Below are 576716 nucleotides of genomic sequence, written 5' to 3' on the forward strand. Positions count from 1 at the left end.
GCAACAACAGGAACTCTTTTGTAGATTTCTCCAGTCTCTGCCTAACCCCAAGTACATGCATGCTCAGAGGTGCAATGTAGAAACATGCTCTAACTCAGAGTGCTGGCAGCCAAACTCCACTAAAATATAGGCCTCCAAACACTGAAGCCCTGCTCTTGGACCTCATCCTTCTGGAAGAATTAATTACTAGGAGGGGTTTGGGACTTTTTTCCCTTATTTTACATTCCCTTGCTCTTCTCTGCTTTCTGGTGAATATGTGTACTGCTCTCCCACTCTTGCTCCCCTTCCCTGATTTCTATGGCTCAGATGTTTGAAAACACTTTGTAGAATTCTGCAAGCTTCTTCCAGCTATGCCAAAGCAAACTTGAACTCACAGCCTTCTGAGGCTTTCCCATCACTGCTGACACTCTCTTGGTGATCTGCCTGCTATGAAGTTTTTGCTGGGGTTTTCTGACCATTTCTGCACATCCACCATGGAACAGCTAAATGAGATATGGATGCCAAGGGGAAAAAAAAACCAAACAAAACCCTACATTGCTTTCCCTTGGTTAGTTACAGAGCTGTTTAAATGCGGGGGAAAATGAAAAGAAAAAATAGAGGGGGAGAAGAGGCAGAGGTGCAGAAAAAGAGAGAAAAAATGCGGGCATGGGTATTTGAGGGAGCAAGGAACTGTAAAAGAAGGTGGTCTTTTCACTAAGTACTGTCCCTTTAAAAATAAAATTTAAAAAAATACCCTCAGTGTTTTCTTTAGTCTTTTTCATTCTTTGGCAGCATCCCAAAGATTTCACTGTCCTTGTCTCCAGCATCTGGAAACCATCAGGGTAAACAATAGAGTGCTAGGAACTGGAACCCCTGCCTCAGCTCCCGTGGGACTTCACTCTGGAGAACATGAGAACACAAACCATTGGACACCATGTGGTCAATTACTTCAAACTAACAAATCTGTGTGCCTTCCTATTTTCTGTTTTCCTTGGCACCACATGACCCTTTCACAATGGAACCCAGCTGTTGAAAAAGCCAGACGTTTTCTTTTTTAACCTCTTGCTTACTTTTGTGCTTGCTTTCTGCAGCAAGCCCAGGGTTGGCACGTACCCTAGGTAGAAGTGTCCTGCTTATTAAAATCCTGGCTGGCTCTAATGTTTGCCTGTATTAGTCAGCAGAGAGGCTCGAGAGTATTAACTTAACTGGATCATGCTGCAGTGAGGACTCCACAGGTGGTCCTGTGTTTTCTGGGTTTCCTGACATTGCATGCCAGGACTTAAAGCAGATACACCAGGACACTTTTATAGCCTGCCTGTTTTGTGCAATCAGTAATTGCATGTGCAGTTGTGACCTACTTTTTAAAATTTGTTCCTAGTGCAGGTGCTGTATTGGCAATTGCAAAGAGCTAAAGTCATCTCAAAGCCAAAGGCTGTTGAGGGAGCCGCCCCCTTCTAGTGCTGTGAAATAAACTTTGCTCTGGATTAGCCATACTTGCTCCAGAACTAAAGCTGATGGTCACAAAGCAGAGGCCGATGGGTTCTTGTTCTTCCCAGCCTTCTGTTTCAAAAGACAACTATGGGAAACGGCACTGTTACTGTCTACACACAAGCCAAGACTTCTACACTGTGTTTAGATGCATCACCTTATATGTGTGGTTTACTTCCATTAACTTTCTTTCTAATGGGGATGTTGAATGGAATGGACTTGTGCAAGAGATTTAGGACTTCACCAGTAAGTCACCTTTAAAGTTGCTGAACATCCCTTTAGCGCACACTAAAGAAAAGCAGCTGACATTTCATGTGCAAATAATGAATCACACATGCTCCTAGACTGACAGTTTGATTTCTGGCAGTAAGATAGGTACATGTTCAATGCTATGCCTAAAAGACAGGAAAAAACAAGGATGTGCCATGCAGTTGGATCCTCTCAGCTAGAAATCCACTCAGAGATGTGGCTTTACCTGTATTCTGGGACTCAGCTTCAGCACCTCTGACCTCAAACAGGTGATTGCTTATCTGGTGTGCAAAGGCAGCTCTGTTAGTCTGTAAAGGACAGGGAGTTGGCACCAGTGGAGTCAGGAACCTTGTGCAGGGTAGCCAGATTCACAGTGGCAGCTATTTCCAACAGATCTGGATCCCAGAGTGACAGGGCTGTCACACTGACTGGGTCCAGCCTTTCTCCACAGGCTGCTTGGTGAGGCTGGCCTTGCCTCTGGATACAGGAGGGCTTTTCTAGGGCTTCACTGGGCAAGTCCTGACATCCTGGTTACACACTGAGCACTACTCACCTTACTCATTTCTAGGTTGCTGTATGGAACTGTACTGCCTAATTTTCATTAAGGTTACAAGAATCTATAGAATCTTTGGATCCTGCCAGTTTATTTCCATTTAGAGCAAGCAGTGGAGCTGCTTTATAATTTTTTTCAGCCTCTCTGGATTTTTATATAAAACTTTTTCACTGTAATGGCCTAACCTCAAAACACGACCCAACTAACACAAGCAAAATTAAACAGAATAATAATATATATCTATCCGCTGTGACCTGCAGACACCAACAATAATCATCAAAGCTGACAATTTTAAACTGAAAAGGCAGACAGACTAGGAGATGGCTTGGATAGGCTGACTAAGCAAACAATGCTTGAAAACCTTACCTGCAAGCTTGTTAATGATATTCTGCTGAGCCTAAAACTAACAAGATGGATGCCTGGAATTGTTCCTCCCCTTTCCATAAAGTGCAATATATATTTTGTGTACACTTTTAAGTTATATTTTTTTAAAAATAGATGAAGATGAATCATTAAATGGACTTGCTGAAGGAATTTCTACTGCAGGATCTAAGAATTTAGCCATTTTGTAGCAAGGAGTATTAATATAGAGTGTTTTAATCCCAGGTCCAGCCTATAGCTCAGTAGTATAATACTAGGGAAACTTTTTTCCCTTTTCTGCCAGTACTTTTTGATCCCAAATGTCTGCAGAATTGATTAACATGATACTGAAAGGGCAGAAGTGGTAGGGGGAAGAGGAAAGTTAGGACTATGCAGTAGCAACTTAAACAGCACAGTACATGCTTAATCTTTAATATCTATGGAAGAGTTGGATAAATGTATGGCAAAAGTTCAAATCAATTTACTACTTCCCTACGTGAGCATCTTGGACAGGTTCTTGTCTGGCTGACAGATATTCACAGAAGTATAGATGCAGTTCTTTAAGGAAGGCCCTGCCTGTAGCAAGAAATCTAGGTCATACAAGAGTTAAGGAAGCCTACCTTAACTCACTGAAGGAGTCCCAGTACAGCTTGGGTACAAGCCAGGACACAAATGAAACCACTATAATGGCACTGATGGATGACCTCGTTCCTGTAATGAGGAGAGAACACATCCATTCTCTTCATCCTGCACCTCTTTAGCATTTGATACAACTGTCCATGAGATATAGCTGTTCCACCAGGGAGAGGTGACAGACAGCCAGAGTGATGTGTTAAGATGGTTTCAGTCTTATTTAACAAGAACAGCACTTCCAGTATTTGTTCCCCTTCCCCAGCTCAGTGTTGTGACATTCCACAAGAATCAGTTTCCCTCTGGTCTCACAGAATTTGTGTGTTTGCATTTACTAGGTAGGAAAGTTGCATTTAAATGCCAGCAATATATGTATGTGCGACGCACAGAGCACAAGCTGGTTTTCACTGCCTCTAACTCTATCACTCCTATGTAGTGAGCCTGTGTTCCGTGGGGCAAATTGAATTCAGGGATGAAAAACAGCTGCTTGAAGGTGAACAGAGCTAGAGCTGACACTGGCAGCAGAGGACAGAGCTTTTGGAAATGTTTTAGGACTAGTGCAATCTGAAGATTGATCAAATTTAATCACTCTTCTACGGCTGCTGTGGTATTATCTCCAAATCTAACTTGTCCTCATTCTCAAGGAACATTTTTCTGTCTCTCTGAAATGCTGCAGTTATCCCCTCTTTGCTGAGGCTGCTTTACTGCTCGAGTGTAGTCCTGTGTACCTGACTATGATGCCTACATCTCTTAAGAAGCTGGGGCATTCAAGTACAGTTCAGCATGTAGCTCCAGAATTCAGGAGTCAGCTTGTGTTCTGTGGCTTTCCACTGAACAGAAGTCCACACTGAAGCACAGGCATCTCATGAAGTTCATGAGATATTCTAAACAGCTTTGATTATTTGGTCCACAAAATCCTCATCTTCAAGTTGTTTCATTAACTGGGCCATGTTATCTGAGGGTACCCACCTATTAGTATCACCAAGAACTCGATGAGCTCTTGTCACCAAAGCACAAAAACCTCATAAGTGGAAAGTTTCCTTTATCTTCAGGAACAAGGGCAACTCAGGAACTGTGGATTCCCACAAGGCTCCTCAAGTACACGGTGTGCACATTTTAAGCTTATGTTCAAGTAAACATCTACTGAAATATATATGTGTTTACAATATATTTAAAAACTAGAAGTCCTGTTTAGAACAAGATTTCCCCTGCACTAAAGGAAAGGGAGAGAGACGAAGTGCTTTGGTCTTTAAGCTGATTATACTGGAATAACAAACTTCATGGGATACTTTCTTCCATCTTTCTGTGAATGTAAAGGATGCATATTGCCAGCTTTGAATCAGCACAGCATGCAGAACACTTCAGCTCTTGTGATCTCTTTCATTGTACTAAGTAGCATGTTTATAATGAGTTAATGTTTGTCTGTGGTTGCTCTCTACTTAAAGGAACCTCTTTTTCCACCAGTCAAGAGCATTTTTATTTCCAGACAAGTATGGAAAAGCAAATGCAATTCTGATGTTTCAAGTACCCAGAAATTTGTTAGAAGTAAAGCTAAAACATCATCTGTGCTCATTTTTAGTTTGAAATACAGAAAAGCCCAAGCCAATGTGCAATATTGTTCCATCTCTTGCAGTTTCTACACTCTGTTGTGATCTCCTGCTCATTTTTAAATGGAACTGTTAAATCATTAATTGAAAACAGTTTATTAGTGCAATTTTGGGTTGAAAAATAATTTGCAAGTTGTATACAGTCAGATTTCTGTGACTTTTTTCATTAATTGCTACAGCTTGTGCATCTGTTTCTACAATAGATTTTAATAAATAGGTCCATAAGCCGCATTTCCTGCAACTCCTTACAGTACAATCCTACATATCACCACTTCTGACAGATCACAGACTATAAAGTTATATTTCTGCCTCTTGGGGCTGAGTTATTACTAACCACTGAGCTCCACAGAGATGAGTCTGTTTATCATAATGTGACTAAAAAGAGCAAGTAGTCAGGGTGGAGAAGAGTGCTGAGGAGAGAGAGGTGTAACTGGAAAGAAAGCTTCATTTGTAGATGAGAGAACACTGCTTTTCTACAGAGATGAATGACTTGGAGGAGATTTTACACATCCTGTTTTTCCTCCACTGTTGAAGTTTTTAAACATTAACACTGATCCTAAGAGAAAGAAAGAAGAAAAGAAGAAAATAATACAGAAAAGCATGAAAGTTACTGCTGAAAAGAAAACACCATGAAAATAGAGAACTCTGTTGATTAACTACTAGTGATTCACTACTAGTGAATTCAGACTCTGTGATGGTCATTTCATCTCATTTAGTCTCCTGTGTTCAGAAGGAGAACTGACTTCATGCTGCTGATCATCAAGAAGGATGTGCATGTAGGCAAGGCTGGAAGAACTGATTGTATTGCTTACACCATTTCTGCTGAGGGGAAACAGGGCACCAAAGTCATACCTGCCTTCAGCATTTTGGAAGCTGATTCTTATTCAGATGTAATACACAAACTTTTTTACTTCCATTTAACTCACCAAATTTCCAACCATCTACAACAAGTGTGGTGTCTATTTGTGACATCAGGTCTGCAACTCAAGTTTTCAGAGTATTCCTTTCAAAATCTGATGCTGCACACTGAAATTCCTATTAGGAAAGGACCAAAGGAACACATTGTATGTAATATGGGAGGAAATGGCATTCAGTTTGCTGCTTCTGTAGTCAGGTACCACAGCATAGTGGGGTTTTGGCTCTTGTTTTAGACAGTACCACCTGGTAACTCTGGTTCAGGTAATACCTGGGCTTTGTTTTCAAATACTGTTTACATGACTGAGCACTTGGCTTAGGGAAAGCAAATGTGCAGACAGTACAGATGCTGCAAAGGGAAGTTCATTTTCACACTGATCAGCATGGTCACAGGCTCTTTCCTCCTACTCTTAATCATTCTATGGTAGTATACCATTAGGCCAGGAATTTCAAGCCAGCCATAGGTCATCAGTATGCCTTGGGTTCTTACTTTGTTCTGCAAACTTTACCTTGTTTTCAGTCTAAGGGGCTGTTTGGCTTCCTCCATCAAAGGGAATGAAAATATCCTTTGCTTGTGGGGCTATTAGTCTCTATTTGAATGGTTTGAAGAGAATTACCATATTCAAATTAGTGCAAAACTCAGTGCTCTAAGGCTTTTATTTATTTATTGCAGCAAACAGGTTTGTGAATAGTCTCTATTTCTTGGAGAAAATAAAAGTTCTCCATTATTTATATGCCCTTTTACTGGCAAGATTCAACTTTTTCCTTTTGTCCTTCCTATTTACTAGTGCAAATACTAAAACAACCTGCTCCCAGCTGTTGGAAGCCCCACAGTGTCCCCTTCCCCCTGCCAGGAGTGAACAGCTGTTATTGTGCACAACACAGGCACTGCAGGATCAAATCCAGGCAATCCTGATCACTGCTTTTCTAAGGAGAAGTTTTGAACTGTAGTTTGAAAAACTCACTGCTGAGCAGGAGCTTCATGTGCAAGTCTACTTTGTTCATCCATCATGCTGGTTAACAGAAGAGGCATTACGTGTTTTCTCTTGGTTAAACACTTATAATCTACTTTTAGCTGAATTAATTGTTTGAAAGAGGGAAATGCAAATCCTAATTTGGCCCCACACACTTCAGCAGACTATTGTTAAGTTGTGGTTGAAAGCAATTTCTTCTGCAAATTTATAAACCTGACTTTGCTGTAACAGCACTGCCTTACATTTTCAGCATAGCTCTCCACGTGCAGTGTCAAATGTATGCTTGAACCAAGTCCCAAAACAGCTTCCAGTGAATACAGACAGTGAGAATGTTTTCCAAAGCAACATCCTAAGCAAAAATCTGCAAAGTTATGATTGTGTTAGCCGGGGCAGACCACCCAGCTTTTATGAGATCTCTTGACCGCCACAGCCCACAGCAGTCACCTGAGCAGAAGTCTGTGCTCCTGTGCCTGGCTGCCTGCAGGACAGCAGCACCCAGCAAGCAGGGCCTCTCTCTGCTCCCCAGGGGAGATGGGGACAGATCCAGGAACATGTCAGGACCTGCAGTCTAGGCAGACAGATACCTGCAAGTTGCCCCAGTGACAGATGTGTGCAGACACCTAAGAGCAGCACCCCTAATCTTGTGTCCTCCACGCTACCCTTATGCACCAAGCCAGCCCTGGTGAGCCCTTCTGCCTGCAGAGCAGTGCTGCCCACTGCCAGTGCCTGTGCAGCCTGCAGAGATCACGCTTGTAAAATCTGAACTAATAACTCCTTGGTTAAAAAAGTGCTGTTAAATGCAGATCCATCTGCACCCCGAGATGGCTGCAAATAGCTGCAACTTTTCTACTAACAGGTATGACTACTGACATTGGAAGTGATCCAGTTGTTTGCAGGCACTGTGAAACAAAGCAGTTCAGTTTAAAAGCAGAGTTCAAAGGCAGAAAAGATTTTTGCAGCTGTTGTTCTGCCCTGGAATTTGTTGTGCATATGTCCTTTTTGGGAACATTTCTTTGTTTCATGGTGCCTTCAAAAATATGCTGTCATCACAACCTTCTTGCCAAGTACCACTCCAAGCTGGCTATTCACTGCTGCCCTTTCCCCAAGTCAAACCATGCATTTCTAAAACATTTCTCACATGGATGGGGAGCAACATGCTCAATCTCAGGCCAACCTGTGAGGTAAATCAGCTGACCTTCATTTCCTCTAAGTGAAGGAATGAAACAGCAGTCTCATAAGAGAACTGAAAGGTAGTCCCTGTGCGGTTACAGTTTTTTTGCATCAAGAGCTTTTTTTTAACAGCTCTGGTTTGACAAATTTACTCATAACAAATCATTTAACTGACACAAGCTGCAAGATGTCCTAAGAGAGAAATTAATTGGGAGGCAATCCCAATTTAGAGACTCAATTTTTTAAAATAAAAAGTTCAGGTAAGTTCTTTTGGATTTTCCTACCTACCCCTACTTACAGGAAGTAGCTATATGTTTTAAGATTTATAAGTTTTATATAAAAATAGCACTGTGATGAATAATTTGATAAAGCCTGAGGAAAACAGCAAAAGGACAGGATAGGCATAATAAAAAATGAGCTCCATTCCAGTTCACATGCATCTACCCTGATATTTTGAACGAATTACTAGGTCATGAACCTAAACTGAGTAACTCTGTGTGATCAGTGAGGGCAAAAAAATAAATTCTGGAGGCTGTTCTTAAAGTTTTCTTCAGAAGTATTAATATGTTTAAGTTTACTAATGTCACATGATAGAACACAATTTTTTGCCATTTCACAAATAAAAAAAAAGCAGAGCAATAAAACAACATCACAACTACTATTTTAACTTTAAAACATTGTGATCCCACACCCCTTCTAGAGAAGATGACTATTTTGATACGTAATATTTTAAGAATATTTCCCACTGAAAAAATTAGTGAAAGAGCAGGAAACAGTGTTGACTGTTGGAGAAGCTGCTGGGATAGCACAGATATGAATTTCTGACTGCTGGGCACATCTATGTCTGCAGGTTCATTTGGTATTAACACTATACTTCCTTGCTACTCTGCAAATTAGAGTGACTGTGTAATTCCATGTTGTTTTCTTACATCCTTCTCCTTCATAGCTTGTCCTGTTATGTTTCTATTTTAGTTCACTGTGTCTGTTCACTACAGATTATGTTTAATAGTCTTTAAATTGTCTGTTCACACACTGAAGAGTTCTCTTTACCCATTCTTGACATACTTCTGAGCAGACATGTATCTGTTCCACTGTTTTATACCTGGTGGGCAATAAAGGACAGGCAAGGGATTTTTAAATACTCCTTTAGTGATGTTAAAAGCATGACTTTAGTTTATGCTGTTTAAACTCAAATCCTAAGAGATGATTTAGGAATAAGGCACTTATCCACAGATAATTTAGAGAAATTCCTTTTATACTGCTTATTCAGATAACAAGAAGAATGAGTAGGCCTTTCCTGTTTATATCCCAATTTCATGTGCAGATCCACATCCTTAAAAAGAAGTGGGTGGCGGGCAGTCTCTAAAGGGACTTTTTGCACATATTTCCCTGATTGCATCCTGGCAGCACAGAACGTGCTGCCCACAGCCCAGTCCAACAGCTGTAGCATCTTATTGTACAACCTAAGCACCCCCAACAACCATCAGAATAGATTAACAGCTTGACATATATTTCTTGCTTTTATTTTCAAGGAGGAATTGGAATGTCTTAGAACACAAGGTGGCTTGGGTACTCCAGCATTTAGGAAGGGGTCACCTGGGGCACTATCCTTCTGTCCCAGTCTTCTCTGTCCATTTCCATTAGCTCTCAGTATTCAGTATGGAGCTTTACAGATGAGCCCTCTAAGAATATTTGTATCAAAGTGAACGGTAACATTCACCATTATAAGGAAAATTACCTCTATTTGCTGAGTGAATTGTATGCTTCATGCTAAATATACATAACACATTCTCTTTTGTTTCTGTTTATCCATGGAAGTTAAATGCCTAATGAATAGTCTTCTCTTGTATCCTTTTCCTATTGCTGCTGTCATTAATTTAGAAAAATTATGTATTATGATGAAATGGTTTCAGTTTCTCAAAACTGATTCAAACTCTGTTGTCTTTTCCAATACCTCACATATTGGAAGTTATTTGGTAGCTTCTCTTCCTGAAGACCTACTGATTGTACCCCAGAACTTTCACACAGATAATTTATTACTGTGAAGAATTAGCAAGAGGCAAATCGGAGGCTGGAACTGGTCTCCACCCCAAAGGTGCATTTCCATACCAGCAGATGGACTGCATAATTTTACAGTGCTCTGTAATGGGAGCAAGTGGAAAATAGCCTAGGACATGTTTTTAATGGTTGACAAAATTAGTTTAACTTTTCACTAAAACACAGCAACTTCTTCAGAGTGGTATGTTTTAACAGTCTCATTAGAGGACATCTTAAAATAGAAAAATAAGATTGCCTGAAATCAAGCCTTCCAAGACCTGCACTGCAGCTGTCTTCATAACAAAAATACTCCGGGGTTAATAACCTCTGTTCATTGCCCTGAGTATAGAGAATTTTAAGTGAGCTCAGTGCTTGTGTTCAGATAGTGGGTAATATGATATTTACAAAACCAGTGGATCTGTTTTCAATAAAGTGGAATATTCTTGGTTACATCATGCTATCCTGAGCCATGTACTTTAACTCAACAGCAAGGGCAAGAGGAACCAATGCTGTTTGTGAGGAGTCTGATGTCTCATTGAGCAAACTGTCTAAAGGGCTCTGTCTCATCCGTCAGTTGTTGTTGATGCATTTGTCACCAGTGGAAATGTCTACTGTCCCTCAGCATACTTCAGGGCTGAGAATATATAAGGAAGAGCAGGCTTCCCCTCCTTTGCATTGCTGCCTCTCACTGCTGCCTTTTGGAGAGCTCAAGCTGTCAAGAACCTTTTAATTCTAAGTGTTGCACAGGAGACAAAAGTATCTGATATGAGAATAGCTGCATCTATGCATAAAGTGTGAAGACAAATCCATTCCTTGTAGGTTTAATTTTGTCCAAGAGTAAACAGAGCTGAGCAGAGTAGATTGTACAATTGCTAAAGATGGCACTGTCCCAGAAGAAAGGCCATTTGTTGCTAGTCAGCTGTCCTAAAAACTGAACCTGAACTTGCCCCACAACCCCAGCTGAAGACATGGTCAACACAAGACAGCCCTTTCTCCAGTTCTGCCAGACCTGAAGACAAACAGCAGCTCCTGTAGAGTTCAAAGTTTGACAGAAGCGCATTTTCTGTCCCCTCTAAGGGCTTTTCCTGGGGCCCTGTGCCTGTCTCCTGCTCAATGAATGCTGTCTTTGTACCCACCAAGTTGACAAATGCCAGCACTGCAGAATAAGGATGACATTTCTGCTGTGGTATTAGGGCTGAGAAAGGGGATTATTCTGGGCAGTTTGGGCCAGGATGCAGCGCACGAGGGAGGCTGCGCGACGCTGTTGTTTGTGCTGCGACAAGGAGGCCCTTGAGGGCCGCGGCCAAGACCGAACACAGGACCTGTGTGTGGGGAGACGTGTGCGCACAGCCGGGCCACTGTCCCCAGCCAAGTCCCCGGCCTCGTGGCACACCTGTGTCAGCTTCCTCCCGAGCCCTCCTCATTATGCCCGAGCGCACAAAGAGCCAGCTGCGCCGGGGCCGCGGGCCCGCCGCGCTGGCCCAGCCAGGGCCGCCGGAAACCAGGACCAGCCACCTCTTTTGTTGCCTTTCCAAAATCGAGGGTTTGTTTGAGCCTGAGGAGGATAATGAGCCTCTCACCAGGCACACACTGAACTGCACATCCACCCAAAATGCAGAGTGGATAAAACTAACTGGGCCTTGGAAAGACTGAAGAAAATAAATCAAGGGGCTAGAAGACTCTTGCTGTTGTGCCAATCTCCTCACAAGAGTCTGAAGCCACAGCTTACCAGAACAGCACTCCCTTAAACAATACTCCTTGATTCAGAAAAATAACAGAGACCTTATTACACATCAGGTGTTGCTGACTTGGTTATGTTCGTGTTCTATTTTATCACTCCTTGTTGATATTGTTTTTTCTTAAACAGTAATACTGCTGAAACTGCCCAGTGTGAGATTATCCCACATAACAGAGAGAATCACCTCAATATGAAAAGCAAAATCAAGGACTCTTGATAAGGTTTTCTCAATGGTTTAAATTTTTCCCCCTCCAAGATCAATGCAAATTCACTTGTACTACGTCCCTGGAAGCAGAGAAGGCATGAATCTATCCTTAGACTAACATCTGTCAATGGAAAGAGTATGAGGACAAAACAGGAAAGGGGAAACAGGAGCAAAAATCATGAAGAACTGCACATCTCCCTTCCCCAAATCTTCGTCCAACCTCTCCAATCATCTTCTGCAACAAACACCATGACAAGCATTTTACACCAGATGTTTCTTGCACAATACCTTTTTAAAAATGAATAGTTTCTTAGCAAACAACAGTGAGACAGCATCTAGTAAAGATATTTTCCTGTGGGCTATTCACTGTGTGAAGACTGTCTTAGACTTAAAAAACACTGAAGATGGCCTTGGTCACAAATGTGTTCCCATCACAAGAACTGAACACAGCACAAAACCTTGCCATGCCTTCTGTGCCCTGCAGCCCTTTGGTGGATCCTCTGGTCCCATGAGATTTCAATTAGAACTTGTATTCTTCCTTTCTATTGTTTAATAATGAGCTTTTCACTTCACTGGCATGTGGATATTGAAACTATCTGCTATAAAAGTTCACAAGTAGGATCAGAACAGGGTGATGAATTTCTAAAATGGAGCTAGAACTTCAGGAAAAGACTGTTCCTAGTCATGTAGAGTAGCTGAACAGCTGTCCTTCCCATATGCTTTGTGGTGCACTGTGTTATCCACTAGTAAAAGAGATCCCTAACTTGGTAGTGGGATCTGGTGCTGGCTTGTTTTTTCTTGAAAAAAAATTCTTTGAGTAGAAAGATTTACACTAAGGCGAGTTCATATGCCAATCCATGTTGAAGAATATGGAACTACCAGTTGCCTCAGGCCACTCTCCTATTTTGGTTCAGCTGCTAGCAACAGGTCTGGGGTACTGCCAACATCAGATGCTCCAAGCTGTCCAGTGTGAGATTATGGTGAAATGTGTCCTATGGTGACAGCTACTGCTGTGTACACAGGCAAGAAAGTGTTGCCTTTCAGGAAGTGAGACTTTAGGTATCCATGATAAGGAAATGCTGTGTGTCTTTGACAATAAATTCTTAAATGTAGGAAATGCCATTGGTGCCACTGGACAAACATATTGTGAAGATTGCAAATGGTTGATTAATTTTGCTTTTTGAAGAAGGACCAGGGAAAGCAGTAATAAAAAAATTTGGAATACAAATGTCATCTACTTGCATGAAAGGAAATGGTGCCTACAGCTCACTTGTTTAGAGAGTTCCCATTTTGTTTCAGTTTTCTTACTATATTCTGGTTAAAACAATTTTCATTCAAAATGTTTAACAGCAGTGACTATCTTATGCAGAATGGGCCTAAAACATCGGTGTTCAAAAGACTTACGGTACAGGCAGGCAGCCTGATGAGTCAGATATGAGTTTCCTATTTCAACACAGAAAAGATTTTATTTCTCTCAAAAACTCACACAACATCCATGGCCTGAGTCAACCTATGACCTTTTTGTTTCCCAGGAAGTTTCAGCTAAACGTTGTCCTGGCTTATTTTATGACTGAATAGAACAACAAAATCATTTGTTATAAAAAGACAGAGTCAGTTAACTAAAAGAAGGCAGAATATGAACAGTTGAAAAGGCTGTAAATTTTATTCCTTTTTGTTGTGCAACAGTCACCTCCTAGATGCCACTTCCCCTGTCCATTCTAGCAAGAGCTCTGATGTGAGAAGTGCTCTTCACCCAACACTACCTATGCTGTCCTCTCACCCTTCACATACCTATTAGTATTCTCACTCTGTCCTTACTGGTTGCCCTCCATCCTTCCTCACCTTCAAGGTACTACATATTTCTGCATGTGATTAAGAAAGACATTATGGGGGGAACCAGCTTCAGCTTGTTTTCATGAGAATTTCAGTAAAATGCTCTAAGTTCTTGTAACACTACAAACATGAACTATGAATCTTATAGAATGGTTGATGAAGTCTGACAGCTGCTAATGCTGTTCTTGGGCAATGACAAGTGATTCTTTAGATGATTCAAGTTAGCTTTGCGCAGAGTGGAAAAAAAAAACAGTCAAGAAGCCCAGTGGAAAATACAAATACAACTGCAGGAAAAAGAGGCACTGAGAAGGGAAGGAGGGAAGAGATTAGAGCTGCAGATTCCTACTGTATTGTCACTAAATGCACGGCAAAGGATGGTTGCCTTTGGGTCACCTAAAAGTATGGGTGTATATGCCTCTGAGCTTTCACTGCAATCCCATGGTTATATTTCAAACACTGAAACTTTCTGATGCACTTCAGTTGAGATGTTAAAAGCTTGCTCTTTCACAGCAGGGAGAACAAGCCTACTGTAGAAGAAAGCTATCTGGGAGTTCCTCCCAGGCACCTGTACATGCACAGGTGGCCAGAGCAAGCAAGGAGCACGCAAGCAGTGTCATGCACATGAAAAAATCAGGTAGCTGGGATTTAGTGGCTCTTGGGGTAGATGAACAAACACTTGGCTGCTCTGGGCAGAAAGACTTAGAAACCCACCCTTTCTTCTTAGCAATATACTCGTGGCCTGGCACAGTATTTCCACAGGAAAGAATACTAGGACAAGAAAAAAGTCTCCTTCACATTTATGCAGTTTACATATCAGCATCTGAAGTCATGTTTCATTTTTGGGCTGTGCATACCATGACTTTTTCCAGGCTCAAAAAGAATGCTGTAATTTAAAGCAGGCTGACTCAACTGGTGTTTTTGTATGTCATCTCATAGGCAGCATGGCAGGGGGGAAGGTGGAGGGAAGGAGGCTGAGGTGGAGAAAAGGAGGGCGGTTGCTCATCTGGTCTTTATTTCCTTTCCCTGTTTCTTAATAGTTCAAGCAAAGGGCTCATTCCAGCCAGAAGCAATGACACTCTTGCTGTGGTATTTTGTCTTGGAGGAGGACAGGCCACAGCTTGCCCTGCGTGCTGCTGTCCTGGGAGCCTGTACCACTGCACTGCTGTGGGGTGGGGGAGGTCACAGGGGCAGGTGGGCCTTCTGCTGTATTTGGTACAGCAGGAAGCTTTCTAAGAGGGCACAAACTTCATCTTTTGCATAAAGAATTTCCTAGCTGGAAATCCTTACAACTGTGTAGGTACTTGTCTTACCTTATGTTATTTGGGGGTTTTTTTAATAATGTACCAATGGAGATGCCACAAGCAGATAATGGAAAATGACAGTTCTGACTGCTTTAACCTGTCAGGTTGTAGAGAAAACAAACTGAACAAAAACATCCAGAAGCAGAGACTTTATAAAAAATGGCTCCAAAGGGTGAGGCCAACATCACCAGTGACAGGTCTACAGTAGTTCTTGTTCAAAACTCCTGCCTGAGAATTGTATAACAAGAGTCATGCATACTGCTCACTTTTGTAGTAACAAACACTGATTAAATTCTCAGAATGTGAGGTACACTAGCACTGCCCATACTCCAGATGAAAATTCAAACATGGAGAGATCAAGTAACTTGGGCACAAACCAACAGAAAGAGACTGTAGTCGAGCCAGGAATGAAAACCTGGGCTTGCAGAGGCCCAGTGCTGTGCCTTAACCACAAGATCACATTACTCTCATGATCCTGCACTCTCCTGCTGCAATTTTCTTACTCTAGTTATACCTATTCTCATGCAGTGTGGGATATGCCGTGAACCAGGTCTTGAAGCCTTAAGGATTTAGTGGGTAACTGAAAGGGATCCTGTGTCTTTCAGAACACAAGGAAGGAAGAAGGCTGAGTTCTCCTGGAAACATCCTTTCCCTTGAAACTTGCCCTTATCATCTTAACAATATTTCCTTTACTTTCCAAGAGTTGTTTTGGAGAGATAAAACCTTTACATGAGCAAAACATTTATAATTCAGGCTAAAAAAAATCTAGCATTATAATAATTCATACACATATGAATGGGGAAAAAAAAACCACAACAACAAAAAAAGAAAACAACAACAACAAAAAAAAGTGTGTCAGTCCAGAGGGTGCAACAAGCAACATAAAAAAAACCAGAGCAAAATAAGCCATTTCCTGAGTGGTAAACTGCTGAAGTTGCACTTCATATTGCATTGAATTAAAATATTCTCTGCTTTGCCACCTCCTTCTCCTCCCCACCTCCCAGGGCAATGCTTTCCCCTGCACACCCTTTGCCCAGCCTGCAGAGTACAAGCACTCATCCATTTGTCACTGTCAGCTGAGGACAATAACTATGCAGGAAACTGCATATAAACTGAATGTAGTTCTTAAAATTTTAAAAATTAAGTAATAAAATTACTTAAGTAATAATATTAAAGTATCTGTTGTATGAGTTTGTGGGCTATAAACTGTGAGTCTGGGAATAACAATATTTTGGGATGATGCAGTTTCATTTAAAAACTAAGCATGAAATTAATGTTATTTTTAGATATATGGACATCAAAAATGCTAACTGGAATAAAATTCTTATTCATTGCAATATCTTTGTTAATGTCATTCAAGTCCTAAAACAACTATACCTCAAATGAAGAAGTACCTTAACATAAAGCAGTCATCTTCCCTGACATCTTAGGACATCAACACACTGTGTTTCTAAAGAACAAGTGAAAGTAGCAAATTCCCAAGTTGAAATTTTTTCTTAAGGTCACTGATGTATTGAAGTTCCTCCCCAAGTACTTTCAGCAAGTGTAGCACAGCAGATATTTGGCTTGGAGAAAAGCCACAACAGGTCTAGATTTACAAAAGGATAAAGGCACCAAAAGCTATGGCTTGTCATGCAGTGGGATTTTACAGTGCCACTCAAGCAGTAGAGAAACCTCTTTCCCCTCACCATCTCCAGAGCTCTTTAATACAGGTGTTTTCTCTACTCCCCTCTGTAAATTGACACCAGTGTTATATCAAGATGCACCCAGTATAAGATTAAGGTACAATAGTTCATGAAGAGCAAGTAATGTTTTGGAAATTGCCCTGTCTGCAATTAAATTTCCAGTGTATCTTTCAAACAGTTCCAATAGTAAGGACAACACTATTATTTTGCATATAGCTGGAAGAGAGAAGCCTCAGATTCTCAGCTGTAACATACCAAAAAGCTACATAAGCTCTATGGTCACCCCATGAATTGTAAAATTCTCAGATCCAAGTACTCTTGAAAATATGCTTTGACCAAGCAGTGGTGTACCCAGTCTAGCCTGGACATTCCTATGGCCATGGCTGGACCCTAGTCTTCCCATGCAGCTTCTTTACCTGGACACTTAAACCATCACAGAATCAACTGGAAAACTGTAGCTTTATCTCATCATCATAATTTAATCCACATCTTTTCTTCAGGTAGAAACTTTGCATAAACACATCTCAGAACAACAATGAAGCAGAAAGCAGCACCCCAGTTTTTGAATTTGGCTCCAAAAGCACCTGCTGCTCACTTAGATTTGGAATCAAATTGTCTTCAATGACATCTGTCTGCCTTCCCACTGTTCTGAACAGTCCCATGACCTATGGGGAGGCAAGGGGTCTGTCAGAACTACTCTACTGCTTTCAAAAGGACAGATCACAATCCTTAGACCTGCCAGTTTCTCACTAGATCAGTGCCCCAGCTGTGCCACATTAGCCCTAGGAGAATTGTGAAATCCACATGAAGGCATCTGAGGTGAACCAATTAAACAAGTCCAAAAATATGTCTTAACCTCAGCTTGGAAGAGGTAATGCTTGATTATAGCAAGGGTTTCACCCTCCCTTCTCCAAAACCCTGATTCCAACTACTAAATAAATATGAACATATTAAATATAGTGTGCCACCAGCGGGGGAGGGAGAGGAGGAGAGTATTGCTATTGTATGTTCTCAAGCAACAGATGAAGAGGAACAAAAGAGTCCAAACATCAGGAAACTATTAAAATGAATACATTCCTAGTTTCTTCATAATTAATTCAGCATGTCCAATTTTGTATCAGAGAAGGGAAAGGAAAGATTTCAACCACTTCCTTTTATCTCAAGTTGTTTGTAAGAATATGATCTCGTAATGCTGAAAAGAAGTGCCTCACTGCATCCCAGCAGGCGAGTGTAATTTTAACTCTTCCACATGCCTAATTTGATATGCAAATCCCTATTTTATGTGTCATACAGTTCTTAAATTACACAGCAGAGACCCAGGTTTGCCTAGGCACACTCCATCCCCACTTTCTAGCCCCACCCCCTTTTTAACTTTGTACTGCATTAAACATTACCTTGAAAACAATTTTCACTATGCAATTTCCTAAGTGATTTTTCTTCAGTTTGCTTGCCTTGTTGCACAATTTAACATTTAGTTCAAATTTTAATGGTTACCTTCACATGTATAAGGACTTGTTCTTGAAACTTTAGCTTCTGGGTTTGACAGAATTATGCAATACTTTCAGAAGAAGATTCATTGAGCAGCTATTTATATAATAAATAATTTCATTGTTTTCAAGGCCCTACAGGAACAAGCACATTAAAGCAGTGATTGACCACAAGCATAGATAGCCCATGTGGGAGCTCTTTCATGGTCATTCAACAAGCAAAGAGTAGCATGTGCAGGTAAAATAAATCCTTGAAATACAGTCAACCAAGATAATTATTTGCAGCTTTCCTTAATAGAAGATTTGGGTAGGGTTGGGGGCGTTCTGTGGCTCTGAAAATGTACCAAACACATTAAATGTTTGATTGCTGCCTGTTGCCCTGTATATAACACATGATATACTAAATATATAAACATAGCTGGAAAATTCATGTGAACACTTAGAAAATGCAGAAGTATATCTGAGATTATTTAGAATCTGAATTATTTAGAATTTGTGAATGCAAGGGAAGTTTACCCTTCTGTTAAGGCTCCACTAAAGGGACAACAGGTTTCTATGCAATACAGTATACACTCAAATGTTCTTCTATGAAAAGGAGTGACTGAAAAAAACAGTGTTATTTGCTTGCTTTTTTCATAATAGCACTTATGTAAGTGAGATGATGGTCAAGGTTCCAGTATGCTACACAAGCTACATTACCACAAGTAGCCCAAAGTGATTTATTCAATGCCACAAGAGCTGAAGAAGTGGCAGGAAACAGCAAGAGGACCTTGCCCCACTGCAGATGAAGAGCTGAGATACAATCTGACCACAAACAGAAAGAAAACCTCTTAAGGCTCTATACTCAATCCAGGTGCTGGAAGTCCAACACCAGTCCCATCACCACGTTACTGTTCTACCAAATACTTTTGTCTTCTACCGTTTCCTTGCATCCACATGTCCAAGTCCTTTTTTATCTGGACAGAGGCCTGTGAAAGCAGCATGCTATTCACTAACAGATTTGTTTACTCAGACTGGATAGTACTAAGTGTTTACATGTTTCCTATATCTATATTAGCTGTGGAATGATGAGTAGGACTGGCAAAGAAAACCCATACTATCAACCTCTCAGACCATTCAGTATTCGGTAATTGACATAATTGCAGAATTAGCAACTATTCAGCTTCAAACTAACTTAGCATGGTAATGATATCGTATCTTTGCTCCTGACAGCATGGCTAGAACTCTGAAAAATCTGTGAAACCAGATATTGATTTGACTGTTGGAATGCTCACCAAGCCAGATTCTTGGATTTCTAGACTTTGATCAACATGTCTATGACAACTATGCCTATTGATTCAATCACCATCAGAAACCATATGCATGTTATTAGTAACAAACTGGTAAACCTTTCTCTTGGTTTACCTTTGTGGAAACTAGATCAAAATCACAGTTAACATACACAACACTGTTGACAACACTGGTTTTTCAAAATAACCAAGAGATACATACACAAGCTATCCATTGGTCTTCTGTCATGTAAAAATTTATCTGTAAAATTTCACTGGCACAACTTAATTAATATGCTTTTAAATATTCCCAAAAATTAAGACTTGGGGAGTGAAAATGTTCGTAACAGTAGAAATAGGGTATTTCTTCAAGAAAAATCAAAGAAACAATGCTGGTTTGTGCTGCCCACTGCACAAACTTGCATGTTTTGTTTAACATTCTGCTCCTGGGAAATTGAGTAAAGTATACCTTACTTGACTGTAACAGCTTCATTATTTGGGACCTCAGTTCAAATCCCCCTTCTACCTTGATCATGTTGTAAGAGCAGCAGTGGCACACGTGTGACAAAAGGTTTCAGATCAGCAACCACCAATGAGTTTCAACTGCCATGAAATGTCAGTTTCTATGGATGCAGAGGTGGGAAAATCATACAATAGACTCCCCAGTCAGAGGCTGAAGTAGCCCTAAGCCATGCCACAGAAAAGTCTCCTAAGAAAATCCCAGTCCAATAAAAAACATACTGGACTCCTCTTTTAAGCTACACAAACAAGTTTAAGTTTTCTTTATTTTTCAGCCATGTCTCACTCAGATATAATTTTATCTATCATAAATCTTTAATCTGAAATATCCAATACAACTAGAAGTTCCATAATTCCTATTGTTCAGCAAAACAAATAGAACTCTCTATTTAAATAGTAATGCTGTAGTGAAGAGCCTTTCTGACCATTATGCATTCTTTCCCTTAACAGACCCGTATCAAGACCTCTCATCATATCACTAATACACAAATTAAACTAGAGAAAAAGCCAAAAAAAAAGCTTTAGTTTGGTTTCTGTATCCCCTAGATGCTCTTTCTAAATTGCATGTACTAATTAAAGACGTAGTGCCTGTTGGTTTAAATCAATACCTCAGTCTTCGGTGTCAGACATCAGCAGTGTCATTCCTAAACACATCACCTGTCTGCCTATGTATTCATTTGACATATTCTGTTGACACTCAAGATTTAGATGAGCACAAAAGTGAGGAAGGACAAGGGCGAAAAAAAGTTGACCAATCCAAAGATTCCATTTTATGAGCCATTTCGGCATAAGTGTGCAAGTGTGTCCTCGTTCTTTACATAGTATGCACACTAGCTGAGACAGGTGAGAGCACTTCTGTGAATTTCCCAATGCTCTGCAACTTGCTGCCACCTCAGGACCAGAATGCCACAACACCCAGTACACTGAATCAGTCCGTCTACTTTTCATTTTCTAATTGAACCTTTTGGGGATGTGTTATCATACCTTTATTAAAAGATACAATAGGCACAGGAGTACACAGTAACAGCAATAGGGCATTTTTAATGCCATCTCCCAATTGTGCTGACTTTCAGTTGAGAATGTTGGAGCATTCACATTTCAAAATACAGCTCTGACCCTCCCACTCCCACAAACCACTCGGGAGCCAGTCAGTGCATCAAGCTGTTCTTTGCTGCTACCCTTTTCTCTTCATTTGATGAAGCATGCTTACAAGCAGACCCTCAGAGTTCTTCTATGAAGGGGATCCACCTACCAATGTTAGGCTGATTTCATCTTTTCCTGTGCTGTACAGAGCCCTTTCAGCTGTATAAAACCAACTTAGGGGAGATGAGGGGAAGAAAAGCATTAAATTGTGTCTCTGCATTTTGCTATTAGGAAATTCAGGCTCATGTTGTTTATAATGAATCTAGTTTTAAGCAGGGCATGTTGGGGGAGGGGAGCATGTTTTGTTTTTGCTGACTCTGCAAACTGATACTTTGAGGGAATTGTTTAGGGAAAGCAGAGAGTCCTTTATTATGTACGTCATTGCCAAGTGATTTGGCAGATCCCTCATGAGATGCACTCTCTGATACGTTGACAGAGAGCTGGACTGGCCAGTTACCAGCACAAAAGCTCAACTTAAACACTTTTAAAATCTTATGATGGCCAATTTGTGGTTTTGGCTCAAGAAAGAAAGAGGATGAAAAATAGAGACAGCTGGGTGTCAGTGAGGGATGGAATACTGAGGTAATTTTTGTTACTTTGCCACACAAAATTCACTGGCTTTGTACATTGGTTGTTTCCAGCCAAGGCAAACACACACACTGACTAGGTACACCTGCAAAGGTGATGGCAGTTATGTCAGTGCTTGTCCAAAGTGAAAAGATCACAAAACTCCCAGTGTTGACATTGAGACATACTTCAAGCAATGGCTAGTTTCTGGTACTCTGGTACCAAAATCTGTTTGGTTTTGATCCTCCCCAAAGGCCTACCTGTCCAGGATGCAGTAAATCCTTGAAATATCCAAATGAAGACACACCAAGTTCTTGCAGCCAAGGATAGAAACCAGGCCAAAGACTTACCTGGGCTTATGGGCAATAGGACAGTGTATTTTAATATGGTAACAACAAAATATTGTGCCATTATGAACAGAACCATAATTTTGCCAGATTAACTCTGCACGTAAAAAAATAAATCCCTATCTGCAGAAAGAATACGAAGAGAAAGCTCAGTACAGGAATTGCAGGACCTGAACACCAACCAAAGCCTATTATTAACCATTCAAATGGAGCTGGGGTGGAGAGAGAATAGGAGGCTAATGGTTTAAACAAGGTAAATCCCAGATTCTATAAATTAATGATTTTTAAGTTAATACTAAATGACAAAATGTGTCTTCTTGCTCTATTTTGGCATTTAGCTAAGGAAAAACCTCTGGTGAAAATAGTTCTTGCCCTCCAGCTGAATGAGCTCTGAGATACCTCAGTGCAGAGTGACCGGGTGCTCGAGCACCCTGTGGGCAGGGCTGGCTGCTTCTGTGCCAAGGAGCAGGCTGTTTCTTGGAAATGTTTATGCAATTCAGCTGTGCTCCTGCTGGAGCCAGACACTTTAAATTAAAAAAAAAAAAAAACAAACAAAAAAAAACCCCCAAAAAACCCAAACCACCAACAGCTACAAAAACCCTAACAACAAACAAACCAGACTACCCAGCCTCAGATCTCCCAGGCCATTAGTGTATCTCACTCAGATTTCACCTTCTACCAAACACTGTCAAATACCTGTTTTGTTTGGTTCTGCAGGGTGGAGGGAGTTGGGAGGGTTGCCTTCACTGCTGTCAGTGATTCCTAATGATGTTTCCCACTAGAGAAAATGAACTTGCTTGTTTGCAAGTCCAAATTCACTGTGGGGCACAGCTTGGAAAACTGAAGATATGGGAAGGAAAATAATATCTATTAGGGCAATGCATAAACATCCATAAAGCAGAATAGCAAAACACCTACAGAGAATGTTGTAACTTTGCCAACAAACTAATTAGAGTCACTGACTGAGGAGGGAGCTGTGACAGTCAAAAAGTTAAAATAAAAATAAATCAGAAGTTTAGTCTAGCAGTTATAACAGGAAATAACCAACAGAGTCAGGCCTCCTACATTATTTTCCTGGTTCTGCTTCCGATTTACCAAGAACGTTGGAGAAGTCAGATTTTAAAAGTAGCTTTTAATTTGGAAAGCCTCCATTTCTGCTGCCTAGCTGTACACACAGAGGACTCCACAGACCAGTATCTTCAGTGCTCCCTGTGCATGTGTGAGGGCAGAGCATTTCAGGGCATTAGTGTCTCTGAAGTCACGTATGTGACCTGGACAAACCCACAGTCGCTGGCCCGCCCAAGTGGCTGTCTCTGAAAGTTTCCCATCTGGGAATTGTGGCTGGCACAATGTATTGCTGTGGGAGTCTGATGTTTAAATGCTCTTTATGGTTGACATAACATATTGCTGTGGGAGTGTTATGTTCAAATACGCTTTGTAAACATTTACAAGACTTCCAAGATGCACTCTGTCTCCAAAGTCAGTGCTATTTCTTTTGGAAATAATGAACCCTGTGATCTGCACATTTTCTGAAAGGACTGCTGCTTGGTAAGGTCACTAGGCTGCATTTTCAAGTCTGGCTGCAGGAGGAGTTTACATAGAGGGTGACTTAATCAGAGAATCAAAAATAATTTGTCTTCTGTTCAATAATACCCCCCTATTAGAAACTGCAAATAAAACAACCTGTGATGCTTCAGGAGGAGAGGGCAGGTCTCTAAAACACAGGAGCTCTCTGGACATAGGGTTTCTGTTCAATTTCATAAGAATTTCTAAATGAAGAGAGCATGTGGCTTCTTCTTACACTGAGTTGTTGTACAAGCTCTTCAGAGGCAGAACCAAATAAAGTATCCAGAATAAGGATGTCTCCTAAATTGACATTTTTCTGCACTACATTCATTTGCAATCTCTCATCCTTATCAAGGGACACCATGGGTCGAAGAGCTACACTCTTGAGTGCCTGCCAGCACGCACTCAGTTGTGGAAGTCTCAATGTTTCTCACTATATCAATGCACTATTTTTTCTTTTGTGCTATACTACTGCAAATATGTGTGTCCTGGTCAGCTTTATCTTTGTGGTTAGCTAGACTATTTCCAGTGGCTTGTCAGAAGCAAATTACTGTGGATGTTTGCCTTTTTGTAATGGAGGTTGCTACTAATCTGATCTTCTAAAGAATATTGCTATGCTGAGGAATGAGCATAAAAAAAACCAGAGAATGTTGTTTACTGACACTACAGACAGAAAAATAAAGGCTGGAGTGGGTTTGGTGTCCCCTGCTCTTCCACCCACAGCATGCGGGGGAGAGCGCACTCAATGTTCCTTTCCCTTCTTGCTCCCACACGCGACCCAGGAGGTAACACAGTGTTCACCATCTCCATCAGCCACTGGAGCCTGAGTCTCAGAGCTCCTGCCAAGCTCAGGTCTTCTGCCAACCACCTGCTTTTGCAACCCGTGTTTTCACATAGAAAGCAACTTGGACCTACACACTGAGAAATCGTACAAACTCCCAAAACAAAAACAAATGCCTTCCCAGCATGATGGCTCATTTCACTTTTGTAAACTTTATCTGGAAGCCTTAAAAAAGAAAAGCTGCTTAGGCCTGACATGTATGTAAGTGACAAAGAACCCTTTGATAGGTGATCACAGTACACTGCCACTATACAGGCAAAGAATCTCCCTCTAGGCAGCAACAAACTAAACATGGTGACATGGACAGTGTTTCAACACCTGCTAGGGACTCTGGGAAAACTTCATCTTTACAGCCATCCTAGCACAGCTGGATGCAACACCCTCATCTTCACATACCTCACCATATTTTGTTAAGCACAACACACAATTTTAGTGAATGAATGCATATACAAAAAAATAAACCTGATATTTGCGTACGGTCACTGTCAACTCTACTGGCTTCTCTAGATAAAAAGGCTTTCTTTAAGGGACATTTAACATTCAGACATTACAACACACCATTTGACAATCCTTTCCTGTTTCCTTCAAAAGGCAGAAATAGTGAAACCATTTACCAAGAGCCAGAAACCAGATAAAGTTAGTGCAAGTTATTATTTCCACTACTCAGAATGTCTTTCCTTTGTACTCAATCCCAGTTTGCGCACTTCTATATGATAACATATAGGCTGAGAAAAGCAGAACTATTAAAAATTTTCTTAACTACAGGTTTTTAGTGGAAAATAGACTAGATTTCTAAACTGGAATTTCTAGTTTAAAAGTCATCCTTTATTAGTAATGAACTACTCCTCCTGATGATATATATATTACTAGTGATATATACTCAATAGAGGTGATTTTATCATAATGAAACTAACATTAAAACTATTTATTCAAAAAGAGAAAGGGTATATTTCTAAACACTGTCACTAACAAGTATTGTGTTTTCTTGAACTTTTGAATATTTCTTACAGAAACCACTCTCAGAACTGTTAGATTCTATCTTCAACACATGAACTCTCCATTAAAGGGACATGTCCTTCATGCTTGCCTCCAATATCTTCTGCCCAATGTTTCCTAATTTAAAAAATGTTTATTTTTCTACTACACCCATCCGTTTTCAGTCATTCATTGCTACTTCCCTTTGTTTTGTAGGCTCGTCCAAAAGGAGAAGGCCTCACACCATACCAGGGCAAGAAACGCTGCTTTGGTGAATACAAGTGCCCCAAATGCAAGAGAAAATGGATGAGTGGAAACTCCTGGGCTAACATGGGACAAGAATGTATCAAGTGCCACATTAATGTTTATCCTCACAAACAGGTAGGAGAAATGCAGACTTACAATGGCAACAGGCTTGGAGCTAGGAATGCTGTTGACTTTGTAAAGTGTGGGTAAGACTTAAAAAGAACTTGACTGCAACACACCACAGAGAATGTTTCCCAGATGAGCTGTCTCAGTCCTGGAAATCTGAACAGGTGTCATCAGAGTTGCAAAATTTGAATGTTCTTTCTTTCAGTACAAATACCTCAAACTCAAAACTTTTGACTTTCTTATAGAAAGAAACTATGGGGCTTTTTAATCTTAGAGTAAAAAAAGTTCAGCAATAGCAATTGGCCTTCTAGTTCTTCTGATTCCCTTCATATTTACACCAATTTATTGTTTCATTCCACTGGTGTCAGCAGAGTTACTTCCCATGTGTACTGCTTTTTTCACTTGTTGGATTTTCTCAAGGGGCGCTTGCTACTTACAAAGAGTAGTGATAAAGGAGAACAATATTAAGATGACTCCTGCCTACAAAATTAATTGGTTAATGACACTAACCTAACATAAAAACCTCAGAGCTTCCAACGCCTCTTGTTCCTTACCTCTGTATAGACAGCTTGTCTAAAAAATCCAAAATCCAGGCTAAGTCACCACATGCATAGAAGTACGGTCTTGAGGGTGAGAGAAATTACAGGACCATTGATAGCACAAGTTTATAAATAATTACCTTGTTGTTCTTTCCATCATTTATGTCGATGTTCAAAGGGTCAAGAAATCATTCCAGAGGTATCCCATCCACACTGTACAGGAGGCATTATAGGCTTAGAAGTGTACATTTTTGTAATAAAGTTTCGCAAGTAGTCCAGAGCTGCAGAGCTGGAGGAGTCCAGTCTGCACAGCAATACTGAAGTCAGACACACACTGTGGGAGGGTTGAAATCTGCAGTGCAGCTCTCCACAGTCAACCCCATCACCGTTTCCATGCTATTCCCTAAGCACACCATAACTCATGGATGTGGAAGAGCACGTGGCTGTGTGTTCATGTCCCAGCAGCAGGTTATCTCAGTTATCTGAGATTTTCAAGACAAGAATGCATTTCAGCTAGGCTTCCCAATTTAAATAACTTGCAACCAGTCACTAGTGCACTTCCTCAAAATGTGAACTTTGAACCTCAAGCTGAAAGATTCTCTGTCCTTTTGTCACTGCCTCACCTCCATCTGCTTCTATTTCTCAGTGTTACCCTTGTCATCCTTTCTAGTCCTTTTCATTCTTCCAGAGGTGCCCTGTGCTGCTTCTGATTAAGCATAACAGCAGCAGGCAGACAGTGAAGGGAACAGCATCAGTTCATGCACAGAGCCAGCAGCAGCAGAGAGCTACCAGGCTGCAGGAGGTCTGTGGTGCTTCTTGGCACAGCTTCCTGTCTGCTATCCCATACGTGGTGTTTGCACATGCATCCAGTGCCACACCAGACTCTCTAAACATTAATCAACACTTATCAGCGGGGAGCTATTCTGCCCCATTTTGGAAAATATCTATATTATACCTAGTCACTGGTACTCTTACACCAAAAACTGTATTTTTTAAAAGCACAGTGAACAATTTCATTAGATTTCAATATTTCTAGTTTAAGAATTAAAGCACAAAAAAGTCTTGTGCATTAATATGGTTTTTTTTTAATAACACTACCACCTTAACATTTTCTAGATATGTTTCCTATTTATTCTTTATATTTTGATTATCTTGTTGGTACCTACCGTAGCAGAGGCCTCATTCATGTTTGATTTTGTATGCATTTCTAGAAGTTTTTAAGCCCTTACTTCCCTCTCAGTGGATGTCCTCAGTTAATTATGTGTGCCTTCTGCATTTATTATATGGGATCAATGTATTCTCATCTGAATCTTCCACTAGACAGGTTTTCCAACTTAAATAATTCACCAGAGAAAATACCTTGCCTCCCCCTACACACCATGATTCTCTTGTGTCATTTTAACTCCATTTGAAAAAAATAGTGTTGCAATTAAAGAAAACTGCACGCAAACACTACAAAACAGCAATGTCACCGCAATATGCGATATGATTTATGATAGTACAAATAATCAATAAATTGAGTTTTTTCCTCAGTTTAACAAAGAGCAGATGACCTGTAGAAGTCTGACCTCCTTTCAAGATCAGACAGTATTTACTTCTAGTGAAATAAATTGTTTCTCCTTTCAGGCAATCTTGTCAATTTCTCTTCAGCAATGTGCTGGAATTCATCATCTCCTATTCTTACTCTTTGCCCTACCATTTGGTAATCACATAATTGTAACCTAACAAAAAAACCCCCAAAAACTTCCAAAGCTATAAAAACTGTAAACATCTCAGCCCATATCTAAAACATTCAGGGACCACAGTTCCCTGGTGAGGGCCTATGATAGAAAGTTTGCAGACAGTATATTCATCATGAAAACTCACACCAGGTCAAATTAATCCCCCCTGTTCCGCACCTCATCCTAGGCAGTGGCAGACACTTCCAGAAAGGTGTGTGTGTATAGACAAGAAAAAACAATCACCCCTGAAGATACTTCACCAGCCCCTTGTATGGCCTAGTGACTATCTCAGCATTCTCCCAGTTTGTCACCAAACAGATCAAACCTTGCAGAGTCTATTAAAGAGCTGAAATCCAGCCACATGGGCCACCAAGCCTTGCTGTGTCACTGTAGGAGAGTAGGATGCTTGTGTCCAATTTAGGACAAAAATTTGAAAACCATATTTCAGAATTGCTTAATATTTATCATTGCAGTGAATTAAGAGTTTCTTCTCACTTGCTGGGCTTGCCCTTTTCTCCCATCCTCATCTCCATAGCTGTATTTCATCTTCCCCAGCCATTTTCCCAAATCCATGGACTTCCCAGCACTGTAAGGTCTGTCCATGTCTCATAAAGAATGGTTTGGTGCTGAAGTACTCCCATATAACTGGCTCAGGCAATAATATCAGAGTACTGAAGATAATAATCTCCACTCTGCATAGCTCTGGGGTAGCCATTCAAGCACATATGTTGGCTCTGTGAATGGCTTGTGCAGCTATGCTCAAATCTTGATTTCCTATGCATACCTTTCGTTAGTGAGTCCCTGGAGAGGAGAGCAGCCACACTTTCCTGCCACCTGCTCATTGTTCCTGGAGGCTCATTTCATTCCAGGAAACTATCCTGGGCCAGTTCCCCACAAGGAATTACTCAATTCAGCCCTATGCTCTTAGTCCACATGGCCTAACTGTGAGAATGAGCTTTTAATCTCTCTGGGGCAGGAAAAGTCTTCTCAGCATTTTACAGCTGTGTATATACTTTAGAGTGCTCTATAAATACAGCTCTAAATCTCCGTATTTAAAAGAGATGGTGGAGCATGTCTTACAAGAAGTAACACAAGGGCCTGACAGGAGAGCTGCTGCCATTCATTCCCCAACTCATCCACCAAGGAGGGAATCAGGTGGCTGTCACACCCGAGCTGCAAAACTGCTCCTCAAGCAAGTTTTGCTAAATTATTCCACTGTGTTCCTCCTTCTGCATTTTCACCACTCCTTGAAGTGACAAACCTTCCCATGGGAGTGCTTATAGGAATGCACAGAACATGAGGCAAAAAACATAGGCCCACTGAGCTCAAGCCTTACTGGAGGCTACAGAACTACCCAGACAAACCTGCTCTATGGCAATTTCGAAAGTTGCTTCCCAGGTAGTAACTTGAACTCTAAACATAAACAGGAATCTCAGACAAGAATTAAACCTCTACCTATTCTTCCAAGGAATTTGGATTTTGTGGTTGTTTATGCTCCTTCTTACCCTGCTTCAGCAACGGAGCCAGTCCTTAAAGTCATTCACCAGCATCCCTGGCAGTGTTACAGCCCAGATGCCAAGCTCTGAATCCTCATTCTCTTCCCCTGCTACTATAGCAGCAACATCTGCGCCCATGGTTATTTCCTGGCTGGCCTCTTATCAAGGCTTCTTCTCCGACTTTGTGGCTAAGGCCAGTGCTGTTTGTGATGACAGCTGTTGCACTGGTGCAGAACCAGCCATCTGGTGACTGATTTGTCCTCTTGGACACTATTTTCTTCCAGCTGTCAGGAATTTACTGTTGGACTGGAAATAATTTGGTATGTAAATACATACCTCATGATACTCAAGTTATTATTTTCATGGGCAATTCAGTGGTCTCATCATAATTCCCATATCTGAGTGCAACCACAGCCACCTCACTTCCCTCAGTATGGAGAGTGGTGGGTATGATCACTCAAGGCCAATAAATTTTTCAACAGTTTCAAGCCTACAAGTATGATCTTTTGACTCTTTAGATTTAATAAACCCTCCTCAGCATGCCCATGTTTGTGTACTCCAGCTTTGGGAATACAGTTCCCCTCAGACTGCTGCTTTTCTGAACTCTTAAACAAGAGATTTTTACCATTTACCTCATGCTGTTATCATTCATTCCTAGCTGGCCTGTCCCAGAGGCATGCTGCTGACAGAGGCTGCATGCTCTCAAGCATCCTGCCTCTGATCTGCTGCCTTCTTATCACTGTCTCTTGGATGCATGGCGACAGCCCAGGGCCTTGGAAATGTTCCTCTTCCCCCAGGCAGATAGAAAAGCAGAGGGTCTGCTGCTCAAGAATGGACATAGCATTTAATCTTTTCTTCCCCAGTGCCCAATTTTTTTTTATTGGACTAAAAATTGACAAATTCATGATAGCATGTTTCTTAAGGGAAGCATGGCTCCTTAAGACTGTTAACCTTACAATTATCGTGCCAGCAATAGCTGCAGAATCTTTCTGTTCACATTCCTAATCTGACATTTAATAATCTTATTTGCTGCATTAAGACTTGATGTAAATGAGTCCAGAAAATTATTTGAAAATGTTTTCTCTCATTTGAATTCTGATGTCATCCTCTATCCATCAGTGGTGCAATTAAATTGTTCCATTCCACAGCAGAAAATACAAACAGAAGTAGGCACATTATTGCATTTACACCTTAGTGGAAGTAATTGCCCTCAAGATGTCCTAGTGATGCTTTCTTTAACACTAACACTTCATAAAGGTGAGTTTTTTGATGGAGAGCTTTGGGGTTTCAGCTGACTGTTGGGGAATGCAGAGGTCGTGCAGTACATCTAGACTGGGACAGCAATAACTCATAGTCAAAAGTTAATTCGCAGGTCAGGAATTTATATATAAATTTGAATTTGTCAGCTTCATTCACCTGCAGCAATATCTTTATTCACCACCATCAAATGCTTTCCTGGTGGAGCTGCACAAGATTATTTCCACCCCACAACTACCAGGAGAAAATTAAACAAAGATGCACTAAAGTGAAGTCCGGAAGAATACAACTGCAGATGCTTGCATTAAAAAAAAAAAACAAACCAAAAACAAAAAAACACAACAAAATTTAACTTTTACAGTTAAACTCTCCATTTAATGGAAAATAAGATACCTTTCCCCTGAGGAACATAGCAGGATTTACTGTTGTTCTACAAGCACTAAAGTGAAGTCCGGAAGAATCCAACTGCGGATGCTTGCATTAAAAAAAAACAACAAAACCAAACAAAAAAAAAAAAAACCAAAAACAAAAAAACACAACAAAATTTAACTTTTACAGTTAAACTCTCCATTTAATGGAAAATAAGATACCTTTCCCCTGAGGAACATAGCAGGATTTACTGTTGTTCTACAAGACCCATTTCTCTGCTTTCTAAGGAAAGGAGTTAACTTTTCAGCCAAATAGCCTGTCCCCTTCTCCACACCCTGTCCAAGTGCATGGCTGAGTCCTCAGCAGCAGTGCAGGGCTCTTGCAGCCTCCTCAGTTACCGGTGTCTCCTGCAGAATTCAGGCAGTCCCCAGAGCTGACATAGTGTACAACAGCCAGGTCCTGCTGCACACCCTTGTGCCAGTGTCCTCTCCTTCCCAGCTCTGGGACTAACATCCTAGACTTTTAGCATGGTGTAGGAATGGTTCCAAGAGTATAAGGTGGAATGAGGAGAACTTTTAGGTTCTCCTCAATTAGTAACAGACAGCAGCAGGACAAGAACACTTGCTACTCAGGGTGATTAAGGGGTTCTTTTTTGCCTTTACAAGATACCATGAAGAGAGAACGGCAAACGGAGGTAAGCTGGGATTTCATTTTGGGTATTACTTTTAGGTTCTCCTCAATTAGTAACAGACAGCAGCAGGACAAGAACACTTGCTACTCAGAGTGATTAAGGGGTTCTTTTTTGCCTTTCTACAAAACCATGAAGAGAGAACGGCAAATGGAGGTAAGCTGGGATTTCATTTTGTGCAAAAGTTAGGTTGAAATGGTTTTTTGAGACACAAACCACACCAGTACACTACCGATTTCAAAGCCTCAGCCCTCCACCACCTCACCAGAAATGCAGTCTGGGCTCTGCACGGCTTCATGCCTTCCAGCTGGCCCTTGGCAACCTGCTTTCCTGCATTTGTAACCCCTCTCTCCCCAGCCTGTGTCCTAACATACTGGTAACAATAACAGTTCTGAAATCAAAATGCTTTGCAGGCCAAAAAGCTGAGCTCAATCAACGCAGGGGGAAAGCAAACTACGGAGAGCTATTGTTTCTGAAAACCATCCAAAAACTCTTGGCGCTTCAAGGCATTCCCAATGTCCTTTGCACTATTTCCAGGAAAAATGATTCCCAAGGCCTCGCATATTAAAAAAAAAAAAATCTGGCTTATATCAATAAACATGATAACTGCTGTATTTTTCTCTTTAATCAGAGCACAGCTAGCATGTAGAAGCAATCAGAGCTGAGTCAAATAGCCTGTTTCAAGTGTAGCATTTCAAAACTCTCATTCGCTGTGGAAGAGTGTAAATTAACCCCTGGGACTCCAGAACCTGCACTTCATCTTTGTATATTTATGTAATGCAATTTCTTGAAGAGTATTTGTGGGCAGATGTTGGTGGAATAAGTGGTAGATGAGGTAGAAATGCAGTTTTCTGACCAAACATACCTATTCAACTTGCCTGTCTTGTGGAATAGGCAGTACCTGGACCAGTGCTTGGACTGCAAGCCTAGAAACAGAATTGCTTTTTCTGATCCCAAATCTCAACACAGTGACATCAAACATTTAAAGCTCGGTAGGGTTGCAGGGCATTTGGAGATGAAGAGTACACTACCTTCCTCATCTGACACAGGAAATCCACTTCACAGTTAGTAAATGAAGTTAGACTCAAAGACCTACGTGGTGCAGGAAAATATCATGGTTCAAAACACTGAATCAGAAACAAACTATTGACAATCACTACTGAGTCACTCCTATATATTGCTTTGACTAGCTGTGCAACATAATAAGAGTGTTGCACTTAAAATCACGATGATAGACTGTATTTTGTGTCATTTTAGCTATTCAGAGAGAGAAACCTTTCTACTCCCCAATTTATGAGCAGTTCTTGCAGTATTACATAGCCAAAAAAAGAGCTTTAAATATCTCTCTTCCTGTCCACAGAGTTTCAGATAGGTGGCTTGACAAAGAATAAATGAAATCTTAGATGATCAGGTGTACTTTAAGACCTTACAGATGAAGAAAAGCCTTTAAGATTAAGAAAGGTGTTAAGGCATAAATGGCCACGATGGTGTAATTTTTATTTACCCACCCACTGCTCCAAGAATCACATTTTGAAGATATAAGCAAGGGTCTAATATCCCTGTGAAAACAGTGAGAAGCTTATGGCTAGTTTTCAGATTTCACACCACATGCTGTGTCTACCACAGTCCCATGGAAGAGCTGCTGCCTTCATGGCACTGTGAAATGAAACAGCCTTTCAAATTCATTTCATGAAAACACATAAATTATGGGTTAGGGAACTTGGGAGTGTTTTCCAAGCAAATGGTGCACTTTATTAACTTCTACCTCGCATCTCTATCACTTTCCTACCTATTAGACTTCCCAAACCTTTAACTTTGTCACAATATTTAACATAGGTATTTTATTTCCAGAATAACTGTGAGGCCTTTTACATGTCATGAAAAGTGAAAGCACAAATACCTAATAACAATGAATCAGCTTAATTTCCTCCAACGCTGTGATTTCATGAATGTTTTTAAAAATACATAATTTATTACGCAGATTCGGTGCAAAGGATTGTGTCACAATGTTGGATTTTGTTTTGGCTTTGTATAAGTTTGGAATTTTTTAAGTTTTATTAAAAGCTTTGCAGCTGCTCTGCTTCAAAACTTTCAGCCTCAAAAACATGGGACTATCTATTGGGAAAGCACCATTTAGCTACGTAGTATCTGTGCATAGTTATGACAGTTTTCTTCATGTAGCAGCTAGTCCTAACATTGATAATCCCTGCTCTGCATTGCCGGGTAATGGGATTCCCATGATTTAGGTGTTAATGCCTTTGGGACATCTAAGCTACTGGAGCTAAGCAAATGAACTCTTTTGTTTACTACTTTTTATAAAAGAAGTTCTCAATTCAGTATTTTTGTAATTTGTCTGCAACAAAGTTAAAACCACCTTTATGAACACTGACATTAAATTGGAAGGTCACTCTGAACCAGTGTAGAGCTGAAGGGCTGCAAAAAATCACTCCATACCTTCAGGAAAGAAACATAGTACTTTTTCAATTACCAGTACAAAGCTCACTTAGGGCATAAAAGTAGACTTCTCATCCTTAATAAAGAGTAACAAGGACAAAACATTAGATCTAATCTGATTTCCTTCCTGCAACTGCAGAGACCCCTGGAAAAGCCGGACGGCCTGGATGTGTCAGACCAGAGCAAAGAACATCCTCAGCATCTGTGTGAGAAGTGCAAAGTTTTGGGCTACTACTGCCGCCGAGTGCAATAAACCGTCAAAGTGGCCTCTTCCCATCCCCATCATCCTTAGAGATTCTCTGGCAGCATGTGATCAACAGCAGCACAACAGATCAAGATAAAAGCTAAAAGAATTGCCAATATTGCCTATCTAATAATATGCCTTACCATTAATAGAATGTAACATTTCTCCTGTGCATGTGCATGCATGCAATAGGTATTTACAGGACTATGATTTGTATACATATATATGTAAATTTATATATGTACACACATAAGGTGTTACTGATGATGTTCACTACAGAACTACAGTTACAGGTTCTGCTGATTGTTTACACAGACCCTATATCACAGCCAGGTGAAATGAAGTACTTTTCAAAAGGCAAGGAATAATATTCACAAGGAATATTTGTTACATGTATGGCTTTTGCAGAGATTCAGTAACTGTGGGGCCACTAATTGTAAGCACTCACCCACAACACAATCACTATTCTTATTATATGACAAGACAAAGGAAGATGAAACAAGCCACAGCATAAAAGGGGAATTACTGCTTTCCCAGTTTTAGGAAGTCTTAAGAGTTTTGTGCTGCTGATTTCTTGGACTTTTTTTCTATTTGTTACCATCTCTTGGGCAGGGCTTAGACAAAATAATTTTTGCAGGACATGGAAAAAAAAGTGAATAATTGTTTGAGGGGTGTGGGTTGGGTAAGAAGGGAATGCCATAAGATTCCAAGAGGTTTTTGGAGGAGATAAAATTGGCTTGCTTATGCAACTACCAGATCCTTTTCTTGTCATATAAACCCACTGACATGGCCCCTTCTATGTGCATGGCCTGTTCATTAGGCCACAAGCACACTAAATTTACTATGAATAAGGGGATAAGAATACTTAAAACTGACCCCAATACCCTTAACTGAAAGATTAGCCAAACTTACTATTTATAGTAGTTTAAAAGCCACTTTCTGGAAATATTTTTATGTCCTGTTTTCTACTATAGAAATTTGTTATAATATGAAACATGTTAGCCATAGGGGTGTTTTAAGGCATGGAGAACACTCTATATATAACCCTCTTTCTTTATGTCTTCCTGAAGAAGACCCACATACCTGGGTAGAAATTTAGGAATTATATTTCATTGTCCCATTTCAGGTAGAACTTTGCACAGGGACAGCTTGCTGCAAAGAACATCTCGTCAGGGATTGGCAAATATAAACTGAAAGTACCTCGAGATAGTATCATGTTTGTATGGCTACGTCAGAGTACATTGGCAAAAGGACACAACAAGCAATTAATTTGTAGCATTCACTAAAAAAATTAGATGACTGTTTGAGGTGGGGGGGGTTTACATCAGCAATTTACATTTTTATGAAGTTTCCTTTAGGGAGATTGATTTGTGTGAATGATACTTAGAGAAAACACTTTAAATCCTAAATAACTTGATGTGAACTAAATGTGTTCTGAGGACTAGTTCTGTAATGCAGAGACAGTGGGGGGTTTATGCCAAGTGATAGCAGGGTGTTACCAGTATGTCAAGACAAGCTCTTATAAAGAAAGTGGAAAACTTATCACAAGCATTCACCTGCTTTGCTGTAAGCAGGGCAAAATTGCATCTGCTTGTTTGGTGGGAGTGGCAGGTACATCTCTTGCAAATGCCATTATTTACGGGCAGCCCGAGTGCCCCGGCCTGCTGCTCACAGCAATGGACAAGCATCCTGACTCCTGGCTTCTGACCACAGCTCTCCCATAGCTCCCTGATTCTGGGCAAGTCACAAGATCCTTCTGGACCTCAGTTTCCCCAGCTGCAAAAAGGGGGTAATAATACTTTAGCATACCTACCTCACAGGAGAGTTGTGAGGTTTACTTAATATCTCTTAAGTGTTTTGGCATCACTGGATGAAAAGTGCTATGTAATGCTAAAATATAATTAACTAAATTAATCACTTGGAAACTACTTTTGCCCAGTTAGCAACTCCAACTAAAATAGCTGAAAATAATGTTATTGAAAGTAACACTAATAAACAGTTCAGTTGCCTTAGTGAAGAGATGCAGTTTTAGCATTTTGAAATGCAAACACATTCTTTTGCACAGATCCACAAATTAACTTAGAGACAAATTCTCTCAACAAAGATACTAATCTGTCTATACAAATAAGAAAATACACAAGCAAATCTAGGGGTGGATTTTCTAAGCTTGACCTCTAGGATTAATCTCAATCGTTTGTTTCAAGCATGAGTAATTTTGAAAGAGCAGCTTTTTAAACCAGATCTATTTTTTCCTCTTGAGCACTTAATAGTACAGGAACAAAAAAAAAAAAAAAGACCTAGATGGTTCACATCTAGCTAAAGAACATGTAGAAAAACCCCCTTAGATGAAGATAAGGGAAAACGTTATTTTATTTTCTTCCTGAAACTAAGGTGTTGCTATCAAACATTTTGTTCAGCACTGAAATAATCTCCCTGTTATGATAACCACTAAAATCAGTAAAATAGCACAACTCTTGATATAGCTGTATCACTATATCACACACCAGCAGGTTCTGATAAAAAGCTGACTAAAAGACACTATTATAAGCATTGGTATTTTCATTACAGTGCCCTATTAAGAATTGTTTATCCAGATTCAACACTGCAGGGCAATGCCTTTAGCTTATGAATTTGTAGATTGTACTAAAAACACACGTGACCTACTTTAACACAATGTCTATAGGTGTAGCACAATAATTCTTGAGAGCACACTTATGAGAGTTCAGTATTTATATTATTCATGTGTTCCTAGGCAGAAGACATATAAAGTATTAAAGTGATACTTAGCACATCTGTAACAAAGAGGAGAGCAGATTTCCCCGTGCCCCGGCGCTGGGGGAAAGCAGATGAAGAGCACAAGGTGTGAAAAGCAAGGGGGGACACTGCGGTGCTTTGTGCTGCCCAAGGCGGAGGCGCAGATCTGGCAGCGCGGGTGGCAGCGGGCACCGGGTCCCTGCACAGGCTGAACCCCTGCCTGAAGCCGGCCCGGGCAGGGCAGCAGCGCCGAGCTCGGCCGGGGCATCCCTCTGTCCATCCCCGCATGGCAGCAATGCCGAGCTCGGCCGGGGCATCCCTCTGTCCATCCCCGCATGGCAGCAATGCCGAGCCCGGCCGGGGCATCCCTCTGTCCATCCCCGCATGGCAGCAGCGCCGAGCTCGGCCGGGGCATCCCTCTGTCCATCCCCGCATGGCAGCAATGCCGAGCTCGGCCGGGGCATCCCTCTGTCCATCCCCGCATGGCAGCAATGCCGAGCCCGGCCGGGGCATCCCTCTGTCCATCCCCGCATGGCAGCAATGCCGAGCCCGGCCGGGGCATCCCTCCATCCCTCCCCGCATGGCTTGGCTGCCGGATTGGAGCTTTGGGCTCGAGCATTCGCTCCACAATCGAGTCTGTGCAGTGGGAGGTGCTGGAAAAACACATCCACATAATTGTGAATAGCAGCTTATGACCATTGGCTTTTAGTTAGTGGCGCAGAAGGGACATTTCTGAGTTCTTATTTCAAAGGGAAAAAAGGACTATTGATTACAAAATATAGATTATTTCTACTCCCTCCCCACCCGAAGGTAATTCGCCTATAGATGTAACCAGCTCTCTCCAAACCAGAAAAAAAAAGTGAAGGTGCAGATTTTTGAGTGGAAAACTGAGGAATTGATTTATCTTTTAAAATTTAGTGACTGCCTTCTGATGTTCTCTAACTAGCTCTGCATTGGGAGCATCAGCTAGCAATCAGTTGAAGGCATTAGTAGACAGTATTAGCAGGAGTGAAGCAAGCATCAATAAAAAGAGTTTTAAATCAATACAGGCCTCCCTAAACTGAGTATTTTTTAGGGCTGTACCTGAGAGCAGTTTGGCTCTGTGCATGTATTTGGTAAACTGGATTTTCAACCTCAGATGTTTACTGTTGACAGCCCACCAGTATAGCCTGTCCTATTCTACTTTTTTTTTAAATTTTCACCTTTTTTGAGATTTTGGTTAAACTTCCATTTATTTCTTTAAAACCAACAACAAAAAACAATCAAAATATAAACACCCCACAATCTGTTTCATGAGTTGGTCATAACATTTCATATCGAATTTGGCATTGGCACGCCTCTGGAAAAATGTTTGAATAATTTGAAAGATGTGTCATAGGTTTTTAGCTGCCTTAACCTAATGAGGCTGCAATGAAGTTATTGCAAATACTTCATTTAAAGATGAAGAAATATCCTAGTAGTTTAAAGGATGGCCCCATTTTAGCCACTTCCTACTGCTGCTACCACAGATGTAAAATGAAGCCACACAAGCAAAATTTGAGGCATTTTTTGTCTCAAAGTTGCTATTTAATGTCAGATAAATACACAAGAGTATATATTATTTCTGAAAATAGGTGTATTTTGAAGTTCCCCATTATATGGGACTTAGTTTTTAAACTAAAAATGTGAAGTTGACGTATGTCTGAGAGAAGCCTTATACCTAGAAGTATTATCTACATTTTACCTTTTTATATAACATGAAATTTAGATTATACATGGATTTTATACCTGTGACACTCTAGCATTTTTTAAAAGAAAAAGAAAAAAAGAAACCCAAAACCTACTTAAAACGTTAAAAGTTTAGAGCTTTTGGAAATATCAGACTCCATAGACTAGTCATCTTTGTCCTGCAGCTACAATGAATATTTTTTTTTTGTCCTATTCTGGATCCTAAGAGTTGTCCACTGAACAGTAAGCAATAAATCATCAACACATGTTTTTCAAGTTAAGTAGATAGACATGTATTTTCCACTTGCCTTTGCCAACATATTTTAAAATGTGATTGAACTATCCCCATAGAAAAATCATTCTTTCAGCTATCACTCCACTCCCAACTGGGCTTCCACCCATATCTCTTTCTTATCTACAAAACCAGTGCTGTCCATAGAGTTTGCTGTATCGCTCAAGTGCTCAGAGGGCTGTTTGAGATCTTAGATATAGGGATGATGGATTGTGTTTCTAGGATGAATTTCAAAGGGACAATCGTGTGCAGTTACTAGCTATAGATGATTGATATAAATGTTTACCCCTGTATGAAGTATTTTACAGTTTTACTTGCAGATGTGTATTTATCTTGAGTTATACTTGACATAGAGTTTCTTTCAATTTTTTTTTAATACTATGTGTGTATTTTGGAAACCTTTCTAGATGTTAAAATTTTTGAATGGTTACAAATATTTCTTATAATACTGAATTGTTATCGGGAAACTCTTTGCAGTAACTTTTTTGTATATATTTGAGGGCCTTTTTAAAAAAGTATTGTTTGTTTTTTGGGCAAAGTTTTTACAATTGGGAAGCTTTCAGAAGGGCCTTCCTCTCAACTAGGATACTAACAGAGGTAAGAGTTTTCTTAAGTATTTTGCAGTATTTTGCAGAACTAAGGATGTATCCTCAAGAAAATATTTATGGAAATAATTTACTTTTTTTTTTTACAATGCTTTTGTCTGTATAAAGTATGCAACAGAACTACATTAAGAAGGAAATATTGTCTACATAAAATATTATATGAAAGTTGGTACATAATTCTGACAAAAAACCTTGCAATTCTTTAAGCCATATTGTTTTTGTTATCCTTGGATGAAAATATCAGTATTAAGTAACCAGTGTATTATTCAAGTGCTTAGACTTATATGAAAATGCTTATCGGTTTATTTATGTGTATTTGGGGAACGAGTGCTAGAAAAGCTATCACTAGACATGTAGCAAGTGAGGAGCAAATAACAGTATACTGTCACTTTATGGCCTTGTGAGAGACACAAAGGTGTTGGAAGCACCGTGGAGACTCAGCTTCCAGAAACTCCGAAGCACAAGTGGTGGGTTTCAAATGGTGGCTCTTTGCTTCCCCATAACTAGAGGGGAAGAAAGTTGGTTGGGACACTGTTTAACTTGACTTTCACAACTCTTTGCAGACTGTGAGCTCAGCTATGCAGTATCATCTACAGCAATAATATCAATCAAAGGATGTAAGAGAAAAGGATTGAAGTAGATTATTGTAGGGGTTTACGTTTATTTTAATTAGAACTCATAGCAATATAGAATATGCATGTGCACGTATTCGAAGCATTTTACACTTTACATTTCATGTAGTTTGATTATATTATGAAGGATTGAGTTTTTAGTTTGATATTTTACCATGCTAAAATGGGAGGTCTGCCCAGCCCTATACTGGATTCTTGTTTCCTTTAAAAGGTTATTTAGTACAGCACTCACTGCATTGTGTAATAGTGCTAAAACTAACACTATTGTATGAATTTCTTCAGCTTTAAAAAAAACTAGCCTAACAATTATTACATTTGTTTAACTGTACTTACTGACCTTGTCAGATTCAGTTGGCAAATTGTGTAATTTCTTTTTCTGTAACTGTTAATAAACTTGTACAGCTAAAACAGACAAAACCTATGGACAAAGGCCTCAGAGGTAGCAGTTCTGTTTCAGCAATCAAGATGACAGCTTGCTCATCTGGTGACTGTGTTGCTACTGAGACTGTAAAACCTCTGTTGTGGATTGTCCATAAAATGGCATTCCGACATGTGCCTTATTTGCTGGATAGTATACAGCTTTCCTCTAGTATTCTAGCATTTTAATGCTGTATTAAAGTATTGCAAAAAACCCAGCAAGAGCGTGGCATGGTTTTCTTGAACATTCCTTCCTTTGACAATTTATTCCCAGCTGCAATGGGTTCCTGGTTGTGGCCTGGCCAGCCACAGTCTGGTTCCTGAGGAGCAAACCTGCCCTACCACAGCAGTGACCCAGACCATGGGAAGAAGACTCTCCACTGCAGTCTGGTCACATCAGGGTGACAGCTCTCCACTGCTAGTGGGACACCTCGGGTTAATGGTGCCAGCTCCTGCTTTTAACAGCCTATTCCTTCTCCAGGAAAACCTTCTATAATCAAATTACACTTGTAGCCTTTGGTTGGATAGGAAAGTTTATGTGCCAGAAAGTTGCTTTAGTGAAAAATAACATTCACCATTCTTTGCAAACACAAGTTAACAAGAACTAGACCTACTAAATGCTTGCTGTGTATTAGCAATGCTCTTCTCACACTCCCAGCCAAAGTTCAGTGGCAAGTACCTTTCTCCTGAGACTGACAATACTGTAGTGATTGGAAGTTAAAATAAGGGTGTTAAGAAATTAACTTTGGATTTTCAGTATCCTGCCTCTAACACAAGAGATCGCCTTCCTTTAAAACAAGCAGAAAATTTTTATTAGACACACCAGCACACATTTTTTTATGCCTGACATCCCTACAAAACACACTGTGTATTTGCCACTTGGAGATCTTCACCATATTGACACCATTTCTATCACACAGCAAGTCTGATTTCTGGATTGAGTCCTCATTCAGTCCACATGAGAGAGAGCAAAAACACGTCCATGTTTGTGCATTGTTAGACAATGATGGAAGAAGAGTTGACAAGGAATTGTACAGTTCTGAAGCCTTGAAAACAGTGACTATTTCATCAAATGGTGAAAGACATCCCCAGCTGAGCCCCATGGAAAGGGAAAGCACATATTCAGAACTTGTTGGTAAATTTTTGTTTGAAAAATAAAACATACTGCTCTTCACTTACAATTTGGCTACAGCACTTTCCTATAGCAAACACAAGCCATGAATCCAAGCTCAGAACTGAAATACTCCTTTCTTTTTACAGAAAACCTGGGGCTTCCCAAAAACCCACAAACACCTCAGATTTAGCACTCAACTGAGACAAGAAAACAAGCTGAGTAGAACCACAAAGTCTTAGCTCCCTATTACCACATTCTCTATGATTCCTCAAAGAAATAACACTTCCATATTTAAAATCAAAGTAGATGGACACAAACGATATGGCATCAACAAAAACAATCAAACTACTCTTGCATCATTTTTCATTGCTGAGGCATTTCCCCTTCCTGCTCTGTGTGAATGAGGTCAAGAGACCAACCCACTTGCAATGGAAGGGCCAAATGATTCCCACTCCAGGAAAATAATAGGGCTTCCATTAGCAGGGATTTCATATAACACTGATACTTTGAAATAAAAAGCTGTTTCATTATTCTTAAATGCAAACCCATTTAAACAGCACACCAAGGCTCCTACTCCTCATGTTAGTCACATCACACCAAAAGCTTCTCCTCAGATCCTCCCACTGTATAGCAGGCATACAGACTAGACCTAACATCCCAGCTAGGAAGGGGAATATTCACTGCCATATAACACAGTCAAATGTTTAAAAGGCTGCTCCTGTCTCCATACCCCTCTGCAAAACTCTGTACACAAGAGACATTGGCAAGGAAAAAGGAACCCAAAATACCAAGGGCTGAATGCTGACAGCCAGGTCTTTCCACTAAGAACTAAAGAAACCTCTTAACTGGAGCATATAAAATTCTTACTCTTGATCAGTATATGTAGTTTGTGATCCTGAAAAATAGAATGCAACATTTGGGTTTGCTTTTCTCTAGTGTTTACCTTCTGGACTTAGAGAAACAGATAATTTGTCATCTCCTGTGTGGGGACAACCAGCACTCCTTCTCATCAAGCACTTTTGTTTTACTGAAAGTAATTCAATTGTTCCTCCCCACCATCTGTATCTCAAGCACATTTCAGATAACCAAACCCAGAAAACTGATCATTATAACAAAACAGCAAAACCTCATTCAAACAACTTAGATTAATACCTCTGACAATTCTTCTGCAAGCTTTGTAAGACGTTTTGCAAATGAACATGCTGAGAAACACCTACCTCAGTCAGCCTTTATAGGGTCTTTATCCAAAGGACCAAGACTGAAGCAGAGGCAGTTGCAGTTGTGAGGTGTTAGAGCATCCCTGACGTGCAGCCCAGGGGAGCAGAGCAGCCAGCACTGCTGTGGAAGAGAACAGCACTGTGAGACAGCCCTGGCTACAGCATTGCCCAGGCACACGGCTCCAGGGCTGGTGAGACCAGGAGCAGCAGTAACCCTGGGCATTCTTTGAAAGCTTTTTGCCTATGCCATGAGCTTAGCTAAATAAAAATACAGTGGTCATTAAGTTTTTGGGGTTTTTTTTTTAGTAAGAGGTAAGAAGGACCTTATATGCCCAGTTTACCCAACCAAACTCCATGCCTGCAGAAAAAGCAAATCATAGCCAAATGCTTTATGTACATTTTAAGGGGAGTAAGGTGTAAACCAAAGATTTTCTTCTAATTGCTGCTCTAGTTTTCTAGTTTCACCAGCTGAGGCCAGAGAAGAGAATACCAGAACACCACAAGAAAGCTTTCTCTTAGACAATTTCTGAACACATCAAAGTATCAGGTATAGGCAATTTAACACTAGCCAGCTTTCCATTAAGTTTCCTTAGAGTTTTGCAACATAAGGCGGTACAACTCAATGGATTTCCAAGGAGCCAGACATACCCACTTGATTTCACCCAGCAAAACTTGAAGGAATAATACAGGAAAACACTGCAGAAATAATAGGAAGCAAGACCTCAAAACTCCCTGCTTGCAAATGAAACAATGATAAATAGACAAATACCACTAGCACAGGTTAAAAAAAATACCTCTGCTGAGTACCCTCAGGTCAAAATTCAGAGAGTTGAAACCCACAGCCCCTGAAAAGGGCCTCCTTTTTCTCTGCCTCACTTATATTGGCTACTAGCCCTGATTGCTGAGGGCTCCATCTGTGCTGGCCAGCTGTGTGGGGGGTGGGAAAGGGATGGAGGGGAATGGGGGTGGGCACCAGCTCCTCCACAGGTGCAAGCGCTTCCTGCCTGGCTGTGCCGGCTGCAGCACAAACCCGAGAGCCCTCTCCAACACTGCTGCAGGAAAAAAGAGCACAGACATCAGTGCCATCAACAGGAATCTTCACAGGCGGCTGGGAGGCAAAGGACAGTTCAGTTCACATCCAGGAGAGACAACCCTCATTTTAATGTTCGCACAGTTAACTCTTCCACAGCTGCAGAAATGTCACTAAGTAAACATTAAATACATAATAAACAGGATATACACAAATAAAGTTCACTAGACAGAATCTTGAATAGAACACGTTGAAATCAATCAATTAAAATTGCTTTCCAGCATGCCCTGCTAACGCTTCTGAATGTCTTATACAATTTGTGAATACAAAGCAATTACACACAGTAACTAATGCCTTGCCCAGCTACTGAGGTGTGGTTACTTCTTTAGATAGTTGGCTACAAGTTTTTGCATTTCTTTAATTAAACTGAAGCAAAAATGTCTGAGTTAAATAAAGACAACCACTCTCACCAACATGTTCTGCGATTTGAAGGAATGAAACTAGGTTTATTAAGTTGGGAGGTGAACAGTAATTCAGAGTAGCAAAAGCAAAACCAGACACAAGTAGCAGCTGAGTCCCTGATGCTCAGTGAAAGACGCCCCAAATGGTGCATATTGAATAACAGATTTTAAATTAGCTAGTAATAGTCAGGAACAAGTGCATTGTGTTTTTTTGGATTGTTCAACTCAAAGTCATAATAGTTTAAATAAAGAGACAGAGAATTTGGAAGTATGAACAAGAAAATAAAGAGAAAACATCATTATATAATCCTTATCACTTTAAAAGGACAAAGCATAAATTTAAAAAATTCAGGAATGATCAAATGAAAGAAATTATTTCCTTGTGAAAGGCAACTGTGGACTGGGCCTCCATTTTCTGGAAAAGAGATCATTAAGGGCAGATGTGTTAGCATCCCACAATATAATAAATGACACAAATAAGGGAAGAAATATTAATTGCTTCTACAACTCTCCTAGAAAAAGGGAATTTTGGACACAAACATCTGAGGTAATATAATTAAAACAAAAATTTCACACAGCAGACTGAAATGCATAGTCATGGGGTATTCTAGCTGTCAAAGGAATAAATGAGATCAAAACCAACTACTAAACCACATTAAAAAAAAAAATTAAACTCTGCCAGGGTTATTAACCACGGAGCTGTGACCCTGCTCAGGAAGTCCCAAAGCACAGAAGCAACAAGAGATGACGCCAACATAAGGTTGACTGTCTGTGCTTCGTATCTTTTCCCTCACTAAACTGCTGTAGGAAAGAGGATATCTGAGTAGGTGTTAGTCTGATTGTTGTCCTGACCCAAGGATTATTTTTTGTATGACATTGGGAGCTGCAATATGTGAATGTAAACATACTCAGCTCTGTACATGAGGAAGCACATGGCACCCAAGCTGACAGCTGCTGGGGAAGACTCAAACAGACATGCCCAGGGAAATACCCTTCAGTTCTCCAGCATTCATGCTCTGAAAGAAGACCTTGCAACTCACCTATGCTCACATTTAGGTGGGCTAATTGACAGGAAACTAATTGAAAACTAGCATAATTTGTAGTCTCCAACAGAATATTGCACTACTGTAGCAATATTTTTTCTCCCCTGATTTCCTTCCTACACTGAACCCTGTGCACGTCTTTGCAAGAATTTGCAAGAGAAGAAGCAATAGGGTCTCAAATAAGGCTTTACAGTCCCAGCAAAGGGGAAGTTCAGCCTAAAGTATGTGTGATTTGCTCTCTCGAGGACTGTAGGTGTGAAGTAAATCTTAGATTTTTTTTTTTAATAAGAATTTAATGCACTTCATAAACATGATCTTCCCTTCAACACCTTACCAGTAAATCTGGCTGATTTCAAACAGCTTTCTAAATATGATAAGTAGGAGAAATTTGTCACCTGGGTTCTTTTTGTAAAGATAGACAATACAGCAGGTAATGATGGGCATATAAGCCTCACTTTCACCCTGGCATATATTCTGGTTTTCTTAAAAGTAAAAAAAGGCACTTTTTTCTTAGGGCAGATACTGTCTAGTCTCCAGCATGAAACCAATCCCTTTCAGGTACACCTAAGAAAGAAAGAAAAAGGAAAAGGAAAAAGAAAAAGAAATCTGCTACTAATTCACTCCAAGGCTGTGTTCTGTTACCCAGAACAAGCAAGCAAACAAACAAAAAATACCCCAAACTAATTTCCTAAAACACTCAGCTGGGTAAAGCCTGTTCAGTGATTGAAGTGAGAAATGTATGTTTAGATTATAAAATTGGAATTTCATCAGACGCTCCTTCACCTGTAGATACAGGTTGTAAGTGATTGTGCCCAAAATAACTGGAACTGTAAATTTCAATCCCTCCATGCCTCGTACCTCCCCACTTTCTCTTGCCTCTCCCAACTCCTCCCCACTGCCTGTATCTTACAGCTGTTGCGCGTTTTCAGTTTGAAGTTGTATTATTACATGCTTTGCACCATCCCTGGTCTTTCAAAAACATATTTGGAATTACATTAACATGCTGTCCCCTCCAAACATCCTTAATTGTGTTGCCACACACATTCCAGCCCTTGCCCCACACCACGTGCAGCACAGCCAAACACCCTGGTGCTCTCCACTGCCAGTCACACTCTTAAGAAACTCCTTTATTCTGCAGAAGGATGCAGGTAAGTGACCACAGCCATCTCCCTGCCCATACAGGAAGCAAAACAAGGTCTCTGTATTCCAGTCAAAATTATGATTTCTGGTCTTTCTCACACAGTACCAGTCACTGGCATAGCAGAGAATAAAAAAGTCTCCCCAAAAAAATGAGGCAGATAGCGCTGCTTTCTAAGGGCTGTGAGGTGAGTTTGTGCTTGCTCTGCTAGTCCCAGGGATGGCCAATTGCAGCTGGGTTACAGCCAAACAGTCCTGGCCTTTTCTTCTTCCCAAAGCTCCTTCTGTCAAACCTCACTGCAAGAGCTCCAGGAGGATTTCCCATTATGATGAATCTGATGATGATGAATCTGATTTTTCTGTCCCAGGAATGGCCTGGTTGGAGCCTCTTTGCTTGTTTTGGTGGAGCCACTGCACAGCTCCTTGGGGTGGAGCACACACTGCTGGGGGAGCACTTTGCTCCCCCTCAGCCTTAGGGAAGACAAGTTACACAGTGCAATGGTTTTACAGCACAGCAAAAACCATCCCAACCAGAGAATGCTGGGTATGAAAACGATCTTCCTGATTTCTCCTTTCAGCACATTTTGTTGCCTAGCGAGAAGGAGGCCGAGATGGAATGAGCAGACGGGTCTGCAGGATCGGTGCTGGCAAACGTGGAAAATTTTACAGCTTCTGGCTCCAGCCCCAGCTTGTCCCCACTTTCCACGAATGCCTAATTGAGACTGTCTGGCTTTTTCCGCAGAGGTGGGAGCCAGTTTCCAGGCAGGGCATATGGGTGTATTCTGTAAGTCTTTGCCTTGTAAAGTTTTAGCACCCAAAAAAGCCTCCTGTCTCCAGGATGATTCAGTTGGCTGGTGAGGGAGTGGCTGCCAGGCAGGGGTGAGGGTTGTTGTTGTTGACAGGAAAAAACAGAGGGTAGAAGAGGGGAAAGAGCAGCTCCCTTGTAAAGAAACAATGCCACAGCAATCACCTAATTTTTTATGAGGCATGGGCCCCATTCAGGGTACTACACTAAAGTCCCTGCAAGACAGGAAACATCTACAGCTGCAGCACAGGTGCATTGGGGAGAGCAGGGTGAGGGTGTAGCCACTGTGGCTGTTCATTCCTTGAAAACACCTGTGGTGCTTCTGGTATGATCCATGAGCAGGGCACTCTCTGCTGTCCCATCCCCCAGCACAGCATGTGCCAGAGACCACCTGCAGCAGTCCTGGCCCTGCACCTTCACCTCAGCCTCAGGACCACAGCAGCCCTCGCAGCTGCAGCGCTCCGCTGTGTGTTCAGAGGGGATCCCAAAACAAGAGGTGTGTCTGAGTATCTCTGGGGATGGCAGCAGCTCCCACACTACAGCAGCTCCAGAACTACCCAGCTGCTGTTTCCATTTGCAGAGCAGCTAAGAGCCAAGCAATGCCATAGCTCAGCATCCAGAGCGGGATGGGGCTGTCCGTGCCACGAGCTTTGCCCCGCACTGGTGTCCTGTAGGTGCCTGACTCAATATTAACTCACACCCAGCCTAGAGAGAGAGCAATCGGATAACGCCCAGCTAGGAAGCAGACTGGACTCCCCAGCATGCTGTGTTCACACTATTCCTTTCTCAGTGGGATAGACCCTGCACCTGCCAAACACAACTTGGATGATGGAGTGGCCTGGCCTATCATGGATGTTGGGGGTTTATATTAATCACATGGAAATAATTTTGGACAATTAAGCATACAGATGAAAGGCCAACTGGCTGCATATGTTCTGTGGGGCATGACCTAAAAGCAGTCCCAGTCATTGAAATGATGTAGTGTGAAAGCTGGATTAAACAGGTCAAGTAAATTTGGAGCAGCTAAAATAAACTGAACTCTCTTCCAAAACATATGTTGTGCTTGCCATATAGTATTGCTGTACTGTGGTAGCATGTCCCACACATGCCAAAATTGTGATACGCTTGTTCCAGGGTCACAGTGCCAGAGGGAGAGAGAGAGGAGGGTTACTTTGGAAAAAAGCCGGTCAGAAAGTAGTTCTGTGAAAGTCATAAGCTCTCCTGAATGAGCTGCCTGATAAAGCTTTGCACATCTTCCTTGCAGCCTATCTGCCCAAATAGCCCAAGGAAGGGATTCAGTCTTACACTGAGCAATCAAACATGAATGAATGTTCTGGCCTTTTGGTTCCCCCTATAAACATTTTCCAGCCAGTGGTAAGCTGTTTTGAAAACCCCCAGCAGCTTGGCTGGAAGCTGGAGACATTTTACAACATCTGGGAACGATTCCTGAATCGCTTCCCTGCACACACCTGTATTGAACTCCATTTGCAGCAGGTTTGCTGTGGAGAGACAGCCTGCAGTGCCTACCCAGGACCAGGGCTGGGAGGGCATCACCGCTGGCCAGGATGGCCAGCTCCTCCTAGTAGGGTTGGCAGGGACCTGCGGGGGCGGCTGACAGTGTGAGCTGCTCGCCATTCCCCTGTGCTGACCTTGCTTTAAACGTTCACCAGTAACACACACAGGGTAAAACACTTTATTGGAGTGATGTGGCCACGAAGGAAAAACAAATAAAACAGTCCTCAACCACTCACAGGCAGGTTAACAAAGCTGGGCATTAATCATTCTGGGAACACAGGGAACCCAAAGTGAGTTACAAAAGGGCTTGGATCAGCTGCACCCTTTTTCCATCACATGGTCTCCACATCAACCCTTGCCCAGGTCAGTGCTACTCAGACTTCTACACTCTTGGGTTTTTTTCCTGCCATTTAATTGCCATATGCTTTGTATTATCTTTGTTTTTACTTTGTCTTGGTCATCCCAATCCTTCGCTACACCAGATAATCAAGAGCTGACAGCAGTAAGCAATTAGATAGTAAAACACAGCACTTGAAAGATAGGAAATGTTAAGGGTTGACTCCTCAAATTCTTCCTTGTTTGGAGCCCTGTGACATGTAATGGTTTTTATCCATCTTGAACTCATCACTTGAAAAGTGCTTTTAGTCTGTATGTGTGGTTCTAGTAATGTTTTTTTGAATGGCTGTATTTTAGTTTTGTTACTAATTGCCAAAGCCCTGCCTCATTTGTGGGGCCCTGATGAAGAGTGCACATGGTGTGAAGTTCCCAGAGCTAGAGAAGGCGGGAAGGGCATGCTGCCCCGGAGACAGCTGGTCAACACACTCCTTTTTCTTATTTCTCCATGAGAACTTCCAAATGTACCAAAGTTCGTGAGTTTGCAAGTAATATTCTAGAAATTGCACCTATAAAGCCAAGGAAAACTTTATGAATGAAGAACAAACACTCAGAGAGGGTAAAAAAGCTGACTAGAAACTTGGGGATTCCCAACTAGCCACAGATGACCTAAGTGCTGGCCACACTGACTGGCTGGTTCTGTGCAAAATTCCTGGTAGCCAAGATGCCTGCTTGGAGGCAGAGAGAAGGGAAAAGAAAAAGTCCAAACATGAAGAAGTTCTGAATCCCAAATGTGTGTGAATGTTCCTGGAGTTCAGAAATAGACCCTGAAAATAGGAGAAGAAAGCTGCTGCTGCTATTCAAATCTTTGTGTTTTAATTTCTATACCTCCTTTTTTCTATATCTATTTTCTGTCAAATCTTGATCTGAAGGCTTAATGAATAAGCATTTGCTTTTGTTCAGTGCCAGCCCCACTAACCTGACAGAATAATATAGAGAGAAGCATAAACTGCAGGCAGCTTGGTGCCCACAGGGGCTTTTGGGCAGTGTGGGAAGAAGCCCTTACCCTCTGCAGAATCCCAGACCAGGTTTTTTGGCAGCCTTTGGAGAAATGCTCCTTGGCTCCTTGGACACAGGCATCCCAGCTGTAAGGAAGGGTGACAGTAAAGCACAACAGATAAAATCCAGGTTTTGAGGTTTGTCATATATTTATGTAGGGATTAGAAGTAAGCAGGGGGCTGACTGCAGCATAACAACACACTTCCCTTCTAAAATTACATTTATATTTGAAATTGTTCCTTAAAACTTAGTGAGATGGCCAGCTTCAATGCAGCTGAAACCTCAGCACATCAGCTTGTTGGCTATCAACTGTTTTACCCAGATGAAGGGCTGATACAGCCCCTAGTTTTCTCCTGCAAACCTGTCCTGTGCTGGTAAGGAAGATGCACAGATTTCACTGACTTCAGGTGAGCCCAGCCAGGTGACTGCTCCTTGTGGATGCTGTCATGCACTCAGGACAAGATGGAAAGGACACAGCGAATGTTGACAATTCCTGAGAAACTCTACCAAAGCCAGTCCAGGGATTCACCTATTGACTGAGGGAAATCTCACTGTCATGTACCCACCATGATTCTCACTCTCTCTCTCAGTCCCCAGGACTGTGACAGCAGCTTGTGCTGGTGCTGGGGGGCTGCAGTGCTCCCTGGCCAGCTGCATTTCCAGCTTTTCCATCCCCCCTGGTATCATGGGACATCCTGCACCACCGACTGCAGCTGTTATTTGCTGCTGTGCTGGCAGTGAGCCCCTGAGGGGGGGTGTGTTCACTGAGGCCTATTTTATATATGTCCAGAAGGATCTTTGGTAAAATCAAACATCTGAACTATGTCAGTGCTGCATGGTTATTTCTGAAGGCTGTCTCTGCTCTGTCTGTCATATTTCTCCAGGAGACTTTTGCCAGATGGCTGTGGTGTTACTGAGAGCTAAATGAAGGCCTCATGCAGGAGCCCCTTAAAAACGTTCATGTATTTAGTTTGCCAGAAAAACAATTATTTTCAAGCTGAACCAAAGTTTTAAAGATAAATCTGGACTTTTCTCCACACATTAGAGCTTAGGGTTCTTTTTTCTGAAAAACAAACAGGGGCTGGTGGTTGAGTACTGCAAATACATTGACAGGCTGCCTGGTTTATGCCAGGATAACATCCATCATTTTGGTAGGGCTGACAGAACCTGAGGGGTAACACTGCAGCGTGAGGTGCAGCCAAGGCTGAGCATGCCGGTTTCTCCATCCCATCAGCTGTCTGCCAAGGAAAGGGGTCCAGTAGGGAACTCAGGATGTATCTCCAAGCTCTCCTGTGCTGTAGAAAGGAGGAGGGGGAAACCTGTATGCTGCAGATTGGCAGAGCAGCAGGATTTACCTCTGATGGCTGCCTTGTATCTGGTCACCTTCACACTGAGGCAGCAACAAGGAAGCAGCAGCCCTGGCAGCAGCGAGCGCTTCCCCAGCACCCTTGCAGGGGACTGCTGGGTCTCTGCAGCCCAGGACCCCACACAGCCAGGGGTCAGGTCCCCAGGTCCCTCTTTGCTGGCACTGAGGTGACGCTGGCAAGAGGGGGACCCCACTCTGGGCACCTGGCCAAGGCAAAATCCTCTCCCATTCTGCTTTTGCTTAGCTCTTCCTCTGGTAGGCGATTTCCACTCCTGATGGACCTTATGGTATGAATAAGGAGTGCTCTGTGGTTGAGTACCTACAGCTTTGACAAAGACCAGATTGCCACCACAGTTATTTCCTCTTGTATGTAAAAAGGGAAACTGTGGTATCGCACACAACTCTGGGCAGAAATAGCTGACAAATACCAACTTCTTAAGGGCAAAAAATGCTGCTAATGGCATCTGGACACCTCTTTGACATGTTAAACTACTAATTTCAAATACCACCCTCTGATGTGAAACATATTTTTAGCTGGAGGAGTTGGGGTGTTTTGGGGTGTTTTGCCTTCATAAATAACCCCTTGGCTTAGATGTTGACTTCAGTTTTACAGCTGCCACCCAACCCCCTGAGCTCAAGGACAAGATCAAACCAGGACCCTGCTCACTGGTCGGCTACTTGGGCAACACAAACACACACAAATTAACATCTCTGGACATTTCCAGGAGCAATGGAAACTAATAATTCTTTTGGACAGGATGGATTTCCTGCTGAATTTAATAACAACAGTTGGAGACAACTGTCTGGATACTTGCTGCTTTGAGATAAAGAGCCAGTTAAAAAACTGTAGTGATTTTCCTTGCAGAAAATTGGTGTGTGACAGCCAGACATGTACTTTCTTATTTCTAGTCATCAGTGTGTATATTTATAGAACCCCCACCAGAAAAAAAATGCTTAAGATGAAGGAATAAAACTCAAGACAGCCCACTATCAGCAAGCTTGCTTTTTACGAGGTTTTCAAAGCTATACCAAATTTCAGGGCTCTGGGTAAAGGCTTTCACAAGGTCTGTTTGGCACCCATTTCCCTTTGAATTCAGATGAAGCTGGGAGACTAACTCCCTTCAGGACCTTTCAAACTGCCAGTTTTTGTCTGCAGTGGTATAATAAAAACACAAGTGCAGAGAAAGAGAGAGACAGAAAGAGAGAGGGAGAAACTCCTCCAAGAACAGACTGAGAACAAGAGTAGAAAGAAATGATAAGGAGTGCTGGGAAGCCAAGACTCACATCAGGAAAGGGGGGTTTAAATGCTGTCAGAGGCCACAATGGAGTGTTAAAGCATCTATTGTGACAGCTCATATGCTGCATATTTCAGCCAGTGACTCTAATATTATATAACATAATAACTCTTCCAGCACATCTTCAAAGAAAGGCACCTATCCTCATTTCCTATATTAATTTGCACACCTCAGATTCCAGGTGTGTGCTTTCATACAGTAAATTAAGTACCTGGTAATTTTTTCCCACATTCCACCTATATGATGTCACTCAGATATTTCTTTCCCTGCCTCTCATTTTATTTTCTTTTAAGCTAAACAGTCTCTTTAAGCAATTTTCTTTTACTCCAAATAATTTCTGTTGCTCTTTTCTGTCACTTGCCTAATTTCTCAACAACTTTTGAAAGCAGTCCCTGAACCACAAAGAGCAGGAGAGACAAGAGTTTTTCTCTCCTGTTTAAACTTCCCCTCTTTCTGCTTCTTATTCCCAGGAATTCCAGTGGGCCTTTGGCCACAGCACCATAATGGAAGCTTGTGCTGGGTTTTGACTCCACAGCAGCCCTTAACTCCTTTGGATGAGCAGATTTTAGGATGCTATGCTCACTCTAAATATGCTGCCTCCTTGCTTGCAGAAGTACAACTTTGCAGCTGGCTGTGTAAAAAACATCAAGTCATTCTCACTATTGTCCCAGATTTTCCTGCCACCATCATTACCTGTTTATCATCATTCTGTCCATGTGTTTTATCAGCAGTGGTTTTATGTTGGTATTGATGAAAAGAACTGACTGGGAATTGGTTAAGATGTCGTAATCCTTGTGAAATGCCTCTGACTGCACAAGCCCTGTGGGCCCGGCAGTGCCGGGGCAGGGACGCCGCAGCCTGCGCGTACCTCAGCATCGCCCAGGCCCTGAGGGGCCCAGGGTGGAGGTCATTTCCCTGGGACACAGCTATATTTTGGGTGGGTGTGAGGGGCAGGCAAGCCCATCTAGTCCTGGATGCGTGACAAGCATGAGCTCATTAGGAGAGACTGCAGTTACAGCCCAGCCTTCCCTCTCCACTGAGACGAAGTCCAGCAACACGATGTGCTCTGAGACAAATGAACTGCCTTCCCCTGGGAAAGCTTCTAAAGACTAATGGTGTTTGAGGGAAAACATAGCTTGAGGGAATTAGACTTGATTCCAATCTTGACCACAATCCAAAGTGAAAATTAATTCCATTTTAAATACTAGATTTCTTATTATTTCTTTTTAGTTACTGAAGCAGACTCTGAGTTGGATCGTCATCTCTTTTACTGGGCCCTCACCCCCTAGAATCAGAGTTCTTTTACAGCTCTTTTTTATCTGACAAGGATTACTTTATTTCCCCACTGAACTATCCTGGGCTGCTCCTCTGCTGGAGCAGACTACGGAGAAAGAAAAAAAAAACAAACAAAAAACCTAGCCCAGGCTGGTAGGGAACCCCAATAACACAGCACATTTTGCTCAAAAGCAAAATACTTCGGCCCGGTCATTTAGAGGCACCTTTGCCAAATTACAAACCCTTCAGGAAAACTTTGGGTCCCTGAATGCTCTTTGGTGTTTGGTACAAAAGGGTGTTACAAAATGAGGTCAAGAGAAAACACTGGTATTGCAAATCAAGGCTTATAGGTGCCATTTCAATCATTTCAAACCCTTCACTTTGCTTTACAAAACTCATGCAACAATTCAGTCATATCTGTCAGTGGCTGCTTTTAGTTGAAGCCACTCATTCACCAGTAGAAATTTCTATCCATTCATTTATTACTAGAGAATCCTCTGTCTCCCCTTTAATTAATCACTAAAGAGTCCTGTCTCTCCTCAAAACACCCCTGCATCAGCCTGGAGATGAAGCCAGCAGCAGGGTCTCTGCAGGAAGAGCTGGTCAGTCCCTGCTCACCCAGGGGCCTGGAAGCCTGACACTTATCCCAGTGTTTACCATGGGACAAAATGACAATATATAACAGTGTGGAGCTGCATTACCTGCTCTGAACAAACCCTCCAGAGGGGCTGTAAACATAAAAACCAGCCATCATTGCATGCAGTCCTGGATGACCTAATGGCGAGGGTGTGAGCTGTGCCCAGGTGCAGTAAAGGCTGCCACAGCTCCCCTCTCCAGTCTTGGTGGAGATGCCACCAAGAGCAGGGTCCAGGGAACAATGGCCCAAGCTTGCCTGACCCAGCAGCTCATGGGCAGAACCCAGCAGCCAGCAGTGTGGTGTTGCCCTTAGCAGGCAGCCCAGCAGCACAGGCAGCTCCTGGTTTGGCCATGGTGCAGTCTGGAGCTTGGCTAACCCCAGGCAGCTACAGCAGGAACACAAAGCACAGGGAAAAGCTCCCCAAAATGCCAAGTCAGCAGTTTTCTTATCAGAGGAGACTGAAATACACTGGGAGAGTTTCCCACTAAACATCAACTATTAGACCTTTATTTATAGCTTATAAAAGTAATTGCATTTCAAATCTGTCCAAGGGAAAGAGGGGCTGCTTTGTTTTTTTTTAATCTATGAATTTTGTTACCAGAAAAACTGCTATATTAAGCATGAATACTGATTTTGAAAAGGAAAGCCAATAAAAATGATCCAGAGGACAACATTCCTTAACAGAGACCATAAACTATAGGGACAGGAGAATAGCAATATGCAAAAAAGTGATAGGAAATGAATACCTTTTACTGCCAGTTAGTCTTACAAACAGAACAAATCACATCAGTAGACCTAAAATAAATACATATATACTTTCAAACTCAATATTGATCATATATGCTTGGGAAGAGTTTCAGGTGGCATTGAGTTTTAATCCTGAGACACTGCTACCCACACTGGGCATTTTGCCTTTAACAGTAGTGGGTAAAGAGTTACCCCATGAACCCAACGGCTTTGTATGTCCAGGTGCAGGGATTTTTGTTCAGGGAGGAATCTAAGGGAGGAGAAATGCTGTTGTATTGGGCTTGGGTTTGTTTTAAACATTAGAGACCAGTTTTCCAAAGGTGCAGGGTTTGGATGCAGCCATTCAGACATAGTTGGGCAGAGGTTTAGTCTAGGTCCATTTCCAGTTTTAATAAACCAGGGGCTGTAATAAAGGACAAGGAACTTTAAAGTGTGCAGGGCTAGGATATAATATTTTATAGTTCTTTCTGCAAGGCAGAAAGTTGATATCTCACTAATGCATACTAGAGGTTATTGGAGAGTTTCCTAAAATAAAGGACCTAGTTATTTTTTTGTTTTTATTCATTCTGCTCTGTAGTCTGTGGTTTTGTTTTTCCAGTTTTCCATTGCTCTTTGCCAGAGAGTACATAATACATGTAAAATACTCTCTGTCCTCATTTATGTCAATGGTCTGCTGGTATCAATGAAACCACTTCAGTACTGGGACCTTAAAACTGGGATGCCCCAGCTGTAAGACTATTGAAAAAAAGCTAAGAAATAACTACTTATAAATTAAATGCTTCACCAGGAAGAAAGAGTCTTGTCCTAATAAGTTACGCTGGATTGGAATTGGATAAAAATTTCACTGATTATTGCAGGTCTGTATCAGTTTAAGGATCACACCATATGGCCATAAATCAGAGAATCATAGAATCAGAATGGTTTGGGTTGGAAAGAACCTTAAAGACCATATAATTCCAAACTCCTTGCCAAGGGCAGGGACACCTTCTGCTACACCAGGTTGCTCAGCTTTGCCTTGAACACCTTCAAGGATGGCACACCCACAGCTTCTCAGGACAGCCTGGTGCAGTGCCTCACCACACCCACAGTGATGTTTGAAGTCATTTCTCCTGGTGTTTTTCCCCTTTTGGGACCACTGCCATTTCCCAGCACTTCCCACTTACATGACTAGACAGGAGGGAATGAGCTAGAGACACTTGGAGAAGGGACAGAATCCACCTCAGCACTCTGATCAGCAGGAAACTGGCTCACCAGGTGAATGATGTCAAATACAGACAAAATCAGAACTGGTTTATCATCCAACTCATATTTCTGCCAGGTTTTGAGAGAACAACTAAAGAATACATGTTGAAGCTGTGACTTTGACACGGGAGTACTAAAATAATAAAAAAGGGGAAAATTCAGGATAATGAATTACATCAGTGGAACAGGAACAATTTGGGGTTTTGTTAAGTCCAGGACCTTAGTCAGCAATGACACACTTGGGCAGTATTATTTTAACCCTTTGACTCCTTGATACAGAGTTCAGCCTGCTCTTTGAGGGGCCCTGCCCTCAAAGAACAACAGGGTACAAACCTCTGTTATCTGCAGGCTGTAAGCAGTCATTGAAAAACTGTCAGCTTCATTCCTGAGGAAGCAGCTTCTGGAAAGGTGGAATGTGCCATGCTCCAAATGTCCCAAAGGGGGGGAAAGAAGGAACTGAGCTCTCTTAGGTGCCATAACAATGGCTGCAAAATCCCACTGAAAGCAAGGCAGAACCCTCACATTGTAATTTTAAGTCCTATTTAAAGGCTTAGGAGGCAATGCTGACACACTCACCACTGCAGAAGACTGTCAGCTGGATGGGAGCCACCAGCCCAGCTCCCAGAGTAACCCCAAACCATGCTGGAAGATTCTCATTCCCATGCCTTCCTCCCAGCTCCAGCGGGCAGAAGAAAGGGAAAGGCTTGCACTCAGATCTGCAGAGCCCCTTGCTGCAGACAAGCAGGAAAGCTCAGGCTCAGGCAGTGTGAAGACACCTGTGAGCCAGCACAGGCAGGAGGAATGGGGACGTGGGGATGAGAAGCTTTACAGCCCTGCAGTGTTGCAGGTAGCTGTGTGCTCTCCTTGTGTCTCCTCTGTGGCTGCAGGTTCAGAGCCACAGCTGATCTCCAGGCTAATGCATCACTGCCCTCATTTTTTAAATTTCATGGCTCCTGAAGTACATTTAGGTTTGGCTTATCTCAAATTTTTTTTTCCTTAAATAATGTGTCAACTCTTCTATGGATATAAAATATTTTCTTCTATATTCTAATATATCGCATCCATACTGAACCCTTAGTTTGCAAGTTTGTTTCTCTGACCCACCTGGCACTCTGGTGTAGGTTACTGCAGCTTTGTTTCTCTTCAGTCTGACACCCTTGCTCTTTCACTTGTGTTTTGAGTTTAGAAAGCAATTAAACAGAATGTGGAAGCAGAATGTTATTTTGCCGTCGCAATGCAGGGTGCTGCTGACACACCTCAGGTGTGACACTGGCAGCAAAGGACATTCCCTCCTGTGCTGCTGGTGGGTGGAGGTGCCCCCCACCACCCTGCTCCTCAGACATCCTCTGAAACAGCTTTGGAAGCAGATGACATGAACTTCATTAACGGAGGCAAGTAATTAAATAGGAGTTAAGATATCATCAGCATCTGGGAAATGCTGCTATGGTGTCCACCCACAGAGGTAACCAGCTCCTGCCTCCTCTGCCTCCCTCACCTTAGTCAGGAGTCAGATCATAACAGCAGAGAGAAGCATTAGCTGCAAACTGCAAAAGTCACATTTCTGAGCATGGGCAAGAAGGGGGGTTGTACAAAGAGGGGCTGGCCACGGCTTTGGGTTTGCATTCAGCAGGACCCCACAGGAAGGGCACGTCAGCCAGCTGTCAGGGTACAGTTTGGCCGTCCTCCCTCGTGAGTTGTGTGCTGAACCAGATGCAGTTTTATAACTCTGCTTAAGGCAATCTGGGCCAAGATGGTTTCTGGAAAATTATTTCATATTATTGTGAGGATTGAAAAACATTCCCTTTCATTTTGTCATAAAGGGAATGGTGCTGAAAAGGTGGAGAAGAGCAAGGTGTGATTGTCTTGCCCACTGTCTCACACCAGTTTCTATGCTTTTTGTAACTAACCATCATACAATCCTCCAGTTCACCCCAGAAATAAAGTCACCCTTACAACTAAAACAGACATCTAGCTTTCCTTTCTTTGTGCACTACTTCATCTGTGCACATGAATACTATTTTACAAAATCCAGGGGAATTAAACCACTTTTACAATTAATTCCAAAACAACAGCCAAAGAAACAGAATGAATAAAAGCACTAGAAAAATGAACTGCTCTGCCTTGACCTAACATGACATAGTGAGCCCCAACAAAAAGTTTGTAACAGCAGCAACCCCAGAGACAGCCAATCCACTGGTCTTTGGTGTCTTCAGAGTCTTCAGGTCTTCAAGCTCTGTGTGATCCTGCTCACCCTGCAGTCAAAGAAAAGCATTTAACTCTCTGAGTGGATGTTTTCTTTTCCTCCACATATTAAATCCTTGCACCACTTTTAGCTTCAGTGATTTGGGATCGATGCTTTCAGACAAGCCACCCTCACACAGAGGGGAGCATGCCTGCAACCCAAAGGGATATGGGAGCTCAGAGCCAGTGCAGCTGCATCCACTTTTGCCCCCAAAGATGTGTCAGTGACAAGTCCAAGAGCTGCAAGCATGCCAGGAGACTCTCTGCAGAGGCTGAAGGGAGCACTGGGGGCACAGCTACTGCATGAGGGGCACAAACTGGTGATGGTCAGCAGATATTGTGCATGCCAAGAGTTCAGTTTCTCAGCAATGTGTGCATTTCACTGCTAGGCTGACTGGAAAGAAGATGGTATTAAGATGTGATTTCATGCTGGTGATTTACAGGCAGCCAAAGGAATTGTGTGCTCCTGCTACAGACTGGGGGAGTTACTTCAGTACAGGGCAAGTCCAGCTGGATATCGGAGGGCGTGCATCTGCAGGCATCCCAATGCCCACGTAAGGAAAGCACAAGAAGCGGCACACGTGTTCACCATTCCCTGTGACAGCGTTGCCACCACAACAGCCCGCTGAGCACGCTGCCTGGCCCCACCGCCAGCCCACAGCTGGGGAAGGACAGGCAGCAGTGGCCACAGCCTGCAGCTCACAGCAGCCCTGGGCAGCAGCACCTGCAGCGCCGACAGCCCGCAGCTCTGCATGCAGCCCTGCCCCAGAGCCGCTCGGCCGCTCGGGGTGGCGGAGGGCTGTCAGGCTTGCAGAGGGCAGATCTGAGCACGCTTTCTCCTCACAGCGCCCGACAAAGCTCTGCGTGCGACGCGCTGACCGCAGGAGCCACAGTCACCACCACACGTTCTAGCAGTGAGCTGACTGGCAGCTCTCTCCAGTTTCTGCTGTGGGTGAGGCAGTCGGTGCCGCAGGGACTGATCTGTGTGGCCTCACAGCACGAGTCAAGGCAGGGTTCTCTCCCTTGCAGCTCCCTTGCTCTCTTGCTTGACATCACCGGCTGTACGCAGAGGAGAGAGGGCGGTAGCAAGGAGGGAGGCACCCAAGCCAAGGGATATTTTTTCAGGCGGCTTCCAGCCAGGAACTGCTTGACCTGGAGGTACGCACACTGTGCCCTGCAAAATTTGCCCCAGCTCTCGATGCGAGGTGCCTCCACAGACCCAAGAGCAATCTCAAAGGCTTCTCTTGTCAGCCCCCGGTAACCAACGCTGCCGACACCCACCCGGGCAGCAATGGGCATTGTTTCCCCACTGCTCAGGGAGTTTCCCCCGCTCAGCCTATTGTTTGCATCCAGCAGTGAGTCAGGGGGCCCAGGGTTAGTGGGTTAACAGCTCTGTAACGTCATGGTCAGCTCGGGGTGGGGACCCGGGCTGCGGCCAGGGCTCGGGTGTAGCTGTGCTGCGACCCTTCCACCCTGCCAAGCCAGCCCTCCTCGGTGCCGCTGCACACTCCTCCCGTGAGCTGTGCATGTGCAGTCCCCTATCAAGCAAGAATCAGACCAAAGAATGCAAAGCTTGAGCTTCTGCAGTTTAGGCAAGGAAATGTTCTTTAAAAAAATGCAGAGAAGCGTTTATAGGATTCTGGCAACATCAGCAAAGCGTGTGAGAGGCTGCAAGGCTGAGACTGCGTGCTGGCATCCCCCAGCTCTTAATGTACAGAATCACGCAGCTTTCTCAAAGGACACTTCGCACTTTGTTTGGCCTTGGCAACCATCAAGTTAATAGCAACACTGCTTCCAAAAAAAACAAAACAAAACAAAACAAAAACCTAACCAAACACTGATTTTTGTCAGGGAATAAAAACCCTAAGATACTGCATAATTTGGAACATGCACTGTTTAGTACTAATGCAAAATTTATTGCTCTGGCAAAACCTAAACATTAGCAGCTGCTGCCTCCTCCTCGCACTCCCCTGCATCTCCAAGGATCTCGTGTCAGCTGTGCCAGTGGTGGGGTCGGAGCAGCGAGTCCCCCCAGGGCCGTGCAGCCGCGGCCAGGGCTCCTCCTGGGCCGGTCCCGGCGGGGCAGCTGCCACACACCCCTGACAGATTGCCTGGGGCTGGCCGCTCTTACAGAGACACCAGCGACGCGAAAGCCTCTCGGGAGGAAAGTGCAACCAGCTGGGGATGAGGTAGGAGTGGAGGGGGAGAGCCTGAGCAGGAAAACCACAAGGCTCTTGTGCCTGCTAAAAATGATTCCCACCTAGTAATTTTAGCAGCTGTTGTGTTCTTCTGCCTACCTTCCTGGATGAATTTTAAGTAGGAGGTGAGTGAAAATGAGAACGGTGACAAAATTTCCCCCCACCCCCCCAAAACTTCTGTATCTGCACATTTTAAACTTTTTAACTTAAAGACACAGTCAGTTATTTTCCCTAGTTAAGTGGTTTTTCATCCTGGCTGGTAAACAGGAATGAAAATTCACACCAATGTTTCTTAAGGGTGCTTTAAAATAGTGACCTGTCAGGGAAGGATGGAGTGACACAATACCTGCACAATACCTCAGACCTGCAGGGACAGGATGTGGTTGTGAAAAGAAACTTGGCTATTAAATAAGAAATGAAGGGAGCCATGAAGCCATTGCTCCCTCCCAGAAGGAGAAGGAGGGACTCCAGCATGTGCCAGAGTGGGTCCCAGCAATGCCCTGCTTCTGCATGGAGGTGGCCCAAGGAGCAGCTGCCCAGGGAGGTCACTGTGCCTGTCCCCTCTCCCTGCAGTGCTCACTCACAGGTGCAGTGGCTGTGCTTTGCCAGGATGGGGGAGGACACCTGGAGAGGCCCTCCCGGAGCCCTGCGGTTAAGCTGGTGCTCTGCTGAAACACACACACCCACACACACCAAAGCACTCACAGCAAGGGCTGCTGCAAGTTAGGCTGGTGCTCTGCTGAAACACACACACACACACACACACACCAAAGCACTCACAGCAAGGGCTGCTGCAGGTGAGCTGACATTCACACACAGCCTGAGTTTTAGTCCCCAAAAATATATGTGTGCATAGTGAACGCAGGCTAACACCAAGCGAAGTGCATGGAGTGCTACCAATCCAGATGAGGAATTGCTTCCTCAGAGGGGAGAGGTAGCCTGGAGCAGCAGCTCTAGAGCCTGAAGTTCAGTTACCTGCTCATTCATACTGCTCTTTCCCAGGACCTTTGGGGCCTGACCATTTTGCTGAATTCCTGAGAGATGATGAGGTGTGCCTCTGACTGAGTTATCCTCCACTCTTCTCAAACTCTATGAATCCCAACAATGACTGAATTTTAGGGGTTTGTTCACTTAACCAGCTAATAAATAACAAACACTTTGAGTCAGCATTATCCTCTGATATGATTGCACTGAACTCAAGCCAAAACCACAAGCAATTTTATTTCCAGCTATGCTGCAGCACAACTTCACCACTGACAGAGCAAGCAGCAGGTACTGACAACCCTCTGCAGCAAGGTCCCTCAAATTCTTCTCATGTAGACATGGCATCTACATGACAAAAAAGCTTGTCGACATTCGGATCCACTGCAGCAGAATCAGATCCCTCTCCTACCTCAGTTACCTCTCTTCCACCTTTTACAGCTCACAGTGAAGGTCCTCCTGCACCCCACAGCTCTTAAATCACACCTCACCAGTTCCTGACACCCTTAGCCTCAGCTCTGACAAAAGTAAAAAAAGCACCTCTTTGCTCCTGTTCACCTCCCAGAACAGTGCACCACCTGCCTCTGCAGGAGCAGCCTTTCTGTCCTACAGCTCCCCCAGCCTTCCTCTCCACCATGCCAGGGCACCATGAGTGGCTTGTGCTGGAGCTGGAGCTCCTTCTCTTGGAGTATTTGGGGAGAAGTAAAAACCACTGCTGACATCCATGTGCCTCTGTCTGCCCTCACCCAGCTGGCTACTGCTGGGAAACCAGCTTTGCTCACAACAAGCAAAGTGTCCTCAGTCCCCTCCCACGAGGATGGAAATGAAGAACTGGGGAGGGAGACAGGGGCTCAGCCAGCCTGAGGCACAGCACAGCCCTGATGTGGGGCTCCCAGACCTCAGCCAGGGCAAGGGGAAGGAATTCCATGGCAGAGGCACTTGTGCCTTCCTGATGCTGGGGCTCTTTTTTCTCCCACGTCTGGCAGCTCACCCACAGCTAATGAAGGTGTAGGCTGGGGGTGGCCACAGTGCCCCAGGACAGATGTTGGGACCACATGGAGGCAGGAGAGCAAGGAAAAGGCATATCCAGAGCTGTACTGGAAAAATCAGAGCTGGTACTGGAGAAGTAATGTCAAGACTCAGAGCAATTGTTGCCAAGCTTCAGTTTCCAGTTCGATAGTACAACAAATTGATCTTTTGGGCTGTGAAGATCCAGGGCAAAAATTCACCTATGACCAGCTGGTCCATACAATGTTTTTAACAGTCAGACCCAATTAAGAAATCTGCAGGTCGAGAATTGAAAGTTTTTTACTTGAAGGTCAATGGCTTTTTAGCCTGGTTACTTCTAAATTGGGTAGAACGTGCTTGTCCAAATACAGCTAGCAGCAGGACATGCAGATTGGCCTTGAAATGTCATGTAAAATGATTTGTATTCTCAGTAATTCATTTCTTTGAGGTTCTGATTGTTGATATATTACTACCAGCAGAGTATACAGCATTACAAAAGAGAACAACACTTTGTACCTCAAATGTCTTGACTTCAAAGCATTTAAACTTTATAAACAAAAAGAGACATAGCCTCAGTTTAGCACCAAAGAAAGCAATTTATGTAAGCAGAAAGTCTGGAACAAATAATTAAAACACGAGACTAAACAAAAACATTTGTGAGTTTGTTGAAACAACTTTGAAATATAAACTCATTTTTTCTGTGTATATTTACTTGCACTTTACCTAAGGGTGTGCTTTCTTACTTGTGTTGCATCTGGAAGCACATCAGTGGTAGCCACGTGAAGCTCTCTGCAGGCTTTTCCTGAGTGCCCCAGCCTCATTCCACAGGCAGTCTGGATGTGCCAGCCTCTCTGACAGTGTACAAATGTTTATTCTAAACACTCAGGTGAAAAACGGCAGTAGCACACCTGCCATCCCTCTGCTTTTCTCAGAGCCACTTCTCCATAGTGAGTACCTCTGTCTTCTGTGACCTGTTACAGTTATGCAGGATTTCTAAACACTAGTTCCCCAAAAAACTCTTCTGGATGATACACTCATCTTCAACACCTTCCATCACACCTCAGGAAGCCACTGCTCACGGCAATGCACAGCTGCGCCTGGGAAAGGCACCACTTTACTGATTTGCCTCATCCCGCAGCCGCTCAGGGACAGCGGGGTGCAAGACACACAGCGGCAGCGTTGGGCCCGCAGGAAGGCGGGGGAGCAGCTCAGGCACCCCGGGCGGCACAAGGAGCCGGCGGGCACGGGCCGCTGCCCCGCGCTCCATCCCCGGTCCTCACGGCGGCCGCGCCGGGCCCGCCATTGCCGCGGGCGCGGGGCGCCACCTGGCGGCAGCGGTGGAGCGGGACACCGAGCGCTGTGACCGGGCCGGACAGGGACAGAGCGGGACAACGAGCGCCGTGACCGGGCCGGACAGGGACAGAGCGGGACAACGAGCGCCGTGACCGGGCCGGACAGGGACAGAGCGGGACACCGAGCGCCGTGACCGGGCCGGGCAGGGATGGAGCGGGACACCGAGCGCCGTGGCCGGGCCGGACAGGGACAGAGCGGGACACCGAGCGCTGTGACCGGGCCGGGCAGGGATGGAGCGGGACACCGAGCGCTGTGACCGGGCCGGACAGGGACAGAGCGGGACACCGAGCGCCGTGACCGGGCCGGGCAGCGATGGAGCGGGACACCGAGCGCTGTGACCGGGCCGGACAGGGACAGAGCGGGACACCGAGCGCTGTGACCCGGCTGGGCACGGATTGAGCGGGACACCGAGCGCTGTGACCCGGCAGGACAGGGACAGATAGGGATGGAGCAGGACACTGAGTGCTGTCACTGGGCCGGACAGGCACAGAGCAGGACACCGTGCTGTGACCAGGTAGGACAGATATTTTAGCCCAAAGCAATGCACCATCACCTCCTCTCTTGCTGGCTGTACCTGAATGACACCACGGCTTCCCAACACCTGCAGATCAGACCCATCACAAAGTCGACAGCATAGATCAGCCCAGGTAAGCCCAAGAGGTTTCAGCTTCTCATATTCCTGCTTTCAAGAAAGGAACAGACTATTTTTTTTTTTTTGTGGCAGAAGTGTATTTAATAATTTTCATACACAAATTAAGAGAATGCACAAAAAATTGTTATTGTGTCCAAGTGAAATAAGCCAAACCAACACAATTTAATATTTAAAAAATACCATAGAGATTAAGCAGCTACAGTGGAAAGAATAAAAAGCTTTTCATTTCCATTTTTTGCAAAATTACATTCTAAATACTACCTTGCATACACGAGTGCAACCCCAGTGCAAAAAAAATCCAGTACAAAATAGTTTTAAACCCACATATTATCATCTTGCAATGAAAATAAATTCACATTTGAAGAAAGCCATCACATTTTTTCTTGTCTCTAATGAGATTATTGCACAAAACAATTGTGTGCTTTTTCCCATAACCATTGATACTTTACAGCCTTAGTGATTCCAAAGGCAATGGTGTGAGGTTCCAGCATTTGTTGCTGCTTAAGCATGTCACATAGAAATACATCCTGCTTTATACAAATGAAATGTCTTGAGCTGATCCGCTGAATTCTTTCCTTCTTGTGCATACACCCCAACAATAACGATTTTGCTGCACTGATTAGGCCTTGTGATTCTGTGGTGACCAGTCCTGACTGATGATGATGATGCATAAGAAATCATAATCCAAGTAATACCCAAGTTGGGCTGACTTCCCAGGATCAACATGAAGAAAGGAAATGAAACCTATTTCTCACTCAGGCAAGCTCACTATACTGATTATATTCTCAAAGTACAAAAACAGGCCATATATTGAAAACTGAGCTGTATTCCTCACAGAACCAGACCCCAGAGCAGCACACTTCAAGTTCACAGTTCCATAATAATAAAAGTCCTGAGATCCTTTGGCTGGATTGAGGTCCTATTGCCAGGTAGAGCTTCAGTAGTAGCCTAACTCAACCTAAAGCAATTTACTTAACCCAAAAGTCAAATTGTTTCACTGAAGCAGGTAAGGTAGAGTTTATTTTTAAAAAGTAGTCTGAGACTGTAAGAAAGACCAAACCAGAATTAATTTTTAAGAACTCCACAGCTGCTCATTAAACCTACTGGACAGAATTTAACTGAGGCACAAAGAAAATATCAGTGTTGTTGCAGACAGCCTTGAGAGCACTGGTCAGTAGTATTGCTTCAAAATGAGACAAACAACAGAATAAGAATTTATTAGCACCAAAGGAAACACCACATTTCTCAATTTATACCTAACCCCCAACTGCAGAAGCCCTGCAGTCAACTCCACCACCCATTCTAACAGCGGAAACATCCAAATACCAAAGACAGTATCAACACTGCAGTCAGGTACACCCTGGGTGACTCTAGCACTTCTTGCAAAACACAAGGGGACTCTACCAAACCAGTGTGACTACCACAGTGGTGGTTACAACATGCTTCAGTTACTATTTTATGGTTTTAATCAATATTATTCAATATAAGTAAAAAAGTTGGACCAAGTTAAATAAAAAACATGGTTCCATAGGTGCTACTTGTGAGATAAGAAATGTTTGGGTGTTTTTATGACTCATTTTTCACAGCATCCGAGTTGTCATGAAAGATAGGGCAAAAGGTTAGGACAGCTGGCCACAGTCAGTTATGACAATCTTTTTGGAGGGCTTTCCACTCTTGGAACCAAAGCTCTCAATTTTTTTCACTACATCCATTCCTTCCTTTACGTGCCCAAAAACAACGTGCTTTCCATCTAGCCTGTAAAACAAATACACAAAGGCAGTTTTACTAAAACAACATAAAGACAGTGTTAGCAGATCTTCATAGCTCTCACCTGCTGACCAACTCTATGGCAAAAGCTCAACTGCCCTTCAAGTGACATGGAGCTTTATAACATGACTTCAGCTCTGGACCTTAGAACCATTCTGAGGGATAGTAGCCTTGTTGCTGTCACAGCTCTTCCTCCCCCAAGTAACACAACCAATTTATTTTCCATTGGAATGAAGTAATTTGGAAGTAACAACAAAACAAAGAACCAACCAATCAAACAACGAAAATATATCAACCCATAAGCAACATGAAAAAACCTCTAAGAAAACCCCAAACCCTTCAGATTCCGGCATCAATTAATGAGGTTAATCTGCAGAGTTGAGAACCTACCAGTCAGTTTTTGCAGTGCAAATGAAGAACTGGGATCCATTTGTGTTGGGTCCTGCATTGGCCATTGAAAGAACACCTGGAACAGCAGCAGCAGCTCATTAGACTGGTGTAACAAGTATATAGTGCAAAAGACAATTTTCCTCTGCACATTTAGGCTAAAGATTGACAGAAGGTGTAAGGGTGTCACAGTATCTCCAAATAATTTCTAATGCCAACTTCTTGCCTTGGACCATTCCCTCCTGCCCAGCCTCCCTTGGCTCCAGAGCAACAGTGTTAGTAACATAATTAGCTGTACACGCCCTGAATGCAATTAACACCAGCTAACCTCTCCTGTGGTTCAACAGCCACAGCCTCCTGGGACAAGGAAGTAACAATGCACAAAATACAGACTATAAAATTCAATTAGATATTCTTCTGTATGGCCTTTCCTTTGCTTTTTCTGGTGTTATTTTGAGCTTAAAAGGATATACTTGTGTTACCTATAAACAAGAAATTCCAGATTGCTTTGTTTTACTTCTGCAGTAATCTTCATATACATCAAAAACTGATGTTTATGACTTATCAAAGCAGTAATTTCACCTTTGGAGAATTTTAAAGCCCCTTATGGGCTGGCATATATTTGTAGAGCAGTCCACACAAATAAGCATATGCCAGGTACAGCACATTGTTAAATTTCTTTGATACTTCTGCAATTACCAAGTGACCTGCAAATCTAAAAAACCTTATTTTTTAAAAAAAAATACATCTTCATAACAATGCTTTATTACAGGTTATAGTCTTCAGAAGGTAAAAAGAACATGTTTATTTACCAGGTCCTACATGTTTAAGTATGAAGTTTTCATCTGGAAATCTACTGCCATAAATAGATTTTCCACCGGTTCCATTATGATTTGTAAAGTCACCACCCTGAAACAGAAACAGGTATTAACTCTATTAACACACATGGACTATTTCATATCAGAAGTAATGCTATTGCAAATACGTACTCTTGCTCTAATTTAAAAGTGACAACGTTAACAAATTTTCTTCAGGTTAAAGATGAGCATGGCCACTCAATTTAGAACCAGATGAAGGTACAGTCAGGCTACAAGTAGATTTCTGCTCCAGATATTGCTGATATTCTCCATAACTCCTACAACCATCTCTCTGTGTTACCAGCCTTTCTCCCGGAAGTGATGCAACAAACAGCAGTAGTTTTAAGAAACACCTCAAAGGCCTCAAAACCAAATCAGCTAAGTTCATTACCACAGGCAACACCTCCCACCTCCTTTTACCCCCTCCCTTCTTCCAACAGGTATAAACACTGGTTAGGATCTCCATTATCACCCTTTGCTAGCTCTAGGTTTTGTTGTTTGTTACAGCAGAGCCATGTTAAGCTTATGTTAGCTGACTCCACGCTGCTTGCCAGCAGAGATGTGACCACCTGTCTCAGGTTAAACACAAAAAACCGGTTCAAACACAAAACACAGCCACGGTGACTCGCAAAGGTGGCTCCCAACCACATGCCATCTCCTCTGCAGGAGTGACACCACCTGTGCCAGAGGGAACTCATTCCCAACAGGTACTGCATGTGACCTTCAGCTTCCCCTCGTCACCCTGAGTAACTCCTCCAGGTGCTGTCACAGGTGCTCCTACGCAGTCCCAGAACTATGTGCTGTGTGCCAAGTGGAGACAGGGAATTGCTGAGTCCCGGATATGATGGCCCTCAATTAGGCCATACCAACTGCCTGAATCACATCAACAATCATCTCAACAAGTGCAGAACTCACTACTGTTTTCTCTCACTTGAAAATTGCTGAAACCCATGACAGTATTTCCACTTCAGCAATGACCTCTGAGTAATTCCTAAACATCAATTCATTATCTCACCGTACCATAATCAACTGTCTAATACCATAATCAACCGTCCATCTAGGGGGCCAAAACAGGGCAGGCAAGCTGAACAGACTTACAGGGAACTTCACAAATTCATGACAGAATTTGAAGTAGTGTTTGTATTTTTGTCATTTTTCTATATTTCTGATCCCAGAAAGACATCTTAACTCTTGTCAGTATCACAAAACCTTAGTTTGCATTTGAAAGGCAGGAAAATAGGTCCTTTACAGCACACCTGTCCCTTTTTTCTTCTAAAAAATAGGTCATACAACTAGGGCCTATTGTTCCAACAGATGTGTTTTTGCTTAAAAAAATAATTGAGGATGGGAGATGATCACAGTCATCAGTTAACAAATAAAGCATGCTTGCTTATAACCTTCAAACTTTGTTGAAATTTTCTCAGATATTTTACAAAGCCATTCAACAATGCAACGTTGTTGAAATGCACCCTTTTTTAAGGTAAGAGAGGACCACCAGGAATCCAGTGAACAACAGCAGCTCCATCCTGCTCATCTGCCAAGCACAGTACAAAAAGAGGCTTTCAAAAAGCTTTGTTGTTATTTTAGCTGCTGCTCTGTAAGAAAAAGGATGTTAATATGTATGGGCTGTTGTCCAGAATTTCAAAAGATTTGTTCTGTAAACCAAAACAAAATCCACCTCAGATGCATCACCCCAAAAATCAACCCAGACCAGCCCTTTTGGTTTCCCTGTCTCCGCCATATTACAGAGACATTAAAATAAAAATACTAAACCACATTGTCTATTGTGAACAGATCATTCTACTGGGAATAAGGAATGGACACGTTGTTTGTCAGCTCACTGAGAACAGTAAGGTGATTGTCATTCTACCTACAACTGTTTCTCCCAGGCAAGTGCCACGTTGTCAGCTCTGCCCCACACTGAAGTCCACTGCTCTACCAGAGCAGAAAGCCTTCAGACAGGCTTCTTCTGACCAGCTACACACAACTTACATTTATTTGTACAGAAGATGAGCTAAGCAACAGCCATTGCAAAAAGATCAGAAATGCAAGTTATGCTGTCACTTTGTTGTTTTGTTAGCAAAGGTTAGAGCAGAGCCATTTCAAATGTTACTACTAGTCTGTTTCCAAAATAGGGAAATAATAGAAAAGTAAATTTTATAAAAAAATTTAAAAAACCCCCAACATTACCTGGCACATAAATGAAGGAATCACTCTGTGAAAAGTGGATCCTTTATACCCAAATCCTTTCTCACCAGTACAAAGGGCTCTGAAGTTTTCTGTGGAAACAAAACATAAAGTATTATACTCTGCATCATGTGTGGCAATACAAACACAACTAGATTAACCATGTCCCAAGATTATACGCTTCAAAAACTTGATTGCATCTTGAAAGTATTATCAGTCTATCAGTTATTTCCATACTTTAAAAAACCCTGGTATAAAGCCAAGAAAACAAAGCTTACTTATCCTCAAGACAGGGCACAAACCTAAGTCCTTTCCATCTCATCTCCCTTTTATTTTGCTGTGACTCCAATTCCTCAACTCCCCCCACCTTTGCCTGTAGTCACATGCTTCATTATCTGACTTTTAAGCCTTTGTTCTTTACAGCATTTGTGACTATGTCTTCTTTTTTTAAGGATATTTGTCTACTAGGAACTAAAAAGTACAAGTTTTTTTCAGAACCACTAAATAATCAGATGAGCTAGTGACCAGTAAAATAAAACCCCACATACTCTGTGGAAACTGTAAGAAAGACCACCCCCCTTTAATTTGCCCTTCCCCATTTGCTCTGGGGTTTGATTTTAATGCCAGATAGTGTGGTTTTAAACATATTTTGTCACCACTGTCAAGCCAATATAGGAACTGTACTATCTTGGTACAAATTGCAAAATGAAAGTATCTGGAAAAATAAATCCCATCTCCTCACTAACACTTCCTGTCATATTTCTCCATATAACAAATGGGGACGGAACATGAAAAAAACAGTTGTAAAGGGTAAAAGAACCTCCTCATTCCTGCAAATCACAATTTATAACTTAAATACTTAAGTATGAAATTCTGAAGATGCTGCCTTACCTGCTGTCTTTGGGACCACATCAGCTTTCAGCTGTTAAAGAAAAATAAACAGGCAAATTCATAAGTCAGCCTTTTCAAATGTACATAGAAAAACATTTACATGGCAGACTGGTACAACTGAACCCTCTTCCCAAAGTGGTGAGTTATCTGAAACCACAAGCCATCCAAAATTCCATGAATGCCTCTAAACTTTCCAAGCATTTGGCCAGCAATGAAAAATATCTCCTCAATGAAACTTTCAGCCAGTTAATGGAGAGCCACTTAAGCAGCATCTAATTATTTCATTAATCAATACATAATTGAGCAGTAACTACGAAGAATCTTCACTATGGACCCCAAAGATCAGAGTTTGGATACAACTAGAGAGACCCTTTGGTCCCTCACTCCCCCACCCCCTGCACAGAATCAGCTGTTGAAAATGACAGAAAAAGCAAAGGAAACAGAAGAGCAGAAATTGTACATCAAAACTAACTTATGATGTTACATATGCTTCCCTAGGCCACTCTTCTGAGATGGCTATAATTTGCAGCTGAAGATCACCACAGCACAGCCAAAAAAACAAGGAGATGCTGCAATGTATTCTGATTTTCTTTAAAGTAGGAACACTAAAAAACTTTAGCATAGAAATTAAATGATACCACAAGAAATACACGAACATTAATGCTATTTTTTTATAATACCACCCAGATTTTTCATTAATTAATAAGGAACTTGAAGAGTCATATTTTTTACCTATGACTCTCTGAAATACTACCTCCTGAGAGCATAACAGCAGGAACAGTCCAATTTATTCACATGCTAACACCACCAATAAATAAAAATATACTGGGCTCTAGTCTCAAAGAAGCCTCTTTTAGAGAGAATTCTGATGAACTACATTTAAAAAAATTCTACAAATACAGACCCAAGGTGGGTGCTGGAGGCAGAAGGCCACACTAACTTCCCTCAGCAGACAGCTAAGAGCTTCATTTGCTCTCCAGTGGTTCTGGAGCACAGAATTGCCATACACACCTTCCTACACACAACGCATCTCTCTGAGGCACACGCCAGCCCTAGGGTCGCATACACATAACGCGGCACACGGTGCTCACGGCGCTTTTATTTTCTTTAAGAACAGAGATTACAAAAGTTTTCCTCTTCAGGCCTTCTTTACACAGCCGAGGGGATTTTAAGGATGGAGCCAGCTGGTACCCGGCTCCGGAGCTTGCTGCCGTCCCTTCGCTGCACGTGGAGGCCCCAGGAGGAGGAAACTGCCACCCTCAGGATCCAAAAGAGCCGCGCAACGAGCGTCCAGCAAAACACAGGAGGGAGCTGGAGGCTCCACGGGCTGAAGGGCCGCACGGGCCGGCTGCCCCAAGAGCAGCGAGGGACCCCGGTGCCGCTGGGACACCGCTCGCCCCTCTCAAGCCAGCGACACACGACAGCAGCGAGTTCGTCCGTGCTCAGTGTTTCTGCTTACACGCTATGCAAGCGACCTTCCTTCGAGGCTCCCAGGCACACCAGGGCCGTGCCCTGCGCCCCGCGGGATGGCTTTAGGGACCGGCCGCGGGCACAGCCCGGCCGCGGCTCAACGAGGGCAGCGCCCGCTCCAGCCCCGGTCCGAGCCCAGCCCGCCCCTCCTGAGGGGCCGTACCACCGCCCTGTCGCCCCGAAAGAGGAGCCCCGAGGGCAGCCAGGCAGCGGCTCCGGCCGGGGAGCGAGCCCCGGCATCCCCCGGGCCGCTCTCCCGCCTGCCCCGGGATATGCGTGCCCTCACCGCGGGCCCTGGAGCCGGCGCTGCCCGCCCGCCCTGACCTTGCCCGCTCCCCAGCCGCCATGCCCGGGGCCAGGCCGCCCTCGGCTCCGCAGCACCGTCCCCTGGGCCCCGCGCCGGGCGAGCTGCCCGCAGCCCCCGCGCCCCTACCTCCAGCACGACGCGTCCCAGCGGCTGGTTGTCGGCGCCCACGTCCAAGTACACCACCGGGTTCGGCGAGCCAGCGCCGGCCCCACTGCAGCCGCGGGTGCCGGCCGCCCACATGGAGGCGAGCCCCGGCGGCGGCAGCAGGTCCCCGGGCGGGCGAAGCAGGCGTCGGGCGGCGCTCAGCGCCAGCATCCCGCGGGCGGGCAGAGCGCAGAGCGGGCGCTGCGAGTCGCGGATCTACGGACACACGGACAGACACAAGGACGCGCCGCCGCTGCCCCGCGGCCTTTATGGGCTCCGCCGCGGCGCCGCAGCGCCCGCTGGCGGCGGCGGCAGCAGCGCAGGGCGCGATGGCGGCTGGGGCGGCGCGGGCTGAGGCGCCCTGGGGCTGCCCGGCGGGCTGAACGCGGGGCCCTGGCGGTGCCCAGCGGGTGAAAACACGGGATGGAGCTGGAGGCACGGCTGAAGGGCTGCACGGGCCGGCTGGGCCCGGGCGGGGCGGAGCGGGCTGAACGCGGGGAGCCGGCAGCCTGCGCCCGGGAGCCCTTGTGCTCGGCCCGGCTGCCCCCAGTGCTGCCCCCTCCCCGCCACCATTGCACAGCGACTGTTTGGGGGTGTTTGTGGGAGCTCGTTCTCTGTTTGCGTGTGGGGTTTTTTTAGGGTTTTTTACACGTTTTCTCACAGTCCCCTTACCCCAGGGACCAACAGAGACGGGAAAGTTTCTAAAATTTCATCATTCCACACAACGGCTCCGGAAAGCACCTCGGTGAGGAAGGCGGCGCAGCTGTCCCAGGTGCGGGCTAATTGGGATAATTGGGATCAGCGGGGACACGGGAGTCACGGCGGCCCGTCACTCAGCGGCAGCAGCCCGGCAGTTTCGGCACGGACGCGTCCCGGAGCGGGCGGGTGTCCCTGAGTCACCCGCAGCGCTGCCATCGGAGCCCGGCCCGAGGGATCGCAGGGGACAGCAACAGCAGTCCCGGGTTGATGCAGTGAAATATCGTTATGTTTTCTATGAAAATAACAACACACATAATTTGAAGTTTTCTTAATTTAGCAACTTAGATGAAAGAACTCAGTACATATGTTAGTCATATTTAGATATTACTTGGAATTCTCCAGTTTCCATCCTGATTCCAGGTATAACTACTTCCAAAAGTTCTTCAAATTCTTAAGACCATAAGACATCTTTAAAAAAATCAAGCGTGATTCTAATAGTTTTCACATTTTTTGTATTATAAATTAGAGTTATTTTAATGAAGTTTACAGTTATGCAGCAATGTAATACAGTGTAACAGAATCATAAAAAGACAGCCCCTACATGAGGACTGGTAAACTTTCGATCCCACCTAAGTTCTTTGTGTCAAGCAGCTAAAAGAGCCTTCACTGGTGACATTCACTGGATCAACAGAAAGCTGTCAATCAAGGCACTGCCATGACCACAAAGATCAGGGCAGAACTATAATGTGCAATTACAAACGACTGAGAATTCCTGGACAAACACAGTTTTTCAGGCACATGCTCCAGAGAGACCTTTAACTGCTGATGCTGAAGGGCTGACTATAGCAGGTACAGCTCTGTAACTACAGAACCATACAAAGCTATGTCAGAAGGTGCATCTTGTCCTGAGGGTCCACAGAAATGCCTAAGTAGGAGTGAAAATGGGGGAGAAAAAATGGGAGAGAGTAAAAATGCTTTCAACTTGCTACTGCTTTCACTCCAGTGAACTTCCTGAGTTGACTTTGGTATGTTGCCATCTTTTTTTAAATTTTGTTGCTCCTCCCATGTACTTATCCACTCATTGGACTGGTTTTAAATCAGCAGCTTCCTTGGTGATGAACTGGAAGCTGCCCTTCCACAGGCCTGCTGCCCAGAGCATCAAGAATTTGTTTGAATATTGCTCCAATTGCCTTCATCAATGTGCCTTACTTCTTGTGCTGGAGGACACAAATTATTTGGTATCTGTCTTTGTTGTACATACATACAGCTCTTCTCTCATTTCAAGACTGAAGAGTCACAGCCAACTCAATGGTTATTTGTAACAAAGCTCTTCCTTGTCTTTGGATCATCGTTATTATCCTTCTCCCAGCTGTTCCACTTTTACAGATTTTTGGGATAAGAGGAACTTTGCTCAGTATTCAAGATAACGATGAACAATAACTTACTTTGTGCATACAATGCCATGCTGGTATTTTCTGTTTCTTTACCAATAACCTAAAGGTGATTTTATATTTTTAAACAAGAGCTAAATCAGCACTTCTACCTAGCTTGTCACATCTTCTCAGCTTCAAGTCCGTTTTTGGTAAATTTTGAATTCTGTTGAACTAATCATCAACTGATTTTCTAGTGACCAAAATAAAACCTCACACTCCTTTAAAATAATGTTTTAATTGAAGTAGCCACTGGAAGCCCAAATCAAAATTAGATGTTCTGTTTAACCTAGAACAACGGACAGTACTGGCCCTGAAGGATTTATTATTTAATAAACAAGACAAAAGATGAGCAAAAGAAAATACCATCTGTTTCACACTTAGGAAACACAGTGAAACAGCTTTGAACTGTTTTGCTCAGAAGAGTTCACAGACATCTTTGGCAGAGCAAACAACAGAGTTTTCCTCATTTGCAGGCCTTGGTGAGAAGACAAAACAGCAGTGATTTTTGTATTTGAGAATATGGACTGAATTATTATCTCTAGGTTTATGCAACAGAGCTACTAAATCACTTGTTATGGTCTTCTCCTGCAGAGTCAGATGAATTACAACTCATGCAGACAGCTTGACTAGGAACTTGTGAATTACAGAGGTCACTTTCCAAGAAGGACAGGAAAAGGTCTCCAAAAACTGTCAAAGGCCACTATATCACTGCCAAATAAGGCTTAGGGCTAGCTCAGCAAACATACGATTTTATGGGAGCTTTGAAGACATCCATTTGTAGACTTGTTCATTGTTGAACTCTGCAACATGTGGCAGGGAGATAAGTACATTTAGCTGGAAAATGAGTGCACCCCACACTAAACTAGATAGGCAACAGAGCACGGGTGCAGACAAAAGTCAAAAGAGCTGCTGCAGCAGAGCACTTGTGGATATGGATACCTGCCCTTACAGATTTCATCATCTTCTCTCCCTGCCCCCAAAATTACATAGAAGTTAGAGATGGATAAACAAGGGCCCTTTTGAAATTAGTTTCTAAATAGATAATTTAAAACCCACCTATTAAAGGACCCTTCTTATGTTGTAGCAGAGAAATTTCTGCACAGGAAAAAGAACCTTGAATGATACAATAACAGAATTATTACTTACAACTTGAAAGTCTTCATAAATGCTCTTCAGTAACTGATTAAATATTAATACCACTGTGCCAAGACAGCCAGGAAACAAGAAGAGCGGTCACGTGGCTCTTCCAAAGAAAAAGAAGGACTAAATGCTTGAAAGGTGACCTAAAATTTGGGAATTTTGATTTCAAGGGTCTTGAAATGGTGTTACCCCAGAAGACAGTGCAATAAAAAGGTGATATGCCTTCCTGATTCTAACTGTCCAGCTGCATGCCTACTCATTTGTGACACAGGAATGTGGGTTAATTGTTAATCTTGGATTGATGCTGTTGGCAGATGTGATAAGATTGCATTTTGCAATCTACCTACTGCAAGAATGCAACTACATGGAACTCAGAATGGTCTGTGGCCCATTTTGGTATGCTCTTCATGGGGCTGTGTACTTGGACCACGCAAATAAAATCTCAAATACAGGCTGCAGCAATCTACCATTAACGCGTGATGTAGGATACATCGCTTGATACTGTGATACAGGGAATTCCCATGATGCTGGTTTTGACATTCATAAGAATGAATGCACATCTGGGACATGGTTATCTCAAGTACTCTGCTAATCAGGACTGTTAGAGTAAGGAGAAGTCATACAGGTACTCAGCTTGATTTTAAGTGAGGAGAGCAGGAATTTGCAGTGGGCATTCCCACTCTCCACCTGCAGAGCCTGGATATGTTGCACTTCAAAAGACTCATCCTAATATTCAAGGTTTTGGCTAAGCTAGAAGCTGAGTGAAGAGCTGGAAGGGAACTCTGTGATCTTTGTCTGTGATATGCATTTATTTATGAATGGGGACTGGAGTGGGGGTGATGGTGAAAGACCTCCATTACACTAAGTGATTGCAGTGTGAAATTAAACTATACAAGAGCTCAAAGGGCATAGAGTGCTCACATAGGTACACTTAGGGATAAAAAGAAAAAATGCTAATAAATATTTCCCCCGATCCAGGTTTCCTCTTAGGAACTTGTAGTAACTCACCTCACTACGTGAACATTCTCTCCAGCATACATCGTACTTAAAGGAGCAGTTTCCCCACATGACTTCATTCTAATTACCTACAAATAGTCATACAAGAAAAACCTCAATCCACTCATGCTCTTTACAGCTGTGATTAGCATTTTCATTTCAGAACTTCTGAGTGACATTGCTTGCCTGGAATTCATTACTCAATCTCCCTGCATAATGCATGGCAACCTGCTGCTGATGTGTCACAGTGCCTCTATGCAGTGCCCAGGGCCTGCAGCTTCCCAGAAGTTTGTCCATGTACTGCAACAGCTGCCAACAGATAGATCACAACAGCCTGGCAAAGCACTTAGGACATTTAAAATTCCTGTTTTTAGGCACTAATCTTCAGGACATTAATAGGTGGTTCTGCCTGTGGGTGGGACAGACACTGCATACTTAAAAAGCACTATTAAGAATTACGGGAGCCCTTCTACCTTTAAAACCACACCACTTTCAATTGTAACACAACTTGAAATTTACAGGGATCAGTTCAGTTAATTTACCACCTCTGCTTTGAGGAACAAGTAATTAGGGAATAGTATCAGAAATACTTTAAGAATTGGTTAGTCATGATACTTCATGCTGTATGAGTAAGATAAGACTGGAGCTTTAATCAGCTGCCTGGTAAAGACCTGGATTTTCCTTGCATTTGTCTTGTGTCCAAATCTATAAATATATATTATATATATATAAAATACAGATCTACACCTATAGCTATATACATAATATAGATACAATATGAATTTTGTATAGCATATCTTTGAGGTAACAGCTGTGTCTACACCTTGTACAAAATGAATGATCCTGTCTGCTTTAAACTTATTCTAAAATTCCACCAGTTATTCTGTAATGAGCAGCTCTGCTGGAAACAACCTCACCACACAGAATCTCAGATTCCTCTCTGCTTTTTTTCATTTCCCTGCTGAAAGCTTTGCTTACTTTCAGCATGCATGAGCAGTACTACAGGAGTTAGCATGGAACTTTATGATGTACTTGTATGACATAACTGCATGTGGCCATCACCTGAATACATGTGTGCCACCAACTGAGCTCTCAAGCTGTCAGATGCAAATTAACATGTGTCACATTTACAACCCAACAACATCATCTCAGGATAATGAAGCATTTGGTGAATTATTCTGAAGCTAAGGGTAAGAAATTCTCTCCTCTGACTCAGTGGCACTTCTGCACACCTTGCCATCAGTTTGATGGTGGAAATGTGGAAGCCATGCTTCTTCCCAGAGGGACCATCATTCATAACTTAGAAAGGAAAGCTGCTAGGAGTTCTTGTGAAGGAATGCATTCTGAATGACTTTATGAACTGGGTGTTACAGCCAGTCACTAACTAGGAAGCTCACCAGATGGATAAATGGGTAAAATTCACTGATTTCACATGTCTTGAAAACATACATTCTGAGAAACACAGAAGTAAGGAAAGGGACCACTGATTATAATTTTGAAATATATATATTAAAAATATATAAAAATAAATAAATAAAAATGAAAACAAATGAATAAATTTAAATATTCATTAAAAACACCCTGAGACTTCAACTCCAGCATTTATTAAATAAATATATGGAATTCCAATGATTTAAATTATTTTTGCAAACCAAAATATATATAAAAAAATCTTTTTCTAGTGTTTGAGTAGTTAAATTTTCTTAAAATTAGCAACCTTTGTGTTCACAATAATCAATGTCTTCATATGAGACCAAGGTGACAAATGTGCCAGAATATTTAGCAAAATCTAAGACAACCAACATCTTGAAATAGCTATGGACAAACTGGAAAGTCTAAACTGTAAAATTAAATTAAAAATAACTCTGACCTAGGGGAAAACCATCATTGATAATCCTAAATCTACCTCTTAGGATGTCTAATAGCCCCGAAAAGGTGCAGAGAAGCCAATGTATTTAGGAGTGGTAAATACCAGCGTTAACTTGGTGCAACTGGATCTATCAAAAAGCACGGTGAGTTCAGTATTTGAAAGATACTGCACAAACCAATCAGACATATTCAACAGACAGGGGAAGAGCCTTATCTCATCTAGTCCATGAAAGGGTTTCAACAGAAGGCTGTACTTAAACTGTAGGAAACCAGTTATGGTCTAGGTAAGGAGTATTTGGAAATGCGGATGAGCTATGTGGCAACCAACCTGTCAGCCCACCTGTGTGCTAATGCCTGCACGGGCTGTGGCAATTATAGTCTAGGTAAGGAGTATCTGGAAATGCGGATGAGCTATGTGGCAAACCAACCTGTCAGCCCACCTGTGTGCTAATGCCTGCACGGGCTGTGACCTCATTGATGTCTGCTTGCTTTACAAACAAAACTGCATCATTGATTAGGTTCCTTGGGGGACACTTTTATATTGCCCTGGGAAATTCTGCAGAGTGATGGAAACAAGGTATCTCAGCAGAAGCTTTCAGTGGTCTGTCGGAGACAAGAGAAATCTTGTGTTCTTTTTAGACAGAACAAATATGAGTAGTGCATTGATGCAATGACAGACATTAGGAACAATATCCTACATAAGAGTCAGTAGGATTTCGGTGACACAAAGTGGAAAACTGTAATAAGGTGACACATTGGTAATAATTAAAAATGTAAAAAAGAAAGGTTCATGACTAGGAGTTTATAATGCAGGAAGATTTGTACAGATGTGGAATTTAAGCAGATAAAAGAGAAGTCAGTTCTGGTTAATTACCCATACAAATATAAGACTAGTTACACAAATGTAAAAAACACATTCTTTAATTTTAAAGGGAAACAGAGAAGGATAACAAATTAAAGAATTATATACAGAATATCAGGTGAGAGTTGTACAGCTGTTTTATATGGTGACTAGGTTACTTTAAATGAAAGCAAACAGCTCTGTGCACAGGACTCCTATCCCCATTGTCCAAGCAGAAAAGAGACAAGGGGTGTGTCCCCCTTCCATGTTCCTAATTGTTTTCAATGTGTTACTCCTGCAAAAAGCATGATCGAGTGCATGGCAACAGAATACAAAGTGCACAACAAAATAACATGAATCAGAGATCTATACTGATGAGGAAGAGCAGAGAAGAAATGCAGGGAAATAAGCTTCTTTTGAAGTTGTTCAACAATTGATTGGCACGTGGATTAACAGAGAAGTCACAGACAGATACTTGTGTAGGTGGCTCTCTGGAAGCACATGCAGAGTGCATGACACACAGAACACACTGCCAGGACATGGCACAGGAGGCACCAGCATCAACTGTATACACACATCTTACCTATCCTGGGGTCCTCAGGTGACATCTGGGAGAAATACCACTTCCAGGATTGTTGCAGCCTCTGCAGACTTCAAAGTAAGCTTGAAAAATATACAGTGCTGAGAGACATCACGAGCTTTCCTCCAGCTGTACAGTGCCAAAGTCAGTTTGCACTATGTCTTGTTGACACTTCTGGGGAGCTTCCAGGAAAACAATACCAAAACCAAAACAGTTATTAATTATGGGCTAAAATGGATAAATACTTTTTGATTCACTACAGTGTACCCTGTAATTTCATTTTATGATGTTATCCTCAAAAACTCCACTGGAATGGGTAGTGCCACCAAGGAAGGCAGAAATTCAGTCAGAAACAATTCCCAATTTTGAGAAAACAAATCTCTAGTCTAGATTTATACATACATACATATATATATATATATTTTTTTTTTACACACACACACTTGTGTGTATCTCAATCAACAACAAAGACTAGTGCCCTTGTGGAGGTGTGGAATAATTGCTATATGTGCTTGCATAGACAGATACTCATATTGTGAAATGGTTGTTTATTCCCAGGTATTTGAATGTATTTCAAAGGTGGGTTCTGCCTAAACGCCTTCAGAAATGCCACCTGCAAATACAGAGACACTCAGTAGATCTGTTAACCCACGTTCTCAGATGCAGTGAGTGATGGCTGAGCTGTGGCTCTGTTCAGTGCAGAACTCCACCAGGACAGGACCTGGGCGTGTTGTTGATATCCTGTGTGTACTACTTGTGTCACCAATTCAGGCTGCTTACAGCTGAACAGGTAAATAAATTAAGCAGATTTGTAACTCAAAGGTTGCATTTAGAAACCAAATGCTTCAACTTTAAGATGGAGATGCATTAAGAAAAAAAAATTGTCTAATTTCCCTTTAATGACAGATTCCAATTGAAACAAAAGGATCAAGTATGGAAGAATTTAAAACAAAGGTGCTGATTGTTTAATATCTCCACATGTGCCAATTCCAGAGACAAGCCATCCTTTCCTGTTATTTGTATCACACAAAGATTTAATTTCAAAGTCATTATTACTTGTTTGGGAGAGAGGTAGTGCCCTGCATACTGAACAAGTTACCAATGCCTTGCTTGGCAGGGACTTTTTTCTGTGTGATCCCATATTTGCATTCATAATCTGCTTTTTTTTCTCTTTGGTCTCCAGGGTGGTTCCAACCTTTCTCTTCCTGCACCAAGTCCTGCTCTGATAAAAGGTACACCTCATGGAACTGACTTCCACATTAACTCAAACCAGGCAGGGCAAAGAGGAAGTTAATGGTTTCAAAATGAAACTCAAAATTTACAAAGCAGCTGCCAATTAGTCAGACCTTAATTTTGCAAATTTATTTAGGAAAAGAAATTTAACATGAGCAAATGAGAATACTTCAGTGTTACAACAGAGTATATAAATGTCTAGCAATAGTCAAATAATTTGATCTTTAAATACAAAATAACCACATGAACACCTAATATACAGGTTTCATCTGAATACATATTTATTAGATAAATATTAGGTTGTCACATCATCTAACTACATACAGTTTTGCAAGACTAAAAATCACAATTATTTTTTCTGACCAGTTTAAAGTATGAAATGATTGCATTGTACTGTACATACAATGTACAAACAAAGACAATGGCCATTTTTGCATGTTACCTCAGATTGTACTTTTTTTTTTTAATTCTCCTCTGATCGTGATATCAAAAATTGTACAAAGTATGAATTTGGTTACAATTTTTTTTTTTTCTTTTAATCCCCGTGTTTTTCTTCATTATTTCTGTAGCACCCTAAAAATACACAGGTGATAGACTAGTACACGTAAGCTAAATATTACATGTAGATAAAACAAAACAAAACAAAGGATCAGAGTATATTACAGAAGTGAAAGTGGAACAAATGCTGAGACTCCACAAACGCTAACAAACAGGATTCATTTTCCACATAAGATGGAGCTTCAAGCTTTTTTTTTCCTGCGAAATAAAAACAATGCACATTCCAAGGAAAATGAATGCATTTCTGTTAACATGTCTCTATTTGTCATTTACATATGTACAGCTGTCCCTTGAGTCTCCGCTGCAGACACTGGCGTGTACTGTCAGTCCTATAATCATGTCTTGGCAGCAGAACTGTAGATCTCTGTGGGTTCTTTCCCAGATGAACTTCCATAGGGAAACGATTAAAAGGTAAACAAACAAAAAAAAGAAGAAAAATACTACTGGAATCTCATATAATAATTAAGCTTTAAAAGAAATGACTGTGATTACCCTATTTGCTAGGTTTTTTTCTCTAAACTTTAGTACGGCAGTGAACAGATAAAAAAATAACTAAATTTTCAGAAGCTTTTTCATACTGACTTCACTATACAGTACCTGATTTTAGGTGACAGAGAAATTTGAAACTGTCTCAAATGTCCAACGTTTGGGTGATGGGTAAAAATTGTACTTTCTTTTTTAAGTTCTGCTTAGAAACCAAACATTTCTGTAAGTTAAAGATTTGACAACTGTCCGCTTTAATTATCTATGACTGTACAAAGCAGATGCCAACACTGCTTCAAACATATTGCTAATATCTATGGGGCTTTTTTTTCCCTTTATGCTTTCCAACAGGTACTTTTAAATGATACATTTTAAATACTAGCAGTTAGCAAAAGGTCAATCCATAATATACCTGGCTTAAAATACTAATATTGTGTTTAAGAGAAAATTCATTTTAGGTGACTAACTTAGCTGCTCAGGAATCAGTGGAGAATGAAACACGAAATAGAATCAATTAAAAAATCAGAGCAACCAGTTCCAAGTAATAGTGAGAAATCTTCTTTATTCCCAAACCTATGGCTTAAGGAACTTACCCCCCAAATAGAAAAAAAACTAACTCTAAGGGCATAAAGTCAGTTTATCATTAGCCACCTCTGCACATGACTTCCAGACCTATATAAAAAATGCAGCAAAAAAACAGGGGGAAACTACTACAGCAAAATGGCTACACAACACATCTGTATCAGTAACTGAACATTGGCCTTTCCTAGGAACTGTGTGATAGCAGCACCACACCACAACCATATTACCATGTATTACACCAAGGTATCTTTAATATTCTGCACAGATCCTCTACAGGTTGTCAAGCCTACATAAGAAAAAAGACACTTCTAAGCAGAATAAAATATACTATACTGTTTCCCTCCCCCACCCACCAACATCCCTAAGTGTCTTTGCCCCAGTTTCAGAGACTGGAGCACCAGTACAGCGATATAAATACGGTACCATACAGATTTGCTGCTTGCCTTAGTGCATATTTACCTGGTCAGACAGCTGGTCCTACGTGTTCTGCTCACTTGGGCAAATGAACAAACTCTGCCATTACCAGCTCACGATCACCCACAGTCAATGAACACTGGTTGATCAGTTGGGGTTACTTTTTCCCTAGGCAAACACAATTATGTTTCCACGACAGAGCTGAGCCCTGATTATCCAGGTACTGCCTGATGTATCAATTAATTCATCACATAAATGGATATGAAATTTGGGCTAACTTACCAAAAGAAAACAGGGGGGAAAAAAAACCCAAAACCCAACTCCCTTATTCTGTTAAAGAACCCTCAATTTTCTTTTTTAAAAAAGGACCCATATTTTTCTTCAGACAAGGTATTTAAAAACACCAGCAAAAGTATAACCAGATCATGAAAATGTTGAATATTATCAAAGACGATACTAAAATATTCACAAAGATATTTACAATAGCAATTCTTAAAATAATTGATTTTGCATAATGAACAGCGCCTTTCTTAAAAAAACTTGAAAGAGGAAAAATATAAGTGTGGGACCATTTCTACATAATACGTTTGACAGATTCAATACTCCTACTGGAAAATAAAAGAACTAAACCGCCATTTCCTTTAATATCTACAGCAAGGTGCTGCTGACTAGCATATATATACCACAATGCATGTACAGCAGTAGTGGGAAACGTTAACAAAAAGAGCAAAATAAAACAAAAAATGCAGAGAATTTACAAATAGGACTTTGGTGAGGAAAGCAAATCCAGTCGTAAGCACAGAGCATGCCATTTACAGCATTGCAAACTAAACACAGAGGGCTAGGAAGCTATCTAGTCAAATTGACAGGAACAAACAAAATTTTGCCTGGCACTTCAGTTTAAAACGCATTGTGGCGAGCAAATGAAGGGTGTTTGATTGGATTTGGGAGGAGGAAAAGGAGTAGGGTCATATATGCTTTAGTATCAAAAGAAACAAAACCAGTAACTGTACAGTGGGGAAAAGCTGAAATGTTGCACCACGAGGGCAAAGTTGGCACACATGCACTTTTACACAGCTACTGTACATCATTTATAAGAGAGAGAGAGACAAAGAGCACAGAAATGGGCACAGAAGCAATAGGAAGCTCATGCAGGAGCAGCAACCACACGAGAAGCAAAGATCACAGGGGCAAGACAGTAATTGTGGCAACAGGGTCTCTTGAGGGCAGTAGCAATCTACTGACAGGTACTTATTCTCCCCACACTCGGTCCTTCAGAAGAAAGAGCTCATCCCAGCAGCCAAAGTTTAAAAAAAGAAACTGAAGGGGGAGAAAAGGAAAAGGCGGAAGTATCTGTAACAGTCACGAAAACAGAATGCAAAGCAAAACTAAAATGAAGCTGTAAGACGTCTGTCCAATGTCAATGCCCCTTCTCAAGCCGATTATTAAAAATAATTATGCAGAAAATGATGTTACTCTCCCTCCATCCTGCAATGATTTCCTCGCTGCCTTCAACCCAGCTTGTCTTACTATGCCTTGTGCAGTACAGACAGTGACACAAACTCTTGGGGCACCGAAGGCTGTAGGTAATAATCAGGAAGAGTTTGGTTTGTGTCCCCCCTCCCTCTCTTTTCCATTATGTATGGCATATATGGCAAAAAGATCTATTACAGCAATCTCTACAGCTGGATGTTAACGCAGTCAGAAATGGTACTGATTTGAAACCAAATCACAAAAATCCCTAAACATCGCAAACTTTAAAAAAAATTTTCCTGGGTGCTTCCAATCTGTGTGCTGGGCCAGAGGAATCCTCTGCAAAGAGATGGTAAAGATTCCTGCACTTGCAGAAATCCCGACACCCACGGCTGCGGCCTGAAGATCTCAGGACTCCGTTACTGAAGTCGCATTAGCTACACTGCTGGCTCCCTCTGACAGGCCTGTGTGTCTTCCCTAACTTTGCCACTTGACTGTAGGATTTGTGCTTTTTTGAGCTTTGTAGGTGTTTTTTTTCATTTTGTTTGTGGCCAGGACAATCATTCCAAGGCAAACCCATGGCTGGAGGGGGGCAGAGGAGAGGTGGGGTAGAGGGAGATACAGTTTCAAAAAAATGGAAGAACAAGCATTGTAAAGACACTTTGAGACGGGTCAGTTAAAGACAGTTCCATTCTGTTGATTTTTCTTCCCTTGCCAAGATTCGGTTTTGCCAAGATACTTCACACTATGTTTATCACAGAACTCTCTCTCAAGAGGATGAACACCAAATGGGGTTTCCAATAGCTGCACAACTGTCTATGCTTCTTTGTCACATGTAGCATGGCAGACTTGGAGATTACTGCATTTATTTAACTTTTGTATTATTTTCTCCCGTCACTTTCGCAGTCTTTGAAGCTAACAAAAGCAGTTCTGAGATGAAGAAAGCGGGGAGTGCACCATTGGATCAAGTTGTGAGGTTTTTTTCTTCTCTTGTGGAAAAGGAGTGTTAAGATTCCTCGCTGTGCAGCCACACACGTGTGAACAAGTGAAAAGGATGGGAGAATACATATGGTTTCAGTTGTTCTCAAAGAGAGACAGAAGGTCATCATTGCTATTGCTTGGCAAATCAGGAGGATCCAGGTATGAAAGCAGCTCATCTGGATTTGTGAGTTCTGGAAGCAGCTATAAAATACAGAGATAAAATAAAAATTACAGATAACAGCAACACAACTGAGAAAAGAAAGGGATTAAACACCACACATTCCTGGAATCTGGTTTTCATAACAATATATCCAAATAAAACAGAAGGCAGCGTCACAAGCCTAACACCCTCAGATGATGCAGTATCCAATTGCTTGTCAGAGTCTCTGTGACTCAGTTTTCACCTGTGAATTACATTATCATCTCAGTTAGGGTTTCTCAATCCACCTCCCCATCATATTGCCTGGCTCGTGATGCTGACAAAACCTTCTGGATAAATGCTCATTATGGATGTCTCCTATAAAACACTGCATAAACATTTGAAACAAGCACTTTGAGTAATCCATATCTGAGCTTTAAGGTAGATGGGCAAAGGCTGGTCTGGCTCTCACACATCGGTTTGATGGCAACCCAAAGCCTGAAACTCTACAGGAGGCAGCCCTGTCCTCTCCTCACCCCCAGTAACTCCTTAGTGCACTGATCTAAGCTCAGGGACAGTGACCTGGAGCAAGGAACTCACCCAGGGTTAAAGCAATCAACAAATCAGGGAACGTGGGGAAAAAAAAATAAATTGAGGAGTATGGAGAGAGGAGTGGCAAGGCAGCTGGGTGAGTCCTTCTCCTTTCTGTGGCAGGAGTTTACAGTGGTTGGAAGTACTTACTTGACTACAGCATTACATGCAATTCCAGACATTTTAAAGGGTCACAGGTGTAACACTCCATCCAAGAGAAGATGACCTAATAATCTGCACAGTGCTTTAAAGTATCAAAATGAATAGCTATGGGACTTCAATTTGTATTTCATCACAAATTTGTATTCTAAATATAAAATTTTGTTTTTCAAACCATCACAACGCATTCATTTTGGTCTGACAGATGACAAGTACACTGTAACTCCGACTCCTGGGTTGTGCATCAGGCAATGTTTTCTGCTCTATAATGCATCTTGCCCTTTCCTAGGCAAATATAAACGTGCCATATATAAAAAACTGCAGGGAACAGTTTGCAATAAAGCTCTTTTATGTTCTGCATTGTTTTAAAGACAGAAAAATATGGACTGTTTTTACAAACTTAATAGTAGGTATAAGAAATTAATTTTAAGTAGTTCTATGTTTTCAACTTTTTATAAAAAACCAAAAACTTGACCACTTCAATTTAACAAATACTGTATTTATATGCTTCTATTACTCTTGTGCAAATGAAACTTCATCTTCTAACATTATATGGATAAACAAATTTTTCAATAAGCTAAACATGAAATGCCAAAAAAATTTTATCGCTAAGCATTTTGAAAAATGCAATGTCAAGTTTACATAAACAGAATCTCCCAGAAGGAATCTTCTTCTTAAGCTACCACCTCATTTTATTCATGAAAAAATGCTATTGTCGTTGTACGGAGATACAAGACTTTTAAATGTACTTCACCTGCTATCATAACTTTTAATGAGTATATCATAAAAAATCCAAAAAGAAAAAAAAAAGAAAACGGCAGCTCCTCCAAGTGTGGAGAAATAAAAAAGTTATTGCATTTGTCCTAGAATTTTCCATCTTGTTCTTAAAAATTTTAATCGTCCACAAGACTCATTCTTGTATACTGGGGATTTTTGAAAAGTTTAAGAAGAGTGGAAGTTTTAAACACTATGCTCAGTATGTGAAGTTGAAGTTGTGAGGGTGACCTCAGCTTCCCTCAGTCAGAGGGGTCAGGCAGCACAGCTGGCCTCCCGCCCCACTGGTGTTAAACCAGAGACCTCAGGAAGGACTTGCTGGAAACTCAGAGTGCTGTGCTGGAGCAGGGACAGAAGAGAGAGGAGGCCCAGGGCCTGTGAGGGGGTGATGGGGACAGAAGCTACAGGAATGTGCCAGATTTAGGGTAGAGTTTGGAGAAGTGTACCCTGTGCTCCTGAAGTGCAAATCGAGAGGTCTAACCAGCGATTTCAGTCTTGAGCCTCTGCTGTCAGAGGTACCCCTGCAGATCTCTCCTGTCTGTGCCTGCATCCATATGAGGTGGATTCTTTAACCCAGGTTAAACCTTAGACTGCATCTCACTGAATTCCTGCAGAATGACTGTGACTGTGTCAGTAGGGAGTGGGTCAAGTTACCCACAGTACAGTGCCCTGTTTGCTTTGCTGCGTGGAACTTTATTCAGCCAGGTTCCACAAGACACCCATTAAAATAATCCATCTGATCAGGATCACAGGTATTTCCAGTAAGTTTATTTCCCACACTGTACAGCACTTGCCTCCTGTTAAGAAACCAGCAATCCTTCATCAGTGATAACCACAGTACTGTGTAAGTGTACAGATTTTTGTACTTTGCTTCTCACCAAGGAATGGATGCCTGACCCATAACAAAATACTGTATGTTTCTTAAACATTAGAAGAAAAAAAAAAAAAGACATTTTTATTTCACCTTTCCGTATTGCTCAGACAGGGGGTCTTAAGGGTTCAGAACTTCAAGTGCCAGATGAGCTATCGCTCCCAAAGGATGTGCACACAACCATATTGTGTGAAACACAGAAGTTGCCTCACTGATCACTGTTCCTGCAGCATCCTGGAGCCTCTATCTGTCCCCTAACCCCTTCCCTCCCCTGTGAGGCTACCAGCCAGCCCAGTGCTCCTGTGTGACAGGGGAGATGCAAGTATACAGCAACAGCAAATACAGATAGAAATCCAAGGCACAGAAGCGAACATATCTCTAAGGAAATAACTGTGCAGCAGCAGACTTTGGAACAGACAGAAAATACACATACAGGAATGCATGACTCAAACAAAAATCCAATCCTAATGCTGAGGATTTATATTTTGGGAGGTAGATGGCTAACCAGAGAGATATACCTCAGGTAAGTTGCTTCCAACTCCACTGAATCGGTGTTAAGAGATGGAAGACTATTTTTGGCCTTAAACTGGACTTCATTTAGTTGTGAGCTGCCTCCCAAGGTGGCTAAGGAGGCAGAAAATGTCCATGTTGTTTATGTCCCTGTGTGGTGTACTGGGAGGAGGAACTTATGCTGCTGAGCCACCCACAAGAGCAGGTTTGGAAGGGCACAGACTGTTTCTGGCTGCAGGGAGCAGGGAACACAGATCCCACTCCTGCTGGCCAGGACACGCCGCAGGGCTCAGCCAGAGCTCACTTGGCACAGCAACGCCACGGTCAGAACCACACACAGCTGTGTCCCTCCTCCTGCCCAGGCACTGCCACAGCTTCAAGGGCTGGGAGAGCACAGCCCAGCCAGCGCCGAGGTGGGAAAGGAGGAGATGGCTCCCAGCCTGGTGCCTGAGAAATGCCTGCCCTGGTGCTAGGAAGAGGCTTATGGTTCGCACACCACACAGCTGCTCCAGCCAGAGCCATCCATTGTCCCAGCAGGCCAGGAGTGCCCTGTCACCCCGGCTGCAGCACCTGCGCCCATGTACCAAAGCATGAGAGGATGGCATGTGCTGTGGAAGCGGGGCCCGTCCCTGCCCTCCCCGCCCTCCCGCGCGATGCGAAGCACACGCTATGGCAGGCAGATGAGAGTATGACACAGACTTACATCCAGCGAGGGCTCCGGCATGTCGGGTGCTCCCTGTCCACCAGCCTGACCCTCTAAGGCTGAGGAGGGGTTAAAGGTCAGGTCACTGTGTGGATGGTTGCTAGAAGCGGCCGGGGGTGGCTGCCGGGACTGCTGGGTAGGAGGCCCGCTGTGATGTAATGGCTGCCCTGACTGGCTGCTGGGGTGAGGGACGTGCAAACCTTGCTGCATGGAAGTATGGGACTGATCAGTGCTGCCGGGATGAGGGATCTGCGGAGGAGGAAAAAAGCAGGAAAAGAAAGTGAGGCCACAAGGTACAGTGCTCGCAGTGCCTGACTCTGTAACTGCATGTTATAAAACAAAATAAATTAAAAAATGACACACACAACAAAAAACCCCAGCAAAACCAACCAACAAACAACAACGAAAAAAATTAAAAAGCGCCATTGGAAAAGGAAAACTCCATATCCCAATGCTGGAGGAAGTGTTTCAGCTTTTTGAAGGTTGTCTGAAAGGGGAAAAAACAAATTGAACTTGTGCTGTTGGTTTGCTTCCTTGTAATGTGGAAAACTGTATATGAAGATGCAAAACAATGCACCACAAAGAGGAGGGATGGAGGCTTATGGGTGCGGCTCAGCATTAGCAAGGCATATGCTTTTGGCCTAAAATATGTTATGAATGAATGGAGAATTTGTTGAATGATCCCTATGCCAGGAAACTCATTAACTGAGAAAATGCATCATTTCTGCTCAGCTCCCCTGTTTGGTAGCTTCCTGACACTGCAGCCTATTCCTCTCTCAGCTCTTTACAAACATCTTGCAAACACCAGCTCTTCCCCACTCCTTCCTTCCTTTTCTTCTCAGAATGCAACACCCCTGTTAAAGGCTGAAGATTTTCCTTGCTGATATTCCTGGGTTCTGATGGCTGACAGAACCAAGGCAGCTCAGGAAGCACATTCCCCACCATGAGCCGAGCTGCAGTGGGTGGCTGCACACCTGCTGACTGCAAAGTACACTGCCTTAGCTTCAACTAAGCCAACAATCACACTCTGCTTTGTATTCATGCTGTGGATGAGTTGTCTAGTAAGAGCTTAGTGGTTTTCTATGTTTTCTGTGGGGAATAAACTACCAATCCACATGTGTCTTCCTAACCCTATTACTGAATGGGGGAAAAGTCTTTCTCACATGACAGAGAAGCAATAAAAATGCACAAGTCCAATTCTTCCTTTTGCTGCGTGTCACATTTAATGCTAGTGGATTCTCTGGGGTTTGACCTTGGTGCCATGAGAAAGAAGTGTCTGAATGCTTCAGAATCAGATATCTCATGTTAATTGGGTGTATGGAGAAACAAAAAATGTCAACATTTTTTGAGGAATGCTACATATTGGACAAAGTGAAGCTGAAATAAAAGAACAAATACATACAACAGCATGAAATTCATCCAGCCAAGCCAACAGAAACCAGCAAAATGCTATGTCAGTATTCACCCTTTCATATCACAGAACTGCAAAGTTATTTTAACTTCAGCCTTCAGCTTCAGAAAGCAAAAGGGAGGTTATTACAAAACTTAATTAAATGTTCCCATTAAAAGTTAGAGAAACAAATATTTTAAAAAATAGTTTTCACCACTCTTAGGAAAACTGAAACTTGAACATTGATCCATTGGGACAGTCACACTCAGCTGCATGGAGGTCCTTCTCAACACTTTGGTGTTACAAAGGTTTGTGGAAATTATTCTACCTGCATGGTATTTGGCTCTCTATCCCACATGAGAGTTTAAAGTAACTGGTAAAAAGTACTGATATACATTTCTCCATTGGGGTCGCAGTTTGACTACCTGAAAAACATTCTCCAATACTGTTGTTACCGTAGGGGCAAGTTTGTACAAAATCTGCCCACAGATCACACTTTAAAGTAAAATAATTTGCAGCCCAAAAACTTTGCAGAACTCCAAGTATAAGTAGATGTCTCTCTTAATAGTACTGTTTCCTTCCTCACTCATTGAGGACATGTGCAACACTAAGTGTGGAAATTAGAAAGCTTAATAATAACAACAAAAAGTAAAAAACAATTTAAGATAGTGTTGTTAATGTGGGAAACCAGTTTCTGGAAAAATCCAAAACCAAACAGGATTATATTGAAGAATCTCTTAAATTTATCCCTGCAAGGGTCATGCTGGCACATTTATAGAAATAATTATTTTAACCAGGAGAGGCATTCATATGCTCTCAGACAGATTTCAAAACAAATAAGCAGGTTAGAAATTCTACATTGTGTTTATACAGGCAAGGATTTAAATATATAGTTAGTTGATAACACAGTCACTTGGGTCCTTAGACAATGGGTGTATAGGGACTAATTGTTTATTCTAAGATTGAGGGCAATCATATTCTTTGAAGAGCCAGCGCAGATTCCAAATCCATTCGACTTAGTCCACTGACTCCACCAGCCCCTCAGTGAGAAAGCAAAATGCTCATGATGGGAACATTTTTTATTTGCATTCAGCTAACTAATGATAATTTTGCTATGGTGCAAACACATTGTAAGCAGCACACTTTGGGTATGTTTAGCTTGCAGCTGCAACTCCCACCATTTTATTCTAAAAGCACCCACCTATGAATGCAGAGTGTAACAAAGTTGCCTTGGCTTGCACAGTAAGATAATTCCAGAGTTGTTTTTAGCTGCATAAGCTTTGGTACTCTTAAAGCATTTTCATTTATAACAGAAAAGCTTATAGTAGACAACTACATCTTCAGCCTAATAGCACAGAGCAGCACAACTCTACAGCCCAACAGTGACCTCTAGGAGTGCTGAGATGTACAGCTGTGGAGCAACAGGGCCTGCCACTGCACAGCAATATTCTTTCTGTCTCTGAAGAAAATTATTAGTGGGAAAAAAATCACCAGGTGAAGTCAATGGTTTATATCTCTCTCCATTACCAGGGTCACAGTTTTACCAACTCTTTTGCTCTGTTAGCTACCAAAACTGTTAAAAGATGCCATCCTGCCTACCCTGCTGATGTTCTTGGCCACTTTTCCCATCCACCTGTTTGCCATGTCTGCAAGGTCCTTGTAGATGTGCACTGAATTTCCCCACCCTGCGCCTGAACTTGTTTCCAGTCACATGAGTACCTGGGTCCAGATCACTTAAAGCCTCAGTAATACTTTTGCTGGTGTGAGAGGGAGGAAAAGTGAAAATAGAAAGAGCAATGACTATTTACAGTAGTACCAGCTCATATCACTTCCCTGTGTGTATGAACCTATGGTGTCATCATCCATTGCTCAGTCACTCCTTATACTGTCTGCAAGAAGCACTAAACTAGAGCTAACTGAATTCTCTGTTGTCTAAAATGTGGTTACAATTTCTGAAAACAAACAGGAGCTGCCATGATTGTGGCAGCTGTTCTGTAGCAATCTTGCACTGATGCAATGTGGTATCTGTTCCACAGCTCTCACAACACTCTGTGCTGGGGAAGAGGTATTACTTCTGGTCATGTTTCAGCTCCTGATTTTTCTCTTCTTCTGTAGAAGTGGAACAACAGTGTTAAGGGAAGAAAATTCTGATTGATCCATCCCAGGTTACCCAGCCCTAAATACACTGGGCAAATACCTGCATTTCCTGGAGTGACCTACAGAGTATGTCTGGAGGGATCAACTTTCTCTGCCTACCACTGTGTAAGGGCCACCACATAAATCTTCAAAATAGGAATGCTAGGAACTTCCTCAGCAGCATTCAGCTCCAGTAAGAGAAACCTCAGGTCTGAAAGGACCGAACATCCAATCCCAACTCACCTTGTAAATGGCCAAAGTGAATAGTATGTGCAAACTACAAGAAGCTGCTAACTGTGTAAAAGGAAAGACAAAGCCAGAGAAGAACACGGGCAATATCTTAAAACCTCAGTTCAACCTCACAATTTGTTTTTGTATGAACTGTCTCTTCAAAGACATGCAGCTACACAATTTATTAACGTGTTAAAGGCATATGTATTTCTCTAAAAGCATTAGTGATTTTAAAATATGCCTTTCTTGAGTGTCTGCTACAGACAAACAGTCCATTTTGAGAGAAAAGAACAAAAGAGAGAGGATAAGAAAGAAAAAAGCAGAGATTTTATAACACTGAAAAGGCTGTGTGGGAGCACAAGAGTCCTCAAATGTGGACTGAAAAATGCACAGCCACATTGACAAGGTTAATCTAATTCTCCTCTGCTAAAAGATCTGAAAACTGATTCTCATTACAGAAAACCAGCCACTGACATAATGTAGGAATCTGCTTTAGCACTGCTTCCTATTCCCAAATGGTATTGCTTGAGTAGCATGATAGATGAGGGAGAAATGAGGCAAAGGTTTACTTTAATTGCCAGCTACCATAAGCAAGTATTAGATTTGCTACAGATCGGCCCACAGAACTGGAAGTCCATTAACATTTGCCTAGATACACTCCCAACCTCTGGAACATGCACAGCCTTGAGAAACTTTCACCTCTGCTATATGTAAACACCCTCATTTTCAGAAATCTACAAATTCTTCACTTTTATATTCAACTACTTCATATCCTACCACTTCAGAAATTTCACCAGGGCAACTATACAGCAAAGGTACGGCTGATGAAGTCAAGAGGCAGGTGCCAGATAATGGGAAGCGAAGAAGAATTCCCTGTGACTCTGATTTGAAGGAAAGCAGCTGTGAGTGGCTCAGGCTGGTTCACCCATTTCCTCTCACTACTGTATTCTAATAGTGTGTGGTTGATTCTTGTGCAGAGAATCCTGACCACTCCATGCTGTGTATGCGGAGTGTGCCAACGCAAAATGACATTTGCGGCATGTTTGTCCTCATTTATCAGCCTGTAAAGTGGTAAAGTATTACAGTTTCTGGACTCTTCCTTTGCAGACAGTCTTGGTACCTGGACTCTCTCCAAACTATATGAAGAACTCTTTCTCCACTGTCTTCTATTTCTCACCATCCTCCTTGGAAAACCCACTGCCAGCTAGAGGAGACATTGACTGAGTAGGCTTTTGCTGAGCATCTGCTACCACGTTTCCTCATTACATTCTGAAATTGTACTTTCTAGGATTCACTAAAGACACGGCACATATGACTTGTCAAGTTAAACATCCTTCCTGTGCAGTAACAGCGCACTTTAAACCCCCTGCTCTGCAACTTAAATGAACATAAAAGGATGTATACACACCCCACACACAGAGCTAAAATAGATGACTAACCATGCCTAAGAGCTAAATGCTGCTGGTAGCTTTTCTATCACCTCGTTGCTGCAGTACTGCAATTTCTGGAGGTATATGAAGTTCTGTATAGAAAACTCAGTGCTCTGAGCAAGCTGCTTTTCCAATGCACAGTTCTGCCTCGCCATTTGAGACCTGAGTAACCTCTATTTTTCAGTCTCTTACATTGATATTTTCAGACCAGTGGCACTGTCTCTCCTTGAAATCTGCAAGCTTGTCCTATTACCAAAAGTTTAGAAGTGCCTTTCATGCTACTTGAGTAGAATTCCCCCTCAAAATGCTTTGATGCAAATTTTGCCCTCAGAGAAAAAGCCAGGGAAGATATGGTCCCTGCTCTGAAGTCATCCAATATCTTGCTTTAACAAGCTGTCTCTTGGAGATGGATATTCACAGTCCTGCTGGCCTAGAGAATGAAGTACATTTTTTTTTCATGTGTCAGAGCAAAGCACAATGATTAATACAAGCACACTGAGCCAGGTTCTTTCTTTCAGATAAACAAGCTTAAATGACAATTCAAAAAGTGCACAAATCCTTCTCCAAAAACTCAAAATGGCCAGAAATTAAAAATTGGCATTTCCAGCATTTCTCAAGACTACTCCATTTCACCAGCTTCCCAAGTGAGGAATCCACAAAAAGCAAAAGCAGTTCATAAGGTAAGTCCACAAGCTGGACGAGAGCTCCTTACCCCCACAAACGAGAATCCATGCCCAGCACCATTACTTACAGATTCCTGCATGGGGTGACTGAGAGGTTTGTCCAGAGCTGCCATGCTGCTCGGCATGTCTGGGGGATGTGACAGCTGTGGCCCATGCATGAAGTCATTCATAGATGTGCCACCAGGATTCCCATGCGGGAAGTCAAAATTGCCATGACCTTGGTAACTGTTGCCTGAAAGAGAAACAGATGTGATTTGTTTCCAGCGTTGATCTCTCCGAGTCTCTTGCAGGAGCTGTGTGATGTGACGCCCTCCCTGCACAGCACAGGGAGCTGTGACACGGATCTTGACAAAGCTGTGCCCCCAGTGCTGAGCGAGTGGGGACAGGGCACTTGGCTTCCACACACTGGCTGCTGCAATAATTCATTTCTGTGTTGGAACTAATTGAAAACTGCTGACATTTTGAAAAACTATTGCTAAGTCACCACATAAACTTAACCATGCCGAGAAGTAAACAGGATATTAAATTCTATGGGATATTTGTATCTGAAAGCATCTCAGTGTAACTGAGACTGACTGCCCAAGTCCCAGATTATTTATAGGACACCTGTGTTATTTATGGCTGTGCTTCTGCACACTCAGTAAGACTGTAGCATTGCTTCAGCTTCTGGTGAAAGTAATTGACAGAAGTGAATCTGGAAGATGCCACAATACCAGTTCATAACACAGCCTCTACTCTATCCCTTCATAAAAGGCACAGAAGAGGTATTCATATCTAATTGGGGCTCCCACAAAACTTATAAAATTCACTTGAGTGACTGGATTTACACACACATCTTGAAGCAGGCCTGGAGTCCCCTGCTGCTCTGCAGGACAAGTACAGTATGACCACTGTCCATAGGGATCCAGCCCACCTCAGCCCAGGGATCTCCCGAATTCTAAAGCAAGCAAGTATCCCAATACAGGGATTTTACTCTTCATAATTTTTGTCAAATTCCTCTCTTAACACTTCCAACTCAGATATCAGCTCTAGTGGCTTATATGCTATGAACAGCAGAAAGTGAACTAGAACCATTCACCTATTTCATACAAGCAACTGAAGTGGATGATACTGAGCTCTGAAATAACAGAACAGCTTTGGAGCTTGCACAGAGAGCCTGCAGTTTGTCAGCAGAAGTACCACAGTTTTAAATATTCAACTCAAGAAGGGAGTTTGACAAACTGAAGTAGTTGCATCATTTGCTCTTTAGCACAGCTTCACAAGCAGAAGTTTAATCTTGGAGGAATAGTAGTCATTAGCCATGTAAGAGTACTTCTCAAAGACGTCAGGACTTTGATCTATCTTGTAAATACTGCAGAGCCTTACTAATTCTCATTTTGTTAATCTGCAAACTGGATGAGTCTCACAGAACAGAGCTGGTCTTGCCTTGCATCAGGAATAATTAATTAGCAGGCAACTGGAATGTGGTCTCATAGTGACTGAATATTGTTATGTTTGCAAATTAAACTTCAGTATGCTTCCTGTCAAACCCAAATAAACAAACATAAACCACGGTAGTAATACTACTACTACATTGCTCTGAAGAACTGTTAATCAGAGGACATTATGTAATTGCAATCACTAAGTTTCAGTGCACGTATTGATGGAGAATAAAGATACAAGGCAGCATGCCCAGGGAGTTACAGCCATGAAGCAGCAAGCCCCTCTCTGCAGCAATAGTGCCACGTGCTGAGGGAGGGATCTGCCAGACATTTAGGAAAATCTGGGGCACTGTGCTGACATCCCTATTGCAGGGCACACAGGTGGGTTTCGCCTGCCACTGGGGACTCAGGGCTCCAAGGAGCAGTGACTGACTCTGCTGCAGGACCCACAGGGGAAGGCAGCAGAATAACAGCCTAGGCAGCAATGCTCACACCAAGCCCAAGCCCCACTCGTGACCTGGCTGTCCTGTCTGCTCCTGAGTATGAGCTGGAAATATGGTGAAGAATAGACAGCTCTGTTCTCAGGCTCTGACTGCACTTCACTCCTACTAAACGAGGGGAAAATATGTGATTCAGTGCTCTTGGCTTTGTTATAGTAATCATTCATCTGTTTGAAAACCTTGTAAGTTTTATCATCTGTCATCAGTTTTGCAGTCACTGGAGCAAATTAACCGTATTTTGCACGCAATCTATATTTTTCTTCAACGCCTGCAAAAAGCACATGTATCACCTTGTAATCAATTTGGGGATTCTGATAGTGTGAACAGTTGGTCTTTTCCCAGAGCTGAACTGACTCATATCATGTTACTTGCAAAAGAAACAGTCTCTGGTTTCATGTTTTCAGAATTGTCACTATAATTGAGTTATTCACAACATACCAGTAATTTGAAAACCTATCTCCATTGCCTGCATTTAGTTCCCTGTTCCTCAATCTGGTAGCACATGGGCAGAGGAACTCAAAAGTAATTTTCCAATGCAAAGGTGTTTGCAAAGCAACTAAAAGCTCTTTACAAGTTGTTCCTTTTCTGGTGGCCTATGGAATGTCACTCACCTGGCCACAAGTTAACCTAGTGGCCCAAGTAGCAGGGTTAACGGGTCAGGTTTTCTACTTATGTAGTACTAGACGTTTTCACTTGAGAGCAAACAGAAGGAAAATGCACAGAAAAAAAATGCAGAAATAAATCTATTGTGGCAGGCCATGAATATAGAAGGTAACATAAAATGTTTCTTGAGGGCTGCGTGACTATGAATATGACAAGCACCAAATACTTAAAATATTAAATAAAATAATTAAATACGACAATATATTAGTAAAATATAATACTTACTAAAATATACATGCAATTGAACAGATGAACCTTAACTGAAAACACTTCAGAATTTCAGAATTGCAGCCATATAATTTGCTGTCCTCCTGCATCACTGTGAGAAGATGCACTGACCCACCTGAATCACAGGGCTGACTGAACCACCGAGTGCTAGAGTGAGCAGCTGGGTGCACAAAGCCACAGAACTAACCTTGGTTACCATATTCAGTGGAATTGTTGCCTCCTGGAGGAGGGGGTAGGGATGGGTAAGGTGATGGGCCAGGACCCAAAGCTGCAATCATCTCCATTACATTTGGCATGATCATCTGGCTTGGACTCATTGTCTTAAATCTTTTTGAGGGAATGCCATCTGGGTCATCTTTGATGTGAATATCTGACTTTATAGGGACCGGCCTCCAACTGCAAGTTGGATCAATGGTAACTTCTTCAAACTCGGAGCTGCAAAATAATGTGAAAATTTAGCATATCAGTTGACTATTTTAAAATCAATTCTGCTGAAGTTTCCATAAGAATCTGCATGGTAACCAAAGTTCTGAAATGCTCTGGTGTAATACAACATTAAGATCTTTTACTCCTCAAGAGTGTGCTGAAAGCAATTTAAAAAAGGCAACCATGAGAGCACATTTCTATGTTTATCCACACAATGAAATCCAAACATATCAATGTGGTTTGCCACCTCTGAATCAGAGGGACTACTTGTAAATACAAGAAAGCATTTAATCCTCCATTCTGGCTCTTCCCTCTGCTTCATGGGTGAGGCTGCCATTAAAAGACAACCCAAACAATATCTACAAAGAAGATGGAAACTCATTTACTCTGTCACCTGCTCCCCCAAGGCGCCATGCAGCAGAATATTCAAGTTCAATCACAAGATCTATTTTGGTGTGACTATCTTAGTACCCATTACCATAACTCCTAGCTGTTTAGTCTTGGATATCAGGAGGGACATCACTTACTTTTGTATAGCGTTCAGAATACCCCACATGTACTGGTCAACCTCCAAGCCCTCCAAGAGAGCAGTTTTACTAAAAAGTAAAAAAAAAGAAACAAAACAAACTTCATGTTAGAATATTGCAAGGGAAAGAATGATTTGGGGAAACAGTTTTAGTTCTACATCTGCATTACCAGGATATTTACATCAAATAGATGAGATAAGGATACATCTACTTGTGTGTGTCTGCAACCTGTTCACATTCTTTAAGTAATTTTTGTTAGTGAAATACATTGCAAATTTGAAGTATTTTCATACACAGCACATGTCTCCTGTGAACATCAGCACTATGTTTTTAAAATTAGATCTCTCTCTTTTTTTGAGGTCCACAGTACTATGACTGCAAAGCAACTAAGTGTTACAGCTATTCTACTTAAGATCAGCACAGATGGGGACAGAACAAAACAAAACTAGAAATGATTTAGCTATGCAGGCACTTAGATCTGAATGCAGGTGCTCATGCTCAGAGACACAGGACAAAAATTTAGCCTAGATGCATGAATACATGAATTAAGAAGGCAAGATATCCAACTCTTGTGATATTTTTAGCCAAATGTAGAAGACAGAACAGATTTGGGCAGTTTGGAGAAAGCCCTTGTGTGATAGGGCACAGATCAAACATGGACAGTAATGGAAACGAGCTTGTCTCCAGCCTGCCATGTCCTCAGAACAGCCAGAATGGGCAATCCCCACTGCTGCTTGTACCTAACTTGCTGGCAGAGCAAGGACCCAACTGGAGAGTTGTGCAGAGCCAGGGCCAGCTGATACAGCCACAGCTGCTGGAGCTGAAGAGCCCTGGCTCCTCAGCTGAGGCTGGGACCTGCTCCCAACCTGTGCATGGAGCACAGGAGGTGACAGACACAGAACTGGCCTGCAGACATTCTGCTGGTTTTTCTGCCCAGTTAAACACAGCAATGGACAGTCTGTAACCACTTTCAAGTTTTTCTTCCATTTTTTCTCCATTACACTAACTCATGTTTGAACCTCTTTTGAACCCTACACAACCCACGGATGATTTGTAATGAAATCTTGTGAGAAAGTATCTTGTTATATGTTTCTGAATTTCTAATAATCTAGGGTGGTAAAATATTGCAGGAATTCTCATTAGACTTTATGCTCTTTAAGTAAATGTGATATATATAACCTTATTTCCTAGAACTTCCTTCTGTTCCCTTTCATGATCTTAAATATGATCTGAATTTGGTGAAATTGTGTACAACTGCATTTTATGTAGTATGGATGCACTTACTTGCATACTGGACACCGCCAAGTTCCTCTTTCACAGTTCAGTTGCAAGTAAGATTCCAGATCAAAGCACTAGGTATCAGAAAAAAAAAAAAAAACAAAAAAGGAAAAAAAACAAACCAGACAAAACAAAAGGAAAATACTGTATTAAATGAAGCAGTTAGACAAAAGTAAAACAGACATGAAAAAAGCCTCCTAGCACTGAAAACTACACCAAACAGCTGACTTTTCTCCTCTCCATTAACCATACATACAGTTAGCTATAGAGGCTTACAGACATAAATGCCATGTGCCAGGTGCTCCCACACCACAGCCAGGCTGAGGTACGGTACCACACGTGGCTGAGGGACCTGCCAGGCACTGGCATCCACTCACTTGGACGTGCTTGCAGTCGTGACCCCTGGCTGGGAGCTGGATCCGCCGGAATGTGATTGGACACTTGAGAGACACTTTGATAGCAGTCTGCTCCACTCCATCTTCCCCGTTTAGTGTGGCATTGCCAGAGGAAGCTGCTACGCTGCTGAAGTTCCTCTTGACTGTTTAGGAAGAAGGTGGGTATAGATGAGAGAAAGCACAAGTGTATTATAAGTTCTAACACAGAAAGCAGAAATTTCTTCAACATTTAAGAAATTACTTCAACATTTAAAGGACAATTGAATGAACAATATACCCACACAGGTATCTTCTGTGTAATTTAGAACATTCTCCTGAACAGAAGAACAATCACACGTGCATATCAGCTATATTCTTAATCAAATTAAGTGTTGTACAAGCACCAAAAGCAGCCCTACATAAATAAAGAATTAAACTTTCTTTATTGGTGAGTCAAAAACAAATATGGGGGGAAATCCAGAGAGATACTTCTGAAACAGGACAGTCCTCTTTACGAACTAAGTTGTGTCCTTGAAACTTTGTTACCTCCACCCAAACAGCCATTCACCTATCCACATAATGTTCTGCAAATTCCTTAAGTACAGCTTAAGGTTATCAGTAAACAAGTAAATCTGGTGTAGAGATAGCTTATCACAACTGAACCCAGACATTCTGGAAAATCATCATCACCCCCACAAAACGCAAACTCACTCTTGGTGATACAATGTTCTGCTGGGAGGAGGCGTTTCTTTAGTAGACCTTGAAGTACGGAGCGAACTGATGGCCGGTGCACCAACTGCAACACGAACAAGTGCGACTGCAAGGAAACACCTTCTGTTAGCAAGAGAGCCCAACACACAGGTTAAACGTTTGGGAGTGCTAAATGCACTCCCAAACTGAGCTGCACTCTTCCCTTGGACACTTAGTTTCTGTGAGAGCCTGAGGCTTAAGCATAAAAAGCTGGTTCTGCTCTGCTGAGCACACACGCTTCCTTATGGATATTCTGCACACTGTGCAGTTGCTCCATGCTTAATGTATAGAAGGGCTTTAAAAAAGCAAGGATATTCTGCAATTTCTCCCTCCTTAATATTCAGTATATGTACAGCTGACATATTAATCTCTGACTTCAGGGTTTATTTTTAAAACCCTGGACTGTCTGACACAGCCTAGCCTACCAGCCTGCCCTCAGACTACGTTGGAAGTTGCGAAAACAATTTGCAACTGATGTGCCTGGAATCAGCTGAATCTTCTTACCCAACACAGAGCTTGTTGTGGATTCACAGGATGCTGACCCCTGCTCTTTGCCACCAGATAAATGACATTATGCAAGGAAACATCCGTGTGAAGTAAAGAAAAATGGGTGGATGGCTTCTTGTCAAAGTGCCTCACACCGTGACCTTGTGAGAACTAGCAGCTTGCTTTATTGTCAGTGACAAGAGAACAGTCAGAAGCTCAGACTGGATTTGCAGAACAGTCTGCATTAAAAATACAGTACTCATCCCTGAGAGTAACTAACCCGTGCAAAAGGAGAAAGGGGAAAGCTGAATGGTCTAGACTGCATCTTTGAATATGAGTTTTTCATTTGAAAAGGTACAGAAAATTCATCACCAGCACTAATGCTGATGTTTTCACAACAAACCAAAGAGGGTTTAATACCCTGTGTAAATCAAATTAGTACCATCAACGATCTTCATTGCAATCATCTACTTCTACATCAACAGACTTCAGCCACCTTGTTACACAGGCACACATGAGAATGTAGGAGATAAAACTCCCTTCCTCCCCTAGACCATGAACCTTGTCAGAGAATTGGAAGGACACAACTACATTCTGCAACAATTAAGCAGCAAAAATGTCCATATTAGCACTCTGACGGTGTCAACATCATTAAGTAAAAGCCTTACCAGAAAAAGGCCTGGAAAAAAATGAGAGTAAGGCTCTTCCAGCTAAGGCAACCTTTGCAAATCGCTCTAAATAGCAGAGTCAGCATCAGCAGCTGCAGCGTGAGCTCAGTGTACTTACACAACAGCACGCTGTGACTGTGATCTGGATGGTGTTCCTCCCTGGCTGGCAGACGTGCTTTAGGTGCAGAGGTTTATGGGATGTCTTGTTGTCACCACGTTCGATGGTAAGTGGGGTTGCATTCACGCTGACCTGGACTGAAGCTGGCCAGTTTGTGTTCATTTGTCTGTCTTCATGGTGATAGCACTTAAACTGCAATTCCAAGTCAGACCTGCACAACAACCAATAAATCTTCCTTTAACTTTGCTTTCACACTGCAAAGGGCGGTGGTTTTTATGCTAGGAACATTTTTCTTGATCAATCAGATTATTTTTCTTGAATTATTGCCATAAAGAATATAACACACTTCCTTCATAAAAGCCATGAACAAAAGCAAGTCATGATAAATTAATGATGTAAGCATGCCCCAAAGTTGTTCCTATTTTACACTTATAAAGGACTTGTCAAGGAAACATCTCAAACCTCTTTGCAAACCCAGACCATGCAGTGATCCTGCAGAAAGAAGAGTGCCAACATCAGGAAGGTCCTTCATGTGTCAGAAGTTAAGAATGAGAAAGCAATATGCTGCAGTGGGTTGTGCTGAAAGTCTGGATTCTCACTACCTCAGAGCACTCAAAGAAGCATTTGAATGAATGCATGTCAGACAAAATACAAATACAGCAATCCTGCCTTAGAACAAATAAATCAACTAAGATAAAATGGCTCCTATATCTTAACCCCCGACCAAAATCAGCTTCTGTGATTCTAAACTAACATGGCTGTGGACTAAACGTATCCAATTTAGATCTTCTTTTAGGGCATGAATTCCTCCCACCTCCCCTATAATAACTTCCACTCACTATCTACCTCCTCAGAAATTAGTTCTCTAACACCTTCAAAAGATGAAAAGGCTGAGATTAAGTTAATTAAAAATTAAGTGGGTAGAGACTATGACTTTTGTTTCATAAATGTATGTTAACCTTGTGCTAGGAATGAGTAATTTCAAGAAAAAAATTAAAAGAACACAGAAAACGGAACTGCCAGAATTCTGCTGTTCATGGCAGCAGAAGACAGCTCAAAGTTTATTGTGCTAACTTTAAAATCTATGTTCCTGAACAATCTATGTTGCCTGAAAGAAGCTATCCCTGTAAGACCCAAGAGGAGCAGCTCATTCAGGAGATTAACACCCTAATTGCTGTTTTCCTTACAAAGACTTCAACCTGACTCAACATCATCTTTTCTGGATTTCAAAACATCAAGATTTAGCAGTGGACACAAACATGTGGGTTTTTTAAAAAGAAAGTTACAGCATACAAATTACCCAACCTTTCAACATAAGCCACCTACATGAAGTCTTTTCAGGTTTTTTTTCATTATTTTATTAACCATTTTCTGAAAGCTCACTCCGCAAGTTCCACTCAGTTTCTCACCTCAGGAGAGCACAGCACAGTGATACAAACCTGGAGGGAAGCAAGCTTTGGTACCTCTGACATACAGCCCAAGCAGATGAGGTGAGCAGCCCTGCTGAGTGTCACAGTGGTGACAGACCTCAGGAGAGCCTCGTGTCCTCAGCACACAGTGTTTCCACCATGGGACGTTATTAACAACACAGCAGTGAAGACTAAACTGGCTTCAAGGAGACATTTTCCCTGCCTTCAACCTTTCTGTTTCTCATAACCATGAAAAGTTCCCATGGGGAGAAAAATACTTGCATTGCTATTCATTATGTGTGCACACGTGAGAGGTTTTGCCGAATATTTTAACTAGCAGAAAAATATTGAGAATTGGCTCGGTTCCACCATTCTCTATAAAAACCAAAATCCGTCCACACATGTGACTAATTCATTTTTCTGGCATCCATCCAACCCTGAGCTTAATGTGAAATGACTTCATTACAGGACTATCCGTTCTCCCCACTATTAACAGGCTTTTCAAAACAGCAGACCTGAGCACAGTTTACCTATGAGTCTTCATTAAAACAAGTTTAAATAAAGGCTATGTGTTTGGTGAGCGAAGGAAGAAAGAAAGAACAGATATTATGAAACAGCCTCATGCCTCAGTGCAGCACTATAAATCTACTGAATGAGCCAGCACAATCCCCAGTAGTGATTACTTATTAATAAGAACTGGCAAATAACTGCCAAAACTCCCTGTGCTGCGAGTACTCCACGATAATGAAATGCAAGTAAGCAATAACTGACCTCAAAGTTAGGTGTTAATTATTGGATGTGGTCTGCCTGCAGCCTCCCTCCCTCCCAGCCCCCAGGCTCCCTCAGGGCACAGGGGCACTGTGCTAGCAAGGACTCCTGCATCCTACACCAAGCCTCAGCTTTAGAGCCAGTCTGTCCCAGGCCAGGGAAGTGAGCACAAATCTCTGCACACCTCACACTCTCCACAGCAGGAAAACACAAATCTCCAGTGGATTCCAGTGAATAGGACAAAATCCTCACAGGGACAAAATCGCTGAAGTTACACCTGTAAGCAGCCGCCATGCAAGATCCCAAGCAACTAACCAGCCTCCACAAGGCACACAGAAAGGCTCAGACAATGCAGTGGTTATTGTGGCTCAGCCAGAATAAACACAGAGACAATTTCTGAGAAAAAACAAACTAGGAGACAAAATTACTCTGTAGTATTTGAAAATATATACACTTTCAAAAAAACTAAGGCTCTGATTGTCATTTGATCTAAGGCCCTTCCATGAACATGGTGCAATCAAAACACACCCTATAATCACTTATACAGATCTACATTAAATACAGAAAAGTACCACCAAGGAAAAATATTCCTCTGTGCTGGAAATAAGAATTCACTGTAAGTGAAAACCAGAAGCTTTTGTATGAAGAAAGCTATGCTCTCACATTTCTGAGCTGTGCTTACTTGTGGAGTCAGAGAAGAGGGGAATTTAGGAAGTTAGCTTCTGAAGTTTGGAGGATTCAACACATTGGATTTGTCTTTCCAAATGATTTTACCAAGCCTCTAAACTTACTCTTAGTGGGTTACTCTTCATTATCAGATAAGTCTGCACCATTTAATTTAGGCATAAACTCTAAGAGCCCTGCAGAGCCAACATTTCAGAGGTCACAAAGCACCTGGGACTTCAGATTCCCAAAGGGAAGTTTGCAGTGGTGTGGGTCAGGGAAAACCCCACTCCTGATCCACCCAGAGCAGGAAGAATGCAATGGTTGCAGCAGTTTTTCAGACACTGCATGCTATGAGCTATCAGCAAAGACGTGCAATACATCTTGTGAAGCATTTCAGAATGTGTTGTCTCTCGAAAATGACAGGTGAGAGTGCCTGCGAGTTGAAAGCACATTCTTCCTATCCAGGCTACAATTTTTGAAGTGAAATTCCTGCCAAACCCAAACGCAGTGCCTCTGGTCTGAGCTCACCTCCACATCAGCGTCTGGTGCACGGTGGGCCGCAGGTGAAAGACGTGGTTGCTGACTGCCAGGTTGTGCTCCAGCCGGAAGGGCTCCAGGACAACCCCGTCCCTGACAGGGAACGTCAGGCGCAGCTCGTCGTTGTGGTTGGCTGGGATCGAAGAGGGAGAGAAAGCGTGAACTTTCCCTTTAGCATCTGCAGTGCAATAATAATGTGTATATTTATACAGAATAGTAACAAATTGCACAGTGATCTGCTACGGGGTGGAACTTAGCAGGCTCACACACACACACACAAAAATACGATCAAAAGTAACTCTATCATCTAACTGATACAAGGGACAAGGCCCAAACTGAGCCTCTTCTACTGTCATCCACTTCACATTAGGGCCATAGCGTTCCAGCCACCAACAGAAACCAGGCATGACAAGAATTCTTGGTTTTTATTACAGGATAGGCTCTGTGTCCAAGCTTACTCTGTTGGCAGAAGACTGAAAACAAATCTCTTAATAATGTCAAACTGTGATAATGTTTGTTTTCTCTGCTTTGAACAGGGATCAACATTACCCAATTAGTTTCAATAGTTTCATCAGCTGAAACTATGTGATCACCAAAGACACTGGTATTCAATTACTATCTGAGCCCATAAGACGAGATTTTGAGGTAACTTACAGCTGATCTATGAAGTCCAAATGGCTTTAATTCCTGTGTTCTTGCTCAAATAATACTGCAGCCCATCTTCTACTTGATTTTTCAGCTATCCTGAACTCCAGAGCTGCAAAGTGCTAATGCAGCAGCAGTTATTTTATAGAAAACATAAGGTTCTCCCAGCTCCCTAGTAAATGATAGCTCCTATTGTTCATCAGTCACTTCAAAACCTCAAACATCTCATACTAGTATCCAGTCAGAGAGATCTTGTTATTCCTGCCCTGTTCCCAGCCAAGTGTAGCTGTGATGTTGAGTGGCTTTGAAAGGAACATATATCAATTTCTGGCACAGTGCTGAATATTCCTAAGAAGCCTGTATGGATCACAATAGAGACACTGCTATAAATATTCACATTTTATCCTACTCTGCAGTGTTGTTCAATGAATGGCTTTGCCCTTGAACAAAACAGATCAAATGAAAGTTCATACAATAAACAAGCCTACAAAGCACACACAACAAAACCCAAAATCAAGTGTTTTCTCACCAGGAAGCATATTAAAGGAATAATTCTGGAGTAAAATCCTCACAAGTTTAACCTGGAAGAACATTTCTGATATTCTATTTTACAAGAGCATAGCGGTCTTTCTCTATTCTGTCAACTGGCTCAAGTGATCCTACACTGTGCATGCCACCTATTACCACTTAACAACTCCAGCCTCTCCCAGAGCAGCAGTCAGAGCTACTTTCCAGACTTTGAAATGTATGTGGCAGAGAACAGAGGAAGGATAAATGACTGTGGGGGCATTCTGTTTGTTACTCACTTGGAGGCGGTGGTAAAGCATTGATATTTGGTTTAATGTCAGGTGGGAATGGTGGTTTGACATCCTGGTTAGGTGACAGGTATGGAGGAATATTGCTCCCTGGTGTCATGGGTGGCGTGGGGTTTCCTGGAACAGGTGAATGAGGGTAATTTGCCACAGGTACAGGCCTTGATGGCTAGAAAACAAATAACATCATGTTGTTATTGCAGCCTTGAAGTAAGAACAATAAGCCTTGTGATCAGCACTGTTAGCAAATATCAAAGACAACAGACAAGGGAGGGAGGCCCCTCTGTTTCTGGAGAAGTAACCACAGGATGTCCCATGAGGCCTTCCGGGATAGGGCACACTAGGAGAGCAAAGCAGGAACTGAAACCAGCAGACCAGCCAGCTTAACTCAGGCAATGACCAGATACAAGCAAGGCTGCTAAAAGGTTCACTGTGTTCCTCTGAATGCTCTCTTTCCAAAACCAACCAACCATTTGCTTTAATTTTTCCACTGTGCCACAGCCCACCCAGCCCTTTGTATCCCTCTGCCTTCCTCCCAAAACATCCCCAGTGCAAAGAAGCCTACAAAAAAAAAAAAAAAAAAAAAAAAAATCCAAAGACACACAATTAGCCCGTCTGTGTCCTTTTTACAACCATCTATCCTTTCTTCCATCCTTGTTCAACTTCTCTACTCAGAATTAAAGCTCTGGGGGTCAGGGGGTGTTTTCTATTCTGTGCACCTGCAATTTGATTCTGTTCCTAGTTTGCTCTAGCAAAGACAAACTGGTAGAAAAATGACAGTTAAAGATGAATAGTAGCTATGTATTAAAACACCTTTGGTTTGGCTTCTTATAATTAAGGGGGTGGTTACAGCCAACAGAATAAACCAATAACCCTGATGTGAAGGAAGATGACATTAAACAAAACTCCAGCTGCATGGCTCATGTACCATAAGCAGAAACACAGGAGAGCATCAGAAAACGAAAACCTTTACAGACAGCCCAAGCACTGTGACATCAAACCTGTTTGTGTATCTAAATGCTGCTCTGCTAACCTAAGATACTTGAGACTTAAACATTCACATTCCCAGCCATCTTTGGTTTTTATATTTGACACACACAGTTACTATCTGCACAATCACTACAATTCAAAGGTTCAGGTTTTGTCAGTGGAATTTTCCCCCAACCAGGATAATCTGCCTTTTTAACAAGATCTCTTTTTTCCTAACTGCTTCCAGAGCAGTCAATATTTGAATACAATATAGGGGATACATTGTAAAGAAACAAATTCCCTGTCACAAGTATCTGGCAAACAAAAATCTTAAACCCCATCTAAAATAAATGTACATTAAATATATTTAAAAATCTGTCACTTAAAAACTTGACAGAGATCTTCTGCAGTTACTTCAACATAAGTGACTGCACTGGAATTATTATATAGAGAATCTGTCTGTTCCTCACGTTCTTCCTGACAGTGAACTGCAAAAGCTGCCACGATCCAACAGGCATTCCTTTGGGTACACAGTGGACAGCATAGCTGCACACAGAACAGATGCTCTACAGAAAAGGGTTGTGCTTTTCCTCTTTTTTTAATGGTGTCTTCTGTGTGAATCACACCAAACAATTCCAATTCAACAACAATGTGCAACTTAGATTCTTTCAGCCTACATTCAAATTCAGAATGTAGTACAGATGCTTCAACAGCTAATGCTTTAAGCAGGTCAGAAGATCAAAGGTCCTCCCCATTTTTATACTCACTGGAGTACCTGTGTGCAATAGGTCACTGTGTGTGCATTTCAATGGCACAAACCTCAGCAGGCCCTCAGCGCAACCTCAGTTTGGAGAACACAAAGTGCTCAAGATCTAACCATAAACAGGTTTTAGGCAACATTTTAACAACTCTAGTTTTTGCCCAAAACAAGCAGCACAGAGGGAAAAGACTGAGAAAAAAGGAGGAAGGGGTTGGAAAACATCACAGAAACTTCAGTTCAAAGATGAAACCTACAGCTGGAACATCCTTTAAGTTTGGCCTGGCTTAATCCAGTAGTGACCACTGTAGGTCCAAAACTGAATGCTGCTGTGGAACTTGTTTATTACAAATTTCCATACTTGCATTCTTGCAGGGACCACGAATAGGTGAAAACATTACACCTGAATCCCATTAGGTACTTCTTTTTACAAGCTATTTTTAAAGCAAACCAAACATTTTCCTGTAAAAGCCTCTAATGAGCTGCAGCAACATTCAATTTTCTTTATGAACTGCTCTGAAGTTGCAATGCAACTTGGCTGATTAACTTGATATCCAAAACACTAGAAAAAAGTGGTGTTTTTTCTCTCTTTCCCTTAACTACATAAAAGCAGTATCCATGAAACCATTAACGCGACTTCATTAATAAATGGCCACCAGACAGAACAAGATAATAATCTCAGAATTCCTACCTTGTAATACTGCCCCATGTTGACTGTTGGAGGAGGGTACTGCCCTGTATTTTGCTGGCTTGGCATCCTCTGTCCAGGATAGTTGGGAGATGTGAGGGGTCTCGGAGGGTTGGGAGTGGGGTACTGACCAGGCTGGTTTGGAAACTGGCTATTTGGTCCATACTGCTGGTTTCCATAATTCGGCTGTTTCAGGGATGCAAGAAGACAAAGCCATGTTTCATACAAGCAGCTTTCTTGTATGGATTATTAGCATACATTAAACAAAACCCCTTCAGATGAATACTTCTTAAAAGCAAAAAAACTTCATAAAAAAAGGTAAAAAAGACACGCACTCAGCCTTGTAACACTGTCAAAGGGCCCTGTGCTTGAAGAAACCAGAATTACAACCAGATGCAAAAGTTCACAAAATTTCTGTGTTTTTACAAGTGTTACCACACCCAAGCCTAGGGCTCCTTTTTCAGATGCAGAATGGAAGCACAAAAAGAAAAAGTTAAATAAATAAATAAATTAAACAAAACCCTGGAAGGGACAAGAGCACAGAAGATGTGTTGCCCACGCCTGCCTTTTCAACCCAACTGCTCTGCTGGCCTCTTGCCAGAGTGCTCAGCAACACTTTAACAACTAAAGAGAAGTTCTTACTAGTCATAAGCACTTTGCTAGTGCTAGCTAGGACTGCCCTTTTGGAACTGAAGTAATGAAAACTGCAACTCCAAAGGCAGTAGAATGTCAATTTGAAAAATAAATTTCATGATAAGACATTTCCATAAATGAACCCTACAATAAACAATAGGCAAATATAATCTGCAAAATTCCAGCCCATCAATCATGCAACATTTATAGCACTGTTCAGAGCTGATTTGTTGGAAACATGAACATATTCACTTACAATGAAAAACCTGATTCTGAAGCAGCAAAAAGAGATTTAAAGTCATCCTTAAAATACAAAATCTGAAAAATCCCATGAACAAGCCACATTTTGTGTTTTCTGAACTTACTTGTAATTAAGTTCTCCTAAGAGAAGCAACTCCTGCAAAAGCACATCACTTTTTATTTCTGATTAGTTTTTTATTTAGAAAAAAAGACAGTTTGCAGACCAGGAAAGAAACATAGCTCTGTAGAGTGGGCAATAATATTTTCTGTGTTTTCTGCATGCCACAGTCCTCTTTGCTGTGCATTTTCTATAAACTCTTAGTACCATAATTATTGTCAGGGCAGTGTCATAATATTCAGAGCTCTACACCTGCTGCTGAAGTCTCAGCTGAATACAGAACTTCACCAGGAAATGATCTCTGAAGCTACTAAGTGATGGCTAGATTTGTAAAAACATTTAGGTGTATGGAAATGCTGGGAACTGCTGGAATTCTAAAAAGCCTCTACTGCCCAGTTCATACTAACTCAAAGAATAAAACACATTGCTGCTTTTAAATTCCAAAAGCTCATTTGTCTACATCTTTGGTTGTCTAAATTTCTCTAAAAACTTGACCCTAAGTGTTTTGCCTTGTCATAATACAGGTCAATGGCAATGTACTTTTGCCTACAAAGCCATGCAGATCTCCTGTAGCAGCACGGGACCTTATCACGCTCCACAGAAGCTGGTATTAGATAAATGCTGACAGAGAGGGATTTGAGTTCAACGTTATTTATATTCATCTTAGCGACTATGAAAATCAACGCTCAAAAAGTTTGGAAAGCAACTGTTCTCTAAAAAATGACTGCTGTTACTACTGGTGTTACAGTACAATGTCTGTCCTGTATTTCATTAAAAAAATAAAACTGTCCAAGAAAACCCAGATCAGATTATCTACTAGGCTAAATTGAAATATTTCACCATCAGTGTCTCTTCTAAGTTGCCACATTAAAAGACTCCACTCATGTGATGGAACCCTGCTTAAGATCTATGAAGTCAGCATGAGAATCTTAGAATGACATTCTGGTTTGGGGCCTCTCTTGGACTTAATGATCATCATACAGACTAACATAGCAAGGGTCAACCAGACTACTGTAGAAGCTAAAAACGAGGAGCTGCTCCTGCTAATATTTTAATGGCTGCACTCCTACCAAGGCTGGAACAAAGATGCACCTATCTTAGAGGGATGTGCACCACACATTAGCCAGTGTGCTGCAACTTGCAGTCAAAGGAACGGTGTACACAGAAGATCATTTCTTCTATTACCTCTCCTGGGTATGGTCTCTTTATGCCCTGTATGGGCAAAGACTGGGGGCGTGGGCCTGGGTAGGCCTGCTGGGGCATCCTCTGCCCGTGGGTGCTGAAGGGGCTCATTCCAGGAGGCCGAGGCTGGTTCATGCCCATGGGGGGCCCGCTCATGCTGGAAGGTGTCATTCCTGCTCCCATGCTTGCTGGGTTCATGTTGCCTGGCATAGAAGCAGGACCACGAGGACCAGGCTGGTTCATAAACTGGTTGTTGTAAGCCTGAGTTGGACCCATCTGGAAAGAGGAACAAACCTTCAACGGAAGAAGAAGAAAAAAAAAAAAAGAATAAAATGCGACATGCATTTATAAAATGGGAAGAGGGAGCTGAACATGCTTTTGGGGAAGGGAAGAAGGGGAGGATTTATGTCGCATTTTCCTTCAATGTTCTCTAACATTTGATGGGCGGTGAAGTTATTTATAATAAAAATTCAATTGTAATTGTAAAAGGCAAAGAATGGAAGACAGATGCAAACCTAAGATGAGAAATTAATTGTTTCAACTGACTGGTCTAGCACTGTAGGGTAACAGGTAAGAATGTTGGCTGTGCAAATAGAGCACAACACTACAGTTTCTAAGACCCTGTGCTTTCCATCACCTGGCATATGGATTCTTAATAGTTCAGAATTCAGAGAAGTAAAAAAGGTAAGGAGGAAAAACCTGAATTGATCAAGCCCTTGTTTATTTTAAGAAAAAAATGACTCCATGATGTCATAACATGCTAGAAGTTATGGATCACTGGAAATGCATGTCTCACATAGCTGCCTGTACAGACAACATTATTACAAACCAAATCTCTCTTCTATTGTTGTTTCTCTGTTTGAAGGGAAATAACCCAAATAACCAAAATAAACAACTGTCCAAGAGCTACAAAACCTATTGCAAGATTCTAGAACATTTCAACTAGGTACTCAAATTTAGAGGGCTGGCAAAGACAACACTAATGTATCATGTCAGATGCAGCTGTAACTGAGAAATCTTCCATTTTTTTTAAGAGACGACCCTTAAACTACAAAATACAGTTATGCAAGTTTTATTGGGAAAAACACAGGGACTGACTCATACCTACATACACACATTCCAGCACTTTCTCATAAGCATTTCTAACCATGCTCATGCACCAAAACAAAGGGAAAAAAATACAGTAGGCACCCTAACAAACACAACAGTGAGAAGGACAGCTAATTCCCTGTAATGGCCCACATCAGGCAGGTATGAAGACATAAAGGTTACTCTCTTACCGGTCCATACTGGTTCATGTCCTTATTCTGTGTCTCCTGAAGGGCTGCCACAGTGGCTGTAGCTGTAGCTGTTGCTGTAGCAGCTGCGGCTGCAACTGCAGCAGCAGCAGCAGCTGCAGCTGGCTGGGTGAAATCAGCTGGTGGCCTTGTGTGGGGGGGAATCCCCATTCCTGCAGGGGTATTTGGGCCTCCAGGGTAACTAACAGGGAAGAAGAGAAAGGAGGAGAGAATTAAGATGTGCCTGGTGGATTTTGTTTTGAATGTTGGTGTGATCCTCACCTGGAACTATTCCAAAAGCATGTATCAATGACTAATGAAAGCCAGCAGGCCAGGTAATTAGGTGTGTACAGGAGATATGGATTGCACCTACAGGTTTCACCTGCCTCCCAGGTGCAACAGCCATAGGGCTGCCACTGGGATTAGAAGGCATTGCCAGCAGTCATTCTGGGGGCAGTGAACTTCTTTGCAGCTCTGTAGCTTCCTGCAAAGTAGAGCTGAACTCCTGAAAGTAAATGCTCTGCTCCTCAGTAGTGTAGGGGCAAATGCACAGGAGCAGGAACAGCGAACTTCCTCCAAGACAGCACATTAATCTGCCTCAGTGGTGAATTATGGCAAGTGTTCGAGATATCATAAAAGCATTTCTCCCTGAACCTTAGCAGAAAGGCCAGGAGAGACCCAGTGCAATCGACTCCACTGGATCCCAGTGTGTGTTCTGCAGTTCCTGCCCATCTCTTCTATTGATCCTAAGATAAAACAAGCCAAGCCAAACCACGCCTTTCTCACTTCAAGTTATCAAATATCTTTATAAATATAGGCCAATATACTGTGCCCATTTTAGAGATGCTAATGCAAAGCTGAAAAAACTTTTTTGGCTGGTTCAAGGTCACTCAGTAGATCAGTGGCAGAGATGAAAGAAGAGATAAACTCTCTCTCTGAGTCCCAAGTTAATATTCTTCACACTAGACTGCCTATGCTAGCAGCAGTAGTCTCTTCTGCAGCCTTTGCACTGGCACCATAAGTAGTGGTTTCAGTTAAGTGCCCTCATCATCCCCGTTTACAAAGTATAGACACAGAAAGTCATCATGTAACTCATGCCAGGCTATTACTTTTGGATTATATGACTAATGCAGCATTTATTTCCCCAAAATAAATACATAACACAACCATATTTTCTACCAAACATCTTCATTACCAATTATTTTCAAATTCCTGCTGTGGAGTAAGTCTTTGGGCAGAAATATTCTGCTGCATAGCAAACTACTTTGCCCAGTACTCAAGCTTACTCCTCCATATGCACATAGAAATTATACCATCAATACCTTTCACATCCTGGCCTTATTAAATGTTAATCATTCCTAAGCCTGTGGTCTGTTTAACAATCTCTCTTAATTAAAACTTTATTTTGGGGGTTTATTAGAGCTAATTGATTGACCTAAGCCATTTCCATTTACTGTGATGAATTTCTTTGCACTTTGGGTAGCTGATTTCCAAAGCTGTAAAAGCAGTGTGTGCTTTGGTTAACCAGCAAAAAATAGCTACTGAGACTTTATATAATTAGAGTAAGCCCATGACACTTCTGCCAGGTCACTAGAACAAGCTTTTTCAAGTATTTACATCTATTTTCCACCTCAGAGAAGTAACTCTTACCTGCCACCAAAACCTCCACTTCCAGGATAATTGGGTCTCCCATACATGCCCTGCTGTATGTATGGCTGAGTGGAGCCTGCCTTGGCTGAAAACTGCTGCTGCTGTCCAGCAAACTGAGGAGAATTGATTCCAGGGTTGCTGGTTGTCATCCCAGAAGCCATGGGATTTCCTGCTGGGTTCATAGGATTGTTAGCATTTGCCATTGGATTTCCCAGCACCTGCAAAGGAACATGAGAGTAAGAGGTTGTACCTCGAACTACTTCAAGCAAATTAAGTTAATTTGCTGCAGTTGTTAAATTAAAACACAACCACCTGTACTCCGAACTCTAATGAGCACAGACCTCATTGACACCTAGGAGCACATTCCTGGTGATTTCTACTTTTGCCACTTCCAAACAAACAGGTGATTTTCAACTAGATGGAACCCAAATGAATATGCTTATTAAATAAGTTTATGAGAAAGACCTGCTACAACCATGCTGTGACCATTCATCTGACTACAAGAAAGGACATAGCTTCTTTTGGGGGGTGGGGGTGTGAGGGGGTGAGAGCTTTTTTGTTTGTGTAGTTGGTTGGTTGGTTTCTTCAATGCAGGACTTGGAAGTAACTTGGAAGCAGTCAGTCCCATTGGCACAATGCAAAGGGTATTACAGATAGAAAAACTGTGAAAGAACATATTTCAGTAGTTTAACCTATTCTTGACTCCCTAAGTAGTGAACAAAAGTCTATTGATTGTTTTTATTGCTTCTTATAAAAGAGTCCTCTGTTCTCTGTATAAAAAGACTTGCTTTGCTTGTTTAAAGGATTTTTTCCCCCAAATTGCTGATTTCCACGGAGATGTAAGTGTGGCTGTCCATGGATCACCTGCATAAGATTTCCTGAAAAGTCTCCTACTTGGGAAGAAACTCAGATTTTTGCAGAAGACTAACTCAGAAGCTTCAGGCATTTGAGAAAAGGAATTGGTGAACCCAGCTCATTCCTTTCCCTCAAAGAGCACAAAGACTTACATGAAATCCTGACATTCATTTCAATCTGCTCTGAATAGCAATAACCAAGCTTCATGTTCCAGAGTTTCACTGCCCCTTTGCAGTGACTCTGAAGAAGCATTTTCTTTCTTCATGCAAGACATTTTTTCCTTCTATTGCATACTCCTCTGAAGTACCATGAAAAGTTCAAGTAACATTACAGTACTCTTATGACAGAACAAAACTCTGAGTGTTTTTATATCTTTCCTTTTGCCTTTTAAAGTGTAAAAGAAAATATATTTTCATTTTCTGGCCAGTATATAGATCAACATGTTTACTCAGGTATTTCTCTCCCAGATGGGGTACCTTTTGTTTTAAGGTGTTAATAAAATCAACAGTCATAAAACACATTATAGATCCTGTAACTGTTTCCTCTTCTTGTTCCATTGAATAAAGATTTTAGCATAACCAGTGCCTACTTAACTGCTGTGTGAGTAGATATATGACTTGGCCTCTGAATAATTTGTTTTTCAAATGGCTTCTTCTATTACGATTTCATTTTTTTCTTACCAAAATTAAAAAAAAAAAATCCTCAGAAAATTTTGTATGGGATCTAACACCACTTGGTTTGAAAAAAGCAGAGAAGGCGGGTTAGATTTATGTACCATTTGCACTCATTAAAAATAGTGATGTTTTTTGAGCTTTTCACCTATGGTGTAAGCAAAGGCCAGACTGCATGCTTAATTTGTACCACATCCCTGGGAGTGCACATTATCACAAATAATTGGTAACTTCTTCATAAAAGCTGCTTCTTTTTGTATAGTATAATCCAATGTACAAACACAGAAGAAAAAGAGAGCTAAGAGCGGAGAGAACCAAATGAAATTCCAGGAAGTATGGCTCTCACCTGAGAGCCAAGAGCCCACGCTTGTGCTCCAATGCACATTGAAACATTTTTGCAAAGTTAGACAGCATTAACAGGAGAGGCTGGAAATAACACAGCCTAAAATTGGTAGTTAGCAACTCAGTGTGGGGTAGACTTGGCACTGAATTTCACCAGTCCACAAGTACAACACAGCCCCAGGTAAAATCAACAACTATCATTTGGTGAATCTACCTAACATTTTTAATAGAACACATTCAATCTGAATTCCCAAGAGGTTTGGGATTACCCCAATCCCATGCTTTTAGTGTTGAAACCACACAGTGTAAAACACGAGGTAAATCCAAGCCTGACATTTGCATGCAGCCAAAGGAGTGACTGACTCGAGCTCTCAGACACCTCTTGTTCAATGCCACCAAAGAGGACATGACTGGGAAAATAATATAGACATCATAGACAACAAAGAAGACAGACCCTGCTATCGATCCCAAGAGGATTTTGCAAAATACCTTCCATTTTACAAACATTAGCAGAAATGCATATCTAGAGGGAAGGAGGCATAAAAATGGAGCTTACCTGGCTTTGAGAGGTGTTAGTCACACCCCATACTGTGGTGACCACTGACAAAGAGCCTGGAGGCTGGTTGGTATTTTGTTGCCAGGGAACAGAATCATAAGGGAAAGACCCATCACTGCAAAAAAAAAAAAAGTTCAGGAGGGTGAGATTTCAGAAGTTTAAACTGTGGCAAATTGCTGGTGGTGACAAAGGAATTAACGTCTGACATTACCTTAACTCTCCACTCTTCCTCCACTATTAGCTTAGTATTCTCAGAGGCATGAAGTTTCTTTAACAGCAATGTGATTGGATCAAACCACATAGAATGAATGAATTCCTTAACTATACTGAAGTACAGGGCTTTTACCATAAAAAGATCTGTTAGCAGTGAAAGTCCAAGTAAATTCAGGGGCAGAGTTGCAAACAAGGACACTAAGTTACTCAGAAGCTTTTATTTTTTTTTTGCAATTCATCTCAAACTCTTCAACAATCACTGCTTCAGCTGCCTTATATCAATTCAATTAGATTTTGAGACCAGACTGCAGCTCCTCTGTCTGCAGTGGGTCCCCAAATGGCCAGAAAAGCCTTTAAAGCAATAGCAGTTCAACATCATTTTGAAAAGTAAATTGAAATTCAGATAGTGTTCTCCCACACGATGGATAAGCTGCATGCCAAAAATGGTATTAGCTAATCAGCATTCTAGAAAATCAACTGCAGATATACAACACATCTTTCAGATAAATATGTGGATGAGAGGATTGGGTTTTTCCATTAGCTTTGTCCACAGATACAAGCAAACATTTCTTACAGTTCTTTTCATACAAAGCATTGGCGGTTTCAGAATGAGCCCAGGACAGGTACGCACTTAGCGTAATTAATGAAATATCTTAAATCCAGTGAAAGTAACTATCAATCCTATGACCGTAAAATACATTCCACTTGAAAATTTACTCATTCTTGTACTATTAACTTGTAAATTAGATTTCAATTTGCATATATATACACACATACACTCAGGTGATCCTTCCTCATCTAGATATATATATATATAAATACCGTTTAACAGACACACATTGCTCTTTCATTTCCAAACACCATTGATTTGTATTTTATATCAAGAACTGCATTTTTGTCTTGACTACCAGCTATCACCAAAAATTCTATCGAGGGCTAACTTGCCTAAAGAATCTATACAGGCTCTGCATGCACTCTATCAATGTGCTTTGAGCCTGCTCACTCTCCCGTGACCCCAGGCGGTGCTCCAGGCTTGGACCACTCCTTCCTTTTGTGCTGTGAGCCAGAATCCAGGACTACCCCCGTGTTCATTCTTTAGCCTGTTCATAACACCAAGTGTGAATCATTCAAGAACAGGAATTGCTCTGCACAGAGCGTGCATGTGTGTGATAAAAACTGCCTCTGTCCTGAGTAACAAATAATGCAATAACAGCAGCAGCAACTGTGTAAATGAAGCAGTCAATACATTTCACAAACAGCTAGGAAATTTCAAACAAAGTCCAAAATGCTCTGCCAGCACACCAGCAATGTATTAGAACCTGTGAATTTGAACTAACCTATTTGCTTCAAAGTACCCATATTCAATCAAGCAATAAAATCACACAAAAATTTAGATTAGAGAAAAGAATAATTTATTCTAACAAATAATTAGAAAAAACTAATGGTAAACCAAAATTCTCTGTAAGGTGCCTGACATGTCATGTTTACATTGACAGCATCCATATAAACCAGTGTATGAATAAGAGCATACTGAACAACTTGCAACCACTAAGTCCTGCTAGCCCATGTTTCTTTCAAATATTTTCTCTTAGAATCTTGCCCCTCTCACTCAGAGGCTCAGACAATGGCTTCAGTGACTAATATTTGCAAGTGACGCAATGCAAGTCCCTCCACCAGCATGGAGACAAATGATGACTAACCCAGAATTTGTGACTGCTATTAAGATTTCCTCTTTTATCCTACTCTGAATGATGCCTCCTACTTTACTTCCTTCTCTGACTGTTTCTGATGATGTCTGCTCTCTGATTTGTTTGGATATTTATGGCACATATGAGTGTTCATGCACTTCAGTGACTACAAAGAAGCTCTCTCCATGACATAAGCAGTGAAAGGACTCACTGCAGACATTCCTCTCTATTCCCCACTGATGTGCTGTGGACAGGTAATAAAACCTGAGGAGCAAGGCAAATATTTTGCAAGTGTATGAGTAAATAAGAAGGGTAATGACAGGCAGGAATCAAACCACAGAGTCACTAAAGATTCTTCTAATGCAAATATGCTGTACAGTTTGTAAACACACTCCAACTTTGAGCAAGCAACGCTTCAGCCTGCTGTTAAGAAGTTATAATTTTTACTTCTCTTTCTTTCCCTCCTAAGCATGTTCCTCTTACCCGTTCCTCTCCTTTACAGTATGCATAAGGGATTTCATATATCATTCCTTCATAGTTTTCAGTGGTAGAGTCAGATCATTTGTTCAGTGGAAGGCTACAGTGGGTTCTCAAACACTATATAATCACTTAATCCTAATTATAAATACAGAATAAATCACTCAATTTTTACTGCATTACAGTTAAAATGGGCAACACCTCAAGAAACCCTATTGTTGACAAATAATAAATCCTCCAGCACCATAGAAAAAAGCTAGAAAAAGAGACCAGCTATAGATTTTTTGAGAAATATTATTGTGCACATTGAATCACGTGACTACCACATTATCCAACACAGGACCTAGTTAAATCTCAAACATTATTAATAACAAAAATTATAGCAACACAGAAATAGTGATAGATGTGCCTTGCAGAACATGAACTTAAATAGCCTAATATCCACTCACTGTCCTAAACCTCATACTTCAAGTTTCACCTTAGTCACCCCACGAGAAATCCAAGGCAATCTCAGGGTTTGTGTTCCCCAGCATTTACTCTGGCCCCTCACCAGTTACCTGCATGTCTGAGTATGACTTTTGCCATACTGGATACACTACCCTCTCTTTCTCCATCACACGAAGACTTCCTTGGTTTCAAGCAGTAAGAGATGCTGAAACTTGTGCCACTCAGACTAAAGCGTTACTTGTCCCTCCACTCTGCTCTTTCAACTTCCATTTCTGTCCTTAAAACTACCCAAAGGAATATTCCCACCATCAAAGGAAAATCCATGTAAGTACCATAATGAAACGTGACCAATCCGATTCTCATTTGCAAAGAGCAGTGGTTTTCCCCTGTTATTATACAGAGCTGTGAATTATCCTGAAATCCCTTTCTTTAAACTTGAAAATGGCAGCCAATAAAGTAAGAAGCTTCAACCTCTTCAGCCAAAGCGAAATGCTGCCCATGACATTGTTCTTGTTGAACTGTACAAGGGTAATTAAGTCTCTCACTGCACCCTGGAGGGCAGTGAGTCAGTTTGGACTCAGCTGGAGCCCACTAAAAGAGTATTGACTAAATTTACAATAGTGCTAATGAACCTATACATACTACTGGTCAGCATTAAAGGCCAAACAGCAGAGGAAGCCACAGAGCAAAGAGGAAGAGAGGGAGGGAAATTATTTCTCAAAGTAATGTTTCGCTACTCTGAAGTAGCAAAACTGCTATCAAGCAATGAGGAAGGATTTCTTAGCTACTGGCAAATGCACTGAACCCACCAGTAATAGAACACTCATGTTGAAGAAGTACACTGGTAGTTAGGTCTAAAAAGCTTCTCTTAATCCCAGTAATAGGCAGATATCCAGTCTCTAGGAAAAGTTACAGACTTCATGTCAGACAGAGACAGTTAATTCTAAAAAATTGCTTAATAACAAGTGACTGCTGTAGAATAAATTAATACAAGTGAATTGCTGTAGTTTATACATGCTTTGCGGCATTATTTGCTGTGTTTAAATATGTTTATGTTGCCACTAAAGCAATTGTATATGTATCTGATACTCTGTTTACATGTCCTCATTCCTTGAGGAAGGAAAGATTCAGACTGTTTAGTGAAGCATGCATCCCTAGAGCATTGGCACTTTCCATACTGTGGAGGAGAGTGAAAACTGGAATTACACATTCCTGGTGATTTTCCGCATTGCTTGTTGAGAGGGCCAGGTGTCTAAAACACTACCTTCGTAAAGCATCTACCTCTGTTTCAAACACTGTAAATCTACCAACTACTGCACCAGGTGGTGACTTTCCAAAAAAGCCTTTTCAGTCCAATCACTCACAATCAAGTTTCCCACAACTGGGCTACTTTCTGCTGCTTACCCTCAAGCCAGCTTTGCAGGGGTCTTTAACATCTCTGAAGCGTGGTCATCCCACCCGAAAAGGGTAGCTGACACACACAGAATTCACACACACCTTTAAATCTACCAGCTCTATCCTAACTTTCTCAGTTGACACCAAGATGAGCAGGTAATTGCCACTGCAACACTGACTGTCATTTCTCCCACATCTTCTTTTGTCACCCATGGACACCTTGAGAGGAAAGCATCTCATGACAACGTGTCAGGTCTCTGAGATCGACAGAGGCCAAACACATCTTTGCAATAACACATGGCCAAAAATCACAACAGGCAAAATACAAACCCAAACTGGGGCTGCCGATCTGCTCCTGCCTGATGGCACCTCTCTGTGTCTGCACCTCTGGGCAGATGTGTGCTCAGGGTGCCCAGCACCCCTTGCCTGTATTCTTGGTTGGAGCCTCTAGGTGACACTACTTTAATACAAACGAAACCATAACAATTTCCAAACAAGGCTCCTTGCTCCCCTCTTTCTGCCCTCCAACCTGATGCATCTGCAGTGGAAAAATATCACAAATCCCACAATCAGAACAGGCAAGAAAGCCCAGGATAACTGAAGCACCAACACATGAGTTTCATGTCTGGGTTGTCTCACAAGTCAGGCAGCTCACCTTCTTTTATTCAGGTTTAGTTTTTGTTTTATTTGGATTTTTTGAGAGAACACCACTCGTGTAGCTTTATCTATTAATATGGATTCAGTTTGCTAGCCTTCTTGATTAGGGCACCACCATGAACCTAACACTAGAAATTAGGAAAGAAGTTTGGGATAAAAAGTAGCTGAAGTCCTTTCTGGAGCATTTTAGTATTTCACACCAAAAAGGCAGTTCAAATTCAGTATTTGCACTGCACCATGCAAACCTCAACACAACTCAATAAGCTAGGAATCCCTGACAACCTATTCAGAAACTACAGATCAAATGTATTTTTTTCTCCTTTTGGTCACAGTTCCACTGAAAATATCCCCAGCCTTGAGTATTAATTCAAGAATACCACCCCACTGTGACGACGGAAATGCAGAATTTGTTTTTGCTTACTGCCAATCAAAAATGTTTTGGAGATCTGCTTTTATTTTCTTTATGAAAACCACAAGATATTTAGAAGGAAACAGCTGACTTGTCATTTTTTATTGAGATTCTTTTCCAAAGAAACAAAGCCAGCACCTCCCCACCTGAGATACATGCACCATCTTCATGCACTTACAGCACTTGGCCAACATGTTTCAACTTGAATACCTAGTTTATAGCCCAGGTGACAGTTACTATAAGCCCATTGCTATTCAAAACCACAAATCACAAAATTTAACTGAATTATCCCCGACCTTTTGTGCTGTGTTTGCCATAGGCTCTGTAAACCACTCTATGCAATTTGTTGTCTGCTCACACAGAAGAACATGGCAGAGCCAGGAGACACTGATGTGGGAAGAGCCTGAAGACCACTCACAGTCAGCAAGGATATATGATGGCACATTGTAAAGGAAACAAAGAGTAAGTACCTCCGTACATCACACATGATGTACAGAACCAAACTAAAAGCTGATGTTGTGTGCAGGTACCCTAAACTTTTTAGATTCAAGATGAGGAAAGCAAGAAGGTGGTGTAGTCAGTCTGTATACTAATAACTGACTTCAGATGGCCAGAGAGAATTAGCTTTTGATTGATACCATCTATGTAATTCACACCTTCCTGAAATACATTCCTCTATTTTACATTATTATCTGAAGAAGTTTAAATTGTATTGGCATAAATTAAGGCACCATCCTGCATTTCACTAAGCAAACACCTAAAACACAATCCCATCCAAACCACTGGCTGTTTTTATGTAATGTGAAAATGGAAAAAGCCAATTTGGATGCATTCTACAAAACTTTATTTCCCTTTACTTCTTAATGATGTGACTACTAACATCCAGATTTTACAAAGAAAATACACAGTTCCAAAAAATATCCCATCATGATTTCTCAAGTCTTCTGTTGATTTCCTCCACCCTTTCCAACTAGATGAGTATGTTCTCTAACTCTTTGGAAAGCTTTGATTCTCCCAACTCCAAATGCACAGCAGATCCATACCTAGCTCTTGCCTACCAAGAAAGAATAACCTCAAGTGTTGTTTTAGTACTGGATGTTGCCTGCACCATGAAAAGGAAGACTGAAAGCAGTTAGAAATGTCATAATTCACTGTAAAAAGGAGGCTGTTTTCTGGCAAACTGTATGAGAACACAGAAGCACTCTGAGCCCCTTCTAGGGTGAGCAGATGCAGGCAAAGCAGTCAAAAGGTGAAGGCAACAAGCCATTTATCAGCTCAGTGGTTTGGATGGCACCTGCTGCTAGCAGGTGGCTATCACCCCCTGCCTCTGCTCTTTTAAATATCCACACACACATTTATAATAACCATTCATGCAGCCACACACATATGCACGATACAGGCATTTTGCGTGGAGACTGAGACAGCAAAACGGAGCTGGCAGTTCAGCAGGTGATACAAAGTACATCTGGATGCTGAAAGCCCTTAACTTTTTCTTTATATTTGTGACAAGGCCTGTGAGGCCTGCATGACTTATGACTGCACAAGGCGGGAATGCTGCCTTCCATTTCACACTGGGTTGCTACAGATCAGGCTGTGACACGCTTGCTGCTGTGCTTCCTGGCGCCTGACTCTACACTCAGTGTCATCACTTAGAGCCATGCCTGCAGGTCTCATGCTGCTCAGCAAGTTACTGCACCTGATTTTAACTCCTGAAATCAGAAAAATGCATTAGGCCAAATAATTAGATTAATTCTTAAGTTTTTGAACCTGCAAAACCACACATTTCCCCTGCATGCACACACAGTCCTGCTTCACTACAGATTTCATATATGTCCGTGCACATGTGTGTGCACACATAAAGATACAGAGATAACACAACTTATTTCCGTCCATGTGGAATAAACGATCACAGCTATGCAGGTAAGAAACAAAAATGCTACTGAGACCCACTCCTGCCTGTAAGAAGCACAAGGGGTTACATTGTCTGACATGGGAACTACAGCATCCATCTGATAAAAGGAAAAAAGATTAAACCATCACACCCAGCTCTATTGTCATACAAGTAGACCATGCAATGCATTACTACAGCCCAGATTACAGTTAAAAAATCCACCGGTAACAGCCTTGCTATTAACATGCCACCTGTTACCTTTTACAAAATGCTGAAATTATCTTATGATCGTTTTCAGCTTGACAAATGCAGTTTAATCTTTATTGCATCTCACAGCACAGACCTGCTTCATCCATGTCTTATTTATCTCACGTGTGTCGGAATGCAACCCCGAGCCCTCAGTCCCCCCCTGCCACCAGGCATTCCTTCTGCTCTGCTTTATCAATATACCTGGGTTTCCATATCCGACTGCTCCTTTACAATAAAAAACACACCCACCCAGTATTCTACCATTGCCTGTTGCCTTGGTAATCCAAATGCCTGGGTACTCGCTGATTATCGGCGAATGAGACTCGCATTGTTCACACCGCAGCGCGTCTGCTATGTTAATGTGAGATAATGGCAGCCAGAAGACTCCTTTTGTTCCCAGCTTTGCTGTTTATTCATAGTGCCTGGAGGTCAGCGACTGCTACAACAACCGGGGAAGGAACCGCTGAGAGCGTGAGCAGATTCCACTTCTGCTTTTGCCTCTGAGACAGGGGGAAACACGAGCAGCCCCGCACAGCGAGAAGGGCACCGGGAGCTCTGCAGTCTGACTCACGCAAGGTGTAGCAGGCGGCTCGGAGGAAGATGTGATGGACTTGCACTTCCGAGATTTTAGATGAAGCTGATTTACGCTCCCCGACAACAGAAAAAAACCGCTTTCTTCGAGAGGCACGGCGGGAAGGGAGGGAGAGAGGGAGGAGGGGGCAGCACAGCACCGCTCGCGGGAGGCGAGCCGGGCTGGGGGCTCGGGGCTGGCCGGGGAGCGGGGACAGCCCCGCCGAGCCCCGAGGGCAGCGCCGGGCCGGGACCGGCGGCAGCGCCCGCAGCGCAGGGCGGGGACGGAGCGGCCGGGCCGGGCAGGGCAGGGCAGGGCAGCCCGGGCAAGTGGCCTGGCCGGGGAGGGACAGCGCTGAGAAGCGTCCCCCGAGCCGTCTCCGCGCTCTGCCTGCCTGTCAGGGTAGTTTGGAAATGCTGTTGGTGACACAGGGACACGGGCAAACAAACAGTCACATCGCATCTCCCCTGACGCGTTAAGTGGGAACTGAGAGCACGAACAGGCTGTGCTACCTTCCCCGCATTCCCAGCTCGGTGGAGACGAGGACATGCAAGACGGTGCCCCGGCTGGTGCGCTGCTCCTCAGCCTCGGAACAGCCCTTTCATGGGAAGAGACCACGATTGCTGCTAAAGGCACTGCCAGGATCTAATTAATGTCACCGACCCATCTGCCCAGGTTGCTGATGCGCTCTGTCTGCCGAGCAGGCTTTGTTGTCATATCTAGTGAAAACCAGCCAGGAGTGTCATTGCTAACCTTTTTTTTTTTTTTTTTTTTTTTTTTTTTTTTTTTTTTTTAAGGGAAACCATTAGAAAAGCCCTACACCGCTGCAAATAGTAATGACTATTTCCTTTTCTTCTCACTGCGATTCTGAGAGAGATTTGAGAATCCAAGTGTACGGGAGTAGCAGGAATACAACAATTGACGAAATTGAACACCGGGAATTCACTCCTTTTGTAATCTATTTACAGAGAAATCCTGTGGAGGGTGACATTTTCATGTAAGTGAATGAATAACAGATACATGTAAAGAAAGGACATCAAGAAAAATATCAAGTCTTGCACAAAATATACATCTGTGATCCTGCTGCCAAATTATCCAAAAATACCCCAAAGCCGTTTAAAAAGACAAGGCGTTTGCCGTCATTTATGTCAGTAATTTTTACGTGCTCCCTCCCTGCTCAGAAGCCATGTCACCTCCTGGCAGGCAGGCTGGAGCGCGATGCTCGCAGCGTGGGTACCCAGAAACAGCCACTGACCTGAACTCGCCCTGTGCTCAGCCACGGGCTGGCCTCCCCAGCCCTTCTGCGCCTGCAGGGACTGCTAAACCTCTCAGGGGGACCTGATGCTCTGCAGGTTGAAGGGCACTGACTTGGTTTGGATGTTCCCTATCCAAAGGTGTTCAATCCAGTATAAAGGCTCCCAATGATTTCAATTAGCTCTGCAACAAAGGGCTAGGCAAAGTACAGCTTTCAGTGTCACCATATGCTGACAGTCAAAATGGTTAAAAACCAGGGGTGCTGCCACAGTTAAACGATAATTAACCCTACTGCCACCAGAAATCAGTTGGTTTCATTGAGAACAAGTGACAGCAGGTACCTTTCCAATATGCTTGAAGAGGAAAATCATGTACACTCAGCACATCTCACCTGCTTTTGAGAGCAGACTTCATGCAAAGAGCCATGATGCCCCTGTGATAATCACTAAACAGAAATCACAATTGACCAGACATTTTCAGGAATTAGTTGTTCAACATGGCCCAAACATGAGAATGACACCTGTCTATTCTAAGCTGTTGCCATATTTTAAAAATTAACGTAGACAGCACAAAGCCTGAGAAGATCAGATTTTGCCTCAGTCAGCAGAGAGACCTTAAATAATATTTGCCTAGTGTTTACTTATAAAAATATCAGCTGGCATTTTTTAATTAAAAAAAATCACAAACTAACATCACAAGACTACAACATCTACAGGAAAAATACAGAGTGTGTAGCCACTTATATGTACTTATCAGAAAAAAATCGCACAAAATTAATCGTCCTTCTACATATTAGTTTTATTACAACAGCACTCACTTTGACTTATCAATCAATAGAGAAGACCTGTTTTCACATCTGTATAAGGTGCTGTATACACAAGAAAAGATAATCCTTATCCTATACCTTTTACCAAGCATGTAAAGAATACATATTTGAAATCAAGTTACCCATTACCATTTCCTGTTACCATAAGAACTGACCACAAACTTATCTGAAATGAAATGCAGATTTTTCACATGAAAATATTCAATGTTTAATTATTCACAGCTAATGGTTACACTTATCAGTTTTCAAGGAGAAGGTACTCATAATTCTCTTTTAGCTTCAACAGGCTCAAGGTTTTCTTCCACCTCCTCCCCATTAAGTGTATGTGATAAAATTAGTATCAGTAGTTTCACTTAGAGGATGAGCTGGACAACTCTTGGGACAATACTTTGGAGCAATTAGTAATTAGCTTTATCTTTGCAATGCTTAGAGCATAAGCAGACTATTCTGAAGAAATTTTCAGGTTTTTTTTTTCTTTAAGGAATGACTCTTCTACAGAAACATGTCTTGATTCTAAATTCTTCCCTATTCTCTCCTGATGGTAAATATTAACATTTCTTGACAGAAAGGAAACTAGAAAAAAAAACCAGCAAAGCTACTTTTGCAGAATCAGAAGTAATATACATTTCTTTACTGGGTATATTCTTTTATATGAGGATTTACCATCTGTTCAGTCCCTAATTATATTTATTTCACAACTCCACAACCAGAAAGATGAAAAGGCTTTGAAACAATTTCATCTTTTACCTCAGGAGTTATGAATTCTTTTGCAAAGTTTGTCCCTGCATGTCAGAGCCACACGACATAATGCAGCAACCCCTACTTCAAACCGATGTATAAAACATGCACAATGTGCCCCTTTACATAAAAGTGTGTATATGCTGCACCTGACCTCATCCAGACTTTTTTAAAGTGACTATCACTATGATGCAAAATTGAAAAAGCAGCCTTTACAGAACTTCTGACACTGTTTGTACTACTATGTTATGAACAGTTTACTCCTCATTGTTAACAATGCACTACTCAGTAAAAATTTAGACAGAATTACCATTCTTTTCCAAGAGCTCCTATGAAAGTTTGAAAGTTCAGCTCTTAGGTTTAAATTGGAAGGAAAAAAGGACAAAACAAGCATTAAAAACAATCACTCTTTTAAAGCAAGTCTAGCCACTAAAAAGTATTTATGACTGCCTGAACATAAAACGTTAATGGTAATAAATAACACATCTACTGTATGATTGAATTAATGCTTCATTTCATCTACTGTTCAATTTTCTCTAAACGTTTGGCACTAAGTAATTTGTGATAAAAATAACATTATCTTCATATATTTCATCAAGCATGACTGCCCTATAGAGGCATTACCACCCTTTGGTCACTAACTGTGAGACAGCTGGCAATTAATACATAAAACCAAAATTTGGAGCGAGAGTGAAGACAGTAAGAATCCTACAGATGCTCATGACAACACACTAAACTGCAACTAACAGCTGTCTATTTCTAGGTGGTTTTGTTGACAAATAAGCTTTATTACAAGCTGTGCAAGAAATGAGAAGCCCCCCAGAGCTTGCCTGAGTCAGACTGACGTGAAAATGAACTAGGGTGCAATTCCTGCTGGGATTGATTGGAACTGTACCCATTTCAACCAAGATTCAATTTGATACACATGTAGAGGTCCACCACTTAATGTAATGAAGTGTTAATAGGAACTTCATCAAAGCATTGGAAGGTGTATAATGACAATAATTTGTACTTATATAACAGTGTCTGCCAAAGACCTTATACTAATTCAAAAATCAGCCACCTTGAGTAGCGTATGTTATCACAGACAGTTTGTCAGATTGGAAAACTACAACACAAATAATTACCCTGCAAGCTAGAAAGCATGAAATTTCACTCCTATGCAGAAGGGCTAGGTGAAGACTAACAGCTCTCCCTAAGTTCCCCATAAATCCATTAAGTAGGACTTTAATTACAAGTTATACAGGATTAAGGAGGTGGTTAGATCCTACACTGGTCCTTCAATACAGGAGTAAAGTTTACTCACATGAGTCAATAGAAAGGTCTAAGGTGAAAATAAAATCTCACACTCAAGTTTGCACTGACTATTAGACTGCAAAGACTTAAAAACCCCCTGAGACTGGGAGGTTCTTTTTGACAACCCAGTGCTCATTCTGCTCACAAGGCACAGGAGCTTGCAATCCAACCAACTGCCCTACACTGGTAGGTTGGATTTAGGTATTTAGCTGATTTTTTTTTTTCTATATGCAACACTTGATCATTCTGTTAATGAAAAACTAAATTTAGAAAGAAATTAACAATACAGTCCCTCCTCTGAAAACATTTGTTGCATGTGTGCATATCCTCACATGGCTTACATTCTGCTCTCTGTGAGTTCATTTAACTAACAGTAACACTATGAAAGCCTTCCTTGATCAGTCTACTTCAGTTTTCTCTCATAGCTCAATTAACTTTTAAAAATCAAAGATTGTTCTTAAAAACAGGCTAGACCTGAATTACTTCTAGTGTAAGTGCCCATAGTTTATTAAATGTGAATCCTTAGATTTAGATTCTTGTGATACATTATTGAGTCACAATTTATTTTAAATAGCTGAGCCCTGTTTCAACTTTGAGACTAAGCAGCTGTGTTTCTGCAGTGCCTGCTACATCAGGATTCTAGTCCCCTCACTAGAGTTCTGGGTAATTTTGTTGCTAGTAAAAGGACAGCAAAAAAAGCTCTGTGTGGAGTACTCAAGATTGTCTGATGACAGGGAAGGATTTAATTGTGTGTCTAATGATAATCAGCAGCTCACATATATCTACATTGCCTTTGTTAAGTAAGGTTCTTGCATATGCTCTTGGTTGTTCAAATATAATATCTAGTTCTTTTACAAAACTTGAAGTAGCTGGCTACATTAATTATTTCAGGAAATACAAAGCATTCTTTTTTTTTTGTTTGAATTAAGAGAAAAGTCTTGTGGATTAGAGATAAGATACTGTGAACTTTAATGTACATTAATTGTTTCAGGAAATACAAAGCATACTTTTTTTTTGTTTGAATTAATAGAAAAGTCTTGTGGATTAGAGATAAGATACTGTGAACTTTAATACTAAGCTTTTGACCCAAATGTAATCTAATACAAATACAAATGGTGCTTCATCAACAGCTTCATCACTGATTGTAGTTAATACTGTACTTAATGGCTTTTCATCTTTTGTTTAATTAAAACAAATAGAAAACTCAATTCTTCTTCACACCACACTATCTTACAGACTGATTACAAAACATGCATGAAAATAAACAGTTCCAGGTGGAATAAAGTTGGAGAGCCACAGGATATCTCATTCTAATGTACCACCTGAGAGATTTTGAGCAGTTACAGTTAAATTACAGACAACAGCACACACCAAAGCAGCGATGCAAGTATTCCAAATCCCAAAGTGGCTGCTGCAGCTATTGTATATAAGAAGTTATGCCACAGAAATTCTGTTTCTAGAGGGGCATCTCATAGGTAAAGAGAAGTAATTTAGAAATTGCTCCCAGTGTCTTCCCCAGTAGGGCATTTCAAGGGCAATACTCATGAGAAATATGCAGGAACTGCTTAATACCGAGCAGGCTGCTCTACACAGGCAGAATATTGGATGACTTGGTACTGCTGGAAATACTGGTATTTAGGTTCAGTAGAAGAAAGTATTTATTTTTTGACGTGTGACAGTTTCAGTGGAAAATTGCCACGAAAGACGTGAGTTGCGCCTATCTTATCTATTATCTAGTAATGTAGCACACAGCCCCTGTGAGATAGTCTTACTTTATAGACTCTAGAGGAACAGAGGCTAAAAGGTCAAATGAGAATCAGGCATCTAAAAACTACAAAACTACACCTAAGAGAGTACTCACACTGCACCACATTCTCTGCAGACTAGCCACTAATTCCACTTTGTCTTCTGAAAAACTTCTCCCAAGTGTAAAATTATTTTAAAATATTAAATTTTCTTTGGTGTTTTGTTTTGTTTTTTGTTAAGTGTGTTTACGATCAGTCATTTTATAAACACCTAAAAAAGAGGAAATCTAGGTACTCTGAAAAGCCAGTGAAGATGTATTAATTATACTTCAAAAAAGGACTTTATTTATTCTCAAGGGCTAAAATAAAAGGCATAGTTATTGGATGGTTTTCCCATAAATGCAACAAAAATAATGAAAAACTATCCTACCCATACCCCAAAATTTGTTTTCAGACAAATTTGCACATGCAAATGCACTGCTACAAAGATGTCCCTAAGCTCCATTCTAACACTAAAGTTCAAGTTAGGTAGGCTATCACAGAACTTAGGTATAAGGAATTTAGACTCATTACACTTTCATAGTCCTTTACTAATAAAAAAAATCTCTACATTAAAACAAATTTATACTATTTGTGATTTTTTTAATGTGATGTTGAGGTAAAGAGAGCCTTCAGAAAAAAAACAAACCTCCCAGAAACATACAGCACGGAATGAATGTTCAATCCTGTCTACACTTTATCTCCAGCTTTTGCTTTGACCTAGGTTGTGCAGACAAGAAATACAAATAGCACTCCTCTACATAATTTGGTAATCAAAGGCTTCACATCACCTTCTTACAGTATCCTTTAATGTCCATGTTCTCTCTAAATTAGCACTAGTGCTGTCTGATCCTCACCTGATACAGGACATCCTCTGATCTGTGGCTACACCCACAGTACAGTTGCTTTGCATGCAATACATTTCCAATGATGGTTGAAACACGGAACATCAGTGAAATGTTTTCAACCTCAAGAAAAGCCAGTTGTATTTAAATCAACATCAGGCAAGTGTCTGATGAGAGACACAATGTACAAGTTTATCTCTAGGGCATAACTTGGAGCTTGAAAGCACGCCCACTTGATCTGAGCACAGATTTTAAGACAGAAGTGTCACTTCACTATGCACGGGGCAATAGCAAAGAGAAATTCTGAGTTTCTTTAGTGCTGGCTGTAATTAGAGATGCCCTGGTGTCCGCAGTGCTGAGCAGTGCATGAAACAGTGTCGCTCCCCCCCAGCAGTGGTAACAAGCATTTCCAGGAGCAGATGTGTCACACAACACACTGCCCAGACTGCAGCGCTGTGGGCTGGGCCCAGACTCACCTGTGAGAGAGGGTGGGTTTCATGGAGCTCATGGAGTTCATGGGGGGTTGCATGGGGAGCTTCCCGGGGGGATCGTTCTGCCGGCTTTTCTGGTGGCGAAGCAGCAGGAGCCGTCCCAGCTCCTCACACCACGATGAAAGCAGTGCTGTGCAAACAGAACAAATGGCAGTGAGCACACATCTGAGGAACCAGCACAGCCCAGTGCAGGTGCAAGCCACTGTAACAGGAGTCACGAGCTAGACAAACACCACGAGTGCAAAGCTTGTCCATGAACCACCACTCTCACTTTTATCCCATCAAACTGAGTCTGTAATTGCCCTACACTATCATTAGAACATTTTTACCCAAATTACAAACATTCTGCATAGCCCAGGAGACACAAGAGAACTTGTCTGAGCAGGACAGAGATGAAGAGTTGATGAAGTGAAAGGATACGGGATAGCTGTCACAAGTAAAGTAAGATACAGAATCATTCATTTCACAAAAACAGAAACATAACAAAATCATAGAGAAGACATCATTTACAGAGGGGAGCGGAGAAAAAAAAATCTCTTTTCTGTTCAGCTGTTTTTTTCATAAGATTAATTGAAGAGAAACCCATGTGCACAAATTAATTTCCAAAACTGCTATGAGCTACCAGTCTTGAATAGATAAACAGGAGAATGATGTATGGATACAAAGTTAGGCACTTAAATCTATATCTGACCCAGCACAACCCCTAAATGTGTATTTCCATTATGTGCCTAATCTTGTAGTCAATGAGGGTAATTCTGTGCTTACAGGAAAATCACACTTATGAACTATGAAGATGCAGAGATTTCTTAGAGGGAAGAAGAGCTTGCAACTCCTTCTAAAGACATGAAAGAAGTCATTATTCCTGAAAATGTGGCCTCTCCCTTATGCACTCACACTCAGAAAAGACCAGGCTCTGTTATAGGAACCACCTACTCTGCAGTAAGCAGAGCCCCAGGAAGTGACTGCAGGGCTCCGATGGGTGCACCCAGCCAAGACACCCCACCAAAGCCTCCAGCAACATCCCCTGAGCCTTAAAGCTGCCTATTTAATTCCAACATCAGAAGTGGCTCTGGTAAAAAGTCAGCCAGGTATGAGAACACAGTGAGGAGCTTCACCGGAACAAAGTGCAGACTAATTGAAAAATCCTGCAGTGGAAAGAAATCAACTTCTCAAGTGGAAGTGCTTGGGCTTTTTTCTTCTTTAAAGGATGCTTTACAAAACTCTCGGAACAAAAAAAAGCTACATATTTAATTTTTAACTAAGTGCCTTCCTGAGGTGCTGCAAACTGAACACAAATCAACAGATTATATGGGTGGGTGAGAACCAGAAAACTACTGAAAACCCAAGCTGCCATAGCGGTTTAGGGTAGTAAGAAACTCTAGATGTAATTTCAGGCTTGCTCGTTTAAAACAGACAAGTGCAGAATCCTCTAAAATTGAGGCTCCTGTCTTCATGTCTTAATTTTCTGATGGTTGTCTTTTCACCAAATAATATAATCATAAGCAGCAGCTAGCTATCATTTCAGGGTACACCATCTTCTTTTCCTAGCAGCTACTCACACGCACTGTTAACACAGTATAAAATCCAAAGAGACTAACTGTAAAGTCATATTTGTGGGGCAGAAAAAAGAACCTGCTTTACCAAAACCACACACGAGTATGGTTTTTCAGTACATGAAACAATTGGATTTTCTCAAGTTAAATGGCCACACAAGAAAGATACTTATCGCCCGGGCCACTGCTGTGAATTAATCACACATTTGCACAAAGAAGGGGTAGCAATTTTATTGCATTTGGACAAAGAAGAGGTAGCAATTTTATTGCATTTATCAAGCAGAAGGTCAAGAGAGGTGTTTAGGGAGGCATTTTGGAGCTCTGCTGTGACAAACGGGGACCATCGTTTCTTTATGTAACTAAATATGGTCACTCGGAAGCTGTCAGCCTCACACGTAGCCTACAAAAAGCATTAATTCCCTCAAGCTCTGTGAAACGTTCCAGCAACGAGTGTCAGTCTAAGCTGCTTCTCTATTAGCCAAGGAATCTGTCAACAAGCATTTGATCAAATTATACTCACCTTTTATCCCTGGCATATCATTACTAATGTGCCAGTGACAAAGGCCCCCCTTCCCCTTGCCAGCCGCCTGGAGATACAAATTCCTGCCTCACAGGGTTTCTCCCCTTGCCCACAGCCACTTGAGCTCGGGAAACGCGAACAAAGTGTTCTGCCGAACACTTAACGCAGCCATCACGGAGTAATAGTGGATGAGTAATAGTGGATGCTGAGCACTTCCACAGCCGAGTGTAATTACTACAGAATCATCCATCTTAGACGAGGCTATGATGGGAGAAGGGAGTTGCTCCTTCTGCACACCTATGTGCACTTGACAAGTAAGATAAAAAGCAACAACCCAATGGATCTGAGGGCATGAATCTGCAAACAAAAGCCAAACTGCTTGGAAAAAAAGCCCAGTGCAACTCCCGGAAAAAGAATATGTCAGTGAGAGCATTGCTTTGGTGAGGTGAAGATAAGAAAATATCTTAATGAGTTGTTATTATTACCAATATCCAGTATGCAGATTTATAAAGGGAAAATGTAAACCATCAAAGAACAAAGAGGTGCTCAAGATAAGCTGGATGGTTTTATTCTACAGTTATCTGGAGAAGACTCCTATTTTTAGAAACTAAGAGACTGCAGGTAAAAAACCTAGGAAATTTACTCATCCCTATCAGCCCTCATTATGGTTCAACCTTTCCTCCCTCGGGACATTTCAGCTCATGTACCATGTATAATAATTACTCTCTTCCCTGTGTTGGTACTTGTGCATGGAATGAAAACAAAGCTGTTTGTAGCCACCTTAGGAGTTACCAGTTCCCCTCTGACCTGCTCTATCCTCCCTCTAAAGGAGTCTGCTCCCTTCTGCTGGAACACACAGGGCAGCCTCCCACCTCTCCTGCCCCATCCACCTCTGCTCGGTAAGATGAATATATACCCTGCCAACACACATCTGGTACAGCTGGCTTCTGGAGAACATCACTTCCTGGGCTATTCAAGCAAGATAAAACAAACCCAAAATGAATTTACAGATTACACTATTCATCTTTAGTGTACTTAGTTACTGCTTTTTATGCTGACAGTATTAGGCGTATCTCAACTCATTTACACTCAAAGCACGAGAATTTCAGTATCATACTATAATGAACAGATAAAGCAGCAAGCACAAAGGACAGCTACAGATGGTGCCAACAGTCAGTCTCACCCTCTCATAGCACAGCCAAGCAGCTGCTTTTTCTCCCCCTCCGCCCCTCCTCCTCGTACAACAGGAGCACAGATTTTGCAGATGGACCATCCACACCGTCTCTCACAGCCCCTTGCTGCGGCACTTTAATGATCAGATTTAAATCGTGTTCCTCTGCTGCATTGCTACAATGTCCCTTGCATACAATGATGTGCCTTTCCTGCTTAAGTAAACTCAACTGTTGCAGTGAGAGGAAAGGAACAATCCTTACATGTGCACACAACCCCCAAGAAGCCCTGTACACAGCCCAGGTGTAAAATACAACCTGGTTAATACACCAAAATTGACATTTTCTTTCAACCCCTGTTCAGTCATAGAGGGCTCTGCTAGCTCATGCAAAAAGATACAGAATAATGGCAGTCAAATAACGTACTGACAGTTTAAGTGTATTCACACATTTATTTGGCTTAAAGGGACACTCTCTGGGATGATTGGTGCAATATTTGACCTACTTTTCTCCATCTGCAAAACCTGTATCATTCTTAATGGGATTGCATTTCACTGTTAGCACTGATCTATTTCCATAGGAATAAATCAATACTGATTTGCTAATGACAACTGCATTAGGAAACCAACACAGACATGAGCAGCCTCAGCTTTCACATTTGTGAAAGCAGAAACACAGATTTAAAAATAAGAGAAATTTCAATTACAACTAGCTCAAGGGGTTTCCCTAAGGAAGCAAGAGAAAAAAAATCAGTTCAGAGATATTCAGCTTGCTGTTACCCGGTCCCATTTTTGTTTTTCTATTCTTTGAAAAGGACCAGACATTGCAAGAGTGTGTCTCAGCACAGAATGTGACTGACCTCTCCTTAAAATACTCATAAATACTCCCACGCACCCAAAGTTGGCAACACTTTATGTCCCTCTGGATGTGTCCAATAGTTTTAAATTCTTTCATTGAAAAAAATTATAAGACATGGCAACGTATCCACATTGGGATCCTGGGGACAAGGAAAGAAAAGAAGGCTGGAAGGCAATTTTTTTTTTTTCCTCCCCAGTCAGCCCAAGTCACATTTTAAGCATTTTTCTGCAACCACAGAGCTAAGCCTTGCTTGAAAGAGAAAGGAAGCAATTGATATTTAATCCCCTGCCTCTAGGAGCCAAGTCTTTAAGAACATGCCAAATATCACAAGATTTGCGACACAATTATTAGGACCGGCCACATCCCCTGGTACTGTTCCTTTCCTGTAAGGGCCCTTTTGAGCCGAAAACCTGCCAGGCAGTACAGGGAGAAAGGCCTCCACTGCTCCCTCCATGGCACCTCTCCATCCCTCACAGCCACGACTGCCCATCACCCAGCTGCAGCATCACAACTGCTTTGTAAATGCTGGGGCCCTTCCATTAGGAAAATCAAGGAGCTTGAGCTGGGTGAAGCCGCAGATCATGCCCAGGCTGCTTGCACCACTTAATACTTCTTGACAACAAATGATGCTGGCACACCTGTAAATATTACATGATGGATGCTGATGATGCATGTCAAATGCCATTTCATAGCCATAGCACAGAAGATTGGTACAGCCCATTACAACCTTTTTTGGGCTTTTTTTACCAGAAAAAAGTAAAGAAACCAGGGTGTGCAGTCAATGCTACCCCACAGAGGCACTGCTGCATTTCCCCAGCTGCACCCAGCCCAGCCCTGGGAGCTGCAATCTCTGGCACTGCAAAGTGCCACAGTAAGCACCTCCGAGTGCAGGAGCCGCAGCTCCCCAGAAAGCAAAATACAGAGAAGCACAGTGCTAATCTATTTACCCATTATGATACCCTAGTATTAGTTACAGCTTATCACCTCAGTAAATCGCTGCCTCTTGTTAGGGAACGTGCTTAAAGGTGCAGCAAACTGTTATTTACAGGCAGACACTATATTTACAGCCACAAAGACAGGTGAGGAGGGGATAGGACAACAGCTCAGTAATTTCAATGCCTTCTGCTTCCCGGGAGACTGCTGGAAGAGCACAATAGGATTACTGCTTCCTTGCTGCAGTTAAGCTGCAGTAGATAGTTCAATAGGCAGACTGGCAGATCTGTATTTCTTATTCGCTGCAATGAAAATATTAGGAAAAAGGGAGGAGTTTGATTTGGAGAACTATCTGTTCAGCACCATCTCACTAGATTGGTTTCATGTCTCAGAAGGAAATGCATTTGGCTGAAAAGATATTTACAGCATAAGTAAGAAAATACATCATTTTTCACCAATCATATCCATTAATTTTATATTGCTTTTAGAAACAAGTTTGTATTTTTTTACATGGAGAATTCCAGATAAGCAGAATACAGAGCCACTGAGTGCTTTCTGCTCTCTCCTCTACAGACTGCAACCTAAATACAGCTTTTATAAACCATCCAGTGAGGTAATTTGGTGGGGAGGAAAGGGAAGCGGCAATGAGAAGAGAATGAGAGGAGTGGAAATAACTATTGTCTTGGTTATTTAGAGGAGTTATTCTTTCTACATAGAAAAATGGAGACTATATCACGTTTGGAAAAATACACTGAAAATGTTAACTACCTAATGCTGAATGTGCTGACAGTATTAGAAAAATAAGGTCAATTGCATTAAAATGACGGAATCTTTGCAATTTTGTGAAACTGAAAATCAGATGTTTTCCATGTGTTTTAAAAGCCATTTTGCTTTTAAAGAGCTAGGAAATGGAGAGAGGGAGAAACCGGTCATGTCAAGCTATTTCAAGGACTGATTTTCCTGCAGCTCTGCTCCTCGCATACCCCAGCAGGGCCTGGCTCACCTGTCGGACAGGGCAGCAGAGCCAGGCCACAAACCCAGGATGTAACAGCCCATAAGCAGAGATTTGTGTTTGTTCCTCCTCTGCAGTTCCCTCAAGGTACTGCTCCATGGCCTAACCCTGTGACAGATGAGCCCTTCCCTGTCATTACACGAGCTTCTGCTCCGTGTCTGCCTCAACACTGACAGCACAAAAGGACTATATACAAAGCCAATTACAAAGCAAAAGTACTCATTTCTCATCAGTCTGGCTGTTCAACATGGACTCAAAGCAGTTCCCAGGGAGTCCATCCCTCCTCCCAGGCCTATCTCTCCTGCTGCCAGCAGATGCCCGTTTTGCACACAGCAGCCCACGACAGAGCCAGTGCTTATTCCCAGGTGTTTGCTGCCACCTCATCCCCAGATGCTTGCACCCCAGCTGGATGCTTTTCTGGAGCACCTGAGCATTGTGACTGCTCTTCTCCATCAGGCAAAATCGGTGATGTTAGCCGAGAAGTCCAAGTAAATTGCATTAAACCAACTGATTTTATCTAAAAAGTGCCAACACAAACCTGCCCCCTGTAGGGACTCAGAGCTCTCTCCAAAGGCACACAGATTTAAAAAGTCCTATCCCAACACAGCAAACCGCATGGAACTGAATTCCCCAGCAGAGCAAGTGAGCAGCTGGCTCAGATCCTCATTTGGGAGGCATGAACTGCCCTGCTAATGACAACAGGAACACAAAGTTGACAGCCACAACTCAACATGTGAACAGGGCATGATATGCATTTCTAACCCTAATATCTAAGTAATGCCTTTTATCAAGAATGCCTCCTATATTACTACAGCTACAGCTGTGTCCTGTAGAAACATACAGCTTTGCCCCAGTAGGATCTATAATGCAATTATGCATTACAATTAAAAACAAAAAATCATGCAGGTTTGTAGGAAAACAGATAATGAAGGGAACACCTAATTAAACTGAATGTAGTATCACATTAATTAACAGAGTTTTTATTCAATAAAACCCTTACTGCAAACCTGAGAGTTATTCAGCATGTGCTTTCAGGACTGCTGTGTGAGATGGACACCATGTACAAAGTCTGGTCTTGAATATGGGTCCAGCTTGCCTTGGCATATCTTCAATTCTTCACAAATACCTCTCAAGACATATATATCTGTAGGCTTCCCCAAAGGCTCTTGCCAACTGGAATAGTACATGTTGGAGACACAGATTTGAATACTGCTATCCTCACCCCATGCCTTCAGTGGAACTGGGATTCCCTAATTTCCTTCTACACTTGCCAAAACTTGGCAGAGGATCTTACCAGATCCACTACATTAACTTTGAAGCAATACATTACAGAACATACCAACAAGGCTCAATTTGGCAAGCACAAAACACTGTACAGATCCAGATAAAATACGTAAGCATCTCATTTAGGCTTAGCTCTGCCCAAGCTGCTACCTCTGAAAACACAGCCCCATTATACAAAGAGAAGACAACACTGGTGAAAGGCTACCAGCAAGTGAATCTTGGATAAGGCTTTTCAAGGAAATGCACTCCAATAGCATTAGACTGCTTGTTTTCTTACTCATCCAATTGTTGGCTTCACTGCTTAGACTTCGAACAACAGCACCTTTCATTACTGCTGCACCCTTTTGTTTTGTAACGCTAGTTCTAGTCATCAACAGATTTCATACATAATCCAGACATATGAAAAATGAGACTGACACACTTGAACCCATCTTTGTCTACAGACAAAGCAGTGACCTACAGGTGAGAGGCTCAGTTTCATTTAATCCATCCTCAGCCCTCCAATTACTACTGTAAACAACTCTTGAGCTAATACTACCACTGACATCTGAAAGTGCTAGGAAAAAAACCCAACAGAAGAATTTAACAAGAGCTGGAACACAAGGAAGCCACAGCGATGGAAGTCTGGTAGGCGGGAAAATCTGGTGTCTACCATTAAATGAACGAAAAGAATAACTGCAGAACTGGAAGTTCAGCTTCCTGTCAGGGAAACCTAACCCAAATTATTCAAAAGGACCACGAGGAAAGTAAAAAATTAGTAACAACTAAAATTGACTTTTCCGAAACAAATCATGCCTTACCTCTGTACTTTTTTTATGCTAGCAGACAACAGACCTTGAGCGTAGATTAGTTTGATTTCAGTCAGGCTTTGGTGCTGCTTAACATGACATTCTCATAAACAAACAAGGGAAATTAGCTGAACACAACACAAAATGGCAGGAAACTTAAGGCTTACCAAACTAGCAAACTATTAAACCCATAGTCACTAATAGAAATGAGCGTTACCAGATTCCCCAGAGGGCCAATGAAGGCAGCAGCTGGGCTGTGCTGCCAAAGCACACCCAGCCAGCCTCCTTGGCTGCATGAGTGGGACCCAAGCTTGGAAAATGCACAGTACTTTCTCTCCACCCCACCACAATGCACAGCCACTGAAGGGGGAGAAAACTAATCAGAATGATTAGAAAAAATCAATATCAATATACCCTGCAAGAAATGATTACATGGATTAGGGCTTTTGGTGGGTTTGGTTCGAGCTTTTTTTTTCCCCCCAAGACGGAAGACTGACAGCGGTGTTCTGATTTACTGAGTAACAAAGCACTAACTGCATTCACAGCAGAAACACCAATAATATAGAGATAAAAAAGACACAGGTTAGGTATTAGGAGCATGCTAATGCTCTTTAATACCCTAAGGGGTAAGGTGAGGAATTTCCATAAATGGAGATGCAGAGGATACAAATACAGATCAGATACAGATCAAAGGACAGATGATTCTTCAGCTAAGGGGACATGGCACAGATGACTTTTTTAAGCCTTCTAGACTCAAATGAAATCGGTGTTTGTGAACAGAGGAAATTCAATCAGTCTGCATTAGGAAAGTATTTAAATCTGGCTTGTATTCATAATTATCCCAAAAAGACATCTTAGCTACAGTGTGGGGAGCTCCTGTAGAGACTGCTGAAGTGACCATCCAGCTACATGGCTTACTGGCTAAGTTTTAAAGATGAAAGAAACTGAGAGCAGGTGATGTGCTGAAGGTCACACCATTTGTGACAGAACAGAGTCCCAGAACAGAGGGGATCATACACCTTCCTCTCTTTGCAAGGAAAAACCACAACGACCACATCAAGGGATTACTACTCTGTGCCCGCAGACTCTGTGCCTGCCATGGAACATTTTCAAACAACAACTGTAAAACATCTGGAGAGGCTTTCAAGGAGAGGAAAAAAATTACAAAAACCACACAACCAAAATTTATAGCAGAAACGTGTTTCCAAAGTTAACACTGCACAGCCAGAACTCAGAAGGACCAAAAGCTATTTTAGGAACTTTTAGGCTTTTTGGTTCTGCCGTCTTGCTTTTTGTTTTAACTTTACATTATTTTATATTTTTACAGGAAAAGAATGTTTTATCAGGTGTCCTCAGATTTTTTTTTTTTATTTTTGTATGACTAGTGTAATACAATCTCTGCCAACTTCTCTATAACTGCTGAAGGATAAAAAAAAGCTTGCTTTCAAATTTGGGGGTTACAGGACCATTTTTCATACTATCCAAACTTTGTAGTTGAACAGAACTAAGCTAGAAGTACTCTAACCCTGTCCTTCCACTCACTTGTCATTCTGAAAGAAATATTACAACTACATAAAATAATCTCTAAGTGCTGAACATGGAAACAGTTAAGGACAGCAGGAAAGAGAAACTCAGCCTAGAGCAGTTTTTAGCTGAATGGATTTCTGCTCCAACAATACAGAGCAGACAGACGTGTGCATGCTCTGCAGTTTCAAGGCAGCGATGCTGCCCATCTCACTGCCCAGTTGATGAGGTAGTTTTCTAACAGAGTCATTACTTCTCTTTTTTCCCCTCTGAGTCCCACCAACCCCACAAACCTTGTCATCTTCCTTGACTAGCAACCTGCTCTGCTCCTCTGGTACTAACCACCTTTTCTTGAGAACTGCCTAATTAATTAACATTCAATTAATATACCAAAGTCAAATACCAAATAATTGTTCCCAAGCTGCGCTGGGAACTTGGTAACTAATCTGAGCAAGAGAAGGGCTTCTGTATCCTTAAAGTTCCATTTCTTCTAGCTGTGTCTTCTGGGCTAATGAACATTTCCCACCTGAAACACAGTTATATTACAGGAGCAGACTTTGTGAGCCATGGATGCTCTCGTTAAGGCATTCTGATACCCCTAAAGACTCCAAATATACTATGTTTATTTTATTTATAACCAGTGAAGCAAAAGCAGTAAATCATCTATGCTCTGTTACAATTACGGCCACATAGAAAACTGAAGCTGGCATAAAATAAGCAACCATCTAAACAACCCCACCCCAATCTTCAGATTATTTTAGTTGTCGTTTCACAATACAAAGTGTTCAGCAGCAGTACTGCCTTGAGGTAGCCCCATCTTCTGCTGTCTGTGCCCATGCTCTGCTGTAGCCTGCACAATCCCTTCAGCTGTGCTGAAGCATTTCTTTGTGTGACCACCCTGTGAACCCAACAAGCTCTTTTTTTGTGTGTGTGTGTATTCGTCTTTTAAAAAAAAAAAAATCTTATTTTTCCTCGTCTCCCTTCCTTAAAAACATTTTTCCCCCAGACATGTATTTGGTTTTTCCCTGGCCACACGAGCACCAAGGCGCTCTGCAGAGGCGGGGGCAGGCAGCGCTCCCTCGACAGCCCCGAGACAGGGCTGGGGCGCACACGGAGCAGCCTCAGTTCAATTAGCTGAGCCGCAAGCACACGGAGGGCTGCAGCAAGAGACTTTTATTTAAAAGCCTAACGATGAACATTAGTTTTAGACAGATTAGAAATTGCTGTTTCCTTGTCTTCAGAGGCATGTTTATCATTTTACATAGGTACAAAGAGGTTATCTATGTAAGAGGGGAGAGGTATAAAAATGAACGTGACTAATTGCTTTTTACAACCATCTAGGGAAGAAGCCAGTAGAAATCACAGACTGATTTTTCAATACCTTTCGTTTCTCTGTCTGAAAATTAAAAAGAAATGGGGGAGAGGGAAAGGGTTATATGTGACCACCTCTCCTTCTGGACATTTGCAGAAGAGCAACCTGCCTAAATTCTCACAGAAGACACCTGGCCACCTCTCCCTGCACACAAGTGCTATAATTTCAGGATTGGAGTGCTGTAAGATAATGTCATCGCTGCTCCTGCCATCTATAAATAACTGCATTTGGATCTAGCCGAGTCACGTGGAAAAGCTGGCCAGCAACACATACATATATGTGAGCGTGCCTTTGGAAACCCAAATAATTCTAATAATATTGCATGGAATAAGCTTTTGCTTTCCAAATTTAGCTCTAGTCCATGCACTCACTGCGGCTCACAGAGGACTGCTATTTTTCCTTTTTTAAATACTGTTCTTCTTTTGCAAGCTGCTGACTAGGGTATTAGCGGGGAAAAAAAAATAATAAAAGCGTGCAAAAGCGTCTCGTGTGCTGCTGCGCAGACAGACTGCTCAGAGAGGCAGACGAGAATCAATTGCTCCGGCAGCTCGGCGAACCCGCCCGCCCCTCTCATTGACATCTTCTCTCAGCCCCTGAAAAGGCGCATGGCCCGAGCGCGGCGGCGGGGAGCGGTGGGCGGGTGCGAGCGGCAGCCAGACAGGGCAGCGAGGATGCCCCTCTGGAGAGGCTCCTGATCCAGCACAGTGTGCATGCCACACTGGAGAGGCTCCTGATCCAGCCCAGCACGGATCCCACGCTGGAATGGCTCCTGTCCCGGCCCGGCCCAGCCCAGCCCGGATCCCACGCTGGAGCGCTCCTGTGCTGTGCCGAGCTGCAGCTCAAGCCTGCTCTGCCTCTGCCTCCCGGGAACAGAGCGGGCTGGGGCGGCAGAGGAAGCAACACACCCTAATCACACACGGAACCACATCTTAGCATCGATTTTCTACAGCAAATCTGTCAGAGCAGTGCAAAAGGATGATTAAAAAAATAAAACAAATTTTTGGATGCTTAAACAATCCCATGGCAGTAGTAACAAACACGAATAGGAAACCATTTCAAATGAGCTGTATGCAGCTCCTTGGGGCATTTTCTGGGAAAAGGACTGGAATGCAACCTGACATGTCCAACAGAGCCTGCAGTTTAAGCAAGGCTGTAATACCCACAACACATTATCGGGGTAAGATTTTCATCTTTGGAAGCTAAAACTGAGGAGAGCATGTACTGAGGAGGAGAGATAAAGGAAGAGAGAGGGCAGCAAGGGACACCGAGTATTTCCCAAGACTTCAAGCACCGTTAATTCTGCAGGAGCATTTCACAGGGACAGAGATTCTGTTCCACTGTAAAAAAACAGCAGTTAGTAAAAAAGCACTGAGCAAACATCCTATCTAAATAGCAACCACATCAATTTCATGTTCCCAGAACATCTGGAAAGAAGAATCACAATCAGAATGGGCATCAGTATATCAAATATTACTGTACAGCGCACAGTAAGATGCTGTCCAAGCACATGGTGAATAAAATTCTACCTTCTTGGTCAAAATAATTTTCGATTAGCTCCTACTCCTACTGAAGTTGGTTGGAAATATTCTAGTAATTTTAGTGGTCTGAAGCTCAATCTCTTACATTACATTTACACAGCCTCTACCAATACTATCTTTTCTCCTTCAATACACCCTTTCGAATCTATGATACAAAATGTAACTTCTTCATACATTAAGAAATACTTCCATGCTAGTCTAACAGATGATACTTTTAATTTTAATGATGTAAACTAAGAAATGTGGGAAAGTGGCTACAATTAAGGATAAAACCCAAGAGAAATTAGAGCTAAAGATAAGATAATATGTTAAAGATAAGAATTCTGAAAGGCTACAGCTATGTTATTGCATACAGACTGTGCCTGGCTACTTAATGTCTGGGGCCTGTATAAATGGCCTTTCACAAACACATAAGGACTGGCTCCTTCCATAAGGAACTTGAAAGAAAACTGATAAAATTTCAAAACCAAGATGTCACGGACTAAAATTTCTCATGGAAATTATCACAGGAATGAGCTGGTTGAATGAAAGAACAAATTTGCCGTCAAGTATTATGAAATTTTCTCTAAGAGGAATAGACTGTGGTAATTTTGAAAGCATAAGGGTGGAGGAAGAGATGAGGAGAACCCTCAAAAGTAACAGAAGCCCAGGGAAGAAGGACAAAGGGAACAAGGACCGGACCTGAGGGTGCTGTCTACTTAATGAGAATAGAGAAGGCAGTTAGATGGGCTCCATGTACCCCCACATCCCCCCTCTTGCTGCATACTTTTCATCCTGTATTTTACTTTGAAAACAAATTTCTCCTACATTTTTTTCCTGATTAGAGGTTTTCTATTTAAGAAAGTCCCCCAAAAGCCAAATCATCTAAATTTGGCCCAATTAAAATAATATTTTAATGCAATACCCATCTCATCTTGCCTATTGCGATAGAAAACAATCCGCATTAGCAATCTGCAGTTTGATGCTATGAAAACTAGGAATTACAACACTTAAAAATATCACATCGTGTTGAGAACATCTTGTTTGCTCTTAGATTTCTCATGGATTTTTAAGATCAATTCAGGATACCAACTCCAGTTCCACTGGCTGTCAAGAAGCAAAATAAAAAAGGCAGGCATTGCAACTTCACTGTGGTGTTGGCCAAAACAAAATGGTAAAAAAACCCCCCCTTTTTAACTTCCTACACAACATAGTTGTTCTCTCTCTGTCTTCTGAGTCATATCTGTTCATGCTACCAAGAAAGCCCCACAGAGCCAATATCACTAGGGAAGAACAAGATGTATTTTCAACGAGACTCTCAGCTGATTCCAGTTGCTGCAAAACCCTTTTTTCCAGAAATTATGAAAGAAGCAGAAGAAACACTCTGAAATTCAGCTTCCAGCTACTATAATTCATGAACTAGGGATATTTGTTATTGAAAGGTAACAACAGACATTGTCTGTCTTTATAGGAAGGTAACTTTTGAAAGACCTTTCAAAAGGTTGGTTTCCTTCTGCCTTTAGAAGTACTTACATTCATTAGGCCAGAAATATTGTTGATATTTCCACAAAAATCCTATGTGTTAACACTAGTACAAAACATTTTAAAGGCAATAATAATAACAACACTAATTTTAAAAAAAGAGAATAGGACAGAATATTTTCAAATTGTAAAATGCTTCAGTTTTTGAGAAGCAGTATTCACTTCTAATATCCACACACATTAGTAATTATGTGTATCAATTATTGCATAACAGTATTCTACATCAGATGTTTCTCTAATGGAGAGCTGAGCACTACCAACTGATCAAGACCACACATTCTAAAAGATATACATGTAAACAAAGCACTTCTTTTATCTGCAAGTCGCTGATAAACACTAGCTAATCCTCACCTAATCCTGTGAGGAGAACATCATCCTAGCTTCACAAAGAGGGAAGCTAAGGTAATGAACTAATCCTATGGGGAAAATACTCAGGTTAGAATGCCAGGGAGACAAGTTACTGGTGAGGGACACTGAGGTACTGACTATGTGAAAATTTCTGTCCCTTCTGACACATTTCTGCTGCCAACTCTATCTCCACTTCCTGAGGAGCCTCTCAGGGTAAATGCTGACAAAAAGACCAGGAAGGAGAGAATGAGTTTGGACATCAACACAGAAACAGGATTTTCACATCTATACATCAGGGTGTCTGGAATGGAGAGAGGAACTTCTCTGGAGGAGGATAATGCCAGTCAATAGGGACATACATTCACAGTCATTCACAGCATCCTGAAGAGGAGAGGATCAATGCACTCAACATCAGATGAGGGATTAAAGGCTCTTTTCCTAGCCTGGATGCAGACCACTAGACCATGCTAATCTGACAGGAGGAGTTCCTGCAAGGCAGCTGAAAAAAAGCACAGATTCATGTAGCAGAAAATAAAACAGGCATTCTAAAAAGTCACTGCAAATTCTTGCCCAAGCAAACACACCACTGAATGCTGGAGAATAAATAACAACAAAGTGGCAAAGTCTAAAAATCTTCCTTTTTAAGTGGCCTTCCATGCACAGGCATGTTCTGGGAAAGCATTCAACTCTGCACCTATCTGACATCCAGAGCAGTGACCACAGACAACTCCAGCACCAGTCCATCAACCCCAGCAGATCATTAAATAGAGAGAAGAGGGTTCAAAGCTGAAACCTACCATTAAGCAATCAAAGCTTTAAAGTGAAATAGCATAGTTCACTGCAGTATTTATAAAAGGTAGTATCTCAAAGCTTTCATGGAGTACAGACTTAAGCCCCTGCTATTACAGACTGGAATAAACTAGTAGAGAAGGTACATTTAAGAAAGCCTTGTGAAGCAAAAATGTATTTCATCCTGGAAAAATCTAAGAATTGAAAAGGATAGAGAACATAACATGGGTAAGTCAAAATGAACAGCTTGGTAAGATAAAAGGGATGTATTTAAAAAGGCATAAAGACTTCATAAGAGAAGAGCGGAAGACTGTTACATGATTTACAGCAAACATTACTCTAGGTATCATGATGAAACAAATGACAACTTTCTGTCAGACAGGTTCTTGACTAGCAAGTTTCTGCAGATAGACAGTGATTAAAAAACAACCAGCAAAACCCATGATGTGGACCCCTGTGGGCTAAGGAGAAAGAGTAGAGGGAAGTACAGGCACTGCACTAATGAGCAATAACAAAAGAGCAATTAACAAAGACAGTTGCAATGTCTTGCAACTGATACTGCTGTGTTCCAGACATTCTACAACTGGAAGTCATAAGGTCTTTACTAGAGACCTCTTTTAGTAAAGATGAGAAACTACAGTGGATGGAACCAATGGTCTCTTGAGTTCACAGTATATTTTCATCTGTCCAGGGCAGCAGAACAAGTATTTCCAATAAGCTTACTTCATCAGATGCACCTTACAGGGGTCAGAGAAGACCTTTCCAGTGTTTGGAAAGGCAACATCAGCTCAGAAATTTTAAATAATAATCTAGCACACTCGTAGAACAGAAAACACAGCAATCTCAATCCTAACATATATGCGGGAAAGTTATAATTAACTCCAGATTCTAATCAAACATTTAGAAAGCAGGAAACATTCCTTTTTTAGACAGCATCTCACTGAACACAAGTCTTGCAACATCTTTATCCAATCTGATGATACACTGCATTTTTTTTCAATGCTTTGGGAAGTTGCATTTAATCCAGATAAAAATTGGTTACCTAATTATCATTTCTATTACTACAGAGAGGAATGAATGGTATAGATATCCCTTAGATAAATGTAACCAAAGTGCAAAAAAACCGGATTAAGTAGTAAGGTGAAAAAACTAAAGTATTAATCTGCTCCACTCTTTGGAGCAGAGACTGTCTCTTCAAAGATGCTTGCAGAGTGCTTAGCACAACAGGCACTCTGATTTAGATATGAGCACCAACCACATAGGAATAACTAATAACAGCAAATATTTAACCTCAAGTTCTTCTGTACCTGGTACTAAAGTAATGGTGAAAAGAATGAGGATCGTACAAGAAACTGCCCAATGAAATATTAAAAGTCATATTACTCATATCTGGCGAAATCATGTAGCATTCTAAATTATTATCAAAACCATCAAAAATATTATGTTATCATGTGCTAGCTCATGACTTGCACCATAGGGACTTCTCAGTTTTGCATTTACCTTGTTCAGTTTAAAACTCTATGTTAAGAAATGTTTTGGTTATTAATAGTAAAGTACACTCAGAACAAGGCATAAGAAACTACTGACAGTGGCTACAACAAAAATGTTAGCTGCTTGTCACCTTGCTTAAAACAGGGTAAACACAAGTAGATAAGCCAAAGACTTAACAAAAAACAATGTGCAAGAAAGAAACAAGTAAACAGAAGAAAGGATGGACACAGTAGTTGAGGGTGTGGTTCCCATGCACTACAAGCCCTGACAGGAATGGACACAAGAAGCAGGAGGTCACTGCTTAACTTGTGTTTGGAAACAGTACACAAGACAGACCAAACCTGCACATCAGCTCAGGAGAAAGGGGAAGGAAAACTGGGGGGGGGGAAACTTTGTGTGGGCAGTGGGAAGTGGAACAGTCACGTGTCATGAGCTCTCCCATTATTTACTTGCACACCTGCCATGTCCCACTTTAAGAACACCTTGTCTACCAAGGACCAGAAAAAAATGAGCTGCCAACAGGCACTGGAGGATGCTCAATTCCCAGACCTGCTAACCCCTGCAGGCTGAAGGAAGCTGTGGGTCAACTCAGGAGTGCAAGCAACAATTCAGAATGCTAACTGCCCAACCCCTAAGATTTTATTTTAATTAGCCCTGGTATTTTTACATGCACAGAAGTTATATACGGTGATTTCTTCATACAAAGAGTGATTGCCTTGGGGTTTTTTGATGATTTATAATTAACCCAAATTTTCATTCCAAACAAATTAAAGTCTAACTTGTGATGACTGAACTTGAGAAAATTTATGTATAAAAATGCCCAAGCACTTCGGCTATTTGACCAAAAGTGATGATACAAGCTTCACTCCCCCTTACTCTAAGCACTCACTGTAGTTCAGAAAGCAGATGGGTCCCATTTAGATTTAATTGAGACTTCAGTAACTGCAAGTCAAGCCAGAATACAGGTGTACCTGAGCTAACCCTGACTGCCTGTGTAACCACAGGAGCCAGAGCCTCAGGCAGGGATGTGAGGTGTGCACACCTCTAAACAGGTAGCTCAAGGAGCAGACAGGGATGTGATGGAATAAATGGCACCACAAATATTTAACCTTTAGAGAAAAAATTGAGGTACTATTTCATGTTATTCAAGTGAATTCCAATATCTCTGTTGCTCACAATATGATTTCAGGTTTTACAGCTTGCTAGAAAAATGAACTATGAACAATAATAAAAAAAGTCATGTAACTGAACGTTTAAGCTGTGTATTACTCCACTATCTGTAAATTAGTATTCCATTTTGAACAGCTACAGTAAAATAAGTTGCAGTCAATTTAAATTAGATCAGTTCAACAGTAACATATTCAAAATGATCCACTTCACCAATCTCTCAGCTTCCATATTTTTTCAGGTGGGAAGTGTCACATATTTTTGACAGCAGAACATGCAAACATCCTGACACAAAGCACAGGACAAGGGATACAGTAGAGGAAATGCTGTGATTTTTCTGATAGATACAGCATGCAGCTGAAGTCTACAGCTCTGTGGCTAGGCACTGGTAACAGGACTGATTTCTGTGTCCGTGGGACTGGCACCAGCTACCAGAGAGGTCTGGCCTCGCTGGTGCTGCCTGGGTTCTGCCTGCTCAGCTGGGAAGGCGAGCTGGCGCCTGAACGCGCTGGTTAGCACTCAAAGCTGGGAGCAGTTCAAACATGGGCAGACATGAGCAGAACTTCTGAGATTCTCTCTTCTGAAGCCAAGGAGGTCCCTCGTGAGTACTTACAAACCACAGTTATTCAGCTGTGTATCAGCTTAGCCAACACTGGGTAGATTTTTTCTTTTAAAGACAAAAGAATCTTGATGACTTTGCTACTCAAAGGCCACCATCTTGCCAACTGGGAAACACTCTACTCTAGAAGGAAAAGATCAATAGTTTTTCGTCTTCATAAATGATGTCCTAACCTGCTCTCTGAAGTACATATATAGTTTTAAATGCATACACACACACACACAAACATACACATCCCTTCTTTCCCTCCTCTTTTTTCCTTTCTCTCTTTTCTCCCCCTTCAGTTTTAGATGCCTATTTTGTTAAATTTCGGCCTGAATTGTTAAAACACAACAAAAGGATAAGTCCCAAAGCCAGTCTCATGATTAGTATGATGAGCCTTAACAATCCTGCCTTTATTAGAAATATACCTAAAATTCAGCTCCAATCTACCGATCCATGTAGGATTAATTAAAAAATGTTCTGACAAGCGCTTTAATTCCACAAAGACTGAGTGGTAGAATTATCTTTATAACTGCTGAAATAAGTTTGGTGGTACAATACTGGTTAGAGTATATGACATAAAGATGATTTTCTTTTTTACTTTTGCTGGTGATTCCACCAAAGAGACAAACCATAAACTAAGTGCAAGAGGGATCTGTTCATTTTAGTAATTCTTTTTTCAAGTTACCTCAACTTGTTGAACTGCAATTTTCACTTTTAACTAGACACTATAGTTTTTCATGAGACATCTTTTGATTTTTACAGCTCTGAAGACTGGACTTTGCAATGCAGATGTCTTGAGAAACTATCACAAAAGGTTATAAGAAGCACTTGTTTTAATAGCCATTGCAACACCCTGTAGTTAAAAGCAGAATACATCAAAAGCTTTTTATAATGGCCAATAAATTTTGTCATTTCATTAGATTTTACTGCACATGTGGCTTTAAAGTAAAAAAATTATGAATTCCGTCAAAACCAAAACAAAATTGGATTATTCTCACATGAAAGGCAGGTAGGCAAAACCACAATGGTACCAACTCATACCGAGAATAAGTTGTAAGACGAAACACAACTGAAGCCAATCAAGGGAGTACCCTAAACTAAATTTCCACTGGTTTCAGAAGTTGAAGTTACCATATTTCAAATTGAAAGATAGGTCTTGAGGTCACAGAGGCCCCTATACTCAGAAGAGGTGAGCATGTGTATTGTATTTATGCACCTAATGATAAAACTCTAATTTAATTGCATTATTTGCAGGGTGCAGCAAAAGGTAAATAATAACCATCTGAAACCTGAATTTGATTCTGCTTCTGACTTCCTCTGTAAGTGTGAGACAGTTCTCAGTAGAAAGAAAGTAGAGATGCCAGAGAACAAAATTTCTCCTGAAACAGAGACATTCAACTAGAGAGGCTCAATAGAGCTCTGCTGCCCAGGAAGATGATCTGTGGTACTATCACAGACAAGGCTAATTGGACCCTGGATGTTCCACTCAAACCTTTAGATCATTTTCAAGCAATTGATCATTATATTTTTAAAATAATAAAAAATAAATAGAATAAGCACAGAAAGTGTTCTTTGGAGAAAAGCCAGTTGTAGCAAAAGTTGCTTTGTCGATGAGTCCAAAAATACAGCTTCACTCACTCACAAGAGAAACTATTCATGGACAGAAAGAACACTGCATAATTTGTAGGTCTTTGCAGGGTTCCCCCCTCTCCACCCCAAGACTCCCTTTTCCTCAAAACAGCATGAGCCAGACAGAGCTTTTGCCCCCCTACCAGTCTTGAATATTTTAGGTCTTGTGTGAGTGAATCGTAAAGAACTGGGACACAAAGTTCAGTTTAAGCAACTGCCAAACAGGAAAGCCCTCATTACTAGTTTAAAAGCATCCTTTGTGCAAATGACTACAGTAGAGCATGATGAATCAAAACAAGAAAAAAAAAAAAATTCCGCACAGGCAACATGACCAGTCCATCTCTCCAGCCCAGTGCAAGCAGCAGGCAGACAACACTGCCTCCTTTGGCTGCTTTCTCAAACTGACCTCCTTGGCTGCAAAGTACCATATTTATAAAAACACAGGGCAGGGGCAGGCAGCTGGCTTGCACTAGAATGTCAGCAAAACCCCTGCTTTTATTTTGCCTCCAAGGCTTTTATTGCTGACATGAAATTTGAGTCTTATGAACAAGATATTTGGAAAGCTTGTTCAAGGAGAGGTGAACCAATTAATATCTGTTAATTTCAGCAGTTCCAGCACCAGACCAGAGCTCCATGTGTTTTATTTACCATGTGCCTTACAATTAAAGAGGATGTAGGTTAATTGCACTCTGCACTGGCAACAGAAGCAACAAATAGTCCTTCATAGTGCTGAGTTTAGCCCACTGCTTTCTTCAACAGTGAAACACCTGAGGTGTGAAGAGTTCCAGTTTAAAGGGCTTCAAACCAGCTCACTGAAAACATTGAACTGACCATGAGAGGCGAAGCAGCACAGACCTTGGAAGGTGCCAGTGAAGCCAGGCCTGAAGTGAAGCCTGTTTGTGTAACTCACGTTACTGCCCTTCTGAAGAGCCTTGGGCAAACCCCCTGGCAAGAGGCTCTCCAGAAGCTTGGTGGTCATGGGATCTGCAGCAAAGTGCACAGTGCCCCCTTGGAGCTGCTTAACAGGAACACAGAACCAACAGTCCTGAATACAGCAAACAATTAACAGGCAATGGGGAACCAAAATCACATCGAAAATGAAAGAGGTTTCATGCATTCATCCAGTCTCTGGAAAAAAATTAAAAGTAACATGAAAGAGTTGCAGATGGCACATTTCTGGGTTAAAAAAAGACAATATTGGGAGAAAACAAACAAAAAAAAAAGGGAATGGACAAGTGAATGTCACACAACATTTTGTTTTGATGAAATAGACCATTTGTACAAGGTTTTACCCTTTAACAAGGTTAAAATATGAGTGGGTTTTAAATATGTACAACCTTTCAGGAGAAGAGCACAGCACTGCAATAATTACTCAAAAAATCATCAATTTATGATAATGAATAGAAACATGGGACATAAGAAGTAAACAACAATAGTACTTTAATTACTGCTACTAAAGTCAAAGGCTCATTGTTCAATCAAATAACAGTATGGTTTTGGTTTATCTGTCTCAAAAATCTAAGCAAGATTTATAAGATTCAGAGATAAGCAAACACAACTGAAGAAACACAAAGACACCTGAGGGAGTAAACAGTAAAAAACTGCATTAATCCTAAACACCAAGTGTCATGGAAAAGTTACACTTGACAGAAACGTTTCAAAATTATGTTACTAGTATTCAGAAAAGACTACATGATTTTTTACTTCTGCTAATTTTTTTCTTTCACGCAGTCAACTGCATAGAAATCCCTGTTACAAATATTTATGAAGCCCAGAACAGAGTAAAACTCAAAGTAAAATTAAGCATTTATATGCACACACGCTCACTGACACTGGAAAATATAAATTACATAAATGGACATTAAACATTAGCTCTTGTTCTTAGAAGCATAGCAAGTTTCATACATTTGTCACATGTGACATCTATAATCAAAAGTGCAAGGAATGAAAAAGTAATTTTTTGAAATGCAGGTTACTGACTTCAAAAAAGACCTAGCAATTATTCTTACCTAATGATTCTATAAAATGTTTACCTCTCCAATGAAAGCAACAAACAAACTTCATGTATTAGCTAAAAATGAAACAGACTTAGCTAAAAAAAAACAAACCAAAAAACAGTGACAAACTGGAAAATCAGGATTAGCAAACTGAAGGCCAGAAAATAAGAACTGAATCATACTGATGCCTATATAAAGCACTGAAGCAGTGCATTTTAAATCAATCTGTTCATTCTAGGCAATACGTATAGTGGGACAATTATTTGTTTTCTTTTCTCTAATGTTTAGTCACCATAAAAACCCTGTACATGAAAACAGCTTGTGCTTTACAGTTCTAATGAAGCTCATAAAGAATTAATAGAATGTGAAGAAGGAAACATGATGATGCACAGAGATCATATGGCCAAAAGACAAGTATGTGCAGGTCCCATTGGTAACATGCTTATCTTCTGCTTGCATCTAAGGCAGCATTTGAAACCTAAAGGCTGGATTACAGAATGCACATCAGGAGTTGTCAGCTAACATGTCTAAAATCCACATGAATTGCAGAGAATGTATTCAAGTTTTCATATTCCAGGGAATGGGAGAAACAAGTATAAGAAAATTAACTCCCCTGGTGAAATCTTCAGTGTGCTCAGAAGAATGGCAGACCCGACATCAACTGCTGCAAGGGTAGGATTTTATCTGCTAAAACTTCTGTTTACTTTTCTAGGGCCATGGATGTTGACCTTGCCCTCTCCATCACAAAACAACAACCTTTTGGTTCCTGGGGAGAGTGCAAGTTACAGACCTGTGTCAGGCTGTCAGCCCCACATGCAAACACTTCCCATGGTGGGCATTAGAACTCCAGCAGGCCACTCAAGCACAGCAGCTCATCAAGGAGGAGATACCAGGGCAGAGCTTATTCCAATCCTTTACCCTGGAAAACCAAGTTACTTATAAAGGACAGAATCCTGCAGTAAATTTGCTATAGAATCTTCTCAGCTCACCTGGGATTTCTCTATATTCTCCCAGCAAACTTACATAGGGTTGCTCTTTCAAAAATCATGTTGAATTTGGCCAGTAGAACTATTTTCTGTCTTCCTAGCAACAAATGCTAAGGTTGCTAAGGTTTGCTTAGGCTAAATTGCATTCTGATGTCTTATTTATGATACACTATTTCCTCCTGATACCTTAAGAAGAAGTGTAAATACACAAGCAGCAGCAACAAATCAGATTAAAAACAGTATTGGAGAATGCAGTTCAGAACTGTGTTTGATTCATAAGTCCTTAGCTTATGCTATCAATGAGGGAATCAAACTCTGATAAGCAACTCTAAAGAGGCTTTTTTAAGGTTCCTCATTTATCCTCTTTAATCTTTAGACTGCCTGTTCTAAAACACATGATGAGAATAGGAAACTATTGTGAACTAATGTTCATTAACACCAAAGGTTGAGGAAGAAAGAAATCAGGTGCAGGTAGCAAACAATGAGAATCCCATTCATGTTTAAGAGCTGTGTTTTTTCATAACTAGATGTGGTAGATTGCTGACAAGGAAAAGGAAGAAGATGATCAGACATAATAGTAGGCATTGTTTTCAAAGATGCTCTTCTGTAATAAAACAATAACCTGACTTCACTATTCAGGATAAAACTGAAAACAAAGAACTCCTCCCTGACAGGGGAAACTACATCTCTCCACTGCATACACTGACACACTCCTAGTATCTTTTTGAATGAAGTATGTGCAACTCAACAATATATCTTGCTATAAACTGTCTGCATGATTACATTTGCAGCTGCCATTTCTCTGTAATTTAATGCTAATTCCTTCATGTTTATACTTGATGCTTTTAATACTATTGTTTTCTAAGGCATTTAAAAAAAGTATTTACCTCAATGAGTCTGTACTGACGAAATTAAATTAAACAAAACAAAAACAGTTGCATGAGCCTCTCTGCTGTCGACACTGACTAGACTGTCTACAAAACCAATCTGCAACACTCCTCAAGCATATTAGTAAGCAACAGGCAAGTTGCCTAGCTCAAAAAGGATGTAATTACAAATACCAATGAGTCACAAGAAGACAGATAGAAACTAAAATTCTAAGTTGATTAAAGACATCCTTCCATTGACAGGAACAGTGAAAGCAACCATAAGGCACGAAATAATCCAGTTCTACCATAAACTGGTTAAGACTGATGGTGTCAAGATCAATCATTTGAGTCTGGTTTCAAATAATTCTTCTGCTTATGCTCTTTTGCTACTCACACCTGTCCTAACTATTATATACCTGTTTATTTAAGAAAAGGAACATATGGCACTAGAGACACAGAGATAGCAAATGCAGACTAATGGGTACAGCTGTCACGCAGGAAAGGCAGGCAGGTACATTTGCCCATCTGCCTTTGCACCAGTGACCAGAACATTGGCCACTCCCTTCCCTGAGCAAGAGAGAAATCTTGAAAACCTGCTCCCAAAATTGAGACAAAATGCTGCTATCCCCTTGTACATCAACTCTTCATAGGTTTTGTTAGCTGAACTTTTCAAAGTAAGTCACAAACACTCTTGGCAAGTATATGCTTGTAAAGTAAACAGCACATCTGAAATTCACTATCGCTACTAGACACTTTATTTTCCCCTCACTTGTACCTCATATTTTTTAACTTAAGGAGTTCTTCCTCAGTGTAACATCAGATTCAGGTGTGTTGCCTGTCACCGTTGGTATATTAGCATTTTGTTATTCCTGCGCTCATGGACTTCAGCTATCCTGCTTAGGTTTTGGATGTTATGACTCTTTATTCAGCTGCCTTTATTCTGAAATTGGATTACTAGCAGCAGCTTTAGTTATGCAACCCAAAAGGAGCACACACCATCTTTCTTGCTGACAGACTCAAACTGTCTGCAGAGAGAAAACACTATCTCTGGGGAAGGAGTACAGGGAGAGTCATGTCAGTGAAGCAGTGTGCAGGGATCAGGATCACCACTTGCAACAGCATGTCCCAGTCCTGAGTGCATTTCACCTCATTTCACCCAAGCTGAGCTTTTTGTAGGATTGCAGCTGTTAAAGTTTTGCCTGAACTTAAATTCTCCCACTTTCCCTGTTCCAATGAAAATAGAAACGTTTAATTGTCATTAATAGAAATTAAAGAATTCAGTTTGTGATTAAGAGTTGAATTCTACAATTACTGAAACCAAATCAAATTACTGAATTGTTTTTACTCTAAATTGTTATTTCAATAAAGCAACATGCAGATGAAAACACGATTCGTTTTCAAACAGAAAAACTACCTACAGCAATATAATCCAAGTAATCTGCACCGTGGTCTCCTCCCTGCATGCACACAGTGCACAGAACAGGTGAGGACTGACATGTTACACTTCTGAGTTCAGCACAGGCTTCCTCAGCTAGGGAAAGGACACTGCTCTGCAAACAGGCTCCACACAGGAACCAACTTCAGCCCCACTTTGGGTAACACGCTGGTTTCACTGAACTGTAACATCAACAGTCAACTCCTGCTGGATTAACAAGATTTTTAGAGGCTAAACATGAAATTCCACACAAGTGATGATCAAATCCTAGAAAGAAGTAATTATCACACCTGAAGTGCTAGAATATGGAGAGATGTCTCATGTTATTGTCATTTGATCTAAATATTGATCTATCTGTCAAAATCTAAAAATAAAGGAAAAAACCAAAATACAAACACATTTCTACAGAAGCAGATCAACACAGAAAAAGACCAGCAGCAATACTATCTTTGAACAGATCTTTCAAACACAGTTAAAGACCATTTGTCTGAGAAAAAGGACCACATCAGTTTTTTGGACCACACAATCATTTTAATTCATTTACAAAAAGCTTACAGATGTGGCTTAGACAGGAGTTGCTCAAGTTGCAAATATGCCTTGCTCTGGCAAGTCTCAATTTTTTCCCAAAGGGTAGGTCACTGCACAGAAGGACAAAAAAACACCCAACCAAGCAGCCTTGGGAATACATGAAAAACACTTTTCACTCAGAGCTAGAATTGAATATTTTTATACTGAAACCAGGCTAAACTGCTTCTTCAGGAAATTATCAGCAACATAGCTGAGGTTGCTGAAAGAACAAGAGGGATTGTGATGCATTTTGGGCAACAGTTTTGGGCAACTGCAAATTCAGGGAATATGGAAGATGTTACTACCAATAATGTCAAACCCACTTAAATTGAGTTCCTAATTTCTTTGATAGTCCATTGAACCTGAAACTCAAGATGAAACTTAGGAGGGGATCAAGTCCTCCTGGACTGAAACCTATGAATTACATACAGGTCTGCACCAGACTGATCCTAAAAACCCCGCTCAAGGAGTAAAGCTGTATTTACATATTTCCATAATGCTGAGAAGACTCTCTTGAGTGAATGAATAACATTTTGGTGCAGTTCAAATGACTACCAGTCTTTTTAACAGCCAGCCTTTCTTTCTCCCTACAGAATTTGTAGACTAGGCAGGTTTACCATTATTTACGGATGATCAATGACAAAGAAAATGATGCTATGGGCAAGGGGACTGTTTCAGAGAGATATACTGAAGTGCATCCAGGAGAGATTCTTTGGAAATAAATCCATTAGAGCACACATCTCAACAAACCTTTTAAGTTACCATTTTCATGACAACTACACTGACTAACAAAACACACAAGCCCAGTCTGTATGCACAGTATCAGATAGCAACAGAGCATTGTCCAGAAAACAGCACCCAGTGAAAACCTTGGAAAGTTCAAAGGCAGTAAGAAATGGTTACTTTCAGGAGCACGGTTCTTGCCTCTTCCATTCCTTGGGACCATTTCAATAGATATTCTGCCAGCACAACACCCCACAAAAAGTTTGATAGGCGTGCCTATTGCAAATATGGTTTGTATCAGCAAAGAAAAGTGATCTGGCTAGTTTATAGCTAATACTGATTCCTTGAGTGAAACAAGCAGCATCAGCAAAATTTACTGTAGAACAATACCTATTCTAGCATTTTTGCCTGCATTGAGTGTTGTAAATAACCACAGTCCTTAATGGCATTTCCATGCACACGCAACTTTTATGTGCAGATCTTGCTCCAGGTGATTTCATTCTCACTCCACAAACCTCCGTATCATTTATACCTTAATGTCTTTTTTCCAGGTTTCAGAGAAATCACTGAAATCAAGTAATAAACTATCTCCCAAAAGGTACATGCCTTTCACATCATGTAAAATGGAAATTCAGTAGAGAGTAGATAAGTTCTTAGAGCTCAGTCTATAAAAAGGGAAGCATATGCAGTTCTGGAGAAAAACATGAAGGAGTAGTGTAAGGTAGGCAGAAGTTACCAGTCTGATGGCAGATTTCTAGCAGTCAAAGTCTAACTCGAATTTATGACGTTAGTAATTCCCTAACTATCAGAGAATTGTTGACGTGGTAGCCTTTTCTTCCCCGGCATTTTTCCTCCTTTCCCTGCTTATTTACAGGTGTGTTAAATCAAAACACAGGTCCATTCTATTTCCTACACAGATGGAGCTATTTTCCTGTTTTTAAGAGAGAAATTACCGTTCCTGGAGGAAATCTGATTATGGATTATTTCACTGCTTGTATGTAGATGCTACTATTCTTGCAGCATGAAACACAATCTTCAATCTCTAGTGTAATTATGAAGAAAAAGGAGCGTTAAGGACAGACCACAAATATCTCGATGAAATCTGCAAGAGAAGCTTCTGGAGACAGCCACTTAAATGTTTATTTCCCCCCTTGGATCCTTTGATTCACCCAAAACTGATCTCAAAACAGATTACAAAAACAATGAAAATACATATGGGAAAACTCAGCTGTAGACTCCAGTTTTAGATGGTGACAAGTGGTAGCATTTCTTTAAAATGCCTCAGTCTGTTAACAATCTAAAGCCCTCTGAAGAAGACTTTTAAAAATTTGCCAAATACTATGAGTGAAACTGTATAAGGGCTTGAAATGGCATTAATTACAAGGGTGGTTCATGGTGGTTCCATTGATAGAAAATTGAGAGCCACAATCACCCTTCAGTTTAAAGGTAACAAGCACTACTTAGAGTGAAATTTTTGAAAAATTATCAGCTGTTTGACATGCTTTGTGAAGATCAACAAATACAGAGACATTTCAGTGAAGAGACAATGAATAACAAATTTACTTTCACACTAAGACATTAACTTCCATATTGCAGTCAGACAGACATTTTGACAGTCAAAGTACTGCACAAACACAGGCACAGAAGCAAAATGTTAGGGGAAAGTTCCATTATGTAAACACAGAGCAGAAAGAAGGCAGAACTGAGCTGCAGAGGGAATACTCAGGCTGCTACTTAGGACTCCACTGAAACAAGAAATGTTGAACTCTCATACAGTATTGTTTTTTGATCAGCCTCCACTTCACTGAAATAAATTTCCTCATTTCAATCTCCCTGATGCCTTGTGCAATTTGTACATCCTTGAAACTGATGAGATGGCTGGAAAGCCAAATGCCTATTTCATGTGAAGTGTCTGTCACCCATTATTTTGGATGACTTGGCCAAAGTCTGAGTGTTCACAGGCACATGTGCTCTGACTGCAGGAGACACACAATTGAGAAGCAGGATGCTCAAAGTAAAGAAACCAGTACCAGAAACCATTGCAACTGGGAATCAACACTGAGGATTAAATAGCCTAAACATTGATAGAGCTCCCATTTTTCAGTGCATGAGCTTTGCTTCACTTGACACTAAGAGGAACACAGCAGAGAATCAGGACAGGTGAATCTGGCCACTGAGGAAGGCTGCTTGTCTGACAGCACAAACTGTTTTACTTGTTGTTTACTAAAAATTTATTTAAAAATAGGCATGATGTCTTTGCAATCCAGCTAAACAAACCACACTGAGTACTGAAAGAAGACATTCATTGCTCCTCATTTTTTTGACACCATTATCACAGCTTGGCCGTGACAGAAGAAATAGCAGCAGTCAGGTACTTCCTCTTAGAACAGATAGACAACCCTTAAAACATTAATTTCCCAGGAGACAAAGAATCCCAAATTTTCATGAAGAGGCATTTGATGTCTGAGATGGGTCCTCCTCCCCTCCCTCCACTAAGAAACAATTGTATTCTACTTTGTACCTTTCCAAAATGCTGTGGACAATTACATTCAGAAAGAAAAGTCATTCATGTCTGACACATGTCCCAAGAGAGGCACAGAAAAAATACCTGTCTTGCCACCACAAGCACATAATTTTTGCATCTGCTAGCAGCAACTGATGAGATCATTCACCAGACTGTCATGAAGTAAAAATATTAGCCATCAATATACTCAAGCTCCTGGATCAGAAGAGACAGCCCATCTCATGACACTCACTAGGGCTGCCTGATGACAGGTTTCATTCCTACATCTCCATTTCTGCTGCTTAGTAGTGAGTGTCCTCGGAGGTTCTTGAGATTTGTGTACCAAAAACAAAGGAAAAAGAGAAATACACCTGTAGAAAGGTCAGGATTGCTGAGCATTCCAAGTCGGGATTTAGTATCGAGTGCAATTGTTCTAAAAGCTGTAACAGGAGTTACTTTTTTTGAGGATGGGTATTTGTCTATTTGTCCTTACCCAAGAGGCCAATTTATGCCAGCATCTATCCCAATTAAAGTCACCTCAGAAAACCTCATGTATTTCTTAAAATTAATTTTATTTATTAGGCTAATGCCTGCATGCATTTTAGCAGCAGGAACCACTTTTTTTTACCTTGCTTGACTATGCTATATGGGAAGAATAAAAATGCAAAAAAACCAACCCAAAACCTGCTGTAATATAAGGGCTTTTCCTTGCAAAAGAAATGGCTGCTGTGTGTTTCCCTCTATCACTTATGTGATAAGTCTCAAATGAGACAGCATTTAATTTGCTTTATTTTGGAATAGTATTTTATTAGCTTTATTCTCTTTCCTCACCTTGCATCACCCTGCTGGTGGTAAGAAACGGAGTCTGCATGGCACTACTTCAGAAGCCAAAGTTGCATCACTCCTCAAAAACAAAACAGTGTTTAAAATGTGCAGTAACTTAAAGAAATGGCTCACATACAACCACTTCACAAAGACAGGAAACTACTACGAAGTGAAGATCAGGAATCAGGCTCAGGTAAGGTGGCCTGCCACACTTGGCCACAGGCTGAATGTGATACAGTCAAACTGCCTCTCTATGGTATATTTCAGTTTCTGTTGGATATGATACATGTAGTATCTGTCTGCTAATTAACTTGTGGTGTTATAATCACAGGGACACCACTAAAATGCTATAAGTAACTTGTGGTGGTAATGACCACTAGGTACTGTGTTACAATCACAGGGACACCACTAAAATGCTATAAAATTACTTTCAGCATTTCCACAGGTAACTGAAAACTGACTAGCAAAGGTAAATCATCTCAAAATCTCCTACTAACCTCTGCTCAGAATAAAGCATAAAGGTGGTCAACATGAGTAACTGCAGTGTTACTGTCCTTCCCACACTCACTCTGCAGAGGACATTCATTTCCAGAGGTGTCGGTTCAGCACCTTCTGTGAGCACTTGGTTGAGTCCAACCTCCCTCAAAGGAAGCCTGTCATTCCCTCCTGACTTGTGCCAGCCCTCAGTGCACACTGGCTGACTAAGGCACATAATGAAGCATCCTTATGCCCTTACTCAAAGGAACAAGTTCCCACAGAAATATCTCCAGACTTTAATCTATAAGTGCAAGAGACTGGAGAGAAAAAAAAAAAAAAAAAAAAAAAGGTTATCTGGGACAGAACTGAAGAGACTCCTCATAAAGATTCCAAGGAAATTAATTTTTTTCCTCCTCTTGCCCTCCCCTGTTTTAGAAATATTAACAGGAAGTCAAAACAAAACAAGCAAGTAAAACCACTTCAACCAGGTCAAATGTGTGTTGAAGCAAAGGTAAGAAACCACTTAAAGCTCTCACAGGATTATAAGCCCCTTTGACAGGTCTGATAATTTTAAAGGCTTAATTCCATTACAGTATCTGGCAGCCTGCAAGGGCACATTTTACTAACCATAGGCCACCAGGTCATAATAGATGCTGACAGAAAACATCAAAGGTTAAGTAGGATGTAAGACCATAAAACATTTCAAGCTGCACAGTGCCAGCAATGTTAACTGTGGAGCTGTTTGAGAGGAGAAAACAATGGCTGAGCCTTGCCCCCACCTGCAGTCCCAGGGAAGCCCAGCAGAATCAGATGGCCAGGATGGCCAGCACAGACCATGCTCCCATGACATGAAAATCTTTTTGGCTGTGTCAAAGCCCAAATTTCCTATCTTAAAACTCGGAGTGCATGATCAGATTAATTAAGCTGAAGAAAGCATAGCCACACAATAGAGTTCACTGGTCCTCTTCTCTGGCAAGGCCAGTGAGCAGCTGGCAGCAGCAGCCGAGCCACAGAGGAGCAGCAGGGCTGGAGGCATCCTGGCAGCGAGGTCAGACAACCTGCAATTGCCTCTGTGCAACAGTGGAGCACTCTGACTTGGAAGAGCAGCACTCAGATTCTTACTGTGATGAAGATCTAAGCCAGCAGTTAAAACAATTTAGCTAGAAACAGTAATTTTCCTTCAATACCCCACAAAACTTACTCAAGCACTGCAACATAACCACTGCAGGTGGCAACGCTTGCTTCAACTCCCCCTGAGAGTATTTATGCAACTTACACATGCAGTTAAATCTCCAATATGTAATTTGGATTGCTCACTCTTGAGGGGTGTCTAGATACAGCAACAATGGCCATAATCACAGACTTAATCTTATTTCAGCTACTAAATATGAAACCTAATATTTGACATTCCAAACCAGCGAAAGAAAGGTAATGCACAGACCATTGCCTGTGTGCATGGAAGAGGCTTGAAAACTGCTCTCTTCTGCATACTGTCTTTCTGCAAGGCACTATGAGAATATGTACAAATAGATCTTCTGCTTTTTCTCTTCTCTATGCAAAAAAGTTCCCCTGAATGACACCTATCTGGATAATAAATTGCCAATACCACAAACAATTAAATTAGAAGCAGTTCAAAATGTAAGGGGGTGGGAGCTGACTACTGACCAAATCTGACATACAAATAGCCTGCTAATTTGTCAGCAAGCCAAAATAAATGGAATGGGCTGGCTACAGGTGCAGGTAAACGCCTCCGAAATAGACATCAATAAATCATTTAGCTCTCTATAACATTTTAGATTACAGTCATTTAACAAGAAGGACATTTTTGTCTTTGCAACATGATTCATGAGTACTTCAAGTGAGTCATTTAAAGTCAGCACTTAAGATGGGACTTTAAAACTTCCATTTTTTGATCTCCTATAACCTACTCTTAACTCAGAATATATTATAAACTGTATCCTCTGTTCTGCTTATCACAAAATACAAAATCCAAGATTATGGTGTATTGCACAGTAATCATCAACTCTCTGAAGTCCCAAACTCTGTGAGAGAATTAATCTCCCTGATATTTTTGTAGACATAGAGACAAAGAGGAAGTTTGCTGCATGTCAGGCAAGCCAGACAGCCAACATCCTAGTTTTACTGTCTGTCTACAGTTTTTTCTGTCTACAGAGACAGAAACATGATAGAAAGAGTGGGTCATCACATATTAGAAATGTCAGCCTTGCAAGTAAAAATCACTTGGTCCTCATAATTTTCCATCTCAAGTACTTCTTCAAAAAGCCACCCTGCAAATAACCGTTCTGTCTGCTCAAAGACCATCTGTGGGGCCGTGTTTCTATCAAAATGATACAAGGTGTCACAAACAGTAACAGATAGACACTTACCTGCGTGTTCTAAAGAAGGTCAGTCTTGTACTAAAACCAGAAACATAAAATACACAAGGACCATCTACACTTCCATTTTGCAAAAATCTTAAAAGCATATTTACAAGTTGTAAAGTCATTAAGCAAAAAAATTAAAATCTTCCATTACTAATGGATTGAGACCATTTACAAACGTATGTGAACATTTGTTTCTAACCTGATTCTACTGCAGCTTTGTTCTGAAGAAGTGTATGTCTTGACAGACACAAATCACTTCAAGAACCTTCCAGGTACATCGGCCCATTAAGAAATTACAGTATTTCCACCTCAAGGAATAGTTAGAAAACACATACAACCATTTGGAAAGTGGGCTGAAACAGGACATTTTAATAGTACTCGTCTACGTGCAAAACAACTGGTTTCTAAGTTTCTTCCAGACTAACCTCTCAATTGCCCTGTTGCTGGAAAACCAGTGGGAATGCAAAGGTGTATAGGAACATGAAGAACTGCTGGCTATTCCCAAAAATCTGGTATTTTATTACACCTAGCATAGGAGGAGTTTTTACACACAGCTTCGCATGACAGGCACATTGTCAAACACACATTATAAACCTGAGCTAACAGCCAAATCAGGACAGAACCCCAGTTCAGCACCATAGTTCACTAAGGTGCTCCCAAACTTCCTGAAAAACACAACCAGCGTGACACAATTCTGCAGAGTTATCTGTCTGAGCAGGAAATCTGGAGTTAAAACTACTGACAGCAGCAAAATGAGAAGGCTGAGCAGTATCCGAAGCAGACCCTGCTAACAGAACCAGAGAGACCTACAAGCTGCTCAAGGCAGTCAAGTAACAGCCTGTGATCAATAGGAGCAAATACTGCTGGCAGATCAAGCAGGATCAAGACTACATAAGCCACTGCAATCTGTATGAATAAGTAAATCATGACAGGCTCCTCTGAAAGCCATGCTGTTAGGCTGATGCTTGAAAACCTTAACTTTCTAAAACAGTTGGATAGTGTCAGTAGATAAGACAGTAAAAGTACTGTTAACACCCTTCTCTCAAGTCTGGCCTGGTATATGGATAAGTAAGTGGCACTAAGTGGCACAGCACCTCCTCTCCAGTAATTTTTTCTTTTCCTACTACATACTAATGCAGATTTAAGGTTGTTAATAAATGTTAAATACATTAAATCACAAAAGCAAACACCAGGTCAGTAAAACTGGTTAGCATAGCTGACAATTGAGGGAGTCCTGTGACAAACTCCTGTTAGCTCTCCCTGTTACCTTCTTAGGCTGACCACAAAAAGGTAGTCAAGAATAAGTAAAGGAGTGCTTTTTATGAGAATCCCAGCTCTTCCCATCTGCCCTAGCTCTGCTTCTACTGAAGCTCTACTCACTTCATTTGTAACTAAGGTCAGAATGATTTTGAAAATCCAGTACAGATAGTTTCAAGGATAAGATTGTGAAAGAATGAACCTCTCCAGGTTCATGTAACACTGTATCCAAACAGCATTCTAGCAAGCTTGTATCCACCAACAATTGTGGGATTTTGTCTGTTTCCAGGATGTCAACAAAGACAGAGAGTCCAGGTTGCCTACCCACTGAAACTTAACAGATGCAAGGGGCACTGGAAGTATAAAAACCACAAACTACTAACAACAAATTCAGTTTGAGGATTAGAAGTTTATAAACAAACATTAAGGGTTACTCATCAAAATGTTGAGAGCTGTACTTACAACAAACAACAACAATCAGGAGCTTAGCTGGTTGTCAGAACATTTTATTGGTACTAATAAAGACAACTGAGAACAAAATTAACTTTTTTATGAAATAGGTAAAATTGTCATTGGTTGCACTGGATTATTGTCAATAGAATGATCTCAAACAACCTAAGACTCAGGATTAGTAACACAAACATTCCAGAGAATATTTAAGAATGATCCAGGGCAAGAACTGAAGAAATGTACAGTATTTATTAGAGGTGGGCTGAGTGGCAGCCTTCCGCACTACTGAAGGAATTACTGTCCCAATGCTACTCTTTTTTTTTTTAATAACTATATTTTGTCTTGATTTTAAGGAGAAAATTCTTCAAGTAACTTCCAATTAAAAATAGAAATGAAAAACCTGCCTGTGATCTTTCTGGGTTTCTCTTGTTTCCTTACCGAATTGTCAGTGAAAGCCAGACTGGCTGGCTGCTTTCTCCCTGATGATGAATGGATACACACTCTTCCCCATGCCTTGAAAGCTATTACTGCTTTGCTTTACTGCACATTGGTGTACCTCTCACAATTAGTGAAACAGCCATTTCATTTGAAGGCTAGCTCAACATTTTACATGCTGGTTTAAAAGGCATTGCTCAGTAACTTGAAATTGTTTTTAGTTACTTCCAAAACAATTGTTTTATATACCAAAACATTGTTTTGCTTCAGCGTTTTAGAAGAAGGCATACCCTGTGAAATTTTGGTTCCTATCCTGTTGTTAGAAGAGCCAAATGATATTAACTTAACATATTCTTTCAAGTGTGTTAACTTTTAGTTATTTTTAATTAATTTATTTTTTGTTTTTGCTTACTTCAAAGAAACAACTAGTAACACCATACCACAGTGAAACAGATGTCATGTCTACTTGGTTTATTTCACAGAACTTTCTGGTTTCCTCTGAAAAGGCAGTACAAGCAGTACAAGGAAAACAAGCTCTAAGAAACTTAGTGGACACACAGTGGGGTCATTTATTACATGATTTTTTTTTTTAAGCCCTCTGGACATGTCTCTGCTGTGTCCTGCAAGGTACCAGAAATAGTGAATCATCTGCTCAGCCTGCACAGCTCTCCACATGCCCAGCAAGGCTTCTGAGACTTCAATCAGATCACCCAGCTCTACTTGCACTGAACAGCAATGCAGCAATAGCTGAGCAGGGCTGGGAGGAAGCAACTTTTCCCCACCTTTTTTTTTTTTCCCCTTGAGCAAAACCCTTGCTGTCCAGCTGCTCACAAGCAGTTTCTGGCGGTCTGTTAGGAGCAGTTTCTTTTGCTGTTCCACCCGAGAGAAAACAGAAGTTCCCCTAGCCAGAGCAGCCTCAGAGGAAGGTATTTCCTGCACCACTCTCTGTTCTCCAACCAGAGAGCATCTTCACTGAGATCTCTGGAACATAATTTTAACAATGCTTCACAAAATAAGGTTATTTGTTTTCTGCTGGTTAGCTCCTTCTCTGATTAGCTCTTTTGGTATTTTTACACATAATGTACATACGTGTATTGTTTGTTATGAGGAAAAAAAAGTTACAGTTGTGTCATCCCATAGAGTGACAGTTTCCTGATGGCTTCACTCTAATGATTTTTGGCCACTGTTGATCAGCAATATCCCTTTTGCTGATGTAATAGTCATGAGAAAGCAGCCCTGCATTGTCACAGTCCCAGTGACAACTGAGGATAACGTGGGAACTTCTGTGTCCTCAGCTTACCTCGTGACATAGAAAAACACAATTCTCTTGTCTTAGTTACACATCTTGTAATTGCAGGGGCTTTGGGCATTGGATTCAGAGACTCTCTTGAACTAATTGCTGTACTAACTCTTATGGCAACAGCGAGCCTGTTTTGCCAGACTATTCTCTCTAAACTATCTCACTGTAATTAATACAGCACCTGTTACTACAACAACAAATTGTTTATTCATTGAGCCTAAGTACCCTCTATTTTCCTCTCGATGTTGGTTTGCACGCTCTGCTTCTTTGCTTTGTAAACAATAGCTGTCCCCTGTCCACTACATGTGGACAAGTTTTCTTGGATGTTCCTGGAGCATTCATCCAGCATAAGAGCCCCAGGACTAAGAGCTCCTTTCAGCCCAAGCGATACCAAGAGAGCACGTGTTTTTCACTGAAATATGAACACAGCAACATTTCAGCCAGGATCACAGAGACATTGACACGCACAGCTTTGACATTTGTACCCATTCTACTATGATCTACACAAGATTAAAGGCTTATGACTACATTTCAAATCTCTCTTATGATCAGTATTTTCAATTGCTAACATGAAACTGCACCTTGCTCATTCAGATGACTTCTTTACTAGTGAAATTTCACTGCACTTGCACACGTATTTTCCCAGGGATTTTCTGATGGCTCCTCCAGAAAGGGGTAAAGGTGGCACTAACTTAACAATGTCAAGTAGTTTTTAAAATCAAACTTTGACCATAAATTTGATACCAAGCCTTTGGTAACACTCTTCTGTTCACTTAAACTGGAGCATTACTGACTGAGATCTACTGAAATAAATTTACATAAACCCAAACTTTTTTTCACATGTTCTATTGCACTTTAGCTGCCATCTCAATTTAAATGCTAAGCAAAAAGAGGAACAAAATTCTGCTAAGCAGATTGGTGACAGCATGGAGAGACATGCTTCTGCTCAGCTCAGAGGCACTTCCACTTTTATGCACGATTAGATACTGATAATTACTTTATTACCAATATAACTGTAATAAACTTCTAACTTGAACAAAAACTACAGGAAATATTAGGCAACGTAGAGCAATTTTAGCTGGATCTTACTTTTATGTACTTCCATTTCCAAGTAGTGTTTCAGTCCCGCTAATTGCTTTTCTTAGGTCACCCCAGCCTAATGACCTGGTTAGCTTCACCTGAGACATGACTTCTGAAAGAAACTGTTCTCCCCACTAACTTTTCATTCTAAAATCTACATATTTGCAGAATGAACACTGTCTTCTACAGTATTACGAGCCAAGGTAAGTTGTCATAACTGTGGGTTCAATTTAACCAGTTCTCCTCATGAGATGTCTACAGAGAGCACTTATTTGATCAAAAGATGACAGATAGTAAGGGATTTTAAACTAGATCTTACAATGGGCTCACCTGAACTCAGGACAAACAGTTTGTGTGACTGAAGTCACAACTTGTTTTGACAGTAGCTTTAGTGGATCCAGAATCACTGATTCTACCTTATGCAAAGTCTATTTTACCTTACACAGCGATTTTACTGATTCAAAGAGCTGTTGTCTACTATAGCAACCTCTCTTTCCCCAACAGACCATGCTGTCAACATCTGAATTGCAAACACTAAAGCTGTATAGTTCCTTTGCATTTTGTTTTGTTGGCATATATTGATATATGCTATTTTATTCAGTTTTTAGATACTATTTGCATTAAGCCAACTAACTAAACTGAACAATAAAACTAACGTCCCAAATTCCAGTCTGGCATCACTAGTTTGAAACTTTCTGATAAATCTTTAAGTCATATGTAAATTAAGTAACCTTTTTAGTTTTTACACAGGAAAAGCATACACAAGACACTTGTTACTACTCAACCTAAGGGCCAAAAAACTTGTCAACTGGAATACCCGAGACTGTCATTGATACTAATACTACTTTGAGATCATCTATGAAAGCACTCGCCACAGATGTGAGTTCTGCATGGCAAGGTCTTTATAAAGACAGCAAAAACGAAATGGTGGCAGCAGTATTGTCACTGCTGTTTGCAGAACAGCTTGTCACGTTCTGACAGTGCCAGACAGGCTAAAGTTGCAGGAAAGGCCACTGATAACTGGCGCTGCCTTTTGGCTGTAGGGCTGCAGCTGCAGGCAGCAGGCTGCTGAGCCGCAGGGCGCTGGGAGCAGCAGCGGCAGCAGGAGCGGGCCGGGAGCGGGGCAGGGCAGGGCAGAGCCCGCTGCCATCGCTGCCAGCCCCGCGCCCAGCTCCCACAATGCACCCGCTCCCGCACACGCACCCGCACACACACACACACACACAGGGAGACACTCGCACAGCGCACACGGGCTCTGCCGGGCCAGCACGCTCGGGCACACGGCCCCGCTCCCGCACGCTCGGCCGCCGCCCCCCCGGAACCAACTTACCCCGAGTTACATCCCATCCACCAGCCCGGGCTTCCTCTGCCGCCCCTCCTCTGCGCGCCTGCCGCTGCTGCTGCAGAGAGGCCACATATGTCTGCAAACACTTCTAGGCAGAAACCAGCCAGTGCAGAACAAAGACAGCCGGGGTTGCCTTCATCTCGGCACAAGGCAGCCAGTAGCTATTTTCAAGCTTGTTCGCTCTCCCCCTCTGAGGGCACCCTGCTCTGTTTCTCCCTCTCTCTCTCTCCTCTTTGCCTGTCCAGCTACTGCACAACACGCATCAATTATTCATTGCTTGTCTCCCGGTTTCCAGGCAAAACCAATCACAGATGGAGTCTTGCTAATGGGCTCATGCCGTACTTGCCAACAGGCTATTTGTGCTCAAGCTACAACCCTCTAGAGACAATAAAGAGAATCAGGTTAAGCTTTAAAACTTCACACGTACGCGAACAGACCTAAAACGGCGATAGACATGTAAGCATCCCTATGACATTGCTTAGGAGTACATCTTCGGCATACAGCATGGCAGAAGGCTGCTGTAAATCTTCCGAAAGGGTTTTAAGAAAATCAAACACTCAGAAAAATCTCACCTCAGCTGCATGTTACTGATATTGATGGTTCTCTTTTCTGTCTCTAGTGATCCATGTCTTGCTTTCCCATTACACAGAGAGGTATGTCCTTCTCTCATTCTCGTGCACACACGCGCACACACACACACACACAGCCACTTTGCCAGAAGGAAGAGAGAGAAAGAGAGGAGGAAAAAAAAACCACCCAGGCAGCTCACATTTCAAACTTGCAAGGAGGGGTGGTGCTTAAAACGCTAGGACAAAGCCTCTGCCTCTGGCACCCAGTCAAAATACTAAAATAAATCTCCTCGATCAATTAATTGGAAGCAACACTTGTTCGAGCCCGCGTAACAAACCATTAAGGGCACCGGGGCTGAAAAGTCTTGAGATTTGGGAAATCTCGTAGCCTTGCTTCCCCCTACCCTGTTTGCTGAATGCTGTTGACTAAATCCATCAAACTAGTCATGCTAATTAGCGTCCAGGGCAGCCTCGGCGGCGGAGCAGCGCCCGGGGCGGGCGGCCCCCGCGGCCGGGACTTTCCTTCCGGACCGCGCCGGGGGTACCGGGCCGGGCTGGAGGTACCGGCGGGCCGGGCAGGAGGTACCGGGCCGGGAGGCCGGCGGGGAGCTCGCTGGAGCGGCGGCGCCGGCTGCGGGCCCCAGGGCGCCCCACGCTCCCGCTCGGCGGAGCCACGGGCGCCGCGCCTCCGCCGCCAGGGGAAACTGAGGCAGGCGGGCGGCGGCTGCCGCCGGAACCGCTGTCACCTGCGGGACAGCCCGGCCCGGGCAGGTGCCTTGGGCTGTGTTTGCGAGTTCAGGTCTTCACCTTTGCCGGCCGCACAGTGCTCCCATGACAACACCCGTTCCCACGCCACTGCCAGTGCTGGGCTGCCCGTGGAAGAGTTTTAAACACGTCCGGCTGTGCCTGCGGTGGTCAGCGTTTCAACTTGACAGTGCCGAAGGGGGAAAAAAAAGGCAACAAACAATCAACCCCCAGGAAACTAATGTGACAATTCTTTGCTGGCTCTCGAAGGGAAAACTGGCAGTTTAAGTTGTGGCCAGCCGAGCACCAGCCTTTTCCTGCCACCCTCCGCGGTGCAGAGCCACTTCCTTCCCGCACAACCTGCACAAAGGCACCTCCACCTCTTAAAGGCGCACCCGGCCCCCTCGCATGAAGCAGCCGGCAGGTTCCAGCGAGAAACAAACAAAACACAAACAATAAAAACAAGAGGACTTGAAAAAAATACTGTCTCTCCAGCAAAATTCCTTTCAGTGAAAAAACGGCCCCAGCTTCCCTTGCTATGCTTACAGTCACTTAACTGTGCTTCCCAAACACCTTAGTAGAGAGTTGGCAACATGACAGATCGGAGCAGCAAACTATCACAGATATCAAAGAGCAGCTCTTCTCTGAAAAATGATTCCACAAAAAAGCATTGTCAGATTTCATGTTCTTTTTTTCCCCCCGGGGAATCCACTGCAAACAGGTAAGAGTAATGTGTGCTCTCACTTAACTTCCACTCCTGATGCAGGATCTCAAGGTCAGCCTGTCAGACAGGGTTATTGCTTTCTCTCCACGGCCACCAGAGCAAGCAGAACTGCAAACCAAACCCTCCACACTTTGTGCAATCTCAGAGCTGCTCAAGTGTGGCTGAAGGAACACTTCACAACAACACAGCTGCTACAGGTGGTGCAGGACTCAGCGCTGGGCCAGTGTCCCAGTCTGCACAGCCTGGGCAAGCCTTCAGCTACGTCCTCATAGATGCAGGTGGACCCATGGGGCTGCTGGAACAAACTCTTACACAAAATGTAGTTTCCATTGCAGTTCGTGAAATTTCAGATTCACATGGAAGAAAAGTACAGTACCTTATACAATTTTTTCATTGCCTTTCAGAATAGACAGATTGTTAAGGAGGTGTAAATTATACAACTAGACTGCCAGAACAGATATAGGAAGCACAAGTTTTAGGGGACTGTCAAAGAGTTCAGACTTGGTAGATGTGAATGAAATTGATAATTGCTCTAAAGATACATGAATTCTTGATTGAATGAACATTTATGTACTTGTTTCCAGTTTTGCTGCATTTGTAGAGTTTTCACACAATTCATAAATTATCATGGTGTTTTGCTGTATTTTGAAAAAACACACAAAGCAGCAACAAGAACATATCAGGTGGTCTTGAGGTCCCAGATACTAGGACTGGCTCCTTCCTCATACAAGCCACGATTAAGTTATTTCCTGAGGGTGAAAAGCAATTTTATTTTTTCTGTATAGAAAGCACATTCCCCAGTATCCAATGTTTTTTTCTCTACCTACCATCATAAGTTGTATCTCTCTGCAATTAAATTGCTCTTTCTAGTGTAACAGTGTTAAGTTTCTCTTTTAAAGCTGCCTGTCTTTCAGAGGAAGTGGTTTAGAGTAGACAAATCACTTATCTAAAAATTATGTACTTCTCCTTTGACAAATCTTCAGCAGGTTTCTAATCCCACCCTGCCACTTGAAATATCACTTTCTGTGATGACATTTGAGTCACAGTTGTCAGAAGCATCAGGCTCTGTAGTGAAATGGATTAAATCACACTTCATAGCACACAGTATTTTGAAGGAGGAGTGGTTTATCATTTGTAGAAATTAATCATAACAGTTTTTTCTCTAGGGCAAATTCCCAATCATTTTTAAAGATTACTATGTTTAAGCCCCTCTGACAGCAGTATGTCAAATTACATCACAAGGAAGGTTATCTCAGGCAATGATAACTATTAACACAACTCACTGAAGACACATACTACTGGGAGAAGCAGGTCTGTACTGGGAAGCACATTTTTTTTTTATACAGGGGTGGGAGAGCAGGCTCTTTGGCCGTGCTTTGTGTGCTCTGTTGAGGCCCCAGGGATCTCAGTGTCTGGGGCTGTGCCTGCTGCAGGCTGTTGCACCAGCTCAGCCCCACAGGGGTTTGAGTTCTACAGGGAGAGAAAGAGGAGACCCTTACTTGGACCACCTCTAGCTGATTCAGGAGAAGAGTTGGAAGATTTTCAGAGAAGTCCTGTTTATCTCAAAGTAGGAGGCAATGTTTGTCTGTTCAGCATACACTGTCAATGCACAACAATATTACTGACAAACTTTGCACATCTCAATCCTGTCAGTCACTGCTTGGCACAGAAGCAAACCATGTTCTTATGGTACTGCTCTTTGCTCTCCATAGCAAGACACCTCTCTGAAGAATGTATTTTTAACAAGTCAGAAGCCTCTCCTTAAGTTGTGATGATGTAACAGACATGCCCAAGGAACACCAACTTCTTATGGTGAACAAGGTAATGATGTGAACACATTCATATGTTCAGGTGCCTTTGACTGCTCAACACAAACAGTATGATGCTTATCTTCAACTTCTTCAAGTGAGGTAGCCTTTGGGCATAATTCTCACTTCTCTCCTGCCTTGCCCCCTCTTTGGTGATATTGCAAAAACTTAATCAAATAGATCAACACCTGTAATAAAGATGCAGACCACCAACAGCAAAAGAAGGAGAGGCTGCAGAAGGGTAGAGAACAAATCACCCATTTGGACGCTTCAGCATCAAGTAGACTATACAGGAGGGACAGCATCATGTTCTACTGTAATATCATTGTGAGAGGTATGCTGAGAAAAGAGCAGGGAAAGAAAGCATAAATGGGTAAGGAAAATCTCTTCAAGTAGCTGTAATAGCAGTTATTGCCCACTGAGTCATAATATAATCCTTTAGCAATGCAAATTTTCTATGACCAAAGATTTAAAGGTTTATCTCAGGGGCCAATCTTTATTCATCTGAGTTTTGCTGCACTGCTGAACACAGCAGGGTAGTTCCTTACAATATTTGTCTAGAGCAGGTTATTTGCCCAAGAATTAGTTCCCTGGATATGTATATATTTTACTATTGATTTAAGGGATTCAAAAAACTCTTTAGAAGGCTTACAATTACATAGCTGAAATACACAGAATACATGGATCAGTGGCCTTGTCGATTTTTCCTGATGTTTCACAGTAGGTTGAATCAGTTGAAGCTGTTATAAATCTAAGGGCTGCATCCCAGTAAAAAACCAACCATGTACTTGAAAAAGCAAAAATTAAAATCCTTTGACTCTGCATCAAGTGTATTTCATGCATAACACATTTTTACATAATCAAATAAACTCCTTCCAAAAAAGAGGTGTGGAAGGAAAACCCAGTATTTAAAAGCACAGTAAAAAAAAAAAAAGACCCTTTCACGTGATTGAGTCCTATCCTGTTTAAGTAAGAGATTACTACACTGCAAAGAATTCTGTGGGTAAGGTACATACCCTTTGGCCACCTTCTGCATTAGGCTATCCCCACAAAGATAGGGAAGTTACAAAAGGTATTAACACAGCATCTGTTGTTTTTTTTTTTCCCTGCTGCCCATGACCACTGCTTGCTTGTGGCTCTTGGCAACTAAATGTTTTGGTTAACATTTAGTTAACTCTGATCTGAACCTGGAAACACCAAATGCTGTTTTGGATGCACACAGTAACTGGACCAAAACGCTCAAAATCTTCTGAAAGCCCTTATGCCCTATTTAACTTTCAAGACCCTGGATATGCTCATGTTCTTACTACCCCATTACAAAACAACACTCCTTCAAGCCTCTGCAAAGACACAGGACAGACTTTTAGGCACTCTGATGAACAACTCTGTCAATTGCCAAAATATTTGGAAAGGGAGATCTACCTTAGGTCCATCTAATAATGTTGCAATTTTCTAATGTCTATTTCCTTCATTCTTTTCTTTTTTGATTTAATGTCTTTGCCATGTGCAGAAAACAAGATGATCTATACAATTACAATGAAAAAAAAAACCACAGAGAAGCCATTCATTATGTTTGCATCTTTGGTTCTCTTCACAGCAGTACTTCTATGGAAAACTGTGAAGCAAAAGTAACCAAAGCATGCAGAAATCAAGAACAAAGTACACTAAGGAAAAATCACATCTGTAATGTAGTGTGGCAGTCAGAAGAGAGGCTTTACAAGACCTAGGAAATCATCGTAGTGATGGCATCAGCTCAGAGCTGTCCCCAGCTCTATTTCACACACAGCAGAGGCACTGCAGCTGCCCCCTCACAACCCAACTTGTTCATCAGGCAATTTTAAAGACAGATGCAACATACCCCACCTGTGATGCTCTGCCCTTATTTTAATGTATGTATTTTACTACAAATGCTAATGCACGTTTTAAAATCTGCTTTTTGTGACAAGGGAGCTTCATTAGTTTTCTAACTTTTGGATGCTTCTAATGGAATTCCTTGGTAAACTGGAGCATGGCACAAATGGATTTCAGTGCCTCTTTTGATACCTAGGCTAGAGCTCATGACATGTCTAGCAAATCAGAAAGAAATCAAAGTTAACTGAAGCCCTTTCCATTCAACATCCATTTTTTCAGCATGATCAAGTGATCCTGATTTTTCACTAGGCTTTGACAAAATCTTTCTATACCACATATTGCGAACTGGTTGATTGTCCTCATGTAGTTTAAGACATTTTTAGCCTTCTACCATTTTAGGGGAATATCTGATGAACTGTTCTTTAGATAAGACTTTGTTATAGTAAAGCAAGACTTTCAAATGTAATGAGGACTACTACCTCTCTAAGAAAGTTTTAGTATACACTTCAATAAAACTTTTTTTTTTTTGCTACTTTTCAAGGTGGTTAAGAATATATTATTCCTAAAAATATTTGGTTTTACTGAGCATACAGCAGAAGCCCCACCTCTGGCAAGCTTTGGGTTAATTAGAACTAAGCTTTCTCTCTCCCTGATTAATTGTTCAAGGGAATAAGAAGGCAGCTCTGAAGACAGCAGCTTAATCAGGTCTCACTGAAAGAAGATAGAAAACTATTAGAACAGCAGCTTGTGAGGCAATGTAGAAGTAATGGGATGCAAAGGAGTAAATGAAACTGAAGCTTGGAAAGTGGAAGCCCTGCTAGGGCACCTGAACACTTCTTGGCATTGTAAATCCAGACTGAACTGTTTTGACTCTTCACAATTATTTTACAGAAATATAAACTGTATGAATATTCCTCATTAAGATTTCAAAAGAATAAGCCCTCCATGAATAGGCAACCCCAGTGATGATTTTCTGTTATCTTTTCCTTTTAAGCCTTCATATCCAGTTGACACTTCACGGCCCAGCCGTGTGAGGAGCTGCTGCTCTGCTTTTCTGCCTCCATTGGAGTTGTCTTCCCCTCTGTAGGGGGACCCCACTTGGTCCCATTTCACCCAGCTGTCTCTACTCCAAAAATAGGTTTGAGAGGAAATCTAGCCTCTTTGCTTATATCCTTTTTATTATTTTTTTTAAAAACCAATCCACTAATATATGGAAGGTATCAGTTGTGAGAAGGAATGTGATACAAACATAAGAAAAGATGTAAAGAGAAGAAATGTCCTTCACTACCCTCATAACTTACATTCTATACATACGAAAGTTCATGACAGAACTTTTTCTCTGTGCTATGAGTCAAAGAAACCACTGCATCTCAACTTTCTCATTTTAATGCTGTGAGAGCATTAAAATGAGAAAGTTGAGATGCAGTGGTTTTTTATTTTTATTTATTTTTAAAAACTCTATGAAAACAACACTGGATGTCACTTTCTTCAAATCAATTGTAGAGTGTAGAAAACCACTGAAAGTGCATTCAGATGTTTCATGATGCCATATCAAACATATGAGTGCTTATATAATAATCAAATAGATAAAAGTCCAAAGTTACAAATTAAAAGAAAAGTTACAAATTGGTGGCTATGCATCACTGTCTTGGAAAGCTTCCATTCTGGAATACAAAGACATTCATCATTTGGAGGCCAGCTCATGCTTCTAGCTTTGTATTTAAACAACCCCATGTACCACCATCATACACTTTTTATATCAATGTGCCAGAAAGCCATACAGAGTTATTTTTAGAGAACTCTGAGATGAAGTACAGTTTAGCTTGCTAAGTGGCCTAATAAGGCAAAATGCTCTTGGTGAAGACCAAATGCAGTCACTGTCGCTCTTCCCTCATACTCTAATCAATTTCTAAGAGCATCCCTTAATTTTTCCCACTTACTGTGGGTGACTGTATTAACAGGATAGAACTAGAGGGAGAGAGGCATTCTTTATAGTTTTCTCCATTTTGATAATCTGAGTGATTGAAGAAAAAATGGAATGGTCTGAAAAGAAAGTGGCTTTGCTCAGAGTTAAAGAAACCTCTTAGTAGACAATCATTTTAAGAGAAACAAGAGCTTAACATCAGTTTTTGCTTTTAGAAACTGGCAAACACAGCTCTCAGTCAACTCCAAATACTTCAAGGCCTCAAAGCTTCCAAGTGGATATAAAGGACACTCAGAGAGTATTGGAATGCTTAAACACTAGCAAAAATCTTAAAACGAAAGCTCCCAAATCTACTAGATTACTTACGATCTGAGAAAAATATTCATTTTTGTCATGTCAATGCTAGGAGGAGGGTGATGGTTAGTGCTAGAGGGGGAGATTCTGTAACAATTTATGAGAACAGGATTAAACCCAGCAATTAACAGAGGTTTCTATCTTTAGTAATTATTCATATACCTGTTCAGTTGATTATAAGTGATAGCTCCAGGCTGTCTGCCTGCACTGCTAGGACACAGACAGCAACCTTTGCTAAATTGACTCCACTGGCTACGCTCATGCTGCAGGAGCTGTTTTCAAGGACAGATGTACAATGTTATATGGGTAAAGAGAGGAGCAAATTAAAGATGGGTGTTCTGTCAGGAAAAGGACTGAAGAACTTGTGTCAGCATTTCTCTACATTAATAGGACCTTAGATTTTTAACCCTTCACTACCTAATACTTAGACTTAAGAAAAACTTTCCTTATTATATAGATAGCATAATTACACCTTCTCAAATAAAATAATGAAAATACAATAGTTAAGAACAAAATACAAGGGCTCTCAAGATAAATAACCATATACCTGCATATAGATATAGAGGGATTCCAGTAAGAGCATTCAATCCTTCTTAAACTGTGCTTCATTTTAAAGCATCCTAGCTTGTGAGTTAAACAAGCTGAGTACAGTAGAACATGAAGTTTCCAAAACAAACTATTACTACACAAAAGTATCACTCACTTTGAGATCGCCAATATATACCTGGCACATTCCTACCAAATACCTACACTCAGGTTTTTGGGTTTTTTACCATCTTCTGTATATTTCACTTTAAAGCAGTCTATGTATTTCTTTAAAGGATGCTGAAAGTCTTCTAGGCCTGAGAAATATTTAGCAGTACTACCACAGAAGACAGCCCTGCTGCCAGCTCCTACCAAGCACAGACACAGTTCATAATGGCAAGAGGCTATGCCTTATATTGCCCTTATGGGCCTCTCACTGAAATCAATTTTACAACTGAGAATTTACATGATACCATTAAAGAGGACTTCAGGCATGCATATAAACATATCCTACTTTACTAGAGGACTTCTAGCACAGATCTAGACTACTTTGAGTCTAAGAGCAAGTCCACACCTTGGATATTCACACTTCAAGATCTTCTAATAACTACATCCATCTGTTAAATAATTTACATTCTGATATAATATGAAGCAATAGAATAGCAATGAAGATATACATACTCTGGAAAATATCCAACAATATTTAACACTGTTTCTTACTTCTTTCCTGCAACATCACATGGAGAGTTTCCCAGAAGTTCTGCTTTTACGATGTACAGGCACCAGAACAGAATCTTGTCCCAAGGGACGCTTTGAAATACCTAATCAAGTCTAGAAACCTTCCCCTGTGAATGACAGGAACTATCCTCTTTTTAATCAATATGCATCTGTCCACTGCTATCTTGGTGGGCTGACTGTCCACAGTCAAAACACTGAGTGTTAAAGATGAAATACTTCACAGCAGAAGCTTTAAAATGGGAAGTTTGATGGTGAGTTCTTTTTAATGAAGCCTTCAAAGTAAAATCAGGAAAATTTTGCATGTTTCTTTAGGCCATACATGTGGTTCTATTTTTTGTTTCATATTTAAATCCACTGTTAAGTAAACATTACAGTTGAATGTATTCTTTGCAAGCTTAACCAGACAACTGTATTTTAATCACTTAATTTCTTTTAATTACTTAAAGTACTTCAAGAACACACACTCAAGTGTCTCCTCTACTTCAAAAACTGAAGTGAAAGTTCAGGTGCAGTGACACCAGCTTAAATGAGAGAATACAATCTGGAGAAGATGAGAAAAGGAAATTTTGGGTGTTTCAACTTCAGAAAGTATAATTTGGTCTGATTTTCTAAAAGTGCTAAATCTCCTGCTGCTATAAGCATCTTTAACAGATTTTCAGTTCAGCACATCCATGAACTGAGAAACCACATGTCATTACCACAGCTTTTAACTTTTGGCCAAACATTAGTCAATGTCAACTCTTCAAACTATTTACTGACTAGTGCACCTTTATAATCAACATCGTGAATTCAAAAGTGCTGGCAGGTTATTTAAGTGAGGCTTAACACACTTGAGTGTTACTCTGTAGGCCACTTATCTGGGCCTGGAGGACTTGCTAATGGAAAAATGCTGTGTGGGATTTAGAATTTAAACTCATGTTAAAATTTTTTCTTAAAGGAGATGTAATATACTTTCATATCTTCAAAGAAAAGCTAGTAGAATGAAAGCAAACTGGTTTTACCAAAGTTAAGAAAAAGAAAGTTACCAAAGTTACATTTCTTTTTACTTTAGGCATTTTTACTTTAGGCATATTTACAGAAATCAACATTAATATAAAATATATTCTGCTTTTGCTTAAAGATTATTTCTGTGATGAGGTATTAGAAATGACAAACCTTCATGAGACAGGGACTTTCCAGAAGGAAAGATGAAACTTCTACAGTGCCTCAGATCTCATCAAAACCATTTCTATTTTCTCACGTATAGGATATCCTCTCCAAATTGCCTCTCTCTTGCTTTGAATCACCTTTACCTCTCCGAAGACATTCTTCTGGGTGAAGGCCTATGATTTTAATATTTATAGCCCTGACAAAATTAGGGTTTATATTCTAGTACTATCTGCACTCTCATCTGCTGTATCTTTCTGGGATTTAATGGTAGCTCTTATCTCTACTGAAGGAGCCAAGTTTAGTGACCCGAGTCTCCTCACTTCAATCAGACCAGAATCGAGGGGGTCTGCCATAAACTCCTGTATCAAAGTAAGAGAGGGGGAAATGGAAGTCAGCTTTACAAAGCCAGAGCAAAGAAGTTAATGAGTAACTTTCAATACCACTCCTCAACAGCTTCCTCATTTAGTAGAGAGAAATTACTATTTCTGCAAGTTGAGAAAACTTATATGCCTTCTAACTTTCTCGGAAATCTTGTCATGCTCCTGGGACTAAGGGGGAGAAGGAGAGAGGCAAAGATAAAATCAGTTTGTCACTTTTTTACACTGGTGCAAGCAGGCAGATGGGAGAGATAACCCTAGCTTCTCAATAACCCTCAATATGTCACTTCTGTGCTCCTACTCCCATTCCAGATACATCCCACTGACTGCAAACCCTGCTACACTATCAGCAAACTATTTCAAGTCTACAGCACAATTTTATTTTTCACGAGGAAAACAGACTTTTTCTTGGGTTCTCTATGAAAACAAAAAGGTTTCACTTAATTTTTGTTAGCAATACCTCTAATAGAAAAGACTTTACGAAGTAGTATACATGGGTATAGGTGGTTATCCTTGCTTCAGTTTTTTACTGGGTTCCAGGGAATGTCATATATGATAACACTTCTCACCCAGTGCATGCCTATTTACCTGTACTCTCTCCATTGCCTCCAGATAAAAAAATAAAAATACACATACACACATTCTTGGTTTGGTTTTTTTTCCTGTCACAGCTTAAGTTACAGTAGTTAATACTTTTTCCAAAATAAAGCAACAGAGCAATCAGGAAAAAAACCCAATGTATCTTTAAATTCTGAGTTATGTAAAAGCAAAAGCAAAAGACCCATGCAAGCAGTTTCTGTACTCTGGGAATAAACATGCAAATTCTGTCAATTTATGATGAGAAATGAAGAAAACCTAACCACTGAACAAAACAACATTCTGTTTTAAGTATTACCAGTGCTGCAGGGAGAGATGAACTAAACTGAACATGTATGGGTCCTATGTAAGTAATTTTCTTATGACTAATCACTGGAATATACACTACTGCCCAGAGACACAAGGAGGATTAGAATATCATCATAACAGAAATGATCAGTACTTTTTATTAACTTTTAGCTTTACAAGTACACTAAATTCTTAAGACTTTGACACTGCCTTAAATAACAGCAAGAATGATTCACAGGAATAAAAAAAAGCCTAAATTTCTACAGAATGCCACAGGAAGGCAAGTAACAACCTTAAACCTACCAAAAGTGTAACACAATTTACATGATTCTGATAAAATATTTATATTGCTTTCAGACAAAGTATTGACTGAGAGATCTTATTTCATCAAAACATGAAAACATTCTCTAAATAATTACATCAGATTAAAGAGCTGATATTTAAGCAACAATGCTCTTTCAGGGTACTCATCCTGCAGACAGAGGAATGCAAAGGTAAGGGGAAAAAATCTGTGGGAAAACAACAGTTCTGCAGTGTGCATAACACTACTGAAGATGACTGTGCCAATCTGCTGCAAGGCAAGCTAGCAAGTAAGCTCAAACATGGACTGTAAATCTGAAGAAAAATCCATACATTCTTTTAACTACCAGAACAGCAAGTGGTGCCCTTGGGAGGAGCAACCAAGACAGAGGGAGCAGCTGCCCCTGTTACCTTCTGGGGGCAGCAGCAAGGAGAAGGAACAGCTTCCAAGACTGAGGTGTGCTTGGGGAGGCTCCCACAATGGGGGGTCCTCCAAATTAGACCAAATTCTCCAAAGCAACCTGGCACACTTTGCTTTCTGCATTTATAAATTAAAAAAAGAGATGTAGAAAAGAAGACATTTTTGTCAGCATCTTATGGAATAAAAGCAGTATCCAGCCCAAAGGACAATTGGTTTAATTTACAAAGTCAGTAAACAGAGAGGTGAAAAAGGAAAGAAGTCACTGTGTCGCCACTTGAGCCCTGCTTGGGAGGAATTCAGCACATTAATGTAATCGATTATAGCAGTGCTTAACAGAAATCCACTGCTCACCTGCTATCCTCACTTGAGGGAGCAGACAGTGACTGTTGGTACATCCCCTAGGCAGAGGGTGAGGAGGTCACTGTGCTCTGGGGGCACTGAGCCAGGTGCTGACACAGAGCACTCAGTCCCCTGTGGCAAGACTGGCTCCCTTCTGTCACTGCACTGCCCTGAACAGTCTCACAAAAACACGATCCTTAGACTGAGATGTTTAGTTAAATTGGGTTTCTGACTGCTCTCAGACAAGACCGCATGGTGGCAAATTGAAATTAGTCTAAAAGCTCATGTAACTGAGTTAACACTGTCCATTTCCACAAGAGGTTCCTCACTTTTAAGAGCACTATCTCAAATCCAGGAGAAAGCAGCATGACTGTAAATTCTGTAATTTCTTTATCTTTTCTCTCAAAAAAAGGCACCAGCAGAAAAACAATGGTGAGACAAAGGCAGTGGGGAGACTCAAGACAGCAGTTCCCAGTTCTCTAACAGGGTTAACTCAGTTCCCACCTCTTCTGTTCCAACCCTTGCCTTCCTTTACTTTCTTTCTGTCTCTCTCAGTAAAAGTTCTTCATAGCAAGGACCTTCAAAATGCATACATAGTTTGTTAGCACAAATGGCACTGATTTCATATGGGACCTATGAGGGCACCAGTGAGTAACATCAACACTACAACTAACCAGTGCTGCATCAGGGCACCAGAAAAACCACAGATTACATCCTTTGAAAATTCTGCACTTTCTTCTTTGGTGACTGCAGCAGATGATGTCACCTCCTTAGGACAGAGAGTACATTGACTACAGCTGGTAGTTGGTGTAACAAATGTTTAGCTCATTAATAAACAGATTAAGGCAACAACTAAGTTTTCAATAACTTGTTTAAAAAGGCAACATTATATATTTAAGAAGGCTTTGAGTGATGTACTTCTTTCTTTTAAAAGGACATATCATTACAGTCAAGAATGTGACTATATATAACAATTGAGTTTCAAACTCTGTTCACTTGGCTAAGTGGCCTTTTGCTATGGTTTGGGTTGTGATAAGACCTGGATTATCTCGTTACTATATCAGGAGCTGTTCAGCAGCACAACACAATGACAACACAGGTCACAGCTCAGCTCTCGTGCCTTCATGGCCAAATTCATCTCATCTTGAACTCAGAGATTCTTTCTTAGGGATTCTGCATTCACAAATGTTAATTTATTGAAAATGTTTCACTTTACAGTTGTCACTTAATGCTTAGTCAGTAGGCTGCATCCCTGAAACACTATCCCATACATGGAATTTGGGTTTTTTCTCATTGCTTTCCCCCACTGCCCCCTCTGAAAAAACTCCTCAGAAACATCTACTTCACAGCACTGACACAGCAAATCACATCATTCTTTCACCACCTGCTTGCATGCCTGCAGACGAAGATGTAACAAAAGGAGCAACAACCTATAGAATGATACTATCTAACAGCATAGTACCTCAAAAACACGTGCACACAAACTCTTGTATGTATTTGAAGTTCATTTTCCATGTAAGTGTTAATTTAGCCGTAAATTGATGAATTTCTCTCAAAGGTTTTTTTGCCACTGCTTCCTAATTATTGGTTTCTCCCCCACAGCACAAACCCATTATTTTTCTCTGACATCTTCAGAAATTAATTTCTTTTAATCTTTTGTTACCTTTACCTAATGTCATCAATATTCAATATTCTACCTCTGAAAACCATTTTTTAAAAAATCTATTATTTTCTCCATTCCTCTCCCAGTTTCAGTACTGTTATTACCATTTATTCAGTTTCTTTTCTCTTGCATATATCTACCCTGCCACCAGTCCAGGAAAAGACTACTAGGCATTGATCAAATAATCAGACTGGCTACATTAATCTTCATTTGGTACAACAGACATACTGCACCGAGTTTTAAAAATAAGATAAAGATAAGAATTTTTAAAAATTACAATAAAGTAGAGGTTTTTATAATACGAAAATAGAGGACATTTTTAATATTCTCTCTAATTAAATAGTAAAGTCACCATATCAGCTCACATCACTGCTTTTGATCTAGAGAGACCCTAAGTGGACAGGAAATAACCCTTAGATGGTAGAGCAAGTGACAACCTTGAACAAGAGACATCCAAAATACTTACACAGAAGATGTAGGGCATTTAAAAATGTGTATTTAAAATCAGCACCCAATCTTCCCCATGGAGTTCAATAAGCAGAGCAATTTCTCACTGTCTGTGCATTACAATTCAGGCAAGGGAAAATGTTTCCATCATATCTACTAATAAAAACTGTTGCTGTGTACATTGGCCTTTCAGACATATATGGTCTCACACTTTGTCACTTTGGAGCAGATGTTTAATTGGGAGGAAGTGATTTTAAACATCTGGAGACAACATCTGAGAAGGTGGATGAAGACCACACAGAACCTTGAGGAAATTAAGTCTATGCAATTATGTAACTTCCTAGTATGAGTATTTATGAGAATTAAAAAAATAAACAACACCAAAAGTTTCAATAGAGAACCTTCAAAATCCTTCCTGTCCTCTCACTTGCCTTCCTGTGCCTTAGAAGATAATTGGTAACTGAGGAGATATAAAGCCCATTAAGCAAGGTTTGACCAATAAGAGATACTGCATTCCTTGAAGGAAAAAAAAAACCAAACCCAGGGAATACAAATTCAACCTGGTTTTCCTACCCCTCCTTTCTAAAAGTCACTTACTGTTGTATTGTACACAGGTTGGGATTTTGACCATCAAATATGTAAAAATAAATGTTACTTTGCTAGGAAGATTATTGATTGAAAACCTTAAATTTAACTAGGATCAAGCCAACAAAATGGTAATGGTTCAGCTCATGCAGAGTTTATAAAATAAGAGGAAAATCACAAGGTTTCACAAAAATTATATGACCAGTGTTTCTCTAAATTGGCAAAATTAGTCTCTCAAATTCTTTCTCAAGCGGATGCCAGACCTGAGAGCAGAGAACTGCTACATAAAAACCACTCTAAGTAGCATTAGTAAACCAATGGTGTCTAGGAACATTGAAAGACCTTGTCAGAATTTACAGCCCATAAAACTGCTGGAGTGGCTCCATGGCAGAAGTGAAAAACTCGGAAGAGGCCAGTATGGTGTGTTGTGCCATCACACATTCACTCATAGCTGACATGCTTTGCCTTGACAGTAAAAAAAAAAATCTTTACTTGAATTAAGCTACAGACTATGGCTTTTAGAAAAAAAAAAAAAAAAGGCAGTTCAAAAGAGCAAGATGCTGTTTCACAACATGCACTGGGGAGAATTCAACTCTGCTGTTTGCAAGTTCTCTGGTCTTAAGCCTTCAGTGGAAGGTATCTGTTCACTGGGAACAGCAGGGAATGCATACCTGACACTGACAGCTTCATGAGGATACAAGATTGTCTGGAAATTTCTGTGTACAATACAAAGTATTCAAATCACCAAACACATGCCCTGAGTACCAAAATCAAATACCATTTCTAAGTACTGCAGTGTCTTCATTTCAGTAGTACTGGAACACAGAATGAGCCCTAACACAAGTAGAAAAATTTCAGAGAAAAAAATATTGTTAAAAGCTCAATGAAAAACTTCCATGTCTGTCCTGCATGAAAATATGCTACCTCAGCTTTTAGTATATACTTTTTTAATGAAAAAAATTAAATTAATTAGTTGCTATTAATTAGCAGTCAAAAACAGAGAAACAAGCATGCTCTCTCATCTCAGAGGAGTTATGATGGTACCCCTCAAAGCTGACTCAGGAATTAACGTAGTTGTTTCAAGAAACAAAATAGCAGAAGATTCAGTCTTTGGCAGCTTTTAAACCATCTGTTCCACACTATTTTAATCACTTCTGCTCTGTACAGATATTACGAGTTTCAGTTCATTTGTGATGGAAAAGCAAAGAATGCGGCATTCTTTCAGCATGTGGGGGGAAATCCAGAATCCTCCCAGCTAGCCTGAAACTGGGGTATATGAAGAAAGTAAAAGGTTTACTGGGTTGCATGCTTGAGCATGATAAAACCACCCTCCCCCTCCATGTGGGATTCCTCCCGTGCTTCCAAGCAAACACAAATTGGAATGTGCCACACTGACCTGAAAAAAGGGGGATGTGGGGAAGGAGCTCTTATTAGCCACTTTATTTTGGCAAAACAATTAGTATCATTCTTTCCAATGAAGAACCCAAAAATTCCCATTGCTATTTGTTGTGGGAAACTGCTTATTAAAGTGAAGAATGTGTTTCCTCTTCTCAGAAGTTACAGACTTACAATGACCTCCTTGTAACACTAGAAGTTCAGCAGCGTAGAAGCAGTAGGTGGGTTGGAAGGGATGAGCCTATCTTCTCTGTAACACAATGATTTCTTGTCCCCTCTCCCCATCCCTGAAAGAAGAGCAAACAGTTCTCCAAGACGACAAGCAAGCACAGAAGTCTGATCCCACATTTCACTTGAACAGATCTTCAGCTGAAGGTCTCCTCTGTGTAGGTGACTGGTGGATTAACAGAACACTTGTGTTTACCTGCCCAAACTATATAAATGACAATTCCCTTATACCATTTGCATCTTCCCCAAGGAACTGTAAAATGCAATGCTTCCACTGTGTCTTAGCAGTTTGAAGGGGATCTGACACAGCTCTTTGTGCTGTAGTTGAAATGGTGTGTCACCTCCTTCTCAGGGCACTGAAGGGGTCCCCCCAACATCCAAAGCCAATGTGGTCTTCTTGGAAACATCAAAAAGATTTATCCAGACCTAAAATTATTTAGTCTGTGATTTGATTAAGATGTAGGAAGCTGAAGAGATTTAGTAAGAGGGAACTTAAACTCCACCTAAACATGTCAGATTGCCCAAGCTCAATGTCCCACTGAAAAGGTTTCTTCTATTTTAAAAATTAATTCTTCGTATTCTCATGATCAGTAACTCCCATATGTTACCATTTTATACTGATATTAAATGAGAAGCTCAACTACATGAAGGCCAGCATGAATTCAGCTAAACAGAATTGGTGCATTTGTTCTGCATGCCCTTGGATGACTGACAGTGTTGGCTAGAGAATAAATAAATGCATTATGCAATTTATTTTCCTTACCAGTTTTCAACCAGTCCAGTGTAAATTCATATTTACTGCCTTTTACAGTCATCAAAACTAGCAAGAAACTGAATATATTCATAAAATGCTTGATTTCTGCATATAGACAAAACATGCTCAAAAATAAAAATAGAAATAACAGTTTACCTTGAGTATAAAAGAGAAAGCATTTATTATGGTGCAGAATATGCCCCTATGCTTGCAGTTAAAACTATAATAACTCTTACCTATGTAAATCAGGGAGCTAGAAAAGATCCCCTGGTTTACATAGATTTGTGCAGCCACTTCCCATTGCTGAAGGATCCTCTAGGTGGATTAGTCATCTCTGATCTCAGCAGACTCAGATTAAACTGTAGGTTTCAACAGGAACCATTTTCTATACTACAGCAAGCAAAAACAGAGTGAGGTACTTTCCTTCTTCTTTTTCAACCTTGTTCTCCCAATTTGAGGCCTTTAGCATTTATTCCATCTGGATATCCAGCTACTGTAAAAATCAACACCTGTGTGAATATCATATATCCACAGAAGGTGCTGGTCTGAACCAGAAAGGGATTGTAGTGTTCTATTTTTAGGACAGAAATGTCACAGTCAATAGTGAGGCACATATCCTGCTTCACTCTGCCCTGGAGGTAACAGCTTTAAAGGTCAGACAGCAGTGCTTTCTCGAGATACCCCACTCCAGCTTCTCCAATAACAATGTGTGATTTCCCTTTTGAATCTGAAAGTTATTTACCCACAGTGGTAAGACTTCAAACTGCTCACACCCTGTACACACGAGCACTTTAGTCAGATGTTTCCCCTTATGACAGGAGTCTTAGAGCCCATAGGATGCTTCCTGCTCTCTGCAATGCAAGTATGAAGGACAAGATTGAACTGTTCCCTAACTGCCACCCCGAAACAGAAAGCTAGAAGAAAAAGAATGAAGCATGGCAAATGCTCCTCAAAGAACTCTTCCTGTGGCTGGTAAATGAGTGCTTTCTCTCTTCAACTGATTGTTTAAAAACAATCTCAAATACTGGTATTTAAGACACTTCCAAACAAAGATTTCAAAGCCCTCATGTTTCAAGAGACTGCAGGGTCGGCTGTAACAGCCTCGTGCTACCACCCTCTGATGCACCTAGGGAAACTGGAATTGAAATCCAGACAGAAGGCTGTGAACAAGAGGGAAAACAAGTCTTTATTGAAGCCCCAGCTGTGAATCAAGACCTTCAGTAACACAATCCAATCATAATTAAATCTGCCCAATTAGATGATTTTATTACATGTTCTGCTGTAACCTATTATGCATTTAGACAACTCCTATGTAAAATAAAATGACTGTATGTATATGTCCCCACTTTGATCCTTGTTATCATGATGAATAGGCATAGTTTGACACTTACATCATGCTTGTATGCAAGATATGGAAAAAAATCCTAAAAAAATTGGTGAATAAATATGCTGGTTTAAATTAATTAAATCATCATCTTAGAGAGACACAGTGGATACAATCACAGGATAATGTACATAAAAAGATAGTCCAAAAAATCCACCATTCAGGCTTGAGCTTTCCTTCTATTTTGCTGGCAGAGATGATGTCCAGCAAGAAAGACTATTTATATTACATTGGTGAGAAAGCTGCTTGCCTAATGGGCTGCTTCCTTCCTCTAACTCTACTCACACATCATCAGCAGCTGCTCCAGCTCTTTAGAGTTGATACCCTTGGCCTGTGGCAGGATGATGAGCTGCTGGGCCAGAGAAAGGATAATGAGGGAGACCCAACAGAGGAAAGCTGATGCTTTGTCACTGACAATAGTCCAGTTCTCTCATCCACACTGCTCCTGATCTGACCTCACCCAGCAAAGGGAACCAAGTCAAACTGAAGCTCTGACTTCACTGAAGACATCTGTGGGCCCACTGCTCCAGACTGTGAACATAGCTACCAGCTGGCATGAAATGAACTACACCAAATGTTGACTTCAAAGCCACCCATTCTCCATCAGAGCTGCCTGCACAGTTAATGGAATGTATTCCAAATGCAAGAGCTTTCAGTCACTACTGGCAAAATTGATGCAGATGTCACTAGGAAAGAAAGTGATTTTTAATTATTTTTTTAAACAACAAAGATAGGAATACATAAATGAATACATGTAATTTTCCAGTATCTAAATGAAGATCGAATTTAAGCTTTAGACTCATGCACCAGGTAAAAGAGATTAGTAGGCAATGTACACATTAACAAAATATTGAATACCATCTAAAACACAAGTCTAGATTTATTTGGCTCTCTTACCTGCTCTTCTCCTTTGAACTTATTCCTGTTGATGACTCAAATTAGCTTCTTTTGCAGACCCTAAGTCCCCATGGCGTGAGTTTTACCAAGTAGAAGAAATCTGATCTTTTGCAGTGCATTTCCTTGATTAATCCCTTGCTACTACATCAGGGCAACTCTACTGTGTTACTCAGGCAGGGACCATAGTAAAAAGCTCACAACCAGCCCCAGCTCTTATACACAACGTGGCTGAAATTCCCATGTGTGCTTCTCTGCAAGAAGTATCATGTTCTCCTTCATATTCCTACAGGGGAAATTCTTATTAGGCCCATAATGATCCAAGAGCAGCACATAATATTTATGTAATGAATAATATTTATGATGAAGTATATAATTATTATTATTTATAATATGAATTCTTAATATTATGGTGTCACAAATAATATTTTGTCATAAATTGATTTATGACATCATAAACTAAAATAATCCGTTAAATCAATGGAATCAAAACTGCTCCTGTATGTCAGGCACTCTTCATTTAACACTTCTGTCTACACATTTTCTTCATTTTTTGTTATGAAAATTAATTAGTCATTTGCCTTTCAGATACTGGACAAAGGGATTAATGTCACAGAAGTGGCATCAGAAAAACAAAAAGCTGGAAAGATTACTGTGCTGGGCATAGTCCTGCCATACTGCAGAACACACTACATGGAGGAAAGACACCTTGAAAGTAGTACAGATCCATCTGTTGGGTTTGGATATTGCTAGCAAACACTTTAAGAAACTTTAGCATGTTGACACATTCCTTCACTACTGGGACTCAAATAAAATCCCAGCAGGCAGACCTCAGAAGAACTGATGGAAGAAAGGGGGAGTTTAAACTCCTTCCCACCCACAAAAATCATGCCTTGGACCAGCAACGCTGTCCTATTATTCATTGGCTCAAAAATACTGATTCAGCAAAGAATTTAAGCATGTGCCTAAATTTAAGCAGTTTAATTAACTCTGACGTCAGTGAGCCTACTTCTGTGCTTATAATTAGATATGTGCTTGCTGAAGCAGAGCCCATGTGAATAGAATCTCGTTGATTTTAATTTGGCCCTTTGTCTTTGCCCCTCATTTATTCTTTGCAGTGACTGAAGGATTAGTGCTAAGGTTCTGGTTCAGGAATGCACTTGAACAACTCATCTTCACTCATGACATGCAGAAAGAAGCTAAGCATGTCTCAAAAGATAAGCATAGACTTAAGTGCTTTCCAGAATAATGATACTTTCATGGCTGAAGAACATGTGGTGGGCCAGTCCTCCTTTTTGTTAGTCAGATGGTTTTTGTTTACAAGATAGAATTTTTTTTCCATTTCCATAAAGAGTTAAAATTAGTGTTCCACACATTAGAAATGAAAGTTTCTAACCAGCTATTTCACAGAGAAATTAAACTTACATAGGAATCCTTTTGCAATGTTGTTGGTTCTTGCAATGTGGAAGAGCCTGCTGTAAATGTCTTAATTTTTTTATTTGAATGATGGCCTTTAGGTCCCAAAATCCGGGATGTTTTAAGGTCATGTAAAAACAGTCACAAAATAGTAAAGAATTAAATTAATTAAAAACCAACAACAAATAAACAAAACCAAAGCAATGCAAACCCCAATACCAAAACTGCACAGGGAATGAAGAGAACATGAACACCATGGATCCAGTCATCAGAATAATGGTTCAAGTCCCCGAGGTAAAAACACAATGAGGGACCTCCACAGCACACCAGAGCAAAACAGCAAGATCAAAGATACAGCCCCTGCCAGGCATTTCTGCTAAACACCTCTGGAGGAAAATCTGATGTCTTTTAACATGCCCATGAATTGGATTCAGCACACAGATAGCATCTTCAACAAGCCTTTTAACTCAGCTATTTTGGCCCATTCTTCTGCATTTATGGCCTTTTAAAACCTGGAATACATGACAGCCATTATTAACTGCAGGCATTCTACAATTAAAGGTGACTTTAGGAGGATACAGCAGTGCAAGGGGAAGAGGAAAACAAGGCAAACCAAGAACTGAGCTCAGTATGAAAAACACTGCAGGAAGAGTTACTCAAACAAGGAGCCCCGAAGAGCATTTGTGCTGAAGGCAGTGCCATCCATCACAGTCCTGATCTGCAGAGCTCCCTGCAGGGCTCCCTGATCCTCTGTACCACGAGCAGGGTGGGATGACTGGGCTGCACCACCCACAGAACCACTGCCAGGTGCCTGAGCCTAGACAGGAAACCGCAAGGGCAAAGCATTTGTTATGTATTGGTTTGCAAGAACTGCACTGATAATTACACAGCTAAAATACCAACGGGTCTTTGAAAAACATTTATCTGAAATCCCACTGATTTCATGATTTTTCAGAAACCCTACACACAAATGTGTGCATGCAGCAAGATGGCTCATCCTTCATTTACTCAAAATCTGTTGTCACATCCCTAAATTTCTGCTGTCAAAAGAGCACTGGAAGAAAGTTTAAAAAGGTCTAGCCTCAAATTAAAACTGAAGAGAAAGCTGACAATATAAAGAAATCAACTATGTATCTACTTCATGAGTGTATCTGGAGACATTGGAGACATAGGCATAGAATAAGAATGTCCCAGTTGGATTATTAAAGCAATATTCATTAAGTGACAACTGTCAGTTCTTTTAAAACCTATCAATTTCTTCAAAGCCATTTGGTTTGTTGAGATAGGATGACACACTGGGATTGAAGGAGAAGTAGAAAAACCCCATCTAGCTAATAATTTTGGTTTTGGGGGTATTATTGCTTATTAACTTGCACTTGCCATAAGGAGAACCTGCAGATATCACACAACTTCATTATCCCATCCCCATTACTTTGGATTTTGAATTAGCACATGATTGGGTTTCCCTGGACACAAATAGATTTTTTCATTCTAAAATTTATATTTTTATCCTAAGGTCCAGCCTCCCCCACAGTAACTCATTTGTCTAGAATCTGCCAGCTCTACAGGCAGAACAGGCATTTGCTGTCCATTTCCTCTGCTCCCATAGTGTGACCTCACCCTCCTTTGCTCTGTTTCTTTTTGCTGCATCAGTAAAAGGAATAAAACTATTTCAGCTCTGTTATCTCTACTCTTCTACTGCTTTAAAAACATACAAACAGCTGCCAAAAGAATGGGCACTATTTATTGTGTGGGACAGATGATGTTTGGTCTGGGCACACTGAAAACACCGAATCTACAGTGTCTCACCATCCTGCACACAGCAACAGAGGCTTTTTCTCCAGGGAAGAGGCTTAAGAGTTCATCACTAACAAATAATTTTCTAGGCATGGAACCTTAAAAAAGTAACTCCAAAATTGCTATGTAAGACAGCTATTTCTGCACACATGAGCTTTCTCAAGCATAGTTTTATTTTTTCAATCTCTGCAGCCTTTTTAGCTTTATTGACCTCATGATAAGTAGAGTTTTGGACAGAGAGATGAAAGCCAGATAAAAACATCACTTATTGCAAATAAACACAGCAGCAGAGCAATGATCCAATACAGACTAATTTTTTCTCTTTTGTAGACTAAATGGTACCTGCAGAATAAAGTTTCCTTTCATGGGGCAATGTGTCTAATTCATATCTGACTATTCCAAGTTTCCAGTAGGTTTTCAAAGCACAGTCCAAAAGTATTTACTTCACAATAGATAAACATATATGCTCATAGTCCTTCCACATCCTTAGTTTAGTTTTGTTGTCTTCTTTTCTCTACGAAACTCCCCTCCAGACTGATTTGTATCACCATAAGACTTGTCAGCCAAGTATCAGTGTTAGCTTTTTGAAGACAATCCTTAGAGGTCACCACCCTTCTACAGATCTTAGGATTATATGATTGACTAAATTTAAGATTTACTTAAATGTGGGGCAAATACATTTCCCCTACACCCTAGATTTGAAAATATAACCCATCCCAGGGTTGGAAATTCTGGCTCTTTCACTCAAATCTGAGTGAAAGCATACATTTGCACTGATGTACAAAGATGTGAATTCTACCAGAACAAGAAAACATGAAGAACAGAAGATACTTTCAACTGCAGAAGCCTGGCAGTTTGTAGTGCTGACTGAACCAAAGGGACTGTCCCAAGCCAGACATGGAAGTCAGGATTTCCCCTCTGCTTTTCTAACATCACCTTCAGTGTTTGCTACAACTCATAATGCAATCAAAGGAAAGGAAAATTGCTGAAATGGCTCTGCACTCATAGCTGTTCCAAAGGGACACTGAAAACCACTCTTCTGTCCTTCAAAAGGATTGAGGTCTGTTTGAAGCATAGCTCCCAGCAAGGATTCCACAGGAAGATGGGCTCCTGGACTCTGCTCAGCTGACTTTACCCTGACACATGGCTTGTGTTCTCAAATTAGCAGTAAAGTCACAAACTGTTTGAATTTTGGTGTGTGTTAGAGATATCTCAAAATATCATTGATAATTAATCACCAAAGGATCCCACTGAGCCTCCAGCAGTGGTGTTATGATCCACCAGCTTTGTGTCACTGGCTTGAGAACTTTGCTCTCAGACATTACTCTTGTTTCTCATCCCAGCTTTCTGTCCCTTTACAGGCAGTGATGATTCTGCACAGGGCTGATCCTGCTTACACAGGACAGGAACAAAACACTGCCCTCCACCCTTCTATCAGGGTTCTCTAGAAGGCAGATCAGTGTCCAGACCCTGTTGTAGTATATGCCACAGGCCATGCTGCAGTTCAGACCACCACGATACACAGTGTCACCACAAAATATCAGAAGGTTTCAGCCCATACAGAGTAACACCATACCTCATCAGAAGGCTTCAGGTGTCTGCCCAAAGAGAGTAATATCATTCCACTCCAGAAGGCTGCAAGAGTCTGCTCTTCTTATCCTTTAGCCCAGCCTTTTATCCCCTCATGCTGATGCCCTGCCCCTGTGTGCCCTCTGCTCCCTTTGGTGGTTGGTCAGTGCCCCTGGGCACTCCCTGGCTCATTGCTGTCAGTGCTGCTCACAGCTGTGCCCACCGGGGATGAGGCTCAGCTCAGCCCCACCCCAATTAACACAAACTGTGTGCCCACAAGACCCCACACCAAGCACACAGCTTCACACAATGCTCTTGATGTAACCCAGTGGCTCAGAGACAGGAGCTCCTTGAGCGACAGCTGTCACACTGTGCCACCCTGGCTGAGGAGCTTCTGCCTTCTTGATCACTGCAAGCTGGGAGCAATTGGCTACAAAGAATTAAATGAACGCTGAATTTTCTCCAATCAAAGACTCTGTATTACCTATTAATTTTTCCACATGCTGAAAGAAATAAAAAGTATCTCTCTCTTTTGGAACATTTTTTTTTCTTCCATTTTGACAGTTGCTAGAGCAAAATGTCAGTCTAGCTCTTCTCCAGCTCATCTTAGGTACTGCATATCTAATTAGCTAAACTGCATAAAATTTTAAATCAGAATTTAAAATCAGTTTGCTGTCCTGTAAGACATGGTAGATTTTGTAACAGAACAGAGAAAGGAGGCTTGCACAATTTTGATTCTAACAAAGACTACCCAAGTTTTGCTTTTGCTCAAGACAGCACAACATTGACATAATTCCAGTGCCTCACTGGAACTGCTTTTGCTCTGGTCAAAACAGTTACTGTAGCTACTGCTTATTATTTCAAACACATTTGGTTGTAATACTAGAAAACCTCCAAAGCAAAATCCCTTTACTGCCTGCAATGGTATATAGCTTTTCAAGGACCACTAGGTCCACTACAACATTCCTACTGGGAGACAGCAACTGTTATAAATTTCTGGCAATTAACCTCTCACAATCTTATTTTAGACCAGCACTGCTTCATTTTTTACGCTGGAAACTTAGAGGTCTCTCTGGTTCTTTGCCTTAATTGAAATTGCTTCTGTTGTAAATACACTAAATAATTTCATTTTGTTTTTTCTGTGATGGAAAGACAGTATCTTCCAGAGTGAGCAAGATTAATGTCTTTTGGGTCCAACCAGGCAGTCATAAGGGAAACTATCACACATGAAACAAATACCTTGCTTTGTACACAGATGTTCACTGTTCAATTTATTTCCTAAGGAGCAACTCCTGTTCAGCTTTCTATTATTGAGTTCAGAGCCAAGTCAGTCATACTTGCCTTTAAAAATGCTTAAATTTATGTTTCCCTTGAGAACTTGCTTTAGAAGATGCACATTTTAAACCATTCTGTGAACCTGAAACTAAAGATCGATGTCTATGTCTGCAGGTTTGAATCTACAGGGGCCTAAGCAGGGCTTTGGGAAACAACAGCACAAGGCAGGCAGGATTTAAAAAAACTGTAACTTTTTCTATCCACTGAAATTAGTAGCCTCAGCACACCTTAAGTGCAGGCATTTCTCAAAGAAATAAGGAATATATTGAAGGAGGTTGAATTACTCATTAGTTTGATCACATATTTCATAGCAGCCAATGTTTTGTGTTAAATGCTGCTGCTTTAAGTTTTGCTGAGAGTGAATCTCAGAAGTTGACTAGCTACTCACTTCATACACAACATGAAGAAACACTGGCTCTTTGTAACAGCGCCCGTAAGAAATACATACAGCAGCAAAGCAGAGATACAACTGAGATACCTACTTGACAGACAGGTAAGAGTCAAAGAGATTGCCTTAGGACTCCACAATATCCAGGCATCTCAATGATTTTATCCTTCCATCACATTTGGAAATCTTATACATGAGCTTCAGCCCCAAAACCAACTGCAGCTACGGGAAGTCTTTTAGTAGACACACACTTGCCATCATATATTTTTCTTAGATGGGTTTGACATCCAGACTTGACTAAAAGCCTGGTTTGGGTCATAGAAATGAGGTTCAAACCAACTTAATTTTCTAGTTAGTCACACCTTTTGGAGTTTATTATTGTTAAGCTACTAAACTTCATGAGGAAAATCTTATTTCTGCCATTTATTCCTCAAGTCAGATGTTACTGATATCTGCTACAAAGCATGACTTAATTTACATGGAAGTGTCAGGAATAAAGTCTGGATTTATTGGGATATTCATAGAAGTGTCTCACAATGACATGTACTGCTGCATTTTCATCAGAACACCAAAAAATAAAAAGGGAGTTATTTACCTTGGCATCCAGAAAACCTGCAGATGAGAGCAAATCTGATGGTTTTCTTTACATGTTTTACTGGAAGTAAAAGTAGGTAAAGGCAAAACCAATCCATACAAAGGAAACAATCCAAAAGCCTCATCAACATGAACATACTGACTTCTACTGAACTCCTCAGAAAAACAGCTCATGTTTTAAGAAACAGTATGCATTTTTTTTTGGAACATATTGCTTAAGAGTTCTCTTCAAATCAATTTTCCTTTATTCTGTGGTCTTTCTCCTTGAATCCCCTCACAGAAGTTGCACAAAGACTGATAGAAATTATAACTATCTATGATGATGAATCCTTATGATTCTTTGTTTATTCTTCTGAGGTATTTAAATGAATGCATTGTATCACATAAAACTTTTGCAATACTGTGTTATCAGCACACTTTAACAGTGTGCTTAAATAGGAGCATTAGAAAAGATGAAATAGAAACATTTTTTCAAAACTTCTATGTATGGAAATCTCTCTTTTTAAAGAGAAATACTACATATAACATCTTATCTACTAATCATTGTGCTTCTCTGAGTATCATGTCTAGAATATTCAGAGCAGGAACTTTTTTTAACAGGCTGACTCCATGCTGCAGAAAAGCCTGGAGGAATTAGGGATGGATCTGCAAATGTGAGCAGTGGAATCTGAATTGTATTTAGGAAGTGAACTTGCTGTTCTTGGAGCCTGATGATCTGATCTGTTCACACAGTTCATGCTTTCGTGGTTCAGCCCTCCAGCAGCACAAAAGCTCCCAGTGGAAGCCCCATGGAAGCTGCTATGCTACTGCTCTCATAGCTGGACTCCTCACAAACTTCTCTGAATGCCTCCAAGACACATGAGGCTAGTAAGAGAGCACTGGCAAGGAGGTACATTTGGATGCACTGCAGCTCCAAAGGGAACAAGCTCGGCACTGCTTGCTGTCAGCTGAGAAAAGGTAAAGGGCAAATGCCTTTCTAAGAGTTTGCTTTCTTCTCTCCCACGAATACATGCATGCTTTCACAGCCTGCCTCCCCTCTTACTTGCCATTTGTGACTTACCTCATCTTCAGAGGGAAGTTACTCAAAACAACATAAAACGAAAAATCAAAATTCACACCCAGACCAAGATCTAAGCTGTCTCTACCACCAAATCTTCAGCTGTTCTCAGCACATATGGAATCCCTGAAGCAGAAGACAGAAAACGCTGATAGAGATCAACAGAAGTCTTCTCCGGGGAATGCCAGTTCCAGTCCAAGTGGAAGTGTGTTGCACACTTTAGGAAAAGATTCTTTCCAGGAACTGCATGATAACTTAATGCACTACGCATCAAATCTGCTGCGAAGAGTGCATTCAGGTAAGTACGAGCCTCAAGAAATCCAAGGCACAGACTAAGAAAACAGCAGAGCAAGCTTGTTGCTGTAGTTGAGTGTCCACAATTTCTTTAAGTGCTATAGTAAAAGCATTGGAGCAGAAATGTTCCAACCTGGCAACAGTTTTACTGTGACATCTCTCAAAGTCAGAATTGGTACCATGGTAACAAGGACCAGTGAAATGTCAAAAAGAACAGGCCAGATACACCACCTGGTATTTTGGCTAGTCAGAATAAAGAAGCAGCAGCTCAGCCATGCAACCTTCTTTATAAACAAAGGTGTTCAAGTGTACAGCAGAACAGTGAATGCCAAAAATTAACTGAATTTTCACCAAAACAATACCTATCTACATTGATATGTTATGAGGTCCTCAAGCTCCCAGTAAAAATGAAGAGGAGTTGCCTAGCTACTAGGAGGATAATGAAAATCTGACACAAGTATGATCATGTTTCCCACAAGCAGAAGGCAGATCAAACACATGAGGAGCAGATCTCTCAGAGGAAGGGAACAAGAACAACCCAAACAAATAAGGCCCAGTGGGGGAAAGCTTCTCATTCTGCAGGCTCTTCTTAACCTCAAGATGTTTGAGAGCTGACTACTGACCATGTCTGCCATGTGTCAATCCAACCAGACAGAGGCTCAAGATAGAGGATATAATTGCCAAAACTGCAGGTCTGGCAGAGCTTTGTTCTGAGTGAATTCATGGGTGGGACAAATGGACAAAATCCTGTGTGCCTTTTCTGCAGCCAACCTAAACGTGGCTGTCAGAGACTACAGACCTAAATTAATGCTGCTTGCCACTGGGCAGCTCTACTGACTGCTTCCTTTTGGTCAAGGGAAGTTGCCAACTTCATGAAGAGAACCTAATAAAACTAACTTCATTTATTTGTAGTATCCATACTATAAACCATTAGGAAAGAAAGACTTAGTTGCAACGAAGGTGTATCCTGCCAATATATGTACCAGAACAGAATTATTTTATCCGTATGACAAAGTGTCCCAGCTGAAAGCATGGCTCTGCTGCACTGCATAACTACCTGCAGATGAAGAGGCAGATTCTGTACTGCATGATAATGAATTTAATTAAATGAGATAAATAAAAGTGAGATGGAAGGCATATTATTATCCTTGCTTCAAAAATAAAGAACTACGAAACTGAGAACAAAGCAGACAAGGGCGCACAGTGAGAATCTGTGCCAAGAGCAGGGAAGTGAACATAGAAATCACCTGAAATGCAGTGAGTTTTCAATACCAAAAGCTGTTTCAGAAGGTAACAGCTAAAAGAAAATAATATCTTTATTTTAATGAGAATTGTCAAGTGGATGGTTTTAGGACACCAACTCTAACTACCAATGGATTAGGTATCTGCATGGAAATGTAGCAGAAATTTAGGACAACACAGATAAAAGGTTCTTAACCAGCTTCCAGCTACATCAAGAACCACATTACACAATTTCATACACTGAATTTTATCTTTAAAAAGGCTCTTTTGCTTTTCCATTTTCCTTTACTCTGCTCCATCCCTCTCCACTGTCATTCTAGCTGAAAATATTTCTTAAATGCAACTGCCCTAATAATTCTGAATTCCCCACTTATTTCAGTGTTTTATTCAATTTACAGCAGTGTTTTTGTGTCAATACTGTAGTGTAATAGCTCTTCTTGTTCTGAGTTGTTCATTTGTTAGTACTTACATACATTTTATAACTCTGCTCAGCTTGCATTTCAAAAACAACACAAGCTTTTACTCTGCTCTCATAAAGCTGCTTACTTATTCTTATCAGCCACTTTCTTATGTGCAGATACAGCATCTGTATTTCTTCTCCAGTCACATAAGACCATTTTGACTTGACTTGCTGGAAATCTTTGGTGTGAAGCATGAGACTGACAATTTATATGCTGTTTCTTTCCTAACACAGGTCTGTCAATCATTTGGTCCCTTCAAGCTGGAGGGATGCCATCAGCCTTCGCTGGGGTAATTTCTATTCCATACTTGTAATCCTTTTAGCCACCTTGCTTTGCATTGTCTCCATAGATAATGTGAACATTATTACTGGAAACTTAGTAAAACAGTTAATCTAGCCCTATGGTCCTCCATGATCTAGAGGTTATTCTTAATTTCTACCTTTTTATTGATTCACATTGTGGCATAATTTCTTCTCTCCTTTTATATAATTTCTGGGAGTTTGAATTGATAAAACACCAAAATACTCTTTGCCCAATGTCTACTACTGCTTTGAAAAAGTATCCTTATCAGGACACACCTTTGGTCTCAGTATCTTGTCCAGTAATGTTTTAACACCTCCATTTGCCAGCACTCTCATTGCAAATACCTTTGTTAACCCAGGGCCCACTTTAATTACGGCTTTGGCATTCTACTCACAAGAACAGCCCTACAATATCACAGCTTCAGTCATTGTACTGAAGCTACAGAAATAAAAAACCCCACATATATAGAGTCCACAAACATGACGAAGTTTTAGTGCATACTTCATATAAAATCAAGATTATTAAGTAATACTGCTTTTGAAAAGTGAAATCAGAAGCACACCAAGCACAGCCTAAGGGATTGAAAGCAAAGTGATATCAAAAAAGGGTTGCTATTTCTGCTATCAAACAGCCAACACTCGGCTGCCTGTCCAAGCTATCACAGCGTTTGTTTGCTGTAGCTGCTCAGTGACTGCTAAAGTACCTTTTCTGCACAGTTCTGCCCTCAGGCTTCTTCCTTCCTCTCTCTCTCTTTACAGAGATAGTGAACACTGTCCTTTTCTGACAAAGCTCCCTGTATGATCTCATCCTGTCGTCCCCTTGTCTGGCCTCAGCTTGGCCTCCTGACAAAAGCAAAACTAGAAAAGTAGCTACAAGAGCAATGAAGTTCAGTAGCTCGATAGAGTATCTGAAAAAAAAAATCGGAACAGAAAATTGTTCTCTCTTTATCTTCCAGCCCCCCTATTTTTTAAAATAAATACTTTAATTGGTGAACTCCACTTTATTTGAACAGTTAAAATATAGCTATCAAAGGACATAAAATCTACAGAAAGGACAAAAGCATCAGATATGCTGAGAAAACATCCAAGCAAACATTGTTCAGAGAGAAGAGCTTCATGTTTAAGGAAGAAAAGCCAGAATACATAAACACCTATGCACTCACATACTAAGAGCAACTCAGGTTACTGAGTCTGGAAGCAAATGAGCAGGCAGCCAACCTGCTGGGCCATTCCCTATAGGTGTCACAACAAGGCAAAGGAATTTGCAGTGGAAGGGCTGGGGAGCAGCTGTCACCAAAAGAGACACATATATTTTTAAAGCCTTTGTCATTTGTCTTCAGGGTGGGAAATGCTGAGTTTGACCTCCTGCTGAGGCAGCTGCCCTGTTGCAGCAGCATGGGCTAGAAGAATAAAAGGCAGTAGCTATTATTTCAGGTACAAACACCAGAAAGCCGAGACAAAAGGCACAGTCATTAAATCATAATTTCTATTTAAAAAACACACATGGCAACTTATTAATACTTCTCATGCTGCATGAACCTCCCCTCTAGGCATTCTCCAAAACAATTTGTATTAGCTAATTGCTAACTATCTCAATGACCAAGTAAAACAACACTAAAAAGCACATCAAACACTGTCTTGGCAACACCAAACAATCCTGCATGGGAGAAGCCAAGGAACTGGCAGCTCTTGGTCTGGTGTCCTGCCCTTCCCCAGCTGAGGCTGTGCCACCTGAAAAGCTGCCCCAGCCTCCTATCCCTCCCTGCTCCCCACATGCCTGCCTGGACTCTGAGCTTCCATCTGCACCTCCTTTCCAGCTTAGCAGGGAGTCACCACCAGAACAGCTCAAACCAGCTGGGATGAAACATCCTGAGGCCATTTCCAAGAACCAAGGGGTGGTTTTCCCACAGAGCTGAGCCAATTTGGCAGCTGGATGCTCTGCCCTCCAGCCCACTTCCATCAGGGATAAATGAGATCCCCAGGCACTGCCATGGGGACCCTGACTCTCCTGGAGCCCTGCAGAGACACAGCTCAGGGAGCAGTCAAACAGAAAAGAAGCCATGCAGCAAAAGATCTTCTGCCAGGAGTCCCTGAACAAGCTTAGGGTGGGAATTGCTGGGGAACAGGAGCAGCACTACTGCCTGCACTGGGTCAGGCATCTCTGCAAACCAGCAGAGCTGAGGGACAGGGGGCTGGAGGGGTCCACCTGCTGCACAGAGCAGAGCTCAAAGCCCCCACTGCCAGGCCCCTCCAGGCTCCCAGCCTGCAGGACATCAGTCAACAAGCCCTGTCCCAAGCTGTAAGCAGGTACTAACAGTGGATGGCCCTTGAAAGGATTTGGTGCAATTATTTCCCCCAATTTTCACCTACTCAAATATGTTTTAATTAGAAAGTCTTTTTTTTTCCCTAGCATTTAAGAATGTCAGACACTAAACAACATGGATTAAAAATGTTTCCAGAGCGATCCCATCGGCAGCATTAAATTCATACTTGGAGGAATGAATGCAAACCATTGTAAATTCCCCTTAAGCCTGAAGGAAGGGAAAAACAAATTCTTATTCATTAAAATTAATGCCATTTGATATCTACATCAGGGGATTTCTGCAGGAATGTGACTGGAAGACGTGTTGAAGGTGTCTTTCATTAGATGCAAAAGGAAACAGAAGGAGTTTCTCAAAACAACCTGCAAGCACCCCTGACAACAACTTAAGCAAGTCATAAAAAGCAGCTTTGAATGAAGCACACTCTCTACAAGAAAAGCAAAGGGCAATCTCAACATTTTTACAAAAACTGAATGAAGGAGCAGAGCCACTGTTGTATGTGAAATCAGCAAACATTAATGCACTCTGATGTGGAAAATAACCCTTTCAAAAGAGTCTGTATGTTCTGAAATGACCTCACATTTGTAATCCCAGTCTGTCAGTCTTTCAAAGCTGCCTAATCAAGGATGGAGCTCTCAGAGCTCCTTTGTGACATCCTTAGAGTAGGGGCTATATGTGACATTTCACAAAATATGTTATGGTATGCCCCAAAAGATGAGTATTTAACACAGATAGTAAGAGCACAAAATGCCCAGTGTAGATGGGCATGATGAAACCCCAGGAAGACCCGGTGAAACAACTGTACACACAGTAAACATAAAGTAGTTGTGAAACCAAATATTTAAGATAATTGAAAATAAATTGCTCCTATGTACAACTGAGAAATAGGAAGCAAATCAAAGGACTGAGAAGGGTTTTAGAATATACTGAGAGAAGAGCATGTGATTTACCAGCTTTCTGGTAAATAGAATACCAGTATTCTATCAATTAAAAAGCGAAAGAGTGAACTCTGTACAGAGTGCTAAGTTAAAAAGAAACCTCGCATACATTCATCAAAAACAAAGTAATTACTGGTAGAAATCAAACACTGACATTGGGCTTTTCTAGACCATGATGACTGACAGCAGCTTTCAAGACTACTCCCTCAGTGAGCCCTAAAGGAAAAGAACTGTAACATCTTACTCTCAACCTCACCTCCTCTAACACACTGATGGAGAGACACGTCAGGAAGAATTAGTAAGAGAGGGGGAAGAGCTATATTTTTTAAGAAAATGTAATGCTGTCATAGCTGGAAAGCTTCCTTGATAAACTTAAAAAAAAAAAAACAAAAACAAACCCAAACAACCAAGAAGAGATGTGATAGCTAACTAATGGATAAACTTAATAGGAAGCCAGAAAAAAGAGACATTGTGCTTGGTCAACGAAACGTTTTATCCTCCACACAGTTTTCCTGGATGAAAATCAGACAGTTTATTCAACATTTAGTAAGATTAATGGTTCCTTCCCATACAAAAAAATAAAACAGTAAGTCCAGTGAATATGCTTTGATGTGAAAACCACTTTTGCATGAGGAACTGCTTAGAACACTTAGGACAAAATGTTGCCATGTTTGGGGCTGATAAAAACTGAAAAGGAACATGAAAAGAAATATTAACACCCAATCAGTTGGCTAAAAGTCACTGTTTTGGAAGAAGATAACCTTTTCTGATGTTCCAAAATGGGGACTGCACACCAGTTTGGTACTAAGCAGAAAAGTTATCCACGCTCAGTCTGGAATGGAACAATTATCTTCCTGTTTTCCAAGCCAATGAACATTATGTTGACATTCATCAGCTAAGAAAAGGAGAACCAGAATTAAATGCTCCAGTTAAATCGAACATGTGAGAAGCAGAAAGACCCTTAAGTGCATTTTCTACATCTCTAAAAGGAGCAATGGCAATATATCATGATCAAATATTGCTACTTGATCAGAGACCTGTAACAGATTATTGCTGTAAAATACTGGAAAAATGGCTACTTGTTACTACAGCACTAGAATAACTACCTACTCTTCGCTCAAAATTGTAATTCTAAGGACTAGATGTACAAGAAACCATGGTACTTTTTTGCACAGGCACATGAAGTCAAGGAGTAGAAGTTCTGCAATAGATATACCAGGGAGTGCAGAATGGATGTGAAAGATTTAGAGGTTGACACATGACAGAAAATCAATGGTTTACCAGGACAGAGGGGTCTGATTATGTTCATTCCCACCATGAAATTACTAAACATCTGTGCTTCTGGAAGCAGCATTTCATCCACGAGATCAAACAGGGCAACAAACAGCACTAGCTGGGGAAAATATAAATTTCCAAAATCATGTATCCTCAGAAGAGCATGCCATTGAAATGCTAAAAAGCAACAGAACTATAACCACCAAATACCTGTTTGCTTTTGGTTTTGTTTTTTTACAGAACGCAAGACAGTCACAGATAGCATTTTTTACAGAATATGATCATCTGAGAATCAACAATACATCAAAAAAAGGCTTCTCCTACCAGCTGATTTTGGAGTGAATTTGTCCCTGTTGGCTGCACATACTGCCAGTAGCCTGTATCCAAGATCCAAGTCAAATCCTTGCTGAGCTGCCACTCGACTAACCACCTGCAGAGGGAAAGAGAGAAAGCTTCATTAGGGGTTACTGGAGCTCTTTAAAAAGTGACATGAACCTGCTCATCAGCACTAATGTTAGACATCTGATTCTGCTGCAAGAGCACAGTACAAACATGGTATGAGGCAGTGCTCCCCAGTAGTTTCCAACACAAGCACAGTGACGTGAATTATTTGACCAACTGTCAGAAGAAAGGCCTGGTAGTTCCATGAAAATTGGGAGAGACAAAAGCCAGAAGAAATAATGGAAGAGCAATGCATGTAAAGATTGTATGGAATACACCTTACTGTATTTGAGATGTGAGGATGAGAAATCCTCAGTCTCTCCCTCTGTTGCACAGTTCCTGGCCCTGTTCCCAAGGGCAGTGCTGGTCCTTTAGGTTAAAATGCCCGCTCCACACTGCTGGGCAGGGTTGTCCTACACTGTGCTCAGTGTCACAGTTGCTGCATTTCAACAATACTGTATTGGGAAGCACATTTACCACAGTTTTAGAATGAACAGGCCTGTGCAAGAAGCATTTGCCAAACATTAAATTAGGGTAAGACTGTTGTTGTTGTTGACTGATCTAGAAGAACTAGAAAACCAGGCAAATTGAAGACTGTAGTTAAGAACAAAAAGCACTCAACTGTTTCTCCAAGCCAGCAACTCAGCTATCAGCCAAGAACGTATCCTCTTTAAAATCTGCACAGCACAAACACAATCCCACAGTCATTCTGCCAAATGATGCTAAAGTTATACACAGCACAGCTTTTCTATTGCCTTCCAGTGGCACATGATGACTTCAGACTCAGAGGCACAGATAAAACAGATTATTCTTAACAGTGCCATTACTTCTTTCCATTAAAACAATGGTGAAGGAACTGCACAAGAAACAGAACACCATTTCCTGAGGCAAAAGAAAGTCCCTAACAGCTTTCAGTACAAGAAAATATCCTTCTCCCACACTTTCTTCATCTGAAACCTTCTTTCTTAATGAATGACACTGCAATTATGTGTGGCCAGGACGGCAAAAAGCAACAGTATAGAAGAGACTGAACAACTCATGTATGTGGTAACTTACAAACATTATCCTATATTTTTTCCAATATATCTACTTTTCCTAATTAACAATTAAGAACAAAATTTATTTCTTTAAAAAGAATTAACATGAACAAGTTCCCAGGTAGATATTTTGTTCTGTTGCTCCTATTAATTAAAAAATTAGACAATCATAAGACTTAATCTAAATTTAACCCTTCAAACCTCAAAACTGAGAAGAGAGCTTCAGGGAAAAGAAATTAAAATTGAGGATGATCAGTGCAGTAAAACACAACTACTGTTTTATCACATTTCTTTACAATTACAGCTTTTAGATAGAAAAGTAAGGAGGAAAAAAGTAAAATAAATAATGCAATTATTTTGGATAAACAAAAAAACATTTCCAACTTGGTAGATCAGCCTTTAATCCTTTACACTTAGAAGTCCAGTTGTTAGCATCCTGGCTAACACTCTAGGTCCAAACTTGCAAAAATAAGAAAAAAACCAACCTAATAATAATAATAATTTAAAAATAAATGAAAACCCACCCACAAAACCATTAAAAAACAGAAAAACAAGAGGAGAATATGATATGTCATGTTTCATGCTGAATTAGCAATAGGAGTGAAGACTGGTGGGCTACCATGGGATCTGGAAAATACTTGCATACTTGGAAATCTGTTTCCCTTTTCTACTTCCAGTATCACTGTACTTCAGCCACCCAAAAGTAGATTATGGGGGGGGGTGATGAGAAGAAAACAGACAAAAAGCTCTTCTGAGAATCCCAAAACCACACCTTGCAAAAGGCTCCCGAGAACAACGTCTCATTAATATACAAACATTATTTAAACTCCTTTAGCTGTCATCTATTCCCCCATCACAGAGGAACACACTTCAGAGTGCCAATCAGTTCTGTAAAACAATGGACAAAGGGCCCTCCCATTTTCTGCTTTGACAAAACATACAATCATTAAGCCATTTATTTTAAAGCTGGAGAAATTCAGATACCCCTGGTCATCAGTAAACACACAGGAACTCAGGAAATGCATTGGCTGCTTATATTCTCTATTTGTTTTAATACATGAAGCTACAAATCCTGAGACTGTCCTAGCAAGAGGCCAAATCACTACTCTCAACTGACATCTTGCTAATTATGGAAAAATTTTACAAAGTAACTCAGGAAACAGAGAGAACTGTAAAACCCACAAAAGCCAAGTTCTGCTTGCACTGTCTTCACGGAATACACTGCAAAGCCTTGGTCAGTGCAGTCCTAACCACAGGCTGACGCCTAACTTTCTATACTCCCACATCACATCAGTTTCCTTTTCTTAATTTCCCCTGCCAGAGGAGCAGTGCCATGAAGCTGAGGGGGGTGGAAAGCAGAGCTTTCCAGAGTGTGCACCCCAAGGCTGACCACACCCCACGGGCACAGCCCGGCCAGGCAGCACCCACTTCGTGGTGGCTGAGGCAGTGCCCCAGCAAACACCACACGAGGACTGAGCACGAGAAGGCAGAATCTGAACTTGACAGTGTGCAGTGGGTCAGCCAGTCAAACTATCACTTACTTCTTCATGCCAAGTGTGAGCGAAAACAAACTGGAAGTTTGTTTTAACAAAAAAAAAAAAAAACAACTTTGAAAGAAAGTGCTTCCACTGACAAACTGCACACAAAGTCCCTTCTTTCTCTCAAAAGACCAACAAAAACCATAGAAACTTAATAGAAAGCAGATATTTCTAATAAAATTTCTGTTTTGCCAAGAGTCATTTTCCATCTACAGTTTTCTTGTACGCACTCCATTAAATGCAGGAGGAAGATCTGTTAAACAAACTGGTGGACTTGTGCCCAAGAGGGCTTTCTCTGGTCCCTTCTGCCTCAGCTTGGTCAACATGAATAGGTTACTGCACACTTATTTCCTTTACAAGGAATGGTTAGGTCAACTATGATAAGTGCTTACAGCATTCAGAATGAACTCATGGTCGAACACATGGTGCCAGCTGCATCTTGTCTGATTTTTTAATAAGGCTTACAAATATTTGCATTGACTGTATTTAAAGTTTTTCTTTCAACTGTGACAGGTTAAAGACTTACTTTTATTTCAAAATTAACGTCAATGGAACAGATCATACATCTCCTCCCAAGACCCTGCTTCAGGTTGTCTACAATTTAAGTCAGATATTGCTTACTCGGTACTTGTCAAACTTTCCTCTGTTCCCCTCTGTTTAAGGGACCCCCTGGCTTTTTAAACAGACACTGAGAATTCTCAGAAACAAGATGACAAATGTGCCATAGGAGCATGATTCACAAAAGACAAAGAAATATCTACAAGACATTTGGTAAGTTTAATATATTCAGGTCAGCAGACCCTGATGAAATTTACCTTGGAGTGCCTCAAAGGAACTTACCTGGACAAACAGTGTACCTGCTAATGATTTATTTTCAGAAATTCATTCAAGATAGAGAGCTTGGATATATACCAAATCTGGTTTCAGGATTGTAAAAGGTGACTCTCAGAAAGTACATATATCCAGACAGACAACAAAACAAAGTATTAAAGAAGTACTAGGTGAGCAATACAGAACATCATCATGAGTACACCAGCACCACGCAATTTCCTTCTTTGACAGGTTACCATAACTCTAATATGTCTTTTGACGTTGTCTTATGTAACGCTATCGTAACAAAGGAATACAGCCCAGATGACAGAAGTATAAATTCTACTCAGATTATTAATTACTAGTCCTTTCTCAAATCATAACTTGTGCTTGTTAGAGATAATTTCTACATATTTAGTCCTGACTTGGACAATGACAGTAAACTGCAAAACCTCTAGGTGGTTTTACAGGCAAACACGTAACAGGGTAAGAGTTTAAAATTATTGTTATGACCAGAAAAAATGTTGTAAAAATGAGACCAAATACACACATGAAATACTACTGATCAGAAAGAAAGAAAAATTAAATGCTTAAATAGAAAATTAGGGACAGACATTCATCTTCTCAGTGTATATGACTCACCAGGAAAATGTTTGAAGTATTAAAAATCATCAGGCACTGGAAAGACCTACCTATCATTCTCTGCCTTTTGGAGGGTAAGGGGATTTTTAGTAGACCAACCTGTATCTGTATCACATCCTGGCTTGGAGAAAAAGAGTAGACAGCACGGTCCCTTAGGTCTGTCCCAAGCCAAACCTCAGTGATTCCAGACACCTGCTGCTGACTGGAGCCATCCAGCTCAGCCTGAGCCCTGTCCCAGGAATTCTACCACATTTGAAACCTCCTGTGATTTCAGTCTTATTCAGGTACCAGTGTGGATCAGATGGGATCAAGGCAACAATTTCAATAATCTATTAAACGTTATGGCTAAGTGATTATGATACCATTTGCAAACACACTCTTTAACTACTAATTCAAACCCAGCATATCAGCAAAAATTCAGACAACGTGTAGCTGGTACCATGTGTTCAACCATGCCTTCATTCTGCAGTGCTGTAAGAACTTGTCTTACTTGACCCACCCATACGAAAAACCAAAACCAGACATAGTTTCCAGTACCACAACCATAAATTGAGACTATCATCCTTTATCATGGGTGAGAGAGGTGCTTGGCCAGCTCAAGGTTCAACACCTAATATTTCTCTATGTTATTTTACAATAACATTTCAGATAGCAAGACTTTATAAAAGCTAGCTTATTTCCTAAACACACTTGCAACACCTAGCTTTTATTTAAATTTTGATATGGCACTAACAGCTATTTTAAGCTGTCTTTAAAGGAATATATACCCTATCTGCAAACAGACATTATTACAACATCAACTGCCAGTAAGAAAATCTGATCACTTCAAACCTCTGAAATCTTTAATCTGAATAATTCAGATAAACAGCTTTCAAAAAGGAGACATTGCATTCACTGTCTGTGACTCAGCTCTGCGGAGTTCCAGATGTCTGAACTCTCAGGGTCATTGACAGTGAGCAGAAAATGATGAGAGGGAGCTTTTAATTACATGAAAAGCAGACAAAAATGGCTACCAGCATATTTTCTTTGCTGAATTTACCTGCAATACTTCCCTCCCTGCCCCCCGCCTCTTTTCTCCTTTTGCAAGGCTAAGGAGCTTCACCACGGAGCTTCACTCCCTGCCCTGCTTGTCATCACCCCACGAAGTACTGGAACAATGTGGCTCTCAACCTAACAGCCCTGTTAATCAAGAGAGCTACATGACTGCTTATTTCTAAACTCCCTTCCCATTATGTTGCACTTTCAATGAAACTCTTAACTAGCAGCAGTCAAGAGCACTCCCCCCTGCTGGCATCAGAATGAATTTTACCAATTCAATTTGCTGGTTGCTCAAAACTAAAAATGCCAGCTGATTGCTAGTTCAGACGGCTCCGTGTTCAGCCACTTGTGCATACTTGAAATTATCTGAATGCAGTTTGAAGACTACAGCAGAAATTTTGTAATTAGAATTCTGCAATGTAGATGGTAATTTTTCCCCCTCAGTAACACACAAAGATCAGATAAACAGGAAGCAAATTGAGGAATTTTGCAACATGAATAGTGATCTGCCTCAAACAGAAAAAAAAAAAGGGTAGGAAAAGGAGGAAGAAGTCTGTGATCTGAAGTCCTGATCTGATGAGACTCTTACACTCCAGTTGCAGAAGGGCTGCCTCAACAATGGAGACAATCAAAGCAAGTCAGGAAAGTTATATATATCATTAAGCAGTTTCTTGCCTTTGGTGCTTGAAAACAGACATTAAGTAGGTTCTGCAAATGTAAGAGACTTCACAGAACCCTTGTATTCAAATTAAGAGTTTTCTTTAAAATTATTTCCCACTCTATAAGGTGGATGAAGGCCATATTTTCAAAGTAAAACAAGCCAGCATGCCTGCCATGTACTTCGTGACGCTTCCTGCAACGGTGACGTGAATCATGCAGAACAAGGGTATCTCCTCCTTTACATCCTCTTCCTCTCTGCATGTCTCTAACAACCACAAACATCAAAGAGAAGGTCACTATGCTCAAATCTCTTCCCTGAAAATTGTCCCAGAGGAAAAGAGGCAGGGATTGTGCTGTAATTAAACCAGCTGATCGCTGGTCACCGCAATACTGCTGCCACCTGAGTCCTGGCACACTTTGAACAGTGGTTTGCATGAAACACACACTGGTCATACAAACAAAGCGACAAGGGAATTCCAGAAGCACTTCACTTTGGAGAGCAGGAGATCTCGATGAGTTTCAGATAACCCATGACAGGACTAACAAAGTTTAGGTTAAAAGGGCTTCAGGAGACCACGAAGTGAAAGGACAGGCAGTACCACGGTGTTGTTTGGTAGCGCTCAGAGCTGCTCGGAAGCAGAGTGTTCTGTGCCTGCTGCCTGTACCCTGGCAGTACAGCACGTACACAGCCCGGGAGTGCTGTGCAGCTCTGCAAACACAAGGCTGTGTGTTCCACAGATGCCTGGAGAGCACGATGGGAGCAGCGTTTCTTCCACGTGAACTTTTCGCTCTGCAAGTCTTGGATACAAAGAGTAAATGTAACATTTCTAGGGCTCTCACGGGCAGCTGCAACCTCCCATTTTCTGGGCATAGATACGCTGAACCGACTCTTCCACCCAATTAATCACATTCAAATCCTGATCTGACTAGAAAACTGATTTTTTGAATGTCACAGGTTGATTTTTGATTATGTACATCTTTGCATTAAACAGAATGAATCCAGGCAAGCATTAGCTGCATTTGCAGTCTGAGGCATCCTGTTATGGAAACCTCACATAATTCAGATATGCTGGTTTTGGTTTTTTAAATTTTTTTAACATGTATGTCTTTTTTTTTAAACCAATTATGCTCTTCATAACATATCAGACAAGCTAAAATAGATTCCTGTATTATGAAACTGAGAGCAGTTAGGGTTGTTTCTTCTTAAAATGATCTAAAATAATCCCAACAGTCTCAATTCCAGGATTTTCTGAAGAGAAATCCAATTCAAAAGATTACTGTACTATTGTATCAGTATCATTAAAACATGAACTTTTAGCAGATACTTCCATCAGTTTATCATTGATGTCTGTTATTTCAGCAACTCTTATCTGCAGTACAGACATGTAGGAAGAACAACAAGCAGAGCAAAACACTTAAATGAAATCCATAATCTTTTGATGAAGTACAGCTAGGACTACAACTTTGTGTTTTGTTTCCTTGTTTTAATTTAAAGAGAAATATTTCTTTCACAAACACAGGTAAGTTTCCCACATCTGATGACTGAAGCACATCCAGTATTTGAAGAGGAAAATCTAGAAAATTAAGATTTGGGAGGAAGTAATTTTTAATTACTATTTCAGCATAATTTTTTGAGGATAATCTGAGGTAAGAAGTCTTTGCATCTCTTGGATGTGAAGAGAGACTGACATCCCAGCCACAGTGGTTAGAGACTAAAGCTTTCACTACAGAAGCTCTCTTACATTCAGTGATTTACAAGGAGCCAGCTCAGGTAAGCACATCCTGCTTACCTAAATTCCTCCTACTGTCCAAAACCATTGCAGAGATGGATTTTAATTTCTTAGACGAAGCCCCTAGGTACAGCCACAGAGTAACTGCACACAGCTTTGCCTCTCTCACTCTTTTATTTCTTGATCGGACACACTGAAGAGCCCTAAAGAATGATAAACTTGGTGCCTTGTAAAGCTGAAGCACAGCAAGAGAACAGGGCAGTGCCTTTATGGTCCTTTGCTGAAGACAAGTCTGTAAATCTGTCCATTTCTCTCTCAGCTGTCTCCTCATTTCCATTTTTGCTGCAGCACCAACACAAATGGTACCCAAAGCCTTCAATAAGATCATTTACATGTTAAAGTGCTTGGCAAGAGCAGACCCATAGGATGAGACCACACCGGACCTGAGAAGGGGCAGAAATGAACAAAACTGCCTGGCCCAAATGCTGACTGAAAGTAATTTGTATTGCAGTCTACTTTGAAGCGTTCTCTCCTGAAAAGCTTTTGAACAATATTTTGCTTTTGTTTCCCATACACAGAGATGTAATTCAATTATGGTGTAACTTTTGCTCAACATTACTGTTAAATATGACTTTTAGTAGCCGCCGGGATTGGGAAACTGATAGGAGAAAAGTAAACCTGTGAGTCATTAAAGTACTTGGATTTCTTTGCTTGGACAGGTATCTGATTTGGACAAAATAGGGTCATTTTTTTAAACTGCTGTGTAGTAACTGAAGCTGTTTATTTCAGAAGACTGGAAGGTAATTCCATATACAGTACATTTTTAGAGAATTACATTAAATTTATCAAGACTATCAGCCTTACAATAATATATTCTAGTACTAGAGTAAGATTTTTTTTCAATCCTAATAAAACCACAGCTATGCCTGGTTTGTAGAAAGTGGAGGCTCTTTTCATCAGCTCCACACAACACCGTGGAAGAAGTAGTATTATATACAAAAGAGCATCATATCCATTGCCATTTCAATAATTCACAGAATCAATTATTTCAATTATAATTCAGTTTCTGGTCTACAGACTGTCTATTTGATTTGAAAATAACTACTGTTGAAAAATAACACCTAGCTTTTCTTGGAAACTTGAAAGAAATTTTATTGTCTCTGAGAAAGGTCATAATTTGTTTGCATGAGTTCCATAAAAGCTGTTTAAGGGAACCTTTTCACAGCCTGTAGCTTGCAAGAAATAAAACAGATTCAAAGCTTACCCCTTTATACCTGACTTATTATTTATCTGTTGAAATGAGTATTCTTTATAATTTTTTATTACTCACTCACTTTAGTGATTTTCTGTAATGGGCAAGCACAAAAAGTTAAGCTCTAGAATTAGTGTCTGTCAGAACTGTTTGAACATAGCAACACGATGCACATGCATCACATTTTGCTCAGAAGAGGCACAGTTTTTGGGGCTTAGTTAATGAAAAAATATTTTCTATTTATGGCACAAGCCATTGCTTTACCTATGGTTAACTTTTTCTATTTGACTCTTTGCACTGCACAGAAATACCCCAATTTTTATTCACAGGCCTTGACAGCATTAGTCTAATTTCTTTATCACAAAAGGGAATTATTTAAACTCTAAATGAGTAATCATTTAAAGTATCCATTATGTGAAGTATTTGACTACTGAAATGAAGTTTACATACCTTATTAAGTACCTCTCTGGCAAAATTTAGCTGTTGTATCAAATCCTGAGTTTCTTCTATAGATAAGAAAACCATTCCTATTACGCTGCACATGATGTCACTGGAGCTCACAGTAGAAAATGTAACTTAAGAATTATTAAGTTTATTAAGTACTGCTGATGGGGAAAATCATCTACTGCAAATAGCCAGTATGCATACTGTGCACAGGTTATTCTAAAAAGAAAATCACAAAGGAAAGACAAACACTAGACATGTGTTACACATTGTTGTTCAACAATTCCAACAATAGCAAACTCATTAAATTTTCAAGTCATCAAGATTTCTCTAAGTGCTGGTATTACAATTTAAGAAGACCCTCTACAACAGCCTATTCTATATATTATTCTATATTTATATTCTATATATTATTATCAAAAGCTGTAATCCCATAAATGAAGCTGGAAGCTCCTCTGCTACTGACCAGGCAGAATATTTCTACGATCATTCATCTGCATCCATTCTAAGACAGGCAGCAGGAATACAAACATTCAGGTGGTTATAAAGTTACCAGACATTACTGACAGTCCCAACACAAAGACAGTGTGTCTGGTAAACAAAACTACTTCTAAGAACCACTTCTTAAATTTAAGCCTTATTTCAAGCTTAATTTTGAGCGTATTTGTCCTGTATTAATCGGATTAACTCTAATTGGTTAATTTTTGCAGAAGACTATACATAGGACTTAAATGATGCAAAGGATCTGTTATACCTATTATACCTATGCTGATCTGTGATAATCTATTCAGCTGGCTCCTGTTACCACAACAGATCTGTTTTGATGCTCTGTCATTACTCTGATGCATTTCACCTTTGCAGTGTGTGAATGAACGTTTGCACCTTCCTGAGAGAGCCTGCCTTTCTGCATCATGACATCCTTCTAAGTTTCAATTTGGACTAGCAGATATCGTGTTACCACTCCTAGGACATGATCATTTCATATCCCTCGATGGTTCCAGAACAGCTTAGCATACCACTTTTTCGCTGGTCAGAGAGTTAACAGAACAGAATGTCATAAAAATAACAAAAATCATTTTCAATACTACTGAGGGGAAACTTCATGAGCAGGCAAGCATTTTTAGTATTGTAGAATTTCCACATTAAATGTCTTGAAGAACTGTGAAGCTCAAATGTTGTAATGATGGTAGAGATCACTTGCTTTAAGAAGTATATCCAAAAATATGGAAATTTTAAGGGAATTTGATTTTGAAGGTCATTTTGAAGGCTAGCAAAATAAAACAATAATCCTGTTTCAGTGGTTGAATAGACTTTCATACTGATTTTTCATTTTTCTTTTAGCATAATCCCCACAAAGAAGTAAGAACTGGTAAACCTTATCAGCATTAAGAAAAATAGGCTCCTGATAGTACAGAATGTGAAGCTATGCAAAGTGATGTTAAATTTACTCATGGTATTCCATTATTTTAGCTACCTTTGCCTTATTTGCAACTTTCTGAATAATTCCTCTGAGAACAGACTGAAGTTCCATCATGTTTGTTAAATAAAAGTAGATAAACCCCTTTTCCTGTAAGGAAATGATAAGCCTAAAAATCCACATTTGCTAAATTATGAATCAGAACATATTAATTAGAAAGAAATTATGTATGAGCAAGTGTAAATGGAAAAAATATACATATAAGGAGAAAAAAAAAATTTAAAAAGAGTCCTTGCCCACTATACTGCTGATGTATGAAGAAGATACAGGAAGTACAAACCTCTTGGGATACAACCATGCTGTTGAGTCTGTTTAATGGGAAGCAGGAAGAGGAAGAGTTATGTACACAATGAGACATTAAAGAATATCTTTCTTAGAGGGATTTTAAAATTAAGAACAAGAAACATATTCATTGCAGTTTATAGGCATTCTGCAAATCCTGTGTATTTATCAAACACAGAACAAGCCACCTGGCTTAGTTCCTGTGTTATTTCTTTGTCAGGAATGTAATGAAATTATAACACGTGATAAAGATGCTGCTGCCAGTCAGTCCTACACTGCAGATAGCTCTCTCCCACAACAAGCTTGGGAAAGGGAGCATGCCACCCTGTTCAGATTTCAGGGAGAAGTAAGAAGCAAAATTACACATGTGGCTCAAATATTAACAGAACTTAGATGGCAAGATTGTTTTTTTCTTTCATTCTTGTCAGAAGAAAAACAGTATTTTCATTTCAACACACTGAAAACCATGTACTATGTTTTACCTCACCAGTTTTCATGGAACATTTCCTGCCCACTTTCTGTACACTCTGTGAGGAGAATGAATCACTGGCAGTCAGACCTTATTTTGACCCTCCACTTGGGCAGGGTTGAAGATCTCCTCATGTAGAAAGAAAAGATTTACACAGCAAGGAAGTTGCAGGTCAGTCTCACAATGTTCTAGCTGCAGAGAAATACTGTGCACAACTGCCCAATTATACCTGAGCTGAATGTCTCCTTTCCCAAAAGCTACCCTGAAAAATGCTAGCAATTTTTTTAAAAGGCATAAATAAAATATAGTTATGGTCACATCAGACATTATGTGCAGTTTCTCATAATTGATGCTACCAATAACTTTTACTTCAAACAGAATTGTTAAATATCCTATCTTTGGACTTTACAATTTTTAACTTCCTTTATTTTTTCTCTGACTGGAAGTTTATATGCATTACCTATTACAATTGGATTGATTCTCACTTTTTGACATACAAATCTGAGGGATGCTATACACTGCAGCACACTAAGATGGAGCCATTCCTTAACATTTGGATTTCTAGCAACTAAATCTCAGTCTTAATGTCTGTTTCATGTGTACCAGCTACACAATGCATGAAAATAATCGATGCACTTCTGCTCCAGAACACATAAAATGACAGAACCTTCATTAATAATTTCAGAATTTCTGTTTCTTTTGTGACTATTTATTTAGATCAACTGGCTTGGCAAATTGCAGTGAGGCTTTTAAGCCTCCTGCTTGGTCAGGGTTTAATTAATCTCAAGGCTTGAATCCACATAACAGTTCTGGACTGTTGCTGGAAAATAAAATTTTCAAAACAAAAATACAAAAATGCACAGGCAAATATGTATTTTAATTCATTATAATGAAGTCACTTTAGGAACTACAGTAGTCTTAATGAAAAGTGAATGAAAAGAAAAGCACTGAAATCAATGGAATTGTTGGAATTAGTATGTCAGGATGAGACCTGCAGTCAATTTATGTAACAAAGTAAGCTGAACAGGCATGTCAGAAACACTGTTTAGCTGGAAGAACAGCATACTTAGAATAAAAAGCAGGCAGCCCTTCAGTGCTGCCAAATATGCCAAAGGAAAACAAATACCTGGAAAGTTCACCACTCTGTAAGAACATGGCCCACTTAGCAATTTCAAACCATGAAATAATACTGTATGTGTATAACAAATAATCTAGACTGTGCATTTGTAAGTAATCTAACTACAAATGTCTCTTATGCTCCAACTTCTTGTTATTGCATTTTGCTTCCTGTTAAGCAATGGAGTCAAATAAACAGGTCTTAGGGTCTAGCTTTATGTATTTAAAGTAAAATGACAAAAATTCCCTTAAAATGCAGATTCTGAAAATCGAGTTCCCTTGGCTGTGAGAGAGTGAGCACAGCATAAAACAGAACTGGAGCCAGGATGGACATACCGTCAAACAGCCCATCAGGCTCTGCTCAAATGGTCTCTGGAAGGCTCTGGGGTCTCCACACCAGTCCAGGAGCTCTGTTGCTGCATTATGGAAGTTTGCTGGGTTCTGTAAGTGCTGGAAAAGGAAGGCAAAGCAACATGGTAAATAACATACACGAGGGCTGACATATTCCTTTCTACATCATATTATTGCAAGGAACAGCGTGTAATTCAAAAGCAAGACTTTCAATTGCACAGTGAATGCAGAAAATCCTACTTCATTCTTATTAATACTTACACTGTTTTCTGACATGCCTTCATTAGTTAGAGACAAGCTGTAGCTGAAATACCAGAGCTCCTCAAACTCTTTCCTCCACAGCACCACCTCTCCCACCTGCAAATCATAGTGGATTCCACTTGGAAATCCAAATTGTCTGAGCCCAAATGAAGGGAACTTTTAACTTTTTTTAATTAAGGGAACATTGAACTCTCAGGTTCAATGTCTTTGAAGTGTGTTTATGTCCCACTGTTGGGACATGCCAGCACAGCACCTTCCAATAATCAAGAATTCAATCTTTGCTGCTGGTCAGTGAGGCAAACGTGACAGACTCAGAAAATGCCAGTGCCAGGGAGAAGCACAGTCACTATAGCAATCCTTCCTAGGAACCTTGGCCTCTATTGCTCATGACATCATCGTGAACAATTAGGGTGATCAGCTTCAGGATCATGAAGAACGCAGGGTTATTTCTGAACTGAAAATGCTTTCACATGCCCAGAAGGCATGCAGACATTTCAGAGGGGAACCCTACCTCTCCTGAAGAGGGTGGCAGGATTTTGAGAGAGGGGAAAAAAAAAAATCTGGTTTTGTTTTGAAATTTGCATGGGCAATGGATTTTTTTTGTACTATCACATTAATATCTGCCTTTTTACTGAACAACAGGAAGTCCTGATTTTAGAGGTACTTAGTAAACTTACCTAATACTATTGTTCACACTGTCATCCCTCAATGTCTACATTGCCAAAGTAACCCAAAATTTTAGCCGGAGCAGAGGGATGGCACAGGAAAGAAGGAATTCAATTTACATCAGTAATATTGCTACTAAATTCTCCAGTTCTGGTGATGGTAGATGTGTCAGTGAAAACTCCAGAAACAACATGAAGAGAGAGTATTCAGGAATTGTTGGGGTTTTTTAAGTAGCAGTTTTATAATTCTTGGAATTGCTGAGAAAAATATGAAAATCATATGAGTTTTTTCATCTGGCAGGCACAAATCTCAGGGGCATAATTTTTAAAATATATCATTACTTTTAAATCAGTTGCATAATTTGGGAAAACATGACTACTCATTTCTAAGCATCTGGATGAACTATAATGTCCACAACCTATTTTTTCTCCCTTCATCTCCTCATGCCTGAATAGCTGCATATATTAACTTCATGACAAATGAAGAGAAGAAAAAATTCCTCCCATGTCAGATTTTCAGGAGTTCCCAGTCTGTGAGCTTTTGGATCACATTACATTAGATAATTCTTATTCAATGAATGCTCTCGGTCAGAGGCCTTGTTTTAACAAGAGATGACTGACATGCAAGGCATGGATTTTTAAAACAATGGAAGAATTTGACAAAGCAGATAGGCATTGTGCAAAGTGTGTTTCTACCTCTGCTCTACCAACACAGGTACTGCTCACACTACCAACCAGTGAGAGCTTTACCTAGGCTGCTTTTCAGAATTACATCTCTGGCTGATCATATAATTATTGGTGGAGGAGTCCAATGAATGTGTTACAGATTAAAGGCAAGAATCCAACTAAGTACATCTAAGAAGCCACATTGTAAGGCTTCATGTAAAAAAAATCCCATGAACAGAGCCAGTAGTTTGAGTTATGAATCTTCCAAGTAAAAGGGAAAAGGATTCCTTTTTGAACTCTTCACTTAAACCACCAGAGAAATGACTGCCTGACACGGTATCTCTCAGTGAATACAGTTCCTTCCACAGGCCACTTGGATCTGCACGGGAAACACAAGTTGCTTCAAACCTCTCTGCAACAGCACGTGTAAGCTCTGCTAATATCAAATACAGTATTTCCAGAAGGCAAGAGAGGCACATGAGCTGGTGAACAAATTGCACCATTCTGAATGCCTACCATACTAATAGGACTGAGGTCACAGATCTCTCAGAAGGGGAAAAATAACCCAAACCAAACCCACAGAAACAACATAAGGACAAACTCACTGAAACCTATGCAATTTTCTATGTGAAACAGTTTTTAGTAACTTTTCCCTCCTTGTGGGAAAGAAGATGAATTGAGATCCACTAATCCAAAGCCCTAACTAAGAGCTACATAATATTTATTCTCACCAGTGCTGCTGCTTGCCACCTACACACACCTTCAGCTAAAGCTTACTATGAAATTTCACCATTGACAAACAGACCATACCTGAATGAGAACAATTTTTATAGATATAGGCTAACAGATAAAAAGTAGGGCACACACTTATCTACATGATTAATTTTCAGTTAGCACCAGATAAGGGTAATTTCTATTTAGCATAACATCACTAAAAAGCAGTATTTTTTTCCTAGATTAAAGTTTTAACATGTATTAAACTTGCATTTTGCTATGGAAGAAAAGGCTCCTTCTGCTTGCCTGTGCCAATGTAGGGGTGACCTCAATGACTTGGTTTTAACTGCTTGTTCTGCAACCCTCCAGTAAGTTATTTCACTGATCTGGACTGACCCCTGAGGGACACTATCAGAACCCACTTAAATAGAGAGGGGATACTGAAATCCTGACTTCTTAAATGCAACTGCCTCTCTGAAACTTGTTTAGAAACTCACTGGGCAAGACGAGCAATTTTATTAATTCCATCATAGATTAAAATCTCCAAACAAAACACAGGAAAAAGAATACCAGTGGGTCCTGTCTCTGTGCGGTGGATTGGAGCAGTTTATGGGATGAGATAAAACCTGGTCCTGAGAGGACACTTCTTTCAATGTTGCATAGAGTTCTGTCTGGGACATATTTCTCACAGCTTTCTGACTTTTTAAATAATTTTAAATTCACATCCTCTTCCAGTTTTTCTTTTTCGCATTACAAAGGCCAAGGCTACTTTTGTGGAAAACAAACAGAAGATCCAGCATGAACAAAAGCATGAAGGCAGGTGCAACTCCTTCCCTCAGTTACATAAGAAAACATTCCAAATGCCTGCTGTGATTTTTATTTACTGACAACTTAAACACTGTATGAGGAGCAAAAAGCTCCAATGTCATTCACATCCTCACAACAAAAAGCCTGCCTGAGAAGAATACTACATCTACCATATTTATCGAGCAGGAAATAAAGAGATATTCTCAGTTCTTGATCCAAGAACAGAAGTACAAAACAAAGCTTATGCCAGATCCATCCATCAGCTTTGTTCTGAAGCATTTTACATGCATGGCTCTATCCTCTTCAACTGAAATTATTGGCAGCATTTTGAAGAAGCAAGGCATGTGTCTGAAGAGTCTTGTCTGAAACTGTGCTTCTTGTAAACAAGGGGAAAAAAATGCACCTCATTAGTAGCTGGTTTAGAAAAATGTGACAATGAACCAGACCTGGTTACAACACAGCTTGGTTTATCTTCAAAGCTGCTAGTGAAGGGCCACCTAACAGCACCATGCTTGCAAGCAATCATGTTTTCAGCAAGTGGAGAGGATTTGTATGAATAAAATCTGAACCAAAAATGAACAAAGCCAATGAACTGAATGAAGCAGTTATTTACCAGATTGCTTTCTGTATAATTTGCTTTTCAGAAGACTATAGTGAAACAAGACAATTTATATAATTGAAAAAAATTAGAAGATTTTAAGTCTAATCATTTACAACACCCCAAATCTAATACTCCCTTAGCCTGAATAGAACAGAAATCACATAAATACTTGATGCACATCATTATTGTGGGGATCACCAGTTGATGCTTTGAAGAGAGAGTCTGAGTCTCAGAGTCATATTTGATCTTGGAAGGGACCTCTTGCTCTTTGTAGGTACTCAGTTAACAGTCTGGTGTAGGGGAGTAGAACAGCAGAAGACTTTGCTATCCGTTTTACTATCTCCAAAGAGTGAACTGTACCAGCAAAGCCCTTTTCTGAGGACTGCTGACATTTGAGCTGGATTCCAGGGAAGATGGGAACATCTACTGCTGCTTGTGATCGCCTCTGGCTGAAACACTCTATTCACCTAAAGGACAGATCACCTTTGTAAATTTGTGTGGACATACAGGCAGAGGATGCAGGTACAGCAGGACCCAAGTTCACCAGATCCCACTGCAACTGTGTGCCCACTCCACGGTTTACTGCTCTGTCATCTCCCGGGGCGAGGGCAACAACAACAGTGTTTCGAGTTACATACAACAGCTGACATGTGGCAATTTTTGGTCCCAACGTTTTAAAACACAGCCACCCACTGAAACTGTTACTCCCTTCCAATCAAACAGTGATCAGAAAGTCTTGATATACAATAAAAACTCTGCAATGGGCACAAAAATATAAGCTTCATTCCACATATGAATTCAGGCCCTTATGAGTTAAAAAGGTATATATAATAAAGATCTTATTATTTAGAAGTATACTAAAGTACAATTGAGTACTCTCTGGGTGGGTGGATGAAAAGTGGGTGAAAACCACTTCTTGCAACCCAAGATTCAATATGATTTTGGAGAATGAAACCAATTACCCACATTGAAACATGGCAATGACAATGGCCTTATCTTCTCTAAATATAGAAGACTGCAACCCTTTTCTACACTTGTGCACCTTAGACAGAACAGTCTAATAAGCAATGCAAGAATATCAGCCAAAATTAAGAACAATTACAGAGGTTTAATATTATCTCACATCAAGAAATGCTAACGTGACAGCAACGGTATCGAAAGCGAATAACTTAAACATGAAATCCATACATTCCTGTTTGCTGCTATAGAAAACAAATGTTGAATTTCAATTTACAAATGACATCTCTAGTGGAGGGTTTTTTTCCTCTTTTCTGTGGAATACATCAGACTGAAGGCAGAGACCTAATTTGCCACAATTTAACCTATTCAAAATGAGATGGCATGCAAGTAAGTTTTTGAGCAGCAAACTGCTTAACTATGCTAAACAAGTTATTGCATTTATTTACGTGATGTCGCAGCAAATTATGAAGGCTGACTCAAGTTGTCTGTTTGTTTTGCCGAGTTACGTCTGCTCTGTGTCTCACTCCTTGATTTAATTGAACTGCTGAAGATAATATAACTTATCACACAGACATTATGCCATGTTGTAGATTCTAGGTTAATTAACAGTAGCCTACAGTCACTGAATTTCTCACATGGTTAGCCACTTGGACCCTGTCTACTGTCTAGCTTCACTAATCAACGAGTCTGGGAATTTTACATCAGCGACACAAAACACTGGCAACACAGGGAGCTTTTCAGCACACAGAAAAAGAAAACACAGAGATGTAGGTAGCCTTTTCTTTGCTCTGAAATTAACCCCTTCCTACACACCATGTGGCAAGGCTGCAAGCTTGTCAAGTGTTCTGGTCCATCAGCTGGGGAAAGTGAATCCAGGAGGCAGCTGTTCTCCTGCAGGACAGAAAGTCTGGGCTGCTGTTCCACAAGCACTGGGGGCTGCCAGCCCTAGAAGGCTCCTGCCCCTCTGCCTTCTCCTGCCTGCTCCCCTGCACGGCACAGGGGGATACATGCCTGCCTGCATAGTGAATTCGCCCCATTCTACACTAACAATCTGAGCTGCACTGGCCCTCCAGGATGGCAGGCAGGGCAGGTCCTTGAACCTCAGCACTAGCAGGGGAGACAGCAGCAGGGTGAGCCACGCCAGGGGAGGCCCTTCAGGAGCCCATGGGAACAGGCATGTGTTATAGCACATCGTTTTTGCATATCAACACTAGTCTGAAGCTGACCTAAATCCTAGGATACATTTTGTTGGCAATGCTTAGTCTTATGGCAGATTGTCTCCGTGAGCTTCCTTGCCCAAACATGTACTTCCAGCACTTCCAGTGCCTCAGACCACACTTGGTGTTCTGACTGTGATCTAGCCTCCCAAATGCAGCCTTTCAGTCATCACTCACAGTGAGATCCCTTATGTGAACACACAATCATTAGACATGACTCAAAGAAAGTGGCAGCAAACAAAAGGTGGGGCTGGGAAGGTACCAGGACTCTGCTCTCAGCAGCAGCTTTGGATGAAACGCATCGTGAAACTTCTCCCAAAGGTGGAGCTGTATCATCAATGTAGGAAGATGACACCGTTAAGTTCACAGCATAAATACTCCTCCTGCCTCACAACATTCTCCTTTTAAAAAGAAATAACCGTACTTTCAATTATTTCAAGCCAGATAAATATTTTTTAAATTAATATTCCTCATTATCCTACATAAACATAATGCATAAAAAAGGTGCCAAAAGGAAACACGGATTTTTAGTGTTCTGATACTGTACATATTTAGTCTTGAGGTAATCCTGAGATTTCAACCAAGTTTAGACAACAGGTTCATCTGTATGCTCTCAAAACTTGCCAACAGGTCCAGAATTTCAAGATATATAAAACCTAGCACAAAGCCCATCTCTTCCAAATTCTGAAGCCAGATACTCTGCATGACATAAATTTTGTATACATTTGAAATGCCTGTGTACAGCTCTGAGGTTCACATGACCTGCTTGTTATTTTCAGCTGCAAACATGCAGGTTCTCAAGACTTTCTTGAACACAATGGAAATTAAAATTCTCATATAGTTGTAATTCTATGAATTTAATAACAGAAAGGGAAAAGCAGCTATCAAAATTTATATATAAAAGTAAGTATACTCAAAACTATAAATGCAGAAACCATAATTCCTTTGGAGCTAAATTGATTGACACTGTGTGGTGAAGGAGCTGACCCACTTCAGTTGTGGTGATGGAGCTGACTCCATGGCTACAGTACTTTCCTAACTCTGGTCTTAGAAAAGAGTATGGTGTATCTCACTCTGGTGTATCTCACTCTGACCCTTGAGATGAAATTTGGTGCTTTGGCAGATTCTGCCATGCAATTCCGACTATTTTTTGTCCATTTTAATGCTCATACAGACATGTCTGCACTCATGTGCATGATTATGCACACCTTGCCCTATCCACAAGCAGCCATACTCAGTATATTAAAAACTCATCTGCAATCAATATTCAAAACAAATTGTATTTTTCATGAGGATAGAGGAGAGTATTGAGCTCTTCACTGTCATTTGGGAGTGGGATTTTTGTTTATCTGGATATGGGTATAGATAGTTCAATTCTCTACAGTTCCTTTCAATATCAAAGACTGGTTTATTTAGCAAAAAATTAAAAGGCTCAAGCTGTGCACTTTGCATTCAGATAATCCCCCCTCCCAATTCCATGTTTGTGAGATTGAGAGATCCCTAATTAATAGAATTATCTTGCACTTACATGGCTCATTCCATCAGAGGCTTTATAAATATTTTATTAGGCTCACATTTTGAGAGGCACTAGATATACTAAGAGAGAGATTAAGACCATGTTAGCCATTCCTACTTATAAAAAAACAGAGCAGAGTCACCTTTGCCCCCTTTGTCCATTTCAGCTTCTTTTTCAAAGGAAAACAAATACTGAGCAATGACCAGCACCTCTATTGGATGTTTTAACATCAAGAAAATACTGTGCAAGATCACATGCTAAACAAATGGAAAAAGAACACATAAAAAAATATGAGCACCACCGAACTGAAAAAACCCCAAGCTGTTCAGTTATGAACTGTAAGGAAACAAAATCTATATTAATGCAGATTTTAATTGATGCTTCTCTCATACACTTTTAGTCTAAAGTGTGTGTATAATTCAGTACTGATTGCAGAAAAGGTGAATGCCTGGTAATTGAGCAGCCCTGTTCTGCTGCCTGGATCTTGACACCATGAGTTTTGTGAGGATGATTGCACACCTATATGCATGTGCTGGAGCAAAGGAAGGATACTGCAATCTTGGCTTGTCCATTAGTTTTACGAAAGTGTAAGAAAGGGATTTAACATCTGATCCTCAAGAACAATACACAGAAGCCAGAAGAGCTGAAACAAGAGTAATTCCTTAACTCTGCTGATCAGAACTGCAACACTGCCCTCCTTTCGACCTACGTAACTGCAGTATATTTATGATATACCTTGATAAAGCTTTATGTTAAGTAAGGGAACATGCAGCAAATGAAATTCCTTCAGTCATAACCTACTGTTCCACCCCACCCTCCCCTGCTCAGGAGGAAACCTTGACTTGGGGCTCTAAAGGCTGTGATCAGGTCTGACTGCAGATGGAAACGGGGCAGACTAATGGCAGTATGTCTTCATGCTCATCTCGTGATTGTTGGTGCACACTTTGTACCTTCCTTACCCCCAGCACCTGCACTGCTACGACGACAGCTGAGAGCAGTGGAAGCAGTATGTTTTACAAAGACTTCACATAATAAGAGGGGCCAGAAGTATTTTTCCTGAAGCACTCATGAACTGATTTTATGGGATAAAAGTCAAAAGACAAAGGCACAACTGTTTGCTCTTTCTCCAAGGCCATGCTCAGTCATGCAAGACTCCAGTCTCTCTTTAGATTTGTAATTACAGCTCAACAGAATTATGAAATCAGTTTGCCTAACCAGTTCACTTGCTCTTCTTGGCAAGTGAAACAACCCATTTTCCATTAGTATCTCCCTATTACACCATGCCAGCATGAGATGTCTGTGTGACTACAGCAACAATGCTGAGGCTTCTTCAGCCCTAGCACTCTAACAGGCATTGCAATGATACAGGAGCTTTCTTCTCAAATGCCCTCATGATTTTCAGTCAGTCGTTTCAGTCCTAAATATCTCAACATATCAAGGAGTTAATTTTCTCAAAGCAGTGGCCATACTCTCTGTTAGAATACCACTGCACTATTTGAATAATATTTAATTTCTACAATAATGTTTACATAAACTGGTAATGTATTTTATTGATAAAAATAGGCTTATTTGTTCTAGACTTGCTTACCCGCTGCAAGGTAAAAAAAAATCTACTTTCATAATGTGTTTCAGTAGAAGATTAAGTGAAGGACTCAGGCAAAGGTAGGTGTCTACATAAATACTTCTGTGTTGTAAACCATTTCATAATTTTAGGTACATATCACCTCATTAACAGTTTGGGTCAGTGGTTTTCTTTCATGCAGTTCTTACCTTACCAAGGTGTTTCAAGGACATTAAAGAAGTATTACATCATCCCTTTACTGGAAAATTATTGTCAGTAGTGCATTCTTTAAAAAGAAGTAACACCACCTAAAAGTATAAAATGAGTTGATGGCAAGGGGGAAAAAAAACCCACCAACTCCCCCACCAACTCCTCTGATATATGTACTGAATCAACTTAAACAATTTAATTAAAATAGATACATTTATGAATTTTCTAAATTTCAGAATAATAAATTCACTGATTTTGAAAAATATCTACTAGTCTTCAGCATACCCTGTTGAACAGAAGCATTTGTTGGACATGTTTTGTTTTGCAATTCATTTTTTTAACACATGTGAGTAATTTAATAACTTACTGAGCTTTTTATAGCACTTTTAATCAACTGATTTAATCTTTATTATTTTAATCTCTTAATCTATGCAGTGATAAAATCTCAAGGTGACTACTTAAAATGATGACTACACAAACTGCTACCACTGTGGAAGATGTAAAATTCTCATGACCTATTCTCACAGGTCCTACCAGCCAGCAAGGCATTACTGAGATATTTGCAAATCAAAAGGAAAAATGCTTCCCCAGACAGTTTTTCAATTACAAAACTGCCCACAGTAGCTGCTGTGCGACCTGCCCATGTACAATGTGTTACTGCACAGATTCAAGAAGGAGGGAGCACCACCAGTGATGAGACTTTTCCTTCAGGAGACCATGGCAGAGGTCTGCACAGCTGAAGGCTCTTGGTATTGACAGTACTTTCACCACTACAACTCATTTGAAAACATCTGCTTTTACCAAGGGTAAAAAACTTATGTGCAAACTCTGAGCCATACCTCTGTGGATTTGCTGTTGCACACAATAGCAGCAACTTGAGCAGCAAGTGCATATGTAAGAAGGAAGATCTAAAAATGGCAGGACAGAAGCAGAGATGTCACCAGCTGTGTCACGTTTTCACTGCAGAGCTTGACCCAAAAAGGACTTCCTATGCTCATCTGACACCAAGGTGACATCATGGACTCAGCTTAGAGATTTCTAGAATTTTCAAATATTCATCCTTATTTATCCAAATAATTTTAAACCACAGGCCAGACTGATTTGCTGCACAGGAAAGAATAAACTTATACTATCCTAAGGGTACTGGAGGTTTTCTGCCTGAGTTTAAAATGTGCACTTTCCATTTTGAAATGGAAATACTAAGCATACTAACACAACTAATATTAAGAGTAATAACATCCCAGCCCTCAAGCACAGGTGCTTCAGTAAAGCAGCAGAGCTGGGAATGGGCAAAGTGAAGCTGCCACAACTTTACCAATCCACCTCACAACATGATGGGTTATATTCCACCCACTGGAATCCTGTCAGATAAACAAACCAGCCAAATACTGCAAACAAGAAGGTGCCCTCCTCCCCCTCCCTACCAGAAGTGCTTCTAGCAAATTGCCTCTTTGCTCTTTCCCTCGCAGCTTCCCTACCAGGATGCAGGATCTAATGAGCAGGAATGTTGACTGACAACTCTCTAAATGGACTAGAGGAGCCAGGAAAGCTGGTCTGCTGTCAGTTTTTCCTAAAGATACTTTAGTCTAGCAGAGCAATATTCCAACAGACTGAGCACAAAAACAGACAAAGAACTTGTGGCTATAGGCCTCAGAAAAATAGACACACAAAAAAAATGTAGCTACTAACATAACACTGATGGACCATTCCACCAATAAACTGCAACACTTGAGGCCCATAAAATGTCTTTTTAAGGAAAAGGTCTTTTTCTCCTTTAGCCTTGTTATTTCACATTAAACTGCTAAAACCCCTGTAATGCTTATGTAGAATAACAAAAAAGTATATTCTAAATAAATGCACTCTTCATAGGAATACTTATAATTTTTCAAGTTCTTCAAGAATGAAATTCTTATGAAACTACTGTGGGCAGTTTTGTAAGCACATGCAAATGAAAAAAATAGGAATCATTTTTCCTTTTATTAAAATCTTTTCAGCTGTAATTTCATACCAGTCCTTGGTAACCAGTCCAAAATATACTAAAAATGACATGTTTAGGACTGCTTAGCATTTACATGAGTCTGCAACAATAACACTGAAGAGCAGAAGAATTAGTTCAAACACTTCAGCACTTAAAAACAGTTATGTAAATATACAAAGAATTCTATTTTCCTCTGAATTGCAAGCTACCAAAAACCTAGCTGCTGAGTGATGAAAGAAATGGGCTTGCTTGTTTCCAATTTGAGCAAGAAAATATCAACACAAACACACAGCAATTACAACTTTTAGCATATCTCTCTGAATGGCTGGGTAGGCACTAAAAAGCATTGCTAGGCAGCAATTCAGCAAGGCTTCTGGAAGGAAAGAGGGGAGAAATGCTAATGGCTTTCTGGAATCAGCTGTGTGACGTGTGTCTCCAATTACACGGTGATCCTGCACCATTTCAAGATTCTGCTCAATGTGCCCTGATGTACCATGACACAAGCAGCAGAACCAGCCTTCTCTGTTCCCACCATGATCTAATGCTTTTGACACCAGAGAGCCTTTTCACACTTCTCCTTAACCTGTTACTAACATTTCAGCACACTTTAGTACAGAGCCTAACAACTGCACTCAGCACAGCGGGAAGATATCACACACCCTTTCTGAAAGGGGTGACTTCCTCGAAATTTCAATATAGAAAGGGGTTTTTTTCATCTACTTCTTTGCAAAAATTTCGAAACATACAAAAACCTTACAAAACTGACTGTCAGCAAACAGAGACACAAAAGGTAGAAGCCCCTAGATTTATAATTGCTCCAAGTTTTTCAAGTAGACCCATTAGAGTAAGAGTAGAGAGATGTTACCCAAACCCACTGATTTTCCCTGGCATTTATTTCTATCACCTAACAAAAGCAATGGGCAGCATCTGGTTGAAGCCACACCTCTGGACTGCTATGAAGAACGCTTTAAGAAACCCAGTCAATTCTTTACTGGGATTTTCTATGCAGCAGGAGCCAAGCTGGCTCCTTCAGAAGCCTGTGCCTGGGCAGCAGGCAGCAAGGAAGCTCTCAAATTCAGCTCCATGCCCACCTGAACCAGCTCCTGCTGCCCCACAGCTTCATGGCCATTGTGCCAGAGCCACCTGAGCCGTGAACCTTTAGCAGATAAACAGATTCTTACTGCAGCCTCAAATATGGCAAGGAATTCTCAGGGGCCATCAGACCTCTGCTCTGTACAAAAGTAATTGTGTGCTTTTGTTTGTATGGACAAAGACTTAAAAGAAAAAAGCCTGTGCCCTGAACATCCAGCTTCCTCCAGTGTACCCTGAAGAGTTTCCTGTGTCATGATAAACTAATTGCACGTGTTAAGGAAAGTCTGTTACTTTGGCTTTTTCCACTGTACATCAAAAAAGCTATGTTTGATTTTAAAGCACACACACTTACAAATACTAAGGGAATCAGCTACAAAGAGACCACACAAGCTGTTGCAGCCTTCCACAGAAGTCTGGGTTTTTTTTAAGCACAAATACACAGCCACCTCTTCAGTTTGCCCTTTCATCTTTTCTGAAACACTTCTTAACACACACTTCGTTTCCTAACTAGCTGATCATATACAAGTTTTGGGTTTGTAGCTTTAAAGCACTAAAAAAGATGAAGGTAAAACACAACCTTGATCCTGGAACAGAAATCAGCAAGGATATTGTGGGTGTCTCACAAGTCACAGAGCTGGGAAGAAAGAAGCCTGTCCTGACCCTGTGCTGAAACCTGATCTAGTTAAAGAGGCACATGGATTACCATTTATAGCATTTCTCAGGGGCTGGAGTGGGGGGCAAGGAGGGCGGCAGACAGCTCTCAGTCTGGCTGCAGGAGCCACTGGCTGCCAGCAGGGTTATAAAACCTGCAGATGCTGGGCGCCAGGGAAGGATGGTTTTCCTCCCCCTGTTGCAGCGCACCTTCCACACCACTGCTGTGTTAACCACCCCAAAAGCACATGTGTGCTCAGGGGAACAGCAGCACTGTTTGTTCACAGTCTGGGAAAAGGGGATAACAGATGAGACCAGAAGAAAAGGCAGACACATTTTTGTCTGACCCTGAGGTTAATCCCCAGAATAGGTGAAGATACATTTACATGGCCATGCAAGGTAGTGCTTTGCTTCCAAACTCAACATGCACAGAGCAGTGTGCAGTCCAGCTCTCAATGGGTGAACTGGAAATTACTCCTTCTAGTATTAGCCAGAAAATGGCCTGTATCAAAGAACAAGGTAATTTCCTCAAGTTGTAAATGAATGACCCTGTGACAGAGAGTTGAGTATCTTCCAAAAAGGCAGTTAGTTTCTGTCTCTTTCTCCACTATAGCAAAGATAACAGCACAAGATTTTGGAACTATGAAAAAGCAAACAGCAGTTTTGATGCCACTTTCTTCAACAAAACAAATTATTTTTTTTTTTAAAAAACCCAGTCATTCCTCTCCAACAAAACTACAAGTAGTGCCATTCGTACAAAAAAATAAAAGCTTTCTGAGACATATTTTTGGTGTTCAGCCACTGTCTTAATTAACTTCAGTTTGTCATGAGCTGAAAACAAGAGTTTTCTCCTTCTTTTTTTTTGGGCCTAAACAGCATGGGGGAACCACGAATTAACAAGCATTCCCAAGCAGGATAGCTCCTTTTCAGGCATCCTTTGAACTCCGACACAAGCATGCTCCTGGTCTAACAGAAAACCCCAAGCTTTCTTCCAGGATCAAAGAAAACAGAGAGTGCTACACAAATTATCAGCAGCCTGACCTTCCTCTCTTCCCCCTGGCCTTCATCACTGAAGAAATATCCAAGCTGCATATGCAAAACAGCACTATGTATAAATGAAGTTAGTGGTTTAACTGACAGAGTACCCATTACATAGGCAAAATTATCTCTTTAAAACTTTCAGAAGTGTAATTTGATATTCTCTTATCTAATTAAAATAATATAAATTATGTACAGAAACTGATAGCTCTAGAAAAAGAAGCTGAGCAGCATCCTCCATTTGTCTCCACTTGATGTAAAGGTCTGTTCTTACAGCTAGAAGGTTAAATTGTTCTGCAGTTTAACCTTCATTCTTCATCCTATGGGCTAGGATGGCCAAAAAGGACACCAATTTGTACCAGTCAAGGGCATGTTTTTTCTGAACCAGACAGTTGTTCATAAGAAACTGGGATGAAATCCTCAAATTCGTATTTTTCTCGGGCCTCTGAAGGGCCATTAGATGCATTAACTTTCACTGCAGTGATGAAAGAGAGACACCACAGAGCAAGGATGGATTACGACCAGCAATTCTGCAGGAAAAGATTCCTATTTCTGCTCCTTGACCTATGAACCAGCTTTGTTTGATTCATTCTGAACCCCTCTCTTATAAAGGAAATATGGAGAGAAAAATCATCTGGTTTAGGTGTGAGCTGTTATCTTTTTTCTGTATCACCAGACTTGCAAAAACCCACATATTCCTGCATTACAACACATTCTAGAAAATATAAACTTCCACTAACAGCTAGGCAAAGCTATAACAATGTAATGATGGAGGATTGATGAAACTAAGAGAAGATAAACACATTCTTATAGAATCAAAGAATATATCAAGTTGGAAGGGACCTCTAAGTAATAATAAGTCAAATTTCCTGCTCCTTAGAGGACTACCTAAAATTAAATCATGTGACAAAGGGCATCATCTGGACTTGCCTTGAACTCTGACAGGCTTGGTGTTGTGACCACTTCCATAGGTAGCCTTTTCCAGTGACTGACCATCCTCTCAGTGAAGAGCCTTTTCCTAATGCCCAGGTTGAACTTCCCCTGACACAATGTCATTTTGTTTTCCTGTGTCCTATTGCTGCTCACCACAGGATCTGCACTTCCCCTTGGCTGCTTCTCTTGAGGAAGTTGTCGTTAAAGAAATAAATTTTAAAATCTAGAGCTACTCATCCAGTACCACCCCCATGCTTATCTTTTATCAGTTCCTTTGATTTAGGGTGCCTGTGTCTACAACACAAATCTAGGAACAGAGACATGCTGTGCTACCTCAAGAAGCAAAATCCATATGTCCTAGGGCACAAAGTAGGCAGGCAGGTTTTTAACTTAGCTAATACAAATAAAATCTGAAACAGCAGGACTCTGCTGTGACCCAACCTGACAAACAAAACTGCCCAGACAGCAGTGAAAAATTATTTGGGAACATTATTTCATGGAATAACAAGTTTCTCTTTTTCGAGTGTAATTCAGAAAATTTCAACCAGTCTGAAGAGATGAACTTTGGAGCTCACCTCCTGGATCCAGATGGGATCTTGAAAATATCTGTTTGCAACTTGCATTTATGCACCTGTTTGCTGCACACATGCATTGACTTAGAGATAAATACAGGAAATATCAATATGAAAAACCATTCTCTTGCTCACCTCCTCTAAAAGGACTATTGCTGTGAAAATTCTGTTAGGTTTGTTGCCTGTGGATAAGAACATACATAAGAGGAGAATACACACTGCCTGCAACCCTAGAGAGCACAGTTCACTGAGAAGGGTGAAACAGGGAAAGACAGTCTCTGCATCCTTGCCATTGCTCAGTTACAAAAGCATTTGCAAGAACAGTTACAGTGGGGAAATCTGTAAATGAGACATAATTCACTGAAAGGCAGTGGCATGTGAAGAGCCCTTCATCTTCACAAACAGATGCTTCTGAAAATTTTACCTCGCAATCAGAAGTTTTTACAATCTCCATGCAAACTGATTAAGCAGCACTCCGAGCACCTGGAGGCATGCCAACCATCCAAGTTCTGAGTCTCCAGGCAGCGCAGGTCTCAGGTCAGCTACTGGATTAAAATCAGAACTGGCCCATTGGAATTGTGGATTACTGTGCTCAGAGCACTAGAATGACAGCTGCCTGCTGTGACCCTCCGGGGCTGAGCTGGCAGGACAAGCACCACTCTGCTTCCAGCTGAGACAGACCTGTTCAGTCTACAGGCTAGAGAGTTCTTAGAAAGGTGTACGGGAAAGTTGGGCTTTTGAGGTTAATACACCAGCTCTCACAGCAGATGCTCTCTTCAATGAGATTAGTGTGCCTCAGTCCTTCCCTCTGAAGGGCAAGGACACTCATTAAGCAACAGGTAACTGCAATATGCAGCACCTGCCACACAACACCCAACCCTCACTTAGCAGCAATGAGCTCCACCTTCACTTACCTGTTTTATGCACTGCAGCCGATCATTGGTCTGCTGTATGTGCCTGTCCATAGAATTCATTTTGATTGTCTCCACTTTCTTCTACCTGAAAGCCATTAAAATCCCTCGATCTGCAAGACAAGAAGGACAATAAAGATCACTGAACATGGTCCATACACTTCCAGTACCTGAACAGTTGAACAGAGCTGCTTATAAGAAACTTCTGAGCACACTGTGAGATAAAATAATAATAATCCAAATAACAATGACAGCCTAGCTTTTGCAAGGACAAGGGCATGGAGATTCTTCCTAATCTTCATCTAAGAGAAAATACCTCCCATAAATATTAAATTAATCAGATACAGCAGAGTATTACATGGCCAAAAATAGCATAAAAAGTGTGTTCAGAAGAATCTGGATTTCTGGATTGAAAATAAAAGCAACAGGTACATTTTGGACTCTCCTCCAAGTAGCAAATCTATTTCACAAGCCCTTGAAATAGCCAAGATGACAGGGCAGGAAGGACTGGGATCCACAACACAGCCCAGACTTTAAGAATGACAAATCCAGATGCACAACCAGATGTCCAGATGCACAACCTAGAATATATATATGGAATAGGCCTAATCTTCAGAGCAAAGGCTGCGCAGTTCCTGCCTTCTAGAAAAATTGTGTTCATTCAGGTATCTGTAGCTGAAGAAACTACTCATTACTTCTGGAAAAACATGGCCTGCGGTCTTTAGATCCATCTCTTAACAGTGTAATTTAAGTCAAATTAAACCTTCCAGTAACTTAAAAAAAATCTAGAAAATAAGAAGTAAGACTCAAAGTAGTGTTTGGAGTTATGAACAATGAGTGGGCACAGAAATATATACCCAGATGCCCTATTTACACCAAACTTTATAGTAGCACAAGCAAGGTCCCAGTCTTGCACAGAAACCTCTTCCTCATGAACCTCTTCAGTGGCACTGAGTGGTTTGTTATTCGGAGCACTGTTCATGACAAAACTGTTTCCTGCTCCCTCCACACACAGGAGAGAGAGAGAGAATTTTTTAGATACTTCCAGAGAAGCTGGCAGTTCACCACTTCTGGTACACAACTCAAGATCTCTTCAGTTAAACAATTCCAGCACCGTCCATACTCAAACTCGGGGAAGGGAAGAGTGTTCCCTGTGGTGGGAACCTTGGTTACACAGCTCTCACAACAAGACAGACCCCAGACCACAGATCTGCAGGCATCCCACACACCCAAACTGCGGGAGATTTCTGTATCTAGCCGATAATGTTCTTTTGTGGCTCCGGCTAGATTAGACTCAGGGAAAAAAATCTTTTCTGCTAGACAGCTAAATGAGGTCTTAGAACAGCAGCTCAAGCTCCTCACCTCCCAGCTCTAGACACAAGAGGGTTCAATAAGCATTCCTGTCAATACATTATAATACTTATGAAACAGAAGAACCAGTTTCACATGCAAGTATTATCTTCTGATTATGCCACTGCCTTCTCAATAGCAAGTACCATCCAAAGGTCCTCTAGTAAATGTAAATTGATATATTTTATTAAAAGCCAGTTACAGTCTTATCTGCCTGTAGGACCCCCAAACAGACCTCAGTAGTCATGAAGTTTAATCTCTCAGTGGACAGCAGAGGTATTTATCAAGAGATAAGCTAGCCTAGACATGACAGTACTTCACCAGTAATCCATCTTACAAGCTAGGACACATTATCTGCATTTTAATTGAACATCAGCACAGAAGGAGAAAGGCACACTAAAACAAAAACAAATACATATACAAGCACACAGATGTCTGTTGAAAAATTTGAAGACATGCAAACTGAAACACCTTTTTTTTAAAGAAAGTCATGACATTTTTGAATTACACAATTTCATGTGTACACATGTAATGCCACTCCAGTTCACTGCCTTACAGTTAACCACAAACAAAATCAAAGGTTGCTATCAGCCAGCTGAGCCACAGCTTACTACAGTACTTGTCCAAATTGCCACTTCTCCCACAAGGCACAGACTGTGAGTGCAACCCCCTTCTCTGCTACACAGACCGGGCACACAAATTCTGTAATAAACTGATCAAATTCAGTCTCCAAAATAGTTTTGGTGTAAAAATCCAATGGCTCTCATAGAAAAGCACTCTCTAACTCTCACCCTTCCCCTAGTGGGCTAGAAGAATTTTCACTTCCACGCTCAATTCCACTTGTTCTCACATCATTAGCTCTATGGCTGAATGTTTGCCCTGCCAGACTCCCTGTGCCTCTTCTACCTCACAGCATGGATGGGCGATCACCCAGCAGCCCTTACTGCTGACACTTTGCTACTTTCACAGCCCAATCTCATTCATTCTCTCCTGGTCGAGAGAAGGCCCTCAGCCCACTAACTCCCCTGGACAGTAAACATTTTTTGCATAAACCAAAACAGCCAAAATTGTACACATGAAGTATTTAAAACTGTACACATTGTATTTGAAATGCCCTGTCTCACCACCGCAAGACTCATCTTTATCTTACTCTCAGACACATCATAAGAGCATCAAATAGAGTAATTTTTTTTTCAGTGAGCATACTGGCTCTAAGTAATTTCTGCTATAAAAACGCAGAGCTTATTAGTGGGAAACCATTATTATCTGGAAATTACTCTTTCATGGGCCTCAGCAAGAATTAAAAGATTAAACATGGAAAGTGAAAATTATCATAGAGATCAGAATTTCACCACAGAAGAATAAGCATTTTGACACCAGACCATTTTGGCTGGAAGAAAAATAACAGAAGAATTAAATTTCCAGTAACTATACCTACTACATGGGTATTGCTGTACTCTGGCCTCATTCCCCACATGCACATCCATGTCCTGAAATTTTAAAAACTGCCCTTTCTGTCGATCTCATCCTATTTTAAAAGTAGCAGCAAGATCACCTTAGTCGAAAATAACAGTACTTAAGATACAGAAAGGCCGTCAGGGCTGAATAAGAACAGACTTCTACTCGGTTAAGTGCTGTGCACTTATCAGGTCACAAGTGAAAACGACTTTGCAGGGTCCCTGGCTGGCCTTCGGTGTTCCTGCATTAGACAGCACGCTGAGATTCAGGCCTGCGAGCAGCTCAAGAGACAGCAGGGGATGTTGCTGATCAGGATTAAGGGTACTGGCAGAGGAGGATAGAGAAGGGAATTTTTCCTGGTGCTTTGTAACAAATCCCCTCTGTTTGGTGCACACATTAGCCAGAAAGGTTGTATACTACTGCTTTACATGCTAACCCCATCAAAAAGGATAAACAAAAAAAGAAGTGTTCCCAGCACCTTCTGGTAATTCAACAATAAAAAGCCCCATTCTTTCTTTTCTGAGGCGAAGACCCAGTCTCTCTCTCTTAACAACAACAAAAAAAAAAAAAAAAGGGCGAATTATTCTTCATTTTTCCCTCCCTCTAGCACTGAGAGTTTATAGCCCTAGGCAGTAATTAAAGAGGCCTCATCTACATATTTATAATGTCTCAAAAATGGAGAATGCATTTTTTTAAAGGAACAGATGTATCGACCTGTTAGCCTTTTTTTTTTAACCCTAAACATACTGAATCTTTTAAACCATTACCACAAAACACTTTTCCACATTGAAAAACAAATTAAATTTTTCAGTGGCTCTATGAAAGAGAATTTCATGAGATTCTGCTACACTCTGTGTCAGGTGACAGTTCAGGTGAGGAGACTGCAATTATTATATCAGAAACTGGACTTCCAAGCAACACAATTAAGTAAAATATGGTCCCCACCAGTTCCTAAGGCAGCCTGAACAGCCTCCTAGAGAGGGGGAAAAAAAGTTAAGCTTGACATTTCACCACTGCTTCGAACACGTCTAAAACCATTCAGCGTTTGAAAGTTAGCGTGGATTCAGTTCTGCTTGGGGTGAGCTCTCCTCATGGCCAGAACTGCCATCCACAGTGAGCCCGCTGCCCCCGTGGGACCAAGGGACCAGGGAAATCTGCTGTGCTGCGGCCAAGGGAGACCTGAACCATCACTGGAACAGACCCAGCCTTCTCCCGGGGGTTTAGAGAGACTTCACATGGTGCTTCTGCTCTTGTTCCCACTGGCTTCCTTCCCTCACTGCTGGGCAGAGCTGGAGCTCACTGGAGACATCAGCTGCTGCCCAGCCCCAAGCACTGGTACCCACCCCTTGCCACAGCAACAGGGCGCCATTCCTCCAGAAGCAAGTTTTTAGCAAATAATGTTCCCACCAGAAATCCACTCTGAGGGCAGAGGAGGAAAGGCAGCCCTGGCCAGGCAGCAGGGAGGCTGCTGTGAGCGGCGCTCGAGGCCAGCAGCACAGCGTCACGCCAGGTCTCCGTTTCCACAGGGGACCAGCCACCCTGCGGTGGCTGCAGCAGGCAAGATCTAATTTGGAGGCACTTCGGACCACTCAAGGCAAGAAGGCCGTAAATTAAAAGGCACAGGAAATACCTTTATCGGTTAAGAAATTTTAACAGTAGGTGAGAAGGGAAAATGAAGATCAGTTCCTTAAGCAGGGATTCAGCACAGCAGCTCTAAACATCCCTGCCCCCTGCCGCCACAGCACACAAGTTGGTTAATGCTGTTTATTCAATCAGCTAAAAACTAATAATTTCCTTCAAGCCCCCGCCATGCTGAGGGTCCTACGAGAGGGCAAGGCAATCTGTGTCTACGAAGCGACTTTGATGGAGCAACAAGGCGGCAGCGGCTGCGGCGGGGGCAGGAACCGCCGCGGCCCGCCAGGGGGCGCCGCCGGGGACCGGGACAGCTCGGGGGGGACCCATGGCCCGGGGCGGTGGTCCTGCAGAGGCCACGAGGCGGAACAGCCGCGTTCCATCGCCCCAAGCACGGACCCCCGAGGAGCCGGGTCCGAACCAGCGCAGCAGCTCCCGGGAGCCTGTCACCTCCAGCGGTGGATATAAGAAATTATTGGACATTATTTCTCTTAACGCCCTGTCCTGGTGGTAAAACGTGGCGGTCCGGAGACAAAAACCATCTAGTTCCACTTGACATTTCCCTTGCCATTAAACATACTGTAAGAAGTTGTTTCTCGTGCTATCAGAACGCACCTCCGTGTGTACACGCAGGTTAACGCTGCTAATTGCGTGTAATTGCATGGATTCTCCGCCCCAGCCGGTGGCCGCCCGCGGCACAGCCCAGCCCCGAGGCGCAGCCCCGGCAGCCCGCACAGCGCGGGCACAATGCAGCTCGGCACGTCTGCACTCGGGCACATGGCTCACACAGCATTCACAGGGCTCTGAGCCCGCTTTTCAGTACGAGAATTTTCAAAGATCATCTGCTGGAAAAAGTTTAATATCTATCCACGACAACTAATATATTTCTTCTACTAGATATGGTACAAAAATTACAAAATGTCAGGTGAAAGGCTGTTTTCATCATTAAACACTTGAAAAAGAAATTGTTTTAATAAAGCTTTATTTACCATAAGCTGTTAAATAGCTACTGCTGTTGGCTTTGAGCTATTAAAAAGGGCCAGATGTGAGACAAAGCAGCGTTTGTTATGCCGGGTGAGGAGAATAGATATTTGTGCTGTGCTGCTTTCCATTGTTGCTCTACAAATGTGCAGTAATCCCCAGAAGACTTTCTATCATCTTTGACTGCGAGAGGAGGAAAGCGAGTGTGTATGCGCACACAGCGCCCGGCAGGCACAGCTTCAGGGAGGTGGGAGCAGGCTTTTGTAATTTATGGTGGCTTGAGCTGCAAGGGCTGGCAATTTTGTCGGGTTTAAGGAAGCTGTTTCCGCAGCCGTGTGCTTGGGAACGTTTTTATACACAGAGCCTATTATACGCAGGCACCAACAGCCAGCCGGATACACACAAAAGCAAACCCACACATGCTTTTGAAAAAAAGACAGCATGACAGCTTGCATAAGCAAGCCTGCTGGACTCCTCTGGGAGGAGGAGCGGCGGTGCGCACAAGTTGTTCAATCATGGAGCACATCTGCACCCTGATTACAAAAGCAAAGGTGGTCAGGCTAGCTGGAAGCACACACACAGCACTGGGATATGACCTATACTTAAGTACAGACACAGAAATATAAAAAAACCTCACTCACTGTATAAGAGTAAGCTAAGGAGAGAGCTCCCTTGAGCATGGACAAGTTGGCCACCAGCCAGCACTAACCATTAAGCACATGAACCGCCTTTTGCACCGGCAGCCCTCACCTCCAGCCTGCTGGCTGAAATGAGTGGTTTCCTCAGACCGAGAGCAGCATCTGCAGATCACAGGTAATTGCCCTGCTGCAAGCTTGTATTATAAGGTTGGTTTCCCTGCATTCCGTTCAGCTCCTAGTGTCATCAGCTCTGGCAGCTTGTTATCTTAAGGGAGAGCAAGGAGGTAAAAGGACACTGCAGTTTAAAACAGCAAGAGATAATAACACAAAATTAAAGGCAAAAGCGTGTAGAAGTGTGCTACTGGGGAGCCAGGACTGAGAGCCCTGCAATAGCGCTCTCAGAGGCTTTGCACACTCCAATATAGACAGATCTGCTAGAACAAACATTGACAGTTCACAGCAGAACCCACTGATCCAGAGGTTTACTAGATGTACTGTAGCTTGCAGGTAAGAAATACTAATCCTCACTGGGACAGCTACAAGCAAATGAGCCATCCCTAAAAGCTTACCAAGTTGTGCTCAAATAATTTCATAACCAGTGTCCCTCGTCACTCACACAACAATGATGTAAAAAAATCTCTCCCTGATAAATTGCCAGTCTCTAAACTGAAGCAGAATCAAGCACATCTTCCCACCTTCTGGGCTCAGTGGGAGGATTGCAGAAGTCAGGTGAGCATAAGAACAGAAAAAGCTTTGCATTCTGGCATGCAGTGCTTGCTTATTTACCTAATGAAAGCTTGCTTCTTTTGGAGGTTCTGTGGTAAGATGCAAAGTATTTGCTGAGAATTCTTTGTGTCTGCCTACCAAATCCTGCAAACAGCCATGTAGTGTAGCTAACATCACCTGGCTTTACACACCTTCTGGGGGCTGAGTTTATAGAGCTGCAACAAAGAACATCTATGAACTTGAAACTTTTTCCTGCTTTTGCTAGGTATCAGCTACTCAAGAAAACCAGCTGATTTGGACATGAGCACCTAAGTTATTTGCTTAAAACCTGAGAGATGAGCTACAGAAGACAACCTAATATAAGCATTTTCTACAGGTCTAGAGGAAACAGTAATGACCTAACCAAACTGTCAAAGACAGTCTCAGAAGGAAGAGAAAAGGACAGAGGAGAGATGGCACTAGCAGCATATATTTTTAACAATTACCTGTCAAAAATTGAAGATGTTACTCTGTGTTTGCTATGCTCTGATAAAAACGCTCTTGCAGCAGATAGCCTGCTATTTAACAAAGAGAGGTCAAAATCTCTTGGGTCAACCTAAAGAAATGCTCCTAGCAATAACTATCTCAAGCCCACTGTGAATTAGAAGTGAGAAGGATTTGCATTCTGACACTGAAGGCCCTCTAACTTATCTGATTAAACCAGGCATGTTTTGGAGGTTGAACTGTAGCATTTGAAGGAAATTGCTGATTTCTTCTCATGATACTGCACCATCACAACTTCTATTCCTCATTACTGAGTGGCAACACAAAGAATATAACGATCACCTATCCCCAAATTACATTGCACCAAGTAAAGGAATGAGGATAGATTTGGACTCCTTTCCCCCCCCCCCCCCCCCCAAGTTTAGCAACATAAAGAAGACAAATAGTCAGAGTAGATGGTAATTTCTCTTTATTGTCTATAAATTAAGATCTATTCTATTTTCTTTCATTTTATGAATAAGGAAGTCTTCCTAAAACCAATGATTTCTTATAAGCCACTAGGGAAAGCATCACTACTTTGCAGAAGACCACTCAAGGAGAGGGAGGGAATGGAGAAAAAACATTAGCTCCATCAGCAAAGTCTCTGGAGAACAGAGCAACTGAATAGCTGCCTTGAGACACAAGCTCCAACAGTTTTGACATCAGCCATTATTCTGGCCTGTTCTTATGCAATGTAAATATTTACCAAGCTCCCCAGAATAGAAGCAATATAAATTTCAGGAGGACCAGCAAAACCTGTAAAAACTAAATATACCTGAAAAGTAAAGTAGATGCTGGATGGCTGTGAACTTTTCTAACTGGAGAAACAGAGCAGTTGCTGGCAGCCAAATTACATTGCCTGCACTGCTTTTAGGTGCTATCCAAATGGGGCTTCTCACAAACTCTCCACTTGCTTTGAGTTATGACAATTTACTGCTAGGGGGTTACTTTCTTTTAAGTAACTTAAACTAGAAAAACTGGACATTATATAGACAGCACAAAACTACAGTTTTAGTAATGCCTATAATCTGTTTTATCATCTTCATTTTAAGGCAGCTGACTGGATAGCTATCTATATGAGTATTTCTGGACTTGCAGAACGTACATTAAAAACCAAAGAATTTGGTTTTACTGAATTGTCAATACAATTGGATAAACATTCAGTGTTTCAAGTTGCCACCAAATCCTAAATTTTAAGAAGCTGTACTGAGAGTCTGGATAAAATGAGCCAGTATTGGACAAGCAAATCAAATGACTGTGTATCCCTCACGGAGAACTCTTCTGTACATACATAATCAAACATCGTGATCCAATATACTGGAAGACTTGAAAAGTGACTGCTGTTTATGTTAGTCTCAACAGCTAGTATTCAAGGACCTGAAACACACCCAAAGGGACAAAATGATTACTACTGAAACTTTGTCACAAAGCCCAGAAACACTTTGGACACCCTAGAATTGATTTTGAAAACAACATATTTTAAAACTAGTTGCAACTGAAATGCCTTCAATTCCAATAAAGTCAAATCTGCACACATCCCTGCTAATTGTCTATCTGTAGTGTAGCTGTTGCTATTTGTGCTTTCCAAGGACACTCGAAATTCCATAATTCCAGTAACATAGAAATTCTTCCAGACACCTAGATTACAAAATACTGCAGGAGCTTTACACAACCAAGCCTGCTGCCTTCAAGAAAGAAGTTAACTGAAACATTCATGATCCTCTTCCCCATTTGGTTTTCTCACCACCTGATCAATGGAGAGGAACTGGCCTCTAATAACTACCAGCGTACCACACCTCCTTTAGAGGCAAATAAAGAGAACTTTACACTTACCATGAGATAAGTTTCTTTTTACCAAGAATCGTAACAGACAATTTAGTTTTCAAAGGTTTATGAATTCCAAACCTCTTGGGATAATCAGGAGCAGATTTCAGTAGTGTTTCTTCTGAGAGCACAGATCTCTGTTAGTTGTACCTCCACTAGGTCTCTCACCCTCAGGTGATAGCACAACCAAAGCTTAAAGGGCATCTGGCAGAGCACAACACAGATCTCCAGCAAGTTTTTGAAAATCCTCTCAAGTATTTCAAAGCAGCAACTATAGGAATGCTAAACTTGGTCAGAACAAAAGCTACCTCAACTGCAAAGACTAAGAACCAATGTGGTATCTCCTGTTAAGAAGAGCAGAGCACAGTTCCCATCATCCCCACTGCTGTTTCCACTGGAACAGACCAGGAGTGAGCCTGACAACTTATGAGCCACAACTGTCTCACAAACTGAAGCAGGCAGACTTCCCATTTTTATTACAGACAATGTAAACAGGAACACTATGGCTAATGAATTATTTATAGTGTGGTCCATAAATTAAGACACTTAGACTGCCTTGCATTTTTCATACCACCATCATTACTACAAAGTATATGCCCAGAAGCTCTTTCCCATAACTGCAGGACAAAGCCAGCCCTGTGAACAGAGACCTGAGCTCTTCTCCACCACCAAAGGCTTCACTTCTTCAGCTTCTCTGGCTTTCCAATTACACCCAGTGCTGCTCTGGGCAGACACCATCTCCACCAAACACACACGGTGCCTAACGCAAATTACAATTCAGACTAGGGATGCCACACGCTAGTTTAATATCAACGATGAAGCGACTAATGAATGTATTATTCAAAGTTAAGGATAAAACATCTGATGTTACCCTTCCCGCAATTTCAAGACAAAATTTCCAGCATTCAGCCAGACTTCCAAATACAGAATTAACTTGATAAACTTCGACTGTACATCCAGGTGACAGAAAAACAGTTAAAGTCCAGATGGTATTTTCTTCTACTCATATCCTACCTTTCTTTTTCTTTTTTTTTTGGTTAAATGGTTATTATAACAGTGGAACAGACCTCAAAAAGCTGCACACTTTTCTTCTTTGCTCCCAACAGCAACACTATAGACTCCAGAGGTCAGCTTTAGAGCCTTCAAGTTTTTCTTGAAGCTCTGCCTGATTAGACATACTCTGGAGTGACTTTCACTGTGATCAAACGTGATGTGCTGGTGACACGCATACAAAGCTGGCAGAGCAGCCACACTGCACAGCCTTCAGCAGGCAGGAGTTGGTGAAACGACTCTTGGAAACAACACTTGCCTCCCCTGAAAAGGAAACAAGTACTCCCTTTGAAAAGGTTCTGATGAACTCAAGGAGACATGTTATTGTGACAATATCAAACCTAGCAGAGAGTAAAACCCTGCCCTACGACTCCTTGTCTTTTGCTCTTGATTTTTGTGATCCTTGAGTGGTTACAATTTGCATTTTGGCACCTTTTTTTTTGTCTCCCCAGAGTAATTGAGGTGCATTACATCTGAAATTTGGAGGGATATATTTTGAAAGCAACACTGTGCCTTGTACTGCTGAGCAACAAAATCATACACTTTTCAAATATGGTAAGTGGAAAGGTATTTTGCTCAAAGGTTGACCTTATTTTAGGGATCCAAAATTGCTTTCTACTAGAGTTTTGTTACTCTGGTCACTTCTACAGCAGAGGTACATTGCAGGAGCTCAGTTGCATGTTCTCTAGGTGATTTGTCCAAAGTGTCAACACAAACAATTTTGAACCTTTCACTTAAGCCCCAGACAATGTCCTAACAGCTAAGTTCTTCCTTCTGTGACTGTCACAAGAAGCTCAATATGTTAATAGGTTGTCCTATTCTGCTTCCAGCTGACATTAGGAATACAGATTCATTCTCTGAAGTGGTTTAAAACCCATTTAGATACCTCTTTCCTGGGATGACTCTAATTTATTCAAGTCTCTCAAGTACTGCTAAGGACCTAAGTTAGTCTATTGCTGCCACCTCTTCAGGCTATCAGAGTTGCCCTCTCTGCTCCCCACCCCACCCTTGCCTTAGCTTCTCCTTCAGGACTTGCTCAAGTCTCTAGAAAAGATTGGTTTCTATTACCTGCAATTCAAGTTTTTTTAAACATCATTATGTAATACAAGTGCTTTTAATACATCACACCTGTCATAGAGCCAAGACTCACTAACGAACTGCACAGCAACTGCAGCACTATTATGCAGCTACGGGAAGAAAACCTGTGATGGGTGTTAGCAGCAAAGTTCTCAAGAGCTTTCTGACTGGCCTGTGAAAAGCACCTCACCAGCATAGAATTTTTTAATAAGCCTCCTTCCTTCTGAAAGCCAACAGATCTGCCCTTTTCTAAGGGTTTGATTGAGCTAACACATGAAAACACATACATAAGCATACATGTGCACACAGAACGGGATGAAATGCTGGGGAAGAAAGAATTAATATTACAAACTCAGGTAAACACTTTCTTGCAAGATCAAACAAATCCTGAGTGTTACAGAATCTGGGAGAAAAAGCTCACACAAGTGATACTCAGCAAATTTGTTCCAGAAACAGGGATTTTATTCTGCAGCTTAATTCATCTATGATGCAGAACATGCCTAGCTTCAGTCTAGGTATTAATGAATCATCCCATGTACTAAATTGTGAGGGGAAATCACAGAAATGTGATACATTTTGTTTGATACATCATATTGCCATGGCTCTACCTGCAAGAAATTGAGTTTCTAAATTAGTTTAAAACATTCATTTAAGAAAACATGTCCAAGAATTGAACAAGCAATTTAACACTCAACAGAATAAAGCAGCATTTAACCCTGAGGGTGACCCAGCAGCCTCCTCACAGGTTCAGTGAAGCACAGGCTGCCTTGTCAGTCTCAGAGAACGAGGCAGGGCCAATAGGTAGGGAAGGGAGCTGGTTAGGACACACACTGGCAAGGAAAATATCAGAGTTGGAAGGTCATATAAATTGCTAGACATGGAGACGAGATCTGTCAAAAAGACAAACTACCTAACAATTTTAACCTATTGGCTAGAGCTGTCCGTGTCAGCATAATGTTAACATATATTATAACCTCATCACAAAAACATCCACGTAGATGGAGGAGAACTGCAGCTAAACCCTCTCTCTTATCTTCTGTTTAGACAGGAACTCATTCTAACAGAGGTTTAAGGAAGAATTTCTCTGGGTTTAGGGTTTTTTTAAAATCTAAACCTAACATATCAAATACATATTACAAGGAAAAAAAAGCTGGCTAATATGTTAAAAACGTAGCTGTCAATTCCTCTACAGTTACAGAGTTTATCAAAGCATCCATCACAAGTGCCTCTATTTCCAGACAACAGTGAGTTTTTTACTTATTACTACTTTAAAATAAAAGCTTGTTTGAACAGTCACTGAAATATTTAAAATAGAAAAGTGGGCATTTGCTAGACAGGAGATTAACTTTTTCATATTTTAAATTGTCTGCATTTCTCCCAACTATTACGACTAACTCAATCATAATTATGGAGCTGCGATTTTTCCTCTACCAGATGTCGAGAACTCTCCATTTTAATGCAAAATCCAATCATGGTATCTCTTCTGATGAGATCTCTGCGACTTTTCTACACCACATGCTTTTTACTGGCTGCCTCAAAGCCCCACTGCTTTGCAGTATCTTGCTCGTGCCCCCTCTCCCCTGGCCGTATTTGGATCGGCGTTAGAGAGACGGCCTTCGGGAAGGCCTGGAAGCATCCATCAAGTTAGGAGGTGGGACACTTCCCTGGGAGAGTATTAAGTTAAACCTCCAAGAACACTCTCAGGGAATCCTGATATTGTTAATCCCCCAGGGTTTATGCATGAAATGTGACATTTGAGATTAGTTCAGAAGCATCTGTTCATAATGCCGAGAACTGAACCTCCAAGAAGGCACCACACATCATTTTCAGAAAAAAAGACACCTCCCTAAAGCTTCATTTCCCTTTTGAGCCACTAAGGCAAAAATCCAATGATTATAAAACTGACCTGTTTATCACATTATGACCCACTAAATGACACATGAAACTCAAATGACAAACCTTCTTCCAGGTTCCATTAGGTTAGATTCTACTTATGATGCACATCCTACTTCCAGTAATTTTTTTTTATTTTTAAAGAGTAAGTCTTACATATCAGGATTATTCTTACATATCAGTTTTCATGGTAATCACCCTGTTGAGCAATCAATGAAGAAAAACAAAGCCAGCAAACAGAAAATGGTATCAGATACATATCAGATATCTTACATATCAGCTCACCCTGTTGAGCAATCAATGAAGAAAAACAAAGCCAGCAAACAGAAAATGAAGAATTCCTGGTTTCTGATTTTTTGTTTGGGTGGTTTTCTGGTTAGTGTTTAGGGTTTTTTCCTTTTTTTGGTGTGTGGTGTTGCTTGTTTCCTTTTTTTTTTTCATCCTGAATACAATACAAGCAGCAGCCTATTCTGAAAGATTTGTAAGGGCAATGTATATTTCCTCCCAGCTATTCAAGCAGGCAGCAGATATTCATGAATACTGAGAGATGCACGTAATTATGCCTGAATGATTATTTATCTAGAATGAAGAGCAACTGTGAAGCATCTATCACTCTTTGTTCCAGGTCAGAAGTTTCAGATAGCCATTTAAAAAGGAAAAAAATAGCATCACGTGGATGAAGCAACCAACAATATAGTGAGCACCATGAATACTGAATACAGAAATCAAAGGGTTTCAGCTCTAAAGTTAGAGCTGTTTGTCATGTATTGCTCAACATGAAAAATTAGTTTGGTTCACAAAAGAAACATTAACAAAAAACACTAATTCTTTTAAAAGATGCATGATATGCTTAGGGTAGCCAAGTTCTACTGATTGTGACATCTATCCTGTTAATTTATTTTAACCAGATGGTAAGCAGGATATAGCCAAGAGATCAAGTACAGCCTATAGCTGAAGGAGCCCATACTGAAGTACTGCATAACATGAACAGCATCCCATACACTTGCAGGGTCTAGTTCCCATATTGCACCACCTTCAGAAGGTCAAAAAGGTGGTAAAGAGCTGTAACACTTAGTTTCCCATGGCCTCTGGGTACAGAGCTCTAAGAAATGTGCCATTTCTACTTGAAAAAAAAAAACAACCTAAAACTTTGGCATACTCTGTTTGGTATTTTCAATATTTAGATATTCCAATATATGACCATTATCAATAGTGTTTTCCACTGATCAAGCACAGTCTGAACCAAGGCAGTATGGCCACACCTACATCAGGGATTTCAATTCCCTGCCATTATCAACAGCATTTCACATGGAGATGGATGGAAAGGAAAAGGATATAGGAAAGGACAGCTAATACTTTGGAAACCTGGAGTAAGACATGCAATTTTAGTGCTGTGTCATTCTGCATGCCTGTGAAGCTTGTGATTTGTCTGCACCAGTGCATCCAGCAGTAGCACCACTGCTGGGGGTGCCAGCAAATGGGGACAGTTGCAAAAAAATAGTTTGTGTGAAGTAAATGAACTTAGACCTTTTGTCATTCTTCACTGGTTACAGTACCACAGAACAAACCCTTGTCCGCCTTAAAAAAAATTTAAAAAATCAGCAAAATAAAGGATGGACTTGGTTTGACTATCTTTGTTTCACTGCCTTGATGTAGAAAAACAAGCTAAAAAAAAAAAAAGACCATGGCAGAAAGCTGGAATTCATTCAAGTAAAAGGTTGTTGGTTTCATGCTACCTTTTCATGCACCAAGATGAGAAAGGAATACTAACCAAATTCTAATCTCAACCAGGACAGTTTAATGCTCATTTTTAAATATGTCATCTAAGAAAACAATGAATGAGTTAGGTTTTAAATTTGTTCTTTCTTCAGGGAAAAGAAATAGCAAAGGTATTTAAAATTAAACAGGACATTCACAATTAATCTGCTTTTTAATTAACTTACTTTGCTGCTGTAAGTGATTCTGCATTTACTCTCATTCTTTTGAAAATTCCAAAGTGCTACTTCTGACCTGTGATTTACTGTTGCCGTACATCTTTATAAGCAGTACTTTAGTTTAAGTGGCAGTTGCATATTAATTACAAAGTTAATTATGTGCTATGTAATCATGCTGTAATTCATTAGTTTACTCCGCAGTGTGAAAGGATAATGCTAAATGGAAGACCTGATGCAGAGTATTTTAGTAATTTACATTTTTTGCATCAAATATTCAAAATATTAACCAGGAAACATTGTCTGCACTTAAAGAAGTCTATAAAACAGCTCATCATTATTCTGGTAGCAATTGTGCTAGAACCCTTCCTCCTTAAAACAGTTACAGAAATTTAAGTGGGGTAAAGTATCTTCTCTAAAACCAAGTACACAGTTGCTAAGACCAGGGCAAAAAATCAGAAATATTGGACAAGTTCAAGCACCCAAATTTGATACTTAACATGACTCACTGTCAAAAGATGAGCTCTCTGCTTTCTCAAATCAGTGTTTTAGAGATGTTTCAGCCTGAAAACCTAAAGGCTGATGCATCCAGTAGTAGAAATCACAGGTGAAGACATTGGCTACAGGCTTTTATGACTCTTCATTAATGACCCTTTGCATGAAGTACTTATAGCCAGGTAATTTACTACTGGTTTCTGCCCAAATCTGCAGGGAAAAGCAATTCCTGTTTGCACTAGTCTCAAAATAACTCTCTTACTACAGATCTATGTTTACCAACAGAAGTACTGAACACAAATGCAAATATTTATTTTTAACATAATGATTTTTGGTGAAAAATGAACTGGGTGCAATACCATAAAGCTGTGTCTCTGTCCCAGGTTTAATTATCCCTGGAACTATTCAGCTTACTCTGATCAATAGAAACACAAGACCTAATTTGTACAAAGATGCTCTTAGCCATGAAGAATTCATCTTCCACTTTCAAGGACACCCCCCGCCCCTCCAAAAGTATTACACCATTTACTGGTCTTCCTCAACCAACATTAGTTTTTAAACACTAGTTCTTGAGAAATTGTACGTTTTTTCCTTCCAACAGCTATCACTGTGATGCAAAATGATGCTCTTTGTCTGATACTTAAAAATCAACAGAGGTAGGAGTTCCTCCTCCTAAAACTAACACCATAAAACCCATGATTAAAAAGCACTTTAAAAGCCATGATAAACAGCAGTTCTATCACTTAAAATTAGAGACAGAGAAATCACAATGCAAAGGGTCTCTGTTTTTCAGCACATACACTTCATCTCTACATTGCAGCTATATTCACTTCCTAAAACAAAAGCAAGGCTACTTTAGCTATTGGTAAACTTGCAGAAAACCAAGACTTGTCATGAACAGAGTAGTCAACTTCTGTGCAGTGTTTTGACTGCACAATCTTTATTATCAGGCAGATTGCATCCATGAAAATAAACCCTAACTATCCAAATAAACATCAAGAGATTACCAAATCTGTGACTGAGTTTGCAGCACCTCCATAATTCTGTCTCATGGGCTGACCAAGTTTCTCTTTGAAGTAATTTGGGAAAAAAACATCCATATTTTTACAGACAAATTATGACAGTGAAACTACTAAGAGCTTTTCATTTCTTAAAATTCTAAAACTGTTGTTTAGAAAACATCATAGGGACCTCACAATGTAAACAAAATGCACAAAGAGTAACTGAAGTTCCAGTGAAAAAAAATTGAATTAATGATACAGTACTACCAAAAATTTAAATACAGCAAAAGAGCATATTGTTTCATGCTACTGCAATTTGTACACTACATATATAATTATGGGGGGCTGGAAATGGTTGCTTGAACTTTTTTAAACACCAGTGAAAGCAAATGCACATGTGACAGTGTCTTTGTAAAAACAAACCTAAAATCTACATAAAATCTTGATGTGCTCTGTTGTCTCTGATAAAAATAAATAATTCTCTTTCTTTGAGCAATATACTTCTGGATTTCCAAAGAAATGGAGTTGAAAAATTAATCTCAAGCATTACTACAAAAAACAATAAATGTTCTGTCTAATACAAAAGGAATTTTTAGGGTTCCTAATCAGTGGAAAAAGCAATTTGACTTGCAAGCCTGCACACAAGTACCACAACAGGTAAAAAAACCCAAAAACCCAAATGCATTTACTACCTCTTTAGAACAGCCAAGACAAGACATCTCCCTCGGTCAGTAAAGCTTGGACTTGCTGAGCTGTGTAATTAATTTAGGTCTGTAGGGGCTGGGTTACAGAACACACACATCTTCAGTCAGCTTTGGCTTCTATTTCAGAGCCGGTATCTAACATGTGTTGTTAAAATGTGTGTGGTGTGGACAGATCCCTGCACTGGTTTTACAGAATTCAGAACACTGTTTTTTTGAATGTATGATGACACATCCAAAATCCAACAAAAAAAACCCAAAAAAACAAACCCCAAACACAGCTCAAATTCTCTTCAACATGTTAGCTCATGGTAGGAAGTATTAGCCTTCTAGTTCTATATGGTGGTGTAAAAAAAATTTAGTAACAGTAAAGATTTGAAAAATATTAAGAAAATTAATTTTACTTAATTTAAACAGAATATGACTATATGGTTGACTCATCCTTTTAAGTTTCTTGACAATTTCTGCACAGAAAACAAAGAAACAAACCAAAACTTTTGGTTAGTGATTTTTCTCCTACTTTAGCAAAAGGACCAATAACTTTGGTCTGGATTCTCAATATTATCCATCTCAGAGAGAGGTTCTAGCTGTAGCTAACCACCCAGGTTCCATCAACAGTCAACAGAGAGCAGTACTTTCTGAGGACACTTTGTCCTTCACTAAGACAGATGATGAAAATGGGTGGCACAAATTGCTCTCTGGACATACCTACTTCTGATTACAGTGGTTATAGAGCAAGTCTAGATAATTTCTTAAGAAGCCCAAGTCTTCACTGACTTGGAGGATGATGAAGACCCTTTAATCCCAGCCTCATTTTTGAAAACAAAACCTATTTCCTAGACATTTCTGAAATTGTGTACCAATGTTACAAAATGCATTAATTTTAATTTGGGCAGAATTAAATGTATCTGATATTAGAATCCTTAATTGTTACATGATACTTCATTTCTCATTACAAAAATATAGCAAGTGTTTCTTACGTAATTAATAAGACCTACATCTAATTGCAAATTGTATGTAAATATGTACATTCTAGTTGCCCATTTGTAAAATATAAGTACACTCTCTTCCAAAAATCGTTAAAAATAAATACTAAAAGACCTTTATAGAGGTTTGAGTTTTGTAGAACATGGATAATTTATGTAAAATTGTCAGTAATTTATATAAGTCTGATTCTCTACACTAACATGCAGCTGCACATGTATCATACATAATAAAAAGGAAGACTATTTTCCATTATTTGGAGTCCTAGACAAAGGATCTGGGAAGGTGCATTCAATTTCTCAGTCACCCCTACCATGGAAGTCTGGGGAAGTCATAGGTTCATTTATGCAGTTGTTTAACAGCAGTGGAATAATACACTTTCCCAGGGTGGTATGGGAATAGATCCATAAAAATTATGATCTACTCAATTAGCCCAATCACACAGGTAACATTAAAGTATCTAGATGAAGTATATTGCAATACAAGTGTTTTCTTTAAATTAAATACATCTCTCTCAGCCATGCAGTGAAGCTAAATTACAAAAGCTCCCTAAGACAAATGTCCTGAAAGAAAACAAGCCTAGAGTCCAGTATGGTGTATAACCACCTTTAATTATTAAGAAATAATAAAAATTACAAAACTCTGAGATTACTTAGGCTTTTTGCCTTTATCAACAAATTTATTCTAGAGCAGATTTTTAAATAGAGCCCAAAACCATGACATTTTAGGCAAGACCATTAGCACATTCTTGTTTGTCCTGGTACAGCCTTAAAAGAAGAGAGTGCTACTGATTTACAACTTTGAAAGTAAACAGGACTGCAAATCTCTTGCACATATCTTCCTTATCACCCTTCTCTGGACATGCAGGCATGTAATGAATCCCCAGGAACAGCACAGGCCGCCACCTTGTCTCACCTTTACTAACACAAGGCTTGCATTTCTCATTTGCTGCTGCCTGTCCTTGTGCACCTTTGCTCCCTGATGGCTCCCACCAAGGGAACCAGCAGCACGCAAGGGCTGCTCCCAAGGCAGTGATCACCAGCAAGCAGGATGATACTGCTTTACCTCATTGCTGACACCTGGACAAGCTGTGTTATTAAACAAAAGAGACTCCGCAGTTCAGCAGTTCCTAGTGAGTCAGAAAGCTCAAAATTTGTTTCAGAAAAAAAAGTAATATTTCCACTAATAGCACTCTAACCTTCTGGTTTTCCTTAGTCATGTCATACGATGAGCTACAAACCTGGGTCTGTTCCCCACAGAATTCAGCAATAAATTCCTTATGAAATGGAATTTCTGCCCACTAAGATCAAGTTTTGGTTACTCTTGTTATCATTCAACTACAATAATTATCAAGGAAGTAAGAATGCTGAGTCCTTGCTCAGTGCAAATGTAACAGTTCAGACAGCACGCTCAGTGTGAAAAGTCATATTTCCTTCTTACCACTTCTGCTATAGGCTTCTCTATCACAAATACAGCTAGTAATTTCAAATCTCAAATGTTTTTTAATGGACCTTAAAATAACATATCCAAGTCCTGCATCTCAAGTTGTCTCTATACTTACAATCTTCCAAGGTTCAATTCTCTTCTTCCTATGAAAGCATCTCCCAAGACCTCCTTGCTTGTGAGACAATCTTCTTTCAAAGGTTTACCAGTCTCCATACTCATGGTGGAGCATCCAAAGCCCCTCAAGTAGCTTGCCCCAGTACCAGCACAGAAAACCAAGTCAGTAGGAAAAGTTTTTAGTGCTAAAAACCAGGACTGTCCCCTAGTGAGACATTTGTCAGGAAGTACTTCATCCTCCTAGGTGGTCTGATCAGTCGGGAGCGTAATTACTGCAACATACCTCCCATAAAGCCAGGTCCAGCATGGGGAAGCAGGAGCAGCCTGTGTGGGTTTGTGCAGCACCATGGGGCAGGGCTGGCTGGGAAATGCTGAAAGGCCCAGCCTGGCCCCACTGCTGAAGGCTCTGCTCACCTCAGACACAGCCTTAGTTAACATGAGCAGGAGTTTAATAAACACACATCAAACACTAACTCGTCTAACAGTATCTGCCCTCTTATTATATGCTTTGAAATGCTTGCCTCTCATCTTACAACCTGCTTTATTCTTTTGTTCACCTTTAGAATATTAAAATTACTAAACTGGAAATGATACCTAAATGAAGAGATCCAGACACCACTGAAGCAGATAAAGAGAAGTATACATGATCAAACAGGCAGTCTGAGAAACTCTGCATCCTGTTGTTTCATACTCTAGAACTGCTGATCCATCAGCAACTCAAAGCAACTGGGAATCTTGCAGCGTGCCTGGCAGCAGTGCTTGCAGTGTAAGCCTCAGGGTAATTTCTAACTTATTACAGACTTTTTTTTGTCAGCTCATGATGGCAGTTCTTTGTAGGGATAAATAACTTGCATATCCATCTTTGCTACATCTAAAGAGTAATACAGTCCTGCTTTAGAAGTCGTGAATCAGAAGCACCACTACTATCCACTTCCCCCCAACGCGTCTGACCCATGTTTTCAACCAAGAAATGTAAAACAAAATTTTGCCTTCAAAAAATACAGACTTTTGCAAATAAAGAGAAAAGGGACAGAGAAAGCTATGTATTAGAGGCCACAGATTAATGAAAGTAGTGGCACAGTAATGAATACAGATAATTACATGCATACACACAAAAAATTTCAAGAAGAGATCAATAGGTATAACACCACCAAAGAAAAAGTCATGTACTATAGGTGTGCAAGTCAGACAGTACGTAACACGAGAATCACAGGGATTGCTGTTTAATCAGAAAAAGGTCTCTCAGGAAAACTGTTTGTTAATTCTGTAAGAAAAAAAAACAAGTATGAAGGGCACATCACAGAGAAACAGAGAGAAGGGGAAAGATAGCATTTTACAACCAAAAAAAACAACAATTGCCCCCGAGACAGGATCTTGGAGTGTGGTTTTGTTAATTTTTACTAACATGAGAATTTTCTTTGAAGAGGTTGCTAACATAGTTAACTCTGTCAGTTCTTCATAACACAGAACAATAAAAGAAAGAACAGATGGAGGAGAAATGCCTTATTTTCCTTCACGTATCTGTGAGATGTTTGACTTCACACATATCCCAAGTATCAAAACGAAAACTAAATTTGATGGCTCATATTCCTAATAAGAAACAGTGCCCTTCACCTTTAGGTCAAGAGTTCAAATGCAAGCCCAATCAGTGGTGACCAAATGTTGTTACCATCTGCCTGTTTAGAGGCCCAGACAAGAAGAGAAAGGTTGTTCAGCTCAGTCCCATTGTTAATGGGCAGGTGTCTGCATCACAGCAACAACCATCACGAGTGTTACTAACTGGAAGTTGAGTCAGAGAGGTCAAGAACTGAATGGGCATAAAAACTAAATTAGCAGATTAAAGAATCCCTCTAGATAAGGGTCAAGGCAGTTGTGTGTCTAGATAAAGAGCATTTCAGTCTTCAGGGCTTGCAGTCACATGCCTATCACTGAACCAAATTATTTTTAAATGGAAATTGAATTGAATAAAATGATTTATAATTTGATTTAAATTTAGCTATTAGACTGGTTTCCATTTTCTTCAGCATCAGCTGGAGCTACACAGAACATATGCACATCTGAGGCTTAACACAACAGCACTGCTAAATATCAGTATCCTGAATGTCCCAAGGATTTCACGTCCTCCAGCTTGACAGGGAGCAGACACAGCTACAGCCATGGCTATTTCACATAGTGCAAGTGGGTTTCATGCAGCAGCCTTGAAAACCCATCTAGGCTTTTAAGTGCTGAGATTTATAGTGACTGTAGCACTGGAAGGATGCACTAGTCTTTACTGACAATATCACACACAAACAGGAATCTGTATTCTTTCCTCTTGCAAAATTTGGTATTTGCAAATAACAAGTGATAGTAGAGCTACCTTTACTAAACTCTTTATATTGATACTGCTAACAAACTCTTGTTAGTTTTCACTCTGCTGCTTATTTTTAATTCCTTTATGTACAATTGTATTTCTAACAGTGTCTCAAAATGCGAAGACTTTACAGACTTAAAACATTTAAATGTTTTTCTTTCCTCTACACATACATGTATTTTCCCCTTCTACTTAGATCCACTGAAATCTGAGGATAATTACTTTGTTTTGATTCTCACAGTAAGTGTTGTGCTAGAGTCAACAGTGAAGCAGGAATATGTCAGATGTGCAGAGAAGATAGCTTGAAGCATCAGCTTTGAAAAATTCTGTACAGATAGTAACTCTGCCCTCCTCCCTGCCAGGAGAGATAATCTGGGCTCTATGCAATTTAAAGCATGTATATGTATCTTTGGGAACATGACACAGGAGCATGAAGTTTGTCCAAGGAGGAGGAGCTAAGTCTGACTTGCCCAACAATTCCCATATTACAATTGTTGTGAATCAGATATTTTCTCAAATCAGATATTTCTCCTTGTCCTTGTACACAACAACACCTTTCAACATCACTTTGGGAAACACAGGAGTGCTCTTTTCTACCCTGCAACTCCCACTGTTTTTCACTGGTATCTTACTTGGAGCATACTTTTTGGATGCTTTCCATGAATCATAAATATAAATATTATTTAACATGAATATTTAAAGCAAGGAAACAAAGCAAAAATTCTTATTCACAAAGCTGTTTGAAAGAGAAAAAAAAAAAACAAGAAAAGGACACAGGAAATTGTTAGTCTCTGTACAAAATCACAAATAAAATTGCCATTTATGTAATTCCCACTCTGCACTGACACACCTCCCAATAAACTATAGTTTCTTAAGACAGAAATAAAACAATTCCTACTCCAATTACTTTCTTTCATCAGACTTGAAGGCAGTAACACATAATCATACCTGGGCTTGGCAAGGCACTAACCTGCATAAATGCATTGGTGGGAGATGAAGGTACAACTTAATACACTAAGTTAGAAGAGGTCTCAGTAAATAAAATACTTTTATGAAGTATTTCTCTCCAAATACTATTTACATTGCAAAGAATCAGAAATAGCAGCAATGGACAACATCTTTATTTTATCAGTGTGGAACAGTCTCCAGGATGAAATGGGCCATTCCAAGGAAATGGATAATACCTCTATTCATTGCTTGTGCAGGTAGCCACCAGCTCAACAGTGGAGTAACACCTTATGGTCATTTACAGCTAGGCCACCAGAAACATGGTTTTTCCTTATTGAAAGGCTTCCTTTCCACAAGAAAGGAATTCCCATCCTTTTACCTTCACCTTCTCTCGTACAATCCACCTGTCTACTAGCCTCTTAACAAATAATGGCCTCCAAGTTATTCTCATTCATCATGGTAGAATGGATATATTATACTTTTAGCTTCTCCTGGCTACAATAAAATCCTGGGAATATATTTTCTTTTCTGTTACTCCTATACACTGGTTATTCAGACTGTCCCTTTGGGACCACAACAATCCAGTATTTCAAGACTATCAGATATCATCTGGTCACAAATTTTTATGCTCTACACAGACAATTTATCCTAAAGTTCTCTACTAATTGCTATCAGAAAATAAATTCTGCATCTGCTAAGGGTTAGGTTCAATAATCCTGGGAACTGGACACAGCAGTCTGTTTTAAAGAGTTAGGAGCAACTTCCTTCTATTTAAACTAAAGTTTGATGATGATGCTTTAGCAGGGGCCCCCTTCCTCAGAAAGGGCTTCTCTGGACACTCCTCCTGAGTGCCTGCAGGCTCGAGTGCACTGGAATGCAACATGGAAACTACTGAAACCTACTGAGGCAGTAAAGCAACTGAACGAGATGATGCCACTGCAGTAAGGAAACAGAACTGATCTTACTGCCATGGTTTGGATCATTTCCCCTGCTGTGCCTCTTGAAATATACTCTGCATGCTTTGCTAAAAAGAATCATTTAATTCATTCTCCAGGTCATATTTAACAAAAGGAGAGACTTGTACCATTTAAACTGCTTCAAGTTAACTATTTGTTTTGCTATTCTTGCTAATCATTTACCTGGAGTATTAAAATATTCTAAGTGTTCTAAAACCTGGTAACTAATACCCTGTTAAAAACTGAAAAAAGGAGAGTATTCCAAAGCTGCCCATAACTAATATATCTGTGAAGTAATATTTCAGTGAAGCTACTGAATTACAAGCTCCACATCTAAGATGCCTCACAAGAAAATGAAGTATCTAACGACTGCTTCCAAGGCACACATCCATCATCTTATCCAGCTGACCATATCTAAGATGCCTCACAGGAAAATGAAGTATCTGTCTAACGACTGCTTCCAAGGCACACATCCATCATCTTATCCAGCTGCTCAACCTACAACACTGTTTCTTTGCACTCTGCCTTTGTATTAGATGATGCTTAATCTCACTGATGTACTGACAGCAGAAAATACAAGTAGGAAGCATGAACTGCTGAAGACACAGGAACCACATGCTCAACTCTGTTAACCAGTCGTACAGAAGAGAGAGAAAAGCTTTGGAAAAAGCAGGTTTTAACTGTGCTGTGTAAGCACCACTGTTGAGATGCCTTAAATGTTTGCAGTTTGCAAGGTCTCATCACAAGCAATGGTGTGGTCTAGAGCACAGGACAGCCACCCATGGTCTTACCTATCTTCCATGACTAAATGTGTAAGTGCTTCCAGGATGTGCAAATGATGGTGGAAGGGATTAGGCTTTGTGGGAAGAGTAATACTTTGTATAAAAGGTGTGGCCAGAGGCCCAAGACAAACCCCACAGTTGTGCCAAAATATCTGACAGCTACAACCTCAATCTAGTAATCAAAACAGACTGAACCACAATCCTGTACACATCAGCTTATATTACATACCTTGCCTCTAGAATCCGCTAGTAACACACAAAATCAGCTCTTTAAGAATCACTTTTAATTCCACAAAAACAGAAGAGAAACATGCATTAATCACAGTCTAAGATAAATGTACAGATGTCTGTTTCACAGCTATGGTTTTGATAAACACATAGAATCCATTTAAAGTTCTCAGAAAATGTAAGTGTGAGTACATGTCTGCGTAGCCCACTGACAGTCCTCCAGAAGTCTCCCAAAGCCCAGAGCTCAGCAGACTGTTAATGACAGCATTGTAAAAAGAGGGCAAATCCTGGTCTGTTTGTTAGGCTGCACAGATAGCTGTGGACTGCTCTCTGTGACATTAGAAAAAGGGGATCCAAAGCCTTAGAACACACTCTGCTTTCACAGAATAATAACAATAACAACCAACAACAAAACCCTTCATTTATGAGTGTCTCTTGGAAACTTTCACAAACAAATTCAGAAAGGAAGGTCTTACAGCATTCTATCTTCAGAGCAATCAGAGCCACACCTATTGAAGGCTATAGCTGACAGTCTAGCAATAGCCTCCATTATAAAAGTGATTTTTTTTGCTGTCTACAAAAGCTTTTGCTATTTACTTCAGACACAACTTCATTATGTCACATATTTTACTAATAAGGAGACAAATCTAATGGAACTAGTGTGAAAGCTTAAATTGGTGAGTTTATATAAAATGCACAGGCATACATATACACACACAAATAAAATTAATTGCTATTTTCTGAGTCTGCCTACCATCTTGGCCTTGCAAAAACAGCATTCTTTATGTTCATAATTTCTGTTAGATGTGTTTACCTTTTGCCTTTCAGTTTCAACAAATCCATCTTTGTTCTTATACTATGAAAAGAGACTAAAAGATGTATGATTGACCTCCACACTATTCTCCACTTCATATTCTCCCCACCCTCCCCCCGTCATTTAGTTGTCTTCCAAACTCAATACGTCAATCTTTAATTTTCTTCCTCCTCCTGAGTAATACTTCTGTTGCCAGCATTTAAATATTGTCTACTCTGTCAATTCATAACCAGTCAGAAAATAAGTTTTTACTCAAGGTGAGGTGGCCTGTGTTTCATCTTTGAGTATTTCAGCACTATACTTCAAATATTTCCTCAGTCCAAATTCATGTAAGTTCTACATGAAACAGCCTTGTACCTTTCCCCATCTTGAAAATAAAAAATAACCCCTACATTGATTGTACTTACAGAACTTTATTGATGAGAAAGTCACCTTGTCATGCCATTCTAGTTTTGTGAGGATGATTAACGTAGGAATATGCCTGTGCAAAAAGCCTGAAAATACGCTGTATTATACATATACATTGCCAGTATTAGACCACTGATAAAGACTTTCCTTGACATTTACAACTGACCACTAATTATTATAACCCTTCCTTCACATACACAGGGTATATAAAACATAGTAGTGAAACAGGTGAAGTTTGACAGACTCCATCTTCACAACCAGCTTCCCACGATAACAATTTTCCTATTAGTAGAGAGGGGTTTGCTTTCTCTCTCACAAGGGCATCGTGGCTCCAACTCCCCAACTGGAGCAGCACACAGTTTACATTACCACACCACTAATGTGCTGAGACAGTAGCACGTTGTGGGTCTTATATTGGAACTAAATTCTTACTTTTTGGTTTTTTAAGCTACCTACCATACAAAACCAAACACACAGAATTTTTCCAGTTTCCAGGACCTTCCAGAGAGAGATTCAGGTATCCAGCAGATGACTTGAGCACTCCAATCCAGAGTGCTCCCTGAAGTAAAGGACAACACAGCCTCCCACAGGCAATCCCAGTCCTCAACCTGCTCCTGCCCTTTTCCTCCCATTGCTTCATGGGCTGTTTGTGACAAGGCCTCTGCTTGTGATGGCCCTTGTCAAATCCAATACAGGGGCCAGGAGAGAGCTTTGTGTCACACCACCGCTCACAGCAGACACCTTCTAAGGCCACTGCCAACACAACATGCAACCTGTGTGTGCTCCTGTTCTTGCCTCTGCCTCTTTATGTCTCTACACATTAGACAACACTGACATCAGAAACGGCACTTTAGTCAGAAAATCATGACTTAAATTTTTGTGTAGGACTAAGGAGAAAGAAAATACAATTACACATACCAGACACACACATACACATGCCTCATCTCTAATTCAAGGCAAACATTTCACAGTCAGTTTCTTGGCATTTTATGTGAATATATATTAAGTCTACCCAGGCTTTATGTTGAATATGTCAACCATGTCATACATAAAGCTGTCTATCACAGTCTTTCAGGAGCAACAAAATGGTGAAACAAACACATTGGGGCTCCTGACTACCTTGAGGTGCTGCTGAGTAATCTGTGGGGGTTCGTGACTGAAGTCATTATCTCTTTGATAGCGACCTCAGACACGCAAGGCTCCGTGTCCCCCGCGGTGTGAGCTGCCTCCTGAGCAGGAGCACAGCCACCTCGACCCGTGGGCACCCCGGCCATACCTGCCCTGGCCCAGCTGGCCCATCCTTCGGGCTCCCACCACTGCTGGTGCTGCAAACACAGCACACATCAGCTCCTCAGACTGACACGGCTACCCCAGGTTGAGGACAGACTGTGGTTTGGCTCTTCAGCTCTAATTATTTCTTTTTCCTGAAGAATCATCTTTCATGCTATACCACCAGGCAGGAAAGTTTGAGATTATGATAATTTTCTGTTATTCTTCTCTGGCCATGTCTGATACTTTCTTATCTGCATTTCTTTTGCTAAAGACATTTGCTGATCTTAAACCTGGCTTGAATGAATAGCAATTGTTCCCTTCTGGTTTTGAAGGTACTTTGTTTGTCTACCCCATTCACTGGCCTGAAATCAGCAAGGCCTCAGATGGCTGTTGCTATGGCAACTCTGTTCATTCAACACTGGCATATAATGAAGACAATGTGTTTTCCATTTAGATGAGTTTTAGAGCAAAAGAGAGAAGACTCCTGCTTAACAGTCCCCGAGAATGCCAGGGTAATATAATCAGGGTTTGTGTAGTACCAGTAAAACCACCATGTGCAACTAAAAGAGGGAAGGAAAGAAAGAAAGAAAGACAGTTACGTTGCTAATTCACAATAATTACACTGCTGGGCAAATTAATCAACAGTGTGACTGCACTTCTTTACTCTTTAAGACCTTCTCCACTGAGAATAATTCAAAAATAGATGTTTTGCTCATACTTTTTCCTAGCAGAGTGGCAATTTGGACACCACTGCCGTGCTAATACAACACTGAAAACCTTCTCTCTCCCCCATTGCTTCCTTAACTAAAGGGGCACTTGGAAAGCACAAGATGTGTGGGTATGTGCTTGCTTTCAGAACAAGTTTTCATGAACACTGACAGGCAGAATTACTAATGCAACAACTTTCTCTGCCTCCTCTCATCTGCCAGGTCCTGGCCACGCAGGCTACAGCAAAACAGAAACAAGGAACACAGTTATCAAAGAAATGGCTCCTCAAATACAGATACCATTCACTTTTCACATCTACGTCCCACAGTTTTCTACCTACCTCAGTTATGTCAAAACCAGGTGTAATTAAGTGTGTGTTAGGAGAGGAAGCAGAGAGGGCTCCTGATCACAGGGAAGGGCTGCTCCTCTCGCCCTCTGGGGCTCGCTGTGCCCATGGATCGTTACTGAAGAGGGTGTCTTAAAGAGATTCTTACAAATATGAACATTTCCAAAAAACACACCACAGAAACTTATTTACTCCTTTGATTAAAGAAGTCTGGACATTTTCTGTCTCTCCTCCTTCTCCTTTAGTTTTTCTTGCTCTCCCCAAAAAAGACTTTTCTAACTTTTTATCTGGTAAACTTGTGGGCTTCACTCAGGAAAAGAAAATAGGGATTCTTCAGATCCCCAGCAATAACAACCAAGAAGAAAATGGAAACTAGTTCTTTTTCTATTTACAGTGGAAACATTGACTTGAAAAGATTCCTCTTTTCCACTGTTTTTGCAGAGCAGCAGGGAGCTAACACTTCCTGAAGGGAAAGCCAGTTTTCCATACTCAAATGAAGTCCAATGTTTTAAAATTCTTCAAGCAGGAAACATTATGTTTTCAACTGACATGTCGTTCATCTAATCAGGTTATCTCCTCTTTATTTTACTCTGAGGTGGTGAGCGAGCTTGGAACTTAGCTCTTTTCTTTAAGGAATCACATTTATGTCACTATTTTTTTTTAAATGACAAAGTGAAAAAAACCCTAATATCAAGAGGGCATAAAGATACAGGACCTACATTTCTCTGCCTACAGGTAGTAGCTTTTGGGTTTTTTTTTTTCTCACTGCTGAAGTTAAGATTTCCAGGAATAAGGAAATGGCCTGTTTTAACACACAGGACACTCTTCATACATGGAAGAGTTGTGGAATCAAAGTCAAGAAATCCTGGGTGTTCTTGGTGATTTCAGCCTTTGCAAGCAGTCTGTAAAATCACACACACTCACTGCAACACACTAAGCACCCCAGAATTCCAAATATCTGTGCCACCACATTGCTTAAAATTTCTGCAATATTTTCCATACTCACAGTAAGATTTCTAATTTTTTCTCAAATATAAGGTTTCCCCTTGTATAAGGGGGAGCTAACTAATATTTCTCTGTTATTCAAGTGTGCTGGGCTTTGATGGGTTATAAAACTTGGTGACGACTCATACATTTTGTAACACTATCTAAGGAGGAGGATGATGTATGTCAAGATCTGTGTTTGTTCCTTTGCACTTCTACAGCTGAAGAAAGCAGTCATGTTTATGTCTGTCAGATCTTTTCTGGCTCTTCACTTGTGCTGACAGCTTACAGCCTTGCTTCAGTTCCTACAAAGCTCAAAACCTGCAGCTGCACTAGCTGGCATGCCCTTTCTCATTCCTCCCCTCCACCCCTTATCTCCCCCCTTTCACACCCCCATCGTTATTTCAAACTCTTTTTTGTCTCAATCAAAAGCATATAGTCACCAAGCCTGACCAGGCTCCATGGAGAGACCAGATTTTAAGGCATAACTACAAACACGTTGTACATGCACTCATGCTTTCCTCTGATTTCAAACAACCGACCCTGAATTCTGAAGACCGGCTACTGCACTGATCTCATTTATTGCCAGCATACCAAAAACCAGCCATCATTTATGCAAGGAAGACAGCAATATAAATCAAGACAGGCCCAGGGTACTTGAATGTAGATTCATTGTCACTTCAGACCTTGAGACATAGCTCTTTGGCTCCTGTCAGCTAAGTCAAGATTCAAGGTTATGATTCCCCAGATGAAACAGACAAACCCATTTTGTAGTGTCAGCCCAACCAAAGGGTAGTTCTGTTTAAGTCCAGTAACAAGTTTCTTAACAATATTGTAAGAAATAACTTCAATTCTTACAGAAATCTCTGTATTATCTACAATATACAAAATCACAACTGGCTTTTTAACAGGCACAAAGAATTGCATGAAGAATTGTATTGCAGACTTTGCAGAGTACCTGCACTGGCAAATGAAGTTACATTGAAGCTTTTAAAGAATTAGGGTTAAATACTACAATAATCTTTTCGCTGAAAGATAAAATTGTTTCCTTCCCTTATCTCTCTTCTGTAGACAAAAGTACTGCAGAAAAGTGGTGAGTAGGGCAGAGCTGTAAAAGCACCCAACACAAACCAAAAGAGCAGAGTGTGCAACAGCAGAGGGCTTGGGAAAATTTTGCTGGTTTTCCTAGATCCAAATGTCCTGGTTAACCCAAACAGACAAGACAGCAGCAGTAAGCACTACTGCCTCAGAAACAAAAGCAATTTCAACAAGATTCAGCAACGAATCTGCCCTGTACTTCAGTATCACTTGTCAGTGTTCGTACCACGCGGGCGTCTCAAGGCTCTTGGCACACACCAGCACAGGAGGTGCTGCAGGGGCCTGACTGTAAATGTGAATAATCCCACAAGCATCAAGGGATTATTCTCCACGGTTCAGCCATCTCAGTCTTTGCACGCAAGGTGGGGGAGAGGCTGGAGTGGCTCTGCAGCCTGCTGCTCTGCAGCCTGTAATGCAGCCTCACAGCACAGGGATGACACCAGCCTCCAGCTAGGACCCATTCCCTAATGGACTTTGAGGTGCTGGCTGCCCAAATGAATGCACACATCCTTGTGTGCAGAGCACCCCTCCCTCTGGCAGCCAAGGACCCCGTGGTGTGCAGTACAGCTGCTGAGCCAAAGTTAGCAGGTCAGGCTTCTGTGCCAGCCAGAGCCCCCCGCGCCGCGCTGTCAGCACCTGAGGGAAGGGGGAACAAATGCCAGTAACATCTTCTGGGCTCATTAGCTTATGACCTGCACAGGAAGGGGAATCACTGGAAGACGGGGCACAGTAGGGTAGCTGCTCTATGAGATATTTCAGATTCCTTACTCTTTTTACCCCTTCTAACTCATAAGCTTGTACCTTTCTCTGCAGTGAACCTGCTCCTGTAAAAAGCCCAGCATGGGTGCATGGTCTGAGGGAGCAGGAGGGAAACACCCCGGTCCCAGGCTGCCTGTGGGGGACCAAGAGACAGAAACACAATCTGAATCAACACAGGCCAAGGTCCTTACAGCAGAGGCCAGCACAGAGCAAAACAGGGGAAGATAGGTGGCTGCTTAGAAGGAAAAGTGGCAATAATCATCTCAAAGATACACTAGGAATTCCTGGTGTAGAAGATACTAAAACTGGAAAAATCTTACTTATTGAAACAAAAGGAAGTAATGTATTAGCTAATTTTTATGTTGCTTATTGCCCTCATTTCATCTGCTTCTGTGACAATGTGATTTATGTATATCAGTTTAGGATCTTTCCCAAGGTAGTAATCTGCACTGAAACACTGCAGGTTCTTGAAAAAGAAAACATTTCCTTTATATTTTATATTTTTTTCTTCCTTGTATCATCTAGGTATGCATACTATCTAGCAAACTGCAATCAGGTCATAGGGGAGGTGCCTCCTATTAATGCTATAAACAACTCAAAGAATTGTTTCAGCAAAACCAGTTTGAACAGGGGAAATAAATTTGTTCTTTTCACTAATGCACTAATAAATAGTAACAACAATAAGAACAGAAGCAGCAGCAGCAATGTGATGATTCAATGTTAACAACACTATGTAGTTTGTAAAAAATTCCAGGAAACTTTTAAATTCAGACAAAAATGTTTTAATTTTAAAAGTTTCAACTGTCTGTAAGCAAGTTGCTCAGCCCTTCAAAGACTGGGCTCACCAAGCACTGGTTTTGTTAGAATGAGCTGCTGAATACAGAATACTGTCCTACTGAACATCCACTCAGAATATAACATGTTGCAGTAAAATTCATTAGGAGCACTTCTTTTCCCTATCATATGCATAAACACAGATGTAATTTTCACATTCTTCCTCATCTCAGGAACAATTACTGACCAAATTGAAAGCTGAGATTTTCAACCAAACAAAAATTGTCACCAAAATTATACAGATACACACAGAAGTCAACAGGATCTAAGTCTACATTAGGTAATTAAGTAATTTAAAAATTAGACAAAGTTATTAATATTCTACATTCTTGCTAACCGTAACATGTGAGTCACCACTATGAGAATTTTGAGCAAAAGATAATTTTTTTGTAGACAGCGGGATTTGCTTCGGTTAGCAGCTTTAGCAGCTGTATGCTATTCCTTTTGGGTTACAATACTGTGCACTAGCTCACGACTTCTGTCTAATAAAGATACTATAACATGAGCAAACATCATGGCTAAACTAAATCCTAATGTAAACTACTGTTAGAGGGGTATTACACTGTTTTCATTTGCTCTGTGAGTTGCAGACTTTAGGATAATAATATTGCTCGGTAATAGTGATAGCTTAATTTCATGTTGTAACACCCTAATGACTTTATTGTTTCACTCCCATTCCAATTCCAACAGCTATTACCATTTAAACACCTGTATTATCAAAGTGCTGTGGTTGAGTACCTTCCAGATAATTTACTTATGTTACAAAAGACTAATTCAAAGGAAGGCTGGATGTTTCTCTAACTGTTCCACCATTCATCTTTCAGCATTGGCAGAACCCATCAGGAAAGTATGTGTTGATTAAAACCACCAGCCTACAGTTATACTTCATGAGCAGGATGTATCTCTCCCAACATGATGATGAGGGGGAGAGGGACAAAACAGTTTTTATTGTAGGAAGAATTTCTACAAAATTTCCAGGGCAGCAAATTCTTATTACACACAATTAAGACATTCTTACTACACACAGAAAACAACTGCCCTCTGGTTAAAAAGGTAAAGTTATATTAGCTTTTAATTTCTATTCCAAAGGCATGCTTATGAAATATTTAAATTTGCAATAATTTTTCCCACCACACACAATGACTACTGTGTGTTCTCTCTTGTGCTCCCCATTTGCCTACTGCAACCACCCTCTGCCTGGAATCAGTATCATAAATATAAATTCTGGTATCTGTGAGTGTCCATATATAATAAATGGAATTATTTACTTAACACAGAGGAGAAAAAACAAAAACCAAAACATTGAATTTCTCTCCTTTTTCTGAGAAATGCATGAACCATAGGAAAGGATCAGGATGCTGGATGCAGCCCAAAGATGTGATTGGAGAAATTGCTTTTAAAAATACAATTTGTACTATTATATTAAAAACATAACATTGCAGTTTTAGTAAGAGAGCTTGTTTAATAAGAATTTTGCATTTCATTAGACCATTACAAAGATTCTTGAGGAAATTCATATGCACGTCATTACATGAAATGACCGGCACTTAAGCAGGAAACTTCCTAAAGATGAAGGAGCAAAGCATACTACCATGTCCAGTGAGACACAGAGTTTGCACAAGCTCAGGCTCAAGAACTATCTATTATTCCACATGCTGAAATAATTCATGTCCTGAAGGGAGTAAGGGGAGAGAGCTTTGCTTAGGCCAAAAACCCCACTTACTTTGTAAAGGCAAAACAGTCTCAAAATTTATCTTGAAAATAACATTTTTGTGCAGAGGAAAACTAAAATACTCTGAATCAGTTGATTCTGGTAAATCAGTCTTGTTCTTCCTCTGTCTCAAATGCTTAACTTGTTTCTCCTCCACAGCAAAAACCCCTCCATCTCAGCTTCCAGAGATTCCCACCAGTTGTGATTCCCAATCCAGAAGTAATCTCTTAACACTCAGCTTTACCAACAGCTGTATATAAGGAGACAGCTGCTTTTAAAAAGGAAGTAAAAAATAAAGCCAAACTTCAAAAATCACTGATCTAGTTCACTATTATTTGCCCAAGGTCAGTTCTAATTACTTTCCAGCATGGCATCTACAACGAAAGTGACACGTACTGAACAGTCCCCTACAAAGGAAAAACAGAAGCAAATTTCAAGGAAGGCATCACATCCAATTTTACAGCTTTCTGGTTCTCTCTGAGCCAACTCAAACTCCACATCTCAAATTGCATTTGGTAGTTGGTTGGCAGCATGGCCACTATGGACAACCAGGGGCTCAGCAGGCTTCCCCAGGGCAGGCCAGTGGAATGGTAAATGCCAGTACAGTCCTCACTCACCTAAGAAGAAACTCATGGACACAACACCTGAGTGTGTGCATGAGTTATTGGCATTCAAAAATTTCAAGTGCCTAAAAACATCTTCATTCTGATATAAAACTAATTGTGAGGCTAAAACACCAAGGTAGGAAAAACCTGATTGGTAAAATTACTTGATGGAATTACACACAGTATTTTCCATCTCTTGCTTTTTGGAATAAACAGCAACACTACAGAACACACCTCCAGAGAATAAAGCCAGACTAAAACCTCTGCGTTTTGTCACTCTCACAGATCCTCTTACAGCACTTCAGCTCTTGCATGGCTTCTTTCTCAGCTAGAGCCAGCTATGGCTGGAAGGGAGCTGACAGCTTCTCATGCATCAAAGAGCAAAGCAAGTTACCTGAGCACTCAGCAGTAGCCAGCCTGTGATAAAGGCAGTACCCAGGAAAAGGATGTTCTTATTTAAAAAGCAGCAAGGTAGAAAATTTGCCACATGTATACCAGCCAGGGAAGATTTTGGAATACATATTAGCAACACCTGAAGAACAGTTCAGTGGAGTCTGAGATGACAGACACTCAGCCTGCAGTGGATGGATATGGGTACTAAAGCTCAGCCTGGCCTCTGCAGAGGGCCAGGACAGGGAGCACATGGCAGCTCACCACAGGGCACAGGGAGGCTGCCAGCAAGCCAAGGAACCTCCCTGGCCTGGCTGTACCCGAGGGCAGGGAGTGCCCAGCCCTGGCACAGCCCTGTGCCAGGACACCCCTCAGCACTGCCCAGAGCCTGGCCAGGCTGCACGGCCTTATCTCCTGCTAACAGAAACCTTGTTTGGCGGCCACCAGGCATAACAGAGCTCAAATCTCACTCGTGAAGTATTCCATGGCTTCTCACAGAGAATAATAACAGTATTTAAGAGATTCATTTCCCCCTTGATGTGCCCAGACTGTCACACAGATTAGTACCTTCAGTGAAATGTTGCAGTTAATACACTTTTCAGTCCAGCTCAGTTTGTTCCAATCTTATTCTCAGAAAATCACGTGGAGACTTTTCAGCTGTAAGCACCATTTCTTGCACTGTGTTATTTAATTACTGTACAGGAGCTGGTTACAGACCTGATAAAGCACTGCAATCCCTAATTCTCTTGACTTGTACCTGGCCTTCCAAGTGAAAAGCTAAATAAAGGAATCATTCTTGGTGGTATTTCCACATGTTAACAGTATTGCACAACTTGAGGAGGAAAGCCATCATCTTGCATAACCATGCAACAACATGCAGTCAGCAACAGCATTCACTCATTACTGACTTAGACTGATTTTACCAAGTGAATCATGTAACAATGAAGAAGTCTAAGACCTCTATTTGGGTAAGAATTAAATGAAGATCCAGAAGCTTACCTAACTAAATTCTAAGATTTTTTTGGCTGCTAGATAAAATGTTTGTTTACCAGGAATCACAAAACTAAACAAAAAAGCATTAGGCTTCTGCAATGCTCCAAGTTTTCACTTAACCCTGAGACACCAAATTAACTTCATTTCTCAGTGCCTGATAGTATTTCTGCAGGATATCTACTCTTAACTTTACATTTAGTTCAAAATCTTTATTAATATTGCCAGAAACCAGGGTGGTAGGGGAGATTGACTTACTCTTATTTATTTCTCATTCCCAAAGAAAAGAGGTGGTGATAAACTGCATGCCTGTTAGAACAACATGATTTAAAATTTTACAACAGAATGAAGCTCTTGTTGCACCGCCTGGTTAATAAGCTGTCAGTTCATTTATTAAGAACTATAGAGATCTGATGGAATTTGGGCAAGCAGCTGACAGCCCATCATATTTCTAATTCTAAGGTACATCCTGTCATTCAGTAAAGTTTGAATAAAACAATTCCACACGCCAGGTTTGAAAGTGAGCTACACAAAGAACAAAGGCAGTTGGGAGGAATCTTGTAAAGACCTAAAGCTTTGTAGAGTATCTAGAGAAATGTATCTATAACCAGGCACTGAATCAGTCTCATTTCCCCTGCTACACTCCCCAGCACATTTTCTCCCATTCCTCCTCCATCCCACACAATGTTCTTCACCACAACAAATTTTTGAAGCACATTTACAGAAGGTAATCACTGTTGGAGGGAGGAAGGATAGGAGTTTTTCATTTCCAAAGCTAAATGATTGAAGTTGACCTTAATGGATAGCATCTGCAACTGTTCTTAGAGCAAGAAGAGGGTTTGGACTAGTGGAAGAACAAAAACAAGTCTCAGCTTAAGCCTAAGAAAAAATGGAAGGGACAAATGAAAAGAAAAATCCTTAAGAGTTGTGATTCTTAGCTGTCCAAACTGCCATTTGGGAAAAGGACTGCCTACGTTACAAGAACTGAAAGTGATGTAAAACTTAGTAGCCTTATTGAATGTTTTACTACATCCTCACCAGGATCTTCATTAAAATCCTACTTAAGATTAAGTCAGTGGCTGGTTGCAGTAGCAAAGTGGCACCCCTGGGATGTTGCCCAATGTGATTAAGAAGCACACAAAACAGTGCCACAAATTGTAGCTTTTCCAACCCGGATATCCCAGTGGTTTTGTTTTCATTTTTAAGGAAACATCAAGAAATTTTTTAATTAAAAATACACCAATGGTTAGGAAATATCTTCTGCTAGAAGTGAAAAGGTGTGCAGCACTAGCCTGTGGGACTGGCACTAACACAAGCAGCTCTTCTGTGACAAAAGAGTATCAGAACCAACAACCTGATAGGTGGAATTGGGGGAACTAGTTCTGTTTCTGAATATTTCAAGTGCAAATAACATTTTTTTAAAATACTAAAAAGCATTACACATTTTTCCTTATGTTACACAATGCTGGAAGACCACCCATGAATAATGATCTGATTCATATATAAAAGATCCAAGTCCATCTGCTGCTGAAGTCTTTACAGGCCTCAGCTTTATTTTCAAGATTGTCAGCTGGCAGAAGAAAAATAGTTTTACCTCTTGTTGGTAGGACAAACAATAAGTCACAGAAAGTTCGACTTATTCCCCCAAAACCACACAGGAGAGTCTGACTGAGCCAAAACTGAACATAACATATCCTGGTCAGAACAGGCCAATCAATCACAAAAATACCTACCCCTAACTCTTGTCATAAAAGAGAGTTTTGCCAAGATTCTCTGACTTACAAGTCTCTAAAACCTGGATTTCTGAAAATGAATTAATCTCCATGTCATGACTAGTTCTTTTTTGGTTACACAATCTACATTACAGCTCCGAGTCAGGACTACCATATATAATCAGATTCACACTAAGTACTCCACAAAATAACACCATATTTAAGTTAAACACATGTTCATGCTCTTTGCTAAGTTCTGGTTGTAACAGTGACATAAAAGTAAATATTTTTATAGCTCAAAAAAAGCTCAAAACTTTTACCAGCTCATTTAATCCTTACTGTTTTAGTCGTTATTTAAATGCATATTTTTAATATAAAACCAGAGCATAATGATTTTTCTGTTATTATAAAAGTATGAGCATGTTTCCATTTTTGCAACTGTAGGTAATGCACAAGGGACCAGAACTTGCACACATTTCATCACAGAATATTATACAACAGCATTTCCCAAAACTGCGGTTTATTTTCTCCCTTATAACCAGAACAAATGCTGACAGAACAAAAGGGAAGATACACCTGTTCTCCCTGTGCTGTAATGTTTTGGGGGATTGCCTGTTTTGAAATGCAAACTGCAAGAATAACAACCTAATTTGCAGAAACATACAACTTCTCAATGGTTTAAATATAAACAAACAAAAAGTGACTGCAAAACCCAACATAACCGTGAGAACATGTCTTTCGGTAAGTTACTAGCAAAACTTTTATTTAATTTGCTCATCAGTTACAAGCTCTGCCAAGCAAACAAGCTTGCCAGTCTTTGAAACCCCTTAGAGGAAAAGCAAGGGATGACATTGTTGGGAGTTCCTATCTTCCTCCTGCCTGCTGGGATCTGCAGCACCCCTGTATGGACAGCCCTTCCACAGCAAGGTCCTCTCAAACAATGCTGAGGTTTCCAGAATGGTTCAAAAAGTCCTATGGGACCCTAAACTGAATGACTTTAGCTCTAACCTTGTGAAGATACTTTTGAGAAATTCATCAGAGGCACCAAGCCTTCATAAGAATTCCACACAGAGAGATTCCTGCTTGCATGCAGCTCCTTGTTGGACCCAGACCCAGAATTAATGAGTTACACTGGCTTTCATGATGAAAACAAAATTTCTTTACAAAATTCTGGTTAAACATGAAATGTTTTTAAATACTATGGCTCCCTGCCTTAGACACTGAAAACATCACAGATCCAGTAATTATTAGTACTGGGACTTGCTCTTAAGTCAGTGGCTAAAATAATCCGGGTGTTGGTCAGGACTGCCCCGCCACTGCATCTCCTCACAGCTCAATATACAATGCAGGTAGAGCATGAATATTTTTGTTAACAGAATGAGAATGGTGATGCACACAAAGCTAATGAAAGAAACTGGAAGATGACAGCATTCTGCATCATTTAAGAGATAGCCATTTCAAAGAAAAGCAATTTTTCGTAAACTTTTTTTAACAGAAAATTTGGAAGACGTGGATTTTCCAGTTAATTTGAGACGGAAATTCAGACTGCCTGAAAAATGCTGTTTCTCACACGTTTCTCAGTTCCAATATGAAGAATTTCCAAAGTCTTAAACTTACAGTATGTTCCACTGTAAACACAGAATGACAACATATATTAGAAAAATCAAAATGTATTTTAAAAATGTTATCATCATTTACAACATTGAAGTTCTAATGGGGTTAAATGTTAAAAGAAATGTTTTTTCAACTAAGAGAGTAGAATACTGTTTAGAATGCTTAATATGTCTGCCATTGCCTAGGTACCTTGACACCCAGTCTTCTCTTCCTAAATCACTTTCATAACTCCAGTGCCGCAGATTTATTGAAAAATATAAATGGGGAGGAGGAGTAAGTCAAGGTAGAAGAAATCAAAATCATATTTCAACTCTCAAAATGCTTTTAAATATATTATGTTTTATCTGTCAAAACAAGCTCTCCTTTTTTGAAAACCTGAATTGCACATCTTTTTTCAGGCAGCACTACTTGCCACTAGCACTGTGCCAACCTCCAAACTTCCAGAAGTTTAGGGCCAGCTTCAAGAAGTTGACACACTTACCAACATCTCTTTAGTCCAGAAATCCTGGGAAAGTTTCACTTAATCCCAATTTCAAAATAGTCACAAATATTTCAAGAACAGCCTTTGCTGTGGTATTAGTCTTTCCTCTTCCAAGAAAACCCAAGCATCAGTTCAGAGGCATGTGACAATGCTGTAAAATGCCTCTTGTGCCTTCCTTAACCACCTAAAAATGATCAAAGTTTTGGATAAAAGTTTGTTTTTTGAAGCAGGATACACAACAGTAACCTATGACAAGCATTATTAATGCTCTCTGCAAAAGTTCATCTCCTTTTACAGCCCAAATGGGAACATCTAAATCTTGTCTTCTTGGAGTCACAAAATGTTGTTGCACTTGCACTTCTTACAGCAAAGGTCAGAATCTCACACACTGTGCTATCTCATTTACAAAAAAAGATGTATCTTTTCCCATATTTCCCTCATAGAAGTTACTGGAGCCAACAGCTGATTTGTACCTTTAACCTCCTGATAACCTCACAACAATGACACTGCCCTGCAAGGAACTGAGCCTTGCTCTGCATTGATTCCAGCAAGAAGCAGGTTTTACACCAGGATGCATTATCTTCCCAAGACAGAAAAAGATTTATATAATAAAACTTTGATAAAAATCAGCTCTTTAGAGCAGTTACAGGATAAACTCAAAGGTCTAAGCGAGGCAACAAACAGGTTTAGAATTACGTTGATACAATACCTACTAAGGCCAAAAAATATCACTGTATCATGACTAATTTCAGTGGATGCACGGTCCCATACTTGGCCTCAACTACAGACCCTTTGTATTTGGGAAATCAGGGGCTAACCTAAACTTTTGCTGACCTCCTAAAAAACCAGCAATAATACAAGAATTCTATTTTACAGAGATGAAATTTCAGCAAAAATAAGCTGTCTTAAGAAAAGAAAAACAAAAGAAACCCCCAACCAACCAAAAACAACACAGAGGCTTTTGCTGCTAGTGACTCACAGTATTATTTTTTTCCTTAACTGCCCACAAAAACTTCATCTTAGACTGTAATTGTTTCAGCCTTTGCTGAAATATGTTCCCACTGAAAACCATCACTGCATCATCATTCAAGACTTAACATAAGCGGTATCACAGGCAGACCACTACCACAAAGTCCACGCTGCCAGCAGCCCTGCTTCTGGTTTACCTTCATATGTCAAGCTACCACTCCCAGCAGGTCACAGCTGCTGGGTGAGCAGCACTGCCAAACCCACTGGAGCAGAGCAAGCTGCCGAGAAAGGAGAGGAGTGGATGCGTCAAGCTACCACTCCCAGCAGTGGGTGAGCAGCACTGCCAACCCCACTGGAACAGAGCAAGCTGCCGAGAAAGGAGAGGAGTGGATGGAGGTGGAGGCAGCTCGGGCGTCCCGAGAGCAGGGCGCTGCTCCCGAAACACAGGCGTTAGTCACGCTCAGCCACACAGCCAGGGACCGCGGGACAGCTGCACTGCCACAAAGGTGCTGCTGAAAGCCCCAGCTCCTTTTGTCTTTCACATCCCCTAGCGCTCCCGTGCCAGCCTGCTTTTGAAAATCACACTCACTGCTTCCACGAAAGCCTTGGCTTTTGGAAGAATAAGGTGTGTTGTCTAAGCAACATTTGGGGCCTTTCCAAACTGATGACAGCTGAAAGTCAGTGTGGTTGCAATATTGCATATCTACACTAATGCAGAAAAACCCACAATGGTTTAGTTCCATGATGACAAACACATTTTAAACCTGCCTGTATTCGAGTGATGTTGTAAACAACCCTTTTATTTATAAATATATACCACCCCCTCCCAAGCTTAAATTCCAAAATGACAAGCAGCAAAGTATTGCTCTCTTTTAGAAAGTGGGACTAAATGGCTTCCCTAAGGTCCCACAGCTATCCAAGAAGTATTTTGCCTGTGTCTTAAGCACAAAGAACCCATCCCCAGTGACACCACAGGGCGTCCTGCTTTGCTGCACCCCATCCCCAGCGTGACACCACAGGACATCCTGCTTTGTCGGCTTCAGCAACTCCATCAGCAGTCCTCTCTCTCAAAGAGCTGCTGCACCACGCACTCTAATCTAGTGCTGGCAAAGTGAAAAATCTCAAAAATGTTTGTAAACCAATTAGCATCTTGCTAGCACCACCTTCATATTTAATTCTATTTAGGGCGTAATTATCAGCAAAGACCTCAGTCAATACTCTCTCTGCCATTAGCAAAGTCACGCCCAAGGAACAAACAGGAACAGCATAGAAATATTATCCAGACTAAGTTGAACCACACACACATTATATTGTATTCATGTCAGGTATGTTCTCTTTATAACATCTTCATTTTTTATTTTTTAAATTACTACATCACATGACATCTTTTAAAAGCTACAACAAATTAAAAAGCTTGACAGAAATATTATTGGAGAGGAGACTCTTGGCTGTATGCAGGAGCACAGATTAGACTTACATATTTATCCTTTCTGACATTATAAAACAATTAAAAAGCAATCTTTCTGATGTTACTTTGAATGAAAGTGTTATTTTGTAATTAAAGAGTCAAGTTCTAGAATTAAGTGACTATCACCTGTACTGTCCTGAAAGGCATAGAAGAAATAACCTCAAAAACAACAAAACAACCCAAAACCAAACCACCCAAAAACTTAGAAAGAAAAATATTTTTTCCTCTACATTGCAACCGGCAACAAACCACCCAAAAACTTAGAAAAATATTTTTTCCTCTACATTGCAACCGGCAGCAGGTAAGGTTTTCTTCCCACTGACACGCAAATCCATGACATTTCCACTATTAAACCCTGCAACAGGCAGAGGTGAATTCCCAGAGCTCAACCACGGCGCTCATGAAGCGCGGCACAGGGAAGGAGCTGGGTGCGAGGCTGGGAACAGCAGCAGAGGCCCCGGGACACCGGGGTCCCACTGGAGCTCTGTGCCACACAGCCCAGCAGTGGCTGCCAGGGCCTGGCTGCACCTCAGTGAGCTGCGAGGGACAGCCTCCCGTGCCAGCCTCCTTCCCGGCGCCACGCCAGCGTGAAGGGCATCGGAGCACAGTGAGAGGCCAACTGGAACAAGGTCCATCACACGGAATGAGGCAGCTACCCTCCCTCAGCAGTGGAGCTGTGCTCGTTAGCGTGTCCGTGGGGTTATAGCTAAAGCACTGATCAGCCGCCCTGAGCCACGGGAAACACACCGCGGCCTGTAAAATACAGGTCACACAACAACGCCACAGAAAGCCCTCTACTTTAACTAAGGCACTGATCAGCCGCCCTGAGCTACGGGACACACACCGCGGCCGCAAGTAAAATACAGGTCACACAACAACGCCACAGAAAGCCCTCTACTTTAACTAATGAAAGACAATACTGCAAATATGTGTTAGGTTTTTTGCAGTTTAGAATGCATTTGCAAAACTTCTGAAGGACAGCACAGTCACTCACATTTATTTAGCTGAATAAATAGCAAATTTCATGTTAGAAGGTTTTTGTTGCTTGGAAGGTGACACAGTGAATCAACTTTTTTGTAGATGAGTGGGCACCAGAGCAAGCTTAAAAAGAAATCCCTATCTCCATCGATGGCTAGTGTTCCAGAAAAAGCCCTTTTATCCTTATTTCTATTATTTGTTTTACAATAATATCTAAAAGACCCTCTGCCAGATACAAAAGCAAACTGCGACAACCATCCTCCCAGCAGAGATTTATAATCTAATAACAGGATATGGCATAGGTGAAGAGACTTGTCCAAGGTCACATAGTAGATACATGCCACAAATAAGAATGTCAATGCTTCCTGACACCCTCACTAGCCTTTTGCTGTCTAATTCGTATTGCCTTTCTACACCTTTTATGACAAATAAGCAAACAACCTATTTAGGGTGTCAGGAAGGGGATGCATGTGATCCTTCAGATGAGTATGAGCCCATTTTGCTGATTAAATAAAAGGCTTCCATTTATCCTTGAATAGCCACAGGTCCAGTCTTTATTTGCCTTTACCACAAAAATTAGAAGTCATATCAATAAATTTATCTACAAAAGTATGTTAAAAATACTTTTATTTAAGCATTGATACTTAAAAATGGAAAAATCTACATCAATCATCTTTTTGTTATACTTGTTGCTGCTAATTTTCAACAGATACTTTTTAAGGAGAGACATTAAAAACATAAGCTTAACTATCTTCCTTCCCTGCCTGCCTTTGTTTACCATGTAAATTGCCACCCACACACTTTCCCATATAGAGCACAGTGGGGTACTATTCACCAAAGCAGAGCTTCAGCAAATGCAGCTCCTGTCCCAGCAGGAATAAGGTTGTGCCTGGAGTTCACTCTTTAAGTCACATAAATTTATCAAGGGGTAACAGGAAAAAGAGGCCTGATAAGAGTTACTGAGCTAATCCAACTTACACCTAATGGACCTGAGGGTGGGGAATGGAGAGAGACGCAGAGCACAAAACACAGAGAACAGATCACTTCAGAAAAAGTAATTTTAGAACCTTGAATTTACATTTTACTGAGGTTCCTTCATGACACACACACAACCAACATACTGTACACTATGCATCCAAAAATGTGGCAAATCAGGAAACCAAACAGTAACCCAAAAATCCAGAACTATGTAGGTTTAAACTTTAACAAAAATTTTTAAGAAATATTTGAGGGATGTCTTATAGAATATTACTTTCTTCCTTTTAAAGGAAATAGTCTTTTTATTCCTTTCTCTAACAAATGCTGTGCAATCTCGAAATCCATTTCTGAAGTGCTGTCCTACCACTGTACACAGTGAAAGCACATGATGTTTCTCACATAAGTATCAGCATTCGTATTTTTCTGCATTCAAAGCAACCCCATCTGTGTGCCTGCAAGCTGGAGGTTTGTCATATGGGAAAGGAGCTCCAGGAGCAGCTCACTGCTCTCCACTTCCTGCAGGAGGGAGAAGCAGGAAAACCTTGCTGTGCCTCGGTCATCCTTTGGGTGAAGTATTAGCAATCTCTAGAGAAGAGAAATAAGACCTCTGCATTGCTGTATACCACAGACTGCACAGGAGCAAGAAAGACAGACACATGTGAGCTTTGCACAAGCAGAAGTATTTTATTCCTTGTTCTCAACGCAATACTACTGCAGGGTAAAAACAGGTGCTAAAAAAACCTCACATGAAGGAGCAGGGAGAAACAGAACCAAAATATTCTAGCATCCCCATCTGCAATATATATCCTTTTAGAGGTCCACACGGACACACATGCACAATCAAAACCTCTACTTTCCATCAGCAGACAAAATGCATGTTGTACAAACACACAGGTAGCACTCTGTTCACCCATTTACTAAAGCTACATTGTTACATTTACAGAGAAAGAAAAAAATCCAAACCTGACTTAAAACATAAAAACTTAATGCAAAGTGTTATGAGGCTTTTCAGGTATCATTTTTCCAGTTACACCACTAATAACTTTTGTAATTTTGAATTTCCATGATGGGGGTATCCCTTGCAGGTTTCAATTAGTAGTCTTTACTGTCTGAAAGTCTTTAATCTAATTTTTTTTTCCCCTGCAGTGAAATGTTTTGCCATTAAGCAAAATGGAGGATTAGGAATAATGATAATTAATGGAGTAAATGTTTGTATAATGAAATCATGCTTGTACCAGCAGCAAAGAGAGAGACTTGGGATAGCCTTTCTCCACTCCTGATTTTACACTGTGCAGCTTCAGATAGTATAGGAAAACAATTTAAAGCAAAAGACTATCCTCCGGCTCCTGATCTGGCATAGTGTTTATTAACGACACACAGAAGTGTTGTTATCCCAAGTGACATGTTTGGCAAGCTTAGAACTTACATTTTGTGTTCCCTCTTTCTTTTTCACTCCCTTGAAAAGGTTTTGGGAAATGTGGATTTTTAAGACTACAAAGGAATTTTGTGGCTGAGGAATTTAGAAATTAAGTTGCCCATTGTCTAGATACCTTTTTTTTTTCAGGGAGGCTGCAGTGTGCTGCTCTAAGGTCTCTTTTCTGAAACATCTTTTAACATCTACTTCTGACTATTCTTGTCTCAAAATGTTTTATCCTAAGAACCAGAATGGATCTACAGATTAGATTACAGGCTTCCTACCCATAACCAAAGTTCCATGGACAAGATACAACAGTAACAGCCACCTTCCCATTTCCATGTAATGAGTTGCATAGTGGGTACCCACTGAGAATGCAGGTACAGAAAAATTTCAGAGTACTCCCTCAAAATTCCACTCTTCAACTATTCCCAGGTTAGCTTTGCCCCAGAAGAGGCATCCCCTACATACAGTGTGCTCAAATCCCCACAGGGGCAGAAATGAGGAAAGGTTGGTTCTCACTGACCCTTCAGTGCTGTTCTGTGTATTAAGAATCAGACCTTGCAGAATGGATGGAAAACAGCCTGTGCTGTAAATATCAGTATTTAGTAAGGGCCCTTTTTGTAATGCCAAGGTAACAATCTCTGTATGAAAGAAGCTGTGCTCAGGACCTTGAATCTTAAAATTAAGGTATTAATTTTGAAGGGAAAGAAAAGTCAATAAGAAGCAAATTGAATCATCTTCAGAAAGTTTCAGTGCATAGCTCAGAAAACACTGGCAGAAGACAGATGCCTTTACTACAACAGGAGGACAGATGAAAACATGTATTGGAAAGGGGAACTTGCTTTCTTGGAAACTTTTCTGTGAGCTCTAGAGGCCTTTGTTGCCACATAGTCAGAACTTAGCAAGTTTATATAGTTTGCTACCTCTTCAGTTTTAAAACACACTCTAGCAGTCTTTCTTTAAAGGTTAAACACAATTTTCAATAGGCAATTTATGACACTTGGACAATAGTAACGTGCAATATTGTGAAGTCTGGCTAAAGTAGTATTTCCAAGAGTTCTATTGGTTTTTACCTGTGAAAAGCCCCAGCTTGCTACCTCTTCAGTTTTAAAACACCCTCTAGCAGTCTCTCTTTAAAGGTTAAACACAACTTTCAATAGGCAATTTATGACACTTGGACAGGACTAGTAACGTGCAATATTGTAAAGTCTGGCTAAAGTAGTATTTCCAAGAGTTCTATTGGTTTTTACCTGTGAAAAGCCTCTGTCAGTTAATTTTTATCCTCTCCCTGAAAGTGAGCAGGTAGCCACCCAAAACACTGCAACTGACACAAAATGTGTGCACTTCACTAAATTTTACTTCTTTGCCCAATTAAGTGATACCGCTGAATGCTGCTTTTATATAAATATTTGAGCATACCATGTTTATTTAAAATATATGTATATAACCAGGAAGGACTTCAAAGAAACAAACTGCTCTTCCATTCTCTTAATTCCCAAGTGCCTGAATAATGGGTCAACTACATAATTTCTTCTTACTCTCTTTTCCCAGGAGATGGGAGGCATGTTATACACTCACGGCTGTATTTTCCACATGCTAAAAAACACCAACAAATTAAAGATAATATGTGCATACACGTGCACAAAGTATGCTTTGTTTATTCCTTCAACTATTTTAATTGGTTTTCTTTGGAGTCCCGAAGACACATCTAGATTTAGTTTACTTCTGCCAACATGTCTGCACAACATAGCTACTCCAAGTAGTGTGTCTTGCAAGACTGGGGGCTGCTTGTGCTTTTACTTAAAACTGCTGACATTAGTATCATGTAAAATGAACAGAAATCAGGACTGGTAATTCTGGGCATAGGTACTAGGTTACACTGCAATTTACTGACAGAGTCAGGCTGTCCACAAAGGTAAGGTTTAGATCTGCTCTCTCCCAATTTCTGACAAATCAACTGCAAAACTGACTTGTGATAAAATTACTTCTCCCAGCTATAAAAATAACTGTTTTTCTTTGGTCAATCATCTGTGCCACAACAACATGAATTCTTTTTATGTATGGTGTTTCATAGTTCAAGCCTTCTGAACAACCCACTGAGTTAAACTATTCAGTTCAAACAAGTTCTTTCACAAATTTTGGCCATGTTATGGCTGGTTCTTCTTGAATGCTCCAACTAAAAGATTCATCATTCATAAATGCACACTGAAGAGGTTACAAATCCATTTCTGATGGAAATTTGGAGGCTGCTTACCTTTTCTATGGGCCATTTCCTTGCCCAAAGTGTATGACTGGGGTGTATGACTGGACACAAAACAAGCACTACAACTACATTGCTGGCAGAGAAAGAACACTGCCTATTCTTCTTTATTTCCCCTTCTCTCTCCTTTAAGAAAAACCTCAAAATCAAAAATATGTCTCAATGCACAATTTCAGGAAAACCTCTTAGGATAGAATCTGTGGGACTCCCTCAGTCATTAACACTGCAACAAAGAAGCCCTCCTTATCCACGTACTTCAGAGAATATCATGACCCTAAGCCTGATTCTATACTCTGAATTAGTTAATATTTTTGCATTACTCAACAGCTTTTTCCTAGCCAGAGCACATTCTCAAGCATACATACACAACAATGTGTTCTTAATTACTCTGTTGGTGGGAAAGTCTGTCAGGTTTCTTACCTTTTATTTTTAGCCACTTCCAAGTTCTTTTTGTCCAAGTCTGAACCGGGGAGCAGGGAGCATTTATTTCTATTAATCAATCAATGATGGCAGTGGTGGTGCACTCTAGTTTTTCATTCTGACTGCAAAGCAAAATTAAAAGCTATATTTTGCAAATTTACGCATTATAGATTGCAGCGGCAGCTGGTGGACTGCTGCTGAGACAGACCGTCTTTCCCCTTCCAGTCCCCTGTGACTGAGAGGGAAGAATTACAGGACAGCACTAGCAGCTGCTGCTGCTGCCCCAGAAGCAGCAAGCCAAGGTCTCTGGAAAAATAATTGGGGAGGCGGGGGAAGGGAAGAAGGGGGACAAAGAAATTGGGGAGGGGAAGGCATTGCCAAGGCTGGCAGCACAAACAACACGCTGCACCTTGCCCTCAAAAGAAACAATTGAGCTGGTTTAGGCTTCCTTCAGTAGACACAAGACTCTTAAGCTATTGTGAGACTTGAAAACACTACCAGTTTTTGATAAGGACTTTTACAGAATTAAGAAAGAGTGAGAAAAGGCAATATTCCTTCCAGTCTGATGCTTGCAGCAGTTTGCTCTCGAATCCTCTAAAAATCAAGCACAGTACAATGAACACCCTTCCTTGCAGCTTCCCGATGGAGTCATTCCATGGAGTGCTCCACATTAGCACAGGCACAGTCTACAAGTCAATTCATGCCCTGTCTGTCTCCTGTAAAACAGGGGTAACTAAATCCTTTCTCACACACATGTAGTTGTGAGGATAAATAATTAATGACTCCAAGATATCATCAGTGTGAAAACAGTAACAATCACTCATTTTTAGACAGATTTGAAAGTGGAACTAGTGGGAATTGTGCCCATTAAAAAAAAAAAAAGCTCAATGCAAAAATCAGCTTGCTTATGTATTTGGTCACCTAAGCAGTGAGTGGCTCAGTGCAAGCAAGTAATGCCCATCTATGTTACTCAGCACACTAAATATAAAGTTCATCTCAACAGGGTTGAAAAAGACAAATACACTGACTGACCAAACCACATCCACCCACATCTAAAAACCTGAAATTCACCTCAAAGCTTTCATGTTTCCCAGCAGATCTCCCAGGTTCAGGCTGACCTCTGGGGTCCCACTGAGTGGGACACCAACACGCCTCATTCCCTGCGAATGAAGAACACCTTCACAACAGTGACTTTCAGTTTAAACATAAGAGACCTGTGAATGCTCATTTTCAAGAGAGATCATCTGTTACACACAAACCACACAAGGGCCAGGTGTGCATGCCCCACTGTTCCTTCTATTAAGGGACTTCAATGAAATATACTACTTGGTCCAGTGGACACTGCTTCATTTTCATAGCAGTGGCGCAGATTTCCAGATTAGCCATAAAAGAGATTATTTGAAGAAAACATTCAGCTATTTCAAAATAAAAAAGGAAACAAACACCACTGCCACCACAACAGATGTATCTTACTGTGCCTTGTTTAGAAAGACTGATTCAAAAGACATATATTCATATTTTAATTCCTGTATGGGAGAATATGCTTAATTTTAAATATATAGCTTATCTTTTAATTGTAGGACCTCTTTTCATCCAGTATATTTGGTCAATAAAACAAAGAGAAAAATTAACAAACAGGAGAAAATAAAATATCGAAACTTCTTCAAACTGATCTCATACACATAAGCCAAGAAATACTTAAGGTCAGAAGAATGTACTGGTGGCTATAACAGTTTGCATCGGTTTTGTTGTGTGTCAGAACCCCTCTCAAGATAAGCCAAGAACGCTGTATGCAAAACCAGCATCATTATAAACAGGCACAGCCTTCTCTGTGTTCGTATTTCACATTCATTTTGGGAAGCTACGCTAATGATTGCTATCTGAAGTAACAGCTTTTGATATATCATCAATTTCCTGAAGAACATATCAGTTTATTGAGCAGGGGTTTTCAGACTCTTATCTCATTCAACAGTATTATGCCTTACTTTTAAAAATTTTTTTGAAAACTATAGTTAAAATATTGAGATGCTGGTAGAAGACACTTCCTCAAAATCTAACTACAGGTATCAACTGCTAAGATTATCAGGGACCCAATCTGTTTGGAAGTTTTTGAATACAATCAAATAAATTTTTCCTGACATATTAGATCCTACATTGTTTCTAAACCCAGAGTGTTTAGTCACAGTACTTGTACACTAGTCTCAGATCAAATCCACTACCATGTGAATTTTTAATGTATATAGGAAAGAAGTTTCAGCAACATGAAACCATTTCTGCTGCTACAAATGCTTCAAAAGTCATGACTTCCAGATGCTACAGTGATGATAAGGATTAGAACATACATCCACCATTTATGTCAAGTGTAGGTGAGTAAACTGCTGAGGACAAGAAGGGTTAAATTACACAAAAGCCTTCACTGCTGTCCTAGCAGTCTTAACCAGTTAAGAAACAGAGCAGGTTTTTCCTCCATAATTCATGAGGAAGGATTTATAGAATGGCTTGGAATATTGCCACAAGAAAACCAAGGCATGTGGCCTCAGAAGTCCCAGCATCACACTCATGGAAATGGAGGATCAATAGAGACCAATAAACAGGGTACAATGACAACCTGCACCCAAAAGCAGCCCATTTCTGGTAGTGATATCATGTGTCTATACTGAAAATATTAACTACGGCAGGCCTCTGCCTCAGCAGCAGTTCTCTCAATGACATCTCAGACACTCAAATTTGATCTGAAGTTACTCATCTCAGTGACTACACTGTCTCTTTCTCCTCCCTCCTTTTTGACCCAAAGCTATTTTTGAACTTGACCTTCTTTCAGTCTCTCCAGTAAGAAAAAAAGCCTTTGATTTTCCTCACATTTGGGATCATGATGGAGAGGTAGGCACTATCCACTGCTCTTTGTGTAAGAATGCTTTTTGCTCTCCTTATGTCTTTGTCACTTATTCATCTACCCACAATCCACTTGTTTCATTCATTTAACAGATCACCATACCTGTATTCTTCTTCCCTTCTTGGCTGGGAGGCCTCACAACACAAAAACTTAAGAAAACCATCTACTTCATGAAAATTAATTCAGCAGATGTTTCTCCTTTGCACTAAGTTACCTTGGCGTAAGTGGTTTTAGACATATTAAATATAAACACACATGGAGGTATTTAAAGTATTCTGTAATTCACTTCACTTTTCAGGACTGAGAAGTCTGAAGTTCAAGAACATAAGCAGTTTATTTCGAAGACATCATAGCCTTGCCACACACATTTTCATAAGACACTTGAAATCGCAGACTGTGCCCATACTTCATGTTTCATAAACATACCTACAGCTTCTACACTGGACAATTACTTCATGCAAAGGGCATTAGAAATACGACACCTGGGCTCACATATTTAGCCTGAAGCTTCAGGCTGATAATGCACTTTGTGTGTGTATACGTGAATGCACAATGTCCAAAATAGAATTAACTGCAAGCTTACAAAAGGAAGAAAGCTGACATACTGCTAAGTACAGCCTCTCCATCAGAGAGCATTTTGTATAGTATATTCATGTTACAAGTAGTAAATTGGGTTTGGATGTATTCACAGCTAAAATAAATTTACCAGTTACAGAAAACAAAGGCAAAACCTTCCCAAAAGGCTGGATGTTATTATGGGTACATTCTTATACCACTACCAAAACAGAATCCACTCCATTAAACTGATTGCATAAGTCAAGCTACATTTTGGCAACAAAATGAGCAAATGTAGTTGATCCCCTGGTTTCATGTATAAACCAAAGTATCAAAGAATCAGGTGGTTATTACTCAAAATGTTCAATAAGACATAATTTGAGATTAATATCTACAGTCCTGCACCACACTGTGGATGAAGGGAATAATCATTGAAATGAAACTCCACCACAAACCCTATTTCTAAAACACCTTCAATTCATTGTTAAGATGCATTCTACAAAGAACTGGAAAGTGAACCTGATATCAGCTCACCTTAAAATAAACTCTGACAATACTTTAAAATACTTTGACAATGGCTATTAAAAGGAAAATTCTATTTTTGCCAGACCTATTATTGAGGTTCCCTACTGAAGAACCTAAGTTGCTGGCTGATTACTTTATTGTGTAATTATTCAAAACTTATCATACACACATCACCTCATCAGATAATGTGGCTTGTCCTACAATCTCCCTATTTTCATGACCAGTCCTTACAAGAAGCTAGAGGCACAGATTGGTTTGGAGAGTTTCTGGATCAAAACAGTATCTGGCAATGCTGCAAACTGATAGCAATCAAAAAAAGTCACAAGAGATTCAATGTCCAAGGACAGTGAAGCCTATCCTCCAGATGTTTGCCTTCAGTGCGATGGAAGGAAAACAGGCTTTAGCTGTGTAACACCAGTGAGAGCAGCAGGATTATTTCAATTGAGAAAAACAGATGTTGAATTATCTATAACTTAGTGCAAAAAGTGTTGCAGCATCAGCAAATACATTGAAAAAGAAGTACAAGTGGAACAGTAACATAGGCATTAGGCCGCTATGTATTTCTAGCATGCAAAAACTACTATACCTGGTATACAGTATGCATAACAAAGATCTCTCCTGTTCTCAGCTTTATGGTATTGCTCACTGCTGTACCATGATAACTAGTAGGTGTCTCTTACTTAGGAAAGGAAGCCCCAGAAAATGTCCATGTTAATTTATTTAACTAAATAGCTGGAATAAAGTTTCCTTCACAAGTTTATAGCCTTATGGCTTCACACACAGTTCCTCAAGACCAAAACTTACTTGTTGCAGCACATTAAAGGGAAAAATGTGACTGAAATCTACTTTTATCTACAAGCTCCCAGAGAGCTAGTACACAGATGTACATTTCTTGTACTTGCATATGTAATCAATATTTTACATTTTCTATTTTTACTGTAAAATGACAGCTCACAGGAGTAACTAACTGCACAGATCACTAGAGACACACTCTGGGGAGTTCTTTGTCTATGGACATTTTTCAGGAAAGCCCATTGCCTTTAACTTGAAAAAGTACCCAGTAGAAATAGCTGGACAGAATTGGCTTCCTGATACATACTTTAAAACAAAACCTGGTGACAATCAAAGCAAAATCAAGATCAAGGGCGAACAGTCCTCAAAATCTAAACTGAAACTTTACCCTCTGTGAAAGTAGTCTATATATATGAAAATAAAAGTTTAGTGTTTTCTAACAGGAAAAAAAAAAGGAAGCAGAGGGCACTGAAGTAATTTAAAATACAGTGAATAATATTTGAAATATTTTTACATACATGAAAGCAGTAGGAACAGAAAATATGCCATTGTGGGTTAATCCAGTCATCCCTCTAAGCAGGCATTCTGAGCAGAAGACACTTATGTAGGCTGGGTGCACAAGCCCAGCCATTGTCTGTAGCTTACTGCCTGTACTCCCCAGCACCCACAGTAGGGCAGTAGGAGGAGCATGAGCTTCCCTTCGTGTCTGCTCATGGAGCTGTTGGCCACAGCCATGTTTAACCTGCTGATCTGCCTTCCCAGCCTCCTACGGCAGCAGCTCTGCCAGCTAAGGCAACTCTCCCATGGGCACAGCCAGCACTTCTCCATAAATACCAGTCTTGCCACCACTGCCTAGGAAGATTTTATTGCTATCTTGCATATCTTTTACAGGAAAGACCTGTAAAAATAATGTCCAGTTGTCCAGTATCCTCACCACTCCTTTTCAGCACTGCTCTGCAGCAACCAGGCACACTGCTTGCCCATGAGACTTTTCAAAGACTTTCCTACCACATGGAGTGCAACAAGAAGAAAACAGGTATTACCCTATAACAAATTGGCCCATCTTCTAGATTAGAGAGAGCCAAACTCTTCCAATAGGCAAACTGTTGTTGGGGCTCCCCCCTCAACCACTTGGAGCACAGAAAGATCAGAGCCATGCACCCCATTGCTATGATGGCCACTCTGTTATCTGAAAAGGTTATGAGCCCCTGACCAACCAGCATGTTACCACTGCCATCTCCACCACTGGAAGATAAACATCATTTCAACTTCACTTGTTGTCAGTGATCCTTTCTGATGACTGTTTTTATTTTTAACAAATGTTCCCACCACCCCAAAAGCTGTAGTTTAAACAAAGTGAGGGAAAGACAAGGGAAGACTGAGGTGGTGAAATTTGCTATTAGACAGCTAGGCTACTTGTGTCATGATTATCTGTTTCTTGCAGAAAGAATGATCCAAAGCTACTATTTACATGTTTAAACTAACCCATCCCAGTTTGTCTCTAATGGTGCACAGAATAATCATGTGAACTATCTAGCTAGCAGATCTGAATGGCAGCAACTTCTGCCAGAGGCAGCAATGAGCTGCTGAGAACACATGCTTTTCACAGCCTAATACTCTCCCTGAATTCAACCAGAGCTGTCTGAATGATGACTACATTTGAAAAGAGGTATCAAAATCATTATGATGGGCCACACACATGAATTTAGAAGGAATTTCTAAAGCACAAAGGGGAGAAAGGCATTCATCTCTCTTAGTATATTCAACCACAAGAGTGCCCCTGCCTCTTAGTGCTAGGGATCTGCTCTGGAAACACCCACCTTGCAGCTCAGGACTTTCCATCATTCTGGACACCTGCTGACACCTGACACAAAAGCCAAATACTTGAATTAATGCTTATCTATCAGTTGCTGTGATTCACAGAGAAAATCCCCCAACCCTCAGTACTGTGCTCTCTCAGCATTTGAGCTATCTGTATCTATCATTCCCCTTCCCTCCCCTGTTTGTTGACTGTGCAAGTGGTGCACAGGTGAAACACTGGGCTGAGGCAGGGGAGGAGTGCTCTCTCAGCATTTGAGCTATCTATATCTATCATTCCCCTTCCCTCCCCTCAGTGTTTGTTGACTGTGCAAGTGGTGCACAGGTGAAACACTGGGCTGAGGCAGGGGAGGAACACTGGTGACCAACGTGTCATTTATTTTTTTTTAAACCCCTAATCTACATATTTAGAGAGGCAAAGAAACAGAGAATATCCAATTCACCCTTGACATTCCGCCAGATCACTTCAATCCTGTAAAATGCCCCCTAATGACCTGAATATAATACCATGGTGTTACAGTGTCACTTAAATACTGCAGGGTTCTTCCTCTGGCAGTGCAGTCTGCAGACTTAACATGTAATGTACAGGATTATACTGCCACTAAAATATTACTTAGTGCTGATGAAATTTCAAATTAATTCTGGAAGCTAAATCATTATTCAACTCTGCCTTTGCAGAGATACATTCCCCTGGTTGTTTTAATAACAGTGATTTTAGAACTAGAAGGTTGTTACTGTCTCCTCAAGGCTTGTTTAAAAGGAGAAGTGGCCTCTAAACTGTCAAGCAAGTTAATGCAGTGATGCATGGATGTTTGCAACAAAAAAATAATTTGAGAATAAAATGGGCTCAAATATTAAGAGAGCTCATAGCATGTGGCTGACGAATAATTTTATTATTTAACAATAAATTAAAAGATTAGCCCAGTTTTCTCTCTCTATATATACACTCCCATCCACCACCACCCTCCTCCACAGAAGATTTCATCATAATTGAGGGGACATATTCTTGATTAAGTAAATGACACAGCTGCTGGTAACTGATAAAACTGATCTTTGCCAGTTGAGGATGTGGCTTTCAAGTCATACTGAGCTTTAGCTTTTCAAACCTAAATAAACAAACTTGAACTTTACAGCTCTGGGTTTCTTCTTCCTGAATAATTCCTGTTACTAGTGAGTATCCTGTACTTTTAGGTAGCTACAGCAGTTCAGCACTAAGATGGGCCAATCCTTGACACTGCACTAGAGCCAGTGTACACAATAACTTGCTAACATACGAAGTAAGGGAAGAGGAAAAACAGTGGATGGGCTAATCATAAAAGCAAGTTTCCATCCTCTGAATGTTTACCCATTTTCTAACATTGTGTTTAGATTAGTTTCTGTTTCTCAGTTAAAATACCAGGCTGCTCACTTCTACAATGAGGTTTCTTAAATCCGGGAAGCGTTCCCAAGCTATACTGGAAAAAACCCCAAACCAAAACCCCCACAAAAACAGTGGTAAATGAGGAACAACATCGGGCCAAACATACAGGCTGAAAACAACTTGTGGCAGTGAGTCTAAATTAGGCTAAAATAATCAAACTTTCTCCTTATTAAACTGTTACCTACTTCCTCATTTGTTAATATTGTCGTTGTTTACACTTGCAGCCAGGCCAAAGATTTTCTCCTCCCTCCAAATATAATTTCCTGCTATTGACAGACATGTTCAAGTGCTGGATGTGTGTATGTCTACATGGCATACTGCAGGCAGAGGCGAGCCTTCTTGGCCACCATCCAAGCCAGCTGTAAATGAGCCAGCTCCAAACTGGAAGCTGTGTAAGCACAATTAGCACAGCAGTAAGCCTGATCTAACACATCCTGCCAAGAGACCAAGCTTATTAGCTTCAGCCCAACACAATGCAAACGAGGGATACAGGGTTTCTGCTTTGGTTCCACACAGAACATGGGCAGCTGAAGCACATCAAGCTCCTATCTGCCCACAAGACATGGTGTAAGTACATCTGCTCTTGGAGCATACCCTCTGCTGCCAGGACTATCCCTTCCCTCTGCATCAACTCCCAAAATACTCTGAGTGCTGTGAGTGGATGGAGGGAACAGGGATCTCCAGGTGAGACTTCTGAGGCAGTATAAGAGAAAAGGCACCAGGCAGGTGTTTAGGCACCAGGCACCAAAAAGGCCAAATGGAAAGGTGAGGGAAAGGCAGAGCAAAGCACTGCAAGACTCTACAAATTGATAAAGAGCGCTCCATTTCTGGCTTCTGTCAGGTCCAGAGCAATAATGACCAAAACCCATTACTGTACTGTACATGTTAAATGGGCTCTGCACAGGTTCGCCAACAAACAAAGAATTCACTATTTCTGGTGGACATTTGAACAGTCCAAAAGAGGAATGTGCTCAGAAAAGGAAATCTGTTATCAAACTGGGATCCAAGAAACCAATGCTCCCCTGGTGCCATAGATTTTATTAAAGGAGCGGTGACAATCTAGTGGTTGGCAGTAGTAGTCTGAGAAACTTATAAATTCAGAGCAAAATGAGACAAAAATCAAAGGGTAGCAATGAAAATCATCGGGGGAGGAAAATAAAACGCATATTTTAATAAGAGTGCCTGAAGAGACTGGGAATGTTTACATTTAAAAGGGCAGTAATAAAATGGTCATTGCTAAACTATATTTAGCAGAAATCAACCTATACAAGTTAGTGAGCTTCTGCCCACCCAATAAGAGAGCACATGGGCAAGCAGAAATTCCATTGAAGGCAACAAAGAAAATGCCTTATTACATTACATAAAGACATAATTATTTTGTTTCATTCTTTGTCTACAGACTGTTCTGCAGCAAACACTCAGGATCTTAGGAAGGTGGTGTTCATGCCAGTTTTCTTTTTCTTCCCACTCTATTGTAAATGAGTATTTTTAGCTTTCAGTTTAAGCTTTCTGATGTATGGGACAGGTATAAGCAAAGAAGGGACCCCACAAGGTGTGGCAGACACACTCCTTCACACATTCAGATTCTGCAGATTAACTAGGTTTATTTTGACTTCTGAGATTTTTAGATTACATTGTGTATATGGAGGTTTTCCATTATTTGCTAGCTTAAAATATTTTCTTTGAAAAGGCTTATTTTGATCTGTGGTGAAGACTACACATCCTCAGAAGAGTACAAGCAGTTTATATACTTGTCTCTGACCCTTGCCTGATCAGTTTGGACTAAACACCTGCTGGAATTTCACACAGAATTTCTCACACTCTAATAACACAGATCTCAGGCATATATATCTTTATGATTCAAGGCAGCATTTGAATCACTGATACCTGCTTCAAAGGAGTGCTTTTCTTCCCTTTTCCCTATCCTTTCATAAACTTCTAAAAACATGACCAAATCAAACCAAATTAATCACGCCAGGTTAAGAGACATAGACAAAAGAAAAACTAAGAGCTGAGATTACACTTGCACTGTTCTTTTGTCTTGAGAAGGAAATAATTTTCTCTCTTTTCCCACCTGAAGGCCTGAAAAGAAAGCTATGCTGTCAGAAATATCAAGGCCTAATAAAATGTGTGAAAAACCAGTCATACCTTGAACTTACTAACTTCAAGAAGCTGAAATAGAGAAAAGTAGTTAAATACTATTTGGTATGAAACACTTAGAAATATACAACAGTATGATTACTGCAGGTTAATTTAACCTTATTTTGATTTTTCAGTAATTCAAAAATACATACATAATCAACCATTGTTCAGACAGCAACAATTGTTCTGAAACAGGATCTCAATTTACACACATATCTATCTAAAATATACAGTATACATACGTGCAGGATATAAAAGTCAAATAACCATTCAAATAACCCTTTACTTACATATTTTCAGTAAAAAAATAAAAACGTCTTGGTGTATAAATCAGCTGAACTAAAACACCCTAAAAGAACACATTTCTAATAGTCAGAAGAAAACAGTGAGGAGATAAACACGATTAAGGGGAAAAGGGAAGGCAGAGAAGTAAAATATTTGCCAGTTAGCTCTGAATACTTTTGTATTGAACAAAAATAAATACTCAATCTGCGTATTATTTCTTTTGGAAATACTTCTTTGCAGAGAGGAATGCAAGTTAGCATCCTTTATAAGGCCATAAGAATCTTGTACATACCACCCACCATAAAGTAGCTCTAGTACAGAATACAGCAATCTCCCATGCAGTGACATGATAAACAGAATCCTTAAATACTGATTTGGTCTCCCCTCAAAGCAAAACTAACTTTAAAAAAAAAAAAAAAAAGAATCAGAAGCCATCTGCAAAGGAAGTACCTCAGCCTAAAAGACCTGTCTACACTCACTATGTGTACATTGCTTTTTGTTTAGACAAAGTAAAACCAGGAGAGAATGCAATGTGTCTGCAGAAGAGTCTATTTTTAACTAATACTGTCCTGCCAGTATCAATTCATCCAGATAGAAAATCCTTCATTAAAAATATAATTTACTTTGGTCGCTTTCCACTATGTTGAAGTGACATCTTTCCCAAACACTGTCAAAGGCCATTAGGAACACAGAGCTTTTGAGAACAAGTTTCAACCATGACATCCGTTGGCCTGCCTTAACAAAAGTTTCCTTAGGAAGGCTTGGGAATCCTTAGATGGGAAGGGGCAAAGCCAAAGGGCATGAAAAATATTATTCGGATATATGCAGTATCATTACAAAATTATAAAAAATCTTTGCACTGTCTCATACAGACAAACCAGTGAAATATCCTAAGGAATGAGACAGAACTTTGGAACTTTCCATCTGAAACTCGGGATGCTACAGCATTTTACTAAAAAGTACAACACTGAAGACAACTCAAGCAAGTAGTTACCAACATTTTACTCAGCTGCACATACTTTTATATATCAACCTGGGAAAAAACCCCACATATACAAGCAGATAAGCTCAAATTAAAACACCTTTGGAGTCATGGCTTACTTTTAAAAAGATTACTTATATTTACAACAGCATTTATATTTAAGCCAGTATTTTAAACTATGTTTTTCCCTATAAATTACAGTACAAGAGTTTCAGGGCAACTTCTTAACTTCATCCCATTCCATTCTCAATCAACTGCTCCAGCTAGAGACCAGTAGAGTAGGAGTGTGACAGACAGTGTGACAATCTGGGTCAATCAGACACCACAAAATTTATGGAAACAAAATATAAGACATACTTTATTAATGTAAATTATTCTAGAGTTCACACATTTCAACACTAGGAGAATGTAATTCAATAATTAGTTGCACTTAAAGAGAGAATTAATAAAGTTCAGTACAGGACAGGAGAAAGGAGTGAAGAAACCCTGTCAAAGTGCAGAATTCAAGCCCTTGTTCAGTTCCAAATCTACCCATGCTCCTCCTCAGAGTGCCAGTTTGGGGCCTGAAGTTGGGAAAAAAACAACTCTACTGCTTCATACTTAAAAGGGAAGCCCAAAGACAAACTATGCTGTTTTTTTGTAACTTTTGATGCAAGAAACAGTCTGATTCAGCAACAAGCCTGTCCTGATATGTTTACACACCTCCCACTGACCATGTCCTGAGCAGCCTCATGGAATACCCAGGCTCATTGCTGGGGCATTTTTCACAGAGGCAATCTGGAACAAGCAGTTCCTATCTCTGGCCACTTGTTACCAGCTCCTGTTGCACTGCCTTTATCCCACCCCTCCTGGGACAGCTTCATGGTGCTGCACAGAGGGACTTGGTTAAGCTAAAAATAATCCATTCATCCTCCCTCTCCCTCCCCATTTTTGCCAGGTTATTTTTAAAACAGATACATTCTCTGCTCTTGTTCAACAGGCAGCTTGGCTGGCAGGGGAAGGGAGGAGAAGGTGCAGCTCTGTCAGCCCAGGCTGTAAGAGGGACTGCAGAGTCCCTTCAGCCCACTTTGCCACTAAGACATAACATATCCATGGCATTACAGACACACAGAGGTACTCATAATCCCAGTTTAAACTGGTGTTTGCCAAGTCTGAAAAGGCGCACGTACTATTCCTACAGTCAGATGGAAGAGGTTTGCATAATCTTATCCCTCATATCCCAGGAGCCAGAACTAATTCTGTGCTTTTCTGATTTGACTTGGGGATTCTACACCACCACAGCAGGACTTAGGAAATGGCTCTTCACTGTAACCTTGTCTGAGTGCTCATCTTTTGTTTGCATTACTCTGCCTTGCAAGATGACAGCTATCAAGTCAGATTACCGAATGCCACTCACAGTGACACATGCCAAAAGTAAACCATTAAGATCGTCTAAATAAGAGCCAGGCTTAATACATAGGTTGCCAGGTATTAAATCTAGCAAGAAATTGTTCCAGACAAGTTCAGCAATTAAAAAATTATCAACTATTTTAACTTGGTTCTTAAAATTCACTGGACTAATCAAATAAAAACTCTTTCTGAATTCCTAAAAGAACCCAGCATTTGAAGTGCAAAGAATTTAGGCTGTCAGAAAAAAAAAAAAAGGGTTGGGGGGAAATAGAACAATTTTTTGAAAATTCTCCTAACCCCCACTGTTTTTTCTGTGTGTTTATGAAGCCTCCGGAAATACCATGGCAAACATTCCAGCTCTACAGCAGCGAGGTCACATGACCCAAAGGCACAGCAAGGAACTTCTTCCCCAAGTTTCCTTACGGTACAGAAAAGTGATTTTGATTTTGTTTTTGAAAATGAGGATCCAAGTCTAGGGAAATCTCCAGGAAATTTTCAAGAGTACAGTTTTAAAAGCAGTGTTTCTTGATGTGATGGGGTTTGGTGTTGTGTTTTCCTTTTGTTATTTATTTGCTGCATTTCCATGCCTGCACATACTATTTTTATTATCTAAGACAAGTATCTTAGACGTATATTCAGGGCCATTAAATACAGTATACCATTTAAGTCAGCTCTAAAAACTACTTGTAATGTTCTCTCAATCTTCTATTAGAGTTAAAATCAGTACTGCTGTATTTCTTAACACAACCATGATCTTCTCCTGGCAAAAATTATGGCACTTAAAATCTCTCCCTCTTTTTATCTTCCAGGATTATTTCAGCTAGCACTATCAATGAAAGGATTTATGCAAACTAGCTTTGCTAAACATTATGAAAAAAAATACTAAAAACCTGAATCACAACCTTGCATTTTTACAAACAATCACATGTACATGCTTGGAAGTAGCTGAAATGTAGGAGTATTGATGAATCATAATGTAATAGGCGAGTATCAGAAATTTGTGATTGAAAACAACAGAAGAAAGCACTGGGAAGGAAAACAGGCCTGCAGTACAAATGCACAGCAAATGGCAGGCACTCACCACTAACTTGCTTTGTAACCATGTCAGAAATGCTTCTAATTATCAGAGGTAAAAGAGAGATGGCATTTCTGCTGGAAGCAAGTTTTACACTTTAGTCTTTCCTCTCCTTTCTTTTTCAGCCTATAAATATTAGTCTTACACATTTTTCTCCCATACAGCTCTTGAAAAGGTTGAGTTTTTCAAGGCTGAGAGCAGATAGAAATGTTCATCAAGAAATGCCTTGAGGTCAACTGTCTGTAACTCATCGAAGTGCAGCACTGAAAATATGGATGGTGGATTATATGAGCATGGTAAAGCAGATTAAAAAAAATAAAACTATGTTCTGATGATCAGTAACATTTTTTCTGTTTGGAAATGGCTTCAGTTATGCACCCCTGGTTATGGTCACAGGGTACTGACTTTCCCCTAATTTCAGGTGCATTCAAAACAACTACAGATGCATGGAAGTGGCTTTATTGCTGTTTCCCGATATATGGAAATCCCACTGGAATATGACAAGGATCAAAAATGGAGAAGCCCCACACAGCAGTGTAAGGAGAGGCAGCTGGTCCACAAGAAAATTATGATGTAGGTCAAATTCTTGACAAGCACTGACCGACACTGAAAATAAGGCAGAGATGAGCTTACCTATGGCTTTATAAAGTACTTAAAAATATCTAAAAACACTCCACAAGCAAAGGAGAAGCAGTAACAGAATAAGTCTGCAAAGATTATTTTTCTTAAGCGGAGAAAGAAACAGATACCCTGGAGTGCCCACTCTGTGCTTTTAAAAAAATTCTGTACAACAGCTAGACATAAGATATTGAACATATTACTGAAACTACTGTTCACTTCTACAGGGATTTCTGCTTAGTTTATTATAAATGCACATTTATTGGCAGCAAGTAGAACATATTATTGCTCTGTTTTATAGCTCGAATGGTGCACGCAAAGAGTAATTTGTTTGTATTCCGTATCAGGATCAATACTGTACCGGGGATAGCCTGAGGAATGTTTATGCTGAGGGCTTTGCTTGCAGGGTTTTGTTGTTGCAATCAATTGACCAAACAGGGCTGCTTCTTAAAACAACAAATAAACTATGATAGTGACCAGATCAGCCATTCAAGCATCAAACACGACACAGTGTCTGGAAAAAGAATGAAGGCCCACAAGTGTTTTTACTGCTTGATGATACACACAGCTTTCCTACCTGAATATTTCCCACCGGCCTTTCTTCCTCTCAGTAGCTGGGGACCGTTTCCTCAACGCCCTCACATAACAAGATCCATTTTCCTGCAATAAAAATACAGATGCATCATGCTTCCATTCTCCTGCAGAACACAGCAGCATTTGAATCAGCTCAGTGAAAAGACCTGAAATGAATTAAGAGCATTTAGGAGTCCAACAACCAAGCCAGGAGGTCCAGATCTGAGGCTGGGTTGGAGTTCCAGCCCAGCTTTTGCCACCCCCAAGCTTTTGAGGCTCACTCGGCAGTTTAAGTATTACAGGTTTTCATGCCTGTAACAATAAAATAAGGAAAAGATAATGAGAATTCTGTTGAGGTTTATATCAAAATTTCCTGAGCCAAATGGTAATTTTTTTCAGTAAAAGGTCATGCTGAAGTCTCTTTTATTCTCTTTATAAAGGGTACTCACTGACTATTGTGAGCTAAGTGCCATTAAAAAAGATAAACCAACCCCCAAACACTACTTAAGAAAATACACCAAAATACCTCAGAACCACCATCCTCTCTGTAGCAAAACAAAACAAGTTTATGGATTACACTGGCACAGCACTGCAACTTCTAGGAAATGTTTTTTTAATTATAAAGAAAGATTGCAAAGGGAGACAGGGGAATGTTTACGGGTAGTCCGTATTTTGTTACATGCTGTTTCAGCAGGCAGACAAGGTGTCCTTACAGCATTATACTACCAAGCTCCAAAACTCAGCAAATATTGAGAAAAGTAACACAGTGACTACATTTTGCCTCGCTTTTGACTGACTTCCAAATAACGTCTGTACAAAAAAAATTCCATTAAACATGAAAAAGCACATATTACTGAAAAAAAGGGGAAACAAACAGAAAAAAAAATCAAAAACAAAACAACCCAAAAAAACCAAAACCCAACCAAAAAACAACACAGCAAACCCCACACAATTTGCAACCAGTCCAGGTTCCTCCCCAACGACCAGCAGTGGGAGCAGACACTTTCATAACAACTCAAATTATGCAAAAGTCACAGATGACTTTAAAAAATGCAGAAGAAAAGCCTCAAGTTATTACAAATAACTTGTTAGTTGCATTCAATGTTTGTTCTGCAGCCATATTTATCTTTTTCACTGGTAACTGACCAAGAATAAAAACATGACTGAAAACCTTCTTAGAAACAGTCATCCCACCCCAACACACACAGTGTCACCACTGGACTGTCTGCTTCATACAGGGACACTGCTGGTTTTCTTGTCTCACAAAGAGCAATTTTAGAGAAGTTACATATTGACAAGCACCCTGGGTGAATGTTTGGCTTTAAGGCCTCATTGAACTGTGAATGTGTTCGTCCAGAACAGGTTTATTCTCTTCCATAAGTTTTCCCCAGTGCTTTTCTTCTGCTTATACAGGGCAGGAAAAACACGTTAATTGATTCAAATTTAGAATGTGTTAACATGACTTTCTCAGCTAACGTAGACTGGTATTTAATGCAGTTGCAATTAGTTATTTTAGTTTGTTTCTCCAAAGAAAAAACTTTTTTATCCTGCCTGCCCCAAGACCTGGGTACCATTCCAGATGTAACTGCATTGAACTTTTGTCAGATCAGACTACAGCACTTACCTGGACACTTGAATTTTGCCTCTCACTCCTCTCTCCTAGACTCTTACTTTCAGCACTGTATTTGTGCAGCTGCATGGTTAGCTAGAATGAGGCAACTAATTTCCTTCAGCATGTTGTGTCACAAACAGCTCTGCCAACAACACAGGGAGCAGGCCCAAGACAGGAATGACCAGCCATCATGGCAGAGGGTAGAAACAAAGGCAGCTTGAACTGCACTGCTGCAGCACACAAACCCAAAGCTTTGCTCCCCTCCTCTGTGCTTTATTCTGCCCATCTGTAATACCGGCACCACAATTCCTACTTTGTTTTATAAAGCACCTCTTAAAATGAAAGGGCTATCCATTAACATTTCTGTGAATTCACATTACCGACCACCCAGCCCTTTCATAAACCAGGTCCAAGCTGATTCTAAGGACACTGGCACTGTCCCCACCAGCATCTGCTCCCTGGTTTCCCTGCACACCCCGCTCAGGGGTTGTACAATGTCCCCCTCACCACGGCAGCCCCAGCTCTGCCAACACACTTCACAGGGTCCTGCTGGGAACTACAATCAGCTTCTAAAAATAAAATCAGCTTCTTAAAGCCTGGTCCCTTCTCTCATCCTCTTTCTAGAAAGATCCCCAAAACAGTCTCACTGGCAAAGTTCAGGGGTAGCAGGCTACACCTGAAAATGAGAATAGATGGTAGAGAAGTGTCAACTGGAAAGCCCTTACACCTGGCTTGCCTCAGTTCTAAGCCCTGCTGCGGCACAATAACTCGGTGCTGCACAATTCCCAGCCTTTCCCAATCCACACGGGGGGCACGGCCCGTGCCACAGCCGCAGGAGCGGACTCCGGGAAGCACCGAGCCCTTTCCGCAAACAGCCGCCCGTGCCCGGCCAGGGAGCTGCGGGGTGGGAGCGGGAGAAGGAGGGGAACCAGCAGCGCTCCAGCCGGGAGAGCTTCCTGCTCTTCCAGATCCAGCAGGGGGAGCACAAAAACACACAGGTTTTTTTGGCCAGAAATGATTTTTTGGCTACGAACCGCTGGATCGCAACGCTGGACACTCTGCGTTAGGCTGCTCCTACAGTGATGTGTATGCGGTGCGTGACAAGTGCACCACGGACAGAACTCCCGCTCCGAGCAGATCACACCGCAAAAATCAGCTCTGAGGAGGAGCCCACCAGGACAGGGCAGGAAGGCTGCAGGAGCCAGGGGCAGGAAGGGGAGCCTACACAGCAGGGCTGCCAACGCCAGCAATTTTATCGTGTCCCCTGCAGCACTAGGAATTTTTTCCTAAAGCCAGCTCTCCAAAGTCTCATCATCACATAAAAATTTCAGCTTTCAGCTCTTTGCCTGTTTTTTTAAGGGATATATTTATCTCTAGGCTTCCAAAGTTCAAAACCAAAGCTGTAAAAATAAACCCCAAAGATTTAAAAAACAGCAAAAGCGATAAAAGAATCCCCCAAATCTGTTGTCTGTAGTTAATGGGCAAAAGAATCTCAACTCAGGGAATTTCAGATAATTTTACTTTATTTATTGGCAATTAACAACAAACTGTTAATTACTGCTTCTGAAATTGAGGAGGGGGGGAAAAAAAGACTAAGCAGTTCAGCAACCACTGAGGGGAACTCTTCCTGTAGCTTCCCAAGGGTCGCTTCACCCCAAAACCTTCCCTCGCCCAGCTGCCCTGGCTTGTGCCATGCCTGACCCTCAGCCCTGCCCCTGCCTTTAGCATGGGCAGCCGCGGGTGTGCCTGAAGCTCCTTCCCTCTCCTTAGGCTACTCCTTGCTCCTTTGTTCCACTTCCCCTGGCCCAGTCTTCCCCAGGGAACAGCCCTCAAGGGTGACCCTCACTGTGCTCTGAGGGCAGACACGATCCCTCAGGGACCCTCCTCAAGGGCAGCCCAGCAATGCCCCTCCCCTGCAGCCCCTGCTCCTAAACCCTCCAATTTTGGCCCGATATTAGTATATAGTTTCTACATATTTTCTTTTACATGGTGCTCTGTTTCTTAGTCATTTTGCTAAAATTAATGGAAGCGGTCTATATGTATTGAAGGGAAACACCCAGAGCAACCTGTGCATTAAAAGACTTAAAGCATTTAAAAATACTGTAAGGCTGAACTGGAGGAAATCCAACAGGGAAGTAACAAGGAGTTCATCTTTAAACCTCCTAATCTCAGCTGTATCACTGCAATGGACTTAGGTCAAGCACAAATAACTTTCCCTGCTTTCTCATCATATCCTGGTTCCAGCTGGTGGCCACCAGATTTCAGGGACAAATTTATAATAGATCTCTCTGGACCGTCACAGATAGTCCTGGAACCCTGCTTCTTGTCCTCAGCCTTACCCTCTGCAGAAAACAAGAGTGACCCCAGGATATCTCACTGTACCTCAGCACTTAGTCTGTGCTGGACTTAAATAACTGTAATTAAATCAATCTTTAAAAGTAACCAAGAGTAAATCCTTCTGTTTCCATACACAAAATATCACTTGGACTCCACATACCCATAACAAAAATTAAGAGATTGCAAATAGCAAGCAAACACCCAAACAAATTCTTGAAAAACAAAAATACTGCTAGGATAGAGAGTTAAAGAAGGTTGTACAATCTTCCTATGGAAATGCATAAGGCAGGTGTATTTTAGGGTATTTTCCTACTTTCACAAATTATTTTGAAGTTCCAGCATTATTCTCCTTGAACTGTAGAACATGTTCAAACTCAAAATTCCTGTAAAACCACAGCATGTCAGCAATCCCAACTTCTCATTTATCCACAGCTGTAACTGGGTCATAAGTGAAGAACACGAAGTGCTGCTCTTCCTAAATAAGCTTACTGGTCAGCAAGCGTACTTCTGCTATGCAAAAACATTAACAAACTTTACAGAGAGTTTAACTATTATATGCAGTCCTTATTAGGTATCATAGCTCTCTCTCAGGACTTTTTAGAAACTTGGGCTTTCTTGAAATTCAAAAGCAACTCAAAATCAACAGTGAGTGTATGTCTGATGAGCATTAGATACCATCCATACTGACAAAGAAATAGCTTGCTAATTTAATAAGAGAAAAGAAAAAACTTGTTATTAAATGAAATAATGCAAAATAGGTGAGGGCTTTGGAGAGGAAAGATGAGAGACAGACTAATGTCCATGCAGGTTGGTGTGTTCCTTCCTGGGCAGAGAAAGAACAAGGGAGGAAAGTAAAGCTGGGAAGATCCGTGTGGAGGGAAGCAGGACTGCAACTTTCAACTTTGCCTACACCTAGACTTGGTCCTCAGTAATCCTTATTAAAACAAGAACCAAAAAACACACAAATACATCACACCAAAATGCAGCAGCCAAATGGCTGTAAAACACATTTATCTGATGGAAGAGACAGGATGCACACTCCTTCCAAACACAAGTAGCAGAAAGTCACAGAAAGGGCCAGGCTGCACTGGAACCTGCTGTGTGCTTCACCTGGCAGCTCCTAACACATCCCCCTCCCTGCCCCAGGGAGCCCTGGAGCCAGCCTCCTGCCTTTATCCCAGCAGGGCTCCTCGTGCCCAGCAGAGTCCCAGGAGAAGCCTGGGCCAGCACTCTGCGCTACCCCATTTCCTCCTGACATCTTTTGTTCCTGAAATAGAAGCAGCAGGCTCTCATAGGGGGCTGCTGCATTGCACAGCGTGGCCACTCAGACACAGTCAAACCGGTGGCTCCTGTATCACACCATTACTACAACCAGTCCTCCAGGGAGATTTCTCAAGCTCACCCTGCTAGGCACAATGCTACCAGGGTACAGCAAAGCAAGAAAGAACCACAGTAATAAGTATGTAAATTTTGCTTTTGGTTTTTTCTCATCAGTGTGTAGAAGCAAAAGTTTTTAGTCATAATTTTCTCAATTAGTTTTCCCAGTTTAAAAAAAAAATCAAACAACTAGCTTTAGTTTTTTTCTCTGCATAAACAGAAAGAAAGCCTTCTCAAACCTGTGTTTCACATTATTTAAAAAAAACAAACAAACAAACAAAACAACCAAAAAACAAGAAACCCTGAAGTACACATTTTCTCAGCTGCAGAAAGCCATGAATTTGCCATTTCCTTATTTTGAGATGGAAAGGAAAGGTCCAGGTTGTTATCATACCCTATGCATTTAAGGCTTAACAGCAGCCGTCTACAGTATTATGATCTCCAGTTTAGAATAACAAAATCCTTTTCTTCTCCCAAGTTGTTCTCCAAAAATCTAAGGACTTAAAGAACCACTTTTCCAATCCTGCTCTCTTCTTAAGGCTGCATCTAAGATGGGTCCAGTGCACCTAAAAACATGGGCATGAGTAGGCCAAGATTGTTGTAGTCCGTGTCTCCACTCTCTTGTCACAGCCCTGCAAACCCTGCAGTCCCTGGGGCAGTGCTGTACCCCATCTCCCTCCCAGCCCCACACCCCAGATTTGAGGGGCTGCACATGAATCAATAGAATAGCTCAGGGGTTTAAGCAGGAACAGGGAAACAGGACCAGGAGGACAGGCATTCCAGCGTATCTTGGTGAAGCTGTAATCTGATGGAGGTGGCTTTGGCCCAACCTGAAATAAGAAAGATCTGGTGTGGCTGCTCTGTGCGAGGCCGAACAGGCAGCTCCTCCTCCAGTGCCTGCTCCAGCCCAACAGCACCCAGCCAGCCACAGTCAGAGTCAGCCTGGGGCTGAAGGGCCCACACCAACCGAGGCTGGCAATTCGCTACCATTTCCCAAGCGACCACAGCAGCCCCGGCTCCTCCCCAGGCCACGGCAGGCAGCAGCACATTAGACTGCATCTGTTTGTAGCAGAGGACTGAGCTGCCAACTCACAGGCATAGGCTAACAAGCACTATTAATCTTGGCTTAAACTGAACCATTGTTCTGGAGATTGGACATCTCTTGTAAAATCCCATTATTAGAGACCATTTGCCATCTATTTCCGTAGAAACTTTTTTAGTGTGCTTTGTTCTATTTTAGAAAAAAATTCCCCCTTCCCTTTTCCTTAAGTCCTATTGTACTTACAGAGCCTTAAACAATAATCCACTCAAGCACAACCATGGAAGTGGCTTGAAGGAACAAAAGCTGCTTCTGGCATAGCCAGTGCATCTGACTCTCCCTGCATACAGCTGCCTGTATAGACTCTGCAGATTTGCAGAGCACCAGCAGCTACTGATTCTCCTCTGCTCCTCCTGTGTGTTGGATACAAAACAAACAGTAAACATGAGAAGTCTACTCAAATTATACTTGCAGCATCAGCTAAGGGTGCAGGTGAGTCACAAGCAAGTTCTGCAGCCTATCTTGCTAAAGGAATAGGGAGAAGACTGACCTTAAAAAAAGCAGTAGGCATGAGTAAGACAAATTAAAAAAAAAAATCTAACTCCAGGGAGACAAGGCAGTGGAAGCAAAGTGTCTCAGGCTCCGTTAAAGAAGATTATTGCCACATCTAGCAGTTAGTACCCACCCAAGTAGAGTGCCATCAACCTAATTCTCAAACGAGACTAGCAGAACAGCGAGACAGGATTAGACATGCTTGTTTTTAACCATTCTTTACTCTCTCTGGTGTATTACTATCAGCACAGCATTGGCATTAAAATTACTACCCTTCAAAATGTGCAGAGCACATTTTTTAATTTTACATGTAGCAGTTATGTCATCTGGGGTTATTTATTTTTTAATATAAAGTGGTATAACATATTTAATCTGTTTTGAGAAAAGAACAAATTGATTTAGTGAGCAGTTCAGGGCTCTCCCTGGAGACACTTAACCACACTCAGAAATCTGGATATAAGTTGAGACTTCGCTAAAGTAATTTTAATTGTAGGTCATAAGAAATGTCAAGATATAAACCACCGAGGAATACTAAAAATTAAGCCATCATCTCTGAGAGTAACAAATGTCTTATATTTGGCAGTAGAATAATTTCTAAATCTTCACAGCATTTTTCCTTAAGGACAGTAGCAGAGCAAAGGGCTTAGAACTACACACAACATGTGTGCATTAGTTTTGCTGGGGGGGGTGGGGGCAGAACCCAAAACCTGCATAAAGCGGAAAAATACTGGAGGGAAGGAAACTTACACCACCATCAATGAAAATGTAGTGGTTTATTTTTTTCACTTTGTTTCACTACATCCTGTGTCACTAATCTTTTGTTAATAAACAAGTTTTGGTCTGTTTTGGTCTGAAAATGTTCCTCCCTATGCAGTATGGAACAGAGCTGTATATACAGCAACATGAATGGGCGAAAATGGAGCACAAAACTGAGGAAAGCTGGTTTTTAAGAAAGCTTTCAAAAACAAACAGAAACCTCTTTGTAGCCTTAGATCACTTCTAGAGCTTTGTGCCTAGGTTTTACAAGGAAAAACTTCATTTTTTTTCTTAGCTAAAAAGTACTTTTTAAACAGGTTTCCTGTAGAAGTCACACCCCAACTTCTGCATTTTTGAGCTGGATCCCCAGTTTACTAAAATCCTTTTATAGAACTTAGCTGAAATCTCCAAAATTTTCCTTTGCCCACTTAGCTCAAACAACAGTGATAAGACAGCTCTGACCTTAACAGATCAAAGTGAAAACCTCTCCAGTTTAACCTTCTTAAAACAGAGGAGGTTAAAAATTAAGTGCATTTTCAACACCAAAGAACAGTATCTAAGAGCTCTTACTAAAAGTATCTAAAGAAAACATACATAAACCATTTAATTCTCCCACGTTCTCCAATGTGAAATTTAAAAGGTCAGCAATGTAAAATCAGGAACAGGTTTTTTTTCCATCTCTGCCTAATAACCTCTTAAACTTGATCAACATACACATTTCCTTTCCTGCCCTTACCTTCCACTCATGGGAGTCACGATGAGAAGGCTCTTCCCCTGATTTTAGTTAAATCATAATGAAACTCACCAGTGAGCAGCCATTTGAACAGAAAGCAGTTCAAGTGATGTGAAAACCCATATTAAGGGAAACAAGCGCATGTATGTGGAAGGAAAAAACAAAAATTTAACATCCTATATTGCTGCCTGTCAATTCAATTAGAAATATCTAATTTGTTGGCTTTAGCCAGTGCCCCTAGCAGGTGTGCCAAGACTTATGGGTGAAATTCCATTTCTCTAAAACATGTATGTGGAAGGAAAAAAAAAGTAATTTAACATTCTATATTGCTGCCAGTCAACTCAATTAGAAACACCTAATTTGTTGGCTTTAGCCACTGCCCCTAGCAGGTGTGCCAAGACTTATGGGTGAAATTCCATTTCTCTAAATGCAAAGGTAGGAATTTCACACAAGTTTAAATCTATCCTCTGCCAAGTCCATTTTCTTGAGTGCCTTCACATCAGCTCACTGAATACCCTAACCACCCTCTTCTGTCATACTAAACACCATGTATAACCAACCCCATGTCTGCACAGGGTGCAGCAGGGGGGCTTATTGCCTGCTTTGCCTGCCTGACTGGTGCTGTCATGGCAGGGAGGTGAAGGGCAGGAAAGCTGCAACACTATGACCCAAATAAGATGCAGGCAAACACAATTTTAGACATCCAAGCCTTTAATGCAAATTAATGTCATAGCAATAAAAGCTCCAAAAGGAATAATTGCACAGATGTCTCAGAGGAAGAGTCGTATCTTGGTATTTAATAGCTAGAAGCAGTTTTCCCCCATCTTCTCTTCAGGTCATTTGGTTTCAACAGATAGTGCTCCTTGCTGTCTATCACACAAGCTATTACACAAGTCCTCTCAAACTGGTAGCCCTGGATCCTGGTTTTCTGGTCCCCTGGAGGGCTACAGGGGCCTTCCCTGATGCCAAGCCCTGCCAGGCTGCCCATGTTAAAACTCGAGGTCATCCGCAACATCAGAGAGGCAGCATTACACAACTCATGCTCTGCATGGACATCTGAGCTGGAAAGACAGTAATTTCAAAGCAAGATGCAGTTTGCCTCAAGATCTTCCAAGTTTTACTGCAGGCTGTTCTTAAAATCTTCCACTGATAGCATTTGTAAAGCTAGAATTAATTTTCTGTGACATTGAAAGAGGGAGGGAGAGACCCTAAACAAAACCCCTGTCCTGCCTCACTGACTTCACTCCTTGTATCTGCACAAATATCCACTCGTTTCCCTGCTGTCCTTGAAAGCCCTTTCTCTGCAACGCACCAAAAGCTTTTAACCCGTATTGAAGCCACTGTCATCCAGCCCCAGCTCCAAACAGGCTCTGCTCTGCCAAAGCCACTGCTCTGCAAGAGGGGAGCCCTGTGAAATGTTGCCCAGACACTCGGGGACGTACGTGGCTGCCACGGCCATTCTGCTGTGTCCCTGCACCAGAGAGGAGCTGGCTGCACCCCGCTGGCCAGGGCTCTGCCACACCTCTGCTTTACAGGGGCACAGGGTGCTCGGTCAAGGAAAGGGCATTTTTTACAAGAAAGGGGACAGAGTTTCAACAACTGAGGCAGAGGCAAGCAGTGCCTTCTGGCAGCTCCTCTCCGGGGGTGGGATGGACATCCGAGCAAGGGTGAATTAGAGGGAGAACAGCTGTTTGTTCAGTGAATGAGTCACAAGACTCAGCTATTAATTCTTCCTCTCAAGAGAATGTGCCCCCATACCAGCCCACCCACCATCCTATAAAACAAACAAATATACAATGGAGGTCAGGGAGGGGGAGCTCAGTAAGAGGAAAGGGGAAAAAAAAAAAGAGGAAAAAACAGCCAAGCATTTAATATTTACATAAGAATGAAATGTTTCATTAATTACATACAGAATCAATTTGCAGCTATTTTCCTTAAATTTCTCAGTCAAACCCACAGATTTGAAACACTTTGAACTATGCTGCACCAGTAATTGTGGATGAATATTTTAGATCAGTCTTGAATCACTGTAGAGCGCACACCAAATGAACTAATAAGCTACTCATGGGTGGACTACTAATGTACTTTCTTTCTTTGCTAGACAGATGGAATACAGTCTAAAATCAGTTGAACTGGCCACTGGTGATCTTCAGAAAGGCTTAGAAAAATCTTTAGTTCTACTGTTTTATGAAAAACACCACTCAACAGCCTGCATGCATTAGAAAGGAGCTGGCAATACGCAGAAAATCCCAAGGAAGTTTTAGAGATATGAAGGACGAGTCAGGTATTTCATGTGGCTGTAGCCAGCTTTAGAGAGTGACAATGAACAATGCATTGTCAAATGTTTTTAAAGGACTACTGCAAAGCTGAACACCCCTGCCATCTATTTGATATTTATCCCAATACAACCATTTATGGGCAGTCATTTTAAATCACATAATCTGACAGATGTGTTCTAGTTTACAGAAGCATCTGTTGAGTCATCAGGACATCAGAATAGTTAATTGCACTTTAGGGATGCTTTCAGAGATTAAAAGTTGCCTTACTTCAAGCAAATTTTAAGTGTCCTTATAGATTAAACTCCTTTTTCATGTACAAAATTAACATATGTACCCACACTCCAGAGAAACTAATGCATGAAATGTAAAGAATAACTTCCCTCAGGGATCATCTGTTTTCTTCCGCCTCCTGTGCATTGCCTCACACTGTGCTCAGCAATATGGAACAGAAAACAAAAATACAACTTGAATCATGCATGATTCTGAAATATGAACTAAGACATGGCCTGCACTGTCTGGGCAAAGACTAAAGAAGAAGCTGCTTTGGGTCAAGAATTTCTACAAATTGTCTAACAGCTAAAAACTGGGAGATGTTGTCTCTTTCTTTTTTTGGCAAAATGCATATAATTATATTTCAGAAAGTTTTATTACTGTTTATTCTAAAAGGAACATAGGACAGGCTGTACCTTTCACCACCACAAGAGTATGTGACAAGCCAGGAAAACCACCCATAAAATTAAACATGGACAGACAGACATGAAGCCATCCTCCAGCTGAAGTTGTACCAATTGCTTCCTATACCATCTGAGGACTGGAATCAAGTAAACTCCATTCATACACATAACTGAATATTTGAATTAAAAAGAACAATACTAGTGGAAGATTCCTATGAGTTTTCAACATGTGTGAGTAGATGTGATCTTCCCCATGCTTCCAATCTGAGTTTCTTTGCAACCTCCTGGCCTCCACAGCAGTAAAAGGATTAAGAAAACTTATTTCTTAGAAAGAAAGATCCGTCTTACAAACTTTGATTTAAAACCATTTAGTAGTGCATTTCTCATTTGGTTGGTGTTTCACCAAAAAACCCAACAAACCAGATGAGTCAATCACAAAAGGTATATTTGGCTGTTTCTCTGAGGTGATTCCATCTGCTCTGTAGCTCCCAAACCACAGGGATCCTGTGATTAATTCAATGAACTATTTGGTTTCATTCAAGAAGGGATCATAAAGCTGAAGTGCAAGTGCATGACCAAGAGCATCATACAAGGACACAGACACCAACACTGCATCTGGGCTTTGCTTCCTATAAATCCTGAAGTGACAGCACACCTTAACACCTTAAGTGGACTGTTATTCTTTAGTGTGGAGCAAATCAAACTTGAAGTGAGAGAGTAAAAGTTGAGACAAGCACTGCAGTCATGATTGTGCCATACTTCTGAAGTTGCAGCATATTCCCTTGCTACTAAACCAAACTGAGATTGCTGTTTCAGTTGCATTAAATTATTAGCTAATTAGCCCTGACTAAGGACAACAGTATGTTGATGCTGGCAAGCTGTGAAAAGAACACTTCAGCAAAGAAGATCAATAGCATTTTTTGTCTGGCTTACAATAAGAAAACTGCTGGCCCAGGTTATGAGTTTAAGCCATTTTTCATTTGGCAGACAAGACAGTACTAGTGACAGATCAATACAGTAACTTTATGATAGGCTGCTGCTTCTGCAGATGGCAGGACCATAAACAGGCATCATTTTTAAAGCCTGAAGCAATCCATTACTTGGACAGAAACCACCTGACCTTTTATAATATTTACAGTTTTCTACTGAAAAAGGAAAATCAGAGAACAAAACACAGGTAAATCAGCACAATTAGCTGTCCTGCAAGACAGAAGAGAATATTGCGTGTTTGAAAGTCAGTATTTAAAGTAACAAGCTTTGTGCTGTTTGGGAGATCACATTAAAACCACAAGGTTGGCACCAGGGAACTAGTCATCCCTTCAAAAAGAAATTGTTATTGGGGATCACATACGATGCAATTTCCTTATCTCCTGGTAATGTGTGGTAATATAACCTATTTATTAATCTTTAAGGAAACAATCCCCAAACAAATCAACCACTCTACTGTGTCCTTAAACATTAAACCAGTTCCTTTGAACACCTACAATTACTAGGCATTTGAGAGAATTCAGTTACAAATGGGCAGTTATTTCTCCCATATTGCAGTACATAGCACTTGCACATACAGTTTCTTATTCTGCACAGTATTGGGATTGCTGGGATTGACTACAGTGTTCCACTATTTTAACAAAGGCAAAGCAAAACAAGAGAAAGGTTTTAAAATTCTGGAGCTTTTTATGGCAAGACTTCTAGCTGAAGAGAACGTAAAGGACAGCGCCTTAATAAATTATTCAGGCCACATCTTCAGATAAGGACCCAGGTGGAGCATCTGGCCCTATACTTATGGTCTTCTCTTTACTATAAACATGAAATAACCACAGAATATGGTGAATCAATCATACACCAGCTTGCCTCTGCCTCTCTGTCTGAGGCTGGTTTGTGTCAATTACTACAGAAATATCTGCTTAAGCAGGAAACTAATTTTACAAAAGCACATTGGGTTCATGGGCTGTCATCAATACTTTTTGGTTGCTGCAAGTAAGTAATTAACATTAATGTCAACATAAAGGATAGAAGGAGGAGGAACATATTAACAAGCACAATATAAAAACTGAGCTGGCTGATTCTTCCCCATACAGTACAGCCATGAAACTGGCTCCTAGTCCATGCCTGAAAAATGAGTTGTTATTAATTTGATCACTAATTTTACTTTGCATGATGTAAGCAAACAGCAGTACATTTCCCCCTTAACGAATGCCAATTATACACAACATTAGTTTAAAATACAACAGAATAGCACACAAACCAGAAGTCTTTTGACTGGGCTCCACTCATGCTAAGAATAACTTGGCACACACGTACATGATGCTAAATCTGCCAATGATTTGCTTTGCTCCAAAACTCCCCCCTCCGCATCTTCTACAAGATCCTAAATACATGAAGCTGCCTTAAAGCAGGAAACCTACGTATTGAACCTATTTTTAAAACAAATTGAATTTCTCTGAGCTCAAATGCAAGGGACAGTTTCAGCAGTTTCACGTTTATAATCCCATGCATTTTCAGCAGGCACAAGGGCTCTTTATTCCCAACTGTGCACAGACGCTGCCTGTCACATCTGCCAGCCCACAGCACTTGGGCTCAGCCCAGAGACTCTGTCAGCCTTCTGCAAAATCACTGGTGCAAACACACAAAGCAGCAGCCCGTGGTTTTGAGTCACAGGACACAAAATGTCCTTAGAGATAACGTCACCAGGACCATGCTACAAAGATACTAAATTCACTGGCTTGGGTTTTGGTTGGGGGGAGGGTGGGGGTGTTTAAATTTTTTTTTCAAGGGTACTAGGTTTTTGTTTGCAAACCCCCCACTCCGCAACATTCAAAAGTAAAACAAAAATTGCAGCACTCTGAAATAATTACTGATGCCTCTTTCACAGTGCCTCAATGACATTGTGTCAATTTTAAGACAATCCAAAGCATTTCCTTCATGCCATAGCATGTGGATGCAGGTAGTGACCTTACATTGGCTATTGCAGAACTCTGGTTCAGCCTCAGCACACCTGGGATGCACATCCCATTTCAGCTGACTGCCACCTCTGGGAAGGAGGAAGGGCAACTGGGTTTGGCAGAGTTGAGCTGCATGGCCACTAGCTAGAAGCAGTGTTAGGAGGGATTATACAACCTGGCATCGGGCTGCTAGCAGACAGAGTTCAAAGGGAGCAAGGGCTGTGCCTGAAATGAGGGGAAGAGAGCCCCCACCAACAACTGGGGACAAGGCCATGCTCCTCCTGCACTCTGATGGGTGGTTGCTTCCTTTTTGGTCCACTGACTCCTCTGAGAATATGCCCATATTTCCACTTATGCTTTCTTTTTTTTTTCCCTATAGCATATTGCATCTAAGATCCATTACTCTAATTCCTTTTCAGTAAAGTCCTCACTACAACGAGGACCTTATTTCTCTTATTTTCCCTCTGTCACTGTTAAGATTCAAACTAAACCCTTACAACCCAGACTACTCCCTGCACATTGCTGTTCTGTCCCTTCTTCCATCAAATTCCCTGGACTTTTTGTACTGAGTTTTAGTCAATAATGATATTAACTCCCCTTATTTCTATTTCACTATTAAAATGACATGGTTCTTGTCTGAAGATAAGACCATATAAGCAGCTTTATAAACTTTAGCATCAATGAAACCTCATTCAGGACCTCAGCAATTTCTTGTTGAAGAATATATAATTCACAAATCCACAAATACAAATGACCATGCAGCAACTCTGCTACTGTTCATGAGGTTAATTAAGTTGTAGGGAAAGAAAAGCAGGCTTCCAACATCATACCAAACTTCCTTGTCATTATAGTTCCAGACTTTACATTAGCTACAGAAACCACAAACAACACCTCATTATCTATTTTTCTTTCCTAAAAAAACCTTCCTTGAAAAGTTATGTCTTAACACTTGCTTCACATCCATTCAAAAAAACCTCAAAAACCCAAAAGCACCTCAAGAAAACCTCTTTGTGTTTTGGAGATTGCATTCATGTGAGAGATATTCAATATTTGCTACTGTAATAAAAACATAAACTATTAGTTGGATAGTAAAGCACTTATGAAAGACATCACCTCTTTCTTATGTATAGTCCCACAATCATATTCATCTCCATGATGGTGACCACAAGGCAAGCTCACAATGCATATAACAACACAAATCAGGAAACTCAAACTAGTGCATTCACATTGCACATTGTCTGCACCACCATCCACCAGAGCCAATCCTTTCGAGCGTAATAAAGTGAAAGTATTATAATTAGAGAGTTCATAATGCCATTTAATCAAGTGTGGAGCTGAAGCACAGTGGGTTTTATACCAAAGACAAAACCACATGAAGCACTATAATGTTGAGTGCAAGAAAGGGCACACATATTCTTCAGGGAAAATAACAAGTTACTACAAAGCCCTGTTTGTTTTCAAGTACTCAGTCTAGAGTTTGCATACTAGGTAATTTTGTATCATGAAAATAAGTTATTTCATAAACTGAAAATGAAGTAAGACCACAAAAATGTCTTTTGATTCTTACAGATAGAAAACTCCAGTTTCAAGTTCTTTATTTGTGAATTAATTCTTTGTAGTTTTACTGGAAGAATTAATTGTGCTTCAACAATATTATAATTCTTTTTTTACTGCAGGTTATTATTTACAAAGTGCTTTATAATAACTAACCAGTTTCTGTGACACCTGTAGCAGTGTCAAAAAAACTCAAAAAACAGTGTCAAAAAACATCAAAAATAGTTTCCATTTTATGTATGGAGAAACTTGCTTGACAAACACAGGAGCACCACCGAATGTTCCAAAAAACCCTCATGGGAATCAGAGCACAAAGTGTTACAGACCTTATCTTGATCTTGATTTAGGATTGTCAGAGGCCAAATATAATTTTTCCTTTCAATACATAAAGAACAATAAATATCCGTAAACTATGTATCCAATACATTAGGTAAATCTAAAACCACACATGCAACATTTGAAAAAACCTAGCAGAAAAATGATGTGGCAGCACAGGGCTTCCAAAACTACTCGTGGGCAAGTGAGAGTCTTCAGACTACAGCATTATTTAAAGATTACACATATAATCACATTTTCAAATGGCTGCAGATCAAGAAATGAAAAGGTCTGAGCTAAAACAGAGTCTGATTTAACAGCCATAAAGGCTATAAAAAAGACTCCCATTGGCTTTAGCCAGCATGGTTGTACCCTGGACACACCACCAGCAATTTCCCTGTGCCTTTCAGCTTATTTGTGTGACAGCTCTGTGCTCAGCCGATACCAAAATAGCAAGGAGCGACCTTTCGTCTGCCTGGGTGCTCTGCACAGACACCAGCACGACAACCCTAATGGCCAAGAAAGGACTTTGCAGACTGAGAGCCAATTTCACCATACACTGTAGACTCCTACACAACCTTTGCCACCTCTAGAGAAGCACTGGATCACGAACCATTTACCTTACCATATTTTCAAAGTTTTACAGACTAGTTTCTTCCTCCCCTGCCCATCATGCTCAAGTCCTTTTTCATAATCGCATGTTTAAAACAAGAAAGCCACAGAGATCACATGCTTTTATTGCTAATTCCCAACTAGCTCATTAATTTAAGAACTTACATTGATTTTATTGGGTCATTTACACATTTAGAATACTTAGGTGCTTAAGTTCTGTAGGAATGAGTATTCCAAAACATCTCCTCTGTCCTGAAAGGGAAATTATATGTTTGCACATCTGCACTCTAATAAGTATTACTTGCAACATGGGAGAATGCTTAAAACAAAAGAAAAATACAATTTACAGTACACCAAAAAAAGGAAAAAAGCAGGACAAATAATTTAACCCTCCCTTAACAGACATACATCATAAGTCACAGCTTTGAAATGGATTAAATAAAAGTCTACTCTATATTAGTGGAGATACATGTCTGTCACCTTAATTTCCAATATGCTATTTTTCCATAACTATGGGGTATATTCCCAGTTCAGACGAGGAATATTTAGGCACATGATGTTAAGCACAAAATTTGAGGAACATGAATCAAGTCAAAATGTTGCAAAACACTTTAGCCACAAACTGTAGCTCCCATCGAACAGGACACAGCTGAGATAAAAAGCATGCTGTTCTAATATCCTTAGGGGTTTATCCTGCCAGCACTAACTGATAGTTTTGCTTATGAGAGACACTGGCAAAACAGAGCAATAACAAGGACAAAATGTCCCCGAGATCCTTCATTGAAGCAGGTAATTTTAATGAATGCTTCACTCTACTGATTTGACTGCGCCATGATACTAACCTGTTTAGATTCCCATCCATGTCACTCTGCTTGCATGTGTAGTGTTGATTCCACAAACATCCCACAAGGCCATTTACACCAAAGAGTATGTTGGCTGTACTGATTACATACCTCAAATGCCATCCATGTCTGTCTTTCAGAAAGTCTGCAGCACCTTGTTTCAAAGTCAAGTTTTTTAAGAGCTACAAACTGGCAAATGCAAAAATCAACACCCAAATCCAAAACTGAAGTATCCTATTTTTTGGTATGTTCTATAGAAAATTTTCATTTTATTATTTTCTCTTGCTCTGTTAATGGCTATCTAAAATATTAGCCCTTTACTTGCATCATAGTTTCTTGTTAATGTATCAAAGTGAAAACCAAAGGCAGCTGTTCGACATGGATTAAAACTATTTGGCATCCAGTTCAAATAAGTGAGTGTTCCACACCTAAATGCATTGCATCACACCTCCTATTTTTTTTATTTCACTCACTTGAATTTTCCCTTAAGCAAGACACTAGAATAATGACTTAATTGTTACAATTACTGACAATGACCCTAAGAAGGTGACAGCATTTTGATCCCATTTGATTACATTAGTCTTAATAGATCCTAATGAAAATACAAGTAAATCCTTTTTCTTATCACTCATTCTCATTACTTTCAGCAGTCACTATAACTTAACTGCTCAAAGGGCTTTAAAGCACACATAGAGCACAAATGAAAGAACTAGCCTTTCCGATACACCTTTAATTTAATTCACTGAACAAGTTTAGGGAAACTAAAAATGAATACCCAAGTGTCCCAAGATAGACCTGTCAGAGTGCCAACTGGGGTTAACCCTGTACAACACTGACAACACAGCAGTAGCCCACAGGAGAAAAGACCCATGAAGGTGTCCACCCAAGAGCTCACATTCTAAGCAAAAACAGGGTGTACCTGGAAGGGCAGAAAAGAAAATAAATATGACTATTATTACTGACCAACTTCTTGCTGACACTGCAGAAGTACTGAGGAGTTAGGTGGAATTTGAGCCGAGCAAGCAGGGAAAGGAAAATCTTATAAGGAAGCATGTCCCATGTGCAGGTGAGGCCAGCAAAGGAGTGAAGACTGTCATGGGAGAAGCAGGTGGCCAGAGCATCAAGACACACTCACTACTGAAAGAACAGCCTTCTGGCAAAGGTGGTCACCTACAGGTGCTCACAGCCACAGTGCCTGGAATTGCTCTGGCAAGCCAAACACAAATACACAGCTCCAGTGGGTAGCTGTCATCTGTATTTCCCTATCAGATGGCACCTTTAGAAAACAGGGGTCCTGACGTGAGAAATCAGAGTAGCCCACAAATGAGCCAACTGTGCTGAAATCTGGTTTGACTGCGGAGGTCAGGACAGCTCGTCAGCCAGCTGCTCTGCTATGTAAGTGTAACGAGACACTCGCAGCTTGCTGCCCCTCCAGTGTAATTGCACATCTTGTTCTTTGTAATCATCCTTACCACTTATACGCTGCCGTAGAGACAGAACTAATCCTCCCAGATCCCACTGAGAGGCAGGCAGAAAGTATCACCATCTCCATTTTGCAAATGGAGAGAAATATATACTGCCTACAGGAGTCAGTTAATGAGTGGAATAACCTGATGCACTTCCACAGGCCTGGGAGGATTCAGCCTCATCCTTCACCAGTGGCTAACTTGGCCAGCAGAGGTCAAGTCATTTGTCAAAAGCCATAGGGTGTTATTGGGAGATATAGGATGAAAACTTTTGAGTGCTGAAGCGTGCTTTGTTCTCAGGCCACTGTAAAGAACACACCCAGTAAATACCTTTGGCAGGTTGATTTGGGATTATTTTTTTCCTGGAGTTTGGGGGCCTAAAGGTTTTCTTGTCATCATTTTGGGGTTTGTTTGTTAGTAAACCAATCCATAAGGTATTCTAATTAAAAATCAACTAAAAATTTTGCTACAGTTTCTCAAGTAGAAAAACTATCCATAGTTTTATCAATCCTAAAAATAAGTACAATTATTACTTGGTTTCTGCAGCATCCAGAAAATAAAATGATAGCTAGTACCAGAAGAGAGAAAGTGACTTATAAATGAAATGTGTGAAAAAAAAAGGGCAGCAAATGATGTGATGTATACACAGGAAATAATAAAATGAGAAAGTAGCATGATATCTTTTTTGTTGTCATGAGGCCACAAATGCCCTGGTAGATGAAGAAAGTTTTAACAGCCACTTTTTATTATTTTTAAGGTCTCAAAAACCCACCTAAAATTGGATAAATGTAAATGGCTATTTCTGTGTTTAAAGCCAAACATGATCAATAATAACCAACCAACCAACCATCCAAACTTCCAAGACAATAATGAAATAACATTAGTTGTTCTTTAAACTGTTCTGCAACACTTGATTTACATTTTCCTTCTCTAAGGGATTTAGCATTGCTAGGAATTTCGGGAATGGAAAATGATCCTATCAGCTTGGTTTAAACAATCATCTGATTCCAAAAAGCAAGGTTTTAAATACAATTATCAACACAAGGCCACGAGCGAGGTTGGGGAAGTGATGCTGCATTATTTTCAGATCCACTGCTACTGCTCAGTCCCTTTTCAAGGTACATCACCCATCAAAGTAGGAGGTACACACCTTACAACCCTGCACTGAAGTTGCTTCTCATCAGCAGAAATATTCACAAAGCCATTTTAAGACACGGATTGATAGTTTTAGCCAGGTGCACAGACAGAAACATCAACACAGTGGCTAACTAGATAAACGCTCCCCCCACACTGTCTTTATGCTGCTGAGAATTTTTGCATCTCTTGCTCATGTTCTTTTTTTAAATTCTCTGCTTGAACAAAAAACAGAAAGGTGATTTTTCATCAGCCTTAAAGGAATCTTCTCCAAACATCTTAGTCTTGGGTGGGAGGTGAAAGGAGAGGATGTACCTCAAGAACTAAGCTGAGCAGCCAGCTGTTCCAACCAGCCTTTCCTCTGGTAAGGCACAAGCTAGAACAGCACATTTCCCTTTTTAGCACTGAACAAACAGTTCAATACCTGCTCATCTCATGCATCTGTACCAAAAAAAAGAAAAAAAAAAAGGCATGATGTTTGCTTGTTGGTTGCTTATTTTCAGGACGTCTGCTGAAGGAAGCTTCGGTTTCATGGAAGGCACTGAGGCTTATTTTCTGTTTGTGGATGCCAACAGGATTCATTACTGTAAAGCAAGATTTCTCTGCTTATATTTAAAAAAAATTGTTTGGCTTTAGAAATAGATACAGGATTGAATATACCTTACACAGCTGAACCCAGAAGACATGAAGGTGAATTACGTGACACTACGTATCTGAAAATCAACATTAACATAAAAAATAACTTTCAGATAATCAATCCAGCTTGTTTACTGAACTACCTGGCTAACTGCCAAAAGACAGTGATTTCAAGGGGTTTTTATAGATTCACTCAGAAAATCAAGAATCCATTTCCTAGAATAGGACTCACAATTCACCAACTCCTTAAGACAAAGGAAATTGATTAGATTGTACCTTTTCTCAATCTTCGGTTACACAGCTATACAGCCAAAACACATCTCGGGATAAAGCACCTCGCCTGTTTACATTACCTTTCATGTTTCCACATGCACAATTTGCCTACCAGTTTTTAGGGATTATGTAAATAGTTATTAACGTCATGTGGTTTTAACTACTAGGAGAAAATCCCAGATAAAATTGCTCACCAAATGACCTTTATAGCTTTCCTTTAGCACGCAAAATTAAGCAAGAAAGTCATGTAATAATCATACGTGCTTTTTAAGTAACATTATTTCAGAGGGAATGTCTTCTTTTTAAAGAAATAAAGCTGAGTTTGCATAAACCACTAAGGTTTGCACAAACCACTAAGACACTCAGATCAGAAGACACACTAGACACACTCCAAAAAAATCTAGTATCAAAGTACATAAACATAAAATATTTCCACACATTTTAGGGCCCCCAGAAATCATAACAATCTCCTAAACTGATCATTCCACTCCCACTAATAATCATTTAGTACTGCAGTGATCTCTGAGCCACAGTGCACTTGGATCATTCTTGTATTATATAGCACATAAACACATTTTAAAAGCTTGTTACAGATATAAATATATGTATACTACAGGCAGGTAGAAGTCTCATAAGATGAAGTCAGAAAAAATAGTATTTTTGTTATTTTTAACAACATAAAAGTTTTTGCTTTTTCTAGCAAAAAGAATTCTGACTTCTCATTGTGGGACTGAAAATGAAATTCATCAGTTGTTTGTTTGGTTCTGTTTTGTTTGTTTTTTCGCCAACAAGTGGAACTATTTTTGGGCCAACAACTGAGGAGGGAGGAGGGGGAAAAGGAAGAATAGCAAAAAAGCCAAACCAACCACCCCAGGGTGCCTTGAGACAGCAGATACACATTTTCCAGCTCCAGTTACCTTGTAACAACACTGAAAGTTTCATTTTATTAGGATGCCAGACCTGGCAGCAGGGCACAAGAGGGCCAGAAAACGGCCTTACTAGTCAGGGCGTGGCTGTGAGGTGAGCCCAAGCACAACCTGCTAGTCAACACCCAATCCCAGCTATTCAGGATAAAGGCACACACAAGCCTCCTGCCTCAGTTTCTCCACCTCAAGCAACAACATTTACCCACCTCACACCAGAGCCCAGAAAAGGTTGAATCATGTGTGCAAAGTGCTTTTAGAATGAAAGCACACTTTATTTCTCTCCTTTCAGCAGTGGCAGTCAAGCTCACAGAAATCTGAGTAGCCGGGAGCTTCCTATTCAGCCAGTTATAAAAGTCACGGTTCTCCCGATAGCTGTGTGTGACCCACTTCTGCACCTCCAGCCTGCCGCAGCACTATTTAAATGTCGAGGAGTTTATCAGTATAAAACTGAAATGTTAAGGGGGGAAACGTATTAGTGGGGACAGGAAAAGGCAAAATTTATGACACATAAAAGGCACTGCTTATTCAGATGAAATTTATTATATCCCATTTGAGTTAAAATATCACATATGTATGAGACCTTAATGAAACCATAATCCAGACGGGAGCGGGGAGAGGGCTGAGCGAGCTGCGCGCTTGTGCAGAAGGAATTCGCTCCTGAAGCCTGGCAGGCAGAGGCATAACCAGCTGCCTGTCTGCCTGTGTGCTCATGGCCAGCATCAGCAACGCAAAAACAAAGATCCCTAAGGCCCTGGAAATTAATGGAAGTGAATTGTGGAAACAAACCGACAAAGGAAGATGTATCAAAGGTTTCAAATCTATTCAGTATTAGATGTTGCGGGGTAAAGGCACAATGAATCACAGCTGATTAGTGCTAAGCCTGGCTCTCACTGCCTGCGTGCACAGCAAGTACCAAGACAGAAACCCAAACCCTGTGGGATGCTTCAGCAGTTTTCAAGACAAAAATGTGAAAACAACCATTCCCAAAGAGTTTGGGGAACGGTTGTTTTCACATTTTTGTGAAAAGGCTCTTCGGCAGATTATTTTAACCAAGAGGGTTTAGTCTATTCCATCCCTTACACAGGAGGCTTGGAGCTTCCCTTACCCTTCCTGTGGATGAGGCATGGATACCACTGCTGGTCATTTGCAGATGAAGGAGTAGGAGGACAGCAACTGGATTCCTGTTTAGTCCTTTTAAACAAGTAGTGCTATAACAGAGCACAATGAGTCTGGCCACTGCCCTGTGTGCTGAAGCTGCCAGTGACTCACTAGCCAGGACACATGTACACTTACACAACCCTGTATAAGATGCACTACAACTGAACTTCTGTTCCCAGTGGGAAGCCTCCTTTTCAGAGGCTTCTTCCCACACTGCTGCTCCACCCTCTCTTGTCCACCTCTGACCAGCATAGGACTGTCCAAGGGAAGTTTGTATTTACAGCCTGCTGCTGGCATCACTGTCAAGAACAAAATTCGGAATTTTTTCAGTAGCATCTTTCCCTTGTAGTTCCTCCCTCTGCAAATACAGCACAAGCTATGCACATCTTTTTTTCAGTTCATACTGCTACTGCAGAGAAAAATTTCAAATGCTGAATTAAAGAAGTCATCGTTCAAGGTGCCTGTTATCAATTGACTATGTCACGAAGAAATACTATTTTTTAAAAAATTACTGAATACTTATTTGCTAGATATTTTAATTACTAAATATTTCCAGAATGCAGATAGCTGTCTTCAACACCAGTTAACTATGGCAGCACTTACAGGAGCCACTCTGATGTCAACTGCTCATAGAGCGTGTTACAGACAGCTGAAGCTCAGAGACCTGAAATTGCACATCAACTGCTGTCCTGGGAAGGCTTCTCCTAGCACTCACTGGCATCGTCTTTCTTATATCTTTTACTTGCAAGTAAAAAAATCTTACTGTTTTTGATCCTTATTGCTAAAACAATTAAAGCACAAAAAGCCAGGACATATGTTCCTGCGGAACACAAGCCAGACAGATAAGGACAGACAAACTTAACTCTACATTCCCTTGTTCTGAACAAGGTGAAAGATTTTGAGAAAATCCATATGAGAAGTATTAAATCAATATCCTATGTTTGGCTTACGCCTATTTACAAGCCACATACTTTGTTAAACTTGCAAGTTGATATTAAGTGTTACTATTGAAGCAAGTAAATATGGGCATTATTCTTCAAACAGTAGCAAACTTATAAACCAAGAAATATACTGCATTTCTAAATAGCACAAATAAATCCTGTGGATCACTTTCTGAGCATCTAAAATGAATTTTCCCTTCAAAAAGACTAATAATGTCTTATTGACACACATACATGACTGCAGGCGTTTTTAGAGATCTAACATACAGTGTAGCCTTAACAACAATGGTCAGAATTTAGGAATTCTTGAAATTAATGTTACAAAGAAATCCTGTGGATCAATTTCTGAGCATCTAAAATGAATCTTCCCTTCAAAAAGACTAATAATGTCCATACGGACACACATACGTGACTGCAGGTGTTTTTAGAGATCTAACATACAGGGTAGCCTTAACAACAATGGTCAGAATTTAGGAATTCTTGAAATTAATGTGTCATACAAAGAATAAAACACTGACAGCTAAGCAGATTATAACGCTTCTTAAAATGCAAGTTAACAACAGCTAAATTGTATTAATGCTTTTACATCATTATTTTCTGAAATACAACACACCTACTGTATTGAAAATAGGAACTTTTCAGAAAACAATGAATAATCTGGTCCAGGTCTGTGAGAATAAAAAAGTACAAGAAACAAGATATCTTAGCATGGGCAAATATTAAAAAAACACCACCCAAATGTAACAAAAATAAATACCATATCAATCAGCAGTAGTCTGTTTTTATCTTTTTTAAAATACCGTAATTCACAATACTGGTTTGCAATTGCTGAGTTAGAGTATCAAATGTATGACTTCACCATAAGCTTCATTGTAAGCAATGCTTCCATCTCCTGGAGTTTGGGGGTTATCTGAAAAGACAGTATCTAGAATATGTGGCCACTGAAGCAGTAAGAAGCAGTAGTCAGAGGATTTTCCTCTAGATACCTTCCTGTTTGCTCTGTACAAACATCTTACGTGGCGATATTGTCTGGTAGGAAATGCTGCCTCTCTGAGTCTAGACCAGCACTAGGGTGGTCTAGACTTGGAGAGTCCCAAATGCCTACAGAGGGACCAGGTGCCCAACTCCTGGCCAGACATGGGCTTGGTGGCACTGCCTCGTGCTCTGCAGTGAAATGAACAGCTTGTTACCAGACTGTGAATTTTCACCATCCCTTCTAAACTCGCTCAAATTAGGAAGTGCCCCTAGATAAGCCAAGGTGCAAGAGGGACTTGCAAAAGTAGATGCTGTGATTTGTGCTAACGAGACAGAAATAGCAGCATGACGGGGACCCGAGTACACGATATGACACGTGCAGCTGTCTAAATAGCTCTGCTGCTACTGTCACTGCGTGCTAATGGCATTCCCTTCTGCTCGGCCTCGTCTCTCCACTTTACACAAGACCTTAAAAATTCAGGCCCTTCCAGTTTCACCTAGACTGAACTACTTATTTCAGCAAATAGGAAAAATAGCCATACAACTGGTTAAAATATCACTCCTTTGGAAAGGAGTGGGAAAAAAGCTTGGATCATATGGCATAAACTTATATAAGTATCTCTTATTTTGGGTCTATTAAAGAAATGGTGGCAAATTTTTGGTTTTAATTCATCTTTATGGAGGTCCTTTTCAAAGGAAATAAAAGCATTTACATCTTTTATACATCAACAATCAATGAAATATTGTTAAAATAACAAAGGAGGATTTTTTTTTACCTGTCCTCTCCTTAGGAACATATTTTATTGGATAAACTACTTTGTGGTGAAGTACTGTGTGCATTTTGTGCTCTTTTAAGTACGAAATGTCTTAGAACAATTTCAAGCACAAGAACTCAAGTTAGAAATATCCCCAGTGATTTACCAGTCCAACAGATGTATGCCCATAGTGCTGTCATGTCTCTTAAATTTAAAATCTTGCATTAATTTCAAGGGAAGAAAGAAAGTTTTTTTTTTAAGTTTATACTCTTAATTGCATTGTAATCCCAGCATAATGTTGGATGCAGCACTCCTACAACTTCAGTTGCTTTTCCATAGTACCTACGAAACATATAAGATATCAAGAGATAAAAATGTCAGCCAAAAGACCTTTCTTCTCTAAGTGATTACATGTCCCTACAAAAGATATTACTCCATGCCAGAAAAATCCAGGTCAAATCAATTTAGGATGTTTTGGGAGCATAAACATTTGGTAAATTCTAGATGCCATCACAGCAACTTGGACCTAGACTTCTATTTCAGATTCTAAACTACAGAGAAATTTTACACAGACCAAGACAAAAAATAGAAGCTTATTTGTGATTGGATTGTGGTACCACAGCATTAGAAACTAGCTAAATACAGTAAAATACACACAGCTTTTTTAGTAGCCAACAAGAAGAATGCTAAAGCAGAAATTAATCTACCTTGCTAGCATAAAACATTTCTAGTGGAATACAGGGCATCTCTGGGTCTGTCACCTGCCAGATGGACTCTGCTGTGCACAATAAACAGAAGAGCTCCCACCACAGGCACCAGTGATCAGACACTCAGGCAATCAGCCACCAAAGAGCAATCCAGGCACTGCAGTGCCTTCTCCTAAAACATCTACGTGGCAAACAGAAAGCATTTGCTCTCAACCAGTATCATTTTGGGTGTAGGGAGCAATGACTCCAATCAGCTTTTGTAGACAGGAAAGAAAATAGACATGGTCAGCCCTTGTATATGAGGGTTTTTTACCAGCTCTAAATTCTCTTAAGACTATTGCTTCAAAGGAAATTAAACCTAGATGTCAAAAGCAATGCAGAAAAATCACTTCCCAAAAGCAAGCATTTCTTTGCCAGCATATTGACAAAGCACCAAATGCATTCAGAGCCCATAGAAATGTAGCAGCCTGAAGACTTACAGATTCTTGTTTAAAGAAAAAAAACCAAAATAAACCAAACTACCTTGTATGTGGCTTAAAAGGGAACTGCATACATAGATATCCCATTAAAGATTGAGCTATTCTGTCTCAGGCAGTTAGAGACAGAAGAAAAGCAATCTTTATGCCTGCCAGCCTAATACAGAAGTCAGAGCCCAAGATTCCTACTTGGCCTCGGCTGCAGGACAAGTTCACATCCCATGCAAGGAGACCACAGTCACCTGTGCACTGCCCCATTCAGTGCCACGGGGCATTGCCCACTGCTGGCAGTGCCGTGCACCTGGGCAGGAAGGACAGGTGAGAGTGGAGAAAGGCAAGTTTGATGGAAACATTCAACATCTGTGTAAATTAATGAGTTCAACTTAATTATCTCCCAACAGAAAGATTAAATAGGGTGCAACTGGTGATATGAAATCATCCTAATGGGTTCCACTGCTTGAATCCACCACTCATCAAGCTGAATTGATTTTTAAACAGTGGAAATTCAAACAACTCCCATGAGAAAGTAACATAATTCCCATCTCAATCAAATACATTGTAATAGTTACATATGAAATGTGATTTTTCAAGAGGAAGAGTAGATTATTTCTCCATCTTCCCTTTCTGTAGACCTGTGAATTGATGGTATTATCAGTCAATGTTGGAATACCAGCATACACTGAGGATGTGAAGTGTACAAGCACACTATGAAGAGTATTCTGCAAATAACTCAAAAGTGCACTTTTAAATAAAGGCAGTGGCTCGGTATTACGAGCACTCGTTTTTCAAGCAGGACAGTTAGCATATTGTTAAGGTCATTATAATCCCAATCTTCTAGAAATAAACTTGCAAGTATGCAAATGTCCTTAAAGTAATTTAAGATAGCAATTAATTTATATTTAATAGTATGTTCCCAGAGCAAATATTTAACATTCTGCTGCTAATTTTGAGTATCCAACTGAGCTACTTCAAGTGTACCAGAATTCAGAATGTATCATAAATCCTTTACACAGTTTTTACTTCAGCATGAACAATTTTTGAGCAAAAATCACTACTGAGTTCAAGGAAGCCCTGATTTCACAAAAAAAAGGCTGTGTATTTTAATTAAAAGACCTCCCACTGTTGTACAAAACTAATCCCCATCTTTTCACATGTATATGAGAAAATTCCTACATAAATACATGAAATATCATATATCTTCTTGAATAAGTTTTTCTGGCATGACCTCTGAAGACAGATTTAACTTCAACTATTTGCCACTTAATTTCATCAGAAAAAGACATAAAAAATATGTATCTACAACTGAAAATAACTAACTAGAACTGAGGTGCTGCCTGACAAGTCCTATCTCAGATGTGATTAATGTGCTGCCAATTTGCCAAAAGAGGGTCCATTTATCTGCTCAGTGGGCAAGCAAACATTTGTGAGAACAATTGGTATCTACGCAAGGCAGCCACAGAGTGAGTGGTCATCAGGTGTTAAGTAGCAACTGACATTTTAAATGGAATCCAAGGGCTGTCAGCATCAAAGGTTCACTGAACTGGAGCAAGTGGAAGAAAGGTAAAGGGAAGGGAGCAAATGAAACAGCTGGATGTCTTCTCAGTGGTACCTCTGCCTAATCTTATTTTTGCTAATCAATACCAAAACAAAGTATTTCCAATATTGGTTCTTTGTAGTAATTCTTCATTAGATCATACTTGCATGAAAGGAAATCAAACTTACACAGCTTTAGAGTGAGGCTCTATTCCAGGTGACATCAAAGACTGAAACAGGAGGGGAAAATAAAAAGGAAAATAAGAAAAACACACCCTGTGCAATGTTAAATACCTAACAGGAGATGACAAATCAAATGGGAATTACTGTGGTAAAAACATAATTAAAAACTTGATTGAAGTTAAACAGAATTTACATAACACTACAAATTAACTTTATGCTGAAAGTATTCACTGGGAAAGCAATAAAAAGGCATTTCATTAGTAATCTATATTTAAACAATAAGTACAATAGAGTTGTTCTAATGAGAAATGTAGGGTTTTTAATAACAGCAGTTTCCAATGGCTGCCAAGAGACACTGCTATCACAGAGATCTCTGCACATAAACAAACAATCTTTGGCAACACCATGTGTGGATTGTAGCCCTGAGACCCAGCACAGGTTGGTGCTTTACAGCTTCTTGTTATAAATTAACTGCTTTAAAACCACTGGTACACAGCCCTGGACTACCCATTCATACTGGGCCTCCTGACCTCAGGTGAAGGCACAGCCCAATTTTAGCAGAAGCAGGATCTCTGCTTTTCTTTAAGTTTTCCTTCTTAAAAATGTATTACATTTTCAAAACTACATATCTGTTGCTATGACATTTGATTCCCATTCCTTCAGAGACACAAACTATTTGTGATAGTGATGAAGAATCATATTGCAGTCATTAACTAAGTCATATAACATTAAATTACTAGTAAAATAGTGATAATGAAAATAGTACTAAAGGCACATTAAATAGAAACTACCAGAGGTGTATAATTTGCTCCAAATGCTAATGACAAAACACAGACAGAAGAAATGAACTACTAAAATCCCAAGATGGAAACTTCCTACAACCCATGACGGAAAAGAGAAATACAGTTCATACCAGACTTCAGAAGGAATCCAGAAAGATCCCATTCCCTTAACAATTTCTCACTTTTTCCTTGTATCAGTCAAACATGTTTTGGCATTTTTCAAGCTGCAGATTCTTCAAAAATTCTGCTGAAAGTTTAACAGGCTCGTGGCAACGACTCTGCTTGGTCACCTTTTATAAATAATCCAGTTGTCTCCTCAGGTCACCCAACCACAATCTTAGACCCATGTCATAAAAACAGTGGGGTAGTTCACATCGATACTGTTTCCAGATTTTTGCTTTTTAAATCTAGTGCCAAAGGCTAAAATTTCAAAAAAAGATTTTGCTGCCTTCAGGTAGAGGTAGATACTCCTGACAGCTTCTGACTAGATTTGGGGTGTTGACACTTAAGAGGCAGCTTGCTGCCTTTCTCTACTGAAACACTTCAGGGAAGTCCAGCCCAGGCAGGAGTCACTCAAAGAAAAATAATCAACCAAGAGAAGAAAATTAATCAAAATTTCTGGTAACAAGAAAGAAACATAACAGCTTCTTCTGGAACTTTTCGATCTGACCCAACTATTTTTGCACCTTTCCCATAAATAAATGTTGTGTGCTCTGACACTATAAAGTAGTATCTAGTAAAACAAAGTAAAACCTACAAAAGCAAGATTTGTTCTGTCTCTTGGCATGACAAACATCAGAGAGCTGCAAGTGAAAAGGGGCATTGGATACTCTGAAACTATAATATTGAAATGGATGCTATCTTCAAATGCACTCCAGAATATTCAGAATAAGACTTGATTCCTTTCTTTGATGTGTTTCCCACCTAAATGAAAGGACTTAAGTGAAATGGCTGTAAGCCAAGTTTTATTTCCCAAAGTGCCCCAAACACAAGCCCTAAGGAATCAAGGGAGATGCTCTGGAGCCTGCAGAATAAGGAACTCTTCTGAGACATGGAAATGATTGCAAGTTTTCCGATTTCTGCTGGACTACTGTATGTTTCCCACCTAAATGAAAGGACTTGCAGAATAAGGAACTCTTCTGACACATGGAAATGGATTGCAAGTTTTCCGATTTCTGCTGGACTACTGTGCTGAGAGACTGTCTACACTCACACCCCCAGGTTTGTTTTAGGAATCAATATTTAAAATTTTTATGTCATTAAACAGACAAATCATAAACGGTGCAAGTGTCTGAGACACATTTTCTTACCAAATTTTGCTTATTTTGGGGTTTTTGTCAGTAAGAAATACAACAAGCAAATGGTGCTTCATCCTGTTTTGGCTGCTGAACAGCATTAAAAATATATACATAGAGATTAATTTCCTCACATTTGTTGAAAGTATCATTGATAACCTTTGTTAAACACTTGTGCACCATGCCAGTTGCACTTTTCCTGTCCAACCCCCCCTCCCCCAAAGTTTTAGAATTATTTCTTTCTCTAAAACATGCATATTTATTTTAAAAAAATAACAAAAAGCAAAACAAACCAGACCACTCTATCTTGGCTAAGCATATGAATACCAATGTCATCTCCACAAATGGGTTTTCTCGGAGTAGAAAGGAGACAGCCAGCTTACAAATCTCTCTAAGTAGATGGCAAGTCAGGAAAGATGCACAGTGAGTAACACGACAAACCTCACCAGAATCTCTTTGCTGGCTGAGCAGATCCTCCCCAGCTTGTTGTGCCAAGGCTGGATTTCTCCAACTGGCAGAGAAGGGCAGGAGGAGGCACATTGTCCCTGGGCTCACCCAGGAGCAGTGAGCTCAGGAGAAAGGAATTGCCCCATCAGTTCCGAGAAGAGTGTGGACACACTAGAAAGCAGGCTGCACTCAGCGCTTTTCCTTTTTTAACACAGTGTATTTATACACAAGAGAATGCAGCTCACATGTAGTATCGACCCAGGTTGGAGAGACTGCACTTTCACCACAGAGGACACAGAGAGAAGGCACATGCTTCTAAAAGGTTTTTCTATGCTAGCCTTATTCTGTACCCTGAGGACAATATGCAGTCTAAAGGGGATGCTGGATGTCGGGGCAGAATGACTTAACTGAAGCTTGCAGTGGGAATGAAAAATATTAAGAAATGTTACAGTAAAAACTACAGGTCCAGCTAAGACTGCAAGTACATTGTGTTATGCACTGCGCAAACCCATGAACATGAAAAGGTATTTCAAAAGGCTTGTAATTCAATGAATAAAGAGGGATGATCCATACTATTTTTAAGGCCACTTATAAAAACACCAATGCCCAGAAATATACCAAGGAATAGGTTTTTGTAAAGTTGTTGCAAGCTTTGTACTTTTCTTTAGATGAAAGCTATCAAATTAATTATCCTTATCTGCTTTTCAAAACTGAAAAAAGCTGTGGCTTTACGTACATATGCTAGGAAAAGGGATATTGGGAAAAACAGAGCCAATGATGAGTGGGAAACGGGATTCTAATACGCTCTTAGGATTACGGATTATAAGTAACCAATAAGGCAGGCAAACTTCCCAAAGCCTCTAACAGCTGCACCACTGTCCTGTCCACAAAAAAATTCCATTCTCTGCTCCCTCTTCCAAGGCTGCGCTGTGCTGGCCAGCAGGTAACTGCAGTAAAGCCATTGCTCAGACCTGAGGACAGCATAGTGTGGTGTACAGCAACACTGCCCACTGCCTTGAGCTTGGACAGCACCAAGACAGCTGTGTCTGTATCATGGTACATTTCATTTCTAAAGCTCAAATTGGTCACAACAAACCAGCTCAGGTGTATCTGCAAAGACATGATAAAAATCAGAAGCACTGTCTTCCCACACATCAAATGTTGAAGACAGCCCTATTGTAAAAGCTGTGTTTCCAGATTTGAGCAACCAACACTAAGCACTTGGTACCTAAATTCACACCAAGTGGAATTGATTAAGAAGTGGTAATAATTATAAAATTATTATTTTTAATAAAATTATTATTTATATATTTGCTGAAGCAAATGAACAAAAGAACAAGATGGGCTAGGGTCCTACAACTGCCATCTCCCTTCTGCCATTAGCATCTCCTTGCACATTTGACAACCTGGATCTGCAACCCGCATTATAAATGAGGAGACCATGGGGCAGAAGAGACCTGGGCACATTGGGAAATTTATGACTTCTGAGAAGACTCTTAGCATATGCTTTGTTTTTTTAAATCTGTCCTGTCTGAAATGGGGACAGAGATAGCAGCACAACTTCTGTGGGAAGCCCCAGTGTAGCTTGACCTGCTTCATACAGCAATAGCCACTACAGGAAACCCCTAGAAAAAATAGCGGAATAGAGGAAGTAATATGAACAAACAGCTCATCCAGTGAATTGGGAAGAACTCAGAATTCAAATCATTTGCTCTTCCCGAGTCTGACCACTGCTGCTGTTCTCTTACTCAGTTCAGCTCAAAATAGTGAGCATCTCCAGCCACATGCAAAGTCCTCTCAGCACCAATTTCCACAGGACCTCACAAGAGCTGCTCAGGCCTCTGCAGAGCCCAGCCTGAGCAGTGTCAATGCCCATCTGTTCCTGCTTCACCTTGCCCATGACTCACACAACTCTTCTCATCCCTGCAGGCAGCTCTTTATGCAGTCCAAGTTCTCTGCAGACAGCAACTTGTGAGTAACTCTACGCATGCAAGGTGGCAAGGCAAAGGTAAGCTTTCCAAAAGTGTCGGATGTCTAGACTAAAGGAGCTCCTGAACTACACTGTGAGACAGAGGGATTGCTCTGAAACATGGTGCAGCTCAGCATGGCATCCTGGAACGGAGCAAATGCTTCCTTCTGCCTTGTAATCCAAGAGCTCAGCACTGCTGCTTCAACACAGCAGCCAGAGAGACAATTTAGGTGAAAAACCAGAAGATACATGAGGTGCAAACCAAGGGATTTTGCAATTTTTTTCCTAAGAGGAGGAAGAAGGCTTTAGCTTTTAGAGACACAGCATGTAGAAATACACTAGTTGTTGGTTTAGAGTCACTTGCTGGACCCTGTCAGCCAAACAAGCAAGCTGAGGGCTGATCTAGTATAGCAAATTTGTATAAAACAATTCCATTTACAAAACCTGAATTATGGATTAGAAGAAGTAAACAAAACCTAAGAACTGCACCTACAGAAGACACAATCCTTATGCAAAGACAATCTATATCCTCACTTGATGTGTTGCACAGGTAAGATTTTTTTACAAACTGTGGCAAAACTCGCTTTTATACAAGAAAATCAAAACGTGATCTGCCTTCATTGAAGCTGCCATATGTTGTAGGAAAGAGAAGGAACAGTATTTGCAGCTGGCTGTACACAATGCTTTTGCTGTCTTGCTGCCATTAAGGTCTTTACTTACTATGAACTGGCTCTGAAATTTTCCTTAACCAATATTCTTTGTGCATCTATGCACATGAGTGCATACGTATGGTGTGGATTCATTTTACACAACACTTTCAAATAAAATAAAAATGTGTTAATGGCAAGACAGAAACCTCTGGTAAATGCTCTCTTCCCACTTGCAGCAAGCTTACTGGAAATAACATCCATTCAGCAGTCCATGGCAAGTGAAAGTATGAGTTAGTACATGCTAGCTAATTCAAAAGGCCTTCTACAAATCTAATAATTATACTTAATTTCATATACAAAGGTCAGCATTAAATTCTCTAGTTTTGTATTTCAACAGATTAAAACTTCAGCAGTAATTTACTGAACATAAGAAATAATACCACAACATTAATTACCTGCAAACAGCAACACTGCACAGATTTTAACAGGGTGCATTGGCAGCTATACAGTATTTTAGCTAGTGCATACACACTTCAACCATTTTTAGACCATATCATTAAAAAAGAAAAAATAAACCCCAAACCTGAATTCTAAAACTAACAATTTATTTTAGTACTCTAAGTCAAAATGAATGCAATTTAGTTGAAAAGCTGAATAATTTCCAGTTGTGAGAGAAGAGGAAGTAATAACTGTAACTGAGGCTGAAAAGCAGTGATGCAGCCAGCTTAGAGCAACACCACAACAGGCAGTTTGCATAAAAAGCAAGGCTGAGCCAAAGACTCCTTAAGAGGCATTACTAAACAACCCTATCTCAACAGTCCACTGCCATGATCTAGTAAGATGTCTTCAAGTTTCAGTATGGCTGTGATAGAAAAAGGGGATATTTATCCCATAGCAATCCTGGCTTCTCCACCTCCAATCTGAAGGCCAGGCTGACAAGCCAGAGCTGACAGAAATGACACACCAGATGAAGCAGATTGAGGGACTACTACAGAATGGACCCAAAAAGGCTGGATAGCCTATGAAAAGGGGAGGAATATGTTGGCATCATCACTTATATTAAAAAAAAAAAAGCTTGTACTATTAAAAGATAGGGGAATACTGTGAGATACAAGGATGTAAGAATACTTTGAAGCACAAATGAGGAAAACTTCTTGCTTCTGATACTCCTGTGCAAGCATTTCAAGCTTTGACGCTCTGAGCTCACCAAGTCACACCCAGATCCAATCATTTCAGTGTTTTTATTGACAGGCTGGAAAAAAACCCCATCACTTCTCTCCTACTGGGCCGAGCACTTAAATATTTTAAATGCTTGAAAAATGCATCCAAAATCCACAAAATCAGGCAACACTGATTATAACATTCTGGAAGTGGAAGACAAAGTCTGGTATACAAACAGCAATCTGAAACAGCATCCCATTGCCACAATACTGCCATACCTCTGCCTTACAAATCTGTCATGAAACTGAATTTTAAGAAAACCATGATACACCAAACCACGGCTATCAGTGGTCTAATTTTCATGCAGGACAATAGTAACTAAAACCAATAATCCTGATTTCATGTTTCTCGGGTGCACAACAGCCAGACAGAAGGCAGCACCAGCCCCAGCAGAAGATGCATGTGTGCAGTGGAGGGCATAGAACATGCACGTGAGGCTGGGGGCAAGCAGGTGTGGGAGGCTGGGACAGCAGGGGCCATTCGGGAATGGCAAGAACTTGGCTTTCCTCAGCCAGATGGGTTTACCACAACACTGAGCCAGGTCTGAACAGTGTAGCTGCAATTTATAAATGCTGAGGCCAAGGCGAGTGGCATCCCCCCCAGCTGCCAAATTCCAGGCAATTAGAGCCACTGGCGCCCTCGGCTCCCTGGTGAGTGCCCGGGCAGAGGTGCAGCAGCAGGGAAGAGCCTGTTACTGGGGTAGGAAAAGGAGGAGTGCTGCTTTATGGCAGCAGCATGGTAAATCAATTGCATTTTTTATTTCCACTGCTGAACATTATTATGCTCTCTGCATGGCTTTTATGAATGTTTGCCCTGCCATAATCTATTTGCCAGAAATCAATAGTCTCTTATCCTTGCAAACTAGTAACCAATGTCACCATCTTTCCAGGTTGTAGATCAACTAGCATTGTCCACTGCATCCAGAGCAGGAAACCTGGTTTCGTGATTGTCACATTTCATCCAAATCTTCAGCTAGGAAAGCAGAGAAATACACCTACTGCAAGGCAACTGCCAACAGCTTTTAAATCAAATCCTGTGTCTTAAACTATGCTTTTCCACTGAGCAAGTACAGAGTACATTACTGGCCCTCATTAAAGAAACAGTTCCTATCAGGAATATCAGCATGCCTGTGTCTTAAACTATGCTTTTCCACTAAGCAAGTACAGAGGTACCATTACTGGCCCTCATTAAAGAAACAGTTCCTATCAGGAATATCAGCATTTAGAATTGCCACATCAGGATGTGTTGGGGATGGTTTACTCTCAGGGGAATTGGAAGGGGAAGATGCTCTTACACAATTCATAGGACAGTAGCAAAAAATTCCAGGATGTGTTGGGGATGGTTTACTCTCAAGGGAATTAGACGGAAGGGGAAGATGCTCTTACACAATTCATAGGACAGTAGCAAAAAACTGATATTCTAAATGTAAGTAATATAGAAAGGACCAAATGTGAAAGGTGTTGCACATTTATGTAACAGTTTTAAACACAACAAACTTTTAACTCATGAGATCATGAGAAAAAAGAAGAGATGTAATTAAATGCAATACTTGTAATTAAAACATTTTTTAAAAGATTCATGATACTCTACATATCTCATTGCTATCTCCACAAATTCCTTTCTTCCTCTATCAGCCCTCTGCTAAATAACCAGATTCCAGACTCCAACCTTTGCTCCCAAGCTCAGGGCAAGTTCACTAGAAATTCTTCTTTTGGATTGTTGTTTGCTTTTCCTTGTAATTCTTTTCTTCTTTCCTACAGAACCTCCCAAAGCAGGAATAATGTTTTAAGGTAACATACATATATATGCCCCTAGCCTCCATATTCTTCCTAATTTTGCTTTTGCTTAGTTTAAAAAATTTCACTACTGTAAAGGGGATAATAGCTGTCTTTTCACCTTCTCTTACTTATCTCCATTTACTGTTTATCCTCCTATTATGTATCTCCCAGCAGGCAACATCTGTGAAACAGCTCTTCTGACCCCCTCCTACCTCATCTGCAGCTGTGGGGGTTGTATGGAGGAGCTCCACTGTGGCTGGCTTTCAGAGCTTCAAACTGCTCCCTCTGACCCTTATTGAAATAAAAATTTATTGTCCAGGTGATGGTGCCTCAGGGTCTTCCAGAAAATCTTTAGGAAGAAGGGCTTGCTCATCACCAGAATAGAGGGATCATCATCAGAATAGAGGGATCTTCTTTGAAAAATGGCAGCCTTTACTAGAACATACGAGACTGCAGCAGGTTCTATGCTCTATGCAAGCAAATCTGTTTTTCTTCCCATTGACATGGACTATATTTTAGCAGAAGTTCCTATGACTGGGTGCTAAATAACCCTAAAACTTAAAATAGCCAAGAAGTCCACAAGTAATGCAGGTAGGAGCTTCTTTCCTGTCTGCAGCACTGAAGAAACAAACCAAGAATGGGTTTTACATACAACTTCATGTAGGCAGTGCAGCTGCTGAACCTTTATCAGAAATGAGCTCCAGTTCCTGCATGCATGGCTGCGTGTGCCTGCAGCTGCCTCGCTGAAGAACATCTGCCACAAACCCAGCACAGAGGTGACTGTACCCACCAAGCACTGCCATGCTCACTGCCCACTGTCCATCCCCTCCCGAGGGCACCACCGAGCTAGAGCAGAAAGGATCACCCCATGCTCTTCCCCAGCCCTGCAGTAGGTTAGAAGTTCATTTCTTTACAGGAATGCCTTTTCCTGTGACCACCTCTGAGCACAAAGTGCAAAATGCAACCTTGCTACTGCCCCAGGCAGGCACAGGAGAGGAAGCACCCGCTTGCTGCTCCTGTGAGCAGCCCCCATGCTTTGTCCCCAAGGGACTCTCTGCTGCTGTCTAATACCCTTCTGCAAACGGGCAAGTGCCAATTTCCACTCTGTCAGGCCTCGTAAATTTTATGTTTGTAATTCCTGGTTGGTGAAAAGAAAATAACGGTCTTGTCCGTGAAAAGCCCAGGGTTGGTGGTACAAAACAGAGAACTGGAAAGCTGCTTTGAGCAGCTCTGGATCCATCAGGCTGGGTTCAGATTATACCTCTGCAAAGCCATAAAACTGCTTCTGTGGGGGAGAGCCATCATTCAAACGACAGCCTGAGATAAACCACAATCTGATGACTGTCACAGTCCCTTTGACACCAACACTTACCATCTCCTAGTGTTTACAGACTAATCAGTTTAGCCTTCCCAACCGGCTGCATACAAGGCAGCTGCTCATCATGACTTGCATTTTCTTAAAGCTTCACAGAGCAGACACCCAGGGCTCTGTTATTTCCTCCACTTGGTTTCAGACTACCCCAAAGGAGAAAGACAAATAGATTAATCTGTACAAGTCCTGTGTGGTTCTCATTTCCAGGGAATACCTAGGATTTCACTAGCTATTGGTTAAAAAACAGCCTTTCACATAAACCCAAAAGTTAACAGCAACTACAGTAACAGTTAATTTAAAATAATTACAGAAAGAATTTTAAAAAATACTTATATTACCAAATATTGGAAAGGTTTTCTCAGATGCTAAAGTTCATATACTTGTACTATGCACAGACATCTTCCTTAATATCTAACTTTTTTTAAAATAAATAAATTATATAAATAGGCCTCTCTGATTGCTCAGAGCATCCATCATTAAGTACTGGGGCATAGCTTTAGGCATAATTGTACTACTGAATTCATCAGCTGCCTAATCATCATTCATTTTGCATCTATTTCTGCTAATTAAAAAAAACTCCTAACAACTTTTACATAAATACTGTATTTGTTCTCTGCAAAGACACAAGCCTAATTTACCAGTGATTAACTGATTATCTAATTTTATAGCTGTCACTCTGTAAAGACCAGCACCCAGAGCCACCAGGAAAGACCAAGCAAAGTCTGTCAACCCTTACCTGCTGTCCCTTACACTTGCCTGAGATGGGCAGCAAGGGTGGCAGCCTTGGCACAGGCTGTGCACACAGGCTCTGCTGATGCTGCTGGCTGTAAAGGACAACAACCTCCCTTGGCTTCTGGGAGTGCTCAGACAGGGACTAAATGACCCAGTGGGAGAGCAGAGACCTGGTGGCCATAAAAAATCTGTCAGGGGGCATTACACAGCACAAGAGTTCAGGGTGGTTATGCAGCCTTGCAAGACCCTCAGCAGCAAGTTGGAAATTAACTTGAGTGTGTTTCCTCCGCCCTCACTCCTCTGCCTGAAGCCAATATAATGCAGACTGCAGCAGCATCCCCTCTGCTTAGACCCCTGCTAACACCAAAACCTTTCACTTTCAAAGAACAGCTGTCAGCATTTAAAGATCTGCCTGGCCAGCACTTGGAAGCAGAGGAAGAACAGCCTCAGGTACCACCTGATCCCTCCAGGTGCACATGCCCTGCTGAGAGCAGAACCCAATAAAACGGCATCCCCACCGGCTACCCAGACCTCCGGGGTGAACTGCAGAGCTCAGGAGGTGATGCAGAACAGCCCTACAAGGAGCAGCTTTTTGTTTTCCTCATAACCCAATTATGTTTAATTGGGAAATCAAATAACTTGAGAAATGCACCTTTAGCCTGTGCAATTTTCATGAATTTTCACCAATTTCCATGCATAGCTGTTGCCAACCTTGTCCTGGTTCCAGAGGTACACACAGCACAAGCAGCTGTTTAAACAAGAATGAACAAGGGTAACAGCACCAACATCAATCTGGTAGGCAAGTGCTGTTCAGCTCTCCATAAATTTTCTATTAGAGTATTAATTAGAGACATTACCACTCCCAAACCCTCCACTCCCTGCAGGTGACAGCAGGATAGGAAAATTATTTCCACAGGCAGGGACAGGCATTTAAGATTATTATGACACCTTGGATTTTTATAGTTATGTATTTCAAAAGAGGAAAAACCAGCATAGTCATATTCACTTTTGATAACAGGTGAGTAATGACTTTTAAATATTCCTTTTTTGACCAAAGTTAGTAACACCCTCAAATAGGACAGGAGGTAGGAAGGAGAATCTATTTCAGCTACAGTGCTACACGGTCATCTGCTTTTTTCACAAATTGGACAAAAGAGAGAATTGGGTATTTCCCAAATGAGGCGCTTCTCTTGCTATTACTGAAAACAATTCCCATCTCAGGGAAGGCATATACAGCCTGTTCCCATCAATAGACCAGGAGAGTGCATCCTGGGACCAGCACATACTCACCATTCCTGAAGAGTGGTTATATGGCTATCACCATGTGCATTTGCTGCATGACAGAGGACCAAACCAGACTACAGCCAAACAGTAACCCTGCTGTTTGTCCTGACCCACAATGTGCAATCCTGTACTACTTTTGAAGGCATAACAGAGTCTGTCCCAATCAAAATTTTCATTATGATGCACTAAATTATGCATGTTTAGACACATAACAGAGACCAAAAAAACATCAGTTACCTTGGCAGACTTCTTCTGAAGTGAATAACCAAGGTGAGGGGACAGTGTTATTTAAGGAGTGGAAAAATTATTTATTATAAAGAGAAAATCCCATGAAGAACTGCATGCATTACACAATTCCAACTGGATGCAAGAAGGTGCAACTCAGCGTTAACTCTCTGAGGAGCATCTGCCAAACAGTGCATAAAGCTGAGTGTAAGCATGAATGCATCCTAGCGAACTATGGAGAGAACACTATTTACAGCAGCAATTAACTGCTCCATAGTTAATACAGTTGCTGAAAACAGTTTCACACTGATAGGGGCTAAAATCAACTGACACCCCTTTTATACACGAATACTGAGAGTACTGAAAAGCACTAATTCTGAACTTGATTAAAACGTGGAAAAAAGCAGCATGCTATTCATAAAAGCCAACTTTTTTGCCTCCACTTGACACAGAAAGCACTTAGATGCAAATTTAAATATGCAATATTAACTGAAAATAAATGATTGGCAGTTACCATTTATTTAACACCACACTGAAATGTGATCAGAAAGACAAAACACTGATGTAGTAAGTACAGGTTTTCTTCAATATTTACAGAAAAGACATGCCACAAACACTTCAGACAATATGTATTTACAAAACACAGTACATGGAGCTGTCTGTCTAGCCCAACTAAAGATAGATTATAATCTTACTTTAAAACTTCAGTAACAGATAATACCTTAGGTATCAACTAGAGGATATAGAAACAGTCTTGGTAAGTTTATGGCTGAAGAAATAATGATTCAATTCTCATAAAGAGCTGATTGCTTATAGATTTCAAATCAGATTTTCTCCATACAATTTCTTGTACAAAAATCCAGTTCATTTCTGAAACTCGAATCCAGGGACATAAAACAACAACTGACACAACTTTATACGCTACAGCCGTGCACTGCATTTTAAAGGTACTGGTATATCTCATGAGTAAGATATACACATTTTTGCTCAAGTGGCTCATGCTGATTTGTGGATTGCAGAGCCGTGTAGAAGTGCTGGGCTGAAGCAGAGGAAGAACAGTTTTGGTACGAGGATCAATGCAACTGAAATGTTCAGGGTTCAATGATGTTTTTCTAAATTTTAAAGCTAAGTCAATGAATGGTCTGGATGCAGGAAGTCGGGACGTCAGGCTCTAGCTCTGCCATATATTATTACACAAATTATAGTCTACTTCTGCACCTGCTGCATTTATCCACAAAAAAGGATATTCTTGGATATTCTTCCCAACTTATTTTGATGGTAAACAGTCCAGGCAAAGGCAGCCTGTTCCTGAGTACTACTATGGCTCCTAAAAAGACAAAGAAATCTTGAGGCTGTTGGAATATAAACCACAGTGGTAAACCTAGGATTATTTTCATCAAAAATGCCTGAGGTACTGGCTAAAATGTGCATTTTTAGCTGGAAGCAATTTGAAAAGCTATAAAGTAAATATATTTTACTTAATGTAATCCAGTTAATATAGAAATTAAACACAAATTCAGACTTAAATTTCAAATCACAGTATTAATCATAGTGTTCATGACCTGGACCAGAATAATAATTTTAATGCAAACTATCACGTTTTTACTGTTCCTCTTTATCACAAATGTATTAATGGTTACTTAAAAAACCCCAAATCTGTCAGTAAAAAAGATACATGCCTAGTTATGATGTTAGAATATTTTAGAATCATGTGTGATATCTGAATGTACACACAGATGATCAGAAGAAATAATATTCATGAACATTCCATTATAAAATTCCTCAATGGAAGTAATTTCTATTTAATACCATTGTACAATTATGAATTGTACAACAGTGTTGCCAGATATTATAATAGACTGAAAAGAACAGTTTAAATGTCAAGAATTTTTGCAACAGCATTTTATGTCTTAAGAAATAGCATATTTCTTAATATCTTCATTTTATTACCATTACCATGTTAAAACTAGAGGGTTCCCCAAAAAGCATGTAAAATCTGAAAACTGTGAAAGAAATAAATAACAGACTGAATTCAGATAGTGTTCTTCTCTTTGCTATAGAAAAGTTTAATACATACACAACTGGAATATCTACTTCTTCTCATTTACTAAGCCATCTTTTGCACCTCTCCTGTCAACTCCTCAGAGGCACTGCCTGGATCTTCTTTTGGATGTTACATTTGCTAGTGAAATCACTGATGGACTGAAGCCAGTGGCAAAATTTCTACAGCAACTTAATGGGACCAGAAATTTGATTCTGAACATTCATAATCTCCTCTCTTAACTTTTCAAGTGGCAAAGTCATTCCCAAGTATGAATTTCTTTTCAGAAGTGGTTGACATCCTCCCACCCCAGCAGCAATAGAGCTTAACACATGCAATCACATATGGTGCTCAAACATCCCTGCCATCTGAAATCCAACAATTAATAGTTACCAAGGAACTGGAAGGGGTTTTGACAAGACAAAATTGCTAAAATGCATTATTGACTTAGGTTTTTATAATCCTTTGAAATGCATGCTTGAATTGCGAAAGAGTCATCACAAATGCATACATTTTTTAGGTCTCAAAAAGCTGTACCTCATGGTATATTTCAAATCCTTTACATTTAGCAGGAGAAAGCAATCAAAGAGATGCAAGAATAACAAGGATTAACGTGTTTGCTCTTTCTTTAAAGGGACTGAGTCCCTGTGAGGGTTTTGTACAGCAATTAGTTCCAGCCTACAAAAAGCTAAGATATCTATACCCCATTTGCACATTCTCTTTGCCAAACCAGACACTGTATTCTGAGCCCTTCATTTCTAAATCAAGTTCACTTCTAAATATATCCTGTCATGCACATGAAGGGCACACACCTGTAGTCTTTTAGCACTGGCTAGCTCCATTCCTGCGCCAGAGAAAGGGTCGGGTAGCTGCTGGTCTAGGACCTGGCTGCACATAAACTCTTCCAGCGATGGGGGCTCACTCCCAAATACAGCCAGTGAAGAGCACAGACTTGTAGCAGATGGACAAGAAAGGTCCCTGCATGGGGCGGCTTTTCATTCTGCCCGCTGGCCTCAGCATGCAGCCGCTCAGTGCTCCATCCAAGCCAGCCAACACAAAGCCACACAAGGTGGGAATACCACCCCCCTCCAGATCCCTGCATCCATCTTTTCTTACAGACACCACCAGCACATAGCTGGGGAGCCCTGTGGCAGCTGTGAACGGGCAGGGAGGTTTCCTTCACAGGGTGAGGAGGTGTTACATCGGACCGCATGTGACTTGGCTTCTCCCTTGAACTGCGCCAGGGGGAAACTGAAAGAGCCTTCCAAAACGTTTGGACTGCGTAATCCTGCTCCTGGAGGTCTCTCCATGCCTCAAGCAGATGGCAAAACCAGTTTCCAGTCTGCAGGTGCAAAAGAATCAAGCCAGAACTCTTCAGACACTCAGCAGACATCTAACGTCCCTGAGAAGACTCTGCCCTGACTGTGTGTGCCAATAACCCTGTGCATACCTCCCTCGGGACTCACACTGCCATCCTCAGCTACTTGGACATGCTGCTGCTCCAGTTACTGCAAGGCATCATCCAGGGATCAGCACTCACCCTACTCTTCTTGGGAACAAAAAAATGCAAGTACTGAGCCAGAAACACAAAAATCAAACAAATTACCTGAACTCCACTAGCAGCTTACAATAACTTGCATGCCTCTGGAAGAAATCTGTGAGCTTTTAGAGGACTCCTGCCTCATGCAGGCTGTGGGGAAGGTGATTTGCAAAATGAAGAGTGCTGTGCAAAGTAAGTTCCTCCATGTCCTCATCTGTGTTTCCCTCTTATGCAGCCTTCACTTTGTGCTATGGCCAACCATCCCTCTGAAGCCCATAACACACATATGGGGAAATATGGAGAACACATACTGTGAAGCTCCTGTTCTTAACACTGCATGTAAAATGAAGCTGAAAGAGTGAGGTTTTTGCTAATGAGACAATCGAATGGCTCACTGCTGTCCTAAAAGCTGGTTCCACTCCTGGCCACACTCTTCTGCTGCCAACCTTGTGTTGGCTCTGTCATTCAACAGACTACAGAAACCTATTCCCTTTAGCTCAGCAAAGACTCAGGAGGGTGGATGTCTTTGGGCAGTTTAGTGAGCTGATTCAGCTAAATCAGGAAGACTTAATGGTGGGCAGCTACATACTTGCCCAACTAGGAGAGCTGACCCACTCAAGGGGATGCAGTGCAAACATAGGGACAGGAGATCCATCATCCCCTTAGTTGGTGGCTTCAGTTGTCTTGCAGAACTTCACTGATAAATGCTAGATCACAACCATCCTGCAACTCTTTCCTTTGATCTGACCTGAGATACTTCCACTATCAAAAATATAAATAAGAATTAAAATTATATAGGTCTGCTCCCTTATCCAGTTCATCCTACAGCTCTCCTCAAAGCACAGACCTTTATTAGAACATCAGCTAATGTGTTTATGTATTTCCTTGCACAATAGTACCCTATCTTTAGTCACAAAAGAAAACTGACAGTAAAGCAGACAACACTTTTCCCACCATTAATTTATTATTCTGCAGTTATGTTAACCTCTCAACTCTCTCTTGTAGACCAATACACTTAGAATAGTCAAAGCCTTTTTGTACCTAGTATTTCTTGACCAGGAGTTCTTAAACTCTGTCACGTTCTGCCCATTTCCTCTGCTTAAATGGCTGGCATCCCAGCTTTTATCTTCTTTGATGCTTTCTTTTTCCAAATAACAGCCTAACCAAAATGCCCAGAAACTTGCTTTTTACATTTCTTACATATTACCACAGAGTCTTTAGTACACAGACTAAAAAGAGGGACTGAAAAAAAGTATCCTACAACATCCTCATGTTAAGTCTTACAGGATTCTGATTTCTCTGGGTACACTCAAGCTCCTACTCATGGGAACACCATGTAGACAGCAAGGGCAGGAGAAAAAAAATAACTAAAAATATGAAAAAAAATCAAATTTTCTGTAAATTTCCCTGTGTTTTTATGTTCTTGCATTTGAACTTTCTGATTAAGAAAATCAGAAAAACATTTTCCTTGTTTTTTTAATTCTTCACTGATTTAATCTCAGTAGAAAAATAATTCTTTCAAAATCCAGTATTTAAAATAATAAAAAGGGCATTCTAACAGGCAATCCAATGATTTCAAAAATTGTGGTATTTCAACAACTATTTAGTTGAGAACAATTTCAAGAGTTCACTGTTAATCCTCCTATGCTACCACAATTACAGCTTCTCCTTGTATAACATACAATATTACACGTGTTGTTACCAGTGACAGATTGCCTGTACCTTTCCAGTAAGGGTACACCAGGCTTTGAAAATCCAGTCAGGCTCAGAAAATGTAGTGCATAAAAAACCCACAAGCAGATAAAAGTCTGAAATGCATAGATAATTGATCGTAGACAAAGAAATGGCCAAAAGCAGCCCAGGCTGCTGCCAGAAGGCACACAGCTGCCCCACAAGTGCTGCAGCAACTCTCCACATTGGCTAAACAAGAATAGTAGTAGCAAGGGGAATGGCAGGCGAGGTGGGAAGTTTTCCAGAACGAGATTTACAGCCCAGCTATTTAAATATACCTTGCATAATAGCAGATGAAAAGGGGTCAGTACTGGGACAATACTCTGCCAGACTCAGATTGTAAAAAAAAAAAAAGCAGACAGCTTGAATATGAAGTACAATTTCCATACCACCATGGAGAGAATTCTTACTTTTTCAGCACCACGTTGACTTGTCTTTTTGAAAAACCTTTAGTTCCTTTCCACCCTTCTGCCCCTGGAAAGAGTTATAAAAATCTATAGCTGGGGACAAAGGAGATTAAAAAATTAAAAGAAAAATATCAGAAAAAAGGAAGAAGACAAAAAAGAGAAGGCAATGTGATGCACGAATTATTCTGAGCATGTTTAGAGAAGGTGAGTGGTGGGATGAGGCTGTGAGCAGGGGAGCAGGCAGCCCTGGCTGAAGGGGCACCACTGACCCTAGCAAGATTATTCCCTCCATCACTTGTGGATGTGAGTTCTGCTCTTTCTCCGTCCTCTCAAGAGGTCACAGTCTACCACACTGAATTCCCAGGCTTCTCCTGGGCCAGGCTTAATGGAAAAGGTTTACAGAACCCAGAAAGGAAGGTGGGAACAGCCACAGCTACTCCCACCAATCACAAAATTAGTGTCTCCTGTGTCTCTCCCAGCTGTATTCATCAACTCTGGGGTTTGGTTTTTTTCCACAGGGCTGTGAAAAATCAATGAGATTTGTGCTGCAAACTGATCATTATGACAGGGAAAGCTCTGCAATGAAATTGATTTGTGTAACTCTAACACCACTACTTAACCTCCCCCACAACTTCAGGGGGCAGACACACAAGAACTAAGACAAAAAGGTGTGAGGGCTAAACCATCTTTCAAAGCTGAGTCTTCCTTATTAAACAAAAGCTTTGAACCAGTTCAAATGAAAGAAAAACAGCGGAGATGCGGAGTGAGAAATAGTTCAGTAAATGAATGAAACCAGACTAATACATTTTATAAATTACATGCAGCAGCAAAGATTAAAGATTCTGATCTGTCCCCTGTGTTTTGTCCTCATTTCACCTCCTCACAAGTGTAGCACTTGACTATCTGTATTTCCATAAAATCTCAAACACTAAATATGGAAAGTCTAACATGAATATGGAAAAGAGAAAGCCATAATGAGAAACAAAAAAGCTGGCTGTCATTTTAACTCACAACTAATAGTTATGTAGCTTGCACCAAAATAAGTCCACCCTGAATCAAGTGCCTTGGTCAGTTCAGCAGGTGCACCACATAACAGACAAAGCACTGAAGCAAGAATTGAGAGCTGTTTTCTGTCCTTGACACTTAACATTTCAACATGATTTGAGACAAATTATGTGTCTTGGGGAAGGAAAACCAGGGACTCACAACTGCTGACTCAAATGCTGAAGTTTTGGGGCATAGACTGCCTGTTGCTTTGAATGAGCAAGATGGGGGTCCATGCCCTGGTGAAGATCAGTCACTGCTGTAATACCACTGGTAATGAAAGACAAGAGCATGTGTCTTGTCATTGAAAGCTCCTGGAGCTGTAGCCTGTTCTTACAGAAAGTACTATGCTCTTTGAGGGAAATGGCACATACACACCAGAACTCCATGTTTAGTACCTGCAGTGACATCAAACAGCAGACACCAAGTAAGACACACATGTTCCAGCATTTGGAAGCAGTACACACTCACATCACAGTGCTGCACCTGATTAACAGATACAGTGTGCATCTGAATGGCATCTACCTGACTCACAGGAACAACCAAGTACAAGTCCAGACACATGTGCAATTACAGGTACAAAAACCCTCACAACATCACACAAGAATCACACATCCATTTTACTCTTCCGCTAGCTGTATTACTAAATCTCCGCAAATCCTAACCTGAACCAGTAGAAACTTTACTACATAATAAGATACTGTATAGCTATTAAATAATGTCAGTTATCAGTTACTCAAAGTCTTTTTAGAAGACCAAAACACACAAACCCCATCCACTTTCATTAGATTAAATGACCTTATGAGACAAGTTTTGTCTCCACTACCATTAATTAAGGAGAATCGGAACACATTTCAGGAACAAAGTGACCAAGCCTACCATAATGGTTTGCTTTGCTTTCAGTCTGCTTAGCTGCCCTCCATTCTGGGTCAATTTGTACTTATTCCCAGAGAAAAATCACAAAATACAACCAGAAGACTAGATATCACATGGCAGAAATGTCTTCACCATAATTCTTTTCCTCCTATTACCACACTAGTAGAGCTCAAAGATCGTGCCCACCACTCCTCAAACATCAGGAACCTATTGTGCAAATGTCATCAAGTGAAGGAGAGAGTTCAATTTCCCCAAGAGACACTTCCACAAGAGAAAACGATAGACTTCATAACAAGTTTGCAATGCAAATAAGCAAGTTAAAAGCCTTAATGGTATGACTCAACACCATTTTAAGTGGGCAGAAGTGTTCTGTTACGTCCCATTGCTAATTTCTTCTTAAACATTAATTATACTCTAGTGAGAAGAATTATGTATTTGCAAGCAGGTATCAGTGGCCTGTTGAAACAATCATACTGTGGTACATTTCTTCATAACAGAGGAATTTTTGTTCTCTGAAGACCATATTCATTGGTAAAAGCACATAATATATAAACGTATCTATAAACACACAATGTATAATATAGAATTTTTGATCACAAAATTCAGGAACAAAAGAAGCTACAGACATGCAATATAGTATTTAATTTCTGTGTTACACATTACATTTCTTTCAGAAGTGACTGGATTAGTGGACCCTTTTAAAGAAGACCATTTATTCCCATGGAGAACATTTAAGCATAGTTATGAAGGTTTAAATACTGTGTGTGCTGCAGGTAGAAGTTATAGCAAGCAGCTTGGTGCCCACAGCTCAAGAACAGACTGTAATGAGGAACAGAGTGCAAACCAAACTGAGCCTCAGAGAAAATGGAAGGAGTTTCTCAGGGACAGAAAAGACTACAAAGAGTTTTAGGCAACTCAGAAATCCACTGAGTTGGATAAAATCTGCTCTCAGGTTAAGAGCCACCTGCAGAAACAGAGCAGAAAAGAGCAAGTTGCTCAAACTCTTATTTTCACTTTTTTAATTTAACATGCTTTGTATTTATTTTTTCTATTTAAAAACACAACTATTCCAGTACTAATTAAAATAAACTCTTTTTTTCAGAAATTAAAAGCTTTTATTTTTTTTGGAGTAGTTCACCATTGGAAAAGGTCTAGGCATACCCAGCTCTGAGCTCTGGGTAAGTCAGTGTCCTCTTGGTTCCCTAGCAAAAAGATAAAACCGAGCAATCTAGCTTGGTCCTAGAACCAAATTGCCAAATGCACAGTGGCTGGAATTCTTTTGGCTGAGATACTAGCCACACAGGTATGTAAAAAGCACAAAATATTACCTCAAATGCTTGAAATCATGACCTTGTCTTTATTTCGGAAGTCAAACTATTGTCAGACTGGATTTTGCAGCATAAAGGAAAGGGAAAATCCTGAACAGGACCCCTAGACCAGGAGACAGGTAGGTGGCAAAGTCTATGTGATTTCATAGTTGAAACCAACAGTTCAGTAGGACCAGATTACAAAGGCTCAGGACAAAGACACATCTTACTTGCTGTTCAATGTATCATTCTTAAAACATAAGAACAAAGAGTAAGCTGCCCAGGTTCATACACAGCAACCCTTTAGGAAGTGTGTTTATCCATGCTGTAAGAACTGAAGTAGTAACACCAAATGCTGGCAAGAGCCAAGTTCTCCTCCTGCAGACCTCAAGTGTATGGTTACACTGCTCTGACATGCCCATGCTACTCCCAGAACAATACAAATATTTCTGCAAAAGGTTGTGCTATGTGAATGTACCAGAGGAGGGTAGTATTTGCTTGGGCATCTCTCTATGGCACACCATCGTGTTGCTTAGGAATGCCCTAAAATAGCAGATCAACTGCTGAACAGATTTTTTAATCTGCATGTCAATGATTTACTCAGTCTGAAAAGTGTCTTGGTCCCATACAAGTCCATCATCAGGTTTTGACCCTTTTTTAATCTCCAGATGACATTCAGTTGGGAAGAGTATAATGGTCAGTGAACCTTCAGCTCCCTCAACGAGCAAATTTCTGATGGAAAGTTGTCTTTTAATGTACAGCACTGTCTGCCCTCCCACTGTAATCTCAGGATATTAGAAGACATATTGGAACATTGTATAGGGCCAATTTACCTTCAAGAAAGTCTGTAATTTCTCACTAAAAGATTAACAACAAATCTTGTAATACTGTGGGACTCCCTTTTTCTTTTCTATGAAAGGACATTATCACTTCTTATTCTTCTGTTCCCTCATTAACATGAAATCTAGAGGTCTGAAATCAACAATTATGAAAGTAATCACAACTAACAATCAAAATAAGATTAAAAACTAGTTAAATTAATATACCATGCTATTTTCCTCAAACAGCAAAAGCTAGAGGCCTGCTGAAATGCAGTATTCTCATCACAGCAGCCAGTGTTCTGTGCTTTTTGCTGCTCTAGCAGCTGCAGCCCATCTATTTGTTTTATTTGGCCTTTTGAACATCTGCATAACTTGCATTCTTCAGATACTAGGTTACTTCTTTCTCTGGATGTGGGGGTGGAGAAAAGGGAAGGGTGACAGAGCCCTGCAGCATACCTGATTTTGAAATCCACCATACTTGAAGTCAGACACACAGACTTCCAAGCTTTAGATATTTTATACTCATAGAAAAAAAGAAGAAAAACCTTTTTTTTTTTCAGGTACAACTTTTAACAATTCACTCTAGGTATGTATAACAAAATTATTAGTAAGAAAATCCACACAACAACAATGCATTCACAACTTCACAAACATGAATTCAGCCAACTCCTATGGCTTAGTGGAAGTTATAGTCTGTGAAGAACTAGAAGAATAATTAACATATTGTCTCTGACCTAAAGTCTACTAATTCTTACAACTAAGTCCCTTAGCACAGTGATAGCACAATAAATGGGCATAAAACATGCAGGTCTTGCCATGGATAGTTTAGACTATTGCAACCACTTTGTTAGAAGTGTGGGTCAAAACCTACCACCAAGAATTATTTGTCCTTTTCTTTTTTCTCTCTCCAGCCAGTACTCCTCATAGGCTTCACTGCTTGCTCAAATGGTTTGTGACAAGCACAGGAAATGAGAGAATGAGAATCACTGACACCGGTGACAGAGGAAGCCAGGCAGTGAGAAGTTTGCAAGATTGCTTGCTACCGTAATTTGCCTTAGTGCTTGAATTAATACCACACCAAACTGTACTAAGTCCTACCTACAGTCATTATGAAAACCAGCAAAAGTTTCCCTAGACTCAGAATCAGTATAATCTACTGAAGGAAAGCACAAATCAAAGTACAGGTCTGATTCACAGCCACTGTAAACTACCAGAGTTCCAGCAGATTCACATCAATTTATATAATTTGTCTTATGAGTCCAAATAATGGTAGCTCACCAAGCCTCTAACACACTAGCAAAGAGGCTATGAAAAAACCCTGAAACTAGAGTAGGGAGTGCCACCTCCCCAGGAAAGGACAGGCATACTATAGAAAGGAAGAACCAGAGCTGCAGCAACAGCCATCAGCTTCAGAAGCAGCCATGATTAAATAATACATCAAATTAAAATACACATTAAAAATGCCATATTTCCCACTACAGTCCAACTGCATTTGTTTAATAAAAAATAGTTTTTGTCAACAGGCTTCAACTTCTTTCAGTGTTGTACCTCATTTCTAGTTAGTCATGAAGATCAGATTACAAACTACCTGGTCTTTTCACACATTGCAACACTCATTAACAACCAATGACTCCTGACCTTGGATTAAGAAATCGGAGGCAGGTTAGACTGTCAGCCTGAAATGAATGACACTTAATTGCTCCATCAAAACATTAAATGTAACTCTGAAGAAATGTTCACATCCACAAAAAATTATTTTTCCAACTGCACTGTCTGACCTATTTAAAACCCCCCTACCTACAAATCTTGTCCTGACAATTAAACAGAAATCCCTCATTTCTACACTAAGTACTAGTTTTAAATTTCTAAAGTGGAGAAACATCAAACTAAAATTATTTCTTACGGTGACTTATTTCTCATTTTTGCTAAGATTACTTTATTGAACAACTGTAGTCCCCGAAAGGAGACAGCAACTGGATAGAGGCATTACAACAGTTCCCTTCTCTTTTCATCTGGCAAGTAGGTAATGCTTCAAACATCTTTAATTTCCTATAGCCACAGGGGACTTTAAAGGAATCCAAGAGAAACTTGTAGACACTACTGAAAATCATCAACAATTGCAGCAGCCTTCTGGTTCCAGCCATATTTACCATTCACATCTTCTGTCACATAGGGAAGAGTGGCTGTGGACGACATCAGACATTACAAGAACCATTTCACACACTTACCTCTTCACTGCAAACAGCTCATCTCCATGTGCGTGAGAGAGTTGGAAAAAGCTGGAGAAGCTCAGTTTTGCTACTGAACTGGGCAAGTAAAACCGATTATAACAATTCACAAATGATTGAGAAAAGTCTCAGTTAAATTGCTTAATATTTCCTGCATAAAGAATTCTCTGTCTGGGAGAGAGAGGAAAAATGAATGGAGGAGGAAAAAGAAATGCAAAAGAAAACAGATGAATACCTGAACACAGAAGCAATCAATTTGGACCATTTAGAGAACAAATCCAAAACCTGCAAATGGGCTTTTGACTTCATAACTGAAGTGCCAGTCAAGTTTAGCTGTTCTCATCCACAAAAAACCCAGCCTCAGTACACAGCCAATGTGTGTGTCAGTATTAGTAATAACACTTTTGCACTAATGTACAATAAATTACGTTTTCTCCTTTCTAAAGGAGCTGTTTTTTTAAATCAACTACAACCTGGTCTTATTGTGATGTCTTCGTAGATGAAATATATGAAGGATTTTGATTCTATCAGTTCTATTTTCCACCCTTTTAGACTATTTGATTCTATGTAAAACACTAAAGAACTCCTTTAAGCAGTCCCTTGACTTCACTGGGGAACATGTTACCTACACCTCTGTCAGCACAAGCACACGTTGAGCACGAGAATGCTGCAGCCATTGAGGTTCTGAATGTTGTTTTATTATCAGAGCAGCAAGTCACACTATGAACTGCAATAAAATCCCTTAACGTTTTATTCATATTCAGGGTCATATTAGGTCAAGTGCTTGTGAATAAACTCTAGAGGACGGAGGTCTGGCTTTGAGACTGTTGTTACCAATTGGTTGCATTTTAATAGATACATTATCCAGCTCAAATTGCAGAGCTGTGACTTAATTTCATCAGGGACAAAATGTTTGGAAGATAAGTTTGAAAAGAGCAAGAGGAAGAAAAATAAATATGCATCTACGTAAGTATTCTTAGAGCCACACAGACACATTAGATGATGATGTTGTTCTGGTAACTGTGACACCACACTAGTACATATGCTTCAAGTCACTCAATGTTTTGCCACAAAAAACACAGACCAGTGTTAGTGATACAACCATGTACAGTATTCAAATATAATAACCAAAAGCAGATACATTTGCTTTATACAAAACCCTTGTTAATACTGCTGCTCCTCCTCAATGTGATACACACACAGCATCTGTATTTCTTGGATACCGAATTTTAAAAGACCATCAGCTCCTTACAGGATAGCCAATATCCTGTTTTTTTTCTCATCTTAATGCTAGCCAGTTTGCTGAAAGCGTTATTTAATCTAATTATGGAATATCTCTCATAGCATAAATATTCCAAGCTCTACAGCAGGCTTCCATTTGTAACTCAAGAGTAGTATAAAAACAAGAGTTAATTGCCTGTACAAATATTTCAGGGTAGCGTTTACGTAATCTACAGTACATTAAGTACCAGAGTTGTGCTCTACTGATAGGTGAAAGAACAACTCTGAAAGGCAACTGCGTTGCCAATTAGCTTTCAACAAATATGTACACAAGCTGTGCTTGCAGGCTTGTGCTCAGCTTCCTCATTCTCCCCCGACTGCCTGCTTTTATAATGGTGAACTCCTTTCTACTCAAATGCCCAGCTAACTTCACACTGATGGAACAAGGGAAGATGGCATATTTTATTTAGTTGGAGTTGTAACCCATCCAAATTTAAGATTATGACCTGTGACCAAAGCCACACTCCAGTCACAAGGACTGAAAACAAATTCCTTAGTTAAATTAGCAGGGGAGGGAAATTAAAAAAAATTAAATTGAAAAACCTTCTATTGTAGCTAGTCCAAAAAGGATGAGGGTTTGTTTGAGAAAAACATCCCACAAGTCCCAACTCCTGTGTGTCAGTCCTGCTCAAGGAGGCTGAGCCAAGAACATGTACACCCACGTGCATTAGCTCTCTGCAGCAACACCATGTTTTTACCCAACAGGGTTGTACACAAATTAAGAAATAAACCTAAGTTCACAAAACCACATGAAGAGATTAATGTTTGCAGTCTTTGGGCAAATCTGCATGGTGCTCCACCCAGAAAACAGACTTTTAACTCAGGAAAGCTGATTACCTTGGGCAGAGCCCTGTGCCTAGGACACTGCTGCTTTGCTTTGGGTACCCAGATTTTGTCTCTGTACAGTAGTTTGGGTGTCACTGGACAGAAGTGTGCAAATTTTTTGTTTTCTCTTCTTAACTTGCTGTGTAGACTGCAGCTACCCACATTGTACTGGAGTTAGTCTAAAAGAAATATTTTGCCATTAGCCTTCCAAAAAATATTAAAACACAGCTATTCTGCAATGTTTCAAATATCCAGCCCTTTTCATAAAACATTTTAATCCCAATTCTCCTGTTCCCCTTCCACCCCCCAAAAAAAAAGCTATTGCAGTTACTAAGGTGGAAACATTCTGCAGAATCAAGAGAGTTAAACCAATTCCAGAATTCTGCTTCATAAATTCCTTTGGCTCACATAATTTATGTTATATAAATTGTAATTTTGATAATAAGGCAGCTGAAAATAAGTCTAGTCTTGTAAGTTGTGTGGGTGTATAGTTATGCTTATATAAAAGTTTAGTTATCCACATTACTTCATAAACGTATGTTTAAGTATGTTTTCATGGATATCTGTGCTCTCTGTGGGCACATTTTCTTCAAGTATTTAAGAAAAGTATCACTATGCTATATAGCGTAAAGCTTGTGAAACCTTTTTGTTAGGTAAAAGTCAGCAAAGCCAGTTCTTCAGCTAGTAACCTCATTGCTATTAAACCGGCTGGAGAGGGAGAGAGAGGAAGGAGGCATGGTGAGACATGAAAGTAGAGCAGGGAGCTGTGTGCCCTTGCTACTGCTGAGCTAGAAAAGTAACCTCTCTTTCATTTTCTGTAAAGCAGTCCATATCTTGACTCTGTTACATCAGAAAGGATTGCCTGATGATCATTCTCAGACAGCCTAAAGATAGAGCATAACCAGTTGTTCATTTGATTCATTTATGTGTGATGGTCAGTTTAACATATTGACAATCTGTGGGTCTTTCGTTTGCTAATGCAGTGAGGGGCACATACAAGCCCCCCCACACTTTTTTCTTCTCCTCTTTCCAATGACTCTTTTGGAAAGGCATTGCTCTCAAACGCCAAGCTGGGATGCCTGTTTCCTAGAGTGGCTTATCTGCACACAACTTTAGCCTTTCTCCAAACGGGTATTTGAACTTCTGTTGAGGGACACAGCACCCGACATGCATTTCAACAAAACAATAAGGGCAGCTTAAATTTACCTTCAAGTGCAGCAGTACTGAAAAACAACTCAGACCAGCTTGTATAGCTTAGGTTGTGTACCTGAGTCTGAGCAAATGAACACCTCCTTGCTCCTGGGTGTGACAGGCCACTGCCTCCCATTAGGGAGGATGAGCAACAGCAGTCCCAGTGCCACTGTGCTGGGACAGAGCTTTCAGCACCTCTTCACTTATGGCGACATTTCATCCAACAAAATCTCAGCTGTTCACATGCCTTTACAGGTCTTTAACACAGCTCTTTAAAGCCCAAGTTCAACTTTTCAGATAAGGAAGGGGATTCAAAAACTCATTTCTGATGCACCTCTTCCAGATCACAGAGGCCTTGGGATGAGTAAAATACCCATGCACATGGTGAGTGAAAGAAGAAAAGCTATCTACTAAGTACACAAATTACTTGGAATGCACTGCAACAGAATCAAAATAGAAGTCTGAAAATACATATGGTGACTGGACTAAAATAATTATTAAAGAAGGGCCATAGGAGAAGAATAATTTGCAGAAATAATACAAGCCTTGTAAGAAGCTATGTTATCTTTACATTATTTTTTAAGTTTCAGATTGTGTGTATATACATATAAACATACAATTTCCCATATACTGCAGCATCTAAGTAGTCAGATTTTTTTATTATCTCCAATTACTCACACAGTAACATATGTTACTCTGTTTTAGCTTACATTTAGATGTACATAATCATTATTCTCCATACACTTTAAAACTTCCTTGTCCTTCCCCACACACTACATACACTAGGACCTTTCCAATTATATCAACTGCAGTTTTATTCCAATGTAATGATGGCACAACTCGTAAATGATATATATATAGAACAAGCTGTGCACCAAATTGTATGTCCTCCTCCTAGAAAAAGGTCTGAAGAGGAACAGAAGATTTATGCTGCTGCTCTTCAATAAAATACTGTTGTATCCTTTAGTTTGCATTTAGAATTAAAAGTATTCATTTGGTTTAAGAAACAGGTGCTTTAAAAGTATTTTTTTAAACTTCTCTTTTAAAGTTTCATTTTGTTTGTGTAACTGTCAAGTTTGTGATTTTTAACATTATTATAGCAGTAAAAACATGAAGAGAAAAAAAATAGACTTAAGAAATAGGAACATTCCAGTCCTCTGCCATTCCCTCCAATCCTTTATATCAATATAACTTGTGGTTAACACTAAATATCTAGTGCTACCATTGAAGGCAGCACTTAGCCCTATCCATGTATATTAAGTGTTGTCAAAATGCTTTTCTTGCTACCACAGTTTAAGAAAATGAAACTGAAGGCATGATGAAAACTTTGGAAAACTAAGGATGCTCATGTATAAGGATCTCTAACCTCTTCAGACCTATGTGAACACAGTACCCACCCAAATCCTGAACAGCCAGAAATAATGCCAGTCGCAGCAACTCAGGTTTTCTCCTGGCAGTTCACTCACTGCCCAACAGGTCACCTACAGAAAAGCTCCTTGCAACTCCCCCCCTCTCTCTCTCCCCTCAGAACCACAGCCAACTTTTCAGGCAGTATCCTGGGCATTCTACTGCTTCCACACTGATGACAAGGTGAATGTGGCAGTATGCCCTCAAAATATCACTTGCAAAAATAAAGGCACACCAAACAAGGCAACTATGAGACTCATCATTTTGATAGTATGCTGCAGATCAGAAATCAGCTTACATCTCTTTAAATACATGTAAGGTGGCTGTTTGGCAGATTAAAGCCAGAGCTGCGTTGATTTGTCTTCCTGCTTCACCACCCCTCCACTGTGAAAGATGGAATGACTTCACTGAGAATTCTGGCAGGGGAAAGCTTGAACCAAAACAGGGAAATCTGTAGCAAACCAGAGGCAGCTGGGCACACCCTGCTCGCTCCCTGATGCTGATGTGCATGTAGAAATCTGGCATGTTATCTTCTTCCAGAGTTCCCCCTACACCCTGAACTAGGAGCATCCAAAGAAGATCTTCTGTGGTGACACACAGCCAGGCTGAGATGGGTCCTGGGCTGCATCCCCAGCAGCTGCACTCTGCTGTGTCTATGCATGGCTGGGGATTCAAGGCAAGGAACCAAAGCTGAACAGGGAATTTCAGGGCTCTCTGCCTCTGGTGGGGTGACTCCAGCAGCTTCTTCATCAGTGCAAAGGGTAAAAACCAGGGAAAGGAGAATGAGTGGCAAGAACAGCAAATGTTGCTCAAAAGGATTTCATGTTCCTTCTATATGCAATAAATGTGTAGTGGGAACAAGCTGATTTTAGCACACTCACTCTCCCATGTTTAGTAGCATTCCTTTTCTGCTATTTAACTCCTCCCATTTCAAAAACAAACCAACCCTACAGTAAAAGAACCCCAAATATCTGCCCTAATTTCTAAATCAGGAATCCTTCTTTGCTTCAGTTCCAGGATCCAATGCAGCACTAAGTTTGCGGAATTCTACCTGAATTTCTGATGCATCACATCAGTTTTAGACTGTTAACATTTGTCTCTCAGTAACACCGATCTCTAGTTGCACTATTTTTAGAACAATCTAAATCAATCCTGAAAACTGAACAAAACTATTGAAGCACCATAGATAAAGCTTAGTTAAAATCCTGTGCTAGTTTTTCTCAACTGATATTTGAAACCATACCACTCATCAATATTATGGATTAATATTGACTTTTACTCTTCAGCTCACAGTATTTCTCCAGCCGTATTCAGTGGCTATTACTAAAACTATCTGCATTTTAATTTTTCAGTATTCACATTTTTCTACTACTTTCCCAACAGATTTATTTTACTATCATTTTTTTGGCCCACTGCCCTTCCTCACAGTGTCCACAATCCATGGAGAAGAGATTGCTGATGGCGTTATCACAGGCAAACAGAATGAAGCTAATGGTAACAGGCACTCCTTGCTAGGTAATTATTATAGGAGAAGGAATGCAAATGAGCCCTAATCTGTCTCACACAATGGCAGAGGTCTCAGATTTGCATTAAACCTTTTGCAGCTCTCCCAGATTGGGGACTGCAGATAACAATGCATCTGCAGCCCAGGCTGCCCCAGCGGTTATTACATTGTGCCCCAGCAGGTACAGTGTCCCTGAATGACTCTCCCCTCCCCCTTTATATCTCCAGTCCCCTCCTCCTTCTCTCCTTCCTCCCAGCTTTGCAGAAAAAAAAAGGTAATTGTGCATGCCATTTGGCTCAATTCATGTTTACAATGAAGAAGAAAGCAGTGCCGTTTGATAATTATAAGAGGGAAATGGACATCAGGAAATCTGCATTCTATTCCCAGCTATGTAGTTCCCTTGCCAAGGAATTGAAGGAAAATAACTTTGCTTTTCTGTGCATCGATGTGTTCAGTTAGACATACAGGGCTGACATTTGTAGTGGCCCAACAGACTCTTACTTTACAGAGGCACCTGCTGAACACTTCCAGGAAGCTAATGCTAGACTTCACTCAAATCTAGGCTGAGCTCATGATAAGCTGCGGTCCTTCAGAAGAACCACTGCCTAGATCTCAATGCCCCATCTGATAATGGGTTGTAAAGAATTATATTCTTTTCCAGTACTGTATTCTGCTATAAAAACACCTAAACTAACACCTGCCAGATGGGGTCATGCTCAGGGCTTACACAGGTGTCTGCCCACTAGAAGATCTTAATAGAAGGCGTAGGAACTATGATTGAGGTGCTGTGATCACAAGCCACATAGCAAAAGGTTTTTCCAAACCTTATCTTTTCTAGCTTCCTCCATATGGCTTGTTTGGATTAGGATCATTGGAGTTAAATGTACTGAACCTTTCCCAAGTGAGTCCCTGGTCTGAGGTCAAAACCCCTTACCAGCATGAACAGACTTTTTCCAACACTACTGCCTTCTTTCTTGGACACTCATTTTCTCCCGAGACACTTTTGTCAAATAGGGTATTCCAAAACTGATCTTCAGGAATCAAAGATTCTGCCACAAAAACGCAGACTAGAAAATGAAGTCTACCAAACTCTAAGTGAGCATATAAGCTACTCAGCATGTTAAAACCCAGACAGCAATACCAAGAAAAAACCCAAAACAAACAAAAAAACACCAACTAAAAACAAACTGAACAAAACAACAACCCCCCAAAACAAAACAAAAAACTATTGCCAGAAATTAACAAATTTTTCTTATGACAACAATAGTTAAAAACACCCAGCTGTAGAAAGTGCCACAGTTTTTTTAAACAGCATGTAACAAGTCAGTTTTTCAATAAACAAAGTTTTGCTTATTTCTGTCTCATGGTGCAGGAGGTGGGCAAGCTTTTTTGTACAGTTACTGGAATACACGATACATGTCTCTGAGATGGTCTCTGATAGCTGGTATCCTCAGCAACAGACATTACACCTAAACAATCAGTTTTAAAATGCATTTATTTTTAAAGGATGCTATGGCTCTGTTGTGATATTGAAGTACTCTGAAAGAATCTTCTTCCATTTGCACTGACATTTAAGGTTCTTGCCACTTGGAAGAACTGATATGGTACAACCTTACGAATTATCAATCTTTACATCAGAAAAGCAAAAGCTGTCTTGCACTGGTTGGTTCCCGTAAAACAAGAAGGGGATTTTCATTGATCTGGTTCATAAAGCTGAAAACATTTTCCCATACAGTCTTGGTACTAACTTTCCAACACTAGAAAGCATTTCATTCAGAACACAATAAGAGGGGATTTTTACATGATCAAGGCATGGCAGGTATCAGGACCTGCAATTTTAATTCTAACATACTCAGGTTCAGATTTGTCTCAGGTCTCTAGGCTGCTCCTCCCCAGTGACCAGTTACTACGAGCTGCCTGCTGGTGCCATTTATACGTGCATAAAAACCTTCTTCCAAACCCAGATGTAGTTGTGAAAAGTCTGATAGACTCACCCTCACTTGGAAGTCAGGGATTATTACCACATTGCTGCTGGATCAGCAAAAGCACCAGGGCACAGAAAGCCAGCAGGGCAGCCCAAACCAATTTTACTGCCACCTGAACACACCCAGCTGACTCTGCCTGGAGTGGACTCAGCTATCTCATCTCCTCCTGCCTGCAGATCTGGGGCTGTGGAGGGGGAAAGGGAGGAATCCTGGAAGATAAGGAACAGGGAGCACAGATGTCTTCATGGGGAGCTACTGCTCACTCTGTGACCCTTGGCCCATCACCAAAGCCATGCACTTCAGGACCACTCTCACATTAAGCATTAACTCAGGCAGTTCAGCTGTGTTGCCGAGTAGCCAGTCAAATATTTACAAGGGTTTCAGAAGGTGCAAGATTAACCTCATCCTTTCGGTGTAAAACCCAACATCCACGATTTCATACTCCGTTTTGCAAAGCAAAAAGTCACAATTCTAATGCTTTGAGACTTGCAACACAAAGCCGTTAGAAAGAATAATCCAAACAGGAAAACTAAGAGGGACTCACTGCACACTGTAGACAAAATATTGGCACCACATACAGTGCTGGCAAATAGAGCAGCATACTGTGCTCCTAAGGGGGAGAACAAGTAAAATCCAGCTCCTAGAGTGGCAATGGCAACCTCACCTGAACAGCAGCCTTTCCCTTTGTCCAGCTGCCTCCAGGTCATTTTACAGTAAAGACAAAAATTGTCACTGCACTTTCAAGGATCTCAACAGCTTTCCAACCCTGTGCTCCCCCCCACCCCGCCATTCTCAGCAGCCTTTTGAGAGTTTCCCTCTATAGCAGCATTCCGCGTTTCAGGGATTCAACCTTTCAACTGAAGCATGAGAGATCGCTTATACTGCTGAACCGGTGGAGCTGCCAGCCTCCCCTTTGTTGCACAAGGATTTACACTTGAATGGCGCTGAGAAGCAGAGTCTTTTAAGGAAAGGCTGGTGGGGGAAGACAATTTCCTTGCCAGCATCCTATTCGCAAATCACATTCACCTACCAGCTCAACTTCTCCAGTTCACATAACTACAGGAACCTTATCGAACCACTAGTTTCTAAGTTTACTGTGAGCTGACTTTAATGAATAATTTGTTAATTTTGGCTTATTTCAACATGGATATACACAGTCATAAGTGAAGTTCATTTCGAGCCTAAATGTGGGTACTTAATGTAATTCAGTCCAATGTAAATTACGTCATTATCTTAATCTATGACTCATTTATGTATTTCCTATTATAGCCTTGCACTGCCATGCACTTCATAGTCCATCGACTGGCTCCTACAGCCTTGCAAGAGAGACACTGGGGAACACCACAATGGCACAGATGCACTGCAGAAAGCCATCTGAAGCAAGAGCATACTCCACTTGAACCGTGGCACGCTGGCTTTGGCCCTCTACTTAACCATACACACAAGCAGCACCAGCCTGGTACGTTTCTGTTCTTAAGTTGCAAATGGGTGGATAATTACTTATTGGTTTCAGGCTATGTTAGCAGTTACCAAGCAGTATCATATTGCTGCCTTTCAAACAGCAGCACTCTGGTAAATCCACAGTTTTTTTGTTTGTCTGCTTGGAAGCATAAAGCCTGATATCTCCAACGAAAAATAACAGCATCCGAAGTTTGAAAATTGGCAAATGCTAATCTGGCATAGAAAAAGATCTGTAAGGAACATTCCTTCTGGTTTTAAAATGTTACACCTGCTTCTGATTAGACTATTTCCTGAATTCTGAATTGGCCACATGCTGAAACACACAGACAGCACAGCCTGCAGAGTGCAGCAAGAAAAAGGCTAGCACAATCCAGAGCTGGTGGCAAACCACAGTCCCCATGAAAACCACATGTGCCAGAGACCAAATATTTTGCGTTTTGCTTACTGCTAATAAAGCTGCTTCACTTCATTAAAAGCAGCTTATCATTTTATCTACTCACTCTGATTAATTAGCCTCTAGTTAAAATGAATGAGCACTTGATTCGAGGATTCTATTAATGTGACACTGGTGAACCACCACTTGCATACTTCTTCCATCCTTTTCCTTTTACTCCCCCCATCCTCCCCACACCCAGTGTCTCATCAGATTGACATTCCCAGAACCCTTTAGGAATACCAAAACACTTAAGACAGAGGTAAGGAAATGTCCTGCAGTCCAAAATTCTTCCGAGGCTCAGTTTTCCTGCTGGAATATACAGATGTATGTAATCTACTTCTCACTGTAATTATGATCACAAGCTTGGAAATAAACAGCTTGGGGAAAAAAAAAGGGAAATAAACTTTTTTGCTGGGAACAGGGGTAAAACAACAATACCTTTAATACATACAACTTACTTGTCCTTCCAGAATAACATTTTTAACTGTGATGCACAAACAGCAGTCAGTTCCATCAAAACCTGACTTTCTTAGAGAGTGAAGAACTTTCTCCGAAGCCAAATACCATGTGCTGTATATGCATAAAGGCAGCTTCTGCTACAGTATATGCCTACAGATTTCACAGTTGCATATGACCGCCAAAATCTCAATTTCTAGCAGCAAAAAACGTATGTCACCATTATTTAGCCAAGCATCTGAAGACTGAAATATACCCTAGCTGCTCATTTTGCTGGAAAACAGTGCTTTGCTTCATATACCTAACCTTCTTGTCTAATCAACTGATTTTATTAGAACTGTCAGAAATACCCAAATGTATTTGGGAAACTTTAAAAAATAAACAAAGAAAACCCAAAGCCACACACATTCCCTTTTCCTTCTTTAAAATGTTAAGCTTCCACTCTTTCACAGCAATGCCCACCAGAAGACTGAAAAATCATTAGGCCTAAAACTGCAACAAATCCATATTTTGACAGAGGAATGGAAGGAAAGAAGGTGAGGAGAAGGGGAAATAAAACTTCCTGGGTCATTCTAACATTTAGATCTAATTTCCTGTTTAATCAAGAATAGTAACTAGAATAGTAATGAAGTGACTGGAAACTTTCTATTTATGCTACAAGCAATTTAAGAGATCTCTTTCAAGACAATACCTTGGTTAGGGTATGAACTGCAGACTATAAGCATAAGCTTGAAATTCACCATCCAGCCTGAAAGGCTATATGCAAGAAGGCACCAAAGCAAGATCTGGTTTTCATCACACAGCAGGGCAGTAACTGACCATGAGTCACTGATGCACTTCGTCTGGCTTTTAAGGACATCAGCACCAGATAAAAATGTTTTAGGACAGATTCTCCAAAGCACTTTCCAGTGTAAGTTTACCTGACCAGTTCAAATCTACACAGAATTTTCTGGACAAAATTTCTTCATGGCAAGGCTTCCAAGATGAAATATCTTCTGTCCTGCAGCTGGCAAGATATTAGTGCAGCTCTCTACTGTAATGACTGGGCTAGCTGAACAGGAGCCTTCCTGTGGGCTAAGCCGAAAAGGGATGAAACAGGATGAATAATTTCTGCTCCACAGCCTGGGCTGCAAGTAGTACCCAGTCCTCACAATACCCTAGAAAGCACCACATGTGTATGCCAAACAGAGTAGAAGAGACAAAAAACCCTAGAAAACATGATTTTGAAATATCAACTCATTATTTTGGATTCATACTTTAAAATATTTTGTTTAGGAATGAAAAGTTCTACTGGTTTGCGTTTGTTATTAATTTTTTATGAACGGCCAAATTATTGAACCTTATAATAAAGAATTACGATGCATCTTTGTGTACCTGAAAGATAGAGAAATATGCAACCAGATGGGTCATTCCCTAGCAGAAGAGGACTGTTGCCTTATTTCCTTTAACGTGATAACTAACCAGGTCTTTTTCATTGCTAATTTCAACAAGGACTTTATAGCTGATTTGGGCCACACAGCTTTCTTTTTGAAGGACTAACAGGGAATATAAAGCAACATAAAACAACAAAACCTGCCACCTACACTAATACCTATGAGATACACTTTGTTCCTCTCAGCCATTCCTTATGGATTGGCACAACACACTCCCACAGAAACTCCTTCCTGCAGACTGGCAGTTGGCAGTGCCAGGGCTCTGCAGCAGTCACTGCAATCCACTCAAGCCAGAGTTCCTCCCAGGAGCCCTCCAAAACTCCAGAGCACGGGAAACCACCTCAACGCTCAGGGCAATACCTACATACCAGGGATGATGGTGAGCAGGCACCTGGCCTCCAGAAGCATCCCTTCAATCCCTAGGTGTGGATGAAAAGAGGAGTCAACCAATGATCCAACTGCAGTTCATCGGGGTGGTGGAAGAGAGGAAGAGAAGAGGCTTCAGCACAAGGGAACATACTACTCCACATAGGACTTATTCCTAAAGAATAAACTCAGTTCTGTAGTCAGAAGTAGGTCTATACACCTGAGACACAATGACCATAAAGAATGTCCAAAACCCCGCTGCACTATGGACAGCTGAGGCAGGCAGACCCAACCCAGAGTTACTCTGCTAGCACTAAGGACTGGAAGGTTTTAATGGGGGACAATGAACAGTCATTGCCACAGCCACAGTACGTGGCAGGGGGTACACACCACAGGACAGGACCTTCTAGCCCTCCACACACAGAGATGTCCCAAGACAAGCCCTTGCAATGTTTTCTCCTCATCTTCCTAAAACTCTACTCACTGACTCTGTGGACATCATCCCTCAGAAAAGGGCTGACTCAGACAACAGAAATTGTTAGAAAATCCGAAATCATGGTTATCACTACAGCTTTAACCTATCTTCCTGTACCTAGATATGCTAAATTTTCATTCTGTTTAATGCTTTTGAGACCTTGTCTGTGAAAAAAAAGACATTTACAAACAAGTTAATTTCAGCTCTGAACTCTCTGCTTCGGGTACACTTGAAACCACCAAAGATGTCTAAAACTATCTTTCTGGAGGTACAATACAAGCATTTAGCTCTCTAAATCTACATGGTAAACAGATTCTAAACATAAAAATCACCTGAAAAATGCACTGCTGGGATGGAAGTTATTTTCCCTTCTCCAATAAAGTTTATGATATTTAAGTCTTTTCCATATCAGAGTAAAGAATTAATACCTGTAACACTCATGAAATGAAACTCCAGGAAAAAATCAAAGGTTTTACTAAAAAGCAAGAGAGGGCAGGCTTATTGTTAAGTTAATGAAGTACTTAAAGACCTTAAGCAGCGGCAAAGTCCAGATTTAAAGTGGGAGATGGTTAAGGCTTTAAGATTGAGAACTCTGGAAGAACCTGTCATCCTCTCCTAAGGCGCAATACAGTTTTGACAGGCACATCATTTTACTGAATACAGTTACTGAATGAGAAATACTAACCTCAAAGATCTCAAAGGATTTGAGGGAGAAAAAAAATCCAAGACCTGAAACAAACACCTTGCTGGAATCTCTACTAATTCTCAAAAGCTGTGAACTTGATTTATAAATTAAAAGAAAAATACAATTAGGGCAAACTTCCAACTGACAGCTAAGTTATTAGAGACATTGTGTTTAACACACAGTGTCACCCACCTGAAATGTTAGCTAGCAGCAGTATCACCTTTCTTTTGGAGATGGCTTAGGTTGATACAAATAAAAAAGGAAAATGGGGAAATGATGACAAAAATAAAAGTTCTTTTAAAAAAACAGTGCAAAATAGTCACTCTAGATGCACTGATACAAAATATATCTTCTGAAAAAATCTGAATGGAGGTAGGGTTCCTCTTTTAACAAATAAAAAACTTGAAAATTATCTTTGCTCAAATTTAGTTAAAAGAAACAGGCAGAGAAAGGCACAGCATTAAAGGCAAAAAACAAAACACAGTAAACCGTGGCCCACTGGACAGTCTGATCTTTTGTCGCCTTGTCCCTGCCCTGCCTCTCCCTCTCCTTCTGACTGCCCCCTTCAACACTTCCAAACTGAGAAGGAGTATATGATCCCCATCCTCCACCTCTACTGAACCTGCTCTAGTCCAACACATGGGCAAGAATTTCCTCTTGCTTTGGTTCTCAAATTTCACTGTCACATCCAGCCTCTCCCCCCAGAGCTTTTCACCCCGACAACGACTACAGTCTGCAAGACTGCATTTGATAATACAGACTCTGCTGCTTAAATACCGTACATTTGCAGACAGTTAAAGCATATTTTACAAAGGTACCATAAAGGGACTCAGCAGCACACACTTGCTGGGCATGCAAGCCTGCAGCAGCTGAAAAGGGACCCTGTCCAACATGGACAGTTTCCCTCTCCTCACTAGGATGAAAAGGAGCACACAGAGACAAGGCCTTTGTGATGGAGCCCTTCCCAAGTCACTGCTTCAGAGGAATGATCTGTCTGACATCTGAATGATCTGTTGCAACTCAGGAAGCATGTGCAGCAAAAGGAGGAGGGGAGCAGCAGGCAGGGATTCCCCTCCAAATTTCCAGTGCTGTGCAAGAGGGACAAACAGATGCATTCAGCCAGAGAGAAATAGCAGTAGGCTGTGCACAGCCTCTCAGCTGATCCTACTGAACTGAGCAGTGGCACTTGATTCCACTGCACACCACTGCATATGATATATGCTGGGAGGGAGACAATAACAAGAAGCAATGCCCACAATCCTGCAAAAGAGATCTAAAGCTTCCCTCAGCCCCCAGCCCAGGGAGTTTGAAGGCATTCAGAAAGAGTACAAAAACTCAGCTGGAGCTATGAATCCTTACAGAATCTTTCCTCCACACGTGCAGCTCAGCCAAGCCTCCCACATGTCAGCGTGCCCCAAAATTTTGTGTTTCAAAGGAATTTTAGAGCCTTTGCTTGTCTGGGAGAAAACAGGTTCAGAAGCCACAAGGCAGCTCCTGCAGGCTCCTCTCAGCATGCCACAGCATCAGTGGTGAAGGCAATGCCTGCCTGCAACAGCACAGGCAGCTGCATTCTTTAGTCTGGCACCAAGGAGGAAAGCTATCATCCATTTCTAAGTTAGATTCAGGGAACCAGCTGGGGACCAACAATTGCCATTTTTGAAGTGCACGAAGAGGAGTGTAACCAGCTTTTCCATAGTAACGAAGATTAGCGGCCTTGAGTCTGACACTCCTCCTGCATTAAAAGATAGGAGACAAAGAGAGAGACAGGTAATTACATAGAAGGAGCCCTGGGGAAATTGCAAACTCCTTGAGAACCCTTTAGCTGGTCTGTATGTTTCGCCTTGTCTCTGCTTCAGCTGAAGGTCCCCAAGAAACATTTGCCCATTAGATCATTAGCTTTATTGCAGAAAGTAGCCAGACAGCTTGTAGTGGCTGTTCAATAAAGACTTAGCTTGCCTTTGCAGCAGCAAGAATGAGATGGAGAATAAGAAAAAGAACATCCCAAGGCACATTACCTGTCTGGAGCTTATCCTTGATACATTAGTGTACTTAGTCAGTGTGAGGGTCCGACAAATGAACTCTGACAAATCTTGCTGGGGCAATTTAAGACACTATTGCATCACACTGTCTTTCAAAACCTTTCACAAATGCTAGCACCATCGAGCAATCCAGGAGGAAAACTAGTATCATGCACCGGCCTCTCCAACTCAGAACCTAGCAAGTCAGCATAAATCCCTTCTCAGTGCTGGATTAAGTTAAGATGTCAATTCTGAACCAGAATGGCTGAGGTCTAGACGGAAGATATTACCTCCACTACAAAGAGCATTAACATCTATCACAAAGATGGAAGAGGAAATGACATCTCAAAGCACTACAGCTCCTAAGCAAATACAAATCTTTAATATTAAAATACGTGTGTAATTTGTCTAGCAACAAACTCGACTCTACTCATGCAGCTCATGATGCTCTATGAATCAGCACTTAGCTTTTGGACTTTATATATCCCCGACACAAACCGAATGCCTTGCAGTGAAAAGATGGACATGGATTTTCCTATCACCACAAAATTAAATTCCTCTCGCACACCACATTTTGCACTTCTGTCCAAAACTGGGAAAAAGTCCAGATAGTTAAAGACTTGCCATGTGTTTCACCATTCAGGACTAGAGTTGGGCTTCCAGACAGTTCCTGTGTTATCTGTCAGGGATACAACCAGCCACAAAACCATGACAGACCCCAGAGAAGACATCAGGTTAAAAAACCAACCAAAACAACTTAACAACTAAACCAATGTATATTTCCCCGATCAGATGTACATGTGTGATAATAACAAAAGAAGCACTTTGAGATATGATTCTTCAACTTGTCTTCTCCAGACCTCTCTGTCTTTCCATCCAAGCTGATATTCAGGCAAAGATTTAGTTTATCAGTCTGCAATACAACAGTTTTACTTTTTTTTCCTCTGCAAACATTTAAAATACATCTCATCTAGATTTTCTCAAGGGACAGTATCCTACACTTAGTAGCAGAGCAAGAAGTGCACAAAGCTTCCGTTTGCATTCCAGCGTTAGAAGGGCAACCCATATGAACCAGAAGTTTGGCAAAACTCCACGTAGACAAACTTCTTCTGCCATCACCTGCCCTTCCAGAAGGAGCAGAGCAGGCAAGACACCTTGAAAAGCAGATAACAATTACCCCTTACCTTTCTGAAGAGGCCGCCGCCAATTAGCACATTCCTGGAGCTTCTGAATCAGGCAAGAAGAAAGGGGGGGGGGGAAGGGGGAGGAGAGAGCTGTTTTCTTCCTCGGCACAACAGTATTTCCTGAGGGGAGGAGAAAAAAAAGTAGAAAAAAGGAAATAAGCATTAGCTTTCATGATTTTCGAATAGGCTACTGATTACAACTCTTGCTTGGCAGAGGTACTGTGCCACTACTTCTGCACTTCCAAAATACAAGTTTAGGGTGCCCTGTATTTTCTCCATTGTTACTTTACCAAAACAAAGACTGAATGTCAACTCAACCACTACTAAGAACAGCAAAGAGATGCCTGGATAAAGACCCATACTAGAACGGGTTAAAGTCCAATTCAAAAATATTCTCGAGCACTTATCCTATTAAGTAAACAAGCTTCAGCCAAGCTCACACCCACTTCTGTAAAAATTCAAATGAGCCACATTTACTATCAAAATAGTTGGCAAAAGGCAAATTCCAACATGCATACTGAACATACAGGTATACACAGACATTCAAGTGCTTATGTACTCTGCTCTGAGAGGATCATACCTACAATTACGAGGTATTTGCAATTAATCATAAGTTCTGTTTCTTTTTAAGACAACTTCTGTTTCTTAAGACAATCTATTCCAGCTATATCAAATTTTCCAGTAACAGCAAGAGTAAGTACTTGTGTGGGTTTTTTTAAAACAGAATGAATGCAAAGGGATCTAAAAAACCTTTTGACTAAAGGTACCACTTCAAAATCGAGCTTCCATAAAACCACAATTCCTCACCTCAGACCATCTCTCTCTCTTGGCCCTACTCCTAACATGACTTTAAAGAAACTTACAGACACAGAGATTTAATGGGCCCCTCCCTACCTCCAGTACCTGGCTCTGATGAAAGGCAGGAAAATCAAATGGAAAATTATTTTAAAGCGTGAATGCAAGACATTAACATCTATGAGGAAACGGCAATCAAGGTTTTCCACAGGGAATGAGAAAAGGGAAGCACCTCCAGTCTGTTCTCCATCACACTTTGTTGGCTTATATTAGTACAGAAAAACTCTATCCTTTTCTCTCTCATGGAAAATCTGAACACAAGTTCTCAAAATAAGGAAAAAAAGTCTGTGCTACCTTACATTTCCACACACACTTCTGCCACCCCTCAAAACAACAATTAACCCATGTGCTAACAGCATACAGATCTTAGTCTCCTGGAAAACATTTGAAATAAGGAGCCCCAGCAGATAGGATACAACATAAAAGGCAGCACTTTTACCACAGCATCTCCCTCAAAGCCACCACGTCTGTCCAATTCTAAATGGCCACAGTTCCTGCATTTCTCTAGGGGACAAAAGCTCTCTTTTTCTCTCCTCCTGTCAGCAAGACTTAAAGCTGCAAGAGTAATTCTGTCCAGATTCCCCTCTAGATAGGCAATGATTTAAAGAATTCATGAAGTGGCAGTGTAAATAAACAATGAAAAACTAAATAAAGATCACAGAAGACAACACAGAAAATGTGCACTAAGGAGAGAAAGAACAAGCTCAGTGATTCAAAACCTCTTCTGCCTTGTTATGCGCACCCATAAATAGGCGCAGCAATAATTTGACAATGTGAAAGAATGGATCCTGACACAAAAATGTAGCTACTCAAAAACCTGCCTCCTCAACCCTCTGCCTCAAGGCAAACCTTCCCACCGTGTTTAATTTCACTTTCTCAATGTCTTACACCCCTCATCAGTTGCATTTCTGCTTTCTGTCAGCTTTCACCAACTTGTACTAATTGATGCAAAGCAACTTAAGCCAAAAACCTGGAGAACTCAAATTGGTTTTCTGGATTTAAAAAAAAAAAAAAAAGGAAACAGTGCTACAGCCCTAAGTGTGGGGAGGGGGGAGAAGAAATGACCCTTAGTGAATTGCTCTTGACACGTGTACATCCTGAGGCTATGTGCAAATCAATACTTAGTGAGCAGCTCAGCACAGATCAAGTTACAATTTCTTTTTTTCTTGCATTTTGCATCACCCCCTCAAACATACATTATTTTTGTATCCCTAAATCAAATGAATCATTTGCTTTTCTTTTTCATTATCAAAAGAATGCTTTTGACAGCATTTTTCTCCCTGCTTAGAAAACCCCCCCACCACAGATCTCCAGTAAAGTCTGTTAAGAATTGAAGTACTGGTTACATTCAAAGTGCTTAAAAATTTTGCACTTCCATCCTATTACTAGTAGGAGGAATAATTTAAAGCAGACATGGAAGATTTGAAGAAAGCATATTTTCAAATCGAACATAAAATCAAGAAGTGGCAAAAAAGAAGTTTTACTGAAAAAAAACCAAAGTTTTTAAACAAGATTCTCAAGGAGACAGAAATCTGTCTCAAGTACCGTTTAAGGACATAGGTTTGACTCAACGTCACTTGCTCCAAAGAAAGTGAGATTGGTCTGTTCTCAAAACCTCAGGCAAGAAAAAACAAAGTGAAATAATGCATTAGCCAAAAGTCAAATCCTAAGTGGAGAAACCTCGCAAAATGATTTACAAAACCAAAAGACTTGACTAAATTTCTGGCAGGGCCAGAGATAATTCATATGAAAAAGATGTCAAAATGTTTTGGGTATACAGCCACTACAGGAAGGAAACAAACAGCAAACTGGGAAACACTGTATCAAAACTCAACAAATCGTTGACATCAACATTAGATAAATGACTAGGCATATGTTGAGTCAAACACCCTCAAGATGGTGTGTGAGTCAACCCCTGCAATGAATTTAGCAGAGCTGCTTTCCTACATCAAGCTTAATAAAAATAATCCTCAACTATTCCAGCTAGGTCTGGATTCTCATTAAATCTCACACGATGTGTGCCCATTCTGGACAGTACCTGAGCTGGAGCAGGGATACCAAAATTTGATTTTGACTAATCTTTTCTAAATGATGATGCCAGATTTATTCTTCATGGTGAACAACAAAGGTGGTGTTTTTTCCAGGCATTACCCAAATGTAGCCCACTTCCTATGGAAAAATGCAAAAACCCTGCAGGACATTTGCAGGTTCTAGGTCTTAAGTGATCCAGATACATTTTACAGTCAGAAAATAAAATTTTGGCAAAGTAATGCCAATCTGCACTGCATGACTGGTGAAGAGCTTGCTGACCTTATCGTGTCTGACCCCTACACAGAGCCCCCATCAGCTCGTAGAGCAATTCCTGTGTCAACAGAAGCCCCCATGGTACACAACCAACCTGGGTGATTTTCTGGATTATTACATTTTCTAGCTCTATGATGGCTACTAATTTTATTATACTGAGGAATTAGATCAGAGCACTGCTGTATGCAACAGAGCCCTTCCCAAACCTTGTCCATAACATGAGGCAACTCAGGGTTTAAACCAAGGTGGGCATCATCATCACCACCTCTTAAAATTTACAGAGAAAACGAAGAAGTGTTCTCAAGGTTCTTCAATCGACATTTAACAGCTACTCTTCTTCAGGTGCATTTTAAGTACATTCAGAGTGTACTAATAGAGGTCAAGTTTATATCATAGTCAAAAGCTATTTTCTTTCTTTTCCTGTTGATTTTTGAACCTTTTGATCTAGGAGAGGCAATAAAACAACTATTTCCTTAACGTCCATTGAGGGAACTAGCAGTCTCCATTTCTCATTGCAAAAAACAAACAAGCAAGCTTAGAGAAAAGAAGATTAAAATACCTACTCTAAAATAGCATGATGATACTGAACAAAACCTCTCAGCCTTGGGTTATGAAGCCAGGAAGCTCTCCTGCTTCGGAATCAGGTTCTTTCTCCAAGCTATTTTCTACTACCTACAGCTGGCACAGAATCAGTATGAAATAGAACTCGCACGTTTCATTTCATGTAACATTTCATGAAAACAACATGATGTTTACCTACAGCAACATGAAAACAATCTAGAAATTAGCAAGTTCTCATTCATTTTAGTATGAATTAAAAGCATATCCCTATTATCCATGCATATGTCAGTGTGCATGTGTCTCACACATACACCAGAGTAAGGCTTCCACCACAAACACCTGTACTGGAGGCATTTGTGAAGAAAGAAGCTTCTTCAAACATAAATATTTTCCCAGAACTGTATCTGCACAAAGACAGAAAGCTCTTGTCAAAGCTCTTCTCAACTATCTATTACAAAAAGTCAAGAAAAAGTAACCGAAACATTGTTGCAGAAGCACAGACAAATCATGAAAACATGGCAATAGTCAATGAAAACAGATCTCATAAAGAAATTTTCCTTTCATTTGCCTTAGTGAACGGATGGGATCCACCACCAACAGATATCTAAGTAGAAGATTAGATTTTACTTACATGAAATATATTTCCTAAACAAGCAGTGCAATTTTTATTAATTTGAACAAACTTCAATTCAAATGACAAATGTTATTTCTATATCTTTATATAGAGGTGTTCACACAAATGTTTCCTATGGCTTTAATGTTACACCCATCTGTATTTTCCCACCTGCCTTCTTTGGATCCTGAAAAAAGCTCTTCCCAAAATGGCATCTGTCCATGTGAAAAAATCTGTGCCTTCTGAAGCACTATTCACATGGATGCACTTAGGCAACATGCCTAAAGTAGACCAACCTCTGTATGACATTTACCTACCAGTCTAACTGCAATCATCCCACCAAGAATGAAAAAAATTATTTCATTTTTTCTTAGTCACCTGAAAAGGTACCTACCAAGAACAAGTAAGATTTATACCCCATATTTTATATGCAAAGTCTTGAGGATCAAACTCTGAAGAACAATGAAAGATACTCATCACTTGAAAAATTTAGTCCCTTCCAGGGACTAATAACAGGGTGGGAATAATTTTGTCAAACATTTATTTCTCCTTTTTAAGCTAGATCTAGAAGAAAGCAGTATCTGTGTCTAAAAGCCTTGCCCCTCAACCTTCCCAGGTGATGAGTTGACAGGATGCTCATAAACCAGCTAAAATAACTGGTGGAGTGGAGCCCAGGAGCCAGGACACAAGGGACAAGAGACAGGTGCATGGCCACATCTGGGAAAGCAGCATCCTGCTGGGGCAGTAACCACTGCTGCTCCCTGCTACCAGCCCGTGTGCTGCTGTCAGTGGGCTAGTGCTCACTCAACAACAGCCCCAAGGAGAAGGGGGGTGGGAAGGGGACATGCAGAAGCGTTGGTTTTGGGGTTTTTTTGCAGCAACTATCTCTATCTTACAAGCCTTATTTTGTGTTTTTCTATCTCATGCTTAATTAAAAAGAAGCTACACTTCATGTTGGAAATAGGTATTTTTTGAAGCCTCAATCATTTAGCCTGTTAAACCCAAGCCTGTAATACGGGTGTTATTTCCTAAAAACATACAGTAAATGCATTAAATTATTGATAGTCATTAAACAGGAAAAAAATTTAAACAGCTCTCAGCTTTTATCAATCATTTATGCAGTTTCCACTTGCACATCTCACTGGGTTGCTATCATATAGCACAGAGCAAAGAGTACAAATCCTGAAGGCATGAATTCATTTTCTCTTGATGCAGAGTAAAAATATTCTTGGCAGCAGGAGAGAGGCTAAAACATGAAGCAGAATGGTTGAAAGGAGGCTTCTGTCTTTTGCAGTAAACAGGTAGCAATACCAGGGAGCAGCAATTTGAGGCACCAAAGCCCATCCACTTCTGCTGTAAGGGCCAGTAACAACACCATCAATCACCTCCAACACCTGGCAGCAGTTACAGCCAGCCCGACAGTGTTTACAAATTTGATCCCTATTTGAAATACATGTTAATTCAATGGCGTATGGGGAAAACAAGGAGCATTGAGGTGAATAGTAAAGCATCCAGCAACTCAAGCAAGATGAAGATTTCACCCCAAGCTGCTCACCAGCTTGTGAGCCAGTAAGACTGATGATGTACAGAAAACTCCAACTTGTCACACTGACAGCCTGAGCTCAGAAAAACGACAGAGACTGGGATAGTCTCTTGAAGCTATAATGAACCTTTACTGGGGCAAGTTACAACTAGACCTAATGCTTTCAGCAACTCTGAATGACTCACGTCAATATGGGGAGTCTGGAGATGGTGGTGGTGCCAGTTGGTGGCACCTTGCCTGGCTGCAACAGGCCAGCTACCAGCAAAAGATCTTCATCAACAGCCCATTTTTTTGTCAATTTCATGCATGGACTGAAAACCTGTCTTACAAGAGCTGCTCTCCTACCTTTCATCCCTGGCAGTTCATTGAAATTCACCACTTTACAATGTAACAAAGAGAGAACACAATCCACAGCAACAAGTCGGGTATGATTGCAGCATGCAAGGACCCACCTGACATACCTCTACAGCAGCACCTGTAGGTGAGCCGTGGCCATAAAAATATCAATGCAAAACACACCAACCCCAGCTCTGGCTGGATACTCAGACGGCGAAACCTTAGCCCTGCAGCAGGCCTGCTACTGGAACCCAAATTAATTTGTTTTAAATTACCTTGTGTCTGTTTAAATGAGCTGTAATAATAGCTCTGAAGCAAAGTGCAGACACATCCAAAAGCTAAACACAATGCTGAGGAACTGCTCGAGAAATGTGTGCCCACACCCAGAGCCCACTTAGAAACTACTAGCAGGAAAAACTCATCATAATCCAAGTGTTCCACTCCCAACAATAGCTTCAATCCCTTCAAAAAACCATTTCTGTCCACAAAGAAAAAAAATGGACGTTAGAGATTAGGAAAAAGTACAAAAAGAATCATTGTCTGTAACCAAAATGTAAGTCTTACGGAGGTTAGTATTTTTTCCTGAAAATGATTCAAGAATGCACTGAGTCGAGCAACTAGATAATGCCAAATGTTGATACAAAAGCAGCCAGGAAAAGCTGCAGTCACTGGAAAACATTTTCTAGCCTGATTGTTTACAGGCAACTATGTTATAAAATACAAAAATATTCATTTCCAACCATCATTAGTGCAAATCTACAATATGTTTAAAAAAAGAGTCAATTAAGACACACATCTCATTACACTAAGTCCCAGGGAAGGCAGCACAGTGTTTAAAGTAATACTATGAAAGCTATTACACCACTGAATTGATTTCATCATATATCAACAAACTAAGTAATTCACAATAAATTTCAATACAATATTAATCCTTATCTATATACAAAGCTGTAAGAGCAATAGCCCATTAGTACTATTAATGCAGCACACAGCCACTAGCAGCCTTCACACTGTTCCAGGAAGCAGTACCAAGCTCAGAGAGATGCCCACTAATCCTTCAGGCCATGAGCAGTGTTCCACTGTGCTACCTGCCAAGATAAGGACAATGGAAATCATTGACAGGAGGTGCCTGGGCCAGCTCACAGCTGCCTGCACGGAGCTGCTGCTGCAGCTGAAGGAAGCACAGGCTGAGTATCCAGCTTTGCCAGGGCTGCTGCCCTCTCCCCGCTGCCATGGCCGCCGAGGTGAGACATGGAAAAGGGTCTGGTTTAGGTGGGTGTTTGTGTGCATGCAAAAGTATTCACTGCTTAAAACACATCCTTCTTGCCAAACCTTTTCTATTTTTTTTTAATATGTACTTTTTTTTTTTTTTTTCCCCAGACCACTCAAGTTCCTATCTCCTCCCTACACCCCACTGAGAAAGTTAATTTCAAGCAGCTACAAGTGCTATTAAATTTTGCCTGGCCTGTAAAGCACATCAGCCTTCCAATGAAGTATCTGGAATTTTTATTTTGAAGCCACAATCTGCATCTCTAGCTAAGAGATGTGGTGGAAGCACACAATTCCCTAGCATTTCTCCTTCCTAACCAATGCGAGGCTTGTATATGACAACATAAGCAAAGGCTACAAAATAAACTCAAATCCCCAAACAGAAGTCTCATGATAACTGCAGCTAAGTCTAATGAAAAGCAGCTCTGAACTAATAGTTAAAGCCTTTCACAAAATCTCCTCACTATTTGTAAGGAATACATTATCAGAGGAGAGAGATGCATCTTTAGTACAGAATCACATGTTTAACTGAACCATCACAGATTCACACTCAAGGCTTAACTATTTGAGTTCCAATAGTTTCAGAGACAGGGCCTTTCTGTACGGGATAGCTGGGTTTGATACAGCCGTCTCTGTGCATGCTCACCATCCGCCCCTCTTTGTTTTAATAAACTGATTCCATGATAAAAGTCATTTAAAATAACAAAGCCAAACAACTGTCAAACTACCACTAATAGGAGCCTTCAAACAGGTTTCCATTTCATAAATCATTTTGGTGATCTAGTTTCACACCACCCCAGGGAAAGTTAAACGCATAACAGAGAAAATTCACTATCAATATGCAGAGATCATTTGGCAACCATATTGCTGCTAGTAAAGACCTGTGCAGTGGCACCATGCTTTCCATGCATTGCATATGCAGGACAGAAGAGCTCCTTAAAACAAATGCATTAGCTCCAGGCTTGCAAAATCACCAAAAGACAGCCAGTTCTGCTTCGGGTGCCTGGTCATCTACTCCTCCCTGAACCAGCACAGAGTGGGCGTGAGGAAGGTAACAGAGCATTAGTTGTGGGTACTAACTTGCCACCCTTGCCAGGAAAGTAATTTCAATAATTTTCAAAAGATTTGCCAATGATCCCAAGGGTTCAGATAATGAACCCAAAAGTTCAGAGACCTCAAATATGGAAGACACTTCCCTGTTAGTTGAAACTTTTTCATGTGTCCTGTTCAAAGACAGTGCTAAGACCATCATTATTATTACGTACACTACACACGTTTTCAGGTATTTATTACATTAATACTTCCTATTATTTTGTAACAATAAGTTATGTTTAAACTACTTCTCATATTTTCTTTGCATCTTAATAAAATTAATTCTCCTATTCTGTTCACACATTCTGATGTTTCTTTCCTTTGTTACAGACTTCTGCTATTAGTGGTCAATGGATGAGACCAAGTATTAGTCTCCCAGAGAAGGAAAAAAAAATAAAATCAGTGAACCATGATCTGGGTGTGCATATATAGCAGGCTGTATTTTCCACCTCTAGCACATTTCCTTGTCCTGAAGCTCAGATAGCCCTTAGTCAATACTCTTCCTCTGGAAATTCATCCAAGAGCTAATTTCTCATTACAAGAAATTCAGCCTCAGGAATTTAATCAGCAACCAAAGCAGAGGGGCAAAACAACTGTCTCCAAGGGACTCTTTAAATGGATAATCTCCTGAATGAAACTCTTATTACTGACAATTCTGATGTTCCCAACACAAAAGTATAGCTACAGCATATGGATGTCTGATACAGTATGATACAACTCATGACTTAATACTACATATTACTCATACTCCAAGATCAGAAGCTTTTCCATAGCTCATATTCCTCATGTGAATTATTTCCTCCTCTCATCAAATAATCCGAAATACTTTCAAATAGAAGTAAGTTGAGCAATAAGTTAACTGGCTATCTGAAGTTATCAACTAAAGCAAGTATTTTCATAATAATTGCAGTTACAGCTAATGGGAAATGCAGAATTAGAATTCCTTTAAGAAGGCTTCACCTGAACATCTTCTGTGAACAATAAACAAAAATGCAGTAGTCAAGAGAGGACATTCAGGACTGAGGAAAGAGGTAAATGACCCCAAAATAACCAACAGGTAACCAACTGTCTTTCAGCCAGAGGCTCCAAGTCTGCAAAAAGCACCATAGCAGGAATCACTTGACTTCCCTGGGCTTTCTACAAGCCAGTTAGCAAAACCAAGGTGTACATGGCTGATCCTGATCTCCCATTTGGTCGATCCTTACTTTCACAAGCCAGCAGTAATGTCTTAGAAATATCAGCTGCAGTTTATATTCAAGTAACACAGACCAGAACTACTGCACTTCCCTGAAACTTGCACACAAAAATCCCTGGCTTTTTCAATGGTACCACCTGCTCCCTGCTTCCCCAGCCACCGTCCCCATGCAGCATCCCACACTACCACAAAGGTCTTGAGCATGTGGGACAGGAACAGTTGATGGATTTGTTACCAACATCTTGGAGATCAGTTTAGAACACAAAATTTAAAAGGTTCATTAGCTACAGCTCCTCTGTTTATGCTTTGTGTCAAGAGCTGAGTCAGTAGTGAATGTTTAGATAGAAAGAGATGGGGAATTTCTCAACACTATCTATGTGATTTACAAGGCTCAATCTCACTGTGGATGTATTGAAAAGTTACTTCTGGCCTTTTCTTGTTATTCTATTAGATGTAACTACAATATATCACTCTCAAATTTATGTACAAATATCCCTTGTCAATAGACGTAAAGAAATAGAGAAAAGGTGCAATTTTTACCAGTTGGACTGTGAGAGAATTTCCCATCACACTGTGGCACATATGCAAAGCTTCTCAGCAACTTGTTCCATGACAATGGATTTGCAAAGCAAGAACTGAGGGGATTATTTGATTCAGCATCTAGTTCAAGTGGCCAATTCCTTCAGCAATCAATACTAATCAGAAAGCTAAGGCCTTGTAAGAAAAATCAGACAGAATCTGAATCCTTCCTGCTGCAGCAAGCAGGGCTCTGAGGCCTTGTGGTCCAACACAGACACCTCAGCCACTGCAATTTTGAAAAATTCATTTTACCTGGGGTTCTAAATATACCCCATGCTTCCTTCCAAATGCCAAAACACAAAAGCTCACCTTCTCAACGAAATTCTGAGAAGAAAAATACATACATACAATTAGGGTCTAATATTGTCTATTTATTGCTTTGCACTTCAGCTATGTAGGAAAGACTTTAAAATGAGCACAGAGGACCAGGAAATAAGAGCATTTTAGAGCAAAACACAGGCCATCTTCACACATACAACTTCTTCATTAATAACACTAGGAATTTTGCTTTTTCCTCTTATTCATATATTTTAGGAGTAATTATTAAGCTATATGAATTACATAGCAATGACAGTATGCATGGGGAAAGCTGAGTGTCAAAACTTTAAGAACTTAAAAAAAACCCAGCACCTTTGGGTCCTTAGGGAAACAAAACAAACAAAAACCACCCAAAACAAAACCCTCACAAAAGGGATTTCAGTTAGGTTTTCAAATGTCCCTTCTGTTCAGTTAAAGCCCATGTTTCACGCACTCCTATTTCCTTTCATAGCATATTAAAACAGAAGCCTTCAGATGATCAAGCAAACCAGAGGACCTTTGACGGATGTTAAGGCTCAGTATTCGAGTTGTGTTTCAACAAACCTGTGAGCCCTCGCTCATCTGTCTTTAAAAAGCAGAAAGTACACAAATCTGTTTTCCCCTCCATTATACGGTCACTTCAAATCCCACTGCAATTACTCAGTAATCCTTGGCATAGCTGTATGAAAATGACCAAACCTACATTCAGAGAGAGTAACTTGGCAGGCAAGCCACAGGGACTAGGTGGAGGGGGGGAGCTGGGAACACATTGTTTCCAGGAGTGCCACACACTTGGACGCTAGGGCAGAAACCGGACAATGCAATGATCTGGTAGAACAGAATGGCTTGTCTGGGTTTATCAGGGGACAGCTTGCTCGGATAACAACAGGAAGCATAATGACTTCAGCTGTAAGAGCAGCCAGAATCAAAAAGGAAAAGGAAAAGCTTTGGGATTCCTAGAAAACAGCTGAAGAAAAGGAGCTAGTCTTGTAGCTGTGGACTGTTCTGCAGCAATAAGTCTGGCGATGAGGAACAGCTGGGCAAATCTGAAACAAAAATACCAGCTTTCTCAGAAATTCACCTTTAGACTCAGCAGAGTTTGACACACCAGCAAAACCTGGATTTTTGTATTTTAAGTAAATCTTTAAAAATAATTCAGACATGCATTTAAGTTACTGTGAAGAATATATGACCAGATGTTAAATGCTCTGTGCTGAGCCACTGCTAATCCGCCAGCACCCAATGCTCAGTTCTGTGCCCTACTCTTCATTCACCAAAACATACACAAATTGGTCCCAGCAGAAAAATAATTTCTTCCACAGCCCTTATAAGATTGCAGACAAGTAAATATAAATGCGTATACATTACAGATACATCGTGTTTTCAGAAGTTCAATATATAGCTACACTTTGTACCTATTTACATGCATTTGCCATATAAATTCACACTTGTTTATGTAGAATGAAAGCTCAACATTTTAGAAGTGACCAAGTTACAGTTTTTGCACTAGGCAATGATGATTAAAACCTGAATATTTCATAGTAGTGAATCACACTGCCAAGTCTCCAGAGACAGAGCAATTTGAATTGGCATAAATGAACGTTTCCCAGTCTTCTGCTGATTCTGTAATGAGTTATCTTCCAGCCCTGCCAATCATTTCTCGGAAGGCAGCCCCACTCTCCAGCTCTTGAGCTTTATTCACCACTCACAGGTGCTGGGAAGGCTGTGTCTGCTTCCACAAGTGCAATTGCTGCTGTCTCACAACAGCACTTGTCTACACTTTGGCCCTTTTGTCAAAGTCATCCATGTACATCCTCAGCATTTTCATGATCCTTGTCTGCACAGAGCCTATTCTCCCATCAGCTTTTATCTTCCCAAATCACCAAATAAAATAAGTTCTAGATCAGCAATGATGGAAAAAGAATGCAAACAAAGCAGTTTCAATCCCTGTATCCACATTTAAACTGGCTGCCCTCTAGACACAAACCATAAGCCTTTTCACACCAGCAGCTCTGCCAAAGAAGTCTCTAGAAGCCTTCTGATCTCAAACGCCAACACATTCCCCTGATGATACAAGTTTAACCTCATGAGAAGGAAGGAGCTGCTCCACATAGGTTAGACTGGAGCTGTGCCAAATTTGGGTTACACCAGTTTTCCTTTTTTTTTTTTTCTGAAGGTACAAACAGGTTCACTCACACACTGAAGTTTCTTTTTGAGTTTACTGTGCAATTACCTGAACTACTACCAAAACTCTGCCAAAAAGACAGCGTTGCAGGGACATGTATGAACTTGCCTGAGTGGCACAAGAACATTCTGGCAAACATGGATATAGTTTTGCTTGGGGGGTTCAAACAAGTACACTCGCAGATTACTAAAATGGATGGGAGGTTAAACTGGAGACTACTAAACTCAGACAGCACTTTCTTCCAAAGACTGACATGACATTGCCAATCTGCTTTATGGCAATACAATAATTCTACAGTTAATGAAGTCGAAAGTTTTGTTTCTATGTTAACACACACAAGACAAATTTTGCTGATACTTAGGCTTTAACTTGTTTTTTTTTAATCTCCCACAGGTCCTCAGCCTCTAGTTCTAGCAGAACATGTTACTTTTACCTTAAAATGACCTTACTAAGGAGAGTATTCAAACTGCTGACAAGACACACTGCTTCAAGCTGGCATCCTCCCTCCTACTGCCATCAGTGCATTTTTATCACACAGCTGTTATTGTTTTGTGTTTTAGCTTTGTATTTGGCCATTTCTTAAGGACTTCAAGCACAAAATCCAAGATTCAAAGACTGTAGGCCAAGAAAAACCCAAAGAGTAGTGAAAAGCACAGAAATGTATTGCTTTAATAAGATGTAACAGGTGTCCTCATATTATGAACACAGTGACCCTGAGTGTATGCATATTCCAGTACGTTGCCTGATGGCTGAAATAAAAAGAGATCTTTTCACTCATTCTAACAACACTAACAGCAGCCTGTGAAAATCACTGTTTTGAGTAAATGAGTTACCAGCAAATTAAGTTTTTGTTCTGGAATATAAAAACAAGAAAAAGGGGAACTTGCAATGGAAATTTCTGTAAGTAATAACCTAGTAATAGAAAGTCAACAGCATTTTTAACTTATGCCAGCTCCCAGCCCCCCAAATGCTAACAGCTGTTCATTAATCCATCAGTTTTGAGGCCCTATACGCTACCTCTTCTCCCTGCAAATCCAGCTGTGTGGAGAGGAAGCACAGGAGTTCTCTGAAGGATCACATCACTAAAACTGTTTTCAATCCCCTAGGAACAGTGGTCTTACTCCACCCTTTTTATTACTAATATTTTGAAGTCAAACACAAGATGGCCCTTGATCACATTTTCAGAAGTTGAAACTTCAGCAACACCCTGGGAAAAAGCCCAAAACGCCTAAATAAATCAAAACCACACAGAACGTGTTTCCAACAGAGCTGTGTTGTCCATTGCCTGACAGCTTCTATCTAGCCAACAAATTACAACCAATTAAGTCCTTTGCAAGCAAAGTTTTCTGTTTACCTTAATGCTGAAGGGGAGAGAAAAAAAAAAAAAAAAGAGCTAGGAGGCATTACTCCAAATGTATTAAAATAATTAATCCATCCACAAACACCACTGGAAATTGCCCTGGGTTTCTCCAAAGGACTTTAGTTTTGTTATTGTATGTAATTATAGTAATCAAGAGTTCTTAACCAGGTTCTGCAAACATTAGGTCAGGTAGAATAAAGGAAATTGATTATTTCTTGCAACTCCTAGGTCCTTCCCTTCCACTAAAAGAAAACATTAAAAAATTGACATGTAGATCAGTTTTTTACTCTTTTTAATCTAAGATCCTCACATATGACAAAGAAAAACCAAGCTCATAACACTATTAGCATCTTACTGCAAGAATGCTAAAAACCCAAAGCTCTGCTTCTCCACAGACACACATCCAAAAAAATTACAAAAGTCAAACAATAACTGGACTAGCAACCTGAAACACTGATTTCAGAATTGATAATTTTGAAAATGTAAACCTAATAATAAGTAAGTACTTGGAACCTTCATCATGCTTCCCCAATTCTATTATCTCCTCACTGACACTCTAAAGCGTTTTGCACTCTAAATGATAAAATGATAAAACCATTTGCTTTTATTAAAAACAGTTTAGAACCTGGTGATGCAAATGAACTTTCTTTTCCACATAAGGAAACTCTAGTGACATAGTTGAGTACACAGACACTTAAATGTTAATCTAATGGTCAAATCTAAAAACACTTGCTGAAAAAGGTTAAGTTACCACTGAATGAAAGCCGGTTACATGCTCATTTTATAAAGGCCTTGATTCTCAGTATTCCACAACCTATCAAGCAACTACATTTTTCTTGAAGAGATTTCAACCTTTTGAAAGAGAGGCACCGAAGAGAAGCAGAGACTAAACCACAACAACTTGCAAGACGCCTTCTCATCCCGTTTACAGCTTCCCTCACGCTGCTAACAGCACTATAGTGTCAGAGCCCCGTGCCACCTTCTGCACCCTCCCAGACAAAATGCAAGAATCCCTTGGATGTAAATAATGCATTTTGATGCACACAACCCATGACATGGGTATCCTCCGCTGCTTTTTAGGTTTTCCTGAAAGCAGATCCTCAAAATCATCTAACTGAATCAGGGCAAAGGAGGGCAGGAAACAGTAGCAGCAGATCTTGCAGAACAAAAGGTGTGCTTCAGAATAAACTTTGTTTATCACCTGTGTGATCCCTGCCCTCTGTTTAATATGGGCCTTTGTCCCAGGCCTAAATTCAAGTGAGCATTGTAAAATATTAAAGAATACTCTTCAAAAGATTTTTAAGCTCTCACAGAAACGTCAATGAATGTCACAGTACAGCACTCAAGCACCAATGAGCAGGCTATGAGTCCTAAAACAAAGTTAGCTTATTCAAACAGAATGACTACGTATGATTTCAGATGACTCTGGATAAAGACTCCAAGAAAGTGTTTTGCTACCACGGTATACCCTGAAATTAAGGGACATCTGAAGAATTAAGCATTCATTTCATTCTGATGCTTTGCGGGGTGGAAGAACAGCTAAATAATTATATCTATTAAATAAGAAACAAAAAACCCCAACTCAAACAAATAAGAACCTCCCACCCTATACTGTCCATCTTTTTCACTACAAGTACATTTGTAAATAGACCACCAGATTTCAATTCTTGACTTTTTGCCAGAGAGCTTTTGCAGTATGTTTCTCTCAAAAGAAAACTTATCTCTGAAGGTTAAAACAAGCTTGACAATAATAGTCAGATACCATTTATCTGCACAACAAATTCAGTTACAAACCATCAATATTTATTTGACATAAATCTCAAGCCCTCTTCCAAGTTACAAGTTATATAAATTAATCTTACTCAAGATATTCATCAACATATTTTCTAACTTTAATATCAACACAAAAACATACAACAAGTACCCCCCTGTCATAGTCAGCAGCTGTTTGCTCTTAGCTTTCTCTACCTTAATCTTATATTTGGCTAAGTTAACAAAATTAATATTTTAGCTTCTTTTCTCTTAAGCTTCAAGGTAAAACTGTGTCAAGCTAAAAATATGAATAATAAGTTATTACTAACATGTAGAATTTGCACAGATCAGAGAAAAAAAGCATTTGCAGGGTAAAACGCACTGGATGTTTTTTAAAATGTAACAAATTCAGAAAGAACTTCCAGTTACAATGTAAACCTTTGGATCTTCCAAAATTACAGCTGGGCAAATATTTGGGAAAAACTACAGCAAGAGATACCTTTAAAAAGAAAGGGCAGATTTTTATAGGGCTTCTTAAAACTTCAATATTAAATTGTACAGTGCTCTGATATTTTCACCAGCAGTTATGTCACTACAAGAAGAATGCAGAGCCACAGACCAAGTTCACTGGTTTTCCTCAAGCCCAAAAGGAGACAGCACGATGTATTTACAAATTCCTGCTCTACTCCTAAAATTATTATGGCACCAAAGATATTCCTATACCTATTTCCTGCCAGGAGGCACAGAGGCTGTAATAAAAGCAAGCCAGCAGAACACCTGAGGTTTTTTTGAGTTTAATTCAGCAGCTGATGATATTTAAGCATATGGTCAATGTAAGCACTTTTCTGAGTAAGGACAAACTTAACATGTGCTTGACTGAACTTGAGCTCAAACAGACTTAAAATTTATCTCAAAACTGGCTGAATTAACAGTCACAGAAAACAGACCTGAACATACTCTGTCTCTTTCTACATACTTAGTTTTTAGAGTACAAAACACTCTGTCCTCTCTTTTCAGAGGTTACCATCAACATTCACCAATTGCCCCTACTGATTTAATACACAAATACTTGGGAAAGGAAGAACACACTCCCTCTGAAGATACGATTTTGAGGATTAACCTCAAAGCAAATGGCTCTAAGATAATACTCAGTTTACTCTTCCTGCCCAGCACAAAAACTGCAATCTGCGAGAAGTTTTTTCCAAAAGAAACAAACCCAATCAAACAACTAAATTATTCTAAGCAATTTTAGGATAAGATTTACTCATTTTGTATCACAGCAATCTTATTAAATGTATAACTAATAAATTTTTGCCCAATTCTGAAGCCTGTAACTGAAATACCCTGAACGCCTGCCTCAAGACATCTAAAAATACAGTATGTACATACTAATTTTTTTGGTAAATATAGTGTACGGTGGCACACAGTGGCTTGAGGACAACAGCATTATTGTGCAGTGCCAGTAAGCTCCATGAAAAAATTTAGACAAAAAAGTGTTATCTTCTGCTCATCAACAATAATTTAACAGTGTTTTTCATTCCTGTAACACTTAGGGAAAACTAAAGCTACGTTTCAAGACCAATAGTTACACGATATATTTTCAAAGAGAAACAAGACAAAGGCAACATCATCTCATTCTAGCCATTTTCCTTCTTGGAGAAATATGAACTTTTAAAAGCTCCAGCTCTTCACTTGTTATTACTTTGTCTTTTCATCTCAAAAAAGATATGAAAACCGGTTGTAATTCAAGGCTAATTCAGTCTCTAATTAGTTTAGAATCTTAAAGTCTCTGATCCTAAGTGTTAAAACTAATTTTTATCATGTCTGATACTTCATGGATGTGTCACATTCTTGCTAATCTGGATCAGCACTTTTGGCAAAATTTTATTATGAGTAGAATACTATGGAGAAATTTCAAATATCAGATCTTGTGACAATGCACCCGATAGCAAACATGAAAATAAAGTAGCTCAGTTGATTCAAGGGATAGAAGTCTTTTTCACAAAATAGAATCAGGGAAGACAATCCCCTTCCAAAATTCTACATCAGGTTGTCTTTTGACCTAAGAAAGGGAGAGAAATATATATCAATTCAAAATTGTTCACTCTAACCACTTTTCTTAGATGCTGTACTTGACAACTACAAGTAAAATAGAACAGAAGTCCTCTTTATTCTTAAACCTGGTTTCAAATCAATTGTAGTCTACAGAACAGCACAGACAGATTGAAAGAGGATGAAATTAAGGTCCAACAGGAGCAAGTTTGGTTTTTTTGACAGGATGGGTCTATTTGTTGGGGCTGTCTCACTGATAGCAAATGCACTGCACCCAAGGAGAAGCAAAATTTCATACTCCTATTATATACTCTCATCTTCCATCAACAGCACCTACTTTAAAAGTAGCTTCAAATTCATTCTAGTCTGAGCCATTAGACTTGGGCACATTATGAGATGTAAAGATGTTCTCAACTGATTGGTACTATCTCAGTGTAGCAGTGGGTGAGTGCAGTCGCACACCACTTTGCATCTCAAAAGAAGTTTCTTTCCAAGATGTGACTGGTGCAAGCCAGCTGATCAAGCACATGTTAATCAGTCCAAAACCACCACAAGGCCTGGCACCACATTCAGTATTTCCAGAAAGGAAGCCAGATGTATATTAATATGGACAGAAGAATCCACACAAATGAACACAGGTCAAGGCACTAGAGATACATGTTCCAGATCACTCCTCATTAGACCTTCCTCAAAGGGATGACGCTTAACTCAAGGAATCACAGAATCTGTTAGGTTGGAAAACCTAACCTCTGAGATCCTCAATTCCAATTTATGACTGAACACCACCTCATCAACCAGACTGTGGCACTGAGTGCCACATCCTGTCACAGCATATGTTACAGTCAAGACAGCCATGAGACACAGAGTATCACCACACAATTTCAGGAAGCCTTAAGCATTTGCCCAGAGTAACACCTTACCTCATCAGAAGGCTGCAAGCATCTGCCCACACAGAATAACATTGCATCACTTCAGAAGGCTGCCGTGCTAGCCCAGCCTTTTATGCCCTCATGTTGATGCACAGCACCTGTGTGCCCTCTGCTCCCTTTGGTGGTTGGTCAGTGCCCCTGGGCACTCCATGGCTCATTGCTGTCAATGCTGCTCACCTGCTGCTCACAGCTGTAGCCCCCATTGGGGATGAGGCTCAGCCACAGCCCCACCCCAGTTACCACAAACCGTGTGCCTACAACATCCAGTCTTTTCTTGAGCACCACCAGGGATGGTGACTCCACCACCATCCTGGGCAGCCCATTCTAATGTCTAACCACCACTTCTGTGAAGAAATTCTTTCTGATGTCCAACCTAAACCTCCCCTGGTGCAGCTTAAAACCATGTCCTCTTGTCCTGCCAGTGGTTGCCTGGGAGAAGAAACAATTCCCAGCTGGATGCAACCTCCTTTCAGGTGGGTGTAGAGACTGATAAGGTCTCTCCTGGTCTCCAGGCTAAACAACCCCAGTTGCCTCAGCTGCTCCTCATAGTGCTTGTGTTCCAGACCCCTCACCAGCCTTGCTGCCCTTCTCTGGACACATTCCAGCAGCTCAAAATCCTTCCTAAACTGGGGGCCCCAAACTGGACACAGCACTCGAGGTGTGGCCTCACCGGTGCCAAGTGCAGGGGGATGACCCCTTGCCTGGTCCTGCTGGCCGCACTGCTGCTGATCCAGGCCAGGATGGCACTGGCCAGTGGTCAAGCAGGCGCCCTGCTGGCTCCCATTCAGCCTGCCATTCATCAGTCCAGACCCCTCACCAGCCTTGCTGCCCTTCTCTGGACACATTCCAGCAGCTCAAAATCCTTCCTAAACTGGGGGCCCCAAACTGGACACAGCACTCGAGGTGTGGCCTCACCGGTGCCAAGTGCAGGGGGATGACCCCTTGTCTGGTCCTGCTGGCCGCACTGCTGCCGATCCAGGCCAGGATGGCACTGGCCAGTGGTCAAGCAGGCGCCCTGCTGGCTCCCATTCAGCCTGCCATTCATCAGTACCCCAGGTCCCTTTCTTCCTGGCTGCTGTCCAGGCTCTGCCCCAGCCTGTAGCATTGCAGGGGGCTGTGGCCAAAGTGCAGGACCCAGCACCTGGTCCTGTTAAACCTCACATCATTGTATTCAGCCCATCTTTCCAGTCTGTTCAGGTCCCTCTGCAGAGTCCTCTTGCCCTGCAGCAGATCAACACTCCCCCACCAGCTTGGGGTCATCTGCTAATTTTCGTCCATATCACGCACTGAGAAACTGAAACCTATAACCATTACAACAGGGGGTTGAAACCTGAGCTCCTGTTTGCTGCTCTGGCATGCCCTGAACCCCATGAAAACATCCGCTTGAAGTACTGTTCAGGCCACAAATTTAACTGACAGATTTTAACTCCACTGAAATTTTCATGCCATACTGAGGTATAACCTCACATACTCTGGCTGCACACCTCTGCAGCAGACTGTATGCGACGTCTTTCTGCTTATGTTCTAAGAAAATCACTAACTTTAAAACAATGGCTTCACAAACTCCTACAAAAGGAAAGCAAGTGGACTAGCACATGTACTCAGAGTAAGCTGAATTTGTTATTATGAACTGGACTCAATGCTTTCTTTCACATAACACTCAGCCAAGTGTACGGTTTTATAAGGTGCCAGAGGAATGTATTTCCTGTTATCTGAAACACATCACTTCTAGAGCACATGAACGACAGTTTGTGTCGAGTGTCTACAATAAACTAAGAGGGCTGTCAACTCTGATGGCATATTAGTTTGTCACTTGTAACAGGCAAAGCTGTGTGAGCAGATTAGACAATGCTACATAATTTAATAATTTTATCATGTATTCTACTTGACATTACCAGCTATTCCTCATGATTTCATCTGCCTATAAGACTCCAAGCCAGATGCAGAGCCTTTTTGCTAAAATGAATACTGTCTATCCATACAGAAACAACACTGTCTAACCCACAAAAGGCAAGCTTGGCATTCAACACAAAAAAGCACCCTTCAACTTTAATTCCTGAAAACTCACACATTAAAAAAAATAAAAAAATCATACCATATCAAAAAGTCTCTGACCAAAAAGCATAATTTTAAAAAAAGCAAGTACCTAATATATAGAACAATACATAGTATATAGACTAAAAATATACAGAAATCCTATATACACAGACAGCTCTATACATGTATACAGTTATCATGAATTAAGAAACTAGGTGGTTATCAATGAGTAGAACAAGAGGAAGCACCTACACATGAACCAGCAATAGTGTTTAAAAGAGTAGCAGCACATCGGCCACATGCATGTATTTGCAAGCATTGCAGCTTGCTTTGTAAACAAAACTTCCAGTTCTAAGGCTCCAAGGAAAGTGGGAATAGATAAGAGATGAACAGATAAGTTTCAGACCTTGGGAGGAGCTATAGACATATTGAGTGAACTACTTACAATGGGAATTAAAATCTTCCCTGGAAATACTGTTTCAGAATTATTTACTCTGAGTATTACTAATTTCAAAATACAGAAGAGACAAGAATTAAAACGTTTTGCTCCAATTCTTTTGCACTTGACACTTCCCCGCAGGCATTCAATAAAAAACCTGGTTTTGTACAGATACAAAAAATCCCGAGGGGGCAAAATGGGCCAAAAACTTTTGCTCAAACTTTTGTTAGTTGACCGCAATTCACAGAATTGTAGCTAAAATGGCAGCAAATACAGGAGTGTGGATAAGGCATTAGCAAAATCCAAACTACTGAAAAAGCACTGGGTTATGCTAAAATAAAATTCCTCTAAGTCTGATATCTGCCCATAGAGAATCAGCCTATCAAATTTTTAAAGGGCATTTCTTTTAACTAAACTCCTGTAATATATTTTATGCAGAGTTCCATTACTAATAATTTCCATGGGATTTCACATAGAAGTACCAATTACATCCTCCCTGTAAGAATCTGTGGAGGCAGAACAAGGGACAAATCATTATCCTTTCAAGGTTTATCTATAAAGCATCTGCACACTCACTTTTTTATGTCAAAAATCCAAACAAGAAAAGCAGTTTCCCCCAAAGATTGCTGAGATCACAAGTTAACAACAACTCTGTACAAAGAGTTATGTCCTCCCCTGCAAGAGCAACTCAAAGTGTACACCCTGGTCCTGCACTGCTTGCAAGCAGCTTCAGTTCTCTCAGCCAACTTTGGCCCAGAGCCACCCAAAGCTATTGCTAATGTGATGCAGTCAGAAACTTATTCTTATGATGGGCAAGGATTTGGTTTGTGTTTCTAGAAATCTCATTCTGTTTTAGGAGTGTGAAGAGAGAAAAACTCACATCCCAACTCTGTGAACATATAAATCAGTGTAGCCCATAATGCAAACTTGTTCCTCACAGCTCGTAAGTGCAAAGTGTTCAGATGCAAATGTCCTTATCAGTATTTACTCTTAGCAAACTGGTTGGTTTATTTTTCCTTTATGTTGCAGATATTTGTGTCACTTTCCAGCTGTTTATGTAATTCTGATCTAAATCAGGGTTGATGGCAATTTGCAACATCCCCATTTGATTTTTTTCAAGTAACTGTTCTAGGAAGTCTTTCAAATGAGTTATTCTGAAGATGTAGACAGTTTCTGATTTACTAAGCAGTTTAAAACAAAAACATGACAAAAACGAGTCAGAAGGATTGGAAAAGCCACTCATCTGGTTCCCCTGATACCTCCCTGGTACAGGTAGTTAATCAAGATACTGAACAACTGCCTTCCTATTGTATTCAGGCAAGTTCCTTGATGATTAGTTCTGCTTCCAGCTTCCATCTGAAGTTATTATAATAACTAATAAATCACTATATCAGGCAATCACTGCATTACATTTCTAATGTGATGCCACCATGTACAAAACAATGTATTTAAAAGCAAACTTGCCTCTTCTTTTAACCTCTATTTCTATTACTAAACATTAAAAAGGTGCAGCTATCATTTCAGTCACCACCAGAAACTGCAAGGAAGACCACATATGTAGTGAACATAAGAGACAGAAGTGACAGAAATTGATAAAAACTTCATCACATGGCTGACACCCCATATATCAAAGCCCTAAATCTCATTCTCTGCTTGCCTCCAATTTCCATCAAAGCCTGCCAGCTGCACATTTATTGAGAAGTTTGTGATCTGACAGCTACTGTATTACCAACATTAATGATGCATCAGTCTCCAGAATTACTGGGGAAACAGTCCAATTGATTTTATTATTATACAGAGTTCCTCACATTTCATTTCAGGCAGCTTCCTACCACAATTTTTAGCAATAACTAAAAATGCTACACAGCTGATGCACAAAATGCTAGGGCAAAAGATGGTTACCACAGCTTCATGCCACTCCATTCTCCCTCCAGGAGAGCTCCAAATCACTCAGACACCACTGTGTAACCCATGAGTTATTGGTCCATAGCTAAAAGGGCTTACACATTACAGGGCAATAAACAGTGCAGCACTAATATTCACTGCAACATTCACTGATTTGCCCAAGAAAGCTACAGACACATGATGTCATCAGCTCCCCCCCAAAAAAAGCAGTTTTCTCAAAGTCTTCTTAATCCCATTCCAAAAAATTCCCCAGGGCAGAGGCAGGCAGGGGGAGCAGGCAAAGAGAACTTTCAAAGTATTTCCATATAGACTGAAATTGTTTCCACAGGTACCATAAAGATATTTTCTTTGCAGCAAATAGCCCACTTCAGTCTGTCATTTTTATCCTAGAAAGCTTTCTTCACTTAAACAAATAACAATCACAGATACTAAAAAGATGCAATACAAAAAATCAAGCTTATAGGGGCTTTTTTGAATCATGACCAAATATTTTAAATATATACATAACCTGACATTTCCAGAATCAGTTAGGAAAGGATCTCTGTGAAATAGACAACATTTGTTTCCAGCAGTCCCTAAAGTTACTATGTCTTTTTGTTTGGGTTTTTTTGTTTGTTTCTTTACAAGCCTGGCTACAACCTAGCAGAGAATGTTTCCTGTCACTTTTTAAGTTTGAAAGAGAATACATAAACTGTCATAGTTTCAAGGTTCTGTATCTCTGGGGAAGGAGGGGGGTTAGCAAGACAGAAATACAGTTTTCTTCTCTATTTTTGATCTCCTAAGTTCAACTTTTCCAAAGGTCATGAACAAAATATTTTTAAGCACTTGTATTAACAGTGGCTTACTCACTTCCTTGGATAGACAAGGTCTGCAGCAGAGTGACAAGAGAAATACATCAGATGGAACAAACAAGAACTGCTGCTGAAGTAGAATGAGATCCTTTCACATTTACCTTTTTTAACTTGACAACAGCAATTCAGTGATGGTGAGTTTTGTAAGAAATGAATTTGAGTTATTAGAGGAGATAGACCTTCAAATGAATCAATACTAGTGCTTCAAAAAAAACCTGCTACAAAAGAAAGTACTATATCTGCTTGTATGGAAACTCCTCCCTAACTCCATAGCAAGATCTCAAATTAGAAGCACTAGAGGAAAAAAAAGCTAATCACTAGCAAATGCACAGAGAGTAGCAAGCTGCTTCCAGATGTGTAATGCAACCCAGACCTTACACAAATAAGTGGTACAAAATGCTTGTTCCATTTTTCTTTCTTGTTTTCTTGCAGTCCACTTTTTAAGGGACATGCAACATATTCATCTGTGAGGAACAGACACCAAGTCAGCCTGCATCCTTCCCCCAGGCTCTGCTCCCCAGGCAAAGAGCAATCCTATCTGGACATAGGCATTACCTACATTAATTATGGCATCACCTAAAATGGATTCCAGTATTAACTGTGCTCAGATTCACAAATGTAGACATAGAGCCATGCTCCACGCTGCCTACCTGACACCTGCCAGAGGGACAGTTCGGCTGTGATTAACACCTTACTGATCACAGCCTGCAACGGCAAGGGCAAATGAAATGGGCCCTCGTTCATTTCAGTACAAACAGTTCGGCAGCTCCCAGACAGAAGCTGAAATGTCGGAGGAAGGGGCAGTGTCGACCAGCCCTTCTGAGCAGGAAATCGAACAGACAAGTCCAAAGCAGCAGATTTAGTGTGCATTGGTTGTTCTATTGTTTGGTGGGTGTTTTGGTTTTGGTTTTTTTTTTTTTTTGTTTTTTTTTTTTTTTAAAGTGCTACCTATTATCCACTTACATATGTATGAAACTTTCACTGCTACTTGTATCTGGCATCAAGTGCAGCAGATACTTTCTTACCTTTTGAGGTATCAAGCAAACCACTCAGGAAGATAGAATTAGTTTGAGAAAGCAGAACTTCCCAAGTATCTTCCTGACTGGCAAAGAGCACAGGTTTAAATATCCACAGACAGTTTAGAGAACAGTCACAACCAAACCTTTTTTACTTTATTGGAACAGCTTGCATTTAAACACACACATTAAGAAAACCCCAAAACATTGCAATTATTTTATAACACATGTAACAAACTGAATTCGGGAAACTAATAGGGAGTTTATTAATTTGGGAACACACAGTCCTTATAATTGGTTACCAGAAAATTCAGCACGTGTTTACAGGTTTGTTCTTGAATCATGAAGTACAACTCTAGGCACTAAGGTTGAATACTGTGAAGGGGGAAGGGAACAAAAACTGAAGTATTTAAACTACCATCAGTTACCCCATGATTTCCTAGATCAAGAACCAAACTTACATTGTTTATTCCTGCATATGGCCACTCCTGTTGTTAGAAAGCTGGTTTTCACCATGCAAAGTGACGACTTCTGTAGGTTGAACACTAGCATGAGTAAGCTGATAAAAATCACGTTAAACTGAGGCTTTTATCTCTCTTACACAGCTGGTGTAGATGCAGGCAGTCATACTGCTATTAATGTTTCAGATTATTAAAAAGACTGCTTAAGTGGAAAACGCTTAATATTCATTAAGTCTCTTTAGTATCTGGTTAGGTTCTTCCCTCTCCTCTGCCTTGTGCTTAATTTATTACATTTTTCACCTGGGCCAAAAAATGCAACTACAAAACCACCATTCTTTTGCTTTTAGCAGACACTCAGTGTTGCTAAATAGAAAGGGATTTCTTTCCTTTTGGAAGCTGGAAAGGAACATTTACTCAGCAGAAAAACATACCCAGCTTTCAACTTAAACCAACAAATGCTTTTAAGGTATACTGACTTATGGTAAAAGCAAGTTGCACTAACGTAATCTGTTCTGATAAGCCATTATTACATATTATTATATTAATAATTAGGCTCCTGGGAATGGGCAGGAAGTACACAGTAATGGAAGATGGGCCCTGGGAGACTGCACCGACCAACAGCAGCCCTGAACCCCGCATCCTCAAAGCAAGGGTTCATGACTACTGTGCACAGATTACGTGATGCCAAATAAATTATACCTCATGCCAAATAAATCCCCAGGGGAGAATGACGACAGGAAAAAACCATGCCTAACAATGAAGGCCATGATTTGACCCGCACGGCAAATTTTATTATCATAGTTCATGCAGCTTTCTGAGGGCTTAGTAAATGCATAAATGTCCTTAAAGTATTAACTTTATTTCCTAAAACAACCTTGTTCCATCGCAACCACTCATTAAACTGTGGCTCCAGTAGGCTGCTGCGTGAAAATGAACTCGTTTGTGAGAGCCACAAACCTGAGCTGCATCCCATCGGAGGCCCCACGGCCGCGCTCTCCGAGGCTGCACGGAGAGCGGAATGGTTTGGGTGGGAAGGGGCCTTTCCGCCTTTCCCTGTGAGAGGGGAGCACAGGGCTGCTCACAGCCGGGGGATGAAGCGCCCCTGCCCCTCAGCACGGCCATGGCGCCCGCTCCTCACGGGCACGGTGCGAGGCCTCAGCCCGGACCGGGCCCAGCCCCTGCTGCCGCGCCTCGCGTGGCTCTCTCCCCTCAGGATCCTTCCTCTTTTAATTGCCTCCCTGCCTTCGCTCCAGCAGCGCTGCAGGGAGCCCCACAGCCCCTCCACAGGGCTCACAGGGACATGGGGTGCTCAGGGCACCAGCGGCTCTGCCACAGTCCTCGGCACCCCCAAGATACCACTCATCCCGCTCAGGCCTCCATTAAAAAAATAAGGAAACTTATACCCTTTTTGAAATAAACATAATAAAAAAATTTATAAAGATGTCTCAATTTTAAGAGTTAACACAAAAAAAAAAAAAAGAGAGAGAGGGGGAAAAAAAAAAGAGGTGAAGTAGCTGAAGTTCATCTCCTCAGTGGTAATAAATAAGGCCTAAGCTTGGAGGCAAAGTTAACCACAATCCTGGGACTCGATCCAAGTCTCCCATGACAATAGGAAAACATTAGAACTCTAACATTCAAAATATTATTTAACTTTTAAAGCCTTAGCACAGTTCAAAGTCTCCTTTGTGGAACAGCGCTTTTGAAAATGTCGGTTGCCTTCCAGAGACCATTTCCTCCTAATCAGGCCCGGCATTATTTAAATAGCGAGGAATACCAGCAAGAAAAGGAATCGCTTGGCTGAGCCAGGAAGGGAGAGAGTCTTTAAAATTACTGCAGAATTTTTAAATGCTGGTAAAAGGCCTAATCCTATATAATGATTTACAAAATGACAAGGAATATAGATTTACTGTGACAGTTTGAAAGGAGACCAACATAAATAAAATTACTGCTCACATGATGGCAGCCTCCCCACTGTCCCCTCAGTGGCTGCTGCACCCATAACCAAAGCCCTTCACCACCAAGGCCCCCCTCACAGGCAAAGCCAAGGAAAAACAACAGAGCAACTTAAAAAGCAAATTATTTGCTCCGAAGTCAGAAATTCTTTCCAAAGCACCAGCTTACTCTTGTCAGTGCAGCAGTTCATAGGTAACACTTCTTTGTATGGTTAATCTAGATTTAAAAACAAAACAAAAAAAGACATTTTTTTATCCCTCTCTCCTCACAAAAAGAAAAAAACTCCACAAAACTTAGACCCAAGAGTTCTGAGCTTTAGCTTTATTCATTAAGTTTCCAACTACAGTAGTGTGGCTGCAGTACATGGGGCCAGAGCACAGCACCAAGTATGTGGAGATCAAACATTCAGCACCTCTCCAGCCAGGAAGGGCAATGTGGGTCAGGAAGGCCTGGTACCATTTATTTATGGCTTTTTTAATACATGAATGGCATACAGCCCCACTTAAACATTTCTCTGCTGAAGGGCAGATGAGCCAGCAGCAGGGCTGATGGCTCATGTGCCCTCCCCACCATCAGGCCCCCGCTGCTCTGCTGGGGTCTGCACAGCCCAATTATGCAGGTGCTGAGGGCCAAGTTTTGCTCTGCTGAAGCAAAGCCATTCAGCTCCCAGCTGCCCTGCAAACGCACCCAAGTGTGCTGGGGAGGACCAGCTGCTCCTCCCTGCCTCCACAGCGCCAGGCAGCTGGGCTGTTGCTGTCCACATGCAGGCCCATCCCACAACAGCCCACACCCCCAGCTTCTGCATTCTCTTTACTGTGGTCTGGATCGTTCTGCATCCATACTGAGGGGGGAATCCCTCCTCTGAAATGGGGCCACCCTCCTCCTCCTCCTTTATACTGCTTCACTCACTGCCTCCTCACAGCCAGTGTCGAGCATCTTCTGTAATGTGAAATTACTGAATATATATGATGAATGCTCCCTCCCCGGCAGAGCCATGCCAAAGACTGTAAGCAGGTCATTAACTGCCAAGGTCATCTTGTTTGTGAAAAAGAAAGGAAAACATTACCATTAAGACTCCAATATGGTAAAACAGCAATGACGGCAACAAGGAAACATAAGCTTAATGTTTCCTTTAACCCTCACTTAAAAACACATCTGAAGTCATCTGATTTGGCCACATGACTTTGCAAATTACCATTCATTGAGCAGGTTTAGACTGGATTCAGCCGAGTTTCACACTTGTACCAGACGTGTACCCCAATATTTGTGCAGGATCTGTCGAATCTTATCTCAAAGCAGAACGCAACAAATTAATCTGATGTTTTGAAGTGATCAGGAGGGCCACCAGTCCCCTCCTACCCATCAGCTCTTAGGGCACATTACTGAATCTGCATGGCCATGTGGGACTTGCCTGGGTGCAGCAGCAACTGCCCTGCAAGTCCCAGCAGACTCCCCAGCCTCCCCCCTTTCCTGCAGGGAGCATATAAATTTTTCTCCATCTGAGCCTTAACTACTGTTTGTCTGCAGACTTGTAAAATACACTAAGAAATGCCTAATGAGACACTGATCTGGCATCCAAATGTTCTCCCCCATGCATTTCCCCAGCGGGCCGTTGCCTGAGCAGCACACACGTTGAGGCTGTAATTTGTTTGCCAGCTCTCCAAGGAAGGAAGGAAGGAAAGTGGGCGGGTGGGTGAGAGTTGGAGTCAGTGCAACATCAGCACATGGCTGGCTTGCACATGTTTTCAGTCACTCACTACTAAGAAAATACATACACGCACACACACACACACACACAAATACTGAAGGCGAAATGAAGACAAGGATGTTGCTAGGATAACATCACTTCCTTCACACCAGGAGCTAATAAAATAAGTAAAAAACACAGCTCTCAAGACAAAGACTGATACATGCTAAGACTTTGAGAGCCTATGAAAAAGCAGTCCTTCTCAGTTCCAGGTAGCTGCACTTCTGTACTGCCAGGGACCTTGCAAATTATTTATCTTACAGCAGCACTGTAAAAGTAGCTTCTGCACACCAACTAGGGAAGTCCAGGCAAGAGATGGAAGATTGCATAATTAACCTTGTGTGCTGACTTCTTCCTCTTCACCACAAATCAATTAATGCCCAACATGCACACCCTGTATTATTACTGGGGACACCCAGGCACTCAAAGCAATCTTTTCAAAGTTACTTTAAAGTAAGTTTGGAGGGGAAAAATTAGCTGAAATCAGACAACCACACCCTGGAGTTCAGTGACCCAAAGCCAAACCTCCTGCCCTCTAACTGAGCACTTAACTCTTGCCAGAAAGAGCCTGAACATGCAGACAAAAGCATCTCACAGGTCGGTGAGCTGTTACCTTGCCTGCTGCTGTCAGAAGGAGTTACCCACGTGGCTGGGTTTGCATTCTCTGAATGCATCTTTAATACTGCAGCATAAGGTCTTGCAGTATTAAAAAAAAAAAAGGTATTTTTGAAAGGACTTTAAATATTTTAAAAACCTGAAATAGGTTCCAGACTACAAATATTTACATACATTCTCAACTTTAATGTGCAAGGACTTCGGCTAAGTTTAAAAAACCATTTTTATGTCTAACCTTAACTATGAATATAAATATTTACAGGACTCTGATTTCCCTCCCCTGTGCTCAGTACATCACCTGGCTCTTTGGTGGCTGGGGTCAAAGAAGCGAGCTGCTGCTCTCTCTGTGTCATGCATTATCCCTCTCCTGCGTTGCCTGGCTTGCTAACAGAGGAGGAATAACTGGGAAATCCAAAACCTAAAACCCCAAGCTGCTTTTAAGTGGTTAGATTCTGCAAAAACACTGTCAAAGAGCTAGACTGAAACTTGAATATTCAACTATATGTATTCGGAAACCTCATGCAGATTAATTTGAGCGTGTATTAAAGGGATGCTGTAAACCCATTTTGCTCTCTTTCTGCAAAAACTTACATTGCAGTTACTCACATGGGAGTAAGTAATGAGGCACCTCATGTGGCTTCAGTGGTGTGCACACAGATAAGCTGGTGACCTCTAAAGGCAGGGGCATTTAAAAAGCTTCAGGATTAAAAACAAAACAACAACAAAAAAAAAATCAACCCAAAACCCTAAAACTTTTATTAGTTTAATCCAGGTTTTATTCACAGTTTTTAAAATCTGGAAAGATACAAAAAAAGTTCTGAGTCTGAGCAGCAGCACTCCTTTCTTGGTCCCCAGGAAGCACAGCTCTGCCTGCTCTTCACCTTCCCCATAAACTCATAGTATACAGACAGGAAAAAAAATAAAGTTAAAAATTGCTGTATGCAGCTTAATTTCCACTATTGCAACAAGGCTCAGTTTAAACAGCATACACACCTCTTCTTTCTTCGGCATCAGTCACAAGAAACATTTAAAACCAGTAAGTTGTTAATATAAATGTTACTTTCAGAGGTTTGTTTATGTGTTTGATAGCACTTAGGCTTTACTACTTTTAACTATTTCCTCCCAAAGACCAGTTCATCTGCCTGTTTCCTCTGTTTGTGTAGTCTTTGACAGTGAAGTAGGACAGAAAAAAATTTAAATGCTTTAAGTGGATGCATTTTTTTCTTTAAAACCATTAAGCCTGGCAGAGTGACTAATTAACAGTCAAAAACCCCCAAACCATTTTATTTTTAAAGAAAATCCAGTATTTATTTTGTACTTCAGTATAAATAATATCTTCTATAACTTTTTTTATTAATTTGTAATGCACCTAAGTCTCACCAATAATTTCTGAAACCTGTACAGTTCTTACAGCTACTAGAACACAGCATCCCATCAAACTGGAGTGCCAATTTCCCTAACATGACATTAATGGATGCAAGCAGCCTATTAACTTGGGTAAGGCTAGAGATGCAAAATCAAATGTCTGTGTACAAACTGATTTCAATAATATGCTATGAGAGTTTAATATATTAATGAAAAGGATTTTAAACAATACAATTTCTCTAAATTCAATCAGTGCTGCTCAACAGATAGAGTTACGAAATATCACAATGAATATTAATGAAAGAGGCTTACACTACGTTATTCTTGATATCCTGACACACAGAAAGATTTCACTATGGTAATTTGTTTGGAATATAATTAAAAGAACCAATCACAACAAGAAAAATCAAAACCCCTGCAAAAATGAATCTGTGCCTTTGGTTTCTAGAAATAGTCTATAAACTTGAAAAACTTCAATGAATTTGGAGATGTTTGGAAGTCTCACTTCATGTTATTTGAAAGCATCAAATTTTCAGAAACAACATGCACTGAAATAGGGACCTGTTTCAGGCATTTTACTTTATCAGCTGCCTTAAGAAAAATCAGCATTTTTTCAAGAAAAATTATATTTTTAATAAAAACAAAATTTGGAAAGAAAAATTAGCATGAATACATGAAGGTATAATACATGAAGGTATTGACAATTTCTGTTTTCAACCATAAGTCATCTTATTTTTTTCCTGAGGTCTGAGAATAAGTTTGATTTTAAAAAAAATTGAAATTATCTGGAGCTATTAAAAGCTATTTTACAACAAAGGTTGATGCACAAAACATCTGTGTATGATGCTATCAGCTCTATTCCAATTTGAACACGAATTTCTTCATCATAATCTTTATGCTGTGTGGCATCCCAAACAGCAATCTACTCAAAATCTGTTCACAACATCAGGACAAAGTCTAGGCCAAGGTCACAGGTCTGCTTCACTGAGATGGCTTGGAGTGCCCACAGTAAAACTCACACAAATACTGGCCAGTTTAAGGTTCTGACCTGCTTTTTTTATTCAGGGAAATTTTCTCCAATACCTGAAGATGACTGGTTTATACATTTCTGTTCAACAGGGGCTCTGACACACTTTATTTGTGTAAGGCATGAGGAGTGATAACATCCCTTAATAACTAACCCATGCACAATAAACAGAGAGAACATTTAATTCCATAGGAGCATGAGGCACCCCACAGCTGAAATGCATCTACACCCACAAGGCAGCCAGAGTGACTTATTCCACACTCCCAAGGGGATACGGCCACTCGTGGTCTGATCCGTGAGCTCCAGCCCCCGCGCTCGCAGTAACAGAACACCTCTAAAAATACAGATCAAAGAAACACAGCGTGCCATGGGCCTTAGGAAGCATAACAAAAAATAATTTAAAATCACAACTAGCATTTAAACAACACACTTCGTTTAATAATAAAGGTGATTTTTGTTATCATGGTCCCCAGGAGCTCCAGCCACCAATCAGGGCTCCCACCGCAGCAGGACTGCACACCATGCAAAAGGCACCCTTTTAGCACAGCTTCTTCTGCGGCACTTCAGCCCCCAAACGAGGCTCCAAAGCTGCAAAAATTGAGCAGGGAGCAGGAGAGGCACAGAGCCAGGGGCTGCTGCCAGCTGGCCTCGGTGGAGGCCACGGCTCCCGGAAAGGAGCCGCCTGCGCTGGACCGCCCGCCCCGCCCGGGCACCGACAGGAGGAGGTCGCCCACCAGCTACTGGCTCCCTCCACCAAGGGTGGGAAGAGCAGATGCCAGCAGGAATACTTCAGGGCTGAAAACGGGAGCTTGGCTTTCCCTTCCAGGTTTTGGCTTTCGATCTTTCTGCACAATTTGTGACAATACACAGCCGCCTTTTCTGCCAGGGGTAAGTGTGATGGAAGTATCCTGTAGCCACACCAACCACAGGGGAGGATGGGCTTCAAGCTCTGTGATACCTCCTCCCTGACTGCACAGTGCTAAGTTCCCACAACCTGGTTTGACAGAAAAGGAAATAATCCATTTCAGTTGAAACACAGGTTGTTCAAAGGAAAAGAAAAAAAGTGTCTCCTAAGATCTGCATTAGGGCTTTCAGTCTGTGGAAACCAGAGCCACCTTCTGCAAAACAGAAGCCTCAGAGCTAGGGGTACTTGGTCCAAACTGGAAGAACTAACCAGCAGGATGCAGCACAGCTGGATTCAGTGGCAGTTCACACACCACGTCACAGGACATACAAGGGTGTTTTAAAAGGCTCAGGTTCTGCACTGATCCCAAATTACCCATGCACCAGGCAGCATGGGGAGGAACAAGGCTTGAGGGGGACTGCTCTGTGTGATGGGTAGCCCTGGCCCTGTGATGCTTCCCCAGTGCCCTCAACCGCAGACCAGCTGGAGACTGAGTTCTTCCAGCATCTTTTCACTTCTCCAGGTCATGTAGCTGGAGATAGCAGAGGCCTCCAGCCTCCCAAGATCATCCACTGGATGCAGGGCTTTAGGCAGTGACTTGAATGGGCATGGTCCTGCAGAACCAAGCTCCTTTTGTTTGGGTCTTGCTTTCAGGACTCTTGACCAGCTCCAGAGGCTGCTCTAACAGATGACAAGCAGTGCCCGATGTAGGGAAGGTTACATGCAATTTAGTGAGAATCTACCTGCCCCCAGCAACAGATGCTCTTGTACTAATAGGAAAACAAGTTTATGCAAATCAAAATATTGTGGTTTTAATCACTTGATCCAATCTATTTACAAGCTGGGTTTATTATTTTCTGCTAATTGTGAGGCTGTGGATCTGTCTCATTTTCCTAGGCAGGAGAGCCAGTTAAAGCAATCTTTCCTGCCTCCATGTCTGCCACACAGCTCTGCTTCTGAATCCTCTGCTGCTGCCCATGTGCTGCTCACGGGTGATTGGTGCAGACACAGAGGGAAACAGACTAGGGAAAAAATGCGTAAGAAACACAAAAGGGCTTTTTTGTTTCCATCCTCATCAGTTCAGCAGTCTGGTTCATTGTGCACCTGCACAAATATTTATGCTAACACAGCATAAGGATGGGAATAACATGCAGCAGGGAACCAAGAGGCTTAAGTAGTCCTGACAGCACAAAACCACAGGATGGAAAGAGGGATTGTCCACCTTTCTCACACAGCAGCATGCTCACACTGGGCATCATGGTACAGCTCCCCTCAGTATTAATAGCATAATTTATTCCTGTTCTGGAGAAGTGAATGCAGAAAGCCATCAAAGATGCGGACCCATATACAAGCCACCCACCATGGTGCAGTGACGGCCCCTTGCTTCCATGCCACCCCACCTCTCCTGATTCCCATCAGCCTGTGTTAGTGGCACACAGTTAGTCAGCACCATCTCCAGGACACAGTTTATCTTTGAGAGGCACAGATGAGACCCCTGCACACCTTCCACTCTGTTATTCCTGCTAGCACAGAGGAAGGGGGAGGAACGTGGCCACGCCAGGGACACCACAGTCAAAGCCCTGTGTTGCTAGCACCAAAGCTTGCACAGCCTCCAGCTTATCTTCCAAAAGTCACCATGCCACCAGCCAATTAATGGTACCCTTCAGCTAGCTCAGTATTAAATCAGGTGAGGCTGGTAAGAAGTATTCAGCTCAATGGGACTCAGAGGAAAGAAAATGCACATGAAGGCGTCTGAACACACTGGCTATGGTACATAAGTATAAAAACTCAGAAAAATAGCTTCTCTTGTACACTCGTCAATGTCAGAAGAATATTCTATAAAAGAAAGAAAGAGTTTCTAGAAAACCAGGTTGTTGAACTGAAACTGTTCTGAGGTGTATGAAAATAGTCTTCCTTTTTGGGGGGAACTGCAAGGTGTCTGGACACTGAGAATAGTGTCACAGCCTGAAGTCTGTTGAGCTGAGCTCAAAGGGAGGTCCTGGCCTCCCATCTGCTTAGTTGGGGTGTTCCTAATGTTCCTTTCATTGATGCAGAAACCAGGCAGTCATGGACAGTGGTATCAATTGTAGCTAAGTCAGCTGAAAATGAACTTTAACAAGAAAACAAACAAAGAAACAACAAAACCAGCCACAATTAAAACATTCCAAAACCATAGAAGTCTTCTCTCAATCCAGTGATCAAATCCTGCTGCCCAGTGGGAGAGAGGGGTGGGGTGTAAACTGGGACACAATTATCTCATGTTTATATGATTCTATTCAAAGGACTATTTCTAATGAACACTTCATTTGTATGATTTATGTAAACAGTTTCAAGAACAACAGAAAGACAACTACATTCTAACCATAAGCACAGCACAGCAAAACTGTTAAGAAATCCTTGCAGACACTCAAGTTCCGCTGTCACAGTGGGGACAGGACAGCGCTGTGGTCACACCACTGTGGTCACACCTGCAGGCTCCTGGTATTCCAGGATGTGTGCTGCAGGCTGGAGCTGTGCTCCCCAACACCAGGGAAGCCTACACCCGAGCCAGACAGCCAGCACCCACAGCTGGGGCTGCCCTGCCCACACTGCAGTCCCAACTTGCCCGCGTGTGTCAGCAACTTCTCCCATCACGGACAACACACTGGCAGCACAGGAACTCCAAAGGGTAGTCTTGTAAAACTGCAAATTAAAGCTATGAATGTCTGCCAGCTGCAGCACCTTTCTGGAGCAGGGCACTGGTGTTACATTCACTTGTCTAAGCAAAGTGGCCGTAACTTCTGGTCATCAAAACTTCTAAGCCATTAATTTATCGAGATTAAAGTCTATTAACCAGAACTCAAGAGATTAAGGTTGAATTACATACAAAAGAAAAGATTTGAACATTTTAAAACATATTCTGACATGTTATGCTTTTACCAATAATTACATTATAAGACATGTGTTTGACACTTATTTTCTAGTGTTCAAAAAATATTTCAGTTGCTAGCTCTTTGCCATCTGTTTCCCATCATTATTTCATTAAAATAGTTTTCATCTCCCTTACAGTAGAAGAGCAAGACTGCTTTCTATATGACTGGATTATCACCTCCCTTACTTAAACAGCATCATTCCAGTATTTTTTTTTTCCTTTTTTTTTTGAAGAGGCATATGCACCTCCTCCAAATTCCACCCAGTGAGGGCTAACAAAGCAAGCTTGTTAAAACCATCCAAATACATCTCCTTCTCTCCACCTGTCAAGAACACTTCTCCAAAGTCTCTGAGGAAACTAAATCAAATAACTCATCTGCTGCAATAAGCATGGGGATTTTCCTCCCTGAAAGGGAAAATTCACACTTCAATACACCTTGGATGAAAACCAAGGTCCAATGTACAATATGTACCTTACACCACACAAAACACCATTCCCAGGCAAAATACTAGAGCTCAACAGCTTACACTGCTGTGAGTACCTGTGCAGGGGCAAAGTTGCCCACATACAAGGAAGAGGTGGTTTCTGAGCAGTTATCAGGAGCAAGTGCAATAATTCTTACCTGGAAAATGCTGTTTGCAGCTGCTCACCGATTTGTCAGCACACACGCTGCTCTCACCTCATGATTTATGATGCTCTCTCCAGCACTGAGACTTCTATTACTGTCCTCGTTTATTGCCTGCAGCTGTCATTCTCACCAACAATTCTACAGTTGTTTGTAGGTGAGGTATCAAAGGTATTTAGTGTGCACCTAGAGACGTAATTTTAATCAAACCTACTCACAGGCAGTATTTAAATGTTAGAACAACTGCACAGAGTGCAGCAATTAATATGAACTTGACCAACCAAAATTATGACAGCCAGAAACGTTTACTCATAAATGCCTCAAAAGGATGGATGTCCAACAGGCCTGTGAACACCTGCTGATTTGTAAATGAAGATAAAAATAGTACCCATAGATCACAAAGCCTTCCGACAGGTATTTGAATGCACAATAAATATTAACACAAGTTCAGCAATTTCACTTTCCATGGCCAAAATGTCGCTATGGCAGTAAATGCAGCTACATCTTTCTCACCACTCATTTTTCTCAGCCAGCTCTTTTTCCCCTTAAACTAGTTGGGTTTTCCAGCATCTCCTCAAAAGCTGCTGAATCTGCCTGGTTTAGAATAATGACAGTAGAAGGGAAAAGAATTTTACATCCAAAAATTTCACTTTTAGAGATCTCAGCATTTTCTAGACATGAGAATTTTGCAGATCAGGAGTTCTGACCCACTGCAGTCCTTACTTAACCTTTCTGGAAGTCACAAGTTGCTCAATGATTTGAAAAGCAGGCAACCAGTGTTGCTAAGTGTGACAACCAATTGCACTACCCTGTTTTGAGAAAGGGTGACAAACACCCTCCATGGGTGAATTGGACCTACCAGGACCTAACATGGCATGGAAATGCAGCAGAAAGTGAGAAACAAGTCCTGGAGCTAAGCCTAATGGTACTTTCATGTGTACTCTTAAAGCTCCAACTCCTTAAGTGAACCAATCATATCAGCATCTCTGTCCATTTAATTGAGTTTCCAGTGTTTGTGAGCCAAGACAAAACCTGAAAATATGGACCCTAAACAAAGGGGTACCAAAAGCAGATTTTGCAAAAGAATTCAAGTTTATTATTACATAAAATTATTTTATATGCCTGGATTCTAATGGCTGAATATTTTAAGGCTGGCAATCTTAAATTTGTGTAATCATTAGTCTAAGCACCAAAATCCACTTCCTGTATTGAAAGTTCTTTTATTCAAGACTATCCACACTGCATAGCTTGAAAATGGCACTCAAGGCAAAAACAATTGTGAATTTACAACCAAAAGGTAGCCTGAGGGCCATCACTGTCACAGCCAAGCTTGACTTATAGCTGAACAGATAGTATCAAAATATAAACTACAAATTAAACACAACTCTGAAGTAGAAAAAAATAATGGTTTTACACTATGGTGATAAACTACCAAAGAAGCTCTGGTGTTTGTTAATACTTGCAATATATGCAGATATTGACTGATCCTATTACATCCTATTACATCCCCCTGCTCCAGTCCCTTCAGCCCAGATGATGGGGTCACATTGAGAGAGCTGTGCAGAAGATGCACTCACCAATTGTGAGCCCACATTAAACCACAAGTGGGTGTGCAACAGTCTCCTTTTAGGTTAAGGAACAAAATCTCCTTGTAGAAAGAACACTAATTGTAGCAAACTTCAGAGTTCAGGAATCTTTTAGTTATTTAAATCCACAATATACCATTTGTTTCCCATAAGATTTATCAGGAAAATAGATCAAAATTGGTCATATATGCCTCATTAGGAAAAAAAAAAATCAAGAAAAAGCTGAATTTACCTAGATTTTTAAACTTAAGGTAGCCAAGAGGTCATTTAAACTATAATTGTTCTTAGATTCAAATCCAGATACACATTCTATCTTCAGATGGTGTCTCTAGGATCTGATCACTCAAGCATGTGTATGATTCTTCACTGACAAACCACCTGACTCCTCTACTTGTGCAACTTGCATTACTCATAAGAAATCCTTGGCAGAGGCAGACCAACATATGTTAATTACTGGGCTGCATTATAATAGGTCTGACATCTTGTTTCTCATCCAGGGTTTAAAATAAAAGGAAACAACAGTCTCTTTCAATACAAAAGTACATATTTTTGCATCTCAGGCTAAAAATATTCTACGTTAAAAACACAAACAGATCAACTGCCAAAGAATTCCTGCCTCTTCAGTGCTCCTCTGGAGGGTTTAGCCTTATTCAACAATGAAGGAAAGCAAAGAGAGGTTGGTGTATATGTATTAACCTTTTATTTACTACAAGATATTCCTAAATTGGGTGCAACCGGTAAAATGGGAGCTTGACTCACCAATATTTCATTTCTTGTATTAACAGGTTTTCAGATAATGTTGGTTGCCAGTTTCTTCAGGAAATAAGGTATGAACTCATGAACTCTGAAGATGAGCATGACTACAGCAAATATATACTTTAAAATATATTTTTATTTTTCATATGGCAGGAGATATGTACTATTTCTTTATTTTATGATTTAATATGCTGGGGTATTGTTAGGACAAGATGTTGGCAACATTACAAGTATTTTTGATTTACATTTCTCTTTATTGAGAAAAAGATACTGAGGGCCATAGCTGCAATTTCAGAAAAAGGAGTAAGACTCCACACTGACATACTGTTTCTTCTTGGGTGACCAAGTTAAAATTTTTAAATCTGAATTTCAAATTGTGTGTCACCATAAAACTTCTAGAAACATGTGAAGTTTCCCTTAAATTTTCAAAACACTAATATTCCAAAATTAGGCACTGGTATCAGATTTTATGTCGCAAAAAGTGTTGCAAGGAAGTTCATGCATTGAATGATTTATTGCATTTAGGGTGCGAAACATTTAAGAATACACTGAAAACGCTGTCTCAGAGATTGGGGTTTTTTTCCCCAAGTGATTAAACAAGTGTATCTCACAGCCATGACCAGAAAGCTCTGGGCATCCATCGTCCCGTCCCTGCCCACGCCAGCCGCCCTGCCCTGGGTGCTGCGCCGGGGCAGAGCCGGTCCCTCTCCCAAGGCAGAGTGCCAGCCAAGAAGCTGCAGCCAGGAGCAGACAGATGGTGGCCAATAAGGAAACTATCACAGCGTCTTAGTCACCATGGCACAGCCTGGGCACCACACAATAGCAGCCTGCCTATCATCGACTTTATCCTCCTTTCAGCTCGTTAATGTGTTTACCTGCATATGCCTGCGGCTCCCAGCTCTGGGCACGCAGACGCCGAGCTGGAGCTGTCCTGGGTGAACCACTCCGGTGGCATGGCACTCACAAGAACCCATCACAGCCTATCAGAGAGCTAAAGGCAGATATCCAAAGGTTACAAAACACTGCCTTAAATGCAGCATACCAACCACTACTCTGGGGGAGCAGCTATGCTCTAGGGTAGCTAAGAGGAAACACGCCAAAGTCTTAAAAATAGATGTTCCAAGTACCAATTATTTAACAAAAGAAACATTAACAGATGAATCCTAAATTTTCAGCATTTTTTTGTATTTATTTGGGGATAAAACAACCTTACTTAAGGATAAGAGAAGCAGCACAATCCTGAATTTAAGGCACTCATTTGTTTCCCCCCAGCCAGTTGCTCAGAGCTCCACTCCGAACCCCCCAGCAGCAGCCACCGCTGCCACCTCAACTCTGGCCCTGCAGACCCTACACCTCTCAGATGCTTTTCAATGGGTTCCTTTACAAAAGAGCAATCTGCCGTGAATACAGGTAGAATAATTATTGCAAATATTTTCAGAACCCGTTTTAATCAAAAAAGCTCTGAAGCACTAACCATCCGCAGCACCGCTCTTTGCAGAAAGAACCACTGCCTCACCCTAGCCTGAGCAGCACCAAGCACCATCTGCTCTGTGCCCCAGGGGGCCCTTCCACTCTCCCAACCTGCACAGCTCCAGCCTCTGCCACCGGCAGTGGAATCCAGCAGCTCTGCTCTCCCTGCCGCACAGACATCGAGGGCACAGCAATTTCATGTGGATGTTTTAAAATATTTATCTTCTGTCCTGTTGCTGATTCCTTCTAAAGCATAAGCCATCTCCAAATGGCCATCCCTTTATGCATAACTCATACCCAAGGATCACTCAGAACGCAAGGACTGGTCTCCAAAGGAAGCATTGATAATGCTCACACAAGTCCAAGTATGGCATCTTTCATATCTAAACTGTACCTTTGCTAAACACCAGGTTCAAGTATTTGTTATCAACAAACACTGCAAAGGTTCCCCCGGATTGTTTCTGTACTCTGTCTCTTGCTGGTCACCAACAGCCGGTGTTTTACTTGTCCTCTGCTAAATAATAACACAAGGCCAAATGAAACTGACTCCTGAGTTACACATAAACAAGCAAGTGCCCGCTGCAGAGGGGGGACTTTGTTTAGTGCAGTTTGAAGCCCTCCCGGGTATCCAGCTTCCCACGCAACTCCTGTCTGCCTGCTGCCACAGAGCCTGGAGCAGCAGGAACACAGAGCCCCCCGGTTCCTCCTTCCTTCCAGCACCACCTCAAAGCAGCTGGGACTGGGGAGTGACAGCCAGGGCTGAGCAGTGCTGAGCGTGCCCTTCCTCTGCAAGGGCAGGAGCAGGGGCAGAGCCAGCCACGCAGCCTGAGCAGAGCAGAGGGCAAACGACTGAGAAAGGACACAGCACCCACACGCTCATGCTGCCAAAAAGCTGCAGGAAGAAGATGGGAGCCTGAGTGTTTTAACTTGCAAGGCTGATTTAACGAAGCCTGAGAGGGCTCTGCTAGTGACCCAAAATAACTTCTCCTTACATAATACTGTTATGATTTTAATGTGAGAGATGTCAGAGTATTACAGTGCCAAAAGCCAAAGCTACGCATTCATTTGGAAAGCTAGTAGGCGCCCATCTCTAATGGTATCTAACTCCAGCTGGACTGCAACCCAATACTTTTTAAAACAGTGATGTAGATTTTTGGAGAAATCTCACACTTGAGAAAACAAGCAAAGACTCAAGTACAGTTCCCATAAGAAACATCTAAAAGCAGGACTGGTAGCTGCATTAAGTCTCACCAGGTGAGACATATCAGAGTGGGTATCTCAGAATCAAAAAGGGACTTGTGAATGGGATCAATTTGAACACTAGCTTGTAGAGAAACAGCCTTGACCGCGCAACACACACTGAATTCACCTTTTCAGTCACAGAACTACCATCCACATCTGCACATAAGTGCCCACTGCAACTCAGCACCTTGGTTTTCTGTGAAACAGAAAGGTAAGGTTTTGTGGTTTTGTAAAGCACCTAAAGCACAGTGAGCTGAGTGTGCAGATAGTCAGATCACAAAAGCATGTACAGGATGACAGTTCACTGGCCTGACATCCTTTAGAACAAGAATTCCAGTTAAAAAAAAAGGAAGTTTAATTAAATATAAAGTGAATTAACCTGTGCTAAGTGGAGAAGAGAAGCTTTACTTGAAAAGGCTTGCGGAAAGCCTTGGGTTGTTATAAGGGAGACCTAAGTATAAGCTGTATAACAGCTGCAACAAAGTTAACTTCTGTGATCCCACTGCTGGGAAAAGAGTTATAAGCATTAAACAAACACAAAACTTACAAGGACACTAAGACACTGGGTAGACTGCCTGACAACCATATCATTCTTCTTTTCCCCTGCAAACCTGCAGGATAATAAACTCTTCTCTCTTTCATCTATGGGTAGATGTATAAACAAACTACTTTTCCAAGAAGTCAGTGTCAACTAAGTCTCTAAAAGTGCTTTTTAAAGCATTTTCTTGCCCCTTTTTTTTAGCTGGAGGTAGGCTTGGCATACCTTGGCAGGACAGGGAAGATAATCAAATGGCTTTTTGATTCACCTAGAAATATAAAATAGTTTTAAACTGAAGTGTAACAGTGCTTATTGTCAAAATAGTTTAGCTGCAGGAACTTGTATTTTGAAATGTATTTTAAGTAAATGCATTCTCTAAGAAAATTTTCATGTTTATAAGGCTTCTTTTGGTCATTTACAATAGTCAAGATCTTAGAGACGTGCAGTACTAAGGAAAACCAAGGCTTATGTGAAAGCAGTGATACGTAAGGTATTTCTTATTTTCACACTATCTATGGAGGCATCCCGCCTTCGGGCTGCACAAACAGAAGTGCTGTTCAAACTGGGCACAGACACAGCGGGACAGCAGCTGATGAGTTTCTCTCATTTCCTCAAGAAAGTGGCTGTAGATGGAGGGGTGGAGGTCTTGCAACTCAGGGCTCAAGCCTCTCCTCCCTGTGAGTCAACTCTCTTGTGGTGGATTTTTTCCCCTCACGCATCACACTCTCACACCTCTAAAATAACCAAGAGCAGATGGTAACCTTTGAGCTGGAGAATGCCCATCCAGCAGGCTGCTGGGCTGGACAACAGTCATGTCCAAGAGAAGAGCACAGGGGAAGGGTCTGAGTTTCACACAAAATCAAAGTCATAAAAACACCTTACAAGCTTACAATGATTTCTGCTTTTGGTGAGGCAGACTCCGAAACCCCCTTTGTCAGTATGAGAGCAGACAATTTCCAGGGAAGTCCCTGGAAACCTTCTCAAGTCCCATCTCAAACCTTTTCAAGCACCAACTGCCCCGCAGTGTCAGCTTCAGCGTTTTCCTGCATTTCTCCCTCACCCCACAGTGCCCTTATTTACACAATAAACCAGTATTAGATCAGCTCATCTGTTTTCAGAATGGGTGTTCAAAAACACAAGAAGAGAAACCTGCACGGCAGAATTTACGGATGGAGATACAGAGGTGTGTATTTCAGAGCAGCCTGAAAGACTCCACTGTTCTCAGAGGGAATCAGGAATGTAGCCAAGAAACAAGCAGATACACATCAAGGGAACTGTTTTTGCTACTAAATGGCCAATTGAAGCCCCTACTATTCTGTCATATATCTATGTCACTGCAGTCCCAATAAATAATGCTTTCTGATTAGTTATGAGACTATCTAGAAATCTCTAAGACAGATACCGTTCACTGTGCCAGCCAGTCAGTCATCGGAGCCCTGAAGTCTCAAAGGAATGAAAAACTACTACATGAATCCAAAGACAGCACAAACTTGTAGTCAAGGTATTGCTTTTTCTCTTACTCCTCAAACATGTTTTTACCTAATCAGCAAAGATGACAAACGGTATTTCACAGCACAAAGAGCTGCCACATGAATGAGGCAGTTTCCCCATATTTGTGCATTAGATCAAGCAGTCAGTATTCTCTAGTTAATGCTATCTGGACCAAGCTGACTACCAAACTAAACCAACAGAAGAATTTACCAGTTACCAGGTAAAGAGTTGAGAACATGAGAACAAATAAGATTTCAAGAAAACCCAAATAAAGACAACCATCTCCATATTAGTTTTGCGTGACTATCAGATGCTTCACTTTTGTGGCTTTCGGTCTCGTGCTATCTTTGACAACACATATGTATTATCTATATGTTAGAGTTGTTCCCCTTTCTGAAGTCAGGCCCACAGCAGTGCTGCTTTTCCCTGGAAACAAAAAGGCTTACAGCAACCACAGCCCCTCTGTGCCTACAGCCAATACTGACAAATGACTGGCATACAGCCCTACAGGAAGAGGATAACACAACTCGCTATGGATCAGGCAGCTGGACCATCACCGGCGTAGGTTTCACAGGTCTGAAGGAGGATGTCTTAGCATGAGGACATGAGTTACAAATCAGGTTTTCACCATCCACTGTCATAAGCCAGGACAAACAAGAAAACATAAAATGAATAAGAAACCTCTTATATAGACTAACAATGAGCAGTAGAGGTAATACAAACTCGCACTTTTATGAAATTTGCACAGGTTTGTACCACTGTGCATATAAATGGGGTTTTGAGCAATTTCTTTTCCTCCCTCCCACTGCCTGGTATTGAGCCAGGAGCCTTTCAGCTTCACTTTGGGAATCAAGTCAAAGCTGGTCTGCAGAGTCAAAACAAACCCTGGATTACCAACCAGGGGATATGCTTCCCACATTTATGTTAATGGAATGTTACTGTGATAGGTTGTATGTCACTACCCCAATATTAGTACACTAAACAAAATACAAACCAGCTTGATCTATAGAATTATCCATGTAAAGGACAGAAATCCCTTTTCAAGCTTAGATATTTCACTAGATACTAAAACTTATTTTAAAATGCATCAACCACCACAAATTGGAAAGGATTTCTGGGATGTTAGACCATTCACTACAGGAGTAAAAATTACTTCCTCTGTCCTCTGCTACAGAACTAAAATGTACAAGCAACTGAAGGAAACTACAGATATTCCAAAATGAATGATCACCTATGTGAGCCTTCAGAAGGGCAAGTTCTTTTAAAGAATGAGTCATTCCCTGTGGAGTAACTTAATTTCTATTGACACTTACAGGAGAAATTAGGTTGAAAGTGATTTTGTCTGTCTAAGAACAACTTTGCTTTTTTTACTGGATACCTAATACCCATAGAAATTTGCCCTGCTCCATAAAGAGAAGGGCAGAGCACTGTACTGAAGCCAGGAAACTTCATCTTTGCAGGCAATGTAGACTTCGGTGTATCTTAAATTATTAGAACCAAAAATAACACGTAACAAGTGTAAGGCCATCTCCTACTCTCATAATACACTACTGCCTCCAACAGTCTAGCTGTGGAGATCCATTGCAAGTCATTGCCTGGACATTTCCCTAGCAGCCTATATTCTCTTTAAAATATTCTAACATTAGCCAAACTGAATGTTAATGATCACATGAAACCCAATGGAAGTGAAGAATTGAAAACTGCTACATAAGAATTTTCTGCTTTATAGTAAGAAGAGGGGAGGAGGAAATCAATACAAAAAAACAACCTTTTAAGCCAAAGACACCATTTTAAAGCTGAAATTATTTCTAATACCACTGACAGCCTCAACTTGTCATCAGCAGGAAGGCTTGCATACACTTGGAGTGAAGATGTGAATTGAGTGTAAGGAAAACATACAATATCTGAGCAGGAGGTCTGTCTGTGGTGGTTCTATATTGATGTTTTGCTTACTGTGTTTTCCCATAAAACACACCTAAATGGATAAAGAGGGCTTGTGCTGCTTGTCCTACAACAGGCAGTTGACAGGAACAAACATAAACCAACATAAACTCTTCGGCAGTATTCTCGCTGCTTTGCTGTAATACAGGATAGAATTTCACAAAAATTGGTCTAACTAGGAGCGAACAAATTAGCCAATTGCATAGTGGTCAAATTTGCTACCACAGGCATTAACTGCAGTCCTACTTATTTATGAGAAACAGGCTTCCCAGGTAAAGCCATAACAAGCCAAGCTCACGCCTCCTGCAGCATTTGATCACCCACGTTGTCAGAGCAGCACAGCAGGCACCACGAGTTCCTGGCCAGCCACTACCTCCATTTCTCACAGTCACATTATCTTCTATGTAACTGGAAAAAGGCTGGATCCCTGTTGTTCTGAAACCTATCAACAACACTGGGGAAGGCAAAAGGAATTCCAATTCTTTTTCCTTTCCCATATCTATTTTTCTTCCTTTTCAGGAGAGAAAACAGGTTTTCCAAGCTGCTAGTACAAACATTAAATTGCTAAAAACCTGCCAACATTGTCTCCAACTATAGTATCAGTGATGTAACTTCCATCCATGAGGGTTTGGGGTGCTGGTTTGGCTCTGCTTTTGCTTCTTTTTTTCTTCCCCCCCCCCAACAGAAAACCTTTGGAGCCCATAAAAGTGGAAGAGATTTGGGGCAAAGGGCAAGCAACTCCCAAGAAAAGTTATGAATGGAACTATGCTACAGAGAGCCTTGCCTTTCCTTTCTTGTACAGGAGAAATCATTCAGATGTTGCAAAAACTGATCCATTATCTTTTGTGGGTTTCTTAAAATAATCTAAAAACAGAATTGTACACCATAGTAAGATCGCAGATTTATTTCATCCCAGAGAGCACAAAACATTCTCTGTACATATACACAGCAACTCACTTCTTTCCTGAAACAAAGTTTTCATTGATCCTTTGCCACACACTCAATTATTGTTTCTAATCATGATCGTTTATTTAAGGTATTGTGAACTGTAAACAATGCAAACAATGCAAAATAAAAGCATCTGTCCATGTTGACATGAATGTAATTGGCAGGTTAGATACCTATATCAACTGGTCCCAAAGGCATTCTTCTTAAATTCAGAAAGCCCAAAGTAAATTTAAATTACAATTTACAGAATAATCTTGAAATCAGCCACTTTTCAAGGTAGTGTTATCTTGTATAGATAAAACTCACAATCTGTCAATTCAATCCCAGGAAATGCTTCATTGTTTTAAAATATAATCCTAAAGACATTTTTTTTTTGAAAGCTTCTTTCTTTTTTTAATGCAGTGGATTATGCAAAATTCGTGGTCCTCCTTGCAACCATGGGGGGAAATAATCTTCCTCTCGTAATGTAGCAATTACAGATACATATGTAAAAAGAGCAGAAATCAAGGCACTTTGAAACAACACTTTAAGAAAATACTTGACTATGGGATATTCAGGGGATTTCAAGTCAGGTTTTCCATAGTCTCACTGTAAAAATAAGCAACCTTTTCCTCCTCCTGTTCCCCACCCCAAACTCTGAGGAAAACGGCCACCAAATGCACTCAGCTAGCCTCAAAGTCACACGTGCTCCATTGCAGATCTTGCTTTCAATGTCTCTTTTGTTTGATGGCTGGTGTTTCAACATCCTCAGCTTGGAACAGAGAAAGGTCAGAGCGAGTCTTCTGGCATTCACAAACCTGCACCAGGCCCCGCCAAGAGAAGATTGATGCCATAGTACATTTTCCCCAGTCAAGAGAAGGAAGTGGAAGCTCTGAATCCACGACAAACTATGTTCGTCAGAGGGATTTGTTTCCCAAAGGTGTTTAGCTTTGCTACATTCCTTTGTGAAACTTTTCTGCTGGTGCTAGTAATGTTTTTGAGTTACCCACTGTGCCATGTTACTGCCTCAGTATCGTAACCTGAACAGGTTCCCAGCAGCAAGACATTTTAGCCATACATTCCAGCATACAGCCTTTTAAAAAAACTCCCCTCCAGATTTTGCTTCACCCCTACGTTATCCCCACTGCCCTCCCACCTGCTGCCCTCGCCTTTCCTCCCTTGCGTGGGGAGGAGAGGCTGCACCATTAAACTTCCACGGTGCAAGGCCAAGGTCCCTTCCACAGCCAGAGAGAAGCTGTTGCTAAAGGTTCCTTAAAAGCTTTGGCACTTCACGGCAGTTGGAACTACTCAACCAGAGCTGGGAGCCAAAGCTTTGCCACAGCATTAATGGGCTTTTGCCCTTTTAAATTTTATAAGCCTGTCGCCTTTCTGATGCGCGCAGTTTTATTCACAGCCCTAAATGGCCATTTCATATTTAAAAGAAAGCTTCCATAGGTAGCACCCTAAAACTACCCCAGGTCATTCATCACCCCAGCACTCCTACTGTCTCTTAGGAAACCTTTGATAGAGCATTTGTTCAGGCTGCCAAGTTAAATCCTCTTCTCTCGTGTCAATGCATTGAAAAAAGCAGTCAGAACACCAGCTTCACTCAGGCCTGCTGAAGTAAATGGAGAAAACCAATTCCTCTGGCACTACAGAGCCATTAAGCCGTTTGCAGATTATTAACTGAAGCACAAAAATACACACGGCGCACAATCGGACGACAGAGCAGAGCTATGCCTTGAGTTCGCTTCGGTCCCGATAAACTGACGATACAGCCGCAATTTGCACCAAGTCACGCAGCTGCCGGGCTGGGGAGCGGGACCCCGGCAAGCCCAGACAAAAGCGGCGATGCGGGGTCCCGCTGCCACGGCCGGGCAGGTTCCACCTTTAGCAAAGGCGGCGGTGGGGGCTGCGCTCCAAGGGGCACCCCCGAGGCGCCGCCCCGCGTCTCTCATCGCAGCCTCCGAGGCGGCACCGAAATTAAACTTTGCACGTGCAAAACAAAGTTTACAGTCTAAAACCCCGATTATAGTAACAACTTCCTCCCCCTGTCGCAGGCTGCCGTACTCCTTCCCCGCTACCGCGCCAGCCCAGAATGCTATCCCGAGCCCCGCGGGGGGGTGGGGGGGACAAGAGCGTGGCTGGATGGCTCCTATTTTTATGTTTACATTCCTGAAGTGTCTTTTAACTGGCTGCCATTCTCCCTCTCCCCGCGAGCAGCTCCGCCGGCCGCCCCTGGAAGCGCTTCCCCCGCTCCCCTCGCACAAAGGCGGGCGAGCCCCGGCCGGGTCGGGCCGGGCAGGGCAGGGCACCCCCGGCCCTCTGCCCCCGCGCCCCCTCCCCTCCGCCCGGCGGCTTCCTGGACAGATGCACGGGGGGAGGGAGGGGAAGCGGGACGGAGGGGGGCTGCTCCTTCCTCCTGCCCGGCGAGAGAGGCCCAGGTCCCAACTGGCTCTCAAAACCCAGACGCAAGGAATGTACACCCAGGCAAGCTTCCCGGAGCCCCGAGAACAGGCGCAGGCTTCCCCACGCGTCTGCCGAGCCCCGCACGGGCGGCCGGGCACGCACGCCCCGAGCCGCAGCCCCGGCCCCGCTGCGGGGCTCCTGCCCGCCCCGGCGGAGCTCGCCCCGGCCGGGGGCAGCCGCCGCCCCGGTCCCCGCAGCCCCCTTTGTGCTTGCGGCGGCTCCGACGCCCGCCCGCCTCCCGCCGCGGCTGCTCCAAGTTCGCCCCGGGCCGGGTCCCTCCGCGACCCCGCGGCCGGCCCGGGAAGGGCATTGCCCGGCTGGAGCCGCTTCCCCGCCCGGGCCCGGCTCCGCGGCTGCTCGCTCGCCCGCGCCCCGCGCCCTCGCCGGGGACAGTCTGCCCCTTTAAGAAGTCTCCACACATTTTCTCCCCTTGCAGAATAAATATGTTGTTGTTTTCTTTTTTTTTTTTTTCCTCCCTGTACACCTTTTTCCCCAGCGTGGCCGCTCCATTGTTTCTGCTCCGCCGAGACGCAACCCCTGCCCGGCCGCGAACGGGGAGGTGCGAGCAGGGAGCGCAAATAGACGCGAAACTTACCTACGGATTGCAAAGCAGCCTTGCAGCAGCAAAATAATAAGGAAGAAGGCAGGCAAAATCCTCTTTCCCAACTGATTTGCAGCTCTACTCGGGTATTTTTAAATATATAATTTTGTTTATTCCCCTCCTTTCTTCCTTCTCCCCCTTGCTTTCTTTTTTCTTCCTTCCCCCCCCCCTTTTTTTCCCCCTTGCCCACAGACAGTGAAAAGGAGCTCAATGTTAGTGGGTGAGTAAGTGAATCAACTAGCAGAGAGCACAGCAAGTTGAAGTGTCAAATTACATTGGCTATTCTATTACCAAAGGGCCATGCTTTGTGGCTGCTGGCAAAATCTGTCCCAGATTCCTATCTGAAAGGGAGCTGCCTCCTACAGGGATGTTCTTCCCTTCGCCCTCTCCCTTCCCCTCTCCCCCCGCAAAACACACACCCCCCCAAATCACACCAAGTTAAAAATCTTAGATACGAGTTAAAATACAAATATTGTCTTACAGTGTCTTTTAAGGCGGGGATTCTCGATTTAGTCCTCCTGAATACCAAGCACTCGGAAACCCTTCCACTCTGGAAACTGAAAGCTGGAGAATATGTATACTCCCTTCGGTGTTTTTGTATTATTAAATAGGGGAAAACCACCCTGGACACAGCACACTCTCAAGCATGAGGTGTCTCCGTCTCTGTCGTCTTCACGAGAGAATTTTTACGGGCATGGAAGGAACTACCGGGCGGGCAGGGGGATTACAGGGGAACGCCGAGACATCCTGCTGGCTCCGTTATTGCACTTTAGCCCCCCACCCCCCTCCATTTATTGCCACCACCCCCACCCTCGGGGCGGCTGTTATTTTCGGAGCCCGGAGCTCCCGCCACCCAGGTAGGAGCGGGGTTCTCCCGGGGGTCCCCGCTCAGCCGGGGAAGCGGGGCGGGCGGCGGTGCCCGGCGGGGCGGGCCCAGGAGGCGGCCCCGGCACGGGGGGGCGGTCAGGGGCCGGGGCCCCCCCGCCGCCCGGAGCGCGGCCCCCGGCGCTAACAATAGGGCGTGTTTTTCTGCTGTTTTTCTTCCCCTGTGCTCCTTAGGAAATCCAGCCCGATTTCCAGGGAGAAAATAAGAAGAAACCGTCCTTGTCTGACGAGCCCCAATCTGCTAAAAAACATCTCCCTCGACTTCTCTTCCCCTTGATAAAACACTTCCAGGACAATCAATATTTTATGATGAGTTGTTAATAAGCCTAATATATTCATCCCTGCTCCAACGGGGCTTGTTAGATTATGCAATTAAGATAAGCAATTTAAACAGCACTGTGTAGCTTCTCGCTGGTCACATTCGTCTTGTTGTTGGAGGAGGAGAACGACCGGGACTGTAAAGGGATGTCGGATCGCTCGGGGAAGGGGAAGATTGTCTAATTTTTTCTTATTTTTTCCAGCTGCGTGCAGGCGGAACGGAGCGCTACCGCCGCCGGTGCCCCCGCGGGGCTGCCCCCGTCCGCCGTCCGCCGCGCTGACCTGCGCGGGGCTGCGGCCCCCGCCCCGCTCATTCACGCCTCCGTGGCTTCCCCGGTGAAAAGACCCCTCTGCCCGCCCTTCCCCGTGTGCCTCGGGGCGCGGGGGTCCCTGCGGGCGCTGCGCCCGCGGCCGCTCCCAGCGCGGAGACGGAGCGGCGGCCGCCCGGCCCGGCAGCGGCGGCGCGTCCCGCCGCTCCGGCGCGCTCCGGCTCCGCGTTTTGCGAGCGGCCGCGGTGTCAGCCGGGGAGCGCCGAATAACAAAGGCAAGTTTGAGAGCAGCCGCCGCCGCCGCCGCCGCACAGGCTGCGGTGACGTCAGGGAACAATGCCGCTGCCAGCCCGCCCGCCCGCCGCCCCTTAAAGGCGCACGGGCGCTGCCGGGGGCCCCGCCGCCGGCCCGGGGGAGGGAAGGGACGGGGTGCCTGTGCTGGGCCCCCCGCCCTGCGGCGGGTCCCTCCGGCATTGCCCGCCCGGACGGGGAGCGGAGGAAATTCTCCGTCTCACGGCTCCTTGCCTCCCTCCCGTGCCATGCTCCGCGCGGCCTCCGCCGCCCTGATCGCTGCCTTCAGCCGCCCGGAGGACGCGGCCGGGCCGCAGCTCCCGCGGGGCCGGGCGGGCCGCGCGGCCTAAGGGCCCACGGGCCCGCTGCCCCGCCGCTCGCAGGAGCGCCGAGATCCGCCAGGGAGTGTTCTCGCTGAAGGTCCGGCACCTCGGGGGCCAGGGCCCCAGCGCTTCCACCACTTCGGCTTCTGCTCCCGCAGTGACCCCTCGCTTCTCCCTGGCACGGTGCGCTGCCCTCCTCCCCGAGCCACAGCGGCCCCGTGATTGTAACCTGCAGTCCACAGGCTTAAACAGTGGATAACGTCCAGTGCAGCCCATTTCACTCCTGCGCAGCATTAGATGTCTCATTGAAACAAGCGCAGAAAAAGCCCAGGCTTTTAGGTAACCAAAAACAACATTGTAGCAATACAGTAATCTGACAATCACACACGTCTGGGCATCTTACCTTAAGAATTCATTTGCAATTAATACCCTTTTTAAAGCATCAAATTTAATATTTTTTAAGGTGTCAAAATTTCTGGCCTGGACATGGGCAAAGTCAAAGCAGTAGGTTTTGACGCTTTATTGCTTGAAGCCATTTTACAGAAATAGATTAGAAAATTAAATCTTTGCGCAGCAGCACCATTACAAGGTTACAACTATGTCCACTATATTTAAGCACAACTTCCGCTGGTACCATCCAGGCTGAAAACAAATTGGTAAACACACATTTACTTTTCAAGCTTTTTGTAGTTTTCCTGCGGACTGTGTTCCACATGAGCACATCATGCAGGATTTACCAGCTGCATCACCCTGCCTTCTTTCAGTAACCAAGCCGCCTGATCAATACAGTATGTGGCTAGGAAAATAAAGGTCTTGCAGGAAATCATTGTAGTGATTTAGCAGGTGCCACTGTGCCCTCTGAACCTGCCTCTGCTAAACTGGGCTTTGCCACACACTGTTCAGAGGCACCAAAGGGGTTGCAAGTGCTACCTGTCCACAGGGGATGTGCAACCCTAGCAGCCTTTGCCACTTGCAGTCACTGGAGCTCAGCCAGCATTGCAGTGACAGCACACGTTAAGTGGTGTCACAGCCGGATCCCAGCTGCTACACCTGCCCACACAGAGTCTTCACTTCTGCAGTGGCAGGAGACATTTCCTGTTTCTTCCATAGGATGTGTTGGTCACCCATGAAGTTTTGCCCCAAAAGTGGTTGCAGCAGTCAGTTTATCTACTGTATGTATCAGTTTGTTTGTAAATTAAATTAATTTGTGAGGATTAGGACAACCTTCGTTTTCTCTGACCTGTGCTGATACTATTCGTGAATTGAGAAAAGTGCCACTAACGCATGTTGATGTGCTTTTTTTCAGCCAGGGTCCAGGCTATCCACAACAAAGAACTTTTATAACTGCTCCAATTCACTGCCAATTGTCTGCTGTGGCATAAAGGGTAGACTGGTCAGTTGGACTGAAAAAATGAGTTAGGAGGTTACATATATGGCAGGGTCGGCTTAGGGTATTTAGTGTTGCCCCAAGAACACCCCTCTAAACAAAGTCCTCAATTAGGCCAATCAGCCTAATTATCCAACTCAGTTGCAACATCAGAGCAAAGCAAAAATAGTATTCACAAAATGACAAAGGATTGGGCCCTTTTTGTTTATTCTAAGAGACCAGGCTGCTCTTCATGTTCTCGACAATTCTGAGACCAAGAGGTCTTGGAACAGCTTTAGAAACAGGCTGCACAAGCCTCAGTGCCTGATCTGGGATCCTGGCCTAACAATGTTCTGCTGCTGCAGTAGCAAAGCCATCAGCAAGCATGCAGACAGACAGTTATCCACATTATTCCATGCTCTGTGGTGGGCCTGTCCACAGGGGATTAGACCAAATCTGCTAACCTCATTTCTGTTATATAACCTAAGACAGATCTGAACTCTTTTCTCCAGAGGATTGTATGGTAAACCAGAATATCACCTCCCCCTAGCCCTCTTCAGCTGCAGTTCAAATTAGGTTTTGCTGCTGTCATAATTCATCCTGCACCAAAATGAAAATGGAATTGATTGAGATGGCATGTAGACCTTGTGTCTAGACATACCCCGGTTATTTGTATATACAAATTTTATCAGGTAACTGCTATCAATGCAGCTCTTTTTGGAGCTGGGTTTAGCACAGACCATGGAGGCCAAAAGTGGGGCATGCATGCTTAGATCCCAAGTCCACACTGATCTATTGGGTGCTACAGCCGTGGGTAACTGGGCTACCTAGGTTAACAGCTCACTCAAGCCAGCCCAGCAGGGACTGCAGGTGTACAACAGACACAAAAACTGCCTGGGATCAGTGCTGATTTCCAAACAGGCTGACACCAGCATTGCCTTTTTGGTGTCTGTTTGCTACACTCAGACCAGTGGCACCACACCAGCTGATGCTCCCCAGGTACACATGTTTAGAAGACTTCCGAGCCCTCACGGAATTATTCATCCATCAGCCCAAGTCTCTGATCTACTCCTCTGTCATAACCCAGCGGTTTAGCTATAGCAAATGCTTACTCTGATCAATAGTTGTGTTGAAGTTTAGCAAGTCTTTTTCTGCAACAGTAAAGGATGCCAGGAGTACTACTGGATGCAGTAAAATTACACCTGTGTGAAAGTGAGATTAACTTTCAGTGAGGCTGCAGTCAGGCTGTACACATTACTTCACATACATGAGAAACTGATACTGTGTCCATTTTTGTATTTTTGTTAATACTATGGGAAAGAAAACAGGGTTTATTTGGATTCATAAATTAGAGACAAAATTACTATGCAAAGACATTAAGGAAATTTGCAGTTACGCAACATGAGTCCTAGAGGAAAAAGTAAACAACTTCACTGAGAAAAACCAAGTTGAAAACAATTACAAGACATGAAGAGGGAAGTAGCTGGAGGTTTGGACTTTTCTCTCTTTGCTTTTCCTTTTGAAGCCTGAAAACATTTGCATATTTCCTTAAATTTCATGCCTAGGTCCTTCTCAACCCATGCTGCCTAAGTCACAGAGTCATTTGTGACTCATATGAGGGACTGGATTCCTCCAAAGAAGCTGTCACATGACAGGCAAGACAAGGATCATCAATGAGACATTTTTGGTCACTAAGGATACAAGTCTTGTCTTTTATGGAATTTTACACTGACACATCCTTTTCACAGTAATTCTTTCTAAACCAGACTGCTACTCACACCAGGCTTCTGCAAACTGTTCTCTGTACTTCAAGCCCAAAACTCACTGGGAGCTCTATGGGGTGCCACTGTAAGGCAACACAGACACTCAACAAGCCTCCAGTCTTGCAAACACAAGCCCCAAGTAACTCTGACTGCTGAGCAACTTGGCACCCATGCCTCAGGTATGCATGGGGTGTTCTCTGAGAAGGATCAGAGCTACAGTTTATAGTGTTGACCTCAGCTCTCATACACACATCATGCTGGATTATACAGGGGGTTTGATCAGTTTGAGAAAGAGAATCAAGCCATTAAAAATTACATAGGAAGATAACACTGAACACCAGGATGTATGCCTTCAAGATGCAAAATTACATCTTAAAACCAAAAACAAGGGAAGGAAAGGATAGGAAGAGAAGGTATGCCATGTATAACATACTGAAAAGGAGCTTAATGTATGTGAGCTGAGGAAATGGAGCATTGTAAACATGCTGCTGATATAGTGCCAAAAGGATGCTTTTATGGGGATATAAACATTAGGTACTCCTGAGCATGCCAGGTAACCTTAAGAAGAAAAAGACTCTGCCCTGTTAGAGTCAAATCCAAGCCCAAATTAAAGAACCAAGCATGTCTCCACTTGGAGAAATCTCAAACCAAAATTTGTGCTGGGCTGAGGTCACTTGACTCATCCAAACCTTGTCCTTAAAGCAAATAATTTCTAGGCGTCCCAACTGAGATTGGTAAGTAGTGATTGTAGTTAGTTCTGTTATTATTAAATGCTTTTCAAACAACACTATTACAGTTTCAGGAGGAAAAGTGAAAAAGAAAACAAAACCTTATCCAAGTTGAAACTCAGGGGAATGTATTCAAGCAGAATATAATTAGCAAACTGGAGGATGGCCAGCATGAAATGTGTAACAACATCATAACAAAAAAAACCCAAAATACCCAAGGATTTTGAATGAGCACAACCATCAGGACCTTATTTTTAATCTTTTCCACCTAAAGCAATCCGATAACCTTATGTAACCCCAGATATGCCAGTAGCTACCTCAAGAGCACATCACTTGGTGTGTTAACTGAGATGTCCAAGGTATGGACTTCCATTTCATAGACAACAGAGGAAACACTACTCCAGCTTTCTATAATCTGACTACCTACTGCCAGATTTTGTCAGGAAGCAGGTCTTCTTTCAGCCTCACTAAATTTTAATGGAGAAAGGTAATGAGATCTGAAGAAAAACAAATTAAACCATGTGTAAAACATGAATGTCGCAGTCAAAGTCAGACTTCTGTTTTTCTCCTTGCTTTCAGTTTTTGTGTGTTGCAGTCAGGGGAGACAGAGACAACAAAAACCACCAGCACCAAGCAGAGAACTTGGGTTCAGCTCTGGTCTGAGCATCTGTGAGAGACTGTAGTCTAAACTGGCTAGGCTGACAATGTGAAAGGAGGGCAAAGAAGTGTAAAATAAGATGTTACTCTCAAGACAGTGAGAACTGCTTCCTATCAGACAGAGCTTGCCAGGGCACTATAACGCTTTGTAACACAGCTAGTCATGCTAAATAAAATGTAGCCTTAAACACACTTAGGACTGGATTCTCAATGGGTCCTCCAACTTAGCAAGCAGCATAATCTATTTTTTCCCCTAACCAACTGTATTTAGTACCACAAGGGATAGTTAATACAATTTCCAAAAAAGAAAAAAATAAATTCATAAAATATGAATAAATAACCATAAGTTATTTACATACATAAATGTTCTGTAGCATAGGATTTTATTCACTAACTGCCATATTGGTCATAAAACATGCTTGGGAGCCCAAAGTGTTACTTTATTGCATTTAGCAGCAACAATGAGCCTCTCCATTTTTCACTGCCCTAACAAAGAGTATGGTTTTCTACTGTCTAAGAAGAGATGAAAAACCAAACCAAAAACCAAACCAAACCCACTCTGTTCCATGTGGCTGTACTCTGCAGAGGCATAGTATATGCGAATGGCACAAAAGGCCACGAAGGCTTTATCTGTGGTCCATGAAGTGAAGGAAACAAAACAAAAAAAGCAGCAGATTATTTTCTTTCCTCTTCTGGGGGACTACTTAGGGCAGAAGGAGCAGTGCAGAATTTCGTAATAAGGCTCTCTCGCAGAAGTACCACAGGCAACAAATTCCTTACAGCTGAATAGGAGAATAAGTGCAAAACTGAACACAACAGGAAGAGGTGTGGTCCCTAATGCATCATTTGCTGTATTTTATTGTATGTGAGCCAAGAAAAGTAGAAGGCCACTGAAATTCCTAGAGAACAGAAGAACCCAGAGAACCAAGGAATTAGCAGGCTTTCTAATGCTTTGGATGTTTATGTTAAATACTTTCTATAATAAAAGAAGCATGCGTTTTGCAAGAAAAAGCATTCATGAGCTGAAATTCCCCTCATCATAATTCAAAGATTAATTAAGATAAATAATATAATTAAGTAATTTGGAAACACTTTTTTCCCTCAGTAGTAGACATTCAGCTTGACATAACAGCCAAGGGGCACGTCATGAGGACTCCAGTCATGCTGACACTTGTAACTGGAGGAAGAGCGCAAATACAAGAAAAATTTGGGAATTCTATTCAGGTGAACTACAGATGTGACAGAGGATATAGTTACAATTCACCTATAGGTAATCAAGAATTGTCAGTATTTTACTAACTGCAGAAGCTATAGCATCCTGAAAACATTGCTGGAAGTATATCTTGTATTTCCATCTCACTAGAACTCTAATTTGGACAGCTTATTGACCTACTTTCAGTATGCCACAGCTTCCAGCATGTTAACCCCCCCCTCCTCGAACACTCGTGGCTATTTCAAATAAGTGCAAGAAAAGGAAAGACTGTAGTGCAGATGTTGCTTGTGCATACAATCAATGCCTCCCTCCCCCACTAAAGTTTAATAAGGATTGTTAGTACATCATTGTAGCTGGTAATTGTGTAGGTACACATGGTAATTGCATGTATTTGCACTAATTATGTAAATGCACAATAATTAAAGCTCCAGGGTTTTCATGGTAAATTTTTAAGACACTCATGGATTTGTCATGGCAAAAGTGTCAGTCATGTAACCTAGTGGGAAAGGGAGGAGGAAGAAATTTAGGAGAATATAGTTCTTAAATAAATGCAAATATTTATATATAAATAAATGGATAGAGGACACTATACCATCAAACACAGCTGTTGTACCCAGGCACACTTTATTTTCAGAGTCTTTTATCAGACTTGAAAAATAAAATGGAGAAAAAACCCCAAAACACATGAGGTTAAAACTAAAGATCAAGTACACCCCCACTTTATCCACCTAATGTCTCATCCTTTTCATTTAACCAGTGAAAGGCAGAAATGAATTTGTGCTCTTTTTGCTGTTATTGTGATCACTTTCTAATATTACCAGTTTTCTCCCTTTCCCACAGGCCTTCTCACACTCCACTGAACATGTCAGTGGAAATATCTGGGTACTGCTTGATTTTGGATCGATCTCCCAGCGCAGTGTGCTGTGTTAGCGCTAGAGTCATACACTGGAAATTCAAGTAGCTTTTGGGTTGGGGTTTTCCCCCTTTTATGCCCTCCCTTAAGGCTTCAGTCATTCTCCTCACCCTCAAATCTTCAGCTAGACACTTTCAGGTTTCCTCTGGGGAGCACCCAGGCCCTCCTGCAAGCACTTTCCTGGCGCAACAGGCAGGAGCTGTCTGTCTGTCCCCAGCAGCCCATGGTGCAGCCCCGGCTGAGCCTTTGCTGCCATGCCCCGAGGACCTGGAGGCTCTGGGAGAGCTAACTACTATTAATGACTTCAGGCACATGAAGGAAATGCAGCTGTGGAAACACACAGGCTACATCTCCTACGAAACCAGCAAAGCGGGACATGCATGCTCCAGCTGCTTAGCTGGTTTCAATCACCTCTGCAGCAAACCTGAGCAGCTCCCTAGAACAATCCCATTATCCTTATGCCAGGACCACAAGGGGCTGTTCAAGAAGCACAGCAAGGTAGCGTGAGGTACTATGAAGTCAGAGCACCACTAAGCACTTCACACTAAAAAGCCTTCCCTTTCAAATCACAGTGGCTGAGATCTTAATCACTTAAGTCAAGTACTGGGTTTTTTGGCCATTGAAAATTGTCTACATTCATAAGACTTAGACCACTTATAAAACATCAGCCTGATTGCACTTAATGCAGAAACAACCTGTATGCCATCACCCCCCGTTTGATTGTGGGTGTGCACGTTGTGGGTGTGCACAGCACAGCAGCAGTCTCATAGCTGCCCACCTTCACTCATGGGCACCTCAACAGAGAGTCAGCACAAGCGTTTTAAGCCACTAAAACTTGAGAGCTTAAGCCAAGGCACAAAAGAGAGCTTCCTCAGGATTTACAACAAAACTGTGAGGTTTATCAGACTCAAACCCACACGTTACTACTTCTTTAAATCCAACCCCCTACAGCTGGGTCATAAAGCTCTCTGTCCAGATCCATAGCTCTCTCTATGTACAAGGAAAGTTTCACTCCTTACCTGGAGGACTGAGGACAGGCTCCTGGGCTAACAGAATATCCCAAACCGCAGCCTTGAGACACTTGTAAAGCTGCACTCCGAACCTTCCTCCAAGGTTCCCTGGGGCGTACCCAGCTGCTAATTTCAGGAGGGCTTTTAGTACAGCTGTTTCAAATTGGCTCCTCAGCCACAGCTGGGGCAATAATGAGCTCTCTCTTTAATACTTCCTGGGCTGGAGGAGTTGTCAGGAATGCTGTTATTTTTTTAAAAGCTTATTTTTGAATGTCCAATCTGCCAATTGTTTTCTGCATAAAAAAAACAATCAACAAAACAAAATGAAAAAAAAAAAAACAAAAAGCAACCTAATTCAAACAAACCCTTCTCCCTGCAAATGCCCCAGTCCTGTTTCTGAAAAGTGGATTAATAAATGTTTCTGCACTTACTTAACAGAAAAAAAAATACCAGAACTACATTTGATACTGATACTCTTTCACAGATACTCTTTCACTTTTAAAGCTAAAATTAAGGAAAAAATGTAGCTATGTGATAACAATGGGTCAAATCTAAAAGAAATATTTTAAACACAGCTTTTAATTAGTGGGGTTCAATCCAACAAGAAAAGCTGATGGGGACCGAGTAATTTCAGCTTTGTTTCTAACAATAGTCATATCTTTGAGGTTTTTTTCCCCCTATGTTAATAAAAATTAACATGGGGGAAAAAATGGGGATGGAGATTAAAGATGGTAAGATGTCACTTTAAAATTTTCAATTTGCAGTAATGTTTTATAATTAAGTGAGAATCTTTTAGGAGCAGAGGATTTCACACAAATGCAGTCTTTCTGAAAAAAAAAAAAGAAGCATTGCTAAAACAGTGATCTGCTGTATTAATTTGCTTTAATTTTTCAGTAAATTCATCTGTTCTTCAGATAATGGATGATGGATGTGTAAAACCATGGAATATGGGGTTTGAGGGCATGAATGGAAAGCAGACGAGGTGGGTTACAGCTGGAGCACATTTTCTGTGTGTCTGTAGGGAATTTATTTCAGCTTGTCTTTGTTGTACAGCAGCATTGCCAGGTTAGGTTAGAGCTTTAACTTGTGCTAACACAGGACCAAAGGTCTTTCGGATGTTTATGTCTGGTGGTAACTTGTATGATAAACACTTGCTTCCAGCACAAGGATTTCCCCAGCTGAGTAAGCCTGCCATCCAGTAAGGTCCCCTGGACCCAGTGCTGCCCAAATACATTTGCAGGGACAGGAAAAAACTCATGCCTCTGTGTGGGGAAGATTTACATTTCACAAGGAGAAAAATTAATTTGCCTGGGCTCGAGGGATTTTTTTTAAGACCTAGTGAATTTAAGGCATTTATGATATCTGCTAATATTATCCATATATGTCCCTTTGATATCTCATTACTCCAGCTGTGCGCTGCAGCACTGGTGATGCCAGGCCTGGTGCATACACAGAGCTCTTCTCTTCATATTGCCTAAATGTCAGTGTTGCTTTTCCAATACATTTCAAAGATCTTTTTACCAGCAAGGTCAGTACCAGCATGGTGGGAAAACTGTATCATCAAAAGGTGAAATTACTCAAAAAGTGAAATTAATGCAGTCACTTAGAAAACCAATAGAAGGAAGCAATGTAGATGTTTTAGTGCTAGTCCTACTCACTCTTTACTGCTCCAGTGCAAGCACATTTTTTTTTGTGAAGCATCTCTCTGGTCAGTGCAGAATTTCTGAAAACAGTTTTGGTTAATCAGATTAGCAAAAGCAGTTTGATGGTACAACTGACATTCACATTTTCTAGCAAGACATCTTGCACTCCACTTGCCTGAAAATCATGTTCACAGTGTCTCAAATTGATAGCTTGGACATGAAAATATCTGCAGTTAGCAAACAGTTTATTTGGAAATTAAACATCTGTGCGATTCTTTTGGCCTGCCTGAAAAATATGAACATTGTTAAATACAAGTAGATCTAGTAAATACAAATAGATGCATATCAATGAGCCTCACAGGTGGAGGTTGTGCAATGAACTGGTTGCTCCGAGATCCTCACCTGAGAAACGCTGACACAGCAGGTTGTTAGCAGGGGCTGTTGGAATATACAAACCACGTCTGTTCCAAAGCTGTCCAAAGCCAAACTGCCCCTTACAGGATATGTGCAGCCCAAGCACCAGCAACAGAAGATACTCTCACAAGTCCAGGCATCAGGATTTAATAAAAAATCAGTGGCAGATGCTTGACCAGAACCTGCACCTGAACCTGTTTCTGAAAGAGAAACTGCATTGTCAAGTGCCTTGTTCCAACAAGTCGGCAACAGTGTCTGCATATTTTAAATGGCTGTGTTGAGTCATCGTCATTTCGGTGCAACTTGAACCACCTAAGTATGTCATCCTTACTAACCTCCTACAAACAGCTGTGGAGCTTTCCCCTTGCAGGGCAGGCACAGCCCCATAAATTCATTCCTGTGTGAGCCAAAGCTGGGCAGTTATTTTCTACTTGCTGTATCACAATATATGGCGATAAAGGGAAACGTACTAGCAGTAGTTTGTTTGCTGTGCTTGTTCTTTTAAGGAAGAATAATAGCACTATTGTTCCAAGGAAAATTACACTTGTTTCACTTTCCCTTACCCTTGAAAATTTGAAAACAGAAAAGTAATCATTTAAAGTAATCATTTCTTTAGCTGTGGGGTTTTATTTCATTTAATCTCTATACATACACATTTTTCCAGTATACACACTGAAACAGCAGCCATTTGATTTCCTGTTAGTGTTTCTACATGTTCTGTGAGTGTTTTGTTTTAAACAGTGGCTCATGCAGCAAGTTTGACCTAAATTAATGGCTTTCTGACTTTTGATGAAATTATTTTGTGAATTCTACTTTTCTGTATTTTTTATTTTCTTTTGGCAACTGGCATGCAGTAGTTGTACCCTACCAAAATAGTCCAATCTGTAGAGGCCCAAGCTTTTAGACCACTTCTTACATCTTTAAAAACTCAAAATATTCTCAAGAGTTGGAAGCACCTATACCATACATTGTATGGCTGCTACTATGGTTTTTCTTTAAATACTGAATCAAATTTGTGGATGGAAACAAGGAAAGTTATTTCAATTCACACTCCACAATTTCATGGGATGGGAAGAGTGGAGGTTACCAGTGACTCCTTCAACCTTACATTCTACAATGGCTTAGTAGGAGTTGAAGATGAGATCAGTGGAATACAAGGTACCCTCATCAAAGTCCTGCTATCACAAGGCACCTTTACTAAAGGAAATCTTAGTGAGAAGAAAGCAGCATGAATTCTCACGCTGCCTGTAGTGCTTCATCATTTCCACAGGTGAGAGAAATCTCAGTTATGGACAATCCTTGCTAATGCAGCCCATCCTCTTTTCAGTGTTTCTTCTTTGTGTGATATTTTAAAATCAGTCCTTGGGGACGAAAGGGAGACTTTGTCTGGCCCTACAGAGCAGGGAAGAGACAAGCAGAGCAACCATCCATCTCTGTCACAAATGATGGAGATGGGAAAAAGAAAAAAAGTGATAAAAAGAATCCCTTAGCCTGATACAAAACATCCATCCTCTCTTGTTTTAAATTGAACTGGAGGAAAGGGTAGAAAGAAGCGACTGGTCTTTTAAAATATATGAACAATCTTTTTGCTGTTTTATAGCAATGTGGAAGACACATCTTGCCAGAGCTGAATTCATGTAATTCATAAAATATTTAGATGTCTGTAGTGAGATTATTTTTCATGTTTTAATTTGAAAACTCTGTGCTTCTTAGTCTTTTTTGTGTTGAGACTACTGAAGAAGGTAGCAATTTCTCTGGGGAAAATGTGTGCGAAAAAAACTGGCAGTCTGGCCCAACAGTACTTAAATTTCAAGTATTATAAAACATATGTAGGAAGAAGGCTGTTGCTTTCTTTTCAAGGAAGATGAACAATCAATCCCACTGGGCATTGATAGGAGCAGAGTCAAACTTCCCTCGATTTCATTTTTATTCTGCTTTTGTGACATGAAGTTAAGACCCAAGTTGTACAAAATGCTCAGCAGGGAAACTCATGCAGCCCAGTGCCTTCTCTGAGGGCCATATACATACAATTTGTTGCAAGATTATAATCAGGGGCTCTTTGCTCCCTGTCTCTCTCCTTCAATTTTTTTATTTCTGTTGTTATGTTTTTCTTGGTACATTTTAAATTGGTGTCCACTTCTTTAATTGTTTGGCTGCCAAAAATCAGCCATGAAGAGTTGGCCTTCAAGGCAAGATGCAGGCTCATGGGGAAAGTGATAATAGTTTATGAAATATGTAAGGACCCATTTCTGCAAGACTGAGTCAAGTCCTAAATGATCTAAGAGTACAGCAAAGCCTTGGGACAGTCACAGGGAAAATGTAGCACCCAACTTCAGCTGTCCTCCTTTGGCAGAAGTCAGAGCATTTATGAATATCAGTCAAGCAGGGCAAGATCTACCCCTTTTAAATGGTCTTTAACCATTCACAAGGGGTGCTTGGTAACACAGAGGACAGACTTCTGCTCTCCTGAAGCCTTGCTGCAAGATAAAGCTGCTCCTCTGAAGTCAGTGGAGCTCCTTTGAGTCTGGCTGCCAAGTGGTATATGTCTAATCTAGTTCTGTACTTCTTAGTTCGATGGTAAGATTTCTACTTCAGGATTTGTTTTCATTCAAAGTGTGAACAGAAAACAGTTGGCACATTGAAGATTTCTCATGCATATTTAAAAAACCATGCTTGTCATCAAAATATTCAACAGTAATATCAATATTGCAATACTTAGTATACCATAACATTGGAATCCAAAGAAATTGAAATGAGTCAGCATGAAATGTTTTCCTCTTATCAGAATAAATTAAAGTATTGAAATAATGCATTTCTGCTCTCTGCCTTTGAAAATGTCATTGAAATCACCACATTCTCACAAAAGATTTGGATTTCCCTTGCCACCTCTCCATCAGGTGAGATGACTATGAGGCAGAAGGAAAGGGTAAGCTGGGCAGTGTGGATTTACCCAGGAGTAAGAGAGAGCAGGCAAGCGCTACGTGGGGTGTGCTAGTGGGTGTTAATTCACATGTACCTGCTTGGAGGGATCCGTGGGCAGCTCTGAACATTGTGATGTGTCCAATTTCTTTCTGTATGAGTAAAGAAGAATATGAATACTTGAAAAGCCGAAGCCTGCGCTGGAGTGGAAAAGCCAGCCCTACTACAAAGAAATTCTTGTGCCTTTAATTACCCTTCTTCACCTATAGGTGGAATTTCCACTCCAACAGCTTTAGCAAGGAGCCTGTCAGCCTGGGAGGAGATTTCTGTTTGTCTTTGTACAGCAAACACTGGCTCTGTTGTGCAGTGCCAGTTTCTGATTCTAATGGTTTCCTGAATTCATTCTCTTTTGTACCTCAGGGAAGGAAGAAGTGATCCTCTTGAAAATTCAGATAATTGCTTTTATTTGATTTTTATTAAACCTCATTCAAGAATAATATGATGGCTTTTTTTATTACATTGTTCATCACTGTGGCATTTTTAAATTTGCTATTCTAAAAGAAAGAATTTACTAAGTCAAAGATTTAATTGTATGATTTTTGCTGAAAGAAAACTGGGAGCTCTTTTTGAGGTTTGTTTTGATTTCAAACACTTTTGTAATATTGGTATCTATCTACTGTCTCTACTTCCTCTCTTTAGCAGCCCAGGCTCCCAGCCTGCAGCCCATGCTGTGGTTTATTGCGTGTGCAGCTGGGGCTGGCTGGGCTGCCATGGCCCTGCTGGGCCGGGCTGCTGCAGTGCAAGGGACGCTCTTTCTCCCCTGCTGTGGCTCATATCGCCTGGGAGACGCTGATAGTGGCTCTGGGGAAACTGCAGGCTCCAGCTCCATCGGGAGATAAGCACGGGGTCGGGCACAGAGCTGCCATGGGGGTTATCCCACCACAGAGCAGGAGGAAAGCCTCCCTCTCTGGCTTTGGGTTAGTCATGGGCTCTGGGGGGACCACTCAGCCTTCCTCCTGGAGAGCAGGCACTGTGGCCACGTCCTATTCCTTGCTTCCTTCCTTGCTTCCTTCCTCCATCCCTCCATCCATCCATCCATCCCTATAAATCTCTTCTGTAGCTGATATTACAGGTATTATTGTATACACAAGGGTGACTGATGAAGAGAAGCAAAACGTTCTGCACTTAGGAGAAATAAAAGTAGACAAAATTCAGGACCAATCACTTCATGTTGCTTGCATACAGTGAAGAATATGGGTCTGGGAAATGTAATCTATTTACCTCTTTGCTGGCAGTGTGGCATCATCCACTGTTCTTTAATAAGTCACACACAGAGCTACTTGATGTGTAGTTTTATGAGCACTATTATATTAAGATTTGGTCATTTAAAGGTAAGTGTTTAGGAACATGAGATTTTCATATACTTTTAAAACAAGTTTTTCCCTTTTTCCATTTTATCACAGGAAATGACATCTCAAAACACTGTGAAGACTTTGTAAAAGGCTCTTCATCACACACAGATGTTTTTAACAAGAATCCAGTCATCTTAGTTAATCCCTTTAAACTGTGTCAATATTTACTTTTAAGTGGAGTTCCAAATACTCGATGAGCTGCACTCTTAGTTTAATCAGGACAATTCCCATTGACTGGGAATTACAGCTGAATACTGCTGGGGTTTACCTTGGATCCTCATAGTTACAACTATGATGGCAGTAAGGATGATGGGATGTCTGTTGTTAGCATATGCATCAGTGCATGAGTAAGTGGGTCCCCCAGGACTGCTTTTAGTCAGCTGCTGGGCTCCTGTCACATCTGTGATGTTCTCTACCCCCCACAAGGTTTCCAGAAGGGCTCATGGTCATTAAAATAATCAGCGTGGGACTTACAAAACAGCGTGTTCCCTCTCGTCTGTTCATCCATGTCTTTTTGGGGGAAATGCAGCAATTTGGCAACAGCTTGACCCCTGCTCAGAAGGGTGACAGAGAGGACCAATCACAACCCCCAGCAGCTTGTAGAGGGTTCTGTGACCTGAACTAGCAGCTGGTCCCCATCCACAGGGCACAGTTTTGTTACCAAAAGCCTGTAAATACAGACAGGACTTCAACAGCTCTTAGAGGATAATGGGCAGCTACAGTTGCTTCAGCATAGGTGTCTTTGACAGAGCTAAAGACTTATTAAGTACTGCAGCCACTTCCTATGGTTATCTGCAACCTATAGTTTGTAAGAGAAGCATATTTTTAATGCACATAGACTTTTGTTTTCTAATTTTGATGGAGTAATGGCAACAGACTTTGCACTGCAGGACAGAAGACAGACAGATGGAACACCATTGCATTATATAGGTACCCTGTTTCCCCTTCCCTTTCTTGGGGCAAGGGACAGGTTATTTCACACAACACAGGACAGCTTGCCATTGTTCTTCTCTGGTAGCAGATGTATTTGGATCAGAGGAGAAGTTGCTTGGTCCAAGATGTGGCCATTACATTCCTTAAGTTATCTGGTCAATGTATCCCGTTCACATCCTCAGTATTACTAAGAAATTTCTGTTCCATTAAAAGCTGTTTTTTCCTTTGCTTTTTCTGTAACATGGAACAGAAAACAGTTGCTCTCTGTAATGGCTGGGAAGTTTAATTCAGTAAGTCTTCTGTTACTGCAGTGACACAGGGTATTCACTTTTTTTGGTTTGGTTTGGTTTTTTAAACGATAGTTCTTATTTATCCTGGGGAGCATGAGGAAGCATTTCCATGGTGGAGGATGTGGAGTTACCATGCTGAGGAGCCTCCTGTCATTAAATATCTCCCTCACCATTGCAGGAGTCACTTGGGATGACTTGGGTGTCCCCTTCCAGTCCCACATCCCCAGCTGGGGGAGATGTTTCCTATCTGGTAACATGGTAACAGAGAAAGGCCTCGCCTCACCCTCGTGATCTTCAGTGGGGGGCACCACAGGGATATAGAGAAGGCAATTGAAATAACTAAAATCTTGCCTGGCTCCTCAGGATAAGGCCTGACTCAGACACCATGTTCCTTGTCATTTCCCCGGCCATGTCTTCCTCGGTCGTACACCGTTTGCTCTTAATGTTAGTGAAGCAAACTGAAAATTATAAAGCTATGGCAAAGATCAGAAGGCAGAAAAAGGTGAGTAAATATAAACAGTCAAGTGAAAGAATGTGACTGGAGAGCAGCGAGTGCTAAATGGTGTGTTTCACAAGAATTTGAGCATGAGCTTCTCCAGGAACCACACACATCCCTGCAACACAGCTCTTAAGTCTCCAGCTAGTCACCCTTTTCCTTCCAGATTAATACTCATTTTTGGACACCTCAGCTTCTGGCTACTGCTGGCTCCAAGGTATTTATTTTCTGAGAGTCTGACTTTCACATCATGTAATAAATTGCTGGGATATATGGGGCATGCAGAGAACTGCTGGGTACATTTCAACTAAAAAAAACCAGACTGGATCAATCTCTCTGCATAGACATATTTCATTTCGTGAGTAGGAAAAGAAGCTATAGATGATCTTTCTGGGTTTTTTCCCCACAAAGAGAAAAAAAAAAAAAAGTGGTAACATCCTCTCTTTGCTTTTAATTTCCTTTCTGGTAGAAGTTTGCTAAAATTAAACATTTTCAGAAATATTTTAAGCTTAAATAACATTAAAATATATCTGGTTCTGAAATTTAACTAAATTAGAAATGCAAATTTCTTTCAGAAAAGGTGTGTGTTTATGACAGGAGTCTTCTGATTGCTTTCTCCTGATGTTAAAAATTCTTCATGTAACCATGATCCAGTATTTTGAGATGCTGAGTCACCCCACAGAGTGACTCTGGAGCCCCCATCCGCTGTCACAGCTGTGGCAGTTCATACCATATTGAGATTTCTTCCATGTTCTAACTGCTTTGCAGTATAAATGGGCAAAGACACCGCTTCTTTGCTTGGTCTCTTTGGAATCACTCAAAAATAAACCAGCACATATCAGACGAACCCTACATGTTTTGTCTCTCAGATTCTTTTCCATCTGGAACAGTTTCCTTAGGGCTCAAGAGTTTTTTCCTGAAGACCACCCCCCACCAGGCTACTGAAGTATGCTTGTCTCTTCCTCTCTCCTCTCCAAAAACTTCCTTTTGAACATTATGAGTCAGTTACATGTTTCCTTATTATTGTCTGGTCTCATGGTTGGTCAGAGGACTGTCCCGTGTCAAAGTCTGTTTGTTGTCCTTTAACAGTGCTTGAATAGATGACAATCCATTCCAGTGGATCCCCAGCCATGCTGGCATTTAGGAGAGCAGAGCAGCCCTGCAGCAAATCTCTCCATCATTCCCATTTATCCTTTGCTGTTTTTGTGCATATGAATCATATTCCTTGTGAAGGAAACTAAACCAGAAGTTCTACTTGAGGTACATGCCAATGGTGCTTCAATCCCTTTAGAGAGAAAAGAGATCCATGGCCTACACTTAAACCACATGGATTTGGGATGTCCAGTCCAGTAAATCAAACTAAATGCAGTCTGAAGTAAAATGCCAAATCACATGCACTCTAAACGTGACTGTGAGCCCTCACAGCCAGCTGCACTGTCCTACTGCTCTGCTCTTACTGTGCCTAATGGCTCACTAATGTAGGCAAAGTCAGAGAGGCATAAAAGGTACAGCAGTTTTATATCATCAGCTTCCTAAAATCAATGAGTTCATAAGTTTCTGAGATCATTTAAGCTCCTGACTTATGTCTTCGGGCAGCCAGCAATATACAAATCGTATAGTCTACAGTACCTGCAGAGCTGAATTTGTTAGAAGGTGTTACAATAATTAATGAATTTGTAAGTGATAAAAAGATGGGGTGAGCAGAGGGATCATCTATCAGTATTTCACCTATTGGGAGCTATGATTAAGTCCTTGAAGCTTTGAGATGTGGTCAGGCTGCAGAGCAGTTAAGGATAACAAGTGAAGACTGTTATCAGGTCCAATTACTCTCTAAAGGAAATTAAGAGAGGCAGAATATAATTACTTGAACTGGAATGTAGCCAGGGTGTTGGGATGATCATTTGCTATATGACCATTAATGACTGTGGTAGAAAACTCTGGATTTAATGCCATGAGGTAAATATTCAGTCTCACCAAGGAGTCTGCTCGTTAAGAATAATATGGATGCAGTCATAAAAGAATGTTAATTGAATCTTGTGTTTGGGTGAGCATTCATCTTGTGAAACCAAGTATCAGCACTAACATCACTCAAAATACATGGAAATGCTGTTTAACATCTGTTGGGGATAGGGAATCCAAAAGGCTCTCTATCATTTTTTTTCAATTTTTTTGGTTCTGATGATAAGGGATAAGATGAAATTTCCATAGTGCAGACTGGCCTCTTCTGGAAACTACAGAAGCAAAGATATAGGAATGAAAGCAAAACTGCTAAACAGAATGGAATTAAGGAATGGCTTATCAGAAATACTAGATATAAAAATAAGATTTTGAGATTTCATGGAAGCCAGAGTGTTTAGCAAATTATGTGCTACTCTGCCTTTTGTCCTTCTTCTGTCCTGAAAGTAATAACAAGATTTTGTATGTCAGTAGTCTTTCATGCATTTAGATTACCCTTCAATTGAGTTTCATAGTACTCCAAAACAGAAGGATAAACACTATATGATAATTGCTTTACCTTTTACTGCAGTGCAGCAGACACATAACCACATTATCAGTAGAGATGTGAAAAAAAATCAGTGTCTGACAATGCTTGAGGAATTTGAGATGGTAAGAACCCATTTTATACTTTTAACATTTGTGAATAAAAGCTTTAGTCCTATGACTATTTCTGTGGAATTGTTTGGTCATTAGCTACCAAGATGGATACATCTTTTATACCCAACCTAGCAGGTCATGTCAATACCCCTCAGGATGTTGAGCACTCCAGCAGTTGCCAGACTTTGAAAACTTTTGAAATACTTTGCTAGTGAGAGGTAGTTTGCTTAATTAGTGCCCACAGTGGCCAGGGCTTCGCAGCTCACCTGAAGAATCTGGAATATGTAACTGCTCTGTGTCTCTCTTCACATAGTGCACAGGTTCAGCCAGAAAGGTCCCTCTGCTGAAACAGGTGAGCTGTATCCACAGATGCTCCTACAAGAAAGAGCTTAGAAGAGGCATCTCTATCAGCTTGAGGAAGATCCTGAAATTATGTAATTCAGATACAAAACTAAATCCTAATATCCACTAACATAGTTTATTGCATAGTTTATTAGTAGACCTGAATTTACTCAAGAGGCTCCTGTGCTTGCCAATTTTTTTGCAAGGAAATCTTGATAGACTGTGAAAAATGTTAAACACAGCTTGTGAAGCTTGTTGGTAAAGAACTGACCTCTTAAAAATGCATGAGACTTGATCCAAAACTTGAAAGGAGACTACCCCAATTTCATGGGATAGTCTCCTTCACATAGCAGGTGAAGATTTTTTGTAAACTGATGAGCTTGCAGGAAGGTTCATCCAAACCCAGAGAAAATGGTAAAGACATTTGTGAATGAGGACAGGGGAGAGAGAGAGAAATAGCAGCCTCTCCTCTTACTGCTTTCCTGAAAGTCCCACAAGCCTTTTTGTGCTTCTGGAAGAGCCAGAGGTAAGAGATCTGTTTGATTTAAATCAAGAGAATCTTGTTAAAAATATTCAAGCCTCTGAGAGAGCTGCTTACATTAGCATGATTATTTAGTCTGGAAAAAGGACTACATTGCAGTCATCTTTGGGAGGCTCAGAGTGCCAGCTGCAACTCCTGTAAAAGGAAATTCCAGCCAGCACAGAGAGTGCTCCTGTTCCCATTGCCCAGAGTCGCCTGCGCCCGGCCAAGGCTTCTGGAGGCTTCAAGCCCCTCTCACCTACTGCTGTTCTACAGAGCCAGAAGACTCCTGTCATAAACACACACCTTTTCTGAAAGAAAGGACCAGACCTGCCTTCTGAGGCACCACCGACAACTTTAATAACTTATCTGGCAGAGGACAACCAGAAGAAACCGGATCTGGAACTGGCAAAGGGACCTCAAGGTCAGCCCTATTTCAGCACATTGCATTTCATAATGGAATGTGAACAATAAATCCCATCATGTCTTTAATAATGCAATAGTTAGCATGCTGGGAGAGGAGAAAGTCTGTGGTGTAGTGCATCAAGTTTTATGCCATTCTCTTCTGAGCCTGTAAAGGCAGCTAACAGCACTTAACCTAACACTGCTGCTATTGCTACATAGGAAAACATTCATTAAACTGCATAACTCTGAGAAGAAAACCCTTAATTCATCAAACCATATACATCAAAGGGAGATCTTTTACAACATCATTACATGAAGGGTATGGCTTTTTCCTTTTTAACTGAAACTATGACAGGTCAGTCCCTCAGGCACCTTGTAACACTGGTGGCCATGCCACAGGTTGTGAAGGATTTTATTGACCATGAGGCCTTTCATACTGCTGCCTGGAATGAAGAGGAACTTTATTCTAGCAGAAACATACAGGATATAGTGAGCAAACATGGGTGCTGGAACGTGCTACCTTGTGCAGAAAAGAACCTCCTGTGTATCCACAGCAGTAAGTTAACTGCTCCATGGACCATTTCTGATGTTTTGTGGTGCCAGATGCTGTGCATGGGCAGCTGACATGCAGGCGTGTTCCCTAGTACTTGTCAGAATAGGAGTTTGTGAGAAGCAGACGTGGATGTAAGGCTTGGGCAGGTGGGTTGGCTAGAGGGAGGAGTTTTAAATGTAATTGCAGTTCCCAAATTTTCTGCTCAGAGCAGCTGAGATGATTGAGAAGAGAGAAAGAGGCATCTGACTTTTTTAACAGGTCAGATTTCTTCTTCCACATACTTCTCTTATGAGTTTCCAAAGGTGTTCTCTTTCCCTTCTACTCTATTGCAGTCAAGTACCCATACCGAGGCCTTGGAGCAAAGCCACAGTTCCAGTCTTTATTTCTAGCCTCCTGGTATAAATCCATAAATAAAGTAAACCCCCTTATGGCAGAGTAATCTTCAAGAATGCCCCAACATGAATAAACTTTTATAGTGAAACAACTCTTTCCCTGCAACTCAAATGAAGATCATCTGATTTATATCTTTTGTTATTGTCGTTGTGGACCACACTGAGACTGACCAGGTTCCCCATTTCCTGGCAGATAAAACACCCAGAGTACAAGAGATAGCAAGAGGCAGTTCAGGGCACTGGCAAAGCCCCCTGGCACAGGCAAACTCTTCAGCTGCCTGGGCAAGGCACTGTCACGGCTGCTGGGGGTTTCTCTGCCGCCTGCAAAGTCTGTGGCAAAAGGAAAAACCAAATAGGAAGTAACATTTAAGTTTGGTTTTAAAATTAAGATGCAAATCTGCTACACAAATATCCTACAGCAGGCAAGTCCAAAGGGAGCATGTTTCATTTTGGATCAGCTTAAATTTCTTAAACTAACTTCACTGACATTTGTCTTGTGCCAGTTAATTTACTTATGTCTGCCTTTACACGCTCACACTAAGCATAGATAAAGTTCTCCACACAAAGGTTTATGCTGGCATGACAAATCTTAGGCTGTAACAGAAATGTTTTTGTACCACACTGGCCCTGTGCAGCCACCACTGTGCACGGTTATTTGTTCTTGGCGGAACATTTGCTGTGTCACAGGCAGGCTGGGAGGAAAACGGGAATAAGCCTTTTGCCAAGGAAGATGCAGAGCAGACTTGAACAGCTGAAGGGAGGAGTGGAGGCAGTTAAAACCTTGTGCGTAATTTTTAGCTGATCCTGTCTTTTTTTACCAGAAAATACTAATTTAAAATATTTAATTAATATGAGTATTAAAAATATAGAGGGACTTCAATGCCCTGTGAAATTTGTAGTGATTTTAGGAGTAGAAGAATAAAGTCACTGTAGAAAGTTAATCTAAAAATTTGTAGGGATTATTTTCCCACCAACAAATTATCCTGCTCTAATCAGTTCTAATTCTCTCTTTATAAAGGAGAAAGAATGGGTTTTGTAGAATATTTTGAGAAAGGTATTAGTTCTCAGTCTTCACTTCCCAATCCTCCTACACCCCCAAAAAATGCCTTTACTTGGAAAGTTACATAGTTCACTTATTCAAAAGAGAAATTAGAGTCCCCATTTCTGATGCACCCTTTCATGCAGTGTATCACAGTTCCTATCACTCCTTATGGCTGCTTCTGCCTTTCACAACAGATAGATAAAAATAAACATGTGCTTCTAGTTCTGCTTTCTAAACCATTAGAACACAGAAAGCAGAAAAAACCATCAATAGCTCAGTGCTTTTTCCTTTGCACCGTTGTGATCTGAGTGTTTTGGGGAGCAGCAGTCACCAGCTCCCCATGACAGTGACTGAGCAGGGTCTGTAGGGACAAGGGTCAGTCTCCCACCTTTGAGGATGGAGGAACGGAAATGTAGAAAAAGCTCCTGCTTGTTTAAGGGAAGGAAGGAAGGCAATTTTTTCTGTTCTAAAGCAAACTGCAATTTCAAGCTCTCTCTGAATACCTTTCAAGTACATCTGCTGTAAAGCCTTTGGAGCCACTGTTATTTACCAAGTAGGAAAGTGCAACCAATGCAGATTATAAGAGCTCTTTTCCAAGAAGAAAGCAAGAAGTATGCACTCTTCCAGCATCCTACCAGGGCTAAAATTATGGTGGTTGCACTTTTAGGCAGGCAAACAGTCATTTAGCATGGTACTTAGCCTGTACAGTCATGGTGCTTGCAATGATTAATGGATAGGTTAATTTTCTCTATTTCATTTAAAATAAATAGCCCTTTTGGTTAGTTCTCTGCATATTATGCTATGTGCATGCTATGTGCAAAGCCATCCTGGTATGTACTGTCCCCAGGCACTGCAACACTTTCATTTCCCGTTTTTACTCCAATCTTGACCAAATGAAGCAAAGGAAATATGAATATTTTTTTCCTTTTTTAGTTATTGTCCCAGATGTTTTCATTGCCATTACTTTTCATTTCAGTTGTTGAGTGAATCAAGGGTCTGGCACTGTTCAGAGTGATTTCTTCTTCTTCTAGTCTTTTACCTGCACTTACAAGGTTAAGCTTCCTGAAAATATTTGCTATCACAATATTTAATTTTTAGAATTTAAATATATTTGGGCCAAATTCACAATAGAAACAAATAGGTATGGATCTGACTCAATGACTTCAATTTAACCTCAAATAATACAGGAATGAGCTGCATATATATGAACTATGAAACCAGGGAATTATTCTGCTGTGTTCTCTAGGTCCATTCTACCCATGATTTATTTTAAATTACTTTGGGTAGAGTCACTTTCTTTTAGCATGTCACTATACATGACCATTTGTGCATGCAGAAGTTGATCATATCATAAATAGCTGTGGTGTTGGGATGAACCTATCAAGTTCTTTTAAGGTGCATCTTTACATTGTCTTCACACCAAGGTTAGTACCTGTGTGAGATGGAGGCTGCATAAGAAAGGTCTCTGAAATAAAAGCAGAAAAACTGGCAAAAATTTCATTTTCACTGGGAGCTGGTACTTTCCCAATTCAACAAAGAAATCTCATCCTCTCTCTCCTTGTTGCCCAGGACATTCTGCCATGCAAAATCCTGTATTTCACCTGTAACATTTTTATGATGGTTTGTTCAACTCTGTTCTGTCACCGCAGAAGGATTAGCGGGTTGCTAACTTGTAACATGCCCCTTCCTCCTTCCCTGCTTTAAATGACAAATCAACTCACTGGGAGTCAGACACCAAAACCATTTATTTCTTTAAATGCTACCAGGCATCAAGGTCTGTCTCCAGCTACCTTTGTAATTTTGGCTTGACTCTGTACTTGTCACTCATAAGATCTACAGTTGTGGAAACTGTCAGCAGTGCAGTGGTATAAAACTCAAACAGTCTCTGTGTGGTGGTGTCTGATAAGATAAGAAAAGTTATTTTGTGATTTCAAGATAGTTTGTCTCCTCTGACAGCTTTCATTTCAGTGTTAAGGAGTTCTTGCACAGCATTTGTCTGTACTTTTAGGAAACAAATATAGTTTAGGAAACAGTTTACTTAATTTCTTTTAATATAATAAAACTACCAATACTAATTTTTAAATGAAATTAGGATTTCTAAATGAAATATACTTAATATGCTGATATGTGTATTTTACTATTGCCTTTCATCAGGTTTCACTCTATTTCACTGAAAAATATTCAATCAGAAAAGAAAAAAAATCACATGATACAACTTTCACTAAAGTACTGTTATTTTTTAGGTTAGTTAAAATGTTGAGAAATGATAGTGAGGAAGAACATTTTTGAAAATTTTAGGTTGCCTTTTTAAAGATCTGGTTGGAATGGTGTAAAAAAAGAAAAGAAAAAAAGAGTAAAATCTGCAAAATAAGACCTTCATTCTGCAGTTTCATTCTGGCTGGGGCTCGTGTAAGGACATCATTTCCTGCTTGGGAAAAGGCTCTACTTTCTCTTTAACAGAGATGGTTCTGTTCTCATTTTCTTTATTTTCTGTTTATTTTGGACCAGCATTTCTAGGACTTCCAAAGTGTGTTACAATCATGAGGCTGCAGTACATGCATTACCTGCTGCAGGCAGTGCCCCTCAGTTTTATCAGTCTCTGTCCTGGGATCAAAAGGTTTTCTCTAGGCAAGGTGAGGACAATATGACCTCATAATTCCCTCTAAGACACTATTGCAGAAAAAAAAAATCTTGGCTTATACTGTGATAGTTTGTGTTCTTCCATGTATTCTCCAGTCATGCATGAGGTCTCCCGAGTGCCTTTGCCATGAAGCAGAGCTCCCCTGAGATTCACTGAACGTGTTCTGGGGCACTCCCCACATGTGTGCTGCCATCTCTGTCCATACAGCAGCTCTGGGCTCTGCTCTGCAGGGTCCTGCTTTTCAAAAATCAGTCAGGGGTGCAATGAGCAAGCGAGGCTGTGAGGAGATGCTTGGCCACGTTCTGATAAAATATTAATGACATCAATCGGAAATCAATGTCAGTTTTATACTCCTTGCAGAGACAGTGCTGGATTTAAGCTAATGTAGAGCACTTCCAAAATACCCAAATGCACAAAGCTTTACCTGTTTGCAAGGGAGGACCCCACAGAAATGAACTGCCCCACACAAACCAAAGTTGCTCAGGACTACATGCTCTCTGACAGCAGCATCCACCTCCACAGTCTAATTCTTATCCCACTTTATGATCATTCTAGCAGTTCCTTTCCTCCTCCTGCCTGCACAGCTGCAGCATGGAGGTTCCCCCATCCCTGCTCACTCTGCAGCTCTCCAGGAGCCATGCAGACAGACACGTTCACAGCCTGCATCTCAGCATTTGCTGAGGACACAGAGGGGCCACGCCAAGGCAGCAGCAGTGCCCAGCCACGCTGCCCAGGAGAGCTGGGATGAGAGCTTTCCTCACTGCTCAAGTCCTGACTCAGGCACGGGTGGAGGTGTGCTATGACCTTGGAGTTCTCCTGAAAAATACAGTTGAACAGATGAAGAAGTTTGCTGTAAGTCATGCCCATTTCCAGATTCTCTCTGTTAAAGAGAAGGCAATATGTGGGATTTTTTTTGAACAGGACACAGCATTCTCTGTCCAGGGGTTTGCTCTGGAAACTAGGTTTACAAACTTTTGCTGGCAGCTTAGAAAAGTGTAACAGCATAATAACATTTCCTCAGTATGCAGCCTAACTTGGTGCTTGGGCAGGCAAATTTTGGAAATTTTGGACAAATGTATGGAGGGCTAGTGAAATCCATTTTACCAGCTAATATGCTGAACTTCTAAGTAAGATTGTGCTGGTATATATTTTTAAAAGATTGAACTATTTTTTATTACATTGAAGATCTGTTCTTTATCAGAATGAAGAACCAAAGAGGTTTAATAAATGCTCTTCCCCCAGAGTCCTTTCCCTTTGAAAATTTTAACTGCACTGACATCTAAGGGTCCAATTCACAGACCATGGTCTTGGGGACAATATTCTTCTTTAATGTAAGGAGAGGTCTGACCCAGGTCCCCAGGAGAAGACCCAAAGCCATCATTACATGCAATGCTCATCAGCCTTAAGTACCACCCAGCAGACCATTTGAACAGGTTTTGTGTGGGGGTTTTTGTCTTCAGTGTTTCTCTGGTGTGTGACCGAACTGAACTTTATAAATATCAAATAGACCCGTGGCCAGACTGCTGTGGCTGCAGCATGTACAAGGGAAAAAGAGAAAGGCACTCTTTGAAACTTGTAATTTTCCTCTCTTTGCTTTCTGTGTATTGTACTTTTAACATTTTAATATCCGTGTCTATATTTAGAGGCACCTGCCAGCCTCTAAATCTGCACTTCAGAGATCACAGCCATAGTGTGCTGGCTCCATTGCAACTGGCTTTGTCCTCTGCTTTCTTTTGCCTCAGGTAACTCTTGCATGTAAATATATTTTGCTTCCTGCTCTGTAGAACTGAAGAACCACAGACTAGTTAAAATGGGGAAAAGAGCCTGCCAATAATAAGTGGATGTTTCAGAAACATGATTTAAGAAGTCTTGACTGGAAATCAATTAAAGTCCATCACAGAGTATTTGAACTTCAAGATATTTTAGCATGAAGCTGAGGCAGGAGAGAACACCATCAGGGTCCTCTATAATGGAAAGATCCAGTGTTTTCATAAAGAGATAAAAGCAGACTTTCCAAGGACAGAACACACTCCCTCAGACTTTTGTACCGGATTCAGACTAAACAACCTCAATTTAATCGAGATTTCCTTTTCTCTTTCCACATAAACCAGCAGCCATACTGTGCAGATCTGTGTGGTTTGTGTAAACAGCAAAATCAAGGTGTTTTGTTACATTTCTAATAATAGTTTTAACCTCTATTCTGTGTATGTCCCAAGACTGGGGACATCAATAGTACTGTAATCTGCTTGTTTCATTTATATTATTTTTCCATATGCAAGTATGCTTGTGGTTTTTGATAAAAATTCAGCCTGTTAATTACTCAAAAAGGCTTATATTAAAGAACTTGTCATGTCAATCACATCTGTGGCCTACTGGCTCGTCCTTACCCAACACTTCACAGTAGAAGGCTTTTCTGGGAGTATTCTGCTATGGTCATCAAGTGCAGTATGTAATCATAATTCAGAGAAAAAGAAACAGGAATTGCATTGCAAGTCACCATATGACTGTAAAATGGTATTTTAAGTAACTTTTTTGTGTAATTGCTTTAAACTCTCTCAGAGATTACTAATCTAAGAGGAGTTTTAAGGGCATTGCTTTAAAAGTGGTGGTCACAAATTAATAAATACAATGATTTAGGGGCCTTTCCCCCATTTTGTTAACAAAATCCTAGAACAATTAATTTTAACGATTTAATCACTGCTTTTTAATTTATTTTTTTTTAAAGAAGGCCATCATATGTTTTGTGTGGGTGCTGAAACACAGTGCTTATGTCAGGCTTTCTGCTGTTACCAGCACAGAGACCAATATAGTGAAAAATAATTCTTTCATTCCAGGGCTTTCTTTTCTGTACTTTATGTCCAAATATCTTTTCCCTGTGGCATAATATCCTAATTCACTTAACGTGTGCTCAGCTTCAAGGTCCAAGTCTCTCAAGTGGTTTGCAGGATATTGTTCAGTGATAATCTACAATATAGGGGCTGGTGCATCACATGCACTGACAAAGTGTACAAAACATACACAGGAATAGTAAGGGTTGCAAGATAGTGATACCGGGCTGCAGTACACAGCAAGAAATAACACAGGCAGTTTTATAATGAAACTTGAAACTATCAATGTTTATAGTATAGATTAAAAAAAAAAAATAAAAAAAAGGCCAGTTGGGGAAACAAATGTGTGGTAGAGGAGAAGTGCAAGAATGGGGAAGACAATTTTCTAGGAGTTATCAGATTGCACCTGGAGAACAGAGAAGCTAAATTTAGCAAGGAGAAGTTTGCAAGGATACATCTTAACAGTGTGGTTAAGCAACATAAAAACACTGAAATGAACCAGATTCTGATATTTAATGCCTCATGTCCCAGGAGCTGACTCAACAATAGCACAGTAATATTTCAACATACATTTTACAACACATTTCCCTTGCCAATGTGCTTAGGCCAATCTATAATTAGACATAATAATTAGGAGCCAGGTAATATATTATTTGAGTTGAGTGAATGTTTTGCAGTAAAGACAAACATTTTTCTTGCTTGAATTTTCCTTAAGAAACCCGTATTTCCTAGGGATTGCCAGCTTACTACTTTGATTACTGCTTTGTCAGTTTTCTTGAATTGCAATGATTACTGTTTGTCTGGATATTCTCAGTCACCTACACTTCCACAGGAGCTAAATCATAGACAAAATAGAAGCTGAGAATCTGAAATTTTGTTTTGTGTAGTCCCATTATATTATGGTTATTACACACGTGGGTTCTTTTGAGGTTACAACTCTAAGAAAGTGAGGTCAGGTCTTCCTGTCAGGGCTATCATTTAAATAATCAGAAACTGTTCTCTGGACATGTTCAGTGGAGGCCCTTTCAGGTTTGTTACCTTCTGCTGGCCTCACTGTGATCACTGACAGAGGAACTGCACGTGGATACAAACCAGGCAAAGCCCTGCCTTGCCTTTCAGCTCCTTTTCAGATGCATCTGGGAACCCCTGGGAAGTTTGAAGGCAGGGATGTGCCCGTGTTTATCAAAAGGTGGCCAGTATGATTAGCCATTTTAATCTAGAGTCCTGGCCACCATGCTTAGGACTTCCAGGTTTTCTATGCTGCCATGGAAACACACATAAAGATTTACCAAGGGAAAAAAAAAAAAGACAGAAATCTGGGAAAGGCAGTAGTGTTCAGGGGACGAAGTTTAATCCTCATTAAGTGGTGTAATGTTGAATATGATTTGCTGTACTGCAGCTTTGTTAGTCAGCTAACAGCTTGATTTTACAACTGTGTGCATATACAGCTAACATTTTTATTTAAGAAATCCCAATAAAGGTAATATACCTTGTGCTATAGCTATGGCTTGAAAAATAACTGAGTTAAAGCTGAGTTTCTTTATATGGTACTTAAAATTTAATAGTGGTTTTTTTCTTTTATTGATCTTTTGAACACTTCATTTGATACCAAAAGCAGAGGGAAGCTGAATCACCCGTTCCAAAGCCTTAAGGCAAGACTGGGCAGTCCAGATCTAAACTGAAATCTGAATATTGAAAGATCACCTTTCATCTATGCTGCTAAAAGAAAACCTCCATTTCCTCCTCATCTTCCTGAACTTTGGAGTGGCTGATCTTGTCAGCCTGTGCAGAGGCTGCGGAAGAGAACATCTGAACTGTCACACCAGCCTTGGCTGCAAATTGCCACCTCTTCTAGATAAGAGCATTTTCTTCTATATATAGCACACCCTCTGCTTTTACTGTGAAATAATTAAAATGATGCAGTAGAATCCAAATAGCACAAATACCCGAGGTGTGTGGCCTCACCACCTGCAGCAGCCATGGCTCTGCTGCTGGTGGCACTGTCCTGTTGGGGGCACATTTGCTGTACGTGCAGCTGTTCAGCCAGGATGGGCTTCTGATTTCTCACCCTGGCTATGCTACACAATGTGATTAAATTAGATCTCTTACATTGTTCACTGACTTCTGGTAAATTACACCTTTGATTTCTGGTCCAATGAAAAGGTGCTAATTATCTTTTTAAGTGCTCATTTAATGTTCTGCAGTGACATAAAGCATGAGTGCAGCCGCCTGCATGCCCAAACCTTCCAGAGGTTTCTCCCAGACTGCTCACTCTCATCAGCCTTTTTCATTTTTCCTCTGCTCCTTCCCTCTGTCCCTCCAAGGCACCTGCTGTGTGCCAGTTCTGCAGCTGAATAAATCTACAGCGTTGTTTGCTGCAACTGGCTCCATTTTACACCATAAAAAAAAAGAAAATTGCCATCCTGTCTGCATTGCCCAGCTCTAATTATTGTTTTTCTCTTAGATGGAGCTTAGCAGACCTCACTTTGCAAATGGCTGCCTCTGCTCTTCCCTTGAGAAAGAAGTTTGTATGGGGAAGCATTTCACCCATGCCCTACACAGCCTGCACCTGCCCTTTCTATAAATAGTTTATAAAAGCTCTCTGCTGTTGACTGTTCTTATGTGACCAGTGGCCCTTTGAGGCCAAGGTGCCCAAACTCACCCACCACGACACACACACACACACCCCTGGGCAGCAGCGGGTGCCTGGGGCTGTTATCTCCTGGAAAGCAGCCCATGCTCTGGGCTCCCCATCTCCAAAGTGGTGGAACCCTGGCAAAGTCCATGGATGTCCCTTGGATGGCTGGGACCCCGTCCTGCTCTCAAGCTTCTCACTTCATTCCCTGTCCCTGGACCTGGATACTGGTGACTCCAACCTCAGCACGTCAGCTGAGCTGTGCCAAAGCTGTGGCTGCTCCCCACCAGTCCCCCTCCTCTCACATGGGGACAGGGCAGTGGTTCTGCAGAGGGATTTTCACAGCTCCTCCCTGGCAGCCCCACCTCCCCTCCTCAGGGAGAAACTGCTCAGCACTGGTGGCTCCCTCTGCCCTGGCTCTGGGCTCAGGTTTTCAGTGGTGGCTTTACTGCAAGGAAAGCAGAGGCTTAAAATGCAGTTGTCACCTAAGTGCATGTAACTACATTCTATAAAAACCTGCCAGATTCTAACAGCTTGTATTTAAACAGTGGAAAAAACCCCAAACATTGCTTTTCCAATTGCTAATGCCATCCCTGCCAGCTCTCCCTGTGCGTTCTGGTAGGTGTCTCCAGACCATCACTGCCCCACAGCTGAACACTGGGCAGGGTCTGCCCCAGGCTTTGGTTACCCTGTCGCTGGCAGGTCCCAGCCTTGTGCCAGGCTGACAGCCAAAAATGTTTCAGTTTGGGTTCTATAGATGGCAAAAATCCAGCACAGAAGGAGAGTGGCACTGACAGCACACAGTGCCCTGCCTCTGTGGGAGAAGCCCGCTGATGAACCCACTCATTTATTACAGGTGGCCAGGCTGAGGCTGTTTCACAGGAGATTTTCCCCTCCCAGTTTGAGCACTGTTAAATCTTTCTCTGCTAGCTCTGTTTGGCACAACCTGTTGGCTGTGTCTCAGCAGGGGCTCTGCTCACAAATAACAGGCACAGCCGTGCTCCCAGCCACTCTCCCAGGACAAAATCTGTTTGTGGAGCACAGCAGTAGCCAGGTTCAGCAGGGCTGGCTGGCATGTGCTCATCTACTTCTATTAGATTTCTCTTTAAAAGCACACTAGCTTATTTTGTGTTGTTACTTCCAAAGACGATTAAATATGCCCTAGTTTGAACTTGAAGAATTATTTTGCTTTCATTCAAACATCCAGCTATGCTATATGAAACCCAGGATTGTGAGGCTGCTGCATGAGAACTGGGTTGTCCCCACCTCCTTTTGCAGAATCCTCCTGCCAGAGGTTTAATGCCCTAATCATTATCAAGATGAATATTCCCAGGTGTCACAGTGAAGCACAGTTATTAAACAAAAAGAAAGAGAGAAAGAAAAAAAAGCTACAAATCAGATTTCAAACAGCAGCTAGTTTGCTTTACCATCACTTGCTTGCTATGTGCCAGGGAGCCTGTAGATATTTGTGGGAGTTAACCCATGGCAGTGAAGCAGCTCTCTGACTGAGTGTGCATCTGGGCCATGCACCTGCTTTCACTGTTTCTGGTCCTAGGCTCGGTTTTTCCAGCTGCCCCCACCCTCACACACATTTGCTACTGCCCTCATTCATGGAGATCAAGCCCATACAGAGCAGAGAGCTTCAGGCATCACACCAGAGAGAGAAGAACTTGGATTCCATCAAAGTTTGTTCCCTAACCTGAGGCTGGGCAAACAGGAGCTCACTGAGGTTTGTGCTCTCCAGTGCCTCCGCAGCTCTTCATGCCACACAACATTCCCTGAGGAAGCAGGCTGCTTTTGTGCCATGCTGGTGGCTGTCTGTGCACCTTATCCCTGTGGGCACCTGGAAAAGAAGTGTCTCTTTGATGTACATGTGGTGAGGGCACTGGACAGACTGGGGAGGCCCACAAAAATGTATTTTGACACAGCCAATCCCCTGCAAAGGACTGAAGCCCAGGGCACTGTAGACACGACTCAGTGCAACCCCACTGACCTGTGCTCCTGGCTTCCCTCTCTGGTGTGGGCCCTTGGGATGGGTTGGGGTGAGAGATTTTTTTCTGTTCATTGTGATCAGTTCTTCCAGCTTATACCTCCATCAGCCCTTTCCTGCATCAAGCCCTTGCACACTGAAATAGTTGTAGGCATATTCTAATGAAGCCAGAGGGGATGTAAGGACATCCAAGGACCAAAGTAAGAATTTTTTTTCCTGGAATAGCACTTCTCCTTTACAATCTCTTTTAGTATGGCTGCACTGAACAGTAAAACAATATTGACCTAACCACAACAGTCTTCAGCATTTAGTCTCTACCAAAACTTTATACAGCCCTTTACAGTTTGCATGTCTCTTCACAGGTCTCAAATATGCAGGATTGAGGATAAATAAGACTATGGCAAGTAGAGAGATCTACCCAGGTAGTAATAAAGATTACTCTATACATAGACCTACAGAAAAGACAGATTTATTTATTTAGATGTAAACTGGGGAGAGTTGGTAGGTAGCAGTGATATTCATGAGCTATTTATAACCAACCTCTGAGGTGAGATGTTTTATATAAGAGAAAGGAAACCTCAATGCGTAAAAATAGGGGAGTGTAGTTGAACTTATTGGGAGCACAATTTTTCTTACTTAAAATGCATTTTTACATTTCAACCAATGCAATTTGGTTTAAAGGAATACTGAGAAGGTAAGTAATTTTGTCATACTAGTAATTATTTTTGTCCTAAGAAGCTGTGAGGTTAAATTGTTAACACAAGATTTTTGACATATATGTGTGATATATTAATGACCCAATCCCTTTCCCCAAGGAGCTATTTGTTTTTAGCCTTTTAACTACTTTTTTATTTATATTGAGGAAACAATCAAACTTCCATCTGGGACATTTTGCATTGACATCGGTATGATTGCTTTGTGTTTTTATAAAGGGGAATTAATTAAGGGCACTGATTCATGATGGAATCTGCTTCAACTTTGGTGGCTAAAGAGGTTACTTCTGAGGTGATAACCTCAGTTCTTCTGAACCCGACAGGAGTCATGAACCAGAGATCCCCCCTGCTGCAGCTCACAGCCCAGCATGTTAACATAAATTGAAATCAATAGATGTGGGAATGAGTACACTGTGTGCTGTGAACTGGGGTGGTCCCTTCTGCCACCCTGCTCCAGTATCTTCTGCCAGAAGGGTGGGATGGACATCAGGAAGTGATAGATTTTTCCATGTCCAGAGCCTGGAAATCCCCTCTATGTTGTACCATCGAGCTACAGCATGAAAAGCTGGATATTAAATATCACACCGAGCTGGATTTTTGTTAGACTCCTGCATCCGTTTGGCTTGGCTAGCACAACTAGTCTGGTTAATTTCACAAGGAGTTTTGTGGAGGTTTATGGCTCTGCAAAACAATAAGCTAAATTCTGTATAATTTTACTTTGAAATAAGCCAGACAAAAGATATTCTTCCCAGTTCACATCACCGTTCCCAGCACAATAAGTATTTTACACATGATTTTAACTCAAAGGTGGGAAGAGAGCCAAGAATGAGTTCCCAAGGTATACAAAACCTTACTAAATTGGAGCGTAGTACTAGGAAAAAAGTGCACATGCAGATGTGAATTGAACTGATCTTCAAGAGGACAACGTTTGCTTTTCCAATCCTATTCTCATTTCTACAGCTGCTGGTGATTAAAGCCCAGACCACTGTAGCTACTGCCAGTAAAAGAAAAGCCTAAATGTAAGTAGTGTCTCCAAGACAGGAAAAATTGAAAACAAGGTGCTAGTGTTGGGCTGTTAACACCTTAGACAAAGACCAGAAATACAGCTGGGTAATTTTTTCAAGAGATGAGACTTTCATCACAGAGGAACATTAAAAAAACCATCGTTCAATGTCAGTCAAAGTTAGTTGTGAATTTGTGCAAAGTTCAGTGAAGTAAGTTCTGCAGATTTTCTTGGAAGAAAACAACATGTGATTACATTCTTCAAATACTTCTACTTTTGTCTAAAACTTGAGTTAAATATTTTAATAATGAAGGAGGAAAAAGACATCCCCGAGTAAACCAGATGGTTTAGGTACTTTTGGAGGAGAGCAGAGGTAGGGACATTTTCTCAACTGCTTTTGTTTTTAAACCCATGACTTATATGCATATAAAGTACCAAATTTCTTTGACATTCATCTCAGTTTCTGAAAATTTTGTAAGTCAATACATAGTTATTTATCCTAAATTAATTTGGCCTGGAAACTTCTATAGATTTCACCTAACATCTACAGACTGCATTTGATCTCAGACCTGCCAAATAGTCATTTCAGTAAGCATATGTGTGATGGCAAAAATATACAACATTCCTATAATTAGACATCACAAAACATTTGTCACCATTACTGAGTTGTAACTTAAGAACTGTATTGCAAAAAAGTGAAAGACTCACCCAAAAGAGCATCCTCTGTCATTCTTCCCAGCACAGGCTGATTTCTGTCAGGGATTTGGGTCGAGTGTGGGACTGTCCTGTCATTATCTCATTAGGACGTGCAGCCCTCCCTCTGCTCACTTTCACTGGGAAGGGCGAGGTGGATGAGACACAATCTGGTTCTAACCGACGAATGACCAAACCACCACAGGTCTGGCTGGTTCTGCCAGCCTCCTCAAGGCTGCAGCTCCCTGGGTAGTCTTGTATGAATCTCCAAACCTGGTACCACTCAGGCCATGGGATTATTTTTAAATTAAGAAATCCTCAAGGTTTTCACTATTTGCAGAGGGCTGCCCCCCATAGTGATCATGCTTCTCTCTGCAATGAGTGATGATGCAATTCCTACTGCTTTCCTAGCAAATGGGGAGAGGTATAAGGAGTGGCACTTCATTTCTTATTTTGGTTATGAGTCATCAGCTCTCACCTTAAATACTAGGGCGAGGTCTCCCAGTTGAAAAAAAAAATTGCTCTAATCATAAAAGAAAAGTAGCCAAGCCTGGAGAGAGGTTTAAACTGATAGTTGTGACAGGCTTAAGTAATCCCCACATGAATGAAGCCAACCCCCCCATAGGACAGGATATTTTGTTAAAAAAGCAGGGCCTCTACTGGCTTAGAAAACCCATTGAGACTGTGCCCACTCATGTAACTCTCTGGCATCTTACAGGATTAGAAAACTTGTTTTAAACTGTATTCTTTCTGAAAAATTAAGCCTTCTGTTTCTCCCCCCATCACATAAATTGCTGATAATTATAGCAGTACTAGAACTGCTAATTCTCAGGCTTCTGGAAATAAACTACCACTATTCTGAAGCAGAGATCTGGTGCTCATGCAGAGCAGAGCCCCTGACCCAGCTCCTCTGTGGTGCAAACCTACACTGAGCTGTGAAGGAGGCAGGAAGGGATTCTGATTTATAGCATCTGAAGGGCTGACCCAGAAGCTGGAGTAAATGGGCTTGATCTAGCAATTCCCAACATCCTCACACTCCAGCAGTATTAACGATCAATTAGGAGGCACTTTGTTTCCATACCACAGCAGCAATAGCTTTAGCCCTCCTTTGAAAGGGCACAAAAGGGCAGAGGGCAATGGCTGAGCAGAGAGACGACAAAATAACGTGGGGAGAAACCAGGGACTCTTAGGAACCTAACTGCAAATCTTGTAACAAAATGCAATTGGACAGAAGGGACTTGGTTTCAGATGTAAAGTAAGCTAAATAGGTGAAAGAGTTCTCTTTAAACTGTCATCATTAATTTAAGCCAAACTTAATTAAAAAAATAAACTGAAACAGCTGGGTGTAGGAAGTGGCTGGCTGACCTCAGTGCTGAGGCTGTTTTCCTTTCTCCTTTTAAACCATTGTTCATCAGCTTCCACTTAAGGCAAACCAGAACCGTCAGACTAACCACAATCAAAACCATAGGGCTTGCTTGCATCTAATATTTCTCTCTGTGTCATGATGTCCATTAAAAGAAAGTAAGGAGTATCACTGGCAATCCTTTTACACATTCTCATGGTGCCATGCTATGTTACCTGAACGAGAGGACCAGTGAAATACTTAAAGCCTCAAAAACATCTTCTATTCCAGAAGAACTTTGAATGTGCTTAAGTGTTTATAACATTTGAAAAACCATTATTTCTACTTCTTATTCTACACAAACTTCTGAATAAAAGCAGAATCACTGCTTTATCCCTGCCTATTACCCTAGCCATCCTTTGTCAGGCTGAGGTAAATAGTCAGATCTTTGGGGTAGTTGCAGAAATGCAGTGCAGGTCCATGCTAATGGCTGAAAGGCAGCCTGCTTCAGCTTGGGGTGGAGAGTAGTGCACTGCTCCTCTGGAGGGCATACAAAGAATCTCATTTACTTGATTTCCAAATAGTGGGAATATGATAAGCCTGCCCCAAAAACATTCTACTCCTAATGTCACTGTGCTAGTCCAGCCCAATGGTGGGTTCATTCCTGCACAGCTGTCACCATGGAGCCCTCTCAGAGGGAAGGACTCCTTATGGCTCACCTACTATTGATTTTCTGTTGTGGGATGTCCAACGAAGCATCTGTTTCTATGTGAAAATACTAGAGTGTTATTGAAACTCATCAATTCTGCAGTAGGAGGAGATTACTAACATACAGCACACTCCCTATACATTTCAAATACAGATCAAGTGATAGTTTCTGAGAGAAGTTATTCCACAAGTAATCAATTATCCCTGTGAAGGAAACAAGATCTCTCAGCTTTTTTCTTAGCTGATAGTCATCAATGCCCTCAAGCACATCCTTTTTACTTTGGTGGGACTTACTAATGTGTCTGAAGTTAATAATATGTTTAAGACCCATATTTCAAGAGTCTGAAAGACTTATATAGTGCAAATAATCATCCTACCTTTGCAGAGCTTGTCTTAGCTTGGAACAGCCATCAGAAAGTCATTCAGGAGCATGTTTTACCACACAGAGAACAGAACTTAAAAAAACACTTAACACCACACACAAAACCCAGGATGGACTAATGTATATTCTTGCGGTAGTGAGAAACCTTAAACTCATTCATTAAGGTAACAAAATGGTGGTTACATCACAGCTCCTGCTGCAACGGGGAGCACTGGTGCATGCACATGTGCCATGTACAGACAACACGTTACAATATTTTGCAGTATCTCAGTAGCATATTGGCACACTTTGGAATTTCTAAAGGCAATTCAAGACAAATATCCCAGTCTGCAAAACTTTGATTTTAAGTCTCTTTATTTTTGGTGTTAGCTCTCATGTCTAGATTCCCAGTACTACTGTAACAAAGTAGGAGTTTCTGGTGGTTTTGTGTGAGTTCACCATCCCTTTTAAATTAGTCTAGTTAATGCATTTTTATCTCAGTGACACTTTTCCTCCCAGCCCAGTGCCAATGCTATCCAACTTGTCTAATGGCTTTGAAAAACCCGCTGTCTTCTCTGGATAGTTTCACACATTTAAAAGGACCATCTATCAATTTGCTGTTAAAAAAACACATCAAACTCAAACCCATGGTGGTTCTGTGTGTTGAAAGGAAATGGTGATCTGCCCATCCAACAAGGATTAAAGTTACCTTGTTCCTTTCTGTTCTGGCTAGCTCCTAAAAATCAGCTTTGACTGTTGTGGATGCACTCTGAAATGTGAAAACCACAGCAGGAGCTTGTGCTGCAAAGGGCAAAGTGTTCCTCAGTGCTGTGCCTGGCATGTCCCACTGTGGGCTAGGGGAGCACTTACCTGGTGCTGCTCTGGGCTGGGGCACTGCTGAGCAGATCCCAGAGCTCCTGTCCCCTCCGTGATGGGACTCCTGCCACCTGGAAACGTTGGTGTTGCCTGGCCCTTGCTGCAGGGGAGCCCAGGAACCATGAGATGAGTGGAGCTGCCTTCCCAGGCTCTGCAGTACCTTGTGTAGTTGGAGCAGTAGTAGAAAAACATCAGAGGGAATTTTCCCTGAAAAGCTTTGAAATCAATATTCCAGTAAATTATCACATGCTGAAGAATAAACAGGTTGTCCCGGGATGAAGCAATTAATTTGTTTTACTCTTTGACCTGCTAAAATGCAAAAATTGCTGTGGAATTTACTCTGTGTGACATGTTCAAGCAACAGAGCAGTCTCCATTAGTGCTAGTGTTTTTCTAATTACAGCTATAAATAAAAGCTAACCTCCATCCCGATTCAAAATGGATTCCATGCACTGCCAGGTGCATAGGTGATGCAATGCAGAGAGATGAATGCAGCAGCATTTGCATCATCATATTGACTTACAACTCGGGGTTAATTATTGCATTCTTTTGCCAAGTACTGGGGCAGCCATTTTTAGTCATTTCCAAAATGCTAAAAAGAAACTTGACAGCTTCTCATTAGATTAGAATAGACAAGAAGCTTGAATCAACAGTGGAATTTTATTAGGAATGCTCAAGTATAAAAACAAGAGCTTTTAATTTTGATATTGTATACTTTACGCTATATTGATTTGGTTTTATTGATTTTTAATAAAAAAAGTGTAAGTGTTTCTCCAGTGGTGTAAATGAATTGTTATTGTGCCACAGAAAACAGAAGACTGCACCACAGTAATTAACATCTCCTGGCAAGGAAACTAAGTGAGCTTGCTGCTGAAATGGGCTTTAAAGCATATTTTGACACGGCACAAAGGCGAGCACATGCCTGCGAGGGGGTGATGCTGCAGGGATGGCAATCGCGGCGAGGACTCGCATCGCAGCAGGAGCCTGGCAGCTGCACAAGGCCCTGTGTCCCTGAGCTCAGCTGGGGCAGGCACAGGCTCCCAGCCTCCTTCTGTGCTCCTCACACAGCAGTCTGGGGGTGGCTGTGGATGGAAGGTGGGGTGTACTCCTCATGTAGCAACTATTTTGAGGCAGCTCACCAAACTGCAGAGGTGCAGCTGTGAACCTTTCTGATGCTTTCAGTTCTGGGCATCCACGCATTATCCTCTGTCATATCCAGGAGGCCCTGTGTAGGTGTAGGGGGCTTCTGGGCAGTTCAGCACACAGAGAGACCCCCAGGCCTGGCTGGAGCTGCTGGGCACTGTAATGGACAAAGAAGCTTGGTCCCACCAAACAAGGAAAAATGAAACACCACATACAGCAGCTATTCCAGCATCAGCTGAAATGAGGAAACTGAAGATAAATGTCTCTTCTCCTCTTCCATGAGGCACCTTTAGAGGACTTGAACAAACTTCAGTAAAATTAAGTCAATACAGCTAATTCCTGAAAGATTACAGTTCAACTAAGAAGGAAAAAAAAAATGTACCTTCTCTCTAAGTAATGCGTAAGGAAAGGAAGATACAGATAGCTGAACAGATTAATTAGCAGCTGGGAGATGAATACTATTGTGTTAGCTACTGTAACTTAAACCAACTCAATCCCTTCTTCTGAGACCATCTACATTACAGACTAATTATAAGCTATGTGCTACAAGACAGGAAGCTCTTCTTAAATAAGTTAAAACACATCTAGTGACAGTGATAAATCCATTAATAAAAAGAGAAAGCCCTCAATAGCTTTTCTCACACAACCAAGTTTTCTTCATTTGTACTAAGTTAAAAAAAATTTGATGAAGTAAATAATATTTTAGCTCAGCACAAATGGCTCCACATCAACACATCACCCAGAAGATGCTCTTTGAGTACCCTCAGACAGAATGTAAAAACTGCTGGTGAAGACTAACCCTAAAGCTGGAAGTAGCAGGACATGGAATATTTATAGGAATATTTAAAAGAAGCTCAATATGAATAGAGGATGTCTGCAGGAAGGGAGACTCTGTAACCACCCCTAACCCACAGCAGGACAGTCTGTAACCACTAAGGTGTTCAGATTTAGCTGAGAGAACAGCTAAAGCCCAGCCTCCAGCTCAGGAATCAGCATCCTTTGGCCTCTCAGGCACCTGGTGCATATCTCTTGCCCTAATCTCCAGTTTCAGGGAAGCTTACACTATTATTAACTCCTTGGTTCCTCGTTCGCTGGTGAAGATCCTACATCTAGGCAAAGTCAGAAAGGCATTGGGTAAACAGGAGAAGATTTCTGTAACTGTTTTCTTTTTGTTGGAAGTGACATAAAAGTGCAAATTGATAGTGCTTTATGTTTTCTTCAGAGGAACATGGGTTACATGGTAGGTAAATCGGATCTCTCACCTACTTTCTCAAAAATCTAACTAAAGCTCAGGTTACTTTTGGATACTTCATCCCACTGCTATCTTTTCCTTTTGTGCAGATCTTCACGTGAGGGTCTTGCTATGGCATGCAAACCAGGCTCAAAAAGAGTGTCCATATGTCATTTAGCCTTTGGTACATGTCATCCAAGAGGTACCAATCTTCTTGTGAGAGCACCAGTGTGGTCCAGCTATCTGGAGCAGAATTCAGTTCCAGGGTACATTAGAGGCTCCTTCGTGAAGCTTCTGTGAAACACGTTTCAATAATTTTGGACAATTGAACTAGATTTTGTATCAAAATAAAATTCTCTGTCAAGGTAGTATCTTGCTATCTACTCTTCCTGTTGTCAAATTGATTTTTGCCTGTAAAGGGCAGTTATTGGTGCACACATATCCCCAAGTATTCAGCCATCCTGCTGGTTGATTACAGATGGTTCCAAATCAAAGCTTCAGATTCCCAAACCTTGATATTTCAGATGGACTTAGAAATAAAAGAACAGAAAACTTGATTCCATCAAAGTAATAGCTTATGAGATTAGTTATAATATAAAATTTATTCTTCATGAGTACCATTTTCCATTCTCAGTCAATTTTCCAGAAGTCCTGCTACTGGGTGAATGACTCAGAAAACTTTAGACCTGACAAGCACGGCCTATATGAGCAGATGGTACAAATTAAGGAAGTTGTGCTCTGTTATTTCAGCCGAGAATCTGAAGTTCAAATATTTGTCTGTTTTTCATATAACTGTATTTGATATCAGGAGCCTAAATCAGTGAAAATAGCAGCAAAACTTTTACTGGTGTAAGTGGAAGACTGAGATGGTCAAGACTTCCTCCAAACAGGCTCAATAGAAGTCATCTGTCACAAAAGTGGCAAAAATTTTTAACATGATCATGGGCAAGATGAGACCTATAAGGCAAGAGCAAAGTCATGGGTGATTCTAATTCTGCTTGGTCGAGCACAGCATGATCAAAACTTTCTTTAAATTTTAGGAAATTCTAACTTCCAATGGGGTGGTACAAAATATATCTATACTGTTAAGTGGATCAAGGCCTTATGTGTTAGTCATGCTGATAAAATTTTTTTACCCTTATGGTGATCTGTAGGAGAAAGAATGTTTGCCTGCAGAGGAGATAAGACGTTAAAACTGCTCTGCTCTCCTACTGCTGTGATTCAGTGGTCAGGAGCTATTTCCACCATAGAGAAGTTCAGGTCCAACAAAAATCCTCTGGCAGTCTCAGCTAGTGACGTCATGACAGCTTCAGACAAAGCCTTTTGCTCGAGATAGGACATGAATTGAAACAATCTGGTAAAGAAAAACATTCAGTCAGTATTCAATAGAAGTACAAGTCTAAAAGTCTCCCCCCACCAGACATATTTTAATGAATGCATAGTTACAGGGTGACTATGTTATCTCATAGTTTTCTTGTGTCATTAACTGAGAAGAGAGTTTTAAAAAAGTGTCTTCACAGAAATCTTATTCATATGTTTTATTATATGTTCCAGCATGGGCACCACTTTAGTTTAATGGTATGTTGGATGATGGTACAAATTTATAGCCAAAGGTTTACATCACAGACAGCTGGAATGAATAACAATAAATTAATTTAAAGTGCTACAGAAGTGCTCCCCATAGTATGCAGTGCTTATATGCTCAAGACTAATAATTTATAAATGCACATCTTTTATAATACTGGTCTAAAGTCCTGAAAGCAGCTGGTTAAAAAGCAGTCACATGACATAATTATTTTCATTAATATTTCAAATGCATGGTTAGGGTGGGCACCATGGTCATTAGCATTAGATAGCTTTCGTTTATGATCAAGTGTGATGAAGCAATAGCCACACAGAAACCAGCTAAGCCCTGGCAAACAACCTTTGGGAGTCCTGGGGAGCTCCTGCTGCTTCTTCCATGTGCTCTTTAGAAGCTAGTGGTCATCACAGCTAAGGCTGTTTCCCTTCCTTTTGCTTCCTGTTGTGTTTGTCACATTAGACACTCAGAAGGCTTGAAGAATAAAAAGAAGTGCTGTGAGTGCAGCAAGAAGCAGCTGTGCATCTCTGCATGGCTTTCCTTCCATCCCCAAGCACCAAACAGCAGCGGTGCAGAAGGCAGTGAGGGGCCCAGAGGGTGCTCTAACCCCTGCCCTCATTACACCAGCAGCGCTAATTTCAACACTGAGCAAATACTGAGCTTTCAAACAAACTCCTGCTTGGATGGGGTAGGTTACCTGAAAACATTTTACTTGCTTTGGGATGACACATTTTTGGTTCTGTGTCAGGGAATAAGAGAAAAGTGATGCCTCCAGGCAAACTGGAGTATTTGCAGTAAAGCATTTTGGAGATTAAGGATCAGGACAGGCCATAAGCTTTCCTTTTGGGGCACAGGACTATTTTTTTCCTAGCATAACCCAATGTCCTTCTGCAGTCTTCTGTAGTGAAAGGGTACATTCACTATTACTAGTGAGGGTAAAAGAGAAACCAGCTCAAATAACTTGGGTAATGTTGCATCTTTTCCCCAGTACAGCTTTCTGGCATATCTCACTGCAGGGATGTCACTTGCCTTAATACCACACTTACTTTCTCCAGGCAAATCTGGTTGCCTCTGACTTTTCTTGGTGAAAATAATTTATTTCTTAAATGCAGAGTTGTTAATCTGAGGTTATAGAAGGAGTCTTTCACACTGAAAGAAGGATCATGAATAATTTCTGTGTCTCTTCTTTTGGGCCATTGCCATATATTAGACTACATATTTGAGTCATGGCAGATTGAAAAAATATGCACCACAATCAACCCCATTCACTTTGGTGGTTCTTTAGCAAAGGAAGTGGAGAAAGAGACAAAGTGGGCAGAAGTATCATCATGTGGTCCCTCCCCTCCCTCTTTTTAAAGAAAAGAAAGCTGTTTGTGCTACACAGAATTCAACCTTCTACGTAACAATGCCTGATTAACTTTTTTTAGTATCACAAACATTTGCAAGTTCATACTCTTTCTCCTCTTCCTTTCTGGCTTTCTTTGAAAGTACTTTGTAATGTAACACGTTTTTCCAGAGGTCAATGGGGACATATTTGCATTTTGATACACTTCAAATTTTTGCCTCCAGCACGCCACTCAGATGCGCTGTGCTAATCAGAAGGCAGTAATGATCTCCTACGTGCTTCAAGCGGGTGGCTGGGCATAGAAAAGCACCTCAAAATGCAAAATTCGTGAGACAGCAATACACAGCAAAGATAAATAAATACAAAAAAGGGACGATGCTGGCAACAGCAGTGTGGATTTGTAAGCTGAGGGCTCTGCCTGAAATAAGCAGCTAATGTGTTTATGTGCACCACTGGAGTGATAAGGGGATTGGGGGGGCTCCTGCCTCAGCCAGCTGCACTGATGGACTGCAGGTTTCTCTGAGCAGATCACTTGTATGTCAATATACCCAGATGAGGCATAAGCATTTCTGAAGGCTTTTTATATTGTCAGTGATACCTCATGTTCTGAACAATCCAAATCCAAGATTAGGAAGGATCTAGGAAAATGGGGCAGCCCCAAAGCATGGGTTTAATCTGTGTAGAGGTCTTTTATTTTTAGCAGTAATGATTGGTTTACAATCAAATTTGCCTGTCCAAAGTGAGTGGGTATATAAAGCTATATGGGAAAGGAAAAAATGCCAGAACCCAAGAGATTATTTATTTTAAAAAAAAATTTAAAGCATGAATATTTTTGACAGACAGAGTCACAAGAAAACCTGAGCACTTCCCCAGTAACCACTGCATCAGGAGAAAAACTCCCGATAAGCAGATGTTGCTTAGGCAGCAATCAGCCAGGCAGAGTGTGTGTGTGTGTGTGTGTGTGTGTGTGTGTGGAGGGATGGAGAGAGAGCCAGGCAGACAGGTATTAAGGCACTGTGGTGAGTGTGTGTGTGGCTGCAAAGGATGGCAAACTGTGTATGAGAAAATGACATATGAGCAAAACCAAGCTGCTCTGCTGAGTATTTTATATGTATTTTTAAGAGAAAGAAGCAAGAAGAAACCAGGAGAGAGAGACTGAAAAGACAAGGCAGGAATGACCAAGCAATTGCATGTCTGGACTAACAGCAGCATAAGGCAAGAAATCCAGGCATCAGGGAAATCATCTAAAGCCATATTGATTCGTTTTGGAGGTGAGAAAAAGCAGATGCACTTAGCTACTCTGGAATGGCTCTGACAGCAGCTACAGCTGCTTGATTTTACCTTTTTTTTTTTTTTTTTTAAACGAGTTTCATTCACAGAAAGCTGGCACTGCAAACCCAAAGCAGCCTGCACCCCTCGCTGCATCACCTCTTCCCCAGCGATGGAGCTGCCATCAAAGCGTGCCCAGCCAGGCAGCGCCTCCAGCCAGCCACCAGAACCCTCAGGCACCGCCAGGGTGGAAGAGGGAGAAAGAGAGAAAGAGAGGGACGGGGGAGGGCAGCGGATCAATGGCTGGAATGCAGCAGCTCTGGCCATTTCCAGAGAGCTGGGAGCTTGGAGGCAGAGCAGGTTCCGAGCCCATCCATCTCCTCGGCAGACAGCAGCTCTTCCCCGGGAGCTCTGCCCGGCCCGGCCCTCGGCAGCGCACAAAGCGAGAGAGGGAGCCAGGACTGGGCACTGCTGGTCCTTGCACCCACAAAATAGGAGATGCACATGGCATGGGAAAATAAAGGGGTTTAGTATTCTGTAGGGAATACTGTGTGCTGGGGAATGGGGGTTTCTACATGGAGTACTCTACATGGAAACACTATCAGGTGTTGCTGGCACTGCTTCCAGTAAAGCCAGCACTGTGTCTGGCAGGCCTTTGCTCTTTAGATTTGCACTGACACCTTAATTCAGCTGGTCCTTAGTCTGTTTATCCAAAGATGTAATTATAGAATTCGTACAGAGACACTGTGGCTGGGACTTCAAAATACTGCTTTTCTGGAAGGCAGATACCTGTGAAGGTCTGCTCTAGGTGACTTATCCTCAGTCACAGAGTGAACCTGATCCTCAGCCAAGGCTTCTGAGTCTTCCCCAGACTCAGATTTTTCTCATGCAAACAGCTTATTCTCTGTGAAGTGTGGTTTCAGACCTATAAAATTCAGTTCAAACTGCGAGCATAGTTACAGCATGCAGTTTGAAATTTTCATTTTCTGTTTAAAAAGAAATCAGACTCCACAACAGTGAGGGTAAGGGATGTCCAGGAAGGTTTCCTTAAGAATAAAAATAGGACTGTTTTATTCAGTATAAAATTAAATTTGGTGTGGTTTTATTATTTCTGGGAAAAAAAAAATCTAGGTGCTTTTCTGAATCTGCTCTCCTAGCAACTCAGATACTGTCCCATCTGTCCTGTTTTCTACACCAAGAACCTCAAGTTCTAGGTAGGGGTGTGTACATGCATGCTTACTGGCTTGGTCTTTCACAAACATCTGCTGAGGAGCACCTTATTTGTATGAAATGTGAGTTTGGCATAAAAAAGGTCAGAAAATTTCTATCAGGACAGTTTTCCTAAAGAAAACAGCTTTCAGGTAGATGGAATGTTTTACAACTATATAAAATTCCATTTTTCCATAGAAAATTGTATTCTGGTCAAAATTTAATATTCACTTTACTGAAGGTACATGAAAAAATAAGCAAACATTGTCTTAAGTGGCATTTACTCACATTTTTTATTGGCTACACTGTGAAGGGTAAATCCAGAGCAACTTCCTCGGCCTCATTCAAGTTACTTTGACTTATCCTGTTGCAAATAAGTTTGAAATCTCAGTCTGGTTCTTGTGATTAATATCTTTACCTTCTAGGTTTATACGTACAGAGAAAAATGTAAAAAAAAAAACCGAGTGCAATTCAAACCAAGAGGCTTAATGGATTCTGCATCAGGACTGTTGTAAAGAGTTCCAACTCCCAGAGCATTTGGTTTCAGTACCAGTGGTTAGAACATGTCAGTGTGTAAATTTATAATTAAAAGTAAAAACATATAACCAAGTACTTAAAATAATTTACAACTATATTTTTATCAGCTATAATTTGAAAATGATCAGTGTTACACAGAACACTGGCTCAATTTTAAAGGTTAGGTACATCTTCCACTAAATTAAACATACCTTAAAATATTCTTAGATCTGATGACTGAGTAGTTTAACAGCATCTTAGCAATACCGAAACATCCTTGTAAGTCTTTAGATTTATGTGTAGGCCAATATATTTTCTTTTTCACTTGTTAAAAAAATTAATCCTTTGCTTTAGGTAAAGAAAGAAAAATTACCATGAAATAGGGTGTGTCTGGTCTTCAGAAAATCTCAGACCATTCCCACAGAAGCCAAACACTGGTACAAAGTTTTTGTATTACTGGAAGCACTTTAGGATCTGGAGTATGAGTCAATGGTAGTTCCCTGCATGGATTCAAGTGGAGAAGTTAGTTATTAATATGCAAATGCTACTTTTTATTTTTAATCCAGCTGGTTTGCAGCAGGCCAGATCACTTCATCTAAAAGTATCAATTAAAATGATCACGAGTGCTGCACTGCTTCAGCGTGACAGGAATCACCTTGAGCAGGATCTCTTGTAATTGGCTTTTAATGCTTTTCCAAAGGAGTGCCAATTTTCTGCATCTGATAAATAACTAAGTTGGGGTAATTCTGTTCTCTAAGGCAAATATATAAAGTGAAGGAAACAGGATGAGAGCAAATTAATCCCAAGTGTAAACTCACTGACTCCAGTGGTATTACACTAGAAATACTTGCAGATTGGGGTTTCTTATGCATAAACTGACGTGAATTGTGCCTAATAAGAAAGTACCTTAAATCATGCCTTGGGCAAAATAGCTCAGTTAATCCCAAAATGTTGTTGCAAGAAAATCCCTTCCTTTCCACAGTTTTCTAAGGGAGCTACAAGGCATGTTACATAGCCAAGCTTTCCAAGGAATTTAAATAATTTATTTTCTTGATTCAGATCAGCCTAATATTTTTGTGAAGCATTTTATTGGTTAATTTTAATATTTTTTCCCCTCCCAGCCACAAACCAAATAGATTTATAAGGTTACTTATTGCAAAACTTCACAGTTTTTCAGTCAGCTCTTGCATATATTACAGAAAATGCCAATTCTGCTTCCTTGTCTCTAAGCCCTTAAAATAATCTGGGCCCCCTTTTAATTCTGCTTGTATGAAGTCAGGAAACATTTTCCTCGAGTTACATGAGCACTAAGTAACACAGTTGCACAGAAATGATTTTTTAAAATTCCAGTATATAATAAAACCAAAAGGAAATTAAGTGAAAATGGCCAGTGTAATGAAACGCTGGCACTCAGTCAGAAGTTAGGTGCTGAGGTTTACTTTCATTCTCCTGCCCAACCCTTATCTAAAATACTATGAGAGAAAACAAACACTAAGATGACAATACTGAAATAAGCCCTAAAACATTTCAGAAAAATCTCTGCTATGATTTTTCCCCTTTGTAATTGACATATACATTGGTAAATCTTTTGAGAAAATAATGTTTACAGACAAAAAGGATTCTGTCAAATAATTTTAAGCCAGCTTTCCAAAGGAACACTGCTGTGAAAAAAAACAATGAAAATCCTTCCCAATACGTCTGTGTGGTGTGACTGTGCCCATTTGTGACTAACCATTGAGCCCAAGAGTTTCAGGTTTGCCCCAGTGTGATTGCTTTCTTTCCTACCGACTGCTTTCATTTCTGAAGATGGCAGCTTTCACATGAACAGAGCATGCTGCTCCCTATTCCCTTCTCAGCACTTCCACGTGCAAAACAGCAGCCACAGAAGGCCACTTTGCTTTGCTGGTGATGTGCTACGCATCAGTCTGAAATATTGCTGAGTAGGGGCAGCAGGAGCTGGATCTTAATGATTTGCCCCCTCCCAATCATTTGGGTTCATTGATTTCTCTAATTAAATATGCGTTCCACTTCACCATTATTCCCAATGATCGCATTTAATCTCAATGACAGGGCAGAGATACGAGGGCCTTTCCTTACAAACTGCTTTTGCAAGCCCTGCTGTTCTGTGGGGGCTCTTGCATGCCTCCAGGTATTTGTCCAGTGCTGTTTGGCTACATCCTCCTTTCCTCATTGAACTGCTTTCCCCTGTGTGTTCAGGCCTTTCTTCCTTTCAGTTGAGCCTTCCAGCTTTGCTGTATAGGGCTGGGGCTGCAGTTCTGTCTGACAGTCATGTATGTAAAGCTGATTTATTTGGCTGCTGTGGCTCTGTGCCAGGGAAGAGGCCGTCTGAATGGTGAAGCTGTTAGGAAACTAATTGCATGATGGACTGCAGTTACAGGAGAGTCTTTGCTGTTTGCTTCATCTAATCACATTTGCTACCAAGGATGTTTCTTGTTTGCCCCTTTTCCATTGTATGAATTGGAGGAATACCAGGTTTACACAAGGGATGGGCTTGGTTGATTGGTTCCCAAGCCTGTATCACTGTCTTGTCAGTCCCTTCATTTGTTAAAGAGACAAAAATACTGTCACTGCTGTGAGTGTTCCCTTGCTTGCTCATCTCAGACTGGGAGGTTTTGAACTTGCCAAGCTCTAAGTTCAGCACTCCTGTTTGTTCTTCTTGTGCTGATGAAGTCACTAATCTCTAAATGAAGGGCAGGGAGCTGTTTGGGTTAGCAATTTCATCATCTTGAACAGAGAAAACAGAAAGCTTTGCAATACAGGTGGGTTAACAAGAAAAAGATTTCCCTCTGTCTTGCTTTCAAATGTCTTTCTGAATGGTAAGCCTGAACTGAAACCTTGGGTTGCAAAATAGCAGCCCATGGCCCATGGAAAGAGCAAACTCTCAGAAGAACTCAGTGCCACCAAATCACCTTCACGTAGGCCATGCTCCATTTCCTTGCCAGCAAACATCCTCGTTAGGCATTTAGATGAGAGAAAAACAGCCATACTGCTGCTTGTCTTCACTGTTTCTACTCTGGGAAGAATGGTAAATGGTGGGCCTACTGATAAGCTAAGAGATTTCCACCCTCAAACCACAGCTCCCTTGGGACCAGTGCCAGCCGCTCCTCCCCAGTAGCCCCAGATTGCTACTCTGCTTGCATGGCAGCATTGATGCTGTTTCCATGCTGCTGGTGATCACAGTTTCCATTGGAGGGGTTTGTGTTCATCCTCCTTATGGCTACCAGGTTCAAGTCAACATTGACTGCTACCAAACTAGAGAAACTTGAGGTGAAAACTCTGAGTTTCTCCTGATTCCACCATAAAACTTTCTCCACAGCCAGCACCCACCTCCTGGGAGATGCATGCTGAAGTTTGAGCCCAGACCACACACTGGCACAGGGGAATGGTGGCAAATGCTTTATGCATATTTTGCTGACCCCTTGTACGAAATAGCTTGAGAACCCACACTTATTTAAGTCACTTTCAAGTAACCTTTACCTGTTACATGTTTCAAATTGGAAATGTATCACTCAGCTTTTCATTCTTAGCTAGTGTTACTCTACTTTGTCCTTTGCATAAAACAGAATTGATCTGCTGGTGCTTTCTTTTTGAGGCCAAGGGAAAGTCTCTCATCAACTTCACTGAGCAGTGAACCAGACCTGCTAAATTTCAATTGTCAGGGCAATTTCCTCCCCTCTTTCACGCTCTCAAAGGCCAAAGGCATATTGGAAGGTGTGTGCTTGCAGCAGTCTAACTGAGCTCTAGGAGGTGTTCCCTCTCAAAGCCAAGAACTTCAAATGGGAGCCTGCACCCAGTGGTAACAGCCAGCAAGCAAAGGGAAATGACAGCTGGAGCTCAATGCAAAAAGTCAGTCTGACAACTTTGCTACATCCCCTCAAAGAACTCAGAGATAAACTCTTCTCAGATGAAATCTTATTTACAACCGCCAGAGTTCTTTCTGCAAGGACAGAGTAATTTTTAAAGCAAGATTGGCTACAGCTTTCTCAATCTCCTAAGGTAGCCACTAAGAGCTCTGAGACTTCAGCAATCTCAGGATATTGCAAATTTCTATCTAGTTCCCTCATTAATGAATTTCAGCCCTGGCTTGAGGAAGTTCAGTCAATACATCACCTTAGATCTTCTCCATACACTTCCTCATGTAGGAATCTGCAAACCTTGTCAAACCCCAGGCAGTCATCTTTCCTTTGCAGGACCACACTTCTCAGCAATAAGGGGCAGGATGACTCTGGAAACAGAAACATTTACAAAACAAGACAGCTTTGCAGAACTTTTCAGAACTTGGACTTCTGAGTAGGAAAGGTTTAGGGAGTTAGGGTTTCTGGGGAAAGTGGAAAAAAGTAAATAATTAAAACAGGATGATGAGTAGAGACTTACTTTGATATAACAAAACATAAATTTTAGCAGAGAAGCAAAGTCTGGTTGTCCTTGTGATATTGCACATCAATAAGCCAGGACTACTCTGTGATCTTCTGTACAAACTAAAACTTATTTGTCTCTCCTTGCCCCGAATTTTTCAACTCAGAGACTACAGATTTGACAAGCAGGAAAACTACAAGAAAAAGCTAGATCAAGATGAAACATATATGCTGCCTGGTCAGATGATGGTAAGAGTAGATCTAGGCTTTGTGGACATTCAGAACATTGTAGAAACACTGCAGAAAAGAACCAGTGTCCATGTCACTGTACTGATGGTGGCTTTGAAGAGATCAGATTGCTGTAGCAGATTTCTTCTACACAGTGAGTACCAGCAGTACAAAATGCACGCATGTACAGAAACCCATTTTCTGGTTTTTTTTGTGCATCTCCCTCTAAGCCCTTGCATAGTTTGAGCTGCACATCCTCCTCACATACCACACTCCCCCAAAAGATTAGCCGTGCTTATCTCGTGTGTGCCTGGGGAGCATGCGCGGTGCGCCTGGGCAGGGAGTTCTTGGCCAGCCCACAGACATTTTTCTGGGTCCTCCTTAAAAGCAATTAGCAGCTTCCCCCTTTAACTTCAGAGGGCAAATTCATCATGGAATAACTTTCCTGCAGTCGGTACAATTAGCAGGAATGCGTTTGACCCCAGCTTCACCTTTTCCGAAATGCAGTTCCTGGTACAAAGTGTTGCAGGGCTCTTGAGAGTGACATGTTATGAGTAACTGGATGTCAGGATCATCGTAAGAAAACAAACAAATCTCCAAATAACTGGAAAGTCCTGAACCAGAAACTGGCATAATAAAGTAGAAATAATTTCTACCTTCTCCTTGTTACTTCTCCTTTCTCATAACACAAAACCAGTGCAATGTACCACAGCACTCACCCCAAACATGTTCCGTTACCTATCATATCTCATCGCTGCCAAAAGTTGTGGTTTTATGGCTGCTGCATCGAGGAAATGTAAATATCTACTTTCACAGAGACAATGACTGAAACACTCCTCCTCAGTGCCATGAAGAAAGTGAACCTTTTGTTTCATTCATATTTTTCTTATACAGCTTGATATTTAATGCTTTTTTCCTAAGGAAACAACAACAACAGGAATCTGCCTAGGCTTTTACTGCTCCTCAATTCCTATGTAGAAAAGAACCCTCTATCTCAGAGCTAGGAGGCTGGGATTCCTAAGTCAGAAAGAAAGTCCTGGGCATCCACCAGACCAGCAGTGCTGGCATGTGGCACTCAATCTCAGCTGTGGTGTACTCTGGACACATTATTCTTATTTCTTGAGAAATATAACACACACTGCCCTGCACCTTCCATGATGTATGTACCTCTCTTTTCCATGTCATACATGGTCTAATCCTTTTCCTTGAGTATCATTTGCACAGTAATCCTTTTCCTTCTGTGACAAAACAACAGAACTCCTTTTCCTCCACTGTCACTTGTAGAACAATCCCTTACTTCTAGCAGCATGCAGGCAGAAATCCTTTATCTTTGTGCCAAACACAAAATGATCATCTCTAGCTTGCTTCCAATGTGTTTGACAATGCAGCCCTTATGCTCATTCCATGAAGAACACACCACAGTCCTTTTATTCCCAATTTATCCAAACACAACTTTCATCTGACTGTTGCACAGTATGAAATACAGTAGTGAAAAATGCAAAGTCCATTGCAAATAAAAATGCTAATAGAGCCCGAATTTTTTAAAATTGTGTTTTAAAACTTCAACTTCTTCAAATATTTAAAGAGTGAGACAAAAACAAGTATAGAGATATTCTAGCATTACTTTTTTTTCCTTTTGCTTCCCTCTTTATCAATGACATCATGAAAAACAATCATGGGAAGGGGAACAGGAGGAAGATAGAAATTTGGCTGTCACTCAGAACTTGAACCCAAACTCAGTCTTTTAAATTACTCTGGCTTGGGTCCTTCACATGTGAAAGATTATTTTTTCTTAAGCTAAAAAATGTTTTGGCTCAACACACACACCACCTGCATGAGACCAGTTACCAAAGCAAATCAGAGTGAGAAGACAAGAGAGCAGTGACCAGGACTGCCAGTGTCATCAACTGAACAAGTAATTTGGGCTGCCTTACCCTGAGCTCTATCCAAACTCAAACAGATACCTGCTTAACCAGCACTTAACAGGAAAGCCCTACCTGCAGCTGATCCCCTGGGAAGCTGCAGAAAGACGGGCATCTGATGGGGGTTGGGAATCAGCCCCCTAATTTGATAACCCTTGTACACAGCAGCATTGCATTTAGTGATGATTTGCATTTAAAGTGATCCTGTTTATTTATCTTGGATTCCTATTTCCACTCTGCTGCATGCTTTCAAAACAAGGCTCAATTAATAAATGCTAAGTGTGACCTCTTGCAGAACCCCCATTTTAGACCCATTGATTGATTGCCATGGGTTTTGCCTGCTCTTGGGCTGCCATATGTCTGCCAGGTTTGGCACGGCACTGCATCTTTGGTTACTGCACACAACTTCCTTGTAACAGGACTGAGCCATTCCTCCAGGTGCTCCTGTGTCTGTGACTTGCGCTGACATCCTGAGTGGCTGGTGCATTTGAGGTGCAGATTTCCTGTGTTTGCTCCCAGAGCAGTTGTGCTTGCTGCCTTCAGCTCCTGACTGGTACAGCCACAAGGGCTGCTGAATGAAATTCTGGGTGGAAAACCACCACCACATTTCCTGAACAAAGATAATAATTATGATAATTGTATCACTTTAGCATTTCTTGCCTGTGTTTATGAACAAATGGTGTGAGCCAATGAGAACAGCAGCTTCTTCCCTTCAAATTAAGTTGTGTTTTGGAATAGCAGGGTAGATAGGATATGACTTTTAGTTTGCTATGTTTACTTCTTTATCTTTTCAGCGGTGCATTGCACATTCACCACAATTCTTCACCTCTACTGTCACTTTTATGGCAGTGTTTTCCTTTTCTTCCTCTTCAGTCATAGGCATGTTAATCTTTTGTGTCACAAGCAGCACAACCCCTCCTTTATATGGGCCTCCTCATGCCTGTGCACAGTCCTGAATTATACAGTTAAAACAAAAAATAATTTCCACTACAAAATGTAAAACATTGCAATTTTTACCATTGTTATTTTTATTTCCATTACCACCAAATCCTGTCTGGACTGAATAATTAAGCAGCTATTTGTGTCATGGGTTTCAATGCTGAACATAACCCATTAACCCCCCAGGAGCAAGGTCCTTGAATTCTGAATAATTCTGGGACTAAGTTGTGATGAATCAGGACTGAGATAAGAGCCATGCATCTCTAAAAAAATCTGGAGCGTGTTCTTGGCACTCAAGGTTTTTTCTGTGTTGCAAGCAGTTTCTGCTCTTCCTTTTTTTTTCTTTCCTCATTCAACTGACTGTCATGGGAAATGCAGAATATCCTCTATTTAGAAAAAGTGTTTGCTATAGTTCATTCTATTATTTTCTTATTTTTCCCACTGAAATATTTGTATTTAAAGAGCACCTTACCATTCTTTGAGGCTCATCTGTTTGTATTGCTTATTCTGTGCTTGGAATTGTCATAAATCTCACTCTGGACTCATTTTTCCCTTCAGATAGAGCCTTATTAGCTGTAACTAGTCTTGGACATGCTGATACAGCATGGTTGGGTGGGCACAATCAGTAGCAACATTCCTGGCACCAGTATGAGTGTACTGGCCTGTCTACTTAGCAAGCTGTGGGGCCAAATTGGTCTGTGAACTAAAGGTGGGCAGGTCTCTCCTAATATATCAGCTGCTGCTGGAAGTGAGGGAATGAATGTTTTCTACATAACACAGTCCATTTCAAGATCTTTTCCATAACAGATACTTGGGAGGCAGAATGACAGCTCCACCCACAGATGCACAGATCTGCAAAATAATAAAAAAAGAGGTACCTCTGGGCATATACAACACCCTCCCCAGATAAAAATTCATAGCATCATATCATAGTTGGAAGAGATCCATGAGGATCATCTAAGTCTATTTCCTGGCCTTCCACAGAACATCCCCAGAGTCACACCATGTGCCTGAGAGCATTGTCCAAACACTGCTGGAGCTCTGTCACAGATGCACAGATCTGCAAAATAATAAAAAAAGAGGTACCTCTGGGCATATACAACACCCTCCCCAGATAAAAATTCATAGCATCATATCATAGTTGGAAGAGATCCATGAGGATCATCTAAGTCTATTTCCTGACCTTCCACAGAACATCCCCAGGAGTCACACCATGTGGTTTGGACACACCAGTTGTCCAAACACTGCTGGAGCTCTGTCAGGCTGCTGCTGTGACCTCTGCCCTGGGGAGCTGTCCCAGTGCCCTCTGGTGAAGAACTATTTCCTGATGTCCAACCTAAACCTCCCTGCTCAGCCTCAGGCCATTCCCTCGGGCCCTGTCGGTGTCTCCCTGGGCTTCTCTCCAGCCTCTCATTCCCCAGTCTATACACACATCTGGGGCTGCTCTGTCCCAGGCAGAGAATCCAGCACTTGTCTGGTCTGCTGCCTAAAAGCAACCTTACAAGTATTTTGCTCCACAATTTCTGTGTCAGCACCAACCATTTCTAAATGGACTGTCCCTTTCTAAGAGATAACCAGCTCTGATCTAAAGACTCTGATGGAGAACTTTGCCATATTTGTGATCAGTTACAAAGTTTAGGTAATTGACTGCTTGCTTGTTCTTATGGCTACAAAACACTTATCAGCCCTGTGTATTGGCACAAACCTCCTGTGTAGTCAGCAATGTGGAAAGGGCTTCTTGCCTGAGTAAGGGTGGTGAGAGCAAGCCTTGTGCTGGGCCTGTTAATTCAGGAAATGCAGGCTGTCAGGTTCTGAGGAAGGACTCAGTCTGGGATCTCTGCTGGTCAGGATTGGCACCACCATTTCAGACACGTACAAACTGAGGAAAATAGGTATAGCATTAGAAGAAAATGTTGTGAGAAAATTATTGAGTATATTCAGATATCTCAAAATATATCCTCAGTCCAAATACCAAACCAAACAAACAAAACTTGATACAATCCATTAACATTAGCAATGCTGTATAAGTTGGGAGTAATCACCATCATTTAATGATTGGTTGTGAGACATATTCCAGAATATAGTAGATTAGTAGTGAGATTTGGTTTTATCACAGGAACATAATATCTGCTAGGGACAAAATTCTAAAGAGGGAAAAAGCACAAAAATGAAACAATTGCTTTTCAGGTCACAAAGAATCTTAAGTTTTCTTATAGTAAGTTAACACTTTTCAGAACAGCATGGAACCAGAACCTGATGATAGATGCAGGATTGAGGGTTGACTAAGGGAATGTGTGAGCATCTGCAGGGGAGGGATCTTTGTTTCTTGAAGAAAATTTGGCATTATAGTAATAAAGAGATAAGTTGCCAATGATATCTAACATGAAATAGGATGAGCATCCTAGTGAAGTTTAGACACCTTTGCAATATCCAGAAGTATCCTTTTCCCTTTGTCTTCTTCTTTCTTCTTCATTACCTCATTTTTTCTCCCTGAGGAAGAAACAATAATTTAATTCTGATTAATATACAGAAAATCTCCTACAATTGAGATGGTTAACTTACAGTGAAATAATTTATGAGCCACAGCTTTGGCTTAACTGAATGTCTTCTGTGCAGCTTTAGCTTTGCTTTACGGACCTCTGAGAATATAAGGCTTCACCATTTAAGCAGGATCTGTAGTTGGTGCTGGAGATTGAAGGGACCTCCTGAAGTAAGACACTGACCTGTGAAGGACCCACTGTCATAGGAAAACTGCAACAGTGTGAAACCTAGACAAAAACATAACCACAGCAGAAACCAACTTGCACATCTGTGAGCAGCCTCCAGCTCCTCATAAACAAGAGCTGTAACCTCATTGCCAAAGACTGAAAGAGCCCTAAGAGAGACCTGTTGTTCTACTTGTGCAGGAAACCTTGCTCCCACTTTCTCCATAGAAATAGCAGGAGTGGAGAAGGTCTGGTAACAAGCCCCGTTCCCAGCATCCCAGCCCACCCACTTGCTAGGGAGGCACTCAGTGGACTTCAGCCACCAGTGGTGGCTGAATAAGTGAATCAAAACACTGCAGAAATAAATTAATGGTGTGCACAACACAGGGTGTTAATGGTCAATGGCTGAGGATGACCAAACTTTGTGTACCTGCACATGGCTTGCAGCCTGGGTCACTCTCAGTGGCCTGTGTGCTTGGGGTGAGTTCTGCTATCTTTTGCATATTAGGAACCAGCTTGTTCCCTGAAGCTGTGGAGGCACGTGCTGCTGGCTGAGAAGGACCTTGCTTCAGCCTTGGGCCATGAAGGCAGGTGTCACACTGCCACCTCTGCTGCTGTCACTGCCATGCTGACCCAGGATGTGGTGCCAGGATGTGTTTCACTAAGCAGGGATGTCACTGAAGCGACTCTGGATTGACAGGCAATAGCTGTCCTTTCCCATACGGAAATGCCACACGCTCCTGAAGGACTGGAGACTGCTACAGAGATCCCTGGTGTTGTACGCGACATGCCACAGTGACAGGTTCTCATCTAGCCTGTAGATGTGTGCTTCTCAAGGAGAAAATTACAGTCTGGGGAGGCACTCTGTGGGCTCAGTGTGTACAGGAAACAGCAAACAGAAGAAGGCTGTGGTGCTGGAGAGGAACATTGCACAGTTGCATGAGTCAGTCTGGTATCAGAGTATTAGAGAATAAATTGCACTACCCCCAACCTTAAGGACTGCAGATAATGCACAGCAATGAAGTTTTATCTGTGCTCAAGTACATATTTTTTATGCAGCTAAAGCTATGTCACAGATGTTCTTCACTAGAATAGATTTTGCCTTTGCTAATCCTGTATTAATCTGCTGGTAGAGCTAGAGCTGCGTGATTGCCACTGGGCTCCTTGCAGAGAGGAGCCTCTGGTCACGAAGGGCAGAGTTCCTGGGCAGAGCTGCAGCTGGGGTTCAGGTTTGCTGTGCGGGGAGCACCCCGTTCCTGTTCCCAGTGCGGTGCTCTGCCAGGAGAGGGAGCTAGGACTCTGGGATTCAGGGCCCTTTGATGTTTTCTGTTCACAAACCATGGAGGTGTTACGGCTGTCCAATGTTAATGTAGGCTTTGCTGTATGGCCGAGTGAGTGTTCAGGGGGCTCATGATTTTCTATGGAGGCCACCTACTGAAGAGGTGTTTGGTTCCTGCTGGAGCTCAGAGGACTCTGGTGCTCTGAACTGTGTTTTGAGGCTCTCAGTCCCTTTTTTGACTGCTCTGCCAGGTGAACTCCAGTGGGAGTTTGGTCTGGGTGAGAACAAAGTGAAGCCAACAGATTCTGGAATCATCAGTAGGTTCAGAGCCACTGCTGGAGTGGAGAAGGCAACCAATGGGTGTGTAGCAAGGCAAGCAATGGCTGGGAGGAGGGAAGGTTTTTGGTTAAGACTACCATGTGGCAAACAGATGTTGGACAACATTTCTTTTAACCTAAAAACACATCAGCCTTCTTCCCCCTGCAGTATATGTGTTTCATTTTGAACAAGTAACTGGCAGCTGGAGAAAGTTATTAGAAAATGCTCCGTCTATATTCCAGCACTTGCAACAGCAGCAAAATTACCTATTTCCTATTCTGCCCAAGCTTTCTGTCTCCTTTCTTAGATATTGTTGGCCTCAAGTCAAATTTTGCTTAAGTTATGTATCAGAAAGGGAATAAGTGGAGCTACAACCTTGTTTAAAGTGTAGAAAAGGGAGTTTAAACAAAGCTGGCAGAGATACTGACTCAACTATTATCTAGGTTTTGGATGTGGTTGGGCCTGCTGGTAAAAAAAAAACCCAGGAAATAAGTGAGAAAACAACTCTTAAAATGTGACAACCAGCCAAATCTACAGGGCTCCACTCTGTGTTCAAAACTCTGTAAGTGCTGATAAAAGAGCACACGTGATGTGAAAGTGCTGTGTCATTATCACTGGCCCTTTCAGTCTTATTATCGTTTCAGTTTTCTCTGAGTTATGAATTCATGTCTGGCAAGGGAAGAGCATGCCAGTGAAATCTGGTAGTGTTTCCTACCTGATTTGAAAGTAAGAACAGAGTAATTTGTTTGGGACAATTTTGGAAATTAGAAGAGCTTCTCAGACAGAGCTGGGCTTTGTTAGCCAGGAAGGGGCCAAGCTAGAGAAAATATTGTTGAATAAAGCACAGTGTGAGCAGACACTGGAAACAGTAAATAGTAAGGGAGGCTCCTTCCTAAGAAATGTATTTTACTGGCTCTGTATGAGTCAGAAAAACCCTGTGATCTGTTGCCCTCGTTGCACATTACTCTGTGGTCCAAGGGGTCAGCTTTGGCTGCTGGTGGCTGGGAGGCACCAGCAGGCACTGCAGAGCACTGGAAAGCAGCTGCTCCCAGAGGAGTGGTCAGTAGCCATCGGGGTGCAGGAAGTGTTGGTAGCTAGGCCCCCAAGTTTATGGCTCTTAGTATTTCTATCTTCAGAAAGGGCTCTAACTGATAAGGATGAATGGTGTGGAGTTGTGCATGCAAGACCTGTGGTTGTGACTTTCTATCTCTGTACCAGCCAACAAGTTATTATAAAAATAAATACCTCAATGGCAGCAGCAGCATCCCCAAGGGCCTATTTACTTCCACTGGCATGAACTAATTCCTGCAGAGGAGCTCAAGCCAAATCCTGCAGAGACCAGCGGGAATCTCTCCAGGCTCTTGCAAAGGCAGTTTGCACACTGGAGAAAATGCTGGTGCTTGGTCATATTTATTGCCATGTCAGTTAAAACATGTTGTCAGTTAACACCTTCCCTAACACAACATATATTTTCTAAAGCTGAAGGAAAGTGAGCTTTTTTACCTCCTTTTATTCTTCAGGTAGTTATTCTGATTTATTTCTGAAATTGCACAACACACTAAATGCTGGTTCATGAAGTGGCCAGGGATCAATTATTACCTTTTCATGTGCAAACCGATCTTAAGGCATCTATCAATCTCTTATAGTCCTATCTACAGAAGATATGTTCAATTTCAGAAAACAGAAAACATATAAGGGAAGCTAAGGCAGGGTGACATTTGCTTTCCTTGGCTTGCTCTCTAGATGTTTGATGGGTGAGTTTATTATCTATAGTAACAACGAACAAGCCAATACAACCTTTTCAAGGTTTACAGGTGCCTTAATGTAACTTGCTCATTTAATTTGGATCTATATCCTCCTGAGAAGGGCAGAATATTTTCATTTTCAAGGCCTTATTTAGCCATAAAATGTGTATCCCTTTAGCTAAGAGCAGATCTATGAATTTCATTTCATTTGGTGACAGGAGAAATAGCGATGTATGTATCACCCTCTTAATACCTGCTATTAAAAGGTGTGTGTTTCATGAAGAAACAGTGTGTTCCATGTCATAACATCTTTCATGAAATATAATTCAGGGCATTTGTAGCATAACTATTTGAAAAGTATCAGTTCACTCTTATTTCAAGAGTGTGGGGAAAATACAAGCCCCTTTTGTGGCTGGAGCTGGCCATCTGAAAAATTAGGATGGATTTTGCTGGCTCCAACAAAGCCAGTAGGAGAATTTCTATGGCCTCAATGGGGCCAAAAATTCTCCTAGATTTCATACTATTATAGATATTGTACAATTTAGCCACCAAGGTCATTAAAATGCTATAATCCCTCGTGTGATACATGATGGGGTAAAAGCACTTACAAAGGTATTGCTTTCTAAACTGGTGTAATTATAGTGGTAATTCCCAGAGAAGTATTGCAAATGCATTTCCAGTTCCAGTTTCTCAATTTTTTTGTCAGTGTTCATTACAACAGTGATATGCTTCAGTCTAAATCTTGTTGATGTCCTTCCAGAGGCCACTAAAAACCCTAAAGTAAGTAAAGAAAAATTTACTTGATGATTCTGACTGGCTTCCGAATTGCTGCCTTTTGAGCCCTGTCCCTCAGCTCATAATCTATAATGTTTGCTCTTATACTACACAGACTACTCGCTCCTTGTTTATATTCACCCCTTACAGTTTGTCGAACTTAAAGAGAATTAGGGAAAAAAAAGAAGAAAATTAAACTCCTTGCCACACCAAATGTGGATGCTTTGGGCCTAACAAGCCTGGGACAGCTGTCAATGCTGAGCTGCATTTTCAGTCCCTGGGAAGGGTGCAGCTGGGCAAAGCTGCCCTGGGGGGCAGTGGGGCTGCTTTGGCTGGCTCTGGTGGCAGAGTGTGGGCTCAGGCTCAGAGCACAGGTCTGCTCCTCCTGGCAGTGCAGAGTACAGGAAGCTTCTCAAAGAAACACTGAGTTGTGATCCCTCCTTTTCCAGTTTTAAGAAAGGAGAGGACATCAGGCCTCTGAATTATGGCAAAAAAGGATTCAAACTGAGATAAACATGAGTCTTGCAAGGGGTGAGAAGAGGGCCTGACTGTTTCCTGATGGTGACCCTCTCAAAAAATTATGAAAATCAGCTAGAGGTAAATAAAATTAAATGTTGTCTTTATGACAAGTGCAAAATGTGGTCTTAGGGCCCACTTATTTTTAACCTTGCAGTTGCACCATATTCCTCAATGGCTGGGGATGAGGCACAGAGATGTTGGAAGCTCTGGTATTTTGCTTTTCCCAGGGCTTGAAATTAGCCTCACGTGCTTTGTACATGGGTGATACATGAATTTCCATCTGCTCTGAAGATGTCTAGATGTGCATTTCTCTTTGCTTCATAAAGCCACCTCCTTTCTACAGCTTAACTAAACTCTCAGATGTTATTTGAACAAAGAAGTGCTGTTCTTTAGGAAGAAAACCAGGAACAAGCCCAGGGTATTTATTCTTTTCCTTTGAGGGTTTCAGTCCTTTGACTAATGCTGACAGGATTTCTGTTCCTGGTGTGTTGCTAGCTTCTTCACAGGTGCTACCAAATAAATACATCATTTTGGGACATGATTTCTTACAACTGCCTGGCAAATTGCAGTGATGCTGTCAACTCATTCCTCACATGCTTTTATCAGACAGATACCAGACTAAAGACTAAATGAACAATATCTACTTTGATCAGATACAAGATTAAACATCAAATGAACAATACTTACTAGGCCTAGATTTGAAATGGTCACTGGGTTCACTGTAGTTTTACATCTCCTCATTAGCCCCTGGAGGCATCCAGTCACCAACAGAAAACATTGCAACAAGGAGCTTTGTGTCTTCTAACATAGAAGGAAACCTGCAAATAATAACATTTTGATTAAATACATCCCCTGAAAGCTGATGATGTCTCAAACAGATTGCCAATTTGGACTTTCAGAAACCATGCAATTCAGTGTTTCTTAAGAATGAAAAACATACATTTACATCTCACAATTTCATGCATTCTTTTTTAGTAAATAAAACCAGGAATTTCTACTTTTTCTTTAACAAGAATTTTGATGATGTTTAGCACATATATATAATACACAAACAGTCTACAAAATCCATAACAGCTTTGTTGAAAGTTAAAGAGACGTAGAGGTGAGTGTATATTACATTGACCTGAGATTCAAAGTGCTATCACCATGCTCCCACCTGGCTGGGAAAGACCCAGTTATTCCATAAGGTTTTGGATTTAATTGTGGGGTTTATTTTTTCTTTTTGAGTTGAGGTCTTTTGGCTGGCATAGCTAAGAAGCCCCCACAGTCTAGGCCAGGATCTCCAGTATTCACCCAGCGGGTGCTGCAGCCCTTGGTGACTGTGACAGTTTGTACCACGGTACAGGGGACACAAGACAGGTTTAGCAGCTGTGCTGGCCACGTAGGTGAGCAGAGCACAAATCGAGCCCTTTAACCAAGACTTTATGAAACAGAGGGATGCCATATATTTCACTGATATAAAAGGGCTCAAATCTCCCAACTGGTGGCTTTGGTTGCTATAATAAAAGTTATACTAAAATTAGTACCTGATATGTATATCTCTATATCTATATATATTTTTTTTTGTATGATAAATAGCTTGATTAGTTCTATGAGAATGAAAGAAAACTTGATAGGACATATAATCTACTGGGACAGCAGGAACTCTCTGTAGTTACTCATGTATCTACATGGGAAACAGGAAAGCAAGAAAATGTAGTGCTTCAAGCATATTCTAAACATATTGTGCAGAAAAACTCTCTCATCACAGAAATCAAAAGGTTTATAACTGGGAGAGGCAGTGCCTGTTCTGCAGTGACAGTTTCATGTTTATTTATTCTAGAAAGAATAAGAAGGAGATACTAAAGTAAAGACAGGATAATTTTATTCCCAGATCAAATAAAGGAACACAGAGTGTGTTCTCAACAAAGTGATTACTTTAGGGGGAACTAATACAATGAATGTTATTAAATTAAACAACTTTTTATAGGGCATCTCACATTAAGGATTTTAGTGTAAGTAATATTTCTGTCAGGCAAAATGATGCAAGACAAAACAGCTTTTATAGAGATATTCCTTAATACAAATATTCCTGTAAAAATGTAGTCTATCTAGTATACTTCTTCTTTAGCAAATTATCACTTCGCTTAACAGCTCTGAGAAACAGGGATGTCAGGAGCAAGGATGACTATTCTCCTAGATGATTAGGTGCCTGAAATCTTTGATTTTAAATTAGCTTTTAGGAGCTAGTATACATAAAGCTAGTATACATATCTGCTCAGCACAGATAGCTGGGAGAAATCCTCAGCTCCATAGGAGCTGTCTTCAGTGCAAATCCCAGCCTGTCTGCCCTTCCATCGCGTGGGAAGCCTTAGGAGCAAACCCTTGCAGGGCTGAGCGCGAGGTGCAGCTAAGCTGGATTTTTTACAGAAACCATGCTTTCTCAAAGCATTTACTCACACTGGCTGTAGCAATCAGAGCTAAGAATTGTGGACCTACTGCTTCTTTTCCTATCCTGAAAATGGACATCCGTATATCACCACACTTGAAGACCTAGAGCTATGTTTTATTATCCTAGAAGCTGAGAGGTCTCAAGGGGTAATTATGTATAAAATGACTAAAACATCTTGCCTCAGGTGCAGAGTTCTGGAAAGCCATGTCTTCTCTAAGGGTCGTGAGAGTGAGATGAAAAAGCCTGACTGCATCGTCTTGTATTGTTCCCTCCAGTGCCTTTGCTAGTAATTTATCAAATCTGTATTTATCTTAGCATTTATATATGGCTCCCATTGCACCACTTTGCAATATTCAATTCCTTTATTCTCACAAGGGCCCTATCTGGTATATTCTGCATCACATCTCATGCAGTCTTGAGGAGAAGGATCATAGCAACAGAAAATGACAGGAATGTAGTCCCTTTTACCTGTTTGCTACCTCAATCCCTAAATTCTGGTTTGATGCTTACTACATAGGGCTTCTGTCTCTCATGTGGGAAATGTGAAATGAGTACGAGGGAACTGAGTTTGTTTAGAAATATGAAGGGCTCAGTGTTGTTCTCTATTTTCTGCTACTTTCTTCCAAAATATTGAGGACTTTACAGGAGCTAGAGAATTCACACATCATGTCACTGCAATTATTTGGTCAAGGTCTATTGCTTTTATTATTCAGGAAATTTGACCACAAAATACACATGTGCTTTTTGTGCTGGGGTATAATTTTATTTTCTTAAGGCACTTGCTGAAATAAGACCTGCATGTTTTAACTCAATTTTGTGTTTTAATTCTTTTACTTTCTCAATAAAAATCTAAACCCTCCCCCCCAAAATTCTACACAAAACAAAGAAGTAAAACCCAACAAATAAAAAAATAATAATAAATCCCCTCAAATCTTTTTTTCCATTGTATTATGAAGGATTTCTAATGTTTTAATCATTGCTCTGACTTCAGTGATCATATGTGGAGATAGTAGAGAACTCTTCTCTGACCCAACTCTTCTCTGGGACAAGAGATTTTGAATCTCTGTGGTTCCTGAAGTACCAGATAATCCCAGGAAAAGGCTGTTTGGGTTGGGTACAGAACCAAGGGCAAGTTGTTGGGCAAGGCAGTGTCTGCCTATTTTCTTTATAATTCTTCCAAGGAAGGAAGCATAGCATATGCTGTTAGCTATTTATTCTCATCCTGGCTTCACAGAATCATAGATGGATGCAGGCAAGTGACACATGGAAAAACAGGACTGGAGAATTCTACTGCTCTAGGAGAGGTTAAGTGGTAAAAGTACTATCCAAGAACAATGGAGGATACATTTTGTATGGAAAATATATTTCTGGTGGACCTAGACTCAATAATTAACCTTAGAATTCCCCAGGTTTTTATTAGCAAAACACATTACCTTTAGTGACAGCACTTACAGGTAACGTCAGATCCTGCTGTCAGAAACCACCTGTGCTGACTTGAGTGGTTTATTGGTCACTTGCACAAGCTATCAGCCAAAGTACAGTGGAATAATAACACAGATTATGAGAAAGTCTGCTAGAACTCTTTCAAAAAGTTAGAAAGTTACCTACAAATATGGAAAAGGAGGTGCAAGCTCTGGCACTTTCATGTCTGACCCTCAAACAGCCATTCTCTCCCTGCTGATTTGATAGTAATTCAAGTTTTGAATAATACTTTGGAAAGACTGTGATCTTGAGGACTTGTTACAGACATTTTCTCAACAATCCTAATCCAGACTGGAGGCTGGAGGCTTTGGCTACAGGCTAATTGTTGATTCTTGTTTACCCTCTGGGCACTTTTCACAGTTCTGGCAGAAAAAACAGCCTTGAAGTGTTTGTAAAATATGGAATACATTTGCTTCATAGCAAATGAGAAACGAGTCCCAAAGTCTTAATGCTAACGTTGGTATGAATGTAAATTTAATAGACCTGCAGTTTTTCCTTAACAGCCCTCATACCATCTCTTTGTGATTCACAAGAGAAAAGAACCCTTCAATAAAAAATATTTTAACCTTAGAACCACGGAAAGAACTATTATCATCCTGCGGAAGAAAGAGCATAAATTCAGTGTTATTTTCCATTTGTTTTCATTTTACTTTTCACACATAACAATATAAGCCTTCCCATCACTCCTGCTATTAACATATGGAAAAGTTCAACTGCAGAACTTCCCCTAGTGACGAGGTTCTTTGACTTGTTCTAAACCACGAATGGTAATGCCCAGACTGCCAAGAGGTATCGTTCTTTCATTTATGAATGTACATTTATGAATTTCTGGGATACTGAGCTGCCTCTCACTACGTATTTTGAGATAAGGACAAGTGCTGATGAGACTTAAACCATCCTCTTTGCAGACTTTGTATTAAGGGGCTTGCAATGCACATAAATACTTTTATTATAAATAAATGCACCAAAAAGTGTATTTAAAACAACCCTAATATAACACATTGATTTCACATCTTGCATCTTGTTTGAACTCAAATTTAAACATGGCAAGTGAAACTGGATAAAACACTTCTCACCAGCTTTGTAGTTTTAGGGAGATTATTTAATTTACTGTGCTGGGATTTTCTCACTGACAAACCTGAAGGAGTTCAACGAAAATGATAGACTACCAAATAGCCAGTGAAAATTTCTTCATGCCAGGTAAAGAATGGACATAAAGAGTTTATTAACAGGCTTCAAGGCAGGCATTCTCCAGTCTCATTTTTAAAGTCCATTCCTCAATCAAGGCAAATAATAAATAAAAGAAATTTAAAAATGTATTTAAAGCTTGCTAAGTTCCTGTATTTATAACATGTGAATAGTTTATCTTTCTCAGCACTTCAAGATGCCTGAAAACTGAGCTATAAAGGAAGCTAGACACCCAATTTGCAATGGAAATATATAAGATGATGAATTGGATTTAATGGGCTCCAGTAAATCATAACATTAATGATATTGCATGATACTTCACCTTAGCACCAGATTAAAAAAAATCTGTCTCAAGCTGAAAAACATATGCTCTAAACCCTCCAAGTCTGAGAAAAGAGCCAATTACTATGAGATCTGTAAGCATATTAAGCACATCTGACTTTTGGTTTCAGTACAGATATGAAACATGGATGAAATATCCTTAAAAATTTTACTCTTTAAAATTTAATATAGGAATTGGCAGGACTAATGGACCTTTATAGATTAACATTATGTTTGTCACAATTTTAAAAAGAAGAGTACATCTGGTTTTGGGATGAAGAAATACAACCAATTTCATAAATCCCTTTTATCAAAACATCAATGCAGCAAAAACCACAAACATCACACAGAGAAATAATTAAAAAATGTATGAGCTGTGAATCTTGGATTATAACCAACTTAAAAAAATTGCAAAGTCTTACTCACTTTATTAGATGCAACTATTTTATTTTCTACCTGGAACTCCAATGCTGCCTTTTTTTTTTTTTTTTTAACATGACTATAACTTAACAATCTAAAATTGTGAGTGCAGTAGAAGCTTCTGTCATGTGGAACGGAAAGGAAGAAGCATTTTCACAACAGACTGAGAAACTAAGCCAGAGTGTCTCTGTTACCTAACATTTGGTCAGGATATTTTCCTAAAGTTCTCAACACAAAAAAGAAACCACCTCCTTGTAAACTTCGAAGTGTGAGCAGTAAAGGAGTTTCATACAATTTTACAGTGGTCCTTTGAAGGATAAGGAAACTGTAGTGTTCACTTATTTCTGGTCCTTCCTTCAAAACTACAGAAGACACTTATTCAAGTAAGTGCTGCATATATCATTTAAACACAACTGTAAAAAAGGCAAGTAATTTGTCAGCCTGGGAATCTAGCAAAGAAAGAGTTATTAAATAAATATACGTAACTGTAACAAGCTATAGAAATGTCGCAGAAGTGCAGGCACAATTACACAATATTCATGGTTAGGAGAAAGATAATCCAGAAGTTCTCAGTTGTACTGAATCTACAGACTCAAATGAGAGAGCAAAGTAAAAAGCAAAGCCTCCAGACCCAGGCTGGAGTGAGATAGAAAATTTCGTCACCCTAAGCTTGCATTCAGAAGGGCCAGACTCGTGTCCTGGTGCCTCTGAGCTCCTTTGGGCACCCATAGAGCAGGCATGGCTGGGCACAGAGAAAGGAACTCCTGCCTCCCTCCACGTGGCCTGTGGCAGTGTCTCTGGCCAGTGGTGTCTCCCAGGAGTCACAGATCCATTCCTGCCCTTGCTGCAAGCCTTAGTGAGTTATGAGCAGCTGTGCAAAGACAGGCTTGTTTTCCTCTTCTTACCGGTGTCCAATTAGACACTACCTAACACACAGAAAAACAAAGAGAAACCTTGGGGAGCAGGATTTTAACTACAGTGAAAGAACCAAAGCTCATGAAGGGTCTCGGAGGATGGGTCTCCATGTGCACATGTCAGTCATGAGGCAATGCATGTCTGACAGCCAAGTTTGGGGATGAAGCAGCATCTTTTGGGTGTGCACTTCCTCCAAAGGACACTGAAGACCCAAATCCCCTGGAGCAGGACAGACTTCCTGAAACAGCCTCTTTCCTAAGGTTTGAATGACTGGGTGTGGCAAAGACAGCATTGCCATTTACTGGCATCTTTGGCTAAAGTAGTTTGTTAAATAACCATTTAAAAAAGGGTTAAAGAATTCACTGTTTCTCATTTTCAGCAGAAATAGAGGAATTTATTCACACTGCTTCAGAAAAGGGGACTCTTTTCCGGCAGAGACGGAGTGGGAAATGGGCAGCAAGGACAGAATCACAACAGCTGACTGTCTGTGCAATTTATGGCATGATTTTTCAGAGAGAAGTGCCCCATCTGTGCAGACTAAAGAAGCTGCCAGCAGTAGAAACAGGCAAGGTTTTTTTTATATACTTGGAGGTGCTGGTGACATTTCCCACTTGAAGCTAAGGACAGAAATGTGGGGTGCAAAAGGAATGGTAAAAGTATTCCATGACCTGTTTAAACATAGTTTTAACAAAACTAGGGCTAGGGTCACCGAGGTCATCTACATTTTTACTGCAACTGGGCATTTTGTTTCAGCAGATTCTAAGTGTCACACTGAGAATTTCCATACTTGCTTCCTTCTATGCAAATGCCAGCCTGTTTTTCAATTGTCAATACATATGAGTGGGGAAGCACTCTGACTTGTCTATGAGACATACCAGATAGAGGATGCATTTTATCTTTGGCAGTAGTGCAAAGCTTTTACCATGCAGTTCACTTATTAGCCTGACGCCAGCCTTTAAGAAGTGCTGTAGTTATTATTTATCCTAAATATGATATATTTTCTATTGTCTTGTTGGGTATGACAGAAAAGGAAATTACTCAGATTTTGCCTTCAACATCTCAATAGTTCAAAGGGGCAAGTAGAAAATAATTACATGAAAGATCTAAATTTAGACAAGATTACAAATATAAACATTGTGTAGTGTTTATGGTCTGCTCATTTATGTATGCCATAATTTTGTCTGAGCATCCTGGCCCCAGAAAATCTGAGAATTGTTTAGTTTAGATCCCAAAATGTCAGTTTGGGTACTGCTGGCTTTTTTTTCTCCACAGGAAGCACTTTATTGCCAGAAGGTGCTGAAAAAGATCTGTTCAAACTTATCCTGTGCTGGGCATCCATACCATAGGGGATGACAGCCATGGAAATGGTGATTCCATTCCTGTAACTTCATTGCACTGACCAGCTGAAACACCTACTCTAAGTGAGGAGTTCTGTGATCTGCAGGTGCATGTGCAAGCCAGCACCACATTCACAAATCCACATTTTCCATAATTATAAACCTGGCTTATAATGTTCTTTAAGAAATAGGTGTTTGCCTTGACTATAGCAGCCGGTATAGAAACTGAGATCTTAGTAAGAGAGGGAAGGCTTCAGAGGTACAATGAAAGAAAAAAATCAAGCCTCAAAAAAAAGTGAACAGAAGAACTGAAAAAAACAACACTATCAATATTGTAAATATTCTGGATTCTTTCCTGGAAGAGAAAAAAAGAGGGGGGAGAAAGGCTCTTCTGTAGATATATGTAAGAAGTTGAAGGTTTTGATTTGATCAGTTACTGGCATGATGCCATAACTGACAGGATTCTTCAATAAGTTAGATTATCTACCACTAAAATCTTGATATATAGGGTTATTAAGATCTAAAGTCTTGCTGAAACTAAAGGAATTTAGGATCCAATCCTTAATTCAGTTTAGATTTACAAGGTAGGACTCTCTGAAGAGCTGAGAATAAATCCTGCAGACAGGTAGTCCTGGCACTATTCCAGCTCTTATAAAAGCTGTGATGTCTTTTTAAGAGGTCCAGCAACCTGGGCAGTTTCTGAGTTTGTCTTTTTGAAGATACCTATGGTAGCTACAAATGCTCCTGCTTCTCAAGGCCCACTGGAACAAGAGCACCTCTTAAAACCAGTCTGGTGATAATAAAACCTCACCTTAAATGGGGATTTTGTTAAAAAGTACAGAAAGGGTTTGAATACCCACAGCTTTTACTGTCTCCTTCTACATGCCCAGTACACACAGCTCCATAATAAAGCTCTTCCCACTCATACAATAAATGTTGCACTCTGTTACTTAAAACTCACTCTCTGTGCACTTGCTCTCATTATGAAATGTTGTTGTATTTGGAATTTGACATAATGATGACCATAACTGACCTGTCAGTGTAGATCAGAACAAATCATATTCAGCATGGCAGGTAACTGTGATTAAACCTTGGCCCTCTTTCATAATATGAACAAGCATCTCAAGACCTGACTGGGAAGGGTTCTAATAAGCACAGCTCCATTTTCAAAGGTACAGACATTTTGTTGATGTAAGACAACAAAAGGGAGACAAGAATTTTAAAAATTAGACAAATTAAAATTATGTATATACTGAAGGCTGTAGTTTAAACTTTGAGAAACACAGCTATTTGCAGCATTTTTTTACAGAGGTATATTGGAAATTTTTAAGGTAACCAATGGTAAAGGTATAACTTCTTTTCAGAACACCATCCTGTACATTTAAAATCACTGTTGGAGCAAGCCAGTGTTTTCAAGCTGCTGTCTGCCAAAATGCCCAGTGTGTCCTATTATCTACAACAGTATGTGTGCTATTCTTTCACAAATCAAAGCTGGTTTTCAAAACTGGACACATACGAGCAAAAACTAGAAGGGAGCAGGGCCTGAATATGGCCCAGGAAAGATTTTCAGTATTTTAAGATCAGAGCATTTTATTCTTTTGGAAGGTGTTTGTTGGTGCTTGTTTTTTGTGCAACATGATATTCCAGGTATGGCTCAGAAGACACCGTTCTCACATTCGGAGTGAGTGGATCCAGCCTGTGTGGCTGCACTAGATATTGATCGTGTCTTCTGGGGATACGCAGGGAAAGAAAAGGAGGATTTTTCCCTTTTAAATCCGTGTTAGGAATTATGCAGTCTTCCAGTGGAGCCCCTAGCTGGCTGTATATGCTGCTTTGTTTCCTGGAGGGAGAGGGATATAAAAAGTGCAGATAACGAAACCTAACTAGAAGGGTAGGCCTCTTAAAAGTATTCATTGTCTGGGGAAAGAGGGAGGAAGGAACTCACCTGACCTTGACCACCCAAGCTTTTAACACTCAAAAAGACTTTCAAAGCTTTCTGAGGGAGATTTACAGCTGTGAAAGGACTCTGGAATTACACTGCGGCAGAAGGAATATAATTCACCTTGACTTACTCCCCTCCCCCAAAATCACCCAAGTCACTTCTGCATTTTTAGAAATGTGAATACATAGTTTTGGAAATTGATTGACAGAATCAAAGGAATTCCTGGCTTAACACCCTCACACAGTTTCTTCCTGTAAATTTCTATCACTTCTCTCACACTGGCTGCCTTTGCTGTGAGAGTCAGCCTCCATGTCCCAGCTCTCTGTGCTCTCTGAACAAAAGAAACCCATCACCCAGGGTCTGGGGCTGCTGTAACTAACATTACAGCCATAATATGTTCCTAAAAGCACTTACTGATAAAGGCAGCTGTTGTGGGCAGGCCATAGTCCTCAGATCCTCAGACCTCTGGGCTCTCATTATCAATAGCAGTCCAGTCTGGATGCCTCCTTACTACTGCAATATAATTGCTGGCTCTATCCCCAGAAAGTCCAGGAGGGTTAGGGAGCCACTGTGTCGCACACTCAAAATTCATGGTCTCTAAATTTTGCCTGATATTGTTATTGTGCTAATATGTCCCAACAGCAATAATCAAAAATATCTGCTTCCAGAGGCACTGAGAGAATGACTCCAGATCAACCCCCTCTTCAAACCTCCAAGAGAAACTGTTTTTGTCAGACTTCTTCTTGAATATTGGGGAATATACAAACAAAGCTCCTGGAATTTTCAACATCTAAGGCTGCTGCTTCAGTTTTAACACAGGACCGTACTGGTGGCAAAAAGCAGGTGCTTTTCTCTTCTTAACGTGTTTGAACAATTTCAGGGTCTTTGGGTTTTCAGTGCCTAAGGGTACAAAACAATTCAGTCCCTCAGAGAATGTATCTGTAATAGTTTCTTCAGTCAGAGAAGCTGCAAAAACAGAAGAAACTTTTTCACTCTTTTCATGCATCAAGAAAATGATTAGAGGCTGGGACAGCTTCTGGCAGGTGTAACTCCCAAAGGGGTCTGTGCCTCCTGGGTTGGTGGCAGCGATGTGTCAGGTAGCACATGGCACTGCAGTGCTCCTTCCAGCCTGTATCACCGTGCTCCTGCCCAGCTTCTGAGCACTGGCATCTCTGAATCTGCCTTCAAGCCCTTTACTGAAGGTACAAATAATCACCACAAGCTACAGGAATGTGATCTCTTCCCTCCTCTCCTTTCTCTTTGCTGTGATGCATTATAATGAACACTCTGGGGCAGATCAGTGGAATGCCCCTGAATTTAAGCCTCTGCACTTAAAATATCAAAATTGCAAGTAGGACTGTGTTCCCTGATTTTTGGAAAAAAACTGTACAATTTTATTTGCAGACTTTACTGCTAGGATCTTCCTGAATTATTTTATTCATTATGTTTCTTCTTTACAATCAGTATTCATTTCACAAGTCAATAACATATGGGATGTATCAATACGCTCAAGTGAAGATGACACATTCATAACTCATACAGCTGTTTTTTCACACCTGAGAAGGAATATAATGCTCCATATCACTGCTCATCCACAGCTGTACCACATAAATAAAAAACCTAGATCGTGTGGAAAAAAGAAACAGTGACTTAAAAGAAAACTCAGCTGCCTAACTGCACATTGCTGCACTCCTTGGAAGCTAGGAATCTATTAAGCCTGGTTGGGAGAAGTTGTTCTTTTGAGATTAGCTCTTTCTCAGGGAACACTGCACTGCTGACTGTGATTGGAAATGAAACGTGTGAAGCACCAGGAGGAGAAACTGCCGTGCCCTGGGCAGGGAGAATCCCTGGGAGCTGCGTTGCATCCCATGACTTTGGAGCATTTTAGACCGGGAGGAAGGGGTTAAAGATTTTCCTGCATAGATTTTGCACTTAACTAAAACTCATTTGTGTCTTTAAGCAGTGCTGTGTGACCCAGCTACGGCTCTCTAGATGAACTCAAAGAGCCAAGACCCACACTCCCCCACAGTCTCTCTTCCCAGAGCAAAGCAAACCAACAGCCTCTTCTGACAAATGCCCAAACCTCCCCTTTCTTGCCACCTCTCCTGTTCCTCAGCATTTCCTCCTCATTAGGAAATGCTCAGACTTAGGAACCTCTGCTGTCCTGGGAGCACTCATCCTGTCCCTGTCTGCGGCAGGCGCAGCCAGGTGCCCCAGCAGCCCTGGGGTGGCAGCAGCTCTGCTGTGAGCAGGTGGGCACAGGGGGCACAGTGGCCCCAGAACCCAGCCCCCTCCCAGATCCAGATCTTCAACAATACTCAGTCTCACCTTAATATCATCACCTGATTATTCTGCTTCAGCTTCCTCATGCTGTGTATTTGTGAGAGCTACACAGCAAATTCTAAGTATTTTGTTCAAAGTACATAAATGTGTCAAGATTTTTTTAAATGGTTTCCACTATTTTCTTTTTTTTTTTTTTTGCCAGCACTATTTGATTTAAAAAAAGATCATCTGTAGAAAGAAAAAAAGGTCTGTCTTTTAAAATATTTGCCAATTCCGAGACTTTAGAAGAGAAAGAACTACCTGCAATTTCTCTCAAACTTAGACAGGACCTAAGCTGTATGTTCCTGCAGCAATTATGTAAATAAATGCCCTGACCCCAGAGAAGCACTGGCCTTTGTTGATCATGTTTGTGAACAAATAAAGCAACAAAAAGACAGCACAGTAATGATCACACTTCTGCAGGAACAGACAGAAGGGAATTGGCATTTCCCAAATAGATTAGGAGGGAGCTCAAATTAACATTTTCCAAACTCTTTTTTGGGTATAAAAATAATGGAGGCAAAAATAACTACTAGTAAAATTCATTTACTTAAGGGTTATGAAACCCCTTCCTGTTCCTTGTTCCCAGCTGTCTGTTACAATCTATTGCAGGACTGTGACAGCATTTAGGAGTTTAATGCCCATGGAATAGAAAGTTGTCACAGGTTGATGGGCTCCTGCTGCTAGATAGTGTCCACATCATTAATCATGGACACTTATCTCCTCTGCCTCACAGGAGAGCCATAGTGACACTTGCTCACTGTACAGTGGAGAACACCAAAAACTATAATCTACCGGAGGTAAATTTACCATGAGATTGTGACAAGGACCACAGAGGCGTACAGGCAGCTCAGGGGCACATTTATCAGCCAGTGATGAGGACTCCAGCTGACCTCTGGCCTTACCTGCACATCCCTGCTCCCTCCTGCAGACCCTGCACAGCCACTCGCCCCAGCAGCAGCTGCAGGGAAGCTTGGTCCTTGACTGCCCCTCTGCCAGCACCTCCGTGTGCAGTCTGAGCTGATGGACCAGTAAAAACAACAAGCCTTTGTCTGAACAGACAAGTTTATGTCTGAACAGAAAGGAATTATTTCCTTTGCATTAAACCCAAAACCCTCCCTTACTTCCATTTGACACAGAAGAATTTTGTTGGGGAAAAAAATTAATTGCATTATTTTCTTGAAGACATTTCTGATGTAATTAATTCAAATGAAAAGGAAAGGTCAAGTTCATGCTGCAGTCAAAAGGCAAAAGTGTGTCTAAAAGTAAAAAAATTAGTTGAAATAGTCTGGAAACCCAGATTAGCTGAAGTCCTAAATAGGACTTGAGTTAACAGGTCCATTTAAAAAAGACTATTGTAACTAATGGCTTACAAAATATTCTAAGTGCTGTTAGCATTTTCTCTTCAAGCTGTCCAACACTGTAGGGAGATAGGGGACACTGCAGTGTCTAACACTGTAGGTAGGCTCTTGATGAAGAGTCAAGTGTGAGATTTGAGAGCTGTGCACAAAAAACAAAGCAAACATCTGACTCACATTCTACAAATACACCAAGAAAAGATGTGAACACATGCACTGTATAATAGTCTGGTTATTTACCACTAGCTGGAACTGGGACAGCAAATACAATATAGTTAAGAAGAAAGAAAATTACCCACTGCTATGACTTATTGAAGGGAAGGTAGATGGCAGTGTACTCTATTACTTGAGATATCTAAATCTTTCTACTTCTACACAAAACAAACATAAATTTAAAACAACTAGATTTGAGTTTGTAGGGACAATTTTCCCATGGGAGGTTAACTATCACCCCTCAAAGCTGTTTTTAGTCAGCTGAAAAAGACTTTTTTTGCAGGTCCTACTTTTCTGTAGGTAACTGATAATTTACCTTGGACATCTCCCTTAACATGAGCCAGGATTTCCATAAGAGCTGGAAAAGTGCTGATGAAAGAAGACATGATTATAAGCAAACAGCCCTCTTGATATTTGCAGCTCACGTCAAAGGGCTGGTCAGTGTTTTTTTTAGTTTCCTTGGAGCAGATTTTGCATTCAAAAGTCAAAAATTGGATATTTTGAGTACCAAAGAGCATCACAACTGATTTTGTAATCTTAGAGGGAATGATATTTTCTTCTCTATTGCTTTTATTTCTTTGTATGATCTGTAATGTATCCCATAAGTAGAAAAATAAACTAATTCTTACTGCTTTTTAAAATTAAAATAAGATGTTAGATGTCAAAACAAAAAAGAACAAGTCATTATAAAATATAATTCATAAAATAATCAACAAACAAACAAATAAAAGGTGCTGGATTGTATTCATCATGTTAGACGACTGCTCAAGCAAGTGAAAAGATGAGTACCTGGATAAGGATGAAGTACTCTGGAATTATTTTGCTAGAACTCAGTGTTACAAACACCGAAGGTAGGATTTTGATCCCACTGTGGCTTAAAATTGGTGTAATTTTGCTGAGTTAATTTGGCTTTATTGAGACATAACTGAGGTCAGAACTGTATCTTGATGCTGCTGTGAGTGAATAAAGAATGAATCAATATTTAGTTTGTTCTTTCCACGTTTGTGGTTTTTTGATGGCCTGTAACAATGAGACACCAGTGTGCTACTATTATCCTTCATAATGAAAACTTATCTTGAGTTGGACTTTACATTTCAGAACTTCCTTTTGATATTTTCAGATAGTTTCTCTGTAAAGATACGGATACTAATGTTATGTTGAAGGTGAACAATAAGATAATGTTGTAGCTGAGCTGCTGACAAAGTTAACTCATGCAATTTATTTTTTCTCAGTTTTGCTTTCATGAAATTCTTATTTTAAAAATGAAGCAAACCCAGCGATACCACATCACAGAAATAAATTATCCTTTTTCCTTGTTTCCATAAACACTTAACTATTTGTTACATGACATAAAAGAAAAACATGCAAACCAGACACAAAAGAAAGAAAGAAAGATAAAAAGGAAGTGTATGTTCCTAAGTGATTCTGACCTGATCTGTTATGGTCACTTAGATACAGTGGATATCTCACTCTTTTGTGCCATTGGGTATCTGTACTACACTATTACACAAATAGAAACATGAGTGACCAGAGATGTCTTTTCCATAGCAAAGATTGAAATATTGGACCAGAAAATCATAATCAATCTGTTGAAAATTCGTGAATGTGTGATTATGAACACATTTTGAGGATACTAGGAAAATTCCAGGCACTTTCAGATTTTCCTGATTTTTCCACTAATTGTAAGATTTCAGATAAGTTGGTCTGCTGCAGGTACACTTGTAACCTCCCCTTATGCAAACACAGCCTAATGGCAACTCTCTTGCCACTCTGAAAGATATGCTTTGCACATATTAGTCTATTTTAATGCCAAACATATTTTAAACCTTTATTAGTGATCATGGGTCAGAGTGGAAATGAAACAGAGAGGAGGAATACTTGTTCACCCTGAATTTATTACAGGATTCATAATTTTTCCCATGTTTGAGCCTGTCTCTCATTTATCTGGCAAACACAAATGAAACCTAGAATTAGTGCACATGAATAATTTGGTGTAACCACATACAGGATATGAAAGCAAAGCTCAAGAAGAAAGAATTACTTGATATGAATTCTCCTGGTTTTCTGACAGTTTTTCTGGCCTGATAAGATGTTAAAGTTGTATATTTGCAGTGCACTGTTCTAGTACCATGTGCTCCTATATAATTCCATCCAGTCTCTTAACTTCAAAGAATAGATCTGATTCTTTCTTTCTCATATTTTACTTGGGCTATTTAGTTTACTTTTAGTTATTTTCAATGCTTTTAAATATTAAAATGTGGGATAAACTGGTACCATAATTTAGGACAATTTGGTTTTTTACTGTCTTCTGTGATGCTCCTTTGCTCTGAGGTTTAAGACAGCTGGTGAAAAGCAGAAAAGCTACATTCCTGGAGAAGGAAGAAATGCAAATCTCCATTCCCCCTGGTCCTGTGCAGCATTTCAAACTCTTTATATCATTAGGAATAACCTTTCTTCACCGAGGGCTTTGGCTTGGGACTGTGGCAGCAGGAAGCTTGTTCACTTACTGTCTATTCAATTTTAAAACATATAATTGTGTTTGTTTAATCATGGTCTCTGCTGAGACATGATCTTATGATCCTATAATTTGTTTACCAGACTACCAGGCAATAAAACTCCCAGAGAATTCAGTCCATCTTACGATGCTCACTTGATTTCAACTTTTGAAACTTCACCATTCAGAAGTCACTACCCTTGGCTGTGGTAACAAATCACATGAGTGTTCCAGGTCCACCTCAGCGCAGGATTGCTTAAATTACCTCTTCCCAATGGGTCAAAATATAACTTTCTTAACAGCTACAGCTATTTCAGGGTAAATACGTGAATAAAACTAAAGACTTTGGGACTTTCAAAGACACCTGAGAGAATTCAGCATCTTGATTTTATGTCAACTCTACAGGCCTTGAAAACTTCAATTGTGTGTGCTGAAAACTTCATCCTGTATTCTTTTAGACACTCACAGTGGTAAGAACATTTTGTATTTGTACAAAATGCCATATGCATATATGGGTACATATTGCACCCACTTAGTGATAGGTATGAGGAAGTGTCTTAAAAACTTAGAAACCACATCATGTTGGATGCATGCAGCCCTCCATAACATCAGTGTTACGTGTTCAAACAGTGAAATTTTATCACAACTTATCTGTCGTTTTCCAGGGAGACAAAGCTCACAATACTCCAATAAAGGTTTATCTCAAGGAATATTGTTCCTTAAGGAATAAAAATTAACATGAAGCACGAGTAATCTGGAGGTTATTTGTGAAACTCAGTCACATTTGCATTTATTCCCCTGTCAATTGATACAGGGATGTTATGTCATTATTTTAAGTTTGCTGATAATTGAGGGGAAATAAACATAATAATGAAATCACTGCTGGATTACATTCTGATAGGTGACAAATCAATTCATTTATGATACTTCCTTTGTCATAATGAGGTATTTTATTGTGCAGATGAAACCTCTCAAATTAATAAAACTGTTAAATCCATAAAGTCCTATGTACGAAATAGCACACCATAGAAAAAGTACCAATCATTAAAAGAATAAAACTGATAAACGTTAGCAGGAGAGATCATTTGGGAAAAGAATCTTGCTCTCAAGAGGATGATGCTGTAAGAGTGATACACCATGGTATGAATACATGCTTAGAACACCAGTGTGCATACATCTATAGATGTGTGCCCACAGAGCTATGCACACACTGATGCTGTGACCTCTGTGATCTCTGTTGTATTTGATGAGTTCTGCTGGCAGGTACCAACTGCACGCTACACAGAAGGAGCCCAGTGAGTCCCAAACAGGGGCATCACAATGTTATTTAATAAAGTTTCTGTGGTGCTTTTGATTTTTAAACAAAATATGATTTAATAACAAGAAATAAAGCTGTTATTAGGCTCTTTGTAACATGATTTAGCTCAAATGGGATTTTGTAAAACTGCTAAACTTGCGTAAAAAGGAAAGAGCTTAGAGAGACGTAAAAATTATGTAATAATGTATTTTTTCACCCCCCTCCCTCCACCACAGACTGTGTATATCTGCAAATGACTCATTCATGTCGCACAATACACTTCAAGAGGTCATAATGAAGCTGTGACACCAACCACCTTGTCAAAGATATTGCGCAGGTGACCCTGACAAATAGACAGTACAAAAATCTCTGCAGCAGTGCCCTTCAAATTCATGGTCTCTCTTTAGTGATCCCAGCACTAACAGTCATTTATTTGGTAACACTGAAAAAAACATTTTCCTTTTTTAAGGCACTAAAAAGCAACATGGTACAAAGCAGGCTGGGCTGAAAATTTTAGGGAATTGACATATCCTAAGGAAACTGAATTATAAATTACTGGAAGACAAAAACTGCCTAGCCAATGGGTCAAGACTAACTTTTAATTAACTATTTAATGCATGTTAATTTTTTTTGCAGTTTGAAGACTTTCAAAGTGCACAAGGCAATAGTGCTAACTAATATTACAAAGAACAGCTATGTACTTTAAACAACAACAACCAACCATGAACCAAAAAAAAAAAAAAAAAAAAAAACAACCAGAAGGAAAACAGTTTTTAGTTCTTAGGAGTGCATGAATGCACAGATTAAGAGGGGACTGAGGATTCACAAAGCTCATTCAATCCTGGCTGCACTTCACTTTTTAGTTCTTTAATTTCAGAGTTTGGATTGTCAAATGCTCCAATACTCTGTGGTGGGGTTCCAGTTTAGGACTTCTTTTTTAACAAAGGAGTGCATGAATGGACAGATTAAGAGGGGACTGAGGATTCACAAAGCTCATTCAATCCTGGCTGCACTTCACAGTTGAATAAATGACAAAACCTACTGAAACTTGCTCAGCTTCCAAAAGTCGAAATAAAAATTGAAGTTGAGACAGAAATTTCCCAAGATTTCCTGAGAAATCTCCATAGTATTGTATTTCTCAGGTAGCCCTGTCCAGATGACTTGTGCAACCAGCCCCTGAACTCCAGGGTTCAGGGTCTGGCCCAGCTCCGGTGCCGACTCAAAGGAAGAAGGGCAGGGAAGGGCAGGGTGAGGGAAGGAGCAGCCTCAGGCTGCTCTCCTGCCCCCTTTCCTTGGAGCCCGCAGCAAAGGGTGCTCGGTGTATTCAGAGCAGGAGGGAGGCTCTGCATGCAGCACCTGAGTCTCCTCTGAGGCTGGAGGAGCTCCTCAATAAAACCATAGGGTCTGTTGGACCAGTGCCTCTGAACCTTTAAACAGGGTGGGATTTGTCCTGTTGCCTTTCAGCTTGTGTGCAACCCCCTATAGCGCAGAGACAGAAATCTGGATGGCAGAGATTCCTGCACTTGTTAGAGGCTTTTCATGTCCCTCCTGGATCTGGCATTCTCACACTACTTGTCATGTCACAGGTTTAACTTTTAAGGGCTCTTTGAAACTGTCATGTCCTATTTGACACTGATACATCCCCAAGTCAATGAGCATAAGATGACTAGATAGCAAGAGCTGTATTTTTTGCCATATGCATAAAAATTCCCAGCACTGGCAACTGAGAAAAGACAACACATGTATTAACATCCTGAACAGGCTGTTAGTTTTTTCCCCCCAAACTGGAAACTTTTGCTAGAGCATTAGCAGTTTCACAGTAAGTAAACAACCTGTAGTTTCACAGTGATCAAATGATTACAGCATCAACCCAGCAGTCCTAAAAAAAGTCTTTTAGTACATCATGGGCCACCAAGACCAAATCTTAATCAAACACAATATATGTTCACTAAATAATGGAACAGCTGAAAGATGAGGAATTTCTATAATAATTTCTTGTTAAATTGATGCTCTGTGAATATGTTTAATAAATTGCCAAAATAATCTCAGCCTAGCTTAAAAGCAGCAGAGGAAAATGTAAACTGCCCTGTGGCACATCTGTTTGTGCTGTTGGTATGGGAGGCTTGACTCACTGGGATTCCAGGCACCAATGCCAGCCTGGTTTGCACAGATATAACTCTGTTGAATTTTGAAACAGCAGAAGCACATACAATTCACAATGAAATATGATTCTGTCTCCAAGTGGCACTACAACAATGGAAATATCTTTATTTAGGCATTTAAAAAATTATTGTTATTTTAAATGGAAATAGTTTTTTCCCATGTGTTTACTCCTAATGAGACAGTAGTGGCAACTGCTCTGATTTACTGGAAACTACAGGAACATATTTTATAAATTCTTCTTGCAAAACCAGTGAGTTAAAAGAATTTAGAGTAGGGGGTTTTACCTGCATCACTTGTGTCAGCGATCTGAAGGGAGGTGACAAATAGGCATATAATGAGACATATGGCTTTATACCTGGCAATCTCACACATAAAAAGAATGTCAAGTGTATTTGACAGAATGAAATGAAACTAAAATGTTAGCATTAATTGCTACTCAGTGCTGTATTACCAGCCCCACAATCCAAATCAATTATGAAGATTTGTATCAGTTGTGAGACCAAAAAAGATTTTGGAAGCCTGTCAACTCTAAGGTGTCATTACTTGATGATGATATGACTGCTTTGGGTTCTGCTCAGAACAAGGAGAGTCACAACCACCCACTTCCAGGACTGCAACCAAAATGGTACAAATGGAGTGTTTTAAAGGAAAGTTGACAGGTATACGGTTAAACATCAGAGGTTTGAACAAAAAGATGTATTTCCACATGGAAATGCAAACCTCAGATTGCTTAGGGGAGCACACCCCACCCTGCCCATTGAAATTAAATGAGAATTACTTCTGTGTGCTGCTCCAGAAGCCACACACAGAAGTGTTTTAAATTTGATTAACAAAATTAAAACACTGAAATATTATATGCTTATTTTTTCCTAATAGTAGATATATTTTAGTACCTTAAAGAAACAGTTGTGTGATGACTTATCAAAGTTTGCTGTGTTGGTCAATTAGTCAAGGAAGTAACTCCTCAGTGATGACAGCAAAAATAAAACCTTACAGCAGAGTAATGTTAGATGAAGAGTACTTCTTTGTCACTGAGAAAAAAAAATCCATCTAGAAGCCATGGCATTGAATTTTTGTCGCTTCATTCTATCAATAAGATCAAATAATGGTGATTTAGGTAACAAGAAGAAATTTCATGTTAAGGAAGGTAAGTAGATGTGGCTCTTTCCATAGGCCTTCCCACTGTGCTTGCAAAAAGATAGAGAGGACTATACTCAAAGTTCTGCTTTTATTAAGAAAATAAAACCAAAAAGCTTCTTCCATTTTCAAGGGAATAAATTGCTCTCCCTTTGGAAGTACAAAATGCACAAGACTATCCCGGAAGTGTTGCCTCCACCTTTGTGGTGGGTAGCATCAGTGTGAAACACCTCTGCATCCCTATTGAATTATTTCATTTGAGAGAAGCCTTTTGCATATACTGAGGAGAAAATATTAAGTAAAACATAATATTTCTGCAAAGCAAATCTGCAGACTGGAAGAAAGATAAAAGCAGAGTTACTCAAAGGCCCAGCAGCCTCTGTCTCTCAGGGTTTCTTTTCCCACTGAGCTGAGCTGTGATGGAATAGCAGCATGGATGGTAGTCACTCTTGTGTTGGGTGTTTGCCTGAAGCATCAAACATCTTCTGCTTTGAAACTACAGCTTACTGCCCAGCATTAAATACAAATAACTGGTTAAATCACACAACCCCAAGTCCTCCTAAGACTAAAATACCTGCATCCACAGGAGAAGGGAAAGGAGAAGAACCTGTCAATGAAGCATGATTTCCTGAGTTCCAGTGGGTTTTGCTTCTTGGTTTTTTGTTGATTTTTAAAAGAAAATTTAATGCAGATGGAAGTATCTGAGTCTAAATATGTCCCATCTTGTGAACACATTTAAGCTATCCCTATCTGTGCCTGATCTAAACTTTATATAAAAAAAGAAACAAGCAATGCCAAATGAATAAAACCTACCACTGGGTGAAAATATCCATTAGAGAAGGATTCCAATTTTAGCTCTTCTTCAAGATCATCAAAGCATGCAATATTCTTTAATGAAAAAATGGCAACTACTTTGTGTTAGTCAAAGTTTACCAAATAAGGATGCACTTTGGATGGTGCTGAAAATGAAAGTGTTAATGTCAAAGCTGAATGAAGCACTGTTTTACCATATTTGATTCTTGCTATAGGAAACAGGCTCTTGATTTGCATCTTGGAACTGGCTCATAAACACTTATTCCACCCTTCAGTTATCAGCTTGCAATATTTTACTGATGTTGACACTACATGCTGGAAGACAGGAGCAGCTCAGTGAAGATCACTGAGTGAAGGAACAGTATCCTTCACGTTCCCTAGCACAGAAGTCTACTGTCTGCTTCATCTCCCTTCACCAGCACATAACTGAGGTCAAGAAGATTTAGTACTCTGGAGTATTTTAGTCAGCCAGAGAAACGTTAGAAAAGTTTGAGAAAGAATGAAGTCAAGAGCCATATAACTTATGCTTGGACCCTGTTCAGTGGAAAGAAGGACATGAGCCCATCACATGGAAAAGCCAGGTTAATGTTTATGCATTTTCAGTGGTTTTCCCTCCATATGTAGGCAGTATAAAGATTACTAACATAAGATTTGATTTTTGTCTCTCAAAGCCTCTAAACAGAGTAGCAGTTCAAAATGCTGACTGTGGAGCCCTTGTGATGGCTGGGCTCTGAGTCTCCCACAAACCTTGAGACTTGCTGAAAATTGCTTTTTTATTGGGCTACATCAAGTCCTGTTTTAGCGGAATTTTCTAGTTCTCCTGACTAATTTTCTTCTAAACTGCAAATTCACCATTCAAAACCAGTTTAAATAGGACATATATAGTAAAATAGTAAAATTGATAAGAAATTAATGGAAAAAAAGAAGCAATCCCCTTTTTCAATAGCATGAAAATAAGATATAAATGTGCAGAAGCGGAAGTCTTACAATTATGTCTTCCAAACTATATGTGACTCAGTGTAATTAGAGACCCGGTGTGAAACCCTGACCTTATTAATTCTAGTAGTCAGGGACATAAAATTATGTTCCAACTAAAAAGACTTTCAAATTTACCAAATCTTCATAATGTCTGTTTTTACTTGAATTTCAGAATACCACTACCAAGATGATCACTGATAACTAGTACTGGTTATCTTTGAAATTTGTCCGATGATCAAGACATCAGCATGTTTGGACATGCTAAACAGCATGACACATCTGGCATCCAAGTCAAATTTTCAATCTACTCCCTGCTCCTCCCTTTCCCCACCCACAAACTATAATCATCTTTCTGAAATCCATATAAAAAGTTATCAGTGTTCCTATGAAAGATTTTTAATGGTTACCATGTAATTTTTGGATTATCTCATCTTGCACACTTTCAGAGAATAGTACCAGGTGCTTAAAAAGAGACTTTAGGAGAAAGACTAAACCCATGTGTCCCACTAACTGTCCTATGATTATGGGGTATTTTGCTAATCAAGAACACATTCATTCACAAGTAATATCTTGTTATATGCTACCTAAAAGAAACTTGTTACACATGGTTAATTTTTCAACTAATAAGCAGCTTTTCTGGTTTCTTCAGTAATTCCTGAAGTCCATGGGGCTTCTTTTTGATTACATCTTTGCATTAAGACCAAACCAAACAGAGCAAGTACACAGAAGCAGTCCCTCAGATTTGGCTACTTCTGCCTGCACTACAAGAGCAGACTCTGAGGCAGGTTGAGCTCTGCCAGCAATCCTGAAGTTTATGGCCTCTCAAGGATGAATGGTGCACTTCAAGGAATAAGATTTAGAAATGCACCCATCATAGCACTGTGAAACAACAGACTGGAAAGATGAATAACAATCTTTGCTCTGGCCTTTATTAAGTCACAAAGGCTTAGTAAAACATTTCTGGGAGAGCAATTACATTTGTCTTTTCCATTAGAGCATTTGAGCCCTGAGCATCCAAGAATCCGATTCTTTGATATCTGCTTCAAAACAAAACTAGTATCTAGTGTTAATATCATTGATAGACAGCACTTGTATGTGTAAAAAATATGACTTTTACCTTACTTCACACAAAAATCTGCAATTTACTGCAATTTTTGATTCTGTAATTTGTAATTGCAACTTGTGGTTGATTCGCATGCTCACAGTCTGCTACTTAAATGTTTTCCATTGCATTTTTGGGCATCCTTCATACACAGCAGGTGAAAAAACTCAGTGCAAGCCTATTCCAGTGGGACGCCAAGAACTGTGGATCCCAGTGCTCCAAGACCCAGCCAAACGTGAGCAGGGCTGGGACCAGTGTTGGAGCAGCACATCCCAGGGGGTGGCTGCTCTGTCCTGGAGCACTCCTCTGCCTTGTTACTGCCTCACATCACCAGCAAGCATTTCATTCCTTCAAGCACCAAGCTGCTTAAGATATATTCCCTCTGAATTTCATGTCTTGTTTGAAAAGATTACTCAAAATCAATGAGGAAGACAGGCTAGGAAAACAAATGTAGCCAAGTAATTTCTTAAGCACGGTTATCTTTACACTGAAGAGAACACCAGGGAGTTACTAATCTTTACAAAACAAAAAGGATCCCTGAGACGTGCTGCTTTTCTTTGCAGCCCTTTAGCTGATATATGAGCCCAAAGCCTGGTCAACACTTAAATCCAGACAGACTCCCTCTTGAATTCTCTGCACTGGCTTGCTGTTTTTCTGGCAAGTTGCAGCGGGTCTGTCTTCAGCCCAGACAGCATCTTGCCTTAAATACATTTTTAATCCTGTTTTGCCACATAGACAGCCTACATAATTTGGACCTTGAGCCTGGGGAAGCAACCCAATAGAATAATTACCCAGTCTTTCCTAAGCAATGTGTCGGGCCAGGCTGTTACAGTAAAATCAATGTTTAGTATCAGCTCCCAGTCTTCACCCCTCCTTCCCCCAGCCTCCAAATCAAGCTAGTTTTTCAATAAAAAGAGGCCCACATAGATTTTCACAGACAGCCAAACAGAGGATTAGAAACCAGAATTTACAAACCAGACCTGGTTTGATACAATAGATACTGACTAGGATGTATGAGCTTTGCTCAGTGTCCTCACTGACTGCTTCTGGTCATTAAAAACACCAGTTCCCAGGAGTATTGGTGCCTTTCCCACTCTGACATATTTCAGTGCAGCTCCTGAGATTCTCCCTTCCAAATCTGTCTGTTCTTATTTCAGCAGGATACAGTATTTATTTACTTCTGGAAGGAAAATTCCTGTTCAAATTGACTGTTGCATTGCATGTCAACAGCATTTCCGTTCGATTCCAAGGGAGAGGAATACATACAAAGAAATTCTGTTAGTTCCAGAAAGAGAGTCTTTAAATTCTTTAGAAATAGAAATGCTGAAATAATTTCCATTAAAATGCCCATTGCAAAGTGTTTGATTACAAAAGGCAGATGCAAGAGAAGTTTACCTTTAGGTCAACTAAGTGGCAAAATATGTTGCAAAGTTTTAAGTGATGCCATAGAAAATGGACTGAAAAATGGGTAATGCTGATGTACAATTTATTCAGCAATCTTATCCTATTAACTTTGAAATAATGTTTTTGTGTATAAACAGGACTTTACTGCTTCAGACAACATTTCTTTGTGGATTGAAGTACCTACTACATGGCCTATAATTTGAGGGACTGCTCAAATGCATGCACAATCCCAAAAAGCCTACAAACAACATTTTTGCCTTTTTTCTTTCTACCCAAATGAGCCTACATTTTTTTTATCAGTTCTATTCTTGGTATTTATCCAGTTCTTGGTTGAATTCTTTGGCAAGCCCCATAAACAAGAAGAAAGAGGTGAAATTCAAGATTGCTGCCATATCTCCATTGCTGCTTTTAACATCTCTCTATGTTTCAGAACAGTGATGGTTAGAATAAGCACACAGTACAGCATTATTTTTACTCAACCCACTAGTTATATTCTTTAAAGAAATTAGAGATTGCATTTTCTTGCAACAACAGCACTAAGATAAATGCTGTAATAATAAAAAATAGCTTCTAGATTAATAAAAATAACTTCTAGATTATCATAATAAAAAAAAAAGAAGTTTAAAATCCATTGGAAAATGCAAGTAATTTAAAGACTCTTTTGAAAAACAAGAGCTACTCTGGGCAGATCAGCATTGTATTTATTATTGTAACCATGGAAACAATATAAATTCCCATCTGTTAAGGTATTCGTTTGCTGCCTGCAAATGATGAGTATACTGTACTCAATAGGTGAATGAAATAGTTATAATTTCAATGAGTAGCCAGATATGTAATTTTTCTTCTCTGTAAAACACTGAAGAGAGCTCCTGGATATGATTTAAAGCACTATGAAATATTTGGAATGAAAGCACAAACCCTGGGAAATTTGCCTGGTTCCAATGCTTTGTGACAAACCAAAAACCTGGACTCTGCCTTTGTGAAGGTTCATACTAAGTTTTGAGAACCTGGGGAGAGAGGGAAAAGGGGAAAAAAAGAAATAAAACCACAAAAAACCAAAATGAAATAAACAAAAAACCTTAACAACCAAAAAAGAAAAAAGGCCAAAAAATTGCAAAAAAGAAAAAGGGGGGAAGTAATAACTTTTATGCCATCACAAGGTAAGCTCAGTCAATCTGGACTGCTTGACTGAGTCCTGCTTCAAGGCTTGGGCTCATGCAGTGTGGGACTACAGCAGAAGTGGCTGCTCCAAACTCTTTGAACTTTCCACATGCTGAGTCCTGGATCGGAGTTGGGGGTTTGAACTCCACAGCTCAATCTGTCTGTGATGGGCTGCAACGAAACAGTTAAACTCAGCACTACAGAAGTGCATTTGATTGTGGAATTCAGGCCTATTTCTGGTTCAAAATTGCAGTCAGAAATTCAGCTTTTTATTGCTCCTTCATGGACACACTTTGAAATATGTGGCACCTTCCAGACATTCAAAAAGGTGTAGATTTTGTCTATCTGACAAAGACAGACTGTGTTCATCTGACTCTTTTGTCCTAAGGGAGCCAGAACCTAAAAGATAAGGAAGCAGACAGAACTAAAGGAAGAAAAGAGAAAAAAAAAGTTTATGACAGTTTCTAAATTCTATATAAGTCTAAATGTTTCTTTGACAGATATTCCTGGCAACCTTTGGGATTTTGCAAATAAACTTATTATAATACAGGTGCAATATCAGAAAAATAGAGGAATTCAGAAAGAAGCCCAGATCTGTTATATAATAATCCTTCTGACTCTCTGTATATCATCATTTTTTATAGAGTGAAACAGCGATACAGGAAGGTGGCTTTTCCTGGACAGGACTTTTTTCTTTGAATGTTTGAAAAGGTTGCTATCCAAGTGATCAACAGCCTAAGCTTTGAAATACAGTATTTTTACTCCAGAGGAAAATCCATGTTGTCAGCAATGACTCTGAAATGATCAGAAGATGAAAATATTAAGAATGTCTGAAAAATGTATTGACTGATAAATTTTTTCCTTTTCATAATATCCCCAATTAGACTTAGTATTAAAAAACTACTTTAATTATATTGTGAGATGTTACGTACTGTTGTCTTAAAGAGCATTTTTAGTTAATGAAATGAATGTCAACAAACATGAAATTAAAAATATAGTTGAAAAGGATGCAAAAATTATACATTTGTTACATGTAAAGCCTCTTTCTATGTGTTTTTCAATCAAACAGCCTGACAGTGAAGTCTTAGGATGACAGCAGGTAGTCCCATGAAAAAATCCCAAGTATAGACTTGCAAACTGCAATTGGTTCTGCTTTTCAGATCAAAAGAGTTATCAATAGTGATTGGAAGTGACAAATATTTTTGGTAAAAATTTCCAGCATGGAAAGAAAATGGATTGGTGTTCAGAAATTTAGGAGAGCCTGCACAGCCAGAATCTATGGAAAAAAAACATAATAATTGGATTTTGGGATAGTGTGTGGGATCTGGAAAGCCATTTGAATATTAGCATGCATTAAAAATTTAAGGGTTATTAATCTTTTAATTTAAGGGTTGTTTGAAAAATCTTTCTGCTTGCTCTTGCTGTGGTTTTAGTCCCTGTATATTTACAGATCTTGGGAATCTAAAAATGGCTGGAGAGAAAGGATTGAAAGGAAAAGGCCAGAGGAGTGCTGAAATACACACCCAGATTTAAAGTTAGAGCAGGACTTAAATTTAGAGGATCCTCTCTGAGCAGGTAACTTTGAGAGTCATCTACATCATAACAAGCCAGAGAGTACACCAAGATCCTGCTGGATTTGGCCTCACACATAAGCTATTAGGTTAGACAGCATTTGCCTTAAATAATTGTCAAAATTTTCACAGAACATCTTTTCAGAATTTGCTGAGCATCTATTTGTACATTCTCTGTGAATGCAAATGGTACTCATGTTAATGTGCAGTTTAATGTAGAAAGATGCATTTGGGGAGCAGCAGCAGATTTTGTGGGCATATTTAAGAATGTTAATTTGAAAATGTGTGCTATAAACTTTGACAATTTTGGAATACACCCTAGAGAACTCTCAAGTGGCAAACATACAACACCTACTCAAAAAAGAAAGAAAAATAAGGAGAGCATCAACTCCATTATAGGCATGCAAGCAGAGCAGAACAGGAAAATTACCAGGAGGAATTTTACAAGACTGAATACCAGAATGCCTTGAAAGCCATCACCAACCTTCCAGACACGACTGATTTATTGTCTGTGGAAGGACATGCTTAATTAACATAGAGGGAGGTTTTCTTTCCAGTGATAACTGCTACAGTAAACACAGACCCAATACACTTTAGATTTTGATTTTCAAGAAGCATCTGATATTCAGTTTCATATCAGAGATTGCTGGCTTTGGCACTGAGACATTAGGAAAGGTACAAAGTCACCTGCTAGGCAGGGAGCTGTATTTAGTAGCATCTTTCTTGATGGAAATTCACAGAAAGAGGATCTAAGAATGGCTCCCCTCTCTTTGGAATAAATAGTAGTGATTCAGTCAAAGAATGACACCATGAGCTATGAACTATGAGCTAATGACTACATTAATGTTAAAAGAAAACAATTTGTGTCCCAGAATAATCTCACCATGTTGTACCAGGAGGGCAAACATGGCAGACTCAATGTTTGATATACTCCCTTCACTGAAAAATACTCATGCATTTTAAAAGATGAATAAGCACAAAACTTGTTGAGTTGCAGAGATTGTCCAGGTAAATAACAAAGGTAGAATTAAAATACATAGAGGTTTTTCTGAGAAGTCCCATGTATTCTTCTTAGAATCAGTGTACCATCAGCATAGCTGCAAACTAGAGACCAGATCCGGGCTCATTTGTCACATTAGCAGTGCAGACCTGCCAAATCCTTTCTTTCACCAAGACCACCAAACCCTTTCTTTCATCACTTTAGAAATCTTTAAGTATATGACTGCTAGATATAAGTAATAAAATTTTTCTTCAAAGTAACTAGAAAGAGAAAATCCCTTCTCAGACTATGAAAAAAAGGATTATACTGAGGCAAAGCCTTTTGTCTTGACTGCTCTGATCATGTGTTCTAATATTTTTTTAGATTTTATAAAACACAGGCATTGTGTCTTAAATATTTGTTACTAGTAAAAAAAAATTATTTAATTTCATAACAGAAAGTCTGGCTGCCTTAAAAATAATGCCCACCTTAAACAAAAATATATTTATAAATCACTAGTGTGAAATATCTTCTGGCTCTTTTATAACTTGTAGGAATTCTCCCAAGGATTCTTGTTCTTAGAGTAACTGTTTTCTGTGCATAGCTAGGTTATTGTTTCAGTAAACTGTTTTCTCATTTTTGTTCCTTTGGTGTTATAGGCTATTCTCATCTTTCAGGGGATTCTGAACAAAGATAGAATTTGAGGTCAGAGATTTTTATTTTTAATTTTGTTAACATTACAATAATTTAATTTATCTTCTGCTTCTTTGTTTCAGATATTCAGACTGGATTTTCTCTCTCCCAATATCCATAGAAGAAGGGAAAGGACAACGTATTACACTGCAATACAGAAGAGTTTGTTAGAGGTGAAATATACTCTCTCGTGCCTCTGGAAGTCTCTCATTTTTGCATTCTAATGTAAAGATAAAGTCCTCGCTCAAATCCAAATCTAAGGCACAGAGACTCTAAGCAAACTACAAGGAAATGAAACAAAAATATTCTTGGGTTCTCTATGAGCTGAGGTCAGGAGAACTGGCAGAGCTTGCTGTGCTGACTGATGGTATTTCTCTGTTGGGCTTGGCTCTCTGATAAAAGTGGCCACCACTCCTTCCACCCTTCCCAAGGATCTATTGCATGTTCCCCTTACCAACTGGCAGAGAAATTAGAAGTTTTGGTGATCCTGAACTAAGGGGGTGTGTGTAATCTCTATTCATCTTGCACAACAATAAAGAAGTGTAGGCTAACATACCTTCACAGCACCATAAAGCATTACACAACCCCAAAATATTACCTTGCTGTCAAAATCAATAGCTAAACTGTTTCTGATTTCACAGCTAGCATAGCTTCTGTTTAAGTCTTGTATTGTTCACTAGTGCAAGATGCTTATGTGTCCTTCTAACAGCTCTGTGAAATGCTTGGAAAAAGCATTTGCTGTTGGTCATGATCACTGAACGGGTTTTTGCTAAAAGTAGATGTAGCAGCCACCTGAGGCTCCCAGCACCTGGGGAAATACTCTGTACTATGACAAGTTGCTGAAGAAGCAAGATAGGATTACAGCTTTCAAAAAACAACTACACACATCCAAGCAGCCACTCCAGAGTGTGCATGAAATTGCATAAGCTCTGTATCTGCCATGTCTCTCCTGCACCTTGACCATAGCAAAAAGTTAAATTGCCTCTTCATGGAGGCCAGAGAGCTGAATGTTTATTTGGACCCTGAGGGGTAGAATCAATAGGATTCATTTAGCAGCTAAAGAATTTCAGCTCTTGACTGTTCTAGTTTATGGTGCGTAGCCCCTAACAGCACTGAGTAGCTTTATTTAACATGACGGTAACACACATTAGAGGCTACAGGGAAAGGTGTCAGAGAGGTATTTCTGGATAAACCCAAATGTCCTGACAGCCAGAATGTTCCTCTGAACTGCTAGAGAAGAAATAGGACGAGCCTAGGCAAAGCTGAGTCCCTACCAAATGTATTATAGTTTTTAAAATCCCAGTAAGAATTACATGCTATGATATCACTCAGATGGATTTGTGTGGCATGGTACCCAAAAGCAAAATGCAGGAAGAATGGAAGGAACTGATGTGATACCCCCATCCTAAGAGGAAGGGGTCTGTCAAGGGTGCTCTGCAGCACCTCCTGAACTCTACCAAGTTCCTAGCTGTGGAACAAGAGGGTAAAAATGGGGATCTACTGCTGGTTTTACTTATCCCATAAAGTACATGGCAGTGGGTCATTACCAGAGTAAAGCTAGAATTTGATATTTGCTTTGCATTACAAATTTAGGAGAGTGCCAGGTGTGTGATAATAAAGTTAAAGGGCTCAAAAAGTCAACTGGATTTTTGCAGATACACAAGTAATTATGAAGGCCAGAAAACATGAGAAATATAGCTTCTGTCAGGAGGGAAACTCCAAAATATAAATGCTATAAGCAGATCTCCTGTATGCATTCTGGTAGGTTCAAATCAAGAGATTTACCTGCCATGACCTCATGCTTTAAACTCTGATGTCCCCAGTGGAGAAACACTCAAAATTTCGCTATTCTGACATGAAAATTCACCTTGAAAGTTCAAATGTATGAGAAACAGCTACCAGAGGAGGGAAACTGGAGAGACTTAACACTAGGTAGCAAATCAAACGACTTAGGAACTCAAAACCAGAAAATGATTTCTGATGTCTCCTAGCCTGTGAATGGCACTAATTATCTTCTATTCCAGTTGGGAGATATTGATGGTAGACAGTGGTGCCACTGAGGCTGACATCTGTACTGTATTTGTTTATCAGTGCAGAGTCAAATGAAAAATACTTACCAAAAAACCTAAAGCCCAATCAATCTCCCAGAAATCTAGTAGTTTTTACCCTTCCCAAGGTTTTAGGACAATGAATCCAGCAAATTCAACAAGTGCCCCTGCAACAGGTAAGTTGTATCTTAGAAAAACACCACAGTAATATAGATAGCACATATGGTGTAGATAGAGCCCTAGCCTAGAGAGCAGTGGGTAGCAGGAGGCCAACCAGCAGAGAAGCAACAGCTCCTTTATTGTCCTTCGTGACTATTGAAAGAAAAGGTTGCCAGAGCTTTCAGAAAAGACCAGAACTGTATCAAGTTGTGACAGAGAACCCTGAGCACTCCTATTATGCCTCCTGCAAGAGGTGCATTTGCCATGCAAGGGCAGTACATGGACTGATTATTCTGCTTATGCTTCTGAGAGACATAAAAAAAGACCAGAATTTTGAAGGTATTGTAAAGCAGGAAGGTAGAAGGTGATGATGTTCAGCTAAAGAACACAACCATTCATACAGCGCAGACTTTTTCCCTTTAGACAAAGCCTGAGTAAAATCTCTCATGCACACATTAGCTGTACAATATTTCACATTCCTTTAAAAGTGCCCAGGAAGACATGCATGTACTTCCTCCTTTCTGTAACACTTCTGGGACCACTGCTTGTCACTAATGGGGATAATAAATTCCTGCCCTTATAGGGATTCTGTTGCAGCACTCTGAAGTGATGAGCTAATGCATCCCCTTCCTGACATACAAGAAAGAAGGAATGAACTAATAATTACTTGGAGTTACAAATGGCTAGAAGTAGTCTCCACAACAACTTCCTCTTGCTACGTTTTGAAGCATTGAACTTTCCTTGTCTGTTGCCCAACTATATCATCAAAAATTATAATGTGCCTTCCTTTGAGAGAAAAATGAAAGAGCATGACCTCATGTTATTTCAGAAACAAGATGGGGTTTTTTTGCATGTGTTTCATAATGAAAATCCCTAGTATTACTCCCACGCTGTAAACAATACATCTACTATTGCCCTATAATTTCTGTATCATTGTGAATAGCAACAATTTTACATAATTAAAATAAGCAGTGATATTTCTCAGGCTCTTGCACTCCAAGGAAACACATTCTTTTGAGTAGCTCAAAGCTTTAAACAGAGGCAGGGAAAACACAGGTGATTAACATGTAAGGCACAGAAGAGTATGGGATCAAGTCCCTTGGAGCTGCTGAGTGCTGCAGCTCCCTCAGTAGCCCTGAGTTAGATACTGGAGAGGCATCTGCTGCAGTTTGCTCCTTCTGCTTTGTCCTGTTGGTACAGGAGAGAGTTACCACACTGTGAGAAATATGGTCCATTCCCAGCTACCTCTTCAGGCCAAGGATATTCAGGGGACAGTGTAATTGCTTTGCACGTGGGATCTAGAAACTGTGCTCTAATCAATCACTGATGGTTGGAAATGCTGTGGAGTTTAAGGACTGTAACTGCTCATCCATCTCATTTAGGTGCAGCTCAAAACTCACTTGTTTTGTTGTGAAATGTACCATTCAAAAAACAGATTAATTTCTTAAGTGTAGATGGAATTTTTAGCATAAAAGATGACTATCTAGATTATTCTGCTACTCTGTCTGCATGGTGGTATGATTTAATAAATGTAAACTAAAGCTGTGGCTTTCTTGTTATTAGGAACATTAAATTAATTAAAATAAAGTTAAGATTGTAATTGTGATGCTTGTTTGAATGAAGAAATTGAAAATTCTGTGGCCTATCAAAGTTGGAGAGAAAAACACAATTGTATTGCCCACAAAAAAAGCCTTCTGATATGATGAAAGCTGATGATGATTTTCAGTAAGAAAAATGATGCAGACAGGGTAGCTCAGAGTCCATCAGGGATGCTTTTTACATAGCAGAAGTTACAGAAATATTTTTCCCCCAATTTACACTGTATCCTGAAATTTGAACATGAAGCTTTTGTTTTTGGAAAATTATTATTAATTAATAAAATATTATGTGTTTTGTTGTTTTCTTTTTAACTGGACACATCCAAGCATTATGATTTATAGGGATAACTTTTTTAGATATGTTTGTGACATTTTAACATCCTTCTTGCTATAAGGCTATGGACACATGAAAAAAAATTACAAAAAAGAAAAACTAATTTTCAGTAGGTTTCTTTTGAGCATTCTCTGTGTTGTATAGGGTACTACTAAATCTGTGGAACAAACTGTGAGGTCCAATTAATTTCTATTTCTGTCTTTTGAATTTCCTCCAATTAAAATTTACCATCAGTAGCTTAAATCTATTGTCCTATTAGTGCTTCATTAATCCAACATGGATCTAATTTTGAGCCTATGCTTACCCCTTATTGGCCCAAGGAAGATATTTAACAAGGTTTGGGAACAGGAAGAGAAGGTGTATTACTGACAAAATTTATTACCAACTTTTCTCAGAAACAATTTCTTAGACCATTTATTTTGGCTCCACAGTTATTTTTGAGGGTAAATCTCCCTGTGGAATTTGAAATACATTTCTTAGACTGAAACAACAAGACTGCTGATTGTCTCAAGTGGAGCTTCCCATTCTGTACAGTTATCCATAGAATCAAAACCAGTCCATTACAAATGCCCTCACATTTCAAGTCTCGCAGTACAGTACTATTCTTTCACTGGTCTAAGCCTGTTTGAAGGATTTTTTTTTGTTAACAAAAAATCTCATTTGACCGTATTTCAGGAAGGTTTCCTGAATGTTTTTTTCTTTTCTTATATCAAATACCTTAGGATTATATCAGAATGCTCCAAAATCAATGAGAAGGTAGACTGAACACTGTTTATCCAGCACAGCAAGAAAAATGTTGAAAGGATGATGACTACTTCTTCATCCAATATCTGAATTCAATGCATAAAGTGGCCATTGCATAACCTGGGTATTCCATTGTAATTCCAGAGTTAATTGACATTGAGCATTAAGAATTTAAACATGGTAATTTTAAACACAGTAAATTTGTAGCTATTTAGTAGAGATCTCAGTGTCTGCTTTGTATCTTCCTTACTAGACCCTCACAGGAATTTGAGAAGAATTTTACTGTCCAGAGTAGGTTATCTCTGTATCTTTTCTCTTTCCCTTCTTCTCCTTGGAAGTCCTCAGCATGAAAAAGAAAAGGCCTCTTGCTCCCCAGATACTTGTGACTTTGGGTTTGGAAACTAGGTTAACTAGAGAAGAATTTTTCTTTGAGACGGGTGTACAATATCTTCAGCTCTGGGATCTGAATTCCTTAGGATTTAAGTTTGCACCAATGGTTTACAACAGTGGTGAATTACCTGGAGTCCCTTGACTACCTTTGCTCAGTCTTTACTTTTGATTTTCTCAGGGGCAAACAGAAGACTCCCAAAGCACTTGCCAAAGCCTCTTTTCAAACAATTGCCCAACTTCTTTCTTCTGCTTCCATGGGACCACCTCTGTCTCAGTTGCTGCAGCCCTGTTCTGCACTGCACCCACTCTGATTTCATGGCCAGCAGGCAATAACAAAGTGGATACAGCTGACAGAGTATTTCTCTTTCGCCTCCCCATCTCATGAGGACATTTCATGAATAATATTCACTGCCAAAGGTACAACCACACCAAGTCTTGTACTGGGAAATGAACAGCAAGTGCTGCTACAGATGGCCTTAGCTCCTTAGCAATCACTGGTGCATGTGCTGACAAGTGTTATGATTCATTTTGAGTGCCTGGTTAAGGCAGGTCACTTATTGACAGGGGACAGAAAAAGCAATATCTTAACATTCTACCACATGGAAGAAGTAAAGAATTAAACAAGAAAGGCAACCACATTTCTCTACCAAAAATTCTTGAGCAAACACATGGACATGATCCCTTGCAAAAGGTCAGGGAAGGCTACTCAGTGATATATTTGCAAAGAGGATGGTTCATTTAAAAGATTCAATCTAATTTCTGTTAGCAAATCCTCTTACATAAGCAACACATATTTTAAAAGTGCTTTGGGATTTAGGTATTCCTCAGTTTCATGGCTCCCATTTTGGTGAGCTTTTAAAGAAACTAAAATTTTTTAGAAAAAACATTTTTTCAGCACTTTCTGTAAAAAAATGGGTCACTGTCTCTCTGTCAGCCTGGGAGTACCAAAACAGAGCTTGGAACTCCCTACACCAGGCAGTTCTGCAAATGGTCTCATTTGCAGCAGTGGTTCCCAAGGAGCAAGGTGTGATCCCATTGCAGATCTTTGGTATATCACAGGAGATGTGTGGAGCTCCCAGACCTCACATCCAGAGCCGTGACCTGACAGACTTGGGGCTGGCAAAGACAGGAGCTATGGATTGAGTCAAATCCCTGTCAGCAGGGTGGGGGAACACCGAACCTGTTGTAGAACCAGTGCCTTCTCCAGAAAGTTAGGAACCATTGACTGAGGGGCTCACTCCTTCCCTCCTTGAAGTTGCTGAAAATGTCACCATTCGTATAAGGAGTTATATTTGTAGTTCAGTTACCTAACTTTGAATGTGTAATAGCATTTCTTTTCCCCCCACAGCAAAAAGAGTTAGCTCCATTATTACATTTCACCATTTGACAGCACTCTGGTAAAGAATGCTCAAAAGTAAAAATAGGAAGACTTTTAACCAGAATACTGATTTACAGTTCCTGAGTGATATGTAACCTAATGCACATAAAAATAAAATCCTATATATTGCCTTATTTTTTAAAAAAATTAACTATCTCCATAGCTGTAAGCGAGAGAAATTAATTGTGCCTGGCCTTACATCATGCTCAATGTGTACTGATGCAAATGCACCCTATTTTAATTCCTCTGAATGTTAATAATGGAGCAAATGAGCACTAGATTATGTTATACAAAAGCAATGGAAGTAATTAAATTTCATTTAATAAAATCAGGGATACAGAAGCATTACTGACTTATACTCCTCCTCTGCAGGGAGTGGAAGACATGTTGGTACACAGGAGCCTGAGAACCACTGAGATGAGAGCAGTGTAAATACATAAACAGGAATGCTAAGGTAAGTAGTGTATCATATATGAAAAGTCTTAGAGTGAAAGCCCCAGGCTACAATAAATTATTTACTTTAAAGCACCAGGAAATAGTACCATCTCAGGCAAATGACAGCAAAAATATCTTCCATCCTCTGAGAGGCAAAGCATCAGCACTGAATTACTTTGAAAGTGCAAAGCTGGTTAAATGTAGTACTGACAGTGTTAGAGAAAAAAATGCTTGAACTGTGAATGGTTGTTCACTTCGTACAGCCTTCTGTCCCTCTCTAAATTTATATTCACAAAGAGAATTGTGTTTGTACAACTCGTGTCTGGAATCACTGTTAGCTCTCTGAATGCTCTCATTTGGACACAAAACCATATATTCCTGGGTATTTTCTTTTTTTAAGTGTACAAACTTTTTGATGTTTATCTCAGCTCAAGTTTCATCTGCCTTTTCACCTTGGGTATATTATAAAAGGCAAACAAATATTTACCAGCATAGCAGAAGGAATTTGTCCTGAATTTAGCTATGTCCATATCCAGCACTTTCTAAAAAAAATTGGAGTGACATAAACTGAGCATAAAATATCTGTTGCACAGTAAGTGATAGCTGTGGTATGTGATGAGGCTTTATGGGATTTTCTTGAAAAAAAGGCTTTTATGAAAATTAAATGTTGGTATTACTGCTCATAAACTCTTGCAGAAATATAAATACATTAGGCATAGATGTGACCATTAAGAATATGTATTGAGACTGTGACATACATCAATGCTTTGTGTTACAAGCATCAATAATAGACAATAATAAATTTTCACTTCTGCCAAATCGCTCAGGGCTCTCTGCAGCATGGATATATTAGAAATACTGCTGCTCATTAGATAAAATAAACAACTTGAAGGCCAGTGGCTGGAGTCTGACCCCAGATTCACAGGCCAATTTGGGGCAATGCCTTCTGCTCCCAAGGAGATACTTTTGGTTTGCATCACTGTGCCCAAGATCAATATCTGTCCCCACAAGTACAGCAAAGGGTGATTTTCCTTCACTTGATGTGCAAAGAAAAAGGGGTCATGCTAGGAACACTGTTCTCTTGAGGAAAGACAACAGCACAATAAAAAAAAAAAGTAACAGCAGAGAAATGTTCAATCAATCCTGGAGCATTAAGGTGGCACATCAATTTGTGCAGCACTAGTTGTCACTGTGTGCATGCTGGCATTGCTGCCCTTGTTTACCCAAAGAGATTTTACTTATTTTGTGAGCAACAAAAATCTCCCACAGTAACTATGCCCTCCTTCTCCACTGTGAGAAAGCTTTATTATTATTTTTGTGACAAGAGAGATCTATTTCAAGCTTAAGGCAGGTTGGATAAAAGCAAAGAGTTCAATCAATAGCAGGATCCCTTTCCCACTTATATTAAAGAATGATTGAAGAGGAGTTAAAGACAGGTTGGTAAAGACAATTTCAGCAGTATCACTGAACTGCTGAGACACAAAGCTTGGCTCTTTTACCTTCCTTTGACCAGGAATTGAATATCTTTGATTTTGTCAGATATGCAGTGAAGGAAACAAGATTGTGGAGATGCTCTCAGATTTACATCAGTGTGATTGTGATCTGTATTATTATCAGGATAGTGTTTTATATTGCTGTGCTTCTGTAATTCCTGTTGAAGGGCATCTGTTTGAGGTACAGTAAATAGTACCTGTTTTGAGAAGCTCTTTACATTTGTTCACTCGAAATATTGATGACTGTTTTAAGCTTGTGTAATAGCATATCATATTTCACGAAAGTATTGCAAAACTTCATGAATTGAAGTATTGAATACTTCATGAAAGTATTGCAAAACTGCTCATCCACAAAACTGCATAAAGTGATACTCAAGGTAAAGACTGCAGAGGCTTTTAAGAGCACCAAGAGTTGGTGCCACTGGTGTGACTCACCTCAGAACCTCCTCGCTGAAGTTTTCCTCACACATTGTCCTTGACTCTGCCCTGGTGGTGCATGAAGCACCCACTGCCTGGAGAAGTTCTCCAGTTCAGCCTAACAGAGAAACAAAGGGCGCAATGTTGGAACAAAGGAACACATATTTAGTCTGAACTGTAGAATTCTGTGTTTCTGTAGGTTTAGCACTAACATCCATTCTTCTACCTAATTTCTAACTTGTGATGCTACATGTACAACTCGGTATTTCAGACATATTGAAACAGTGGGTGGTTTTACAGACCATATGTGCTGTAATCTCTAGACACATCGCAGCATGTTAAAGATGGAGAATCAGATGCAGTCCTCAGATTGAATTTTTGGTTCCCTTGTTTTGTGGGTTTTTAACAGATTCACCATAAAGTTAATTGAATTCCACTTTCATTCGGATTTAAGCAGATGTGTAAGTAAGAACTTTTCATGGAATTTGTTGTGACTTGAAGTGAAAGGTGAGATAGCCAGCAAAGAATTGTTTATAATTCAGTGAGAATCAGGATTAAACAAGTGACTTGTTCTTAATTTACTTTGAAAGTTTCAAAGTCACCCTCCTCTTCCATGTTGTGCAACATCAGAATACAGGATGCTTAGCAGATACTATTAATTTCTAGTTTTATGCACTCTGGCATGCATGATTGGCTCATGAAGTAATGACTGTTTTAGACCACGATGTAGAAAGAAATGAGTATTACTGTGAAACCTTTGCCAATTTTAGAAGTAGTCTGTAGCCAAATCTTTCTTGAATTTTTTCATGAGAATCTCAGCTTGATTTTAAAGCATTAACAACGTTAAGAACTTCACATATGTTTTAGAGAACCAGCTGAAGTGTGCAGGGTTCTCTGCATGGATCCTAGCTCATTTATTTTCATGTTTGTCTGCATGTAGTTATAGAGATGCTCTTTTTCATAGTTTGCTTTTTTATAATGTTTATTAAAAAAATAATTGATGATTAGTCAAATATTTTAAAATACCTTTTCGCTATCTCCACAGATTTAAAGATGGTATCTCTGAAGATTTAAAAAGACCCATGCATAAACCCTCTGTTGGAAATCAAGCTCATCCAATAACAATTTTTCAAAACTGTTTCCCATCACAATTTCATTATATCAGGCATGTCAATGTCATGCAGATATAGCTCCAGTCTCTGCCCCAGACTGACTTGGATGCTAGTGCTGTAATTTTGCCTTGTATTTTTGTTCCATTTTCATAATCTCTACTCAATCTAAAGAGTTCTTTTCTTCATGTCCAAAGAGCTGTTTCCAGAGGACATTTCTAGTGTGGTTAAACAAGGCTTAGAAGAACATATTTACCTCTTAATTTAACCAAGGGCTACAAATATTAAAAGGAAGTGAATTTCAGATGAAGTAAGACAAAACCAGAAAGCTTCAAGGTTATACCATAAAATTATAACCTGGGCAGATTGCAGAAATTAGATTTTCCTGATCTAGATAAGTGTTTAGAAGCACAATCACTACCTGTTTGTACCAGACTATAACAATTGAAGGTCTGAAACAAAAGCTAAACAATTTCAGTTAATACAAACTCTGCAGGAAAAATTTGCAAGCACAGGTTTGAAATGTACACATAGAATATTGCTCATTTAATGTTTTATATCCAATGGCACCACGGTAGTGTTAAAATTTATGTCTCGGCTGGATTGGGGTGATCCCTCAAAACCTTCACTTATACCTGTCTCTCAGTAAAATTATAAATTTCCCAATGTCTTTTGGTAGTGGCCTGTCAAATTACTGATACTGTTTATAGTGTCTTTATATGATTACCAATGCAGTCTTTTGAATGAGGAAATTACACTATGGGGATGTAGCAAATCTGGGGATCCTGGCTTATGGAAGATGACTAAAATGTATGTTTGAACAAAATTGGCAGTAAGCATACTGTAGAAAGCACTCAGCTTTAGTTTCAAGACCTTCCATACCCTCCATTACAAAATATCTACAAAGTAAGGCAGAAGATATTAATGGTATACTGCTGAGACAAGACATGCCCAGCATATTATGCATCAAATGCAGTTTATTAAACGTGACCTCTGGTAAGAGCTCTGCTGCAGAGTTCATGATTTATTACGAAAACCCAACCCAAGCAACCAGAATCCCAAGCCACCCACACTTTCATGATCAATACCTTTCATTTCATTAACTGCCTTGGATGAATATAAACACAGGAAAAAATTAAACCGAGTATAGCACACCTGAACAATGTTACATGGCCACCACTGTAACACCATCAATGGTGTTCCTACAGGAGGGATGAGAGGAAGAGTCTAACTTGAATCCTTTAATTAAGATTTCAGAGGGCTGTCAGCTGAGCTGGTGTTGTACACTGAACCAGACCACCTATTTCCTGCTAGGTCACAACCACATGCAGATATTCATAGACAGAGATTTGATGCTGCTGTTCCAATCTTCAAGAAGTGCAACTAAATAAAACTCTTAAATTGTGTATTACTAGTAAGGACTCTGTGCTCTGATGCTGCAACTCACTGAAAGACACACACACGCAGATAGCATCCACCTAGTTAGCACTGTGAAAGAGGTGCAAAAATGCTTATCAAATCTGCATATGCAAGGCAGCAATCTAGCCAGAGCCATTTCTCCCCGGCTTAAGCAGTTGTAAGGCATCGAGAAACTCGGTGTGCAGGCAGTGCTTAGCCATTTGTGAGCCCACAAGACTTTTGTGGACCTGTGTTATTTACAGAAGCTACAGGAGAATTTTGCTGAATGCACACATTTGAGCAAGGCTCTTCATGGATATTCTGTATAGGAGATAATTTCCCTAATCACGCAAGAACACTTAGAGGAAAACGCACATTTATATCCAGTGAGATGAACTGGAAGAGCTCCCTCCCCCATGCTGCACCCCAAGAGATGTGGGAAGCCATATAACCAGGGAGGAACATTCCTTCCCCCAGCAACACAACCATCCAACTTTGGAAGTTATACAGGGTGCCTGCCAGCTTTAAGTTGGCCCAAGTTACCTAAACTTCATCTGAAATTGCTATCATAAGAAGACTGGCTCCTCTCTCCACCCTTATCTGCCCAAAACAGATTCCCCTCATGATCTTATAACATTATAGCAATATAAAGTATAACTAGTTAAGGCAATGGTCTTGGTTTCAAATGTTATTTCATTTTAATATATGACAACTTCTGGGTGGAAATAGTTCTCCTTCCTTTCCCCCCCTTTCATTAGACAGACTCTTAAAGTAGATTCTAGGTCTTAAATTAGTAAAATTTGTTTCTCTAGAGATGTAAGTAAAACTACTTTTTGAAACCAGAGGAGTTAAATCAGCAAAACCCCATAAGGATACTTTTATTTTAAGCCAAATACTTTAGGAATTGTTTTGAGCTAAGGTAAAATATGCTACTCTTACAGTACAATCTAGGGGATATACATCTGTTGAAACAATTCCACAGAAAAACGTAAAATGCAGATGGATAAAGCAATAGATGAGTCCTTAGTGCAGTTATTTTCATGTCTCCCAATGTTGGTTCAGGTGGTTTCTCACAGTGTAACTCTTGTTCCAGAGTACATAAGGATGTAGAAGCTTTTATTGTGGTGATGGGAAACCAAAGGAAAGAAGCCAGCTAAAGAAGATTCAAGAGGAAAGAAAATAATTTCAGGAAAAAACTTAGGCTAAGGATTGCGTGGTTGCCCCCATTATGTTTAAACATTTGTCTGCCATGTGGGAATTTGAGAAAAGGAAGTTTCACTTACAGTATGAAATAAAAACGTAAATTGTGAACGATGTCCATTGTAAAGTGGACCCATTCATTACACTTGTGGCTATTAACTTTATAAGTGCCAGCAGCACATTGAGAAAATGTGTGGAGAAAGACCATTCCCTCCAGAGCTGTGTCTCAGGGCTCAGCTGTGAGCTCCTGAGCCCCACCAATCCGACACTTTGACAGAAACAGACATGGGTGGGTTTGAGGACTTGCCCTTGCCAACTGGTGCTGGAACTCAGAAATAACACATCAAAAATATGGATTGAAAAACTGGAGAAAAAGGAGTAAGAGCAAAGAAAATCCTACTAATACCCTATACTTGCTCATACATGCAGCATGGTAATGACATTAGATGCTATAGATGAAGAAAGGTACATATACATACATCCATGAGTTTGTGGAGAGAGATATATTTAGTCTAAGTTGAAGATGCAAAGTTTTAGAAGGACCCAGAAGCCCACAGTCAGGAAAGCACTATAGCTTTTAAGTTTAAATATGTGTTCTAATGATCAATATTTAGCAAAGCTTACTGCAACACACGGGGAGCCCCAGTGGTGCTAACACAGACTTTGTCAGCTGCTTCTGATCTAAGCATGTGTTCAGCTGACCTGGATGCATGGGAAGATGAAGCTTGCAAACAGGCTTAGGGAACATATCTTTTAGTGGTTTAGCATAAAACAACACATAGAGATGGAATTTGTGTTCAGTTCAATTTGTTTTTTTTGTGTTCTTTGCCATAAACCTAAATGCAAGTTATGTCCATATACACAAAACAAAACCAAACCAAACCAAACAAACAAAAAACCCCAAACAAAAACCCCCCAAAAAAGGTAGCATGAATTTGAATTAGAACATTTCCTCCAGACTTCTCCTCTTTGAGGCAGGTTCTTCGCCGGTGCAAATTTCCATAATTTAAATGAGTTACAACTGCTTACACCAGCTAGACTTGGACCCATCTATCACCTCTATTATCTAGATAATATGGAAAATAATCTGTTCAGAGCTTTCATTTTGAAAACAATGTCATGTTACAATTCTCAGCAGAGTCAAAAGGCTCCCCAAAGCCATGCATGAAAAATAAACTGTAACCTTTTAAGATTTTCAAGCCGTATGATAAATAATACTGAACTAATAATAACTCAGAGAGAAAGAGAAGCACTGTTTATCTTATTTTTCTGCTTTAGGGGAAAGAATCTAGGTAGCAGATTTTGTCATGATTTTATTGCTCATTTTCTGTTCTGCAGGTTTCTTTCTTTGTGCTCATAGATGGTAATGACTTTTGCAAGAGAAATAAATTGTATTTCCATGGGAGCCAGGGCGTTAGGCAAATTGCAAAAGATGATGATGAAATTTGGACTAAGCTCACAACACGCTCTAGGTCCTGATGATTTAAAAACATTCCTTTAGCAATAAAAATCAAGTCCTTAAGTGCAATCCTAGCAGCCTGCATGAAAACAAAAACATACACAGGATTATTCTGGTTTGATTTATAGTGCTTTTGCCTACTGGAAAACTTAATGCAAGAAGCTTGCCAAGGTCAGTGCTTCTGCTTTCAGATTTCTTTATGAAAAAGGAGAAAGCAAGCTGCATTTTCAATTTTTTTTAAAGGCTCTGGCACAACGCCAGCCACTAGGCATTCAAGAGGTGTTCTGTAATCCATTCAACTGTAACATAAAGTTTTGTAAAAGGTATGCTAGCATATTCTGCAGTGGCTCTGCTAATCAGTAATGTTCCATTAAATTGGCCACTGTCATATTAAAGAAAGATCTACACAGTTTGTGCCCTCTTGTAACAATAATATTTGACAATAATTATAGTGATACCAAGGTGTAGGTGGTCCAGTTGGCAAGAATAGCACAATATTTCTCTTTAATAGTGCCTTGATCAAACATGTGTGGGTGCTTTGTTGAGGCTTGAAGAGGATTATAATAGCTGAAATAAGATGAGATAATTTGCTGACAAAGTTGTTTCTTCCTTAGGAGAACACATCCTTCTGTGCATGTGTGTGTGTACATGAACATCCCCCCACACAACCACCTCCCAGAGAAAATAACCCTTAAGCAGCTGTGCACTGAGAATGCTGATGGGGTGGAGCACTGTGCCAGAGGGAGAAGGGAAAGCAAGCCAGGCTTTGTCTGTTTGGAAGAGGCTTTAACAAACAAGGCCACACCATTTCTGCCCTCAGATGAAGAAATGGTGACTGTGACATGGCAGACATTGTGCAAGGATTTTTTTTTCTCTCTCAGCTCTGGACAGTCGTGTCTGTCACATGCTACAGTTTGCCATACATTGACTGCACCAGCACAATAATTGATACCAGCCAGAGCACTGGAATGATCACCATTTAAGACAGCAAACCTCTCTATCCTCACTGCCTGCAGAACACAGAAGAAAGCCTCCAGCAGAAAGAGCTCCCAAGCCAGATGTCCTCCCCCCAAGCACCCAAATTGCCCCTGCCTGTGCTGAACTCCCAGCTGAAGGGCCACGTCATTACTGGGCCAGACAGCCCTACAGTGCAGCCCCACCAGGGGCTTGGGGACAATTCTCATCAACAGCTTAGCTCAGAATTCTTACTGGTGTTCTTGACAGACCATTGTGTGACAATGCCTTTCTGCATCTTTAGCCTGCCTTGGCATGACTGGTGAGGCCAGTGAAAAATGGCAAAATGAGACACTGCTGCTGCTGCTGCTGCTGGAATAATCAGTGCCCAGGAAATGGCCAGTGGTGGGAGCTGGAGTAGTGGTTTTGCACATACATTCACACTTATACAGAAGTGTGAATGTGTGTGCAAAATGAAATAAATATATTATGAATAAGGAAATAAATCATTGAGATGACACAGGAACACAGAATGCTTGGGGTTGGCAGGGACATCGGGAGATCATCTAGTTCAATGCCCCTGCTCCAGTAGGACCAGCTAGGACTGGTTACCCAGTACTCTCTGGTCAGGTTTTGAGTCTCCACAGCTGGAGACTTCAAACCTCTCTGCCCAACTTAGTCCACTGTTCAACCACCTCCACAGTTACTGCTCTTTTGTGCTCAGATGGAGTTTCACTCGTGCCGGTTTGTCCCCATTGCCTCTGTCTTCTCTCTGGAATATTCAACATGAGCCAGATGAATGATCTGTCAATTCACACTGAATTCTGAATTCATGGAATTTTGCATGGACACAGCAATCAGCCTAATGAAGAAACCTGTCCAATCTCTCTGAGAGGAACTGTATTTTTTCCTTCATTTCTCTCTACTCCTTTCCAGTATCCTGTCCAGTTTATCAGGAAAGCCTAATTCGGACATGTGCAAAGATGACAACTTGAATATATTGGAAGAAGTGAGTGGGAGCTGTGGGGTGGTCATTCACTGATAAGGATGGTACCTGGGATATTTGTGGAAGTGTCAGATTTTCTTCACCTCTACATGAAAGATGAAATAACAAATGCTTCAGATTCAAACTTGCTCAGCCAGTCCACAATCTGGAATTGAATTTGTACCATGATGATTTAAATAATTTGGTACTTTCTTTTTTTGCAAGAACAATAAAAAATTAGCATTCTGTCAATTTCCAGATGTTTTAGCCCCTTCTTAAAACAATAACATAACTAAAACTGACTGCCCAATTTCAATGAAACCCTGTATTCAATCCCTGGTAGTGTGTACCCACTGCCTCTAGCATTTTACAATGCAAACCAGTGGTTAGCAATCAGAAAAGAAGCCAGAGCCTGGACTAGTATTTGCCATTGCACTTACTGGTGATACTTATGAGGTTATTATGAGATAATGCACAAGTTCCCTGTGGTTTCCCCTCCTTTTCCTCAGTGTCTCTCTTGTGTACCCTTTGTGGTGTTCAGAGGACACCATGCTGCCCCCACACACAGAGTGATCCATTATGGCATTGATCCAACACAGATGCAGGGCAGGACAGCAGCTCTGTGCTCCAGCCTGGCCACCAGCCCCCGGGGCCCTGGTCCAGCTGCTGATGTCCTGATGCAGCACACAGGCCACACAAGATCACAGCCTGAGGTAATACAGCCACAGGCATATTTTCTGTGATTGTTCTCTTCCTCACCTCCACCTTCATTTCATGTTGAGAATACTTTCGTTTGAGACAGTAACAAAGACTGGCAGATCCCAGAAATCACCTGTTGCAGTTTCTGCTCTGACTTTTTCCAGGGAGGACAAGAAACCCCTTATAGCTCATTGCTCCCCCTTCCTACCCCTTCAAATCTGGAAGACTTCCCTGGATAACTTCCAGTAACTATCCCATATGTCAGAATAGGCTTTCCTCTTTATTCCAGAATATGCTGAAAAGAACTGACAACAGCAAATAAAAAAATTAAATAACTAGCAAATAAACTAGAGAGAGACAGCAGTTACTAGTGAAGGATATTGCAAGATGGTCACTGGTTAAAACAAACAGGACAAGTTCTAGTTAATCTTCAAAGATTGAAAAGAACCACTTTAAAATACTAATACTTTATGGTTGGTAAAATGATTTCTGGAATAAATGGAAAATTTTGACATACAAGTTATTATCCTCTCCTTGTTTTATTAATTCTTAATAAACAGGAGGTGTGAGCAGGAATGTTAGTAAAGCCACCTGAAAGCATGTAACTGAATTTTAATTAGATGATGTTATAACTGTGTACTAATTCAGACAAATGCTTTGTTGAGTTGTCTCTGAAACAAGAATAGAAAAATAATATTTTGTTTAAGTTTTAGTGCTTTGATATAGTTTGTCAGCTCAGTAACTCCAGCCCATGTTCCTGCTCTGTATATTATGTAGAGATAAGCATAAAAATAAGTGGACATTCATTTCCATAGGTATAACTGTAAAATAGTGTGAGAGACAAATAATTTTCTCTCATACAAGAAAAAACATATCAACAAAACAATCTAATATGTATGACTTGGAAGAAGTATTTGGAGAGGAACCTTTTTTAGAATAAAAAGCAGTTCTGAATTCTTTCTTCCTTAAAGGTCATACCTGCTTTAGTAGGCTAATTTTAAACACATCTGAGACACTATTCAAAGTAATGAGATCAGAGCTAATGGGTTCATTCACCCAATCATGAAAATCTCATTTTTCTATCCTTAATGTGTGCTTGAAAAAAAAATAAAAAGAAAAATCAGGATTTTTGTCATCCAAAGAGGAACTAACAATGAGCATGACAGAATAAGCAGTTTTCACAGAGGAGCAGATAGTTTGATTTGGCCTATTTGACTGCTCAAGGCATGTGACATCCTGCTCAGCTAAAGGATGCTGGAGCCTCTACTCATCACATCACTGGTTATCCTCTTTGCATGGGTGGTTAATTTCCATGTGAGGGTTGAACAGTCAGCAGCCCAGGCACCCAGCAGGTGTGAAGCCTCAGCACAAGCAGGGGAGCACCCTTGATGTGCCAGCAGAACCTGCCTTTGCTGGAAAGTGAGAGCAGCTCAGCAAGTGTAAGGCAAAGCTTCTCAGGAAGTTTACACTGGTTACTTCAAAAAGAGCCAGCTGGCCACCATCACTGGAAGCTGCAGCCAACATGCAATTTAAATCAGACCACAGGCAGAGATTTATCTGTGCTCCATCTGTAATGTGGGGATGAGATCGAACTGTGCAACTTTGTGTTTGCGAGGTACCTTGAGACTGAGTGGAAGGCCAAAAGGGAGTGCCAAAGATTCTGTTATTATGAAAAGTCATTCAGAGATAAGCAAATGTTGATGTTAGCAAAAGCATCAACTTCCAAAGCCTTTTTTAATTCTTCTATGAAGTAAATTAATTTACATATGAAATACCCCAAATGTATTTTCTTTGGTAACGGCAAATTATCTTCCTATCAAGTAAGTACAGATTGCAGAAATCTAATTGGACTTTAACAACTTGTGAAAAATTATGCATGTTGTATTTTATACATGTAAATGTTTGATTTTGTTTAAAAAACAGTCCCTTACCAAAGAAAAAAAATCAATACATTTCATGTAAATGAAGCTAAACATAAATGTCCCTATTGTAGCCTCAATTTGTTTATGTAACTCCATTGGCAGCAATGGATGCTGTGTACATATCCAACTGAGTGACATATTGTGTTAGCAAGAATCTCACAATTACAGACAATTACCTTCTTTTTTGCACCTGGTGCTTACAAGCATTTGTTAGCTGGATTTCTTGAAAAAGGAAAGATTTTTATGTAAATCTCAAATGTCTCCTGAAGTTAAATAACCCCCAAACCAAACCACCACGACCACCAAAAACCCCAGAACAGCCCAGCAGAAGTACAAAATATCACAAACAACTCTTAAAACACCGCCATGTGATGGTGTTGGTTTAAACTGCACAAAAGTAAAAAACCTCTAGGTACAAACAGCTTCATTGTTCAAAAAGAAACAAAAAAAGGAATACTGAAATAATTATCAGTAGTCTAAGTCTCCGGATTATGCAAACATGTACTGCAAGAAATGCTTTTCCACTCAATCTTTTGCACATGTGCCACCTGCAGCACTTTATATCAAGTCAAATCTGAGTGTTCAGGTAACACAGGAGTTACCCTTGTTCTTCAGAACATGAAAGAGGAAGGTCTGTCAAGAGATAGAGACCCTTATTCCCCAGATGCTGATGCACAGAAACAGCAACAGTCCCAACACCCAGGCTGAATAATAATTTCTGTTGTTAAAGAAACTTGTGGTATTTTTAAAGGTTGTAACACTTCCACCACTTAAGGTAAAATGCTAAAAGTTGACAGTGACAAAATACCTATGATTAGAGCTATGTCTTTGCTCAGTCTATATATTCCTCTTTCAGTTTGGATAAGTTATTAACTCCTGAACTTTGCTACTTCCTTTAAAGCATCTGCAATATTCCAGAAATGTTGTGTGTTCAGCCAAAACCCTAACAAACATTACAATGTTAGGCTCATGCCTCTGCCAAAGCATCAGCAGAGCCACATGCTAAACTGGGAACACATGGACACTGATGCAGCAGAGAGAAATGGAGTGAGAAATAGAGAATGTCTCCTCACTCCCAGAGCTTCTGCTCACCTCTATCCACTCTGACATAGCTGAACCTGTGGGCTCTTCTACTGCTATGATGGAGTTCTCTCTTTCCACCCCTCCCACAAAACGAGAAATTTCCTTTGGATTTCCTCAGGGAGCATCCAATACTAGACCCCAATACCAGAAACTAATGGGTCTCTTCAGAATCACAATTTCTTCTACTGCAAACCAATTTCAGTTTAATTGAACTAATTTCAACTCAATAGAATTCTCTCTCTTTGGAAAAATACAGAATTGCATACATAAAAGTATATTTAAAATAACATTTCTAAAGTAAGTTTAGGTACTTGAAATGCACAGAGTGGCAGATCAGTCTGGCACTTGACCTCAACTCAGCCCTCTTACATGTACAGGGTATGATGCAGTCTTTAATTATATGGTTACATAATTATATTTCCACAGAAACCCAGATTTCTTCAGTGGAGTGGGATATAGAATGAAAGCATATGGCTTTAAAAATGTATTTATGGTAATTTAAAGAGATTAAAAAACAACCAGTACTGAAAAGATCATTTATCTCAGCAGTAGCAGATGGGGCTCCTGCTGAGATCAGGACTTCATTGTGCTCTGCTCCGTACATGCACATTAGATCAGACAGCAGTTGTTCCAAAGACTTTACAGTCTAAGTAGGGCAGTCAGGCAAAACTACAGGAAAAGGAATTATTTCCTTCATGTTACTAAGGGGGATGTGGACGTACTGAAGCACAAATAAGTTAAAGCAAGGTCAAGTGACTGAATTCAGCTTTGCTAAGGTGAAACTAATTTTAACCCATTACTACTGGCCTCCTGATCTTATGCTGGTTAGAGCTACTGGTCTGTAACAGGAATATAGTTCTAGGCATTCACAGGTTTAGAGGTTGGGAAGTGTTACTACCATGAGCTAATTTAATCTTAGTAGTTTCCCATTATTCCAGATGTCTCTAAATATCTGAAGGGAGGTGTCAGAGGAGCTGAGCTCAGCTCGATGGTGACAAGCAGTAAGAGAAGAGGAAATGGGCAGAAACTGATGCACAGGAAATTCCACCTGAGCATGAGGAAGAATTTCTTTACTGTGCAGTGACCACACATGGGAACAGGGTGTCTGCAGAGACTGTGCAATCTCCCTCACTGGAGATATTCAAGAGCTGTCTGGACACAACTCTGTGCTCCATGCACTGGTTTGGCCCTGCCTGAGCAGGGAGGTGGGACCAGGCTCACTCCCTGTGGTCCCTTCCAACCTGGCCTCTTCTGGGACACACTGCAGTTCTTGTTTATCAGTGTTACAACTGCAACATTTTGCTTTTCCCTTCATGGCCATGACACACCAAGCTGCTCATTAACCTTGCCCTAGTAGATAATTTTGTTATAAAAAATTAAAAACTATCAATTAATATTTCCTCTTAAGAGGGAAAAGTTCAGAAATGGCTTCACAAAATAAACTAAGTTTAGCAGCCTTAGAATTAGTAACTGACTGGGTAAGCATGTTACACAAGTGTGACATGTTTTAATTGAATTACAAGTTCTTTACAAGAGAGAGGCAAAGCACTGCTAACAGAGTGCTGAAGGTCAGGACTAGGGATAATTTGTCTCTTCCAGAATCAATAGCCTCTAATAAAAAACATCTGTGGTCTAGATCTAGTACAGTGGATTCAAGAATTCCAAGATCCAAAAAAATCTGATGAGAGAGGATCACTGAAGTTTTGCTTATCCGGGAAAAGGTTTGTCAAAGAACAGGGATTTCCTTTAGGCTAGCAAAACCCTTCAGGTGACAATTCCTAGACAGCCTGCCAAAAGATTTCTTAGTTCTTCTTTGTCTGCTTTCTGCCACCCAAAAATGCTACAGAATAGTGAGTTAAAGGGAGTTCTTTGGAAAGGTGCATGTGGTTTAGGGAAGACTCTGAACAGAAAATCAGTTAATGTAATGTTATTTCAAAAGAATACTATGCAGTATTACAGAAATACAGTGTATTTCTTCTTCTTTGGGAAAGCTGGAGCAATTATATATATTTATCACATATGTGTGTGTGTTTCAGATAAACTAATAAGTTAAAACACATTATTCAATTCCATTAGTATGGTTAAAAAAGTTTTGTAACACAGATCTCACATTTCCTTTACAGATACGAATTTCCAAAAAAAATTTCATCTATAAACCAACATAAACAGCTGCAGTGCTTTTCAAGCCTCAGTGATAGAGGTAATATAGAGAATATAACTAAACTCATTTGCTGAAGCAGAAGAATCAGTCTCTCATATTCTGTCTGTATGCATCCAACCATCTGTGTGACATACCTGAAGAAATCTTGCCATTGTAATATTCTATAATTTGTAAATGTTACTACATATTTCAAAAAAGAAAACCTGTTTCAGTGCCTAAGGAAAGCCTTTAGTCTGAACAGACTTGCTCAGACTTTTTCTAATCATCTCTATCAGACCTTGACTCAGAAAGAACATTCCTAATATAAATGTCTTAATGGAACTCTTAGAAGATTCAGGGTCAAGACTTTGAATCTACAAGGTAATCTTGAAACCAAACTCTTCTTTCTCACAGGTCTTTGCTGTATTTTGTGGCAATAGAAGTGGCAATCTTATTTTACACTTACCCTGAACACCTCTGAAAATGAGACTATGTGGTTTAAATAGAATAGGAAATGATGTGGGGAGTGTAGAAATTCCCACTGTTAGCAAGATCCCAGCATTTATAGGATGGATATATAAATTGTTACTTCTGGTACCAAGTGTTGCAATCAAAAACAGATTTCTGAAGCCAAGAAAGTGACAAAACAATGTCTGACGTTTTGCATTTGATACACAAAGTAAGATTAATATATAAGAATCAGAAAAGGCAGAGAAAATTATGATGCATAGTATTTCAAAAGACTTCCAAAACTGAGTTGTCTTGAAGCAGCATTAAAACAAACAAAGAAAAAAACCCTCCCTACCAAATTAAGTCCCTTATCTGTCTTTTTATATGTTTAAAAAAAACAGAGCCTGGAACTCTTGTAATAAGAGGCCTCTATTGTTACAACAGAAGTTGTAAGTTCAAAGAAGTTCTTTGTAGAATTGCTGGGCTAGAAATGTCTATAAAATATTAGAAAATACTGTTCAATTGCTAAAAGTTACAGAGCATTACAGCATATGTTACACAGCAGTTGTATTCTACAAGATATTCTTGAACAAGAGTGTTTGAGCCTGTCCCTCAAAACTGAGTTCTCAATGCAAGCTCGAAAAATTTAGCAAGAAAAAAACAAACAAAGCCTTCAAGAGAAAATAGATACACCACTGTCTGAAAAAGTTGGTCATATTATTTTACACAGGTGGTTAATTTCCCATCACATAAACAGAAAAGATAACACATTCTACTTCCAGAGCAGCACAGTCATTGTCTTCAAGTAATTTGGAACTAAATTTAGTTACATGTATATTTACCTATCACAGTGAAACATCATCATGGTACTACTTTGGTTTTTACTCTGAAATTTCTACTGATTAAAAAACCTGAAAGACTATATTTGTTTTCTCATAGATTTCTGTCTTTCAGATTAAAAAAAAACCCAAAACCAAACAAAATAAAAACTGCTTATGATTCATATGCTTTTGATTCAGAACTATGTTACTCTTTAGCAGGTAATTAGATGTAAAACATTAAAGGCTGCTCATCTGGTTGAAGTGAGGAAAATATTATCCTAAAAAAAGGCATGATGAGCTCCTTGAGTAGCAGTACTGGATGTGAGCAGAGAAAGTCAGCCTTGCAAAAAGAAGCACAGACACAGTATCATCACAGTTAAATCTTTAAGATAAAGGAATAAACATGCATAATCTGTTAGACTGAATATGAATTAAAAAGACCTCTTTTATCCACAGTACAACTTTTCCTCTCTAGATAACCCCCAGCACAGTCCCCTTTACAGTGTATTTAGTTCATATCTGTACCACAACTCTACGTTGCTTTGATCAGCCCCTCTACCAGCCAAATGTTTCAGATGGTTTTCAAAGGAATACATCTGCTCATGGAGACAAAGTCACATCTCATGCTCTGATGAGGACAGTGGTGCTGCTAGAGCCAGCAAGCAAGTGGCAACACACAGCTGATGCCAGGAACTCTCCCTTGGGGTGGTCACACCAACTCTCTGAACCAGAGATCTGTTTGTTTACAGGGAAGTCAGGGAGGTAGGGGGCTGATGCAGCAAACCAGAGAGAAAATGATGTGAGTTCATTTCTGATGCCTTAATCCACATTAACTATGCCAAGAGCATAAAATGAAATGGAGTGAACCTTACTTTTAGGATATCTTTTTTTGGTCAGTTTTACATCCCGCTCTGTTTGTACTATGGGATTTTATTCACTCAGTAATGTGTTGATAGTTGTGCTGGTTTATACAATTGCTGCCCTTAGCTGTTCATTGCTGCCCCTGTGTTACCCCTCTCTCATGCCAGCACGATCATTTCTGCAGCTGATTTTCTCAGTTCACTTTACTGTGCAATCTGGCTCATAGTTAGCAAGAGAAAAAGTGTTTTTTTTTCATGAACCAGTTTCCTGAACTTTTTCACTATGAATATGCAAAGAAGGAAAATGCTTCTGAATACCTAAATTCTTCATGACTGCAAAGGGAAAGAAAAGCTTTTCTAGTGTTATCCCATAGGAAATATTCCATATTCAAAGTAATAGCCAGCCTGCAGGACTGACTCCTGAAGCACTACTACCTTTAAGAGGCACACAAAAATTTCCCCAGTACAGACCCATCTAAAGGGGTAGTGGTTATCACACCTGTTACAAGGGAAGCAGAGCCCACGCTGTGAAGAAGACCAGAGCCTCAGTGGAGCTGGGTGCCATGCCACACAGAATGAGATGGGACATCTCCATTTGTACCAGCTCTGGATCCAAGCCTGTATAAGGGAAGTGAAAGGTTCATCCTAGGCAGGTTCTAGCTCCTATCTGCACAAGATTTCTCAAGTCAAAGAAGAGCCAGCTAAGCAGTGAAACATGACAAAATGCCTAATTCCAAAGCTAGCACTGCTAACCCACCAGCAGAGCACTAGTGAAAACAATCTGCTACAGTTGGCTATGTATTCATCCTAATATTTGGAAGAGAGCATGCAGGGGGACTTCAACACAAATAAGCCCTTTCTGGTTTTTGCCTGTATTTCATCCCCAGTCTCAGCTCTCAAAGATCTAATTTCTCCTGCTAACATAGCTTAAAAACCTGACTGCAATAAGGCAGTGTTTTCCTTAAACTAAAATTAATTTTAAAAACAATTTTCTGTATATAAAGATTAGGTAGATTTATTTTTCTATTGAAAATTAAAGTTTACTTTTGGCAGATGATGAGGGAAAAATGGGTTAGTGAAAAGCAAAGACATATTCTACCCTTGACTTCTTTTGTCTGGTCACCTTTCCTCCATTTGCCAGAAATTACAAAGCAATTGAGTTCAAAGGCACCACACATTGTGAGTCAGAGACTGGATTTCCAGCGTGTTTATGTTGGATGTATTTGCATAATGGTTGTAGTGAGTGCTGTGGCCCTACACCAGACAGACATGCACGCACCTCACTAGCAGCATTCCAGCACCCAGATGGAACAGGAATTCCTTGCTGGGTGGGACTCCCTTACACCCTGCATATTCGGAAGAAAGCACTTTCATATTGGCATGAGAGCTTCCTCATTAGTGATTTTTCTTGTTAAAACATAAGACCTGGGCCAGACTCTGGGCTATTTTGCCTACTCAGAGCCCATCTCAGGCGGCAGGGCAGCACGGCCGGTGCAGGCAGGCATGGAGCTGCGGAGCTCCTGCCCATCAGTGCCAGGACAGGCTGATGGAGCTGTGGAGCTCCTGCCCATCAGTGCCAGGACAGGCTGATGGAGCTGTGGAGCTCCTGTCCCCAGTCCTGCCCCATCAGTGCCAGGACAGGCTGGCATGGAGCTGTGGAGCTCCTGCCCCCAGTCCTGCTCCGTCAGTGCCAGGACAGGCTGATGGAGCTGCGGAGCTCCTGCCCATCAGTGCCAGGACAGGCTGATGGAGCTGTGGAGCTCCTGCCCCCAGTCCTGCTCCGTCAGTGCCAGGACAGGCTGATGCTGCACAGCCTCAGCCCAGGATCTGCCCAGCTGCTGCCAGGGCCCAGGGGAAGGAGTGGCAGTGGACTGTGCCAGTGTGCAATAGAACCAGACTAGCAAGGAGCCTCGCCCTGCTCTGCACCCCCGCCATGTACCTCTGAGCCAAACCTTGTGCTTCTCTAACCCCACAATGAACCTGCTCAGAGCACTGCATTGGCAGAAAACTCACCCTACCAAATGAACAAACAAAAACTTGACAACATTTCTGCCAGATTTCTTCCCTCCACCACTTCAGCCAAGTGCTGGTGCTGCAACAGCCAGCCAAGAGGCAAGGAATGCAATGTACTAACCGTTAGCTGAGCCCCATTCTGATGGCACCCATCACTGCATGATCTTGGTTAACATGTCAATCGCACCCTGATGAGACACAGACAGTCTTAGCCTGCTATAGGCCTTTACAAGGGGATAGACAAACATAGCCTTGAAAAAGCTGCCCTGACAAGACTTAAATACATAGAGGACATTCAATCTGGCAGATAAGCTCTGCACTTCCTTTCTAAGCAGGAGGGAAATCCAAGTTCTTTTGAATAAATAAGAGGAGGCACTCATACATGACAACAGATGCTATGGCAAGGCCATTTTAAAGAAGCTTTCAAATTTTGAATTTTTATAGTTGTATTTGTGCCCCAAGTATGCTTGAGAGAAACAAGAAAAAACCACAGATGCAAAGAAAGCAAGAGTCAGAAGTGCAACCCAGGGAAGTACAGGGAGGGAGGGCTCTGTAGCATGAAAGTAGCTGAGGAAGTGAACAAGGAAGCTGAGAGCACAAAAGTACCCATTTGGGGCACAGGACACTGTTCTTTAGTTTTGGTCGATGAACAGCCCCACACAGGAGAGATACACACGTTGTGCACGCGGAATGCTTCTCTTCTCCATTTAAAAGGCATGCTTAGGTCAGGAGCCCTCTCTGGGCTAATTGCTTGAGCCTGAAATGGCACTGCTGGTGCCTGGGAAACTGTTTCTATTTACTATAAGCCTGTCTGTTCCCCAGGCTGCACCAGCACAGACTCCACAGGCAGAATCAGACCTTTCAGGAAGGGGATGTCTTGTCATGCTGCAGTGCCGGGCAACCGATGCCACTGCCTCCTCTGCTTGTCATCCAAGGAAAGCTACGGCTCTTGTTTCAATTATTTTTCATGCAAGCTGCTTGTGCTAATGAGCTGTCATTATTTTAAATGGAAAATGTGGTTGGTAGAACAGGTTAGCAACTTGTGTTGTCCTGTTTCTAACTGGTATCATGTTATCACATGCTAGTGTCTGCAAATGTGGACAAAAAAGGCACCTTATGCCAAAACACTGTATTAATATTTGAATTCCTGCATGGTAGCAATACTAAGAAACAAAGCTGCTCTTTCTCTTCATAAAAGAAAGAAGGAAAAATAATCAGTGTGGGGCAAAGTCCCCCATCTGTAAGTTTTTATTTTCTACCCTGACAATTTTTGTGTGTGAACTATAGTAGCTTTTTGTATTGAAAACTGGCCACTCCTAACTGATGAGCTCACTGCTGTTTGCTTCCTGAAGAGACACTAGGACAGAAACTCAGCAACAGAAAATCCGTTGCTTCACTGAAGAAAAGTGAACAGTGATTTATGTCAGCTAAGAGTCAAGATTCATCCTGCTTAAAGACACAGCTTGTTCCAGTAAGGAGCCTCGCTCAGCTTACAGGGGAGGGATGAAGCAGCACTTAACCAGGTCAAAGGGCATGTGGAGAACCACAGATACTACCAAATGCACAGAGGAAAAAAAAGCCCTACCACTGGACTTGAAAGATGTGTTGTAAAGAAATCACTGATTATACCAGTACACTAGTCCTATAAATTTTTCAGGAGGAGACCCACACAGGCCAGGGCACATTTGATTACTTCATGGTGTGAGTGTAAAAACACATGTCCAGGAGAAGCAGTAAAAGCAGAGCTCCTCAGACAGCACAATGCCTTCTGGAGTTCCCTGGTACTGGTGGAGTGACTGCAGATTTCTACGTTTACTGAAGGGGGGCAGTGCTTTTTCCCCTGCAGGGGGAAAAGGAATAGGTGGAGGTAAACCCTTCTCTTATCAGCCACGTGCTACCCGTTCCCTTTGGAAGTCACACCTTGTTAGCAGCTCCATCCCCCCCTTCTCCAAAATGCAGATGCTGCAGCTTGTACAGATGCCATGTGGTTCATGGCATAAGACCTTGGGGGAAACAATACATTCCCGTTGTTCAACTGATGTTAACTCTGTGTGCTCATTGCACTCTAAGAACCCTTTCTTGGATCAGTGACGCCATTACTGCAAATATCAATAGAACTACAATAGACTCTGTCATTCTTTCCTGCATTTGAATTTCATCTTGGATTGGTTGGTGCAACTTTTTCCAGGAGGCCACAGCTAGTTCCCATTGTTTTACTCAATATAGTTATATTGGTATTTCTAACTGTTTCAGGACAGCAAACACTTGTTTGCTTTTATTTCATCTCGCTCTAACTTATGGATGCAGTCATAGGTTTAAATATGTTATGGCTCACAGTTGACAGCTGTGTAGGTTTCTTTTCCAGTATTCTAAAAATTACAGTTTGCCTTTCACAATTTCTACTACATGCCACTCCTATTGCTCAGTTGTTAAGCAACAAAGCACATTAAAAAAAAGAGAATTAGAGGGTGTCAATCCAGTTTAAAACAAAAAAAGCCACTGAAAAGCCACATCACTTAATTCTGATTCAGAAAAGATCACGTTCATACCTGTGAACAGGTATGAACATTGCTACAGCATGCAAGGACTCTGTGAACCTACACCACAAATCAATATTTCCCTGCCATGCTTGTAAGGAAATACCATGACATACTGTCAGGCAGTCATGGTAAATGTATCTCTTTGAAAAGTTTCTCAGTTTCTTCAGAAATAGTTTTCCACTAAAATTTTTGCATTTTCCTCACATTCTAGGAATGTTTTGATTTTTTAAATTTGACAGTTACTTAGTAATTATGCACGTCTGACATTATGAAAGTGAATATTATTCCACAGTATAAAATCTCTTCAGAGGTCAGGTGGGAAAAGAGGATATAATCATGTCTTTGAAATACAGTTTATCATTCCAAATTAGAACAAAACCACAACAATTAAAAAAATGAGAGTTCTAAGAGTAACAATTTTGCCTCCTGACTGATAATTTGTTTTTAAGACCTCTGCACTTTTTGCTTTATGAATGATCTGCTGAATGGCCTTGCACAAGTCACTTATCCTCTTTATGCCTCAGAGCAGATACAGCTGAGAGAGATACACACTAGCTATAACCATGTGTCATTATGCTGGGGCAATGCAGTGTGTCAACCTAACTATTATCTTATTCTGCCTACATGGGGTGCATCCATGCAGATTTTGCTTACCTAGACAAGTCTCCCATTTGCAATTTCTAATAAATGGGGTAAGGATCATATACTGCAACTGCTCAAAGTTTAGAGAAATAACTCCTCTCTCCCTGCCCCAAACAACAACAATCATTTTTCCCTCCGTCTCTTGTGACTGCAGTTCTTGGAAGCAGAGCTGCATACATGATGCAGCTAAAGGCAGTGAGTAGCTGTTTTCAAATATCTGAGGTACTGCTTTCAGCTGCATAAGATGTTGTGGTCTCCTGTTCCATGACAGCAAGAAAATTCAATGCCCATTTTCATGCAATAGAAGAGAGATGTGATTGAAATGGCAAATACACTCGAAAAAGAACAGCCACATCCAAGGAGGGCAGGGGGCACAAGTGTGTGGGCAGCAGCCCTGGGGGTAGGCGTCTGAGTGGCAGGACCATGTAAATAACATTTTGAGGTGCTTTACTGTTAGCTGCCTCCAATATTTTCAAGTTGCTACACCTCTGGTTGCTGCAGCCAAAATGCACCCTGTAGTTACAATGCTTCCCTCCTGAGGAAGCTGCAGGTTTAGATGAGCTTTCTTGCTTGAGTGAAGACCTTTCCTGCTAACTACAGATCTATATATGTGTTATCAATTGTGCCGTGCTGGAAGCACTTAATCTGTAAACAGCAGAATGTTAGAGGGTATTACTGCACACAAATGCAAAGTCAGAAAGATTATATTAAGCACACATTAGGATACCTGACATTAACTACAGCGTGTTTACACATATATTTTCCCACAGCTTGTTTGCCTTAAATGCCTTTGCTGAAGTGGCAGGTTTCTATTCCACAGTTACGTGAAAGAGATGTGAGCAGGAGGAAACTCTTGAAGCTGCAGCTCTGTGCTAGCCATATGTTACTTGCAGATGCAGAAGACTTACCTATTAAAATTCAGAGCAGCTGTGTTCAATGATAAAATGATAACTAGTATCAGCTCTTTCTCCAGGGAGCTGAGCCACCATCATCTGTGTAAAGGAAAAACAGCGAACTGTTTCCAGTGAACTGGATGGAAAGTCATGGACAGACAAAGGAAGGACACAATCCCAGGAACTGGTTTTGTTTACAGCATTTATTCAGGTCAGCTCATGAGGTGCGGACTCCTTAAAGGACCTGCACACCCCACAAAATCAGACTTATTCTAGTATATCCTTAGCACTTCCTTCACTTTGTGTGCATGGGAAGCTCCTTTTTAAAGTTGCCATTCCTCTTAGAAGCACTTTGTATAATCTTATCCTTCTAAGTTTCAGCCTCAGCTCAGCACCCCCTCTTTAACTGGCAGCTGATCCTCTGTAGCTGTGTGAGCAGCCAACAAAGGTCTTCCCCCGTTTTATCTGCTGCTCTTTATTACAACTGGAGCTGAAAAATGAGATGACACATCAAAAGGATTTGGTCTGGATTTCAAATTTCACAGTATTCAGGGTTTTGTTGATTCCCTCATTTTGGATTCAGGACACTATAAAAAGTCAGTCACCAACAGCTCATTTCACCTCCAGATATCTAGTTCCCTCACACAAACTCACAGCACATCTGGCTACACAGTCCTAAACCATTTTACTCTGAATTGCCTCTAACATGCTGCCCCTCACCCTGATGACAGGTCTCTGGTAGCATTTGACATAATAGTTATATTAGTTATAGTTATATTAGTTATCATAGTGATGTCCACTATTAACCCTTAATTTGCACTCCCAATTGCCCTTTCTACAGTTGCCCTTTCTGTGGCAACAAGAGAGTGTTTCCTGGGTCAGCTGATCCTTTTGTGCTGGGCTGCATGCCCTCCATGTCCTGATCCACCTTCTCTTGAGTGATATTGTTTTCATTAAGGATACAAATCCATTAGTGGAAGCAGGCTAGGGACATAATGCATCTTCAATGTTTCTTTTTGTGAATACTTGTTTTTCCTTCTCTCTTGTAATTCTTACATTTACTTTAATTAAGCCCCGAAACAAAATCACTCAGGCTTACTCAACAAGTGTGACTGGTGTTCTCAAGATGAGAATAAAGTACAGCCAGTAAATCTAAAGCATACACCCCAGTGGGCACATGTGTCAGCCTCCTGCCAGGGTAGCATGGGCTATAAGGGTTGGAGGAGTAAGCAACAAAATCCTTTTTTCATGGCACTGCACATAGGTGCACTCTTTCCTCTGAGATTTCTGATGATTTTCTTATTTCTGTCCCTTTTGGGCAGTGAGTCCAGAGAGGGGTGGCAAGAAAGCAGAATGATTTCTCAGACTTTCTCCCTGTTTTGGGCACAGCAGTCTACACTGTCCCAGTGCACAGAACACCTCCATTTAGTTTTCTGCAGGATCTAGACTCCTGCTGGGGGAGGTCTCTGCCACTTGCATCTCACTGTGAGTTCCAGATCCAATGATGCCCTCAATCAGTGCCTGGGATCATTAAGTCATGATCAACATGATTTTGATCAGTGCTTAATCAAGTGCAAATCTGAAGTCTTGGAAATGAAAGATTTCCCCCACATGCTGTGCTTTTGCATAAACGTGAAAGGCTTCAAGAAACACAGCTAGGGATGAATGGCTGCAGTACAGACAAAAGTCTGTTCCCACAGATATATTATATATGCAGGGCTGTTGCTTTTTAAATTTGCCTTCTCGTGTCAGAATAGGAGACTTACAAGCCTTTCTTAATTTAAATATGTGTTGTTGCCACCAGATTTCTAAATGATAACCTAGATCTTTGCCTATTGATAGTAGCACTCCAACCAAAATGTGAAGGTGACACACCATCCTCTGCATCTCTTTATAGAATATTTTTGTTCATTGGTTTTAGCTGAAAGCTGGTATGGTCAGGAACCTTGCTTCACTGGTCAGTCAGTACCTGCCAGTAACTGAGAAGTAATTTATAACTGGAAATAATGACAGTTTTTCTCCATCATGGATTCAGTGGAACTGCAGCATGGTAGGGGCCAGCAAAGATGTTTCAGAGCAAATCACAGCCATCACAAATAGGTGCAATCCAGAAACTCTACCAGAACCCTGCTATCACAACCACGAGCTCTTAGCAATTCTTACACTTAAAGGCAGTTCAAGCATCTTATGCCAGTTTTGTGCTATAATTTACTAATATTTTGTGGCTGTTATTATGATCAACAACTTTCCTTCATATAAATATAGACCCTTAAGCTGTTGTCCACTCCTACTAGCCTTACTTTTCTCAAGACCTAGGTATCAATTACACTTCATTTTTAACCTGGAGACATCCCTGTTTTTTGTTCTTGTAGCTGCTCCCTACAATTTGTTCTCTCCCCTCAGAAGCTTCCAACCTGCATAGTATTTCACTTAACTCCCACCTCCTCCCTGTAAATCAGGAACACTTTCAGAAGCCTTTCTTCCATGGTCTTGTGTCAACACACAACCTGAAAATTCCATGTTTTTTTGGTTTTCACAGTAAGTTTTATCCCTTCATTCTGCCCTTACCAAACAAATAAGCAGGGCAAGAAAATCTTAATTTGTGCCTTCTGAGACAGGGCTCAGTACTCTTGTCTGTGCAGAGTCACTATCCGTACAGACAAGCCATAAAAGAGCAAGACAGACAACCAACGTGTGCATATAAAACCGGGGATCAATGGAATGGAGTGAATAGTGAAAACTATCTTCTTAGTACGGAATCTGACCCATTTTTCTATTCAGCATTTGTTTTATGTATTCTTAAAAAAAGGTATTAATTTCTAATCATCTGAGAAAACTCCACTAGCTGTTAAATAGTATGTTCACAAGGTCTTTTGCCTTGCAAGCTTAGAAATGTTCCCTCCTCCTCTCAACGCTGAAACATAAAACCTGAGAAACTGCAGATTTTTATATGCTACTGAATCACTTAAGAGGCAGAAGGACAATGCATCTCCCCTCTGAACAAACTAGTAATAACTACAAGAAACTGTACAGAATTTAAAACTAACATCTGCAAGAGCAGGTAATTTTTATTATATTAAATGTATAGGAACTGTTGGTTTTGTTGTTGTCATTTTTAAAGCAGATTCCACGTAGGAGAATTCCTATTTCCTTTTGAGGCACAGCTAATCCAAAAGTTAAACTTAGAGGGCACAGAACACCAGGGAAGATGGGACAGTAGCCTTGCTAAGACCACAGTTACACAGAAGCCAGATGAGAAGATGGACAAATGGGAAACTCACTGATTATTTCCATTTGCTTTCCCTTTCTCAGGGATAATCATAGAAGATAGTGGTGGAAATGGATACATTTTAAAAATCATAAATGTAAGGTGCAATGAGGCAGCAATCCACAAGTTGCAGAACATAATAACAAAAACCAAGGAAAACATAATATAAATATAATATAATATAAATTCCTATGCAGTGAGCATAGAAAATATTAAAACTGTAAATGGGACAAAGAGTGGAAGAATATGGATTACTCAATCATTAATGTGCAGTAAAACTAGTTTTTATATCAGTTAAAATGAAACTTGAATTTCTCCAATTGCCATTTTGGTTTGTGTGTAAATTGATTAGCAGTAGCAATTTACTGCTTTCAAAAAACAAACAGCCAGCTCTCCCATCTCCCCCAAAAGAAAAAACAAACCAAAAAACCCAAACAAGCAAATCTCAACAACCAAAACAAAAAACCCCAAAGGCCATCTAACCCTCCCATGTTTTAGCACGATCCCATAAAATAGTCAAGTTTTATGATTAGAAATACAGACCTTACTTTTGATTATGGTTTTGTTTTTTCACTTTCATAAAGTTCATAGAAGACACTTAAAGTCTTGGGAAGGAGAGAAAATAACAAATCAGCTATTGGTGTTTCAGAGAGCTCTGGATGTAGTCAAAAGATCTTGCAGTTCAGACAGGGAAGAGTTTAGAGGTGAACGTTTTGTTTGCTCCTGGAGATAGTCTGGATTGTTTAGGAGCAGAAATTTATTACTGGCAGTGAGGATGCACCTGATTTTCCATTGCCTGCTATTACTGGACAGAGGAAGGGTCACAAGCAAATAAAAGCTTTCCGGTCTGCCACATCTCAGGTGAGTTAACACCAGCCTGAGCACCTGGATTTTCAAGTTTTGAAGAAGATCAATAGCCTTGTGGCCTCCCCTAGCCCTGCATCTCCACTTCCCTGCTTGTGTGACAAGGGCAATAACGAAAAAATGCTTCGTTATCACCTAGGGTGAGGAGCAAAGGCTGAGGCTCAGCTAGAGAGCAGGAAAGGAGACCCATTTTATGAAACTGGGAAGCCACACACAGTGAGCCCAGGATGCAGTGTGAGTGATTTTGTTTTCCTTTTAGAAAGCAGCCAAATTCTTTCATAAAGAACATTTGCATCAGCCAGCAGTAATAAACTCCCAGGCTTCGATGCATGGCTGACAATGTTCTTACGCCCTTAAACAATGGGCCTCACTCCAGATCCTCTCAGGAAAGCAGAACACGTTTGGAGAAAGGCACAGGGGCCTTAAGCCATATGACAGAGCCTATAAACACAGCAGTAGGTGCTAAGACTGCTGACAAGTGTCCAGGCAGCACTGAGAGCTCTGCTCCCTAAATAGACAGATCTAAGTAACAAGTCTGATGTTTGTGTTTGACAGAGCCCTCGATAAATGGGTCTCTTCCCAAAGCAGCACAGTGAAAATCAGAGTACCAGCTGAACACAAAAATTGCTGGTAAGGTAGGAGATTGCAGAGGTTTCTGGGGATATTTTCCAAATGAAATATTTTCATGTCCTCTATGAACCTGGCTCACCTCCCTATCGCTGAACATGAAGACTGGCTTTAGTCATCAGTGACTTATGTGGTTTTAAATTGATCCAAAATCAGTGGCCTGGAGCTTTTTCTGAAAGATCATTTAAGTACCACAACTATGTTTTCATCTCTGCCTTTAGTCTTTCTTCATCTCAGACAGACAGTAAAGGCTTTCAGGAAAATGCCTTTTGGGTAATGGGGAAAGGAGGAAATAAGCTCTGCTATCAAGGATAAAATCATCAAATCATAGAAGTTTTTAGATTGAAAAATACCTTTGAGATGACTGAGTCCAACCATTAACCCAACATCGCAAAGTCCACCACTAACCCGTGTCTCTAACTGCCACATCTATATTTTAAAGTATTTAAAAACTACTTCCAGGCACAGTGCCTCGGTGAATTTCCCAAGCAGCCTGTTTCAATGCTTGATAAACCTTTCCATATAGAAACTTTCCCTAACATCCAATCCAAACCTCCCCTGGTGCAACTCAAGGCCATTTCCTCTCGTCTTGCCACTTCTTACCTGAGGGAAGGGGCTGACCCTCACCTGGCTACAACCTCCTTACAGGTAATTGTAGAGAGCTATAAGGTTCTCCACCTCCATGTAAGCCCATAGTAATTTCAGCTGATCTCAATTTGTCCAGCTTAAATTTAATGGGCTATGTGCATAAAATGTGAAGATGAACAATTTTGAGTACACTGGTTTATTAACAGAGACAAGCAAGTCAAAGTCCAATAAAGGTCATAACAACTTAAATATCAAGTTACAACATTTGCATCCATCATGAATTCCACGTCTGCGTTCAAGTACTCATATGGGGCTAAAATAAAGCTTTTGTATAGGATTTAAAGAAAACCATTTTAAGCTTCCTCACTGGGAGCTAAAGCAGCAAAGAAAATTCTCTGCCTCTCAGTACAACTTGTTATACAATTAATTTGATCTAGGAACAGAGTATTTACAGGGTAATTTGCAATATGTAAACTGTTAAGCACAAAATGGCACTCTTTAAGTCATTAAACACAATTCACCTTCATTACAGGCACAGTTGGGATCCAGGGATTTCTTTTTTTGTGAGTGAGAGCAAAAAAAAGGTGGTTGTCAGAAGGATGACTTCTGTAGAATTTAATCAGGTCTAATACCAAGTATAAGTGATCAAAATTATGTTTGATCAACACAACTCACAAAATATTTCTTCTCAACAAGACTCTGATATTAAGCTTATTAATGCACTCAGGAATTCACCTTTAATGTGCAACTCTAGGAGCACAAAGCAGTTAATGTGATCACAGTCAAATTGCAATTAGGTTTCATCAAGACTGATATAATGGTATTTTCCTTCATGCTAGATAAACTGTTAGTTAAGGGACTATATCATTGTTTCACATGCTTTCTGGTTTTAATAAGCATACAGACTTGAAAAAGCCCAACAGCGGCTGCTTTTTAGCATGTTTTAATCATCCCAATCATTCCTAAATGGAAGTCTAGAACTACATACAGATTTAACTGTTTCACTGAGTGGTTTTAAAGATTCAAATTCAGTTTTTCTTCCTGTGATTTATACATCTGTAAGGGCAAATAACATTTTCCTAATGATCCTGGACCTAATTAAGTATAAATCACTTTTCCTCATGTGAAATTCATGCTGATTTCTACCAGCAGAAAATTTGGGTGCAAGTGCCAAACACTACAGTCTTGTCTGTAACTTTGAAAAGATGGATGGGCCAATGAGCAGGTTCATTCTTGTGTGCAGTTTCCAAGAGCTCTCCCAAACTAGATACATGCAGCCTGTGCATGCGATTTCCCATCTGCACTCACAATCTAAAGAATAAATTCCTCGTTGTTTTGTACAAACAGGAATAACTCCAGTGTCAGTACTTATGTAGAAGGCAGCTGGCCTGAGTCTTACTCATGTGGATGACAAGAAGAAACAAGAAAAGTGTTTCTGACTAAAGGAAACCCTCAAAAGTGAAACTAAAGGAAGCCCAGGTCAAGTCAGTCTCCTGTAAGAACTCAAGAGACTTTCACACTGGAGTGTAAAAGGTATAACAAGAAAGTAGAATTTTCTTTTCCTGAGAAATATGAAGCTGGATTTACCATTGTCCCACCATCTTATTTAGAGCAGGTATTATCTAGTGGACTTACAGTACAGAGAACTGACGACTGCCAGGGATTTTGTTTAAGAGAAAGAAATAACTTATTTCCCAGCATCCAACTGAAATACAATTCTCAGAACCTGGACTTTAAGAAATAACAGTAGGTTTTTCAATACTTTCCTTGATTAATTTTTTTGTTGAACTTGATAATGTGTCTTGAGGTGGTATTTCTTAGACTACATGATTATGGCACGACAGCTTTTAAAAATATTTGTATCCTAGCTCATAGAGTTATTCACCTCTCTAACATTTTTGTTTGATGTATAAAAAATTAATATAATGACCCAGATTTTTTTAGAGCTCCATATAAATTAAAATCACAGAAACACAAGACAGAAGGGATCTCAAGAGAGCTCTTAGTCAAACTCCCTGCATGAAGGAAGAATCAAGAACACTTAAATAATCCTTACCATATTTAAACTGTTCTTAAAATTGATGGTTAAGGAGTTTATTAGAATGTCTCTGTGTAAACCACTGCAATTTCTGAACACACAGAATTCAGAAGTTAAGCACATTTACTTCTGATATCATTGAAGGCCACTAAGTGTAAATATTCACAAATTAAAAATCTCTGGGTTGTACTTGGAAGTTCCATATTTCCTGTAAATCTTCTGCTTTCTGGGATAATTAAGCAGTGTTTATTCAAACCTGCTCATATGCTATGCCTTATAGATATCTTATAATTTTTCTATATGTAGACATCTTCTGTAGGGTGTGGCATCCAAAATGATTTACCAGCTGAAGCCTCAGCCATGCTTATCACAGTGATACAGATACCTCTTATTTCTAACGGGACATTTCTGTTAGTACACCCCCAAAAAAACACTTTTTTTTTTGCAGCACCATCCCATTCCCTGCTTGAACTTTCTAACTGCTCTGCTTCTGACTGCACCTATTGATTATACTCTTGTTGACACCAAAGCATTGCCTCAATTTATCAAGATGTCTTTGAATTACAGTTTTGTCTCTCAAAGTGCTCACAGCCAAACCCTTTTGGTGTCACCCCCAAGTGATGTAACTGTATTCTATATTTCATTGTATAAGATACCAGTGAAAATAATATGACCTGAGTGTAGAACTGGTCCCTGTAGATATCCACTTGAAATTTCCTAGTATTTGAGAGACTCTTTCAACAAGCTGTGCATTCCCATTACAGTCATCACATCAGGACTGCCCTTTTCCAATACCCCTTGAGAAAGCAATGTTAGACAACACCAGATTCTTTATGAACGATATAACCTATCTATCATTTTCCTCTGAATCACTTATCACAATCTGACAAGGAAGGGAATTGTATTGGTTTGATGTGACTTATTTCTCACGGATATATCCACCTATATTTTAATAATACTATTGTCTTCCAAGAAAATAGTTCCTTCTAAGTAGATAATTCTAGAAGATTAGTGGAGATTGATCGGTCTGTATCACTCATATCTTCATTTGTCCATTTTTTTATTTTTGAAAGGAAGATTCCATGTTTATTCTTTCCCAGTCTCCATAAGCTCACCAGATTACTTGGAGGTTATTTTGGTTTGTTTCCTTAAGTAGTCTAAAATGAACACATTCTGGTCTTGAAGCCACATCCCTCACAAAGTAGTGTTTACAAGAGTATCTTTCAATTTTCTTGTCTGGTTCTCTCTGGTCCTGCAGAAGTTCACAGTGTAAATAAATATGAAATGGCAAATTGTTCAATACCTATACAATGATATATATTTACACTAATGACTTGTGTGACATGATGTAGTAACTCATGAAGCAAATTACTCTTCAATTCCTATTTTAGTGATACAACACCACTTGTCTGTGGCTGAGAGACAGTTAAAGGTAAACTAGAAGTCAGGTGTAGATGGTGTAGAACAGAAAACTGTTCTATTGCTTTTACACTGCAGTAAGAGCACAACAGAAAATTTAAAACATTACTAGTTTCAAGTCCGGTTATCTACTACTAATAAAATAGTTTCAGCTGATGCATTTGCCCTAGAATTCCTTGACATGTTTTTGTACTGCAACCATATTTTTTTCTCTCTTTGAAACCAATTTTGTCCTCTGTGGTCCTTCTGTCCCCACCTTGAACTAGAGGGAATATAGTCACTGACTGAACATAGAAGGTAGAAAAGGTGGAAAATTTGTCATGCAGGAATTGTAAGGAATCTCTTTTTTAACAGCAAGCTAGAAACTTCATTAAAGATCTAAGAACAGAGTCTCTATTCCCATTCCCACTTGCAAAAAGTCCCCATGGAAATTTCTGGACTTCTACTTAAAGGAAAATTATTTTAACTCCTCATACTTTTTCTCCTGGAAATATACCCTTGATAACTGAAAGTTTAGTCTGAATGTTAAAATGTTTCTAAGCGTTACAATGTCCTTTATTAAAAGACAGTCAAAGTGCCAGAATTTCTTTGCCCAGTGAGTACAAGTGTGCGCGGGTAAGAAGTGGACAGTTTTGTACTAAAAAGATTTCTAGACAGTAGAGAGAAAGGGGGAGGAAAGGCAGGAAGAATTCACCACTGCATTGTGCAAATTAAAGGAAGATGGACTGACATTGTGCAAGTTGAAAACAAAACTTCCTTTCAAAACAAACCCAAAGTAAAACCAAAATTCATTACAAAGAATCACTGCCAGAACTGTTTACTAGCATTTTTAATACTTTTTTCCCAAAACTTATCTGTTCACTTTTTACTTATCTTATTCAAAATCTTTTCTTATACTGTACGCGGTATATGGTGAAATGTAGGTCCATATGTGGGGCCTAATGATATCAATAAAGCTGTGCTTCCTGTGGAATTACAGTTATACTACACAGACAATAAAATTAGGGATGTTTTTTCAAAGTAACCAGAAACTGTAAACATAAAGTGTTTGATCATATATTAATGAAGTTATGAATGGCATGTTCCTCCTTTCAGTCCCATACTCCTCTGTAATTTGCGATAAAATAGCAAGTTTGATAAACTTAGAAGTGGATATATTTCATATGAAAAAAACCCCAAAACTATACAAATATAATTCTCCAAGGAAAGTTGGAGTCCTAGGAGTACAGAAAGGGATATCAGCATTAGGAATTATTTCAAGGGCTAAAGTCACAGTATCATAGATATTTTAGACACTACAGACTTTGTAAATTATTATAATTTTCAAAAACCTCCAAATATTTCATGAGTTAAATTGTATAATCTGGCTAACATATACTGTAAACCAAATAAGTAACTAAGCTGCCCATTAATTCAGAGACCAGAGTGTGATAATAAAATTGCTCTTAAAAATGGGACTCGTTGTGAATGACTGCTTTTAACATTTTAATAAGCACCATTAACTTCATATGAAAGGTTTATAAACATTTACTTTGCAAAACTTCTCTACTAGCAATAGGACAGATTTCATTGCTTGTTCTTACAGAGGTTCCTTTCTTAAATCATGAACTGAAAGTAGGCAATGTGCAGCCCAAACTTCACTGCAAACCTTCAGACCATGTAAAATATTATAAACCTCCCATTCCTGAGATCTAGTTCCAACACATACCATAAGATGGTCACTTATATTCTACAGAGCTCACTTTTCTTTGGATATTTTCCTTCTTTGTCTCTTTCACTTCAGGCAAAACCTTCCTTCTCCCCATATTTAATGGAATAAACCTATTAGCAGTCAATCATTAATTCCTAGGGGCTCAATTCAGTAAAGAAAAAATTACCTCCACAGTTGTCTGCTATGAGATCTCCTGATGGCTGTGCAGATGAAGTCTGATCAAAATAGCTTATGTGGAAGTAATAAAAGGAATACATTGCAGTTACACGACACTTTCTGACTTCAGAATCTTCACATATTAATTAGTGAAACATCACAACACCCAAGTGAAGCAGGTAAAGACTGAATGCTTCATGAAAGGATAACCGAGGTATAATGAGTTAAAAAGTACTTCCAAGGGAAAACAGTAAATTGTTGCTGGACCAGGGATTAAAGTTGCTCAGGAATTCACTCTGTCTGTCTATGCAGTTTCTCACACAGCACTGCATTTCTGCAGGTAAAAGTTTTAACCACACACAATTATCTTTTTTTCCCCTCTGCAATGAATGCCAGTCCTTCACTGCTCTTTCCTATGCCCCTTTGTCAGCCATGCCCAGCTGAGGGTGCGTGCATTTCCCCTGATGAGCAGAGGAATGTCACCAAGTGTGCTTGGTACAGAAGTCTAAATATCATATACTCAGCATTTCCTGACGAGTGTTATGGAAACAGGAAATTTCAAAGAACACTGGGTGCTTTGTGTGCTGGACTGCACTGGAAAGAACTAACACAACTAAGTTTACTGTCAGAGAATTTCTAATGAAGTCATTGCTCTTATTTGTTCCTTACAGCGTGGTCTGTTACTGCTGGGGAGGCATTTTATCTGCTAATTAAAAATTGGCCAGGAGTGCATTTTTGCTGGTAGCAAGGACATGATTCTTTAAGAGATGTAAGACATACTGGCAAAAGTCTTACTGCAGACAAACAAATATCAAATTAAAGGCACTTTTGTTGGTATAACTTATTTGCTTACAACACTGAGTATCAACGATAGTGTCAAACCAATTCTTTTTAGCCTGTTTTCTAAGGAAAAGAATAATGAAATCATGCTACCAGCCTGTCTGTCAGCCCTGACCCTAATGATCTTGAACATGCCAGCCAATTTCAGCCACATCTGACAATGCCTTCAGGACACAGGTCTCAAAAATCTTCCTCTCCTAGGAGCTTAATGAAAATCGGGCGTTGGTAGAGGAGAGAAAATGGCTGTATTATTCCTTTCTCTGAGGAAAAGACACGGAGAAAGGAGCCTTTCTTTATTCAGTTGGCAGCAGCTAGCTGGGCAGTCGCATGTTGTGTGGACTGCCTGATCAGCACAGCTCGCCAGTCAGCACAAATATCCGTGCTCTGGGTTTGCAGAGCAGAAAGCCAGAATGTAAATAGAGGGAGGGCAGGGAGAGGGTGGGAGTGGCACAGAACTGCAGGGAGCAAAGCAAAAAACCTGTGACATTGCAATAGGGAGTGCTTTTAGGAACAAGGGATGGAGGAGGGGTATGGACAGGGATTTAGGAAATGGGGAGGGAGGGGGGTAGATTGTAAGCATCTTTGGGAGAGCAGGAGGAAATGGGGCACTGGGTTTATGGGGGAGACCTGCAGATACTGTAGGCAGGGCTGCCATGGGCTGGCTTACTGAGTGGAGGAGATGTAGGTTAATTAAACCTGCTGCTTCTGGAATCATTTATTAAATTACCTGCAGCTTCTGCACTAGAAAGATTGGCTGCTCTGTGCCTGGATAGCATATTGTTTAGGACAGGCCTTACACAGGAGTGGCTTTCAAACACAAGAGGGACATTAAAAGGACTGTGCTTTTTGCTTTTTTCATGGTGGGCAAATAGGCAATGAGTCAGTTCAGCTAAGGGGAATGATTTAGTGATTGATCTAAGTGCCAGGTTTGAAATCACTGCTGTAGACTCCTTGAAGTGACAAGGTCATCTCAGCCCTTCATCGTTCCAAGGAAGAAAAATTAAGTGCCATGCAGTTACCACATCTGGTCCTGGCCTTTAAAAATGAAAGCCTATTTGTTCTACACAGATTTGAAAGAATCTGAGGAACCTGCTCACATTTTCACACCCCCTAGTGCTATGTAGCAACCTGCACAACACAGATTTGTGTGTTTATCTACATGCAGATGATAAAGTATATTACATGTAGATAAAATATATATATATAAAATACATATATATATAAAAAGACCTGTAATACAGATTAAAATATGAATGAGCATACATTTTGCACTGAAAAATAAAAGAACACTTAATGCCAGTGCTAAGCATCATTCTGTGTGAACAGAGTTTTAGATGACTGACAATCACCCCTGCTATGGTACACACATGAAATTATCCTCTTTTCTTACTTTACTCAAAGTAACAGCTCAAGTCAAATATTAAAAAAAAAAAAAAATTATGACAAGCTCTGTGCCACAATGACAATCACAGAGATTCAGCAGAAGAAAACATGCTCACAGGGAGTTTTATTTCAATTTCATCCAGCCCCACATATTTGGGTGTTCATCAACTGTCCTGTTCAGGAGAATATCTTGACTGAAAACACCCAAACAGCACCTTTTCACCAGCTCTGCACTGACTCTGTGACAGCTGAGCTGCACACTGGCCAAACATGGAGCTGAAGCAAGTCCCTTACTACCAAAGGTTACCTCACCACTGTCCGTTCTTGCTTCTTGTTTGCTCAGCACACAGGGCACAGTGGGGTCCTCCTCCATGGCTGAGACTACACTGTGCTGCAGAAACTGTACCTGCACTACAGTACTGATCATAAACCCTGGCCTCTGGAACTGTCAGTGCATCAACTTTCCATCTCAGCTGTACATTCACCAGTGTCAGATCCTCTGTTTTAGAGAAAGAAGTCCGATTCAACTATTTCATACTGAAAACTAATAAAAAAAGAAATAACCCAAAGCGGAAAAATTAATTTCATGCCACTTTTAAAATAAACTTAACAGAACAGAGAGTAAGCCAGGTAATAGCTACTTGTGTTTTCTGTAAGCTACTTTGACAAGAAATCAAATCAAGTCAGGGAAGCATGTTTCTCCAATATTGAGAATGTAGCTATAATAACTGTTACATTAGCTAACACAAATTGAGAAAGCCTCCAAATCTGTGACTTGTCTCCACATGTCAAAAGGAGCATCTGGTCCTGTGCTTTGCTGAGAATGAAAAATACAGCTTGGTGTAGGGGGAGGGCTGTAAGTGACTTCTGAACAAAGGACGCAGCTATCTGAATGCAGAAGGTGTCTGGTTTAAGTTCAGTTTAATCTTTGCACTTTTGCCTTCTTTGTTTGAATGTATCCCTTCAGACGGGGGAGGCTAAAAAGTCTAAATGAAAGGAACATCAGGTACTGTTGAAACTCATTTAAAGTGCAATCTGCAATAGGCAGGGACTTAGGTTGCTGACAGAATTATAGCATCTGAGGGGCCTGGAGAGAGGGGCCTTAGCAAAAATGTGTGTGCTTTCGATCACAGATAAGCCTTGACTTTTTTTCTTACATGGTCTCTGCTCTGTAAGAAGGCATTGCTCCTGAAAGAGATAAACTAATAATAATGAGTTGGGCAAGGCACAGAGCAGACAAGGAATGTGCAAACTACCTATACACACAATGGCCTGCAGGGAACCTGAGCTGCTCCTGCTCCATTCCAGCCCAAAGGCCCCCTGAGCTGGACTGAGCTTCCCAGCTCTCCCTCTTAAGGGGATGGGTGTCATGAGAACTTTCACACAGAGTTTTACTCCTGAATAGAGTAAATGTACTTCAAGGTATTGCCAGTTTATCCACAGTTTACTTATTGCCTCTGGATTTCAAAACTCATCTTGAAGTATCTCTACATATTCTTCCCAGTCTTGCATCACTTAAACCCCAAATTTCTTTGCCTTTATAGGACTCCCATGAATAATGGTTATTGATCTCATCCTCTTTTTCCCACTTATCTGCAAAACACCTTGTCCCCTTCTTATTCCAGAGCACTGGGCTAATTCTCATGTAAAACTTTCCTCTTTGCTTCAACCAAGGACTGGCTGACCCTATTCATCTTTCCTTTCTCTTTCCTCTAGCTTGCAGAAATCCTGCTTGCTTGCATTTTTTGGTCTTTGAAAACTTATTTTTCTTTCCTTGTCCTTGACTCAGCTTTTCTCTTGAGATGTTTCTCTACTTCTGCGAAGTTGAACTGTGATGGGACTAGGTCTGCAGAAGCAGGTTTTTTCACTCACTCATTTTGTGAAGGAATGAGATCTCTGTCCCTTACAAAGTCGGTGGGTAAAACGTAAAAAACAAGGGAAATGTAGAAACATCCCATATGGAATACAAAAGAGGAATTCATCTTTCAAGGAAAAGAAGTCTGGAGTGTGTCTGCCAAGAAGTCAGATTACGTTGAAAGCCCCAGAACGAATGAATGCAGTTGCTTTCTTCAGTAAGAACACCTTCAGTTTTACAAACATGGACTCTTCTCATGCTATTATCTAAGATAGGAAAATTTGAAAAAATGTAACAAGGTGTATAATTACTAATTTTCAAAATCCTCAGTATACCACACAACTCCCTATCCCTGCATTTTCCAGCATATCCAATCTCCTCTAATTTCATGTGTTTTTGACTCAAAGCTAAACTCCAAATAAAACAAATATATGCATTCTTTTTCTGCTACACTTATTTGGTTATCTGTCCCTTTTCACAGGCTCTTGGAGGTAGACATCAAGACTTCAAAGTTTAGCTGTAGCCTAGCTTGTGATAAGTATTTATTCCTCATGATAAGTGCAAGGGCTAATACTGAAATGCTTTGAGACTGAGACTTGGAAGATGCCAGAAATCCTTCAGTGATTTGTATGCATTGTTTCACTTAACTTTGCTCCCAATATCTACAATCCTAAACATGCAATTGTTTTTATTAAAAGTGTGTCTGTATTGTTTATCCATGTTGTAATTTCTACTGATTTCAAGTAAGAGACTACAGAAAAAAGGGAAGAGAAAGGAATACACATCAGATCTTAAGCTGGTGTAAATAGCTATTGATTTACTGAAACTTTACTGAAGCTGATGAAACCAGGCTAATTTATTCCATGTTAGGATCTAGACCAAAACTGTGCAAGGCATTCCCCAGCTGAGTGTCACTGAAATCCAGTTGTTTCTGGATGTGCTTTGATATGGACAGGAAAATATTTTATGTGCAGTGAAGATATCACAACTTGAAAAAAAAAGCACACATAATGCTTTTAGAGTTTAGATGTGAAACCACTTTGTGGCCTCATTTAGGTAGATTTATTTCACTGCTGACTCCCTTCCTGCACATTCAGTCTAATACTATAAAAATCCAACCTTGCTTTATGGAAAGAGTTTATGTCCTCCAAAAATACCTGAAAAGAAATAAAATTTAAAAGTTCTCCCCTCCTCCTAATGAAAATAGAAAATGGAGCCTATTTTTAAAGATTATTTTTTACTCAGTTGTATTCATTGTTTCTATAGCATCCCTTGTGAATAGTAAATTTTATAACAGATGGTTGTAAGCCTGTGTCAGTTTTGAGGAGAAAAGATAGTGCAATCTAACCTCCAGTAAGTTAGTAAACACCTTTATGCAGAGAAATAAGACAACTGAAAGTAGAAAAAGTCAATGGAGTGATGCTTCTTGGTACATTTTAGATCTGCATTACTTACTACACTGATTGCCTTGAACCAGAGCATGAACAACTACCCTGTGTCTAAGGCACTGTGAGTGGTTGGAATTTTACACCAGCATGTTATTAATCAGTCAACATAATTTAGAAATAAGGCTCTTTGTTTGAAAATATTCCCTTCTTTTTGGTACAGCCTAGACAAGCAGCTTCTCATCTAAACAAGTGACCATTGGGAAAGCAGTGTCACCTCTCCAATAAAATGTGCCACAAGCCAGGTCCTTCCAGGATGCCTCAGGATGCCAAATGTGCTGCACAAAGTGCTCTTCTAGCTGGGGACAGCTGGCCAGAGAATGGGAATCCAGTATTGAAAACATCCAAGTGAGACCTGAGACAGTGTATTAGTCCTCACCTCAGTTAAGCATAGGAGTAAGGTGAAGGTGAAATCAAATGTCTCTCATCTTGAAGCCAGTGTCAGTTTTGCCATTCCTTGAGTAAAGACAATGTTTCACCACAAAGTATACTAAAAGATTCTGAAATCATTTTATGAGTATTTGCCTTTTTTGGCAAGTGTAAGCCCTGCTTTTTAGATTTTTGGTTTTTAAAATTCCCAATAGGAGATCTATTTCTGCAGTCTCAGATTCATGATACTGCTTTTGTCATTTTCTGGAAAGTTCACATTTATCTGGAACGTAGCTAGCACTGAGACTAATGAGAAACATCTGAGAAATGCTGCTTTCTTATCACAGTAGAGCCAAAAAACCTTAAACAAAATAAACTAGCTCCTTTTTTGGGTATGGAGTGTCCTATTTTATAGTAACTGTTTCCTATTTTATGTGTTGAATGGAGCCAGTCAAAAAATCCAAACAGATAATCCATTTGATAATTTGAGAGAGCTAGTAACCACTCTTTAAATATGCAAGTAAAAAGCAAATAGATTTCATATGAGTAGTCACTATAGTTTCCTCATTGCAAGAGAAACAAAACTGATTAAATATCTAAAATAATGGAAGTTAAAGAAAATAAGAAAAATGCTATTTCCAATATTTCCACTTTACTATTTCCAGCCCACATGTTCCTGTTACTTCAGATCAATTCCTTTATCCTTTAATTCAAATGAAGAGCATTATGCTGTTCCCATACTATTACACTGCCCAAATTATTCTTTTAAAACTTGAAGTTCTATTAGAGCACATGTTAAAATAATCTCCTTAATCAAGAGTGACCCAGCATGATCTTGCATGCTGCTCCCCAGAGCACGGCCAGGTCCTTCAGAGCCTTGCCATACATTTTGGAATGTCTTTGATGGGGCTGGAACCCCCCAGTGCAGCAGCTCCACCTTCCCTGCACACCCTGGCTGGCACAGCGGGGTCTCTGGGCTGCACAGGGAGCAGGCAGGCAGGGGCTCCCTGTGTCCCCAGTCCCTTGCAGGGCCAGGGCTCTCCACGGCTCCTCATTTATTCCCTTTCGCTCCTGACATGGCCACTGTAAAACCAGTGAGATCTGTACTCAAAAAATTTTTTTAATAGTTTTTGAGACATTTAATTCTATTATCCCAGTTAAAAACTTTGTATTTTTATATTGCATTCTTTTGGGGAAAAAAGCCTACTTTGGTACTTAAACTGGTTAATGCTAAAACCAGATGAATTTGCAAAAAATCAGTGAGGTGTGCTCTGTAGCCTCCAGTGCAAAACTGATGAAGTTCCTACTGAGTTCAGTGGAGATTGTGTCTAGCCTACAAAACTTATCCCCTGCTAACCAGTCTTCTTTACAATATGAACAAGGACTGCTTTTTAGAAAAAAGAGCAGTCTTTCCTTAACTTTAGAAAACATCCAATATTTTGAAATAATTTATAGTTTTGTTACACTTACTATTAAAATTTCATATTTATAACCCCCAAACTTTTCACCCCACAGGAGATTCAAATGGTTCTGTCCCACATTGTACACACACATATATATTTGTATGTATGAGCCTAAAAGGTTTCCTTCTGTGCATGGCTTGAGGCCATTGCTGTCTATACAGTGGACTGAAATCAATCAGAGGTTGTGTGATTCTCATTTTTTCAGCAACTGTATTTAATTTCTCTGGAAAATAACAAATATTTTAATTTTATATCTTTTAGTCTCTGCAGCCATTGATTTGTCAGTTGAATGGAATGAAAAACACTATCAGGCTCTGGCAGCAGAACTGCAGTGGTGATGAAAGGTTGCCCTGCTTTTGCTCTTTATTACACCACTCACTACCTTTCCAGTGATGATTTGTCTGCACTATCGTTTTTATTAGCTTTGGTGCAAAATAACGAATCCTCTTCTCAGGTCATAGTTAGAATGGAGAAAAAAAGTAATCCTTTCATTTTCATCAAGGAGTTTCCATAATAAAAATAGCTGAGAAGGAAAATCCTTCCAATGTGATTTCTATTTAATTTCTTTCCTGGCTATACAACACTTAAAATATAAATTATAGGCAACGATATGGATAAATTAAGCAAGATGAATAAAGGAGATGGGGAAAAAAGCAACTTTTCACCACGTTCTTATCAATATGTTGTGTCCACAGATCTTGTGACTATCCCTTTAAACTTAATTTTCAATTAAGAAACCTCACATATCCTGAAACACTCTGTGGTAGAACATTTGCTTATGTATATTTTTCATACAACAGTAGCAAGAGAAGGAGTTGGGAAATCATTCATAGTTGTTGCAAGTAGTCCATGTCCATAGGGATCAGTAATAATCTCCCTGCCTGGAGCTTGAGCCAAAGCTGTTCTTTATTTCACTCTGCATCTCCTCCAAATCAGAGTCTCTTACTGAGCATTTGAGGAATGTAACAAAAACATAGGTTTTGGATTGATTTGTAGACTAAAATTGCTTCCAACTCCGAAAAGATCTTTATTTCATACTGTATTTATGGACTTTTGGGGAGGGGGCAGGGACATTGTGCTCAGTATGAGAAGGAGGAGAGGGAAAACCCCCACTCCACACAGAGGTATTAACAGAGCTTGATCCTCTGGGTCTGTAGCCTGGGTATTTATGGTGCTGTGAAACAAAGAGAAAGACATACGGGTTTAAGGTCTACTAGGCTAACGTAGATAAAGCACTCAGTCGTGCCAGGATGAACTCATTGGAAATATTACTCAGGAGAGCAATCCCAGCAAATGCAATGGACCTGCTCAGAGGAGTAAAGCAGCCACAGCACTGTTTTTGGGCTCAGACCCATGCAGGATTCCCACGTAGAATAGCTGATAGGACAGAGGCACACGTGCTCAGCAACAACTGATAGTGCTTAATGAAGACCATGTGTATTAATAGGCCTGAGCACAGGAAATGAGAGATTTCCCCCTGCTCTTCTAATGATGTCTAAGAGCAAGTTCTGTGTAAAGAAATATTTCTTTAGGAAATAGCTGACTGACTGGAATCCCTATGAAAAAAGAGACAGATTTCCATTACTTTTTTTCTTGGATTAGAGTTAGTATTGGTTTATACTCCCTCCCCAGATTTCTTAAAATTGTTTTCCAGACATTCCCACGGTGCTAATGTCAGACCAACATCTAATAACTTTTTCCTGAAGGCTGATATTCTAACACAGTATCTTTCAGCTCAGAGTGCATAAGACAATTACGTTACTCTACCAGCCAACAGTCAGGACACACAGAAAAACCTTCCTGCTTCTGATTAGTAGCAGATACGGTTTTGTAATGGATTGAGACAAAAGTTTCCAAGTGCTAACAAGTTTTCATGACATGTTACTGATGTATATGTTTAAGCTAAAGAGCCTGATCCATACAATTAGTTTATAATGTAAATTCTTGAGCAGTCCAGGTTTAGTAGTACAGAAAAATACATTTGTTGCTTTTCATAGTTAATTATTGAACAGAAGCTGGAATGTTTATTCCTGTACAATTGCCTATTACCACAACTAAAACTTCAAGCGTAGACATATTTTTTTACTGTTATTTTTTATTGCTCTATAAACATAACCTGATTTTCTTGAGATGTGTCACTGTACTACCAGGAATTAGATATAATTATTAAAGGAAAAAAACCCAGCAAGTTATTCCCAATTGCTTATTTATTAGACAGCACATCAAATTTCACTAGCAAATAAGACAACTTATTTTTGTTAAGCAAGGCTGTGCACAATATTTATAATGCCACTACATATGCAATTTTTATGTACCTGCTAATAAAGAGATCTTGAGGGAATCCAAAAGTCTGTGTAGCACATTCTCACATATAAAATGGCATCTATCTTGGAATACTATTACCTGTACTAGGATAATCTTATACTTGTCTACCTTTCACACCAGATTAACCAAGCTTTGTCTCAGAATATTTCTAAGAGGTCCAAGAATTTATACATGATCCTAGCCTAAATCAGGAGTAATGTGGCTTTCCTCTTCAGATTGTTTTTATGGCTCTTTACATGTTTAATACATGGTGAATAGCATGAGGCAATTTCTGTGGAAAACGCTATCTTTTCACAGGACTCTTCATAGACCCAATTGCTCCTTAAAGAAGATGTTTTATGTTATCTTCAGGAGTAGAATAGATATAAAATGTATATTGCAAAATGATGGAATGCAGTTTATTTTAAAATCTGTTAAAAAGCTACAAACTGTCACAATAAAAAGCTAAATCAAACACAGTGATCTTCAATTTTCTGTTGCCAGCCTTTAGAAAAGCACTTTCTGAAGCTACTCCATTCAAGTATTTGGCCATGCCAGCCTCAGTCTATATTGTTATGCAAAGTTCCCAATAGCACTTGGCTGATGTGATCATGATGCTGCCCCAAATAAGTGGTTGCTCATATGTGTTACAGTTCTTAATCTGATTTTTCTCCCCTGCATTAAATGCAGTTTCCAGCCCTTTTTTGATACCTTATCCTCTACACTAGCTCCAGATCAGGGCAGGGAAGATATCCAGTTTTCCTCATAAAATTGAACCTTCAGAAGCATGCAGATTTGTCTTTTTTTGGACAAATCATAATAATTTACTTAGTAGTCTCAAAAGAAAATCTTTGGAATGGTTTGTTGAATACTTTTTAAGAAACTGTTTTCTTAAGAAAAGAAAAAAAATTGTCCAAACTTCTGAACAGTGGTCAGTTATGGAACTAACTAGAGAATGTCTGCATTTTAGGATGTTTATGCCACAAGGAGGACCTCCAAATTTTGAGTGTGCTGCTGCCAGGTAGGTCCAGGGGTTGCTGAATTGTTCACCAACATAATTCCCAGGTAGATACTAAAGGAATTTCTTCAGAAAGATTTACCAAATATATTCCAAGACTTTGAGACCTGTTCCTGGAAGTGAGCAAGGCTGGAATAAGTAAATCCCCAGTTTTCATGGGATGACCTTGTAGCCTGCCCTCATAGTTCCACAACACTTTAAAAACATAAAAATGATGCAACAATGTGTCATAGGACCAGAGAAGATAACACCTCAAAATATACTCAATTTTAAATGAAGGTTCAAATAGGCTGAGTTTTCAAGTTTCCTTCTTTTAGTATTTTTGCAATTTGGTTACAACAAATCTTTCACCATTTTTAAGATACTTGCGTTTTTTATTCTGACCTCTTAAAAAGTTTTTTTCTGAGGTTGAGATAGCTTGATGGGACCTTTCTTATTGTTCCTTCACAGGACACCCCTCTGTGTTTATCTTTTGCAGTGTCCTAGTGTATGACCAAGCAAGCAAGGGGGGATCCAGGTGTGCACCACACAGCCCTGTCACTGCTCTGGACTGCGGGAGCTGGTTCAGGCAGTGTGGGGGCCAGCTCTCCCAAGGTGACCTAAAAGAACACCAAAGTTCAGTGGTAGGTTTGGCACATTTTTCAAATATTTTAGGTGCCAGAGATGTGTGTTTGTGTGTGTGCATACACACATGGGACACGCCAAAGACAACAACATATCCCAGAAGCTGAGTCTATGTTGTTTCATTTGCTCTTGCTTTGGAGACCTGGGCTGCTCCTCAAATCCATCACTGAGTGGAAGGCTAGCCTGGGCACACAAATTCCCCCCAGATGGAGTACATGGAGGGAGAGGTGCACCTCCTTCCATGCATTGACCCCATTTCCCTCGGGAGAGACAGTGCCCTCAGAGAGAGCTCTGCAGAGCCTGTGTCTGACCCCCTCCAAAACCCTTCATCTCACTGTCATTTTACTGCAGGAAAACCCAAATAATCTTCATCATGATGGCAATTAAAAATTAGCTCACAGCCTCATCTAAAGTACGCATCTGCAGTTAGCAAGGAAACTTACAGTCACTTATTGGTTTCTAAATGAGAAAATACATGGTATGCTAAAACATTCAGCAGGCTGAAATCAATTTGTACTTCTGCAGTGTAAGTGGAAAAAAAGCCATCCTCAGATCACCACCTACATGGGCAATAGCGCTCACGCAAAGCCTGGGGCAGACAAATGCTGCAGTTGCATGGAAGCAGCAAGGAAGGGCCTCAAGACACTAGGTGCCAGGGAGAATGATTGTCAAGTTCAGATTTCAAGAAATCAGCCACTCTGTTTTAAGTGGATGACACTGTCCAGCCTGAAGAATTAAGAAATGTGTCATTCACTGGAAAAAAGGTAGTAGCATATAAAACTAATGAGAGCTAATATGAATAATAATATGGCTGTGAACTATGCCATGCACTTGACACGGAACTACTGAGATAAGATCACTTAAAACTGTAGGCAACAGCTTGCTTTCTTACCACCAAATGTTTTACTGCAGCAGAAAGGAAGGGAAAAGGGCTGAAGGTTAGAGAGGAACAGAACCCCAATAAATGCCCTAGAATAGGGCAGTTTTGGTGCTGGCCTTTGGGTTCTGCCTCCCACTGTCCACACCCACTTCCAGCAGAGTGGCTAACTGAAGGAGAGATGCTTTTTGCTGTTTTGCACTTCTGAAAAATAACAAACCTGAAGAATCTAAGTTGAGTGGACAAAATTTTAATTAATTTTTCATGCTGTGCAGAAGTTTCTCCTGAAATGCCAGTCAGCTGGGCTGGCTCTGGGTGCTGGCAGAGGGATGGGCAGAGGAACCTTGCACCTGGCTCCAGTTGTTTGGCATTGTTGAAAATGCTCAGTGCATTTTCATGACATGTTCCAGGCAGGGCTGCAGCAGGAGGAAAGGAAGCAGAACATGTGCCTGCACACGTGCCCCTGCAAAGATCAGCAGCTCCTCAGCATTAGCCTGCCTCAAGCCAGCACTTTCAGCTAAGGCCCTGAACTTCCCATTAAAGAGTTAAAATACAGGCACTAAATTCCTTCTGCTGAAAGGAAGGGGAAGTATCGGGTAGAGAGGCAGACTATAAAAGAGAGGTCAATAGACCTTAAAGTTCATTGGCAAGATCTCTGAAAGTGTACTGCCAGAGCTAAGGCTAGTCAGACAACAACAAGACACGGAGCTACATAAAACTCACCTCTAGCGTGTTATTTGTACACTCACTGCATTAATTAAAAAGACAACCCTGCCTCTAGTAGGATGTAATGCTTGGAATTAAAACACGAATATATATCGTGGTTTCACCTTGCAATCTGTTATGGCTCTAAACTAATTAAATAGGCTTCTTACTACAAAGATAAATATTCTCAATGATGTTTTAGATGGAATGTTTATAAGTAAACCCAAAAGACAGCTTGACTTTACTTTTTTTGCCAGTAGCTATTAAATGCATAAACTAGCATCCTAGAGACTGGCCTGCAAGTGACTTTGCCTGTACAGCTAAATGGAAACTATTATTTGCTCTAACTGCTGCTTGCAGATGCTTTCTTTGTGGTTTCACAGCTTGGTCATAAGGCAAACCTTTTAATTTTTATTTTTTATTTTTACAGCTGTTTAATTGGGATAGTCCCTGCTCTGGTATTTATTTGTGATGTTTATTTACACAGAAGGTTTTGCAAAGGGCAAGTTTTGCTGGGAAGGGCCAGGTACAGTGTTTGTGCAGCTGGTCACCAGGTAACCCTCCCAAACACTGCTGGAGACCACTGGAATCAAGCACAAGAATTGGAATGGTGATCTCCCCGGGATTGTTTTCATTGCAGCACAAGCTCTGATGTTTGCTCAGTTTTGTTTGATATCATGCAGACCCATAATTCTACTTTGAAAAGATAAAAACTGTGAAGCAGCAATTAACTTTCTTCAATAAGCACATTTTAAGCAGAATAAAATTAACAGTTTTATTGCTGAGCGTGTCTTGGGAAAACCATGATGGCTTATTAATTAAATTTCAATACATGGTTAAACCGATGCAGTCAAAAATCTCAAATTAGACCAATAGGCTTAAAAAAATAAAAATAATTACATTCATTCTCAAATAACGAATTTGAAACTTCACTTTTATGTGATATTAGAGAATTTAGGCTTAAATTATAACATGTTTTTGAGTTTTTCTCTCTTTGGTTGAAGCAGTAAAGAATGTGGGCCTGATTCTCAGCACTAGATTTGTTTCCTGTCCCCAGGATTAGGCACAGCATGTGTGCAATTAGCAGCCAGCCCTGCATGAGAAGCGAGGTCCTGCTGTAAAGCAGGGCCTGGGGGTGCTGGCAGAGCTGGAGGAGCCTTTCTGGAGGGCATTGTTTTACTCTAAGTACCACTGGCTGTCGATAAAGGTCTCTAAAGCTGGCAGTTCTGCAAACCTATGTGGAGCACTAACAAAAAGGTTTGAAGTTTATACCAAAGAGTTACAAAACATCCAGAAAAAACAAACAAACCAACAAAACAAACCAAAAACCACACAACCAATTACCAAACACGTTGAACACAATTTAATCTGGTTATGACTGCTCCCAGCTGGAAATTCGTGGCTGTGGACTGTAGTAAAACTCAGAAATATCCTATACCTACATAAGTAATAATATAAATAAAGTAATTATGAAATCCTCTTTTTTCTCCCTCCTTTGAGCCCGTGCAAGACATTCCCTCCCACAATTACTTGGGTGGTTTGGGTGCATAATGCTGAAGAAAAATTGTTGAGATTTTCAGAGAGTCACAGGTTTTCAAAAGCTACAAATATAGAAGAACATTTCTCACCCTGATCACCTCTAAATAGGCTTGGAATCAGTTAAGTAACTGATTTATTTGGAACCACTAGGAAGCAAAAGAAATGTAAATAATAAATAACATTTTCTTTTGTACCTTGTAACAATGAAGAAGCACCAAGACAGTACAATGCACATTTATCAGGCCTCATATTTTTAATTTTGGTAATGTCCTGGATTTCATCGTGCTGGACATATTTACATTTTATAGTGCATCTGTAGCATTTGTAGTCACCCTTCTCTGAAACCTGAATTGTCACAATCCCACTGCAGTTCTGCACTAAGTGTAAGACAGGCAACTTGCATATGGAAAACTGGCTTAGAACAGAACTTACCCCATGGAATGTGTTTGTGGGCACGTGTGAGACAACAAAAGAGCAGGAAGGCCTTGTTCTTGAGGAATATGTCAGTCACACCCCTCACCCTGAACAACCTAGATGGTGAATATACTTGGTCTAAATTTCTATTTTCTTTTGCTTGGATCAATCACTGTGAGCCTTTTTCCTTTTTATCTTCTAGTCACCTTCTGTCTTTTCATCCAGATACAACTTCAAATAATAGATTCCACCAGGAATTTTTTCTTTTCTGCTTTTCAACATCGAGAAGGAAGTTAAACAAGGAAAAAAAGGTTCTGAACAAATCAATGAAGCTGAGGTTAGTGACTTTTAAAAACAAAACCCCTATAGTACTGATACTAGTGGGTAATGATAATTTACCAATTTGTTTCCATTCCCATGGTAACTAATCTAAGTACTATGGTAACAAACCTAAACAAACATAAATATTATCTTTCCTCTGGTCTCAAAATTTTTACACTTAATGCTGTTTGATAAAGAGTTGCACTAGCAGTTCTTCAACTATTGTTCACAACGACTTACTACAGGAAATAGACTCTCATTGTGCCTACCAGACTCTGCAAGCTGTTGCAGTGCTTAATAGATAATAGGTGATTATACATCCAGAATTGGGGTTTTTAGGTGATGGTAACAGTAAGTAGCCATATGTCAATGAAACAGCATTTTAAGTAAGACAGGCTTCATGAACTTACTGGCATGGTTTATCAGCTTGTTTGACAGTTTGCAAAACTAAAGCTATTTTCCATGTTCGTAATGCCTTTCATAAATATATTATGTGATTAACTTATGACTTTAAGGAGAATAGATGCCTTTAAAATTATTATTCTAGTGGAAATTCATCTCATAGTTCATGTAGGCACTTGGCTATTTTCTTCTTGATCTGTTTCTCAATGTTATATACATTATTATTTACCCACAATTCAATTTTTGTTTGGTAGCTTGATCACATCAAGTCTTAACCTTCTAATACAAATACACCCTTCTGCTCTCTTCCAAGTGAGGTTTCCAGTATACACATCCTGGAGACTTTGCAAGCAGCTGCCTGAGGAAGCCCTGCCTGTGCCCTGCAGGGACCAACCCTGCCCGCCCTGCAGTGACCCAGCCTCGGGCTGCTCGTTGCAGGTGAGCTGGCTCCAAGCAGTGCCTCACCTGGGTGTGCTGCACTGCCCTTCTCCACACCCTTGGATCAGCACTGCCAGCTTCACACAGCTGTCAGCACACTACAGACACAGCTCATCTGGCATGCAAGTTTTCCACAGGGTTCTAATCACACAGCTTGGGTTTTAAGAAGAGGAAGACAGCCCAAAATAGTGACTCTTTAGAAAAGCAGTTGAAATGCAATAGTTCTCTCACTCATCTTTCCCTCAGAAATACAGAAAGTTTGACTGTGTTTAAGAAGACATGGATACACCCTCTTTATGAGGGAATATCTCCATCATGAAATAGTAAAAGTGGTTTCCAGAGCTGGGAGGCTCTTACCCTTTTGTCATGTTCCAGTCTGCCATCACACAGGCCTGTTCAGCACGGCAAAGCAAGCACAGACCTGACCCTAATGTTCGATCTTGTTGAGAAGGAATGCCTTCCCATAAAAATCTGTTTTCTAAGGTAAGAGCTTGTCTTTAACTTGATTTCAGTGTTAGTCATCAATTCAGCACTATGAGTTTTCTGTCTCAAGCTTTCAGTATTCCATCACAGAATTCCAACCAGAGTATGAAGAGTTCAATATTCATGGTGAAGTGTGGAATTTGTTTAAAACTCATGCAGAGACCTTGTAGGCTCAGACACATTTACGTTGCTTGAAGAAAACCCTAACCTGGCCAAAGGGAAAGGGCAAAAAACACCAACTCAAGTACCTAAATGCAGGCTCACGTCTGCAATGTTTCCACTAGGATTGCTGAAACTACACAAAACACACCCTTGATTCTGGGCTTGTTTGGGTTGGAGGTCTAATGCAAAATCTGTTCTCAGCTCTAGTCAGCTGCTCCTTGGCTTTGGGCATGACCACAGTTTTGCATTACCTCATTTTATCTGGAAAACACTTTGGGTTCTACACAAATACAGTTACTCTTAAAATGACAGATTTTCTGCTTTAGATTTATATATTTTTCTGCAATGTCTGGTTCACCAAATGTCAGCAGGGAAAACTGATCACCAGGAAAACTGATCTTGTTGCCTGTCTTTCTTGAGCCAGTTCATAGCTATTGAAGTTGCAATGGGAAATACATTTCCAGTGAGGCAAACTGTTATTTTTGCATGATGTGAGCTGATAGTCAATGACTGATAGTGGTCAGTGGTGCTCATAGTCACAAGAAGAGGCAATGGGCACAACTTGAGACATGAATTTCCATCTCAATAAAAAAACCCAAAATCACAGCTTGAATAAGAACAGGTTGTCTAGAGAGGTTGCAGAATCTTCATCCCTGGAGATACTCAAAACCTGACTGGTCACAGTCCCTGCTGTGGCAGCCTCTTGTAATTAGGTGACCCTGCTTGAACTGGGGGGCTGGACCAAAAACTGGATCTCAGAAGGTCCCTGCCAATCTCAAACGTCCACTGATCTCTGTTTCTGGGCCAAAAACTGTGCAAAGGTAAACCAGGAAAGGAGTCATTAAACCTAAGTGAGGCTTTATCTCTTCGATTTTCTCTAGTCAAAAGTGATATGAACCACACTATAGCACTTCTCAATCCCATTCTTAATTTGTTGATAGAGAACTCAAAATCCACTAGGACTTCCATGACAGATGCTTGCACTGAAGAGCATATTAGTGTTTCAAGACAACTATTTTCTTTCAAAAAGTTCCTAAATTCCCTGACCTATAATACAGGTATAGGCACCTAAAGACATCTGTTCTTTGCAGATGTTTTCAGACTTAGACCCAGAAGTATGTCTGGAATGTAAAAATTTCTCAATAGTGGATTGCATCTCAGAGGGATACAACTGGAGACTGTTTGCTTTTCTTTGAAGCAGGAAGCTCGGTTACTTCAACAATACAACTTAGATTGGGAAACTTTCCCTTAGTTTGCCAGCTTTTGTTTTTATTAGCATTTGTCTTTGCTGCTCTTTGTCAGCTAACACCTCAAAAAAGTTTCAACATCCAAACATAAGATTTAGACTTTTCTCAAATCCAAGTTAATAGGTGCAAAGATAAAATCCTAGGCAGACCAACAGATAGTTGATGATCAATCCATATAAAGTATTTCAATAATTTGCAATCCTTTTTCCCCTTTAATTTGGAAAATTTTAAAAAAAGTTTTAAGTGGCCTAGCTAATATCTCCAGATATTTGGTAGAAAAATGCATATGCTTGATTTGTCTCTAACACAAGCAGTCCTGTTTTCCTGGACTCTGGACTGTACATGCACAAGAGTGTGCTCTGACGAGCTCACAGACAGGAAGTGAGGTATTTGCTTACCAAAATGCTTTAAAATAAACCAGAAAATCTGACACATATGTGCAGAAGTTTGCTCTCCAAGCATATTGTTCAGACTCTTAAAAAATAAAGCTATCATTACATAGGTCTTTAAGTGTCACTATGTGCAGTTTGAAGGAAAGAAAAATGTCTTTTATGGAGTGGGACACTGTAAAGAATTAAAAGGATTTGGTTTTTTAAAAATATGATAAACAATCCATATTTTACAAACCTTGGCCATAAGGAATTAATTTTTACTACATTCTAAACTGCAATTCAGTGCAGTTTATTCAGAGGATATTTTTTTATTAAGTTGCTACTAAAATTATGAAACCAAAAACCTAATCTGAAAAACTTCCTGTCAGCTGATATTAGCAGACAGCACTAATTGCAACAGCTACTGCCTAATTTTAATAAAACCTGACCAAATTCACATTCTTTTGAGCAAGTAAGTAGCAGAAACTCCAGTTCCACCCAGGCTGCAAGTAAGTGATGAATAGAAAACAGCCACACAGTTCTAAAGCACTGCAGTGTGAAAACAGTACCAATAGTAACCCTGTAACTCCCAGTGTGTCAAATTCTTTCTTAGTAGCCTAGTGAATATATTAGAGCAAATTCTGAGCAATGTACACCACCATTTACTACCTTTGTACTGCCTTTTGCTCTACATAGACCTATTAGTAATTAAGATTTTTACCTAAACTCTATGATATCTGAAAAATCGATAACCATCCTCAAAAATAATGATAAATGTGAAACTGAGAAGAAATTAGCAAATTTTACTTCCTTTGGGGATTAAAGAATTGAGGCATTTTGAACAAAGAGAACCTCAGAATAGTAAGGAAAAAATGTTAGAAATACCACTACTAATAATGTAGTGGTCTTACAGACTTATGGAGAAATTAAGACACTTACAACCAGAATTCCTAGGACAGAAATTTACTGCAAGCAGGAATTTGTTATGATGGTATTTCAAGGTATATTCTTTCTTGAAATTCCCAGCTCTGATATTTTTATTTTCAGTCTCCTGGTTACTAAAGTTCAGCTTAAGGAAGGTAGCTTTTCCTACGCACCATTATTGTCATTAGCTATGGATTTCTATCCATTATTAGGAAATCTGAACCCTGGAAGACAAGAGAAGGACCTGCACTCTGGCAGTAGAATTTTTCTCCTCTCTCATGGCACTGTGAGTTCTGGTTTTTCATTCCTTCTGGGGTTTCTCTTATTGCATAGCTCCTTTCTGTTGCTAGAGCAGGAATGAACAACACCAAAAAGAAACAGTCATTCATTATTCATCTCTTCACCTGTCCCTTTTGGCATTGATATGATACTATGAGGTTTTGGTGAGGGTCCACTGACACAAAGATGCAACACATTGTTTTGAATGGTTGTTTGTATTTTATCTACACATATTACCAGAAGCAGCTTTCTCTTTGTGCCCACCACACCACTGAAAACAAAAAGGACTGTACTCTCTCTAAAGGACTGGATGTATAAAAATATAATTCTTCTGTTAGTGGGAGCATGTGGCACTGAAGTGTTTGTGCTGACAAGGTACAAGATATTACAGCCTGACCCCCCCATAGAAACACATTTCCACAGCAAATACTCAAACTGTTTACAATGGCAGTGATAAAGACTTTGATGTATCTCCCCTGTCTTCCTGCTTAGATCACAAGCCAAAAAAAGGCTGAGACTCCTGGATATTTCAGTAGCCTGGAAAAAAATGACCATATGAGGCAGAGGTCCACTTTGTTAAACTGAGTCAAAGGCTATGTTGGACACTTTTGTCTTTGTCAAGCTTGTACTTCTTAATAGTTTGTACATTTGGGTTATTCCAGTAAGTGTTTATTTCTTGTGATCACTGCAGTGACTCTACTTGGTGCTGCTGGAGAGGACAGAAACCATCAGCTACTTGAGCACTAATTCCCTGCAGGAGGCACAGGGTGAGAGCAAGTCAGCCTCAGAGATCTTGGCAGGCAGGTGTGGGAATGAGAGCACTGAAGCACAGAGAAGACATGCCTATGATGAGCCAAACACAGAGTCTTGCAAGGAGTAAATAAGAAAATGGACAACGTAAGCCCTGGTAGCAGCTCTCTCTGCTGCTCAGCCAGCAGCCACAGATCTACGTTGCTCAATACTTGAATGAAGGCAAGGGAAAAAGTAATTTTCTTAATTATAAGGCAAACTCTCCCAATTCAGCTAGCTGCCTCTCATCCTGGCATGGTACCCCAACTTATCACATCCATAAACACTTAAAAATGGAACAGGAGTTGTAGCTGAACATATTCATATATATTGGTATATTGGAAACTTTCAGATTTGCTGCTTTTTTTTTATTTCGCATTGCTGCAACAACCCACATCCCTGCTGGGCTTTGATTGCAGCTTTAGCTAATTATATTAGTGGAGACATTTTGTCATACAGTGAATCAGATCCTCAACTGATCTAAATGAATGCAGCTGCACTGATGTTAGTGGAGATTTTCCTGTTCATACCAATTATTCATTATCTTCCCAAAAATGAAAATGCAAACTGCCATACTCTAAAATACAGTTTTTAAAGCGAAGGGGTATACCTTTAGTAGCTCTTTCCAATTTGTTTCCTAGAACAGTTTGGGAACTTTATTTGCACTCTGGAAAGCACCAAAATAGCATGCTGGCTAACAAAGAGAAATGAACTATGCCTTCAGTACATTCTCCAGATGTATTTTCCCATAGAAATAAAACTTTAAGATTATTACAACATCCAAATGTATTACATATATCCAAGAAATCAACAAGCATGGAAATCTACTAGATGACTATTTTTATACAGAATATAGGAGAAACCAGAATAGGGAAGATTGCCTCACAGTTTTTCTCCTGACATAGATTGTTGCATAGGAACATCTATAAAAATATTATTTATGTTACACCAGTTCTATTTGGTCTGAAAATGGTTGTACTTTCTGGCATGTCAAAACCTTTACAAGGCTAATGAATAAATCCACCTAGAAGCACACTCGCTTTGAAAGGCTCCAGTGTTCTACAGCTCTTGGCATTTAGGGCACTGAATTTGCTTTTTCAAATGGTGTGGCATGAGATAAAAGCAGATTACTTTCCTCCATCAGCTACAGATTTTCTCAAGTTTTTTTGCACAGATGACTCTACACATTCTTCAGCTATCAGCACCTAAACATTCAAATTCTTCCTGGCAACGTGAACTCTGGTTAAATTTCAGCTGTCATCCATACCTAGAGATACATCTCTATTGACCCACTCATTTTTCCATAGCCTTAAACCCTCTGGAAAAAAACCAACCCAAAACAACCAAACAAAAAAAGGCAGTCTAACAGAGGTTTACTTCTGCTTTGGCATCTAGCTTAAACTTCATCTATCAGCTATCTAATGGCTTGTTTTCCCCAGCATGGCTGGCAGCGCTGTGTTTGCGCGGAGCTCGGGCTGCTCTGGAGCTGCGGGAGGCGGCACAGGGCTCTCTCTCGCCGAGCCAGCGCCGCTGCCGCCCCGCGCGCAGCCCGAGCCGGGCCCGCCCTTGGCAGCAGCGCAGGCTCAGCGTGTGTGTTCCCCCGCTGGGAGCGCAGAAACAGCTCGCAGGGGAGCTGCGGCTTTTCCAGCCGCGGAGCTGACAGCACGTTCGCTGCTGCCGGCAGCCCGCGGCTCGCCCTTTGCCGGAGCGCGGCCCCGCAGCGGAGCCGGCCCTGGCTGCGGGGCGGGAGCAGCGCGGCGGCACCTGCGGCAGCAGCTCCCGCCTCGCTAGCGCAGAGAACCCGCCAGTGCTTGGGAACCTTCCGCCTATGCTGGCTCTGGCACTTGCTAGATGCAAATAAAAAAATTGCTCATTGTTCAGGTGACGAGTGTATTTCCCCCCCTTTTCCTTTCAGTTTTGTCAATCCTACTGTTCAAAGTGCTTCTCAGGCATAACAAATAAATTAATGACAATCCATAATAATCGTCTATGCCTCTTCCATTTCCCAAGGGAAACCCTTGAACCCAATCCTTCCTGCTATATGTAAATTGAGAAAACGTTTTCCTCTATTCTTTCCTCTGACATTGTTACACTCCACCCCCACTGAGAAAGCCTATATTTATGAAACCACTATTCTTATAATGGTGATTTTGTTGACTTTTCCATCATAAATGCAGATGATTTTAAACAGTGCAGTGTTCAATTCCTTGATTGCGAAACTCTGATGTTAACAGGATTATTCATGCAAGCATTCTGCACATTATGCAACAATTGCATAATCACTGCCTGAATATTGCCTTAGGTTTCAGCTCCAGATTCTCCAAAATCTCATCCTCCCACCCTGCTACAAGTTTTTTATGCTGCATGCAGCTATGACAAAAACTCCCTCCAGTAAGTATTGAAGATAAAGCACTTAAATTTGGATTCTTTCAGCTTTCTAATGCACATCTTAGCTCTACAGCTCTAGAGAAGACTTGACGGGATTTGGAGGATTTTTTCATTAGGTTCTGTATCTGATTTTTTTTGTCTGTTGTTGTTTGCTGAAAGGAACAGAAATGGCAAAGACAAAACAGTTTTCCCCAGTTTCTTCCTACAAGTGAAACAGTTTTGTTTTATAGCAAACACAAATGGAAGTGCAGCTGTTCAGAAAGGATTTCTAGACTTTGCCATTCTGAAATGGAAAGAAAAAAAGCTAGATTATCATTGCTGCTTCTTCTCAGCCTCTCACATTCAGACTTTCTTTGTAGCCATTGCTCTAAAAATTTTGCTACTCTTCTAATACTTACATTGTTTCTGTGTGGTCAAAAGGTGGATAAAATCATTCAGCATTTAGAAGGTGCATTGCCCTGTAGGGACCAAGGCTCATCATCCATACTAGAAACAGTGGTAAAATTAGAGACCATCTGGCCTATTTACCTGCTGATAGAGAAGCCACAGGCCCCAGGCCAGCTGGAGCTGTGTTTGCCAACATTTTGGAAGTCCCCAGAGCTGAAATTAATGACCAGATGTTAGTGGAAGCACAGCATCACCACCTCCACTTCAAAAATCCTACTCCTTTCAGTCACAGTTTGAGTTGCCTTTGGGTGCAGGGAGCATGGAAAAGCTGGGCTTAGAGTTTCTGAACCCTGCTTGGAGGCTTAGAGTAAGCTGATTTTGCATAGTAGGGAAGGAATGGAGTGTGTCAATCTGTCCTGGGTTTGGCTGGGATAGAGTTAAATTTCTTCCTAGTAGCTGGTACAGTGTTGTGTTTTTGATTCAGCAGGACAATGTTGATAACATACCTTTTTTTTTGTTGGCACTACATGGCACTGGCCCTCAGTCAAGGACCTTCCAGTTTCCCCTGCCTTGCCAGTGAGGAGGTACTCAAGAAGCTGGGAGGCAGCACAGCCAGGACAGATGAGCTGAACTGGCCAAAGGGATATTCCATACTACAGGAGCATTATGCCC

At 40.8% G+C, this 576716-nt stretch overlaps 4 protein-coding genes and 2 long non-coding RNA genes across 19 annotated transcripts in view; 2 read left to right on the forward strand and 4 right to left on the reverse strand.

Moving 5' to 3' along the window:
* Positions 1-41202, forward strand: part of ZCCHC24 (zinc finger CCHC-type containing 24) — a 108064-nt gene extending 66862 nt beyond the window's left edge. The window contains exons 3-4 of the mRNA XM_039727260.1: positions 25654-25818; positions 34473-41202. Of these exons, the coding sequence (XP_039583194.1) occupies positions 25654-25818; positions 34473-34586 (279 nt within the window). The 3' untranslated portion in view covers positions 34587-41202. The remainder of the gene's footprint in view (positions 1-25653; positions 25819-34472) is intronic.
* Positions 1-44157, reverse strand: part of LOC120510907 — a 96396-nt gene extending 52239 nt beyond the window's left edge. The window contains exons 1-2 of the long non-coding RNA XR_005629618.1: positions 44110-44157; positions 43316-43436 (exon numbers count right to left, since the gene is read on the reverse strand). This is a non-coding gene — a long non-coding RNA (uncharacterized LOC120510907). The remainder of the gene's footprint in view (positions 1-43315; positions 43437-44109) is intronic.
* Positions 44158-65745: 21588 nt separating this feature from the next.
* Positions 65746-73997, reverse strand: PPIF (peptidylprolyl isomerase F). The gene is made up of 6 exons (XM_039727361.1): positions 73686-73997; positions 71783-71813; positions 70895-70983; positions 68660-68756; positions 67851-67926; positions 65746-67448 (listed from the first exon to the last, which is right to left on the reverse strand). Exons 1-6 carry the CDS (start codon positions 73872-73874, stop codon positions 67313-67315), a joined length of 618 nt encoding a protein of 205 aa, XP_039583295.1. The 5' UTR covers positions 73875-73997; the 3' UTR covers positions 65746-67312.
* Positions 73998-82751: 8754 nt separating this feature from the next.
* Positions 82752-420494, reverse strand: ZMIZ1 (zinc finger MIZ-type containing 1). 11 transcript variants are annotated; one of them, XR_005629623.1, is made up of 24 exons: positions 419878-420010; positions 370085-370204; positions 300845-300927; positions 237471-237580; positions 221100-221213; positions 208152-208257; positions 134033-134177; positions 118817-118931; positions 116393-116610; positions 114746-114944; positions 113469-113759; positions 111296-111478; positions 108873-109047; positions 107413-107599; positions 104042-104252; positions 102731-102836; positions 102023-102183; positions 101652-101719; positions 100368-100436; positions 99602-99849; positions 96671-96834; positions 90733-90981; positions 84577-87186; positions 82752-83439 (listed from the first exon to the last, which is right to left on the reverse strand). XR_005629623.1 is itself a non-coding variant. In XM_039727301.1 (23 exons), the coding sequence occupies exons 4-23, from the start codon at positions 237528-237530 to the stop codon at positions 87079-87081; spliced, it is 3177 nt and encodes a 1058-aa protein (XP_039583235.1). In that variant the 5' UTR covers positions 237531-237580; positions 300845-300927; positions 370085-370204; positions 420365-420494; the 3' UTR covers positions 82752-87078. The 11 variants fall into 11 exon arrangements, 10 of the variants coding, with proteins under 10 accessions (XP_039583235.1, XP_039583245.1, XP_039583238.1 ...); XM_039727301.1 differs by lacking the exon at positions 419878-420010 and adding an exon at positions 420365-420494 and having other exon boundaries at positions 82752-87186; XM_039727311.1 differs by having other exon boundaries at positions 82752-87186; positions 107413-107554; positions 113469-113741.
* On the forward strand, positions 415856-421538 carry LOC120510921 (translation initiation factor IF-2-like). Of its 4 annotated transcripts, none has more exons than XM_039727313.1 (3): positions 415856-419303; positions 419779-419969; positions 420367-420502. In XM_039727313.1, the coding sequence occupies exons 1-2, from the start codon at positions 418665-418667 to the stop codon at positions 419950-419952; spliced, it is 813 nt and encodes a 270-aa protein (XP_039583247.1). In that variant the 5' UTR covers positions 415856-418664; the 3' UTR covers positions 419953-419969; positions 420367-420502. The 4 variants fall into 4 exon arrangements, 2 of the variants coding, with proteins under 2 accessions (XP_039583247.1, XP_039583246.1); XR_005629625.1 differs by adding an exon at positions 420943-421538 and having other exon boundaries at positions 415859-419969; positions 420495-420740; XR_005629624.1 differs by having other exon boundaries at positions 415859-419969.
* A 46500-nt stretch (positions 421539-468038) lies between these two features.
* LOC120510974 lies at positions 468039-473067 on the reverse strand. The gene is made up of 3 exons (XR_005629645.1): positions 472052-473067; positions 471788-471902; positions 468039-468156 (listed from the first exon to the last, which is right to left on the reverse strand). It is a non-coding gene; the product is annotated as an uncharacterized LOC120510974 (long non-coding RNA).
* Between the last annotated feature and the right edge of the window lie 103649 nt (positions 473068-576716).

This window comes from Passer montanus, unplaced genomic scaffold (assembly GCF_014805655.1).
Source record: "Passer montanus isolate IOZ18808 unplaced genomic scaffold, ASM1480565v1 scaffold61, whole genome shotgun sequence".
Taxonomy (NCBI): Eukaryota; Metazoa; Chordata; class Aves; order Passeriformes; family Passeridae; genus Passer; species Passer montanus.

Bases quoted from the DNA above. Each gene is read 5' to 3' on its own strand.
- PPIF (XM_039727361.1), bottom strand. From the start codon at position 73,874: ATGCTGGCGCTGAGCGCCGCCCGACGCCTGCTTCGCCCGCCCGGGGAC. The intron at 71,814-73,685 runs GTAGGGGCGCGG...TTTCTTTAACAG, and splicing joins TGGGACGCGTCGTGCTGGAG to CTGAAAGCTGATGTGGTCCC. The intron at 67,927-68,659 runs GTAAATAAACAT...CTGCTGTTCCAG, and splicing joins ACTTAAACATGTAGGACCTG to GTGTTCTTTCAATGGCCAAT.
- ZMIZ1 (XM_039727301.1), bottom strand. From the start codon at position 237,530: ATGAATTCTATGGACAGGCACATACAGCAGACCAATGATCGGCTGCAG. The intron at 102,837-104,041 runs GTAAGTACACTG...GTTTCCTTGCAG, and splicing joins CAGTCACAGCGTGCTGTTGT to TCGCACTTGTTCGTGTTGCA. The intron at 90,982-96,670 runs GTAAGTAATGGT...CCTCCTCCGCAG, and splicing joins GTCACCCCATGCAGGAATCT to ATCCCTCATCCCGGCAGCAC.
- LOC120510921 (XM_039727313.1), top strand. From the start codon at position 418,665: ATGCGGGGTCCCGCTGCCACGGCCGGGCAGGTTCCACCTTTAGCAAAG. The intron at 419,304-419,778 runs GCAAGCTTCCCG...CTTTTTCCCCAG, and splicing joins CGCAAGGAATGTACACCCAG to CGTGGCCGCTCCATTGTTTC.